The sequence below is a fragment of the Harmonia axyridis genome, chromosome 1 (genome assembly GCF_914767665.1).
Source record: "Harmonia axyridis chromosome 1, icHarAxyr1.1, whole genome shotgun sequence".
In the NCBI taxonomy this organism is placed as follows: Eukaryota; Metazoa; Arthropoda; class Insecta; order Coleoptera; family Coccinellidae; genus Harmonia; species Harmonia axyridis.
Window position 1 is genome coordinate 69,893,142 of NC_059501.1, and position 557,953 is coordinate 70,451,094.

The following is a 557,953-nucleotide window of genomic DNA, read 5'->3' on the forward strand; positions in this document are numbered from 1 at the left end:
TGACTAAAGAAGAATTGTCGAATCCACCCGTCCGTGAATTATCTTATAAAGGAAGACCAAATCATTAATTTCGCGGACCTTTCTGAGCGAAATGAAATTGATCTCATCCAAAAGAGAGTCTTAACTGTTTAGTTTAGTGTGGATTCTTTTTTTTTATTTGTGTTAATAAAAACCACATTAGATTTTTGAGATTTATATACTTTATTGTATCATCGAATGTAATGATTTATGGAGAAGTTCTTTAGTTTCTAATGAAATATTAGTTACCAATTCATAATACCATAGTTACCAACGCATTTATGCGAAATATTTTTGATTAAAAAAATTAATTTCTATCTTCGACAATTTCCAAAATTGAAGATGATCTCGTTGTTATTCGTTGCTAGGGGACTTTTTGCTTTATTCCTACTGATTTTGGATGATTCAGTATCCATGACTTCCAAGCTGACACTTGCACTTTTCCCGTGATTCTGCATATTATGTGATGACTTTTCCTGATATGTTATCAACCCACTAGTATTTCGTAAATTCCTTTTTGAAACGTCTCCCATCTGGACCTTCTCAATATTTATCGACATACTTTCTTCTGAATATCCGGTATTCTTGTTTATTGTTTCATAAAACTCATTTCTCTATCTCTATTCTCTTTGAATAAATAAAAATAAATGAATATATGGTGGATGCGCAGCAATTAATAATTTTTAGAACACTAGTCACAGATCTGACCTTTTCTTGTAATGATATGGCACTCATTCTAGAACACTAACAATTAGTTTTCGAGTTAGCTATGGTGTGGTGAATCATACTCACCCTGTTATTTTGAATATACATTATTATTATTATATGTTCTAGTTATAAATGACCGACAGCGTTGCGCTACTCAATTGTTCGATCAGTTCATTATGTACGATATTGTTTATTAGGATTACTTTGGAGAATATGGTCTATCCTCTTCACATGAAATATGGTCAAGGCTGCGCGCCTGTCAGATCTAGGGTCTGGGGCCCGATGATCCGATTAAAACTTACAGGTTTTGAGATATTACGATTTTGCAAAAATTGAAGGGGTTTGGAAAATCTAAGGACTCCGAAATGAAAGAAATGATGTAAATGAGAATTTGAAGGTGAATCCTAGAAGAATTCAATCAATATTTAGTTAAGAGAAATGCAACATTAAGTTACCATGCACGACCCAGTAGTAGTAAAACTTAGGGAAAATATTGACTAGACAACGCCAACTCCTGAAAGGCTTGGCATTTTCCAAATCTGTTTAATTGTAGATTATTCAATTTTTCCGTTTTTGTATATTAAGGAGTAGGAGAGTGGAAAGTTGGGTCTCCACTTCAACACTTCAACGCCGTGAAGAAGAACAGGTTATGACCTAGATGAAAAATGAGGAAGAAGGAGGCTGAGTCTTTCAACACAATGATCGAAAGTACTTCTGGATTAGACTGAGTAGCTCTGATAGCAATAGAAATAGAAGTAAGCTAGTTGAGTACGTTCGAACTGAGGTACCAACAAGTCTGAAGTATATATTTACATGAACTATGATCTATTGTAATCTATGATCTTATTCAATTAAAGGTTAGGTAGTTATCGACGAAAAATATACCCATGTTTATACTGTTATATTTTGCCAGATTTCGATGTATTCATGACATCCGATATCTCAAGTTAGATGTTGAGCGAATTAAATATATTCTTTTATCACAAAATGCGATTATATAAGCTAACTATTGCCACGTGAATGATGGTTATATGAAAATGGATAAAAAGAATGGAAACGTGAAAAAACTTTCTCATTTCCCGAATACCTTTCAAGATCGGAAATCGGCTGATTGATGAACCTATTGAATTCTATGGTCGATTCGAAAATGAACTGAAACTAAAGAAATGGTTCCTGTTTGACGATAAAATATTTTGAACCCGCCATTAACAATTGGATAGTAAGAACACCCTGTAATGAAGCAAATTATTTATGATATGGTTTCTAAAAAAAAAAGATCGGGAGCTCTTGAAGATTTCTTCTCTCAGTCTTATAGTTTTCGAAACTATAGTCTTATAGTTGCTCTCAGTGCGCATCGAATATAGGACACCCTGTACAAGTAACAGGTTTAAGATATGAGAAGGGCGAGAAGACGATCATAACGAAAGACATGATGCAGGATACTTCACTAAGAATTGGCAACCATCATATTAGTATTAATACAATCTGAAAAAGTAGCATACTACAAATACTGACCGGAAACCATCCTTGAGAATGAACTCTTTAAAATGTACTAGCTTCGTACTGTTTTCACTGATAGAATAGAATATATTATTGGTTGATTAACATTAGAATTATCGGATTAGCAATCCCAAATAGCAACAGGTATCAAAAAGAGCTGAAGTCAAAACAAAACAACTGAAAAAAAACAGCAAAAACGAGTAGTGCTGGCAGAAATTCATTCAAAGAATGAAATACATGATTCTTTAGAAAATTTATTGAAGAAGATCTAAATTTTCTTGGATTTTGAATGTGCCGTCAGATGATTATACACCCTCCATCCCAAAGTGCTAAAACGTCTTTGTATTTAGGACGAAAAATAAATTATAGTGTAATTTCGAACGAGATTGGTTGAAGTTCAGGGTTCGCGTCATATATCTTGATTCTTTTTATCATCATATAATCATATCTTCATTGTTTATTGAACTTTAGCGAGGTGTTTTCAGTCAATTTTGAAGGTGCGCCGTCCCCAGAGTGTGGCGGTGTTTCATATATAATCTCCAAACCAGAGCATAGTGACTCAGCCGTAGATCGGTTGCCATTTCACTCATTCTGGTGATGCGCTCCGAAGCGAAGTCATTTCATACTCCCCTGCCAATACAGACGACGCTGCGAGGGTGGAAGCAGGAGGCATAGCGTGTCATTAACGCTATAACATTTGGTGCAGATGTGTTGAGCTTTCGAAGATCACATATAGGGAATACCAGGAATGGGGGACAAGTTCAAAAGCTTACATTTTATTTTCTTAGGAGTAAATTACTATGAAAAGTGATATATTTAGAGGTCATAATATTGAGCTATTTCAAATGAGAAAATCTGGTTGTTAGCCAAACATAATGGTAGTATCAGTTGGTGACAACCAATGATCACCTTGAATTGTACCTTAGTAGTTAACAACTTATCATGAAAGATTTTATTTCGATAGCATTTATATTCGAAAACTTCATATTAACTTTTAGCACATATGTAGGTGAAATGAAATCAAGTGGAAGAGGAAATCACAGTCAAGTAAATTATAGCATATGATCACGTGTCATCATCAAATTACTCAATCTCTGTAATAAAAAACGACGAACTTGCTTGTTTACCTGATGAAAAACCTAAATCATCTAAGGTATAATTAATATATTTGTTCCTCTTGATTATTAACAGTATAAATACAACGACAAGGTATGTCGAAACACCGTTTTCCTCAAGATCACGCAACTATTTCTTTGATTGAACCTTTTATTACGCACAGCATTTGTACCGAAAAATAATTATCTGAAATATTCACACGTATTTTAAACAGTCAAGGTTCCGGAGATTGTGCTTAAATATTCTGGTGTCTCCATATTTCCAGCAATTTGTTTATATTTTTTCGATATCAACATTTTGCACAGTCCTCTGTCAACCGATAAACCTCACATTATTGGTAATCATTTAGAGAATAACGACAGTGGTGAATTTATGAGTGATTTCTGTTTCGTATAATCAATTTTTGTTTGCAAGAGGTGAGAATTACATTGTTTTATTTACCACATAACAAACTGAAGGATAGAAGATAGCAATTTTCTGAGAAAACACTGCAAATATTTCATAATTATTTATTTATCTAGCTATCCTATAGGATATCTCAAAACGCATATAGAAAATTGATGCTTCATGCTGCGAGTTTTGAACTTGGGGTTATCTCTTCGATGTACAATAAAAATTTTTGATTGATGGAAATTAGTTTGATATAAAACTAATGATAAACTGCAATTCTGATCACTCAGTTCAAAATGTAATCATGAAGAAGCCACAGCGTGGCGAAACACTTGTTGTTTCCTATATTGAAAATTGTGGAAATTTAGTTGATCATTACTTTTTTGCTGACTAGAATTTTCAAAAATTCGTAACTCTGACACTATCAGGGTTATTGAATTGCGGTAAGCAATATTCTATACAGTATCATAGCGAACTTATACGTTTTGAATAAAATAATTGCAAAACGTATAGTTTTTGAGTAACTAATCTTTGAATTTGATTATTTGATCAATCAATGCGGTATAATAACAAATTTTTGTATCTAATGGGATGAAAATAGAAACGGTGGTTTCCCAGAAATACTCCGAAAGGATTTCACACATTATTTGAATGAGATTTCAGAGGAATTATTGGAAATCCCATAACCAAGTCTCATAATAAATTCAGCGCAGTTTTCAGTTTTTGATTCCGAAAAAAATTAGCAAAACTTCCGAAACCATTAGTCTTATGAGTACCTCAGAACGAGTCATTATCAACGATTTTGTTATCATACATTAAACTTATATTATGACAAATTTGAATGCAGAATTATTCGCTTTTTAAATTGCATGGATTACATTGATGTGATGCAGTAATCGATTTCATGTCATTAACCCATTTTTTATGAAAATTCTGTGAAGATCCTATTTCTCCATGTGATAATTAGATGCTACACATTCTAATATGAATTGCAGATGAGGGGTACTATTTTTTCTCTTCTCAAACATTCGGAGTTTTCAATATTGAAAGTGATTGATTCTTCTGATTCTGATGAGGAATCAGGAAATTAAAACCATATAATGATTAAAGAAATATTATTCAAACGGAAATACTTACTCGAACTAGTTTTGAATGAATGTATTTATTTACAATATGAGCTATTTTCTGAGATGAAATGAATAATAATGATTAATTATGTTCAGAGCTGTCAAAGACACCTAATTTTGAAAAGCATCTTGTTACAAAAAAAATTAATTTCTGAGAAAGGATCCGAAATTATTTTGCTTTTATACTTTTAAAGAAAGGTATCTAAAAACACATCTCAAGTTACTCTTCTGCTCATTAAGTTAAATTTACAGTTTTTTCTAAAATTAAGTGAGACTTTGCTAATACATTAGGTTTGTGAGGAATCTAATTTTCGAAGAGGCCCCTCAGGGAGATAAAACACTAACAAAAACAATTCATATCGAAATAACTTTCGAATTAATTTTCTGTAGTTCTTTGTTAATTTTCGTTCTCCAATACTTTTCGGATTCAAGAACTTCATTAAGTTACATAATGCATTTTTTTTAATAGTAGGGTAAATGTAGGTAATGGGGATCACTTAAGCGAAAATGAAAATAAAATCAAATATATGAATCAACTATTTATTGCTCTGTTCTTATTATAAACTTTACTTACTATACTATCAACTGAGATCAACTTTAATCACTTTGGCTTATTAGTTTTGGTACAATATAAAATTTAAAAAAATATCAGTTTGATCACAATTGTCAACACCGGTTGGCAATGGTGATCAGCATGTGGACAATGGTGATCAACACATATCACACACATAATTGTACGCAGAGTCCCATCCAGTACAATCGGCATGAGCCCAGTGCCCACAAGAAGTGCATCGGTACCATGTTTCATTGTTTCGTCCAAATTCACCACATACAAGACACAAGTTGCTTGCATCTTCTGTATCATCGTTTTCGTCATCCTGGCATAACTCATCCGTATTCACGTCTGACATCGAAGTATCATTGGAGTCCTGCAGTATTTTCTTCTTTACCTTCTCACGACGGATCTCCTGTGGCTTGCTTTTCTTCCCTATTCCTTTTCCTTTTCCTTGAGTTTTCAAAGCTTTGGCCTTCTTTTTATTTTCTTTTTCAACTAGGGCGTCTTTGATAGGTGTAGATGTTAAAATCGTTGCGTGCTGTTTTTGTCTTCCTTGTCTTTTCTTGGCAACTGTTACTTTCTTAGGCATTTGAATGAAATTTTGAACACTTGTCAGATCCTTAGATGTTGATGGTATATCAAATTGAGACAACCGTGTAGTCACTCGTTCAGATGTAGTGGGACAATATGTGGATGTACTTGGAATAGGACTATTTTGTTCTAGCTCGATAGTAGCTGTTATGGATGATACGGAGGCAACAGCACCAACAGAAGGCGATCCTAAAATAGAGTCAGCAAGATCTTGAACAACGATTGGCTCTGACTGTAGGACTTCAGCTGCTATAAAGTCTTCATCTGAAAAAACATTGGAATTTATCGGAAATATGCCCGTTGCTTTGAATCCTGCTTCGGCCTTACTCATGGAGGCAACATTAGAGAACGCTTTTTTGACCAACGAAGCAACATCATAGGGTGTTATTCTTTGTAAAAGTTGGCTCTTCATGAATAAATCGCATTCTCTTCTATATGCAGCTTTGAATGGACCAAAAAAGGACACATCTAATGGCTGCATGCGATGAGAGGTATGGGGTGGAAGAGATAGCATATGGACATAGTTTTCCTTACAATACTCAAAGATGGCCAGTGAACTGTGGCTAGCATGATTGTCCAGTATTAATAGTATCGGCTCTTCTGCAGAAGGTTTGGCGTACTGGGTAAAATGTTTGAGCCATTGAAGGAAAAGTTCTTCATTTATCCATCCATTGTCCGAACATTTGTATATTGCTCCTGTTGGTCCATCCTTTTCAAGAGTCGGGGTCATCCTCTTTCGGGGAAAAATGAACATCGGCGGGACATATCCACCTCCAGCACTCATAGCGCAGAGCATAGTGATATTCTTACCCCTCTCCCAACTTGTTATGGACCCTACTCTCTTTTGTCCCGTTGCAGTTAATACTCTTTCAGGCTCTTGGACGGTAGAGATGCCGGTTTCATCACAATTGTAAATATTTTTAGCCAAAAATTTGTACTTCTCCATTAGTTCCTCTAGCAGATTGTAGAATCGTCCAACTTCAGTCTTGTTAAAGGCTGTAACTCTATTGATGCTAGTAGCTTCGGGCTTCCTTACAGAAATATTATTTCTGGCAATGAATCCCTCAAACCAAACTCGACCAGCCAATCTTGTACTCTTATTAAAATCGTGTTTCAGATTTAGGGCTTCAGCGTATTCAAACGCTGCTCTTTTTATTTGATTTGGGGTGCAGCCGTAGAATATGTTGGCCATATTCTTGATTATGTCCACGAATTCTTTCTCCATTTCAGGAGTGAAGACAGTTTGACGGCCGAGACGAGGTGCCTTATCAAATTTTTTTTTGTACCTCTTGTAAAGACTGGCAAATGGAATATTCATGGTCTTCGCGGCATTTCTTATAGAATAATTTTGTTCGACGATGAGCTTTATAGCCCTTTGCAGGTCCTCCATAGTCCAGTTAGCTTTATTAGTCGTTCTAGGACGTACTTTCGGCATCTAAAAACAAAAAATCATACTGTTTTACCGAGATTAAGTAGTGTGGGCAATGGGGATCACTATGTAGGTAATTGGGATCACCCGATTCCGATTACCTACATAGGCAAAAAGCGGGGGAAAGAACCCTGGCAAATATAATATAGGTTATAACAACAATATAGCTGTTGAATTGGACACTAAAATGCTACGACTGTTACACTTTGCATGTACAGAAATAAATATTTATTATTTTGTGACTTACCTTCGGATTTATCAACTCGAAAAATTAGATGAAAATAACACGAAACCTTCTCACACCCGTCTCACTCCTACGCATCGCTCGAACTGAGTGAATTACCGGCTGCGAACAGGAATGGCGTATAGCTATCGTTTAGTTATGTTGGCATCGGTGGTTCGCGCTCGATTTTTGTTATTTTGGGGTGATTACCATTGCCTACTGATTCCCATTGCCTACATTTACCCTACCTAGAATAGCTAATAATATCTGTCGAAGAAATAAAAAAACTAAGATGTATTAATTGAAATATTTTGAAGTGATTAAATATTATACCTATTTCAATCATAGTTTCCTTTGAATCAGAGGGAATAGAATTCTTTGAAGTCTGGAATTACTCTACACATCCGTTGAGCAATATCAAGAGATTTTGAATAAATAATAAAAACAATAATAGAGGAAGTTTATTAAATTTTATTTAAAAAATTCAAGAGCATGCTTCATCAGGAGTTTTAGAACATTTGTTCATTCATGCTCCTAGAGCCACAGAACTCAACTATTCCATTTTTTTTTTAAATAATTCATATGACTGAAATATGATAATTATTATTACTATTGTTATATTGATGTGAGATTCAAGGTGATTATAAATTACAGGAAATAATAAACACAGAGAAGAAGAGAAATCTTACCTTTTATAGAGTTAGCTTATTGCTTGAGCATTACCTAATAATAATATTTACGTCACGTCACACAGGGTGTTTAGCTTTTCCTGGACGGGTTTCAACTTTGTGTTTTCAATAGGTGTAACTTTTTTCTCGATTTCTACATGAAAAAAAAATACCTAATACTAACCCTGACTTTGAAGGTATTGATGCTTTTTGATATTGGTTACTCGAAATATTTGATCATACCAAGTTTTAGTTAGTTCTATTGTAGTTTACTCCTATTCAGATATTATACATGATTATCTCTCTGCAATGATATATCTGGATGAAAATTATTCGAACAGGTTCAGCGGAGTCAAAGTGATGCTGGCAGATTCAACAAATTTTAGCAGAAATTGAAACAGATTCTATACCAGAACACGCCATTGAAGATTCCGCTCAGAACACTAGACTTCTGTCGATTTCTCCTTAACTGCGTCATTGAAAATTCTGAGTATTCAAAACGCAAAATCCACCAAAGTCAGAAAAACTGAGACAGAGGCGTTTCTTTTTCATTGAGAGAATGGGCGACATTCCTAATTGCATTGTTGGGCAATTCTCAAGCCCTTTAGGTCTCCAGACTTAATCCCATGTGAACTCTACATTTGGGGTCACATGAAAAATTTAATTTACAATATTCAAGAAAGATGAAGAATTGAAGTACTTCATAGGTTACGTGCCTGTATTAAATATATCCTAGCAATTTCAACAGGTCTTTTGAATTTTGTATTTTTTGAATTTATTTTTGAGATGAATATTAAAATAAATTTTCTCTTTTTATTTAATTTTTTGTTCGATTCCCTGGAAGAATTGATACTTTTTAAGAAAGATGATGAGAAATCAAATGAATGTTGGTACGTTATTTCTACGCCAAGTTCACTGTATTTATTTCGAGTAATAAACACCCGAGTCGAAGAAATTTTCAAAATAAAGAAAATTGAGTTCACTCAATACCTTTTATTTTTGAGATTTTATGGGTTTTAGGCGGCCATTATGTTTTTTAAAGTGAACCTACATTTTTCAGCTTCACACAAAGCATGATTGAATTTCCACAGTATAAAATAGTTTCAACATAATTAATTCTTATCCGAAACATTTTTTAGTATGACACCTTCATAGGATCACGTTGAATTTCCAAACAACCTGTATACTGTAGAAAGAGTCCTGTTTAAAAGTTTGAGGAACAATATGAATTCATATTTTGAAATATAATACAGAGTGTTCCTAAATTGGAGGTTAAAATGAAAATGACAGATTCCTCAGATCATTTTCAGAAAAAAGCCACCAAATGCTTTGTTTTAGAGGTTCAGGGTGTTAAGTTAAGATATTTTTTTCCATTTTTTTCTTATAGCACCTTACGCTCAATTGGGCACAGATATTTCAATTTTAGAGTTTTCATCATATGATATGCTAATTTTGAATGCAAATCTACAGGGTGATATAATTTCTGGAATAGTACTTACTTTTTTCCTCCAGAACTTTTGTGTTAGATCACTGGTAGTTTAGTAAAATGTCGGAAGAAATTTTGGTCCAGTACTACACTTTTTGGTTTCTTGTAGTTTTGTCGTATCTGCTACCGACTTCGATAAAAGAATTTCAAACAATTCTCTAGTAATCGTCAGGAAAATCCAAATTATTATAAAGTTCCAGTTAGTAAGCTCTGATGAATAAATTAATTATATGATTTTGTGCTTATTTTCCCAATTTGTTGCGAAGATTAATAAATATTCTATAAACTGATATGATCATCACAAAAAAGTAGGACTAGAAACACACCCTATATATCGACAACATAGTATTTTCTGGTCCATGTTTATAGAACTTCTATTTCGTAAAATTATCCAAGGAATTTCTGATTTTCCAAATTAGAAACATCCTGTAACCAACCTGTTATTTATACCTGGTCGTGTAATCATGGAAACAATCATTACAGTGTGCCGAACCTAATTATTTGAGGCCATTACTGGCCCAAAATTCGAAAAATACAGACATCCTACTGAAAAATATACCATCATATTGGTAAACAAGCGCTCATAATGTACGAAAAACATACCTAGTTTAGATCTTTGTGTGTTTTTTCTCAAATACATAATACACATTTGCTAAAAATGAATTGACTAAGCGCTTATATTTCAGGTATGAAAAAATAAAAACCATGCTTTCCTTATTAACACTGGGTTTCCTGATCTTGACGTGCTTATACCTTATCAATAAATGGTTGAGAGGAAAATTTTCATTTTGGAGCGAAAGGGGCGTAATAACACCACCAGTAAACCTAGGTTGGGGCAACTATCAAGAGGTCATACTCCAGAAGAAAAGCTTCAGTCAAGCCTTGCATGAATTCTACAAGTTATTCAAAGCCAAGGGGGTCCTTCATGGAGGACTTTACTCCTTTACATCTCCTATTTATATGCCAGTGGACATAAATATCGTCAAAAACATAATGCAGAACGACTTCGATCATTTTGTAGATAGAGGTTTCTACGTCAATCAAGAAGACGATCCTCTTAGTGCCAATCTTTTCACTCTAGAGGAAAACAAGTGGAGATATTTGAGATCCAAATTGACACCTGCTTTCAGTTCTGCAAAGTTGAAGATGATGTACGAAACCTTGCTGAAGTGTACCAAAGATCTGGAAGATGCGCTTGAAGAATATGATGGAAAATACCTGGATGTGAAAGAATTTATTGCAAGATTTACCATTAATGTTATCGGAAGCTGCGCTTTTGGCATTGAATGTAACTGTTTGAAGGAACCCAACAACGAATTCAGATTGAATGGTGAGTTATAATGAAAATAATTTGATATACACGGTGTTACTTATTCTATTTGAATTCTGATAGGTTTCTAAGAGGATAAATTCATCTGGGATATCTTAATCTCAAGTGATTTTCAAAAAATTTAGCAGTAGAATTTCATTCATTTTCAGATATTTTGTGGGATGTCAATGTCAATGTCCTGAATTGAATTGACATATTTATTTTATGTATGTATTTCTTATCGAAATGGATATATCTCTATGCCTGAAATTACAGAATAGTCCAACTCGATCGTTCACGGTGAAAACTCTACTACCTACTCGTAGCATCTACAGTTGGTCTTTTCAAGAGGAAACAGTCGAGATGACAAAATTAATTTATTTCGAAAAAATACTCGGACACGTTGTTTTTTGATTCGAGGGGAACAACAAATTCACAACTATATCGCTTCAACCCTCAGTGTTAGAACACCAAACCCCAAATTTTGAACAGTAAAGATGGGGTTAGTGATACGTCATTTGAAAGGTCTTTATTTTCTTTGTTCAGCATATTAAGTTTTATTTCATTCAATCTATTTGTCTTCGAGTAAATAAAATTCAAATTTTGTACAGTACTCTGCGTTATGCATGCTATGTGAATTAATCAAATTTTCACAAATTTTTCTGTGGTTTTGAAAATAATAGTTAACCGTCATACATTATAGAAAAAAAATCAACAATTAATGTGGAAATGCTTCATTTAATTCATTTGAATGAATAACAGATTCAATTGTTTATTCATCATGCTTGACGGGAAAACCAGAGTTGTTCAAAGACAAATATGAATATTTCAGGAACCAATGGATGGAATGAAAAAAAATTTGATATGGTGAACTCAGGATAGAAGGACCTTTGAAAAGAGGTATCACTTACCACATCCTCCCTATTCAAAATTTAGGGGTTGTAGTTCTAACATTAAGGGCTGAAACGATATGGATGTATATTTGATATGAAATGTTGTATCCCCTTCGAATCGAAAATCTACTTGTCCGAACATTTTTTCGAAATGAGTTCATTTCGCCTGTGATCTCCTATGTTTTGTTTTCAAGAGCTCACCCTGTATAGTACATAATATTATATACTACACATATAAATCAAAATATTTTGGAGGAAATTGTTCAGAATCTCTCAACAGATGTGTGTCTTACACATATTTGTGGAAAGGTGTAGTAATAACTTCGAAGAATTTAACAGTATATACATCATTTTCTGATCCACCCTATATATTTTATGCACCTAACTGCCGAGTGATCTTTCACCATGATCAAAAAAGTTATTTTTAGCATCCTATGTATTTTAAACGGTTGAATTAAGATCGGTGATGTATAGTGAAGACATATGACATTTGATTAGCATCAAGAGTGCTACAATATATATATAAAATATTCGAGCAAATTCACCGAAAGCCAATTTCTTGTTCAAAAGCGAAACATGGATCGTAATATCATATTGTTCTAAGAAAGAAATTTCACTATCAAAATATTTTATTTTCCAAAAAAACAACAAAATTAGTATATGATTTGAAAAAGTTTTTTTATTTGTTATGCTACTTCTCAAAACCAAAATATAAATTGCAATTCTCAAAATTTCCGCTGAAGCAATTGTAAAGAGATACAAACGATAAATAATCTTGTTATTCATCAATTCGTTCATTCTGCAGGCGCCAAAGTGCTTAACTTAAGCGATTTTTGAAAATACAGATGCAAAAATCTGTATAAAAAAAAGGATTGAAAATGTAATTTTTACCTTGAACATACAACCAAAAACGTCATTAGCACCTTGTCGCAAGATATTTTTTTGACCTGTTCTCGAGGCAACACTTTTTTTTGCATACTTCGAGATTTTAACCAGTTTCTCATCTTTAATTTAATTTTTCTACATTCATGCAAAAAGAAAAACTTTATTGAACTATATTTAGTGGAAATAGAAGTTCTTTTTTGCACTAGTGCAATAAAGATTTTATTGCACTCATTTGTCATTCTACTTCAACGTGCTGTCACCAATTGTTCATTCACTTTCAACATTGAGGGTAAAAATAAAGTTTGAGTTAAATTGTTCGTAACGTATTAGTTCCTGTTTCAATGCAAATCGATATTAATAATGAAGTATTCAAGTTGCGCTTTTCATTTTCCTACACCTAGTGCCTCACCTCAATAAATCATTTTTTGCTTTTTGCATGAACGTAGAAAAAATGTTGTATGCAACTCGTGCAAAAATTGTTTATTGCACTCGGCGTGTTGTCCAACTCGGCCTAACGGCCTCGTCGAGTGCAATAAACATTCACTTTTTGCACTTCTTGCATAAATAACTATCAATTAATTAATTCAAATTCACTACATAACATATTCTAGAACCATTCCTTGAAGTGACCAGCTTTTATTTTGCAGGATCTACATTTTTTAACAGGACCTTCTTCGAGAATGTGAAACTTTATTTCAGCGATGTGTTTCCTGGAATTATGAAAAAATTACACGTACGCGTCTGTAGACCCAGTACTATCAAATTCTTCGAGCGTTTAACTCGAGAAACCATAGAATACAGGGAGGAGAACAATATTATTCGGAAAGACTTCATGCATCTACTAATACAGCTGAAGAATAGCGGCAAACTAATAGAGAGCGAAGAAGTTGGAAATATTGGAAAGTCTGAGAATGGCGAGACGATTTCTTTCGCTGATCTCGTTGGTCAAGCATACGTTTTTTTCCTGGCTGGTTATGAAACTCCTTCAAATACTATAAGCTTCACCCTCTACTTCTTATCGGTGTTCAAGGAGGTACAGGAGAAATGTCGGAAAGAAATTAAGACTGTACTAGACAAATATGGAGGAAAATTAACGTATCAAGCTGTTATAGAGTTGCATTATTTGGAAAGCGTTATTAATGGTGAGTATTTAATTAAACTCTTTGTAAATCTTTTACCTAGATTTATAATTTCTGAAAGGATTTAACTCCTATTACATATTTTCCATATTCCAAATTCACAGAAAGAGGGAATTCTCGATTTAGATTTTAGAGTTTGATCACATTCGATCTGAATTGTTGAATATTCAGGGTGTTCCAATGAACACCCTGATATTTCTCATATTATGATAAATAGAGGAGAAAATACAAAAAGAAAAAGAAGAAGTACAATTTCAAGTGTGTAATATCATACGATATTAGTTATCTATCTGGTTAATGTATCAACAAAACTGCCATCAACATAACCATTGTCAAACAGAAGACTTCCACGTTATTACGTAGGCATCAAAATCGAAAGTAACCCAAGGAGACTGCATGTCATCGAGGGAGAGTAGCGATAAAACGGTTTCACCTTTGTTAGGGATCATCAGTACCGCATAACTCATAATTATTTATTATAAATAGAGGAATTTACATGAATATTTTTAATAATGTTCGTTGGAAGGAGATATGAGGGGGCACTACAACCCCAAGAATTTCAATATGAAACAGGGGTCGAATGAAGCCTCATGTTGAAGGGCTTCAAATTTCTTTTGTAGAAATGGACTAGTTGTTATTTTTATAGCAAAAATTTTTTTGCCAAAAAAACAATTCTGTTTCCTATACGTATTGTATTTAGTGTACCGGGTTTTTCACCATAATTTGACCCCCCCTTCAACTTTGTTACTGAAAGAGGTACAAAAAAATGTTTTCTACAAAAGTTTCACGAAATCGACTAGTGTTTTTTAAAATGATTTCAAAAGATGAAATATATACACAGTGGGCAACATATTGATTGCAACTTAATTTTTTCAAATGGAACACCCTGTATATTTTTCTATATTTGACTAGCTTTTTTTCCCCTGATTTCGAATATATAACATATGTTTGGCCTTTCTCTCTTATTCTGAGTACCACAAAGTTTCAAATTTCAACAACCACCTGGCAAGCTAAGTAATCAGTTTTCAAGTGGAAGGCTGTGGTAATTCAAAATTCCCTTTTTTGAGTTATTTCGTTGTCAACGATATGACATACGTTTGTCATTGAATGAAGATATTCATCGAATATGCACTACACAGAAGCGGCAAAATTTGAAATATTTTCCCTTTATGTGAAGAACAATAAAAATAAGAATGCTACAATGAGAGAAAATATGGAGTTGCATCCAAATCATCGAATTCCAATTTATAGTGAAAAACGTAAATATAACAAGATAACTCAAAAAAGGACATTTTGAGTTATCGCACCCTACCACATGGAAACTGATTACTGAGCTAGGTGGTTCTTAAAATTTGAAACTCTGTGGTACTCAGAATAAGAGAGATAGACCAAACATATGTTATATATTCGAAATCAGGGGAAAAAGAGCTAGTCAAATATAGAAAAATAAACAAGGTGTTCCATTTGAAAAGATCAAGTTGCAATCAATATGCTACCCACTCTATATATATTTCGTTTTGTGAAATCATTTTAAAAAACACTAGTCGATTTCGTGAAACTTTTGTAGAAAACATATTTTTGTACCTCTTTCAGTAACAAAGTTGAAGAGGGGGTCAAATTATGGTGAAAAACCCGGTACCTACGTAAGGAATCATTTATTATAATTAAATGTTCAAATTGAGCGCGTTTCGTTTCCATACAATAGTGGAATAATGCAAACACGATTAGAACATTCCACGAATATTTGTTGATAAAGAGGAGGATTTCCAATGTATCCCTTGAAATCCGAATCTCAGATGTTTCACAAATGTGGTTAATACCTTAATTCTTTCAGAGTGTACGTCACATGTTCGCATTGCGTCAGTATTATTGTATGGAAGTGATTATTCCCCTCGTCCTAATTTAATTTCCACTGATCACAAACGCGCAAATTTGAATTACAAAAAATGGTTTCTAGATGAAAAAACTGCTGACTGGTGCTGTCAGTCAGCAGTTTTTTCGTGTTTACCCGCGGCACAACTTGACAGCCAAAACAATACCTTCGATTAATGCCTACATAATTATTAGGTATGTATACAGGGTGTTTCAAGTTCGACGGCCTATTAGACGTTTCTGGAGAACGAGGCCGATTTGAAATCTGAAAATTCGGAATATAACATTGTTCATGATGCTCTATTCAGCTGAAATATTTTCGAAGTTCAGGCACTTCCGGTTATGCAAGAATTAAAAAAAATTCTTTCAAAAAAAGTTTCTTTTTTCATTTTATGTCTCAGATATTATCAAGATTCCCATTTTCAATTACTCTATTCTGAAATTATTGCGTTAGTTCTCATAGTTTTCAAAATATTAAGGAAAAACCGAAAAAAAGAGAGAATTTCCATAGTCACTATTACGTGAATTATTTTTACTGTGAATATCCTGTAAGTATACTCAATTCACTTTCTTAAACAAGAATGATGTAGGAATATCGTGCATATCTCGAACTTGAGAAATATCATCACAGGGTGTTTCAAACATTGTGCCAAAAATTGTGAACAAAATTTGATCATAACTTTCGATTTTCAAATTAGAACCCTATTTTTTCGAGATTTCTTTAGATTCTTCGGTGAAAAATAAGGGTAGTGTCCAAACATGATTATGCTCTCAAATTCAATAATTCAAGAGTTATTAGAGATTTTATGAATTTGTAGGGTCAATTTCATTCGATCTGTTTCCAGACAGACTAGCAATAATACTCTATGACCATAGAAATTTAAATATCTAATTACTTTACATGTGACAGGTGTTTTCATCATCAAAGCTACACTTATTTGATTTCACGAATTGAATTTAAGATATTCAAATAACAAAATTCTGGATATACTTTTTTCTAACTATGTGGCAAATCAGTTCATTCCGGCAGATGACAATTTCAGCAATATGCCATACCTTCGGTATAAACGCAATAGTTCACGAGTCTTTGGAATTCTTATAAAAAAAATGGTGGCGGCGAAAAATAAGATTTTTTTTTTATATTTTTGCAGAAGAAGTTTTTTCGAAAAAACCTTTTTCATTTTCGATTTTGCAAAGAATGTTATTTCAGTCAGTTCAACGTATAAAAAGAGGGGGGTTACTTGAACAAACCCTTTACCTAAAATGAATACTTTAAGAGTTATTGAGTTTAAATGACGAAAAACCGCAATTTTAACTGTGTGGAGTAGTCTGTGACTTCCGGAAAACACAGAATGAAACTGAAACTTGATATATCGATTACTATAAATTTGACATTTACTTCCATCTCTGTATCTACGCCACTGGATAATTTTGGCAGGATACACCTACCTAATTCGGAACATTACATTAACTGGAATACAATAACTGAATATTAAAACAATGAATGTTATAAACTAAAATTATAAACACAAATCTGATTTTTTTCAAACTTTAACACCCTGTATCTCGAACTGAAGCTTGTTAGGATATATTTTTTTTTATATACACTCTTTTTCATGAAAAAAGTTGTTCTATCTGAAGCCAAAATTATTGAACTCAAATCTAAACCAACCTGTACACTCATAATATTTTATATTATGTACTTTTTCAGAAAGTATGAGATATTATCCACCGGTACACGTGCTGAATAGGGTATGCACGAAAGACTACCAAGTGCCAGGTTCTGATTTGTTGCTAAGAAAAGGACAGAAAGTATTGATTCCGGTACTGGGAATTCAAAGAGACGAAGAATATTATCCAGATCCTGATACCTTCAACCCAGAGAGATTTTCTGATGAGAATTCAACAGGAAGAAACCCTGCTACTTTTTTGCCATTTGGTATAGGCCCAAGAAATTGCATAGGTAAATAATATTCTGGTTTGTGAATTTCAAGTAGGAAAAATCCTAAAAAATTTTTTCAATTCACGTAATTCAAACCCTTTAAGGTATTATTGCTCAGTATTGTTGCAACGAGCAACTTTTTTTAGAATTAGTTAAAATGTAGAAACCTGAGGTAGACACAACTTAACGACCAATTTTTTCATTTTTAATTGCTGGCATTTAGGTTTATCATTATTCAATTCGAAAATAATTTCCAATAAATGAAGACCGAATCAATCAAATATTTGATAATTCCTATCATTTTATGAACTTAGAGGTTACTTCTCTGCTAACTTTCTATCAGGTTACCGATATAGTTCAAAATGGCAAAACAAGAAAAAAATATTATGAATCAGCATTCGATAAGCTATAATAAAATATTCAGCAAAATAATTATTATTGACCTCAATGACTTACAACTCTGCATCAATATTTGTACAGCGTAATTCTGAAAATCCATCATCTATCTAAATATATCTAGAATCAACAAATGCTCGAAAAAACCCGATTTGAATATTAACTACAACTTTTGTAGTCTTTTTGTCGCATATTTTGACTCCATTAATGCCATTGTGGTTAAAATGACGTGTGTGAAATGGAAGAAATTGAACAATACTAATAACAATACAATACAATAATAATAACAAATACATCATTAGGTATCAATTTAAAAATTTCAATCAATTCATCACACAATTCAAAACGAAGAATTCGACCTCAGGATGTTTTTGTACCTGGTTTGTTTTGTCCCTTTTGAATCTGTGACCTTTAGATATTATATTGATTTGCTAATATCTAATCTATGTTGGATATGGATATTCAATCTTTACTGTATTACGAAATCATCACAAGAACCATTGAAAATTTGAGAAAAACAAATAGGTATTGGGAAGAAATAGGTAATAAGTGCTGAAAATTTCCGTGAATACACATTCGATCGGTTTGAAATTCTGCATGTAAAGAGTGTTTTTTTTTAGAGCTATAGAACTTCAAATTGCAATAAAACAACGATGGATTATTCGATTGACATGAATTTTATATATCCACAAGATAATCTTGTGGCATTACATTTTAAATATTATTTCTGGCATATGACCGCCATGGCTGGCTCATATGTAGTCCAATCTGGACGTCCAATTTTCGATTACTTTTTCCAACATTTGTGGTCGTATATCGGCAATAACACGGCGTCATCCAAATGGTCAAGGGTTTGTGGCTTATCCGCATAGACCAATGACTTTACATAGCCCCACAGAAAGTAGTCTAGCGGTGTTAAATCACAAGATCTTGGAGGCCAATTCACAGGTCCCAAACGTGAAATTAGGCGGTCACCAAACGTGTCTTTCAATAAATCGATTGTGGCACGAGCTGTGTGACATGTTGCGCTGTCTTGTTGGAACCATAGCTCCTGGACATCATGGTTGTTCAATTCAGGAATGAAAAAGTTAGTAATCATGGCTCTATACCGATCACCATTGACTGTAACGTTGTGGCCATCATCGTTTTTGAAGAAGTACGGACCAATGATTCCACCAGCCCATAAAGCGCACCAAACAGTCAGTTTTTCTGGATGTTAAGGTGTTTCGACATACACTTGAGGATTAGCTTCACTCCGAATGCGGCAGTTTTGTTTGTTGACGTAGCCATTCAACCAGAAGTGTGCTTCATCGCCAAACAAAATAAAATGGACGTAGTGCGCGCTACGTATTCCGCACAGAACCATCATTTTCGAAATGAAATAGCATTATTTGCAAGCGTTGTTCAGGCGTGTGTCTATTCATGATGAATTGCCAAACCAAACTGAGCATGAATCATTTGACAGCTGTTAAATCAGTCGCCATCTTGAACAGTAATGCCAACTTAAAGTTATATACTTCGAAAAAAAACACCCTATATTCATATATGTATAAAATAACCATTTCAAACTTTTTTCGACATTTCATATTCCCGATTTTTTTGTATCCCAACTCGAACAGAAGGAAATTCAAGAAGAATAACGAAAAACAAAAACCTGTTATTCAAGCGAAAAGAGATCAGTCTAAAGTGGAGTTTTACGTGAATACATATACTATAGAATATTAATTCCAAACTGCGAAATTTTCATATCTTCAAAAATAGACCAAAGAAAATTCAACAATTATTCCGGGTGTTGAAAGACAACGTTTCAATATTTTGGAGCTATTTCTAGAACTCAAAATTTATCGAAAGTTCTACATAATTATGGATCCGCAAATGAGCCAATTTGTAGATATGAGCGATTTTCGGTTTTCAAAATATCAACTACTCGTTCTAGTGTATATACAATAAATTACAGAAGATATTAGGTTTTTCTTTTGACTTATAGTGTTTTACCATATAACCATCGCCTATTTCATTGATTAATGCAGAAAGTAGATACATCGCCGCATGAAGAAATTACGTTCTTACTCTTTCGAAAAGACCTGGTTGTGTTCAGATCGTTTGACAGGATAGTTCAATCCGATGTTGCAACTCTTCGATGTTATTCACTGACGTTGTATACACTAAACTCTCAAAAAACCCCAAATACAAAAGTCCAAAGCATTCAAATCGGGAGATCTAGCAGGCCATGGGCTTCCTCATCCTATCCATCTTCTGGGAAATGATTGATCTAAATGTTCCCTAACAGAAAGTGTATAATCTTGCATCAACCAAATATTCATCCACTGACTTGAAGGTACCACGCCTAGAAAATTGGGAAAAGTATTTTAAAGAAAGTTAAGATATACGGCTCCTGTTGAATTCCGTAGTGGAACTACTGGTCCTAACAAACGATTTTCTAAAATACCTAGCCAAATGTTTGATGATAGCTGTGATTTTTTTCAATGAACCGAATGAAAAAAATTTTAATTGAAAGTTCAGTAAGCAAGTTATCTGAAAGATGAAAATAAGTCGAATATTTGGTTGCGCTAGTAGTTAATTCGAAAACCGAAAAAAGGTTTGACTGAAATTGTTAAATCTTCAGTCTTGCCAAACAAATTCATTTTTTTTTTAATAGTGGTGAAACAATATTATCTTTACAACTCATCTCATTCTTATCTGCATAATTCTCTGTCTTTTGACAAAGAAGGTTGCGGAATATGAAGACCAAAGCATGCTTTGTTGCAAAGATAAAAAAAAATATTTTATTATAATCTGTTTTTTTTTCCGAAACGATACATCGTATCCAATCACTCATCATTTGAATTTGTTTTTTTTTCAATTTTTATTTTTATATATTTTCAGGTCTCCGATTTGGAATGGTTCAAGTGAAAACTACAATTGTCAGTATAATTGATAACTATGAAATATCGTTGAACAAAAAGACCAAATATCCCCTAGAATTCGATACAGGACATCCACTAACACTCAGCCCTAAAGGAGGTATTTGGTTGAATTTGAAGAAAATTGAAAAATGAAATATCACTTCATTAGGATGGTTTATGCATAAGGTTGTTTTATCATAATTCTAATTATTGTGTGAAAAGATTATTTATTTAGTTCGAATTGTAGGTATCTCATGAGAATCATATTGTGATCAATTCCTTAGAATTATAAAGAGTAATTCCATGAAATAACGGAAAGATTCAATAGAAGAAACAATTATTTCATGAGACCTTTCAATCTTTGTTTTTATTTTTGAGAATTAATATACAAGATATTTTGAATAAAAACATTGAGATTCCAAAAGTATTAGGTAGATAACGTCAAATAAATGAAAGATCGATTTTACTTTTTAATTTCGATGCGTGTATTTTTCAATCGAGCTGTTTTCACAACGTGAACGAAAGATAATAACATTGGAGATCTTCGTGAAAGTTTTTCAGTGTTCGTTTATTTCTACAAAAAAATGCTTTAAATTGCCTGAGGGCGCTAATAATATCAATATAATTCTTACTCAACTTAGCTAATATTGAAAGGGGCCATTCTTGGACCCATTTTAAAGAAATAACTTCGTATATAAATGATTATTATGAATGTCCTGATTTGGAAGATACCAGGTGATGAAGATTCAAAAATTTTTTTTATAACCGCTTTGCTATAATTGTAGATATCTTTATGGGATTTGCTGCACGTGCTTCAAAATGTATTTTTTGATGTACCTATGAGAAATTATATTGTTTCCTAGTGGTTTCCGTACGGGTTTTGCATTGACTATCCAAAAAAAATGGCTTTCTCATAAATTAAAAATCATTTTTGGAAATGTCATTCATTTCTGAGTCTATATATTTCTATGAGTCGACCGAGACTCATGGTTTTTTGTTTTACTCATAATTTCAAAATTACAGATATGGTGGTGATTAAATAATACATTTAGATGTATCAAAACAACGTCAAATTTCATGCACCAGAACCAAGAAAAAAGAATCGGACTAGCTTCGAATTAGTTTTTGTGCTTAGAATGTTCATAGAATATGGTAATATCAGAATTCCTCATTTAAATAAACTGACCGACATGAACGACATCATAATAGAACACATCTCATGAAAAATTACTGCTGTGTGATATCCAATGCTGCAATAGTCATATAAATGATGAGCGCTCAAAAGCTCCTGACTCCAAGCCGATCATCCTCTCGAATTTTTTAATACTCAGTATTAGTTAGTTGTAATTCAATGCTGATATTTCACCAGAAAATTTTTCTAGGTTGAAAGTATCAGGATCGGTATAATATTCTTCGTCTCTTTGAATTCTCAGTACCGGAATCAATACTTTCTGTCCTTTTCTTAGCAACAAATCAGAACCCAGCACTCTAAGTCTTTTCTGTCTTTTTGAGTAAACAATGGAGGTATAGTGGCGTTGGGCACAGTAATAATAAAGCCTCTACAGAATAATTCAATCGAATATTATTGAAATTTTACGATTGTTATCATAATATAAATGAAGGCCGTTCTATTAACTACTCAAGATATCCTGTATATTCAACTCTCACTGAAGAATAATTCCAATCAATCACAATCAATTGTTATCAAGTTATTTTCAATACGAAATAACAGAAAATTATTATAATTTTTTAATACTTGAAACCAATTCAAGTACGGTCTGCTCGATAAAAAAGAAAGAGTTAGAAGTATTGAATTGAGAAAAATCAATAGAATACTTGTTTGTTTGCAATAAGCCATAGTTAGAAAATAATTAATGGTGCGGTGCGTTCATACAAAATTTCTTTGAGCAATCATGAATAGGTTTTCAATTTTATGTGTACACTTAGCTTCAATCATATTGGTTATATTTTGTTGTCTCGATTGTGTGGAATTTGCAACGTTTATTTAGAGAAACCACCACCAGGTGACTGCTCAGTTCAAAATGAAATTAGCGATATTTCTTCTCACAAAACACAGATTTTTATGGGGTTTTCAACTTCTTTAAAAAATTATCGGCATTGTAGTATTTGATATTTTTAATTTGTGGATAGAAAAAAATTAGTAATTCTTCGTTTTTCGCAAATGAATTGATAATATGCTATTCCTACAAATCACTGATGTCTCTTGAGAATATTCGTTGAAAAATTCCTAGAAAAAGTCATGAAGTACTTCCTTTCGATAAAAGTTGGAATTGTTGTAATATTACTAACTTCTACTGATCATTCAATACTGCACATGATTTTTGTAACTCCTCCACTAGAAAAATATTGACAAATCCCGAGAATGTCACGTTGTGGTGATCCCTCTTGAGCACTTAATTTCAATGCGTCTATCTCATCTGGACGACAAAAGGATAAATCCTTCTTTATTCTTCAAACCTAGGAAAAAATAGAAATTAGTTTTGATTTGTGAATTTATTTGAATATTGGCTACTGTATTATATTTTGTTTATTTACAAATGACGTACAGGCTCATGCCTCTTTGATTTATGCTTATACCCTGTAGCTTACAGAATAAACCATATTCTTAGTATTATCATTATTATTAATTCCGTCCTGACTACTTGAAACTTGATATTCATGAATTTTAGAAAGATTAGATCTCTTGTCCCTAGTTTACTGGCTCATTATTGATGAAAAAAAAAACAAGTACTTTCAGTTGAAACTTCTGCATGGAGTTAATTTCTTGTATTTTTGAATTTGCTACTTTGTAAATGCATTGTATACTGCATTGCGTGAAAGTTTTTTTTTTTTGAGTTCACTGAAAAGGCTGGCGAGTATTGTTTGAATTTTGTTTATAATTCTTTCATTCTGAAATTATGTACCTTGACTGTGGCATGAAATTGCTAATTGCACAAAGTATAGAAAAAAAGATACGAACCTTGTTTAATCAGATCTAAATCTATATAAAATGTAAACCTCTTTTCCTTCTTATCATAGAACCTAGGTACCATTTCTTTCTGAGGGGGAGAGACTTGATTTTAATGAACATATATTGTGTATTCTCGATTCCAGTTGATTCAGTGCGATAGTGTCTGAGTTTTTAAATGTTCTGATGATCCATTGTTGTAAGAACTATATCTTATAGTTTGTTAGGACACTCATTACTCTTTTTGCGATATATCGCAAAGTTCATAGTCTGAAATTATAACTGTAGGTAATAAAAATAATGCTAAATTATTGTGTTCTTATTATAGCCTTCGACTTCTTGCCCATTTAAATCAATTAATGTAGGGACTATTTGTTATGAAAAATAACAAAAATTTAATTATTTTTTTTTTATCATTCAGATTCCTGAATAAAATCATATTATATCATATTCATTATCATCAATACATCTGAAATCTGGATATATCTACTATCTACTAGGTAGGTATATGTCAAAAGAGACGAATGGAGAAATATGACTCATCCCATAGCTATAACCTTCGGATATAGGTACATATGGTGTTGAAAGTTATGATTTTCGTTTGAAATATAATGAAGATTTGAAAATCTGTAGCTGAATTGCCCCTATCCTCTGGGCTTGGAAAATCAGCAAGCAAAGGCTATTCTTTCGAGGTCTTCAGAGAGTAACCAGTAACCACTATGGGCTAGATCTGGAAGATAAGTTGGGTGGTCAAGCAAGGTCTCCGGATTTTACACCTTCAGATATTTCCAACATTTTCAAATTGATAAATGAGACCAAAAGAAAAATTCTGATTGTTAAATGGTATTGAATCCTTGATGACATTGATGGCCACCTAATTTTTAAATTTGTTGAAGTTCAAAAGTGCATCCCAAAAACTTGGTTTTCTGTTTCGTGCTAGGAGCTATTTCCCTTACAGTCAGCTACTTATGATTTATAAGGCACAGATCCGACTAGTCCTGGAGTACTGTTCCCATGTTTGGAGTGCGGCACCTAAGCATATTCTGGCAGTCTTCTGTTAACCCGTCAAGTTCAATCTTCACAACCCTTTATGGTCGCGTTGGAGACTTGCAGAACATCTCTTTTCAAAGACTCGTTCATCCAACGAACAGCAAGGCTCTGGAACACATTGCCTAGGGAGGTGTTCCCCGAGGCATATAACCTTCATAAATTCAAAAAGAACACCAATTCCTACCTTCTTTTCCTTGGTTCTCACGATGTTCTCTGAACATTACAGGATATTTCCTTTCATGGGAACCAGAACAAAAAGAAAAAATAGATAGGCGTTAATGCGTTTGAGCCGAGCATTGAAAGACAAACGACCGCAATACATCGAGAGACACGATAAAGAAATATTGGACTGTTTCAGCCGTTACTATCCGGTAGTTGATTATGATAGAAAGAAGTTTTTATTACTACTAAGGCCCAGTTTCACCAAATGCTTTAATCTTGACTTAGCTCTTAAGTGAGGCCTTAGATCACGATTAATGTAATGTAGCGTTTCACCACACTCCAAAGCGCCATTTAATCGACCAATCGCGATTTAGCACTAATCGGCCATTTTTGGAGGATTATAACCTTTCAAGTTGAGATTAATAATTATTTATCAGTATGGAACTCTTGTTTATGTATTTATTTTTCCGGAAATTTCTAATGTTTGGGTCAATTTTATCAAAATCTATGACTATATGTATAGGCTCAATATTTCCCATTTAAAATACACGTAAACTTTGTTTTTGTGTTTTATGAAATTTATTGCAAAGAATAATTTATTGATATGTTTGATTGAAATATTATTTAAGAAGCAGTTGAACTTGTTAATAAAAATAAATAAGTTAATAAAATTACTTATATAGTTTTTTTCCAGAATGTGTGGTTGTGTGAAATGGGATAATTTCTTTTTAACTTCTGCAAGTTTCCGACATTTCGAAGCACATCACTCGACATTTTCGGCAAAAATTAACTTTGTTTTTTGTTTACAAGATGACAAATGTTTTGAAATGTTATGAGTTATGAATGAATGACACCTGACACCTAGCGTCAATGGTGGTCATCACTGGTAATACGATACAGAACACTATATAACTCTTTGTTCACAACGTTGCCAAATGGTCTGACTATTTAATCGCGATTTGGTTAATCGCGATCATCTTTGGACGGGTTGATGTATGGTGAAACAGAAAACACTGTTAAGCCTGCTTTAGTAACAAGCGGAGTTTAATCAATCTGGGATCAAGTGCTGTTTGGTGAAACTGGGCCTAAGTTTTACTACCAATCAAATTGGAATAACAATTTTAGGATTACATTGTGTAACAGATTCGAACTTATTCTAGTTCATCTTCAGACACTGTGAAGATTCTAGAAATTGTACAGAGCATTCATGTAAAAACAGGTACAAAAAAGTGGTACTTGGGAAAACCCAAGCCCCCATAGCCTTTTCCTTGGGTTTTCCCAAATAGGTACCACTTTTTTGTACCTGTTTTTACATAAATGCTCTGTACAATTTGAAGAATCTTCACAGTGTCTGAAGATGAACTAAAACAATTTCGGAACTGCGGTTACACAATATAATCCTTAAATTGTTATTCCAATTTAATTGGTAATAAAACTAAGTGGTAATAAAAACTTGTTTTAACAATGCTCAACCCTATGTTGCGAAAGTGGTCAAGACATACTTGGAAATGTTGGAATTGGAAGTCCTACCCCACCCATAGTAATCTCCGAACGTTGCTCTCCGGGACTATCACTCGTTTCGATCAATTGTACATGACCTGACTGACCAGCACTTCCGGTCTTGTGAAGAATTAAAAAATTGGATCGATTCGTGGATCGCTTCAAAAGATGAGTAGTTTTTTGAACGCGGGATTCGTACGCTGCTCGAAAGATGGGAGAAAGTAGTGGCCAGCCATGGAAAATACTTTGAATCATAAATGTATAACTAGTTTTTACAATAGATCCTCGAATTTCGGAAAAAACGGAAGCAAATTTGTACGCCTATGTAGTATAAATTCAAAACAAATTGCAATAAAAAAGAAAGAGTGCCTATAGAATGTGTTTGTTGTATATTTGAAAAATCAGTATAAAGGAGTTATGACAACTTTTCATTTCAAGCAATTTTCCAATTTTCTCTTATAGCTTGAAAACAGTTGATACATATAAGGTTGTGGTTCTCACCAAGTTAATTCTCTCAAAATTCAAGCCTTAAATTGTGCCATTCAATTTTTTTTCTAGCTCAATGGAATTATGAAATCCCCCCATAGACAACGAATTCTGGGACACCCAAAATTCCACTTTTCAACAGAAAAGTTATTGAATATTGAAACCTTTAATAACCCATCCCGAAAGCCTACACCAAATGTCATAAGAATCAGTAAGATTTATATTCGAATGAGCTTAAAATTTTATGCAATACTTTACTTATTCAATCGAATTCCCATTACATCGCTTCGTTATAAACCAAGAAATGGAAATACTAAGAATTTCACTTTAGCACCTGCTGGACGAGTACCTTTCATCTGAGAAAGTTGTATTTCTCAAAAGATGAACTACATACAGCACCAACTGAATGAAACATCAATCCTCATGAAAATCGGATGATACTTGTAGAATTGGCGTCTACAGACAGAACACAAGATACCAAAATTATTCAGTATGATCCGAAATACTATTGCTTGCCCAAATTTTTTTTTCCCAAAAGTGATCACAATGCTTCCTCCACCTTTGTTACAATCGGAATCAAAATAAATTTGAAAATATCAAGAAGCCTTTCAATTTGTAAAAGCTACTAAGGGCAACGTTTAGCATTTTGGGGACTTCTTAACCGTGTCTATATCTTTTCTGTCTATTTTACACATTACACATTTTCTGTCGTTTTTGACCTGTTCAATGGGCAAGCTCATAAGGCATTGCCATCTTAAATGAATCTATTCGTGTTGTGAAATTTTTTTGTTCTACGGTATTCATACAGTAGAATTTACGAAGGAGCTCTTAATCTAAGAGTTTTGATATATCACCTTACGTCTAATCTAGATCTGGAATAATAATGACATTAAGACTAACCCTACTCAACATGTTATGTTAATGAATCTCAATTGAGTAACGCTGATTGAGAAATATAATGTTGATTGATTCATTTTCTTGTACAGTCAATATCGAGCTGTGCTACTGGATATGCAGGTGAGCAACAATATAAACTTCTTATTCAGAAAGTGATAATTCCTTTTTTTCAATAATAATTCAAAAATGTAATTACGACAATTTGAAAAGTATTATACGTTAATATGTCTGTCTAATTCAATCCAATTTAGTTATTGCTTTCATCAAAAGAAACAAATCGTTTGGATACTGATTGAAAAACTTAGGTACATCTCCAAATTTTCAACCTTTTTTCAACTTCTATTTTTTTTCTACTTCAGTAATGAAATATAAGGCCATAAATATACATAATACTTCTTTCATTTCGCATAGGTATATGATGAAAAAGCCGACGTTCTCGCAAACCTTGCAGCATTTTATATTTCAATAAATCAAAAGTTATCGTTTCTTTCACTTAAAAAAAATCATATCTTATTACTGCTTTGATTTAAAAAAGCAAACTTTCAGATAATATATTTTTACAGTCACAACACAAGTTCATTTCCTGATAGGTCTCAAAGAGACATATTAGAGTCGGGTTAGAGGACATTGAATAAAATTCAGTTCATTTTTCAAAGAATATTTTATTGAGTTGTTGGGTTGTAAAATTACTTCACTAATTGTTCTACATTTTATTCATGTAGGTTATTATTTTACTATTTTTAAATAGATCCCTATAATTTCATGTGAATATCTGTTATTTGTGCGTTCAGTGCGAAACATGTTTTCAAAAGATTAAACCGAATGCACAGAGAAATAATTTGTGGTTAAATTCAATTTTGTCTGGTCCATCGATAAGATGATAACTCTCGAAAGAATAAAACGGACGTATCGAAAATTTCAAGGAAGAAATAAGGTTGTAATGCAGAATATGAACGAATAGAAGATCCCATTGCGATAGGATTGATGAAATTATCAGGAAAATAAAAGATCGAATGGTCATATCAATATGAACACTAGTAGAATTTTTCCCATCAATGTAATTCGAAAACCTAATCTACCTAAAATTTTAAAGTTTCTCGGTTTTTCCTCTCGAGAGTTATCGCTTTTACGGACGGATGGTTTGATTTCGATAATTCACGTAATTCCTCAATCGTAAGATACAGAGAAAAAGTTGAATTCATGATATGCACGCATTTTTCGAAAAATATTTTAAAAATTCGATGGTTTCCATATTCATTCTTGGGTGCGGACTTATCAGTTTGATTCAATCGGCAACACCTTTCGTTTCTCTTAGATGGGGATTTGAACTTTTACACAATTACAAGATATCTTATAAACGCCAGCCTTGGACAATGTGTCAATTTTATCCTTGGCATTTCTTAAGACTTAGGACCAGTTTTGTATTTGTTTTTAAACTGGTTCAATGCCATACCTGTGTTTTCTTATTCTTACAATCACCAAATTATGAAGACAATTGGGATCTCTCCTTGAAATTTATTTCTGGATCTCTGTTGTGTTGAACAGGTAGGCTTGACTCATGTAATTCCTCCTGAAAATATTCTAATTCGCATAAATAAGTCGAGCTCTCTCTAAAAGAGGGGTCATTACTCCCAGCTTTTGTTGATATTGATTGATTCTTTGTACAGATATACAGGGTGTAAGGTAAACATGCGGCAAAAATTCAAGATATTATTCCTTGTAGTATTTCAAGGATATTTTATCCTTGGATTATTTTTGAAAAAGTGCTGTGTTGCGAAGATATAGGACGAAATAAATTTTCAACAAATAACAATTCACTACTGAAAATTACATACAACCTTTCTTAAACTACAACAAATGTTGAAAATGGCTACAATCAGCTCGGACTCAACCATCCAATCTTATCCTCATAGACTGCCGAACACTTTCAAAAACACCAGGGTCGTTTCTTTTGAGTTACACCCAGCAATTATCCGATCTCTTAAATCATCCACATCTTCTACGAACCAATGACTCTAGATGGCCCTATAGGAAATAATCCAAGGGGTTTGAGTCCGGGGATCGAGTGGGCCATACGTGAGGTCCATCCCAACCAATACTGCTGTTAAAAACTCTCGAGGAACTACACTAAAATGAGCTGGTGCACCATTATGCATAAACATATATACCCCAGAAACTGAGAAAGCGTTTGTTTCAAAATGTTACGGTATATCTGATAAGTCTTGCTGTTTATGTTTTCTTGGCTTCATGACGGAAACGTCGGCGATTTGAAAAAGTGTGTATAATTCACACCACAGTCCTGAAGCCAAGAGAATATTCCCCCAAGTTAGTTCGCCAGTATGATTTTCTGGTAGAAATACCGGTCCAATTAGTCAGTCACCCAGAATTTCAACCCAAACGTTCAACAAGAATTGATGTTTAAACCTATCTTCACAAATTATCTCTCTGAATTTTCCAAACAGTCCAATTACTTACATTCAAAGTAGTTGCAAGTTTTCGGATAGAAGAATCTGGATCTTCTTCTATCATGTTCAGCTCATTGTCTCCCACTTTTACCGTTCTTACAGTCCTCGGCTTGTCTGGTCCTCCACTTCGATTCAATGTTACCGTTTCTGGAACACGTTCATGAATATTTTGAAATATTTTTCTATCGGGTGCAATGCGGTTAGGAAATCGCTCATTGTAGCTTTTAATGCATTTCCATTAGTAAGTCCATACATAAAATGCATATTATAGCCTTCTCGGCAATGATCTAAAATTAAGATATTAATGATTTGATTATAACAATTATATTTTGACCAAACTCGCTAAAATTATGATTGAATAGGAGTAGGTAACATCATTGATACATGCTCTGAAGTAATTTAATTATTATTAATGTTCCTTCTTGATGCCATAATTCCAGAGTAATAGCTAAATTTACATTAGCGTTTACATTATCTTCGGCGAAGTAAAAATAATATATTTAAGAAGATGAAGAAAAAGAGTTAGATGGCCATAATTGAATCTACTGATTCAATTCGAATAAACTTTAAATATTTGTTTCAATGAATTAGTATAACAAAGTTTCACAAATGGTATGGCTTTTTGTATTGGAGTAAATGGTCAACATTTTGAATATCTGCTGTAATCGTCTTTTCTTACTCAATTATGGACACACCTCTAATATGAAACAAATATTCAAAAATTATTCAAATTGGAAGAGTTGATGATTGAATCATAGTCATAAAAATGTATTATTTCAACTTTGGCAGAAGTAATGTAAATATAGCATTTGTAGCACCTTTCTACAATTGACATCATCCGGTGCTACCAATGGAATTATTCGATATATCCAATAAAATAATTTTTTTTTGGATTCACTATAGGATGATTTATGTGACCAATATGCTTTGTCAGATTTTTTCATTTAGAAAATGTTTCATTCTCGAATGTTGTTAACGATGTGAATATAATCTTCAAATACAATGCCATTTATTGCAATAAGTTGCTGAATCCAATCGAACTGAAGACGCAGAAAATTATAAATTGTAATAATTTTGTTTTCGATGTGAATTTCAGATTGAATAATTGAGAAAAACCATGACTTTTGCTACAACGATTTCGATAATCATCATTCTGCTGGGACTACTTGTGACATTGATGAAACGCAAATATACATTCTGGAAAAACAGAAACGTACAAACACCTCCCTTCAAATTTGGATGGGGTAATTTCCAAGATCCAATTCTTCAGAGAAGATGTTTCTCTGACACACTGAAGGATTTCTATCGTTTCTTCAAGTCCAGGCAACTTCAACATGGTGGCCTTTACAGCTTTATATTCCCAGTTTACGTACCAATCGATTTGGACATAATAAAATCCATCCTTCTGGTCGATTTCGATCATTTTGCACACAGAGGATTCTACATGAACGAAGTCGATGATCCGTTGAGCGCTACGATTTTTGCTTTGAACGAAGACAAGTGGCGATGGGTTAGAGCAAAGTTCAGCCCTGCATTTAGTCCTGCAAAGCTGAAGGTGATGTTTGACAGCATTATGAGATGTGGAGAAGAATTTGCAGATACAATTGGAGAGGTATGTAACGAAGCTGTGGATATCACCGAGGTCAACGGAGGTTACACTATGAATATTATTGGACAATGCGCCTTTGGCATCGAATGCAACTCTTTGAAGGAACCTAAAAATGAGTACATCGTCAATGGTGAGCTGAATTTCAACGAAAATTATTAGAATTTCGTTGGATCAAAGTGTCATATATAGTTTAGTTATTTATATTCATTACCTTCTGCTCAATTTTTATTTATGAAGCTATTATTTACGAGGATGAAGTTTATGAAAGGAGCAAGAGACGAGTTTCAGATACTTGGCAATCAACACTATCCGACTGAGATATTCCGAATAAACCAATTCTGAACAAGTTGATATTTGAGTGAAACAACCATGTAGCAACTCATATAAAGCTATTTGTAGCTTTATGAGGACTAGAAGCAATCTCATCCTTACTATTCGAACCTAGTCCACGCATCGAGTATTAAATAAACTTTGTCATACATTTCACATCCTTAATATGAGTCGTTACCATGGAAGTTTGATAGCGGATAATATTATTCACTAGCGAATAATGAATATGAATAACGAATGCCATTTTACTCGATTAAATATATGCATAATGAAAACTTGATACAAATGTGTCGATAAATTATTCACTTATGATAATTTTATAGGAACTGCTTTCTTCGAGAGATCTTTACTGGAAAACATTAAAATTCAACTGACAGAAATAGTCCCTGAACTGATGAAGAAGCTGCACATATCTATTACTCGTCCAAGCGTTACTGATTTTTATAAGCGTCTTACCTTTCAAGCCATGGAATATAGAGAGAAGAACAAAATAGTTAACAACGATTTATTAGATTTATTGATAAAGATGAAGAACATGAATGAATCCAATGATGATGTTGACAGCATAGATAAAACTTGTGCAAAAAAATTACCTTTTGGTGAAATTGTTGGTTTAGCATATTCGATGTTTTTAGCAAGTTTTGAAACAACGTCTATAGCTATTTCTTTCACCCTGTACCTTCTAGCTTCACACAGAGATATCCAAGAGAAAGCTAGGGATGAAGTGATTCGAGTAATGAAAAAATATAATGGAAAACTGACGTATGAATCGATGTCTGAATTTGTGTATCTAGACATGGTTATAGATGGTAAGAATGAAGTTTAGAAATTCTGATGCTGTTTCAAAAGTTTCCATTATTTTCCACCAATTTTTCAAATATTTTGAATATTGAGAAAAACTTATTTATCTCTTTCTTCTGCCCATTTTTCATAAGTATCACAGTTCCAGGTGGGAATTTAGGATTTGTAGTACAAAATCAGTTGTCTCAAAAATTCAGTAAAGAGTACGGCCTCCTCGAAAATCAACTATACAGCCTGACAACGCCTTTGCATACTTTCGATCAGATTGTTGAAGTAGCTTTGATCAATTACTATCCAGAGTTGCAGTAAAATCTGTCTGAGTTCTTGAACAGTATGTAGAGGTGATTGGGAAACTAAAGCTCTTTGTAGCTGATCCCTGACGTGTTCAATGGGATTCAAGTCCAGTGACTGAGGGGGCAGGGCCAAAGGTGGAATACCATGAATTCATCGACAATTCATTGACGATCGTATGGCGTAATATTGTACAGAAATTAAAAATTTATATCAATAGGAGCATGAAACACAGAAATAATATTATCGATGATTTGCTATATGTAAATCTGCGCATTCATGGTAGCATCAAACACTAATAACTCTGTACGTCCGTTGAAGCGAATGCCTCCACGAACATTAACTGTACCACCTAAGAAGGGTTAAACCTTTCTGCAGTTTCCAGATGGGTCCATACTCGAACACGCCGATTTTCCGAAAACCGCTCATATCTCAACTCATCTGTGAATAACACAGATCTCCATTCATTATTCCAATTCACGTGCTCATTGGCCCTTTCCAATTGAAGTCTAATATGATATTGAGTTGATGGAATCGTTTTAAAAAGTCGCCGAGAATGTCGTCTCGACGTATCGAATTGTTTCATTCGAAACCAAAGCAAGAGATCGATCAAAACCAGCTGTTGAATTATTTGACAAGTACTCAAAAGCTCTCTAAGGAAAGACATATTCAGAAACCGATTTTGTGCAGGAAAGGTAGATCTTCTCGGTCTTTCGGTTACGTTTCTAGCTTTTCAATATTGGTGGAAGAGTCGGGAACTACGCTCGGAAAAAATTCGCAACATCTCACTGATAATGTCTAGCCTCAATCATACCAATAGACTGATCGGTTTCATTAGCACTAAGTTTCTAGGCATTATTCCAAAACAAATTTGAATTTGAATCAAAGAAAAAATTGAAACAATAACTAATTCACAATGCTCAGAAACGCAAACGACAAAAACTTGCATTAAATTGAAAAATTTAACAAACGAAGAGCAAAAAGCCATTCAGAAATAGGAGAGTAAGAATTTGATTTCTCATGTGGACAAGAATCTGAAACGGTATCACAAAATTTCTAAACTTCCCTAACCGTTTTGGAGGAATATATTCAGTATTCACTTGGGATAATATCTTTTAAAATGAAATTGACTTCTATTGACCTTTATTTCGAATACCTAAACATTTCACTATTTTTCAGAAAGTATGAGGTTATACCCTCCAGTACACCATTTATATAGAATGTGTACAAAAGATTACAAAGTACCCGGCACCGATCTTATCCTGAGAAAAGGACAGAAAGTATTCGTACCTGTTATAGGTATACACCATGATGAAGAGTATTATCCTGATCCTGAAAAATTCGATCCTGAAAGATTTTCTACTGAAAATTCAAATGATAGAAATCCAATAACGTTTATGCCTTTTGGGATAGGGCCAAAATACTGCCTAGGTGAGTGATTATGAGAGAAATTAATTTTATATTCACAGTTTATTTTTCGGATATTTTAAAATTGAAAGAAAAGAAGGAAAGTAAAACTTACCAATGGGCGTGTCATTATGTATTATGGTCTTTCGCTCCAAAATATTCTGCATTTTCACTGAACAGGATGTCCCAAATTCTGTGCGACTTACACCCAGGTGCAGGAACTTTCATTAAAATTTTAATCCTCCAGTATGAGGTGCCTATTAAATACCTGCACCGTTGAATGTAGGATTAAAATTTAATGCGGCATTAAATTTTAATGAACGTTCCTGCAACTGGGTATATGAACAAAATATTCAAGGATATCTTTTTAAAATAATAAGATATCAGAAATATCTTGCTCCGTTCTCGAGGTTTCTGGAAAATTCTGAACGTATTCCTCAGAAATTTTTATGATTAGTATGATAGGTACTCATTACAGATCATATGAATTAATTACCAGTTTCAACGAGACATCCTATATCTCTCCTTAAATATTTTTTTCAAGACTAATAGTTTTCGAGATGCTCTCAGTGAGCATCGAATTTGGATGATTCTGTACGCTATTTTCAGTCTTGTAATCTCCCAATAAGTTTTGAATTCAAGCATGAAATTCATAATGGAACTTTTCATATCTCAACCTGTATACCTACAACATATTAAAAAAAAAATCGAACCAATAGAGCGCGAAATATTGAAATCCTAGTTATTTCACGTTAGCGCAGGTATACGCAGGGGTTGACATTTTTGTGGAACCAATTACTGCATAATCCAAAAATCTCTAACAATTTTCATCGAAATCGGTCTAGTAAAACGAGAAATATGGAAATCCCGGAATTTTCACACTTGCGCATGCTCAAGGCATACCCCTGATCTGGAAATGTTGAATTTTGAATGTGATCCTCTACTGCTCAAGCTGAACGACAATACCAAACATCATTGAAATCATAAAATGTGCGGGAACTCAGACCGATAGACAGACGTTCAAATGCATTTTGATAGCGGAAATTTTGAGATCAGAGAGAAAAATCTATATCCTCAAAAGTGATCAAACGTTCTAAAGTTTTCGTATGAAAGCTAGAGTATAAAATTTGCTACAAAATTCAATACCTTCGATTTTTGAAAATCTTATCAATAACTCTAAAGGCTCAATATGATATATGTAATGAATATTATAATGAGAATGAGGAAGACATATAATGTCGCATTTATTATTCATTAGTTTTTGAGGTTGAGGAGTTTGGAATATTTCATGTGGAATTCAAACTACTAACGTTATAAAAATTCTTTGGGATAACTTTGATATCTAGAATTTCAATCAGTGAATAGAAATATTCCATAAAATGTGGGAAATACTGAACTCAATACAAAACTAAAAAAATTATTAAGCATATTAAGCATTTGAATATAACAATAGGAATTATAATGATGATTCTTCAATTTTAAGCCCAACGTTTCGGATTACTTCAAGTCAAGATTGCACTAATAATGGTACTGCAGAGATTCGAAATGTCCACTAACGAAAAAACAAAAAATCCACTGGAATTCAGCACTGGAAACCATATCACATTGTTTCCCAAAGATGGAATTTGGTTGAACATGAAGAAAATCATTGAATGAAAGTGTTGTGGAAGATTCACATGTCCAATTTATCTCATAAACTAAATTTTATAACAAAATTTTATATCTATAAAGTTATTAAAGTTGTTCAATAATGTACTGAATTTCGAGACAGTCAGAAATGTAGCCTTATAAAGCCACAGTGTGGCGAAACAATTATTGTTAACAATTAAATAATCCAGTGGAAATTGATTTGTTTTATTTTATTTATAATGAATTTTTGCCAAGTAAGTACCGAATCCATTTTATACGTATTCTAACCATTTTACTTCGAGGCAAACGATTAAATGGAGGCTGGTTAGCTGGATTCAAATGTGTTCATATATGGTTGAGGAAGATCAAGTTTATTATATTATGCAAAATGTGATCTACCGCATATTAAACTTCATTATTTATGGTTCTGGCAACGCCCATCTAAATGAAATATATAATTAATAGAATTTTAATGTTCACCATGATTGAGTTCTGTGTTAACTAGATGAATCCATTAAATTCTTGTAACTTTTATCTGAGCTGAATCTGTGTTTTTTTATGGAAGGAATCTATAAATTCAATGTATAACTTTGAGACCTGTATATTCAGATTGAGTCAAGTGTGCATTCGTAAGAATTTAAGCCTTCTATGGGACGATCTACAACAACCAAACAGAGAGAATTTGAATTGTAACTAGGGTTTGTGGACACACAGACTAAAAGACCGACAGACAAAAACGAAGCCAAAGTTGTTCAGAATAGTATGAAATGCATTTTGTGTTCGGAAATGCTGGAATCGGAGATCATTAATTTTTTTTATTTCAAATGGGATCACAAAATTTCTCTCTACCTTGAGTAACACGTAAGTGAATTCAATTCATATTTAGAATAAATAATCTTTTAAAAACAAAGGAAAGAATGACAAACATCCCTCAAGGAAAAGTGCTAGCCGTAGACACGTGTTTCGGGTTTTCGGCCCTCATCAGTATGGTGAAAAAATGTAAGGATGAACAACACATGGAGGAAAACCATAAACAAATGTAGTTGTGGCGACAAAAAGCAATTAGACATAATGTTTGTGTCTAGCTGAAATTTTCGTCACAACACTTAATATAAATGTACCTGCATTAGAGTAACAATGGTCTTTCGTGGTACTTGTGCATACAACTTTCTTATTCATAGGGTTCTCAGAAATATACAACCCTAATTAGTGTGCAGGCACCATGATACCATTGCGCAGTCATTCAACTTAGAGAATAAGAAAAGGAAGAAGAAATTCACGGTGTACAATATGATTTTATGTTTGTAACTCAGGTATAAAACTCGGAAAAGGGAGTTCAGTAGAGTAAGTTACGAAGTGATGACCAGTTGAGTTAGAAGAGTGTTCAAGGCTGTTTCCAAGTGCTGCATCACAATAAAGTTTTCATCTGTCGTCCATCAGTGTTTTAATAATCCCCACGAAAATGCGATACCCCAACAGGAGCCAGCTGCCCATTTGTATTTTTCGTACGCAGACCAAATGGGTTTTCGGGCAATAACCAACTTCAACACGTAGACAGCTAAAGCTACCTGTCCAGGAACAACAAACATGTGTAGAGGATAACGAGGGGATTATTCAAAAAACGAAGCAAAGAATAAGGGATATCTCTAAAGGTGAAGTGCTGGCTCTGTTGTTGACTCCGTTTGTTTGTTGTTTACCTTCAAGTGTTATTATTACCCTAACTCTTTTCTTCACCTTTATTACCCTTATTCTTTTCTTTGTTTTTTGAACAATCTCGCGTTATCCTTTACAAAAATATTTCTATTTTCATATATATCTGGATTTTATTGAATATCCGAAGATCTAAGTAATCATAACATTTAGGATATATTTTTCTTATGGCACCGAAATGAAAACTCAAATAACGAGAGTTAACATGTTCGTTCTCCTCAGACGTGTTTGTCGAGTCAATATCCTCGTTCGTTAGAAGTGCAATGTAATAATGTATACTGCCCATCATCAAAGGTGATTAAGTAGCTATTCCCCTTGAACTTGAGACTCACGATGAAGATACGATGTCGATTTTCCGAGTTTAATGTCAATGACTCGGAAAAATCGAAGATGGATTGACGAGTTCATTGGAATTAAGGAATGATCTGCCAATTTCAGTAATTATTACGTGAGGGGTGAAATAGAGACGAGGAGGGTTGAGAAAATATTGAACTCAACAAGTTTTCATCGAATAATAGTTTATTACATAAAAAGAGTTGTAGGAAGAATATTCTTGAAGTGCGTAATTGTCTTACAAGTCGAGTTGTGCACTATATTTTTTGTACGGCCGCAATCATTTCCATAAAATCTTAGGCAAATCCAAAAACTGGTAATAAATCGCGACACAATTACGAAACGTCAAAAGGTTATCGACTAAGTGGGCTGTTATTGATTCGTTTCCGTGGCAACTACTAAAGGTTTTATCTTATTGGTTATTCGCCGTGCGATTTACTTCACAGATGCTACGATAAAGTAAATGCATAGTATGTATGTATGTATGTATAGTGCTTAGGCAGTGACATTTTCGTTACTTTCTGTAGAGTGAGTAGAAAAATTAGTATATTACACGTGGTGAGTGCGTAATTGTCTTACAACTCGAGTTGTGTTCTACACTTTTTCTACGAGCCTATGTTGAAGCGAATTTTTCACCAGCAAAATTGTTAGTCATGGACAGGAACCGATGGTAATCGATTGGTGTCAGGTCTAGACTATGAGGAGAATGCATAAGAATTTCCCAACCAAGCTGTCGGAGCATCTGGCGAGTCACTATCGATGTGTGTGGCCTGGCGTTGTCCTGATGGAACACAATTCATCTCCTCTTTGCCAAAGCTGACCCCTTCTGGGCGATTGCTTCTTTCAGACGGTCCAATGAACTAGTTAAGTGATGTTGATAATACTATATTTGACACGATAGAATTGAAATATAGAGCAAAACTGATAAATCACTGAAAAAATTTTGAAAATCCATCAATAAATGACTGAGAAATAGATTATTTAAATTTACGTATTTTAGCGCGGAACGTCTTTGGTCTCTGACTGGTCTGTGACGTCATGCCACTTGCCAGTGATGGCTACACCATAAATTACGTTCAAATACTTAGCCGCGCCAAGGCTCTCGCGCCGTTTGTAGTTGTACAGTGTAGTTTTAACTCGAGTTTTGTTTTTATGTCACCATAATGGAAGAAGGCTTCGTGGAAGGACAAAGTGACAATTTGCCTAAAATAGATATATTCGCAGAGATGGAGTTTTTTCTTCAAATCCATCTTATGTCAGTGCTGAAATAAAAGGAGTTAAACTTTTCAAGTAAGTATCTACTTTTGAGTTTGCTTCATGATGGTTCAACTTATAACGATGATTTATTTCAATCAATCAATCAATCAATCAATCATTTATTTAACAAAGCATTACAGAACAGAAGGCAATACTTAATAGTCAAGTTTACATGTTAAAATCACAGTGATAAAAAATAATATCAATAATAAATAGTCAATTTTACATATTAAAATTTCCATGATATAAATACAATTCAAAAATACACATACAACAACAAATCAGAAAACAAACGCACAACAATTCAGCTGGACCAGCCGGTTCCATTCAACGGAGGAATTCATCCACGGTGTAAAAAGTACCATCGACTAAAAATTTTCGGAGACTGCTTTTGAAGCTTCTCGCTTTCTTCACAGTTTCTGGTAAGTGGTTGTAAAACACAACACCCCAATAATTAAAACCTTTTCTGGCAATATTAAGTCTTGTGTATGGTATTTCCATGGCAGCTCGGTTACGAGTGAAGTACTGATGTCGGTCTCCACATAACTGATAATTTGCACTATTTTTATGCACGTAAATACAACATTCAAATATATATTGCGAGCAGAATGTGAGTATAGCGTACTTTCGGAAATATTCTCGACATGAGGTTCTTCTGTCGATTGCAGCCAAAATTCGTATCGCTCTTTTTTGTTTTAAAAATACATCCTGGTAGTGCGGACTATCTCCCCAGATCAGAATGCCGTAAGACATTCGACTATGGAAAAGTGCATGGTAAACATTCAGCATTGTGCATTCATTAGTGATTTCTGCAAGCTGTGTCATAAGAAACAATATCGACGATAGTTTTTTCACAACTACTTCTATATGAATGTCGAACTTAAAATTTTCCTGAATATACACACCCAGGAATTTAGCACCTTCAACGTTATCCTTTTTAATCCTTGTGTCAATGGGCAGTGTTACCGTTTTTAATCTATTAAGAAACAGCCCATTTCCCACTAACCAGTTCTCGACATCGTTTAAAGCCGCTTTTGTCTTAGTCGCTATACCCTCGACTCCAATGTTCAAGAACGAGGTGTCATCTGCGTAGTTGCACAGGAGATCACAGATAACATTAACTGGCAAGTCATTGAGGTAAACCAAAAACAGGAGAGGTCCCAATATTGAACCTTGTGGTACTCCCCTGAGAACTATATGCTGACTCGATCTTCCACCCCCAGCATCCACATACTGATATCTACCGCTCAGATAAGAGGCAAAAAGTTTCAGCGGCAATCCTCGTACGCCATAATATTCGAGTTTTCGGAGCAGAATAGGGTGTATAACATTATCGAATGCTTTAGATAAATCACAGAGAGTAAGTTCGACCCTTTTCCCATCATCTAACGCCTCTGCCACTCGTTCAATGATCGCTACCAATGCTGATATGGTAGATTTCCTGTTTCTGTATCCGTGTTGATTTTCCGATAACAAGTTCTTCCGTTCCAAGAAATCTATCAATTGCTTCTTTAAGATGGTCTCCATTATTTTTGATATCGATGGTAATATGGATATCGGTCTATAATTGTTAGGTGACCGTTTGTCTCCTTCCTTTTTGTAGATAGGAATTATCTTACCAATTTTTTGCGATGATGGGAATTCTCCTTCGGTGAAGCACATGTTGATGACACATGACAAAGGTTCCGCTATCACTCTGATAATTCTCTTAATTATTTCAGTTGATAAACCATGTGAATCAGCTGTTTTGGAGTTTTTCAGCGATGTGGCAATTTCAATAATTTCATGCGGTGTTGTCGGTTTGAGAAAGAACGAGCCCGAGTCAGAAATCTTGATATTCCTCAGTTTCTCCTGGAATTTATTATTTGTATCGTCAGTTCTATTTGTGATTTCTTTCAGGAAATTTCCATACAATTCTGGATCAATCTGATTTTCATTTTCTTTCTTGCCTTTTCGGAACTTATTAACTATCTCCCAACTTTTTTTTGGAATGTTATCAGCTGACTCAATTTGTTTTGAATAATAAGCTCTCTTTGCCCTCTTTAATTCATCCCTGTATAATCTCCTATGCTCCTTATATCTTCTAATGTCGTCTTCATCTTTTCCTACTTCCATTTTTACACACAGTGCATCAAGTTCATTTTTGATTTTCTTTAAATTCTCACCATACCAAGGCTTTGAATTCTTCCGGTTTGTTTTAATTTTTTTTCTTAAGACTGGGTAGTAGATATTGACTGCCTCCAAAATACCAGAATGGAAGGCCTCAAAAGCATCTGATCCCTTCTTACCCGACAACGTCATCTCCCAGTCGACTCCGGACAGATGTTCAATGATAAGTTGAGTATCATGCTCCGCCATTTTTCTTACATATTTGCATTTATTAACCTCATTTCCTTCAGGAATATTCAACATATAATATACCTTCTGTGCCATATGGTCGGAAATATGCGGGTTGAAGGTGCACGAGTTGAAGACTCTGTTAACTTCGCTAACGAATATGTTGTCTATGCATGTAGCTCCGGTGCTTGTTATCCTTGAGGGTGAGTTGAACAGTGGACTGAAACCATACTCCTTCATCTGATTCATCCATCTACGAGTCGTTCTTGATGGCTCTCTTACATCAAAGTTGAAGTCACCAGACACGAATAAGGTGTAAGATCGTGAGAATCTAAGCAACTTCTGAAGACAAAGTTCCATATGATCAAAAAATGTCTCTAACTTTGAATTAGGCGCTCTATAAATCCCAACAATTACAGCTTTGATGCTGGGAATCTTAACTGCAGTGATTTCAAAATCCTCACAATTTAAGCTCGATATATCACCAAGTTCCACTGCACTACATCTTTCCTTCATCAAAATGGCCACTCCTCCATATTTCCCATTAGGTCTAGAGCAACTCGAAACAACCTCATAACACGAAAATGGCAACAAAGGATACATATCACCAGGCATCCATGTCTCCGTTATTATAGCAACATCAACTTGTTGTTCGAGAAACATAATTTCCAATTCATCAACTTTATTCTTCATTGAACAGCAATTTAAATTTAAAATGACTTTATTGGTTTCTAGGGGTGCCATGGTTTCGAAAAAAGCGAAATCTTCTCACAGTTACTCCTGAGGGCCAAGTCTCTGCTTTACTGAGTTGTTGTAAAAGCTCAAAACTAGCCCCTACCTTAAAAGAGACAGTGCTCATTTCTTCCCTCGTTGAAAGTTCGGTTACATCGAAAGATTTATCAGGAAACTTGGACTCAAGATATTGTTCAACATCCACAGAGGAAATACCCTTTCGTACCCTTCCAACATGCAGCCAGGCCTTTTTTTCAACTCCCATAAAAGCTAGTTTACCCTCTGTCACCTCACTTACATCTTTTGTACCAATAATTCCATCAGCAGGTCTACTAGTTTTGGAAACCTTAGGAGTCTTTTTGTCCTCCAAATTTGTTTCGATTGATGAACTACTTCCATTTTTCACCGTACCAATCTGTTGCTTTGACATAGACTCACTCTTTTTGGCAATTGTGGAATAAGACATTCTTTGAGAATTTGTTGACATCTTGGCAACGTTGCTTCCAACCGATGCAATTTGGTTATTGTTCTTGTTATTCTTCAATAGTTCTATTATTACCTGTTGTGCCTGTATGTGCCTTTCTTTTTCCGTCAAAATGTTTGCAGATGCTTCCAACTTTGTTGACAACACCTCAATTCTGGCTTTCATTATTACAGATTCATCTCCAGGTTTCAGGTTAGAATCTGTTAAATTCTCGTAAGACGAAAACAAAGTCCCATTTTCAACATATTGTCGTAAAGTTTCACTCACATTTAGAGCGCTTGGTACTTTTCTAGTCAGAATAATTTCAATCAAACTATCTTTTTTCAGTTTATTTAACTCGATACAGAGATCGCTTCTGTCCGCCATGACTTCTACTTACTTTCTCTATTTAAAAACGTTTCATAAACAGTTTGTAGTTGAGTACTGGTTTTTGAAGTCTATCCATTATCAATGGCAAAACATATTTATGTGAGGAGTAAAAAGTACATCAAAATGATCTTCACTCACATATGAAGTAGTTTAGGTCCAATTAAGTCACGCCTCATTAATTTGCACCACTTCTTCCTTTGATTCATGTCATTTGGTACATGAAAAAACAATTTATTGGGGTTTTTAATTGTCGTGCTTGCACACATAGGCACAATACAATAATTGTAGGATTTTTTTTAATTTCAGCCATCGTGTAACGAACAAAACACGACACGAACGGCACAAGTGATTGTACACCAATGAATTCGTAAGCACTCTGCGAATACCAGTCGCCTCGTGTAAGTGACGTGACGTCACACACTAGACGCTGCGTACTATGAAATTATTCTTCCAAGCGCAACTTCAAAGTCCCATAACTTTTTCATTTCTAGAGATATTTCAATGATTCTTCCACATTTTTGTTTCATTTTACTTAAATTTTTATAATTAATCCTTGACAAAAAAAAATGAAAACTAGTCCATTGTTGACAGTACAGTTCCGAGTTAACAGTTGTGCCAATCCCACTAAACACACAGCAAAACCTTTCTGGTCGTCAATCCTAGCTTGCCCACCGTTTTCGAAAAAATATGGAAATAAAATGAAGGACATTTGCATAACAACAAAGTTGACAGGGTTGAACTTTGAAAACACTGCCTCATCTGAATTCCTCATCTAGGTAATTTAATCGACAAGAATAACGTCGTCATAAATTACATTTTATGAAATATAATAAAAGCAAAAGTTCTGTGGCTCTTGAAGCCAAGTCAGTGCTTCTTTTGAATATCTGTGTCATTATGAGCATTCTATATCAAATATCGAAAGAAAACTGTATTCAATTCAACCATCGAATGGAAACATATACTGACTCTCCCTCATTTGGAAATAAATTTCAATTCTGTACCGTAGAAATTTTACCTAGGGCGTATTCAATCGAGCGATGAAAACGTGGATTATTAAGCTTTTCTTCAGGGAATTGGGCCAATTTTAAATCATGGGGTTATCCATCTTCGTGTGCTCCTCTTGCATCGGAGGAAGATAATCGAATTCTATATTCCTTCCTTCTGCATGTAGGGGATTTTAGTTTACATAGGAGGAAATATTACGAGTATGAAATTTAGACTATATTAATCAGAGGAAAAATGATAGTCGAATACAGAGGGTGGTCCAGATAGTTCATTAACTTTGGCGTCGGATAGAACAATTTTTGTATGCAAAAAAAGTTCATCTAAACATATATCGTAACATTCGTAACCTTCCTTATCAAAATACAGGGTGATAAAATTTGAAAAAAGTTTTTACCCACAACTCTAGTATTATTAAATTCAAATTCATTGTTCCCATTTGAGGGAATTGAAGTCTACATAATGTAATATTTCGAATAAGGTAATAATGTTACACTTATCCAGTGGCGTAGGCACAGGGATGGGATGATCCTTTTCCTATTAAAAATCCAGGCCACTGTTTTTATTTCGTGATAATTATTCCATTTCTGAAATCAAAAGAGTTTTACTAAATAAAAGATCTCTTGAATTGTTTTCATAGAAGGTGCTGTTTTCGAGATAATCGAGTAAAGAGCATACACTATGTGCATCACTTTTATGAAAATAAGCACTATTGAACTGAACAGAACAACAGTATTCAGCAGCAGAAAAAACCAAAGCCAAAGCTGCCGTACGAAGAGTGATAGCATCAGCACCCCATGAAGAACTGATAAATTTTGAAGAATAATTTCCTCTACAGTTTCAAACGTAAATTTTTCAAGCGGACCTTGAAATTCGAAGAAGAATCAAGTTTAAGTCCAAGATATTTGGGACTATAATTATGATTCAAGACCGAATTATTGAAAGTTACTTTCAATTTTCAACATTTTTGTTGGTTATTTAAATGATAACAAGAAACTTCGATTTTATTTGCATTAGGGCAGAAACGCCACTCAAGAAAATAATTTTCCACAATTTTTATATTTTTCGATAATTCCGAAATGCGAATGACAAAACACAAGATTAATATCATCGGCATAGATGAATTTATCAGATTTCAATCAGATATATGACTACTCGATTTCGTTTATACAGGGTGGCCACTTTTTTGATGGGATTGTATTGGTAACTTTTAAACCATAAGAGTTAGAAGGTCGGTCAAATAGAGAAAAATTATCAAGCAGTTCAAACAAATCGAGATTATCAGGGCCGATTATTGAGATATCATAAGAAAAGTAAATTATGTCATTTTTATTCTTCTTTTTTTCCCACTAGTAAAAATTATTTCGAAAAATGTCATAAAATATGCAGGTCCGTATTGAAAAAAATGAGGTTGAGGGTCGCCCAGAGAGTACGAAACGTTGGATACGAAATCTGATTACGTCAAATTGAGGATAATTTACTGTCGAATAAAAAATTCCTGTAACATTTTTTGATGATATTTGAAATGAAGAGGTAAAAAAAGAAAAATCAAAATGACATAATTTACTTTTCTTAAGAAAACTCAATAACCGGCCCTGATAATCTTGATTTGTTTGAACTGCTTGATAATGCATCTATGCATGCCACTTTTTCTCCATTTGACCGACCTTCTAACACTTATGGTTTAAAAGTTACCAATACAATCCCATTAAAAAAGTGGCCACCCTGTATATTTGAAAAGTTTCTTCAGAATAACCATTTAAAATTTTGGAAAAGTTATTTTCAGCATCCTATATTATCTGAACTGTTGAATTTATAGTGGTGATGCAACTTGATTGATCAGAATCACGAGTTCTACAAATTTCAGGCAAATTCACCGAAAGCTAATTTTCCTTCGATGCGGTGCGTGGTCCACTTTAATGTGCAAGTTCGGATCATGAATGCCGTGGTTAGGTTCGTTAATGGGCAACATCCGACTAGTGGTCCTGTAAATATGGTGGTTCATAATTTTGTTTTCGTGTTCCTTTGGAAATTTCTGATTCGATTCGGATGAAAATTTGCACTTTGATGTAGAATCCAATTTCATGCCTCGTGAAAGAAGCGAATTCGAAAATATTGAAAATAAATTACCGAATATTTTCATAACCACGCAACTGATACAGTTGGGATTTTGGGTGTTCATATGAAATAATAATTTCAAGCGCCATTCAGAATATCAAGATCGTCACTTAATCAGAAATATGAAAAATTCACGAAGAAAATATTCAATATTTTTGCGATTACAGGTCTGACAAAGATGAAATTTTTTGAGTGAATTTAAAATAACAATTTTGAGCTTTATGCAGAATTTTTCGTGGAATCAGAAAATACTAGAAGAATATTGGCGCTTCTCACGTCAATATTCTACTTTTCCGTTCGACTGAAGTGATTTCCCCCGAGGTTTGAATTTTTTAAACCCACAATCTGACACATTAATAATCAGGTTTCGATAGCAATGATTGTTTGTTTTGATTTCGATAATGATCCAATAATATGTGGAATGGTTATCGAGGGTCAAATTACGAAGCAAGGAAAAAGAATATTGGACATGCCCTCAGGAGAAGCGCTAACAGTAGACACGTCTTTCGGGCTTTCGGCCCTCATCAGTACTGTGAAAAAGTGTTAGATGAGCAAGACTTGAAGAAAAACAACGAACAAAAACGGAGTCCACAACAGAAGCCAGCCGTCCATTTGTGAAAGCCCATTGCGTCTTCCTGCGGAAATCACAAGTGGACGTCTGGCTTCTGTTGTGGACTCCGTTTGTTTGTTGTTTTTCTTCAAGTGTTGCTCATCTAACACTTTTTCACCGTACTGATGAGGGCCGAAAGTCCGAAACACGTGTCTACGGTTAGCGCTTCCCCTGAGGGCATGTCCAATATTCTTTTTCCTCAATTTTCAAGCAACTTGTCCCTTCGTTGCTAGGAATCTTAAAAATTAGTTGATTTATCCATAAAGTGGATTTAGTTTATTTGAATCTATCGAATGCAATAATACTTGCTAGTTTGAGTTGTTGACGAATTAAGATATATGATATGCTATATAAACATAACACTCTTTATGAATTCAAATTGATGATGATATGTTATAATATGCAGATTATAGTTCGCCATATAACTTTTGTTCGCGAATGCTTCGAATTCCGTTATAGTTTTCCTAAAAATTGACAATGGACTAGTTTAGTGATGTTGATAATACTATATTTGACACGATAGAATTAAAATATAGAGCAAAACTGATAAATCAGTGAAAAAATTTTGAAAATCCATCAATAGATGACTGAGAAATAGATTATTTAAATTCACGTATTTTAGCGCGGAACGGCTTTGGTTTGTGACGTCACGGCACTTGCCTGTGATCGCTACACCATAAATTAAGTTTAAATACTTAGCTGCGCCAAGGCTCTCGCGTCGTTTGTAGTTGTACAGTGTAGTTTTAACTCGAGTTTTGTTTTCATGTCACCATAATGGAAGAAGGCTTCGTGAAAGGACAAAGTGACAATTTGCCTAAAATAGATATATTCGCAGTGATGGAGTTTTTTCTTCAAATCCATCTTATGTCAGTGCTGAAATAAAAGGAGTTAAAGTTTTCAAGTAAGTATCTACTTTTGAGTTTGCTTCATTATGGTTCAACTTATAACGATGATTTATTTCAAAAACGTTTCATAAACAGTTTTTAGTTGAGTACCTACTGGTTGTTGAAGTCTATCAATGGCAAAACATATTTATGAGAGGAGTAAAAAGTAAAAAGAGAAAAAAGTAATTTATATGTATGTATATAGTAAGTTATTTCAGCCATCGTGTAACGAACAAAACACGACACGAATGGCACAAGTGATTATACACCAATGAATTCGTAAGCACTTTGCGAATACCAGTCGTCTAGTGTGTGACGTCACGCCACTTACACGTACTATGAAATTATTCTTCCAAGCGCAAATTCAAAGTCCCATAACTTTTTCATTTCTAGAGATATTTCAATGATTCTTCCACATTTTTGTTTAATTTTATTTAAATTTTCAGAATTAATCTTTACCAAGAAAATGAAAACTAGTTCATTCATTTATTGCTATAAAACTGGTCGAGATATTCAAATGAAATTCGATGAGTTTCAAGGCATAGTTATTGGGCATTTATTGATTATCAATTAAATTATAAATCTCAATGCGTATTTTTCATTTTTTCAATACATTATCTAGAAGTGAGTAGGGACCCACCATTTCTTTTCAAAATGAGAGCAAAAAATAAAAAATATCTTGGAATACGAAGCATCTACGAACAAAAGTTATATAGCAAGCAATAATTATTTTTTCACCAAGAATAACATCCTGAACTTTGTCGCACTCATTAACTAATACTAACAACATTGAAATTATTTTTTATTAAATCATTATAAGAATTGAATTCCCAACTAGATGAGTACAACTTCCATCAATAAGGGGGATATTGCCAAGTGTACTCTTTCGGGCAATGAAAGTGACCAAATTGACATTCATATGACGATAAACTAGCATACTGGGATCCATTCAAAGGGACTGGCAAGACAATTAATTTTCTCCAGAGCCTGCTGCCTAATAAATTTCTTGTAACTTGGAAAACTCTTGAGTTTCAATATACTTCATCCAAATAGAAAAAAAATCAGTAACACATCTAACAAAAACCGAGTGAGAATCCTCTTTTTATTAATACACCTACGGAGTGGCCTATGCGGATCATTAGAAAGATAATAAATAAGTGACAGCTGGATGCGAATGGAAGTAACCAAATCAGAATGCGGTCGAACGTGGACTATATTAGTCAATAGAAACAACCAAATCTATACATTCTGGTTCCAGAGACATTATAATACCAGGGTTCATTTAAAAGTACTGTAAACAATAATTATCCTGGCTTCTAATGAATTGCAAGAAACATGAACAGCCCTTGTATAATCAAAACATTTTCGCTTCCTCCAAGTGACTCTGTATATAACCTATTTAATTTATTTCAAGATTATGTTGATCGTCTAGTTCAGAATAATTTGATTCATCATAATGTTGTATTTTATTGATTGTAGTGCTCTGAAAAAATGCATTATAGCTATGCGAATATTCTGCAGATGGACATAAGTATATGTTGATTTCACGGATTATAGTTTCTCAGAAAAAAAAAAAAGAAATGGTGGATGAAATTCCATTGAAAAATAATTTTAGTTATTTTTGTAACTGTTGGTAATATTTGGGTTCTATTCTATGCACATTCGAAAATATTAACGAATATACATATTTTGTCTGTAATCAAATATTTGTCTACTGAAAGATGAAATTGCATGAACTCCTTCGGTGTTTTCCATAACAATCTTTCTTCCTTATCCTTAGCAGTAGAGATACAGAGCTCGAACTACCAGGAAGTCTTCCCTATTAATATTAAAATATCCTTCTCGCATACTTGAGTTATCAAGGAAGTTGATCAAAAGCGGGAAAATTTGTTATGCTCCCTGGATTATGAAACAAGAAATACATAAAGTAAACCAGTTGCCTATTCCCGTTTTAGGGGCTCAAACTCATAAATCAGCCGACCGGGTGTATCCTACTGAAACTCAGCTCCATCAGGATTTTTTGTTGCGTGAAAATTTACATTTTTATTGAAAAATAAAATTTCGCTACCGGTTTTTTTTTCTGGATTGAAGATCGCAAAAAGTGTTGCTAACAAAATTCCTATAAATGTTTCGAAGTTCTTCACGATTCTTGATTACCTTTTTTCATTGAGAACCCTTTAAAACAGATAACAATGCTGGAATTGAATGAACACTCTTTCATTTGACTCGTAAATTGGAAATTGAAGGTGCTTTTTATCAAATCGTGATTCACGAATTGATAAAGGTATTCCCTTGTAGTGAATTTTTGAGCGCTCGGTTCAATGAACAAATCATTTAGCTACAATTAATGTCATTTCCAATTTCCAGCCAGAATTAATAAAATTCGATTGAGGCCGTCCATCTGTAAACCTGATAACCGTCGAACGAAAGGACAAAGAAGCTTAAAATTTATAAGGAATATTCGGATTTCGAATGAAGTTCGATAATGGGTAAAAACAACTCAGGGGTTCTCTGAATTTTAGAGTTCAAAATTTTTTTCTTTCAAAAGTCGAATTCAATTGAGGATAAAAATTAGCATTTGGATCTAAAATAATCATTCAAAGCATCGTGCAAAATTCAATGTTGATCGCGAAACCAGAACCTTGTACTTTTCAAAAAAAATATTGAAGAAAAAGGCAAACCAAAAAGAATAGCAACAACAACAAGCTATATGCAATTCTGCCTGAAATCAGGCCCAATAGAAAAGGCTGACACACTGCTATTTAAAGTTAACAGAAGAACATACTACCTGTATGTGATTACTGTCGAGAAACTCGTTTAACTGTAGAACACTTTCTATCTGGCTTTCCATATTATGATGAACTCCGTCTTCGAATGGGACTCAAAGACAATATAAAGAAAAATATAAACTCAGCAACACAAATTGAAGCAAAATTGGCATTTCTGAAAAAAGCCAATTAAGTTGTACAATCATATATGATCAATGTAACCATAGTAATACGTTTTTCTTTGTGTAAACACTCATAATTGTGGACATTATCACCTGTTATACTCAGGGCCGGTATTATAAAGGATAACCGACGGTTGAACGGTACATCAACTACCAAATTCCATATTTCTAGTGAAGAATTTGGTGGTTGACGCAACGGTTGAACCGTCAGTTATCCTTTATGAAAGATAACCGTTGAACCGTACACCAACCATAGAGTAAGTATATAAAGAGGAGAAACTGAGGTACTAAACTCTGAAACAGTAATTTAGTTCCAGCAACAACTTCTAGTGGCCGCTCCATCGCTGATTTTCTTTTTACCTCGAGAAATATTTACTTAACCTCAAAAATTTTTAGTTGATCCGTCGAACGTAGCGTACCTTATTTTTGGTAAGAAATTTATTATGTCGCAGTCAACTTGAAATCCAACAAATATTGTGTTCCTAACTGTGGAGATATCTGTAGTAAACGTCATCGTTTTCGAATGAAGAGAAGCAGCCAACAATTTTTAAACTTTTGCTCGAAAAAGTTAGTTATCCATTGCTTATTACCTTATTTTCGTACGTTGTTTATTTTCACATTCAAAATTTCGAATTGAATTAAAGTATTTTCAATTCTAAGCATTTCAAATTTTCGCGCGCTCATTTTATAATTTCATAAATAACCGCATGAGGTCGCTGAAAGCAGTGTCAATTTTATCATGAGAGTTTCCATTCTATACATACCTGTTCTATGACACCAACTACCAAATTTCATATTTCTAGTGAAGAATTTGGTAATTGACGCAGCGGTTGAACCGTCGGTTATCCTTTACGAAACCGGCCCTCAGAGTATTAGAAAATCGTACCATGTGTCAATGACCCATTTGTCAAGTAACGGTAATTTGTATAAAAATAATGCCGGAAATGAGATTTTTTTTTTTTTTTTTTTCTTTTTTTTTCTTTCTTTTTATTTGTGCTCAGCAGTTATGCTATGTACACATAATCAACGTAGTTTTATAGTAATGCATTGTCCACCACCAGACATGTACAACATCCATGACCTAGCCGGGATTCGAACCCGGTACCATCGGCACCACAGCCGTCTCTCAAACCACTGTGCTACCGAAGGTAGACTGGAAATGAGATTCTGAGATATAAACAACAATTTTAGGTTACGCGTGATATTTCAAGGTCATCAAGAATAATAAAAAATTTAAAAAAAAATGGCAAAGAAACTTACATTACAAATCCGATCAGAATGAGATTTTGCATGTATACTTATAGGTATAAAATAATAATTTCAAGCTTCATGAATATTTCCCAGAAAACGTGATTTTCAGTTTCGGCGATGTGAATTGGCCATCAATATCTTGTGATTTATCGCCTTTGGTTTATATTGTGGAGTTATGCTGAGGATCGTTCTTGTGTCGATAACCCTCCGTCATCGATGATCTGAAAATCAATATCCGCCAAGGTATTGGTGAAATACTGCTTGAAATGTGCCAGTGAGTTATCGAAAATTAACTCACAAGGATCAAGTCCTGTAAGACGCGGAATATTCAAATGATTTTGTATTCGACGGCAAGCTTTATATTGAAATGAAAATTTGTTTGATATTCTAAATGGAAGTGTATTTTATTTACGTTCAACACAAAAGGTATAATCTCTTATGAAAAATCCGAGAAAAGCTGTATTATTTTGTTTGTTATCTTTTCATCATACAACTTCCCGCGCAAAGTTGATTATTCGAAAATATTTTTCCATACGAGAATTGAAATATCTGCCCCAAAAAGCTATCAGTACTTCTGCATCTCAAAGGACCGCAAAGTGATGAACTTATAAAAGCTTATAGGCTCATGAAATAATGATATCTGTTATTTACCCCATTACTAACTATATTTTTGTTTTGTTCAAATTTTATTACGAGGGAAACAATGATTGGAAATTCTGAAAGTTAAATTAGTTGAACTTTTTCGATTGCTAGGAGTACGGGGGTGGTTGACAAACAATGAATCAATATCTAAATTTCATTGTGATCTGTTAATGAAATTTTTCATGAAATTCAGGATTCAGATGAAATCATTCTTTCAGTTTCTTGATTAGAGGTCACATCTAGGGTGGTAGCTCGGGGGTAGACAGGGTAGGCGGTAACCTGGAGAGCCAAATTCCAGGGGCGGAATTTAAAGCTTGATCAACGAAAAATCCCATTTGTAGTGTATCGAATGAGTTTGTGATTCAGTCAGAAACAACGGGCAGTAATATAGACATATTTAATATAAAAAGCATCAAGGGTTCCGTATTATGGATGTTATTATTTTATAGGTTCTGCATTATGTTTTAAATATTTTTGTAGTAGGCTTATCATGATTTGTTTATTTTTGTTTTGATAGTATAGTTATTGTATAATTTTATAAGATAGTTTAATTATGTACACTTGTAAAATAAAATAAAAATAAAAAATTATACTCAGTTATAAAATCATAAGAGTATAGACAATATTCGATTATACACCTAGTAACGAGATGTAGTTGGCGAAACATCACGAGAGCGCAGCTCGAGTGGTATTTCGCGAAATATGTCGAGTTTGAGGTTCGGAAAAGGGAATTATTATAATCAGGGAGTATTTTTTTATGATTTATTTCTTCAAGAAAAACGGCTGGAGGTGATTTCGAAAAAGTTATAGGTCACAAACTGGAAAAATGTCTCTATCCCTCAAAAATATGGGAGTTGTATAGGAAGTTCGATAATTCGAGTAATAATAAGAAAAAATACAAAGATTAATTCTTTCTTACCAGCCCTGAAATAAATTTAATTTTTGTACAAGTTTGAAAGTTTGCGTTTTTTGAATGAGTATGTAATTATCAGAATCCTTCAAAGAGATCCCTTGACTCTTTTCACCTTTCGGTAGAAGATCCGGATTACCCAATATTAATTTTTTGCATTCTGCAAAACTGACTTCTGTCAGGGCGGCAAATTAGGTCTCTGCCTAGGGCTGCTGTTTGGCTAGTGATGGATCTGCATTATTTATCTAGAAAATTATTCTCGAATCCCATTGAGCAATTCAATAAAAAATAAATAAAATGAAAAAGAATCAGAAAAGAGTAATGAATGTCATATTTTCGACTATATTGCCTTGAAATTAGCGATCCATTCTAAAAATGAATCTGGAACTGAAAGGAATTGTTTTCCGAATGATACATTAGGAAATTCATTTCTTGAATATCGATTTCCATCCAACTTCGATTTCATATCAAAACCAAAATTAATTTTTTTCTATTTCAGTATCGTAATAAGTTCATTACAGTACTAAAAACAGTGCTGTAATGAACTCATTACAGCATTGTTTTCAGTTATATTTTTCGTTTTGTGGTTGTCAGCATAGATTTCCAATCCTATCAAATTTCAATACGAGTCAATTGTCAATATAATATAATTTGGATAAAGTAAAATTATTTGCAATTTCTCTCAATTCTGGTTGTGTTAAATCGATTTTGTCAGAAATGATTCACGAATTGAAAGCGTATTTATAATTTATTTCAGAATTCGAAATTTACGATTCAAATTATGCAATCTTTCAATTTTCGAAACAGTCAAATCAAGTGCCAAGATACAAAACTTAAGTCAGTAGGATGTAGAATCTAATTTTTTCATTGATTTTCGACAATATCTCACAAAACTTGACTGAAATAGAGAAATTATCGTCTAATGCTAGTTGCAAAAGGCAATTCCAAAACTCATGCGTTCGAATTTCGCATTCGTGTTGGAATAGGATCCCATTCTGCAACTAGATTTAGAATACACCATATTTTCATCATGTTATCCACTCAGACATAAGTCAAACAACGCGAGAAGTCTTCTAATATATCACCAAGACGGCAGAGATGAGGGTAAAAAGAAGTAATACATATTTTGAATTTCAATTATGTATTCACAGCACTATTTTTCAAAGAATAATCAGTATATTAGTCCGTTATCGATCCTCCTAGCTCAACAATCAAATCCAAGTAGTTCAAGGCCTAGTATTGAAAAAAAATCACGTCCAACTCTTCAAATCCTATTCCGCATCGTCAGATCCGATCGGAACGAACACACAAAGGAAGGATTTACCTTCCTTTCACCTTCGATGGATAATTATTCAGCAAGCGCGTTTTCCAGCGTGTGGCATGTGTAATTGAGTATAAAATGAAGAACGCCACCCGCCAACAGGACGGGGTCGACCAGAAAGGCCGAGAATCTTCAAAGGGACGTCGCGGCGCCGACGCGCGGCGTCGCCCCTGGCAACGAGGGGTCGTAGGAGCGTCGCGTGGTGGGGGGTCGTATGTGAACAGCGTCCGCTTGTCAGTTTCCGTCAGTTTGCGCGCTTCCTCCAGGTTGTAAGCAACGCCAGCACTCTGCGTACACTGAGCCCGCGCATCATGTGCGTCTATATGGTGTCCACACAGTTTTTCCGATAATAGGGGTTTATTTTGGAATCGTAAGTTTGACGTTTCAACCTGTCTTTGTGTGCACCCGAGATTTCCATTGTTGGTGTTGCAGTGACCTCTTCTTGGATTTTTTCCACCAACGGTAATTTATTGTATTTTATAGTTTTTTATTTTTATTTTCTTCTTTTATTTTGTCCTTGTAGTAGACTGATTTTTTTCTGGAATAGAATGATATGATACGTGAAATATTGCGAATTTATTCGCAGTGTTTCTTTCAGAAAATTTTCCCTGAGGGGGCCAATTCAAATTTCCGGGGGGTCAAAGTATTCATACGTTTTGTGAATATATTAATTTGAAGAAATGGCTTTTCCATTCGGCACTTTGAATTTTGAAAATAGGAATTTTTTCCTGAAGTAGAATGCCCTAAATTAATATATAGACGCCCTCAAATTTTTCTAATTTTTTTTTGGGTGGGGGCACCTCCAGAGCTCCATCCGAAAACGTACCCTGAAGAAACACTGTTAATTTAATCACAACAAAATTTATTTTGGAATCGTAAGTTTGACGTTTCAACCTGTCTTTGTGTGCACCCGAGATTTCCATTGTTGGTGTTGCAGTGACCTCTTCTTGGATTTTTTTCCAACAACGGTAATTTATTGTATTTTATAGTTTTTATCTTTATTTTTTATTTTATTTTGTCCTTGTAGTAGACAGATTTTTTTCTGGAATAGAATGATATGATACGTGAAATATTGCGAATTTATTCGCAGTGTTTTTTTCAGAAAATTTTCCCCGAGGGGGTAAATTTAAATTTCCGAGGGGGCAAAGTATTCATACGTTTTATAAATATATTAATTTGAAGAAATTGATTTTTCATTCGGCACATTGAATTTTGAATATGAGAATTTTTTTCCTGAAGTAGAATGCCATAACTTAATATATAGACGCCCTCAAATTTTTCAAATGTTTTTTTGGAGGTGGGAGGTACCTCCAGAGCTCCATCCGGAAACGTACCTTAAAGAAACACTGTTAATTTAATCACAACAAAATTAGTATTTCTTGAATTATACAAAGTTTTAAAACTTCTTGCTTTGTCCAGAAAATAATCACCATATGCATGTCGTTTGATGTTTTTAGCTAAATGGAAGATTTGGCAGTTTGAGAAATGATAACGATAAATTATTTAACTCAAAATTTATCAAAAAAAAAAGCTTCAAAAACAAATATACACTTGACGCTCAAAAACTCATCTACAATCATGACGGAACCTCTAGGAAGTACAACAATGTATATTCTTATATAATACCTCGACATCCTTATATTGAAGGCGGGTCCTTTGAATGAAACCCTTTGACTTTACTCATTGAATCAAAGGGATCTTTCTCCATTCAGAAAATCCATACCATCATCTTGGAATGAGGTTATTAGGGAGCGCGCTATCACTTATTTCTTTATTGCGTGTAAGGTTGGAGGCGAAATGATCCACTGACTAAGAGATCTCTGGTACAGCAAGTTCATATCAGTTATCTCTTATCGTTTGCCTTGTTTGAACGAGTATTTTTGAAGGAATATATAGAATATATAGTTAAACAGTACTATAAAAAATATTTTCAAAGAAATTTTACGGTCTTTATGATACTTTTCAGAGTGTTTTTTCAAACAAAGTAGGCGATGTTCAAGCCATCAGCCTCCTAGAGATTTTATCGACATGTTTCACCAGGCTATAGACAATTAGCAAAATACTCATAAGTTGAGTATATCATAGCTATTGACCTTTGGAAGGTATTAAAAGGCGTCAGACTATTATTGAACGAACATACAGTTGAATGACCAACAAAGTCAATTTCAACTTTGTTGAGGATTCTAGTGAGAATACAACTTCCTGAAGAGTTGATTCCAATAAGATATGTTGTGTGGTATATTTCTTACAGGGTGTTTCCAAATCAGATGTGAACCTTGGAAAACGTGTTAGTATGATTCATTTGCGGAAGTTTGAGCCATATTTAGTGATAACCAAAAACCAACAGTTCACGAGCTATTTGAGTTCTTGTGATTTTCAAAAAATTTTTCAGCTAAATTAATTTAAATTATCAACTTTTTATACGTTGACCAAATTTGATTATAATTTAGGATTATTTTCGTGGCCAGCGAGAAGTCCGGATCTGACACCGTTAGAATGGACGAAGCAACGAAAAGATTGACAGTAAATTTCAGGCGGAAAGTAACAACTGAAGAATTGAGAAAGAGTTTAAGTGCTTGTATAAAGAATGGTGGAGGTCATTTCAAACATAATTTATAAATACGTTTTTTACTGAAATTTTCAGTTTGAATGCAATAACAGATATTTAATTACTTTCCTTTCTTTGCTCCTTTCTGCTTTCAAATCAAAATCTGTTGAAATAAAACTAGTGGCTGCATTCTAACAAAAAATTTTTCAGGAAATGAAGAAAGAATTTGGCAAAGTTTTGAAAAAAATTGTCAAACATAAAATATTGTGGAATTCGAAAGCGTTTTCTGATGAAAATAATCCAGAATTTAAATCAAACTTGGCCAACGTAAAAAAAATGATGGAACATGGAGTGTAGTGGAAATTAAAAAAAAAAAAATTCAAATATCTCGGAAACTGTTGATTTTCGGTTATCAATAAATATGGCTCAATCGACAGCAAATGAGTAATACGTACACCTTCTTCAAGATTCACGTTTAATTCGGAAACACACTGTATATCATTCTACTATTCGTAGATCATGAGACAAAATCAGAGCAGATTATCAAAAAGTTTATATCGTTTTTGATGGCAATGTGTGAAAATTCAGATTTAAATGATCAATTGAAGAATAAGATGGGCGTGGTACATTTTCCCAGTCACTATCATAGATTTCTTCTGAGTCATCCTTGCAGTATATGTAGAGGAAAACGTTAATATGCAATAATGAATAGTGCTCTTGAAGGATTTTGTTCTCTTGAACTATGAGAACAGCTTTTTCTGGTATTTACACGAGATCAGAGCTGATCAAATGTAACTGATTTATATAATTTTCACCGAATAAAAAAAAATCAGCAGTTTATTTTCTGTTGAATTTGGATATTCCATGATTTATCGAAATATCAAGCCCTTTTTGTTTGAAAGGGTATTCCTCATTTCAACTGCTACATGTTACACTCATCTTTCATTGAGTGGATGCAAAAAAAATCTCACAAAATCACCCTACCGCATTTTGATGATACCTTCAAATCCGACTTATGATACGGCAGATCGTGTAGTCTGGAGCCGTTACCATCCAAAACGAAACCGAGCCATCAAGCAGATGTTCGGCTCACCTTGAGCTCTCCAAATATGTCAACTTGATCTCTAGCACGGGGCATTCATTCTGCTGAAACTCATCAGTCCGTTGCATCGGCGCATATGGGTCAAGTTCGGCCAAAAGGATCGAAACGTGAAAAGTGCACTGGAGAGATTTATGCATCTAGCTAGCGCAATAATCGAAAATCCGTGCGCTAATTGGGCCATGAGATGTGGTAGGATTTGGAAGAGCTGATATTAAATTCTTTGGGGCGGATGGGATTTTGGAAAGGGAAGATTACGATGAAAACATACGAGTTATTATTACGTAGTTAATGAAAAAACCGCTGCATTTATATTCTAAAGAGCTCGACCATTTTGCAGAATTAAATTTTGGATAGATTATCGCATATTTCCTGATTACAAGTTTTAACTCTTATTGATTTCGAGTAATTTTCACCCACCCAAATACTAAACTCGCTCATCTTTGCTCAATTAGTAGATCAACATTGTTTTCATGCACGTTAAATACCTTGATCTTTATGATTTTGGATAACTTATTTCGAACTTTCTATAATTTTGGATCCTTCGACAAAAAAATTCTAGCGAAATTCTGCGAGAAACTTCGTGTTGCTGACGAAAAGACTTAGAGAATGAAATTATTTCAAACCTGAATCGAATAATCGAGATACCATTGTATTGAGCAGGGGCAATTCTAATGGGAAGAGGGTTAAATAGCGAGAAATGTGATTGCCTATCACTTTTTTTGGACTATTATAAAAAAATTATATTGGCTGGAACGGGCTTTTTGGGAGGAACTTGAGTAGTACAGTGCGCCATTCACTGAAAATCATGGAAAGATTCGATTTGAAGTACAAGTTTTGGACGCTTGCATGTGGTGGAAGATTCATAGTAGTCGAGGTATTCTCTTACTAGTCGGTTAGGGTATGTTTCCGCTTTCCCTTGAGCCATTTCATGAAGAAATTTCTTCAATGGTTGTAAGTAAACCTAACGGTGGAGATGGGCATTGCGAACAAATGAAGGCATAGACAATGGTTCTTTATGTATAATATGATCAACTTTTTATGGGCGGACATGTTTCTGCCACGCTAATTTGACTAGCACCATTTTACCTTTTTCGACAGCGTAGTCCAGAGTCAAGGTGCTAGTTGAATGGTATCATAATACAAGACGACTCCAAAGTATCTTACTTAGAATTTCCAGAGGACATCACGATTATACATTTGGACATGACCGAATGGTTTGGCTTACCTTCCTGACAAGAAAAGAGCTGTTCTTTTTTGACTCATTCGGTTGCCAATAGATGAGATTTCAACCTGGCCATGACATAAGTGTCATCTGCGTATATGACTAGTGAAGATCGATCAGACTTGAGAATGACTGCAGTGTATGCTGAATATTTAAGAGGGGCAGACAGCACTTTACTTTGACTCCGGCTTCAAGATGTATAGCATCCGAGATTGTTTTGAAATTTTTAGCTCTAAAGGACTGATTCTGGAGAAAAGAGCGGATGAGTTGACACATTGAAAGTTTGAAGATAGGACCTTTGTGCCATACGGTGCCAAAATCCTAAGACATGTCAAATAATATCGTGGCAATTATCTGCTTCCATTCGGAACCGATTACTACACACCACGACTTTGAGCAGCTGATCTGTGGGGGAGTTTTTGGGGACTCGCATACTATTTGACTGGATGAATGTTCTTTAGCCTGATAGTGTCGGCTTAGTGGGAGTGGATGATCCTTTCTGCAACTTTCCCAATTGATGACAGAAGGGTGTTCAAGAGGTGTTTTGGAGGAATTTATGGTCTTTTCCTGGCTTTGGGACGAATATTTCTTTTCTATCTATCTGAAAAATATCTAATTTTCAGAATATGATTACATATATGTATATGTGAGAGCTTCAACAGCGTTTTCTGGTAACGGTTGCAGGAACTTTGATCAAAATTCAATGCCGTATTAAAATTTAAATCCTCCATTAAACGGTGTAGGTAGCCAATGGGCTCCTCCTAATGGAGGATTAAGATTTTTAATGACGGCTTCAAATTTCAATGAACGTTTCTGCAACTGGGTGTTAATGTCTTCTTTGGGATATCATCTGGTCTTGGGGGCTTTTCTTCTTTTGAGCTCTGAAAGAATTTTCCGAACTTCCTCCTTGGTGGTTAGCTTTATAATGCCTTCCTGGTCGGATGTTTTCCGTGAGATTATATTCACGCATATTCCGAATTTAGCCATGCCGCAATGTTTGGTCTTCATTCGAGTTGTAGGTGAGTAAATGCTTCTGATTTTTCATGTGTAGACTTTTCTGTTGGTTGATCTGTGAATTGGTGGAAGGATTTTATATTCTGGTTTCAGAACTTCTGCTATATTCCAGATAGAATTGTTATTGGTAGCAAGAGATTGAAGCTTCCGCTTCCATTTTTCATTCCTGAACTCTCTCGACGCCTTTTTGATTTTCCATTATATTTTAACAGCCGATTTGTTTTCTTGATCAGCTTCTCGATACGGTAGTGTTTTGTACATCTATATTGGGACAGCTGATCGTCGGTGGTCCTTAGCACTTCTTTATACTGGAATATCTTAATCCTGATTATATTGAAAAAGATCATAAAATCCAATTTTACTACACCCATTCTGTTCTTTAAACCATTTTTAAGCGTTTATCGATTGAGGAATGATAAATGGATGAAATATAAGTTTTGGTACTTATTTACCCAATCTGTAGCGAAGATTTTCAGAGATTCGATAAAGAGGTTAAGTCATAACAAAAAAGTAGAAAAAAAAAGAATCTCTCATTTTCCATTTCACCTCCGATTTAGGTACACCCTGTATAAAATCTAAGAATACGCTTGTTTGAAATTCATTCTTATGTTTCATTAAAACCATGCGAACATTTAAATTACCTAATACCTCTTGAACAAATACTGAACAACAATACCATTATCAACACTATAGATATTCCTAAAACTCCCTTATGAAACGGAATTGACGACAAAATAAACAGTTGGGAATCCCGAAATAATTGGATGATATTAATTCAAATGGGAGCTAGCTAATGAAATGGGGTAGATTTCTTGTTGAAAACAACGAAGGCAAAATCTGAATCATGAGACGATTAAATTGAATTAATGCAAATGAAGAATAATGAAATTATTTGAAGTTGAGGCAAACTATACAGCGCAGAAAATGAACAACATTCCGATGATCATAATTTACTCACTGAGGGAATTTTGTTCGGACATATTGCTAACCTATTATTCTCATGATTGGTGAAAGTGATCTTTGAAATCTTTTAATCGAAGCAGTTGCAGGAGCTAAATATTTCTTTTCAGTTTTCACTAGCTTACAATTTTGTTGTTGATTTACAGATGATTTTATGTGAAAACTGTAGAAATGTGTTATTAGGATGTGAATAGTGAGCTTATAAAAAAAAGGGAGAAATTTGAGTTCATGGAGGATAACATACGTGAAAAACGCCGTTTTTCTGAATTTGGGGGGCCATATCTCTGAAAATAGCCAACCAAAAATTTCATTTGAATTTTTTGTTCATGTGACCAAAGTATGGAACTTCGTATATTGATGTGAAGTTACAAAAAACTTGTTGACATCAGTTTGAAAGCGGAATGCTGTCGAACATCGAACATTCGATCTGAAATTCTGTGAATTTGACATTCAAAAAGAACTATGTGAATTCCGTCAAAATTAAAAATAATAGCATGAGAATCCCTTGAACTCAAATTTGTGTTAATCATCTTTTTTCCGAAATTAATTGCGCTCTAGAAATGAAAACTGAATTTCTGATGGGAAGCTCGCTTTTGTATGTTGCGATGTGTGATGAATTGGTGAAATCTCGAAGAGGAACTCTTAATATCGACATATCAACATATCAAGATGCCGATTTCAACTCCAAGATAGCAACAGTCAAAAATTTATTCGAAAACACTGGTCATCATTGAGGAAACTCTGAGGTAAGTCCGTAATCTTCAAAATGTCAAGATATCAGATTTCAAAACACTCAGTTATCGAGTATTTCTCATAGAAAACTTTCCAGAAACTTGAACGAAAAATAAAACCCCATTTGCAATATTAAGGGCCAGTTGCACCATTTGCCTAAACATTGATTAAAAATTTAAACGTTTATTACTCTATGATTTCTCAAGAGAAATCAGAAATTAATCAATGTTTAAATTTTAATCAATGTTTAGGCAAATGGTGCAACTGGCACTAAAACCCACACAGAGTGGAAAAAACCCCCGCTATTTCTTCTCGGAACGGATATGCGTGCGTGGATGAAATAGCGGGAAAGTAAGTACCACTTTCCGCACTTGTTGGAGTCTCGCTTATTTTATGTTATATTCGCTGATGCGTTTGACGTGTCTAAATACTATAGCATATTAACACCAATAAATAAAATTTATATTATTATGATTATGATTAGGGTGATATTTTTTCTGGAATAGTGCTCGTTTTTTTCCTCTAGAACTTTTTTTTGGTGGACCATTGATAGTTGATGTAAAAAAAAATTTAGTTTCTTGTAGTTTTGTCATAGCCTCAGCTCATTTCGAAAAAATTTGAAACAATTCTCTAGGAGGCCTCAGGAAAATCCAAATTGTCATAGAGATCCAGTTGGTGAGCTGTGATGAATAATTTAATTATAAGTGTTGGTACTTATTTGTTCAATCTGTAGCGAACATTAATGAAGATTCGATAAATTGGTGTGATCAATTCGAAAAATGTAGTACTAGGAATCTATCGTTTTCCTTCGTACTTCCAATTTAGGAACACCTTAGGTACCAATATGAGTTCTCCAAGAGCGTAATTGGCAATTAAATGACAAGCTCTCAGAAGCTCCTGACTTTCGTCATTTTCCATCGACACATGATGCTATAACAGTATTACAAGGCATACCGCGCCTTTCTTGTTTCCTCGCCACTCATTGACGTTGACTGAAAAATATCCCCTCTATATGGGAATGAAGTTATTCAATGCTCTTCCTGAAGATTTCCATAAGATGCTGCACTTACCAAAATTCAAAAAGACTCCACGCTCTGATAATTGAATGCGAGCCGTATTCCTTGAATGAATTTTATGTTCTTTGCAATACTTTGAAGTGAATAGTTTTGTTTTTTCAATATTTTTTTATATATCTCATTGACGATTCCAATTTTTATTTCGTAATAATTTTTGAATTGAATGAATATTATTATTATTATTATCAGTTTCCAAAACATTCAGCTATCAACCTTTCCTCATGCCATCAACAAAAAGCGGAAGCCCATCTTTTTACGACGATCATATCATCCCCAGTCGGCAATTACACCCTAGCGGAACGTACAGGAACTGGAATTACCGGAAAACACAGGATATATCCGAAATGAGCCGTATATACGTTCCGCTGAAACGAAAGCCCTAAGACACCAGTAAGACGATAATCTCGGTAGCGATGAAACGTCCCCGGCACGTCAGGACGAAGATATCGCGGAACCATGCGCGGACTAATGGAAAACGCAGGAAAAATGGATGATACAGTCAGTTTTCCCGGCCGCCAAAAGGAACCGGAACGGGAATATAGTGGCCCTAATCCCCGACGTGGAAGTCGAGAACTTGACCTATATTCCGCAGATGGCCAGATGGGGATTGCTCGGGAGGAGGGAAAAGCTCATACGATTGAGATTTTATGGATCAAGGGGGTAGCAGGGGATGGAACTTAACTGTGTCGGTCGGTTTTATTTAAGAGAGATGCGCCGGCATCGAGTCGTCGAAACGTACGCTACAAGGTTTTTAGGTCGGATTGGTTCGATAGCAACAAATTCTGTACGATGAGTATTACAAATCGCTGGAAGAGTGTTTTCTCTATTTCAGTATCGTAATGAGTTCATTACAGTACTAAAAACAGTGCTGTAATGAACTCTTTAAAGCATTGTTTTCAGTTATAGTTTTCGTTTTGTGGTTGTCACTGACTGAATATTTTCAATAACTATAGCCAAAGCACTGCATTTTGATAATTCAATGACATTTCACTGGGCTTGACTTTAATTTTCTGGCGAACGTCCAAGAATATTACTATGATCACAATATGGCAGGAGGCGGAACGCCATAACGATTATACCACGTGGTCAAGTAGTATTTTCACTCATCAAATTTACGGATTTTATTGGTTCATCAGAACATGAGTTGTATAAGCAATATAATATAATTCAGATAGGATGCAATGATTTGCAACATTATTCGGAATTTTTCTTAATTCTGGTGGTGTTAAATCGATATGAATATGTCATGAATTTAATGTTTAATTATAAATTATTTCAAAATTCGGAACGTATGATTCAACTCCAAATTCCGTAATCTGTCAATTTTCGTAACAGTTACACCAACTGCCAAGATATAATACAAAAGTCACTATGATGTATAACCTGAATTTTTCATTGAATGTCGACAATATTCAATGAAACTTGACTGAAATAGAGAAAATATCGTCTAATACTCTTTGCACAAGCCAATTCCAACACTCATGCGAAATCCGAACGCGAGTTTTCAAACGCCTGAGTGCCCATTCTGCACATTGTTCTAGAATGTAATATTATGGAATAAAGAATATTTCTTCAATTCTGTGGTCAATCTGTTAATACTGCCATACCTTGAAGAACAAAATCGTGCGTGAATATCTCAGTTCCACTCATATTTCTTGGTTATATTTCATTATTATATGTTAGTTCTCGGAACTCTTCTGTCACGTTTATGTTTTTTATCTGTCAAATTTCTGATCTAGGAAACTTTTTTGCCAGCCAACATTTTTCAATTCAAATGTCACTTGATAATATTTGAGAAAAAATACCATTAATTTCAATAAAAATTAAGTGGCTCAGAGAAAATAATATATGATATTCGTACAGAATGTTCACTCTAATACTCGTTCAATCGTTTTGAATTTGTGTTATGAATAACTACATAGGCGTACAGCTTTGCTTCCACCGTTTTTTCTCGAAATTCGATGCTTTATTGTGAAAAACTGATTATACATTTATGATTCAGAGTATTGTCCATCGCTGGCCACTATTTTTTCCCATCTTACGGCAGAGTACGAATCCGCCGTTGAAAAAACTGGTCCTCTTTTGAAGCTATCCACGAATCGTTTCAATTTTTCACTTCTTCATAAGACCAGAAGTGCTGGTCAGCCAGGCCCTGTGTCATTGATCGAAACAAGTGGTAGTCCGAGGAAGCATGTGGAGAAAACGGCGGGTGAGGTAGGACTTTCCATTTCAACGTTTCCAAGTATATCTTGATCACTTTCGCAACATAGGGTCGAGCATTGTAATGCTGAGATAGTAAATTCTAAAACAAGCTGCAGAATGGGCTTCTATTCCAACACGAATGCGAAATTCGAAAACGAGCGACGAAGGAGCGGGTTTTCGAACGCATGAGTCTTGGAATTGCCTTCTGCAACGAGTATTAGACGATATATCGTCTCTATTTCAAATAAATTTTGTGAAAAATTATTGAAATTCAATGAAACATCCTAGTAACTTTTATATTATATCTTGGCAGTTGGTGTGACTGTTACGAAAATTGACAGATTACGGAATTTGATATTGATTCGTAGGTTTCGAATTTTCAAATAATTTATAATTACGAATTGAATTCGTAAATGTCTGAATAAATCGATTCAACACCCCAGAATTGATTGAAATCGCGAACAATGCTTCAAATCATTTCAATATATCCAAATTATATCATATTGACAATTGACCTGTATTGAAATTTGATAGTTTAGTCTGTGTTGAAAACCTAGACACAAAAAATATGACTGAAACAATGCTGTAATGAGTTCATTACAGCACTGTTTTCAGAACTGAAATGAGCTCATAACGATACTGAAATAAAGAAAATCACTTTATCACTTTATATTGCGGCCATATAAGATACTGTTCTGAATTACACATTACATTATCTGAAATAAATTTTTCCTTTTCTGAAATATAATTTGCTGTTTCTGATTTTCAATTCACTATTCTGAATTACTATTCTTCATGACTTATCTCTGGTACTGGTGACACTATCAACATGAAATTTCGTAGCCAGTTCCAAATCGATATTTTACATTCCAATTGAGTTGGTACTTTTGAAATTACCAGAAAAGAATGTGTTACGCAACCCCTTGTTGAAATTTGCAATAATTAATTCAACCCAGATCCGAACTTACATTTCTATTTTCGGTGAACGAGCGCTCAGAAATTAGAACGGAAGTGAAGTAACTATTAGAGATTTTCAAAGGGAACAAACAAAAATCTCAGAGGTATTATTATTCTTGCCTTCGCGCGAATATTGCAGGATAGTTACATGAAAACGTATCGAACTGAGCTTAAGGGATCGAAAATTCCCCAGACTAAATGGATCGAGATCTCCTCAAAAGCCCAATAGAAGTCCTAATGAACCTCGCCGAATTGCTCCAACGCTAAATCCCAATCTGCTATAGTGGTTATGGATAGAAGGAAGAGTGGAAAGACCATCAACTCTTTCCTCGAAATTAGGTTGGCTCATTTCCAAACAGTCCGAATGAGATGATGAGATGCTGGATCCTGGATCTGGGAACGTTGATCCCGCTCAAAAATTCGTTAATTTGCCGAAAGAAAACAATCGAATCATCATTGTTTGGTTACAGACCGGTCGTAATGTGATTGATGGTAATCAGTCAAATCGAGCATATTTTTGGATCATATTCGATTTCCGGTTGATTTTTCCATGCTGCTGAATCGAAAATTTGCATGATTTATCGAATGAATAACAGATTTTTCTAGTTCAATTGCTGGCGGAGGAATTTTTCGCAATGTTACGAGGTTTTCTTGAATTATGATTACATTTCAGTACTCATGCATTCCAAGAATATATTGTCCCGTATTTATATCACTTCCTGATTTTTTGAGGTTTATTATTTGACAAAATTTCATTTAGCAGAAAGTTACAACATTATAAAATCGCAATCAACAAGAGTCGCAGAAGTGAAGTGAACTTCAAGATTAAGAACACCTGATCAACTACAAGAAAATCAATAGTTTTCTGTAGTTGATTAGGTGTCCTTGAATATAAAAATCACAGAAATGTTGTTAATATAATGTCATTTTTAACGCTCTGCATCGTTCTCTGGAGCAATTCTTTATTGAAACATATTTGGTTCTATAGCTATATTTGGGTTCAAATAACCTGTCCTTAACCTATAACCCACTATCTATGATTCAGATTATCAATGAATGTAAATTAGTACCTAGAGCTTTCTCATAATTCTGTGGCAAATCCGTTCATTCTGCCATACCTTTAGAACAAATTCATGCGGGCATATCCCAGTTTCACACAGATTTATCGCTTATCACTTGGTGACACATAATTTCACCATTGAAAAGAGAGCCAAAATGTCATAATGATAATGAATAAATAGAAAAAGAACAATAACAAAAAAGTTCTCGTTTCTTTTCTTTTATGTTTTTTTTTATTCATTCAATATTATTATTATATGTTGGTACTCGAAACTCTTCCTTCACGGATTCATCTAATGATCTCTGTACCTATATCATTTCGGTTTTCTCATTTCCTTTTTATTTTCCCCTCTATTTCCTATATTTTTCCTTTTGATTTTCTCAAGGAATCTGAAAAATTATTCGTACTAATGAAGAAATATGAGATGTCATTATTGAAAGTCCATAATATCTAGTGAGGCCTTGATTGCTCCATGTTTGAAGACTTTCTAGGAAATTCATACAATACCCATAGAATGTATTACCACAATTTAATAAAAATCAATGAAGATCAATTTCTGTATCAAATCATCTATTTACGAATAGGAACATATCACATCGATTTGAACACTGGATAAAATAGTTGTATCGACTCCTTTTCTAGAACAGTATCATGATCTGATACGAGTATATTTTTGAGGTGAATGCTTTGTTCGAAATCATTTCGAGGTTGAATTATTACTCATCGAAGTTGTGCTCTAACCTACGGATAAGGAACAAAGTAAGTCGTTTCAGTATATATCGCCGTTGCATTAGGAAATTACCATTTGAAATACGTTCAATCTGAATTCAAACTGGTTTGTTTAGGTACCTTTAAGTAATAACATTAACAACATAAAAAACAATTTCGAAAGATTTAGAGAACAATAAATTTTTGTTTGATTTTGATCAATTTTATGAATTCTTTTCAAATTTGGAGTTCAAAATAGAAGGGGTGGTCTATATATCGAAATATTTTTTAACGAAACACTGAAGAACGCCCCAGAAGAAAAATTCCTCTTTCGAATGGTGGCAAATGATTTTTGCACCCTTCTTCAATATAGGCATGTGCATTGTATTGCTAAAAGATGAAGTCGTCTAAACGAAACAGTGTGTTATAGCGAAAATTCTTCTGGTATAACTACTGAAACCAACGTTGGTGGGCATGCTTTTACCAAATAAATTTTAGGTTCAAAATGAAGCTTCAACTATATTTCATTCTTCTTCTTTCATTGCCTCTTCTACTGAGGATTGGCGACAACCATGGCAAATTCGTCCCTTCTTTGGGCGGTGTGAACTAATGTTTGGATATTCTTCTCTGTCCAATAGTCTCTTTTGTTCTTCATCCAAGAGTGTTTTCTCCTTACCACACCTCGTTTTCCTTCTATTTTGCCTTTTACGCTCAACTGGAGCAATTGATAATGACCCCTTCGTCTTTGCCTTGCAAGCAACTGTTCACAAGCAAACAAACGCCATTCAACATTTCTCGATTCATCTCGTACGGCACCCAATTTCCTTGTTTCTGAATCATTCCCATGACTTTCAGGCGTTATGAAATGGCTTCTCTCTTCCACCGCCATGCTGGTCTTCGACGTCAAAATCACTGTGCTTGAAGCATTGAAACCACTTCGGCACGTTCTTTCACTGATAGAGGTCTCATCTTAGATATTTGAGAGTATTCGATGAGCCTCAGCTGCAGATATCTTCCCATTTGACACTTTATTTGTCGAACCTCACTTCAAATACTTCGATTCGCCTCAGAGTTATCAACTTAAGTGTAGGCTTCTGTTCCATATAAAACAAGAAGGTTTAGAAAGCGTTATACCTTTCGATGTCGTAGTTTCATGTCCGAGGATGCCTTACGCTCAAATGCCTCTCTAGCGTATTCTGCTCTTGATCTTCTTCCGATGTCTGGTTCCATTCTGTCAAATATCCTGCATCCAAAGTATTTAATTTTTTTCACTCCACACCCATTTCTTGAGAATATTGATAATGGTAGGATACTTTATTCTTGAATTTTTTTCTAATTTTAAATATTATCATAATGCAGTAAAACGCTAATTTATACGATTTATCATAACTGGAAAGAACGTGGGTAATAGCTTGGTATATCTTTATTACACCAATAAAGATATGAAACTATCTTCTGATGTTATTGCCATTCCATTTTCCACTATGTTACTAAGTATTTCCACTGGGTAATTGGTTTATGTTTGATGGTATGACCAAATAAAGCTATTTCGAAATCAACACACATTCCTTGTCTTTGAGACATCAAATCACCTGATTCCATTTGCTGAAATTCTAACGATAAACTTAGACGAATCGGCATACATCAATGAAAAACAGTAAACATTCTGCAACGTTAACTTACCGAGCTTCATCGAAATCCTTAGAACGTCGTTCGGCCGCGTCATGCATTTGAAAACAATCAATCAATCACCTACAATTAAACACGTTGTTCCTAACTCTGACTCTCGACCTTATCGAGGTCACTGTGCGCTTTATACGGATCTCGAGTTATAAATTTAAATGTTGTGTTTCCATCTCTTCCATCTACACTGCCGGAATCCTAATAAATCCCCGTGAAACGTTATGCAGCACCCGTTTTATTTATATTCCGGTGTATATTCACCTTTGCTCATCCTCTCCGTGTTTCCATGAAAGATCAAAATGATAAATTCCACCCCGGCAAATTTTCACTCGGCACTCTGACGCGGTCTCGGGCTGTGTTGTGAGGATACGAATGGAAATCAGGCTTTTCCCCTCAATTTCTTTTAATTTCGATGCCGGTCCGCTTCTCACCAATGGAATCCCATCAGGATATTATTCTGGTTTATTATTCTAAAGCCAACATTGGAAACTCGGCGGGAATTGCGACTTTTCCCGACACGTAGGCTGGGAGTTAGTTTCGAATGAAACGAATTCGAGTTTTTATTTTGTTTAGGTACAGTTGCGAACCACTCTGGGACTTGTTTTTCTTGAATTTTTGGATGAATAATAATTTTAGGAGTTGCCTGAGGGGAAATAGCCTCAGGAAAGTTGTCTTCAACCTTTCAGGTACCTACCACCAACCAACAATATCAAATATTAGGTCGAGAAAAAAAGTACATGAGGTCGAGCATTGTCATGCTGTAAAATCATGTCCGTCGTTGTATTGCGTCCATTTGTCTTTCAATAGTTGGCTCAAAGGAATTGTTCCAGTCGGTTTTAACAACTCATAATACACAACGCCGAGCTGGTTCCACCAAATACTGAGCATGACCTTAGAATAGTGAATATTCGTTTTGGCATCGACGTGGAAGCATGACTGGGATATCCTCATGATTTTCTGCGCTTGGGAATATCGTAAAGAACCCATTTTTCGTCTCCAATCACAATGAGTTGCAGAAATCCTTCTCCTTTTTGCCTTGCAAGCAGCTGTTCACAAGCAAACAAATGCTGTTCAACATCTCTCGGCTCCAACTCGTAGGGTACCCAATTTCCTTGTTTCTAAATAATTTCCATGACTTTCAGGCATTTTGAAATAGTTTGTTGCGTCACTTCCAATGATCCTGCTAATTCTTGTTGCGTTTGACACGATTCTTGATCAAGTAATGCCTCCAATACTGCATCTTCGGAAACCTTCTGTCTCACACTGCCATGCTGGTCTCCGACTTGAAGCGTTGAAACCACTCTCGGCACGTTCATTGACTAATAGCGACCTCACCATAGGTATTTGAGAGCTTTCGATGAGCCTGTAAGGTTATTGAGTAACTCATCAAACCTTAATAAGTATAATTGATTGCCTATATTTCGAGTTGCTCAGTAGCTGATATCCCCTCTCCCATATTGGGGTTAGGAACCGGCATTGGGTGGCGCGGTACCGGCAGTCGAGAGACAACATTGTAATGGTTAACTAAGGAGATTATAAATAAAATATAATATAAAATAAAACGTGGTCTAATTTAAAAAATAAAGTTTGATACCTACTAAGAAGGTACCGAACGTTACAAGCCAAGCCACAGATTTCTTCATAATAAAATAGAAAATTGAAAAAGGTCGCAAATGACGAGAATTTGGCTCTTAAGCTGGCTTGTTCAATCGCAAATAATTTCATGATGCAGACACAAATCGGCGATGGCGATGTATTAAAAAAATGTTCGAATGTTCTCTTTGGAGATGATTTCAATCCTGATCGGGTACCGTCTGTTAATATCGTTAAAAAAATAGTTCAAATATATACAGATTCAATACAATAAAAATTAGGAAGGAAAATCACCGAGAGAGTGAGGAATTTTTATGCCTCTCAAATTTCCGAAATCAATTGTGCTACGAAATGAATGCCAAATTTCTACTAAGAATCTAACTCTCTTTAAAATCGACTATCATCTTGACACAGTAAATAAATTCTCCCAATATCTGTGAAAATCTTTAGATGAAATATTCGAAAATATTTTTGAGGCTCCTCTAATTATTTTACTTGGAATTCTATAGATAGGCACGTTCTGAATATTCGATACCACAACCCCTTTGATGATGTTAATCTGCAAAGACAATAATCCAAAACAAAAAAAAAACTTGAAGATGGTAATTAACTTTCGGTTCCAGCCAAACTTTGAGGACTTCAAAAAGCTTCTTTGCGTTGGGAAACTAATCATCTGTCTCCCCAAGTTAATTGCTTCCGTTGCAATAATACGACCACCAGCAAAGTCCTCGAATTGAAGATTTCTGCTGGTTATTCTGCAAGGAAGGAGAACAACACCAATTTTATCCGAATCCAGATCGTAGATTAGTTATTTCAAGTTTCCGCACTGATGTGACAAGAACAACGAAAACCGGGAGCATCATTAATGAACACGGAGTGGCTTGAATTTATGAAACCTTCAGGAATTTTCATTATTATATGGAACTCCCCCCAGTTGAACATCTGTTACGTAATTTTGCGGGTGGAAAATTAAAGTTGAAAATGTAAAAAACGAATTCAGTCGGTCTAGAATACGGACTGTCGTTTTGCTATCGTCAGAAAGATTATTATTTCAGCTGCGAATGCTCAATCTAAAGTTTTTGAGGCTTTCGTTAGTGTCATAATTATAATTGGCTTCCATTCCATTTGATTTAGAATTGAATAAGTCGTTCTTTATTCGGAATTCTATTCAATGAAGTTGTCCTATAATTGCATTCCAACATTTCAGGAAATTAAAGAACAATCATTGTGCTCTTGGTTTTATATTAGTTTATTTCTATCGTGGCACTAAATGGTAATACTTTACATATTTGAAGTCGTTTTCTATGCCGACTGTACATGACTGTGATAATTCTCCGAAGTTATATTCTGATTGGATTTGTTACTGTGACTTTTTTACCCAACAGCAAGTGTTTGGAGAATTCCCCTCTAACTCATTATCGTTCTGCTTGTGTCGATATCAGGGGTAACTGAAGACTTAGAACTAGGATAGCTGGGATATTTATACCTCGTGTTCTACAAATTTGTGTTAGATGTTGTAAGAAGAAATCTCTCATTTTTGCAATTTATGGCTTAAGGTAGCGATATCTCACATTGAATAAGTCCGATTGGGTTGCAGTAGATGGAGTTATAAACATGAGATATCCTACTACAAAAATTTTTGTGACAGTTTTGTGATTCGTTGACTCAGTTTAGTTTGAGCTAGCATCAAAGTTGGACACTAGCAAAGCTAGGAACGTAAATAGTATTTATGGTCCTGATACTGTTACAGTTTTGGTTTTACGATTCCGTTTTGGTTATTTTGATATAACTCGCAAAGAAAGGCCAATTGTCGAAAATCTCGATAAAATCATGGACATTGCCGATTTCGATCATAATGTAAGCACTGGTTCGATGGTCCAAAAGCAAAAGATTGTACAAAAAGGAACCATTTGCATAAAGCTGCTTTCAAGAAGAAGCTCGATATATGGATTTCACACGAGTTGACGCAAAAAACCAGATGGACAGGTTTTCCATCTGCGAAACGCTGCAGAATCGTAATAAAATCAACCCATTTTTAAAGCGGTTGATGACTAGTGATGAACAGTGGATCACTTACGACAACGTCAAGCGAAAACGGCCGTGGTCGAAACGCGGTGAGCCGGCGGAAACGTTGGCCAAGCTAGGATTGACGGCCAGAAAGGTTTTGCTGTGTGTTTGGAGGGATTGACGAAGAATTATCTAATAAGAGACAAACCCCTACGGCACAACTGTTAACTTGGAACTGCACTGTCAACCATTGGACCCGTCTGGAGTGAGCAATTGTTCAGAAGCGGCCAGCTTTAGCCTATAGGAGAGGAATTGTGTTTCCACCAGGACAACGCCAGGCCACACACATCGATAATGACTCGCCAAAAGCTCCGAAAGCTTAGTTGGGAGGGCATCCACCATCTGTTCCTGTCCAGGGCGAGCCATTTGCTGGTGAAAAATACGTTTCAACAGAGGCTTCTGAAAATCGGCTGTCTCAATTTTTCGACTATAGGGACGAGGAATTCTATGAAGCACGTTTCCTGTTGATATAGGTTATGCCAGTCCGATATTTTGTTCATATATTTTATATTTGTAGATATTTTGTTCATATATTTTATATTTGTTGATGTTTCATTCACAGTCTTCGAATGTAGAAAATATCGTAGGTATCGTCATCACTTTCTATTTACGTATACTCTATTACCGAAGAGGACTGCTGATACTCAGATAATCACGCCAGAGCTTATCGGAATCTCAACACCTGCGTTTCTCGAATTGAAGTAAACAGGATTCACAATAATACCGCCAACTCTCTGCAATTTGCCGTGCCACCTCATCAACATGACGTCAGGACCGTACCTCTTAAAAAAAGTTGCAACCTCCTAAATTAGAAGCAAGAAAAACCTCCGGCGTGTTTACCCGAACGAGGTTCGTATACCGAGCCTCCATAAATATTCGGGCCATCTGCTCCTTCTTGTCCCAAACACTCGAAAATCGAACTCCGAATTAAATGGGATCCGGCCCACACGATATGCAAATATTTGAAACGGTTAAGTTCCTATCGCCATTTTATTCCGGGTTTCCTTCGATGGCGTCGAAATTTTTCTGGCTCCTCGACAGAATTCCAAATTATATAGGGGTGAGAACGACGCCTCCAGAAGTTTTTGGCACGAACGGCAAGTAGAGACGCAGAATTTCACGCTCGAAGGGACGAGATGTGTAGCCTATATTTTGTTTTTCTTTGTTAGGCAACGATCGAACTAACTTCTTTTGTTCCCTAATTCCGAACACAGCGAATGCGAGGTCTTGTCGTCGGTGTTTCTCTTTACATACGAAAAAGAAAGAAGACTGGCGAGCAGAAAAAACGGGCCATTTTATCATTACTTTTCAAATACATTTCTTACTTGTGAAATTCAAGGGAATCATGGAATTTCTCAAATTTTAGGAAAAAGATTATTGCCCAAAGGAAGACGAAACTTTTCATTCGATTTGTATAACATTGATAACTTTTTTTTTGGAGGAATCAAAAACTTAGCCAGCTCTGATTACGGCTTCTAAACGTCTTCGCATGCTTTTGATGAGCCTTCGAATATTGTCTTGAAGAATATTCTTTCATTTTTGACTAAGGGTTTTTCGGAGCTCTTGTAAATTATTTGGAGATGGAACCATAGTTTCTGCCTCACCTTCTCAGTTGGTCCCATAGATGTTCGATGGCATATGGTCCCTAAGAATTTCCTCTACGTACCTCACTGCAGTTGAAGATCTATATATAAAAAGCAACCCAGTGCGGCCCCTGAAGACAGTAAAAAGTACCACTGCACACTGAGCTCCTTACTAGTTTAATGTCTTCACTATTTTGCGTAGAAATTTATTTGTCCAAGAAGCATTGCTCGAAATGTGTCTTGCTTTCTCATCGCTGATCAGAAGTAAGGCTGTTTAGAGCTGTTTCAGTGGAAGAAACAGGATTTTTGTCCTTCTACATGTGAGAGTAGAGTGGATGAAATATGAAATTTTAACACTAGACTCCGGAGTCAAAATAAAAATGCCAGCTGAGTGCAAAACAGTCGGCGAAAGCCGTCGAAAGCGACCAAAATCTTAAACATCAGCTGGCAAGGTTATAGCTTGACCACCCAGCTTTTTCTCTAGATCTGATTATCAGTGATTACATCGCAGACCTCAAAAGAGTGCTCCAGGAAAAGAAATTCATCTCTAATAAAGAAGTGATTGCCGAGGATGGAGCCTATCTCGAAAACAAAGACTAACATTTTCACAGAAAATGTCTTGAAAAGTTAAGGAGTGTTGGAATGAATTATTCATTCTTGAAGATGACAATGATGACGAAAATTTTGAGTAGAAAAAAAAAAGTGTTTTTTTCTTTTTAGGCCGGGGACTTATTGGATGAAGTCTTATGAGTCGACTGATCGATAGAGCTGATATATTCGCCCAGTCAGTACAGATGAAATGTGTAACCTACCTTTTCGAACTGTCTTTTCTTCCCCTTCAAACTCCGAATATGAAAGATCGTCTTAGGATTTTCAGATGCGGATTTTAACGTGGATGTTCCCCTTCACATAAAAAGGCATAAGATTAAGATATAGTACTTTATATGGCTTCATCGATTAAGGGCAATGTTCCTTGCATGTTCGATTCCTCTGTCGTCTATATAGTTTCGAGATTTATATCAGATTCCTAGTTTATGTTACATCATCTGATGGTTTTTAAACACAACACTAATATCTAAAAACTTTGGTGATTTCCTGACAGAGTTGAAGAAAAAGGATTCTACTGGGTAGCCATTTCGATGGGTGCTTCAGATTGTCATAATATTTTTAGATGCTCGTTCTCTGAACCGATCGCACCTTCATGTTTGAGGCAAAAACGAGTATTTGGATTATCTCTCCATCATCTATTCATCATTTTTGATAACGCTAAATAGGTACATCAAACATATAGATAAAACATGTTTATCCTCGACAGATATGATAAAACATTGTCGTTCTATGAATCTGACGTGAAGATAAATATCACCGCAGAAATATTGATGCGTGCGGTATATTCACCTTCATTCCACACGTTACTGCAGGACAGTGTAAATATTTGAGTAGATAAATCTACATCGGTAACAGGTTGATTGGCTTAACGACCAACAGGGTTATTTTATGTAATGACCTCATTCTAAACGATGGTTTAGATATTTAGAGGTGGAAGAAGCTGCATGACTAATGGTACCTACATTATATGAAATTATATGATTATATGCTGAAGGATTTATGGCCGGATTGTTCAAGAGTCAGAAAATTCCGGGCATTTCACTCATGGTCTTCACCTTTTCAATTTTTTTTTTCAGAAAATCAAAGTTCAAGTTCAGAAAAGGGAACATGTATTTCAGATTAGCAAAGTGTAACTCAGAAAAGGAAAATTGGGTTTCTGATTAGTTAATTTGATTTTAGAAAAACGAAAGCGATTCAGATCAGAAAGTTTGCATTCAGAAAATCAAGGTTGTAATTAAAAAAAAATGAATTGAATTCAAGAAACAGGAAATTGTATTTCAGAAAACGAAAATTGTATTTCAGAAATTATCAAATCAAATTCAGGCAATGTAATTATGTAATTCAGAACAGTACCGAATGTACCAGTATAATATGCAACACAGTCATTACACCGTTGAACTTGCGAAAATAGCATCAAGGTTAACCCCTGTTGGTATTGAGCCTTTCTGTGGGTCTTGAAAAGACCAATGCAAGGCAACGGTCCAACAATGGGAGATGAACAATAGAATAACTCTCTGGAGGAATACTCCTGGTCTTGCTGAGGCATAGAAATTTGTGGTGCTTTCACCGACCTATACCAGGAAGCTCTTGAAGCTACCACGAGCTGAGCTTAGTGCTGATAGGACACTGTCGGTGCAAATACCTTTTGTACCTCATGGGTAAGTCAGCAGATGAGATTTGCAGGCTCTGTGGATAGAAAGTAGAATTATCAAATCTGAATTCCAATTAATATTTTCTGAAATCGATTTTTCGTTTTCTGAATAACATATTGATATTCTGAAATACAAATTACCGTTTCTGAATTACATATTGCTATTCTGAAACACATATTACCGTTTCTGAATAACAACTTCCTATTATAAATCACAATTTTCATCTTCTGGAATTCAATATGCTTTTCAGAAATATATTTCACACTATCTTGATTAAAATTCGAAAAGGAGATGCGGTATTTATACTTTCTTCACCTTCACTTCGGACAGGTTTAGTTTGAGTGTTATCATTTGCCGGTAAACATACGCTGTAAACTAATGGTGTTTCTTTTCTGCTGTTTTGGTCATTCTAATGTTTGAAAATTTCTATTGGTTCTATATTCATTCTCAGATATTCTCTTAATATGACCGTACTATGCCGGTGTTGGTCAATTGACAATGCCAGCGACGGTACGACGTCTATATATTTATGAAAATTTCTTCAGTTCCAGTAGAGTAAAGTAAAGTCGCAAAATATTCACTTGCCAGTTGTTCTCTTTGACTTCCTTTGAAGGAGACCAAAACTCGACCTATTTTCATTGGAACGATCGAGCCTATATTATATCAGTTTTGCTAACTGCTTTTTCCACTTGAAAACTTGGAATAGTAAAGACAAGCCTTCGGAAGTATTTATGTTTTTGAGATTAAGATATTGTGTCCTTCAGTGAGGGCATGTTTGATGAGTGCAGATTCATCCGTTTGGTTTAAACAACACCTCTCGTATTCGAATGCTTTTTTTCGATGTTCTAATGTAAATTTTTCCACAATTCACAAGGTATCCTATATCTGCCAGTTCCAGAAATCGGATTAATTAATCGACAACACCGCTCGTATTCGAATCCATTGGAACAACAAAAAATTGTTGTTTCTATGTAAACTTTTCTGCAGTCACAACATATCCTATATCCGTCAGTTCCAGAAATCGGATCAATTTCATTCTTAACGCATATCAAGACTTTTTTAGTTTTGTGTTTGTAAATTGTCTCTATGTTCCATGTATTTTTAAAAGATCATCAATTTTGTCGGTTGCTGATGGTACACCATACCATTTTGCTTTTTGGCCCCATTCTTTCGTTTGATTACAGAATTTCAAGATAACTGGACTCATAAAAAAGAAAGCTGAGCCAGAAATATGAAAATGAAGGTTTTAAGCGTGTTAGGTAAATCAGCTGAGACCAAATCGCCGATCGTGTTTGAGTAAAGTTCAAGATACATTTCGCCTTCGATGCATGCATATTATAAACGAAAATACCGAATTAGATTTCTCCGAATCGCCGAATCGAATGGAACGGCTTCAACGTAAATATTCATTTATCGTCTACGATCGGATAACGATTATGCTGTTGCGTTTTCATAGACGGTTTGTCGGTCTCTGAATTCCCCTTGGAATATAAGTCCATTGAGACAAACGATAGTATTCGCGATTTTCAATAATTCGTAGAATTATTTCGGGTTTCATCTCGATATAACACTATTATTTTCTCCCCTAAAATAATAAGATATATTTATCCTTTAAAACCATATATTCACATGTATGAGCAAAAAAAAATTTATGAGAGGTAAACGATATGTCCAAAATATTCTGAATGATTCCTTGATATTCTCTATCACTATTAACTATTTCTTTAACGCACCTTCAATAAACAGTCATAGGATGTTATTTAAATCGTCAAGATATATTAAAATGACCTAAGCTAAGTGATATACGATACCCAAAACACACCAATACTCGATTCAACAGAGATTATTGGGAGGTAAAGTACCAAGTGCAAAAATACGTCATTGGAGAATATGTAAATACTATGTACCTTCTTCGATACTATAACACAATGCCACATTTTTATACAGGTTGATTCACGAGTAAACAGACAAATGAAAAGTGTGAGTAAGAGACAAAATGATTTCCAAATACCCCCACATGGGTATTTTAAGTGACCTTGATTTCGATATATGTGGTCACTTCTTTTTTGCTAAACTTTTCGAATTATAGATGGATATGAATATTCCTCATTCAGGTTGAAAATATCACTTTGGTCGAGTAAGAGGACTTGACCTCCGAAAGTGTCAATAACATCGCAATTACAATGAATTTTGTCGATGAGTTTGGTTCTTATGATGATACTCACCCTGTAGCTTTCTGAGGAATAGCAAAAATTATTTTGTCCGTACTATCCTACTCTACCTCTGTGAGAGTATGTACAGTTACCCTCGGGACACCCTGTAGGTATATATATCCGAAGATTTAATTTGTAGCTATATCATAAAAAGGAAACAGAACAACAACAAATAGAAGACAGAAATATTACGAAGTAGACCATTAGGTAAACCAAAGGACAGATAGAAGATGAGACGTTTAAGGAGAGTGATAAACATATCCAGACATAAGATGATGCAAAGAACCGATACCTTAAAACGTATGAGATAGGATTTCGTCGTATTATATCGATAAAATGATCGCTTCCAGGCTCAGTCAGGGGTAGTTACCCCTCGAAGACATCTATAAAACCCAGAATCTAGAAATAAACTGTCTTATCTATTTGTCGACCTCCAGCCATTGTAGGGAATCGATTCTTCATCGGCACCGACGTTAAAACGTGCTTTATAGAAATAAAGGACGTTCCGGCGACAAATCCGATGAAGGGACTCAGGAACGGATCCTCGAGTGGAATTAAATAGTCCTGGTTGAGGCGCAGTTCTTCGTTTGGATTGATTAACGGCTTTCCCTTGTTTCACTAGACTCCATACGGGTGGTTGGTTATTTATAGAGGATTTTACTTCGAGAAGACCCTAATGGGAAAGTGAAACTATTGGAAAACTTTAATACGTTCCGCTTGTTTTATTCGAGTTTATAGGTAAGCCCTTTGGGATGTACGTCTCTCTCACAATTTTGCAACTAAAGTGAATTTGTGTTATAACTCTTTTACAGCTCTTCTTTTTCCTGAACTTTTCAATTTATTATTTTTTAACTATATATGAGATCGAAGACAAGAATATTTTGAATAAGTCAACCAGTTAGGTTGGAGAGCCATGCAATCAAAAGAAAAATATTGGTATTGAGGAATATGCAGGTTCAGGAGATAACAAGTTAACTTTTCATACTTTCAATATGAATATTTGTTCATTCAAAATTCAGACTTTATTGTATACTATTATGAATAGCAGAGATACCGATACAGGAGAAATTTTGAGCACTTGTTTCTCGAACGGAGCGCAATATAATTTCTTCATGATATCCGTCTTTTTAGAATTTTAAGCCAGTGCTCTATTCGAAATTTTTTTTATACAGCGGCTCAAAAAGGTCAATAAATTAAGTTTATAAATTTGATCAAAAAGAGTAGGATGCTCCAACACCAACATAGGAATTGAATGAGTGTAATTTTTTTTATGTTTCCCAACAACATCGATAAGACACATAATCAGCACCCAACTTCAAATCGAATAGAGATGGTATGGATCGAACAGAAATGCACCTATCGAATCGAAATCATTTTGAATATGATTCTTTCTCAAGAAAAATTACTATGGATATCCATTGTGAATTACATTTGGCAATTGAAGAAGAATTTGATACAGATTAATAAATTTGAACGCGATAGTAGTGAAATATTTCGATTTCTCAGATTACGATTCGATTCGTTCGTTTCTATTGAAGATGATTTCGAAAACAAAAAAGGCAACAGAGATGAAAATTCTCAGACGAATTTCGCAATAATCATTTCATGACAACGACCAGAATAAAAAAAAAGGAAAGTTAAATAGAAAATATTAGCGGAAAAAAAATACACAGGAAACAATAACGGAATCAGCATATCAACAGAATGACAACGAATAAAATTTACTCGTGAATTTAATTTGTTGTTGTTATCCACTAACGTAGCTCTCAAGAGTTTTGGTACAAATTTCTTCATTCAATGTTAAGAAGAAAACATGGTTATACGATAATTTTTCAGAACGGCCATAATTGACAGTTTTATAAATAACAAAATTTCATTTTTAATGAAATGTAAATGTCCCTGGTCTTCAACTATATCCAGCCTCTTGGGTACATCTCACATCAAGCCTAGGACTGTTTGCACATTAAATCTCTCGAATTTCAATGAAACTCCTGCAACTCAATTGTTACTAATTTTCCGCTCTTCAGCCTTCATTAAGTATATACTATTCTAGACAAAATAGCCCAGAAATCTTCAATTGACTGAGTCTAAGTAGATTTGGGTGTATGTTGGGAGCATTCAACCAAGTCCAGCCAAATCGTAATATCATCTTCAACATAATAATCGATAGAGTCAACCAATAAAAAATGTTGATAATTGTGAATTGTCTAGTTGAATGTCTAGGTGTATTTTCGGAATTATTCATGGCATGGTTTACTACGAAACATTTTGATTTTCAAGCAATCGAATTACTATTATTAGGAATCTGCTCAACTAGATCATGATTTCGACTCAACTATTTCTAAGCCATTACGACGCCATCGAATTTGTGCAGTGGACTGTTATTCCAATTCTTTCCAAAGCCGACTAGATTTTTTGAATTTTTAAATTTTTCATACAGTTGAAATTTGTGCACAAACTTTCGAGACAAAGGCCAGACCGATTAGACACTTAAGAAAACATAGTGAAACAATATATGAATGGAAACGGAACCCATTGAGGAACAAGCTTCAGTCTTTTTCAGAAGTAGAAAAAAGTTCTCATCACTGATACGGGTACTTTTTTGTGTCCAACAAATATAGAATGAGTCCATTACGTGGACGACCTTTCGCAGTTTGACTTTCTTTTAACTGGAAAGTCACAAAACCAAGATCCAAAGCCAATTCGACGTTCGACGATACGGAGCGAGAGACGGTTTCAACGGCCAGACAAATATCAAAAGACAGGGAATTCAAGAGCACCGCCTCGGTAAAACTCTGTTGTATAAATATACTGAAACGATCCATGGAATGGAGATGAAGTTGTTATCTCCGGGATATCTCTAGGACGTGACATACAACGCTTACGTCTTATTCGGTATCTTCATTGTTTGATATAACAATATCCGAGAATTTGGATGGAATAATATTTCTCCATGCGCATATTTGGCTGTTCCTAGGAATAAGAGATAGTGAAATGATATAGGATATCCGCAGGATGTAATAAAATGATGCGAACAGCAGATATTTGATTTTATAGGCGATTCACGCGCTCACTGAAACTGAGGAACTGCATTTTCATGCAATGGTTTGATAACTCCCCGTAAATCATATAAATCAACATTAAGTTTATCGCACAGAGTTTTCTGAACATATTGAACGTTTTTCCGGTGATAATAGTATAATATTCAACTAGTGGTAATGTTGATCATAACTCACGCAGATGAAATTTGTAGAACGAGCCGCAGGCGAGTGCTGTAATTCATCAAGTGAGTTATGACCATTACCGCAAGTGAATTACTAGCCATCTTTTCCGTTTTGTTATAGTGAATTATAGTAGTGAGTTATTATAACTCACGTTGTTTGTTATTTGATACTATTTATTGCTCAAAAGCAGTTGAATAATGAATATATAATTCAAAAGGCGTAGATAAAATCCATTATTCAAGGAGCAAATTTCAAATACACATATCGCTAAAATTCTTAGACTCCCCTCGTAAACTCTAAAGCGAATATTCATCAGGATGGTTTTATGTAATTTATCTACTCCCATTCAATTAAATATTCATTATTCAACTGCTTTTGAATAATTAATAGTACCTATCTATTAACGAATAATGTGAGTTATAATAACTCACTGCTATAACTCACTATAATAGATCGGAAAAGATAGCTCTGTGCTTCTATACTTCTGTGCTGCTATTCGGTTGGCCGAAAGGGAATATTCCGTTAATGTTATTGAGGGGAGGAATGCCAATTTGATAATTTTGACATTTAAAGGTAACTTTTGGGGTTTGTCAATGAAGTCTTCCCTTATTCTTCTATTTTAGGAATTATTGTTATAGTCGTAGATAAAGTATAGTATTCAACTTGCAGTAATGGTCATAACTCACTTGAATTTCATCTGCGTGAGTCATGATCTACATCACCGCTCGTTGAATAATATACTATTAATCTTTACTTCAATGTCTCTTCATGTCTTACACATGTGCTAGACCTACAAAAATGTATACAAAAACAATTCCTTCTAATTTTCCATACACAAGTTAAAAGTGTAGCATGCTTAGGTGATTATTGTGTTTTTCTTTGCAATGATGTCAAGTAATAGATTATCAGAGTTCAATAGACCAAGAATAGAGGCTTTGCCTTTGCCGAATAAGTGCATTTGTATCAGGAAACTAACAGCGTTCACCGGAGACGTGGAACTTGGCGTCATAGTTTAACTAATGCAAGAGAAGATCGGTATCTAGCAGAATATGTTCGTTGAAATAGAACCATAATAGTCTCAGCTGTCCGAACTCATTTGTGAAGAACGCTTGTTCGCTTAATTTCGCACTATAACAATATAACGGAGACTTGCTAGAGCCGATTTGCGACCCAGGAGACCATTAAGAATATCCAGGTTACTTCCCAGACTCTTGTCCGCTTGTCTATAAAGGGTACAGGAACACAGAAACTGACTGATGTGTGAGACGAAATCAGAATTGGTTTAGCTAGTTATAGTCGGCGACACAGAGTTTGGAGAGTGTCACCTGTGTCAGGATCAGTAATGATTTTGGGAGGCATCATGCATGATCGTAGTACTCAGCTTATTCCTATTCTTCTACTTGATGAATGCAATTCAATTTAATTTCATCGAGTAGACTCATTGAAGCTTTATAATATATAATATCATGATGAAATTCATGAAGAATTCTATTGTGATGAAAGAACTCAAATAAATTTTCATTGAGAGTCCCCAAGAAGAGGAAGGAAAAGAAAGTTTTTTCAAGAGCTATCCCACTGGAAATTCAAATCCTAAGTGGATAATACCGAGTTCAATGAAACTTGCCCTATTACAAACAAGAAAAATTTGAATTAACATGTTTCGAGTGAAGTAAAACAAATAAAAGTTTCAGACGCTTTCCAGTCAAACAGACCAACTTCGTACTGTAGCACGCGAAGACGTCTCGTCACACGAAATGGTAAGGGACGCTATTGAGTTTGCATGAATTCAACCCTTATTAAATTGCAAATTTGGGGACATATTTCTGGCTACAACACAATTGAATTTGGGGAAAAACGGAAAATATGATGATTGCCAACCGATACCCCAAATATCCTATTCTAATATAAACTTTTTCAATGGCCATTCAGACAAATGGAATTGACAATAGTGGACGCAAAAGGAAAATACGATTTTTCAATGAAGATGAAGTTTAGGCTGAGTTTATGATATTTTTATTTACATTTACGTTCGTTTCACCAAACGAAAATTTAAAATAACTAAAACTGTACAAATTGGGTAAACGGTTAACAAATTGAATAACAGAATCAACATAAAGACAGACGTACGCTTCGGAATTTTTCTATTTAGTAATACAATTTTTCCTCATAAGTGCGTTATAGTTCCAGAAAATCACTGAATTTACTCACCACTTGTATATGTACTTCACAAAAAATGCAATTGAGGAACTTCTAACTAACTAAACGTAACTATTTCTCTAGTTAGGATTCACAGTGAAAATAATTAGTTTAGGTAGTCAAAGATTTTTTTTCTTGTTGTTCTTATGAACTTCATAAACAAATCGAAATTTACAATTGAAATAACAATTTAAAATATTTTAAATTTATCCTTACTACTCAAATTCAAATGGTTCTACTCAAATTCAAATTCAAGTTAATCGAGTCTACTTGATGAAGAATATTCAATATAAATATAAAAAAAATGAAAAATGAAAAATTCCTTCACAATAATATATCTTTATGATATTTTTGCTTTATTTTTGTCTTGGAATACAATTCTATTTCTGAAAATGACAAAATTAATAATCACCCAACGAAAATTCAAAATAACTAAAACTGTGAAAATTTAGTAATTACAGTGTGAATTCACAATCTTACAACTTGTATATTCATTAAACATTTGAGGACACAAGGCTAACTGGAGGAAATATTTCTCCTGCCCAGATTTACAGAAAAAACCATCTGAACACCAAGTCATAGATCACCTTTCCTACTCTTCTGTGAAATGGATATACAATTCGGAATTTACAATTTTAGAGAATTCAATTTTATCTTTTGGTTGATCTTTACTTTAATCAATGAATGATTACTTAATATCATAAAAGTTATTTGACCTTTCTATTTTATGTGCATTCGTTCGAAAAAATGTTACACCCCTTGAAATAATTGCTCAATGTATTCTTTTTTCACTAACGTAGAATTTCCTTTTGTGCGTCGATAATATGTGTGACAGATCTTGGAAATTAGTATTACCAATATCGTACTTCCTCCAAAATTACAGTCACAATTACTCTATAATCTATATACTTATTCGACCTTTTCCTAGCATGTCTATGTCGTTTCAACCTTATTTGCTTCTACGGACACGCCTATGTAGGAAAAGGACTGTGGTTGTATACCTGCCATATATTTAATGATTCAGTAGACGTCATGATATCGATCCTGGGAAGTTGGCTCTCCCCATTTGTTCCAGTCCGCTTCCAGGAAGTCCTACGGGAATATGGAACGTCACGATTTAAGTGTGGTCGTGAAAATAGTTACGCTATTATACGATTCAGCCTGAAATTTGTTGTGTGCAGCAGGATGATAATACTATCATTCTCGGAAGGCGGGAGATATCGTGTACCTCGGGTATAGTAATACATATCTTCATAGTTACGTTCATGAACAACGTGAACCTTCTTCCTCGATATCGTTCAAATTGTTTTTCAGCTTAATACGATAACAATCGATTTGAATGTAGAAATATGCAGGTGGAACAGATAGAGGGCTTATTTCGAAATCTCATGACATTATGTTCAACAGAGCAATATGAATTTTTCATCAATATGGAAATGAAAAAATTATAGTTCCAACTATATTTCCCCCGTCTTGATTTTCATCAACTGAGAAATGTGAACAGATTCAAAAAAGAAATAAAAACATGGCTTTCAACAGAGAATCGTTACATGTTCCATAGAGTGATCAATTCTAGAACAAAACATTGTAGTGAAAGTTATGAAAGCCCAACAGGGTGTAAAAGCTGCTCCCTCTTAGTTGAGATTTAACTTGGCAAATCTAGACTGAAATCAGCCGAATGCAGAAATCACCGGCTGAATTAGGAATCTTTATAAATTCACAAACATGTACCTACCATCGATAAAGACGATACACACCCGATAATGAAAAAAAAAAAATACCGATGATGAGAAAGAAAATGATGATTTGAATAAGAATTGAAAACGTATAGATGGTGAAATTGTTCATTTTGGTTTTGTTTTTGAGTGAATTTAATTTTGATTTAAAATAGCTGTACACAGTTTTCATTGAATAACTGCACAGTATTTGTGAGTTTATTTGTAGTTTTCGAACCAATAAACTTATTATTATTATTATCAATCACCAATGCTCAGTTTTCAATTACAAATGGTTTCTAGATGGAAAAACTGTATGTCAGCAGTTGTCCGCGGTTGTCACCCCAATACCTTTGATAACAAGTGACAACAGTCTCATGGAAATCGTCTTGCCAAATACCATTCAATTTTCGTAAAAAAAAATTAAAAAACACAATGCAAAGTAATTATTTTCAATGAGAAGCATTTTTGCAGGTGCCAAAAACCTCGTCTTCTAGCTGTAGATTTTTGGATTTTTGTTGCCATCAGCACTTATGCTTCTTGTTAAAATACGTGTAATACTTAGCAACTTGTTTTTTCGATTTCTTCGGAGAAACTAGATGCCCTTATGATATTACTGTTGAGGAGAGCACTGGAAGGATGGACGGAATGATTTTGGTTTCCTTCTGTGGGTTGTGGTTCTTATGCAGTGACTATCAAGTAGTTCACGGTCAAGGACAATTTAGGGAAATGAACGAACGGGGTAAAAATACGTATTCAATTGATTACAACCCACTAAAATAGTTTGAAGAAGATGATAATTTATCTGATCGATTCTTAGGGTCGCTGGACACTTGGGTCGTTGCGGTTCGGTCGCAGGTAGTTTTTCGCCGGTCTCGTGCACAGATGTGAAAATCTTCAATCTTCTTGTTGTCGGTGCAAGTGTTGCACATATGTTGTAGTTGTAGTTTCTCGTAGTCCAGTCTGAACTCAATTGAATTATTCGCCCTGAAATACCGAGTTTTATGGTCATTCAGGCTGTTTTCCATTCGACCGTTAGCAAAGCCTTTCTACGGATCCCTTAGGGGTGTGGTTTTGATAATCCTAAGTTTGTATACCGAATTATTCAGTTCTCGGACTTGGAATATTTTCGAAGGAATCGATAGATTCCCTACACTTCCAATCATAAATTTTTGTATTTGACCGTTTTGATCCATATATTATCAATATAGGAGCTGAAAAATTGAGGGTCAAATGATGAAATTGAGCACATATATTGCTGCGGTGATATGAAATATAAGGTCATAAACACTATGATTATGAATTTTTGAATATTGAATTGAAATTTTTGACCGAATTATAAATCTACCGCTCTAGCTTGATGAAAAAAATATTCCCACCTTCATTCCAAAGTGATTGTTTCTCTAGTAATGACATTTTTCGCCTCTAAACAAATAAATATATAGATAATTATCATTATGTATCCTTGATATTTCAAAACAAACCTGAAAAAATTCCTGTTTTGTTCAAACTTTCTCTACCATCAACGCCTTCAAAACTTAAAATAGCATCTAATTATATCGCTTCATGATGCTTTTCCATTAGATAGAAACCAAATAAATCAATAATATTTTCATTCAATTCAACCAAGTCAATAGCAGACATTTTCACACCAAACTTTACAACCTCCGCCCAAGTTTTCGCAGGATATAGGAAATAAAATTTTCAGAGTCAATTATTCGAGAATGAGAACTCTCGACTTCCCTGACTTTCCTGACTTCCCTTCAAGTAATCCATCCCGAGCCCTAAAAGCGAACACCCCAAACTCTTGAAGGAGTCACTTTGAACTCTGCGCGATGCAAATCTTGTATAAATTATGAACCTTGCCGTCTGCACAATCAAACAAAATAATTTTCTCCTGATCACTGAGCTCCGACAGAGCCTGAATATTCTAATTAATTTTAATTCATCGAACCAGGGATTGGGCCGAAACTTGAGAGCTGATTTATCATTACTCCTCGAGAAACATCTGGTAGGGGAAGTACCTACTCAGATCGATTAATCTCCTCAGTAGGTCCCATTTTGAAGGATTAGGCAACTGTGAGCAAAGTTACCGAGAAGTTGGCCGATTTTGTTTCCTGAAATGAATTATACACGTTGTGCGAGATATCAAGACTGGGGATTAATTTTGTTACGAAATGTCGAATTTTCTACGTTGGAAGACACCTGCGGCAGATTAATCTTGCCTTCAGAATGAACGAATTCGAGGCGTTCAAAGCGGGAATAAGGTTCTGTATTATCTATGTAGGATCCAGTTTATTGTTCCCTGTAAATAATTGAGATGGTCAACCGGATGCTTGGAGACCTATTAGTCTTTTCAAGTGCCAAGGGCATGACAAATTCAATGAGTTTACAGGGAACGAATTGTTATTGTACATAATGAGAAAAGGATGTGTCATTCTTCGGGGTGTCGAAGAATGTCATATGTCGATTGTAAAACTTAAGAGTTATGGGGTTGGGAAAAGTTTCAGAACAAGACGATTATGCCAGATGGGTTACATCTGTTTTCTCAGGCTCTAGTCCTTCTAGAATATTCGATTCCCAGGAATCCGCGAAGATCTTTAGGGGCGGTACGGCAAAAGATTTCATTGGACTAGAAGGATGGTACTTTCCTCTAAGGGTGAGGCCAAAACGAAAAGAAGGGATATTCGAGACAGGGTAGTTCCAATCGACAGAGAAGACAGTTCAGATTAAACCGAAGACGTGTACAGACGGTACAGTTTAACTCAAATCAACGACGAGAAATGATCAAGTTCGATCGGTCAACTTAAGACGTACGACGTAAAGACGGTTCGCGGACTAGATTAAGACGAGTCGCGAACAAATCAAAGACGAGACGACCGAAAACTTGAAGTACGACGAAGACGTGATAAACGAAGACGTTTCGAGTAATCAACAAACGAGTTAAAGACGAAATTCAGTACCGTAGTGAGAAACTTGTAATTAAGATCTTCTCAATTCTGAGTTTGTACTGTATAATTGTGGCTTTGTAAATAGATGTAAATAATTCAAAAGAGTTAAATTATTACAAATCCAACAAGGTCACGGAGAAAAAGACGAAAGGCCAGGTAATCGAATCATACCTCTAGACGATCGATTAACCAAGCCTACATCTACTCACTATATTTCCTTGATCCTGAATCTAGATTTTTAGAGTGTTATTCAACGAGAATGAAACAATTGAAATATGTACCTGCGATCTTGTGGATGTGGGCACATAAATATTTCTTGAAGGGGGAAAAGTACATACACATATCGCCAAAATTCTTGTACCCCCTCGTTAATTGTGGATGGTTGTTTGTACATTTCTTTTATTTTTTTTCACATGTGCAGACATACAGAAATAAAATATGTATCTAATTTTATATACATTAATGTTTTAAAAGTGGTTCATATCGATTGAGCCTGTTAGTGAGGTTTTATTTTCAATTATGCTTTGCAAGAGATTGTCAGTGTTCAATACAGCAAGAATAGTGATTATGAATTTTGAGGGTCTGTGGAACCCTTAAATCGTGTTATCCGAATAGCGTATTTTTAACAGGAAACTTACAGCGTTCATTGGAGACGTAGAACTTAGCGTCATAGTTCAACTAATTCAACAGAATATTGGTATCTAGCAGGATATGTACGTTGGAAGCGAACCATAACATTCTCAGCTGTCCGAACTCATTTAAGAAGAACGTTTGGTCGCCTAATTTCCCAGTACCACAATACTGCTAAGACTTTTAAGAGCCAATTTGCGACCCAGGAGACTATTAAGAATATCCAGGTTACTTCCGTGTCACATAGCCGCTCGTCTACAATTGGCACTTTACCACTCAACAAGGAGGATACACCGAATATTAATGCATTTTAGCTTTCGTTCTAAAGTGGTTTCCTTCTTCATTTCAGTTTCTGGTAATCTTTGTATTATGCACTATTTTTCGTTTGTAATTTTTTCTTGATCACTTAAGATTTGATTCAACCATTGCATCGGTTCATAAACTAATTAAATATACTTTATAATACACTTCTTGACTTATATTAATAATGTCTCATTGCGACAAAGATGAGGGGTCCAAGAATTTTGGCGATGTGTCTACATCATATTGTTCATTATCCAAATTTCTGATATTGACTGATTTTGAAACATTCATTTTGAATGAACGAACACTCGTATTTGCCTTCAATCCAATATTTTTTATAAATGGGTGTGGATTGAACAAAATCATATACTTGGGAAGCAGAATAACTGACAGTCTAGGCCCAGACATCGAAATAAGATCATAGTAAAATGCTATTTGAGCGAATCAATAGACTACAAAGTAACGCATTCTCGAACATAAAACTACATCATTAAATGAATTAATGCTCTAAATAATCTGATCTTCCATATGAAATGGAAGCCTGGACACTCAAATTGGCAACTCTGATGAGGCGCATCGAAGCATTCGAAATGTTTGCCGAACGAGAGGGTGATAGACAGTGTTAATGCAGATAGAGAGCTATTAACATCTATTACAAGGTGGAAAACGCCCTACTTCGGACACGTGTTGAAGGGTAATTAGTATCAATTACTCCAGTTGATCATAAAGGGAAAACTAGGTGGAACACTAAGACCAGCAAGGAGACACTATTCCTAGATAAAGACTATAAGACACATCTTTTGATAAGTAGGTCATTCCTTTTAAAAAACCACAATTTTTTTCGTGTTACTAAGTCCCGTTGAAACCTGTGATTTTGATGTCCAAAACTTCAGCTTTCTTGGATTTGAAGTTCCGAAGTGATGATTTTCAATTGGAACTATGTTTCAAAAAAAAAGGAGTACAACAATGTGCAGGGTTCTATTTGAAATATCGAAGTTGTTAGTACTTTTTAATATAAGCGGCAACCTCGCAGCGCGGAAAATATTTTAGATCGATAGAGCAGAGTTTCCCACCCCAGAAATCAAATTTCCAATAAATCGTACTTTCTGTTCTCCGTAAAAGTCCAGGGTACCATCGATCGTGGCCATCCTGTATACCTCTATAGTCTATATACTTCAGTGGTCTCATAGGGCGTGAACGAACTAGCGCATGAAAGCTTCAGTGCTTTTCCTGTAATTATGTTACATATCAAATTGACGCCACAAAATCAGCCGATTGCAAAAATGATTTCGTAGGTATGGATCATTTTTGAAAATATTTTTTTTATCTTCTAGTTTCACAATCTCTGCGAAAATGTCTATTTGTGTTTTTATCGTTGTTTAACAACTGAATAGTCAGTTTCAATTCCATGTAAACAAGTAAATTTTGGGATATTGTGAAAACAACATTTCATATAGCTTCAACTTCTAAACTATTGGGTAGATTCGACTCACTAATGAACCGGCATATTCAGACGTTTAAATTTATCTAATTATTTCAAGTATTTCATGTTTACGGATAGAGGAAACCATAACAAATTTACCCTCTATAGAAATGGCGGAACCCAGCAACAAGGGCGCAAAAATATGAACTAATAACAACCCGAAATTCTCAATGAGGCATATTCGTGAATATTTATTCCAACAACATCCACCATGAAGTCGGAGATGAATTCATTAACTTTGTTCCTTCTTGGTGCACGATAAAATTATTACGAGTTTACTCACAGGTAAAACAAGTATTGGGATAATGGAAGTATCGACTTGTATCAACAACGTTATTAGTGATACATGAGCGGAAAAGTTAATTTAATGAGTAAATATTGGACGTTGAAAGCTTGGCAACAGCACATTTCCTTCCATGTTACCAGTTGAAGTCTACTAAATATGAGGGGAATTAACCACCTCAGGTAATTCGTGCAATGAGTTTCAAATACGAAATCAACTCTTAGAGTCTCCAGAGTAAATTTGCTTTTGAAGATTGATATCTCAGAAATCTATTCGAAGAATTGGAGTTAGCGAAGGATTGGGTAAACAATGGAATATTACATCAGCAGATTCCAGTTAAAACCTGCTCGAATAAGAAATACCTCTCACTAGTTAATTAAATATATTGAAGTAATTTTTGCCGGTTATTATTCGAAAAGTTTCGTCTTTACACTTCTTGAACTTTTAGGTGTCAAGAAGAGAAAATGATTTGAGTTGTTGGCGTATACATAATGATATGAGATCAGTAAATTTGAAGTCAATCTTCATAAATTGTAATTTGGTACTTGTTTGAATTTTTAAGATTTTAGGCTGGGTTCTAATCACAAAATAAAATTTTGAGAATCAAAATTAAGAATTAATTTTTTTTTGAAGAACAGTCGACTCAACTAATCCTACAACACTTATCTTGAATTTCTTGGTTTTACTATCGTCGTATATTATCTAATGAGCTCTAGTATATTCTGCACCAATTCCGTTTCAATTTAATCAACCAGAATAACCTTTTTCTCAAACAAGATTATCCAAATACTGATTGAATGTCTTGAATACTATTTATCGTTTTTGCTTTGAGTTCATTCAAATTGAATATCAGTCTATATAACTCTCAATTTCTTGTCGAAAACTTGCGCTCGTATAGCTAATAATCAAACTATAATAAAACTGAATTCCTCTCTTTATGAATTTCTATTTGACGTCTCTCTTCTAAGGTTTTTTCTGCTCTCGTGAATTTTAATATTGCCTTTTGCTTTGGATGATCCCATTCTTTATCTTATCAATCAAATCTTTTCCTTTTGTGCTTCACTCAATTGAATTTTCACTATCAAAACTTAATTCTAAATAACATTATTTAAAATCATATCAACTTTTAACGAAATATGATTCTAATTTTGAATTTATGTTAATTTAGAAGTAAGAATCAAGTTCGAAGAGAAACGTATTTGAGAATTTCTGTTTTAATTTTGAATTGGAAAGTAATCAATAGGTTTTTTCCTATTCAAATATTTATTCTAGAAAAACTATAACAATACGTACTACTAAGTACCGGCAATTAGTAATCAAATACAAACCTGAACTATTCATCAAAATTTATTGTGTCGTTTTCGATGAGGCTCTTTTCCGAAATTATAAACTCAAGTGTAATACAGTGAATAGGAAAACTTAAAGAGAATATCGAAAACAACTCAAGATTTCTGTCATCACAAAACCGATAAAGTTGATAATTTCGATGAAGATATAAAATAGCAATTTCCAACTTCGTAGAAAATTTCCAGCTGATCACATCATCAGAACAACAGAAAATTCTGGTATAATATTTGAAGAAAAAACTTATATTCCGTGATCTAATCTGGTTAAGATTTTGCGTGTTTATATAGGATATGAATTTCTTACTGATAGCGTCGTCAAAATCATAGACAATTTAGATTTTATTGTAACGTGAACTTATTGTCTATTGGGCCTTTGTCAGAGCTATTCTCGCCATTAGTCGTCCTAGTCTACAGCTCGCTCTCCAGTTCTAGATTTCTAATGAACTCCAGTATCTGGAATGGTTTCAAGGAGGTAACTAATTTACTTCTACAAGTCTCTCATCCAAAGCATTTTTTGCGTTGGCTAGCAATGGAGAGGAATTTCATCACCAGATGATCTGGAGTTACTTCCTTCTCCCCGCAGAATTGGTCGCATTCGTTGTTTTCTTCTGGACTAATTCTCATCATGAGGTACTTCCTGTTAGGCATACAGTGGGGAGGTGTTGCATATTCTTGATAAGATCCAGATATTTATTCGATTCTATATTATCGGAGTTTCTGGAATGATCCAATCCAGGAAGATTTCGTCAAAGTGTTTCTCTTTCGGTTTTTTTTTCCAAAAACTTTTTCTTGTAGGTAACTTTACTTATACCACAGAAAGGAGTTGGATCTCATTCTCTGGCAAGTGTGTCAGCCTCTTCATTTTCTTCACTTCCCAACTGATTGGGATAGAAAATTCGAGCAGAATATTGCGTCCTTGGAGATAACATAAGTTTATGTTCTGACTTAATGTCTGCCCGTTCATTATTTTTTTCCATATGAAGATAAGAAGAAACAACAAATTCCAAGTTTTTTCATCCGGAGAATTGTTGAGACATTTCCTGACGTCAGAGTGTAAAGCGAGAATGAAAAACTTTGTATCTCCTTGTGATATCTCGCAGCCTCCAGGTAATCCCAAATCGCCTAGGTGTTAAAACGGTGAGAAGTACCTTCTGCGTCTGGAGTAGTAAACGTATAAGAACGTTATAGCCACTATCCATCATTCTTGACGCGATAAGAGCTTTTAATCCTCTCTCCCAGACTTTTCCGGTGAAAAACAGGGAAACAGGGTGCCATCAACGCGACTTTTATTGTATCTTGCCATCCGCCTCTTCTTAGATATGGGGGAAATGAGAGATATTAAGTAAAGTCCTCCGCATTCCATATTTTCTCATTTTGGGGCATCTTTTTTTTTTTGGGAGAAGGAAGTTGTTGGGGCTTTTGATGTGCACTCACTGTGTCATTCGGAAAATAAGCGGGAGTTGAACGCTGGCACATTGAAATCAGGCCAATTGAAAAGTCCCCGGTCTGATGCACAGATGGCGGTGCTAGTATTAAATCCATATGATTTTTATTTAGTACCAACCTTCAAACGATACGTGTCAAAATTTGACAGCAGTCTGACCATTAGTTTGTGAGATATTGCGTTGTGAGTGTAGCTACTTTTGTTATTTGAAAAAAAAATTTCGTATGCTGATAAAATATTGATTTCTGAAAGGAAAAAATACAGTTGAGGCCAAATCTTGGCTTGATGAAGAGTTTCCGGGGTCTGCACCAGAAAAATTAATCATCATTGATTCGTATGCTAAGTTTAAACGTGGTGAAATGAGCAGCAAACACGGCGAACGCAGTGGACGTCCAAAGGAGGCTGTCACCGAGGAAAAAATCAAAAAAGTTCACAAAATAATTTCGAATGACCTTAAAGTGAAGTTGATCGAGAGAGCAGACATTGTGAAGATCTCATATCATCTGAACATATCATTCAAGAATATTTGTACATGAGAAAGCTGTGTACAAAATGGGTGCCGCGCCAGCTCACAATCGATCAAAAGCAACAACGTTTTAATGATTTTGAGCAGTGTTTGAAGCTGTTTAAGTGCAATAAACCTGAATTTTTGCATCGATATATGACAATGGATGAAACATGGCTTCATCATTTTAATCCGTAGTCCAATCGACAGTAAGCTGAGTGGACTGCACACGATGAAACGAATCCAGAGCGAGGAAAAACAGTCAGCTAGCAAGGTTATGGCATCAGTATTTTGGGATGCGCAAGGTATAATATTCATTGATTACCTCCAAAGGGGCTAGACCATCAACAGCGATTATTATATAGTGTAAGTTGATAGTTTAAAAATGAAATCGTTAAAAAACGATCCTATTTGAAGGAAGAAAAAGTGCAGTTTCATCCACCGTAATCGCCAAATCTGCCCCCAGCGACTTTTTCCTGTTTTCAGACCTCAAAAGAATGCTCGCTGTAAAGAACTTCAGGGTCAATGAAGAAGTAATCGCCGAAACTGAGGCCCATTTTGATGCGAAAGACAAATCGTACTTCAAAAATGGTATCGAAAAGTTGGAAGATCGCTATAATCGCTGTATCGACCTCGAAGGCATCTATGTTGAATTAATTAAATTAAATATATTTTTATTCAACATAAATAAACATGGTGAGTTACAGAGGTTTTTAATTGTAAAATTAACTACCTGTGCTTAACTATAACTTAACATTTTCTCTTATTTATTAAATTAACTACCTGTGTGTAAATATAATTTAACATTTTCTCTTATTTTAATGTTGAATAATAAAATCAAATTTTGTCAGACGAATGTGTTTAACTATGGTAGACCGGGGACTTTTCAAATGGCCTGTTAATTTCAAAAGGAGTTAGAGGTATTGAATGGTATCGCAAGTCACTGCCGGAATTGATGTGAATCTGATAAGGGTTGCGCAATACGAACCCTTCAAGATTTACCGGGTTGCGTACAGATCATTAACCTCCGTTGGTTTGGGTTCATTATGTTCATTAATAAAGTCCTGGAATCGATCCAGGCAGAATATTTTTTAACCCCATTTCATTTGGTATTGTGTGGAATCAGAAAAGGAAGTAATTATGGGAAAACCATAGCGTGGAGTCAGTTATATTAAACTGATGATGCGGTCAACACAAAATTTCGCGTACAGCTTAAAATTTTTATTGTATATTCATCATGTATTTATCATATTTAGCCAGTCAGAAATACTTCAAGAACACCTTGTTGCGTATACGAATTTTACAAAAATATTATTCAGCGACCAGTGCGCGAAGAAATGTCTCCAGAATTCGAGGTTTTCCTCATTAACATGATGCGCCAAGCATTCCTCCCTTTCGGAAATGGGTAAAAACCCATTTGAAATGTTTTCAATAATAGATAAATAAAAATCCGGGCGTCCAAGGTTATTGATAACGAAAGAGAACGTGGAACGGTTTAATCGATTTGTTCGTGATGATCTCGACCTACTGTGGATTCAGAGCACTATGTGAGCATGTTAGATAAGTTTATGTTGCATGAAGTTCAGAACTTTTCTGACTATAAGCAAAAAACATGGTTCCGGAGGGATGGAGCAACTTTTCACACTTCCCATGAGTCTCTGCCATGAGTTCGTGAAATTTGTCCAGGAAAATTATACCCCAGGAAATTTGTCATAATCTCTGGAAAATTCATCCCGAGTTTCGGGAATTTCAGAACCCTACATCCAGATAAATTAACCGGAATCTATGACACTCAGTTGAATAAAATTTCATGTTGATTGTTATTCACTTCTGTGGTCTCCAAAGCATGAGACCAATGAAAGAAGGCTCGAAAACTCCTGATGTCAAGTCAAGTGTTATTCTTGAATTTTTCGATGATATCAACAGCTGTTGCTTGATTGCAGATGCGGCTTCTCTGAACTTCAACTGTGATTTATACACTGGTGATCAGAATAAATAGGGCACTTGATTATTACTGTCCAGATACCTTTTCTTCCTTTTTACGACAATCATAAAATTTCTGAAATTACCCAAAGAAAAATGACTTTTTATTCGGTTTGTATGAATTGATAAGCTTTTTTTGAAAAAATCAAAAACTTCGAAATTAAGAAAATTATCGTAACCGTGAAAATTACAGAGTTAGTATAACGTGTGAACTCCAAACGTATTCGCGAGCAAGTGACGAGCCTTCGAATATACTTCTGTAGAATATTCTCCCATTCATGACGAAGAGCTTCATGGACTTCGTGCTTACCAATTCTAACTTCATTCAAGTATGCTATTCGAGCAGTATGTGGGCGTGCATTGTCGTGCTAAAAATTCCCTGTCCTCCCAGAAATGGTATTTGAGGTACAATATGGCCCATAAGAATTTCCTCTATGTACCTTTTTGCTTTTGATACATTAATAAAAACCAAATCTGAGCGCATCTCCCCAGACCACAACAGCCCCCCCACTGAATGGAACTCGCTCCTTTATACAGGTGTCGGCACATCTTTCTCCTAAACGTCTATAAGCACGTCAACGACCATCAGCTCCTCGAATGCTGAATATGGATTAATCAGAAGAAAATACCTGGGCCCACAGAGATTCTAACCAGTTTATGTGATCTCGAGCAAATCGAAAGCACGCAATTCGATGCTCTCTGAAAAGTTTTGGACCTGTGGCAGATCCGTATGGTCCTTAGGTCGATTCTGAGAGAAGTCGCCTCACGGTCTATATTCACTTATGTTGAACTAACGTTCCTCCATCAATCGATTTCGAACTTCAACAGCAGTAAGATGGCGATTTCGAAGGCTTGTGGAACCATGAATCTGTCATTCCTCAACGATGTGCATAGTCTTCTTCCAGATCCAGGTCTTCTGGTCAGTCTGCCTGCCTCCTGATGCCTTGTCAATATTCTTCGGATTGTAGATACTACATAGACTCACATTTATTCTTCTAGCAACAGATATCTGGCTCAGCTCATTTTGATTAAGTGCCACTATTCACGCTATCATGAAATTGTATCTTTCAGAGAGTGGAAACATACCTCTCAATGACCAATGTTGTACGCAACTGATGAACGATGAATTTATCGCAAAGAATTATTCGAAGATTGTTTCTTTCATCAAGTTTTTCACCCATATGTCTACATTTTGCGCAAATTCAGTTGATGAAGAGGGAAGATAGATAAAGAACAAAATATTATTGAATCAATTCGAACACGTGAATCTGTTGGGAGTAACAGATTTTCTCGCCAGTGTATTCTCGATGTTGTAATGAGAAACCGCCAGAGGACGTTGCAAACAATGCCCACCGTCTGAAAAAAACTTCCTAGATCCGGCAGCGGTCATGAAACATTCATGCGAATGCTTCATATAAATTGCCAACAGTTTAGGAAGTCGATAAATCGAAGCAAGTACACGGCCTGTCCCCATTCGGACCCACAACAGCAAATTTCGCAATAAATTCCGACTTCGTTCGGTTCGCCGCAGGCGACGTGTATTTCTGGATTGTTTCGAAAACCGATAAATCGAACTCGGGGCTAACTAACTGAACAACAATTAGGGAGACAGAAGGAAGCCGAGATCACCAATTGCATTAAAACCGTGACGCCAACGCGGCGTACCGAAATACGCGCGGGCGACGTTGTTATTACGCGGAATAAGCCAATATCCTGTGGGATTCCGACATCCCAGATCCACAGCGCGGGATTGTTTTTGTTTACGGTCGCGACAATAGGGCAACAATGACGATTTCGACGACGATTCTACGACTGATCAGGTATAGGCGAGGTATTAGAGGGACTTTGAACGCGGTTGATTTAAGGTTAGTTCAGGGGTGAGTGAGCGAGATAACAGCGCCTCTGGTTGTGGTTAGTGGAATTATGTAATCGAGTATTTTACTGAGTACTATTTGATGTTTTTGAGTGGTAGTTATATGATAAATAACATCTCACGTTAATTTTTCATTCACTTCTGTTGCTTCCAAAGTATACCTATGCCTTTGGAGACCACATAATATAAACGAGCGCTCAAAAGCTCCTGTTGCCAATTCAAGTGTTATTATCGGATTTTTCTATAATATCACCAGTTGTTACTAGATTGCTGAAGTGGCTGCTCGGATACTTCATATTTGATTTATACGCTGGCAAGCAAAAAAAAACAAGTCACTTACTGTTCGAATACCTTTCTTACTCATTATGAGAGTCATGAAATTTCTGAAATAAAAGGGAAAAGGGAGTAACCAAATAAAAAAAACAATTTATTCGATTGGTACAAAAATAATGAGATACCAGATCCAGCTCGCAGGCTTGTTTTTGTTTACGGTCGCGACAATAGGACAACAATGACGATTTCGACGACGATTCTACGACTGATCAGGTATAGGCGAGGTATTAGAGGGAGTTTAAACATGGTTGATTTAAGGCTAGTTCAGGGGTGAGTAAGCGAAATAACAGCGCCTCTAGTGGTGGTTAGTGGAATTAAGTAATCGAGTATTTTATTACTGTATGATCATTTTGAGCGGTAGTTCTAAGAACTAATCACTATATCATTTCGTCATATCGTCCGTTATTTTGGAATTACATGATCAAACCAGGAGGTTCGACTTATTTTTCATATCCTTATATTTTGTTCATCAATTGGGGTTAACTGATTTGCAGCAAACACTCAAGTTTCAAGTGGATTTACCTAGATCAGTTTCATTATTTGCTTATCTTTCGCAATGATTCTGCCAAAATCAATTAAAAATCTCAATCTCTGTTTGATTGATAAATTATTTGTATAGCGTCACCTTGAGGAAGAAAAGGGAAAAAGGACCCATTCCGAGCGGAGTCGCCCAAATTATCAAAAAGAATCTAATCAGTGAACACACCAACATTTCAGACATCTTAGTTGAAACAACCAAAATGTCATATATACTTTGAACAAATGCATTGCCAAAATGTGAAGTTTTGAAATTTATTTGAAATGAAGTTGTCAAACTCAATTTTCACTCGAAGATTGAATCTTTTCCTCTTCCCGATTCACCCTTTGATCCCACGCTTCCCAACTCTATGGATTTCCAACATCCGGGGGCTCTTTCCCCAGGTCAAAAACGAGTTATAGGCCACGATACAATCGACTGATTCTTTCCTCAATCTTTTCTTGCCTACGGCTATTAATCAGGATTTCCACCTCATTTTTCACATACCCGATCTGCGAGATTCCGCAGAGACTTGCCCGTTCTTCTTTTTTTTTTGGACCCGCTAACATTACATTACCACTGGCGTACCTATCGCAGAAGTGAATTCGGATCCGACGGTGGCTCCTCTTCAGACAAAGGAAAATTTCAAAGGGAACTCGGCGCCTAATACACAATTCCGTATTCTGACAAGATGAGGATCTGAGGCGGATTCAAATTTGACGGGCTGCTTGGGCTGAAATGGAATTTCCGAGAGACAGGTCCGTAATAATGCATGTAGGTATTCGCAAAGGGAAACGGAGGTGAACCCTTTTCAAAACAGTGGCATCCTTGATGGCTGGTGGTTGGATATTGTTTTCTTTTTACGCCGGTGAACGTGGAAAAAATATGGTTAAATGGGAAAAAATGAGAAGGGTGTTTTATAAATGCCAAGTAGGAATTACCTAATTTACAGACGATGAAATGTTCACATATTTTTATCCGAAAAGTGTCGACAATAAGTTAATGAAACGCAAAATATGTAGAAACATAACACTTCACTTAAGTCCCGGACCTGAGCAGTGAAAAACCTCCAAGAAGAATTCGCGTATCGGGTGTACCAAATTCGTTGTCTGGTAAGAGGATCTCAGAATCTCTTCGAGGTAGAAAAAAATTTTCGGGGCTCGATTTTTGAGAGAATTGATTTGGTGGAAACCTCAATCTCATGAATTTAACTTTTTTCAAGCTATAAGAGAAAATTTGAAAATGACGTGAAATGAAAATTTGTCATGACTCGTTTATTACTAGTGCTATAAATATGAAACAAAAATAGGCACTTTTTTCTGTAGATTTAATAGGTGTCATCAATTTTTTCATTATTGCAATTTGTTTTGAAGTAGTTGTTTTTTTTTTGTGAATATAAACTCAGAAAATCTTTATAACGAATGAAATCGTAATTTTTTCCTTTTCCAAAGATATATAACATGATATATTGAATTATCATCAAAAGTTTCACTTTCATACGGCAAATCAACCACGCATCTAAGATAATCTGTGGACTTCAGATAATTGTCCAAGGTTATGACCAATGTCTCTGGGAATCGTAAAACTGTCAACCTCACCTTCAGTTCTATAGACTTTGATGTGATTTTCTCATCCTCGACTTATTTGTAATCCGAATCGTGTTTTCATATAAAAATTGTTAACCCATGTACAATCACTATTTCTAATTGATATATGAATGTGCGATCAGAATGTCTGCAGTAAACTTTGTTATCAAAGTCTAGTCCAAAGCAAAGCTTTCTTTGGCGAAAGATGCAAGCATTAATATATTTCCTATAGGTACTTCAACATCAAGTTTTGTTGAAGACGTTGATGGCCGGCAAGAGCAAGAGCTTTTCCATAGGTTCTTGAATGCACTGCATCACTCGTACGCAGGTTTTTCAATTTGAGTCTGTCAACGTAGGAATCCCATTCGCAGTTGATTTTATCAAGCCCCGCTATGGGGAACTTTTACTCATTTTAAATAATTGAAATATCGGAATTATTGAGTAAGGTTGTATCTGATCCTTGTCGCGTCCAGGTCTTCGTCATGTGGTCTTACCGCCACTGGGGCCTGTCTACCGCTTCCCAAAAGTTTTCTTACCGTCCTGACTGTACAACCTTCTCCATTATTCAGTGTGTCTGGTGACCAGTGGAACATCGCTCAGATGAAGATGGAATACATTTGTATGTGTGTTAGGCAAGGATATTCGAAGTCACCTCAGGACTCTCGTTTCATAAATAAAACTTTCGAAGGAGTCGATCAATTTTGGTAATTTTTGGTATGATTGGTAATGTTAGAGAGCCGAATCTTTGACAAAAAGTTCTTCCTGAAATTCCAGCTCTGTAATCAGGGTTTTTACTCTTTCTGAACATAATCTTAAAATTAGAATTTGGTTATCTATAGAGCAGAACAAATTATTTTGAACTCATTCATTAAATGTTTGGCATTGTTATTTCCTCACCACTTAAGCATCAGTATATCAATTTTTGCCCGCATGTCCGAGTGACTATCTTGATCTAATTATGTGTCGATGTTTTTACTTTTGAATTCCACGAATATGAAAAATCACCAAGATCGGTTGACTGCTTCGAATGTTAAGGCCGTTAAAATTCCTCAAAATTTCTAAAAACATCCTGTAGCACGAAGACGCAGGTCCGAAAGTGACTTCAGACGTCATTTTCCAACCCGCACAGATGTCATTTTATCTTCACCTGAGCGTCACTGGTCACTAGACACCTCTGCTTTATATTTGTTTATAAATTAGAGTTCCTTGATATTGCTTCTGAGAATTTCAAGTTACTCCTGTGATTGACACGATAATAAGGAAAGTACTTTTCAATCACTGGCGTTTCCTATTAAACTAGAGGTTCTATATCTTGGAATTTTTTCAAACCTCCTTTTAACACATGTTGTTATTAGGAATCGTCGAAGAGTATTACTGCCTTCTATTCACTAGTAACATGTCAAGTATATTATGAGTCAGTGAGTACCGTACTATCTAAATACAGTTCGAAGTAATTGATACTCTTAACTTGGTACTTTTTCTAGTGATATTAGGTACTTCTGATATGCTTGCACACGTTAGGTTAGTATCATGATGTATTGCATCAAGTCTTTCTGGAAAGATTTGCCATCCACCCGTAACATAATTGATTGCTAAGTTAGTTAGATATATCGTCATCGATCTTCAGAGATACTTGAATCCTTTGGTATATATTGGCAGAAGTTCCTCGTTGTGATCACTTGGTCATGAATGGCTTGGAGAGAAAGCCTTCAGTCCCCGAATACATTTTTTCTTTCATGATCCAATAGTTTTTGAGTCGACACCATCCATACGCAGGTTTTCATTATTGTGTTATCATTAGCGACAACAGAACATTGTCACTGAGGAACTCTCGAATACAGTATTCAATTGAGAAGCACCAGAACTGTATGGTCCGATCATAGTCTGGGGCTGCATTCATAAGAAATAAGGCATTATGCATAGCCCATTGGTCAGGTTACTCTAAGAACCTGAGAACTTGGAGAGCATTCATCTCAACCAACTCCGGTGGATACTGAGATGCCTTATATATTTTTATTTAAAATCTATATATGGGAATATTATTAATTCATATTCAGCTAACTGAAGTCCATTGATGAAGCCATAAGTACAAAAATTCAAAATACAATTGTTTTACAATCGACTAATGAGAGAGCAGATATTAACAGTTGTGTCCAGACCCGAAAACTCCTTTCATAGCCAATATATCTCGCTATGTTCCAGAATACGAATCCGGTTTTGTAGTGACTTTATCCATTCGAGAAGCAGCCCATTCACAAGTCTGAAATAAGACTAGCCGACTAATTATATAGCGTCTCCTCTTTCGTCCATGCGTGAAGACATCGTCAGATCAAACGCTCGCCAAGTTTACGCCTCCCAAGTGACCTATTTTTTTTAAGACTGCGCCAGATCTGACGATTCCTTAAAAGACGTGAAGAATCAAGGAGGGTATGTTGTTCTCCCGTATGCTTTTCCCTTGTCATCCGAGCTTTATAGTGCAGGATCTCATGAATATTGCCAAATGGGGCGAGAGATTCGAACTGGGTCGAATGTATAATCTGGCTTTCGGGGATGTGGATTTGATAAAGCAAAAAAAATGGGATGGGTTTATAATGATGGAGGCGTGAGGAGTCGGCCGGTGTAGATGGAATGCAATAGAGGGGATTTGCGATTCATTACTGGAGAAATCGGGGGGATTCGATTAGTATTTTATGCTTTAGCACGATATGGGGTTTTCTGTGTGCACTGCATCAATGAAGTGATTATCTTTAGGGGATCGAAGCTATAGGAATGTGTTTGCATTATGTTCCATTTGCAAATGTAGAACGTCATTTTGATGAATGGGGTGTACCTTTGAAATCGTTGAAGGGAAACAAATCACAGCTTCAATTTTTCATTGTATGTTTCGTGTTTGGCATCTTGAAGCATCAGCCAGATATATTCAAATTTCAATGTGAAAAACTTTTGAATCTTATGAGAGTTCAACAGAGTGGTCAACTACTGAAACGCTGACCCCGATGATATATGCCAAACCATCACAATTCATCATTATCATGCCATTGAAATTGTTTGTATATGTATTCACTCGAAAATTCCATCTTTTTTCATTTTGGTTTTTGTAGTTATCACTGTGAATATGAATAAATAGTTGTAATGAAGATTACATAATTTGTGTAAGAATATATTCCATGAATATTCGTAATATGACTTGTTTGTACTTATTTACTGCCTAAAATATGAACAGATTAAAAAAAACATTGGCGCAATATAGAATTTACAATATGTTTGAAGAAACGACAGTTATCTAGTCGACTAAAGGTACATTTTCCTCTAACAGTTTCCGTCGACTGCTGCGTTTCGACGACTTCGTCTAACCAATCGAAATTCTAGCAATCGCGTAGCTCCGCCCAACTACGGGATTGCAAGAGTTGCGATTGGTAACATGAAATCGTTGAAACGTGGCGGTCGAAGAAAACTGTCCGAGGAAAACGTACCTTAACATAGAATATAACATCCTGGGTAATCCATAATGTGATTTCCATAGTGAACATTAACACTTTCGTTCAGAATATCTATCGAACTTATTTCAATATAATGCTTGGAACTCACAATTATGTGTGGAATACATCATTTAAGTGTCCTTGACGGATATTGGTTTCCAAATTGTCAACAGTCTGAGGACCATCAGAAAAAATACAATATCTCACCTTAAACCTCTAAAAAAACCAAAGGCGAAAAATCACAAACCGAACCGAGAAATTACGCTTCCTTGTAATTTTTCCTTAAATAAATTTGAAACGACTCGTGCTGTGTGGCTTGTTGCACCATCGTTTTTGAACCTGATCTGTTCCAATTCCAAGTCATTAATTTCAGGCGAAAAACTGTTGAAATTTGACTATAGCGATGAGAATTGATCTATACAAAGAAATTTGGGCCAATCACTCATGCAGACCAATTTGCACAAAATACATTAATTTTCCGTAGATGTAATGATCTCTCAGCGATGACATGAAAAATTGTCATCCAAATGTTTTGGCAACCAATCGCCATAATATGTTCTACGCATTCCATGGTTAGTTGGCTTTAGTTTATGTGTCAATTGAACCCTATAAAGATCGAGATGCAAATCCAGATACAAAATATATCATAGCGTGCCGTAAGACAGGACCAAATGTGGTGTGCGCCTAGGAATGAATGAATTGGGATTTTTTTCAACGGCTTCACTCACAGGAGCAATATTTTCGGTCGAGCGTGCATTTCTATGTTGTAAGACATCAGTAACAGTCCCAATGTCTCTGAAGTGTTTTTCTATTTTACCAATTGTTCGCTCAGGTGGTCGATTATGTCGTCCATAATCTGCCCCTAATGCTCGAAATTTCTGTATTAAATATTCACCATTTCCACAAGTTCAGCTGTGAATAAACCATCCACATTGTTATATGGCTAACATTCAATTAAATATATGATGTTTCGGATGACAGTTCTTTTTGACATATGTTATTGAAACAGGGCTGTGACATCCGGACCACGAAGTGGATGTTCCAGTACCCATAGAGGTTTAGTTTAAAAATTGAACAGATTCAGATAATTATTGGCGGAATATGGAATTTTCAATAAGCTCAAGAGATAACGCTATGTCAATCGACCAACATAAAATATAACATATTAAACGCGATGGGGGATCAAGACTTCAATTAGACCACTCCTCCCGACGTAGCATCGAGCAAACTCGAAGGTTTCGAGAGTCTGAGCCACTACGTTCAACCAAGTGAATATTTGATTGGTGGACTGACTGACCGGCAGACACTTCCAACGCATAATAAATTCCAAATTCCATAAATGATTATCCAAATCAATATTTGATGGCTAAGGCCAGAATAGTTATTTATAATACAAGTGCAGAAGGCATTGATATTCTTCCACGAGTTCAAAATTCAAAAACGAGCCACGAAGTGGCGAGTTTTGGAATGAACGAGTGGTAGAATGAGCCTTCTGTACGAGTATTATACATTATTTTCTCTAATTCATTGCATTTTCATTGAAATTAATGAAATATTTCCATAAATATATTTTAGTGATTTTTGCATTGAAAATTGTTGGTTGGCAGAACTGATTTCTTTAAGGCAAATTGATGAATTGACAGCTAAAGCCGTGGCGGAAAGTTCGGAGTACCAACATAGAATAATAAAATATAACCATGAAAACTGTGCGTTTCTGATATATTCTCGCACGATTTTGTTCTACAAGATGTGGAAGAATGAACGGAATAACCACAGAATTAGAGAAATAGTTATTTTCCTAACAAATGTGGAAACTGATATTTTTCTGCAAGAGACTGCTGTCGAGTGATGCAAAAACACTTTCCACATGAGTAAGGAACAATATTTTTCCTAATAGCGTAAATGAAACACTTTCACGGAGAGTTTTCGTCTGGATACCGACTGACGTTATAAGAAATTATATTTTTGTGCGCTCAGCCGCAAAGAGTAACGTTTGAATTTTATGATAGAGATAGAAAAATATCAAAATTTTAAGATTGATGCGTTTATTTAATATTTGCGTGCGGAAAAAACCCTTCCGCAAGCAAATGCATGCAGTGAATAGCAGGGCTTTTGGCCGCACGAATTTGGAAAAGTACTACTTTTCAAACGTCAATGCGTGTGGAAAGTAATAATTTCGAAATGCTAGTGGGAAAACAATTTTTTCGATCGAGCATCTTATTCAGGGTTCCAGAGCGATTTCAGAAGAAAAAAACATTTCATCTTTTCGCACCCTGTTTCCATAACAGACCCAGACACGTCCTAAAATATAAAATCAACTGTTCCTCGAAATCCTTTCACACCCTACCGCTTCTACAGAATTGACAATACATCTTGATAGGTCCTTTGGCATGCACTTATCCAATTTTCCTCCATCCACCGGCGATACAAAAATCCCCTTTTTTTCCTGACACCCGACCGAATTTTATTGCCTTCGATTTCTCACTTTCCTTTTTTCACACCTCCCCCTCCTCTGCCGGAAGACTCCTCCGAATTGACTCCTCCGAATTCAGGACATTTCAACCCACCCCCTCCCCGATGGCGGGAGATAAAATAAACATGGCGCAGAGCCCATCAGGAAACTGCCGATCTTCCCGCTGTTCCAGAATTAAGGACATGTTTGGAATGTTGATTTCGTTGTTGATAGAGTGAATTTGCATGAGTTTGTTTGCCTCCCTTGTCCAGTGCGAAAAATTTTAATTAAGTATCTCTGTCCTTTCTAGGTCGATCGAAACTTTGGCCGTCGAGAGAGGTGAGTTTTGTTCAAAGTTGAATAGATCTTCGCCGGCACATTTTCCGGAAGAATGGCCTCGCGCGATTCTGCTGAGGAATGGGGCTGATAAGAGAAAGGAATAGAAAGTGGGAAAGGATAAAGGGGGCGGCTTGGCTTACTTTTGGCGGAATTGAATGGTTTCAATTTAGTTGAGTTAGCAAGTTGGCGAGCGAACGAAAAACGTTGCATATTTCACTCAAAGGTTTGTTTTTTCACATCAATCGAAGCTTTATGGTTCCGTTATTCTGAAGACAGAACGTTTTGAATTTAAGATATTTCATGATATTCAGGGTGGTCTAAAATTCCCGTAAGTAAAAGGGTTTTCAACACGAACTATGTATCTCGAAATACCGTCATGACAACAATGTGTATTATTTTTGACATTTCTTATGTCATTTTCATTCAGTAGGTTTTGCGATTTAATGTGCATTTGTGAATACTAAGACAAATTCAAGAATATTATGGAAGGCATTATTCAATTATTCAACTCACTTGTAGTTATATTGTAGTTCATCGAAAAACTCAGAGTCGTCCAAGAATTCTTGAATTTCTCTTAGTATTCACAAATGACCACTGATTTTGATGAGACAATTTATCAATTTTTAAACGTTGTTGAAGTATGCATGTTTTCATGATGAAATGGCATAATCTCCTGAATGAAAATGACATAGGAAATGTCCGAAAATAATACACAGTGTTGCCATTATAGATATTCTAAATTGAAAAACCTTATACAGATTTGATGAAAACATTCGGAAAGATAGGATATTTAACGTTATTCCTGATAATACTCATTGTTCAGAGAGATAGTGCAATAATAAAAACATATGCTCGATAAGATTTAGAATAAACGAGTGTTTTTTCCAATGGCGAAGTGGGGATGGCCTGCCTAGTGCTGCGATTTGAATATTATTCGCTCTCCAACCGTGGGATGGATTACGATTATTTTATTTCATTGTATGCGAAGAATTCATTAACGACAATAAATGACAAAAATAATTTCCTCTGTGAAGATGGGAACTTAGGTTTTTTTTCGCCACAACTGATTTGGAAAACAATTGAATTCTACGAAAGTTAGAAATATAATGAAAAACAAGAGAAAATATAAATAATGTGAAACGAGTATTAATCTAAATATACTCTATCGTTTTCAAAGAAGGTTTCAATCAGAAATAAGGTACTGCGAATAATTTGATCGCCAAAACATTTTTTGAAAGCATTTATGGTAATCGGCTTCTGTACTTGTAACTTCTTTAGGTTTTCTATCGATTTAAAACGATTGCCTCGATATGATAATTTGAGTTTTGAATTCAGTTTATTTCTTCATCAAACTAAAATGGTTTAAGTCGATACTTCTGCTTAAAAGTTGTTGAATTTTCTTCACAATTCGACCACTTTTGAATAGAGTCTACCAGCATGAACACGTAAACGATTGAAACCATATAATTGACAACCTATAATGAAGATTCTTATGAATGAAATGGCCATTTATTTCATCGTATGGGTTCGAAATTACATTTGAATGAGAAAGATAAACAGGGTCATACATTTAGTAGTGAAAAATGGCGTTGTGTGAACGTGGATTCATTTATTAGAGTTTCATGTTTTTCAAAATTTGAAATGAATAACTGCTCTCAACAATGCTGAAACGGAGAATTCCAGAAGCCTGATTATGACTGGACGTGGGTGGTCCTCATTCGATATATCCAATGTAAATTTCACAATATGTTTTATTATTTTCTCATATTTCAACAAATATTTTCAATCCAAATATTGTTCGATGAAGAGAGATAAAAGAAACGTATTTTCTAACCATGCATCCTCTAGATGCAGATGTTAATAATGATATTTTGAATGATTGAAAACTTTTTTCATTGAAAATGATTAACCAAAAGCAGTATCACAAGTGAGTAAAACAAATATTTTTGCTGTTAATATAAACCTTCTCCTTTTAACTTGTTCGCATCATCTTCATCGCTTTGATAGAAAATTCAGCAGAAACAAACAAGAAAAGACCATCCGATAGAAACTCTCCCTGAAGAATATATGTAAATATTTATACCGGTCGGATATCCCGGAAAAGAGCAGAACACCTTTCCCCTTTCTTACGTAGCATTTTCAGAGTAAAAAGGTATATAACTTACTAAAATATAAATGAAGAGGCGAACTTGAGGGATCATGAAACTCGGGAACAAACATCCATTTACCCATCTGATGTAATAACGTTTTCCTTCCACTCACGGACATAAAACTAAGAGAGTGGTCGAATAAAATTTCGCAGATGGTTCAGCTTGGTTCCTCCAGGCCGTTTTGTGAATCAGCCAGATTAGGATCCGGGATTTCTCTTGTTGCGAATACGTGATGGTGCTCAGAGTAAAGAACGTAGTCAATTTAGAGTGTGGTGTACAATTCTACCGTTTCTCTATTTTCTTGATATGAAGATAAATTTCATGAAAATTCCTCAGATACGTGATTTTCGATGCAACCAAGAGAAACTGTAGAATTTTTTAGAAGTATTCTCCAAACGTTGTTTCAGATTTCGAAGTGCTTCCTCTGAATTTTAACTTTGTCGCCTCGTATATTTGCAGCTTGAGCCGCCATCTTCTTCCCAACTCATTTTATGATGAAAACATTTATATACAATATAAATTCCTTGCAATCTATCTATCCACATTTTCTTTGTGTAATCAATAGTTTTGGCGTAGCAGCGCTGCCAAGTATACTTGAATAGGCCTGCAAACATGACCTTGAGGTAGAGTAAAAGGCGTCTTTTTTTATATCGATGTGTTCTGAATGCCTTACCAACATATAATGCCAACTTTTGAAATTTATTCCTGGTGGACCAGCCATTGTGAGTTGAGTATCGATCAAGACGTCATGGATCGAAATTTCATTAGCATCATCTTCGATAGTATTAACCTCGGTATTATCAGACTTACCACAATCCTTTTCGATTTCATTACATATTGCGATAATCCCAAGCTCAGAAAATCATGGCTATATCTCGGCCATGCTTCCATGTCGATGGCCTAACAAAATATTCACTGTTCTAAAGTCATGCTCATTATTTGTTGGGACCAGCTCGGCGTAGTGTAGTATCTAGTAAGAGTTGTTAAAACCCACTGAAACAATCACAGCCGTTCGTTATCGAACGCAGTGGATGCGTTTCAGTCGATCATTGAAAAACAAACGAGCGCAATACAACGTGAGTTTTGATAAAGTGACTTTACAGCATGACAATTCTCGACCCCATGTTGCGAAAGTTGTCAAGACATACTTGAAAAAGTTGAAATCCTACCCCACCCGCCGTATTCTCCAAACGTTGTTCTCTCGGACTATCACTTTTTTCAATCAATGGCACACGGCCTGGCTGACCAGTACTTCCGGTCTTATGGAGAAGTAAACAATTGGATCGATTCGTGGATCGCTTCTAAAGATGACCAGTTTTTTCAACGCTGGATTCGTACGCTGCCCGGAAAGTGGGAGAAAGTAGTGGTCAATTAAGCCTCGAATTTCGGAAAAAACGGCGGAAGCAAAGTTGTGCGCTTCTGTATTTGCTCGAAAATTGTCTCTTTTTCTTCCTCTTCATCGATATCATTTGATGGATTTTGCGAATTATTACAAACATTACTATAATTCACGCATGTAACCGAGCATTTCAACAAATTTCCTCATACGCAGGATTTCAGGCATCCCTTTTAACATTACAAGAAATGAGTTTTAACAAGGTTTCTGGAACTGGGGGTTTCAGTGTTTTAACAGGAATTAGCCCATTTCTGTTTGTGTTTCATCCCCATTGCTCTGTGTTCTGTGAATTCCTTCACCACTACTAAAGCTGCTGATATGTTCAACATTTGTATTGAAATTAATGTTGCCGTGATGATGCTTCTGTTGGTTCTATATTAGTTTGAGGACAAGCTTTTCACACTTTTCACATCACTTATGCCGTAAAGTTCATAAGTAAAATGTTCTCGAGCTTTAACATTGATATGTGTACCAACCAGCATTTGGCTTTCTAAATGTTTGAATAATTCGTGTTAATTTAGATTTTAATAAATTCCATCTTTCCTTGATTGAAAAGTGCACTTGAATGACAGCCACTGACCTATAGAAGCAGAAGCATGATAACATCAATTCCCATATCACTGCTGAAACTATCTCCTGGTTCAACTTTATAAAATTTCCAAAATCTTCGAAAATTTTTTCAACTGACTCCCTTTTTTCGCACCACATAAGAGCACTATGACATTGAAACGCATTTGATCATTTTATGCATAGAACCAAATTCTAAGTACTACATCGGATGATTGATGGAAATCCATTTCGTGATACTCAAATTACAATGTCAGTTAATGCAGAATTTTCAGTTTACGTGAAATCGAATATATTGTTCAATGAAGACCCCTCTTCTTCACTGTCTGTCACCTCATTCCTGGCACTATGTTCGACGTCCCAACAGAAAATTCAGGACTCATTCTATTCCAATATGAATGACATTATCAGATCGCGGTGCACTCTATAGTTGCTACCCAACTGTTTGGAGAGTTTCAATTTCCAGAGACAATTGGACAGATACTCATGGAAAATCGATGGTTGCGTATCTTCCAACGGTATATCGTGCCGATAAAAAGGTTTGCTGGTCTATATGTCCTTCTATCAATGAATTATTGATGATTAACAAGAAAATGTTAACAAAAATGCGTTGAGCACTATTTGAACACTGTTTGTTGTAACTATGTTTGTGTGAACTGAAATCTATTTGGGGTTAGGAGCTTATATTTGTCATCAACAGCTGGTCGATTCTCACGGTCGCCAATATAATAAATCACACTAACTTCTTGGATATGCTCAGAACAGGCCATTTCTCTCATTACCCTTCAACGATAATTGCGATTGCTTTGCTATTGATTATAGTTTGACATCAGATGCCCGCATTAATACTTCATAGATGAAGACTTTTTTTTTATATCACTTGAGTAGGTAGTACCATTTGCGACTCTTCAGCGCAATCTAGTTAATATTTAAATGGAAGATGATTCGATATTTTCTTGGAATAAAACATAACGAATAACTTCTCAATTAATATTCGCTTTTAAATACAAATTCACTTCCAAAATTTGAAAAAGAAAGAGCGGTGTAACGTGAAGTCATGAGATTTTAGAAATTTTCTCCCATGGGTCTATCGCGCTTTGAGACCACAGAAATTTATATAGGTTAATGTGGCCTTCCAGGGTTCAATAGATGCATGAATGAACAAGCTATCAACTGCTCCTGACATGACGTCTGTGCACTCTTCAGTTTTTCAACATCCTGCTCAAATTTTCTATGGTTCTCATGGAGCTTGAAATTTATTTTCTATATTGGTCTGATCTTACATCACAGAAATGTCAAGTAGTTGTTTTTTGATTTTTTTTTCGATTTCCCATTATTCTGGTGACACTATCCCTAAGAAATTTCGAAAGGAGCTCTAACTTATTATTCGATATCACACAAAACATCATTCAGATCAAATTTTCAATCACGGAAATTTCGGGTATTTATTCTCTAATATTTTTCACCAATTTTATGCTTCAAAATTCGCACGAAACTTGAAATTGTTATTCCATATAAACAACTAAAACCGCACCGTCAGTTTTGTGGTCACGAAAGAAATGGGTAATATTTTTTGTTGAATTTTCTATAGTTTTGGTCACGAGATCAACATGTTACTTTGCACAAGGTCAGACTGAATTCAAATGCTCCTTTTTATAGCAATCGAATCGGCCATATTTACTGGACACTTCATAGGATTCATAACGAATTAAACAGCGTCATTCAAAAGTCAATTCTGAAACGAACCGGATAAGTTTAAGTATAAACTTTTTGTATTCGGGAGTTATCGTGTTTGCGGACAGCCAGGCAGAATTGTATTTGAAGACGAATTCGCTATCACTAAGTCTAAACTCATTTATCTATTTCAGTATCATAATGAGTTTATTACAGTAGTGTTATGAACACATCACAGCATTATTTTCAGTTATATTTTTCATTTTGTGGTTTTCAACACTAACTTCCGATCATCAAATCTCAAAACGAGTCAATTGTCAATATATTATAACTTGGATATAGTGAAATGATTTTCAACATTATCCGCAATTTCTCTTGATTCTGTGGTGTTAAATCGATTTCGTCAGACATAATTCACGAATTTAATGCGTAATTATAAATTATTTCAGAATTCCAAACGTACGAGTCAAATTCAAATACTGAAATCTGTCAATTTTCGTAGCATTCACACCAACTACCAAGATATAATACAAAAGTCACTAGGATGGATAATCTGGATTTTTCATTGAATTTCAATAATATTTCCAAAAACTTGACTGAAATAGAGAAAATATCGTATAATACTCGTTGCAGAAGGCAATTCCAACACTCATGCGTTCGAAATCTTGTATTCATGCTGGAAAAGAAGTCCATTCTTCAACTCATTTTAGAATATACTATTACAATCACTTGAGCAGGTAGTACCATTTGGGACTCTTCAGCGCAGTCTAGTTAATATTGAAATGAGAGATGATTCGATAGTTTTCTTGAAATAAAGCACATATATCGCCGCCATATATTTCATTAAGAATAACTCTTCAATTATTATTTGCTTTCAAAAACAAATTCACTCCCAAAATTTGAAAACAAAAAGGGGTGCTTACGTGAAGTCGAGAGATTTTAGAGATATTTCCCTCATGGGTCTATTTTAAAGAAAATGTATCTTAAACTTTTGCCTTATTTTTTAGTGGTACGTTAATTTATTCGGGAAGTGTACTTCCGCACGAATCAGGAAAATAACAACCTCAAGCAAACCGCTCGAGTCATAGAATAAAAGACGATCCGACCGATCCAATCCCATTTGCGCTACATCGATCGTTACGCCGCAAATATACCGCTGATTCGGGCGAATCCAAGAAGAATAATTAGCCCATCCCATAGGTCGTTACCTCGATTTTTCCGTACTTCCGATCAATTACACCGCGGAGATCGGAAGAAGAGCCGGTTTGGCCCAAACGCTCGGCACGCTCTGATCCGATTTCGGCGTACCGAATTCCATCTGCGTCCCTCGGATCGGAGTTGTTCCGAAGCAATAAAAGTGGGACCAGGTCTTTAGGTGTGTTGGGGGATAATGGAATCCGTGTCGGACGGGGACCTGGGACCGTATATCATGGAAAGCGCGTAATTTCCGAACTGCGCGCTACCGACGAGTATCTGGAGAGCGCGGCGCGACGAAGGCCCGAGTTCGGAAGTTCGAGATTCTTTGATTTATCGGTCGGAGGGCTTTTAGCTTCGGCGCGTTCCGGAACGTGCAAAAAAAAAACGTGCTCTTCGGGGATCGCGGTAATTTGTTACGATGCCGGCAGCCGTAGGAGTTGAACAGCTGCGTGTAAACATGCTTGTGAAAATTAATTCGCGGAAATATATGTAGCGGTATATTTCGGATTAAACTGTTTTTATATGTTTTTCCTGAAGAAAAAGGAAAAACCTATAAATGAACGATTTTTTGATAAAACGAAGTGTGCTTCGACTTCAAAGAAAAAGGCGCACTTACAACGGTAGTTCAGTTCATACACTAACTGACAAGGAAACTGCAACACCCAGAAGGAGCTGTTTGAATTTTAATTTTTTTTTGGTAAATCATAGATTGTTTGGCAAGGAGTATGTTATTGAATTTGGGAAAAAAATCGTTTAGTTTTTTTCATGTAAACAATTTTGTCACTTAAATATTGTAGTGGTTTTTAAAATTCTACAACAAACCAGCTTTTCGAGGAGATCCAAAGTCGATGTTAAGTTGTTGTTAAACTGCCTAGAGCACGTGTACGCGGAATTTATCACCAGCTATCGACATATGCATCATATTGCATCAACAAAAATACTTTTCCTATATGTGGGGCAAATGGAATTACATCTGGTTCTAAGATCTTCACACCTTTCAGTTGTAAAGCTTCCATTATTGATCACAAGTTCCGTGTGACCAGTCGAAGAAATGAAACGGATGTGTGACTAACATGAAATCTTTCACCCAATCTTCGGTAACTCTAACAGCACTCCACAGCACTAAGCATTTTTATTCGACAATTATTGATACTCTTAATTTTTCCACAAACTGTTACTAACTCTAGGTGTCTAAATACATCCTACTATTTCCTTTTTTATAATGCTGATTAAATTCAATAAAATCATGAATGCGTTTTCTTGAGTAACGAGCAAGATGATAAAGTTTTTATGTGCATAAGGTTTACACACTAACTATCATTCCAAGAACAAACATCTACATCGGACTAGAATAGTTTATTAGTTTTGATGAAAATATATATTAAACTTTAGCCTACCTTTGGTGGTGCGTTAATTTATTGGTGAAGTGTGTATCATTATCCAGTTCGTTAAAGAGTAGATTTCCGCCAACGTCAAAAAATATTGGCTTTCTAATAATTAATCCCCTTCCCAAACAACTGAACCCTACTAAAAGAGGTTTTTCAACATCAGAGGTGATAGTAAAACTTCTGCTGTACACGGTGGACCGAATTTGACACTTTTGGAGGGGAAGTCCTACTTTTATATTAAAAAGACGAAAACTGATGACGGTGCATGGGGGACAATTTTTATAAGAAACTCATCAGCTATATCACTGTTTCATAGTTACCTGGTATTTTTAGAAAATGTTCGCTTCCGAAATATTGATGAAACTTATTTTTTTGTTGAAAATTCCTCACATCTGTGAAAACATTCTCTCAGCAACAATTTTTCGTAGAATCCAATGACGTCAATTGAATTTTCCGCAAACCGATATTTCATAATAATATGTCGCTGTGATTTTTTGTTCAAGTAGGTCTCCCCGATATTTCTACATCTTTTCATTGAGCTGTAAATTACCATTTCAAAAATATAGCATACTATATGTATATATATAGCATATATATGCAATATAGCATATTTCATCTCTTGAATAAGTATAGATTTCGGACTGGACGGTGGTGGAAATGAAATAATGTGAATAAGCAAAAGAAAAAAGGTTTTCGAAGTATCGACCATTTTCGTACAAGTCGACACTGGCTTCTAATACAACTATTGGTTTCCTTTATAATATCAACTGGTTGAATCAAACCTTGATTTTCGTCTAAAATGATCACAAAAATTCGACCTATATGGAAAATATCAGTAGGATGACAGTATAAGATACTTTATGATTTTTTCACATCTGACGCTTCGAAATGAAATATAGAAAATGACATCATAGATCAAGTGAAGGATAATATCATTAAATATTATTCTTTAGAAAACTAGACCAGTCCGTTGATTTTTGTGTAACAATTCTTTACTCAGGCTTTTGGGATAAGTATTCGATGTTCATTACAAAAAACTGGATGCTAATATTCGAGAAAACCCACGACTACAAGAAAAGCGCTTACCTGACTTCCCAACAATGGGCTTTCAAGGTTGAATGAAATATTTTCTTCATTTACCATTTCGGTTCAACATTTCCAATAACGAACCTTGGAAACGTTTCGAGAAATAAAATTCAATAGAGTATACAGAGAGGCCTGTAATTTCCACATAAAACGAAGTCAATATTTTATTCATCGAGCAGCGTGTTTTATTATTTTATATGCGGACGTATTGGTAATACGTTCAATTTGTCCAGGAGAACTATTTTAGGGGACAAATTCTTCATGGTCATGGCCGTTCAAATATTATATATACTGCTCACAAAAAATAATGAAGTTCAGACACTCTGAGACTGTTTCAAAAGTTTCCATATTTTTTGAATATGACAGATCTAAATGTTTACTCACTTATCAAAATCATTTTGTTGCCCATTGTCTTATAAGTTTCACGAAGAAATTCCTCTTTAGTAGGTATTTGTAGTACAAAATCAGTTCATCCAAAAAATTGAAAAAATAAACTTCAGTAAAGAATATTACCTCCTCAAACATCAACCACAGCTTGACTTCGACGCATTTGCATATTTTTGATCAGATTGCACAATTTCTCCCTACAGTTGCGTTTAAAATCGTGGAGGTGGTTGATGAGAATTCAAAGCACTTTGTAGCTGCTCCTGAGCGTGTTCAATGGGATTGAATTCTGGCGACCGAGGTGGCAGGGTCAAATGCGAAATACAATGAATTTCCTGAGCTTCATCGACAATTCTCGGACGATGGCGTGGCTCATTATCATTTAAAAATAAGAAATTTGGCCCAATACCAACTTAAAAAAGGGGTAATATTGTTTATATAAATTGGCACATTCATGGTAGCACCAAGCACCAACAATTCTGTATGTCCATTGAAACAAACGACTATCCCAAACTGTAAGTACACCACCTCAGAACGAATGAACTTCCTGAACAGCGATTTCTGAGCACCTGAGGATGGAGCCATACCCAAACAAGCCGATTATCCGAAAACAAAACACCAGAAGCGTTTAAAAATCACCATTTTATGATTTGGTGAATTCTCGAAGGCTCCCTACCTGTAGATCACTCAGAAACCGATCTTGTGCATGAGTGATAGATCTTTCGGCCACGTTTTCAGTTTCTCGACATCGATGAACGAGTCAGATGTAGGAAATCAAACATTTCATTCCTTAAAAATGAATATAAAAACATGAACATATAAATGGACAAGAATTGGCATCTTTTGAAATGGTCATAAAATTCCTTTACTTTTGTGGAGCAGTATCCGTGATAAAAAGAGCATTTTCATTATCGTGCTTTATTCTTAGAGAAATTCAGTTGATATTTTGAAAATCATATAATCAATTAATAGCATTAATTCATAACAATTCACAAGTTGTATTTATTATAGTAATTATAACAGGACAGGATCGATGTTGGCCTTGAATTTGTGAAAAATGATATCCTGATGTTAGCCGAGTACAAAGGAATAGAAATATGGATACCTACAGTTACAAATACAAATGTTCGATTATCTGAATTTCTATCATCAAATAATCTTTTTTCGGCAACCACCCGGGAAGTGCTCACTCCCCGGACGCTTTTTCTCTGAGAAAGCATTTCCCGGCCTAGTCCGGAAAGTACGTACTTCCCGGACTAGGCCGGAAAAGAATCCATAGCAACCGAGATAACGGCTGACAGTTCATATGAAATTAGTTGTCAAAAATTTGCATGTTTTTTTTATCGCAATCGCAATAAAATATGGAAAGCAGCAGCGATAGTGTTATTTTACATGGTTGCCGAAAAAATATTGTACGCAACACGCCCGAAAATGGTTTTTTTGGACTCACAGACTTCCAGGACTTGCTTACGCTCGTCCTGGAATTTTGCCTATTCGTCCAAAAATACCCTATTTTCCGGACTTGTTACGTAAATTACTATTTTGTTAATCATACAGAAAGAAATATTCATTCGAAAAGGACTAATCCGAATGCATGACAAAATTACCAGCAAATGTTTTCGAACGCATGGAATATATTCAGATTGGATTAGATCATTCGGATGCATCACGTATAGCAAAAACTGTCACATTTCAGCTTCACGTCAGTGGGGCGAGAGTAATACATAACTAGGTAATTTTAGCTGGAATACAATGGTTGGATATCCCATATTTTCGGGAATCCATCCGTTATACCACGTTACTGGTAGGCTGTTTGCGATTGGGACAGAAATAGATCGATCATTAAATCGGATACGATTCGAACATGTTTCGAAATATTCATTCCGGTATTAAATAAGTTCGTTTCGTCCCGAACGTGACGGAACGAATACGAAAAATACGAAAGTGGAAGTTTTCCAATGATGAAACATACACTGTGTCCGTAAAGTATGGAACAAATTCATTTTTAGCTAAACATACCATTTTAAGAAATGATCCTGAAACACGTCGAGTGAAGACGTCACCGTAATTTTTTTTTGTCTCAATTTTCCGATTACTCTAGCTGAGCTGATTCCAAGAATGTATCACATGTTGATTCCAATTGGTACAGGGTTGACAAAAATACAATAGCTTTGTGTGTGCTCATAAAGTAACGCTCAACATTCTTCATTTGTTAAATTAACAATATTATTGAAAATACTTATTGTCTAGCGGTCTGGTTCGAATGTAACATTCTGTAGTTCGTTAAATTTTTAGATTAATAAAAATGAGCTGTTTCCAAACATGTTTGGTACTTGTGACCTAGCAGACAGAATATGAGCACACACAAAACTATTGTATTTTTGTCCACCCTGTAACAATTAGAATCAACATGTGATACATATTTGGAATCAGCTCGGCTGGAGTAATCGGAAAATTGAGAACAAATGGGGGTTTTCTATTTAAAAAAATGACGGTGACGTCATTACTCGAAAGTAATTCACCCTTTATATTAGATTAATATTTTAAAATATGGTAAATAAAAATCCAAAATCTACGTGTTTCAGGATTATTTCTTAAAATGGTCGGTTTAGCTAAAAATGAATTTGTTTCATTCTTTACGGACACAGTGTAGAGCTGAGCTATATTTTACTGCCTATGACTTAATCACCTTCAGTTTCAAAACACCGGTTATTGGACCGATCAAATTTTTGAAATCACATTTTTGTGTTGGACTCTTTCTTCACAACGGAAAACGCTTTCACTATCGTGACTGCATAATCATTTCAATCGGAATTATTCATAAATATTGTTATGGTTATTTTATTCGAGTCGTGTTATTGTAATACGTTTCAATTGATTTCAATGTGAATGAATTGAACAATTAATAAATAATCATCATAAAAAACTATTGGGTTTTATGCTAGCATAAGGAAATATTTAATATTGATTTCAATAAACTGGAACAGTACTTCCATTAATGTATTATAGTGTGATATAACTACCATCCGAATATTTTGCCTGCAACAGGCTTATTGAATGTTCCAATTCAAAAAACAAGGAAGAACTACTGTATCTATTTCAGAATGAATAACGATAAATGAATCACTCTTATATTCACTCAATCTCTTGTTTATTCAACCGAAATAAACTTCAATATTATTGTTATTATTATTATCAAGCCCATCATCGTTGAATAACTAGCGCATCCGCCATTTAGCAATTATAATATAACTGAAGAATGTTTTAGATGAGTACTCTCCAGATATTAACCATGACTTTGAATTAATTTGTTCATCTTCTCAGATAATGAATCAATTAGACAACGGCTACATAGCCTGAAATCATCTAATTCTATCAAAGGACACTGCATTATAATTTGCAAAGTTCAAGTTTTTAAAAATGAATGATTCGTCTCTTTGGCATGAACTCGACAACCAACGAAAATTTCGTTTTTCGTGTATATTTTCACATTTTCTCATTATTTCGTAGTATGTTCTCAAAGATATTCTTAAGTTCACACAGAAACCCTCGATTATTCTTTCCCGTGTAAGGAAAGTATCTGATTCTCAGAATAACTCATTTTAACTGCGAACATCACAATAAAAAATGAGGCACATGAATGAACGAGCGATCAGAAGTTCCTGGATTCGCGTCAGTGCTTTTTTCTCTCGATATTCTGCTTGAAATTCCTATGGTTTTGACGATGTTATTTTAAGAGAATTTTCAACGAAACCTGAAAGTTCTACTCAACATACAAGGTGTTCTACAAGTTATATGACAAACTTTGAACTCTAGTCACTCTCAACATTGTATTTCCTATGTAAATATTTTCTGTTGAATTCAGCATTGTTTGAGCTTTGAATTAACCTTCTTCGACAATTAACATCATTGAGAATGATGATGATTGAGACTAGAAAATCTTGAAATTATAAAAATTGCTCGAGATGTCCTCCTTGGAAGTTGATCAGCTTTACATCGATGAACTAAATATTCCATTGATGCAATGCATCATCATGAATTCTATTAAGTAATTATTGATGATAAGTGATTTTGACATTCTTTTCAAGCTGTTAACTTGCTGTTAAAATGTTACTTCATCTGAAGTAATACTTTATCTACTCAAAAGTGTTGCTATAACAACATTTTAACATTAGCTATAAAAAAAAATAGAATCAACTTTTACAGACAATCCTCTACTCGAAATAAGGAAATTATAGATATTCGAGAAAAATGATAGCTAGAGCTGTTCATCTTCGATAAGCGCGCAAAAATAATATCTGAATATTTCGTAATGAAATTTTTCAACCAGTACTTCTTGTACGCAAAAACAGTCCAAATGAAAAGTGACCTGCTTATCGTATTCCCGCCAACTGCTATCGCGGTTTTCTGGATGTAATTTTAAATTGGTTAGCTTTGCCGATGAGAAATAACCGGGGCTTTGAAAACAATGAGATTCTTTAAGGCCTCCGAACAATTTCGAAAGAAGCTGAATATTTCGGGAACAATGGGGTCGCCTACGGGTTAGCCTGAAATTATATTCGTGAGTTACATCCATTAAATTCCTACGTCGGAAGTTTGAGGCTGTACGAGAGGAATTCGCTTGCTTTTTGAATAATGAAAGGTACTCAAAAATTGATTACGTGAAGAATTCACCCTTATAGCAATTTACATAGAAATTGGGTTTTGAATTATATCAGATTGTTTATTTTTATGCGATATTGTAATGTGTTCATCGGAAAGGAAAATAGAAGGCTTGATTAGGTGCAGATTGATCCGGGAGTATGTTCATTCGGCTCTTATAATGAAGATTGTATCGAAAAAATTGATAAAAGTAGGAGAATCTGATCGGTCGGGAATTTATGATTTCTTATTTTTTATGCGTCATTTCACAGACCAAAGAATTGTAGTTTGTTATATGAGATGTACTTCATTATGTTGTCATTAGTGTCGGTTATTTTATCAAGATGAGGAGTACATAACTTAAAATTTTTACCTCACATCCAAATGCAATATGTACCTATTCAATTTCTCTTAAACACGTAGTTCTGAAATCAAGGTCACAAAATATCGACTGGTCATATTTACGAAACTCAAAGTTGGATTTCTTCCATTAACGTATCTAACTTCTGCACCTAACCGGGAAAATATCAATTTTTTTGGTTTTCCATTCATTCATTCATATTCATGTTTTCCTGAAAAATTTTTGATAGTTCTAACAACCAATCGAATTTTGTCATCTCGTGTAATACGAAACAATTTCTCATTATACGGGTAATTGCATTCAATGCAATTATCAATCATTTTGGCAACACGATTGAGTTTGACAACTTCATTCCAAATAAATTTCAAAACGTCACATTTTGGCAATGCGTATGTGCGAAGTATAACAGAGTATAAATCCGCTGATCAAAGAGAAATTCCCAAAAATACAACATACAGTCACAAATATATTTGGGAAATATTTATGGATTTTTGCTGCGAAAGAGAATATGAATTGAATGAACATAGGAGCTTAAAAAAATTGACGTTGATACTAAAAGATTGAGCGGTAAATATGAGAAAGAAAGATGAGACCGAATATAAAGAAGACAATGGTGAAGACACTGTGGAACATTTTGTGCAATCTCTTGAAAAAAGTATAATTATGACTATATCATTAAGATTTCCCCGATATAGTATGTAGATAAATCAGCCCGAGATGACCACGATGCAATGGTAATAGATCATTCATACTAGAGATCTCAACTAGAAGAAATTGAAATTCAAGCAGAATATTGAATAATTTTTCCATATGCTCATCACAATAGATCATCAGTTTGAAATTTATTTTATATCGAGGTTTCATTCTTATATCGAAAAAAAAAATTTTTTTTCTCACGGGAAATCAATAAATTTTCATTTCATTGTGAAGAGGAAGGTATACCCTCAATGATAGATAACTATATCAGCCAAATGACCGCCACGACTTCGATTGCATCCTGTTCATGCGATTATCTATGATTTAGACTGTATGTCCTCGAAAACTTCAAGAATTCTATCTTTAAAGTCTTGAATCGATTTTGGAGAATTGGCATAGACCTTATGTGGAACTTAGCCCTAAAGCAAAAAGTCCAGTTTTTACTTGTCAACTGTTGAAAGATGACAGCCTCAAAATTAAGAGCTACTCAGATAGTGTGCTATTCAAAATTAAAACCCTATACATATAAATGATTATTCGAATGGTCATGCACTATTCCAATAAGGGCAGTGCCTCTTCAAACCTATGCATAAAATTAGTAAGCCCATATTGCTTTATTTCGAAGTAACCTATCGAAAAATTCCCTCGAATCGTCACTTGCGCCAGATCGAATCAATTACGTGAATTGAATGCCAAAAGGTCGCGCCAACACACGTTAATGTCAAAGAAAGAATCGCGGTGAAACGCCAGTCAAGTCATATTTACCAAAACATAAACTCCCACATATTGCCAAAGCCATTATGTTTGATCGTTCGGTCCCAACAAACAAACGCAGAGTGAAAAACATTTTCAACCGACAACACGTCGAAAACCAACAATTTGCTAATAAATATACTCTATGGGATTATAGAGTCAACAAGAATTAAACGTTCAGTAGATATATTCGGCTCATTGTTAATTCACGTATGGAAAAGTTTTTACTCTACTCCGTAGAGAGTGTTTTCGTCATTCTGTGTAAATAATCGAATGGTCTCAATTGGAGAAATAATTTTGAGAATTAGAACCAATGCATAAGAATGTGAATTCGATGAAGACATCTACAACTGTCAGTTCCATCAATTACTTTTTGAGCACTCGTTCCCTGAATAGATCTCACTCTATCATTTTCGTATCTTGAATGCCGCTGTCCAGAATGTCCAGCGATGATAAATAGCCATTCTATGGCGACGTGAAAGATCAGGTGTCAGCTATCGAGGTAACTAAAGAAGTTATTCAGATGTTCCTCACTGTAAGACCATATTACGAAGTTGTCATCTACATACTGCACTGTTGAATATTTGGTAAACGATCCATGAAGTTAGTCAAAACATGAATATACACTTAGGCCAATTGAAATGTTCCCGGTCTACCATAGTAAAACACATTTTTTTGGCAAAATTCGATTTTATTATCCAACATAGTTGCTTTCGAGGGCGATACAGCGGTTATAGCGATCTTCCAACTTTTCGATACCATTTTAGTAGTACGATTTGTCTTTCGCATCGAAATAGGCTTCAGTTCCGGCGATTACTTCTTCATTGGTGCTAAAATCCTTTCCAGTGAACATTCTTTTGAGGTCTGAGAACAGGAAGAAGTCGCTGGGTGCCAGATCTGGCGAATACGGTGGATGCAGAAGGAATTCTGAGCCAAATTCATGCAATTTTGCCAATGTTTTCATTGATTTGTGATATGGCGCCTTATCTTGATGAAACAGCACCTTTTTTCTTCAAATGGGGCGGTTTTTCAACGCTTTCATCCTTTGAACGATCCAATAACCTATATAATAATCGCTGCTGATGGTCTGGCCCTTTTGGTGGTAATCAATGAATATTATACCTTGCACATCCAAGAATACTTATACCACAACCTTTCCAGCTTACTGTTGTGTTTTTCCATCCTTTGGACTCGGTTCATTGTGTGCAGTCCACTCAGCTGACTGTCGATTGGATTCCGGAGTGAAATGCTGGAGCCATGTTTCATCCATTGTCGCATATCGACGCAAAAATTTATGTTTATTGCACTTAAACAGCTTCAAACACTGCTCACAATCATTAACACGTTGTTGCTTTCGATCGATTGTGAGCTCGCGCGGTACCCATTCTCCACACATTCTTTCTTATGCACAAATATTCGTGAATGATATGATGTACACGTTCAGATGATATCTTCACAATGTCTGCTATCTCGATCAACTTCACTTTAGGGTCATTCAAAATTATTTTGTGAACTTTTTTGATATTTTCGTCGGTGACAGTCTCTTTTGGGCGTCCACTGCGTTCGCCGTCTTCGGTGCTCATTTCACCACGTTTAAACTCAGCATACCAATCAATGATTGCTGATTTTCCTGTTGTAGACCCCGGAAACTCTTCATCAAGCTAAGATTTTGCGTCAACTGTATTTTTTCCCGTCTAAAAGCAATATTTTATCAGCCTACGAAATTCCTTTTTTTTTCATCTTTTTCAAATAACAAAAGTACCTACACTCACAACGCAATATCTCACAAAGTAATGGTCAGACTGCTGTCAAATTTTGATACGTATCGTTTGAAGATTGGTATACTAACTAAAAATCATATGGTCATATTTACGAAACTCAAAGTTGGATTTCTTCCATTAACGTATCTAACTTCTGCACCTAACCGGGAAAATATCAATTTTTTTGGTTTTCCATTCATTCATTCATATTCATGTTTTCCTGAAAAATTTTTGATAGTTCTAACAACCAATCGAATTTTGTCATCTCGTGTAATACGAAACAATTTCTCATTATACGGGTAATTGCATTCAATGCAATTATCAATCATTTTGGCAACACGATTGAGTTTGACAACTTCATTCCAAATAAATTTCAAAACGTCACATTTTGGCAATGCGTATGTGCGAAGTATAACAGAGTATAAATCCGCTGATCAAAGAGAAATTCCCAAAAATACAACATACAGTCACAAATATATTTGGGAAATATTTATGGATTTTTGCTGCGAAAGAGAATATGAATTGAATGAACATAGGAGCTTAAAAAAATTGACGTTGATACTAAAAGATTGAGCGGTAAATATGAGAAAGAAAGATGAGACCGAATATAAAGAAGACAATGGTGAAGACACTGTGGAACATTTTGTGCAATCTCTTGAAAAAAGTATAATTATGACTATATCATTAAGATTTCCCCGATATAGTATGTAGATAAATCAGCCCGAGATGACCACGATGCAATGGTAATAGATCATTCATACTAGAGATCTCAACTAGAAGAAATTGAAATTCAAGCAGAATATTGAATAATTTTTCCATATGCTCATCACAATAGATCATCAGTTTGAAATTTATTTTATATCGAGGTTTCATTCTTATATCGAAAAAAAAAATTTTTTTTCTCACGGGAAATCAATAAATTTTCATTTCATTGTGAAGAGGAAGGTATACCCTCAATGATAGATAACTATATCAGCCAAATGACCGCCACGACTTCGATTGCATCCTGTTCATGCGATTATCTATGATTTAGACTGTATGTCCTCGAAAACTTCAAGAATTCTATCTTTAAAGTCTTGAATCGATTTTGGAGAATTGGCATAGACCTTATGTGGAACTTAGCCCTAAAGCAAAAAGTCCAGTTTTTACTTGTCAACTGTTGAAAGATGACAGCCTCAAAATTAAGAGCTACTCAGATAGTGTGCTATTCAAAATTAAAACCCTATACATATAAATGATTATTCGAATGGTCATGCACTATTCCAATAAGGGCAGTGCCTCTTCAAACCTATGCATAAAATTAGTAAGCCCATATTGCTTTATTTCGAAGTAACCTATCGAAAAATTCCCTCGAATCGTCACTTGCGCCAGATCGAATCAATTACGTGAATTGAATGCCAAAAGGTCGCGCCAACACACGTTAATGTCAAAGAAAGAATCGCGGTGAAACGCCAGTCAAGTCATATTTACCAAAACATAAACTCCCACATATTGCCAAAGCCATTATGTTTGATCGTTCGGTCCCAACAAACAAACGCAGAGTGAAAAACATTTTCAACCGACAACACGTCGAAAACCAACAATTTGCTAATAAATATACTCTATGGGATTATAGAGTCAACAAGAATTAAACGTTCAGTAGATATATTCGGCTCATTGTTAATTCACGTATGGAAAAGTTTTTACTCTACTCCGTAGAGAGTGTTTTCGTCATTCTGTGTAAATAATCGAATGGTCTCAATTGGAGAAATAATTTTGAGAATTAGAACCAATGCATAAGAATGTGAATTCGATGAAGACATCTACAACTGTCAGTTCCATCAATTACTTTTTGAGCACTCGTTCCCTGAATAGATCTCACTCTATCATTTTCGTATCTTGAATGCCGCTGTCCAGAATGTCCAGCGATGATAAATAGCCATTCTATGGCGACGTGAAAGATCAGGTGTCAGCTATCGAGGTAACTAAAGAAGTTATTCAGATGTTCCTCACTGTAAGACCATATTACGAAGTTGTCATCTACATACTGCACTGTTGAATATTTGGTAAACGATCCATGAAGTTAGTCAAAACATGAATATACACTTAGGCCAATTGAAATGTTCCCGGTCTACCATAGTAAAACACATTTTTTTGGCAAAATTCGATTTTATTATCCAACATAGTTGCTTTCGAGGGCGATACAGCGGTTATAGCGATCTTCCAACTTTTCGATACCATTTTAGTAGTACGATTTGTCTTTCGCATCGAAATAGGCTTCAGTTCCGGCGATTACTTCTTCATTGGTGCTAAAATCCTTTCCAGTGAACATTCTTTTGAGGTCTGAGAACAGGAAGAAGTCGCTGGGTGCCAGATCTGGCGAATACGGTGGATGCAGAAGGAATTCTGAGCCAAATTCATGCAATTTTGCCAATGTTTTCATTGATTTGTGATATGGCGCCTTATCTTGATGAAACAGCACCTTTTTTCTTCAAATGGGGCGGTTTTTCAACGCTTTCATCCTTTGAACGATCCAATAACCTATATAATAATCGCTGCTGATGGTCTGGCCCTTTTGGTGGTAATCAATGAATATTATACCTTGCACATCCAAGAATACTTATACCACAACCTTTCCAGCTTACTGTTGTGTTTTTCCATCCTTTGGACTCGGTTCATTGTGTGCAGTCCACTCAGCTGACTGTCGATTGGATTCCGGAGTGAAATGCTGGAGCCATGTTTCATCCATTGTCGCATATCGACGCAAAAATTTATGTTTATTGCACTTAAACAGCTTCAAACACTGCTCACAATCATTAACACGTTGTTGCTTTCGATCGATTGTGAGCTCGCGCGGTACCCATTCTCCACACATTCTTTCTTATGCACAAATATTCGTGAATGATATGATGTACACGTTCAGATGATATCTTCACAATGTCTGCTATCTCGATCAACTTCACTTTAGGGTCATTCAAAATTATTTTGTGAACTTTTTTGATATTTTCGTCGGTGACAGTCTCTTTTGGGCGTCCACTGCGTTCGCCGTCTTCGGTGCTCATTTCACCACGTTTAAACTCAGCATACCAATCAATGATTGCTGATTTTCCTGTTGTAGACCCCGGAAACTCTTCATCAAGCTAAGATTTTGCGTCAACTGTATTTTTTCCCGTCTAAAAGCAATATTTTATCAGCCTACGAAATTCCTTTTTTTTTCATCTTTTTCAAATAACAAAAGTACCTACACTCACAACGCAATATCTCACAAAGTAATGGTCAGACTGCTGTCAAATTTTGATACGTATCGTTTGAAGATTGGTATACTAACTAAAAATCATATGGATTCAATACTAGCACCGCCATCTGTGCATCAGACCGGGGACTTTTCAATTGGCCTAATAGCAATAATTATATGAAATTTATAAACATGAGAGACTGTGTCAGTTGCATCTGAATGGGAAGTAAAACATCAAAGTGTCTTCAATAGTTAAAATATCACAGTGTCATTTGATTCATTTCATACATTGATAATCTGAATAGAAAGCAAATGTAGATGGAATGGGAAAATTGCAACAATTCTGCAAAGGGGAAAAATGAAATGAGTCACCCCGTGATATACTGACAGAACATAGAAAAATCTGCATGGATGCCCTATCATAAAGTTGGAATTTCGAACATGGTTTGTTGAGTTTTCAAGTTGGTTGGTCGAATATCGAATTCGCGTTCTCGTGATAGAAAAATCGAATCACACACCCATCGATCCATGTTCTTGTATCCCGCTCGGCTGAAAAACGCCAGTTTATGCAGATAAATTGCACATGGCGTTGGAACACGCGATATCTGACTGTTGCCAGCGTTCTGCATGTCACATAATAGATATAGGAGAGTGTTCAGTTCGGGCCGGAACCCCTTTTATGTAAATTAGAAGGCATATTAGTGTCGAGGTGTAGACAGTTGCGTGGAGGTGTGATAGGATCTTTGTAATTTCCTGGCGCACTGCTCATCGATATTTTAGGAATGGATATGAAATATGAAGGTTTTTTTATGGGTTGGTTGAAGGTTTGAAGGTTGCAATAGATTACGGGGTGAATCTATCACCCCAATTGCTTCACTTTCATCCTTCCATGGAGCATCGTTTTTGGAAAGCACTCAAGGAAAAAGGGGGTGTAGTAAAAAGTATTCCTTTGTATGGAAACAAAGCTTCAATTACCATAGTTAGAATTATGCTATTTACGTCAAATATGCGTCGTTTTGTTCAATAACTTGTTGCCATTAGCAAGGTAATATCATTATGCCTCTTTCATAGAAGCAATCGTTCTTATTGGTAAAAAATTGAGACAGTCGATTCTCACAGGCCTCTGTTGAAGGGAATTTTTAACCAGCAAAACTAGTCGCCTTGGACAGGAACAGAAGGTGACCACTTGGTGTCACGTCTGGACTATAAAATGCAGCAAAACCTCCCACCCAAGCTCCCGGATCTTCTGGCGAAGGACTATTGATGTGTGTAGCCTGGCATCGCCCTAATGATAAAAACTGTCCGCGTCTGGGAGATTGATTCATTCAGACTAGGAACTGTAGTGTCAACAATTGTTGACACTGCAGTTCCTAGTTAACAGTTGTACCGTACGGAAGCAGCTCAGTGCAGATAATTCCCTGCCAATCCCACCAAAAACACAGCAAAACCTTCCTGATCGTGAATCCTAGCTTGGCCACCGTTTCCGTCGTCTCACCGCGTTTCGACCACGACCGATTTCACTTGACGTTGTCGTAAGTGATCTCTTTTGCAACCGTTTCAAAAATGTTGCGATTCTGTTGCGATTCAGCAGCGATTCGCAGCTTGAAATTCGATCCATGAGGTTTTTTCTTCGTTAACTCATTTGGGTATACATACATCGAGCTTCTTGGGACCAGCCTCATGCAAATAGTTACAAACGTGTTTTTTGTTTCAGCTCTTAGGCAATCAAAACAGTGCCTACATGATGGTAGGAGTAGACAATGTCCATGATTATATTGGTAATTGGCAATTGGCCTTCGAGTGCGTGGTGCATATTTAACATTGAAATTACCGGAACGGAATCGACGAAACCAAAATTGCGCCAGATTGGCTGTTACAGTATCAGAACCATAATTCACTTTTATATCCGCCTGGCTTGCATTTTCGCCTCCATCAAAGAAGAAGTTTAAAATATAGGGTATTTTCTTTTTGCTTATGTCCATGCTTGATGCATGCTCCAACTAAACTAAGTCGACTAATCACAAAACTCTCAGAAATATTTTTATGGTACGAAATTTTATCTTTTTAATGCCGTCTAGTTAAACCCGATCGACTTATACAACGCGGGATACAGATAACGAAAGCACAATAATGGATTTCTTTTTACTACACGTGTGTTACTACTCATAATCTCGATTAATTTCTATTTAAAGTTTGCTTCCTCAAGAACTTCGTGCGGAACCTAATATTGTCTCCAAAAATTCCGCTATCCACAATTTTTATATGTAATAACTTTTGTCAGGTTGTCACGAGCTCATTGAGTAAGATGGTTATTATTTGCTGTTTTTTTTTTCCAAAAACTTCATACAGTGATTTCTTTGAATTATAAAATTCAGAAATTCTACTCCTGATATAATGAAGATGATAATATTATTGGATGAAATCATGTTGAGAACATATAAAAGTTTTGTGGTTTAGAGCGTCTCTACTCCATTTTCTAAAATATATCATGACAGGAAAGGAGATACATTAAAAATATTAGGATCTTTCAAAAATTAGAGTAACTTGTATGAGAGATCTTTGTTAGATCACACCATAATTCAGGACCAACTCAAGTTTTATTGACGTTTCTTGTATTGATCAGAACTAACACATATCGGGTTTCATAAGTATGTTAGTTATAGCCGAAAGGATATAGGTTAAGCGAATCATGCCATCAGTATTCAATTACGCAATAGCTGCACTGCCATAACATGTTTACATGGAAGCGACATATACATAAAGGGACAAATCAATCATGTTCAAATTGAGATCGAATGAAATTCAGTGCTACTTCAATTATCCCTGCGGGGTAGCAGCAAAGCGGCAATCATGACGGAAATAAATATTAGAAGTTTTTAACGTATCAACTATGCAATACTTTTATTGATATTTTCCTAATATTTTCGAAAAAAAACAGGATTGAAATTCCTGGTTTCAGTAACGGAAAATTCATTTCATTCTCCTGAGTTTGCTCGAATCAATCAAAACAAATCACAAAAAATGAGGAAGCACTGAGTTGAGAACGTCAGCTGTAGGCGCTCATTCATGCATCTATTGCGTCATTGGAGACCACATAACCCAATATGAGATGTGTTTTATTGTAATGCCATTATTGTCGATTATTTAATTTAGAACAGTAGATTCAATTATATGATCCTTCTGAAATTCTGCCTGAACATTCGAGTGATCATTTAACATATATATCGTTTTTTAATAGGAATAATGCAATTTAAGATGGTTATAATAGTAACATGGTGCATTATTTTTTGACATCTCCTATGTCAGTTGTATTCAATATGTTAGGCATTTCAATGTTGGCTTCAACAACATTCGGTATATGACTTATAATAATAATAAGTAATATTGACTTATATGACAATATATAGTCATATGACATAACCTTTAGATTTGTCTTACTATTCAAAAATGACCACTGATTTTGATATCAATTTGAAATGTTATTGAAGCTTGTAACTTGTAAGGAATGATTAAATGGAACCTACTGAACCTTAGTAAGATGAGAAAAGTCGAAAAATAATACACAATGTTGTTATTATAACCGTTACAAAGTGAATTATTCCTATCGGAAAACCCTCACTCCACAAATAAAACTTTAAAGCTAACTCCTGTTGGTAAGAAAATTTCTTTTTTGATTTCTTCAAGAATTTCTTTACTTCTGTTGATGCGATCTGAATGAAGATGATGTTCAGAATCGATTGTGTTCGATTAAATTCATCAGAAAAGTCTGATTTTTACTTCCCGCCACAAAGCTGAATTTTTGAATAACTCACGTATGAATTGCAATGATTAATTCATTTACTCAAACCTTGCGAACGGTTTGGTATATCATCCCTAAATTTTTTTTTTGAATCAATCAAAAATAATGAAACTTTAAAATTTGAATCTCGTGAACTGAGTTAAAATCTCGAGACTAAAAGATTGCATTTGCAGCAGACTTCACATTCATAATTGGACATTAATTTTCTCACAATGCAAAAGTGTTACTTTTCAGCCATTTCCATTGAAAGTATGGGCCTGCCTGAAACAAAGGAACGCTGAAAACTACAAATTGTGTCTGGCCTCAACTTAAATGGAGGTTTAAATCACCAGCGGGAAGCGTGAAACGAATATGGGTTCCGTAATTATACCCCACAGTCTGGCTCCTTTTCCAACTTGCATAATTGTCGGTATGGCTGAAATGTGTATCACCATTTTATCAGCCATTAATAAATATTACTCAACCTGGTTTTTTGGAATTAAAAATTGTGTGTTAGATGAGGAAGGATTTACATAGTAATTGACCGAGTAATTGACACTTATAGATACAGGGTTTTTCTATTAACCTGTCGTATTATACTTATTGGCAATGAAAAGCCATAGAAAGGACTATGCTGGGTTTGAGCTTGGGAGACAGACATCATTGATAGAGTGGCTAGGCTTAGGTGGTACACGTAGCAAGGCAAAATGTGGAGAAATGGTCATACAAGGTGACATTTTGGAGACCTCGAGAAACCAAAAGGAGCGTAGGAAGATCCAGAAAGAGATGGATAGACGACACAATCGCTAAAGCAGGAAAACAATGGAGGAGAACGGCAAATGACAGAGAATCATGGAAGAAACTGGAAGAGGTCTATGTCCGACATTGGATGAGTAAAGGCTGAAGAAGAAGATTACAATTATTTGGAAAACTAGTGAATATTTCGTTCTAGAATGTCAAGTTATGTTTTGGGTAAAATGTACATAATTCTTTCTTAGAAATATTTTCAGTTTGATAGTATGGCCACATCTATCTGAAATGCATAGTTATTTCCCTATTTTAAGTGGTCCATCTCTTATGTTTATTTATGTATTATGTATTGTTTACCGGCAATGTGAATAATCCATGCATTTCATACATTGCCTAGGCAATGTATGGAAAAAATGAATGCGTTTCATACTCTAGGCATTGTTACAATTCCAAAGAATGCCAGCTGGTCAGTTGGTAATGTGTAAAAGGAAATGATTTAAGTATGAATTAATTAATTTAATTGAATGAGTATATACCCTTATCTTTTGAAATATGTAATTAAAATCATTTTGTGATTGAAACATTGTTTATTTTTCATTCCTCTTGATGGAGAAGCGAACAAATATAGAGATATCTGAAAATTCATTCTAAACAAAAATTATTAATTTCTTTGAAATTTGGGCCATGGAAGCGATTTCCATAAAAGGTTGAGTATTTTTGAAAGCACTGCTCTTGAAGATTTTCATTGAATATTCAGTGTCCAGATCCTAAATGAAATGTTTAATATTTACTTTCAAATGAAAATGAACTATTTTTCAACTTATATATGATTGAATCAAATATCATTGTGGGTTAATTAACAAAATTTCATTTGATCTAATGTTATAAATGAAATTTACAAAAACTGAACAAAATAATTTCCTCATCAATGGGATCTTACCTTACACACTAACGCACTAATGGGCATTCTCTACAATGCCGCATCCGGCATTGTAACATCTTACACATTGCTGGTAACATATGTATTCTATAAGGAATGCACAGTACAAATTACTTGAAAAAATCCTTTGGCACCCTCATGCTCTGAGTATTGGAATTCTTGCATCTGCATTAGCGATTTGGAAGATCGATATCTTGGTTATTACTAATGGGAACGAAATGAGTATATCCAAAGTGACTTGGAAGAAGCCAGAATATTACAATCATACAAGCGTTGTCCAAGTTTCCAGAAATTTCTTTTGGGACCAGTGAATTTATTGCCTAATAATACTTTGAAATACACCGCGGTATTTAGCGGATCGCGTTATTCACTTCGAAGGGACATCTGGCCAAACGTTTTTATGGACTAGTTCAAGTGACTTTGGATATACTTTACTTCCGATTATCAAACTATCAATCGATGATAAATTAGTAGGATCCAGACTCAGAAGCGCTTCAAATATTTGCATTTGCCGGGTTGATTCTTGGGAGCCTTTGAACAGGATGACCGCTACCTGAATATCAAAATAATAAAAACTTTTACATCTCAAAAAAATGTCCACCGAAACATCTTTACTAGTTGAAGGAAGGCCTTGTTCACCGCCTTCAATAATCATCTCCACTTCCTTGATACCCTGTATTTCTCTCGACCTCATTCTAGTTCAGGCCATCAAAGAAAATTCGGGTGAATTAATGTCAGAAGGGTTAACCTTGCGGTCCGAAACAACGTTCTCGCAGTAATCATTTGCGCCACCACAAGCCTCGAACACAGCTGCCACCATGATACAAACACGGTAAATTCAACCGGGGAACCTTTGCCAGCATCGTCTACCGGACTTGATGATATTAAAACGTACCGAGGGCCGCAGTATTTCCTCATTTTTGAATCCTCTCGGACCTGGTTATGAAACATGACTCACTGAACCACCCCTTCAAATTTAGGGATGATATTTGGGACTGTCAATGCGGCATGTTGTAGAGGAGATCTGTAGATTTGGGGGGAAGGGCGATTTCAATTACTGAATGATGAAATTGCAATCGAGATTTTTTTGGTTTATTATGGAGACTTTTGGGGTGAAATTATATTTTAGGAATGCTTTAGAATGCTAGTTGACAAAAAATCCTCAAAAGAGCGTTTTTGTAGGGTGCCTTGAGGGGAATTCCCGAAAATAAACTGACCTAACGTAAAAACATCATAAAATTCGATTAATACGAGTACAACAGTCAATCAACTCAAACTCTGAGCTGCACTTTACTTTCTCCTTCTACCATCACCTACGAGTATATACCTCAAACTCATGCTAATCATATTCAGAGTGATCTCTCTATCAACTCATCGACAAACTTTTGCCATAATTATGAAAGCTCATAATTTCAACAGAAGAACCGTCTATCATTCGCTGTTAACAGTGTTCAGCCTGAAGTGGACTAAGATGCAGTAACAAATCCCACTCAAAACAAAACTGGTCTTCTATTTCTTCTTATTCTAAAGAAACTTCAAATTTCCGAAAGGTCTCACAAAGTGAGTCGTTGCCTTTCAACGATTTCTCCATAGTAGACATACTTTTTCAAGTGTCGAAACAAGAAGTAATCCAAGCATGAGAGATCGTGGGATGTTGCAGGCCAGCTTCTTATATCAGGTTTTCCAATAAGGACTTGACTACTTTTTTTCAGAATAAAATGCAAACCATTTGAGATATTTCAAAAACTTTATTATCGGGTTGAAGTACAATCAAAACATTTATGAATGGACCTCGACTTCGTTCAGATGACCACCGCTTGCACGTTTGCAGCGGTCGATTCGTTGGACCCAATTTTCGATGACTCGGTCACAGATTTCCTCCGAAACGGCTGCAATTTAACGTTCAATGTTGGCTCTGAGCTCTTCCAACGTTGTAGGCTTGTTGGCACAGACCAATGACTTGACGTGGCCCCAAAGGAAGCAGTCTAAAGGCGTTAAATCGCATGAACGAGGCGGCCAATCGATTTTGCGCTGAAATTGATCATCTTGACGCTTCTTCTCCAGAGCCCAATCGTAGAACGTACGTCGCTTCGAATGGTCCATCGGCTTCAATTCTTGAGTCAGCTTGAACTTGTATGGGTGTAAACCAAGATCCTTACGCAAAATTCGCCATGAAGTGGTCTGGACGATGCCCAACTCTTGAGAACGCCGAGGAATTGACTGATTTGGATCATTTTCTACGGACGTTTCAACGCCAGCGATATTTTCGACAATTCGACCAATCCGTTGTCTCACTGACACGGCGACATCACACATCGAATTTGTAGACTCAAATTTTTGCACTAAACTTGTTACTGCCTGTCTACTAGGGCGAGAATTACGTCCGAAAATCGGAGTTAACGCTCTTAAAGTAGCGGCACCGACTCCGAATCTCTGTAGTAAATTTTTGAGATTTGCAGACGTTGTTCGTTCGCGTACTTTACCATGATGATGATGTTAAGTTTACTGAATGAATTGACAGTAACAGTTCGATGATTAGCGGAACGAGGGTGCGTTTACAAATTGTATTCAAAGTTGTCTAGTCCCTATAGGAAAACCCGATATTTGTAGTTGACATGTGAATATTACTCGTATAAAGTTCTTCTATATAATGCTGCTGAAATTCGATAGAGAAACAGATATTCTGGAAAATCTACACATAAAACAAATTGAAACCGATACAAAGTAACCAGATCATGTTGACACTCTGCTTAAATTTACCCTTTGAGGATTTTCAAAGAAAGAAGACATTTCACTCTGCATTTATTATAGAGCAGACAAGCTTTTAGACTTTATGTGAAACCGTCCACGACTAATGCCTTCTTTGAATAATGGCAACTGCTACGAATATTTGAACTGGTACGAGGAATTGTAACATTAGAATGCAGAATGTCATCTTCAACAATGAAACGTGATTCTGTCAGACAAAGGCTAGAGAACAGAAAGGATAACTTTTTTCTTTTTCCCATCATAGAATTCTGGATTATTTTTTCATGGTTCTAATTACCAAAAAACTTCCACTGTGAAACTAATAATTCGTTTTCTATTTCAGCTCCAGATTCGAAGTTTGCGAAAAATAGTGTACTGATTCAGCTAGCCAAGTACAGGAGAAGTTGTGTAACGCTGATTTAAGAGCTGTAAGTTTTTCCATTTTATAATTTTTTCGTGTGGTCAGCCGATATTACAATTGATTAAAATTTCCATTAAAATTCATTCTTTCGGAGAAAGCTATTCAACACGATAGCTCAGAATCTAATAAATTCAATCGAAGTAAGGGGTGATCACGCAATTTGAAAATTAATGCACAATACTAGTTTAAAGTGCCACTGACTTAGTTGGAGAGAAAATATAACACTTTACAGTCTGACCTCTGGTGTTTAAATTAATTGCATACCATTAGGGCTGTTGGAATATTGCAAAATAACGGAATTCCATATAAAAAAAGTCGAATAGCGAATAAAGATCTCATTATACTCTAAATAATTACAGATATTGATGGATACATTCAGATATATTGTGTACTGCAATCAGCTCATCGTGTTTTCGGGAAATATATCGACTCAATGGTGCACAAAAACATTTTTTGGTTCATTGTTTGCATTTAAAAATCTAGTAGAAATGGGTACTCTATTTTCTAGGAATGCATTGAGATAATATGAAAGTTACTCTGATGATTGTGGGAATTTTGGGAGTTTGATGTATATTTTCATGATAAAGTTCTGATACATTGGTTCTTTGTCATTTTAACTCGAAAAATAAATCGATCAAAATTAGTGAGTAGCGCAGAAAATATCACGGACATATTTCTTCATCATTCCAATTATTCTTAAAGGTGGTAAAAGTGAACAGGCATGATTATAAACCACCCATATTTGGTTTATTGATCTGAATAGTTGTAAAATCAGTCTATTCGGCGTTTCTAACTTCTATCTTGTATCAAAGTTCCTTGCGGGGTCCCAACTTTGTTAAACTCGTGAAACTTCCGAGAAAGTTCTATCACTTTTTCGTCAATTGAATATTGAATAATTCGATTTCAATATTCAATGAAGTCGGAATTCCATGTCGAGGGGTTGAGAATTACATGTGTTGAGGTATTGTCAAAATTTGCGAAAGAAACATGCTACGACACATGTTTGAAAAATTGCTAGGGAGGAACATCGTCGGTGTGAAAGAAATAGGTCTTACAGGTAGTTACTCAAAATGCATCATTACATTACATCTGAACTAAGTAGCAAACAGAACTTCAATCAAGACTTATATAGAGCCTAATCAAATTGAATGATAGATTCAAACTGATTAATATAAAGATAAACAATAAAAAAAAATAATAGAACTTCAAGCAATAATTTACGGAATTTCTAATTCAATTTAGCTGTGGAATTTGAATTTTTTCGTTTGAGAATGATATTATTCACGGATAGCCAAACGAACTTAAGTGAATTTGAGAACTTATATTACAAAGGTCGTTCGGGAGCATCTTCTTCCTTAATCTAGGGATTTCTACCTATTTGCTATACCTTGGCTTCTATTCAATAGATGAGGTAAACCAGCTTTGTCCCCAGCTCTTCGGTGGTCGTCCAGGTTTTCTTCTTCCATCGGTTTGTTCATGTTTGCAAATGTATGCAATTCCATCTGAGGCCATCCTATCAACACAGTCTTTCTTTCCCTCCTTTTTTAACCCTTGACAATGTCCTGTATACCGAACCTCTCTTATTGACTTGCTGGTCTGTCTATGTCTCAATGTTACCACTGGAATTCTTCTCAAGATCATTATTTCTACCGTTCCAAGCTTCTGTTTGGTTCTCTCTGTTACCGCATGGGTTTCTATGGCGTAGGTTATAATTTGGCGCACCATTGCTTTATTAAGTCTTGCCTTTCTTCCTTTGATCATCATTCCTTTGATTTGTTTAGTCAAACTTTTGTGTTGCCCAGTTATTTTTGCTGCCGTTGAGAACGACCAGTCGAAAATTCATAGTTTATACTGCAGAATTTAAAATCTGATTCGGTTGTGCGTCATTTCGAAGTTTGTGAAGGATAGTCATCATTCTAATTCACAAAGAATGAACTTTGAGTGAAAATAAATAATCTCCTCCTCCTCTTGAAAGTATGGGTTCACTGAAGTACCGAAGAATTATAATTCTTAGGAAGAATACAGATAAGTACTATAATATGTTATCACAGTTAATCTTTCCATATTAATGACTTGTTACAGACCTAATTGAATTTCGAAAAATTATGATTTTTGAATAAATAATAATACACTGCTGATTTCCACAAAAAAAAAAAAAAAAAAAATTTTGTGGAAATCAGCAGTGTATTATTATTTATTTAAAATGAATTTCCATCAAGTGAAGACCGAATCAATCAAATATTTATGATTTTTGATTCTCTCCACTATTCGAATTTGTGCAAATAGTTTTCATGCTGTAAACCTCAACCACAAAAGAGTTAATTCAATCCGTCTGAACTAGAGGGCGGTCGCGCAGTCTGAAATATAAACTAATGGATAACAGATTAAAGCGGCCCAGAGACGCGATGGGAGAGAAAACATAACCCACTAAAACGCCGACCTCTGGCGCGTAAATCACACAACAGAAACCAGCAAAAGTTGATTCAATTTTACCTTCCGACCCGCACAGCTGCCGCAGTCCGACAGAACGCCATTAGAGCCGTTGGCAGATTAAAGAATCACCCCGAGATGATTTAGACGGCAAAAGTTTGACGCGACCGACGGCGGGCGCCGCGTTTCGAGGGATGAAACGTATTGATTTATGAAGTTATATGAACGGGAACTCGGGAAAATTTTCGAACATCCGGAAACAGACGGTTTGTACCTTATGTGCGGATGTAACATCCCGATGGTATTTTTATTGGGTTATCCGCTTGAGGGCCCTCGATGAGGGGAAAGAAGGGGATAGGCACCGCGAAAATGACAGGTTGACAAACAAGAAGTACAAATCAATCTGGCTGGCGGGATCGAAAGTCGTTTTAGGAGTATTTCCACTTCGTTCTTCGATTTCTGACAAGTTGAATAATGGTTTGTGTGGTAACTTCGATTGGAATTCTTGTAGTTATGGATTTTACTTTGATGGAGTGCTGTTCTTCACGGATGGATGAGTGCGTTCGATCCTTCAATACAATTTTATTTATGTTGACTTTTTTAGATAGCTTATGTTCACGCCAAGTGAACGCTCACAATGTCAGAAAATGGATGATTTCGTGTTATTCACTTATTTTATATGCCATATCATATAACAATGCGTCGAGTCCTGGAGTTTCAAACATATTTTATTGTAACTTTACTAAATTCACATAACTTCACATCAAATAGCATTTAAAAGCAACTCGAATCATACTTTCGGCCAGCAAGACCTCAGTCGTCATTTCAACACTTCAATTGGACTGATGAAACTTTGCATGTTTTTGATACTATAGGTATATTAATGAGCCCTGATACTCATTTCTCAATTTTTCGTCATGACGTTCTCTCATCAGCCAGCAGTGATTATAATTAGTTGACAGAGAAACTTATATTGCAATTTCCACTTGACAACGCTGTAGAGTCATATATGGTAATACTCCTTCACACTTTGGTTTTCGTCCAGTTTTTCTTCTTCCATTGGGACGTTCTTTTTTGTTCTAATTAGTTGACAGAGAAACTTATATTGGAAAATTCCACTTGACAACGCTGTAGAGTCATATATGGTAATAAACCTTCAATTGTGAATTTGGGTTGAGCAATTTATTGTTCTGAACAGACCTAACCTTCTTAGAGGTCGGTACTTGAGTGCTTTATCCATTTGAGTGCTTCGGTAAGAAAAGGTTTTACCAATTGTTTCTTCATTTGAACTTCCGGTTTTCTATAATACAGAAAATTTACCATTGAAAAATATACATATAGTATTATATTTATTTCTATATATAGTTTTTCATTCATTTCTGTCAATTTCAGTCAAAATTAACCTGACAAAATTCAGATTCAATATCCGGAAAATATATCCATATTCTTTGTGGTTCGATAAATATTTGCTCAACAGTTTTCATTCTCGATCTTAATAGAACCGAAAATATAAAGCATGTATTTTCATTCAAAGCTCTCAATATGTTCACTCTTGAAGAAAGTAGTGTCATTTTGGACATAGTTCTTCAAGAGTATACATATTAAGATGTTTGAATTCATACCTCAGCTTTTTTTATAATCGAGAATGAAAATTTGACACTGGAGTATTTATTGAATCACAGACAACATGGATATATTATCCGAAAATTAAATCTGAATTTTCTCAGATTTATTTTGGCTGAGATTGCTAAAAATGAATATAAAACTACCACTATATTTACATATTCGAATTCAGAATCGATTGAGTATTGACAAAATATATGAAAATATCATTAAGTATATTTTCCAATGGAAAATTTTCTGTTTTATAGAAAACCGGCAGTTCAAATGAAGAAAAAATTGGTCAGACCAATTCGAAGCACTTAAGTAACGATCTCTAAGAAGGTCAGGTCTGTTCAGAGCAATAAATTGCTCAACCCAAATTTACAATTTTGATATATGACTCTACAGCGTTGTCAAGTGAAAATTGGAATATAAATTTCTCTGTCAACTTATCATAATCACTGCTGGCATATAATATAATAATATAAAATATATTTTTCAAGGAAAATTTTTCTGTTCTTTAGAAAACCGGAAGTCGAAACGAAGAAACAATCTGTACGAAACATCCTGTACGAATCAATCAGTTGATTCGGTCGATAGTCATTTCAGAGTTAAGAATACGTTTTGTTTGCATCAAGATATTGAAGATGATTTATAATTATTGGAATTTCGTAAACCCGTTTTTATGATCAACTCAATATTTTCATAACCAAGCTCTAATAGAGTCTCTTTCATACTGTTTTCCTTTCATAGTGAATCAAATAGGCATAATTTCTATACATGAAAAAATTTATTGCACAAATTTAGTGGATAGTACAGGAAATATTACGCGTGTTTCAAAAATTTCCTCGGAACATTTTTCAGTTATTTTTGAAGATGGTTAATCTGAATCGACATGATTATAAACCATTCATATTCGGTTCATTGATCTGAATAGTTGTGAAATGAGTCCATTCGACGTTTCTAACTTCTATCTCGTATCAAATTTCCTGCAAGGTCCTAACTTTGTTGAACTCGTGGAACTCGGCAGAAAGTTCTATTACTTTTTCTCCAAATATTGTATGATTCGACCTCAATATTCGGTGAAATCTGAATTTCATGATGAGAATTGGCAATGACGTTCCCTGAAGAATAGTCGTAATAGCTGCGCTATATTGTATAATATTTTCTCTACATAAATATCGTCAGTGTGATGTTTCTAATTTTATCTGATGATGAATCAAGTAGAGACCGAATTCATTGAATTTTTACCTAAACTATTCAAATATTTAATAAGGAAGTGTTAACAGACTATTGCAAACTGAAACTTATAACACTCCCCAATAGGAGGCTGCAGAACAGTAACGAAATGATATAATGAAACAGGATTCGATGACTTAGTGTTTCTTGTCAACTTCTTCTATTATTTTTTTCATACACTCTTTCTAATTTTCACTAGGCATTATGAACTTGTTCTGAACGATTTTTCTGTTTCTAATGTCTAACAACGAGGTCCATTGTAATTATTGAAATTATCGCATGAATTCATTGCAGAGCTCCTTTTTATATTCTTCATTGGTAATTATTATAAGGTTTGCTATGGCTTTTCTATGTATATATACCTTTTGGAATATTTGATTTTTTGGAAACTGGACAGTTATTTAATGATTGTTATTTTTTCTCAATTGACGAATATTTCTCCACAATTGTTTTGTCTTATCTATCATGAAATAATTATCATTGAAGAGAAAATTATTTCACTGGTGTTGGAGTTATCAGAGGCTCATCATGATAACTTTCGAAGAGACTTTGAACTCGAAATTTTCAGGATCGATTTAGATTTCAACTGCTGCAGTTGATCTCGTTGATGGGCAAAAACCGACAACGTATCAGTGAATATGGCTGTTAGAAATTTTAATTTGCTGAAGATTTCGAAACATTGAATTCCATGCGGATAAAATTACAAATGTAGAATAGCCAATTCAAGTTTCTAGCAATATTTTATGTTGATCGCGTTACCAAAATAAGACACAATTCCGAAAAAAAAAACTCAATATTCCAGTGAAAATACATCTGACGGAGTATGATTTTGCTTGTACCTCTATAAATAATAATTTCATGCTTCATTCAGCATTTCTTCCACAGACCTATAGTAATTTCAAGACGAAAACAGATCCCGCTCAGTTGGAATTTTGCAAGTAGATGTAAAATAACTATTGAAAATAATAATAACACTCTTCCAGTCAGTATACTATAAGATTTATTCAATATTCAAAATTAAAGCAGAATATCGAAAAATAATGCTCAATATTATATGCAGCGAGTGCGACTGACAAAAACTGAAAATATATATTTTCTGGTGAGACTGGATAGAGCAAAGTATTCGTTTGGATAAAGGATCAAACAACTTTCAGCTTCAACCAAAAATTATAGATTAATTTTTTCCGATAAAACCTGAAATGAATCACCCTGTATTGAACGACACTATATGTATTCCGATACTGGAAGCCTGTACAAAAGTGGATTCCATCGATATACGGCCAGTCTAATTTCACTACATCGTTGCTTCATTGACAGGCACTAAATCAGAACAAGACAATATACCTGGCCCATATCCAACTCAAAATCAACATGCCACTTGGTCAGAAATAACTTTTACTGCTCTAGTCGGAAACGTGGCCGTGAAACGGCATGTCGGCTTGTATTTTTGTTGTTTTGTTGAACTCGTATTTCTGATTCGATTAACTCTACTTCGGAAGGAAAGAGGAATTTCGTATGATTCACCATCGAAAACGAATTTATTCGCATTGTTTATGTTGTGAACACGTGAAGAAAAACAGAGATGACCAATTAACATCGAAATAAAAGGTTTAAGGAATTTGATTCGAAAATATTGCGGAAAGTTTTTCGCAGAATTATTAACTTTGAATTTGAACGACTATTCTGAATATATTTGATTGATAAATTTTAAGAAGGAAGCGTTCTCCAGTTTTAGCGATGTTATATGGATCAGCGTTTAATCTTCAAATACATGAACGACCTCGTGTAAAATGTTATGTTTTCAGGGTACTTTAATAAATTTCAAATAAAGCATCTGCAGATTATATTTTAGTTCAGCATGCATTCAGTGGCTGTGATACAACATTTTTTGATCAAGGAAAGAGGAAGAGTACTGAAAATCGAGGTTGTCCAAGCATTCACAAATCCAAATGCTGATCCAGAGGTTATTGCTAAAGCTGGAGAACTATTTCTACTCGAACTATATGGTAATATTATAATAGTAAAGTGAAAAGTAAGGGAAGCATATGAATATACATGCTTCAAAAAATCAGCATATGAAAATACATTCGTTGTTACATCGCTACCACCAAGAGAAACATCAGCACAATATTCATTCCTATAATACTTCTGAACCTGGTTCAGCAGTAATATGGGAATGAACAAAGTGCAATAATAAATAAATGGAAACAAAAATGGCCTAATGCCTCTGACGAAACTCGAGCCCCCATAAACCTTGTTGAAACTCATTTCTTGTGAATGTAAAAGAAGGAAGAAATCCTACGGATTAATGAGAGATGTGTTGAAAAGAAGTTTTTGCTGAATTTCAAAATTTGGCCTTACATGTAGATTAGGCCTATACCTACAGGGGACATCTAGATATAAAAAAGCATGTGCCGCGTACTCTACCTCAAGTGTGTGAATGAGTTTTAGCCAAAACACTTATTGAAGTATGCTCTACGGCGATCCCAAGCCCAAACTATTGATTCCACAAGAAAAGTGTGAAACATGAATTGTAGGAAATATTCTCTAGTTCAATATTGTAAATTCCTAGTTCTTATCAAAACTGAAAAATCAGTTGGAAAGAAGATATACCATAAAACTTATTAGGGCTGTCATTTTTCTAAGAAGATACTGAAAGGACGTGAGGTGCCAGAGTTGAAATTCGAAAAGAGCACATCGAAATCTATAAAATCACCAATTTTCAAAACTTCCTGAAAACTTTTTAGGTAACTCCCTTTCCTCGAATCAAATGACTGAATTGAAAAAAAAAACAGTCAGGCATATTGTGGAATATTGTTGACTGTGGTGCCCACTTAGGGTGGCACAGCATCTAATAATTTCTATCTAGTTGAGGCTAAATAACCGTGGATAACTGTACCAAATCGGTTGAAGAATATTTATGATATTTTAAAACTCATAGAAACATTTTTTTAGACGACCTGACGAATCATCATATAAATTTTTATATCACAGTTAGTAAATACCCTGATTAATATAGAACAATTCTTTTCCTTATTAATTGATATCGGTAAAATTATAGAAATTTAATTCAACCTATAGCCTCCCTTGCCAACTCAAAGAACGTTCAAGTCAAATAAAAACATGTTTTATGCTGTTTACGGGTCCAAAAATTGAAGTACTTACTTTTAAAACTTTTGGTCTAGGAAAAACCAATTATTTTTCGAAACAGTCGACTGTATGGATTGTATTATTCGATACTTTTATTCGAGATTGCTGTGGCTCTGATTGACGAAAATTTCTCTAAGAAGTTACTTGTCAAAGGAATAAAAATAATAGTTTCAACTACCAAACGTCGAACACCACCGTCATTTTCCTCAAATCCCAAAAAAAAATTTTGATCTACGACGCAAAATCACCGTTTCAACATTTGTATAATTCAGTTCAAAATTCCAGAAAAGTTCATCATTTTCCCGACCAATTTTCAAATTTTATTACCGAAAACGAACACCGTAAACGTCAAAATTTCATCCCGAATAATTTAGTTATCGTATACGTCGGAATAAGTCTCTTCCAGTGTAACAACGGAAGTATTTCCCTCTACCAATTTTCCCCATTACTTCCCACGTCTCTCCGCCTCCGAAAAAATGGAATTCCCCTACCCCCTCTATTCCCTAGCATTCCGGAATTCCCTAATACGCCGTAAAGAATAATCCAAGTTATCCATTATGCGTTCCAGTCGATGCTCTCATTTGGCGGAATAATGAAATGAGAGAGAGAGATAGAGAGAGAGAGTTGGGTTTTTACGAGGCAAATTGCCTTGTCGTTTTCGCGTTCGTGTGGTCTTCATCCCGGCCCATTTGGGGAAAAGTGGGCTGTTTCACCCTTCGGTAGGTTCATCGTCCCCCCTTCCTAGGGTTCATATTTCCTGGACTATTGCCATTTACGTGATGAGGAGTGGAGTGATACGCTATGACCACCTCTGTAAGGTGTAGGCATGAAACTAATGGGTTTTATTTGAGAGCTTGAGAACTTTAATTAATAATATACTAACTGACAAAGAAACTGCAACACCCAGAAGGAGATGTTTAAATTTTATTATTTTTTTTGGTGAAACATAGATAGTATAGCAAGGAGTAAATGATTGAAATTTGGAGAAAAAAAAGGTTTACAATTTTTCTTAATGAATTTGTTAATAATATGTTTCTCTACCGCGATTATCTATACACTCCCCAACATGTCTTGACGTTGATGCAATAAGATGGTCTATTTCTTCTTGAGGAATACTATACCAAGCAACTTTTACTTTATGTCTCAGAGCCGCCAAAGTCCGTGGGGGCTGGGGTGAATTTCCAAGCGTTCTACCCATGATGTCCCAATCTGGGAGATCTGGGCGGCCATGGCAAAAGATTCACATGTGTTGCTTCGAAAAATTTCAATCTAATTTTGGCAACTACCTTCTTTCCCTTGGTTCTCACGATGTTCTCTGAACATTACAGGATATCTCCTTTCGTGGGAACCAGAACATAAAAAAAAACATGAGGTCGGGCATTATCTTGCTGAAATATTGGATTCTCTAGCCGGTTAAGGTGAGAAAGAACAAATGGCTCCACTATTTCTTGAAGGTAACGCATCGCTGTCATGTTACCTCGAATGAAGACTGAAGGTGACTTACTTGCATGTGCAATAGCACCCCATACCAAAAACGCCTACTCTCCGGTGCGAAAGATCTGGGCGGCCATGACAAAAGATTCACATGGATCGCTTCAAAAGAGTTTAAAATAACTTTAGCAACATGAGGTCGGGCATTATCTTGCTGAAATATTGGATTCTCGAGCCGGTTAAAGTAAGGGGAATATGGCTCCACTGTTTCTTGAAGGTAACGCAGTCATGTTACCTGGAATAAAGACTAAAGGTGACCTACTCGCATGTGCAATAGCATCCCATACCATAACGCCTAAGCAAGGAATCAATTTCGAATAACGCCTACTCTCCGGTGTACATAAAGCTCAACATCAAACTGAAGTTCACGTCATTCTCCCCGATGTCGTCTAACCCTTCTCAAGCCATCATGTGCACTCAAGGAGAATCGAAATTCATCAGAAAAGACGACCTGATGCCTTTCCACATTCCAATGTTGACGTTCTGCGCACCACTGTAATCGTTGCCGGCGATGCTCAACTGTCAGAGATTACACAAGGTGGGGTCGATAATGCTGCATTCCAAAAAACCTTATCCGGCGGTAAACCTTCAGACAGTTACGGATGGCCTTGTTCTCCTAACCACTCATCAACCAAAGATCGAGTTGTCGCAAATCGATCACTAATAGCCATAATTTTTAGACGTCGATCTTGAACTTTTTTTGTGCCCCTTAGACGTCCGGTGCATATTCTTCTTCGGTTTTGGTATTATCAAACCACGCTTGACAACATCTCATAACAGTAGTTGGATTTCTCTTCGTGCGGTTTGCGATTTCTGGAAATGATAACCAATAACTCGACCTCTTTCAAATTCAGTGAGCTGGCGATAAGTTCCGCGTACACGTGCTCTAGGCATTTCAACAACAACTAAATATCGACTTTGGATCTCTCTGAACAGCTGGTTTGTTTCAAGATCTGTAAAACGACTACAAGTAACAATAATTCTTCACATAAAAAAACCTTCACGACTTTTTTCTTCAAACTCAATCATTTACATTTTGCTATACTATTGATTTACCAAAATAAAATTCAAAATTAAACAGCTCCTTCTGTGTGTTACAGTTTCTTTGTCAGTTAGTATAGAAACAGTTACCATGATTTCAAGAAACCTCACAATGTAGAAGTTTATCGTATACTTCAACATAATTAGTGTAGTAGTGTAGAGATCCTTCAAGATACGTCATAGAAGACCGAGGATCATGACTGATTTATGGCACAAACCCATCGGTGACCACAGAGCAGTTGGTAGGCTAACGATGGCCCCTTCAATATTAATAACGCCTATGCATGTTTGAGGGTGATGCACGAAAGCACATAAATTGAGTTTTAGGTTATGACGGCGTCAAAGCGGATGAGGCCGTGGTATGCTGAAGAAAATTTATCGTCTATCTCTGAATGCAAATATAGGGCTTCCGTTTCAATTAAGAGGAATGATGGACTCCCTGAGCTCCCTATTATTGGCAATCAGGAACAAAAGCACTTCCCCAAATTGAGAACGGATTCCATAAAAATATTTCAGGCTTGATGATTGAAATGGATCATGTTCTGTGGCTGGGAAATCCTTCAGATGTATTTTATAGGTCTAGGGTTCTTTTCTCTTAAAATTTCAATTGTTTTCATTGTTGAACAAAATCGGCGGATAATAAGTTGATTTCAAGAACTTAGAGTTAAATCTCAACAGTTTTCTTACATAATATGAACCAATTAATGAAGAATTATAATGATTAAATGATTATTAGGACAATTGGGTCAATAAATTATATGGTCTGTATATCTATCAAAAAAGAATGAGTAAAACATTTTCAGTACCTACATCTAGAAGTAGCTATTTAATCTACTGGTTGTTTCCAAACTGGACGTGAACCTAGTATGGCTCAATTGGTGTCGTTTGAGCAATTTTTGGGGAATCAACAGTTTACGGGATATTTGAGTTCTTTTGATTTATAAAAGATTTCTCTCCTCACTTCATTTATCGTTATTTTTTTCTACGTTGACCAAATATGATTTTAATTATGGATTATTGTCGTGTCCAGCGAGGAGTCCGGATCTAACACCGTTAGAATAGACGAAGCAGCGCCAGCGAGAAGATTGAGAGTAAGTTTCAGGCGAAAAGTAACAACTGAAGGAATGAGAAAGACGGCACGTGCTTGTATAAGGAATGGTGGCGTTCATTTCAAGCATAATCTATTAATACATTTTCCACTGAAATTTTGGGTTAAATTGCAATAAGAAAATATCTAGTTCATTATTTTCCTTTCTTTGCTTCTTTCCCCTTTCAAATCAAAATCTGCTGAAACAAAACTAGTGCTTGCATTCTTACGAAAACTTTTTTAGGAAATGAAAAGGAATTTGGCAAGTTCTTAACATAATTTTGTCATACATAAATTGGAGAATTCGAAAGTTGCACACAAATTTATATTAGAAGGTTGATCTTCTCTTCTTGATATACCTACTTTCGAATCATACTAATTCTTATTCAACATATAATATAGAATAATTTTGCTTTTTTATATGATCCAAAAATCAAATCAAACTTGGTCAGCGTAGAAAAAAATCACGAAAAATGAAGTAAGGTGAGATATTTGAAAGAAAAACAAGAATTCAAATATCTCGGAAACTGTGGATTTTCGGTTAACAATAAATATCGCTGAATCGACAGCAAATGAGTGATAGTAACACTACGTTTGAGGCCATTTCTTGCTCTAAATTCGAAAAATACATTGCGACCAAATGATATAGCAATCGAGCGCTAAACAATTGGAAACCAAATAACTGTTATCTAACACTGAGTTGAATTTAACTCGATTTCGAAAAACATAAACTTCCGAAGAAAAACTTTATTCCTTTCCACTTCTGCAGCCTAAGTTCTTAAGTGAGGATGACTCGTTTAAGCTCACCTTATCGCATTATAGATTGATGGTAATACCTGTCATCGTCGATATTTGGAGACATATAGCGCCAAGTTTCAACGTAATTCCACATCAATAGAGACATTTAAGCTGATATAATCCATGCATATGGGTCCAGGACAGGTTGTAGATCAGAGTAAAGGCCAAAAGCTCATGAGCAGGTATCGAGGAAAGTTAATCGATCCGAAAATGAAGCTCATAGAGAAACTGAATGCATAATGTGCAACCATTAGATAACCGATAGGTTCACACATAGATAGCTATGTGTATAGGGTGTCCTAAATACGTTGTCTACTGAGGGGAACTCAGAATTCCGTGGAGCTAGAAAAAATGAAAGGCACATTTTCGGGCTCAATTTTCGAAATAATTAATTTGGTGAAAACTGCAATCTCATAAATTCAACTGTTTTCAAACCATGAGGGAAACTTCTATAATGGTGTGAAATGAAAAGTTCTCATTACTTGTTTATTATTGATGCTATTGACATGAAACGAAAACATCTTACAGGCCTTTTTTTTGGAAAATCCAGTGGTGTTCTTATTTATTTTCTATTGCCATTAGTTTTGAAGTTTCAATACAAACTTTCGTCTTTTTAAATGTAAACCATAACAATTTGTATAAAAAATTGAATCTTTTGCAAATTTTCATTTCTTTGCTAATTTTCGAATCAGTCATCGTGTAAATAACCTAATGAATTTCTACTGAGGAAAACATTTGTATCATTCATTGTCGAAGATGAATTACTCGCATAAAATGAAATAAAATTATCTCAACCCTTTCCACGGTTGGAGAGCGACTAATAATCAAGTCGCAACAGTAGTGCAGAACTCAACTGTGACTTTCCCCACTCAGCCATTGAAAGAAAATACTCGTTCAGTCGATATCTCAACACGCAGATGTTTCGATTGTTACACTGTTCTAGTGGACCATTAGTATTCTCTGTTATAAAGCCTATATTTCCGAATAAATTCAACAAACCTGTATAAACATTGTGATTTGAAATATTTAATGTCTTCAACTTCAATATGTGATCTCATTGCCTTTTTTTCCACAGAATCTTTCATTTTTGAAATGTCACAATAATTATGTTATCTGATTGATCCGATTGACCTCCAACAAGCGAAAGGAAAAATGAAGAAAGCTATGTCTTCATATCAGTTTTTTTGTGTTCGTTCCACGGAATTTTATATAGCTTTCCTCATTTATTTTTTATATACTGCTCAAATTTCCTGATTTCAATACACTATTAGCACTAAATTCCACTTACAAATATTATTCTCTAAATACACACAAAATTACGATTCGGTCGGATCTGTAATTATGGAAGTATTAGGTATGTCTCTTTCAATATTCTTGAAATTTGAAATGGAGCTTAATAATACATCTTTTTTTATATCAATATTTAAATTTACATATTAGTCGGTCTCATGATCACAGAAATATCGGGTAATTTATTTTCGCTATACTTCTTTGAGTTTCTAGGGATCAGTTTTCAGAACTTCTTTTCAATTCGAATTATTCCTTGAATTTTCGAACCATGTGAAAAGAAATGGTTTAAAATGGAAAAAGGTTGTCCATGTCACCCCTTTGTAGCTAAGGAGAATGAGTGCAAACTTCTAGATGCTGCTCTATTTTAAAAATACCTAGGCAAAATTTCAAACTTCAATTTTTTTTCCAGCTCGAAAAATTATTTCAAATCATCATTATATTTGAAATCTCTTCTGAATGAATCGTTCCCGGGCAACTTTTTGTAATAATTTTAGATTCTGAACTAGGTACATTGAAATCTTGGGACACCGTGTATAATTGTTTTATAACCAAAACTTGCTTCATCGATCTTCTTTATCTTCGTGGCGGTCACATGAAAAATATAATTGTCTACACTTGGTACTTTCCAAAATGTGCCAAATAGCGAATCATGATCTGACAATGATTTTTTATCCTTGAAAAAATTAACAATTCTATGATTTTTAAAGTTGTCAATCAATGCAAGTGGTTTGAGAAATGTAAAATGACACCTCAATTTCACCTCAACTAGTATATTATTGAAACTTGTAAGAATAGGTCCCATACCATAGTATTCTTTCGTGAGTATAAATGAAACTTATTATGCTATATCTCCTTGATAACAGATTACTGTTAAGGGATTACCTTGAACCTCGCCCTAAGTCTATAATGCCACCAATCAGAACTATTCCATAATTACTTGTTGTTTACCATCGACATCAAGTGATTATTGTTCTCTAATTGTGTCCAGAAGCCTAATATCTAATTGCGTGTTTCGGTTACAGCAAATAGTATTGTCCTTTACAAGTTCCTGGAAATGGATCTAACCATTACTGCTGAAGTCTTCTGTAATCAGTTTCAGCAAGTACAAGCATGATTAACCCAGAAATAACCTTCTTTGATGAATCCATGGAAAGTGGAAGTGCTGTTGCTAATAGATTTCTCTGAGCCTCCTTCCACCAAAGTGATCTTGGATGAAATAATGAATTTATTTGCCAAAATTCACTCACCTCAAATTTCGCTAGTCCGGAAATATACTTGTCCCTAATCCAAACAATTATGTGTCCTTAAAGTCCAAATAACTGTCTATAGTTTTATTTGGTCTCTAAGGGCTCAATTAGCGCATGAAAATTTCTGACTCCATGATACTGCTTTCTACATTTTTCATGATTAAAATTCGAATTCGTAGGTTACTATCAGTGAGGATGCCCAAGACGAAAACTAAATCCATTAAAAACCCTAGATACGACCGCATATAAATCTCGTGATTAGGAGACGAATGGAAGAAGCTCCTTGGTTTTTCTATTTGGATTCAATGAGCTCAGTTTCTTATCTCCTGAGATCAGTCGAAATCAGTTTTTTCTTCTCTTGAGAAAATTGGGTTCTCCGTCGAGAAGTCCATATATATTTATCTGGGCAAATCTGGGAATGATTGACAAAAACGCAATTCGTTTTCGCAATCTATCAGTAGAAACGCTAGTACAACATACCACCCCATTTCATCGAAATTCAATATGATCCAACGATAGTCAGGAGTTAGTTTTTTCGGATTAATATATTGTAATATAAAAAAGAACGTTTGTGTGTTTGTCCTCTACTCGTTATAAGAGCCATGCATATAACCGCCAAGAATCTTTGGGAAGTTTTTGAGGACACTCCTTCGAATGTTTTTACTATAATATAATGCCAGAATCAGAGCATTCTGAGTATTTTCTTGAATAATTTTAAACTAGCGCATTCGCCATTTTGTTACGCGAAACGTTTAAGAGAGGTCTATACGGTATCGGCCGGCGGTTAGTTGAAAAAAAGGAAGCTTTGTTTTGAGCAGCTCATAGACGTACAATTATATTGTATAATATTAGAAATTATGCAATTATATTTAACGTGTGGTTCTGGTATTCAACGATGGCACAATATATTGTACGAAATCAAATGACATTGTACAATGTACCACACAGACGCACAACTCACAATAAGGTACACATATTGTAAAATCGTAAAATATTGTACGTCTATGAATCACCACAATTTTTTGAGTGAGAAAACGACTTCTCAACATGTTGCATACTATCCTTTTCCTACAACTTTAATAGTATTATTTCCTACAACTGCATAACTTTGATTAATACAAGTAATGAACCTGATTCAATTCAAAATAACCTTCGTTGACAGTATTTATTGCATTTCTATAGAAACGACTTTTCAAAAGCCCAATTTCATTGCTCTATCAAGCGAAGTGTGGGCAAAGTGCCGTGAGGAATAATATCTCTCACATTATTATAGTTTTGAAACTCAGTAGGCTATGAAGAATACGCTACTTTTCATAGCAGTTGTAGGAAAATGACATTACATATTTGTGTTCCAATTGAAATCGTCGAAAACAATTTCGATCCTTGTTGAAACGTAATATTGAATTTTTCACAGGAAACTTGTGATTTTGCTTTACACTCGGGATATTCACATATCTGGCAATTTTTGTGCCCTCCAGAAGATTGTCCTATATTATTGCAACGTATTTCTGGAACAATGATCTATGAAAAAGGATACTTCGTTTTTTTCAAATCTAATTGTGGCTGCAGTGAGAAACTTGGTCGGTCGTGCTTCAAAGGTGTCTTTGCATTCGGAATATTTACATATCTGGCAATCTACGTGCCTTTCAGAAGATTGCCCTATATTATCGCAACGTATTCTTGGGGCATGTTTCTGTGAAAAAAGAAACTCCTTTATTCTCAAATAAAGTAAGAAACTTGGTCGGTCGCGCTTCAAAAGTGTCATGTAAGATTTCATAAAAATTTCTGCTATACCAAGTTTGAATTCAGCCACTGTAAATAGCCACTTGATTTTTGGATAATAATGTTCTCTTCCAAAATATCCAACTATTGCAACACATCATATACAGGAAATAGAAAAATATTATCAGTAAAATTTGCAAATTTAACGGATAGCTTAGCCTGTATTACGGACTGTTCCAAATGTGGCACAAGTAAACGAATAACTTTCAAGGAAAACAGGAGAGTTATTACTGTACAGAAATTGAAATAAGGAACAACTACCGTATAATCAATATTTTTTGTATCACTGAAATCCTATTTTTCAAGATTTTTGGACCACCGAAATTTGTGAATAAAACGTCATAACAGATGAAAGCCGGCGGGATTACTAGAATTAATCTAACTAATAAAATAAGCGTCAGATGGCGGCAAAAATTTATAACCTCCGAGAAGCAAGTGTACCGAATTGAAAACACACAGCGTTTACGCTTTTGTTAAAAGGACATGTTCCAAATTTGGCACAGTACGTGGTAAGGGGTTCATACTGTTTTTTTTGGAGTTTGATGAATTTTCATGTCGATGTTATCCAACCATCTAACTTTTTACCGGGGTGATAAGGTGGCGAAGCCCTGAACCGAAGAAACTCACCGTGAGGTAAAAACCAATAATTGCACGAGTGAGAAGCCGAATTTTCGTGAAAAAAGCCAATCAAAAAAAAAAAAAAAACAAATTTCTTTCAAGAAGAAAAAGAGAAACGTGGAAGGTATTTCTTCACAGAAATCGAAATAAGAAACACTAATCTATCTGTTAGAAAAAATTTGTAGAAGGACATATTTCAAATTTGGCAGAGTACGTTCTTAAGTTAATACCGTTTTTCCTGGAGTTTGATGAATTATCTTGTCGAACTAATCCAAACATCTAACTTTTTACCAGGGTGATAAAGCCAAGAAGCCCTAAACCGATGAAATTCACTGACAGGTGACACCAATAATTGCTGGAGCAATAAGCCGAATTTTCGTCAAAAAAGCCGAACAAAAAAAGAAATAAAATAAAAAAGGAGAAAAGTGGAAGGTATTTCTTAATAGAAATCGAAATAAGAAACACCTGTCGTGTAATTAGTATTTTTTGTTTCACTAAAATACCATATTTCAAGGTTTGTTGACCACCAAAACTTTGAAAATAATATGTCTAAACATGTGTGAGGCGGCGGGTACAACAGAATCGACCTTACTCACATAATAGGCCTCAGATGGCGACAAAAGTTTCTGAACGCCGAGAAGCAAGTGTACCGAAAAGGGAACAGAATTCGTTTACGCTTTTGAACCGATTCATCTATCAGAAAAAATGTTTAAAACACATGTTCCAAATTTGACACAGTACGTGGTAAGGAGTTAATACTGTTTTTCTCGTAGTTTGATGAATTCTCATTTCGAACTAACCCAAACATCTAACTTTTTTCCGAGTTGATCAGGCGAAGAAGCCCTAAACCGATGAAACTCACCGTGAGAGGTGAAACCAATAATTGCACGAGCGAGAAGCTGAATGAAACAGGCCAAATCTCGTGAAAAAAGCCAATCAAAAAGAGAAACACACGGCAGAAATTAGAATCGGGGCCAGTAATTGGAAAACTTCGGTCTGTGTAGGGAGGAGTGGGGGGGAGATAGGAGAAAAAATGGGTTACGTGCATGTTCCCGTTTTGTTTTCCGAACGAGTATTCGACGAAATGGAATTTTCCTCGCCTTTCCTGAATACGAATAACGTTGGAGTTCGACGCTATAAAATATTCACGGGGATCTAAGTTGTATCATGAAAAATAACTCGAATATGGGGTCTGGAGCGGAAAAGTTTGAGGCAAATTGATTGACTTATGGCCTGTTCCGCCAACTTAAATCGATTAAACCGGTTCCAAAACATTGAATTTACTGAATAAGAGTAAATAAATTCATTCATTATTTACTTCCCCCACAAAAGCGATAATGATGACGAATGATGCACTGAAGATATTGGATTTCATTCTTGAAAAGGATTGAGTATTCTCTGAGGCATGAAACATGCAACACCTAGAAGGCGTTGGAATTTTTTTACCATACCTACTTTGCAGAAATATTCAACTATACCTTTTCCAATTGTAATTCAGAAAGCCTAAAATGTAATTTAGAAAAGCAAATTGAAATTGTAATTCAGAATTGGAAGTTGTTATTCAGAATAGGAAATTTGAAATTTAGAGAAAGAACTTTATATTCAGAAACTGTTATTTCAGAATTTCAATATGTAATTCAGAAAAGGAAAAATGGATTTTAGGAAATATAAATTGAAATTAGGATTTGCTAATTCGAAATTCAGAAATATGAAATTGTAATTCAGAATTGGTTCTAGTGAATGGGATCTCAGAATACCTTTGAGCTAGAAAAAAATGAATGGCACCTTTAAGAGCTTGATGTTTGAGAGAATTGATTTTTTGAAGACCATAACCTCATAAATTCAACTATTTTCAAGCTATGTGAGAAAATTTGAAATGATGTGAAATGAAAAGTTCTCATAAATTCTTCATTACTGGTGCTATCAACATGAAACAAAAACTTTTTACGCATACTTTTTTCAGTAGAATCCATATGTGTAATCAATTATTTTTTATCGGTATTAGTTTTGATGTTATAATTCAAACTTGTGTTATATGATGAATAACATGATACAGATCACAGTTGGAATTCATCCCGAACAATGTGAATGACTACCGATATCTTAACCTCTGGATGTGGCCACCCAGATCTCTCGATCTTCCGCTAATCAAACATTTTCAACCATCATGGGTGAAAGACTGAAGCAATAAGGCAATCCCTCACAAACACAATAAACTCCCTGGCATGAATTATAGATTTCCTGGGATGCAATACTCTAGGAAGAAATCGATAATCTAGTGGAATCCATGCCAAGAATTTTACGGAAGAGACAAAATAATAGAAAACCAATCATTAATAAAAAAGGTCCTAATCTTTCGTTCAGTTCCTCTGAAATTTTGATCAATTACTTCTGCGATATTTTGCCAAGTTTAGTCGAAAAACATCTAAGCTATCTATTTGCTTTCCATATTTTGCTATGTTTTTCCTAGAGAACAAGGCCAGATTTCCGTCCAAATTTTTTGTAGTTGTTTGTAGTTCGATAACTTAGGAGGAATTTGTGCTTTAGGTCGAAAATATAATGATTCTCGGAAAAAATGGCCAATGCCTTAAAAAACAGTAGCCCAGATCTAGATATCATTTTGAGCACTCATCGCAAGAACAAAGAGCTATTTCATTTTGTCATAATATCTAATTTTTAGATAAGAATTATCTCAAAGTTAAAGTTCGACTCACTAGACTTGTTAAATTCGATTCTGCCTATATGTACGGTCCGTAAAGACGATAACTCTCAAAAGGAAATCCTAGAGTCTTGAAATTTTCAAGGTGGGTTCGGATCCCGAATGCCCCCGTATAATTTTGTTAATAGTCAAAATCTAATTGATGTTTCCTGATAATTTCAAATATACGAATATCAGTTTCAATCTCTTCACAAAATTTTATTTTGATCTCGACACCTACGTAAAAAAAAAATACAGATGTTGAAGCCGATTTTCACAAAAACTCCTGACGCGAAGTCAGCACTTGAGTTGTTCAATTGAAATTGTGCAATATGAAATGAAAATTACATTTTTTTCATTCCTCGTCTAAATGAAGACCTACGTAACTAATGATGTTTCTACAGTTTTATTAAGAAGAAATTGAAATGTTCTTGAATTTATTTCAGTTAGCTTCTAATAGTTGTTTCTTTAATAGAAATGAAAAATTATTTCTTTCTTCTGGGTATGCATATAATAGAAGATCAATTCATCCTAGCAGAAATCTTTCAATTTTTTTCTATTCCACGTCTAAATGCATACCTACATAACTAAACATGTCTCAACAGTTTTATTGAGCAGGAACTGAAATATTCATGAAGTTATTTGACTCAGGTTCAAAAGTTATTCCACTATATTCATAAACAATAACTATTTCAGACTAGTTAGAAGATATTCAGGTTAGATAAATTGCTCAAATGCAACAAACTCATCTCAGTATGCAGACTCATTAAACTTTCCTTCCTCAATAATAGGCTCTACAGTCTACATTCAATTGTCTATCCCCAAACGAATATAGCTCTCATAATGAATATAATAAATGAACACAAAACGACGAAGGCCCATAATCCTCGTACTTCAACCAATAAGACGTTTTCAGTTCCTACCTATTAGCAGTTACCTACGAGCTGAAGTCAACCCACCACAGTCGGGAGCACGATGATCTTCGCTCTTCCAGAGTGTCTAACGCCAGGATATAACCCTCATAAGTTCGCCGTATCAATTTCAGACTAGAATATGTACGAATCCCGTCCACGCCTTGTAAGCACGGAGTGCTTTCCAGGTCAAAGCACTGTTTATATCCTTCAACCCCGTGTTCGTGTTCATTCAACCTCCAACTTTGAACTTGGAGGACAAAGGATTCGTGTGGTTATACATTGGATTCGAGCAATCGACTTTCATAGCCGATACTCTGGCGACTTGGCCGTTGCAAAAACGCTATTTTCGGTCCCGCGTTGGCCGACTCGTTGGCGGAACCCTTCTGAAAGCTTTCGCGTGTCCACTTATATTAGTCTTGGGCTCTCATGACCGCCCACTATTTTTAGACGCGGCATAATACCATCCTTTCAAAATTAATCTGATCCGGCTGAAATGAAATGACAGTGGGATGGGTTCAAGAATCAGATAACACTGCAGCGATTTTAAGTTCATTTGATGGAAAACTCTCCTGGACAAGAGATACAGACATTCCTATTATGCTTATTCCATTGAGTTAAGTAGGTGTTGAGCCTTTTGAATGAGGAGGAAGTATGAACATAACAGTCGAGGAAAGAGATCACTGGTGATACCTCACTCCAGGATAAAGAAGACTCAACAAGGTCCAAACTACACTGCGGTTAAACTTTATAATAGACTCCCCTAAAAAATTTAAAACGCTTCCATTCACTCAATTCAAAGAGAAGGGGAAAAATTTGTTACTCAAGGAAACAATTAACGACTTGAGGAAATTTCATCTTGAAATGTTATGAAATAGTTCAAAGTTTGTATAAAATACGTAGTATGTTATATACCTATTTGTAAACTTTTGCTGTTGTGACTTACCATGTAATATTGATGGTGCATTTTTATGCTTGTATCTCTACATGTCATAAATTAATAGTAAACATGAATAATGAAAAAGCGATTATAAAAATAAAAAAGTAATAACATCTTCAAGATACTTCTCCAATACTCATTCAATCGCTTCAACAGTACCATGAGTATTCACGACCAACGGGATATTCACGTTCTCTAAAATCGTGAACTTTAAAACTCTCGAAATGCCTACTCATTTATTCCGGAGTAAAACTCTACACTTCTGTACCATAAGTATCACGTTCTATAGATTTCTGGATTTGAAGACTCAAGATACTTCTCCTCCAATACTCGATACCCATATATTCTGAAGATTATGTTATCACTTACCTTCAATGTTGCGATAAAACTTCGAAATTATTTTCAGAAGATTAAATATTAATATTATTAAATAACACATTTTTCTTTGAGTATTATGCATTTTTTGAGAGAGCTAGATCGAAAACTAAAATCACCTTCAAGAAACCAGTATTCAATGAACAAGAGAATAGTCAAGTGAAATACTGAAAAAGCTTTCAAGAAATAATATAATAGATAATTTTTCAATATATTATTTCGTAAATCTTCTATTTTGATATTAAATAGATTCGGTCCTTACTTGGCGTGAATTCATTATAAATAAAATACAACAAAATAATTTCCACTGGATCATTTGTTAGCAACAATTGTTTTGCCACAATGTGGCTTCATCAGCATCCTATTAAATTTTCTGCCAATGTCGAATTTTTGTTCCTATATAAGTTTCCGGAAAGCTCTGTACTCTTATCAGTCAGAAATGTAGCCTAACTTTATTCACAAAAAGGAGTACCCACTTGTTAAAAATCGTCAACATTTTATTTTTTTTTTGTTTGTTACAATGATAACCAAATTATATTACTATCTGTAAATCAAAGAACTTTGTTCCAAATAATGGAGATCCCATAGCTTCACAAAGTATCGGAACATCCACTCATCTACTAATGAAGCCACAGTGTAGCGAATCAACTATTGCTAACAATCAAATAATCCAGTGGAAATCATTTTGTTTTATTTTATTTGTCTATTTTGAAATTGATAAAAAAAATTTGAAAGAAATTCATAATTCAAAGGTTTATTACGAGCTGCTCTCAATTTTTTTAAGTCAGAAGTAATTATCAACTAAAAGGCCAAATTTGTGACAATATAATTACAATGCAATGTCTATCTTCTGTAGAAGAGAAACTCAATACGCTCAGGAGTATAATGATAAAAAATTTCTTTCAGAAAAAACCGCTATTTTTCATCTACTATAGAACCTTATTTATTTACTGTGTACTTCGTGATACATGTCTCGACAAACAAAAGCATTGTGATCTGGTTTCATAATTCATCGAACCAAAAATGAAACACATTCCCGTGAAACATCCAGGAACCTTTTGATCCATTACCAAATGTCAATACAAAAGGAGAGCATCTATTATTAACGGCTTAGAAACACAGGTCTGAAATTTCATATGGGGGATATTCTTTCATTGACACAGGCCGGTATTGGACGTATCCAGACTGGACTGATACAATCCTGAGCTCATCCGAAGAGTTTCTGTCGGATATCGATTCCAGCGAGAACAAAGCGTAATAACGTCACCTGAATGAAGAGGAAATTTTATAATCAAACTCTTTGTTTAAATTTTGTTTTACCGATTATTCTCGTCATTTTATCGTTTCAATTAATCTATTCGCAGTTGATTTGAATATTATTCATTAGGATTCAACAATGACAGCATAGTCGATACTGGATAGACAACCGAAAGTTGATCGTATTGATTGCCTGCTAAAAGGGATTGTTGAAAATTGAAAGGTTGTTTGTTGCTGAGTTTTCACAGGTCCTCCATACTCACACGGAGTTTGGGCGTTATCCATTATTTTTTCTGTTTCTAGTGTTGCATTTTGTCATATCGTATAAAGTGTTGTGCTATTTCTGCAAGTTTTGAAATTTCTCTGATTTCAATTCATAAGTTGTCGCAGCCATAGAGGTATAACTACTCACTAGAATATACTATTATAAGTTTTTTTTTTTAGAAGTGATACACTATGTTTCATTTCTATCATATTTTTTTTTCATTTATTTATTTCATAATTACAACATTTTACAGCAGAGGCCAATTACAGAATGGGACAACAAATATACAAGAAATGAAATTTAAAAGTTATATACTGAAAACAAAAAACATAATAAAACCCAAAACAAATCAAATGGAGCCAGACTTGAGCGAAAAAAAATACTCATTGAGAAAGAAGCTCACGCCTAACTACCCACAGTGAAGCAGTGATCCCCAAACAGCCCTCCTTATATCAGATTGATTACAATGAAAAATGTCAACAATATGCTGGATGGTCATGTAGTCTTGATATATACGATACAGAGGCGAAAAAGGAAGGACGTTAGAGCGTGAAAAAGGTAGATAAAATGTGGTTGAGCTGCTTACAGGCAGTCTAGGAACATGATGATCAACTAGTGATAGCAAATAAGGACAGTCGATTAATGAGTGAAATAAATTTCTAAGAAAGAGTATACCTAAGTAGGTACGACGCCGCTCTAAAGAATCAACTTGGAATCTACTCAACAACTGATCATGTGGTACACCACGGTTTGGATAAACACCATCGAGCCTAAAACTAACGTACTTCAAGAATCGCTCTGCATATTTTCCAAACCTCTGATGTGTACATTATACCCAGGGCTCCAAACCACGCTTCCATACTCAAACTTTGACCTCACAAGCGCATTGAATAAAACAAAAACTGTCCCTGCATCCTGGAACCATCCTGAATTTCTCATGATGAAACCTAGAGTTTTGAAGCTACTCATCTCTGTTGAAAACATAACCATTTACGTTATAGGAGAACTCTACTATTGATTTCTTACGGCTAAAGGAAATCACATTACACTTTTGAATGTAAAGGGGAAGCAAGTTTTTGCAACACCAGTCATTGAGCACATCTATGTCACCCTGGAGATCCCAGCAATCCTCAACACACTAACTTCGAAGGAACAACTTGCAATCATCAACATTAAGCAAAGTTTGGGAAGACAAATGGGAACAAATATCATTTATGAAAACTATAAATAGTAGTCGACCCAATATAAATCCCTGAGGAACACCAGAAGACGCAACGAATTCGGCCGATCTGTCACCCAAACATCGAACCCAAAGTCGCCTATTCGTAAGGTAAGATTCGAAAAAACGAGTGAAACTCTCATTCAGTCCAAAGGAGGACAGTTTTCTAAGAAGGATACCATGGTTCAGTCGGTCAAACGCTTTAGAGAAGTCTGTATAAATTACATCAACTTGAGAAGAATCATCTAAAGCAGAAGTGATGTACTGTGTTATACACGTCAAGTTCGTGATGGTTGACCGACCCAAATAATAGTTAATTGTGGCAAGATATACGCTAGAACAACATTCAGATATTGTCAAGGTTTGTCTTCAAAATCAGTGCTCACTTGTGAATATTGATAGAAATTCAAGAAAAATTTATGGACGACACTATCCATTTAATCGACTCACAATTCGTTGAGTTGTAGGCAATTTTCAACGAGAAAGATCCAAGATTCAAAAGGTTATTGTCAAAATTTCGGAACTCAGTCTGGATCCAAATATTAACGGTCGAGTAACGCTACATCGAGATGCTACAGGGAAAAATTCAGGGAAAGAGAAGCATTGGACAACGAAGAATATCGTGGTTGAAGAATTTGAGAGTTTGGTTCAACTCAACAACCTCAGGGCTATTTCGGGCAGCAATTGATAAGGTCCGTGTTGCCTTCATGTTATCCAACATCCAGAATGGATAGGCACCAAAAGAAGAGAACGCTACATTCATTTTTGTTTAGAAAAGATATAAAACGAGTGTCGTGTATTAATGAAACTGTGCTTGTTATGCGAAAAAATTATTCTTTTCAGATTCTGCTTCATCCACAACAATAGTTAAAAGGTGTTTTGCTGACTTGAAACGTGGTCGCAGAACCACCGACGATGCTGAAGGTTGTGGTCCCTCGAATAAGGCATATATTCAGAAAACATCAAAGGGGCCCACGAAATGGTTTTGAGCAATCCTAAATGGAAATTGCGTGAGATAGCGGTAGAGTTGAACGAATCAGAAGGCAGTGTATACACCGATTTGGATGAACATTTGCTTTGACAAAGCTTTGCTTAAAATGGGAGCAGCGTTCACTTACCGCTGATCAAGAGCAGAAGAAAATTATCTTTCAACTAGACAACACTCCTTGTCACAAATCTAATCAAATTAAACGAATTGCGCCTCCAACTGCTTGACCTCCTTATTAACTCTTTAGATCTGGCATTCAGTGATTACTGGCTTTCTGTGAATCCTGGAATAATGCTACAGAAAAATAAATTTATATATAATGAAGAAGTGATTACCAAGGCTGAAGGCTATTTCGAAAGTAATTACGAATCTTTCAAGAGAAAAGTAATAGAAAAGTTAGAGGAGCGTTGCAGAATATGTATCACTCTTGAATGTTGACGAATGAAGTCGTATTTTCGAGAGAAAATGTTTTTTTACTGGTAAGACCCCTGAAGTGTTATGATAATCAGCCCAAAAAAGAGTTGTAGAAAGACATAATGAAGAACTGAAAAAAAATCGTGAGGTACTCAGAAAGACATAGTATACTATCTCGGCAAACATCTTTTCGGGGTCTGCAAGCTCTATAAATGACCAAAATCAAGAAGATACGACGAGGAATTCATGAAATTTGGAAAAAACGTAGACCAACTTCTCTACTTCTCAAGATCCAAACGCGCCACTGCAAGAAACACGATATTTCATCAGTGGAGCCTTACATCGAAGAAGGTACTCTAATAACACATTCCAGGGATAAATTGGCAACCTTCGTTCCCTTTTCTTTCCTGCAAACAAGAAAACCGAGACACACGTTCGAATACCTTCTAGGTACAGAAACCGAATTATCTCCGGGTTATTTTGACGTTTTTTCACGTCCGAGAAACAAGGAGAACTCTCAACGCAATTCGTTCCTCAGACCCGACACAATTCATTAAAACAAACAAATCCTTCAGGTCGTGCCAGAGCTCACAAACAGTCTCTCGTAATGAGTAGAAAATTTCTAATGAAGCTATGTTATTCATCTTCTCGCCTGACCTCATGTCGGAAGGATGGGATTTTCTTGGTTACGCTCCTTGCAAATTATGATGAATTATGCATGTAGTTTATGGGAGAAGTTACCTGAAACAGTTCAGATGCGAGTGCTCTACGAAGGAGTTGAATCGAATTATATTCGTCATGCCAAAAAATTACGATGTGAAGAGCACCATGAGGTTCACCATTTCAAAGGAAGGGTCATTTGGATTTCATATGGGTTGGTCGAACTTTGAACTGAGAATGAATTATCTTATTGATCTTAAGAAAGCTCACAAGTTATTGGTACCCTAATAATTCTCATTTTTGATCATACAGGGTTATCCATTTTGTAGTGAGCGTGAATGAAAATACTTCATTCCAGGATATCGATCAAATTTCATTTCGATATAATGCTTTATTCTTGCCATCATATGTGGAATACGACATCATTCCAATGTCCTCCGGATGATCTCTTACAGAACTCGATCCTTGTGCGATAATTGTCACACAACCACATTTCGGTAATATGTTATAGGTGACAGGTGTTGGTTTTCAAATCGCCAAGAGACTGAGGATTATCAGCATAATCATAAGATTCGACCAATTCACATCACCGAATCGAGAAATTATGTGTCTTAGAGTTTTTTCTTGCAATAGCACCAAAACGAGTTGTTTTGTGTGGCTACTTGTACCATCTTGCTGGAACCACAACTCTTCCAATTCCATATCATCAATTAGAAAATATCAGTAATCATGTGGATTTAGCGATGAGAATTTGTGTAATGCCTATGCATGCCCGAGGGGTGGCGTTGCTGGCTTCCCGCCACTCTCTAGTAAGGCATCGGTGGATTAATAAGGAATGCTCGAATTTGTGTAGTGCTATCTCTTCACGATGGTGTGAGAGGGTGTGTTTTGGGCAGAGATCGCTAGATATCCCAACTGCTGAGTACACCAGTGATCTCGGGACGAAATACCGTAACTACTTGAGAGAGGTCGCAACTACGACATTTGACTCGAGAAAGACTCACCGAAGAAGTTTTGAGTGGGACCTTCATCATTTTGAGAGAAGTATGGGCTAATCACTCCACCAGACCAAATTGCACAACATACAATGAATTTTTGTGTATGTAATGATCTCTCAGCAGTGACATGGATTTTCAGTGCCCCATATAAGTAATTTTGCTTGTTTTATAACCACCGAGTGAAAAATGTAGTTCATCGCTGTAGAAAATTCGATACGAGAAATCGTCATCCAAAAGTTGTGGTTCAAGCACCCAATCGGCATATGTTCTATGTCTTCCATAGTCAGCTGGCTTTAGTTCTCATGTCAACTGAACCTTATAAGGATGAATATGCATAGCTTGCCGTAAGAATGGACCAAATATTGTGCGCACCGAGGAATGAATAAATTCGTATCTTCTTCAACATTTTCTAGTAGAATATCGAAAAAACATGAGAAAAACGTAATCATAAAGTCAGAAGCTTTCGAGAATTCATGCATGTGATTAAAGAATCATATTTCGTATTCACAGTTTTTGGGCTTTCAAGGGTGCCACTGACGTACGAATGATGAACGCTCGAAAGTTCCTAATTTTCCTCAGTTATAATATTGAAGTTTGGTATGTTATAGAGAACTATTTCCATCTGGGATAGGGTTTCACGACTTTGCTTAATTTTCAAGTTAATTGGCTTGATCTTGACTTGATTTCAAGTCAAGCTTAAGTCAAGTAGTAATTTTTCAATCTGAAGTCAAGTCAAGTATTTATTTATCAAGAACTTGAATTATATCAACTACTTGATTTTCAGCAGTTTTATTGTGTCGTGTCAAATCAATAAAAACATTATGAAATGAGAAGGAACCTTGCAGAGAACACTTTCATTTATTAAACTTGTTTTATAAAATAACAGAAAATATCAATTTTTTTGGAATAAAAACATAAATTGAATCACTATAAATCCTAACAAAATGAAGAAAAATAAAAAAAAATAAGTTTCTTCTTTGATTTCATAATTCTCCATTCAGGATCTAAAACACATGAGGCATATTATAGATTTGTCGCATAACCTTATGCGGGTTTTTGTAACGGTAACAGCAGTTCTGGAAAATTTTCTTTCAACAGGAGCTGAAGATGCTGGTATTGATAAAAAAACCTTGGCTATTTTGGCCAAGTTCGAGAAGATATTTATGAAACTACCAAAATATACTGGTAGATTTTATAGAAATATGAGAAAACTAATGAAGTCATACTGGCGGATGCTTCAGTCTCTCGGCGCTCGAGGAATCTCCTTATTCAGTCTAAGCGCGAACGAGATTGCAGAAATATATGCCGTGCGACAAGTGCATAACAAGCTCAAGTAATATCAAGTAGCTTGATATCAAGTCAAGCAAAACATATCTAAAATCAAGTGGAGTCAAGAACAAGTATGTAATTTCAAGTCTAGTAGTTGGTTGAAATGTCAAGCTACTTGGCTTGATGAATCCCTAATCTAGGATCAACATTGGCAATCATTAATTCAAAAATGAAACGTGCATTCGTAGAATTTTGAAGGCACCACCCGAGACTCGGCTCCTATTTCCCTCCAAATAATTAATGTAATTCATGTCACTCCCGTGACAGTTGAACTTGCCGGCTAGATCAAACATGTCGTTGGCCTCCCCGACTCTACAAATATCCTCGAAGCATGCAGCTCTCCTCGCGTTAGGGAACATCTTGCGAAATGAACCTACTGAAGCATAGGCCATTAAGCCCGGTTTGCATACGTCATAGACGGGGTTAGACCGGCTCTCCGGCCTGGTCCGAACATCAGATCAGAACAGATGTAATTTCCGAGGCAGGCACCGCAACACGGAGCCATCCGGCTTGATTGGCTCTGCTAATGAGCCTTCCTCATTAGGAGGCGAGTGATGTACGAGTAATGCGGCTATATGGAAAGTATGGCCGAGCATCATATCGGGTGCTTGTCTCGGCCCTAGGACCGTCGGGAATATTTCGATGGTTCTATAGCTGCTTGTTTCATTATGATAATTGGTTTTTTGTTATCAATCAAAATTTACGTTTTATACCTACCGAGAGGATTCAAAGTGTTTGCCACATCGTGAAGTCACTTACGCATTCAGTCCTGGTGAAATGAATGAACAGCATTAGTCGTGGTTTTTCTCATGGATTTATTGTAGATCATCTATGAAATCCTTGTTATGATAGAAATCAAACGTTGGTATTGATATAGGGAGACAGATATTTTCATTATAGACCCATCCTAATTTTTTGTTGGGCTAAGCGACTAATTTTTCAAAATGTAGTTGAAAGAAAAACAATATTTTTGCAAGAAAAACAAGGCTTTATTTAACATAGTTAGAATGGTCTTGTTGCCATTTTTAAAGTAATATCATTATATCTCTATCAAAGAAGCTCTCGTCCCTATTGGCAATAAATTGAGACAGTCGATGCTCACATGCCCTGTTGATTTTTCACCTGGAAAATTTATGCCATGGACATTAACAAATGGAAATCACTTGGTGCCAGATCCGGTGGATGCATCAGAACCTCCTAACCAAGGTTCTGTAGCTTCTGGCAAGTCACTTTCGATGTGTATGGCCTGGCGTTGTCCTGCTCTGTCCGCTTCTGGCCCCAATTGTTGACAGTTCAGCTCCAAGTTAACAGTTGTGCCGCAAGGGTGTAGCCCACCAAACACAAAGCAAAACCTTCTTGACCGTCAATCCTAGCTTGGCCACCGTTTCAGCCGGCTCACCGCGAATCGACCATGACCGTTTTCGCTTGATGTTGTCGTAAGTGACCCACCAATCGCTCCAAATGGGTCGATTTTGTTGCGATTTTGAAATGGAAATTCGGTCTATGAGCTTCTTTGCGTTTACTGGTGTGGTACACATGCATCGAGCTTCTCTTTGAAACCAGTTTCTCTTTGAAACCAGTTTCATAAAAATGGTTTTGAACAATTTTTTGTGCAATTGTTATCTCTTGGGTTATCGAAACAGTGCTAACGTGACGGTCGGAATCGACAATGTCCACGATTTTATCGACATATTCGACAATTTGGCCTTCCACTAGTGGTGCATCTTTGACATCGAAGTTACCTGAATGAAAGCTCCGACCAGAAAATCGCGCGTGATTGGCTGTTACAGTATCAGGCAATTGACACTACTTGCCGCCTGGCATCCATTTTTGCCTTCAGCGAAGAAAAACTATAGAAATATAGTATATTTTCTCATTGCTAGTGTCCACTCGAACTGAACTGAGTCATGATTTTGTGTCGTACAAAACGTTTTCTTTCCAACGTTAACTAGTGGAACCTGATCGATCTTATACAACGCGAGATACAGATAACTGAAGCCATCTGTTCGAAAAATAATTGATTTTTTTTATATTTTAATTTTTTCCATCCGGTTCTCCTAAGCGTCTATGAGACCTCTAAGGAGTCAATTGGAATATAAACTGAATTATTGTTCTTTGCGATGATTCATTGAAATTAGAATACAAACTTTCATCCCCCAATTCTCTAAAAAATAATTCAACTATTCGATGCCTTCTAATGAGCGATATTTCCAATTTGAAAATTTTTTTGAAAGAATTGAAACCAGGAGAGAAGTTTCATTTCACTATAATTCTACGCTTTTTCATAATGATTCACATACAAATTCAATTTACCTAACGATGACATTAATGTTCCATGTATGAATGTAAATTGAAGTGATATTCATCACATCAATTCAGGGTATTTATGGAAAATCGAAAGTAAATATAATTATTTGAATCAGGGAGTAGCTTTACCTACCTACATATGCCGTCAAATTCATTTATTCGAGAGCGATCATTCGATCCAACATGTTCATATATGTAAAAAATATTCGTGGAAATATGCCGATTAATTGCCTTCTATTCGACGATTTCGATGAAATTTTCATTTTTCTCCTTTATTGAAGTTTATGATAGAAGGTAATTGAAAAACGTCGACAGCTTCAGCTTTGAATATGTGAGCAATATTTGCTATGAATGTAGTTTTTACTATACTAGCAGTCATGGTTTAGTTAGATCGCATATTCGTACAATATTGAATGTTTTCGAGTTAAAAGAGAAATATTCATAAAGCTCTAACTATTCTAATATATATATATATATATCGATGAGTTTGGAAAAGTCAAAGGCTGAACAGTATACCATGCACCTCCCAAAATAGGAACTCCATGATCGTGCCCCAAAAAAATGGTGGCGACGGGGATTTACATTTTTTTTAATATTTCTGCAGAAAAATTCTTTTTAGCAAATTCATTTCATTCATTTTCGATTCTAAAAATACGTAGTATTATAAGACTGTTTGCAATTTGTATCATAAATGTATAGGATGTTTATAAGAAGATCATGAACTTGGAGAACTCAAATTCATTCATTCTCAATTTTTTCGGATTAGAACCTATATTTAGGTACATTTTTTATTATTTCAGTGGATTCTACGTACAAAAATAGTGGGGGTTACTCAAGCAAACCCTATACCTAAAATCAATACTTTGAGAGTTATCAAGGAAGGACTTTAAGTGAGGAAAAACCGTCATTCCTAACTGTGTGGAGTAGTTTATGACTTCCGGAATACACAGGGATAACCAAATTTTATATTTCATGCATTATTACTAATTTTTCTTTTAGATTGTTGAGAAATCCATAAATACCAATACAATTTTCAATTGCGAATAATTGTGTTTCCGGAATTCACATACTACTCCACACAGTTAGAAATTGCAGTTTTTCAACATTTGAAGTTCTTCCTTGATAACTCTTAAAGTAACAACCTAAGGAGGTTGTCAATTGACGACCTCTTTGGGTTTTCATGAATAAGTAGGGTAGAGAACAAAAGATCTACATGGTCGCAATTCCCGGAAGGCTTACCGAGCCACCACGACTCCAGTTCAAATACATTAAAAATATTTTAAAATAATCATTTTAGGTATAGGGTTTGCTCAAATAACCACTCTTTTTATACATAGAATCGATTGAAATAATAAAAAATTTAGGTTCTAATTTGAAAAGCTTGACTTTTGATGAATTTGAGTTGTGCAGGTTTATGATCTTCTGATAAATACCCTGTAAATTTTTGGTCCAAGCCACGAACAGGTTTATGATACTACGTATATGCAGAATCCAAAATGATAAATATATTTTCGAGAAAACTTTTTCTGCAGAAATATTCAGAAAAATGTGAGTCATCGTCGACATAATGTTTTTTCATAAGAATCCCATTAACTCATGAACCGTTTAGTTTTTACTCAAGGTTTGGCATATTGCTGAAATTTTCATCGAAAAAGCTATCTAATGTTGCAATAATATACTGGGTGTGCCATTTGAGATAAAAAAGTAAGTAGTAGTATGTTACCGGTATAACCGGGAGTTATAGTAGAGTATAGAAGAGACCTAAAAATATATTAGGAAGAAAGATCATTGTCTTAAACCACAACATGCAAACTTTCCGCACAAAATTGTGATCAGTTCTCCATAAACTCCTAGGCCAACTCGTGCAAGAAATGGGAAAGCACTCGAAAGTATTTTCAATTGTCTGACGTCTTCGTTGGAAAATTCCATATTGCATGCGATTAGAAGTCGCATAAATCGCTTTCAATGGATTTTTATACAGGGTGGCCATTTGAAAACGAAACAGACGAGATTACAGACGAAATAAAGTTTTTCGATAGAAATGCTCGGACAGGTCGATTTCTGTTTCGAGGGGGACAACTTAAGATGTAGGTTACGGACGCATAGCGCTTCAACCCTTGCTACTACAACCCTCACCCCCAAATTTTGAATAGGAAAGATGGGGTGAGTGATACCTCATTTGAAAGGTATTTTTATACTGATTTCAGCACAGTAATTGTTTTTTCATTTTATGCATTAGTTCTCGAAATATTCTTAACTAAGTATTTGAAAATGAAGTAGTGTTTTCATGGCACTTGTAGTGTTTTGTGAAAAATCGACATTTTGAACTTCAAAACAACCATGACTGTGGCTTCCTTCCTAACTAACTAACGCATGAATATTTCGAGAACTAATGCATAAAATGAAAAAACAATTACTGTGCTGAAATCAGTATAAAAATACCTTTAAATTGAGGTATCACTCACCCCATCTTCCCTATTCAAAAATTGGGAGTGGGGGTTGTAGCAGCAAGGGTTGAAGCGTTATGCGTCCGTAACCTACATCTTAAGTTGTCCCCCTCGAAACAGAAATCGACCTGTCCGAGCATTTCTATCGAAAAACTTGATTTCGTCTGTAATCTCGTCTGTTTCGTTTTCAAATGGCCACCCTGTTTATTATCCTAATGAAAACTACAAGTCTTGACAGTTAGATCAAGGAATTAGGTATTTTGGTGCATAAAATATAAAAACGAAAATGTAATTATTACAAAGTATTTCTCAACAACAATTGAATGGAGTTAGTATCGTAGATCGTTTAACGATGATTTTTTGGTAGGAATTATATGACCGTGAAGCTTATACCTCAAATAAAATTCTACAAAATCACTTCGAAATTTTACGATGTCAACTCGTTCGACTGATTTGTTTCCTCAACGAACAAGTATAAATCGCAGAAATTTTCGCTCAGTCGTCTATAAACAATCCACCTATCCATATCACACGAGCGCATAAGTCCATTCCACGAAGATTGACGACCGGACATTCTAGGAATTCCAATTCGATTCCGGGAAACTTCCAACACCGCGTTGACTCCGGTCCAAAGTTCATCGGGTGTAATGCCAGGGAGTTCCCGCAGGACCTGTAAACGGATTTATCCGTTTCCGTATACCACGAGTGTTAACTTATTTCGATAGGCACACTCTTCCAACCCCCCTACCCTCCCTACGACCTCTGAGTGTAATCATTTCCATTTACATGCTCGTATTTCCTGAAAGGATTAGGATGGTAACTTCGTAGTGTGAAGGCACTGGAGGCCTGTTTGTAAACCGAGGGATTTCAACGTTGAGTAGTCGAGTGACGTGAATAGGAAGAGGTTCGCCCACTCATTCGCCACAACTTTGATACTTATTGACCAAATTCAGAGAAGTCGGGATGTAATGAGTTTCCAATTTTTTTGGACTCTTCGTTGGAAATTTTGAAGTAGCGGCTATGTTGTTCATAGGATTTCATTCGGGCTTAACTTCTCCGGAAATTAAAGATTAATAACTCAATTGAAAAATAGCATGACAATGAGAAAAAAAATATTTTCCGAGTGTATTCAGTGGAGTACACTCGGAAAAATTGAATTGAAAATTGAATACGAACAGTTTGAGTTGTTACTTGAATAGTTATGAAATTTACAGGGTATTTATCAGAAGATCATAAACCTGCACAACTCAAATTCATCAAGTCAAGATTTTCAAATTAGAACCTGAATTTTTTATTATTTCAATCGATTATATGTATGAAAAGAGTGGTTATTTGAGCAAACCCTATACCTAAACAAATTTTTCCACCACTTTCCCTTCATGTGCTTCAAGTTGGCGAACTGTAACTGCAAAATTTTATTATTCATTTTTGTAGTGAATTTCAACCATTTCTATGTATTGTTGAAGCTCCATTTTTAGTAATGGCGTACTATCTACTTGTCAAATGTTGAGAAATTGCTGCTTTAAAAGTGGTAGCCGCCCAGATAGCGTGCTATTCAAAATCTCTTATTGAAAAACTGTATAAACCAATTTGTAGATGACTAATGGTTTATGTCTGTATATAATATATCAAATTATTATTATTAATTTTTTTTCGAGCCCCGCTCGGGGAGGTACTTTTTCCAAAATTGAAAAATTGTCTGAATGCCGTAAAATTAATTTGATATGTAATTTGTAGAGCCATACTAATTACCAATTTTTGCTGATATTGATGATGAATGTACAAAAATAAATTTCATCAAATTTTTCCAGTATAGTGAAAATGAAATCACCTCGGAAATTACAAAAATTAATGTAGTGTATCATAAAGCTTTCAGATGGCATTTAATTGAACATTTCAGAAAGAAAATTAATCAGACAATCAATAAAAAATATTCACAAAAATTCTTCATTGTTCAAATGTCTTTCAGAAATGTTTGTTGAATATCACTAATGGAAAAATTTGAAAAATTAATTTTTATAAATTTTTGTAGATAGTGTTTGCTTTATAGGTTCAATTAATTAATTATATATTAATAATTAAGGTGCTCAAATATTGTATAAAATACATAGGCTACAATTTCAATAATATTCTCATTAAGACGAAACAACAACATCTACACAAGATTGGTATCACTTATTCCCCCTTATGTCCAGAAGACAAAGAAATTGCAGATCTAAACCATGTAATCTTCAGTTGTAGCAAAACCGGTGGGAAGGACGAACTGATTAAAAAATTATTAAAGATGAATATATTTTCAGACTCTTCTTGCCTCGTGGAACAAAAACGTATATGATATTCTGGTAGAAAACGTTATTAAAAATGGCAGAAATGCATCAATTAGAAAAAAAAGAAAACCTTAGATGAGATAAAAAGAGAGGCGCGGATATAGAGAATAACAAAAGTTTGAACAATTTTTTCGAAAAAAAGACAATGGTGTAGATTTTCGATAGCAAAAGTATCATCGCACCCTTATATCTACGCCACTGGATAATTTTGTTAGGAGACACTTTCCTAATTCGAAATATTAAGACTTCAATACATGAAAATTAAAACAATGTGATAATAAGAGTTATGATATATGTTTATTATAGGAGATTTTTTCCCTGAAAAAGGTTGTTCTATCCAACACCAAAGTTATTACAATGAAATCTGAACCAACTACATATGTTTACATTTTCTGGTGGGAAATTTCACTATGCAAATATCTATCATTAATGTTTGCCTTTACATTCAGCTTTCATTATTTCGTAATTTAAAACTGCTGCTCGCCAAAGCCAGAATAATCTGAAGTTTTTATTAGAAATTTTTACTTAACCCTATCGGAGATCTCTTTCAGCTTTTATTATTCTATGACATGACGGCTCTCAAACTAAAACTAGCCATTAGCCACAGTTATTATAAGTTCTGTTTCTAAATACAATGAACTATAGTGAAAAATATGAAAATGCATATAATTTGGTCAACTACGACTCAACACTGATTATTCATCCATGTTTCGTCATTAGGGTAAATCAATATTTTTCCTCAAGCTGAAATATGAATCAGCACTCCATGAGAAACACATTTATTTCTTCTACAGGTGATTAGTGTTGAATGCATATTTCACCCAGAAGCCATTTATCTCCCACGCATATTGTACCCCTTTTATAATGAGAACCGACTTCAACCCTGAACACACATATTTTTCATGGTGGGCTTTTTTTTAAATACACAAGAACAAATGTTCATACCACATACAATTTCGTAGAATATCACCTACAAACAAAAAGTGTTCATAACCAGATGAAATGTATAGAAAAACAGATTGGCTAACTGTTTTTTTATATTATCGCTCGTGCTGAATAAATACTCTTTCTCTAAATAATTATAATACACTTTTCGTTCATTTAATGCAAACCGAATTCCTACACAATTGATATCCAGCTCAGAAAAAGCCATTCATTTCTTAGAATAAATTAATATTCAGCCTCTTAAAGAAAACAAATGCTGACTCATAAATTAATTTCCTGAATTCTTTCCACAAGCCTGATAAATGAATTTCTATTGCACGCAAAAACATCCCTACTTGAAGTTAAATATAAGAATTCTTTAGAAAGAAAATCTTTGTTCATTTATTTCTCAATATTAATTTCATTTTCCCAATGATATCCCGTATCGAATGATTTTAAAATAGTTTAATATCATAAATAAATGAACACATAAAAAGAAGGAATGTTTTGAACAGCAAGAGACAGAAGTCAAATTCTTTGACTCTTCTACAACCTGCTTAAAGGTTGTGGCATTCGAATATTTTGCTCATAAAACTAAGAGGTAATTTTCAAACAAGCTTTGAGAGAATTGAGGCCTGATTAAAAAATGTTCATATTCAATAAGTTTTCTATCAAGACTATCTTAGATCTCAAGTGAGACTTTTCAGAAACTCAGAGTGTACAAGTAAGGAGTGCAGGCTTTGTTACTGTGTCCTATCGTAACTTCAGGCACAGCACTGTAGATTTTCTATCCAAATGATTAGACTCTTTTCAATCCAAAAGGGAAACTTATATTGCTGTCAACCTCTATTTCAGTTTTGATTTACTTATAATATGAAATATTCTTTAAATCACAAGTAGTTCAATGTGTTTTCTGAATTTTTCCAAATGAAGACCTTTTTTATTACTATTATTATTATTAAATATTGTTGTCTCATCATTAAACTTTTGTTTCAGCATAGAATAGTGTAGTATTCGACGCATACCCCTTGCACTACCTTCGTGCGCTAACTACTTCAATCTCGGCCCCCGTGTGATGTTGACCTGCGCGTTACGTGTTGCACCGTGCGGACCAGTGGCGTCCGTCGGTGGGCGATGCGAGAGTTAGGAGGTCAGGATCGCCTCCACAAACTCAGCGGAAATACAAAGCCTTTTCTACATGTACACCGGTTGCTCCAAAAACACGGTAAGTTCTTTCTATTTCTGCTAATAACAACTCAAATTTTACAATAAGTTTCATTATATCTACTTTCAACGCGAAATATATCGACATACGAAGTGCTAGGACACTTCGGTAAAAAACTATTGAATTCTATATCATATTATCAATATATATTCAAAATTCACTGATTATGATATGTCTCAAAGTTTACGAGAAGAGATTTTATTTTCTGTATTGTCACATTGCTTTTTTTCCTTACTTGCAAGCATTCTTTGAACCTAATCTTTCTGAAGATTTAGATACTGTGCGCTATATCAGCAAAAGACGTACTTTTCCAATCACTATGACTTTTCAATGTATATACTGGCACCAGTTTCTGCACGAAGATTTGCTGGTGTTCGAACAGTATTATTCAGGAGTGAATTAACCGAACTGTTTTGCAATCATATAAGGGATTTTTTTCAAATGTGATTTTCCATCTGGTTTTACAGAATGACGTCCACGCCTACATCTCCAAAATAAGCAATATTCCACGCTTTTTTTCGCTTTTGTCTTCAGTACATTCACCAAAAAAACTGACTTTTTATCTTCTACCTAAATAACTAGTTTATTCACAAGTTCTTGCCGTCAGCATCCACCAACTACACTGAATATTAATGGAACTTTGTACATTAACAACATCTCATTCCGTACTTCATGAATAAATTTCAGAATATCTTCTCTAGCCAAAAGTTTGTAGTTATTTGCCTCAAACCCTTTTGATCCTTGCCGATGTTGATAATCTTATTTACCATCAAAGTCTTGTTCATTTCCCGTCAATATTCTGACCATAAAAAACTTGGAGAAAATGTTTCAGAGGTATCGGTAAAGTATCAGAGCAAAGCAGTTTCATTAATATATTCTACACAGTTTTCCGATATTCCATTAACAAAATGTTGTTAGCCTTGTCATAGGAGTCATGACCTTCAAGTTACTACTGCTTCTATTCTTTCCGGAAATTTAACCCTTTTATTTTATTTCTCGATGATTACATTTGAAAGTGAACTATAGTGCGTCTCATATAAAATTAACATACGTTCTTTAAGATCAAATTGAATCGAATTGGGCTATCCAAAATTGGCTTGAGACCCTTAGGTTTCAAATTCGATAAACATCCACTCCACTCAATGCCTTTGATAAATAAATTACTATTTTCTAGATTAATTCTGAAGTTTCATTTATGAAAATAAAAAACCAGAATAATGAAGTAATGATAAAATAAATCACATAAAATATAAAAACTCTACACTTCTTCAATAGCCTCAAGAGCTCCTGACTCAATATCAGTGTTTTTATGAGCTGTAGCTGTTGCGTTCCAGGAATTGATTAAATAACAAACTCATTTTTGGGTGTTTTTTTACGATCTACAATTTCAAGAAAATTATTAATTTATATGTCTGTACAATTGTTTCATGTCGAATAAACAATAATTCAGCCTCAAACATTATCAGGCAAGCTTCTGCCACCCTAAAAATACACATTCAACAGAGCTTCAATCGGTTATGAAAAATTCAGCATTCTGAAAATAGTCCATTAATTATGGATGAGAATTTGAAAGTGAACTATAGTGCGTCTCATATAAAATTAACATACGTTCTTTAAGATCAAATTGAATTGAAATGGGCTATTCAAAATTGGCTTGAGTGAGACCCTTAGGTTTCAAATTCGATAAACATCCACTTCACTTAATGCCCTTGGTAAATAAATAACTATTTTTTAAATGAATCCTGAAGTTTCATTTATGAAAATAAAAAACCAAAATAATGAAGTAATTATAAAATAAATCACATAAAGTAAAAGAACTCTACACTTCTTCAATAGCCTCAAGAGCTCACAATCTCCTGACTCAATATCAGTGTTTTTATGAGCTGTAGCTGTTGCGTTCCAGGAATTGATTAAATAACAAACTCATTTTTGGGTGTTTTTTTACGATCTACAATTTCAAGAAAATTATTAATTTATATGTCTGTACAATTGTTTCATGTCGAATAAACAATAATTCAGCCTCAAACATTATCAGGCCAGCTTTTGCCACCCTAAAAATACACATTCAACAGAGCTTCAATCGGTTATGAAAAATTCAGCATTCCGAAAATAGTCCATTAATTATGGATGAGAATTTCCTCCTTCATTTTTTCTTCTTTCGGCTATCGTGCTTTTCTAACCGATCGATGCCGGCAAGTTGGCTTGGAGGACCGGAGGCGTTCTCTCCCGAACCTAATTCGGGATATATATGGGCGTGGAGGACCAAAGTTTTCCTTTTTCTTCAACGGACATATCCCCCAGAATTATGGGATCATAAGGTGGCGAATTTAGAAGTTGCCCAACTAATTCCGGCCGCCAAAGTTATGCGTCTAATTAAGTTCCTAGCGAGGCATGGAGGGTGTCGGCCAAGAATTTTCGGAGAATTCGTTCCGCCCCGTCGAGAAAATTCAGTTCTAAGATGCATGTCAAAACTCCACGGAAAATGGGCTTATCACTCTTTGGATTTTTTGTTCCAAGAAGCAATCCCAAACTGGGCGAATTTCCATATAGTGATATCAATTCCTAATTACTCAGTTTCACTTCATTCAAATATTCCAAACAAAACTAAAAAATTTATAAATATCGTGACACAGAATTTTATTGCAATATTTATGGTGAGTTTGTGCACCATTCCTAAGAACTAAGACCTGAGAATTGAACGCTAACAAATCAATGAGGGCGTTTATGCACTTCACCTACGAACTAACACTAGCACTAGTAAGTTGACCAACTTTTAACTAAGAACTAAGGGCTTAAGGGAAATATAGAAGTGCGCGTGCGCCGCATAGAATTTCAATATTAACGAGTACCAGTTTATATCATTTTATGTTCCGTTAATCGTGTTTATCATTGAAAAGTATTAGGTGTATATGAAAAAATTGTATTTAATTTTTTCACAATCAATATCAATGTCAAACATTAAAGTATAGAACAAATAGAAAGTAGTTCGAGCACGTGCGCGTGCGTTAACTGAGAACTAACAAGGGAGTGCGTAAACGCCACTGTAGGTTTAGAGCTTAGTTCGTAGTTCTTAGTCCTTAGTTCTTGAGAATGGTGCATAAACCTACCATTAAAGATATATCTCTCAAGGAGAAGCGCTAGCCATTTACACGTTTTTTGGGGTTTTCGGCCCTCATCAGTACGTTGATATAGTTATTCAATTTACTAAGCAGCAAAGTAGAAGATTGACTGCTGCAGTTGATAGTTCATAGCCGAGTGTAGCGAGCCTAGGAATTCAGTAGTCACGTGGTGGTATTCCCTCTTAAGATGAATTTACGAACGACATTATTCACAATTCATGACTTACTATTCGTCATTCTCTGTTCCAATTTTAAAGTGGTTGCAAGTATATCTTAGTAGGTACTTGATACTAGTATTCATTACTCTTGTATCATTCACCTACAAATTTGTCTCCAATACGATGGATAGTAGGTCGATTACTGAATGACGCCCATGAATTCTTCTTGAAATTCTTCTTGAATTTCTCCGAGTATTCACAAATGATCACTTATTCTGACAAAATAATTGATTTCTAAATGTTGTTGAAGTATGTATAATTTCATGGTTCAATTGAATAAACACAAAAGACGAAAATTATCAACAAAAAAACAAAAAAAAAGTGTTTCTATTATTACCGCATTTTAATTTGTATAATTCCCATTGGAAAGACCCGTTATACAGGGTGATTCAACGCGATGGCCTATCAGACGTTTATGGAAAACTAATCATAATTTTGAGCTGAAAATTTGCTTGTTTGGGTTCGAGACAATGATCTTTCTCCCTAAAATATTCTCAGATCTCTACAACTTCCAGTTATTTCGGAAACAGACTGCTACTTCCTTATTTCAAATGACACATCCAGCATATTATTGCATATCTAGCTTTTTTGTTGACAATTTCAGCAATATGCCATCATACCTTGGATGTAAAATGAACGGTTCATGAGTTAATTGGGATTTTTATTTTTGTTTTTTAATTTTTTGAATAAATTTGACGTTCATCAATTGTAATTAATTATTCGATGGGATTGTTGAGAAATCTATAAACCAATAAAATTTCCAATCACAAATTATTGAGTAAAATTCATGAAATGTCAAGTTTAGAGTTATCGAAACATCGAATTTAAGTTTCTTTCTGCGTTTTCAGGAAGTTACAGACTAGTCCACACAGTTGGAAATCGCGGTTTTACCTCATTTCAAGTTCTTCCTCGATAACTTTCAAAATATTCATTTTAGGTATAGGGTTTGTTTGAGTAACCCCCGCTCCTGTTATAAGTAGAATTGACTAAATCATAAAATATATGATTCTAATTTGGATCATTACCTTCTAGTAAACACCCTGTACTTTCTTGGTTCAAACCGCAAACAGTCTCATAATACTTCGTATGTATGCAATCGAAAATGAAAGAAGTTTTTCTGTAAAAAACTTTTTCTGCAGAAATATTTAAAAAAAATGTGTCCACGTCTCCACCATTTGATATCACTATTCACTATAATGAGGAGAAAAAAACACATTAAACCGGAAATGATAAAATGTCATGAATAACCACCAACAAAGGCTTTGTCAATATATCAACAGAATAGGACCTAATTAATTAAAATGACTTATGAATGATTGATGTTAATTAAGATATAATTTGTCATTCCGTAATAAAAAAATCTTTTTTTTCATTCATTTTGCGCAAATCCATTCAAAGGTAAGCTTTGCTTTAAGAATCTCAATTTCATATGCCACGTTAGACACTTCTCAATTTCTGCATTCACAGTACGATTCATATTTTTACAAGCAGCTCTCGCACTTTCCGAAATATAAAAATAAAAATTTCAGGCGAAGTCCAAATTCAATTTATCTCTTCGTTAGTGTACAATAATTCCAAAGATCCTTTATTATGATACATCTCATTCACTACCAGAAATTATGGACAATCATCCGAAATAGTTGGATAGACGGATAGTCGGATGAAATAAAAGTTTAACATTGCGCACTTGAGCTTCGATCAATGTCATGGAATATATTAATTAAATATTTTCAATTCCATCGATTTTTGAGGGAGTGCCCTAATTGAATCTAATTATTTCACGAACGTGTTGCATAAATGAAAAATACCTGCCTGCTGCGGCACGATAGCTTTCAGTTGTGCCTCCAAATGAATGTCGTATATATTTCCACCCTTTTTCTATTGATTTTGATATCATAGGTTCAGTGAATATGGTAATGAGATCACGAACTTTAATATAATTCGATCATAAAAGTTTAGAGGGGTCTAATAAAAATGAATAATACAAGCATTCTCTATCTTTTTCCCTTTCAGCTTTTCCAATTTCAGGCTGGAATGATTCAGGTAAATGAAATTTCGTTGAATAAAAACACTCCGACGGAAAGATGACGGACGACGAATTATTTTATTGAAGTAGAAGTTCTATATTACTTTTTCTGTTCAGTTAAGTAGGCTCAGCAGACGTTGTCCTGTCAGAATTCACGTTTTTGTTTCGGTAGAACCACAATAAATTTCGAAAAAATGAAGGCATGTAATAATAACATTTTTAATCCCAACTTCAGTCATTACGAGTAAGTCTCGAGCTCAAATAGTAAAAATTTTTGCTCAAAAATTGGATTTTATTTGTCACATATAAGTCACCTTCAAGAGAACTTCGACGCTCTTCTAACTTTTCAATAGTTTTTATTCGTCTTTGCTTTCGAAATAGACTTCAACTCATCAATCACTTATTCATTACAGAGCCAATTCATTTTTCCCTGGAGCATCTTTCAGCTATTGTTGTCGATGGAGGAGTCTGAATAACACTTAGGAAGGATTGCTCTGCTTGCACAATATTTTTTCCCATCAATACACAAAACTTGATTTAATACATTTTTCAAACCACAACTAATGTGGTGTACTTTACCTTCAATTTCTCGATCCAATTTAACAAAACGTTTCGAAATTTTGATACGCATCTTTTGAAGCGTATTACATTCAGATATTGCATATTTATTATGTAGTTGAAATCTCGAACATAGATAAAAATCGGATGTGTACGTCATTTGAATGCGGAACAACCTTGTGGAAACTCAACACGTTCTATAATCGTCAACTTAAGTAATATTTGTCATCTTGTTATCGACTGTCAAAATCTCAACTACAAATGCTGCTTTTCAGTCTCTTATAAAATTATGTGACCCGGATCTGATATGTGCAGGGGATGAATTCTCTGGCTTATGGAATTTCCATAGTTTCTAGAGAACGTCGTATATGTTGTTGCAGTAGTTATTCAGCTATTCGGGACGTTTATTCTGCAATTTTGTGGAGATAGTTTTACTGGAAGAATGAAAAGTTTGAAATCTCCGAAATTGTTTTGCAAAGTCGACTGAGATTTAGTGCCAATAAACAGGTAGATTCAGAAGAAGATGCTGATCCTCAAGATCTGAATCCCGAAGTGCTTTTAATGAGGGTATAGTTTCTATTAACCTATGGCTTAAGTTTCTTACAATTCGGACTTTATGATGTTTTGAAAAAAAAATGTTTTTTTATCATAACTTTTACAATTTTCTTGGTGTTTTATGAAATTTGACCATAAAGGCCATTTCTTGATCTGGAAAATTTTTGATCCTCTTAATCTTATGACATGTAGTTATATGTGGACTCACCATAGCAGCTATGGAAGGCTTTAGAGCTGCAGCCCCCCTTCAAAAATACCAACGATTTAGAAAAAGTTTGTCGATGGAAAGAACATTGTCTTTAATGGATTTCGTCTATTATTCATTACCCAGCATCATTTATTACTTGAATTGGCTACTTCTTGAGACTTGTTTCTCAAAGAACCATATAATTCGAATTTTATTGCCACCAGATAGTTGAGCACCATAATACAAAGAAATTCAAATCCTTCATATCAAGTATCATGGTTGAATACATCCTACAAATATACTTCCGACGAAGTTGCCGACGTATGCTGGGATTGCTCATTCATGAAAAATATACAGTTATGCTACTCAGAAAAGGTTCCAAAGCAAAAGAAACGTCTGGCTTTAAAATTTCCGTTTGACTAAAAGATTTCTCAAAGATAGATTGTTGATTGATCGGAGTAATGAGTCTTGGACTGATTAAAAGAAATTCAGCAAAATTGTATCCAATGGATTCTAAAACAGCCAATGAAACTTTGAATGTGAATTCAAGATGTTGAAGAAGCAATTATCGAGAATTCCCGATTCAAAACTCAGTGCAAAATTGGTACTTTTTAAGTATGATGTGTTATTGGGTAACATATCTATATAACGCAAAATATTTTATACGTTACTAGTAGGATCGAGGTCCACGTCCTAGAAAATTCATTCTAACCTCAAGAGACTGAAAAGAGAGGTTCACTGGGCTCACTCTTATGAATATTTATTATGATTGGAATTCGAAATTGAGAATGTATTAGATATCCTAGGAACATCTGAAATAACACTAACATAGCAATACCATAATTTTTATAATTATATAATTGAACAAAAACAATAATTATAAAATTCAACGAAAACGAAAATAATTCAGATTTAGTTCTATTCTGTAAATTCAAATCGGATAGAGATGATATGGATAGAATAGAAATGCACTGGAATGTTTTCGAATTTGTATTCTTCAACTCGAGTAAAATTATTATTTTTATAAATTACGAATTGAATTTTGCGATAGATGAAGAATTTGATACAGAATATCAAATTTGGACGCGATAGAAGTGAAACATTCCGATTTTTCAGATTACGATTCGATTCATTAATTTCTATTGGGGCTCATAAGCTGTTGAAAATGACTACTACCTATTGCTTCAACTCACGTTCTCATCGATATGAGTATGTACTCTGTAAATGCAGAGTTCTAATGGAACTATCCTCCTGAATTTCGGCCTCAACATGATCGAAACTGTTACCTATGAAGCGATATGTTCAAAGAAAGACCGATCAAAAACAAATGCTAATTCACTGCTTCCTGTAGTACATATTTGTAGTAGGTATGGATATTGATTTTCCTCTTCCCCTGAAGAATTATCGGCCCTCCAACTACGGTTTGTAATTTGCAGTTGTAATTGAAGATAATATTGCCGAGATAATTCCGTTCAAGTTCCGCACAAATATTGGAAAACTTGTTTCTATTCAGAATTTAATAAGCTTCCAATTTCGATTAATTAACCTCCAGAATGCCTCTGGGGTGGGTCTTCAGGAATTTATTCACGAATTCGGGTCCGTGAGAAATAGATGATAATGGAATTATAGGGGGTGTTCCTCAGTTTCGATAATTCCTTTGGGTGTTGAGGAACTGTTTAAAATGAAGGAAAAATAAAGGAACGATTAATTGAAGTGAAAAATTGCCTCATCAATCCTAGACATTCCTAAATGATAAAAATGCTATCAATTTTTCTTATCTCACGGAAAAAATGGTGAAAAACGCTGCAAATTTTATAATATTTGACTTCTTCTTTGTTGGTGTCTATCCTCTGTGGCTGCTGGCAATCACATTGGTCCACATTACTTTTCTGTCCACTGCCTGGTGTTCTTCAGTCATGACGTATCTATTAATGAAGAAATTTCGTCACTAATAGATACGTCATGGCTGAACTATAAAAGCTGTTAGCAATGTCCTCAATAATGTTTTTGCGAGTCTTTCTCAAGCCAAGTAACGAGGTGCGCCCACCAGCAATCTCTGCCTAAGGCACACCCACCCACACCATCGCGGAGAGGTGATTCTGTTGCAACGCGCAATTACGTCATAATTATAACAGCTGAAAATATAAGGTGAGACTTGGTGTGTCGTATCAAATTCAACCACAGAGTCTCATCAAATAAAAATTTTTTCTCTATTTCAGTATCGTAATGAGTTCACTACAGTACAAAAAACATTTCAGTTGTATTTTTCGTTTTGTGGTTGTCTACACTGACTTTCGATGCTATCAAATCTCAACACACGTCAATTGTCAATATAATATAATTCGGACATAGTGAAATGATTTGCAATATTTTTCGCAATTTCCCTTAATTCTGTGGATGATAAATCGATTTCTCCATACATAATTCACGAATTTAATGCGTAATTATAAATTATTTCAAAATTTGTACGATTAAAATTTAAATTCCGTAATCTGTCAGTTTTCGTAACAGTCACACCAACTGCCAAGATACAATACGAAAGTCACTAGGATATATAATCTGAATTTTTAATTGAATTTCGACAATATTCCACAAAACTTAACTGAAATAGGAAAAATATCGTCTGATAATCTTTTCAGAAGGCAATTCCAACAAGAATGCGAAATTCGAAAACGAGCGACGGAGGAGGGAGTATTATCGAGTATTCTGTTGGTAACTTGAATTATCATCAAAAAGATTATCGCGATTGATAGTCACTATATTGTGGAAAGCTTCGCCAGATAGTTAATGGAAGACTGTAAGGCAACCGAACATTTATTCGTAATACAACCTCATTGAATTTACTTTTTGAGTCGTATTGTAGATACTATTTACCATTTCTTTTCAGCTATAATTTCGATCAGAGGTTATAAAGTTTCCGACAATATATCGTTGTCCTACCTACAACCGCTGGTTCTATTTTAAAATCTATGATGAAACCGAAAATGAACTAATTTTTCTTTATTGTTAAATCATGCTTCCGGTTAGAGGGATAGAAAATAATTTGAAGGCGGATTCGTTATCAGTGAGTCAAAAACTATTCGGCTGAAAAATACACTGAATCGCCCTTACGAACTACAAGAGAATTAATGAATAATTGCAGATGCATAGAACGTTTTCTCCTCATTCAATACGTATTCTCTCACCAAATATGAACGCTAGATTATTCAAAACTCAACACTTGACGAACATTTCGAAGAATACAGAATAAATGCTTCTGAATAATTTCAATCGCATCTTACACTCAACTTCACTGAAAACCTCGAAGTGTCAAGGCGCATATAATTCAATCGCCACGTTTTTTTTTGCGACCAAGGGGATGCGACTGTGGAAGCCGGTATTAGGGGTGGTTTCCGAGGGGATAGATTTGAATAACACCAAGCGGACGTTTAATTCGACGTATTATGCATTCAGAGAATACCCTGTTTCATGGAAAACACACACTTTCCGCCCTTTGTCGGTCGAAATTAGAGGGTAGCATTTGGGTGTCAATATCTCTACACTGCCCTGACATATTGCACCTTTGGAGATTGAAAAACTGTACATCTGCATTCACTGGAGGTGACCTGCAAAAAAGTAGATTCAGCTTCAATACAATGTATCTAATAGTAATTTACGTAACAAGTCGGGAAAATATGTTTTTTTGGACGAATAGACAAATCGTCCTGGAAGTCTGTGAGTCCAAAAAAATCATTTTCGGGCGTGTTGCGTAAAATATTTTTTCGGCAACCGTGTAGAATAACTTTATCGCTGCTTCTTTCCATGTTTTATTGCGATTGCGATAAAAAAAACATGCAAATTTGACAACTAATTTCATATGAACTGTCAGCCGTTATCTCGGTTGCTATGGTAATGATCAACTGCATTTATTGAAAATATACCTACCAAGATTTTTATATTCACAATGACACGAACGACGTGATTCTTTTCCGGCCTAGTCCGGGAAGTACGTACTTGCCGGGAAATGCTACTTTCTCAGAAAAAAAGCGTACGGGAGGTTAGCATTTCCCGAACGGTTGCCGAAAAAATAAATTTAATGGGCGACGTAAAAGTAAATAACACTGCCCCGTGCGTGAAAATAGCTCAGTTGACAATTTATTTACAATGAAATATGAAATGTGCAATCTTCAATAGGTATTCGAAAATATGTCGAATGATAAGAATGGGGACGTAATATTATTTCATTATAAAATGAACAGACTGAATTTCGAACTAGTAGGAACTGTTTTTGCGAAAATATTATGTAATTTTTTTCGGTATTCTGCTTATATTATCTGATCAATGAAAGATTGAAATTATTTTATATTTCCAGACGCAAAATGAGAGAACTGAAAATATAACATTCAATTAGGAAAATCTCCTGCTATTTCTTTTCCGCACGCATATGCGTGCGGGAATCAAATAGCCGAGATTTTTCCGCATTGTGTGGGAAAGTAACTCTTTACGACTTGAAAATCGAGTGGAATAAAGCTGAAAGCGCAGGCTTGTAGGAAAATGCTTTTTCAGCCAGAGCGCCGAAAAATTTTTCTGCTTTAGACGTCAAAATACTTGCGTCCTGATTAATAGTTATCTTCAATTCAGGGCCGGCGCGTGCAATTTTGGAGCCTGAAGCAAAAATTTTTTTGGCGCCCCTGCTGAAAAAGTATTAATAAACACCTCCCCCCATCAAAAAACATCACCTGCCTAAATAATAATTCGCCATTTTTGATTTCTCTAGCGATTTTGCAAACCGTTTCTTCCTAAAGTCCTTTCCACTGGGTTTCTTTTTTTTTGTCGGACATATTTACCTACAATAAATTCCTGGATTTCTTCGACGCCGATGAACAATGCGTAAGTAATATATCTGATTCTCACATTTACAATCGATCACATACGATCGATGAAAGATTACCTATCACACCACAAGATACAAAGGGCGGTAAGGCATGCAAAGCTTCTAAATGGGATTAAAAACATATGTTCCGCAGAAAACATTTAGCATTTATTAGTAACTAGTTTCGAATGCAGAATAGTAGGAATTTTCTTTATCTTGAATATGTAAACAACTCCCACGTAATTCAAAGTGTTGTTTTTCGTCTTTGTGAAATGAGTTCCATCCCTCATTCAATTAGGGTAATAGGCAATGCTGCTTATAACCATGTGTTATTTATTGAACAGACGGTTAGTAAAGATGGTTTGGAGATTTTTATTGCAGGCAATGTTGATAAACGCCGTAAAGCGGACCAACCTCAAGTTGTTTTTAAGAATCAAGACTATATTTTTTCAGAAATATGAAAGGGCGGCCACAAACTGGGCTAAATTGCCGCCCATCGAAAAGGGGCGCCTGTAAAAGTCGCTTCACTGTTTCACCCCTAACGCCGGCCCTGCTTCAATTATCCAAAGAAGTTCGAAAAATCTAATTTTTGGTGTAAGGACCAACTAAAAAACCTACTCTTCTGTTTGATTTGATCAATATGTACCCAGAAAGTTTCCCGACTTGCGTTCATCAGCTCCCAAAAAATCTCATCTGAAAATTTTTCTTCAACAGTTACCGATTGCCGGAGAGGCGTTTGAGTGATATCGCATCATTCGGTCCGGACCCATTTTCACCAATTCCTCATCGCGATACGAAATGGAAACCTATTTCCCATCCAACGTCGATGGCGGCAGTAGAATAATCGCGGTGATACATCATGATTTCGCAACATCCCGGGACGTTCGGGTAGAGCGTAGATCGATGTAATTTATGTCGCTGCCACTGCACGATCAATGAACGGTCCACATCGGAATGGAGTGCGACATTCATGGTCCCAGGGTGGTGGAATTTACGCCTCGCGAATGAATGGAACGGTTTCAATTCGTAACGGGTTTATCGTGTGCATTCATCAGATAAACGCGAATTTTCTTACACAACAGCTGAAAAAGGGGTGTCACAGGGTTCTAGTTCAGGACCAGATTTTTTATGCTTGATACGAACGATATACAGGAAATATTGTTCAAGAACTTTTTTTATATGATACGGCAATTGCATTCATCAAATAAACGCAAATTTTCTTACACAACAGCTGAAAAAGGGGTGTCACAGGGTTCTACTTCAGGACCAATACTTTTTATGCTTGATACGAACGATATCACAGGAAATATTGGTTTAGAACTTTTTCTATATGATACGGCAATTACATTCATCAGATAAACGCGAATTTCCTAGACAGCAGAAAAAAGGGTGTCACAGGGTTCTAGTTTAGGGTCATACTTTTTATGCGATATCACGAACGATATCACAGGAAATATTGATTTAAAACTTTTCCTATATGATACGGTAATTGTATCGGGAAAGACTATATCTTTTTACGAATGAATCCGCCAAATGAACTGAATGTTCTATTTAACTGGTTTAATTTTAATGCAATGCATTTCACTTTGATTACAACCTAAAGATTCACGGATTGAGTTGATATTCAAGTCAAGTTCAAGTCAAGTAGTAGTTTCTCAATGTCTAGTCAAGTATTTAATTATCGAGTACTTGAGAAATCAAGTATCTATCGATCTACTTGATTTTCGCCAGAACCTTGCAAAACACTTTTATTCATTAAACTTATTGTACGCAATAACCAAAAATATCAACTTTTTTAAAAAGCACAAATTAAATATAAAATAATTACTATGAAATAACACAAAATTGAAAACATAGAAAAAACATAGTTTCTTACTATTGGGAAATCTCCAAGCACTATTGGATCTATCTAGGATCTAGACGCATGAACCATCTTGTCGATATTTCGCCTAATCAACTGCGAGTTTTTTTGAAAGTCAGAGCAGCTCTTTCAACAGGAGCTTAATATGCTGACGTTAATAAAAATCTTTGGCTATTGTAGCACAGTTTGGAAAAACTTTTTGGTGCCTCTCCCACCACTCTGAAATATAGCTGGTTCAGTCAAGAATTTGTATTTCATAAGGCCAAGACATTTCATTTGTTCGATTCACATGAGATTTCTTGTATAAACGTAGGAGATCGATGTCAAATTCACGTATTTGTCCTTTGAAGATGATTACTTTGTCAAAAAGGGATGCACAGCTTGGCTTGATATTCAAGTTACTTGGCTTGAACTTGTCTTGACATCAACTCAAGTTCAAGTCGAGTAGTAATATTTCAATGTTAAGTTAAGTAATTAATAAATAAATACTTGACTTGACATTGAAAAACTACTGCTTGACTCGAACTCGAGTTGATCTCAAGTCAAGCTCAAGCCAAGTAGCCTGAATATCAGACACGAAAATTTCTTAAACCAATCATTACACTGATTACACATCGTTTCAACCAAATAAATAATACAAAAACCTCCCTTCAACAATAACAAAAATATAAGAATTTATATCACAAAAACCACAACTATCACATATTGACATTGAAAAACTACTACTTACTTAACTTGGACTTAACTAGATTTTTTCTGTACGGATCCTTTCGAATATAACTTTCGCTTTCCTTTGGAAGGAACACTGCGTATATTTTTCCGAATGTGATGTAGAATAAGGTATAGAATAGGATTCATGAACTTTTTTTGATTGTAGATCCCTAAGGCTATTCGTAACTATTTTCGATTAATTGAACTTCAAGAATTGTGAGTAGTACATAGATATACATGAGTAGAAAGAATATACATGAGTAGAAAGAATATACATGAGTAGAAAGAATCGAAAAACTCAACCTGGTGTTGAATTGTCATCGAAGAGTCATCGCTTCTGGTGCGCCTGACACGATTTCACGTTGCAATATTTCCAAAACAAAATGCTGTCCAGACCAAAACCATTTTCTCCTGACAACCTTCAGAAGCAGCTAAACTTGTTTTCTCCGAAAGATGTTTCAATATTTACCTCCCCGGATATGTCAAGAACAGACAAGCACTCCCTACCAGTCCCCAGAGGTCATCTCCAGCGGTCCATAATTCAGGATGACCTGACACTTCCATGGAAAAGAGAGATTTTGATTGAATAATTTAGCGCTATATTTCTGAAATTCATATCAATTCCGATAGCGCTGCTCTGCCTCTGTATAGGCGCTCATCGGATTCTGTATTGGGTAAATTGAATTTGCATATCGTGAATTGGCCTCTTGAAGAGGGACTTTTCGATTATTGAGTTAATAATCAATTTTTCGAGAATGGCGCCGAGGAGTTGAAAATTTGCCTATTGAATTAAGATAATCACTTTTTATTGATCAGGAAGAGTTCAATTTATTCAGATAATCCGAAATCCACTGAATATATTATTTTATATTTTTACATCTGAGCCTAAAATTTGATAATCCAAATTATTGGGAATTTTGGAACATTGATAGTCAACTTATTTAATGGAATAGGAAAATTTAGCAGCAAAATATTCTGCATGTTTCATTAAAAGGTCCAATCTCTGAATCGGTAAAGCCGACTGACGAGTTTCCAAGGGCTATTTGCAAAATATGGCTAAAGTTAGAGAAAAATGGTTTTATTCATTCGGAGCTGAAGGAAATATAGTTTTTTTGCTCAAGTTTTGATAACGATATCACTAAGATGGCGGCCATCAGCAGCGACACATTGATGTAGTCGATTTTAGAAGTTTTCGAACGCTTTTCGAGATATCTCGAGCGCTGCTTGAGTTCCAGCAGGATGTTTGGCCGATGCTCGATGACCTTATCTTCAAGGTGGCCCTAAAGAAAGATGTAGCAGACGCTCAAATCTGGTGAGCGCGCAGGCCAATCCATGTCCAATCTCAGAGAGACCAGTCTACCTAGGAACATCTGTCTCGAAACAGCTAATGAGGTTTAAGCTGTGTGGGATGCACTCCCATCATACTTGAACCAGATGTCACCCAGATCGTGTTCTTCAGCAACTTCTTTCAAGTCAGGCTGTAGGAAGATTCCAACATTGGCCCATAACGCTGGGAAGTTACTATGGCGGTGACATTTTCCCCCTCGAAAAAAAAGGGCTCATCACTCAGAATTGAGACGCAGCACACAAAACTGTAACTTTAGGTGAATAGAGTTGAAGAGGATAACATGCAGCCCAGTACAGGAAATTCTGCTTATTCACTGTTCCAGAAAAGTGAAAATGTGCCTCATCACTATTGAAAAAAGTTGCTCTTGGGGAGATGCGCTGAATCATTTCCTCATAACGATTTTTGCGGTTCACGCAATCAGCAGTACTTAACTCTTGAACAAGCATGATTTAATACAGTTATACAGGATGAATGATAAATCCTCATGCGGAATCCTCCTCAAAGATCGGTCTGACATTCCCAAAGCATGCCTCCGTGCAGATCGTCTTGGTGAATGCTCGACTGCTACTTGAACAGCCTGCATATTTTCCGGTGTTCTTACCGTTCTCAGTCATCCATGTCCGCCCTCATCGTGTATTTTCTATTTCCTCAAGTTGACGAGTCCAAGTGTTGATTGTATTTGCTGAAGGGACTGAAACGTTGATAGGATTGCCGAAATGTTCGCTGGGTCTCGATCACAGAACGGTTAGTTTGGTAAAACGTCCGAACGGCAAAACTTCGATGCATTCCGGTTCAAATCATGGTGTTGACTGAAAACTACTGACTCTAAGGAACACAAAGACCCCTTTCGCACCTACCTGACCCTACCACATCCCGAGCAATGACCTGTCAAAACTCGTCAATCGGCTCTGCCGCACCCTGTAGTAAATCACATCTTTTTTTCGGCTTAACTATGGGTAGGAAACAGGTTGATCATTAAAAATGGGCATATTTATGTACATATGTGCTATTAAATAACAAATAGCAGGTAACGAATATCACCCGACACCTTTATTGCAACTCAGTTGAGACAGTTCAAATATCTCAGTAAATAGAAAATTATCAGTAGCTATTTTGGTTTCACAGAATGATAAGTGATTTTGATATTCGAAAAAATGGTTCTCATGGAATTCGCCATCAAAATAAAAATTTTGAGACACCTTCCGTACCGGGTGTTTTTCCTATTACTTCCAAAATGTTCGTTCCACTCCCACTCGACTATGGTAATCTGAACAAGCGATAACGTTGTTCCAAACGTGTCAAACGCCCTGTCGAAGGGGTTGTTTATCCGAGTGCTTTCCTACCCTCCGACAAAGCTGCTACACCACTTCAACAGCGGAAAAAACGGTCGGCTGGATCCGTCCGAGGAGAGCTGGCTGGTTCTCGACGAAATTTCATTTCGTCGAGAAACCCGGCATTAAAATTCCTCTGGATATATCCGCATACAACTGAATACGTTATTCTTTATGATGTCGGGTTTTTTCGAGGGTTCCGTAAATAACGCGTTCGGCTCGATGGGAGAGGAGAACAACAGAGCCAATATTTGTAGACGATAGGGGAAAAGTTGGACAGGATCGTGACGAACATACGTAGTGACAATAATAACATCGAAAAACTGCTTCCGGACAAGTTTCGGAGTGGAACTGGAATACTTCCGGACGGAAAGAGAAATCGAGATGGTTATTTCCTTTCATCTTCCATTTGATGGAGTTGTTATAACTCGTGTAGTTGGCACTTATCTCCGAGATATGAGTTTGTAGGTGAGGATGATTGTTAGTAGCTCTTCGGAAGTTCGGCTTCGTCATTTCCGGTCCAATTTGGGACCGAACGGGATTAAGAAGAGTTTCAGATAGAGTTACGGACTACTCATCGTATCAGCAATGATTATTTTGATTTTATCGGAAATAGGTTTAGGACGTTCTGCCCAAGTTCCACTCTCATCCTCATTGCTGGATCGAAGGCGGTTTATTTCTGAATCACTAACTGTACAATAACGATAGGTACGTTAATGATACCTTGTGACTGAATACTGACTCAATTAATTATCTATAAATAACTTTTGTATGTAATAACAGAGTTTATCAGATATATCGTTCAATTATCATTTAAGATATCTAACGATTATAGGTAATCCTCCATGAATGGAATGAATGATACATTGAGGGTTGAGGCATTTTTAGATTATAAAGGACTATTTTGGATTGATTCTGTCTTCACTCGATAAAAATTTAATTCGAATGAAAATGGAATGATAGTTATTTTATTTCCAATTCTTAATTCTATGAACTACAATTGTTTTTTTTGACATGTTTGATGAATGTCTCCTACTCATTTGTATAAAATAATATGGGTAAGATCTCTTGGTCAATTTGTACAGGTGAACTTATGAAGGTACTCTTGATTCATCCCCTTTTGATGAGGTGTCTTTGATGTCTTGTTGATCAAGAACAGCAAAGATACAATTACAATCATATATGTAATTGAAGTATCGGATATCTTTGTTGTTTTTCATAATCAAGAAGAATAAAGATCTTGAAATATCTTAACTAAAGATGAAAAAGCTACAACTAATTTATTTGAGTATAAACATATATCTATAGATGAGTATAACATATATCAACATAATATATTTCAGTTTATCGAACATATTTATTTTCATAACTATTCACAAAAATATCAATTTGAAATATTAATGATAATTCTGTTGGAACTGAAATTTCAAACTAGATTTTAAAAAATATAAATTTAACAAATATTCAAACTTATTAGAACTAGGTTGCAAGTGTACCCATAAATTCAAAATTCTTCGTTACGCACATAAAAGTTAAGGCATCATTCCCATTTCTTGTAAAATAAAAATGTCTTTTCTTCGAAAACTCCACATACTCGACATCCTATGGGCATACATCAATAACTCCAGTACGAATATAGATTTGAGTGCAAGTATTTTCAATTTCTTGTCTCTGAAGTCTGAACACTATCTCAAAACTACGATCCCACATAGTATCCCATAACGTGAACATAACGAGAGTGTCAGTGATAAACAAGCATTCACCAAGGCTGATCTCATGACGCTTTTCCTGGAATCTGAATTTTGACATTCAACTGCTCTTTAGTCATATTTGCAAAACATACAATTTTATGAACCTAGTTCAGAAGAGTCAGAATCAGCTTCATTCATTCATTTACCGCTTGCGTTAAATCTAGGACCACAACATTGGAGTTTACTAGTCGAAAAGGGATTCCGGGATCTCAGCGTGCATTTCAAAACCACCTAAATTTAGCTCCGCCACCACCATTCTAGGACAGGAAATCAATTGCTGCATGGGTCAATACTTTCAGGCCAGCCTTTAGTTCAGTAAAACAAAGAAATAGAGCCAGGCGTTGTCCAGTCTGATCTCCCGAAAACCTTAACATAGGGAAAGATTCATTTTAGCACTTAGTACAATAGGCTGCGCAAAGACATACGTTTGCTGTTATACTTTCCAATGGAACAATTCTGCAAAACCACCACATACATGGAAATATGAAAAAAGGATAATTCAATTGACCACGGATGATGGTCAAAAACATTTCTCAGCTGGGGTGGATTTTTGAACGAACGGTAACACAGTAACTATCAAGGTGAAATTCTGAATTCAACTCGATTCATGGAACTTTTACATCTAGTTCTTTTCGCAGAAATTGCCCATCTACGTTAATGGCTCCAAATTCGAAAATTACAGATATTATGACCAAATGATAAAGCGATCTATTAAGAGAACGAGCATCCAATATGAATTATTTTTAATGAGAAAATGAGTTTCAATGAATGGGAAAAATGGAAATCCTTTTACCGAATCTTGCACCAACGGAAATCGTCCCTGAAACTTCAATTATTCTGCTCATAATTATTTCGTAACAATCAAACGCTCATAGCGGTGTATTCAGAATTACAAATGTCATTATCTAATGGATGTCGCTATCTCCCTCCAGCCTATCTCGCATGGTTCCAACGTAACACATCCACCGTGTGAATGAAGTTTTAATTGCCCCAGGCATGTTCGACGCCAAAGATCTTCGGAAAAGTTAAATTAGAGAGCTTTTCACGGCGCGATTAGTATTCATGACCTGATCGTTCGAACCGTTTAACACTTTCCATAATCCTTGAAATGATAAGTTGGGAAATGCATGTCGCCTAGATGAAGTGACCCAATTCTGAAGGGAATATTCTGGCAGGCTCCGCCATCTTGATTAACAACTTTCTGTTCCGTACGACCATGACGAGGTGTTGAACCAATTAGCTGCAGGTTATTAAGTTGATGGTTCGATTAGCGTAATATTTCGGGGATATCAAAGTCTGCAGGAGGTAGCGTATCAAAACCACTCCGAGCTGTATATTACGAAAACGATTCCGAAGGTAGAGTTGGTCATTTTGAATTGTCGGTGTTCATTGTTCGGACTAGATAAGGATGGATATAGGAGAAAATCCATTTTCAGTAACATATTCATATCTAGGTATATTTCAAAGAAATAATTATGTTCTCTCATTGGAGACGTATTTTGTTTTTCTTCATAACCTTTTGTTTTGTTCTGCTTAATTTCTTCAATATTCGTCAAAAAAATTTCCAAACAAACTTTTCATGAATAATGTAGATAAAAAAAGGGCTGCTCAATATAATTCTGCGAGGGTCCCCAAAACTACGCCACTGACCAGAACCAACTATCTGGAGGTTTATTTATGTACACTAGATATTTTTTTCTTGGATTGGAGCTAAACTGGGGATCTCCGAAACCCTGGGGAGTGAGCCCTTTTACCAACCGAGATACTGGCTGTCTACGTATGCGCTCAGGAATGTCTTAAAATGAACCTCAAGGGGGTGCATGTTTACATCACCACGGACAGCCAGACCACGCTGAGATCGCTGGAATCGTACTGCCAGGGGTTTCTGTTGACCTGGGAGTGCCGTAACACCATAAAGCAACTGGCCAGAGGCAATAAAGTGACTCTTCTATGGGTACCAGGGCACTTTGGTATTGAAACAATGGGAGATGAAAGACAATATAACCCGTTGGACAAACACTTCTGGACATACTCAGGCCAAGAAATTCTTGATGATTTCACTTACCTATGCTAAAAAGCTCCTCAAGCTGTCACAATCTGAGCTTCGGGTGATGGTGGGACTGCTGACGGGGCATTCCAGTACAAACATCATTTGTACCGTATGTAAAAGTCAGCAGATGAGATGAGCAGGATCCATGGATCAGAAACAGAAACAGCTGAACACACGGTATACAAGTGCCCAGAGCTGACTGGCCTAAGGGGAAGCCGGTCCTGGATATCCACGAGGTAACGGCCAAGGCCCCAATGGAAGTTGTCAGTTTGATCAACGCCCTACATGAGTAGGGTAGAGAACACAATATCTACATGGTCGCAGTTCCCGGAAGGCTTACCGAGCCACAACGACTCCAGTTCAAATAATATTATTAATAAGACTAAAATATCGAGCTTGAAGTTTGCAAAAACTCTACTTGAGAAAATTATTTTGCATGGTATACTAACCATGTTTTTGTAGTGAATATATTTTAGTAATGTTGAGACCACAAGCGTTGAAAATGGCCCAAGTCTCGATCATCAAAAAACTACTCGATTATCAAGAAAAAAACGCTCGAAAACATCAAGGAGGTTTAGTAGGCCCTTTTTTCATCGAGGGTCGGATAAAAAATCAACAAAACCTTGACCATTTGCGATATAACATGATCCCAGCATTATGTAATCCTGACATGTACTGGTTCATGCAGGATGGTCTGATACTTCAGATTCCGTCAAGGTGTACCTGAGGGAGGTATTCGATGAAAGTGTCATATATTTTGGGTGAGATCCTGAGTGGGCAATGAGATCCCCAGACTCAAATCCTTATGACTTCAATTTCTGGGGTAGAGTCAAAGACATGTTATCTGAAGAACGAAGCCTTGACTTGACTAAATTAAAATAAAAGGATTGAAGCTCTTATATCAAAGAAAGACTTCGATGGAGAAAGCGTCCAATATGAAAGAGGTCGTTAATGTTAATAAGCAAAAATAATTGTAAGTAAATTTAGAAAAAAATTAAAAACTTGCTCGAGTGTTAAAAACGGTAAATGAATAAGAATTATGCGAATAGCAGCTAGCAATCACGTTAAAACATCAACGTTTTACCATGTAACGTCTATGGAAACTCTGAACTCGATTATATCCTTGAAAGCTTTCTGATCATGTATATAAGACCATCAAGCACTACTTATTTTTATTCTCTAGAATCCGAAGTTGTTATCGTATGGACATGAAGAAGAAGCACTTTCTCGGGAAAAATTTCAATATTCTTAAGGATTCCTTATCTTCCAAGATGAAGCAAATCTCTTATTCTCGCTCAAACTCGAGAACCTAAGAATTTCGAAGAATCAAAAAATATTATTCAAGTTTTGTATTAGGGGGAGAATTCCTATGTTTCTGACTCGGTTTCTGAGTTTTGAGGGGAGGGTCAAATTTTCATAGGGACAGATTGTATATTACCCTCCCAAATAATTTGGGACAAAATCTTATGTACCATGGTTTGGAATTTCTTCCTATTTGACATGCAAGGCTAATATTGATCCCCTCTTAATGAGACTGATAAAATTTGCATGATACATATTTAGAGTTTATTTCCCCTTCGGGCATTCCGAGGCATAATAATTCCGGGCCAATCATCTGAATGGAAGTCTGATGAATTGACAGAGAGGTCAAAGTGATTATATCGATTGACCTAGAGCGGAAAAGTTCTGTTTTATACGTCCGAACGTGTAATTCAATATTTCCCTTTATGCTTTCTAGTTCTCATTCTTTCTTACGGTAACGGTAATGGTAATTTATGCAACGAGTGTGTAAAGTGAGTATTTTTTTTTAAATGTTACATTCAATTCCGAGGTTCGTTCTCCGTACCGATTGCTTGGGATAATATATGATCTTTTAAAATAAAAAAAGTTTCAAAAAACAAGTTGATGACGATGCCTTATACAAATTCGTTTCTGTTTGTTATTCTGGCATTATTCATGATAACTTTCTAATGGAAAAATAAATATATAATATTTTCAGGGTCGGTTCGGACCTAAATTGTCGCGAAGTTCGTTTATGAATCAAAGGAAAAGCTTCGAATATTTTCGTGAGCACGTCATCGATGGATTTTTGACTGTTTATATGTAATAACAACTTCAAGATTCTTGCAAAATTTTGAGTTAATAACATCATTAGAACCATAGAAAAGTCAAAACTATTTGAAAACCTTAAGTCAATACTTCCACAAACTAATAGATTCAATCGCGTCGTTGACGTTTATAGGGGATGTATCTGCATTGAAGATACAAAGGAAAATTAGTGATTTTTTTGGATAATTTAAAGACAAAGTCTTTCAAACATGGGTCAACAAACGCTATGTTTTCGAAATACAGTGTGTTTCTTGTAGACCTCCTTTTTTGTCGTTATTATACCAGTTTTTCAAATCATTATTTATTTTCGCTACATATAGATAAATAAGTACCAAAACTTCATCACAGCTTACGAACTGCATTTTTATAATAATTAGGATTTTCCTGAGGATTACTAGAGATAGTTCAAGAATTTTATTTCTGGAATTCGGTAGAAGTTACGACCACACCACGACCACACAAAAAATCAAAAAGTGGAGTACTGGACCAAAGCTTCTCTTTATATTTTTCTGAACTTCCAATGGTCCACCCAAAAACTTGTTTTGGGGGAAAGAAGCGGGAACTGTTCAAGAAAAAATGTCACCCTGTAGATTTGCATTCAAAATTAGCATATCACATGAAGAAAACTCTGAATTGAATTATCTTGTGAAGAAAAGATGCTATGGAAAAAAAACCAACAGAAAAATCAAACTTCAAGACCATGTATCTCGATAACAAAGCCTTTGCAGTCACATGTGTATTTTTTCTGTAATCTGTCATTCTATTTGTATTTTCAATTTAGGAATAACTATTGTCAGCATCATGCAAAATTTTGTGTTGATAATATTCTTGTTATAGGTATTATCAACACAAATTTTTGCATTTCAAATCAAGAATATAAAAATAAAGGGTAAAAGCACTGACGTTAAATCAGGAGCTTCTAAGCACTCGTCAAAATTCATGAGCCAAAGACAGCAACAGAAGCTTCTGCACCTCTATTTAGTAGAGGTAATTAAAATTATCAATTTGAAGAAGGAGAACATTAGATATCAAGAAAGTAGAAGTTAAATGAATCGATAACAATGAGAAGAAGTAGTTTGTATTCCAATGTTTTTCACTCTATGTCACCTGATTCGAATACTCTACTCTAAATATTTCATTTCATCAATTATGATCTTACAGAACATTTTGACGTCTCATTCTTTCAATTGAAACAGAAGATATATCTATTCCATACTTGATTACAAAATTTTATTGAAACTTTCATCAAAAGCTTTTAGTATGCCGTCGGATAAGGAAACTATGAAAATGAATTTTCATGTGGGAAACTCATTTTTTTAAATTTTTCACGGGCCCTGTGTGAACTAGATTCATTCAGTTTTTGTATTAAGGAATCTAAGGTTGAGTAGTGTCTTCTTATTTCATCTTGAATCTACACCTTTCTGGCCAATGAGGCAGCTTTACGGGTATTTTTTTTTCTCTATATAATGTTGTCATAAAATTCCAGCAGAATGTTTCGAATAATATTTGGGATGTCGCGATCTTTTCGGATATTTTTTGATCGTTTTTTACAATCTTTATACTTTAACGAATTAAAAGTTTGACGAGTCTTTCTCGAGCCAAATTACGAGGTGCCATCTCTCCCAGGGGTTTGGTGTTTCGTTACTTCAGTTAGGCAATCCAGCGATCTCTGCCTACGACACCCTCTCACACCTTCGTGGAGAAGTGACTCCGTTACAACGCTATGACCCTTATTAATCCGCTAGGGCCAAAGTATGTGTGGCGCGAAAACCCATAGCGCCATCTGTGAGCAGACAGAATCACTACTATTTATACAACTTTACCACTTCTAACCTAACCTCTTACCAAAGTGACCACAACCCAAATTCTATCATCACTGGTCGTCTTTACCTATGTAGGAGACAAGCACACCAAAACTTCCAGCTTTTATAGAATGACGAAGGTCCGCCGGTTGTGGGCATTTGCTCTAAAATGGACTACATAGTTCGTTGAGATTTTGTCCGAGTGTAGTCGTATGATTCATGAAAAACTCATTGTAATTGTTTTTCAATTGTTAAAGTTAGAATGTGTTTGGTTGAGACAGCTCAGATTGAACTAATATTCGATTAATTCCCGATGGGATAAACACCTCAGCCATTCCATTTCAATCAGACAAAATTGTCCATCTTAATCCCGCTCCGATTTAACGAAACAAATCACCGCAATCAGAGTCAAAACACGCTTCTCCTTCCGGTCCAATCAAAATCCCCATCAATCTCAGATAATCCAATCGAATTTAATGGCATTGTCTCTACTAACGCTTGATTTAACAACCGGCTCTTCGATGAAGGCCTGTTGTTCATATTAATAATAAACGTTAATTACTTGAATTCATGATCAATTATCCCATCAATTTGGTGTCTGTAGCATCGTTGTTCTCCCTCTCCCTCTCTCTGTCTAGGCATCCTTTGAGTTCGATCAATGTTCCCTATTTACTTGCTCGATCCTCCCGGTGCCAATATAGAGGTGGTGCCTATTCTGGATTAATGACAGATCCCAGATACGTATGATCTTGCTCGGTTCTTTCCCTCGTTGAAACAGATGATCACCTGGGGATGCAGGCTTCGATCTCGGTGATGAATTACTCTGCCATTCGCGTCTCGAAATGTTGGAACAAGAAGCGTGTTAAGTTTAATGGATTTCCTCAATATATTGCTCGATTGAGGCTGACGATGAAGGTGTAGAACATCAATATGGAAATTGACGAGTTGAGAAGAAAGTGTCATGGGTGATGAAGGGAATTTTCTTGCTTGATGGAAGTATTCACTAAGAGCAAATCAAGAAGAGTCACTGGAACTTCACCATAAGTCATGAATTTCAAATTTTTTAAATCAAATAGTCGAGTCAATAGTACTTCAAACAACCACAGTAAATTATAATACAAAAAGAAAAAAAAAGTACAATTTCCAAGTGTGTAATATCATACGATATCAATTATCTATCTGGTAATCTGGTATCTGTATCGGCAAACTGCCATCAACATAACCATTGTCAAACAGAAGATTTCCACGTTATTACGTAGGAATCATAATCGAAAGACACCCAAGTGAGAATGCACTCCATCGAAGGAGAGTAGCGATATACCGGTTTCACCCTTGTTAGGGATAATCAGTACCGCATAGCTCAACCCAAGATGACGAACGAATGGAATAGCAGGCAATTGTACTTCTTTTTCTTTTTGTATTTTTTTCCTTCACTACCAAGTGTCAGCAATTTTTATTTATTATATTTATGATTCCTACGTAATAACGTGGAAATCTTCTGTTCGACAATGGTTATGTTGATGGCAGTTTTCCGATTCATCAACCAGATAGAAAATTAATATCGTATGATATTACACACTTGAAAATTGTACTTATTTTTTTTTCTCTGAATTGTTGGTATTTTTGGGGGGGATCTGCAGCCTCAAACCCCAAATAGGTCAATTGAAACATTGAATAGGAATTAAATTTATGTCTAAAAGCCAAGCATAACTTCAACATCTCGATGGAAAGATTTCGTTCAGAGACTAAATGCTCTCTACCCATCACCTTCAACTAGTTTTTCACATCGAAACGAATGTGACTATATGAATTTTTTTATAGAAGACTAAAAATGCACAATCATTGAATTATGTGTGACCCAACTTCTAATGCTATTCAAGTTTCGCTTTCGGATATGATCGTACACTGACGAATTTGCAATCATTATATGTTCTTCATTTAAAAATATTGAATTTCGGAAAATCTCATACACATGGACAAGACGTGGACGACAGCCTACGGCCTCGAGGTCCGAAAAGCCACGCGTACAATGGAACTCTCTCGCATGGAAGTTCATGCTATGAAAACAGTGACCCTGACTGAGTTGTTCAAAGGCGATTTCAATAGATAAATGAAGCCAAATACTCACAATTCTATTCAGTATCCCGATTGTGATTACATCTTGATTGTATTTTCTAACAAAGTTGACGGTGACTTTTGTGGGGACCCCCACACTCAATCAATTCGAAATTTTTGGTTTTCTCTATGATCTAAGCAAGTTGAAAAATGTATAAAAAAAACTATCAAGATTCACCTATACTGCCCTTTACGTGGGTGAGAGCCGTGGTTCTAACCCTGGGAATTATATGAAGAATCACGAATTGTGATCCTAAATCAATTTCATTGAAGCCCCACGTTGGGCGCCAAAATTTGTTATCTTACTTGTAAGAGGTATATCGACAAAGGTAATGAGATAATGTTATCTTTATAAAACTGAAAGTCTTCACAGTTTGAACCTGCGTCGTAATAAAGTTTTTTTCAAATAGTATATCAATAGACAATAATTAGGAATAGGCAGCTTTCATAAAAACAGATATTTCAAAAATCCAAAACTTGCTTTAAAATCCTCAATGGTCTAAAACTTGATCGTTCTCCTCTCAGGAACTATTCCTTCTATACTTCCCCAATCTCCCCAATTCCAAGTTGGCTGTCCCTCGAAATCGATCTCAAGAGATGTCGATAACTCATTAATAATTTCACAGTTCTATGTAGAAAATATGGTGCTGCAGCAAGACGTTATGACACATCGACATTCTACTAACACCCTGTAGATAAGGATTGCAAATGAATCTCGACAAGGTAGAAGGGTTTAATCTTTATCACGTAGAATAAAAATTGATCAGTATCAAACACAAGAAAGAACGAGGAACTTTTCAATACATACCCAGTTGGTCGGGGCAGTCAATGAGACTTAGTGAATTTCAACCGAATTTCATCAAATGCAACCAAGTATACGGCAATAACTGTTAACAAGAAAATATCAGATGATGGTTGGTAAGCATTGAAGAAAGTATAAACTGCGAAACATACCTGATTGACAGAAATTCGAAAGATCATGACATGTAATTAGAGCAGTAGAATATTCAAATGAGCTTCCTTTGAGGAAAATACGGAAAATACCAGTTTCTCCAAAACGAAAAAGGACTTGGATTGTCAATAAAGCACAAAATACGTTTAACGAAATAAATCCCACGATGGATGACTCCAAGTCAAAAATTCGAGAAATCGCAAATGATCACCATGAGCTCATAACCCAAATTGCCATAATCACAGAGTCCCTGGCCCGTCAATTTTTCTCACTCGAATATCTATGATCGACAGTTGACACCGATAGCGCTAATGCACGCAGCTCAAAACATCAACAACAACATTAACCTCAAATGATGAAAAATTCCACAACAAACTTCGAGCACATAACAATGTGCTATACAAGAAATTCATCCAAATATGTATATTCATCAGAATACTGTTGTAGATACCAGTAAGTAAAACCTCTGCTAAAAGAAGCTCCTCACAATCAAAACTAATTTAAAATTACTCAAGAGATAGAATGAACCAGAAAAGAGTTTCAGCATTAGCAGTCTTATACATTGAAGAAGATATAGCAACTGGATTACGATGCTACTATTAATGATTTCATTTAAACTAGAAGTAAAAAAATTTATTTTTTTTTTCTACCTTTTCAAGTGGTTTCATTCCAATTGGTAATAATTACAATTTTGAGTCTTTCTTTATTACTATTTACGGGCTTTACCAGGCGTTCTCGCAAAATGTATATTGCCCACATCAAATCGAAACCTTATTCTGCCACATTTGAATATTTGTCCGAACTAGAATTTTCACCCCGTATAAATAATCAAAGCCCATCAAATCAAAAGGAAACTATTAGGTGCTATGATTGAAAGGGTAAGCCTAATTTCGAAGGGAAAATCAGAATACAATCAGTTCATACTGATTTCTCAAAGATAGGCATATCCTTAGCTAATTGACATTGTATCCAGTGAGTTGGGCGGGAAGGAATATCTTATTAGTTCCAATGAATCTTGCTCTGAATTCCCAATTGTTCACCAAGCTTGCTGTGTCAACCGTAATAACGACAACACCCCCTCTGTTCGGCTGTCAAGCTTGGGGGTAGGGGGCAAAGATACGCCATGGAATAATTGCTTAGGCTGTTGGAGGATGGAAGGATTTAATGGTCTCTTTGAATAAGTAAAGCCACGAAAACAGGACCAGACGAACGTTGAGGTTGATTTTGTATCATCACCAACTGCGCTGTTGTTGAATGGAAACGAGTAGGTATTTCTTAACACATACTTAGTGACACAAAAAATTAAACCCAGAAATAATTAATTCATCACAAACGTTTCTTGTGCACAATGTGAGCCTTCAAATTATACATTCAATAGATTCCTCTCATCAACTTTATTACTTTTTAATTCAACATTTTTCCAGATTCGGCTCAGTAAAAAGAAACAGGCTGTTGAAATTTAAAAAAAATTAATTTTTTCTTTGGAGCTATCATTCAGAATGAAATGAATTTTGCTACACAGTATTCCAGAACCTAGATACATATTCTTCAATTATAATTATTACCGAAGGTTTTCAAGTTATAACCTCGTCGATCCATAAAAATACGGTAAATTAGCATAAAAAGAGCAATTTTAGGCAATAAAAGAATGGAATTATGGATAATTTCTTTCTTACGAGGAACATGAAGAATAACTTTTTTGTACGACTGCTACAGAATTGGCGATTGTGAATGAGCTCATAAATGTAAGCTTTCTTTCACTTGATAGAGAACAATAAAAACTGTTGTCGTATTCATTTTGTTGGTGTTCTTTTGCATCAATTAAAATTATTATTCTGAAACACCCATAGTAACACAGACAATCCAATCACTAGTGCTATATCCTCTCCAAAATATATCGATAAACCAAATACCCTGTTCATATAAGTTGGTTTGTTACCCACAATAAGGTTGATTTCTATCAAATCTTGATTTAGTGTGTAGTACCTTTCAGCTGGTAAATCTTAATTATTAGTCAGAATAACAATGCTAGGAATTCAAACAGTTATAAAAACTATAGGATGACAAATTCACTTCTTACAATTTGCGTTGATGGTGCTTAGTTCTCGAACATTCATGGAAGAAGTTCATTTGGTGTGAAATTAATCATCTACAAAAAACATTATTAAGATACATGTCTGCTTTATGCTTCATTCTCACTATCTCGGTGGAAAGGAAACAACTTTTCCTTTTATTATAATGAAATTGGAACTTGTCCAAGCTTCTTCCCTTCCATAATAATTTTGTCCAATTGTGAATTCCTTGCCGACAATTGTCTCAAACGATTGTGCCAAACTCACTGAAGAGGATTGCTCAAATTCTAGTCTGTCTATCATCCGTAAACACGATAACTAAATACGATGTTAATATGCATATGTAATCGACTTATAGGTTTCTGATTCATTTATGATTCATTTTCCACCATATATCGAATTGAGAGTCTCTATTAGTTTGTGACAAAAATATTTTGAAACATTAAAATGTTGAGTACTTATCTGAAAATGTTTCTTAAAAAATCGTGAGCATATGAATATAAAGATTATCCAAAAATTCACCCGTGTGTACTATACTTTTGAATGAATGTAAAAATATAGTTTTCTCAATTCGATTTCTTCGAAAAGCATGAATTTTTCATAAATTGTTTTCCAATAGGAATGATACCATTTAGGATGGTTTTAATGGCAACATGTTTAAAATTTTTTTTTAGAATTTTATCATTTCATTTATATTCAGTAGGCTATGCCATTCGATCATAGAAAGATACATGCCATTCAATCATAGAAAGATACATGCTTCAACAACGTTTAAAGAATGTTAAATTGTATTATCAAAATCAGTGGAATTTAAGAAGGATTTATGTGTTTTTCATCTCCTACGAAGCCAACGTTGGGCAGCCTCAGTAATAAGGAGAACGCTCATTTCAATAAATGTTTGTAGCTTTCTTCAGGACCTTATACTTATGGAAATAAATAGGTAAAATTTCCAATAGGGTAATTATATCATACGATATAAACTATTTATCTGGTCAATGTATCAGCAATCGTATTTATTTTCATCAAGTATTTCCAAATATTAGCCGTTTTATTTATTATACTTATACTAATGGGTTCAAAAGTTCTCAACAATATATATCATTTTTCAGTTTCAATTCAATTCAACTTTCTTACGACTTTTAAAGATATCCGGGAGAAGTAAACAAGAAGTGGCACAATATAATTCATTATGAGGAGAATAATAGAACCAGAATTCCATGTAGAAATAATTGAAATACCTTTATACTGAATGCCTGTTGGCAATTCAAAGTTCTGTGCTTTCAGTAGAGAAATGTGAAGAATCCGAAATACTGAAACATTCATTTGAATTTCTTACTCCGCAAACAATTTTTGGAGGACGGAAGTTGTGAACATCTCTTGGCTTTAGTCTTTTTTGTGAGAGATTCTTTTATTTCAGTAGCAAATCTATTGAAATGAAAAATTATGAGAATTCATCTCCTGAGGAAAAAAATTTCTAGGAAATGTACATCTAGTGATTCTTGTTTTTAGTTTCAAGTCAACCTAGGGATGATTTCAACGTTTATAATCAAAAACTGAGAATAAATTCTTTTATTAGCCTGAAACAAGAACGAATCCCAATTTTTTTTCATTTCAATAAAATTCAAACTTCACCGAATATTTTTGTTTTCCTCTACTTCTCGTTCAATATAACAAACTTGAAACCATTAACTGAAATATTATGTTACATCATCTTCTTTATGGAGTTCGTCAATATTCCTGGAAGAAGTTCAAAAGAAATGAACATGTGCATCTTTATAAATGAAATTATTATTATTTGAAAAGAAACTTTTCTCTCTGAGGAAAAATGTATAGCATGAGAATTCCATGAGTTAATAACTGGAATTTAACGAGTAAACGCTTCCCTGAAATTAACTGTACGCTCTCCGTGGAGGAATGTGAAAAATCAGCCAGACATTTTAATGAAATTTCATTCTTTGAGAGTAATCTAGCAAAGAACAATTTCTCCCTTCAACACAAAAGAAGCTGAAATTGTTTCTTTCTTGTGTTCATTCTTTTCCATGAAGGGTATGTTCAATTCCGCTATTATTTAAGAAATTCTACGATAACCTCATTAAAACTGAAATCGTATTCAGAAGACTAAGCTGATTAAATCAATCAGAAAAAAAAAATGGAGGAATCTCTGAAGTGAAGTCATTAGGTTATTCTTCGAATTTCTGCTTAAATTTTATATAATTCTGATTCTCAGCGAACGGTGATAAAAAAATTTTTTTATTTATAGATGTGAATTCGCCACTCGATCGGATTTTCAATCAGCGAAATATTCATTTTTTCTTTTCCAATATTTTCTTGAATTTGTGATGTTATAGTTCTTATGATGTGATCTCTTCGAAATTTTGTACGGAACTTGTTATCCTTATTTCATATCAGGTCAGAGGAATGTTTGGTAATATTTTTCGGTATTCTTTTCAAATTTTTTCTTGTTACTCAATCAACATGACATTTTATGGCCGAATGGAGGGATATTCTTGAACACAACCACGGCTTCGTCAAAAGTGAGTCACACCACATTGTTTGGGACCAAAACTCGAAAATTAAAGATGTTGTTATGAAAAAACGTTCCTTCATCGATGAACACAGCTTTGGAACTACTGACTCAAATTCTTTCAATGTTGAAAGACTGTGCTTTCTTCCACAATATAATACTCTAACATTACATGTCTCCGAAGAACATTTCGCAGATACCATAGAATAGAAGTAACTTATAGGATACTCTTCAGAATTGTCAAGTTCTACTTTCGCGATCACCTAAGAAAATAGTACCATATGAGACTCTTCAGCACTGTCAAGTTAGAATTACAGGAAAATTGTCAATCATTTCCGCTGTATTCGACCTTTTGTTTTTAACACAAATTTATATTTCAAGTGAAAACTTACCAAGCAGACTGAAACGTAAGCAAGATTTTCTGCTGAAATAATATAATTTACTATGTGTACCGACTGAAATCTGGAGAAATGAACCCCTCGAGTTCTGATTCATTGAAAAAAAACAATTGATTCCTTTTTTTATCTACGTAACAGCAACAACCTCCCACTCATTTTGAAAATCTTATAGCTCTCTAGATGAACCTAAATTATGACGTGAAAATTTTTCAACTTTTATGGAGAGTCAATTCATTTTTCATTACATTTCATAGAGTCTAGATACTTTTTGTCTACGATAATTGAATAAATGAAACAAAACTTTTATCACACAGCTGAAAAAAAATTGAAAAAAACTTATCAAACTCGAAGAAAAAAGTATACTAGGAATTCAGAGAAAAACTTAATGAAACCACATTATATAGGAAAATATAGGCTGATTTTGAAATTTGTGAATGAAAAAAGGAAGAATGTATAAGATAAAAGGTTGTTCAAGTTTGAGGATAGAGAAATTGCTGTAAAAACTGCAAATGCCTTCGTAATTGTCGTTATATGCAATGATAGTTTTGCATTGAATGGAATTACTTGAACTATTGAAACTCAAAGAAAAAATTGAGGTAGCGATACGATATCATATACGCACGTACGATTGTTTGAAAGGGCTCCTAATGCACATATTCAATCTCATCATCCCCACTAGCTTATTTCCAACAGGTATAGAGACGCCAATTTACAAATCTGGTGACTAGACGTTTATTGGAAACTATAAGTCGATATCCATTACCTCACCAGCTAAGCTTTTCAAACAGATGATTTTCAGCAACCTTATCACTTACTGTAATTATGTTTGTAAAGAATCTCATTAAAAAGACATCAAACTCTCACTTGATATGTTCTAGTAAGATAAAAAAAATTGAAAATCTCTAAATTCGACATTATCCTTTAATTTGTCATCAGCATGATCCCCAATCGAATGGAATGTTTGGGTTTAAACCTATATATTACAAGCAATAATGAATATTGAATGAATTTCATATTCAATATAATATGAGGCAATTCCAGACAGTAAGTTTTCCTATCCTGACATCTCAATCATTAATCCTGCACTAATCTGAACTTAGAAGAGGCTGAATCAAAGCATACTAGATAACGCCATTTCGTCCAGCTGTAGTACACTAGATCGAATTCATATTGTATATCAATAGTCCCCACTCAGGCAGCTCCCCCATCATACCGACGTAAAACAAGTTTTTCCAACTTTCCACTCAACCATCGAATCTTCCTAAACAAGTCCCGCTACCCCAGTTTCACCCCTCCAAACCAACTTCCGTCCAACTTGTCGCAACCACTTGAACCCGATCCCCCTTACCTGCCTGCTCTCGTGCATCCCCTACCTACCCAAAATCGCACGGTCCTGAAAACCCATTTACCCTGGCCGAAATCGAAGTAGGCGTCTAGCTTACTCAATTAAAAGCTACGCGGGGTGAGAAATAATTAGATTATCTTTGTAACTCCGACTTCGACGAACAATGTAAATTGAAGCAAGAGGGCGGGGCCATTACGATGGCTACGTACGATTTTAGCTGATATCGGAGGTAATGCGATTATGAAAGTAGATAATTCGATTGCCGATGTTGCTAGATCGAAATGACTGCGTCGCAAAGAGGGCGGTAATTGAGAAAGTGTGGAATTTAGTCGGTTTTTGGGGTGGAACGACCCGAAGGGGTTCTGTTGTTTACCTTTGGTAGGAATATTGTTCGGTCGTGGTTGGCGTTGAGGGAGTCGATTCTTGGGGAATCTGTTTTGTTCAGGCGTTACATTTTGATAACTTCAACATTCGATATTGCAAATTCAAAACGTCGAATCTAGATTTGTTTCTTGATTGGAGTTCCTGTATTCAGATATTCAAATTTCGGATTTTGCAGTGAATTGAATGACAAACATTGAAAAAGAACCCGATTCAAACTCCCGAATACGGATTCGTTTTTTCAGATATTCAAATTCGAATAGAACTACAGGATTCTGCAGAGAATTGAATGACATTATTGAGGGTAGCCGAAATGTTCATGAAATAATTCTAATGAACAACTGAGAGGTACATACTACAGTCGACGCGTTGATTGGGCTTTTGTTCTTAGTTGTAAAACTTCATTCGACATGTCAATTCATTTTTGTCAGCACTCCAGTTCACCTCGCCGTACAGCTTAAAAAAATAATAATATAGATTCTTCTTCTTCTTAAAGTGCCTATCCTCTGGAGATATTGGCTTTCACATTGGACCACATTACATGCTCGCAGGTTACGTAGCCACGATATTCCACTGCGTCCTACTGATCTTTTACCTTCTATTTTCCCTGAAGAATAAGTTGAAGTAGGTGATATTTTGCTTTTTACAGTAGCGTCGATCTGTATATTTCGGAAATTGTTCCTTTCAAATATGGTCCACGACTTCGTGAACAATAGCGAATTTGATCAGTGCATATTTGGAGTGTATTTGCTCGAATTACATCTGCTATATTATCTTTGTTAGGAGTATGGAATATGCTACCTCATTGCACAGTCCTGTGGAACTGAAATATCTTCAATAGTCTTTTCATGACATTAGTTTGGAATTCTCTTGACCAATTCAACAACATTGTCCTTTCTCAGAACAGAAATGCACTACAATATAGAAATCACACTGCATTCCAATCCTTTTCAAATGCAACTTCATTTTTTAGAATGAAAAAACTTTAATCCTTCGATTTTTGTTATTTACATAGTATCATCATTGAAAATCATGTCATTGCATGTAAATGTGTTGTCTCTATTTCACTTTGATATCCTAAAGTAATAATTGAATTACTATCTACAATTAATTGAGCTAATTTCCACATTTCACTCCAACTGATCGATGATAAAGCAACTACAATTGCTCGTATCTAATCCAATTCTGATCCATTAGCTTTATTAGCTTTTGGTTTTACTCACAATTAAAACTATCGCTCCATAATCATATTCCAGATATGTATACGACTAATTACGATAAATAGTTCTGGATATATTCAATTCTCAGTCCTGGCATCCGTTTTCGAATTCAACTTTATTCTCCAGAATTCAATATGGAAAGAAGAAGAAGTTCCATGAATAGAAAATAAAGGTCTAATCAAAGGAAAAACATACTCATTCTTACTTCAACTTGAATTTTCTGTACTAATCAAAATCTTCAGAGATGAAACACACATTAGCGAAAAAAATGTATGCGGTACGAATCTCGTTTCCCAACAAAATAGGACATCGTCATCGTCTAGGGCTCAATTGAAAGCTAGTTTTCATTAAGTATCAGAAAGCAACGTCTCACAGACCAAATAAAACATCTTTATCTCGTACTGTTGGGTTGCTGTAAACATTCGACGTTAACGTTCAATTATTTATTTACTCACATTTACTCACCCGGAATTCTGAGCGAAAAACAAACTCTAGGCAATTACCACTCCTCTTCAGATGTCTAAGTACACCCTTCTAAGAAGAGAGAGCCTACAAGTTGCTTCCATTTCTTCCATGCTGTGGAAGAGAGAATGATTACATCCACAAAATGAAATCAAAATTTCCCCGAAATATAACGATTGAAAAAGTCCGATCGGATGAGAATAAGTACTACAATAACGTTTCTGACAGTTTTGTGATTAATTGACACAGTTCAGTTCGGGCACGCGACTTAGATGGACACCTACAAATAGAAAATAAACTATATTTCACATTTTATCTTCGATGAAGGCGAAATTATAAGCCAGTCGTCTGGAAATGTGAATAGTCCTGATACTGTAACAGCCAATTGCACTCAATTTTGGTTTCGTCAATTCCGTTCCAGTTATTTCGATGTCAAAGATGCATCACGCACTGAAAGGATAATTGTCGAAAATATCGATAAAATCATAGACATTGTCGAGTCCAACCGTCATGTGAACACTGTTTCAATTGCCCGAGAGCTAAATATTGTACAAAAACCATTTGGAATCTTTTGCGAAAGGCTGGTCTCAAGAAGAAGCTCAATGTATTGCTACCACAAAAGGTTACGCAAAAATCCCATGGACCGAATTTTCATCTGCGAATCGCTGATGGATCGCAACAAAATTGACCCTTTTTTTAAGAAGTTGATGTGAATGGTGATGAGAAGTGGTTCACGACAACGTCAAGTGAAAACGGTCGTGGTCGAAACACGGTGAGCCGGCGGAAACGGTGGCCAAGCTAGGATTGACGGCCAGAAAGGTTTTACTGTGTGTGTTATTGGTAGAGGATTGTCTACTATGGGGTGCTCATCTACGACACAACTGTTAAGTCAGAACTGTACTGTCCATAATTTGTCCATCTGAAGGAACTATCGCCCAGATGCAGCCAGCCTTGGCCAATAAGACAGGAATTGTGTTCCATCAGGACCACGCCAAGCTACAAACATCGATAGTGACTTGTCAGAAGCTCCGGGAGCTTGGTTGGGAGGTTCTTATGCATCCACCTCATAGTCCGGACGTGGCACCAAGTGATCACCATCTATTTCTGTCCATAGCGAACAATTTAAATGATAAAAAATTCGCTTCTATCGAGGCTTGTGAAAATCGACTTTTAATTTTCTGCCAATAGGAATGAGGGCTTCTATGGGAGAGGCATAATGATATTACCCTCAAAATGGCAGCAAGTTATCGAACAAAACGGTGCATATTTGACTTAAATCGGATTATTATAACTATAACAACTTATAGCCTTGTTTTCCATGTAAAAATAATGGACTTCTTTCTACTACACTTTTTATTATTTTTTGATTCTCTATCATCATATAGTCGTTGTATCGTGAACTGAAATGTCTCTTTATATTCCACACATTATAAAGTATAAATAATTATTATAGGGTATATGTTATGACTAGTATGAATAATCCAAGTCGAGATACAACATTGATAGATTGAATCGATATATTTTTATTTTAATTTAATTTAATTTTAATTTATTTCTTCCAGAGCTGGAGAAGAGGATTCCTCTCGCAGCGCAAAGTATTCACCGGGCAGAGCTGGAGGAGTTGCAGGACCTGCTCCATTTCCCCGAAGAGGTTGCCCTTCGCCTGGCCGATACTGAATATCAGCTCTACTACCAGGTAAGTTCTCAACTCAATTAATTTTGCAACTCAATTTTCAAACTGAAAGCGAGGAAAACATTGTCGTGAAGTAGAGAGCTTTTGCAGTCTTGTAGGTCAAATAACTGTTGACGTATAAGTGAACAAGTGTTCAAAAATTTGAGACTTCACATCAATGTTTTTCCATTTTTATTGTTGATATCTTGCTCGAATTTTTTATGGTTCATATATAATAATGCTATTCTACACGAACTATGACACGAAGCTTGAAATTATAACATGCCAATTGAAAAGTCGCCGATCTACCATAGTAAAACATATTTTTTTGTCAAAGTTCGATTTTATTATTCAACATAGTTGGCTTCGAGGGCGATATAGCGACTATAGCGATCTTCCAACTTTTCGGTACCATTTTTGTTGTACGATTTGTCTTTCGCTTCAGCAAAGGCCTCAGTTTCGGCGTTTACTTCTTCATTTGCGCTAAATTTCTTTCCAGCGAGCATTCTTTTGGTGTCTGAGAACAGGAAGAAGTCGCTTGGGGCCAGATCTGGCGAATACGGTGAATGCAGAAGCAATTTGAAGCCCAATTCATGCAATCTTGTCGTGTTTTTCATTGATTTGTGACACGGTGCATTGTTTTGATGAAGCAGCTCCTTTTTTTCTTCAAATGGGGCCGTTTTTTGACTATTTCATCCTTTAAACGATACAATAACGCTATATAATGATCGCTGTTGATGGTCTGGCCCTTTTGGAGTTAATCAATGAGTGTTATACCTTGCGCATCCCAGAATACTGATACCATAACCTTACCAGCTGACTGCAGTGTTTTTCCTCGCTTTGGATTCGGTTCATCGTGTGCAGTCCACTCAGCTGATTGTCGATTGGACTCCGGAATGAAATGATGGAGTGGATGAGAAGAGCTTTCTCATGGAGACTAGCTTCTTATATTTTAAACACCATTGCTATCTCACACAACTTTTTTGATTGTTTCTGAAACAACTGCCGAATTTTTTGTTTTAAGTCAGCATACCACCTTCAAGCCGTTGTAGTCGATGGAGTAGAGTCTGAATAAGACTCGTTTCACACTTATACGGTTCGATTAGGTTAGGTGCGTATTCGATTCGTTTTCGGTAGCGCCTAAAACGAATGAAAACTCTTCACACACACTCGGTTAGTATAAGGTTTGATTTCACGACCAAATCATCGAATACGCAGTCATCACTTCTCCCACAATGCTCACTATGGAGAATACATAATTGCTGCCATGCTATTTCTCTATAGAAGAATCAAAAAACGAAAGAGGAATAATCGACTTCACTGGGTACAACACCCTATCCTCACCAAACGGGTGGAATTTGGTGCATTTTATACCTTTTTTCTGAAATTAAGGGAGCACGAAGACAAATTTTCAAATTACTTCAGGATGTCTACGACATCATTTGACAAAATTTAAAATGAGAAAATGAAAATAAAATAATATTTTTCCTTGCCGAAAACGTGACCGAAACGAAACTAAACCGCCTTATGTATGTAAACCACCAATTGCTTTTGTGAACTCTGGACCCGAATGGAAACCGATACACACACCGTATCACCGTTTCACACTTTTCCAGCGGCTACCGAAAACGAATCGAATACGCACCGAACCTAATCGAACCGTATAAGTGTGAAACGACTTGTTTCACTGATCAAGTCCTCACTTTGCTTGGCCAGTATTCCTTCCATAAAAAAATAGTGTTTTATCTATACACGATAATCATTTTTATCCATTTTTCAATGAACGATAGATATAGCGTGACTTAACTACCAATACCTTGTGCCAGACTGATTTCCAAAATTTTAGGACGCATCTTTATGAGATTAGTACTAACAAGAAGAATGAAAAAAATACCTATGTCACTGGCAGTGCCATTTTTGCGCCAGGCCTAGGACTTACAGGGTGACTTGATATATAGCTACTATACCCCACCTCCATATTCTAGCATTTTCATCAATTCTATTAAAAAATAACAAATGATTACCTTCAACTATTTTCAGGTCCCCCCCATCGACTATCTCCGACACGTGACACTGGAACTTGGGGGAGATACAGGAACTTCCACAGACAACCTTCCTGGTAACTCCTCTACGAGGTCCTCAGTTGTTAATCTGATAAATAGATTCAATGAGGTGAGTTTATTCTGTTATTATCTCAAAATAGCTGAGAGTGAGAGAAATTTGAGACTCTTTGGTACTCAGAATAAGAGAGATAGACCAAACATACGTTATATATTCGAAGTCAGGGGAAAAAGAGCTAGTCAAATATAAAAAAATATACATAGGTTGTTCCATTTGAAAAAATGAAGTTGCAATCAATATGTTGCCCACTGTGTATAAATTTCGTTTTGTGAAATCATTTCAAATAACACTAGTCGATTTCGTGAAACTTTTGAAGAAAACATTTTATTGTACCTCTTCTATAGGGTGTTTTTTTTCGAGGTATATATCTTTAAAATGGCATTACTGTTCGAGATGGTGACCGATTTAACAGCTGTCAAGTGATTCATTCTCAGTTTGGTTTGGCAATTCATCATGAGTAGACTCAAGCCTGAACAACGCATGCAAATTGTGCAATTTCATTTCGAAAATAATGGTTCTGTGCGAAATACGTATCGCGCACTACGTCCCTTTTATTTCGTTTAGCGATGAAGCTCACTTCTGGTTGAATGGCTACGTCAACAAACAAAACTGCTGAATTTGGAGTGAAGCTAATCCTCAAGTGTATGTCGAAACACCGTTACATCCAGAAAAACTGACTGTTTGGTGCGCTTCATGGGCTGGTGGAATCATTGGTCGGTACTTCTTCAAAAACGACGATGGACAGAACATTACAGTCAATGGTGATCGGTATAGAGCCATGATTACTAACTTTTTCATTCCTGAATTGAACAACCATGATGTCCAGGAGCTGTGGTTCCAACAAGACGACGCAACATGTCACACAGCTCGTGCCACAATCGATTTATTGAAAGATACGTTTGGTGACCGCCTAATTTCACGTTGTGGACCTATGCATTGGCCTCCAAGATCTTGTGATTTAACACCGCTAGACTTCTATGGGGCTATCTAAAATCATTGGTCTATGCAGATAAACCACAAACCCTTGACCATTTGGAAGACAACATTCGCCGTGTTATTGCCCATATACGGCCACAAATGTTGGAAAAAGTCATCGAAAATTGGACGTCCAGATTGAACTACATCCGAGCCAGCCGTGGCGGTCATATGACAGAAGTCATAATTAAAATGTAATGCCACAAGATTATCTCGCGGATAAATAAAATTCATGTCAATCGTTGCTTTATTGCAATTTAAAGTTCTATAGCTCTAAGAAAACACGCTTTAGCAACAAAGTTAAAGGGGGAGTCAAATTATTGTGAAAAACCCGGTACAAATCATTTCGAGTTGAATCAAGAAATCCGCCTAACGTTCGTAGATTTCATTCTTCCAGGCATACTCGACATGATATCTCAAGCTCCAACATACAAATAACAAAGACAGTGGCATCTTCTTCAGCCGCAGTAACCAATCATTGTTCCCCATTGTAGAAGAACATACATAGATATTTGTTCTTTTCATCCATTACACAACATTCTCGGGATTGGAGCCAACAATTCGAACCGAAGAAAATAGGCATGGTCGCTCTTTTGATTTACGATACTGCGTATATGTTCCAGTGTGTTTTTATTGCGCCCTTTTTGTTGTAAAACTCCGGCATGGCATGAAATGTTGCCTAGGGAGTTTCTCTGGAAATATCGGTGTCACATGTGTGTTAGGGGATGGCAGTTTCGAACCTTTGATGGAAGTCCATACAAAAAAAGGGATTATTTACTTTCCAGTAGGAGTAGGAAGATGTTATTTTTATGTTTTCGAACATGAATTTATATTGTTCTTCTTCCACTTTTTATAGGTAAATATTGAAATTGTACACTTTGAGATTTTGAAATTCGTATTATAAAACAGAAAATTATGTTCGGAATTTTATACCAAGAGGAAAAAAAATTATGTGGTAAATCCGTTCATTCTGCCAGACCTTGTAAAACAGAACCGTGCGGTAATATCTCAGTCAAACTTGAGTTATGATGAATTTGAGTTGCCCAAGTTCATGATCTTCTGGTTAACACCCTGTACATTTTCGGTGCAAACCGCAAACAGTCTTGTAATACTACGTATTTGCAAAATCAAAAAGAAAAAACTTTTTCCGCAAAAAAAAGTGAGTCCTTATCGCCACCATGTTCTTCATGAGAATGCCATTAACTCATGAACCGTTGAGTTTTTACCCAAGTTATGGCATATAGCCGAAATTTTCATCAAAAAACTAATCTAAAGATACAATAATATACTGGGTGTACCATTTGAAATAAGGAAGTAGTAGTCTGTTTCCGATATAACTGATAGTTGTAGAGAGCTGAAAATATTTTAGGGAGAAAGATCATTGTCTCAAACCACAGTGTGCCAATTGTCCTCTTAAAATTATGGTGCGTCTTCTCTCTAGGAATTTCGGTGTTTTATACCTTGATCACTGACATAATCAACACTGAGGCAATTCAGTGGACTTCCACATATTCGGAATGTGATCACTTTGCTGGAGAACTCAGGGCGTATATCTCTAGCAGTTCCTTTTCGCCGAGTATTTCAGATCTAACAATCAACCTATGGGCTTGTAATGGTCACCACAATAAAATGAATCATTCAGAAGCAATGAAAAAAACAAACTCATTTTGATGAACAACCTGACCGAAAGGATTGCTATTACTCAATCTTTTCAGATGAAACCTGGAAAATTCCAGAAACTTTCTTTTATCTATTTACATCGTCAAAAGTCGTGCCGGGCAAGAATAGTAGCCCCACATCAAGAAGCTTTTTCGAACCACCAGATTGCACAACGTTTTAATAATCCATGAACTTCAATAAGGTGCATAGTGGCCCTTTCCTGGAAACCGGCAACGTTTCCTGGAGACCGATGCCTGGTCGACCCAGAGTAACATCTGCAAGAGAAGACTTCAAAGTCTTTTTTGAGACCTATAGGCGGGTGGTCTCAACCAGTACCATAATTAGACGTTTGCTTTCCCCAAATTCAAGGGCAAGAAGACCTTTAGGAGTAGCTCAGCTATCACCTGGACATAGAGCTACCCCTCGGCATTAGGCAGAACACCACCAAGACTGACTTTTACCACAATGGCGCAACGTACTTTTCTCGGACGATTCACGATTTGGTTTACTAAGTAATAGTCGACGAGAAAGGATTTTGGAGAGGTCCAAGCAGACTAGAGCGACCCAATTTCGCCAGAGAAGTTGTGCCCATACTCCTCTTGTTACCGTTGAACGAACAATGACTGGTGCCATCTAAAAGAAAACATTATTGAACCCATCATTGTTCCTCTGCGCATCGAGTTTAGGGATAATTTCATTTATAACGCTCCACCACACTGCACACGAAGGGTTCAAAACATTCTTCAAGACAACAAAATCCTGGGAATGATTAGCTCAACAAACTCACCAGACATTAATCCAATTGAACATGTATGGAATTACTTAGATAGAGCAATATCCAATCGCCAAAACTCACCTTCAACTTTTCAGGACTTGAGTTTAGCCCTTCAGGAAGAATGGAACGATAAGCCTGAAAATTTCATGAATAACTTGATTCGTGGGATGCCTAGGCGTATAGCGCAGTTGATTGAAAGAAGAGGTGGTAATACAGACAATTGAATTAGGATTCAGTTGTGGAATAACTATAAATAATCAAATATAAATAATCGATAAATTTAGATTTTTTTCTCATTTTTCCTTCATTGTCTCATCCTGCATAAAGCAAAAAGTAACAAACAAAGATTTTCTATGAAATATAATGCAGTTGAAAAGTATTCATCTCATTTCCAAAACATAGTTTGTTTATTTTTCTTTATTTTTTCTATCCTTTTTTGTGCTTGGCTAGTTTGTTTATGTCTTGGGAAACTTATGCCAAGACTTTTGACGATGTAATTCTTTATTCAGCTAAGGAAATCAATGTGGATTGAAATGTTAGTAAATGGCTATATAATTTTTGAAGTAGGTAGTAGTGCAAACATTTAATTCATTTTATTGTTATTTTTTTATTCAATATTATTGTGTTATACGTTAGTGTCATATTGAACTCAGAATCCAACATAGTGTGACAGTGTTCTTGCAGTGCTTTTAAACCCAAATCCACCAAGAGGAAAATGCAGAATACCCAACGTCAAGTGACGCACCCTTGTATTTTTTTTTCTAATCCAGTTGACCCCTACCACTTCAAGAGCTCCATTCCGGAAACTTTCCTCCTCTTCACGGAAACTCCATGTTGAAAAGTCGAGATAATACACTCCAACTCTCAGAATTGAAAAACTTACGCCGTGGAGCCCCCCTGAGGTGTGGCCTCTTGTCATTTGTATCAAGGGCTGAAACTTTTCCCCATTAGTCAACATGTTGAGGGGCCTTGTTCTGGTTACGGAGATGTAAAGCTCTGCATTGTTGTAGATTACATTATGACCTTACTCAACAGCGACGTACATAATTTAACTCGTTCCAACATGCGGATAAACATCGGGTAAAACGGGCGGATGAGAATTCGAGAAGAAAGCGTGGGCTTGGAAAAGCATACGCGTGAAACTCGCACATTTGTATTCGCAGAGGGCGTCCAATTACTGTTTTTCATTTTTGTGTTCGCTATAATTTTTGGCTCGGATGGAAATGGACAAGATAACACGAGGTCACTCAATAAGTCTAGGGCCTGGCGCACAGATGGCACCACCAGTAACACATCCCTAATTTTTTTTATGAATTATACAATTTCAGAATTTCAGAATATAGAGTTACGACTGGATCTCGATCCAAACCATTGCTTTTTCTGCGCAGTATTTTTTCTCATCGAAAATCCCATCGAATTGTTTTAACGATACACAAAACTGGTTTGTGTCCATTTTTTGAGCAACAACAAATATAGCGTCACTTATTAGGTCAATTTAAAAGTCCCCAATCTGATGAACAGATGACAGAAGTCCGACCATTAGGTTGTGAGATATTGTCTTCTGAGTATAGCTACTTTAGTCATTCGAAAAAAGATGAAACAAAAAACTTCGTGTGCTTATAAAATATTGCTTTTTGAAGGGAAAAAATACAGTTGAAGTAAAATCTTGGCTTGATGAAGAGTTTCCAGCGACTGCACCAGGAAAATCAGCCATCATTGATCGCTATGCTAAGTTTAAAAGTGGTGAAATGAGCACCGGAGAAGGCGAACGCAGTGAACGCCCAAAAGAGGCTGTCACCGACGAAAAAATCAAAAAAGTTCACAAAATAGTTTTGAATGACCGTAAAGTTGAGTTGACCAAGATAGCAGACATTGTGAAGATATCATCTGAACGCGTACATCATATTATTCACGAATATTCGTACATGAAAAAGCTGTGTGCAAAATGGTACCGCGAGATCACAATCGATCAGAAGCAACAACGTGTTGATGATTCTGAGGGGTGTTTGGAGCTGTTTAAGTACAATGAACCTGGATTTCTGCGTTCAAATGTGACAATGTATGAAACATGGGTCTATAATTCCACTGCGAAGTCCAATCGACAGTCAGCTGAGTGGACTGCACACGATGAACCGAATCCAAAGCGAGGAAAAACAAAACAGATGCCCAAATTGCTACTGCATCTACCTTATTCGCCAGATCTGTCCCCCAGCGACTTATTCCTGTTCTCAGACTTCAAGAGAATGCTCGCAGGAAAGAAATTCAGCGCCAGTGAAGAAGTAATCTCGAAACTGAGGCCTATGCCGAAACGAAAGACAAATCGTACTACAAAAATGGTATCGAAAAGTTGGAATTTCGCTATGATCGTTGTATCGCCCTCGAAGGAAACTATGTTGAATGATAAAACCGAATTTTGCCAAAAAAATGTTTTACACTATGGTAGAGCGGGGACTTTTTAATTGGTTTGTTAACCTTCAATATCTCGATATTGATATGATGTGACTATATTTGTTATTTTTCTAAAAATTGTGTCGTATATTTATGAAACACTGATTTTTGATGCAAAATATACAATGTAACCAAAGCAATGGCTTGATAAGTTTTATTCAGACTCTATCGACAACATCATTAAAAGGTGATATGCTGACCTCAAAGGTGGTCGATAAATCATCTTCGCTGTCTGACAGCACCTGTCAGCCGTTTTTTCGAATTCACCCACAAAACTTGACAGCTGTTGTCACCAAAAATTTCAATACCTTTGATAATGAGTGAATATGTTCAGGAGAAATAGTCTTGTTTCTTGTTAGATATTTTTTGACAAAAACCATTCTTGCAGGTGCAAAAAACCTCGTCTTCGAATTTCAATACCTTTTTTATGGAGTAAATATGAGAATATCGTGAATATTATGAAATAGTCTTGTTAGATACCATTGGAGCATATAATTTTTCCTGTGAAAAAAATCGAAAAAATACAATGCAATACAGTAATATAATCAAAGGTATTGAAATTTTTGATGATAACAGCTGTCAAGTTTTGCCGCGGGTAAACTCGAAAAAACGGCTGACAGGTGCTGTCAAACAGCGTCGATGATTTATCGACCACGTTCGCAATCAGCATATCAAGCCATTGCTCTTATTACATAGTATATTTTGCATCAAAAATCAGTTTGATCTTTTTCTTAAAATATAACTTAGCAACGTGTTTTTTCGATTTTTATCGGGAAAATTAGATGCCTTATGATGTTTTTTTACGAATCAGTATCATCCGTCAACGCTGACTGTTTTTCTTGACAAAACCCTATAAATTGAAATGCAATATTCCTTACTTTATTGGATCAATAACTCTTTTAGACTAATTGGAAAAATATTTTGTGAGTCAGTATCGAATCAGAAATGCAACTGTTTACTGGTTCCTAGAAATTTGCATTTAACACGTACGTGTTTCGTTTTGTGTGTTTTGGATTTGTCGATCTACATTTTACACCAACGAACTTTATCGAGGTACGCTTTGATATTGAACATCAAACGATGTATCTACCTACCTTTTGATGAAATCAAACCTGATTTATAACGAAACAACGATTCATTGAATTCTGCTCACGGTGTCAAGCTGGACATTCGAATAATGTCTTTTTCCAAACATAATTTTTAACGTTTATTATGAACAGATGTTCCTACGGAATCTAAAATAATGAAAAATTTATTGAAAAAAATGAAGGTCTCGAGGAAATGAAATCGAGCGCAGATAGTATGATCTTTCAAGAGTTTTTGATAATATTTCTTATGAGATTCTTCTGAGTGAACTCGAATACTATAGTGTTCACTCAAATTGCTCGCTTCATTTCTAAAAGGATAACAACAACAGATTCGAATCGAAGATGAATTGACAACTTGAATGGCGATAATCAAGGGGTACCTCAGGGATTCATCTTAGGACCATTACTTTTCATCATATACACGAACGACCTTCCAAACAGTATAACATGAGACCATGCTTGTAACTGTGGAGATGACACTTTATTTTCTCAATATCTTGAAAAAATCACTGGGAACAAGAATTGAAACAATATTCAAGGAAGCTGAAAGTTTGATCGTAATTAACAGTCTTTAGGTATTTGAACAATGAAAAAATAAATATCTTGATGATAGATGCGAAAACTGCATCAAATAATATCGGCAGTCCGAAATTCCTTGATATTCAAATACAGGAGAACCTCAAGTTCAATGCTCATATAGAAGATCTCACTAAAGAGTTGTCATCTGTCATATGTTCCACAGGCATCCTCAATTGGGGTGATATATCGGAAGCAAACTCAATTATTTTCAAGCAGAGGTGAGCAATAACAATATTGGCCGGGATTCACAACACTGTCTCATGCAGAGAATACTTACTATAAAGTACAATGTCATCACCGTTTATGGCCAATTCATCTATGCTTGTTTGCTTTATGTTAATGAAAACAGGCACAAATATGTGTGTGGCGAATTCCATCAGTATGCCACACGTGAAAGATAAGATATTTGCGTGCAATATTATAGAATCAAGCTTGCACAGAAAGACTCGATCATTTAGCCCTCAAAATATATAACCATCTTCCAGAGGAAATTCAACTATGTCATTCATATAACATACGTCTCTAACTCTGTCTTATTTCTAAATGTTGCTACTCTGTTGACGCATTTTGGTCAGATAGGTTGAAGTAAATGTCATTTAAATTTTATTAATATTTTGGTTTCTTGTATTTTCATTACTGTTAATCGTTATCGCATTTTTTGTAATAATTTGTAATATAAATTTGATTCGATCAATTTTCACGAATTTTTAGTGAATTTATCGTACTTAAAATAAGTCTTTCGGCTATTTAAACATCTAGACCGATCTTCATCTTCATAATCTCTGTTTTGTTTCCTTCTCGAATTTTTCTTCCTCATAAATTTATGCTGATTACACGCTTTTCCAATTTTTTGAATCAATAATGGTGCTACGAAAAAGAGCAAATTTCTGGAGAGACAACGTCTGTGGGTATTGAATAGATTTAAAAAAGCCCTATAACACACCCTTAGTAATGGTACATACGAACAACGAAAATGCAGAACGAACTGGCGTCAGTAGGCCAACAATCTTCGAGCTGTAAATTAACCAACATATTAAAATGTCAATATAAATTGGTGTTAGGTTTAATGGAAATGAGCGCGTAGGTTGTGGCGTCGCCCTCGTTTATGAATAGACGTGATGTGACGCAGACAAGTCTGTGACTCATGCTAAATGAGGGTGTCTAAGAAATATTGATTGTTCATAAGAGTTTAATATTTTTTCAAAAAAATTTCAGTTTATTGGAATAATTCGACTATCATATAGATTTTGTCAAGTTTGAAGTGGTTATAATAGAGTAAACAGACTCTGAATCATAGAATATTCACCTTCATAATTGTTTCATCATAACCTGACTACTTCGAATTGAATATAAATAAAATCAGATGAATAACACGCGTTCATTTATTCACTAATCGCGCTGTTGAAGATCATAAAACTCTTTATTGGTACCTGTATACATATAACATGTAATAATTCATCACATCACCATATATTCCATAATTCTGAAACCACTCAGTAGTTAACGAATTTTCAGTTCAAATTATCTCAAAATTCAGAATGTTAGTCGAAAAATTGAATTGAAATAGTGTACACCAAGAGATTAAGCGGTGTTTATTAAGCATTAAACATTAGAAGTTTTAATTTTTCACGAATAACTGGTCGAAACGTATAATGAACATTTTATGTTTCAGAATTGTTATGATATCAGCATAAATGAATCTCATAAGCATTATATTCGGATTTCGGACGCTTTGAATTATTGTTTCCTCGTTCGATTATTTCAGAGAGATGTCTGTATTTTTCGAATTTGAAGCCGAGAATGGTGTTAAACAATTAGGTTCGACTAATTTATGACGAATCTAAATTAATTCAAATCCAATTCTATCGAACCATGAACACGATAACGATAGGGTTCAAAATAATCCAACTCTGCGCCAGAATAGCGGAGAATCTGCTCAGAGATATGAGGTTATCTCTTTATAATAGATTTGGCTACTGCTTGGCTCAAATTAGTGGAATATATATCAAAAATAACCGTCTAAACACATTTTTCAGAATTCATTTTTATTTTCCATCATATTTCTCACTTTCATACAATTTATTTCATTTTCAAATCATTAAAAAAAAAATCCAAGTACCCATTTTCACAGAGGAAATTATTTGTCATTCTTTGTCGCAAATAAATTCTTCGAATATAATGGAATAAAATTTTCGTATTTATTTTCAACCCATATGGTCTTACAACTCATCGCACGGTTGTAAAAGCTATCCCCACTTCGCTATTGAAAAAGAATATTCGTTTATTCGATATAGTACCGCGCAAATGTTTTCTACTGGACCATGAGTATTGTCTCGGATAACTTTGAATATTCTCTTCTTTTTTATCTTTCAAACTTTCATTTGTAGAATAATCACTCGAATGTCATTCCGAATTTCGGGAGAATTGTATTATCAGAACTCTCCATTTAGAAGAAAATAGCAGATAACAATAATAATATTAATAAATCACATATCATGACATATATTATGAAACAGTTCTATGGTCTCCAATGAGAGCATGAATAACCATACCTTCAAAGTTTTTTTTCCAAATCCTGTCATCATTACTCTAATAACACGAAATGGAGATGATCAAATATGTCATTATATCTGTTACGTCATTCGTAAGAATATTTTTTCAGTCATGGAAATTTGTCTCAGTTAGCGATAGTCGGAGATGGATAATCCCATTGTAGTTCATCAAATATTCCCTAGAATGCAGCTGCCATAGAGACTTATCATTATTGAGTCAGAAATATCCTGGTTGAAGAATAATACCCTCGAGCCTCGAGCATTTGCTCGTTATTAGGTTCAAATCCCGCCAGATCCATGATAGTGAATCAAGGTTTTCCAACTTTAGATTTCTACCGGGACATAATTTTTCTGGGCACTTGTTCAATGAAAGAAAACTTTGTCATTCGAAGATTTTCGACTGTTTTGAGATTTAGATGTGCCACTTAATTTATGAATGATAAAGATGTAATGTGTAAAGTGGTTTCGGTAGTACTCAAATATCGAAATTTATCTTCGAGAAATTCATAAAAAAAAAATTTGGAAACTTAAACGAGCCAACGCTTAAAAGTTCCTATATTCTGTATGAATTTTCTATGGTTGGTTATTGTGATGTGGTCAGCTTGAAATTTTGAAAGGATAGATATTTTATATCAACAATCAAAATCTCATTTCCTCACGTTGTCACGTAACGGCTGTGTAATTTTTTGCCGATAATGTTCTTGAACTTTCTCTTGTTCTGGTTACGCGATCAACTTCTGTTTTTTCATATCGAAACACATAATTTATTTTCGATTGAATCTGTTGCTTTGAAATTAACAGGAAAAAGAAATTTCGAATGTCGGAGTTTGCCCATCAATGAATTGAAACACGGCGTCCAAAATCAGAACCTACTATGAAAATTTCAGGTTTTTAGATCTTTTTGTTCAAGAGTTATCGTGTCTTTAAATGATCAGGCGGACAGATTGAGCTTCGAGGACGGATTCGTCATCAACAAGTCGAAACTTTTCGTTTAAAAACATTTCCGTCTTAAAATTAGAAAATTACGCACTTTGTGACGAAATGACAGAACGAACTTTTCGGAGAACGAGCTCTTACATATGTTACACAATCATATCTCAGTGATCAATATAAGATGAATTCTTGAAAATTTGATCCTTCCAGTTGTGGCTTTGGAAAACAATAACTATATTGGGTTTTTGAGCTTGTAGAATCAATACATTATTGACTCATGTATACAGGAAAATTCTTGATACTGAATTTCGAAACATCTTGTATATCGCTCTATCTTATTATTTCGTCCTAATATCTGATTTTTCGAATTTTTAGCAGGGAGTAGGAATCGATGGAAACACCAAAAACATAAATTTCAGAATAGATTTGGATCAAAAATTCCGCGGTTAGGATCCTAGATGGTTTAAATCCGATAAATTTGTGTTCCTCCTTCAAAATTCCAATTCGATCGGACAGTTGTATGTAAAATGACATATTGAAGTATTAATGCCTCGTACAAAATTTCATTTCTGTCGCCCAATCATTGAAAATTCATAAAGAATATCGAGGAGAAGTATCCAACATTATCGCAATCACAGATTTGACATTCTTTAAAATAACAATTTAAAACAACATGCAAAATTTCAAGATAATCACATCATCAGAATCATTGAAAATCTAAAAGTTTATGGTAGATCATGATTAAAACAAGTTTTATAATTTCTTTGTGTTCACTACCCGAATATTTTTGGTAGGAGTTAAAAGAATTATAAAATTGTAAAAATAACTATATCCAGCTTTGCGCAAAACTTAATGTGTTCACAAGAAACATGAAATTCCAAAAAAATATGAAAAAATTGGGAAGTCAGAATTTTTTGAGCGCCCCTTCATTCATGCACCTCAAAACGTTTTACCTCATTTATATACCTTTATAAAGTTTTGTGCTCCCCAATGGTTCAATTGGTGTATCAATGGAAAAGCGCTCAAAATTTCCTGACTTCACATCAGTCCCTTTTCCTTTTCAAGCTAAGCTTTCATCCATAATAAACTAAATTCCATTGAAACTTCGAAATATTCTATGCCAACATTTCACCATATTTTTCTGATGCTGCAAAGGACCTGAATTATTTGAGGATAATTCCATCACATAGTTCTCATAAAGACTCCGAAGAAAGTCTTACTCGGGGATGACCTTCATTCCGTCTCTGACAAGGAAAAACTAGAAGGAAAGTTAATGGAGTTGCTTTAGGTTAAAAATTCAATTTCCTCTCACTTATCGGAACAGGATTTATCGACGAACAGGGCGGATCATCAAGGAGGTATTTGCTGGTTCGTGGTTTGGGCGAGAAGTGAATTTAGGTGTTGGGATAGACAAAAAAAAAGGTCGAGGAATGAAAAATCGCTAGCATTAGTCGAAGCAATGCTTGCACAGTCGGTATCTGATGGTCGTCAATCATCGAGAAATGTGAAATTCCGTTAAAGAAAATAAGTACAATGAAATCCGGAGATGTGATTTATGCTTTTAGATTTCAGTTACGGCATGTTATGGCGTATTATCTGATTGCGACAAAAAGTCAGAATGTAAAAGTGGTGTCGTGTCTTGGTTTTTCCTGTGATATATTCTCTTCATCATGAATGGAGGCTTTTTGATTTGATTACCGCTCCAGAATACCGAATGTTGCCATAGGCAATTAATTCTATTGTTCACTTGTGTTTTACCATTTCGCTGTTAGAACTGAATCCAATCATTTCAATTTAAATAATGCTGAAGGCTTTGAAGGCTTGATTGTTCAACAGAATTGGCAAACTACGGGTATTTCAGCAATGTTCTAGTCAACTGGTTTTTTACCTCATAATTCATTTACAAAGCATTTTCAATGGTTTTTAGGTCATAAATTATACTACAACTAGGAATGATATAATACATATTTGATTTGCTTAAAAATTATCTTCGGATCTTTCAAAAGAGTTATGTAGAAGTTTGTTAAATGCACTGTAAGAACTTTATAGGTCAAATAAAAGTTGTCTCACTTGGGCATCTGACAATTAATCTGACGCTTGCATGGAATTCAATGTGGCCAACCATTCTCTTACTTTCTGTTTTCCTTCAAAATCGGCAGGCAAAATTGGCAGTAGACTCTGATTTTCTTCGAACTATTGGTGTCTCTTCTCTTCTATTGATGTCGTTCGAATTTTTATATATTTCGTTAGCTTTTATATTCATTCTAGTAATTTGAGCGATAAGTGAATTTAGGTGTTTGGGATAGACAAAAAAAAGTCGAGGAATGAAAAATTGCTAGAATTATTCGAAGCAATGCTTACATAGTACGTATCTGATGGTCGTCAATCATCGGGAAATGTGGAATTCCGTTAAAGAAAATAAGTACAATGAAATCCGGAGATGTGATTTATGCTTTTAGATTTTAGTTACGGCATGTTATGGCGTGTTATCTGATTGCGACAAAAAGTCAGAATGTAAAAGTTGTGTGGTATCTTGGTTTTTCCTGTGATATATTCTCTTTATCATGAATGGAGGCTTTTTGATTTAATTACCGCTCCAGAATACCGAATGTTGCCATAGGCAATTAATCTTATTGTTCACGTGTGTTTTACCATTTCGCTGTTAGAATTGAATCCAATCAGTTCAATTTGTATAATGCTGAAGGCTTTGAAGGCTTGATTGTTCAACAGAATTGGCAAACTACGGGTGTTTCAGCATTGTTCTATTCAACTGGTTTTTCACCTCATAATTCATTTACAAAGCATTTTCAATGGTTTTTAGGTCATAGATTGGCAGTAGACTCTGATTTTCTTCGAACTATTGGTGTCTCTTCTCTTCTATTGATGTCGTTCGAATTCTTATACAGGTTTGGAAAATTCACTCGGAACTATGGGATTTAGCGTACAAATCTCCGAGTCGCTCTGGCTCCAATGGAACAGTGGAAGAATCGAAACATGAATTAATTGACCACCAAAATATCATTTTATTTTTTGAATTCTTTCTTGTAAACAGAACATAATTAATTTTCAAACCGATATCATAAAACGCAAAATCACTTATATTGCGACTGATTCCATCGTGCACGCAGGTCGAGAGACTTCAGACCCGACTAACAGTTCCCCCCACTACGCTTGCCAGCAGTCGTTCGCGTTGACCAGATTTTTGTTTGATATGGCATCGCACTCATGTTTCGATACTTCCACTGTTTCATTGGAGCTAGAGCGACTTGGAGATTTGTACGCTGAATCCCATGGTTCCGAGTGAATTTTCCAAACCTGTATATTTCGATAGATTTTATATTCATTCTAGTAGTTTGAGTGAGAAGTGAATTTAGGTGTTTGGGATAGACAAAAAAAGAGTCGAGAAATGAAAAATTGCTAGAATTAGTCGAAACAATGCTTACATAGTAGGTATCTAATGGTCGTCAGTCATCGGAAAATGTGAAATTCCGTTAAAGAAAATAAGTTCAATGAAATCCGGAGATGCGATTTATGCTTTTAGATTTTAGTTACGGCACGTTATTTGATTGCGAAAAAAAATCAGAATGTAAAAGTGGCGTGGTATCTTGGTTTTTCCTGTGATATATTCCCTTTATCATTAATGAAGGCTTTTTGAGGGGTGATTTAATTACCGCTTCAGAATACCGAATGTTGCCATAGGCAATTAATTCTATTGTTCACGTGTGTTTCACCATTTCGCTGTTAAAATCGAATCCAATCAGTTCAATTTATATAATGCTGAAGGCTTTGAAGGCTTGATTGTTCAATAGAATTGGAGAACTACGGGTGTTTCAGCATTGTTCTAGTCAACTGGTTTTTCACCTCATAATTCGTTTACTACAACTGCAGTCTGCACTCCTAAGGTTTTCAGGTCATAGATTGACTTACTTCGGAATGAAAGTGATTCATCCTCTCCACTCATGAGAGTATTAGCTTTTCTGCGATCAATTGCTGGTAACCAGGCGCTATGAACTGTTGATGTCTCTTCCCTTCCATTGATGTCTGCCGAATTCTTGTATATTTCAATGGCTTTCATATCTATTATAGAGTAGCAGCGCTGAATATTCGACAGAATGTCTGCCTTTGAGAATAATATCCGTTCAGCTCAATCTGCAACACCGTGCAACACAGTTTTTCAGGACTCGGTTTTGATTCGTTCTTTTTATTGTCTAAATGTGAATTTTGACACCATCGCGAGATATCCGTTTGTATAGATCTACTTCAGGGCTCTAGAAATAAGAACCAACAAGAAAACAAACTGACTTTTCATAACATCTGCGACCGACAAAATAGAAAAACTTCTTGAAAGACATAATATATATAGAACCATTTTACGAACTAACAGAAAGTGGAAGGAGTTTGAAGAAGTGCTAAAGATTAAATTGATTTGCTTGCTGAAACTGAAGTGTATATACAGAATACCTTGTGATTGTGTTTTTTCAGTTTGGGAGCCATCACAAGCTGGAGGAACATACTTGATTCGTAATTAATGAGTCGAACCTAATCGTTTGAGACCATACCCAACTTAAAATTCGAAAACTACAGACATTGAAACGAAATTATCTGTTCGGGTTACGACCCCTAAAAACTATACATGTTGACCTCGATGTTGACACATTTTGAAGGATCCACTGAATAAACTCTTTGAGAAGAGTCTGAATCAAAAAATGTTTCTTTTGAAACATAGGTTTGCGTTTCTTATTTTAAGGTAATGTTAAGGGAAAGTTTGCAGTTTAGATCACAAACCAAATACGTAGAGTTTTTTGTTTTATTGTGATGAAATATTCCTACATTTTGGTGAAAATTTGAATTGAATGTTATGGATTGCAGAAACTGCTTTTTTTAGGACAGGGCAAATCAAACAAATCATAGTTGACGTCGACGTTTCGATCTCAAGTTTGGCCCTTTTTTTGAGACTGAAATCTTCTGTATAAATATTGGCTTTGACATGAACATTACACACAATACAATAAAGTATAAGAGCTCATTTTACCAACACAAAAAAGAATATTATAAGAACGAAACTATAAAATAAAATATATAGTACAAACATTGAAATATTATATAGGCAAGATAAAATAGGACGAGAAATCATTAAATTTGTATGGTTCTCAAATTGGATTTACCTTTTCAAATGGATATCTGAAGAAATACAATGTGGATATAAAATCTATAGGTCTCTTCAAATAAAACTTATCACTGTATAGTACAACACGAAAACATTCGTCATTCTTGTCAATTTGAATGATGAGATGGGATCAATTGAAAGAACTATGAAAAATAAACTAAAAAAATTTTGAATCTTCAACTCTCACTAGTTCGGTAACGAAGCGTTTGCGGACCCATGTTTATGGAAAAAAAAGTCTTAATTCTACCTGAAAAATACGTCCCTGAAATCATGAAATACTGAATTCTTAAAAACTCTGCATAGGATATGAAGGGTGTTTTTTAGAGCTATAGAACTTTAAATTGCAATGAAACAACGATGGATTATTCGATTGACATGAATTTCATTTAACCGCAAGATAATCTTGTGTCATTACATTTTGAATATGATTTCTGGCATATGACCGCCACGGCTGGCCCGGATGTAGTCCAATCTGGACGTCCAATTTTCGATGAATTTTTCCAACATTTGTGGCCGTATATCGGCAATAACACGGCGAATGTTGTCTTCCAAATGGTCAAGAGTTTGTGGCTTATCCGCATAGACCAATGACTTTTCATAGCCCCACAGAAAGTAGTCCAGCGGTGTTAAATCACAAGATCTTGGAGGCCAATTCACAGGTCCAAAACGTGAAATTAGGCGGCCACCAAACGTGTCTTTCAAAAAATCGATTGTGGCACGAGCTGTGTGACATGTTGCGCCGTCTTGTTGGAACCACAGCTCCTAGACATCATGGTTGTTCAATTCAGGAATGAAAAAGTTAGTAATCATGGCTCTTTACCGATCACCATTGACTGTAACGTTCTGGCCATCATCGTTTTTGAAGAAGTACGGACCAATGATTCCACCAGCCCATAAAGCGCACCAAACAGTCAGTTTTTCTGGATATAACGCTGTTTCGACATACACTTGAGGATGAGCTTCACTCCAAATGCGGCAGTTTTGTTTGTTGACGTAGCCATTCAACCAGAAGTGCGCTTCATCGCTAAACAAAATAAAATGGACATAGTGCGCGATACGTATTCCGCACAGAACCATTATTTTCGAAATGAAATTGCACTATTTGCAAGCGTTGTTCATGTCTATTCATGATGAATTGCCAAACCAAACTGAGAATAAATCACTCGACAGCTGTTAAATCGGTCGCCATCTTGAACAGTAATGCCAACTTAAAGTTATATACCTCGAAAAAAAACACCCGTTGAAAGAATAATTGTTGCATCGAATGAATTTTCCGGAGATAAGGTCGTCTAATGGAAATATTGAAAGCCTGAAACCAACACCTACAGAAGTGATTACCAACTCCAATCCAGAGACGAACATTCGATATCCGCGCTCGGCAAATCGTACCTTTCCCGCAGACCCAACCGAATTCCCAATAATAATAAACATCCGATTCGAGCGGGACCTAATCCATTTCCTGTTTCAGGTGAGCTCTTGGGTGACCCAACTCATCATCTCGCAACCCACGCACGATGCCCGACGTGCCGTTCTATCCTGCGTCCTGCGCGTGGCCCTGTCCTGCTGGAACATCGCCAACTTCAACGGGGCCATGGAGATCATCGCGGGACTCAGGTGAGTGCTGTCGCAAATGGCCATTATTGAAATTTATATTGGATACAAGGCACGGATCTGGAATGCATTATAACAGCTACCGTTTTATAATGTGTTTCTTGGAATCCTCGGGAGTTTTTTGGATGGGATTTTATATTTGCGAATGGTGAATTATGATAATTGGTTTAGGAGATGTAATTAATTCATTTAATATGAACATGAGGGTTTGCTTCCTATATTTAATGGTACAACAAGTTGAGAGTAAAAATTACACATAAATTCTAAGAATAGAACAAGAACATAAACCAATCAAAATAATTAAATAATAGTTTTGAGTACAGGTTGTTCCAAATTCGATGCTCAATGAAGTCATCTCGGGAACTATAACACATAGAGGAAAAATCTTCTGAGACCCCATTTTTGTTTTCGAAATAATGATATATCAAAAATCTGATCGTGTATTTCTTACTTCGTTCTCGAATAACAAAGCGTTTCTGAAAAATTACTGTTTCAAATATTTCGCAATGTCTTGATTTTTAGTCGATATATTCGAAAAATTCTTAATTTGATCAGTTTTATCAATAATTATCGAATTTGACTGCATTAAATTCGAATGAAGTTACATCAGAAATCGAAAGCAGTGCCTTCGACTCAGGTGAGTGCTGTCGCAAATATGGCCATTATTGAAATTTATATTGGATACACGGCACGGATCTAGAATGCAGATTATAACAGCTACCGTTTTATAACGTATTTCTTGGAATACTCGGGAGTTTTTTTCGGAGGCTGGTTGGGGATGGGATTTTATGTTTGGGGATGGTGAATTATGATAATAGGTTTACGATGTAATTTATTCATTCAATATGAACATGAGCTAAATTTAATGGTACAACGAAGTTGAAAGTAAAAATTGAACATAAATTGTAAGAATAGAAAAATGAAATTTATAACAGTGGCAAAATATGATCTGAATAATAATTTGGAGTACAGGTTGTCCGAAATTCGATGCTCAATGAGAACATCTCGAGCACTATAACACTTAGAGAAAAACTCTTCAGAGACTCCATTTCTCCTTTCGAAAGGATGTGATATCAGATATATTATCGTATACATCTTGTTTTGTTCTCGAATAACACAGCATGTCTGAAAAATAACTGTTTCAAATATTTCACAATAATATCTTAGTTTCTATTCGATATATTCGAAAAATTATTGATTTGATTAGTTTCATCAATAGTTATCGTATGTGACTTTTTTCCAGGCGATTGGGAATAGGATTTCATGTTTAAGAATGATGAATGATAATGATAATAGGTTTAGGATGTAATTTATTAATTCAATATAAACATGAACGTTTGCTTCCTATATTTAATGGTACAACGAAGTTGAGAATGAAAATTAAACATTAATTGAAAAAATCAAACAAAAACATCCAACAAACCATAAAAATGAAATTCATACATAGGCGTAAAATTTTTCTTCTGCCGTTTTTTTTCGAAATTCGAGGCTTTATTGTGAAAAACTGGTTATACATTTATGATTCAAAGTATTGTCCATTGCTGGCCACTTCCCGCGTTGTAAACACTAGTCATCTTTTGATCCACGAATCGATCCAATTTTTTACATCTATCGGAAGTGCTGGTCAGTCAGGCCGTGTGCCATTGATCTGAACAAGTGATAGTTCGAGGGAGCAACGTCTGGGAAATACGGCGGGTGGGGTAGGTTCTTGACCACTTCCGCATGTCAGCTTTGTCATGCTATAAAATCATTTTATCATGTCTCTTGTTGTATTTCAGCCTTTTGTCTTTCAATGCTCGGTTCAAACGCATTATTTGCATTCGATGACGATCGCCTGTGATTGTTTCTGTCGGTTTCAACAACTCATAATACACTAGGCCGAGCCAGTTCCACCCAATACTGAGCATGGCCTTGGAACCGTGAATATTAGGTTTGGCCGTCGACGTGGAAGCATGGCCGGAATATCCCCATAATTTTCTGCTGTTGTAATTATCGTAATTGATCAATTTTTCATCTCCAGTCACAATACGATGCAGAAATACCATTTGTCTTTGCCTTGCAAGCAGCTAGCAAACAAATGCCGTTAAACGTCTCTCGGCTTCAACTCGTACGGCACCCAATTTCCTTGTTTCGGAATCATTGCCATGACTTTCAAACAATTTTAAATGGCTTGCTGCATCACACTTAATGATCCTGCTTATTCTTGTTCCGTTTGACACGAGTCTTGATCAATTATTATTGCCTCCAATTCTGCATCTTTCAAAACATTTTCTCTTTCATCGCCATCCTGCTCTTCGACGTCGAAATCGCAGTTCCCGTAGCGTTGAAACCAATCTAGGCACGTTTTTTCACTAATAGCGGTCTCTCCATATGTATTTGAGATCATTCGATGAGCAAAATTCTTCATATTAAAGCAAAAAATTAAAACCTTCCACAGATTACAATCCATCTTTCGTAAAACGGCGGAAGCAGAATTGTACACCGAATAACAGTATCAAAAATATCTAAATAATAATTTGGAGCCAAAGTGTCCCAAGTTCGATGCTCAAATGAAGAGCATCTCGAGAACTATAGGACTTCAATTTCAAAGACCCCATCCCTTTTTTCAAAATGATGAGATATAAAAAATCTGATCGTAAATATCTTGCTTTGTTCCCGAATTACAGAGCATTTCTGAAAAATTACTGTTAAATGTCAAATATATCACGACTCAACGATGATCAAATTGAGAATTTTTCCAATATCTCGAATAGAAACCAAGGGTTTCTTATCGAATGTGACTATTTCATCAAATTCAAATAAGACCTGAATCAAAGCTCATCTAGATCTTGGCAACTAAGAAACATCAGAAGTTGAAAGCAGCGCCTTCGCCAATTTGCAATCATAACGACGCGTGGCTACAAAGATGAAAAATGCGAATACGAGCTTTATTTTCTGAATTGCTGATGCTCGAAATTGAAAATTCCAGCTTGCACGAACTTAATAACTGAACCTTAGATCATTCAAATCTTTTTCAATTCGAGCTGACTTCCACACAAACTTCTTGCGTTCAACTCGTCCTATTGGAGCAATTTCTGAATGCGCTATTTCGTTGATTTCAGAATTGATATGACGTTTGCAGTTATTTTAAAGATAACTATTTCGGACTGTAGTATATATAAGTTTCCACAAAGAGAAAAATTCAAACAGGTGCCTTTGCGAATTTCCTAACGAAATGATGCATTTTCTCGAAACTCAGGAGCAATTTCTTGAAGAGAAAATTGTAGCATCCACGAATCATTTCAATTATTGAAAATTTCTTCGGATCTTTCTGAATTATTATATTTTTTTTTTTGTGGTTGACTCCCGATCCTATCAAATTTCAACACACTTCAATTGTCAGTATAATATCATATAATTTGGATATAGTGAAATGATTTGCAACATAATTCGCAATTTTGGTGATGTTAATTCGATTTCGTCATAATTCACGAATTTATGCGTTATGCCGAAATACAATGCAAAAGTCACTAGGAGGTTTAATCTGAATTAATCGGAAATCATTAAATTTCGACAATATTTCACAAAACTTGATTGAAATACAGAAAATATCGTCTAATTTCACGTTGCAGAAGGCAATTCCAACACTAATGTGTTCGAAATCTCTTTTGTCGCTAGTTTTCTAATTCCTTATTCGTGTTGGAATAGGAGCCCATTCCGCAACTTGTTAGTTCCATTTTTACCAGAGGCTTAGTTTTTGCATGTCAAATATTGATAGATTGCAGCCCCAAAAGTTGCCCAGATAGAGGACTATTTGAGAAGGGATCTCTTATTGGAAAACCCTTCTTGAAAGAAATTGAATATTGACACTGAAGAAATGTCAGAAACTGAACCTTGGAACCAAAATGACAAGTCTTCGAAGAAACGATTTTGCACAAAAAAGATTCTTTTTGTCAATACGTTCGAGTAGCTTTCTCGTAATAAAGAAATTCTAACAAATTAAAACTGAAGTTCAGGCTTAGCATCCTGAAGAATCAGTTTTTGGACGTATAACGTTACCATACCTGAATACCAGCAAACTTTCAGTGTAGGAGAATATTTGAGAGTTTCTAACGGATGAACCTTCAGAAATCAAAACTGGCACCTTCGCCAATTTGCAGCTACAGGAGCAATTAACTCCAAAAAAGGAAAATAGAAATATAAAGATCGTTTCTTCGATATTCAGAAAAGCTTTTTCTGAAAATGAGTATGCACGAATTGCATTGATAAACCTGAAGACTACTGCGAATCTCCCTGAATTCAAACAGACTCCAAGACTTCTGCCAATTCGGCCCAAGTTGGGGGTGAAAGGAATGATTTCTGAACGTGCTGTTTCGTCTGGTGCACAGCTGGTGTAACGTCGCCAGCCGTGAAGACTGGCTCGACATCTCCGAAATCAAGACGCCTCCGCTTTCGTTTTATCTCATCTTTCACGTCGCCGTCCGGCTGTTGGCGCTATATAAGTTTCAAGAGAAAACGACGAGTTGGTATAGTGTCAGCCGTTTCCCCCTCCACATCAGGGCTGCATAGCTTCTTGAGATCTCTTTGAGATACAGTTGATTCAGACGTATAGATTTTAATAATATTACTGTACTATGCTATAGGGTTTTCCAAGGAGAGGGTTCATTTCATGATATTGAAAAAAACGAGAAGAATTTGAGAGGAATCGATAGATGTTTATTTCGTTGTTGAAAAAAAGGTATGCTATTCACGATGGAAAATGTAAGCCAAATGGCTGCCAATGCACACGTTTGTAGCATCGTATGTTTTTCATGACTGATTCGCACATTTGCGGCTTTCGTCGATAACTTCACGGATTCCATCTTCATGGAGATGAATCTCTTGAGGAGCCTTGGCGTAGACCTTATCTTTCACGTGATCCCGAAAAAAGTTGGAAAGTGTTAAATCACAATATCCTATTACGGCTAAGAAACTTTTCTTGTGAAATTGAGATTGATTTGTTGCTGGTGTGCACGTAGCGCCTTCTTGTTGAAAATAAACGTTGTCCACATCAATGTTTTTCATTAACAGCACAATCCATTCATCGTAACAGTGTCACCAGCCTCATTTCCGAATAAGTAATGTTCAATGACACCAGCAGTCAAAAATAGTTGGCATGTTGGAGATAAAAAAGCTTTTCAATAATCATTCCTGGATTTTTCGATCTTCAAATACGATAATTTTGCTCATTGAGGTAGCCTCCGAGGTTAAAAGGGACACTTAAGATATTTCTATGAAAATTCCGAGCATTTTGATGCATTTCAAAGGACAAATCAGAGAAGATGAATTCTTATGTTAACTAAACTCTGAAAGCCATAAGACCCAAGTATTGATGTGAAATACGGTGTGATGTTGTTTGTGGAATGCCTAATTTTCAAGATCGACAAGAATTCGATAACACTACAGGCTACAGAAACAATATTCCTAGTTGTTCTTGAGCACATGATTTCGATTTTAATCATAACTGGCTTGTCTCGAGAACTTAAATTTTTCCACCAGTGTCATTTTTGCCGGCCAAAAAGTAGTTACTTTAGTTATGCGAATTGTGACTGCAAAATTTTCCCCATTTTCATTGTGAATTTTAACAATTTGTTTGTTTATTGTTTAACTGCGTTGTTTGAGCATGTATCGTTCTATTTTGGATAATGGCAGAGTTTTTACTTGTTGAGTGTCAAAAGATGATAGCTCCAAAAGTGACACCTGCTCATATGGCGGTCTATTCAAAATGTAGCCTCTCATTGGAAAATCCTTCAGAAATGCTGATATTCCATTATTACCACTACACACGTAAAAGGTCAAAATGTGATGAGGATGAAAACAGAGTCTTCATTGAATTCAAATGAGCCATGTCATCATTCAATATTAATAGTATGACTCATTTAATCAATTAAAATTCGATTTTATATTATATAAATTTTCACGAAATCTGTTTCGGAGGAGATAGATTCAAAGTCCAAAAAAAACTGGCTTGTGTATATCCATGTTATTTCCAGACGTCTTCTAGATTTAGTGGTAATAAATTTTGATGTAGCACTATCAGGTTACATCAGAAGTATTTCGAAACAATATTTCTATAATCTTGAGATAATTTCCAAAAGCTATTTGCCATGCTAACGTAGTAAGTAGTAGGTTATTATTACACATTATTATTACACGTTAATAAAATAACTACATCGGTAAATTTCGTTTTTAAAGCAATAACCACCGTTTTTCCCATTATCAAAATCAGTGCTTAAATTAAATACAAATTACAGATTACTTGAGGGGTATGAATCTACTGCTGTGTGTAGCACCAATACCTGGTCTTCCGTGTTTAACTGGTTTGTAAGTCTGTAGTAAAGCGGATATTTGAAAATTACCGAAATTATTAGAATTATTATGCCGAGGAAATACGTTAAATTCAAAGAGTGATCGCGCCTTAAGTAAACTGATCTTATCTTAGCATAAGGATGTTTTGTTTTCCAATCAATGCTTTTCTTAGTTACCGTCTCCAGACGTCTCGACACCACGTTGGTGAAATCGATATATCTTTCACGGATAAGAAGAATACATTTAGATACGGGGAAATCTTGGCTTATCTGAGTTCAGTAAATGCTTTTTGGTCACATATGACACTGCAGAAAATCCGTCAGGCTGTAGGCAAAATCGAAGTATGGTTCTTGCTGAGACTGCATAAAAATCTAGTTTGAACTGAGGTTGAAGGTCTGTTGGCGAAAAATGAAGAAGGAAAAAAAATCTTTTAACCAATGATCTAATTGGCATGGTATCTTGTGGAATTGTTGGGGCGGTCTTAAGAGAAGTACGAGGTTACGATTTTTGTGGAGGAAAAGAAGAAGTTAGTATCGCTTAGGGTCTCTTATTGGGAAAGGTTGAGAATTAGAACGTCGGTCGCGAAACCGGACTTAGATTAAAACAATTTCTTTTGAAGATCAGAGTAATTTTTTTGAAAGGTTGAATCAAGAATAAAGGAAATTTAGTAGATGATAGAGAGTTAAAGGAATTTTAAGTTTTTTTTGGAAGAAGGAATTGTTTTAACTCTAAGAACGGTTGAAATAGGTCAGAAACAGTAAAATAGGAATTTTTTGGGATAAAGTTAGAATTTGTTTTTTTGAATCTCTTTGGCATAAATTAGGTTAGATCGGAGTTCGCGGATCGGGAGTGAAGTTTTATATAAGAAATTACACGTTTTCGAGTGAACAGTTTGGAAAAATTAAAACTAGGTTTAGGCAGGGCCTAAAATACTCACCTAGCATCGTGGGATAAGGGCAAGTTTTTGGCTATTACTTTTTGGTTTGTTTGTTGATGTTTGAATGTTTTTTTTTTAATGAAAATAAGTTTATTTGAGTAGTCCTGATTCTCCCAGATTCAAAGTTGATATATTGTTTCGTTTGTTTGAATAACAGATTATTTGAGACATTTTTTGTTTTATAAAATTTTGGCCGTTGAGTCAACATTTCAAGGGATATTGTAACTTTGGTTATTTTTATTTTTCTTTATTATATTTAATTTGGGGTTTAAATCGAGTTTCATTGACCCAATATACTAATCCAGCCCCTAGAGAAGAAAATTCAACTAATAAGACCTGTCCATTGAAGCGACAGGCCGGACTTACGTATAAAATCTTTGGTAAACTTATATAATTATTAATTCTCCGAGACCTCTGGAAAGCCGCTCTTCCAGGGGTTAAAAGAACATCCCAACCGGAGATAAGTGAACGGTGGTCAACATTCGCTGACCAACCCGTTCATGACAAATTGGTGACAGCTTAAGGGATATTAGTTGATTTTTATTTCTCTGGGATGATATGACAAATTGGTGATAGTTTAAGAGATAATTTTTTTTTGACTGGGATCGGATATTTTTCAAAAAGTTAAATTTTGGTAGTTGAAATTTTGAGGATTGATAATATTGAAGTATTAGAGTAAAGTTTGAGAAAGAAACTGTTGAATTGGGAGACTTTTGGATGAATAGACCTTGTGTTCTTTGTGTATGATAATATATTGGAATTTGAATTATTTTGAGCGTATTGTTGTTTTTATCAGGGGTGAAAACATTTAATTTTGTTGAGGTGGAGGAGTGTGTCGGATTCTGATTTTTTATATTTAGGTATGTTATTTAGGAAGTTGGAGAAAATCAGCTGTTGGGCCTGAATTATACTTAGTTAATTTATTTCGCTGAACGTTAATTTTCTAAATCTATAAGTAGAAGTGAATAAATAATTTTCATAATTAATTAGAGGTATTTGTTTTGAGACATTTGTTTTAATTGAAGTGATTTTCTTTTAAGTAAGTTTTGGTTTATACTCTAATTTTCAAAATTTGAAAAAGAGTTTCAAGTAGACATTGAAGTCAGGTTTGTGCTAGTTTTGGAATTTACAGTTTTCGGTGTTAGAAAGAAATTTAGGGATTTTCAGGAAAAGGTCAGACAGTTGATCAACGTGGGATACCAAATATATAAGGGTGAAGGTAAAATATTGTATTGGTTGTATCATTTGTATTATTTTTTTGATATTCAAATTTAATTAAAAAAAAAATGTCGATTACACCTCCTCTACCTGGTACTGTTAATAGCGCTACTTCAGTTAATGCGCCAGGCGGAAATCCACCTGTGAATCCGGCAATAGTAAATTTGCAACGTTATTCGCTAGGAATGATGTCGACTACCTTAGAAAATTTTTCAGGAAAAGAAGTTTTAAGATATTTTGATAAATTGGAACTAAGGGCAAAATTAGAAGGATGGAGTGAGGACGAAACCCTCACTCTATTGAAACTAAAGTTAGTAGGCGAAGCATACAGCTATTTTGAATCAGATATTACTTTAAATTCATTAACTTATGTAGAACTAAAATTGAGACTAATTGAAAAATTTACGTCGCAAAAATTACCGGGAGAATGTCAGTGGAATTTGAGTAGATGTATACAAAGACAAGATGAGGATGTATCTTCATTTTGTACCAGATTAAAAACTATTGGCGCAGAATTATTAACTGAAGATTTGATCGGAGCGACGAAAGAGGAAGAATTGGGTATGAGAAAGATAAATAGGAATTTGATTTTAAATCAGTTTAAAATGGGACTTCGAAAAGATATTATGAAAGAGGTTGGTATGTTTTTGTTACTAGAAAAAAATTTGGATTTAGAGAAAGCGGAAGAATTGGTAAAATTACATGAAATGAAAAATAGAATTATTCAGGGATACAGGTCATTTAGTTCAAAAATATCGGTAATTGAATGTGAAATAACTTGCCAATTATGCGAGAAGAAAGGACATATTGCGAAAAATTGTAGGAATACTGGATTAAGTGGTGGAAAAAGAGGACAAAAAGATGAGAATATTTGTTTTTCGTGTGGTCAATCTGGTCATTTCGCAAGGGAATGTAGGAATAATGCGAGAGCGATACATAAAACTCAAGGAGTGCGAAATATCGATAATCAGCCGGGGCGCTGGGTAACGGAATGTGCTAGGAATGATCGTGAGATAGAACCAGGAGGACGAAAAGATTTTGACATTGGGATGATACATATCAATAGAGATTTTTCACGAAAAATAAATTTGCCATTCGAAAAGACGAAAAAGACTATAGAGATGAGAAAGAAAGTTGAATCGTGTAATCAGGGAACAAGTAATATGGGATCATGGGGAAAATTTGAAGAGAATCGTGTAAATCGAGTTAGGTCGGAGAAACTAAGCGAGAAAGAGAAATTGCCGGTAAACACGTGTAATAAGGATGATATTTTGGAAAAACTTAATGTTGATAGAAAGTTGGCGAATATTAAGGATATAGGTACTCAGACGGAAAATTACGAGGAGAAGAGAAATTTGGCGATGAGAGATATGGGTATTCAAGTGGAAAATATAGCGGAATTTCAAACAAAGGGTTTTTCAAAACGAGAAGAGATTAATCAGTCAGATAGTGATATTGAAGAAATAAAGGTGTTTCCAAAGCGAAAACGAAAAAATCAATCAGATAGCGATGTTGAAGAATTATTGGCCGATGAAGCAACGGGGATATTGAAAATAGATGAGAGAAAATTCCGCGGAAACGGAAAAATTTCGAAGCAAAATATTACAAGTATGAAATCTCGGGAATTAACTGAGCCAATAAAAAAGGTAAAATCTTACAGTGTTGAGAAATTTGACGAAAATACAGTGGTTCCTCAATTTGACGTAGGGGAATTAATTTAATTGAAAAAAATGTCGGCGAAACAGGGTATATCAAAAAAGTTAACGGAACCTTGGGTAGGACCTTGTAGGATCGTGGAATTGCTTGGTCCGATGACCTATAGAATTAGGAAATGTGGGGGTAGAGAGGAACAAGTCGTTCATGTAGATAGGTTAAAATCGTATACCGCGAGAAATCGAGAGTTTGAGATAGATATAGAAGAATCCGACGGTTCGGAGAAATTAGATACGGACGGTAGCGAGACTGAATCTGATGATGAACAGACTGAGATACGAAAATTTTCGCCGATGAAGATGATTATGATGTGGAACCGAGCGCAATTTGAAAATGAGGAACAAGAAGAAAGTGAGGAAATAGAGGACGAGGAAATCCCTCTACGTAGATCGACTAGAGTACGTCGCCCACCGGATCGATGGGGTTGGGATTAATAGATAACGGTACATACAGATAAATCCATTGTAATATAGATTATTCATATTTTGGTAAATTTTTCGACATTTTGGATAGGTAATGGAAATTTTGGTGATTTTTTTTTTTGGGTTTGACAAATTATGGAAACTTTGTTTTTTTTTTGGAGACTTTTGATAATTGCGTAAAATGAATGATAATTGATAATATTGGTGAAATTTGATTAATTTTATTTCAGATTAGGGAACTTGGGGAAGTATAGCGAAGTGAAAATTGTAGGTTAGGTGTGGTGTAGGCTGTTCGGGAGATAAGATAATTATTTTTTTTGCAATTTTTGGATGATATAAAACAGGGTTTGCTTTCAATTTCGAAATTTTAACGGGTAACGTGGGACACAGGTCCCTCAGGGAATTGAGTCGACCCTGCCCAACGTGAGATTCTAGTGGCTCCTTCTTTCAAGGAAGTCACTACCGGATATAGAGTACCCATTTTGAGATATGGATGTTTTAATTTTTTTTAGAAAAAATAAAGATTTTTTTTTTTTGGTTATATTCAACAGTTTATTTTGGAAATGAGTATTACATATTTGGAACGACGGCGACGACAGAATAAAGTGAAGCGGATTTATAGTGTAACCTTTTCTTTGAGATAAGAAGTAAATGAGTATTAAATATTTTGAACGACAGAATAAAGTAAGGCGGATTTATAGCGTAATATTTCTATGGAATAATAAGTAAATGGATATTAAAAATTTGGAATGACGATAGAATAAAGTAAGAAGAATGAATTGATTATATTAGATTTACGGGTAACGTGGGACACAGGTCCCTCAGGGAATTGAGTCGACCCTGCCCAACGTGAGATTCTAGTGGCTCCTTCTTCCAAGGAAGTCACAACCGGATATAGGGTCCCCATTATGGGATATGGATGTCTCATTTTTTTTGTTGATGTTTTTTTATTATTATGTTATGTTTCAGAAAAAAAAAGGAATTTTATAGAGTTTTATTTGGAAATCAGAATAGATAATTTGAGATAATATAAAGGAGACATTCAACCCAAGGGTTTGACAGTAAAATATATGGAATATTTTTTTTCTTTTTTTTGGTGAATTCAATGAACGTTTATGGTGGTTATGTTCATACAATTAGTTGGTTTGAGATTTTTTCAAATTTTTTTTTGATTGATTATGAAATTTTAAAGGATATAATGATATTTAGTTAGAGCGAAATAATGCACAGATTTTTTTGTTTTGTAATATTTTATGGAAAATTGCAAATTCAAGAGTCTACAACGAAAGATGGAGTAACTTCAGGAAGATGTATGGATCGAATCCGAGTTAACGGAATAACCTTACTTCCAATTATGTGTGTTGATGTCCAAAACTGAAATGCTATCATGACGTCAGACAATACAGATCAATGTGGATTATAACTGAATATTACCTGAGAAGTGACGATCACCTTTTCGATAAACTGGTTAGAGAGTTGATCAATCAATGGGCCTTAGATAAAGAGGAGCTTCAGAGAAAAGCTGAGAAGAAGACGAGGAAGAAGACATGTTGACTGTAGAAGATTATATTATGGAGGAAGAAGAAGATGGGATTACAATGGAACTGAGGTTAAAGAAGATGCTCAGAGAATCCTGAATCTTCAAACCAAGATGTAAATGGTAGATATATGCTGGATGAGTAGCAGCATAGTAGATGTCGTTGGACGACGAGTATGTTCGATTTGGGAGAAATGGCTCCCTCACCGATAGTCGAGTATTCATGAATGGACTTAAGTATTCAACGTTGTATTTCGCATGATTAAATATGGCCTTGGAATCATACTACCGCTAGTCCTTATATGAAAGTTGTTATGTGGAAAATAAAGCTAGCCAGTCTATGAAGTATAAGTTCTATGAGAGAAACGAATCGTCAGCAAGGAGAAGAAGAGAAGATCACTGGAACCATGATGGACGTCGAAGTAAAAGGTTATTTCCGTGACGAAGATGAGATCCATGGAAGAAATGCAGTACCATTCCACCAGACAACCTAAGGAAGCAGTATTATGGAACCAGGAAGTGCCGCGATAGTGAAATTTTGAAATCCCGAAAAGTGAATAAACTCCATGCTGGAGTTAGTGAAGTGCATAAGAGAAAAATATTTTGAATTGATTTGATTGTTTTGATTTTTTTGTTTTATTACATATTAGGATTTGGATTTTATCTTTTTCATTTTATTTGAGTAAATAATATTTGATATGAATTATTGAATAATGTCGGAAAACATACCACCATAGACTTTAAGACCTTAGGGTAGGTAGAGATGATATAGTTTCTCTTTATGATTAGCTTCTGAAAAGTTTGGTTAATAGGTTTTTGTTTTATTTTGTATCTGTTAGTAAGCAGTTTGATATTGGATAATGATGAGTTTTTAGTTTAAGAATGAAAAATTTAAATTACTTTGAGCCAGTATCATTTTGATATAGGAGTTACAGTTATTGTGATTATTGGAGAGGAAGGACTATTAAATTAATAAGGATGAAAGTGAGGGAAAAGTTATGGCATCCGATGCCACAACTTTTTCGGATAAGGGTGTGATGTAGTAAAGCGGATATTTGAAAATTACCGAAATTATTAGAATTATTATGCCGAGGAAATACGTTAAATTCAAAGAGTGATCGCGCCTTAAGTAAACTGATCTTATCTTAGCATAAGGATGTTTTGTTTTCCAATCAATGCTTTTCTTAGTTACCGTCTCCAGACGTCTCGACACCACGTTGGTGAAATCGATATATCTTTCACGGATAAGAAGAATACATTTAGATACGGGGAAATCTTGGCTTATCTGAGTTCAGTAAATGCTTTTTGGTCACATATGACACTGCAGAAAATCCGTCAGGCTGTAGGCAAAATCGAAGTATGGTTCTTGCTGAGACTGCATAAAAATCTAGTTTGAACTGAGGTTGAAGGTCTGTTGGCGAAAAATGAAGAAGGAAAAAAAATCTTTTAACCAATGATCTAATTGGCATGGTATCTTGTGGAATTGTTGGGGCGGTCTTAAGAGAAGTACGAGGTTACGATTTTTGTGGAGGAAAAGAAGAAGTTAGTATCGCTTAGGGTCTCTTATTGGGAAAGGTTGAGAATTAGAACGTCGGTCGCGAAACCGGACTTAGATTAAAACAATTTCTTTTGAAGATCAGAGTAATTTTTTTGAAAGGTTGAATCAAGAATAAAGGAAATTTAGTAGATGATAGAGAGTTAAAGGAATTTTAAGTTTTTTTTGGAAGAAGGAATTGTTTTAACTCTAAGAACGGTTGAAATAGGTCAGAAACAGTAAAATAGGAATTTTTTGGGATAAAGTTAGAATTTGTTTTTTTGAATCTCTTTGGCATAAATTAGGTTAGATCGGAGTTCGCGGATCGGGAGTGAAGTTTTATATAAGAAATTACACGTTTTCGAGTGAACAGTTTGGAAAAATTAAAACTAGGTTTAGGCAGGGCCTAAAATACTCACCTAGCATCGTGGGATAAGGGCAAGTTTTTGGCTATTACTTTTTGGTTTGTTTGTTGATGTTTGAATGTTTTTTTTTTAATGAAAATAAGTTTATTTGAGTAGTCCTGATTCTCCCAGATTCAAAGTTGATATATTGTTTCGTTTGTTTGAATAACAGATTATTTGAGACATTTTTTGTTTTATAAAATTTTGGCCGTTGAGTCAACATTTCAAGGGATATTGTAACTTTGGTTATTTTTATTTTTCTTTATTATATTTAATTTGGGGTTTAAATCGAGTTTCATTGACCCAATATACTAATCCAGCCCCTAGAGAAGAAAATTCAACTAATAAGACCTGTCCATTGAAGCGACAGGCCGGACTTACGTATAAAATCTTTGGTAAACTTATATAATTATTAATTCTCCGAGACCTCTGGAAAGCCGCTCTTCCAGGGGTTAAAAGAACATCCCAACCGGAGATAAGTGAACGGTGGTCAACATTCGCTGACCAACCCGTTCATGACAAGTCAAGGAAAACTCTCCCAAACTTTGAAGCTTTTGTACTATCCACGTCCAAATCCCTGTGATAAATTGCTCGATTTTGAAGCTTTTAGACACCAAACGCAACTGAAAGAATGCTCTGAATAATACTGAAAAATTTCCGAAGCATCAATCGTCGGTATTCATATTGATGTCATTAATTATTTGATATGTTATTTCATTGAATTATCTGGTTCTCTAAACGATCATTCAACCAATTTGACTGAAATAATTATGAACTAGTGTAAAATGGAACTGTCGATGTGATTTTGTAGAAACTAATTGTCACACTCGGAACGCATCATGCGTGGTTTCGCCCGACTGTCCTGTATGATCCAAAATTTGAACGTTCAATTAGCAGATCTTTCCCAAATTATTACTACATTTCCAACTAGAGTCACATTCTTCGGTACTAATTTCTCTCTTCAGAGAACCTTCTGTGTGTAATCGAAATACTACCAAGTTGTAACATCTAGCTATTAAATTGAGAACGACCCTTTTAAGTGCACCAAACGTAAAATGCACCCTTGCTCGCTGTTCCTCGCAAGCGAGTACCTGTCACATACAGGTGGCCCGAAATTAACTGTAGCCCATGTAGAGGCATGCGAAAGGCAGCAAAGCGGCGGGAATGCCCCAATTCGTTGTTGGGATTAAGGTTTCGCCTGTTCTCAGACCTGTATCGTTTTTATGCGCTAGTTCGACCCGCGCCAACCTGCTATGGAAATTAGGGATGAATTATAAATGCATATTTCCGTATCATTCCGACTGTTCGCTGTGTGCAGAAAAAAATTGAAGAGGGTTTGACGGGCACAATTCGAATGTTCAGTTTTCAATTCGATGGGTCAGTTGGTTTGGGATAATTGGAGAGTGTTGGAGAGTCCGAGGGATTACTAGAATGTTTGCACTTATAATGAAGGAAGTTTTAATTGAAGGCTGTGCCTCAACTAGATTTTATAAGGACATCCGGATGAATTCAGATGTTTGAGCGTTTTTCAATGAAACGTTTGTTCTAGGCTTCACTTCCATGGATGAAGTGATCAAACGAAACTGATACTATTAGATGTAAAAATTATTATCACTGGTGGTGAATTCTAATGTTTCATACACACTCAGGCAACCTAAATACACGATAAATCAATTTTCAAAATTGGACTTTATTATTTGATGATGAGCATTGCGAACAACTTGAGGATATTTTTCTCTGAGTTATTTGTGTGTGTAAAGGTGCTTGAAGCCTTTATTCGTTTATTATTATTTGTTTCCTACATGTTCAATGTATTCCAAATAAAAAACAAATTCATCGATATTTTCAGAATGTCTTGAGATATTTCAACGAGATTTGGGGAAATGAGGACGTCATTGGGATGTTCAATTGACGCTGGATACTTCATATTTCGTATTGTTCTCTAATAATTATAAAAAATGCAAGTGCCTTTTTTCACAATTGAATCAATTATTACAATTTTTTTTTCAATTGAGAACAAAAAAGTCTTGATTTTTCTCTAGAATGCACCACTTTTCAATAAAAATTGAAAACCGTTTGATATTCATGTAGAGCAATCGAACAATTAATTTCATCACGTCAAAAAGCTCTGCAAATCACAAGAATTGTTGAAAATTACCGCCTTCAGCTAGGATTTAAGAGTTCAGAATCTATATTTCAGCAAAAATCATACCTAACTTAAAAGTTATAATTAATACCTTCTGAAAAGCAAAATATCAATATGAAAATTATTTTCAAATTTCCGATATAAAATGATAATGAATTATCTACAAAAAAAGATGATAAAATATTCATATAAGGTAACGACAAAAAAAAGGGTGAGGGCTTGGACAGAAAAAAATGACATTATACTAATTGAGTGAAAAAAAATTAAAATAAGGGAATGAAGAACTATACAATATATATATTTAATGATCATCCATCAGAAAAATTATACTTATACAGATAATCTAAAACGAATCATTTCGAAAACTCCTACTTATACCCTCCTTCACTCAAAGCGATGTTGAAATGGGATATATTCATATAATTTTTATAGAACTAATGGGATTTTATTTATGTTCCCTGCATTAGGAGGACCACATTCAAACAGACCATCAGGTATCTCTAGAAAGAAGAAAAAGGAGTCTATCGAGACGTATACCTATTTACCATTACTCCGACAATAATTTCATCCCTATTTGATTACCTAACAATTTTGTGATTAGTTGACTCAGTATAGTATGAGCGCGCGTCAAAGATATACACTAGCAAAAAGAAAATATATAACAGATTTTCTTCCATCCCATAATTCATTCAGATATATTTATTCTTTAGGGTGATTGTAACATCTGAGTGGTCTTTGTAATTTGTTCAGTTTATCGCGGAAATACGCAAAATTTCAATGTACATACTTCACATATGAAATAGTGGGAAGTTTTAGTCAAGAGTTAAAATGTTGAAATCGTTCATTATAGCCACATTGAGGTACACTCCTCATGGATCATCCAATCTGATTTAGAATGTTTTACGATTAGTAAAAATCTCCAAATTTCACACGAACGATTTCTTCGACTCTCACAATTCAAACCATTCCACCTACCTCCTTCAAAAAAAAAAATCTATCTGAAGAGCTCCCTCTCCTGCCGTGAATCAATCGCCATCGTATTGACACTAATTGAATTTTCGAGAGTGAGCTCAATAAAGTTGGGCCGAAACGGACGTTCTGTGTCGGGAATTTGCACGATGCAGCGCCTCAGAGATGCCTGCGCCTAGGTGGCGTAACAGAGGAAATCCATTATGTAACATGTTGTACCCAGGGGTCATCGCGTTACGTCGGTGGACAGATACGAGCCGTGTTCCCACGGGCGCTCGGAAAATTGCGTCGGCATCCTGGACAAGGATCCCGGGCTCCTCAACTATGATAGCGGGAATCTGTCCGATGGGTTTGGGACTTGGAGCCGGCATAGTTGAAATGTCGTTTCGATAGGCCGGAAATGATATTATCGCGACGATTCCGGGGGAGTAAGTCGGTTCAAACTATGCGGATTCGAGATTAGTAGGGTCGCATGGTGAATAGGTGATTAGGTTTGGGTGGCCCAGGACTGAGATTTGGCGACGGAGGACTGCTAGGGATTGGTGTTGTCGGGATAGGGCAAGATTAGGAAGTTTCTCAGATGTCCATCGACCCACAGATGTTTGAATCGACCTGGAGGGAGCTTCGTTCTCGTGTGCCTATCATTTCGATACAATTCTAGCATTTTGTAACGCCCTCAGGCAATAAAGTATATAAATTTCCAAAGAAATGGCCTGGAGAAAAAATTAGACAACGCTCTAACGTAAGGCAAAGGTAGACAAATGAGACTGGCCGTCCCTTTTTATACATTAAGGTCGAATGCGTGTACTCTTGATAAAAACAATATAATATACAAACTGACAAAGAAACTGCAACACCCGGAAGGAGCTGTTTGAATTCGGAATATTTTTTGGTAAAACATAGATAGTATAGCAAGGAGTAAATTATTGAAATTTAGAGAAAAAACGAAAAGTTCACAATTCTTTTCTAATGAATTTGTTTAATATGTGTTTGTCCACCGTGATAATCTATACACTCCCCAACACGTCTCGGCATTGATGAAATAAGATGGTCTTCTTCTTCTTGAGGCATACTATCCAAGCTACCTGTACTTCATGTCTCAGAGCTGCCAAAGTCCGTGGTGGCTGGGGTAAATTTCCAAGCCTTTTACACACGATGTTCCAAACATGCTCTATAGGCGAAATATCAGGAGATCTGGACGGTCATGGCAAAAGATTCACAGGGGTCGCTTCGAAAAAGTTTAAACTAACTCTGGCAACATGAGGTCGAGCATTATTTTGCTGAACTATTAGATTCTCGAGCCGGTTAAGGTGAGGGAGAACATATGGCTACACTATTTCTTGAAGGTAACGGAGCGCTATCATGTTACCCCGAATGAAGACTAGAGGTGACCTACTTGCATGTGCAATAGCACCCCATACCATAACGCCTACTGTACGGTCTACATGACGCTCAACATCAGACTAAGTTCACGTCTTTCTCCCCGACGTCGTCTAACCCTTCTTCAGCCATCATGTGCACCCAAAGAGAATCGGGATTCGTCAAAAAGATGACCTGATGCCATTTCATATTCCAATGTTGACGTTCTTTGCACCACTGTAATCGTTGTTAAGATGGAGTCGATAATGCTGCAGTCTAAAAAACCGTTCGGACAGTTACAGGATGGCCTTGTTCTCCTAACCACTCATCAGCCAAAGATCGAGTTGTCGCAAATCGGTCTTAGACGTCGATCTTGAACTTCATTTGTGCCCCTTCGACGTCCGGTGCCTACTCTTCTTCTATTTTGGGCATCATCAAACCATGCTTGATAACATCTCATAATAGTAGTTGGATCTATGTTCGTACGGTTAGCAATTTCTCGAAATGACAACCCCCCTTCAGTAGACCAATAATTCGACCTCTTTCAAATTCACTTAGCCGGCAATAAATTCCACATACATGTGCCCTAGGCATTTTAACAACAACTAATAATCGACTTTGGATCTCCTCGAACAGCTGGTTTGTTGTAAAATTTAAAAAATTTGCAAAGAACGACAATCATCTACTCCTTTGTTTACTATCCATGTTCTACCAAAAAAATATTTAAAATTTAAACAATTCTTTCTGGGTGTTGCAGTTTCTTTATCAGATAGTACATTTCCTGAGGTTGGATGTTAACATCAAATAGAAGTGGACATCTAGTTTCAAGTCTAGTGGTCTAGTCTAGACACCAACGCATTCACGATCTGTGAGGTTGCACAAAAAACCGATAATCCAACACAAAAACGTTTGCCGAAATAATTTTTATTTCGATACTGTGCACCACATACCTCCTACTGCTAATTTATCCAATATACCACTCCGACTCAATTATTGCAATAACTTCTACTTCATCAGTGACTTGATCCCATGAGTTACACGAGAATAAATTCAAACTTCTTGAAAAGATATCGGATAAGTCGGAATCCCTAGGGCCCCTTCGAGTCAGCAGAATATTCTCAACGATTATTCTTCCAAATTTCGCAATGAATCAACAACTGCGAGGAAACAATCAACTATCTTCATTGCTATCGAAAAAAACCCAAAATCTACGAACTATGAAAGGCGTAATGAAGCTGCCTGATGTCCGCAGTTAGTCAAACGTAATCGCTGCTGGAACTTAATGGTTTATTAACCATGATAAATCGACGGGACTTTTCTTTCGTTCCGTTGGCCGTTCAAATTACAACGGATGATCTCTTGTAATGTGTGTTGGTTGTGGAACTGTGGAAAATGGGTAGATAAAGGTGTGTCACACGATATTACTCCGGTTTTCAGCAATTTCCGAACAGGAAATACGTATAACGTATGCAAATTACATATCACATGGTGGAATGATGGCATGTCGGACTAGAAACACAGTTTATGAGAGATGAAAGGGTAGAGCATTAAATACATTAGGCCTTGCAACATCTAAATTATTGTTGCTGACGTGGTGGTGTCACATTTATGTTGATTATCTTTTATTATAGAGTCGATAGAGAATGGAGTGTTGACCTTAATGTTAAATCAATTGTGGGATATCAACCGCCACGAATCAATTTCAGCTCCACATTGAATGTTTATCTATCTATACCACCTGCATTTTCTATGAAAATAATAAAATAAAGAGCTTCAACCCTCTCAAAGTTCCTCGTCTGATCTGTTGATAGATAAAGCCAATATACAGAGCTACAGATATCGCCAATACTATCTCCCTTTCCTTCCACAGCTCATTATATCTTTCACTTTGCAATTGTATCTCATATCGCTGTTTCTCACTCTGTCTCTTAATGTTTTTCCTGCGATGGGTCTGAGACTTTTCATTTCTGCTATTCCAAGGATGCTTTTTTTGTGTCAGCTCAGGTCTCGATGACATGTGTTAGGACTGGTTTACCAAAGGATTTATACATACGCCCTCCACCATCAACATGCATGTGCTTGCACCTTCTTGTAGGCCCAAACAATATAATTCAGACAGCCAGGCTTTGTTGACCTGTGGTTTGATGTCTCTTATCGGATTGTAATTGCTGGATATGTCCACTCCTAAGTAACGGAAATTCATTACTTTTTCCAACTGTCCTATCTTCTATAACGATTTTTACATCTTAATGGCTTCTTCGAAAATGTCATACATTTAATTTTTTCAACCGATGTTCTACTGACCTGATTTTATGTAGGTACTTGTCTTTGTAAGTCCTTTTCAGTTTCTGCTAGAATGACTGCGTCATCCGCAAAGCATATCATGCTAATTTGGTTTGATTTCTTAGATTATTTCATCCATGACAAGATTGAAAACGAATGGGCTGAGGCTATCCCCTGCTTTATGCCTGCTTGTGTTGGTATCTCTTCAGTTGTTTGGTCAACTCTAATTCTTGTTGCATCATCTACATTGAGATTCCGTTTGACATTTGGTGTTCGTTTATTTCTCAATACTTCTATAATATGTTGTAGTTTCATTTGGTCAAATGCCTTAGTTAAATCCATGAAATAAACATATAATGGATATCTGAACTCAATTGCTCTCTTTCATTTGTCTTAGAATGAACAGTACGTCAGTGGTTAATGTATTTTTCCTGAATCACTGTTGCTCATGTCATGTCCATAGCCTACTTAAAAATGTCTTTGATAATACTGGTAACAGTTTCATGCATGAGGGTAATTCCTCAGAAATTATCCGTGTTTGTTTTTTGTCCCTTTGCAAAAATTGGTATGTTTATACTCTTCTACCATTTTTTTGGTATGGTGGATGTAGTTATTGCCTTGTTGAATTGTTCAGTCAGCTTTTTGGCTAGTTCCAGGCAGCAATATTTCAAAACTTCATCAGGTATCTCGTAAACTCCTAGCACTTTCTCTTTTTGAAATATGTGTCCTTCTTCGCATACATATGAATAACAGTTACAAAAAATAGAATTCAGCATATTAAATATTCGAAACGTGTCGTTTAAGGGACTAATCTGAAAAGAGAACAGCTAGAGTGCTCTGTTCTGTTATTCTAAACTTCATAACCACGGTTGCCACTCTGAAATATCTAGTTTCAGTTCATGTTTAACCTTATTACTTTATACCTCTGAGGTTGTGAGTTTGAACATGAAATAAGAAAAATTTATGTGTATAGGTTATCGGGCCATTAAGTCAAGGGGTAGGAATAGACAAACCCTTGAAAGAACACTTTGCTGCATTTGAGAAACCTTTCAATCAAAATGTTGATGTTAGATACTCATCGTAGAATGTCTTAATTGCTGAGGGGACACAATAACACTCCCGGTTCCCTCACAGATACTCGTATATGCTGTGAACTCCTAGAATTTCACATGGCTAATTGAATCAGGATCAAAAATATCGAGATGATATGTTTAATAGGGGTAAACGAAAATTTCCTACCCCTATTGAGCCGTAAACTTATGCCAAAAATGGTCGTTCTCATTTTCCCTATACGAGATATAAATTTACCGGTCGGATTATAGTTCCCTCTAAAATAATTCATTGGGCTATAAAAATTGGACCTAAGTAAAAGGACAGTTTTATGTCCTGGTCATATTGAATTATGGGTCGGTTCGCCTATATAAAGTGGCCCCGGAGCAGGTTCGCATATGGAATTATCGAATTGAACTATTAAAGTTATAAAATCATAACCGTATAATAGAATCTGACTGAGCGTATCGCTATTATTCGCTTAATCAGATGCATTAAGGGAGGATTAGGATGATAACTCATTTGAATAGTTTTGCTATGAATATAATTGAATATGTAGGTCCATTTGTGATCTCGGTAATGTAATCAACGAATCAAATAACAGTATTATCACCGTCATTGCTTACATTCAATTGGATTACGGATGCCGAATGAGAGTTAATTCATTCATATTAGCTAGTGCGTATCTCATAGAACATATCGAAAATTTTGTCAATTATTTAGCATGACGTTAATTGATATGAATAGTTCTGAATGTATTCCAATGAATTTTGAAATTCTGGAAGTCGTACTAAAATTGTATCATTAATCAATTAATTCCTGTTGTTTAACTACAGTCGACTTTCGTTAACTCGAAATCCTCAATAGCTCGAATTATTTTCAATACCCTTGAAAAAACCTATCTAAGTCAAAAAATAACCAAGCATAACTAGAAATCATTTAATCATTTTTATCACTATAGTTTGAAGACCCTCAAAAATACAGTAGTTAATTCGAAACATCGCCGCACAAGTCACAACGTGTCGGTGAATCGATCATAATTAATGTTGCAATAATTGCATCGTTTAGTTTTGTAGACACTGTAGGAAGCATCTTTTGTTTAATGTTTTTTATCCGGACTTTCCTAGCACTCTGCGGAGTTCTAGGAATAAAATTCTTCCACAAACATGCTTGCACCAGTTTGTCAGGAGTAAATCAGGTGAAAAAAATGATGCCTAAAAATAAACGAGCAATAACACTTCGAATCGAATAATAATAACTGATCTTTATAGATAACTAGTTATCAAAAGGCAATCGACCGAGGTCCTTCAGCCCATAATAATAATAATAATTATAATATTTTTTCCGATTGACAGTAAATATTGATTTTGCAGTCGCATATCAATCAGAAAAGTATTACTTTCGATTACATTTTGATTTGAATCAAGTCCATTACTTGATTTATTGAAATTTGTGCAGTTGTAGGAAAAGTATAGTGTGCAACATGTGGAGCAAGTCTTTTTCTCGCTCGTGTGTTTGCGGCACTCGCCTTTCAGGCTCGTGCCATAAACTTCCACACTCGCGAAAAAAGTTGGACTTTCCCCACTTGTTGCACAATATACTATTGCCACCTTCCTTATTTCTGGACGAGTATGTACTTCCAAGTCGCTATCACTGTCCATGATATAATATTATCCGATATTCTTCCAAAAAAGCTGTCAGATATTTCATAAATAGTATAGTATAGTCAAACTATAATTATCATCACTATCACTTCAATTGACCTACCACGTTCATTTATGGGCGAGGTAGTTCAGCAAGCTTAGGTTTAGCTTTAGGTTTTACCTAAGATGTGTAAAAATACTGATGTATCCACTGTTTACATTTAATTTAACATAATACTGTCGACTAAGGATTTCCGATAGTGCCTTTTTTTTCTCTAGATGCTGCTTCAATAAAATTACCATATTTTCCTGGAAACGACATCCAAATTTGATGCGAGCTCAAAACAAACGATAGGAAAATCAAATGAAGTACCGACAAGTTACTTGAAATCCAAGAAAACTAACTGATGGTTTCAAAAGTTGCTAGTTTTATCTTGAAGTTTTCAAGGTTGAGCGTCGTCAGTATTTCAGTCATACCGTTACTCTTATAATGCTCCCATGCCATTGATGATAGGAAAAGATATTCAGCAACGTTTCAACTTTGTTTGCACTTGATTCTGTTTTTTCCTCTTCTCTGATGTTCAGCAGCTCCATATCTATTTTCATCAGTTGTGGATCTATCCGATTATTTTGTTCTTTGTTTTGTTATATTCATAAGGATCATATATTTTTCTTGGGAAACAATTTCTTATTGAAATTCTCCAAGTAGGTGTTCAAAATATTTCGGAATAATTCAATGGCTTTCTGCATTGGAGAGGCTCATATTGCTACCTACTTCTACTCTCTTTCCTTAATGTGTCCAAATTTTGCTATTCAGTAATATTGAAAAAAAATTTTCTACCATTGTATGCTGCATTATGGTGAAACCACATATAATACCGTTGGTCCTGAAAACCTTCAACATAATGCAACAATTGCATAATGCATGCCTCACAGATTAATCCCTCTTTCAGAGATATCTGAATAATTGTATTCAGCTTCCAAAAAAATCTGCCTGAAGTTGAGAATTAGACGAAACGAAGTGCAAAGCAGAGATAGGACGAAATGTATCTTTGTTATCAGCGAGTTTGTGCGAGGCATTCAAAGTGGAGTTGCATAGAAGGTGCCAATGTAAAGGCTATTATAACTAAATGGTGAACGACTTCAAACAATAGGCCATCTACATAAACAGTTTGTCGGAGCCATTAGCTTAATCAAGTAGGACGTCGTTTGAGTGAACCTCGCTCTAAAACTCTCACTATTGTTAGGGGAGTTTTGTTGGGGATGTAATGGACTTCCGAAAGACTCATTTTGTTGTTTATGTTGTTTCCGAATCTCACCAGTAGCTTTCCAAAGTATAACTCTCAGCCTATGTAGGAACTAGCAGAAATATCTGCTTGAGGAACGAATTTACGTAATTCCTTGCTAGCTCATTGGATGAATGAACTCTGAAAATTCATATAAATTTTCATCATTTCTAACCCAGTTGGTTCAATCGATTCTTCCAGAATGTAAAATAAATCAGATTCTGATATTTAAAGGATTGATGATGTGAAAAACATTCATTTCATCAGCTTTTATGCATGTCTAATGATTTCGCTCTTAACTTCGTATAACGGACAAATTATGCTCTATGGTTCTCAAAATGAACGTGTAGTATGTTTCATGCAAATTTTATTTATACAAACTCAAAAATGAGGTAAAGCTTCATGCATTTCGAAATTCAAGGATAGAATAAGAACTTTTCTGGGGCATATTAACACTTAGTATGAGAGTAATTTGAATTAAATTCGAAGCCATCTTGAAAAGTTTTTCCTGGATCAAGAATTCTATCCATCAATTTCATAGTCTATCAGGGAATAAGTATTATCTTGAAAAATCTCAGGAGTATAATCATGGAGTATGATGCCAATTAGTGAAGTTTTTATCGGCAAATAACAAATTTGAATGTTGCAGAGTTATATATTTCTGGAATTCCTTTGGATTACAAGAGAAAATCTAGGTTTTAGGATAATTTTATTGAATTTCTCTCCATTCTGGTGAAAAAAATAAGTGATAGACTAATATATGAAATTTTAACTATTTTTGTTATATTGTTCGATACCGGTTGCATTTTTTTAAGTTGAAAGGAAACATTTTATTGTTGGTTTTGAGGAAGAAGTCTTCTTTTTATACCTTTTCCATTCATAATTTCCATTTACTAATTGACTCCCTATTTTTTATTGCAAATTCGATTTCTACGGCAGAAAATACAAAATTTTGAAGGAACATTTTTTCACGATTCATCACAGATGGCTCTGAAATCGGATTTAAACTTTCCATCTGAACGTATTCGTTCCATTAATAATTCACATAAAATTCTAACCCGTTTTTCTGAAATGTGTATTTTCAGTACATATACTGTCATTGAGTATTTATAAATGGCGAAATTATTTATTTCTGATTCATTATACCTATGAAAAAAACTCGCTCCTTCGTGACTCGTTTTCGAATTTCGCATTCGTGTTGAAATTGCCTTTTGCAACGAGTATAAGACGATATTATCTCTATTTCAGTCAAGTCTTGTGAAATATTGTCGAAATTCAAGGAAAAAAAAGTGATTTTTGTATTTTATCTTGGCAGTTGATGTGACTGTTACTGTGAACATTGACAGATTACGGAATTTGAATTTGAATGGTACATTTCGAATCTTGAAATAATTCATAAAAACGCATCGAATTAGTGAATTATGTCTGACGAAATCGATTTAACACAACCAAAATTAAGAGAAATTGCGAATAATGTTGCAAATGATTTCAATAAATCCAAATTATATTATATTGACAATTGAAGTATGTTGAAATCTGAAAGGATAGTCTGTGTTGACAACCACAAAATGAAAAATATAACTGAAAACAATGCTGTAATGATTTCATTACAGGACTGTTTTCAGAACTGTAATGAACTTATAACGATGCTGAAATAGAGAATAGTATATTTTAAAACAAGTTGCAGAATTGACTTCTATTACAACACGAATACGAATTTCTAAAACGAGCGACGAAGGAGCGAGTTTTCTAACGCATGAATGTTGGAATTGCCTTCTGCAACGAGTATTAGACGATATTCTCTCTATTTCAGTCAAGTTTGGTGAAATAATGTCGAAATTCAACGAAAAATTAAGATTCTATATTCAAGTGACTTTCGTATAGTATCTTGACAGTTAGTGTGACTGTTACGAAAATTGACAGATTACGGAATTTGAATATGAATCGTACACACTGAAATCGTGACTTATTCCTGGTAAAATCGATTCAACATCACCAGAATAAAGAAAAATTGAGAATGATGTTGAAAATTATTTCACTATAACCAAATTATATTATATTGACAATTGACGTGTGTTGAATATCGACAGGATTGGAAGTCTGGGTAGACAACCACAAAACGAAAAATATAACTGAAAGCAATGCTGTAATGAGTTCATTATACACTGCTTTTAGTACTGTAATGAACTCGATACTGAAATTGAGAATAGTTATTTATATCATAATACAAGTGCAGAAGGTATTGATATTTTTCCACGAGTTCAAAATTCAAAAACGAGCCACGAAGTGGCGAGTTTTTGAATGAACGAGTGGTAGAATGAGCCTTCTGTACGAGTATTATACATTATTTTCTCTAATTCATTGCATTTTCATTGAAATTAATGAAATATTTACATAAATATCATTTAGTGATTTTTGCAAAATTGTTGGTTGGCAGAACTGATTTCTTTAAGGCAAATTGATGAATTGACAGATAAAGCCGTGGAGGAAAGTTCGGAGTACCAACATATAATAATAAAATATAACCATGAAAACTGTGCGTTTCTGATATATTTTGTTCTACAAGATGTGGAAGAATGAACGGAATAACCACAGAGTTAGAGAATAGTTATTTATAATACAAGTGCAGAAGGCATTGATATTCTTCCACGAGTTCAAAATTCAAAAACGAGCCACGAAGTGGCGAGTTTTGGAATGAACGAGTGGTAGAATGAGCCTTCTGTACGAGTATTATACATTATTTTCTCTAATTCATTGCATTTTCATTGAAATTAATGAAATATTTCCATAAATATATTTTAGTGATTTTTGCATTGAAAAATGTTGGTTGGCAGAACTGATTTCTTTAAGGCAAATTGATGAATTGACAGATAAAGCCGTGACGGAGAGTTCGGAGTACCAACATAGAATAATAAAATATAACCATGAAAACTGTGCGTTTCTGATATATTCTCGCACGATTTTGTTCTACAAGATGTGGAAGAATGAACGGAATAACCACAGAGTTAGAGAAACAATTTTTATAACACTAGGAATTGAGATTTTATACATCGGGCCAATCAGTTTTTCTTGGAAAATCATTGGTAACTTTTACACACTTCTGCAATTATAACCGGAAACGTTCCAAAAAAACATCATCCCCGAGGTAAAATAATTCCCATTCGCAGTAGACTCATCATCACCCTCGCGACCGAATCCGATATAAATCCAGATAATAAAAACGGAAAAGCCGAAACCGGAATCGCCGACGGCCGTCTCCCGAACGACCCAATTAAACTCCGCGAGAGAGAATCGCGACAGACCGAGAGTTGGAATAGCGAAAGACGCTCGCTCGATAGCGAACGACCGAGTTACCGTGTCGCGAACGAAGCGTCGTCTTTTTATCGCGGGGCGTCTGATAACAAGCCTAACGGGCAATAAGAACGGCAATTTTCGGGCCGAAAGGGTTCCGCTCGCACGGAAAGTTGCCGCCTCGGAATGGGCCCCATTCCTGCCTCCGGGGGGCGCCCGAGCTGCGAGCTAATTCCGAAGGGCCGATAGGAAAAGGCGGCCGAGGATTTCGTCCTTGGCGACGCGGGAAGGTCGCAGGAAGGCCGAGATTAATCCCCGAGGTGTTAAGGTGTTGTTTCGCTCATTGTCGGCTTCCGATTTGTTCGTTTGCCGCCTCGGGAGTCCTTGGCTTCGGATGGTGATTGTTACAGTTCTGTAGTTGTGCGCTGATTAGTACATTGAGCGGGATTGTTGCGGTTCAATTTTCTATTTCAGACTATTTTTATTGTTTTTGTAATGTCTAGCGGTGAATGTTACGAAGACCTTTGGGAAATCGAGGTGGCTCGATTATTCTCTTGATTTGCTATAATCTTTCTCACTGGAGCAGTTCAAGTAAAAACACTGCAAAACTTATAATTTCTTCGTAGAATATCTCGAGTCATAAAAGAAACAGATTGAAAAATTCAAAAAATGGGATATCACTGATGTGAAGTCGTATGAGACCAAGTAAAAGTGTTTTTCGGCAACCGTCCGGGAAGTGCTCACTTCCCGGACGCTTTTTCTCTGAGAAAGTAGCATTTCCCGGCCTAGTCCGGAAAGTACGTACTTCTCGGACTAGGCCGGAAAAGAATCATAGAATCCATAACAACCCAGATAACGGCTGACAGTTCATATGAAATTAATTGTCAAAAATTTGCATGTTCTTTGATCGCAATCGTAATAAAATATGGAAAGCAGCAGCGATAGTGTTATTTTACATGGTTGCCGAAAAAATATTGTACGCAACACGCCCGAAAATGGTTTTTTTGGACTCACAGACTTCCAGGACTCGCTTACGCTCGTCCTGGAATTTTGTCTATTCGTCCAAAAAAACCCTATTTTCCGGACTTGTTACGTAAATTACTATTTTCGGCAACAGTCCGGGAAGTGCTCACTTCCCGGACGCTTTTTCTCTGAGATAGTAGCATTTCCCAGCCTAGTACGGAAAGTACGTACTTCCCGGACTAGGCCGGAAAAGAATCATAGAATCCATAGTAACCGAGATAACGGCTGACAGTTCATATATAGTTAATTGTCAAAAATTTGCATGTTTTTTTATCGCAATCGCAATAAAATATGGAAAGCAGCAGCGATAGTGTTATTTTACATGGTTGCCGAAAAAATATTGTACGCAACACGCCCGAAAATGGTTTTTTTGGACTCACAGACTTCCAGGACTCGCTTACGCTCGTCCTGGAATTTTGTCTATTCGCCCAAAAAAACCCTATTTTCCGGACTTGTTACGTAAATTACTATTCTCTATTTCAGTATCGTAATGAGTTCATTACAGTTCTAAAAACAGCGCTGTAATGAACTCATTACAGCATCGTTTTCAGATATATTTTTCGTTTTGTGGTTTGCTATGCTGACAATTCTATCAAATTTGAACGTCAATAATTGTCAATATAATATAATTTGGATATATTAAAATGATTTGCAACATTGTTCGCAATTTCACTCAAGTCTGGTGGTGTTGAATCGATTTCGTCATACATAATTCACGAATTTAATGCGTTATTATAAATCATTTCAAAATTCGAAAAGTACCATTCAAATTCCGTAATCTGTCAATTTTCGTAACAGTCACACCATCTACTAAGATCCAATACAAAGTCACTAGGATATATAATCTGAATTTTTCATGATGAATTTCGACAATAATTCACAAAGCTTGACTGAAATAGAGAAAATATCGTCTAATACTCGTTGCAGAAGGCAAACTTCGCTCCTTCGTTGCTCGTTTACGAATTTCGCATTCGTGTTGGAATAGGAGCCTATTCTGTAACTTGTTTTATAGCGTATTCGACTAGCTGTGACAGTTCGAATTAATTTGAATTTTTGTAGAACTAGACGACATAATCAGCTCGAATTAATTCGAACAGGAGCAGCCAGTCGAATACGCTACTAGAATATACTACTCATAAAGATATATAATTATGTACTTTTTGAAGCTGCGAGTTTCATTAAAAGTTTGGTGATATTTTGGTACCTTGTATTTTAATTGACTATTTATTATTACCGCATGTTTTGTAATGATTAGTGAAATACACTTGATTTGATCTCATGAATTATTACACTTTCGTACGCAAAATGTGTTGAGTTTTTCACAACATATTCAAACGTAATAATTCTTTTCAACTTCAACTTTTTCTCAAGAAGTGATAATATCAATCTTAGAAAAATCCATAAATCGTTTATTGAAATCGAATTCTGATTTTTCTTGTAAGCAGTGTAGTGACTCTTCGCTTGGTCGAGAGATGCCGGCGTGGGCTGCGCATATCTCGCAAAACCGGAACCGCTTGGGATCTAAACTACTGCGAATGCCTCGCCAAAGCAGAAATTATGTTTCGGAATGTTCAATACTTTGGAAAGTTTCAAAAACCAGTTATGTTCACAATACAATTAATAAATATCGTTATAATCATGAACTAGAATTGGATGAAATGGATCTTGTCAACTGAAAATCAAGGTTCACAAAATGTATATACATTTTCCATACAAATTGTTCATTAATGTATATAAATGTTATTCACTTTTTCCAAAAAAAAGACTTTGATAATTAATAGACAATCAAATATAGACAAAATGTGTATATATTATATCTCGACACGTGACGAAAAAAAATATAAAATTATCAATCTATAAAAATTCTCATGAATATCCCTCGACGGAATTCAATGCAGTTATCATTAGTTCAAAGATCCGAATGAATATTTGTAAAATTTATATCTCCATAATATCGTAGAAATATATTTTTTTCGAATTATTCAAATGATTATCTGTTTCTAGTTTTAGAAAAAAATTTTTTTCAATAAGATTCGGTGATGTTTTGTTTTTGAGCGAGGAGGATTTATGCGACCGACTTTATACCAAATCGTATAGCTTTCGTAGTTTCCCATGAAAGCTCTAGAGTCTAGACAACGTACGTATGACTTCGAATAGAATTGTGCAAGACACGCTTTTCATATCAAAAATTAAAAATTACACTTGAAGACGTTGTCTGAATCAGCTGATTCTTCATCGGAATTCGACGCGGAACTTAGTTGTATTTCTTCTTCATTCAATGCATTTCCACACATTTCTTCTTCATGGTGAACTCCATTCAAATAAGAATAAGGTGTGATGGATTTCATGTTCGAATAACCGATAATTATTGAAAGCTGGTTTTCGCTGACTTCATTTTTTGTTGGACTCAAGACAGTTCTTCAGTTCAGTTATTTGTAAATCTGGCTATTTAAGATATCGAAAATCATATAAATGTCAACACGCAGAAACTACTATTCTCACTTGACAATGCTGAAGAATCTCATATGGTAGTACTTCAGTACTTAACAGCGCTGAAGAGTATTATAAGGTGCAACTCTCTTTATATTTGAATATTAAAATTTCATTATTTGGAAAATAGTAACGAAATACGTGAAGTCCCGATAGGTAATTCTTCAGGGAAATTCACTCCGGAAACAAGGTACAAAAAAAGACAGTCCGAAATGCATGTGGAAGTAACCCTCAAAAAACAAATTTCCTGTAATGCTATTCCCATATCACCCGGAACGGATATTTCTTTATCATCTCATCATAATTTCATGAAAACCAAGAAACATCGACAGCAGGCTCTCTCAGGTGTACCGATATCCCCGAAACCCCAGTGCGTGTGCGTCATCATGCATTTATATTACGTTATGAATAGAGAATCGGCATCTCAAAAACTGCCGTTATCGCTGCCAGCTTCGAAATTATCAATTACCCCCCATAACCGCATTCGTGATTCGACTCGCTCGAATGCTCGACAAACCCGCCCACATCCTACTTATTGCAAATCCAATCCTACGGGATAGCTTATTGTTCCCGGTTATCATACGTATGGAACTTCCTGTCAAATCTGATATGGTCTGGCTCCTTCGTGATAAATTCAGGATCCATCCCAACGTTGCTTCGATTACAGACGTGGCTGTTGATATTCGCATTGTCGAAGATTGGACATGGCAAACATAGATCGGGTTGTAGTGATTCCATCGTTGAGCAATCAAGTTGTTTGAGATTGGGGAGGGCTCAAGGAGGAGAACAGGAACATACCGAGACGGGAAAGTTAGTTCTGAATGCATTTCAGGAGACAGAGAATTATGGTAATGACTTTCTGGGGGCTCCTTGTTTATGTTTCAGTTCAGATGTTCGCTTCTCTAGGCAGTTGGTATATTTCAGAAGTGAGTACATACTCGTATTTAATGACTTTATTGAAAAAATAGAGAAGCATTTCATCATAAGACAGCTGAATAACACACGCCTCAGACTGATATAAAATTCTATCAAACTTCGATTTTTCCAAAGACTTTCGACGAAAAGTCTAGTCAACCAACTCAATTTTCATCTATTTCATTGAAAAAAATCGGCAAATAAATTATTAACAATATTGAGACCCTCAACAATCGAATAGAAAGAATCATTTTTCTTTCATCCATATAATTTATTGCATTATAACAGCTATTCAAAAGTAGTTTGTTACGAATATAAAATTAAAAATATTACTATGGAATATTACTATATCACTATAAAATAATGGAATCAGGGATATTTATTGCACATAATATGAATTGATTATATACCACAGGAAATTTCCATAGGCACCAAATCACAAATGCAATGGACCAATTACTATCGTATCTTCTAAAGTTTAATTGGAATCTAGAATCTGCGATTGACAATTCTGCCGAAAAAAAATATATGAGGTTTTTAATTATTAATTTTTCATTTTGATTTCATAAATTGGTTGAATCCTGCGGCATTTTTTACGACATATTATTTTTCTCTCGGTGTAATCTTCTAACCAGAATGCGGTTTTCTCATTTTACACTTCTTTTATTTCTTCATGTTGATATATCTCAGTTATTCATGATCGTATAAAATTTCGTTGAAATTACAACCATTAAGAACTGTTGATGGTTGGCCCATTAACAGATGTTTATTGTCGATCCATTAGGAGAATTTATCGTCCAATCATTAAGACGTGCTTGTTATTGACTCTTTCGTTTCATTATTGACGGTAAGTGTGATATGGGTCAATTTTAAAATGATTTACTGTTTTGTTGCTTGAATTTGTTCGAAACCTCGAAAAAAATTAATCGACTGAAATGTTTATCGAAATGAACAAGTTATACCTAAGTGAACATCAGAACAATCAATTTCAATAACAAACGAAAGGATTGTTCTACTTATTTGTACCTACATCTTCGGTGGTGAATCATGATATTGTCAATTCAAATGTTCACATATATTGGCAATATTTCCAAATTAAGGTTCAATCCGAACAAAAACTATTAATATGATCACTTCAGATTTCCTCTCTGTTTTATTCAGCTTAGACTTTTCAACCAAAGTTTTCGTAATAAATATGTTTGTTTTTTGAGGACTCGAATAAGTTTTATTTGTAAATTGATGTTGTACAGTTAATATTTCAGAGATGTTTCGCTCAATTTTGCCTTTAAAATTTCTCTAATAATTTAGTGATGTTATTACATCCATAACTATATTCCACCATTCGTGCAGTTACATCTAGGTATTCTTTTGAAGAAATGTTACAGGTGGGATCTGGTTGAATAGTGTTTGGTATGGAAATCCCAGTGGTGTAGATGTAGGGGTTTCTTTCGGCCTCCAGCGGCTTTAGACGGCTGTAGGCCGGCGGAAACTACTTGCTTCTTCACTGCTCCACATGCAAGAGAGATGATTCGATCCAGCAGCATTTTGTTGGAAGGTGCATTAGGAAATGTTCACAGGAAGAATTCGAATGTGCAGCTAATTTTATGAATTTTTCACAATTAACAATTAACAATGGTTCGTGGTTAGTTATCATGAGGTTATAATTTTTGTTATAATTATAAAGTTATCATTAATATCATTATTTTTCTTTAATTATATCATAGTTTTGTTACTTCTGACATTCAATATCTAAGTGGTGGTGCAACTATATCTGATATTATTTATATGATTCAATAAAATATATTTGATTTCGAGCTATCGTTCGAATTATGTCCTTTTTCCAGTTATTAATCCATTAATACAAGCTATATAAAAAAAATGTGATCATTATAAAATTTGAATGGAATTATATGGAATAATAATTGTTGTATATGCTAGACTAGATGACGATTCATGTATGATGACCTTTATTATAATCCGTTCATATGTGAAATATGTAATCTAGGTAGAACCAATAAACAGTTCATCTTGGGTCTTCAAGAAATGCCTTTCATTCCTTTAATGTTTAATGTCTTACGACCTAACCTATTCAGAATCTATGAAAATGAATTGAATAATATAACAATAATATTCATACAACTGGTACAAACACAAATTCTATGGTATTAATTATGGAACCAGTTTTAAATATTTAAAACAATAAAGATTATTATAAATCCGATATATATATATATATATATATATATATATATATAATTCAATATAATACTACGTCAATAAGATGAAAGATTATTTGCAAGATTTTTCTGAAACTGAAAAAAATAAGTTTTCTAAAACTATATAAAATGAGTAAACGGTTAATGAATTAACATAAGGTAGATACCATTTTTCCTCATCGGTGTCTTATATTACTGAATTCACAAAATCATTTATATTCATTTCACTAACTTGCATTAGACAGTACCGTAACCTAATAGGCTAACTGAAGAAAACGTGTAAGATAGCAATCTGAATACGTCAGATTTCCACTTTTACTTCTCTGTGAAATGGATATGCAATTCAACATTCACAATTGAATTGACAATTTTAGAGGATTTAATTCAATCTTTTGGTTGATGTTGACTCTTATCAATATAAGAGATTTTGGATGCCTCATTTTTCAGCACAACACCCTCAATATTACTTTCTCAATTCAAAGGGCAAGGAAAAAAGGAAAGTAATAGATTCACAACTATTTTCCGGTTTTCAATGGAATTACATACTATACATATAATCCATAATCGGCAGAGGTATTTTTTGAATAAAAAACTTTTTTAGGCGCGTTGAGCACTTCTTGGGTGAAGAAAAATCATGGAACCGAAAGCACTCCATGCGTGTCAATTTGTTTATAAATTCATCTTATACACTGCGTCCGTAACCGTTAAGTATGGAACAAAATTCATTTTCAGCTAAACAGACCATTCTAAGAAATAATCCTGAAACATGTCGATTTTTTATTTTAATTTACCGTATTTTAAAATAATAATCTAATATACAGGGTGAATTACTTTCGAGTAATGACGTCAGCGTCATTTTTCCGATTACTCTAGCTGAGCAGATTCCAAAAATGTATCACATGTTGATTCCAATTGGTACAGGGTGGACAAAAATACAATAGTTTTGTGTGTGCTCATAAAGTGACGCGTAACATTCTTTATTAGTTAAATTAACAATATTATCAAAAATACGGCAATTGGTTTGAATATAACACCCTGTAGTTTGTTACATTTTCAGATTGATAAAAATGTATGAAAATAAGAAATAATTTCTTTCATATTCGGTCTGCTAGACCAAAAGTACCAAACATGTTTGGAAACAGCTCATTTTTATTGATCTAAAAATGTAACAAACTACAGGGTGTTACATTCAAACCAATTAGCGCTAGACAATAAGTATTTTTGATAATATTGTTAATTTAACTAATAAAGAATATTATGCGTTATTTTATGAGCACACACGAAACTATTGTATTTTTGTCCACCCTGTACCACTTTTAGTGATCTTTTGAAATTCAGAGAAGACGCTGGTGATAAATATAAATACAGAAATAGAAAGAAACGGAATACTGATGTCGCCTACGACAATCATGGATGCCTTATTGTGTTTCAATTATTTTCATTTTGCCCCCCCTGAGAAAAATTTCTGCGGGCGCCCATGTTGGCCAGATATCAAAACACCATTTACTTTGATATTCGCGAAAAGTTATTCTTTAAAAGCAATATTTGCGATATGAATGAATCATTCATTCCTCTTGAACATAAAAAAGCCGGTTTTGTTAACACATAACGACACGCTCCAATGCTTCAAAATTTGGACCAATACCCCTGAAAACGCGTGCTGAAATGAATAAACAAGCCAATTAATTTCTCTCTAATCGTTCGAAATAAATTAATAATTCGATATGATAGACCAGTATTGGATATCGCATCACACCTAAAACTGCATAAGTGTAAAAGTTTGAATCGAATAAATAGATAGTGATTTGATTAGTGAGCATTTTCGAAAACATTCGCTTCTCTGAAACACGAAACCGAAATCCCTGATTCCGCACCGAACTAACAATCATTCGAAACAATTAGTCCATACTCGTCGTGTTGGCAATCGATTGTCCATTAGTGGCTGCAGACTCAACCGCATTTGGTACCGATGATGAATATTCTGATACGACCATACAAAAACAATGAAAACTCTATTCCAGTGGTGCAGTATACGAAACGTATTGCAGGACTGAAGGAATGCATTAATTTCGAATTTCTAATTGCTATTTAGTATAGCAATTAGAAATTTTGCCACTTCCCTCTCTGCTCCTGGGTTAAATTTTCCTTCAATATTAGTTATTGGAGGAAAAAATAACCCAGGAGCAGAGAGGGAAGTGGCAAAATTTAGATCGGAATCGGTCAGGAAAAAACAATTTTAAACCCTTCTGAAATTTTCAGGGTTTACGTTTCTGAATGTGTGAAAACCTGGAATCGAATAATGAAAATCCATGTGTTCGTCGTCAATATTTTTTCTCGGAAATTAAAAGGAATATTATATTTTACCGCAAAATCGTACTCTAGATGAATTATAATTTTTTAATATTATTCTTCCGATAAGAAATGGCCGAACTTTGGTCTTGGCAAGTGAAATCAAGTCATTTTTGACTTTGCTTTAGGCTGCTTTATCAAGTGGAAGGCAGAGGTTAGGATCTGATTGGGGATTAAGATTATTATCATCTCCTCTGTTACTTTCGATTCTCAGAAATAAATCTCTAGAATATCTCTTGAGTTTGCAATGAACAACATTTCTTCAAGGAGGCGTCTTAATGTAGGTACTGTTATGGATCGTATATATTATTTTTTCAATTCTTGAATAAAATATTAAATTTGATATTTGGATCCAATAACAAAACAATAATAATATAGACGATCCGTAACAATTGTCGCCTAACGCGTGGCTAATAATATTTTTAGTACAGCATTGTTTTGAAAAATTCTAATCAAATTAAATATTAATACATAATTATTGAAATCTTATCATCAATCGATTGAAATATGGAAACAATAAATAAAACGAAAATTGGAAAGAATGGAGATAAAGAAGAATGTATGAGAAATCCATTAATCAATAAAGAAAGTATTATGAAATTACTGATGAAGAAATAAATGGAACAGAATAGCAATGATATTTAAAATAAAATTGAACTAAATACGAAAGCAATCAAGCAAAATATAGAAAGTTTGGAGAATGAAATAGAAGAGAATTTACAAAAAAAGGAAAGGAGAATGGATAAAAAAATATTGCTATAATGAACAAGATGAAAAGTTAGAAATAATACTGAACTGAAAAAGGAACAAACACAAAAGAAGTTAGAAAATATTGATGAAACGATGAAAAAATTGGTGGATGAAATAAATATTTGTAAAAACAATATAATGAATATTAAACGACAGGAGATAAATTTCACAAAGAATATTAGAGAAGCAGGAGAAGGAATGAAAAATACAGAAGATGGACAAGCGAAAAAAGGCAATGCAGTACTAGAAGAAATAAAAAGAAATATCAAAAATAAATACAAAATCATTTATTGAATGCAGAGTGTAAACGAAAGGTTGGCAGGAATATAGAACATTCTAGGAATATTTCTGGAGAAAGATTCAACAAAATCATGTTAGAAAATAAAGGAGGAGAATGAAGAAAGAAAGAAAGAAATGCGTACAAGAGCAAAAAAAATGGGCAATAGGTTAAAAATTTGTTTTCATTTGCGAAAATATAAAAAATTATTATCTAGATATGTTTTTATTTCGTTTCAAAACATTTTTATTTTTGTATGTGTGTCTGAATGGTTGAATATTTCGCCATACCTATGATTTTGACATCTTTTATCAGCTTTCTGGTTATTTCGAAAACAGAGATCGGGGTCTTTGAAGAATTTTTCTCTGAATGATATAGTTCTTGAGATGCTATCAGTTAGCATCGAATTTGGGACAACCTGTATAATTTATTCCATTGTACTATGACAAAATAACAATAAATGATCGTTGCTCTGTAAGAAATTATTGTATACACAACTTTTTGACCACTAACGACCGCCCCTTTTAATATATTACCCTTTGTATCTCAAAAACTGGTCATAGCAAAGCCAATACTGTTATAATAGTGTACTCGGACTAAGAGTAATGACAAAAATTGTAAAATACCACGGATGACGTTTTCAATTACAGGGTAGATTATGAACAAAACAAATTTCATTCTGATCAATGTTTGACTCACCCAGTATCTAACAATAATTTTTATTGAAAATCAGTCTGAAATTATTACCTTACGGGTTAGCAAGAGTTGTTTTCCCTACGAGGAATGGTACTTCAAAGAAATGCCATTATCCAACTTTGACTCTCTGTATCTCTAAAACTACTCATATTATTGGTCTTATTCTACGACATACAAAAAATTTCGAAAAATTAACCAGTGAAAATTTTTCCATTAGTCTGCTGCCTGGTTCTTTCCAATTATAGAGAGTCAATCAAATCAAGTTCAGCCCCTTTTAATCAAGCAACAAACTTCGATACTTAATCTTCATCACAAACCGAAACGAACAGACGTGACCTTTTCGAAAGAAGTCGAGCGCGCCGCCACTGGAGTCGAACGATCGATCAATCTCACCCAGTTTGTGGTCCAGATATGACAAGATCATTCACCCAGTTTACCCAGCGTGTTTTTTTATCGCAGCATACTCTCGACGAGATATTGGCCGTTCCACTTTCGAACGTTTGAAATATGGAATCCATTATGGCCTAAATCTCGGTGGAGCTGTTGATGAAAATGTTTCTAGCATCTGCTGCGGACTGGAGCGATAAAAAAATTGTATCCCATTATCGCTCGCGCGAAAATAACCGGGAGGAAAAATAGCGGAGGACAATATTCCATTACCGGTATATTCGAATTTGGGGTTTGTTCCACGTTGATCCACTAACGGTTGAACTGGCGCTTTCAGGTTTTCAGCCGTATCTGCTCTCGCCCGCTTTTTCCTCTCGATTTTCTGCTTCTATTTTTCATCGAGTACTCGAGTCTGTGATCCCCTGTAAATATATCGTCGGTTTGGTCTGGTTGATAGGGCTGCAGTTCTGTGCTACAGATCTACAGGGTGTAACATAAGTGGATGGCCATAGCCTAGTATTGAATGTAGGTCATCTAGGTCTTACAAGACTGTTAGTTTCAGGAATACAGAGGGATTCTTGAAAATTGGCTCCTCTTTCTTATATCCATATATTGGAAATCGGCAGTCAGATTTTGTTTAAATTTTGTGGTTTCATGTTATTTTAATATTACCAGGGCAGTAATCAAATTATTGGGCTTTTTTCCTTTGTCTTCGAAATCTATGTTTTTTATAACTTTTAGCGAAATCTCATTATTGCCTTAAAATACATAATTCAAAAAAATGAAATCATTTTTCACCTCGATTAACACACTTTTTTCAAAAGCGTAGTAAATGAAAGAATTCATTTTTATTTAACTTTTTTGAAATACTGTCCTGTTTTTATTCTTTTCGTGATAATACTAATCAGCTGAGATTTGAATTCTGTTCAACACGTCTTCATTCTGAAATCTTCAACATCTACTAAGTATTGTTAGACACTGCGTAAATTATTGATTAGAAATATGCATGATTAAACTAGGAAATCTTTCTAAAGTAGTAATAAAATTCAGAATAAAATGTTGTAACCACCTTGGAAAATATAGACTATAAGTGTATTTGCTTCACAGCTAGAATAAATATTAACAATCGAGTTTTTGAGAAAATTTGAACCTATTTATTTCAATTCATAACATATAGGATCGTTATTGCCATGAAAAAATACATATAATTCAGTGTAATGAATTCAATTTCTACTTTGTATGGCATACTCTTTCGAAAATAGTAGAAGACGAAAGAATTTATTTTTATGTAACTTTTCTACGGTCCTGTTTTTATTTGTTTCATGATAATATTAATCAGTTGAGATTCTGAATTTGCAGCGTTCTGTTCAACTGATCTCTTAAACCCTCTGCATGTACTGATTGTTGGTATACGCTGCTTTGAATATTGATAAGAAATATGCATAATAAAACTAACAATAATAAAATAAAGCTTAGCATATCTACTTTAACTCAACCTCTTTTGAATGAAAACATAAATTTGTGGTACGAATTCTTTTGAAATTTGAAATTAAATTCAAAACAAAATGACCGAACCTAGACTGTGAGTGTATATTCACTGCAAAAATAAGTATTAACAATTCAGTTTTTCGGAAATTGTGAACCTATTCATTTCAATTCATAACATAGAATTGGAAGAGGAGTATGAAAGTCCTCAAATTTCCTAGTTATCAACAAGACATAGTGCTCTACATCTACGCAAGCTTCTTCTTTATTATGCCGCAACTGATCCCGTGAGGTGTTTTCAATGCCCATATACCTATCTTATCTTTCAAATAACTCCACAGAAAATGATCGATATGAGTTAGATCCGGTGACCTTGGTGGCCATATCACAGGATCTCTATTTCAGGAATTGAAATGAATATGTTTGAATTTTTAAGGATTTGATTCGCAATCCTTATTTTTGCTGTGAAGCAGATAGACTCACAGTTCACATTTTCTGTTATAATTAAGTCATTTTGTTTTAAATTCAATATCTAGTTTCAAAAGAATGCACAGTATGATCATACATAGTTCTAATCAATATTTCACGCAATGTGTTACAACATTCAGTTGGTGCTGTTGAACAGAAACTACAAATTCAAAATCTGAGCTGATAACATCAAGTATAAGCACGTTACAAATAAAAACAGGACTACAAATAAAAACAGGACCGTATTTAAAAAAGTCAGGACATCAAAATGATTGCTTCCGTTCGCTACTCTTTCGGAAAAATTGTGCCATTCAGAGTAAAAAAATACTGAATTATGTATTTTTTCATGGAAATAACGATATTCCTCAAAACCTATATTCCTCAAAAATTTTAAATTTCGAAGTCCAAAGGAAAGACCTCAATAATTTGGAAATATTAAAATTACGTGAAATGTTTTGAAGGGTTGTATGAAGTGAATTAACCCAAAAAATCGGACTGCTGATTTCCAAGTTATGGATATTAAAAATTAAGGCATCATCACACCCTGTATTTTTGTAACTAACAATCTTATGATATACAACAAGCTACTTTTCTGTATCACTGTTCTTATACCACACCTAAAATCTCGGAATTTTCCAATTATATCGAACAATCCGACCGTGAAAACCTTCCATATATCAATAAAAGTTTAATTTTCACCAAGGAAAACAATTTCCTGATGGTGCACGAACTACTTATCGTATGGACTCTATTAATTATACATTACGTAAATAGGAGATTTCAGTTGTATATTTGTATTTGTTTTGGGAAGTTTGAAATTTCTATAATCTCGAGAAATTAATGAACATTGAAATTAATTTGACTGAGTAGACTGGAAGAGTCAACAACGATATTCAGAACCTTATACAAGATGATGACGCAGGCACAATCTCTACTGCAGTTTGAAGAAAATGTCAATATTGAATATCATTCACAAATCTCGATTGCTGGTTCTGCTGGAAACTTTTCATTATTTTCATGTTTCATTGCAACTATTGCTATCGTAACTATTCTAGTCTTTTTATTTCTCGGGAGTTCTAACAGAAAATGTCAAGTGTATGGCATTTTTGAAATTGCAATCGAATTACCTTTGGAACACGGTGCTACTCTACCCCATTTCCCTTTGAAGATTTTAAAATTTGCTGCCATCACAGTCACTGAGTTATTACAAATTGTTGAAACCAACCACATAGGAGGTTCCTCTACGAAACAAAGTGTACCATTTTTTGCATTTTTTAAAATTTTGCCGAAGATGTTGAAGGTGCTACCTTTTCAAATTGACCCACTCTATAATATATTTCATCAAATACACCACAGTATTAAATTTCCACACCAATGAGTGAATTGAATGAAAAATCTAAAAACTTTCAAAAAGTTGGTTAAACAGTTCCAACAGAAGTCTTTTCTATAAGAAAGAATTCCCAGCCTACATTGTTACATCAATTGAGATCATTAGGGATCAAGATACACAATGAAAGAAAACTAATTCTGCCAATTAATCCTGTTCGAAAAAAACAAGGATAAAGCAAACCAACGTTAAACCTTTCTTCTCCTTCTGCACCCAATTACACACCGAATCAACAAACCTCATCACGATATTCCCAAAACACTTTTCTCGACCTTTCTACAGATAACCAATCGAAGTAACCACGCCCACTTATCAGTTTTTCGTCGAACTCCTGAGCTGCCTCCTGCGTTTCCGCACTACCCGTTCCTCCACTCTTCCCGTAATTCAACTACACTCCCCAAATATCATCCCGAGAAAATTCAATAAAATTCGTCCCGAAGCTCGTGTCGTCCCCACAAAGCTCTGCCCCGAAAATCCTACAATTAAGCGTAGGTATAATTTCGAGAAGCCCGTTTAGTTCGCATCCTGGCAGAATCCACCTCCATCCACTGCGAAAATGTTTCGGGAAAGTGTTCTTTTAACGCAATTTACTGCCACGAGACCTGCCTTGAGCTCCCTCCTGGATGGGGTGGTAGATTGTAGGCATCTAATGAAATTGTTAAGGGAATCATATTTTCACAACCAATAATGGAAGATGTGGGGACGTACATTCGTATAAAGTGGAGTTGCGAGATAATAAGAATGTGTGATGGTTATTCAGAGGATGAATTATTCAGTGGGCCGCAGTTCCGTTCTTAATGAAAAAGAATTAGATCAAATGGTTTCAACCCCACTAAGCTCTTTTGTGGTTACTTTCAGCTGAATGGTAATGTAATTAGTGGGCTTTAAGGTTACAAAATGACATTCAGGCAACAATGATTGATTACGAAGCTTGATGCAGTGTGGAAAAACAATTTCATTTGAGGGAGAGAGTTTATGTCTTTGAAAGAGGAAAATGTTAGATTGAAGTGATAATATGAAAGTGGCGACACGAAGTATACAAACTTATTTTTTAGAGTGTCAGATCAACCTTGAGAATTTTGGAGATGGATCTAGGTTTTCCACACCCATATAAAATTCTACAGGTTTGAAACCTGGAGCCCAATAATCATCATTGTTGCCATGAAAGAGCCGAGAATGAATTTAAAGTATGATGTTTGACTCGCTCATGACGAATTGATCCTCAAATTCAATTATAGCAGGTGGGAGCTAATTCTAGACCTCAAAATATGTAATGTAATAAATATGGGTCCGCAAATGAGACGTTTTGGAGATATTTGCGATTTCCAGTTTTCAAAATATTAACTACCAGCGCAACAAAATACGATGAATTACAGAAGATATTCGATTTGACTTCTATGGTTTCACAGGATATGTTTCATATGACCACCGTCCATGAAGTTCTGCCCCCAAAATCCTTCAATTAAGCGTAGGTATAATTGTTAAGGGAATCATATTTTCACAACCAATAATGGAAGATGTGGGGACGTACATTCGTGTAAAGTGGAGATGCGAGATAATAAGAATGTGTGATGGTTATTCAGAGGATGACTTATTCAGTGGGCCGCAGTTCTGTTCTTAATGAAAAAGAATTAGATCAAATGGTTTGAACCCCACTAAGCTCTTTTGTGGTTACTTTCAGCTGAACGGTAATATAATTAGTGGGCTTTAAGGTTACAAAATGACATTCAGGCAACAATGATTAATTACGAAGCTTGGTGCAGGTGGAACCACAACTTCGTTTTAGACGAAGTGAGTTTTTGCCTTTGAAAGAGGAAAATGTTCGAATGAAATGATAATATGAAAATGGCGAAACGAAGTATGGATGATACAAACTTATTTCTTGGAGTGTTAATTCAACCTTGAGAATTTTAGAGATAGATTTAGGTTTTCCACACCCATATAAAATTCTACAGGTTCGACAACTGGAGCCCAATAATCATCATTGTTGCCATGAGTGAGACGAGAATGAATTCAAAGTATGATGTTTGACCTGCTTATGACGAATTGATCCTCAAATTAAATTATACCATGTGGGAGCTACTTCTAAACCTCAAAATTAGTAAAGTTATAAATATGGGTCTGCAAATGAGCCGTTTTGAAGATATTAGCGATTTACGGTTTTCAAAATAATAACTACCAGCGCAATCAATAACGATGAATTACAGAAGATATTCGATTTATTTTCGACTTCTAGGGTTTTACAGAAGGTGTTTCATATGACCATCGTCCATAAAGCTCCGCCCCGAAAATCCTACAATCAAGCGTAGGTATAATTTCGAGAAGCCCGTTCAGTTAGCATCCTGGCAGAATCCACCTCCATCGACTGCGAAAATGTTTCGGGAAAGTGTTCTTTCAACGCAATTTACTGCCACGAGACCTGCCTTGAGCTCCCTCCTGGATGGGGTGGTAGATTGTAGGCATCTAATGAAATTGTTAAGGGAATCATATTTTCACAACCAATAATGGATGATGTGGGGACGTACATTCGTGTGAAGTGGAGATGCGAGATAATAAGAATGTGTGATGGTTATTCAGAGGATTAATTATTCAGTGGGCCGCAGTTCCGTTCTTGATGAAAAAGAATTAGGTCAAATGGTTTGAACCCCACTAAGCTCTCTTGTGGTTACTTTCAGCTGAATGGTAATATAATTAGTGGGCTTTAAGGTTACAAAATGATACTCAGGCAACAATGATTAATTACGAAGCTTGGTGCAGTGTGGAAACACAATTTCATTTAAGGGAGAGAGTTTATGTCTTTGAAAGAGGAAAATGTTCAAATGAAATGATAATATGAAAGTGGCAACACGAAGTATGGAAGATACAAACTTATTTTTTAAAGTGTTAGATCAACCTTGAGAATTTTAGAGATAGATCTAGGTTTTCCGCACCCATATAAAATTCTACAGGTTCGACAACTGGAGTCCAATAATTATCGTTGTTGCCATGAGTGAGCCGAGAATGGATTTAAAAAACTATGATGTTTGACTCGCTGATGACGAATTCGTCATCAAATTCAATTATACCGGGTGAGAGCTAATTCTAGACTTCAAAATAAGTGATGTTATAAATATGGGTCCGCAAATGAGCCGTTTTGGAGATATCAGCCATTTTTGGTTTTCAAAATATTAACTACCAGCGCAACAAACTACGCTGAATTACAGAATTTATTCGATTTATTTTTAACTTCTAGGGTTTTACAGGAGATTTTTCATATGACAACCATCCATAAATCTCTGCCCCGAAAATCCTACAATTAAGCGTAGGTATAATTTCGAGAAGCCCGTTTACTTCACATCCTGGCAGAATCCACCTCCATCCACTGCGAAAATGTTTCGGGAAAGTGTTCTTTTAACCCAATTTACTGCCACGAGACCTGCCTTGAGCTCCCTCCTGGATGGGGTGGTAGATTGTAGGCATCTAATGAAATTGTTAAGGGAATCATATTTTCACAACCAATAATGGAAATGGAGGGAAGTACATTCGTGTAAAGTGAAGATGCGAGATAATAAGAATATGTGATGGTTATTCAGAGGATGAATTATTCAGTGGGCCGCAGTTCCGTTCTTGATGAAAAAGAATTAGATCAAATGGTCTGAACCCCACTAAGCCCTTTTGTGGTTACTTTCATCTGAACGGTAATATAATTAGTGGGCTTTAAGGTTACAAAATGACATTCAGGCAACAATGATTAATTACGAAGCTTGGTGCAGGTGGAACCACAACTTCGTTCAAGACGAAGTGAGTTTATGTCTTTGAAAGAGGAAAATTTTGGAATGAAATGATAATATGAAAGTGGCGAAACGAAGTTTGATGATAAAAACTCATTTTTTACACATTGGTATCTGCAATTGAATCTGAGAAAATACCATATACATCAACCTTGAGAATTATAGAGATAGGTTTTCCACATCCATATAAAATTTAACAGGTTTGATAACTGGAGCCCAACAATCATCATTATTGCTATGAGTGAGCTGGGAATAGATTTAAACGATGATTTTTGACTCACTGATTACAAATGGATTCGTCGTCAAATTCAATTATACCGGGTGGGAGTTATTTAAGACCTAACAATAAGTGAAAAGATCATATAAATACAGATCAACAAATGAGCCGTTCTGGAAATATGAGCAATTTTCGCTTTTCAGAATATTAACGACTGTGCAACGAAATACTTACAGAAGATTTTCGATTTATTTTTGACTTTTAGTTTTTTACAGAAGATATGACCACCGTCCGTTTCAATGCAGGAAGTAAATCGTCGCATGAAAGATTTAGGTAATCTTTCGAAAATACCTGGTTGGGTTCGGATCGTTCGACAGGATAGTTCAATCTGATATTGCAACTCTTCTATGTTATTCACTGACAAAGTTTAGTGTACTTAACTTTTCAAGGAGCCCTAAATGCATTGAAAGGGACGGTGGTCATATGGAACATCTTGTAAAACACTATATGTCAAAAATAAATCAAATATATTCTGTAATTTATCGTATTTATATATTATGCGCTAGTTAAAATACATATATAGGATTTTCAATGATACAAATAGGGAGAAATGATCAAATGTGTCCATGAAGACATTTGATCAGGACTTCATAAACTGCATTATACTAAATTTTCAGAGAATTCGACTGGGACCCATTTTCCATAAGAACCGTGCGGGGTCCTTTGCTCTGTATGATCACTAGTATCTAACTGTAAACTCTTTGCAGGTCGAATAAACTCAAGCCATTCTGGTTATCCATCACAGAGAAGGAGTCACTACCAGTCTTGGACTTCCTATCGGCCGCCTTGATGTCCGTTGAATACGATCGTGCCTTAGGCAGAGCTCTGGAAATGGCAGAATGCCCAGTGGTGCCTTTCTTCGGAGCTTTTCTGAGGGAACTGCGGGATATTCTCCAAGCGCCGCCCATGCAGAGCCATACGGGAGGTGAGCACTCCTCCACGTCCTCCAACAAACCCCCCAAATCCGAATCAAGACGGGACCAAATGCAACATCAAAGGCAAGTGGTAGGTGAGAAAAGATTTTTTTTTAGAGTCTGGAAATGAATATTTGCCATATGTGAAACGTATCTATCATTCAGCAGTTTCTTCAAAACTGATTAACTAATATTTTTCATCCTACTTTATAGGTGGTGAGACAGATTGTTAAATTCTTCAAATATACACAAAAAGTCTTGGCCCCCCTATCAACTCTCAACTTGTTGAATGTAACATGACAATTTTTTGTGTGTGGGATCTTCACCATGTTATCACTTAAATGAAAACGATAAACCACCCAAAAAGTTTTTTGTTCGGAAAATACAGGCGTATGCAAAGTAAATCAGTTTTCAGCGAATAACGAGAGTTGTAATATTGAGAATACTCTGTGGAGAAGGCTGGGTCATCCAATTTCTCAGTTTGACCTGGCATGAATAGTAGGCCTACATCAAGGAGTTTCGTCGAACCACCACATTGCGCAACGTTTGAATATTCCACGGACTTCAGTAAGGTTCTTTTCCTGGGAACCGGCAACCCAAGGACCGGTGTCTGGTCCACCCACAGTAACATCTGCAAGGGGAGACCATTATATCGCAAATTTACTAGAAGGAATCGAATGGTATCTGTAGAGTCCTCGGAAGTCATTTTTTGAGAACCTATAGACGGGTAGTCTCAACCAGTATCATAAGGAGACGGTTGCATTCCTCAAATTCAAGAGCAAGAAGACCTTTGAGAGTACCTCGGCTATCACCTGGACATATAACTACCCATCGGAACTAGGTAGAACACCACCAAGACTGGCTTTTACCACAATGGCGCAACGTTCTTTTCGGACAAGTCACTATTCGGTTTATGAAGTGATAGTCGACGAGAAAGGGTTTGGAGAGGTCCAAGCAAACTAGAGCGACTCAATTTCGCCCGGGAAGTTGTGCCCTTTCAAGGCGGATCAATAATGAGCTTGAGAGGTATAATATTCGGTCGCCGTATCCCTCTTATTATCGTTGAACGGACAATGATTGGTGCCATCTAGTAGACAACATCATTGAACCAATAATTTTTCTTCTGCGCAAAGAATTTGGGAATAATTTAATTCATCAGGATGATAACGCTCCACCACACCACACACGAAGGGTTCGAAACATTCTTCAAGAGAACAATATCCAGAGAATGAACTGGCCAGCAAACACAGCAGACATGAATCCAATTGAGCACGTATGGGATTACTTAAGGAGATTAATATCCAATCTCCAAAACCTACCTTCAACTTTTCAGGAATTGAGACCTTCAGGAAGAATGGAACGATATGCCTCAAAATTTCATTGATGGCTTGATTCGTGCAATGCCTAGGCATATTGGGCAGTTGATTGAAAGAAGAGGTGGTAAAACGGACTATTGAATTTGGATTCAGTTGTGTAATACTTTATAATCAATCGAAAATAAATAATCGATAAATTTCTCATTTTTCCTATTTTGTCTCATCTTGCCTAAAGCGAAGATTTTCTATGAAATATATTGCAGTTGAAATAGAGGAAAATATTAATCTCATTTCCAGAACATTAATTGTTTATTTCTTGAGAAACCTAGGGTGCCAAGACTTTTGACGATGTGTACATAATAGATGCTTAAATCTTTCTAGGGTACACATAATACTGGTTTCCTTTATGTTTCTTATAAAATTATATAGCTTCAGTGGCAATCTAGTTCACACTATCTATTAGATCTTGCGAAATTCCTGCAAAATGTCCTTAATCGCTTCCTTCAGAACTTCGAGGGTTTAAAGAACGTCAACTTTGACATTCCTGGCAGAAAAAATCAGTCGTAGATAAATCGAGAGAGTGAAAAGACCTTGAAAGATTTCCCTGCTAATAGCTATCATCGGTAAATATTTTTTTTCAATTTCGAGTGAACGACTGGCAGCGTCATCTCTCTGAAACAGAAGGCTTCTGTATCTGTTTTGAAGTAGTAGTTATTTCCAGTCTGGAGACACACTATTTAAAATTAACCAGATGAGTAGATTTGAGCTTAAAAAAATTGAGAAATATATTATTACAACTTATACCACTCATTTTCAAAGGAGTGAATGTTCTATCTCAATATTTTCCATCTTCCTCTGTACGGTATGGGACAAATGTTGAATTCTTCACAATACATAAAATATGTTTTAGTTTTTCTAGGTTACGTATGATATGATACTGGTTTCCTTTATAATTCTTCCAAAATTATATAGTCTTAGTGGCAATTTTAATGAAGTTTTCGTTAAAACTTTCTAGCAGATCTTGGGTAATTCATGCGATTATGTCCTCAACTTTGTCCATCCTCGCAGAGAAAATCAGACGTGGACAAATCGAGAGAGTGGGAAGACCTTGAACATTGCCCTGTGAATAGATAAGACGTAAAATTTTATTTGTTGAATTTCGAGTGAATAGCGGTCAACAGCATCTCACTGAGAACAGAAGGCTTTTATATCTTGTTTCTGGCCATCTAGAATTTGCTCTTTGAAGTAGTGATTATTTCGAGTCTGGCAAACTTTCGTTATTGGTATCATGACCGATAGTTAGTTCAAAATTTCAGCTTGGAAATAGATGAGAAATACATATAATATTTGAAACTTAATTCCAAAGTAGTGAATCTTCTATCCAAACTCTAATCGAAGTGTAGTGTTTATAGTGTGAATCTCTATCGATAAATAGAATATTGTTCAACAGGTGGAAAAAATTTCTACTTTTCTCACTCATGTGAGAAAATCCTTGCTTTTTAGACTCGTGCCACAAACTTCCACACTCGTGAGAAAAGTTGAAAAATCTTTACTTGTTGCACAATATAGATAATATTTATCGATAGAAATTCAACTGTTGAGATTTGTTGCCAGCTTATCTAAGTTCATCTTGTAAGCTCAGTTAATTGATGTTAAAACATCATTATATGAAGATGTGGATAAGGGTTCGAGTACAAGATTCGACTTACAATTACGAAGGATATTCCAAGATTGGGTATATGTTGTCCAGTTATCAGTTATCACTATCATTAAAGGTCTTATTGGATTCAGCGTTTACAGCATCTGGTACCCTCAGTGACTAAGAGTACATTCTGTCCTACCATGTTACTTATCCCATATGGTTCACAGATGGAACAAAAACAGAGAAGGGCACCGGAATTGGGATATATGGACCTAAACTGAGGATCTTTAAGCCCTGGGAAGTGAGCCCTCGATTCTACAGACCGAAATAATGGCTATTTATGTATACGCCCAGGAGTGTCTCAAAATGAACTTCAAGAGGGCGCATATCTTCATCACCACGGACAGCCAAACCATGCTGAGATCCCTGGAGTCAGGGGTCTTTGCTGACTTGGGAGTGCATTAACACCATAAAGCAACTGGCCAGAGATAAAAAGATGACTCTACTATGGGTACCAGGGCACTGTGGGGTTGAAGAAAATGAAAGAGCTGATGAACTTGCAAAAAGTGCATCAAGAATAACACCTGCTGGACCTGAGCCTTTCTGTGGGATAGGAAAAGAAAGCTGCGGTCCAGCTATGGGAGTTGAACAGCAGGACAATCCACTGGACTAACACTCCTAGACTTGTTCAGGCAAAGAAATTCGTAAAGAGTTCACCTATCTACGCCAAAAAGCTCCTGAAGCTGTAGCGAGCCGAGCTTTGGGTGATGGTGGGACTGCTGACGGGGCACTGTCGGTACAAACATCATTTGTAACATATGGGAAAGTCAGAAAACGAAATTTTCAGGCTCTGTGGATCAGAAGCAGAAACAGCCAAACACTTGATATGCAAGTGTCCGGAGCTGGCTGGCCTAAGAACCATTCACATAGGTAAGCCGGTTCTGGATACTAGAGAGGTAACGGCCAAGGCCCCTAAGGAGGTTGTCAATTTTATAAACGTCGTTGACGACCTCCCTGGGTTTCTATGAATGAGTAGGGTAGTGAACAAAAGATCTGCATGGTCGCAGTTCCCGAAAGGCTTACCGAACCAAAACGACCCCAGTTCAAATAATAATAATAATACTTATCTCAAGTTTCACTAGAAGGAATCTCAAGTCTGTTCTTTTTTACACCAGAAAAAAATAAAATATGTAGATTCAAAATTACAGAGGACAAAATTTATTTGCAGTTCATTTCGGACTACAACGGAGAAGACCACCATTTCACCAAAGTTGGTCCAAGTGGCGTCATAAATCTCGAGAAGATATACCGTACTCAAGCTGTCATGGACCATATTTCACTGGTCCATCAACATTACCACACGCGGAACCGATTGGCGCCTAATAACAGCCTCATCGAATATCTCAGGTGAGTAGTCTCTTACATATTTCGAAAAAAAAAAACAGAAAACTTTACATTTTAAAATTGAGGAATTACTCCCTGAGAAAACTCTGATCAAAACACGGAATTAAGGTTTTTTCTTCTTCAACTTCATTCATGTCTGTTTAATATTCTAAAAGAGAACGGCAAAGAAAAGCAAACAATCAGTCTTGGAGCGCAATTGGACGGGAAAAGTTTGAGGAAAACCCATTAACCCAATTTATCGACTTCTCGATATCACGCAATTATCGATGGGGGAGGTTGAATGACCGATTCTAATTTTCTCGTTTGTAGTCGTGATTGAACTTTATTGTAACTCTAGAAGGACGTGCTTCTCATCATCTATAGCTTTTTCAGGGCCGGAATTTTCTTCTTCGCGAACTTTTAAGGAAAAGTGGGGGTGGATATAATGGAATGAAGCGGTCCTACGCACAACGAATTCATACAATTTTTGCGTCCTGTTCTCTCAATGAAAAAAGTTATTATTCTTTCAGCTTCATTACCTAGTTTGGGTGTTGAGAAACTTCCAAGGCAAGCTTGTTAAAAAAAATATTATATTTGTATAGCTTAGTGCATATATTGAGGTTCTATATTACAGAAACGATTCTGGTTATTTATTCCATTTGAGTCAAAACTAATATCAATTATGATTTGTTTCAAATATCTTGCTCATTAATCTTCGAGAAAACCAGAAACGGACTGATCCGACCACTTTATTTTGGTTGAAGTTAATTATATTCGCGAAATGTACCGTTTTTGAGTCACAAGTATTATTCTTATTTGATGCTAATAGATCAATATTGAAATCTCCGACAAGATAAATTATTTCTTTTTCAGGTTGCAAAGTGTTCAAAATTTTATCAATTTTCTCGAAAAAAATATCATATTCAGCGTCATCTATCGACCATACATTGAAAAAAAGAAATACTGTTTCAGCTCGTAGTATGGCACTTTCAATCTATGTATACCTTACTATTCATCTATGGCATACTCTTTGAACGTAACGATTTCAAGTGGCGTGGAAAATGTATCAATCGGTAGCATGAATATTGGGAATTTATTCGAGATGACGCATTTCTCGGGAGCGGCTCACGCGTTGTGCTACTCGAATTTTCCAAAATTGATAATTTCGTCACTCGAATATATGCCAAGCATTACCCCCATTGGAAATGGGAAAAAAACTTTGAGGAAACCAGTTCAATACAAGGCAAACACGGGTTCCGAAGGTTATTGCGAACGGAAGAGAACGTGGAATGGGTACGTCGGTCTGTACGTGCTGATCCCGACCTCTCCATTCGGAAACGTTATATGAGGATGATAAATGAATCTTTGTTGTCTGAACTACAGAACTTTCTTGGTTTTAAGCAAGGAACATGGTTTCTGCAGGATGGAGCAACTAAACCTATGTCCAATGGGCCTCTGCCATAAATTCGTGAAATATTTCCAGGCAAATTAATCTGTAATTCGTTGGTACCCCAACATTCCTGACTTGGGACTTTCACCTGTGGAGTTTCTTTGAATCTAAAATTTTCTTTACAAAATTAACTTCCCTGGACTTTGGCCCAGTTGAAACAAAAAAATCTTTTTGAAATGGGAGCCATTACGGAGCAACTTGGCAAGCCGTCATCGGGAAATTAAGTGTTAGATTGCATGATTATCGTGAACGTGAGTGTAGACATTTGGACGAAATATTTTCAAGAAATAAATTTCCAAATAGTATTCTCATAATTAATAAACATTTTTACGCCAAACGTCTTTTTTTTTCGTTTTTCCATACAATACTTTTTTTTTGAGACATCCTATATATGTTTATCCACAATCTAAGATCTCGTGAGTATTCGTGGTTTTACTTCTATTGAGTTGTGAAAGAAGATTCGAAATTATTAACTCGTCAACTCAAAATTACTATTGCTCTCGAGTCTACCGTAAGTGAAAGAATTTTCGCAAATCCTTGTAACAGCCTTTTAAAATTTGTATCCTTTTCCAATGGAATTTGGTATACAGGTCAAGCCAAGTTTTCACAAGTTATACGGCTTTCAGTTTTCCCAGAGATATATATTATGAGCGTTGGGCATACCAAATTTCAAATGGGGCATGCAGAATTTCAAATGGAGCATGCCGAATTTCAAATGGGGCATGTATGAATTGAAACTTATGAGGGCATAATATTGTTTGAAGTCCAAAAATAACTTACTGTAGAGGGTGAATTATTTAGGAGCGATAGAATATTTTTGTGTTTCGCTAAACCCACTATCGTGAGATGCTTTCAGAGAACTTGCCCATTTGAAATATAGGCAATAAGTGTAGATGGTTCTCTTATTCTGATATACACTAGAGGAATTGTTAATTGTAACATTAGTGAAGGACCCTCATTATTTCAGTATTAATGGCGTCAGTAAAATATATAACGTCATATAATTTCTCATTGAAGTAACTTACCAGTTACTTCAATGAGAAATTAGGGACAACAATCTATGTCATCAGAATAATTTCTAAATACTTGGATGCAAAAGTGTTGAAAACACTATACCATGCAACAATAGAGGCCAAAATGCTGCTTTCAATCCAATTCTTCATCTATATGTAGTCCCAGAAATTTTGTGAATGTATCGACCTTACAACCACTCAATTTGATTGAGAATCTGGAGTCTCAATTTCGAGTTGGTACGATTAGATAGATAGATAGATAGATAGATACATTCTTTATTTCAAATTAAATTTTACACTAGGAAAAACATGAAATGAAACAGTGTCCTTAAGTAATCTACAACTACATGAAATAATCCCCTAAATTATACGGTTCAAGATTTATTAAAAATGTCTTGGTTTTTGATTTGAAAAGTCTGTAATTTTGTATTATTTTAAGATCATTTGGCAAACTGTTGAAGATTTTAATGCACATATAGGATGGATTTTTTTCTGTTAGAGATAACTTATGCTGTGGATAATTAATATTGGCCGTTCTCGTATTGTATGTGAAATTAGTGTTATTTCTAAGAAATTCTACTTTGTTTTTGTGTAGGTAGAGAAGGCACTCATGCAGATATAGACCATAAACTGTCAGTAACCCCAATGACCTGAACTTGCCCCTGCAGGAATCCCGGTACCCCATATTCAAAAATATTCTAAGTATTCTTTTCTGACTTATAAATACTGATTGTACAGATGTACTCACACCCCAAAATATTATTCCATATCTTAATAAAGATTCATAATTAGCATAATATAAAATTTTTTTAACATTTTCATTTATATATTTGTGTACCACTCTGAAGGCAAAGATCATCCTATTCAATTTTCTTAACAGATCATTAATATGTGTATTCCACTTCAGAAATTCGTGAATTATTATTCCTAAGAATTTAGTATTCTCAACAGTGGTATTGGCTTGGTTGTTAAGACTTACTTCTGCAGGTTTTTCTTTTGAATTGCTCGCTCTGAATACAATGACATTAGTTTTACTCGTGTTTATAACCAGACCATTTTTTGAAAACCAATTCTCTACACAACTATATAATGAACTACACCTTTCCTTCAAGCTTTCAGTGTTCTGTCCCGCCACCAGAATATTAGTGTCATCTGCAAAATTTATAATTTCTGAATCTTCTACTTCATTTGTTACATCACTCAGGTCATTTATGTATATTAAGAAAAGTATCACCCCTAGGATGCTACCCTGGAAAACACCAAATTCATTACTTAGCCATTCAGAAAAGCGAGTTTCATTACATTTTGTTATTTTAACGCACTGCCACCTGTTGGACAGATAGGAGGCAAAATTACAAAACATTAAGGTTGGTGTATCCTTATTCAAAAGCATATTGTTAGATGTAAACCATATTTCTGTATGCTCCATCAACATAACTGACATTTGTCACCTTCTCACTGTGAAAACTGCAGCTGAAATCATTCACATATATCAGAAATAATAGTGGTCCGACAATATTTCCCTGTACAATTCCAAGTTTCAACTTTTCTACATTCGATGTAATTTTGCGTCCGTTTGAAAATAACTCCACTATTTGCGATCTATCTTCAAAATAGGATTTCGCCCATTCAAGAGCTGGTCCTCTGATTTCATAATTCTGCAATTTTAATATCAGTTTTTCCAGAAGAATACAGTCATATGCCTTTGATAAATCCAGAAACATTCCGAATGAGAGGTTGTTGTTCTCAAATGACTCGGTAATTTTTCTTATAAACTTAAAAATTGCTGTATGTAGTGATACATACTCTAACGATAGCTCAGTGTAATATGAAATTTTGAAAAACAACATGAAAATACGAAAGAAACGCCGGAAGCACTCGAACCTACCTTTGTTTGGATGAACGCCAGAATGGGTAGTTGGTAATATCCTAGTATCTATTTGTAGTCTTTAAAACCTTTTCACACACTTTAAGAAAATTAAAAGAACTTGGAAAATAACGAAATTTATAGGATAACTCTGAATTGTGTTACGCACCATTCATTCCGTGAAATCGAATCTATCTTAATTACCTTCGGCGCATGTGTGTCCATATGCAGGCCGAGATTTTCCAGCGTATTTATTTATTGAAAAGAAAAATGAAAATAAACCCGACGCCTTGCTTCAACTGTCGTAGCGGAATAAACAGAAAAATTATACTGAAATTTAGAACAAAATAAAATTAAGAAAATATTGAGTATTGCATTAACACATACTGATGTATGAATACTTCATCAGCGCATCCCCATATCAACCGGACGTTGAAAACCTTCAAAAACCAATCGTGAGTTCTGCGAAGGCAATAAAGAGGCAAACGCACGAAACGTACAGATCGCCATCTGTGTGGCAATTTACAAATGGTGTTCCTGGCCCGGCCGCGGCGCTGGCTACGGTTTAATTGAATGAAAATTACCCCAACTTGTCCGGGCGATCAATCAGGCCCTGATGGGAATTGTGCCGAATTACGCGAAGTTCGCTGCCCCACAAAAGGTGTCGACGATTAATCGTGTTGCATTTTAAATCGTAACACGGCACGTTTAGGCCATCAGACCAACCCCTCGCTCTCGTCGATGAGCTGAGAGAACCGTTGTGAGTTTATGGGATGACGAATGGTAGGGGTTGGAGGGAAATGATACTTCGGTTTATTTCCCAATTTTGGCAATTGATGATGTTGGAAGTAGTTTTGTATTTTCATCTTTATATGGGGAGTTTAATTTTTTTTTGTGTGACGTGGGTGGTATGCTTTAGTATCAATGTTAAATTTATTCAAGTTTGCTTGATTTGTCGATAACTGATATTCCTGATATTTTCATCTAAATATAATTTTTATTTTAGTTTATCCTATTATTTTCAAGAATTGTACTTTTTTTTGTTATAACAGTTTCTTGTTTTCATTTTGAAGAGGTTAGGTTATAGTAGCTATGCTAAACTTCGTCTCTCGATATGTTTTCTTCAATTTTTAATGAAGGCAACTTTGAGCTAAGAGAGAGATGGTTCAAGTTTTGGCGAAATCGACTTTACTCAGCGCATTTGTTGACATTATATTTGACTCTACAGATTCGTTTCGATTTCATTTCAATAATTTGGCAACTCTTTTCATGAAAAAAAGCTTCTTTTTCTAGACAAAGGGTGTTGAAGTTTAAAAAAATATTTTTTTCCTATAACTCTAGTTTAAAATGCATTCATTTGATTTTTGTGTATTGAAGTCTGGATAACGTGATGTTTCGAATTAGGTTAGTGTCTTGTGCCAAAATTATCCAGTGGCGGAGATATAAAAATTTGATGATCCTTTGTCTATTGAAAATCTACACCACTGTCTTGTGAGAAAACAATCTCATTTTTGAAGGAAAGACCCAAATCAACAAATAATACTGATAAATAATGACAAATGAAGTATTTTGAAATCAGAATTTCATGAATATGATATAAAAATTGGGCATATCTATTTGAGGAACAGTGTGGTCGGACGAGCCTATATATATTCAAAAACAGATTAAGCTTATTTTCTCAATAGATAGAAACGAAGTCGTCAACATTTGAATTATCCTCCTGGATCAAAATCATAAAAGTGATCGGTCGATCGAGACCTGGTAACTCACCCAAATTAGGGAAGGTTTAACGCCAATGTTATACAATGCTGAAGAGTCCTATATGGTACTACTTTTTCAATATGTCGTAGATGGTGAATTAGGCGTATGTAAGCACAGGAAATCCTCCAGTATGAATAGATATTAGCCATTGGCGTATTCTTCATGGTAGGTTTAGAAGCACAGCTTCAATAACAAATTCGGAGAAGACTAATTCATTCATAATGAAGGAATAATCTCGATGTTCACTTGTTCTGTTTCGACGTATAAGGCGATACTTGCCTGTGCTCTGTTCGTTTTTATCGCCAAGGACAAGGAAACGTAATTGAGCGTAATTACTCCTATTGCTAGAATACCACGAATCAAGATTCGACGCAGTACACATTTTCCCAAGGGGGAGTTACAGTTCAATAATAGAACAGTCTTACAGTGTTATGGTATACCCGCTCCCCAAAATGCCAGAGTATTAATTAACTGATCGAAACTGTTCTGATATTGAGCCGATTCCACCCTTCATTTTACACCATTGCGGAGCTATTCTGATCTGCAATTGAAACGATAAGTTGTACGAGAAAAAGGCAATTGACTTTATTTTGTGAGGTTTGAGTATAATTGATTTGAACGGCAATGAGAGTCTATACCTTCAGTTGAAAATATCCTTTCACAGTTCGCTTTTGTTCTTCTGGAAAATAAAGTCATTTCAATACACTCAAAAACACTCAAAAGAGGTTTATACCATATGACTTTCTCGTGTTCTGCCAAAGTTCAACTGCTCCTGTCTCCTCAGAGTTTTTGAGATCTCACCACTTTTCAGATTGAGTAAAGCAATCTATGTCTTCCAGAAAACATAGGAAGAAAGTAAAAAGTAGAAATTTCATTAATTTTAATAAATTATTCGATGGTTGAGAATCCATAAGCCAATGAAATTTTCAATTACGAATATGTTATTTCATGAAATGTCAAATTTAGTTATCCGAATTTTTATTTTAGTTTTCCGGAAGTCATAGACTACTCCACTCAGTTATAACTCGTGGTATTTCCTTAGTTGAAGTTTTTCCTCGATAACTCTTAAATTTTCGTATTCAGAATCAGAATAAATATTCAAAGAAATAGGTAACCTATCATCAAAACTGATGACAGGAAATGGTGAAATATTTCTGTTTTCCATAAAATACTTGATTGATTTTTCGATCTGGCTACGTAGCTGCTATTTTGACGTAGAGAATTAGAGAGCCTCAAGGTCATATGCCTATTTTACATGATTGTTCAAACTAGTAATAACATTGATAAAATCAGAAATTGTAATGAAAAATTGGTTGGTTGATCTCACTTAGTTTTTCGTATTTCACCAAAAATGTTTTCTTCAGTGGTATGAAGATCTTTTTGATGCGAAATCATTTTTCTTCAGAACTCGTCATATCAATTCTGACTTTGAAAGTAAATGGAGGAATAGATTCTATTGCGAAATATTCATCTTTTTTTACATAATCCATAGAATTTTACCAAAACTCATAGTCGAAATCATTAAAAACATCAGTCACACAACGAACTAAAACTACGTAAAAATGCATTTCAATAATACCCCTATGGACCACACTGGTCTATGCGAATCATCAGAAAGTAATCAAGAAGTGATAGATGCAGCCAATGAGTGTAACCAAAAACGCCCTCGAAGTGGAACGGGGAATCTTCAGCCAATCAAACCGTGACATTTTTGTTTCCAAGACGGTTTGCTGAATACCGGGGTTTATTTGAGAGTATTGTTAGCAATATTTTCATAAAATCCAAAGGAATTTCTGAAAACTTGAACAACTCTTGTATGATTGAAATATTATGGCTTCCTCCAAGTGACTTTGGTATACTATACGAGTAATTGGAATCCTGGAATGATCTATTCGACGAACAATGAAACAATTGACAAAGGTTTCCCTATCTCACAGTAACCGAAAATCTAGATCGCTTCCTGACTTCTGTTCAAACCATCGAATAATTCAATTCGGCCAATCTCAGATCGATATAGAGCACCAGATACTATTGAGAATCTAAATCTCGCGAAGCTTATCAGAATTTCGACTCCGACAAAGCGCTGATTCTGCAACGTCTCGGATGAATCTCGAGATCGTATAATTCGATTATACCAACATCTCTTTCCCGGATATCCCGCTTCACTCCATCCGTCGAAATAACTGAAATAACTGCTCTGGACGTTGTTCTTTGTGTTCGGCCTCCTCTTTCTCGGTGCCGAATCCTCCTCTTTGAAGATCGGAGTTCAAATAATGCTCTACTGCCGTATTTCGAGCGAGGCTGACAATAATTGGTGCGTTCTGTGATCGGAACACGTAATGCGGATTGTTGAGGAGGAGATTTTTTTCTCCGACCCCTTCCTCTCTTAATTCTCCCTCTTCCCTCGGAGAAGGGATAGTCGGATCAAGTGGGCTTTGGAGTGCTGGCCCAGTTTGAAGGGAATGCACATGGGACAACTGGAATGTTCGACGAAATTTCCCGTTGGACGTGAGGGGTGTTTTAATGGATTTTGGTAAAATTACTAGTCAGTTTTAGTTTCAGTTCGGAAGGTACACACGAAGTCGAAAATGTTTGTGGTCAACATCTCCCAGTCGAATATTTGTACAGTTTCAATGCACGACGATTTCTAAGGGAACGCATTGGTGTTCCTAGTTTTGATTTTAGGAGAGCAAATTATAATGTTGTGAATGAGAGGCTTTCTTTAGTTGATTGGAAATTTTTTGTTGAACGAAGATGTTCAACATGGGAGTATCTGATTTAAAGGCATCATAAAAAATCTGATTCTTCAAAATGTCCCTAGAAATAAGAACAACAGAAGGTTTTCTGTTTACTTTTCGAGAAATACTATCAAATTTGTTGAAGAAAAAATGAACATCGTAAAAATATCAAAATGTTCGGAAGTGAGAATTAAGGTTAATCGAAGAGACTTATATTTGTCGGTGGAGAATATTCATATATTTCCTACTGCACAGTGTGGGCATATTTCTATATTTTAGCACTACGACATTCACATCAGTGGAGGTACAGAGATTCTAATACCCCATAATCTCTTTTTTTTTGTTAAGAAACTAACAAGAGTAGTACCTATTCATTTTTAGCCACCTTTTGTTTTAGAATTATAATTGAGAATTGTAAAATTACAAGAACAATTACATTACATATCTCCCAAGATACCATAAAATAGAAGTAACACACAAACAGACACTCTTCAGAATTTTCAAGTGCTCAAGTGCTATTCGCGATCACCTGAGAAAATAGTACCATATGAGACTCTTCAGCGCTGTCAAGTTAGAATTACAGGAAATTGGTCAACATTTCTCGCCGTATTCGACATTTTGTTGTTAACACATATTTTTATTTTGAATGAGAACTTACTGAGGAGACTAAAGCGTTAGTAAGATTTTCTACTGAAATAATATAATTTGCTATGTGGACCAACCAAAACTATACAACTTTAGCATTAACACTTAAATCTGGAGAAACAAACCCCTCGAGTTCCGATTGATCGGAATTTGAAATTATGTGAATACTAAAAGAAAGAATGTTTGGTTTTTCAAATTTAAAAGTAGAGAAATTGCGTGATATCGAAAAAAAAATCATATCTCCGCTAATAGAGATCTGAAAGCAAATCATCATAAAGGCACTGTTTCACGTAGAATCCAGTGGCATGCTCGTCTTTTCAGTAGATATTTCTTGAATGGCACATTCATGATTTTTTATTACGAAGCAATGACCCGAAATTATGTTTTTTAAAAGATTTTTTTTGCCAAATTTTGAAAGCTTAATTTCAACTGATTTCAAAATATACAAGTTAATCGCATAATCAGAACAGAACGAAAAAATTCAAGAAGGATATTGAAAGGACAACGAGAGAGAGACCTTATCAGAATATTGATTCCTACAAAACACTGAGACAGGTGTCTGCTACTATATTCATTTAATTTCATAAATATTTTTATAACTTATATAAACTTTTTTCTCACTCCGAATTCTAAAATTCGTAGCATTAATATTCTTGAAAACTATTATGAAAAAAATCTAATTTGATTTCGTTCTACTAGTAGTTAGAATCCCTAAGGATCAACGATTAGACTTTTGTGGAAGACAATAATTCCATTCCGAACGTCAAACTTCCTCGCCATTTTCATTAGATTGAAGAAAGTTATCAATCCACAAAGCCCTGCGAGGATTTAAAGTGGCAGTTCTAGTATCTGGAAAGTAAGATACAATTAGAAATAAGTTCGGGTAGAAATGAAATTTTTCCCATGATTTCTTGACTGAGACCTTCAAACGAATATGAGGCGGAAGTATATGTGATAGCACTGGTAACCAATCATGAGTAACCTACATATTTGTATTTTATTTCGCTCTTGACATATCAGTAACGTTTAGGGGAAATGAACTTTTGGATTTTTTCAAATTTGGCGCCGTATAGCTCGGGGTTTTACTGTGATGCAGGTCTTGCTTGTGATGATGACAATCCTGCGAAGAAATTGACATCCTACTGTCTGTTTCACTGGTGCAATAGCCACAAATGTGTTTTGGCAGGTTGCATTTTTTTTGTTTACTTGGTTTCTAAATAGCTTCTGAAGAGTGTGTTGACCATATTCGTTGTATATTGAATGATTCTTCTTATTACGCTTATGACGTAATAGTATGTATAAGTTCTAAGATGAATAGTGGTTTTGTTTTGAAATTGTGCTTATATAGTAAAAAAAGTGTGTATCGGACAAAATGACATACTATCCTGATGGACAAAACGACATAGTATGTCATTTTGTCCGATACATGTGAAGAGAATATATTTTTGGTGATAATATAGAATTTTATAGATTGATTTCCATGTGAAACTGATGAGCTCATTTTCATGTTATTTTGTACATAGTTTGCATGCACTATACGTGATAAAACGTAGAATTTCTGGTATGTATCTTGTAACAAATAGGTAAATTACCTATTGATTCCTGATGATTACAATAGACCAGGAACTTCTTAAGGATAAATCTTGGTAATGAAATTCTCTCACCATTTCCTCAGGGACAAGGCCTAATTTTGACAAAATCAAGGCTAAATCCTAAAAGAAGAAGTATCAGGAAGTTATTAAAATATTATTCAATGATGAAAAACCCAGTGATAAAGAAAACAAGACCGTTGAAAAATAAATAAGTCGGTGACCACGAAGAGTCCGACACTAAACCGTTTAAATTTAAAAAAATGAGGACGACGATGACTGTCCCTGCATTGATGCAGTGACGTTTTTTTCGTTTCAAACCTGGTAAACAGTGGCTACGTTGCATTCAGTGTTTCCACTGGACTCATATATCGCTTGCTACTGTCTCGAAAAGAAGCAAACATTTATTAGCGAACTTTGCATTTAAATATTATGAGTATGTCATTTTGTCCTTAGTATACGGACAAAACGGATTTTGTTAGAAGTCAAAATAACTTCTTATATCTTCTATTTTCGTAGTTCAATTCAATTTTCAGCTCATAATACTGGAAAACAATTAACCAAATAATAATAATAGTTTATTAAACATAAACATTGATCGCAGAGGCAAGAGCCTGTACGCGATTAATAATTTACAATTTTCAAAGATTTACAGTATATATATACATATATATAAAATAAAAAATTAACTCCCGCGAAGATAAAATGAACCAAAATTCCCTTATATTTCAACTCAAGAATGAAAGACAAAGCAAAAGTATGTAAGAACCAACAAATCAAGGAACCAATATTTTTCTCCAGGAACACATGCAACCCATTGTCCAGTACCATCCATTATGGATTGATAAGCAAGTGGAAAAATTGTCTGTCCTTCTCATTCACCCATGCCCTGATTCTGCCTTTTCGTTCCTTAGCATTCTGTATTTCTTTTATTTCCTTTGGAATCTCGTTATAAAAAAAAAACCAAAGTTGGTTTACAGTACCAAAATGGGAGTATTATTGCAATAACTAAAATTATATCATTGGAAAACTGAACAGTATGTCATTTTGTCCGCATTTCCCCTACTCATTGAGTTTTTTTGTTTGCAAAGATGGTAAGTAATCTGCCAAAGTTCAATAACTGTTAAGCATCACTATAGCAATATTCAGAGGGTACAATATCTGTAAAATCTCAAAATAACGTCGAAAAACCTCTAATTTCTCAAGCATCCCACAATAAAAACAGAGATCTCGACACTCCCAAGATATATCGAGAAGGGTAAAACAGGCCACCACTCAATTATCCCCAATTTCTCCGCCTCTCGCGGGAACACAGAGCCGGCGACCCAAATATTCAAGAGCGAATCCAATCGAGGGATTTTTCAATAATGAATGACGTCCTGTTGGGTCAACCGACTCAAAGCGATCTTGTTAATCCGGCATCCAGCGGATGAATTCTCAAAGATCCCAGCCTCCTTTCATCATATTATCCCTAAATTAGTGTGTGTCGTCGAATTCACCTCCATATAATCCCCTTTGCATCCTCCGACGGATGCGTGTTTCGTACAGCTTGTTCGTTGCCTAAATTAAATCTCCCTGATATTGGATTTTTCAGCCCGTCTGAAGCCCGGTTCATTTCCGTGGACCCCTCGGTTGATGAGTCCGTGAAAAGCGAATACCGGTCCTAATTGGAACGGCTCTGGAGATTGAAAAACATTCCTTTCAGAAGGCCCAATCACAAAGATCCTTCTCGGCATCTTCTGCGTGAAGGCGACGTGTTATTACTTATAACTTATAGGGTTTTTGATTTTAAGCTACAGATCAATCGTTCTGTCGTTTTGTCACAATGTGTGTGATTTATTTTCGAATTTGGGGACGGGAATGGTCTCAAACAAATGGGTGTTTTTTTAGCTGTATGAGTTCAGAAGGGTTCAGCAATCCAATCGTTTATCGGCAGAACAGAATATAGCTTCTAAATTGTGAAAATTCACTTTGAAAATATAAATCTGTTGGCGGAGTTCATAAAGCACTCTGTTTTACGGTCAACATAATAGGCTAAGGTAGCAAGCAATTCGTGCAGTATTTAATGGTTGTGGCACTAATTTTACTCTTCTCGATTCAAAACTACCAACAAGGCGACAAAGTGTGCGTACCGAAGAGAATATTGCTGCTATAGTGCAAAATGTTGAAGAAGACGGCCGAAATGTCGATACGTAGCCGTTCTCAACTTGTTGGCCTTTGTCCTTCGACTACGTGAGAAATTTTATAGTATATTGGCTTCCGTGCCTATAAAATACAGCTCGTGCAAGAATTGAAGCCAAATATCCGGATTTTTGCTGATTGGGCTAATTTGATGAGCTGGCCAAAGATGAGCTCTCACCGAAGAATTGTGTTTGATGAAGTGAATTTCTGGTCGAAAAGCTTTGTCATCGAAGCGTATATTTATTATTTTTTCATTTATTCATTCAACATAAGCAGGAATCCTAACAGGAATAGATGAATGCAAGAGATGAATAAATTATTATTATTATTAATTATTATTAATTAATTATAATAACCCAATTACAAGAAAGGAGAAATTTACAATTGAGAATGAACATAAACTATAAGATGAAACTCTTAAATATCAATAATACCACAAAAAATCAACAATTCATTAATTTCTACATAGATACAAATATCATGTTTCGCTAAAAGCAACTTGAGAAATATTGAAAATGTCAATAAAAAAATGTGCCAGTTATAAAACCGTATGATTCTCAAAAAAGTAGAGTTATAAAACAACGACGTGCGCGCTCTTGGGACATAAAACAGTACTCTACGACGTCCGGTGAAAGCACGAGTGTTCAAATACACCTCACTAATGAGAGGAAAATCGAGTGACTATTTATTATCCGATATAAAAAAGTTTGATCGAATACAACCCTTCTTTGCTCCAGAGTAGTCAATCTATAAAGCCTCAACCTTGCACCATAAGGACACTCAACTTGTCTATTCCCGAATCTGTAGTATAAGACTCTAACTTTCTCTGTACTCTTTCGATCCGATTAATATATTTGTGATGATAAAAGGAGCAAAAACAAACCTTTAGTCATCAACGAATCACCAATATATTGAAATTGACTGTTTGGTGCCGTTTATACACTGGCATCAGTCCTTATTTCTTTCGAAATGAGGAAGAAGCTGCAGTTACGGTGAATGGCGGGCGCTATTGAGCCATGCTGACTGATTTTTGTTTCCAGAAATTAACCATCTAAACATCAACGACATTCAGTTACAACAAGACAGCGCAACTAGCCATACGAGCATAGCGCGCTTAATCAACCTAATATATTGCAAATTCAATGGGGCGACAACTTTATTTCCAGCAGTGGTTAACTTACCCCCTCGTTCGGTGACTTTACGCCTCTCGATTGATATTCATGAGGCTATACCGACAAACCAGCAACTCTTAAAGCATTGGGAATCAATATTAAAGCCTCCATTGACGTCATACAGCCAGAATTATCAGAAAAAGTAAAAAAAAAATTGGACTTATCGAATGAACTATGTAACTCGTAGCTGCTGCCATGAAATTATCTACAGATGATAATAATGAAAAACTCTCTTCAACAATATTTCTGTCTTGCCATTTTAATCTTCGAATTCGACTCATTGATGAGCAATCCACTCATAAGGTTACTTACTCACTTCTAAAAGTATCTACTAGAAAGCATTATTTGCGTTACCTAACGATGGCGAGGAGTTCCGACCCAAAAGCTCTAGGGTTTCTTCTCCCTGCCCGTAGGTTGTGCACTCTTCGTTTTCCCCAAAGATATACCGTAGTTACAACCTTTTACAGCTTGGACGTTTTGAAAAGTTTATTGAAGCCCTATCATAAAACTATCCCAAAACAATTGGTACGCCCAGACCCGCATTCATTAATTTTTACGTAGGCTGCACACTCCGATCATTATTTGTTTGTGAATTCTTGTTGTTTTCACGTTTCCAATGCGTACAAGTATATCTAATTACTAATTATTTCAGAAGCACTGGCAAATGTATCCATTGCTTTGAACCTTCTTTGGGGTTGTGGGCAGTTTCAACATGAACATCATCTATTACAATTTCTACCTCTGTTATCAATTGTTATCCACATTGTTATCAATATTTTTTTCAGCCGCTGTTCAAGGTCTCCCCATTGCCATTGTCGAAAAAGCTAAAAAAAAATAATATAAATGAAAATACTTTTATTCAGTAAAAATTATCTTGGGACTCACATATTCAGACAATACTACACATACACTCCAACAACTTCAATACAACACTCCTTATAGGTAGACAGTATAGGTATTGAGATATGATGGTCTTTACAAAATTGTATTGATTTGAAATTATTGCTTGAAAGGTTTAAGCTTGCTCAAGTTGAATAAACTCTTTTGATAGGTTACTCCTAAATACAAGGGCATTTAAAGAAAATAATTGTTATTTAAAAGTTCTGAGAACAAAATTTCAAAAATACGATCCTGAACAGAGCAAAACTGGCCTCCGAATACCCCGAATTTAAATCCGATCGATTAATTTTTGTGGGGGGACCTTAAGTCCCTAATTTTACGATGCCAATAAAACCGTAAAACAACCTGGTCAAGGAATCATTTCCGGGTATAATGCTATCTGAAGGACGTCCAGTTATGGAACGTGTACGTAGGTTCATCATACAACCAGCTGACGCATACTTATTGGTTCATGGTCACCATTTTTAACAATTACTTTGATGACTTTTTTAGGTTTGAATTAGTCTTAATTATGGTTTTCATCATTTCTAGTAGTGGAGTATAATAACACTTGATTTATATTCAAAAAATCGAATTGACGAGGAATAATCATCTCAACTGATTAATTATTTAACAGTTGCTCGAAACTACCTTCACCACGAAGATCAAATCTGAATGCAAAATGTTCTTCTCCTTTTATTTGTTGCCGAATAATATGACAAGAGTTGAAAGAGCAAATATCGACATTTTCTATCACGCCTTTGCTTTTTTATTTATATTCTTCGTTTCTCCAAAAGAATGAGATATATATAAATGCCATTCTACGTTTTCATATCATGTTACAACACAGAAAGTTTAGACTTGAGTTTTTGTCTAGAAAACTGAAACATGTATAATGAAGTGTAAATCTACATGCCAAAAATTCTTGAAAAATTACTTCAACACAACTTCGAATTAGCGCTTGAAAGGTTCTGATTTACGTCAGTACTTTCCTTATTTTTAATAATACATTTCATAGGATGGTTCATCATTTTCTCTTATATCAGAAAATATCTCAGTTTAAAAGTTTCACGATAAACATACTGCAATGTTTGAATCGGTTGTTATTAAATAGGAATGCTGAATAAATCACTGAAAAGTTCATATCTCCAAAACTTTTTTTAGCTGGCACATAACGATGAGAAAATACATCCAATCTAGACCGTAACGAGAATTTATTTCACTTGAATGGATTGCCGAAATTCTTTTCCTCGCTGAATTGCTGCAACTGTTTCATATACTCACTCGATGTTTAAGCGTCATCTGTCTTTCAGTTTTCGTATTTTCAAAGGGTAGGAGAAATTGAGTCAATAACTTGTTTCGTTTCGATTAGCGCAAATTTATCCATCGGACTAGGTTAATCAAATTTGCTCATATTAAATGATGAATGCTGCAACAAATTTCGAAATACTCATGCTAGTTATTTTAAATGGTTCATAAATCTGTACACATAATTAGGTTTTATGATCCCTAAAACATATTCAAATTATGATATATAAAATGGATTATATATTTAATAGATACCCCATTATGTGTGTATTTAGTTCTCTGTTTTAGTCAACTTGATGGGCCATCCATTTGAATAAACTCCATGTTGATTAAAATCGTTGAATTTCAAACATGATGTTCATGAATTGGACGTTTGTGATAATGCCTTCCACTTTCTTTTCAAGATTTTCGGATATTTGTTGCAAATAATTACACAGCTGCCAATTCTTCGTGTGTGTATTTCATCATTCTTCAACAATAATTTATTATTCGAAGGAATACACCAGTTGGCAGGTGTATTTACCAATTCATTTCGAAATTTATTGGATAATAGGTCAAAAATAACGTTCTAAAGGAGAGCTTATAGAAGGTTGATAAACAAAATATGCTTTTGGAGGTAGGTAGCGATAGAATGGTTTCTGTCTTCTTAGAGCTCATCAGGATCGCACAACCCAACCAACGATGACAATCAAGTGAAAACAGAGGAAATTTAAGTAGAAACTAGCAGTAGCATTAATACTATATGCTAAGTGGTCCAACGAAAACTTAACAACTAGATTTTCCGACTTAAAATGAAAATGTGGAAAATCGCTCGGACCCGTCATTTTCTCATTCGAGGGGGAAAAACTTCTCCGCTTTTTCCATCCCCGTAACTTCAACCCCCTAATGGGAGTGAGCACCCCTAAATTTCGAATAGGGATAAGGGGTGTTACGACAACTAATTCTGAAGATCGTAACGAGTACTATCTGGACCTAAAATTTAGCTTCAAAATATCCATCGATAATGAAATAACACCAAAAATAGTGAAAGAGGCAATGTGGAACTTATCTCGAGAATATTTTTCGTAGTATTCCATTATTTTACCTGTCATTTCGTTATCGATGGAAATTTTGAAGCAAAAGTTCAGGATCAGATAGTACTCGATTAGATCTTCAAAATAGGGTATCGCAACACTCATCATCCCTATCCAAAATCAAGGGGTTGTACTCACCCCGTTAGGGGGTTGCAGTTACGGGGATGCGAAAAGTGGAAAAGTTGTTCCCCTCAAATCAGCGAATTGACGTCCGAATGATTTTCCACATTTTCATTTTAAAGCCGAGAAATCGAGGTGTTAAGTTTTCGTTGAACCATACTGTATGTCGATGAGACACCTGGTGTTCAAAAACTCAAGCTGCTTCCATCCTGCACTTACTGGAGCAGCAGAAATATGCGTATTTTCTATTTTCTCCTCTCGGTGTGGCACATCAACTCATATCGAGCTCTAAATGCATCCCCACCGGTTGGAAGTGAAAACGCCTAGATTATACGTTTACAATAACACAAGTAATAATATAATAATATCCAACAGAGAGCTGGCCGAAGATAAATAAACTTGATCTTGCCTTTTGCCAGTCGGATTATTTGTTTATTAACTCCGTTCAGCTCCACAAATCGCATTGTATGTTGGAAATGGAGAGTCAACAAAACATATGATGGCTTGTTCCGAATCAGTATAGAGGTATATTAATCTCTAACAACGTTTGAATCTCTGTTAAAACTATAGTTCACTATTCACCTTGTACGTCTACATGTAAAATATAATCAATAAACTTAAATAGGATCAATAAACAAGGCCAATTGGAAAGTCCCCGATCTACCACAGTAAAACACATTTTATGGCAAAAATTTATGACAAAATCTAATTATTCAACATAGTTGCCTTCGAGAACGATACACGGTTATAGGAATCTTTCAACTTTTAGATAGGTACCATTTTTATAGTACGATTTGTCTTTCGCTTCAAAATAGGCCCCAGTTTCAGCGATTACTTCTTCATTGGCGATAAATTTCTTTCTAACGAGCATTTTTTCGAGGTCTGAGAACAGGAAAAAGTCGCTGGGGGACAGATTTGGCGAATACAGAAGCAATTCGAAGCCCAATTCATGCAACTTTGCCGTTGTTTTCATTGATTTGTGACACGGTTCATTGTCTAGATGAAACAGCACCTTTTTTCTTCAAATGGGCTGTTTTTTAACGATACATCCTTTAAACGATCCAATAACGCTATATAAATAATCGCTGTTGATGGTCTGGCCCTTTTGGAGGTAATCAATGAATATTATAACTTGCGCATCTCAGATTACTAATGCCATAACCGTGCCAACTGACTGTTGTGTTTTTCCTCGCTTTGGATTCGGTTTATCGTGTGCAGTCCACTCAGCTGATTATCGATTGGACTCCGGAGTGGAATGATGGAGCCTCCTTTTTTTCAAATAACAAAAGTAGCTACACTCACAACGCAATATCTCACAAACTAATGGTTGGACTGTTGTCAAATTTTGACACGTATCGTTTGAAGGTTGGTTCTATAAAAGACTTATGGATTCAATACTAGCGCCTCCATCTGTGCATCAGACCGGGGACTTTCCAATTGGCCTAATACTCTAACCTTCATTTCTGAGACACCACAATTTTTTATCGCTTCCAAGAGCAATCTACGCAAGGACATAGGCATACTCCACAAAGCAATAAATCCCCCACAGTCTACTCCTCAAATTCTTCTGAGCGTATGGGAAAAAACCTGGGAGTCGATAGAATAAATCTTGTGCGACCGTATTTCTCCCCATATTATGGTAGAAAATGGAGTTTACTTTAGTCCTGAAGCATCTTATAAAAGTTCTCCAGGGTGTACCCTTGTAAGGGTAAGTGCAAACTGAAAAAGTAATGACTGAAGGTGAATGCAGAGAAGGGAAACCCTCATGTTTACGAATATCATTATTGAATTTCTCGATAGGACGATGTTTCTCGCAGATGAACGTGCTAGGGACATTCGAAACAACATTTCATGAATAATGCATCCTTGATAGGAAGTTGTTAGAGTGAGATGTTAAGGTATGCAAAGCATATTATAGTGTTCTGGTATTTGTTGTCCAGTTTTGCAGCTAATAAATATTGCAAGATATGATATTCATAAATTTATCATTTCTTTTTATACGCAGGAATCTGAAATCTTTGAGTAATAGATCAGCAAGATAGTTGAATCGGTCACTCGAGGATTCAATATTTAAGAATTTATAATGAAAGCCAGAAGAACTTGAGCCTTCGATCGAATATTCAAGAATCGATAACGTATAACAATTTCATACCAACATTATATTTCATATATAGGAAGAGGCAAAAAAAGACTTAATGGGCAAGTCATAAATACAACTGATGTGCCTCAACATCAATTTCTCTAAAACAGAATACATGGTATTTAGTCGATCTCGTCACCAGGTAACGCAGCTCCTAGTAGATGGACAATTAATTCGGAGTGTCCAATTTCAAGTATCTTGGCTGTTATATTACTGATCAACTAGACCCAGATGAAGAAATAAAATGTAGGATTTAAATGGCCTATACAGCGTTTTTGCGATTGAGATCTTTCCTTTACAATGATTACAAGACTCCAAGAAAGCGCATGATTAGGTGTTAAGGGTGGTCAGTTCTTCTGTATGGTGTTGAGGATTGGACCCTGAATGTTTCTGAGCTTATAGACTAACGCTCAGAATACCATGGACTGCTAGGCAAACAAATGAAGCAGTTCTCAAAACAGAAAATGCGGATCGTCAGTTCATGAATCTCAGGTGATTTGGATAGGTAAGATGGAAGGAAAAAGAGATATTGGTCGAAAACAAGCCTCTTGGTTAAGGAATATTAGAGCATGGACGGGAATGAGGAAAGCAGAGGAACTCTTTAGGATGTTCAGAACAGAGATCGTTTTACCATGTTAATCGCCAATGTCGAGGGGACTTAAAATGGCACACTTCAAAACTTCATAACCAATACTATACAGGGTGTTTCCTAAACATGCGGCAAAAATTCAGGGGGTTTGTTCCTTGGACTATTTTAAGCATGTTTTGTCCTTGGATGATTTTTGAAAAACCTCTTTGTTTCGAAGATACAGGGCGAACAACATTTTTCATATTTTTAAAATTAATAATAGTTTAAATAAAAATGCGTACCGCACTGTGTTTACTAAGTAGGTACAATTTATTTTTAAATTTGTTTAACAACATTCCAATTACTAAAAACGGCCAGTTTTTTGACTAAAAATTGATAAGTGCAGATGGTAAAGGAATACAGATTAAACACGCTTTTCATTTAAATTCGTTTTGTGATGTATTAGCAATTAACATTTTATCTTTGACGGGTTCGGCAGTCAATGAGGAGAAGATTGGATGCTTGTATGCTGGCTAGAGGTGGTCATTTTCAACAGTTTTTGTAGGTTGAGTTGAATTTTCATGTAATTTTTCATAATAAAATGTTATTATCTGAAATTTTGTTTCCCCTATATCTTCGAAACAAATAGGTTTTTCAAAAATCATCAAAGGACAAAATATTCTTAGAATAGTCCAAGGAACAACCCCCTGAATTTTTGCCGCATGTTTAGGAAACACCCTGTATAAATTCTCAATCGATCTAAAACAATGAAAGCTACCAAAAACATGTCTCGAATAAAGTTTTTGTGTAACGATGTCACTGTTTTTTTATTGGAAAAAATACTGCACAAGCAAAGCAATAGCTTCATAAAGGTCATTCAAATTCTTCTCCATCGACAACAATATTCAAAAGATGGTCGAAGAACAACTGACAATGCTGAACGCTAGAATGAAAATTCTCACCTACTGTACACAACGCTCTGAAGAAAGGCTCCATGGAAAAGACGCTAAGCACACGATGATATTGCTGACACCAGAAACAAAAATTTGTAGAGGCTGGGGATGAATCTACTCTTCTTTCTTATATGACTTCTTCTATTTGTGGAAGGAAAGAAAGAAATACGTTGTCGTTCTCCATTCGACTTTCTTCATTCTTTTTGCATTTCTTTCTGATATATTGATATTAAATCATAAGATACCGGCTTACCAGCACTGTATACCTATGCAGTTCTGCCGTTTCGAGTGCTCAAACGCTCCTGACGCCAAGTCAATGCTCTCTCGATTTTTTTTTTTTTGATTGCGTATCTTATATCGAATGTCAGTGGACGTGGAATAAATGATCCTCGCTGTATTTATAAGACGCACCCCACTAACGAGGTTAATGTTACGAGCAATTAGTGAGTAATCCAAGCATGTTTCCCGATCTGCGAAGAAAATAGCTTCGTTAAAAATAATTATTGGGCTCAGTTTACGTCCACCCTGATTTTAACGTGTGGTATTATTTCTGCCCTACAGATATATCAAGTGAAACACAGAAAATTCATACAAAAGGAGATTAATGAATACGAAGATACATTACTATACAGGGTGTTTCCTAAACATGCGGCAAAAATTCAGGGGGTTGTTCCTTGGACTATTCTAAGAATATTTTGTCCTTTGATGATTTTTGAGAAACCTCTTTGTTTCGAAGATACAGGGCGAACAACATTTTTCATATTTTTAAAATTAATAATAGTTTAAATAAAAATGCGTACCGCACTGTGTTTACTAAGTAGGTACAATTTATTTTTAAATTTGTTTAACAACATTCCAATTACTAAAAGCGGCCAGTTTTTTGAATAAAATTGCTAATACATCACAAAACGAATTCAAATGAAAACCGTGTTTAATCTGTATTCCTTTACCATCTGCACTTATCAATTTTTAGTCAAAAAACTGGCCGTTTTTAGTAATTGGAATGTTGTTAAACAAATTTTAAAATAAATTGTACCTACTTAGTAAACACAGTGCGGTACGCATTTTTATTTAAACTATTATTAATTTTAAAAATATGAAAAATGTTGTTCGCCCTGTATCTTCGAAACAAAGAGGTTTTTCAAAAATCATCCAAGGACAAAACATGCTTAAAATAGTCCAAGGAACAACCCCCTGAATTTTTGCCGCATGTTTAGGAAACACCCTGTATATTCCTTTTGTTTGAAATGGAACAAGTTATTTCGCACTTTTTCTTCAAACTAAACTAAACGCAGATTTATCGTGATGGATTGAGTTTGAAGTCAATTTTTGACGTATTTCTTGAAAATTTCTAAATTCTCAAATTTCTGTAACATTCCCTGAAATGTTCTGGTGAGGGAGAAAGTATTCAGATGAATATTTTTTTTTTTTTGGAAGATTTCCCTTTAAAGTTGATCGATTATAAATAAACAAGACGAACAATTCTTGGGTGTGTCAGATTTGATTCAGCGTTTAGAAGTTATTTCTCAAAAATAACGTAAAATTAATTTTTTCCAGATTATCGACTTCATCAGAACAGAGGGTCCTTTTTGCAATGCCACCTCAAAAAGAAGAATTAGATGCTGAATATGAATGTGATATGAACGAATATCGTCCAGTGCAGCCCCTCATTCATGACCATGGCATTAGTTTTGTTTGTTTAAACTCCCCTTTGACCAGAATTGATCAACATATGATACAGGTTTGTTAGTTTATTAGTTTTCATTCACTTTTTTTCAATCATTTCAAATCAGAAATGATTGAATTTTTATTTTATCATTCGATATAATAACAATTGTTCTGGAATAGTATTACAAGATTAATTTGCATGTACTCCTAATTTTTTTTCCGCAAATTTAAAATTCGTTAGTTAGCTGAAAATTATCTTGTATAAAACTTTTTTCAATCATCATATAAAAAAACGTTCACAAATTGCTAGACCAAAAGCGTCGGTATAGTATAGGGTGTCCCGAATACGATGCTCACTGAAAGCATCTCGAGAAATATACGACTTAAAGAAAAAATCTTCTATAAGATATAGCGAAATATTTTTCTGTTCATTTGTAAAATTCAAAAACCTTTTTTTCAGTAATTTTTATGGCCTATATGATACTCGTAACAAATCATAGAAATCAATCACCATTTTAGAGATGTATGGTTTCTCTTAAATGAGACCCCCTATATTTTTCATCACAGTTTTTCAAGATTTTTCAAAAATGAAAAATATAGAAAGAGAGAAGGAAACTGAATTTATTACCTTTATTCTAGTGATTTCAAGTGTTCGAAAAGTGGCAAAGCTAGCAACTTTATCTTTGGTGTAGATGCTCTATTGTAGTGGTGCATCAATAGCTCCATTATGTTGATATTATTTTGGATTGTGATGAATTTTTACTGAGTTTTTGTTGTCTTATATAAAAGTTGATTAGATGGGTTGTAGAGTGGGTTGTTGGGATCTCTTAGTTTTGTAATTTTTCGTAAGGAAGTTCTTTCCGCTACTTCAATTGTTTTCAGAGCTGTTTTAGTTGAATTTGAGAATATTGTATGTCCATATTCCAATAAAGGTCTGTGCATATCATTTTGTATATTGTACTTGCTGTTTTACTGCTGATTCCCATGTTTCATGTTGTGGGATGTGGTACTTATACAGTGACTAGAGTAGTTCACGGCCAAAGACAATTTAGGGAAATAAAATAACGGGATAAAAAGATTTATTCAATTTATTTCCAACCCACTGAAAGAGTTTGAAGAAGATGACAATTTCTCTGATCGATTCTTAGGGTCGCTGGTCACTTGGGTCGTTGCAGGTACTTCTTCGACGGTCTCGGGAACAGATGTGAAAATCTTTAATCTTTCGTTGTCGGTGCAAGTGTTGAACATATGTTGTAGTTGTAGACTGGTCTGAACTCAATTAAATTATTCACCGTGAAATGCCGAATATAGTACTATACGGGTAGAATATAGAAGTCTAAGTGTTGGAAGCTAATTATGAACGGAACTTCCGATATTAACCCACGAATTCTTGAAATTATTTTTTTTTCTATGAACTTTTTTTGTTTATTATCATTATTGTTATTATTTTTATTATCAATGGTACTCTCATTATTATATTGTTTTTGATTGATCTACTCATTCATTTTGCCAACGATCATTCGTATGTTTGAAGTTCAAAAAGTTCATAGAAAAAAAAAATTATTTTCAAGAATTCGTGCTTTAACATCGGAAGTTCCATTCATAGTTAGCTTCCAACACTTGGACTTCTATATTCTACCCGTATAATACTATATTGCATCAAAACTGCAGACCTTTTCACGGATTCGTTTGTCTGTGAGATGCTATCATCAATTTCGAGACATTCTGAGGAAAATGTCTTGGCACCCCATTGTCAGATTATCGAGATTTGTGAGAAACAAATCACATATCATATGTAAATGACATCAATAGTGATCACAATTGTTATCCCTGAGGATATATGATTATGATTTTCCCATTTTCCCCCATTACAGCTCGCGATGCCTGGATATGAACATTTTGGCTAACATATTTGATATTATTGGACATCAGATATATGAGGATTCAGTTATTATGGTCTCTCTCAAAAAAATCTCACAATATGTCGTTTCTCGGTCATGTGAATTATTCTGGCGTCATCTTGTGGCATGAAAAGATGTATGGAAGCTCTTGGATTTCGTATCTCATTTCATAGCCAATGTGGAGCAGTGTATAAAAAATTATCGATGGCGGTACCTAATATAACCAAGGAAGATCATTTCTCAGTCGGGTTCTGGCCGCCGAACATCCAAATTCCATCAAAACCAGAAATGAGAGCTCCCCGATTGATGAGCAAAAACCCCGAAAATTGCAAAAAATCCATTTTCAAAGCTCTATATCTCGAAAACTGTCCATTTTCGAGCTTTGTGGCTACGGACTTTTCTGATCAGTTCATCAAGAACTACAACATATCAAAAATTCAGCCAAATTCACGGAAAGCCATTTCCCATACTAAACGTGCGTCCTTTGAACTAGTTTCCAGTCGTATTTACTACAGGAGGTTGTTGAGAATCTACCTAGCCAAACGATTCCCAAAATTTTAACCTTAATTTCCTCCCGCTGAAACGTGTGTTGATTCCATTCACGAAGCACTGATTGGGGCTTCCCCCAAACTAAACCGTTGCGTGTAAAGATCTATTCTCGGCACTCTACACACAATATAATTCAGCTGAAAGGAAAATACGGCACCAGCAAACTCAAACATTCGTTGCTAGCAATACCTGAAAGAGATATAACGAAACCACACTCAAACCGGATTGTTTTGAAGACAAAGCGAGATTGCGGTCCTTTGTGGCATTGAGGTAGTTATTCAAAGGTGGAATAGTTCGAAGAGGATCGGCCGAGAGGGTAAATTGTTTAATTTCTGGAGTTGCTGTTGAACTCGCCATACTGGAATAAATTTCCTGGGGAGGTTGAAATAATTCATCCTTACTTCTCCTTCAGAATAATTGGGAGCTGAAAAGTCGATGCCAGCGCTTTAATAAAAACACTGCAAAGTCCTCACTTTGCTTTGTTATTTCTCGAATAAATAAAAATGAGGAAATGTGATTTCAAGTTAATTACGTTATCGAAATTATATCTTAATCTAAATACGAAATAACCTCAGAATATAGATAGAAAGAACGGAAAGTCCTCGATCCCGAATAAAATAGGGATGGAAGTTTAGTGTCACCAATCACAATCGAGCTAGCTGATTGTGTGTGCAAGCCATAGGCGTGGAGAATCCTGATTTAATTGTTCAATGCTTTATCAGGAATCCTTTTTTCATAACTTCACAATAGCTATTATTATTATTATTATTATTATTTGAACTGGGGTCGTTTTGCTTCGGTAAGCCTTCCGGGAACTGCGACCATGCAGATCTTTTGTTCACTACCCTACTCATTCATAGAAACCCAGGGAGGTCGTCAACGACGTTAATAAAATTGACAACCTCCCTAGGGGCCTTGGCCATTACCTCTCTGGTATCCAGGACCAGCTTGCCCATGTGAATGGTTCTTAGGCCAGCCAGCTCTGGACACTTGCATATCAAGTGTTCAGCCGTTTCTACTTCCGATCCACAGAGCCTGCAAATCTTGTCTGCTGACTTACCCATACGGTACAAATGATGTTTGTACCGACAGTGCCCCGTCAGCAGTCCCACCATCACCCGAAGCTCTGCTCGCGACAGCTTTAGGAGCTTTCTGGTGTAAGTAGGTGAAATCTTCACGAATTTCTTTGCCTGAGCAAGTCTAGGAGTGTTAGTCCAGTGGATTGTCCAACTGTTCAATTCCCATAGCTGGACCGCAGCTTTGTATTGGTCATTTCCTATCCCACAGAAAGGCTCAGGTCCAGCAGGTCTTAACCTTGATGCACTTTTTGCAAGCTCTTCCGCTCTCTCATTTCCTTCAACCCCACAGTGCCCTGGTACCCATAGTAGAGTCACAATAGCTAAATCATTAAACTGAGAAAAACATTAACCCTTTTGAAACACGAAAGAATATGTATGAATAAATCACATTGTAAACTATTTTTGAGCATGAATTGATCATTTTGAAATTAATCAATGTTTTACGCTACTGCTATAGTGTCCCGTCAGACAAGGAGTGACGAATGTTGGCATCAAAACAAATGCATCAGTTACAAGGCGATTTCCGTTCCTCTTATTATTGTTCTAAGGATTCAGTATCTATGTTGAGCAACTTTTTAATCACAAAAAAAGAACAAATAAGTTCTGATGAAAACCTGCCCAGGAGCGATTATTTAGTTGAGGCAACTAAAAACTCCAACACGCTATTCACTAGGAAACTCGGTTGTTACCGGCAAAAATGGGACGCACATATTCATTCCTGTCTCCGCACACTGGCGATTTAAAGTAGCTTAGTTGCAGTCTTGTTCTCCTCGAATCATGTCACTAAAACATCGAATTGTTTAGCGAAGCAATTTACTCACACCAAGCTTCATACAAAAAAAATATTATGATAAAAATCTTACTGCCAACCTTTTTTCTGGTCCTACGGCCAAACACAAGCGAGTATCTTGGTAAGTTGTTCGAGATCCTACTAATGCTAAAAGTTCTCCAAAACTCTCCTCCCTCATACGGAAATAATTGTTAAAATTATTGATATTAAATTTTCAAACTTGTGAAATTGTCCATCCATAAGCCTTGCGATGATTAGTGGATGGACCCAATATTTTTTGTACTTTTTTCTCTTTCTAAGGATAAGAGCACAAACGCACGATTGTGAAAATGGTGTTGTGAAGCAACTATTCAGTTGCCAATGGGCGCTTGGTTCCAGCAGCGCTTAGCCTAATGCCCGCCACTCACGAAGCGTTTTTTCGAGTGTTTGGGTACGGCCATGGTGAGCCGCTTCTCGCGTCTCGCTTTATCGCGGCTGTTTAGACTTGCGCTCGGCGACTGGTGAACCTGCTAGATTGTAGCAGGTGGTGGTCATAGTGCACCGCTCTTCAAAACGTCTCGTTGTGTTTGCCGCTGCAGCATAATTCATTTTTCATCATGAATTTATGCCGTGAGGATCTTTTGGCTATCTTAATAGCTAGTGATAATGTTTCTTTGAAACTAAAACATAGAAGGTCTACTGACGTTCATGAAATAAATAGATCACGCCAAAAAGTTGGTGGATATCAATCTAATAATCTAATCTAATAGAAAATCGTTTAAAAAAACAGTGGTGCAGTTGGTTATTTTGCCCTTAATATCTATTTAGAAACTAATGAGTAAAAAAAATATAAAATACCGACCACCAGTGGTCGAGAATTAAGTACAATCAAATTGGTTCTCGATCGCGAATAAATAAAGGGTAGAAATAAGTGTTTCAACGTTAATTCGGTGGTCGCAAACTAATATTCAGAAAGTAGATATATAAATGAATCAGGGTATCGAAAAAAAATGAAAATGATCCAACAGAAATATATCGGTTGAAATAAACAATTATTGAAGTAACCTATTGGTTTTCGACCACTTTGGTCGAGAAATAAAAGGTACAAATTTTCCAATACCAGTTCGCGACCGCCGAATATTGAACAAAAAAATATACATTTATTTGCTTTTTGATTGAAATACACTCGGAAATATATCTTATAGTTGATATGGAACGAAATATACACACATAATTCATTTAAAATAAGAAATAATTACTATTTTTATTTTGCACTACATGATATATTTTTATTATTATTTTATCTGAAATCACGGAATGGTCGAGAACCAGTGCATTTACCCTAATTCTCTTCATATTTTTATTCATTGGTTCAGTACCCTGAGTATATTTGTTTATTTCATTTGCCATATATCGACTCATATAATTTCCACCGACTGAAAGATGTAGATGAATTTCTTGTAATTGAAACATCAAATTTTCTCTTAAAAAAATTATATTGAATAAGTAAAAAAAATAATATAAAATAACAATATCCCATATCACGCTATTTAAAAACACTTTAGAAATCAAAATTTCTTTATTAATGTCCATCCTATCGATATTTATTCACTACTACGTTCAAATTCCTTTATGAAATAAATCGAGGGAATTAGTAATTCATTCCGGTAAAAGCGAGAAGCAGCTGGCCTAGCACTCGGAAGCGGCCGAGCAGGCGCACTATGTCCATACCAGATCATTTCTTCGTATGTTTATTACCCGCTAGCAAGACGCGATAAAGCGAGACGCGAGAAGCGGCTCACCATGGCCGTACCCTTTGGTAGCAAGCGTCGAAGAGATTCCAGTCGGGCAGTCAAGTTCATACTTTGATTTACAGTCGTACGGCCGTGTCCCGAGCTGTCTGACTGGAATCTCTTCGACGCTTGCTACCAAACGCTCGAAAAAACGCTTCGTGAGTGGCAGGCATAACCGTTTGTAATTTCAGTTTACAAAATGGGTGGCGAGCTACCAAAATTACATCGGCAAGCTACCAGTCACTCGCGAGCAATGAATTGGTGACCACTGGTCTGAGCACTGAATGAAATTTGTCGATAATAAAGTTTTCATGGGGGAAGAGTAAAATTATTCAGAGATTGTTGAGCTACAGTTAAACCCAACATAAATAAGTAGATTTTTCCACTTTGATCGCATAATAAACTGTATGAGAGGGATCACCTTGCTGAATTCCACTATGAAGCTGTTCACTAAGATTCTGGCTGATGTGATACAGAAGTACAACAAATTTTGAGAAGAGAAGTAAGGATTCAGAAGAAACCGGTCAACTTTTGATGCAATATATATAGTTCGTCAGCTAATAGGAAAGTCTATAGAGCACAAAAAGCCTATGTACATGTGTTTCATAGACCTAAAGAATGCTTTTAATTGAGTCAGACACAAAGATGTTTTTCGCATCCTAAACAACAAATATGTTCAAAGTGATATTGGGAAGATTAAAAAGAAACTACATCACGAAACATCGACGAAAATAGTGACGAAGAACGGTCTCTCAAAGGAAATACTGACAGGAATAAGGCAGGAAGATTCCTTGGGTCCCCAATTGTTCAACCTCATAATGGACGACATTATAGACGAACTGAAGACGGCAAGGGGTTACAAACTAACAACTGATGAGATGAAGATAATCCGCTATGCTGACGATGCAGTAATTGTGTCACTCGTCATTTCGAAAGAATCAATTAGATGCAAACTTGTTGTGGAGGATCAACCAGTTGAACAGGTGGTGACGGTTGAATATTTGGATGTGCAAATACCATCCAATCAGGAGAGAACCTGGCAAATTGAGGAACAAACAAACAAGGCAGCAAGGATATCCGTGGCTCTCAGAGACATTACATGGAACTACAAGCATATGGGCTCTAACACAAATACTAGAATATATAAAGCTGTTGTGAGACCAATAATGACATACGGTATAGAAACAAGAGCCGACAGCAACTACGAACTGCCGAAATGAAAATACTGAGAAACGTTCTAGGCTTCATATTACGAGATAGAAGGAGAAACGAGTTAAATTGCAATGAATGAAGAGTTCAGGTTATAGTCCGGTGGGGACGCAGCCGAAGAAGATTATGGAATGCTGATGTAGAACGAATAAACAAAGGAATAATAGCAAAGATTGTAAGAGATGGAACACCAGAAACACGCCGATCGTTGGGGAGACCACCAAAGCGATAAAAAGATTCGTGGACATCGAATTCACGGGAGGCATAGTTGGGAAATTCAAACCAAAGTATCAAAATATAAAGAAGAAGAGGAAGAAGTGAGTTGTGCTTTGAATGAACTGAGTATTTGCTTTATTATGCGCAGTAATGACACACCTGTAGAAGAGCAACCGTTACCTAATGGATATTTCTCCAACTTCCTGAAGCAAAATCCACATTCCGATTTTCCACAATTCACATCCCGAATTCCATCTCCATAATCCTTCCTAGGTAACCATTGTTGTTTCCGATCTCTTCGTCTGGCCAATACATACATACGTTTAATTGGGTCCGTTGGTAATTGAACTCGATGGAAACTGGATGTGTACTCCCGGATAATGCGGTTTGGCAGTCAGCTCCCCTACAGGACTGTTATTAACACTAACATGTTTTATGCAAAATAAACGGACCACATCTGGTCAGCACTACAAATTGATATTGGATAATGAATAATGGGACGACGCTGTATGATATGAGGCCTCCTGTTTCCTGAAACAGTTGTGGCAAGGGATCTGGGAGATCTATCCAAATACAGTGTAGGTTCGGTTAGTTCCGTAAGTGGATTCTGCCAAGAAATTAGATGGAATTCATTATTTAGAAAGCCTACTTCAAAGTCTGTCTGCATCTTTTGTCGCTAATTTGGCAGAGCTGCTCTTTACCCGCTATCATATATTATAGTTGTCTGTGATTTTAAACCGGGTATGTTATAAAGATTCCTTCCACATATTCGATTTTGTCTCTCCGAAGACACGATAACTTCTGATATGAAGGTCCTAAAAACTAAAAAGTAGGGTAGCTTCGGTTCTTGAAAGCGTTAGTGGACAAAAACTATATAGGGGTTTCTTTTATTATTGAAAACATCAGAATCCGAGCTGCCGTCATTCTGTATCGTAACAATTTGTACACTTTTTCTATAATTTTCTATATCGCCTTCGTTTTGTTTTCAAGATGGAAATGGTCCTCTTTTTTGATCAAAAAAAATACAGTTATGGAATTGTTACATGAAATTGAACCGCATATCGAGATGAATCAATTTAAATATTGCCTGGTATATCACTTTCATCGAGTGTCAATCTAGGTATTTTTAAGCACTCCTAATGAGTAGCAGATCCTAGTTCTATGATATGTTCACTCTAGTTCAGATTTTCTAGTTTCGATTCTCTAAAAACTTTGTTGTTTTCATAAGTGGCAGGTTGTATTTCGCTATATTCAGCTGTTGTGGTGTATTGAGCCTAGAGTTGGGTGTTTTGAATAATATAGCATTTGTTTTCTCAGTAGTCATGTATAACCACTCTCTCAATATGCAGAGGGTAGTGTTCAAAAAGGCTGCTGCCTCAGGAAATGTTTTGGCCTTCAAAGAGACACTAGTATCATCTGCATAGTGAAAAATTGATATGTTTGTATCGCTGGCTTCATCATTGATGTCGTTTATGAAGATAATGAAGATGATGGGGGTATGCCGCCTTGCTGAACTCCCAGTTCTATTATTTTCGAGTTGGATTGAGACTGTGTTTCGTCTTTACTAATTAGCACCTTTTGAGAGCTTGATTATAGATAACATTCAAACCATATCAATGCTGTCCCTCTGATACCGTATTGCTTGAGGATGAAGTAATGTTCTAGACTGTCAAATGCTATTGATAGAAAAAGAGTGACTACTATTTCAGAATTCTCTTAGGCTGTTAAAATGTTCTTAATGAAGTCATAGATGGCAATTTGAGAGGATTTCCCCTCGATATAGCCATGTTGGCTCGGTGATAGGATAAATGTTATCAGTTAATGACTTACTACCAGCTCAAAAATTTTTAATTTGAATAATTATTTGTTCAAAGAATTTTTAACGCTTTTTTTTTCAATGACACAATTAATCACAATTCAGAAACACCCGCAATCAAGAAAATCTTTTTCAATATACAATATCCGCACAGAAATATAACACCAAACTAGAATATTCTCTTCGACTCTCCGTTAAATTTAGCCGAATGCGAGGTTTTCACAATGTTTCCTCCGACCAACTGATCAGTGCATTTGATTGATGGAATATAGTTTGTGAAACCCGAATTTGTTAATCGACCCGTCAAATTCGATAAAGAATATGATTTCGTGAATCTCACCATTAGTATTCTATTTCATATTAAAGGTATTTCATCCCTTTTTCACCGTGTTACCATGGTTTAACAACAATTACCACTAATAATAACCACACTTGAAAAACGACTTAGTAGGAAGTGAATGTTTCAACGACCATTACTTTTTACAATCATAGAGGACACTGAATCAAAGACCACATATTCATTCTCAGAACTGAGTAGTTAATTTAGAACTCATCTATGTATATTGGGTAGAATCACGTATATTAACAATTTTATTGACTCAATATTTCTCCAAAAACTTCCTCATTTTATTCTGTTGCAGATCCTCCACCATGGAAGCACGGTCGTCATGTGGGAAGGAGTAGAAGGTCCAACAAATGCTCAAAGCATCAACAAAGGTAGCATGTACTTCCTGCGACTAGATCGAGCCTCTTCCACCCTCACCTGGGTACGACCTAGTTGGAGTGCTCTGAAGGCCGGAAACCATTCTGAAAACGACCCCTTCACAACGGATTTCAATCTTTCCTTCAACCCCGAAGAGACCTTAGCATCTGGATTGCTGACCAAACTTGCGTCGCAGGCGGCACAAGAACAAACGACGAACGTCGGGAGCACTCTGGATGAAGGGTAAAGTTCTCAAAAATAACATTATCTCTGAATGTCTTTGAAAATTTAAAATAAAATGAAAAATAATTTGAATCTCTCAGACTAGGAAGCTTCTGCCAAGAAACTGGCCGGAAATTTTAGGTTAATGAATCAATTGAATTCAGGCCTTTCGGCTTAACCCACGGGCTAAATGCCAACTAAATGTGATTTCGAAGCACCCTCAAGGGTAGTTGGGTTCGAAATCTTCATTTGGGCTTGGAAAAGAACATTACAGGTTTTTATCTGTTCTCTTGTATCATACGTTGAAATGTATGATGCCCCGTTACATTTCCTCTGCTAATACTGAGATTCATCGACACATATGCTTGATTGTTTGAAATTAATATTTTGTATTTGCTCTTTCTCAAAAGAATATATATATATATCCGGAAGTGTTGACTGAGCAAGCAAAATACACCAAAACTTTTGGCGTCCTACATCAAGAAGCTTCTACAGCTACACCGAGCTGAGCTTCGGATTATTGTGAGATTGTTGACAGAGTACAGTCTGAACAGATAATACTTGTACTGAATAGGCCCATATTCAGAAAGAAACACCCGAGCATGTACTGTGCAGTTCTTATTCCTCGCGATTGGATAGCTAAGGCTTCTGAGGATGTTGTCAGATTTTCCAATACTAGAAAAGATCTCCTCAGAACTTATTGAGCAGGACTTTGATCGAAAGATCAAAAAGCAGTACTGAAAATTTGAGCCTCAGCCAATAGAGCATAAAAATAATTTCAATCTAATCTTATTCAAAAAAAAAAAATAGAAATGAATTAAACAACAATTACAAATTCAATGTTTCAACAACATTTTCCATTTGTAAAACAGATTCCTCGACTTGGTTTCCGTGAAAGAACTCCAACTGGGAGGAAGAGATAGTGAGAAAGATCAGGAATTGGCTGCAGTAGCTAGAAGGTATGGATTGGTCCATGAGCCTGGAAACGAATGTGCTCTAACAATTCTTTACGGATGCAGCATCAGTGATAACCGCCTGCTGTACATCGTATGCCCTCCAGCTGTTTGTAGGTGAGTATTTTTTTTCATCATATCTAACACAATGAGGGACAATGGGGTATTAAATAGGTAATTGGTGTTAATATTTCATCAAAGGTTATTGATAAATACATTGGCATACAACTTTGCTTCCAACGTTTTTTCCGAAATTCGAGGCTTTAAACTAGTTATACATTTATGATTCAAAATATTGTCCATCGCTGGCCACTACTTTCTCCCATCTTTCCGACAGCGTACGTATCACGCTTTGAAAAAACTGGTCATATTTTAAAGCGATCCACGATACGATCTAATTTTTCACTTCTTCATAAGACCGGAAGTGCTGGTCAGCCAGGCCGTATGTCATTGATCGAAATAAGTGATAATCCGATGGAGCAACGTCTGTAGAATACGGCGGGTAGGGTAGGACTCCTCATTTCAACATTTCCGAGTGTGTCTTGAGCACTTTCGGAACATGGTGTAGAGTATTGTCATGCTGTAAAAGCACTTAATCATATCTCTCATTGTATTTCGGCCGTTTGTCTTTCAATGCTTGGCTCAAACGCAGTAATTGCGTTCGATAACGATTGCCTGTGATTTTTTCGGTCGGCTCCAACGACTGATAATGCATCACGCCGAGTTGGTATCACCAAATAGTCGGTTTGGCCGTCGACGTGGAAGCATGGCCGGGATATCCCCATGATTTGCTATGCTTGGGATTATCGTAATGAACCCATTTTTTGTGTCCTATCACAATGCGATGCAGAAATCCCTTTCGTCTTTACCTTGTAAGTTGCTGTTCACAAGCAAACAAACACCTATCAACATCCCTCGGCTTCAACTCGTACAGCACCCAATTTCCTTGTTTCTGAATCATTTCCATGACTTTCAGTCGTTTTGGTATGGCGTCACTTCCAATGATCCTGCCAATTCTCGTTGCGTTTGACACGAGTCTTGATCAAGTAATGCCTCCAATTCTTCATCTTCGAAAACCTTCTCTCTTCCGCTGCCATGCTCGTCTACAACGTGTCAAAACCACCGTTTTTGAAGCGTTGAAACCACTCTCGGCACGTTCTTTCACTAATAGCTGCCTCATCATAGGTATTTGAGGGCATTCGGTGAGCCTCAGCCGCAAATTTCTTCATATTGAGGAATAAAATTGAAACCTCCTGCAAATGACGAGAATTTGGCTCGTAGGCTGACATGTTTAATCGAAAATAACTTTATGATGCAGCCACACATCGACTAATATTTCGATGGCGTTATGTTTACAAATAGAGGAAAGTCGCCTAATATTGGATAGTTGCCTAATACTGCATTATCTCAATATCCGTTTACTGTTTTCTTGGATTGAATCCACAGAACGAAGCACCCTTAACATAAAATAATCCCGTGTGAAGCACATAGTTCGACTGTTAAATACTAGGTGGCATAATAATATTATGTGTTTATTTGTAACAACGATTTTTTTGTTTCACCTCGTGTAAACAGTTATAAAAAGGTGCGTACTTAGCGTAGGATAATGTAAGTTTACGAGGATGTATTAGAATAGTAGTAGAAGGCGCCTATGTATTTGAAATAAGAATTACTCTTATGGACATTTTGATTTTAATCACCTAACCTAGAGTCTAGTGGTTGCCCAATTTTGGATAGGAGAGGCTTCCCAAAATTGGATATCCAAAATTAGGATTTTCTCCTAGAAAGGCAGAGAGAGAGAGAACTCCGCCTTGACAACTGACCCCCGATAACACTTATTCATCCGAATTAAACAACAACAATAGCACCTCAATTCAACTATCTATTGAAAGTACTTCCCCGAAACAACAAACCGATGGCAGTGTTGAAACCAATTGGTTGTCGAACTTTGTAAAAGTTCAAGATTTGTCGCGTTAACATCCTGCAGTTCGGTACCTACTTCAAACAGGGGACGTAAATCTGGTTCCGCAGCGGTAATAACATAACAAGTACGCCCTATAAAAACGAATTAGAAGCTAGTGTTAAAGAACGACAACGAAAAGAAGGAAAAGTCGCCAGAACTAGAATCTTTTGAAAAAAACTAAAAACAAGACGATTGTTGAAACTAAGAAGATAAAGAAGAGTCGAAAGGTTGAATAAGAACCTCTCTGACTCTGACTCCTCACAAAATCTTTTTTTATGACGATGACTCAGATATGGACGCAGATGAAAACGATGACGCAACGTGTATTTTCTGCACTGGAAACTTTTCAGCAGACCAACATGGAGAAGCCTGGGTACAGTGTTCAATTTGTTTCCGATGGGCACACGAAGACTGTGCTGGTAGTGAGAAAACGAACGCTTATGTGTGTGATTTTGCTCGAAAAAAAAGGGTTCCCAAAATTGGATACCCTATCCAAAATTGGGAACCCTTTTTTTCTATTTGAAAAAGTGCTATGTTTTGCTTTGGTCTATTTATTATGCTCTTTTGAGTTGATATAAATATTTTCGTGAGCATATACTGTTTTTATTGAGTTGATAACATATTTCAGGCACAAAAAAAATAATAAAATATCTTTTTTTCACACAAAAAAAAAAAAAAAATAAGTTGAATAAGAAAAGCTATCCAAAATTAGGTGACCTTCCTCTACGTAAACTTATTGTATGACATCTACGATATATTCATTTCGACTACCACTTAACACTACAGTCATCTATTGCAAAATGGCGGAAGCAAAGTTGTACACCATAGATGAAGAGAAATAGGAATAAAATTCGACTATAAAGACAAAGAAACAATAATAGTGTTCATTAATGAAATAATCAATTTATGATTAATTCATTGTTCCTGGTTCTCAAATTAGGAAAAGTATTGGATATTGATCGGAAAGGTTATAACGGTTTCATAATCAACACTGCCATATTATATATTTCAATACGGGTTTTAAATGAATTGTTAGGTACAGTCTTGGTACCTAACAATTCATTTTCCGAAAGCCTCGCAATTTTTATGGTTTCCCAATGAAAACAGCATCGTTGGTCCTTTTAATATACACTCTCTTTGCGAAGCAATAAAGATTTCCAACCGATATACCTTCATTACGTTTTATACGTCCTATAAAATCCTTTCATCCACTCTAAAATGAGGAGTATTCTTTTTATGGTGAAATATAAAACCGCATATCGTTCAGATTGGAGAATAGTCGAATTGACAGTTCAACCTGATATCTGCACAAATTTATGGTGCGCTATTCCAGATGTGAGATCCTTAAATGGAATTTAACTGTAGACTATTGTTTTGAACGATTTAGTCGGTTCTGAAACTGAATTAACATCAGTAACTCAGCATTATAATCACTTTGGACCTTCAAAATCCAGCTTCATGATACCAAGCTAATAAACACTACAATGAAAAAATATTAACAAGACAATTAGATATGCCTCATTTTCTATCAAATGGAAACAAAACGACGATCAAAACTGTGAAAGACTCATATTAGTACAATCATTGGATCTACCTAACTGGTATCTATACATAATCAACTCATCTACTCAGATGAAAGATCTACCTATCTAACGATCAATTATTTGTTTTTTCATTCATTAATTTGTATCGATTCATGTTCTCAAAAACTAAAAATGAGTGCTCATGAAAACTATATTCAAGGGTAGGTTCCAGAAAACTTATCAAATGATGGACAAATAATTTCTACGATTTGTTTTCAGTTTTTTTTTTTTTCTCGGATACCCCATAGGTTGGTTGATCAGAATTTCTGTAGACACTGAAATAAATCTTCTAATAACAAGATGATAAATGAATGTATCGTCTTATACTCTTACGATCTCATTGAATATTCACCTTAGGTATTCAAATCACCTCATAAGGGTTATAATCGTTATTATTTTCGGCGAATAATTTTTTCTTATTTTCAACCTTCAATTTTCATGAATTTTCCATTGGACTACCTAGTTATATTTGTTTTAAAATCCATTAAAATTTTGAATTATTTCATTTTCATTTTATTTCATACCTATTTGATAACATTTAACACTTCTTTACGGTAATGTCGTTGTTGAATAATTATCTAGTTTTTTGCTACATATGGCTGTAGATGTAATGAACAGATATTTAGTGCGGCCCACTTAAAATTGTCCAGTCGGATATTTCCATAAGAATGCGTTTTTCCGCAAAGGTCATTTTTTATTTCGAGGGGACATCTTGTGATTGCAAATTCGTCGGTCTACGATCAGCCCTCCAAGCGGAGTAGTAACCTCCTCAAGAATTTCTGAATGACAGAAGAAGTCCAGTGACATAATTTTGAAGGTGATGGAATATTTTGAATATACTGAACAATTTCTGTTTGGGGTAAAAAACTCGTTTAATCCACTGATGGAATCATCAGTATGGCAATTCATTCATCCCTGTCATATACACCTTCCATCTCCATTGCGAAGCGTGTTGCTTTACATTAGAACAGTTGGGTTGATCTGCCTAGTATTGCGCAGCGTGTGGCGCCATATAGTGGTCTAGCAAAGGATCACCACAATCTTATGAATTGAAATTTTTTCAAAAACTCGAACACTTTATGTTCTTCATCGGATACTTACAATGAGTTTCTTATGCCGAAATGAACGCCAACAGAAATTTTTCAAACATATTCATGAACATAATAGACAATATTATTTATATATTTATAATTATATGATGTTCGACCCCCTTTTCTCATAAGATTTTTGAAAGAATTTTTACCCTGCTTGGGAAAAGATCGTACACCTACGAATTCGCAATCACAAGATGTTCCCTTCCGAATAAAATTGTTTAATAACGGTGTTTCCCAAAAAACCGGAATGTTTTTTATGCTCGGATTTATGAGAACAATAAAAAGCGAGATGAACTCATTTCTTTTTCTCAGCTGCCAAACTTGATTTATGGAATATACCCCGAACACACCCAAAAATTCCACGGAAAAATTTCGAAAATATCAAGTGAATAAATAGTATAAGAAGAGTAAATGCGTGAAATTTTCGTTTACCAATGGAAACTGATGGATATAGAAAAGATACTGGCAGTTTCCAATCATACTCAATCGCATCAAACAATATTCGTACAATCGTGCTTCGAATCTTCTTTTTCATCAGTACCATCAATTTGGCTCAACCAATAGAACATTTTGAATAAGACGTGCCGGAATTTATGCAGAACATCGTAACTCCAATAAACGACTAGTGCGGAATGGGAATAGCACCATATGGCCGCACTATAAATCGAAAAAACCAATAACATATTTTAGCCCGTTTTCATTTACAGTTCGACCGTAATAAGTTTTCTGCCCTTTTGTATTCATGGCGTTAGCTCGCACGGTAAACTGCTCTCAAAGTGTTGAATATAGGAAAATGAAGAATTCTTGTCGTAGTCGGTCTAGAATCTAGATATTCACGGAAGTTTTCTGCAGGATCGATTCCTCTTAGTGACCGTGAAAGAAGATGTTCGGGATCTGCTGACCTTGGCTGCAGTCTATTGAAGCTAATTCAACACTTGTTTTATTGAAGAAACATGTTAATGAAAACTACACCTTAGAGTAGATCCTGATTGAAAAACAATGGGGACAGGATTCCCATCAGGAACTTTCGAAAACTCGTTCATTCTTGTGAAAATATTACCTTGGAAACCACATAAATGTAAAATATGTATGTTATACAGGTTTGGTAAATTCATTCGGAAAGATAGGATATTTAACGTTATTCCAGAGAATTCTCATGGTCCAGTGAAACAATTCAACAATCAAACATCTGCGTAATATGATATCGAATGAACGAGTGTTCTCGTTCCAATGGCGGAGTGGGGATGGCCACAGTTGTGACCTGCTCTAACGCTGCAACTTGAATATTAGTAACTCCCCACCGTGGGATGGGTTACGACAATGTTATTCCATTATATGAGATGAATTTCTTACTTTCATAGAATTTATTTCATTTTCAATTCAGCTTTGGCGAAAAACAGGGACGGCGTTAGGGGTGAAACAGTGAAGCGACTGTTTCAGGCGCCTCTTTTCGAAGGCGGCAATTTAGCCTAGTTTGTGACCGCCCTTTCATATTCCTGAAAAAATATAGTCTTGACTCTTAAAAACAACATAATCATGGTCCGCTTTGCTGCATGTATCAACATTCCCTGCAATGAAAATCTCCAAACCCTCTTCACTAAGCGGCCTGTTCAATAAATAATACATGGCAATCCAACCATTATAAGCAGAATTGCCTATTACCCTAATTGAAGGGATGTAATGTATTTCACAAAGACGAAAAACAACACTTCGAATTACGTGGAAGTTGTTTACACATTCAACATGTGTAAAATTCCTACAATTCTGCATTCGAAACTAATAACTGGTAAATTCTAAATGTTTTCAGCGGAACGTACGTTTTTAATTCATTTTTGAAGCTTTGCATGCCTTACCGCCCTTTGAATCTTGTGGTGTGATAGGTAATCTTTCATCGATCGTATGCAGTGTCTTGTGAATGTGAGAATCAGATATATTACTTACGCATTGTCGTCGAAAAAATCCAGGAGTTTATTGTAGGTAAAAATGTCCGAAAAAAAAGAAACCCAGTGGAAACGACTTTAAAAAGAAACGATTAGCAAAAACGCTAGAGAAATCAAAAATGGCGAATTATCATCGCGGGACAGGTGATGTTTTTTGTTGGAGGGGGGGGTGAGTGTTTACTGATACTTTTTTTTCAGCAGGGGCGCCAAAAAATTCTTTGCTTCGGGCGCCAAAATTGCTCGCGCTGGCCCTGACGAAAAAGACCCTAAGTTTTCACAAAGGAAATTATTTGTGTCATTCATTGTCGCAAATTGTAGATTCCTCGCAGACAAAGGAATAAAATTGTCGTAACTCATCTCATGGTCAGAGAACGACAAATATTAAAATTTAGCAACGCTAGAGCAGGCCGCAACGGTGGACATCCCTACTCCGTCACTGAAAGAGAGTATCTAAGGAGTAGTTTTCATTAACATGGTTCTACAATAAAACAAGTGAAAACAAGTTGAATTAGCTTCAACAGACTGCAGCCAAGGTCAGCAGATCCCAAACATCTTCTCTGCAGAACTCTTCCGTGAATATCTAGAATGACTACGACAGGAATTCCCCATTTTCCTATATTCAACACTTTGAGAGCAGTTTACCGTGCAAGCTGACGCCATGAATACAAAAGGGCAGAAAACTTATTACGGTCGAACTGTAAATGAAGACGGCTAGAGCAGACTGCAACGGTGGCCATCCCTACTCCGTCATTTAACACTTGTTCATTCGAATTCGTATCACGCAGATATTTTGATTGTTTCACTGGACCATGAGTTCTCTGGAATAACATTGCATATCTGATCGTTCCGAATGTATTCACCCAACCTGAATATTTTATATACACCATACCTGCAAAATTCAATTCCGTCGAATATATCCTTCCTGAATTCATTATGGCGTTGGTTATGCTTTCCACTAAGCTTGAAATGATGATGCTATATACACGCAAAATATCAACCTGATCAAAGCGTTAATCACAGACATATTCTTCTTGAATATGCTAAGGTTCGGGTGATCTTATTATAGACATTGTGAAGTGATCATAATCCAATTTGTTCATAGAAAGAGCGCTTCATTTTGGATTAATGTAATGATTCAAATCTTTCCATCTTGAATTGAATTATTTTTTTAGTAACTAAACCTTCTAGAGATATTTCGTACAGAAACTTCTAGCTTTTATACTATGTCGTTAGTCTGTAGTCCAGGGGCTCTAATTTTATGGCCTTTCTGTCGATTTTTTGGACTTAATCTTCTTGAGAGCCCATGAGGGAACAAGCCGGGGTGCACCTTTCAAATCCTTTTTTTCCCATTTTTTTTTTCAATTTGTTATTCGCACCTAGTTCTTACAAGAACAGCAGATCAACAATTATAAGAAAACGAATCATTATCCTCCTTGTATTTCTTTTGCAGAATATGGTTCAGTGGTCTTTCATGGCTGATTAAAGGTCTGTCTCGGCAATTATCTTTGAGTGATCGGAAACTCATTTGGCTCAAAGATCAATATTTGCAGCTCTACCACGAAGCTGGTTGTATTTGTGGACCTTTAGCTGCTGATGCCATCAGGGTAAGAAAAACTTTTGATTAAATGCACTTCATTTTGTTTTTGATGCATCATTGTAAAACTTTGACGAATAAAGTCGAATAATTGAAGAAAAACATTTTTACAGGTTAGGACCGGTACCTATTGTGTGAAATGTTATACTAAATAAGAGACATCACCAAAAATATTCGGCTCCATTTGATTCCCTAATTAAATTTTTTATGTCGGGCAAAACAAAAACTTTTGGAAGAGGCTTATTTCCTTTTTTCAATCGTTACCATTTGTCTCTGTAACTTGTATTTCTACCTATTGTTAATAAACATCCATGTTTAATGACAAATCAGCAGATTCCATTATTCTATTAGGTTCCTGATTAACAATGGGTGTTACAATAGGCATGCAGCTGTTAATGACAGGAATCAATTAGTTAACTCCTCTACACTGGGAATAATGCCAATATTTCAATCAAAATTATATGTATCTGCAAATTCCAAAGGAAATATTATCTTTCGGGTCTTTAGAACGAATAAATTCGCGGTTCTATGTGAATATAAAACTAATCCTGCATTTTTTTAGTCTTTTGGAGGAAGAGACTGGTCACTCGCGGGAGCTGTCCAATCTGCTGGTCAGACTGGAGAAACAGGTGCCCTGAGGAGAGAAGTCTCGATGAAAATAAAGAAGAAGCAGTTGTTGAGTAACCAAACATTCAAGGTAAGTCTCTTGCTCTTTTGGTTATCAATTCTTCCATAGTATTCTTGAAATCATCAGCTAATGACATATACATAAATGAAAAACAGACTATATATTTTTAATTATCCCTTATTTTTTTGGTAATCGATTGCGGTTAGGTCAACTGAGAATATATAAATGAATTTTTCATCTGAAATTGAAAAGTCTTTCAGTTTGATGAAGAGAGGTTAGATAGAAAGGATAAGTGTGAAACCTACCGTTTCTATAGGCAGAAAGAAAATATTTCAACTAATGGTTGAATTATTCTGGAAGTTTTTCATCATGGTATGATTGGAAGAAGTATAAGAATTCGGAAACGGCAGGTGCAGTCAATGGTCGTGCTCTCTGACAGGAAAAGTTCAATATCATAGTTGTGAAACTATAAGTTCAAATATACAGGGTTCTCCAGATTTTAGTACAATAATTTTGGCGTCGGATAGAACAGCTCTTTTCATGAAAAAAAATTGTCTAAACATATATCCTCTCGAACATTTTTCTGAATATTTCGTATATGACCTCCTGAAAAAGAAAATCTATGGGTCCAACTCAACTCTATAACTAATTTACGAGATACAGGGTGTTGGAGTTGGAAAATGAGTTCTTTAAAGTAACATTTCTCGTAGGAATACATCTTGAATGAAAGGTAATAATTTTGGACTTGTTTTTAATAAAAATTATTTTTAGATACGAGGTGAGTCAAGCATTATTCAAAATGGAATTCGTTCAGTTTATAATTCAAAAAGTCGTCCGTGGAATTTTTTTCATTACTCTTAATTTGAGCACACTTTTATGATGTCAAACAGTATTGTCTTTGCTAGGACCTGTTCTTGAGATATACAGGGTAATATATCAAGAGATATTGTACAGGGGATAACTATAAGACTCAGAGACCCCCAATCCCTTTTTTCGAAATATTTAGATATCCAAGAGCAGATACGACTGATACGAGTAGGTTATAGATTTCTTGATTCGTTCTCGAGTTTCTGAAAAAATACTGTTTCAAATTTTTTGCTATATCTTGGTTTCTATTCGAATTATTCGAAAAAGTCCAAAAGATTTTTTTCAGAAATTTCTATGGTTAAACGATACCCATAATAGATCTGTAGCGAAATAATTGAAACTCATTCTTCGATAGAATACCTGTATCTCGAGAATGAATCAACAATATATCTCATTGTCTGCTTTCTAATATCTGATTATTTCGACATCCTGTATCTTGAAAACTAGTTATAAAAAATATTAGTTATATGGTTCCAAAGATTTTCTCGTTCAAAAGGCCAAATTCTGCGAAATAAGAAAAATTCAGAATAATTAACAAATTTTCCATTAGGCTGCTGCCTGGTCCTTTTCGAAGAATTCCATTCAGAGAAATGAACCGATGAATTCGACATTTCTATATTGTCCAAACCAAATCTGAAAGGTCGCGATGTTCATTATATTCCAGAACCATTCAACGGAATGTCGACGTTCTAGGTGATATTTTAATGGAACTTTTCCATTGTTGTGAAATTCGCCCTCAGTTCTCCAAAGTATCGCTTACGCCACCAATAAACTTGTGCCTCAAATCGATTATCAAGTTCCCAAATGCATTTAGCGGCGTAATATTCATGATACGAATCCCAATTAGCCACATCATGCACAAAGGAAACTCCTGATGGTTAAATGGAGGCAGCAGAAGTCTTGTTTCATATGGTGCATCGGTGCGTTTCATTAGGCAGATTTGCTTCAGGGGGTGAACCTATGGGATCGATATTGAATAGGATAGCGTTTACGATCATTGATGTGATGGTTTTGACGTTTGTATTGTTCTACTGAAGAACAGAGCCGTCGCCAGCCAAACTAATCGGGATCTAGGGTCAGCTCTAGCGTTTCTGCCGCCCCGGCAAAAATACAAGCCAGCACCCTTACAGGTTTGGGGTTTTGTACTAGCAAAGTTTATTGGTTAGACACCCATGTAGATTTGAGGTTTTGTACTAAGCAAAGGTTATTAGTGAATTTGTATTCATAGATTAAGTGTGAAAACTCCTTTTATAAAGAGTGTTTCAGGGAAGAAAAAAATGTATTTTAAGTGAAATTATTTTTTATGGTTTCAAATTTCAATTGAATAGATAATTCAGGAAACGTGGAATGTAATAAATTATAAACAAGCTCATCTAAATTTGATAAAATATTATTTATGAAATTCGTTGAAATTGAAAAAGAATTATTTAATTCTTTCTTCCAGGAATCCAAGTTCCTCGGAAAAAGTTGATAATGCCGCCCTCCAATATTTGTCGTCTCTCTAGAGCGGGCCCTGCAGTTTCAGGTTCTTCTGCTGTGTTGAGACTCTATAAAAAGCTTGAACAATCGTAGGAACCATTATTTTGATATTCTAATGAGCCCACGCCCAACACTACTTGATTTGATGTAAAAAATTAAAAATAATTCAATATAATGGAATATAGTATGAAATAATAGAACTTCTTATATTTATCTAGAAGAATACGTTGGAAATGGTTAAATGAAATCGTTTGCTCGTATATTTTGCGCATTTCATTCTGAGGAATCAACATTCTTTTCAGAGAATCGAAAAAAAAGCCAGAAGCCTCCCCAAGTGGCAATAAAATTCGTTAACGTTTAGCAAAGCGAAGTCCGACAAGCCTGATAAGTGCATTTATTTTTTACGTCAATAAATCGTAAATAGCACTTTCCGGTGATTACGCAACATCTGTATATTTATCAGTATAATGCATTATGCGAATCCTTTGATTTTTTTGATGTTTTGTGATTAAATTTGTCGTTATTTCTTCCTGTTGTTGTTGACCGAATTCAATGCTACTGTGAATTTGAAGTTAATGAGAACGTGGAACAGATAAATCGATCTGTTCGAAAGCGTATAAGTGCTTTAAATATGCATGGATTTCAGCTACACCACATTTTGACAGAGATCTGAAGCTGGAGCCCTATAAAATTCAATTGGTGCATGAAGTGAAACCCCAACATGTCATTCAGAGGTTAGAATTCGTAAATCAGACTATTGAGCACTCACAAGTGTTAACCAACATCTTGTTTTCGGTTGAAACTCATTTTCACCTTGATGGCCAAGTAAATAATCAGAACTGCCGCCACTGAAGTGCAACCAATCCGAAACTAAAGCATCAGAAACCCCTTCATTACCGAAAGGTACCGAATGGGGTGCAATGTCATCACAAGGAATTATCAACCCTTACTTTTTTTATACACTCACTGGCAAAAAAAACTTGGCCACTTAAAATTTTGCTGAAGTTTATTGACCAAAAACTTACGTAATTTTTCATCGATTTCAAGTGTTTCCATACCAAATTGAAGATAAATTCTTTGGTATCAAAACAAACTCCAGAAAAGTTCCACAAAAATGTTGATAGTTTATTTATACAGGGTGAAAAAATTGTAGTTCAATTTCGAGAACTTTGTAGAGCAAACGCTCAGTTTGTTACAAAGGCTTTTTCGCCAACATTCAGTTTTTGTTTCACTATTATGGGATTGTGAGAGTATTCAATGTTATAACAACTCAAATAGAAATTATTATATAAAGCATAACATCAGATCAGGAATTCTACATAGTCAAAACTAAATTTGGCTTTTCCTCATGGTAATTATGTGAGACTCCTTCTCGTAGCAATACTCTGTTAAATAACTTTGTCTTCTTTAATGTTCAATACTATATAATAGTTGATACTTCGATATAATAATCATAATACCGTTACTAACGACTCTCAGATATTTTTTTGAAGTCTAACCATATGTCTCCTTTTGTTGTCATAATGAAGGATGTCCCCTTAAACTGAAGGGGTTCGATCGTTTTCTTATTCACTGAAAATTCGTATTTAGACAAAAGTGCTATCAAACCAACTTTAGTTTGCATCAGTCCAAAACGTAATCCTGAAACAATGAAAAATAAATTACAAAAAAATTGACAATAGGCGTTTGAAAAAATGTATGCAGTCAAGCATTGAAAAGATTATAGTCAAAATAGTATCAAACCACTAAGTACTCACTTGGAAAATGGAAAATTCAAAATACTATATTTTTTACTAAGATGTCTACATGTGTACACTAGTGTGCTCACTAAATTTTGAAAAATCTTAAGACTAAAGTGGCGACTTTTGAAGGGACCAACCTACTTGGATTTTAAAGGTATTGGTCCCTTCTGAAGCGAAGGGTATTTGATCAGTGCATTTTGCCGGTTATGACCTACGGCGCCGAAACCTTAACTCTAACCGTCACATCTGCTAAGAAGCTCAGAGTTGCGCAACGTAAGATGGAAAGATCGATGCTCGGTGTGTCACTTCGTGACCACGTTAAAAATGAGGACTTACGGGTGAGAACGGGAGTCACAGATGTTATTTACCAGATAGCTAGGCTCAAGTGGAACTGGGCTGGGCATGTAGCACGGATGGTGGATGGACGATGGACAAAGAGGCTGCTCGAGTGGAGACCAAGAGCCGACAAAAGAAGCAGGGGAAGACCTCCCACGCGATGGACTGACGACATCAAGAGGATGACCACAGACTGGATGCGGAGTGCTCAGAATAGAGGACAGTGGGCAGAAATGAGGGAGGCTTATATCCAGCAGTGGATGCAAAGGGCTGATTGATGATGATTGATGATGATGATGATGGTCCCTTTTAACTTGATTTCCTCATCGTTTCTAATGACGCTCAAGACGTCTTTCTGTGAATGTCGTTTTGTGTTTAAATCAAAAGTCGATCAACTTTTGACTGAACAAATGAAATTTTTAGAATGATGCTGTTGAATGAACAATTCTTTGTATGCGCCCCCTTGAGGAAAAAGAGAAAAGCGACTCATGCCAAGCAAATTCGACAGAACTATCTTAAACAAAATCTAATCAGTGAATACACATCTAAACACCTTAGTTGTTACAAAATATAATTTCAACAAAATGTATTCACCTATACAAATACGTGGTCCCTCTCCAAAAGGTAGAAAGCTAAACTGATGCCTATTTCTCTTGTTTTCTTCCGTGAATCTTTCTGGATCGAATTTGTCTGGATCTGGATAGTATTCTGGATCGCGATGGATGCCGAACACGGGAATAATGACTTGCATTCCTTTCTCCAAGACCAAATCTGTACCTGGCACTTTGTATTCCTTCGTACATACTCGGTTCAAATTTGGTAGAGGTGGATATTTTCTAAGAGTTTCTGGAAAAATGAGAGCTCTCAACATTAATTTGACCAGAGAGAATTACTTTTCAAAAATAACAGAACAATAATCAATCTCCCATGGTAGCTCGACAAAAAAACTCAGAGTGACATTAATCTAGGTGAAGAGTTAGTTAACTACAGGAAAAGTTGCTGTCATCGGAAGTGAGCATTGATTTTCGTATGGATCACCATTCTTAAGTTTTGAATATTGTGTGTTTCGAGGGCTCTCCAAAGAAATATTTCACTAGTTACCAAATAGTAAAATGACTGTATTTTGTATTGAATGTAGACTAATCATGAAATAAACATTATTACTATTACTATAAGTTAAAGGAATTAAAGAATTACTGTGTGAAGATCTTAGATAGGTTGTCTTCATATGTATATTATTCAATGAATTTCCTTATTTTTGAAAGGTAATTATTATTTATTAATATTCATTAGTCATATCTCAAGTGCTTGCCAAAAACTCAAATATTTAAAGATAAGTGGAAATTTCTTCGTTTTATTTTATCTAATTATTCATCATGTTAACTCTCCTGAAGATCAATCACTTGTGGAAAAAAAAACATCGACAAACAAGTACAGCCTCCTTTTACATGTAGGCCTACCGAACTTTTTTATTCAAGATTTCGGGAATATGAGAGATATATTCAATTCAAGCATTCCTGAATTACTAACTCACCATTAATCACTTGATCCAAATATACCATCTCATGAACATTCTCGTATGTTATTTTACCACCATGTCTGTCCAATGTCTGGATTATTTCCTTCCTCAATTTTTCTTGGATGTCTTTGTTTCTTGCTAATTCGTACAAGCAGAAAGTCATGGTAGTTGAGGAGGTTTCGAAACCAGCCTGGAAGAAAACGAATGCTTGTGCTGCAATCTCGTCCATGGTTATCCTGTTTTCATCCTCATTTATTTTTTCCGCTTCCATCTTCTCATCATCGACTAGTTTTCCTTCGTTTTTGAGCTGAATCAACAGTTGCATGAAGTCTTTACGAATAACGTTATTTTTCTCTCTGTATTCCACTGTGTCCTTCACCAAGTTTATAAAGAAACTGCTTATGTCGCGCGGTATCAATGTTATTTTGAATGCTCTCATTATTTGAGGAACAAAAAGAGATGAAAAATTTTTCATATTTTGTTTTAAATCCGCGTCAAAAAATTCTCTTCCTTTTTGTCTGAAAATACTCTTTGGGTCTTCCAAACTATTACATTCTATACCGAATGCGCAGCTTCCTATGATGTCTGTAGTAAACCTTCCTGGGGACAAAATGAAACATAATTTGATCAATTCGGTTACTATAAAAAAAATTACCTAAAACATCTTTGATATCCACTTCTTTTCCATTCGTTTTGTCCATCAGCTTATGTAATCCTTTGGTACAATCCACAAGAGTTCCGAACATCATCTTCATTTTACCGGATGTGAATGTGGGTGACAACTTATTCCTCAAAATTTTCCACTTTGATCCTGTCAAACTGAACAAATGGGCACTGATTGGGTCATTTTTCTCGTCCATAAAGACGCCTCTGTCTACGAAATGTTGAAAATCTACCTGCATGATGGATTTTATAATGTTCAAATCCATAGCCACATATAGCGGTACAAGTGTAATATAAGCACCGCCATGTTGAACTCCTTTGGATTTTAAGTCACGGTACAATATAAGTACTCGGTCAGCGAAAGAATTCTTCGCAAAAAGGATTTGAAATAAAGTCTTCGTAGAACTTGTATCTGGAACGAGAAGGCCGCGTCTTTTCCAGTAATTCATCTTGTAGTTCACCCACTTGTAGAGGAGGAATACTCCAGTCAATAGAAGTAGATTGAAGGTAGTCAATATTTCCATTTTCAACTGAAATTATAATTTATTGGAAAAATGAGGGCCATAACACAACTGGCGTATTTGAGAAAGGGAGCATGAATGCTATGATATCCCCCTCTTAAAGTTTCAAATAGTGGCTATGTGTTCAACAAACAGTCTGGATATATCTAACCATCTAAACTATAAAAGAAAATCGCATTCTTGAATTTTCTATGGTTCTAGAAAAATTGAAATTTCTATAGTTTTTGGCTTTCTTTTGAAAGGAATACTCCACATATTTTTTCGAATGTGATGTAGAATGAAACATACGTTCCTTTGGAAAGGAACACTCCATATTCAACATCACATTCGAAAAAATATTAATATTGAGAGTATTATTGATCCAGCTCAAAAATTCGATCTTATCATGTGAAAGCTTGAAAATCTAAGAATAAAAATGCTAAACCCATTTCGTAAATTGTGATATGATGTCATAGAGTCAGACTCAGTTTCAGGTTATATTTTAAATACTTCATTCGGATTCCAATACCTTAAACCCGTAGTATATTGTCTATCGTCATTTTTTCAACTTTCGCATCATGAAATCGATATAGCTAGTGATAAATATATCCATTCAAGAAGTTGATCTCAACACGAAGGTGTGAAAATTGAAAAAGATCAAGATGAAATAAATCGAAAACGTACCTCGATTCACTGTTGCTAAAATCACAATAAAACTATTCAAACCTTATCGTGTAAATTTTCAGAAGATATTAGAAATGTTTAATTGTCTATCATATCAAGTTTGGTGTTGCCCCCACTCAATTAATAATAATCAGATAATTTTAAAACTGTATTTAATAGGACGATACAAAGTCAGAAATTGATGATATTTGAGGAGAAAAAGTTCTAATTCACATCATAACTTTCCTGCAATAAAAGTCGTCTTGTTATCAGAGATATATTTCTAAACATAGATACGCACCGAATGCATATCAAAGTTTTCCATGAAAAAAATCTATATATTCTCCAAAGAGAAAGTAAGCAAACAGAAGTTTATTTATTTTTCACTTTAAGTTTGTAATAATTATAACCTGATAAATGTCTTAGTAAAAGTGATTATCCAACATCAATTAATGTGAAATTGATTAATTTCAATTGGAAGGCATCTCAATTGTAGAAGAAGGTTCATTTATCTACGCGTGTAATTGGATAATTTTCACGAATAGCGGTCCAGATTTTACTCAAATGTCTGTAATTTTTCAATTTTTATTTTTATTTTAAAGTCGACTTTATAAAATGGATTTAGTTTATGCACACATTGATTCTGGAACGAAATGTGCCAGTGACTCCAAATTTTCAGATCAGGGTCCAAATGTCTCAGTTGAGTTCTAGTTAATGGCATAATAAAATTTTCATATCCAAAATTTTAGCTTTGTAGATTCTATACAGAATTAAATAATCTTGTTTTCTGATAAGATAACCCATCTTAACCACAGGATGTACCTAGTTAGGTCCGTATCTTGGCATTTCTTCCATCTTTACTGTAAATATTATAACCGAAAAAATCAGTCCGTTCTCCACAAGATATTCTGTGGTTAAGAAGGTTAGATTTAACTCTTCCTAACCTTCTTAATAGAAGGTTAGGTTAATCTTGATATCTTGTAGATTACGGAAGAAATGCGAAGATATAATAAGGGCCGAAAATTTCCTGGGACACATTTAAAAAAAAATCAAAAGCATGCCTTCATTATTTTCGAATGCTCTTCCACAGAACAGATGCATATGTCTCGAAATACTTCCATTTTCTCTTATTATTTTTGATTGCTATTGACAGGGTGATTCACAGCCATAGCCTTTACCTAAGACGTTTATGGAAAACTAATCGTAATTTTGTTCTGAAAATTTTCAAATTGATCTTTCTTCCGAAAATATTTTCAGACCTCCACAACTTCCGGTTACACTGGAGACAGACAAGTACTTTCTCATTTGCATTATTGCAAGAATTTCAGCAATATGTCATAACTTGGTTAAAAATTAAACGGTTCATAGGTTGACAGAATTCTAAGAAAACATGGTTGCGACAAAGACACATTTTTTGAATATTTCTGCGGAAATTTTTTTTTTTTAACTTTTTTCATTTTCGATTCTGCCAATACATAGTGTCATAAGTTTGCGGTGAAGACCAAAAATATATGTTTATGAGAAGATCATCATGAACTTGGATAACTCAAATTCATCAAAACTCATGATTTTCAAACTAGAACACATATTTTTTATTCTTCCAGTCAAGTCTACGTATGAAAAAAGGGGTAACTAATGCAAACTCTATACCTTAAATATACCTAAAAGAGTTTTCGAGGAAGGACTTGAAGGAAAAACCGCAATTTCTAACTGAGTAGAATACTCTGACTTCCGAAAACACAGAAAGAAACTGAAAGTCGATATTTCGATTACTCAACTTGACATTTCATTAATTGTATTTAATTATTCGTGATTGATACTCTTTATTGTTTTATGGATTCTCAACAATCCCAACAATGTCAAATTTAGTTATTGAAACTCCGAATTTTAAATTCTTTCTATGTTTTCCGTTGCTGTAATTGATTGTTTGTTAAAATATTTGAGGAAAATATTTTAGGAGGAAAGATCAATATCCAATTTTTCAGAACAAAATTATGATGAGTTTTCCATAAACGTCTAATAGGTCATCGCGGTGGATCACCCTGCATAACTCACTCATTAAAATGAAATAGGAAATTACTAAAGAAATTATCATTTTTAATTTTTGTATTTACCTGATATAGAGCTCCTAGAAAAATGTAATTCTCAATGCGTGCACAAACTGCCTTTTTCGCACGCAAAAACTTATCTACGAACTGACATCGTTCTTCTGAATTTACGTGCAGAAAATTAACATTTCGCAGCCTTAATATCAAAGTTATATTATACCTTGAACTCGAAGTGAAGAATAAGAGATCACCTTGAACAAGTTCATTCCGCGATGATTCTAAATGTGAGTCCGATTTCGAGCGTATTCAATATTGCGCCATAGGTAGGAAGTTTTTGTCAATTCTTCTTTTCATGTTTTTTTTTCATTCTTCAATCATAATTAATCGGCCAAGACTACCTGAAGGTGTTTGCGTCCTTCATCTAGAGATATTTTAGTTATCGTTATCCGGATTTCTGGATATTTCGATTAGCTCATTAAAAAAGGTTTTTTAGTTACCTTAGTTTGACCTCTATAATATCAAGTTGGTTTTTATTGTATCTATATATTTTTACCCAATTGTTTGTAACCTGATTGGCAAACTGTTGGTTTGTGAAATTCAACAAGGGATTTTTGGTTAAATAGTAAAAGTCGACTAGAGATTTTCTACTATACAGGGTTAGATCTATCAAGAGAGACACTACAGGGTTTTCGAAAACCGTTAGAAATACACGGTGGCTTGAATTAAGGAAAAGTTGCGTTATTTAAGGATTAGTGTGTTGGTGTTAACAGATCCAAAATATTTCCAATGATTCCCGAGATATCTCGAAAAAACTAAAAATCGAGATTTTTTTTTTGTATAACTCATCTGTTTCTGGAGAAAACTTCACGAAATTCGTTTTGTAGCCATTATCCAAAAAAGAGATTCTTATGGTGTCGTCAGATTTTTCTCATTTCCCTTGTTTCAGAGACGCGATAGTCATTTTTTTCTTATGGACGCCATATTGGATCTCCTTGTGAGGTGATGAAGAAAACAATTAGGAATTCAATGTATCACACTCTACAAAAATATCGAGTCTTGCTAGGCAAATTTGAATTTCCATTTATTTTTTGTTTAAGTGGTAGGCTGGTGCCAGAATTGTCAAATAACTTGTTACCTACTCCGTTCAGTTGTTAAGTGGAAACTGGAAGTATCACTTAATTTTTTTGAAAATTTCACATCAATCCTGTTTGGTAAATAACGTCCTATTAATTACATAATCATGCCTATACCAATACTCTACATAGCATACTTAAGAAAAGAGAAGTTGACTATCGCGTCTCTGGAACAAAAGAAAACAGAACAAATCTGACGACACCATTAGAATCTCTATTTTGGATGATGGCTACAAACCGAATTTCGTGAAGTTATCTCCAGAAGCAAATAAGTTATACAGAAAAAAATTAAATCTCGATTATAGTGATAAATATAAAAATGCTATGATCTTAATTAATTAATATTTCATCTCAAGGATTCACTTTCTATATTTTCCTCTTTTCAATAGTTATTCCTATGAAACAATAATTATAATAAAAATATGTTTATTGCAATATAACAGAAAATCTTCATAGAAAAAAAATCAACAAATTCACTACTTATCTAAAAAAAATAATTAAACATTGCAATTGGTCCCACAACAGTATAACTGTTATTACCATAGTACCAAAAACTATTAGAAAATTGTTAAGAAAATTAACAAAATTTCATTCACGTTTCATGGACTAAGCACTCCTCGAGGAGTATGAATTCAAGATGGAATATCAAATGCCTGACAGTATAGCTACTCAAGATCATCATCCATTTTCAACCAAAAGCAGACTTCGATAATGCACTTGAATATGTAGTCTATACATAAATGAATAGTCTATATTTGAATGACTATAATTCATCATCATCAATTTCCTTCTGGGATTTTTTTGAAATCCAGCCATATTTCTCCCTCAGCTGCTGTAACAATACTTGATGCCTTGAACTGAATAGGTTCGACTGTTTTCTTGTTAACTGAGAATTCATATTTAGATAAAAGTGCTATTAGACCAACTTTGGATTGCAGGACTCCGAAACGTAATGCTGAAATGAGAAAAGTTTATTTAGAAAATACGTGCATCAATGATTGGAAAAAATTAGAAAACGGTATCAGAAAGGTGAACGAATCAAGAAACCTATTTCTGCTTTCTGATCTGATCTGATTATTTTGAAAAAAGAGATTGGGGATCTTAGAAGATTTTTCTCTGAGTCTTATGGTTGAATAAAAAAAATTTAAAACATAGTATTCAAACATATTTAATCAACATTAAGAACAAACATACAAATATTGCGTAGAAGTGATAGATAAGTAAGGATGAAAAATTATTAAAATTTCATGGTTCTCATTGAATTGACTTTTTCAAATGAAATTTTAGTTAGTGCACTGTGAATATGAACCATAGGTCATTTCATATACAACCAATTAATGTCATTCATACAAGAAAAGTCCTCACTCTTGAAAAGATGAATTTAAACAATAGAAGGGACGTATGGAACATAGTGTGTGATATAATCTAATAATTTTTTTATTAATTTCAATGAATACGAGTACATGACTGCAGACAGAAATGCACTTGTTGAACGGTTTATTTCATGTTTTTGTTGAAATTAATAAAAAAAGGTTGATAACAAGGTCATTATACCACACAATATATTCCATCCGTCTCATCTGTTTAAATTCAGAATCTCAAGGGTGATGACTGTTTTCTTGTTTGAATGACATTAATTGGATTTATATGGAATGACCTATGTAATACATATCCACAGTACTACCTCAGAATTCCGTTTAAAAATGTCAATTCAATTTGGGAACCATGCAATTTTAATCATTTTTCGTCCTGACGTATCTGGCTGCTTCTTCGGAATATGTTAATGTTTGTTCTTAATGTTAATGATGATTAAGTATGTTTGAATACTATGTTTTATGGTGCTAGAATAATTTCTTATACACTATTGTATTGTTTGCAATGTTTATGCCATAGCTGATATTTATACATGCATAAATGTCTTGAGAAAACATGGGATCGAAACGTCGATATTTCAAAAAAATTTGCACTGTCCTCAAGCCACAATATTACTCCAATTCAATCTAAGGACACGAAGAAGACAATTATGATTGCTGGTCTTGTATCACACATCAAAACAGAAAGAAAAAATAGAACTTACTGATCAAGCTACCTTACGAAACAAAATTCATAATACTATGAATTATTTTGTAGCGGCTAAGATATATGAGTAATTTCAATAGAAGGTACTCACCTATGCAGATACGTGGTCCTTCTCCGAAGGGTATAAAGCTAAAATGATGCCTACTTTTCTTGTTTTCTTCCGTGAATCTATCTGGATCGAATTTGTCTGGATCTGGATAGTATTCTGGATCACGATGTATGCCTACCACTGGTATCATGACCTGCATTCCTTTCTCCAATATCACATCTGTACCTGGTATTTTGTATTCCTTTGTACATATTCTGTTCAAATTAGGTAGTGGTGGATATTTTCTGAGAGTTTCTAGGAAAAAAGAAGAAAGCACTGACGTGAAGTTAAGAACTTTTGAGCGTTTGTTCATGTGTCAATTGCACTCTTGGAGTCCACATATCTGTATATAGGTATATCGGGTGTCCCAAGGTGAGTGGCCTATTAGATTATTATGGAAACTATTGATGGTAAAAATTTCAAATTTTGTGGATAGATATTTGGCCATGTAAGGTACATTTTTAAAATAATTTCACATTTCCAATGTTGCCGGATGTACGACAATTTGGCAACAACTTCGTTATTTTAAATGGGACATCCGGTATTTCTATTTTTTTTTATGATACTCCATAAAATATTAAATCTATTCACTCTTACTTTTCCATCCCTATCTTTAACGGTTTTTGAGTTATTAATTATATTTCGAAATTTTAGATCGAATTGGCGTATTACGAAAATGACTCTAGTTCGCTCAATATTTGAGATTTAAGTCAGAAATTTTGCAAATCGTTAGATATTGATCTAATCTGTGTCACTGCTTTTGAATTATGGTTGTCAATAATACAGGACGGACCAAAAACAATCATCATTCACCAAGTTACAAAATTGTAAAAAAGTCTATTTTTTCAAATTAGACACCTAGTATATTTTTCAATTTTTGGAATCAGTACAACACACTCTACAATTTTTCTATTCCCGTCCCTATACCTATCTCAACTGGATTCCGAGTTATATGCGTTATATGTGTATTTCTTTCTTGAGCCATTATTTATAGAAAAACCTCGAAACAAAACACCTGTTAGGCAATAATTGTTTATTTTGACATTTATGGATTGAACTGATTCATTGATATATCGATCTATGAACGACATAGAGAAAATAACAATACAAAAGAAATTAACGCTTATTGAATCAATGTGAAATCTAATAAACGCATATAACTCGGAATCCAGTTGAGATAGGTATAGGGACGTGAATAGAAAAATTGTAGAGTGTGTTGTACTGATTCCAAAAATTTAAAAAGATACTAGGTGTCTAATTTGAAAAAATAGACTTTTTTACAATTTTGTAACTTGGTAAATGATGATTGTTTTTGGTCCGTCCTGTATTATTGACAACCATAATTCAAAAGCAGTGACACAGATCAGATCAATATCTAACGACTTGCAAAATTTCTGACTCAAATCTCAAATATTGAGCGAACTAGAGTCATTTTCGTAATACGCCAATTCGATCTAAAATTTCGAAAAATAATTAATAACTCAAAAACCGTTAAAGATAGGGATGGAAAAGTAAGAGTGAATAGATTTAATATTTTATGGAGTATCATAAAAAAAATAGAAATACCGGATGTCCCATTTAAAATAACAAAGTTGTTGCCAAATTGTCGTACATCCGGCAACACTGGAAATGTGAAATTATTTTAAAAATGTACCTTACATGGCCAAATATCTATCCACAAAATTTGAAATCTTTACCATCAATAGTTTCCATAATAATCTAATAGGCCACTCACCTTGGGACACCCGATATATGCAGCCTCCAAGTGTGCAGTTGGCTCTTCATTGAACGAATGCCTGAATTCACGTCAGAGCTTTCCTAATTGTTTTTGGCTTAGTACTTCCTTTATTGCAGTAGAATATTCTATTCCGTATAAGAAAAATAATATAACAAACAACAATATGAAAAAATTAGGAAAGGTCTGACGTAAGGTCAGGCATTTTTGTATACTTGATATAAATTTTTTCGATATCGCCATTTTTCTAATTTTCGTTTATAATTCGAAAACAAGAAAAATTGTACAAAAATGACTATTACTCTTGTTTGTTTCTGAGAAAAAACCAGAGTGGGTTATCATATTTTGTCCATCTCCTCTGATTTAAAATTTAAAGTGCTGAAACATCGGAATCTGCCCACCTTGTACAAAAATTTTATTGGAATAAGGTAACTCACTCACCATTGATTACTTGATCCAGATATGTCATCTCATGAACATTTTCGTATGTTATTTTACCACCATGTCTGTCCAATGTCTGGATTATTTCCGTCCTCAATTTTTTTTGGATCTCTTTGTTTCTTGCTAATTCGTACAAGCAGAAAGTCATGGTAGTTGAAGATGTTTCGAAACCAGCTTGGAAGAAAACAAAAGCTTGTGCTGTGATCTCGTTCATAGTTATCCTGTTTTCATCTTCATTAATTTTTTCCGCTTCCATCTTCTCATCATCGACTAGTTTTCCTTCATTTTTGAGCTGGATCAACAGTTGCATGAAGTCTTTTCGTTTAACGTTATTTTTCTCTCTGTATTCCACTGTGTCCTTCACCAAGTTCATGAAAAAACTGCTTATGTCACGAGGTATAAACGCTATATTGAAAGTTTTCATAAATTGGGGAAAAGAAAAGGCCATGAAAAATTTAGCATTCCGTATCAGATCCGCTTCAAAGAATTCTTTTCCTTTTTGTCTGAAAATACTCTTCGGATCTTCCAAACTATTACATTCTATGCCGAATGCACAGCTTCCTATGATGTCTGTAGTGAACCTTCCTGAGAACAAAATGAAACATAATTTGATCAATTCGGTTACGATGAAAAAACTTGCCTAAAACATCTTTGATATCCACTTCTTTTCCATTCGTTTTGTCCATCAGCTTATGTAATCCTTTTGTACAATCCACTACCGTTTCGAACATCATCTTCATTTTACCAGATGTAAACGTTGGTGTCAACTTATACCTCAAATTCTTCCACTTTTTTCCTGTCAAACTGAACAAATGGGCACTGAGAGGATCGTTTTTCTCGTCCATGTAAACACCCCTATCTACGAAATGCTGAAAATCGACCTGAAGAATGGATTTCACCAAGTCCAAGTTGATAGGCATATAAAACGGCTTGAGTAAGATGTAAAAGCCGCCATGTTCAATTCCTTTGGACTTGAAGTCGGTATACAATTCGAGCCCTCGGTCAGCGAAAGAATTTCTAGCGAAAATTATGTTTAATAGATTTTCCAGGGGACTTATATCTGAGACTTGAAGGCCTCGACTTTTCCAGTAATTCAGCTTATTGTTCACCCACTTGTAGATAAGGAATACTCCAGTCAATACAAGTAGGTTAAAGGTATTCAATATTTCCATTTTTCAACTGAAATGAAGAATAAGGTAAGCAGAGATTTCCTTGAACACCGAAAAAGTCAGAAGCAAAATCATAAAAATCGTTCGATTAATTGCCAATAATGCAAATAATATTTTGAAGAAGAGTTCAAAACATTGAATAAATAACTCCTGAATCAAATTCAAGAACATGATATTTATTATTTTCAAGAATACTCACCTTCAAAAAGCAATAATAAAGGAAGAAATAACATTTTGAATATGATAGAGTGTGTTTCCAAATTAATGGGGTGAATCTTTTTCAAAAATTTAAGGGGCTATTTCATGTAATCAAAAGCTCTTAGGCCTTTCCTCAAAAAATCACACGCTTCCGAGAATGGGAGAAAAAAGAAGCTTGGTTTACAACGTTTACATAAAAGACTCCCTTTAATTTCCGGCAAAGGATTCAACTTCTGAAAACTTTCGCCGTTATTCAGAAACGGGCTATATATAAATGCTGAAAATTTTTGTTTGCTTCTTCAATTTATAAGAAAAAACATTTCATTACATATTCAGTTTTATGCCATCATAATAGATAATCACTATCATCATCACCATAGATAATAATCCGTTCATCTTAGCAGCTCTTTAACGTCATAAACCGTTTCACAGCATCATTTCCTCCTAGTGAAAATTATGTAATTTACATCACTAATTGGTTGTTGAAATACTTTAAAATGTATTATTTTCGATACGAAGATATGCTAATTATAAAAAAAAATATCGAGAGAATATTAAATGGAATTAAATGCAAACATCAAAGTTCAATGATACATCGGCAACCTGTTCAACATACCCAGATTCATGAACGCTTCAAGCAATAAGAAGTTTTTGGTTGGTACAAAATCTTATTAAAATAGTGAATAGAATAAATATACTCTATTTTCTGAGTGGAATGATGCTTTGGTCTATTGAAATTCACAATCTTAATCTTGTGATACAAAATTGTTAAATCCAATCGACCAAAGCATGATTTCACTCGGAAAAAACTCTTAGATCAACAAAAACTGAGCAGGTTGTGATCTACGTCAGAATTATCTATACCGTACAATTGTAATTTGTCGAATCAATTCCAGAATCATTATTTATACTCATTGTTCCAGAAAATATTGAACAAACGATACACTTGAGATTTTAGTTTGAATTATATAAAGTGAACTCAAATCTAACACAGAAATAATTTTTTTATTACATCCCACTCCATAATCAACATTTTGTGAAATACTAATAAAAAGAAACGTTTGCCTCTTAATAACTACGAGTATTCGACACTCTCACTACCTATATGCTTCATATATGAATATCAATAATATGCTGCATATCCCTAGATAGTATTTCGGTAAATTTTTAAAGTTGAAAAAAAATTTTTTTCAGATATATCACCGTGTATATCGGGTGTCCCAAGGTGAGTGGCCTATTAGATTATTATGGAAACTATTGATGGTAAAGATTTCAAATTTTGTGGATAGATATTTGGCCATGTAAGGTACATTTTTAAAATAATTTCACATTTCCAGTGTTGCCGGATGTACGACAATTTGGCAACAACTTTGTTATTTTGAATAGGACATCCGGTATTTCTATTTTTTTTATGATACTCCATAAAATATTGAATCTATTCACTCTTACTTGTCCATCCCTATCTTCAACGGTTTTTGAGTTATTAATTATTTTTCGGAATTTTTGATCAAATTGGCGTATTACGAAAATGACTCTAGTTCGTTCAATATTTGAGATTTAAGTCAGAAATTTTGCAAGTCGTTAGATATTGATCTGATCTGTGTCACTGCTCATGAATTATGGTTATCAATAATACAGGACGGACCAAAAGAAATCATCATTTGCCAAGTTACAAAATTGTAAAAAAGTCTATTTTTTCAAATTAGACACCTAGTATATTTTTCAATTTTTGGAATCAGTACAACACACTCTACAATTTTTCTATTCACGTCCCTATACCTATCTCAACTGGATTCCGAGTTATATGCGTTATATGTGTATATCTTTCTTGAGCCATTATTTATAGAAAAACCTCGGAACAAAACACCTGTTAGGCAATTATTGTTTATTTTGACATTCATGGATTGAACTGATTCATTGATATATCGATCTATGAATCACATAGAGAACATAACAATACAAAAGATATTAACACTTATTGAATCAATGTGAAATTTAATAAACGCATATAACTCGGAATCCAGTTGAGATAGGTATAGGGACGTGAATAGAAAAATTGTAGAGTGTGTTGTACTGATTCCAAAAATTGAAAAATATACTAGGTGTCTAATTTGAAAAAATAGACTTTTTCACAATTTTGTAACTTGGCAAATGAGGATTTTTTTTGGTCCGTCCTGTATTATTGACAACCATAATTCAAGAGCAGTGACACAGATCAGATCAATATCTAACGACTTGCAAAATTTCTGACTTAAATCTCAAATATTGAACGAACTAGAGTCATTTTCGTAATACGCCAATTTGATCAAAAATTCCGAAAAATAATTAATAACTCAAAAACCGTTGAAGATAGGGATGGAAAAGTGAGAGTGAATAGATTTAATATTTTATGAAGTATCATAAAAAAAATAGAAATACCGGATGTCCTATTCAAAATAACAAAGTTGTTGCCAAATTGTGGTACATCCGGCAACACTGGAAATGTGAAATTATTTTAAAAATGTACCTTACATGGCCAAATATCTATCCACAGAATTTGAAATTTTTACCATCAATAGTTTCCATAATAATCTAATAGGCCACTCACCTTGGGACACCCGATATATTAAGTATGTAATCGTACTCTGTTCATCCTGAACAATAATTCAATAAATATAAAAGGGATTCCCATGGAAAATTATTTCATATGTTTTTATCTTCCAAAATGCGTAATGATAAAAAAATATTTTGATGGTTATCTAAGTAGAGTTTTTATGTAATAGATAATCCCAAATTCTGGCTATTTTTATTGTTATGTTTGAATATTTCTGTAAAAATATTATCACATATAAAATCAATCAATGTCATTTAAATGATCACTAAATCAATATTTTCTTCATGAAATATTAGCAAAAATTGTGGAATAAGTAATATAAAAATGTATGTGCTTTCTCAATTGTCTATAGCATAATAAGGAAAATAATCAATAAGAACCAATCCGCAAAATATATAATACAGAAAGAGAAGATATTATATTCTACCTAATAATTAAGTACCGAGTTTTAAAATTTTGAATATTCAATTCGGATGTTAGTTTGAATAATCCCGGGTTCAAACCCATTATCAGATTTTTTAGAGGGCTAAGATATTATACTGTGAGAATGTGAGATTGATAGGAAATAAATTCATATCATATTTAAATTTTTTATTCCTGATGAAATGACCACTTTAAGTGTTATAGATTCAACCAAGAAGGTAATGAATAATTTTTTTTAATTATTCTCCAAAAGTTGTGAGAAACTTTGTGGAAATAATCATTCCAAAGCATCAACGTACCTCTAATCACAGTTGATAATAAAATATAACATCACTATTATTCAAGCATTAAGATATTATCACTTTATATTATCAGTTAGTTATATTGCAATGCGAATACACCGTTCCTCAGGAGTTTTATAGTGCCCCCACCTGATAAATAATTGCCTAACCAAAAAGGAACACTCTCGCGATCTGATATTCCTTCTCATACATAATTTGTATCATATAGTATGCACGCTTAAAATTTGGGATATTTAAAAGTCAAATAATATTAGATATAAGTGTATATTATTAAAATGTCATCGTTTTCAAGAAACGCAAGTCATCTTGTTTACAACAGATATACATGGTGAGCCACGGTCGATGGTACTTTGGACTTTTACGGAGAACAGAAGAACACTGCTCTATCGATCTAAAATATTTTTTGCGCTGTGGTGTAATAAAATACGTACCCTTATCAAACAGGGTTATACAAAATCGCAGTATTCAACGAGACAATATAAAATTAAAAAAGTATGTTATTTCAAATGGAATTACCTGCACATCATAAGATGTATTGAAAAAAAATAGAAATTTTTTTTCTAACGATATATGGAGTTCCTATACCTGAATTGTATGGTTTTTTTAAAAGCAGATTTTTCATCCCAATGTCAATATTTACATACATTTGTTTCAGATATCCATGAAATGGATATCTGAACTTTTAAATTATAATAATTTGACCATCATCACTGATTATACAGAAGTTATCAATGAATATTTCATAGAAGACGATTCAAATGGAAATCGATAATTTTCACAAATGAAGTTTTGATGAGTTTTTCATTCGAATTTCCTCTTGTTCTTTGCTTCTATGTCAGAATACACACCTTAATAAACATTTTGGATTAACTTAATACAATTTGAAACGAATGTATCTTAATATTGACATTGGAGTGAAAACTTGCTTTTATTGCCTGAAAGGAAATTTCAATTTCTTTCAATACATCTTATGATATGTAGGTCATTTCATTCAAAAAAACGACATTTTTATCATTTTACTATGTATCGTTGAAGCCTGTGATTTTGAACAACCCTATACGATAAGGGACGTATTTTATTACATGTAAATGAGATTGATAATAATTCATATCCGAAATTTCAATTTTCTAGAATTGTAAGTACCGAAGTGATGAATGTTTAATTGAAGTTATGTTTTGCACAAAAAAAGAAGTCAATCAATCAATTATTCGAAAACCGCTAGAAATAGGAACAAGGAAGTTAATACTTAAATAATCAAGATGCTGCGGCGAACGAAAAAAAGTAATTATACTGTTCTACTTGACATATCGAAGTTGTTAGTACTTCTCGATAAGCGACAAACACCGCAGCTTTGAAAATATTTTAGATCGATAGATCAGGGATTCCGACCCAAGAAAACAAATTTTCAATAAAATGGTACTTTCCGTTTTCCGTAAAAGTCCAGGGAACCATCGACCGTGGCCCACCCTTTATAGATATAGACGTACCTGATATTTGAATAATAATACTTAGTTTCTCATAACAAAAACCGTTATCTGTGTTCAAATACAACAAGTTGCAATCTGTAGCAGATTGCAACTAGTTGTATTTGCTCTCATTGCTTTTGACAAACTCATTCTGAGTGAATTTGATCTCAGCTGTAAAATACGAAAAATTTGATAGAGTTCAATGTGGCCTCACTTTTTGAGCGCTCATCCTGCGAATATAGAGAAATATCAGAAATGAAACTGCATTTTAAGAAAAATAACCTAAAAAGACACTAAAGCTTAACTAATACAGCATTAATTATACCTAGGATTGTACTGTGCCATAGTATATTATCAGTTTTTAAAGGATATAATAAAAATAAATTGCAACAGTTTTTTATGATTCTCTGACAATATTGGATTTAGAGAACTTCTAATTTCACATTAAAACTCATTGAATGAAAAAAATCTCTTAAATTATTTCGAGATAATCGAGAATCATTAGTGATAAATGAAAGTACAAAAAATGACGTAGTTCATTATAACCCTTTCAGATGGCATTCAATTGAACATTTCTGAAAGATACTCAAAGAATAGAATTTTTGTGAGAAATTTTTTATTGTTTGAGTGTCTGATAAATTTTTTTTCTGAAATGTTAAATTAAATGCCATCTGAAAGCAGTTGTGCTGTACTGTCAGTTATTGAAGAAAATTATTCTGTTCTAGGATAAGAGCCTTCGTAGTCAATTCGTCGAACCAGCAACGATGTGCATGGAAAGTAGCTATTGGCGAAATAACCATCATCATCGTCAGTCAACTCCTACAACATTTCCGGATCATCAGCACGATGTTGCCAGACACCACAGTTTGGGTCAATTGGCCTACAATCCTTCTCAACCAAAATTTGAAAGGTGAATATAAATGAAAAAGTAAATTCGTTTGAGGATGTTGACAGTGGGAACACTAGTAGCTACCACTTGCGCAGAATATAGATATATGGCTTAAAAAACTCAAGATAATACAATACAATACAATAATAATACAATAATTTATTTTCTGTTTCTGTTTTCTGGAACTTGACCTAAACAATGTTTGTGTGCTGAGATTCCCGAAACAAAATTTAGGTATTCAACATTCTGAAAAATTAGATCATGAACAGTTAGAGAAGTGGACAATACAAGGAACCCTTGAGTACAGGATACGCGGAGCAACTGGAGAAAAAAAAAGGAAAAGAGAAAAAAAAAAATAAAATCCCGAAACTTAAAATAATTGATGTCAAAATAATTTCTTAAAAAATGATGGGTTGTCAAGAATGAATGTTTTGTAAACTTTTCTATCTTTCATAAAGTCTCTCAGTTCGGTGGGCAGCAGATTGTACATTTTCGGCAGCAAGAAAAGGAGAAATCGTTGATTTATGTTCTTATGATAAAGGGGCATGATCAAATTCTTACTAATGTTAGATCTAGTAGAGTAGCCGTGAGCTAGGAAATTGGAAATATATCCTCTACTTTAAAGAGGAATAACAAAGAGCATAAGCAATATAAGTTGCGCAGGTTCATTAATCGGTGACACTCATATAATGCATTGGTTGCGAAAAGTCGCGGTTTATTGAAAAGAATTTTTAACACGGTATTCTGTGTGACCTCCAAAGAATGAACAGAATTTTTATAAGCTCCACCCCATACGACAATACAGTACCTAAGGATCGATTCAACAAAAGCAGTGTATAGAAGCAATAAAAGTTTTCTGTTGCGTATTTCCCTGAGCAAATAAAATTTATGAAATAACATTCTTATTTTCCCACACAAAGAACTGACATGATTGTTCCATTTTAGATGTTGATCAACAACTACTCCCAAATATCTCACGCCCTCTCTCTTCTCTATGTGAGTACAATCCTGGCAATACCCCAATACGTGGCATTCTTCTGAGTGAACATTAAGTTTGTCGAATGTATGTTGGTCCGAAATTGATGCAGAAAATGCGACAAAATATGTTTTGGAAGTATTCAGATCCAATAGGCCTCCATTCAGCCATGCAATCATGAGCTCTATTTCCCTACTAGCATTCCTACGAATATCCAGCCAGTTCCCACCCTGAAAAATTAAAACCGTGTCATCAGCGAAAGAGAGAACTCTACAATCCTTTACTGCGGTATGAATTTCATTGATGTAAATGAGAAAAAGGACTGGACCAAGAACTGTGCCCTGTGGTACACCGGTATCAACTGTCAAATAGGTACTATAGGAGTTATTGACTTTTGTTCTTTGTTTTCTATTAGTTAGATAATTTTTTATTAGATGTAATGCGTTGCCCCTGATTCCGATGCGTTCCATTCTCTCTAGGAATATATCATGAGATACAGTGTCAAATGATTTTCTAAGATCTAAGAAAACAGCTAAAGTTTTGTTTCCGTTGTGCCAGTTGTTATGGATTTCCCTTATAAGTTCGAATACTGCATCCTCTGTTCCTTTATCTTTTCTGAACCCAAACTGATTCGGACTGAACAGTTTGTTCTTTTCAAGATAAAATAAAGCATCTTCGAATAATTCTCTACCATAAATTCATCAGTTGCTTTCAGCATTGGTTATTGAAAAGTTTGTTTTCCACTCTCTGAAAGAAACAATTTCATAAAATGAGTTTACCAATTGAAGATTGTGTGCGAATAGTGGCACTCATTGAAAATGGGCTGAGCCAGAGATCTGTTGCTAGAGGAATGTTAGCCTATCTACAGTCCAAAAAATATTGACAAGGCAATACAAGCTTGAAATTGTCCTTTCTTATCCTAAGAAAATATTTCATTTCGATGGAACTGTAGTTTTGAAATCATCAGAAAAACAAAATTTCGAACGGCCTTGTTCACTAAAACTTTTCTCATGTTTTGGCCCAGTAACTACCCTAACCTCGGCTTTTGAGATCCGAAAGTAACCTGAAATTTTAAAGTTTCTTGTTCTTTCGGTTCGAGAATTATAGTGTTTACGATTCCAAAAGTGAACACAATACCTTCACTTCCTTCGGTAGACTCCGATCAAAATACTTTTTTGCTGATAGGTTTTTTTCTTTTTATACAATAAAAAAATAGCTCATAATGTTCAACATATTAGCCCCTTCACACTGAATCAAGCAACCAATTTCAAAGACTATTTTCTTGTATGCTCAGGAAACTTAAGAAACTTTCATTTTTCAGAGATCGTCATGGCTCAACAGAGCTGCTGTGGCATGGTCGACATCCTCGAGTTGGTTCGATTCTCTACGATACCCAATTAGACTTTGTAGATTTCGTCCTACTTTTTCGTTCGTTCAGGTATTTCAAAAAAGAAAATTCAAGTGAATATTGTTTGTTGATTTCATTTTTTTGTTTTCAGTTTACTTATACGAAAGGATCTACGGGATCTATTCGAAAAATTAGCAATATCTTATCGAAGCATGGCTGTGAATATATCCGCTCAAAAGGTGAACGGTGTTAAGAAAGCTGACCAAATAAAAAAACTCCAAAAATTAGGTGAGCATCTTAATAATGATGAGAATGAAAAGAGCATTGACATAAATGCTATAGGAATAGGATTTGCTCGATTGTTCAAATTCGTATTCTTATAATTTCATCCGAAAATGTTGACCTGAATTATATAATTCGCTTCCTAAATACTTCAAAGACATGCAGAATAATAAACAATTCAAGATGAAGTTAAGAAAGTTTTTGGCAGATAATAAAATTCAACTTTTCTATCAATTCTAGTCCTTGATCAAGAGATTCTTTTGAATTTCTATTATTTTTTTGTAATAATAAGAAAAGAAATTTGTAAAATTTTGCTCATATGGATGAATAAATTGAAATGAAAAAAAACTTCAATCTATTTTACAACCTACTTGATTGTGTCTTTAATTTTGAAGATATTCGAAAACTTAAATATCTCATTTAATCAATTAAGTGATAAATTCATACTGCGTAATTCAGCTTGAAACCTCTATAAATATTGAGTACCTATTGTGAATAGATACTGCCGCACGCAGTATCGAGTATTTCTAGTTTCACTGATTTCGAGTATTACAGATAAGATCAAGTTTAGATGTACTACAACTCCTCAGTGATATGCCACGGAGACGTCAGATTTTGGGTGCAAAAGGATCTTATACGAGATATCAGAATATGAATTTTTGCATCCTGATCTGAATGAACGTCCCCGGATTTTTGAACAAAAAACGCTGCAAACGGCCCACAAAAGGACGAAAAAATTTTGGGTTCAACCAATTCGGATCTAAAATTTCCCGCTAAATTCACCGTTTCCAGACTTTTGAACCATCCGGTATATGTTTGAAATAATCATTTCAAGTTTCGTGCAAAATTTTGGGTATCGACAAACAAATGTACTTGAGATATGTATTAGGTTATTAAAAACTTGAATTGAAAAATAAATAAACTTCTGATTATTTGCTTTCTCTTTTAAGATTACATAGATTACCACCGTTTTTTATGGAAAACTTCGTCATACATTCTGTGCATCTATGTTTAGAAATATATATCTGATAAAAAGACGACTTTTATTATAGGAAAGTGGTGATATAATAATGATATCAATGTGAACGCTTCTTCGTTTCATATTTATATGCCATCAATTTTTAACATTATATAGTTCTTTCGACTCTAGTCTCATCATTATCTGATTACTTATTAAATATTAATTGAGTGGGGATAGACATTTAAATACGGGGTGATTCAGAAGTACTTTGACAAACTTCAGGAGATGATTCCGCACGATATTCTCATATGAATTGTCAAAAAAATATATGACGGAATTGCTTCGTTTCAAACAGGGAAATAGTCCAGGAAACTAAACAATTTTGACGTTTTAAGTTTATATCGATTAATAAGGGACATCCTGTACAATTCGATATAAGCAGGGTGTTTCAATTGCAGGGTGGCAATTCTAACAATTTTTGTAATTTGGTTTGGTGGCTCTACTTGAGTATTTTTTTTTAATATCAAACGGTTTTCAATTTTTTATTGAAATATGGTCAATCCTAGTATAAAAGTGGAGGAATTTTATTGTTTCGAATTTATTAAGAGTTATAGAGATAAATTTCATTTTGAAAAAGACACTGACGTGCCTACTATTTTCTTCGAAAATATGGAAGTTGATGCCATCACACACGCCACTGTTATGGCTGTAGACGTGGTATGCAACTTGAAATAATCACCTCAAAGTGGTTTCCATTTTTACAAAATCTCCTTCAAATATCTCAAGCCGTTTCAAAAATTTTGAGGAATTTGTTATTCATTTGGAATATATTGAACGCCCTGTATCTTGGAAACGAAGCATTTCAAGATAAAGGCCTGAAGGAACTTTCCGAACCCGAATAACTCAGAGAATAATGTCCTGAATTTGTTCGCAAGATTTTCATGAAACACCCTGTGTATAACTTCGCTAACCTACTTCATATCAGAAAGAAACAAATTCATAATCAAAGCAAGTGCCAGAAATAGGGTAATTGAATGAGTTTGTGGAATTCTTTTGTTCATAAAAGTTAAATTGAAAATTCAAAAAATCATACTTAATTCATTGATAAGCGACTTACAAATTTCAGGTTTTATATTATTACGAAATAAATTTTTCAGCTATTTTTCCCTTTTTTTTAGGTACTTAACTAGATTGAAATTAAAGAAGGCGTTTAAAATAGGCCTGATTTTTTCAATTAATCATATGAGTATTTCCAGGTTTATTGACCAGAAACACAAAGGCTGAATTAGATGGCGTTGTTGTAAACTCCCAAAAAAAGGTATTCGACGCAATAGCAGCAGCTAGTATCTTCACGAATTGCGCTGGAATCGACACCAATAATTCTCAAGTGATAACTCTCTCGACATTTGCAAAATTTCTAGAGACCAGACAAATGGAAACATACACAGAAACGGAGGTCAAGGCATTGATCCGAGTAAGTAGCATTATCATTATTGACCCCCAGTAAAATTGGCTTAATCATTCAATATGCATAAGTCAGCATTTCTTTATCAAGCCATATAATTTTTTTCATAATATTTATTATATCCAAGAGACATGAGCCTGATGCAACGCTGAGATCACTAGACTGTTTGTCTTTCGAAGGATTCGCTAGATATCTGATGGACAAGAGCAATTATGCCTTCGTCAATGAGCAAGAAACTCCTAAAGAGGCGGATATGACGAGATCTCTGTCGACCTACTACATAGCCTCTTCTCATAATACCTACCTCACAGGTAATAAAAATTGATATATAAACTGACCTACCACTTCTACTCACTTATTTTAATTGTTCCATCAAGTATAGAGACACCTTGTATTTGCGGTACCTCAATAATTCTGTTTGAAACGTGCCAAAACACGCAATGATGCCAACAGCAAAAACCTTCAGCATAGATATTACATGAACACATCATCAATATAGTCAATAGATCAATAAAGAAAAATAAAAGTTGATTTTGATTTCTCGCAAATCAGTTGGTTAAAATATATTAAATTATTAACAAACACACTTGGCTTTTAGTTTCACTATTTTCAATTGATGCGCTTTATATAGAGATCTATTGTTCAAAGTTTAAGAGAATTCACTTCCCAATACAATTTATACTTGAAAACCAGATGCTATGTCAGGAGTTACTTATCCTATTGAAGGCTCTGATGTTCCTCATCGCAGGATCCTTAATATAATTGCTAGAGTAGCAAATAAAGAAGTCGAATAAAGGCAAAAAAGAATTAACTCATTCAAGTCAAAAAAATTACAGTTTGGCTATGGTCTGTTGTTCTCAACCAATTTTAATGCCATGTTCTGTCACGTGGAGGGGGAGTTGCGGTGTTTCATCCAGGGGCCACTGAAGGAATCATCAGTATGACAACTTCCTAACTTAGTGATGCTCGACATATTCCTGACACGTCCATAACGTAGTAGTGTGCCCTAGGACGGTTGGGTTTGAATTTTAAGCGGTGCCGTTCTGCCGAGTATTTCGCACTGTGCAGAGCCATCTAACGGGCTACCAAAAAGTTAGCACATGACTATGTCATGTGCAGATACTCCAATTGAAGAAAAAGATATGTGACAGGAGAAGTTTAGAAAGAAGAAGTATAAACTAGCTTCAGACCATGAAGAAGTTCTCGAGTTAACTCTTCAGAACAGCCGCACATGGTCTTGTTAATTCCTAACCTTCATTAGGAGATAAACTTGAAGATGAAAAATCTTCAGCAGCAGAGAATAATAGAGATTAATGAAATAATCTTCAATTATGAAACAAAAGCAGAGTATGTTTTCCTTTACCATTTTTCCTGAAATAATACTATGATTATAACGAAATAATGTTCAGTCAAAAATTGTTTTCGAAAATTGATCTAGTATACTGCAAAATCAAAAGTAACATTTACTGAAGATGATTGCCGTTATAAAAAATACAAGTTATTGTAACATAAAACTTGCGAGTATCCTCAAACTCTTAAACATAGTAATCTATATATTGAGATATGAAACGATGTGCAACTGAACCAATACGTAAAGCTGAATCCTCATTTCAATGATAGCATCCCTATAGTTCATCGTTCTGTTCGTTGAACTATTTTTTGTCATCTGCTTTTTGACATGAAAAAAAGATTATTCCGCTGAACCTTTCATATCTTACGTTGCGAACTGTTCATTCTGATCAGTTGATTTTTGACATAAAAAACTACTGAAATAATAACCAAACATTCAAAGATCAAAAAGCAATGTCTAATTTTTCTTCGCTCTATCTGTTCTTGTTTATTCTCAAAACATATTGTACCCTAGGCCACCAACTGAAAGGAGAATCTTCCGTCGAGCTTTACAGTCAGGTTTTACTGACAGGCTGCAGATGTGTTGAGCTAGATTGTTGGGATGGTGAAGATGGTTTTCCGATGATATACCACGGCCACACCTTTACCACCAAGATACCATTCAGCTCTGTGGTGGAAAGCATAGACCGGAATGCTTTCGTCATGTCTAAATACCCTGTGATACTGTCTATAGAGAACCATTGCTCGATACAGCAACAGACCAGAATGGCGCACATATTTCAGGTGAGTTCAAGGATTGATATCACTCAGTATATTGTGTAAAAATAGTTAGTTTAAATCTAAAAGAATAACGTGTTCAATCCTTGTTCTATGAAGTAAAGGCAGGCAATATCTGAAGCTTAGAATTTTGAAGGCTATTGGGTAACAAAAATAAGTCCAGCTTTTTATTTCTATTTTCATAATATTAAATTTTTTTTTATTTTTTTTTTACTATCAATTTCGATTCAGCTCAGCTAACTTCAAACTATCGAATAAGAGTTCTCCTTTATTCACACACCAATGATAATTTTCAAGTTATAAATCGTATTTATTCAAGTAATTTCATCAGGATTAGAAGGAACTAAGAGAAACTCAGCCAATATTTGGCTGCACCTCCATTTCAGGGATTATGGTGTTTCATTCCTGAAGTAAGTAAGGGTACTCAATGATCCCTACCTTATACACCTCGTTACCTTCGAAGTTAAGATATAGGTTCAAGAGTTACTCGAATATTAACCTAGTTTTTCTCATATTTAGTGTCATTATATTGTTAAAGACCGTGGTGTAACCAGTTTTTCATCTAAACTTTTGCCTACAGCTGCGGCAAATATGTTTAGAGGTTTCTCAATTGCATATTGTAATAAGTGTCATTATTCTGAATATTATGGGTTTCTTTCAGAGGATCTTTGGAGAGAAATTAGTCACAAATTTCCTGTTCGATTCCGATTACAGTGACGAACCATCATTGCCTTCGCCAGAGCAACTGAAAAATAGGATTCTGATAAAGAATAAAAAACTAACGATGGAAGTTTCAGCACCCATGAGTTTTTCAGCGGCTTCATCAACACCAATGAGGTCAGTAACAACACCAATTAGCGGTAACTGTAAGATTATTACCTCTAGATGACCAGTGCACTACATTGTCACTACCAAATTCAGCACCAATAACAATTTTCGGACAGATTAACACCACAGTGAACGTTGCTTCGTTATTATCCTATCCAAGAGAGAAATGTACCATCACTCAAAGTGTCTGATATCGACTTTGATTTGAATATATCGATTACTTTATTCTCTTTATGAATAATTCCGTTGGTGAGTTCAAACAAACTTGGTCAAAGAGACTGCTGGCTTTCCAGACTAATTCTAATGATGTCCAAAAATACTGGGCAATCTACTGGTTAAATTTCGTTAGAAATAATTCTTACTTTTTTATGTATCGGGTGTCCCAAATTCGTTGTCTACTGAGGGGATCTAAGAATTCCTTTGAGCTAAAAAAATTGAGAGAATTAATTTGGCGAAAAGCGCAACCTTCTAAATTCAACTGTTTTCGAGCTATAACCGAAAATTGGAAGATGGCGTAAAATGAAAAGTTCTCACAACTTCTTTATTACTGGTACTATCCACATGAAATAAAAACATTCTAGAGTCACTTTTTACAGTAGAATTCATTGGTGTAATTATTTGTTATTTATTGCTGTTAATTTTATTTTTCAATAAGACTGTGTCCTGTTGTTTGTTGTTTTCCTCCAAGTGTTCATCTTTTAACACTTTTTCTCCGTACTGATGAGGGCTGAAAGCCCGAAACAATTGTCTACGGTTAGCACGGATGTCTTTCATTCTTTTCTTTGTTTTTTTAATAATTCCCTCGTTATCAATTACATTTTTTTGTTGTTCATTGACAGTCAAAAATCGATGAAAACCATGGTCAATTTAGCTAACTGCGCTTCCAACTGCTTGAGTACCCTGCTTATTCTCCTGACTTGGACCCTGTAAATAGCATAGACGAATATTTCTACAGAGAAGGTATTGAAAAGGTAGAGGAGCACATGTATCACTCTTGAAGGTGGACGAATGTGGACAACTAAATTTTTCGAATTTTCAAGAAAAATGTGTTTTTACTGGCAATGCCGAAAACTTATTGAGTAAAGTGTTATGACAATAGTAAAAAACCATTATTAATTTTCAGTAAAAATATTCGATTTACGCTATTTCCTATTTCACAATTTTTTCGTCATACCATGGTTTTTTTTTGTGAGTCTTGCCGAATCAGTATTCAGTAATATTAATTATCTTCCATCGGAGCAATTCATGTTTTCAATTTTATAATTGGCAAATTTGGCAACCATATCCGCGCAATCAATTTTGTGGAAATAAAGTTATTTAACGTTAAATCAATATCCATCGCATTAATTTTCGTGGTGTTTTAACGCAAATTCAAAACAGATATCCGCAATCAAATCGAATAGGATAGGCTAAATCAATTCTGGAAAACTGGTCAATAATTAATGAAAATGAATAACTTAATCGAACTGACATAAATGTAATTAACGGGATTATCTACTTATCTCCATCACTCCATCAAATCCAATCGATAACATCGAAAATAGTCAAGTAGCTTAGAACTCAAAAGTAATGGAATTTTTACTGATTCCATTCTCATATACATAACCTGTCGTTGATTTCAAAATTGTCTGTAAGACGGCAAACCGGACATTTTGCCGGGGCGCCAAATTGTAGGGGCACAAAGTCAGTTGAAAACAAGACATACTTCTTAAAGAAAGTGTTTTCTTAGTAGTAAAATAATAAAATTCTCAAGAGCCGATTTGAAAAAGGCGATTCCATACGAAATTGAAAAGATGCCTGAAAAGAATAATGCAGATCCAATCGATAACATCGAAAATAGTCAAGTAGCTTAGAACTCAAAAGTAATGGAATTTTCACTGATTCCATTCTCAAATACATAGTCTGTCGTTGATTTCAAAATTGTCTGTAAGACTTCAAGACCGGCAAACCGGACATTTTGCCGCGGCGCCAAATTGTAGGGGCACAAAGTCAGTTGAAAACAAGACATACTTTTTAACAAAAGTGTTTTCTTAGTAGTAAAATAATAAAATTCTCAAGAGCCAATTTGAAAAAGACGATTTCATACGAAATTGAAAAGATGGCTAAAAAAATAATGAAGGCTTTTTCAAAGAAAATTCAAATAAATAAGGCAAAGCAGGGTGGCGAAATTTTATTTTGCCATGGCGACCCTGTAAGGCTTCCTTACAGTGGCGTGTTCACCATGAAAACTAGGGAATCCCATAGCTTCTTTGGACAATTCGAAGATTGAATGCATTTAAAATGAAAGTAAGGATAATATCATCCATATCCACTTGTTCCATACTTCTTCTGTTCCTTTCTACGATTCGACGTGACGCGAGCAAACGCAAACCCGAGAATGGGTTTAGAAACTTTTTCCGACAGTGAAAAACACTCTGTAGGATTTTTCTTGGTTGCGCCAACTGTGCAAGATGCACAGGGACAAAGACAAGGCAATTAAAAAATTCCATATTAGGAATATCGTCGAAGCTGCCGCTGTCAGGGATAACACCGAAGCATCAGTATATAACCAATATACATTGCCCAAACTTTATGCAAAGTTGCACTACTATGTGTCTTGCGCCATCCTCAGCAAAGTAGTAAGAAATAGGTCTAAGAAAGATAGGAGGATCAGAACACCCCCACAGAGGAACTTCCCTGATAGAGACCAGAGGACCCAACCTCAGAGGAAATGAGCATTTTTCTGTATTGAATTGATACAGAATTCATCTGAACGACTTGGTGTAATATTTCGAGATAAAAATATTATACATAGGCGTACAACTTTGCTTCCGTCGTTTTTTTCCGAAATTCAAGGCTTTATTGTAAAAAACCTGTTCAAATTTTTTTTTTGAACAGTTTTTCTAAACAGAAAAACAGCCTCAAAGGTACGACACATTTTCCCGAACTAACGTTGCAAAAATCATTGAATTTGATAACAACCACACAATGGAAATGAGAGTTGAACCCATTTTAATGATTTTTTTATCGATATTTCAAAAATGATGTATTTGAATAATTGCAAATACTTCAATTATATAAAAAAATAATGAAAAACGAGTGAATTTTTTGTATATTCCAGACTTTCTTGATGTGGGCTAGTCGGTTTTCACCAGACGTTTCGCTTATAACTACAATAGGCATCTTGGTCGTAGAACGCTAGAATCCTCCGCATTTCGGAGAAACCTGAGGGAAAAAAGCGACTAGATCACGGTTAGAAAGCCTATAATTTTCTTACGCTTATCAGAAAATTTCACACGATTTCAATCAATTGCACATTTCGGATCTTTTACAGGTAACCAAGCGTTCGAATTGAATTTTGATTATTCATCTCTAATAATGAATCTTTGAAAGCGTTCGAGGAAAAAACTTCAATTTCCCCCTTCATGACTCAAGATTTTTTGTGTTGAAAGAGGAAATAAAGTGAATTATATAATGTAAAATTCGCAGTGTTTTTCTTCTAGTCATACTAAGCGCAATTTGACCATGTTTGTATCTGAACGAACCTAATGCATATTGGTAATTAAATTTTTTCAATATATCTCAATTTTTTCGACACAATGATGGTACATTTAGTTCTCGTTCCCTTTTCAGAATATGAATAGTTCATAGAAAGAATATCCATTCGAATTCATTAATCCAAAAGTATTTAGTTATTTCATATATTTCAAAATTCATCCCGGGTAATTTTATCACAAGAAATATCAGAATATCATTGAAAATATTAAAAATTTCTTCAGAAGTTAAGGATTCGTGAGAAATTTAAAATAATTATATTATTCCATTTCGATCAAACGGTTGTGATCAATTCTTTTTTTTCAATATCATCCGAATCCCGAAGTTGTAAATAATTCATTTGCCATGATTGAAAATAGAGCTGAGAACCATTATTTCATCCCTTTTCCAATCCATTCCTCCCATATCCTCTGTTGTAAGCCGATAAATTTACGAGAACTGTTAAAGTTTTGAAATCAATTTCAATAGTATTAACCTCTTCTTGAATGGAAGTGTCAACTGATTGAGCAACTATCCAGCAGATTCGCAAAATATAGTTCCAGAATAAAGAATACGGAAGTGAAAATATTTTTGAGTTAAATATTTAATTTGGAATCTAAAATCAAAAAATTCATTCCCAAACTGTCTGTTGAACAGTCCGGCCATGAAAGGCTCCAGCATTAGATGCATGTCTATTGATTTGTTATGATTTTATGTTTGAAAATTTGAAACAACACTTATTTGAAGTACTGTATGGTCTACAGAGTGATAAATCAACATTTCTCAAAATTGTCCAACTATATCATCTCAACTATTATATCAGGTATATTCCACTTAGGTCTAATAACATTTCAAATGCTTAACCGAATATGCAGCAATAATATCAAAGTGCCGTTTGGCTCCTGCCCACATGAAAATTTTTGATCAAAGAACTTTTCATTTTGACAAAAATGGTTGAAAGAAAGTGTATCAAAATTTCTATCACCAAAGAAAACATCAAACCTCAAATATCGAGATAATAACTAATCAAATATGAGATTGTGACCCTAAGTAGATTTTTCGTCATGGTAATTTCAAATTGCCAATGGAGGAGAGAGACTTGACTATCAGATTAATCCGCAATAGCCCGTATACTCGAAAACCGCGAGGTAAATCGAAGGTTTGGAAGTTTTCCTGGGGCTTCGAGACGATTTCGAGGGGGGTCTTATTCTTGTAATTTTTGCTCTAGAGTCTAGATGGTCCCGTTAAGGCTGTGATTTTATATACCTACATACCTGGATTCTTATCGGAAAGGCTATATCTATCATATATAAGAGTTATTAGACAGATTCCTCGCAACCACCAAATCATTGAGTGATTTTCATAAAGCTCATAAATAGATATTCCGAATTCGCATAAATATTTCCCAAAAAAAAGCATCTAATAAGTAAAAGGCTGTCAAAACACGTCATGCGTATAAACAAGCAAGTGACATATGAAATTACGAAGGCGTAGGTTTTCATTATTCCATCGAAATCACTCACTAGGTATTAGAATACTCTTACACTTATCAGAATTTTTAAGCATACTTGACAGAATTTTTTTTTCAAATTAATATGATTCTTAAAATATAATCTATGAAGGATGTCAATGATTAAGATAATATTTTCATCTAACCAAATAGCTTATCTAAGATGCGTTATAATATAATCATTGAAAATAAAATACTTCAAATATATAAAAAAAAATCTTTGAACAAAAACAAAGAAATTTTCTGAATATTTTTTATAGCTTACATTACATTCGCTTATTGCCAGTATCAAAATCTCTCTGAATTTTCTTTCATATCAGAAATGTTCACTCTGATTTTTTTTTTATTTATTTTCGTATCTAATAATCTCAAGGCAGAAAATTCAGTTTCCCAAAAACAGACATTCAAAAAGCCAAGAGAAGCACATACGTTTTTGCTCTTATATTGATGTAGTCGTAGTTCAGTCTTGAAGTATGTTAAAAAAATTGTTTATACTTGTAAGGTTCTTATTATAGATTTGTCAGCCGGCGCGACGTCACAGAATAACTGCTAAGGGGATATTGGATTGATTGATTCGCATGACTGGAATAGGCTTCTCATTGTTCACTACTCCAAATTGGTGTAACCTATCCATTGGGCTGTTCGTATGCTTTATCTGCTTCATATCCCCCTTAGCAGCTTGTTGGACCGAATATAAATATAAAAAGAGTATGTTATCGAATAAGTTTAAAATCCAGTTGCATCCTGTTGACACTTCCAATATTACTGAGTACATATGACAGAGAAGTTTTGATTCGGAATTGAGAAATATCTCGTAAATTTTTCGGTACACAATTTGGCGTTGTGAAGTCTGAACGCTTATCCCTTTAGTGGAACGTTTGCCGTGTTAGCAAAGACTAGAAGTATGGAAAAATTTTGACTGATTATTCCAGACCTGGTTCTGGAATGCGACATTCAGTGCCTGGCCGTACGAGTTCAATAATTAGTAACACGAGTAGCAGCTCATTTAATGATGATTTCAGTGACGATGAGTACGACGACGATGACGATGAAGATAATGTTGATGGTAAGTAATACATTTAATGCCTCCTAAAGGCTAACCATCATTATAAGAGCAACTTTTTTCTTTTAATGAATAGGAAACACCCTTAAAATGTTGAGGGGACTCCTTTTCATTAGTGCTCCAAAAATACTGTTACAATAATCCGATTCTCACATTTTGATTAAGATTGGCTATGAGCCACATTTAGGCTTCAATCATTCCATTATTTTCCAACTAATTTTCAAATTTCAGTTAAATTCGAAAGGTATTTTTTCAATTTTTGAGAAAACAAAATTTTTATGGGCACAACTCTGGAACCATTGAGAAAATGTTTGCCAATTAATGATTATACATGTTGATTCATTGCCTTATATTTGAAGGGTCTATCTCTCTTTTTAATCAAAAAACAAAGTGTTTTATTGATTTTGTCAATTTCTTCAATTACCCATAACTTTCGAACCACCCGATATATTTTCATGATATTTGGTCCGTTTATTCTCTGCGACATACACTTCATACAGAATGAATTTGTTCTTCAGTTCCTGCCGAGGAGAAAGTGATACATAAGATTCAACCCCTAAAAAATACCCTGTATATCAAATTTGTTTAATGTGATAAGATATTCAAATAAAGGAGAAAAAACTAAAGGGAGCAAGATTTTCCTCGAACTTCCTCATGCTATTTCAATAGCCAATAAATCTAGTCAAACCTGAATATTCAGACAACACAGTAACCAAAATTTAATGATTTCAATTAGTGATATCACCACTGAAAACGATAATATCGAGGATTAAAATTATTTATCGAATGTCTAAATTGAAAATAAACAATAAAATGAGTTCAAAAAATATAACAACTTAATGAAAAACCTTAATGCTATAAAAAAGCCTTTGATACAGAGAAAAAAAAGTTTCACAACAACTGCCCAAAATAGATACCATTCTACTCAACGCATATCTGTGCTCATTTAATTAGACAAGTTATTGATTTTCTTATCATTTATTGATTATTTTTCAATTGCCGCAAGCGTCATAGATTCTCTGAAGAAGTTCTATCGTTTATTCGTGTCAAGTAAACTCCTGATTTTAAAGAACCAGAAACAAATTAATTGATAAGATTCAAGTAGGGGCTCCTTGCAGGCCAGTTATGAGGTCCCCCCTACCTATCCAAAGATTTAGAAAATTTTCGTTAAAAAAATTCGTCACAATGGCCTTGAAATGAAGGGAAGCCCCATCGTGTTGAAAATGCATGCCTCCGACATCAACAGCTGCATCAAGCAAAACAGGTGAAATATTTAAAAAAAAATCGAAATAATCTTCACCAGTTAAAAAAGGTGGTAACACATAAGGACCAACCAATTATATTATTACAAACACCACACAACTGTATTGGAAATAGGCGTGTTTTGTAGCAAAGGATTTGGTTCGGCGCAGACGTAATTTTTTTAAATTATTAATACCATCTCTGATGATTTGTTCTTCATCACTAAATAAACATCTGTATGAAATTATTTGCATCCGCAATATCGCCTTACTCTAACTTCTGAACTTTTTCTAATATTACTAGGTTCATTGAGTATTATAATCGCATGCGAAAGCTCAACCTTTCTCCCTTTGGTTTTTTCTCTTTCATTCGAATATCTTATCAATTTCAAGAAATTTTGATTTACAGACTGTTTTTGTTGAATTGAATCTTATTTATCAATATTTCCTAGGCCGTACCTGAAAAAAAAATCAGTTGCTATGTCTGTATGAAGTATTTGTTGCAGAGTATAAACGTACCAAATATCATGAAAATATATAGGGTGGTTCGAAAGTTAAGGGTAATTGAAGAATTTAACAAAATCAATAAAACACTATATATTGTTTATAAAGAGAGATAGACCCTTCACATATTGGTTATTCTAACTCGCCTCAGTGTCCTCTATCTACCCTCAGCTTCCGCCCATTTACCAGTGAATCACCCTGTAGTGTTCTGAACATAACTTGAAAATTTCAAGTCTCTATCACACTCCGGTTGAGAGTAGTGTGCACTGCGGTCAATATTGATTTTGGCGTGAAATTTTTCATCTATAAGTAGAAGCCAATAATTATAATTTAAGACCAGTTTTGGCTCAAAATTTGAAAATTACATATATTAGGACAACTAGCCTTTAAAATCTAAGTACTTAAATCCCGAACGAACACAATAATATTGAGTATTCTGATCTTGATTGGTCAGATTACATTGAAGTAATTCTAATATGTGTTTCGATCGTACCGTATAAAAACGAAATTTTTTGCTCATCATGAACTGTCAATATGAATTTCCAAAGTTACAGATAAACCAATTGCGAGCATCATAACCAACGAAACAACAAGGCCCTATGGTCTACCACATGCTATGGCAAAGACCAGTTCCACTAAAAGGATACCACCTGATGACAAAATGAAAAAGAGGGGTAGTCAAATATCTAAAGAATTGTCAGACATAGTCGTGTATATTCAGGTAATTACTCTTTCAATCTAGTTTTTTTAGGGGCAGCAATTATAAATAATTATCATCATATTTCTCCAGGCGATCAAGTTCAGAGGTCTCAACACAATAAGCCCGAGCAGTTCAGTGAAACAACGCCATCAAAAAACGTGCCTCTCAAGTTCGGCCAGTTCAATGACCACCGGCAGCAGCAACGCCTCGACCGTGAGTTCGACCATGACCAACCTCAACGAATCAGACTCCACCATCTTCGAAGTCGAACCCAAGCCTCCAAGATCAAACGTCAACGTGCCCTGTTACCAGTGCTCCTCCATAAACGAAAACACCACAAAGAAGCTCTGCAGGAAACAGCCCCTTCAGCTAGTCGCCCACACTCAAACGCAGCTCATGAGGACCTACCCAGCCGGCATGAGGATCGACTCGTCGAATTTCAACCCGGTGATATTCTGGTCCTTCGGAATACAGATGGCCGCTCTGAATTACCAGACGGACGACACACCGATGCAGCTCAACAACGCAATGTTCGAGATGAATGGCAAATGCGGCTTCGCCAGCAAGCCCAGCGTGATGTGGGACCGTTCCCACGTGATGTACAGAAGGTTCAACCCGTGGGACAAACAGTTCGACGGTTTGCACTCGTCTCAGATCGTTCTGCACATAGTATCCGGCCAGTACGTCAGCCAGACAAACGTAAACCTCAGCACTTACGTTGAAGTTGAAATTATAGGTATCCCTGTGGACTGCAACAAACACAAGACCAAAGTTGTGCACAAGAACGCCTTAAATCCTATATGGAATGACACTTTCCAGTTCAGAGTGATGTTCCAGGACTTGGCCTTCCTTCGGTTCACCGTCATGGACGCTACAAACAATCATCTCTTAGCTCACCGAATTTTGCCCTTGAAGTGTCTTAGGCCGGGATACAGGCATTTACGTCTGAGATCTCCCCAAAACAAGTATCTCTACATGTCGACTTTATTCATCTACTCCAGCTCAGAGGAGGAAAGTCTGGAAAACAACAGTGATGTACTGGATCGAAGTCAAACTGAAACGGAGAAACCAGCAGAGAAATCTGATAATACCTACTTAGGATTAGCTGGAACGCCTTTGTGCGTCAAGAGAAGAATGTTCTTCCTCATGGTGTATGGGGTTGTACTTGAGGAGCCCTATACCATCCTCAAAATCACCCAAGAAAGCACTGTGCACGATGTCCTTATTCTTGCCCTGCAGAAAGCTAACATTACTCCAGACAAAGTCAACGATTACATTTTAGTCGAGGAAGTGGCTAGAGGATGGGAGAAAAAGGACCATAACCTGCCTTCGACTCAACGAATACTAAATCTGGACGAACGACCTCTTCAAGCACAATCCCAGTGGAAAGGGGAAGGTAGATTCATCTTGAAGAAGATGGGAAATGACCCGAGTAGTAGAGCCTGGTTGTCATCGATTAGAAGCGTTGCCAACCGTGAAAGAGACGCAAGAAAATCAGACGGGGCGCCTAGCAATGCATGGGAGGAAAACGATACTTTCCTTGTATGTATATACAATGTGTCGCCGGAAATACCATACGCCATACTGAAAGTACCATTGAACGCATGCGCTCAAGACGTTTTAGCACAGGCGCTAGTTAAAGCGAGACGCATGGAGGATCCTATGAAATTCGTGATCGTCGAAGAGTTAGAATGGGGTGGTGCCAATCCTAACATTCAGCAACGTCCTCTATCGGACTTGGAGAATGTTTACAGTGCTCAAAGCCATTGGCAAACTCTCGGCAGGTTCATAATGCAAGAGCGCGCCAATGCAACACCTACAACTCTTCGAAAAAATCGCTTCGCCTCAACAATAAAGTTGGTGGCCTTGGATCGAATCAGAGGAGGAATCAACGTCGCTCGTAACGTAGCCAGCAGTAGTATCAAAGCCCCAGTACAAGTAGCACTAAGCGATCCCACTACCTCCAAGTGGAGGAATCATAAAAACGAAGACTCTAGGAAAAATATAAGATCCAAAGTCCATTCCGAAAAAGAAACGAATGCCACTGGTAGCACCCAAACGAAGACCCAGTGTCATCGCGAAGTGCATTCGGAGGGTGAAACTTTAAGTGATGAAGAAAGCAAAGAGTCTGACTTGATGTCAAGATTCAAAAAAGTGTCGCTCAGAAAATTCAAAGAGTGGAAATCATGATTTTTGGATTAAAATGACCTCTTAAAGAGTCGGTGATAAGAGTGAATATTTTAATTAAACTGTGCACTGCTGATGAGTGTTTATTTAGTTTTCGAATCCAGTGACAATGAGATGGTTATACCTTAACGCGCTCAGTTACGGTTGATGTTGAATATAATTGAACATCCAAATACCACTGATATTCTAAAAAAATTAACAGTTTTGTAAAGAGAAATCTATTATCTCTAACTAAGCTTTGATTCTGAAAAATATTAGTCAGCTACTGTGGAAATTTTTGACAATGACTATTTGTGTTGATGGACAACATACCATCTAATGTAAAGAAACAAATCGTAGTGTTTGGATTTAAGTGGAAAAGGCTTTAGTTTCAGTGATCTATTTGTAAAAATTTTCGACCAATAAATGGAATTTGGAAATGTACTTATACGAAATTGAAATGACATGGAATTGTTAAAACATTTCCCTATAATTTGATAGTTTTTAAATTTCAGGTTGATTAAAAAAATAAATCGCTGACTTTAAAACATTTTCACACGAATGAGATTTTTCACTGAAAATTTTGTAATTCATATACCTACCCACATTTAATCTGGACAGATGGACATTAGATTGTTGTGGATTTTGCAGATAATGGCTCTAATATCCTGATTCAATATAAGCTGTTATATTCTTTTTCCCAAAGTCGACTTTTCTACTGTTCTCTCCTAGTTACTCAATCTTTCTGTAGATGAATTGTAAACCCCATTTATTGTTCTCAATTATTTATTATTGCAGTTACCAATTGAAGAGTTTATAGAAGTATCATCAAATACATATGTTCAATAAATAAATATTCTGAAGAAATTGTTTTAATACTTGAAGATAATAAAGAAAAGGAGGATAAAAAGGGAAAAATGGTCTAGATCAGGGATGTACAGTACAGTAGTTTGAATGATAATAACATGTTTTTCTTAAGAGAATACTGAGAAAAAAGCTTCAAAGGATTTTCCAAATTCGTTTTATAGCTAAGTTTACACAAGTATTCTCTATAGGCACGTTTCAATATTTTATATCTCGCTTTAATCAAGAATATCTATTGCGAATACATACAAAATGAACGTATTCCGAATTGAGATAAAGAGAAAACATTCTTCATTATCCATATCGAGTAAAAACTATCGAGCTCCGGATCTTTAGTTGAGAGAAAAATATGGAAAATGAATGGAATCTGGCGTGTCAACGTACGTTTGGCAGAGAAAATTCCACAAAATCTTGGCCTACTAGGAAGGTGCACTTTCTCAGAGAATTACGGTTATTCATCCTAGGAAGACCAATCCATTCATCAGCATGACACTCAGAGTTACCTGCCATATTCACCTTCATTTCCATAGCGGAGTATGGTGGCTTTGCCGTAGCACGGTTGGGTTCATAACCCAAACGGTGCCAGGTGCCGGGGTGATGCACAGCCCACCACACCATCTCTCAGGCAAGCAAGGAGTCACTACATCACCAAACAACCACCGTATTTCGCTTACATGTTCCTCTTGTAAAATCAAAATTGCCTCTCAAGACACCCATTTCCAGTGGATAGAAAACATAGGGACAGAGCCTGTCATCCGCTTGCTCAGAGCGCCTGGCTATTGGGGCGCCAAAATAGAGGCACAACAAAACAAAAATGAGTAGGTACCCAATAAATTCAAGAAGCGCAAAGTTAATACCTAGGATACATTGTGAAATTCATTGTGGGCATAGTTAAGTAAAAACAAAAATTCGAATCCATTTTTGGTTCGCCTGTATGACAAGTCAAAACAAACAACGATCCAAGAGAAGGTAAACGGTCTGCGGCATGCCTAAAGCGCTTTCTTATGTAGGCAGATTCTAAAAATAGATTTGAGGTATGCCGTTGCAGACTGCTATGGATGTACGTCATGATTGTGAGGCCGATAATAAGCTATGGGGCAATAGTCTGACTAGAGCAGGTCAGAACTAGGGATGGGAATACCGGTTACTCACCAGTCGCGTTACATTCGCGACCGCTCCAGAAAAATACCGCTCCAAAATACCGCGATTTTGTAACTGTGGTTACAGGTAACAAAACCGTAGGCGATTGCAACTAAGTTGAGTACCAGCGACGGAGGAACGAAGGAAACGAGACCGTTGGTATACCTAGACTATTTGTGGACTGTCCTGTTGAATAATAATTCATTGTTCATTGAGTTTCTACGTAATTTAAGAAGAACGTATGCAAGCATAACAAAATCATAAAACCATAAAAATGTTTTGGTGGCTCAGAATAACAACATGGTTAGAATCTTCGAAGGGCACCTCATTAAAAACAGATGGTGTAAACTTCAGTGGAAATATACCATCATCGGATAATCTAGGTATTACGTGAAAGAAATTATAGCTGGAATTTCATTGGCAAATTGATTGAATATTACAAATTGATAGAAACTCATTTCACATATAGTAATATCTAGAATCGATTTTTTGTTTACCGTTATTTTACAGAGAATTTTTAAGTATATTTGCATTTCCGATTGAGAATAAGGTTCAATTGTTGAAAGTGATCTCGGACTAACTAATTAACATTTGCTACAACCAATTTTTATCGAAGAAATAATCAAAAAGTATTAAAAAAAACATCGAAAATATTGAAATCATTAATCGAATTGTTTACTTCTAATTCTGGAAAATACTATGGAAATCAAATATATTCCATTAGGCACTGAAAACACAATGGCAAAAACGATTTTTACGAAGTTACAGGAAGGTAAAGTAATTTCTCCTCGTTGAACATGGCGCAAATGAATGAAAAAAAATTGAAAGCACTGACAGCAGGAGTTTTTGGGTGATCATAAATGAATTTAGTTTTGTAAAAGGCACTGGCGTACTATTTTTTTTTTGATGTTATTATTCGAAGTCCGGTGCCGGTACGCCGTAACTATCGTTACTTTGGAACCGGTTACTTTACGTTTGTGGAACGCGCTACTACGTTACTCAAAAATACCGTTCCAAAATCGCGGTATTGAAATACCGTCTCATCCCTAGTCAGAACAGCACGAGGAAAGCCCTTAATAAAATACAAACGAAGCTTGTGTTTGTATCACTGGAGCTATGAGAACGTGCCCAATCAGGGTGTTCTGATCCACCGCCTTTTGTGATCATTGGAAGAGCGGCTTTCCTCTGATCAAGTGATGGTAGTTTTTATAAAGATGTTAATTAAATCTTTCTCAGTTATTCAAGGAGAAAGTGTGGGTAAAAGCCCAGCTGGTCTTTTTATTATTTTTAAAACTTCATATAAACTAAACTGGAGAGTATTCTGTATATAAAGTGAAAGTAAATGACACAACAGACATATCTAACAAGGTTATGTATCGTAGTCATTGAGCATGCGCGAACAATAATGATCCTTGTAACGATACGATCGTTACAACTTTCTTTCTTTTTGAAATTTAAATTTATTCATTACATATTTGTTGTACCGCCACTGCATTTATACGTGTCTCGAAGAATTCAGATTTGCAGAGTGGCACATGATTTTATTCTATCTTTTCTGCTTTTTCTGGTGAATGGGATAAGTCATCAGAGTTGAGTTCTTGATATAGATATTTTTGGTATTAATTTTGAGATTTAGTTAATATTTCATAGTTTCTATTGGTTTGGTGAAACTCAATCAAAAATTGAGGTAAGATGCCTATATATTTTGAAATATATTTTTTTGCAGTCTCCTCTGCCCAACAAAGATTTTTTTTCAACCGAAATTCGATTCATCCTTGCCGTTCAGGTTCATTTTCATTCGCTTCAAAATTAATTTTTCTTATATATTTGATTATTTAGATCATTTTCATATTCAAAATCTCACGCCATATAAAATAAATCTTCACTTAAGTGTTCCCTTCAATTCAATCCACTCATTAAAAATTTTTCAATTTCATATTCAAAATTCAATGTAACAGTTAAAATCAGTTCCAATTTTATTTGCTAGATTATTATTTTTTTTTTTTTTTAAATGGCTGTCGATTCACATATGTAATTTTTTATACTTGAGTGCACAACTTTTTATGCGAAACATGGACGGCAAGGACAATATATTCTACTGAACGGTCGCTGAAAGAAATTAATTTTCTAGTTTTTGGGTGAAGCCCAGAATTTCGATTTGAACATATATTTCCAAGATTGAACTTCGTTGACCAACATCCAACTTCGAAGAATCCATCACATCTGAAAACTTTGGTCATAAGAACCTGGAAATCCTTATATGGTGCTGTGACAGTATCGTACCAAATCAGATGGTTCTTTCTGCATAGGAGCACTTCACCTGGATTTTAATTGCTAATGGAAGTATTCTGCTATGTATTTTGTAATTTCATTCGATATCCAATTTATATAATTTCGTATGCTCCATTTCATTTTGCATTTGAGACATTTCGCTTCGAAGCTATTCATAATAATTTTCATTGTTGAAATTCAATTGTAAGCAGCTGTTATTCAATATTTCACTCTTAACTTTTTATTACAATTTGAGCAATTTAGTGGATTATTTCATCTTATTAATAAATCTCTGAAAGTGGATAGATTTGTTTTTGTGTGAGAACCAAAGCCTTTGAAATTGCTTTCTATTTCTAAAAATAGGTTCCGGGCTAGCTACAACCTATTAACCCCGACCACCTCTCCGACTGAAGCTAGTAAGTAACAGATCTCTGAAGAGAGGAGAAACACTTAATTGGCTACATCATAGCCTTCTTCAACAGTTGAAGACGGCTATGGCTACATCCTTTGTGTTCGTTTTGGCGTAAACACAGTACATCACTTCTGCTTCAGATGATTCTTCTCAAGTTGATGTAATATTTCTTTGAAGCGTTTGACCGACTGGACCACGGTATACTTTTTAGAAAACTACCTTCCTTTGGACTGACTGAGAGTTCCACTTGTTTTTTCGAATCTTACCTTCAGTATAGAGATCTAGGCCTTCTGTTCGATCAGAGACTTTACTTCACGTCCCATGTGCGTACTATTGTTTCGAGTGGCTTCAAAACTCTAGGTTTCATCATGAAAAATTCAGGATGGTTTCGGGACACATCAGGGACAAATTTTGTTTTGTTCAATGCGCTTGTGAGGTCAAAGATTGAGTATGGATGCGTAGTCTGGAGCCCTGGGTATAATGTACACATCAGAAGTTGAGAAAATATACAAGCGATTCTTGAAGTGCGTTGGTTTTAGACTGGATGGTGTTTATCCAAACGTGGTGTACCACATGATCAGTTGTTGAGTAGGTTCCAAGTTGATTCTCTTCAGCGACGTCGTACCTACTTAGGTATAGGTACTATAGCTTAGAAATATATTTAATTCGTTAATCGACTGTCCCTATTTGCTATCACTAATTGATCTTCCATGTTCTTAGTGAGCCTGTACGCATCCCAACAACAGTTTATCTACCTTTTCCACGCTCTAACGTCCTTCTTTTTCGCCTCTGTATCGAATATATCATGACTACATGTCCATTCAGCATATTGTTGATATTTTTCATTGCAATCAATCTGATAGGGTTTATGAAACGAGTTCATTTGAAAAGGAGACTCCTCACGGAAAACGAGAGTTCACTTTCGATTATGAAGCTGGACCTTACTCAAGCTTGACACGAGGAATTATAATATTGTGTCATGATTTGTCGGGTTCGTTTGAAGGCTAAGGTATAAGAGTTCAGTTGATTCCGATTCAACCCAATCAATAATAATTAATTCTAGCCATTTGAAACACATGCATACGATATGCTTCTGACGAATCCCAAAACATCCCGACACAATAGTTTCATTCTGCCTTGATAGCTTGAGAGCAAACAGAGATATGTTTCTGTCTTTGGAGTCACTTGAAATTTATAGGTGATCAATGTTTGGTATGTCAAAATATTAAGATCAATTAATAAATCTTTATTTCAACATATTAAAAAAATCATAAATTATATACAAAAAATATGTATATGTTGATATATCCAATTCAACTCAACTATTGTTGATGAAATTCATAATATTTGCTACATAAGTATAAATATAAAATACCAGAACCTTCAAACTGGTCATAAAAGTATACATTACCGGTTAAAACTATAACAATTCAAAAATTTAAGGAAGGTGCTTTATTTTCAATCCAAGGGTCTCCAATCCAAATAATTCTTAGCTTCTGTGACTGTCTTTCCAAATTCATCCATAAAAATTTTCAAACAAATCTCTGGTAGCAATACCTTGAACAAATAATCTGTTCTTTCATCAAGATTGAAATAATGTTCTAATAATTCCACTAAAAGATTGATCTGGGTATGTTCAAAAACAATAATACTATAGCTATAAGTCAAATCTTCCTCATTTAAGTCTCTTCTTGTATCAAAATTTTTAAACCTCTCATGTCTTTCTGATGGTAAACTACCATTTGAAATGTCTGCAATATAATCCAAATTCTGTTGAAAATATTCTTTTATCCTATCACTAGACAGATGTTTGCAATCCAAAAGATTTTGCACTTTAGTTGAATTAACCTTATTGGATTTTTTTGACAATAACGTTTCCGAATTATTGAGATCTTGAAATTCTTGTTCAAATGCTTCCAAAGCATCAGCTCCACTTTTTATTTTGATTTTACGATCAAGTACTTCCTCGAAAGTGGGAGTTTGAACTCCATATCTTTCAAAAGAATTTCTTTGGCGAAATTTATCCTTCAAACTTTTTGTTTTTGGTCTTTTAGTTTTGATTTCTGAACACTCCATCAAACCATCATCATTGAAATTCTCATTTTCTTGGCTGTCTTTTCCTTCCTGCATTGAGATAAGACTTCCTTTGCTTTTGATTTGTCGATTAACTTTAGTTGTCTTCTGTCTTAAGTTTTTGGCATCACTCAAAGTCTTTTTAATTTTTTCATTTTGTTTTATATCAAATTTGGTCGGTTTGTTTGATATTATGGAATGTGATTGTTTTTTATGAATTTTAGGTCTTGTTAAATATCTTACTCTAGTCTTTGTTTCACTTCTGATATCATTACAACATATATTGCATTTTTGTCTCGATTTTAAATTCATTACTTTTTGGGAAGCAATGAATTGGGATTGTTTTCCACGTGTTTTGGATCTTGTTAAATATCCTCCAGTAGTTTCATTTCTTATATTGCCATTAATATCTAATTTTGTTTTTTTGCTTGACCTCGAAGTACCATCTTCTTTGGATAGGATTAAACGAGCATTTGTTTTTGATCTTGTCAAAACCCCTTCGACAATTATTAAATTTTCATCAATTACTGACTTTGTGTTTCCTTTTATCGGTTTTTGAGAGATGATGGAATTAGAATATTTTTCATGTTTTTTTGACCTTTTTGGAAACCCCTTTTTTTTTTCATTTATGTCATGAACATATACTATTTCTTTATTTCTTGGTCTAAGTGAATAAGGACTCATATTTTCAATTCCAAAAATAAAGAATCGTTTATATTTATTAATTTACTGATAGATTTGTTTCCGTTATTTCATCTCTCATTCCTATTGTCCCTTCCTTTTTTATCTGAAAAGTAATATCACCATTAGTCATGACAAATTTGTATTACATGTAACACCTGATTTCCTTATCTTACTACTTCAATCCTGAAAAACATATATCTTAAAAGTTAATGAAATGATTTAAATTTGAACAATAATATAACCTAACAATCTATGGTTTCAGCATAGACCTAATATCATTATCATTAATATGGATATTAAGTCTATGGGTTTCAGACATAGACCTATCCATGGATACCACATAGACCTAATATCAAATGTGATATTAGGTCTATGCATAGACCTAATATCACATTGATATTAGGTCTAAATATCACATTGATATTAGGTCTATGGATATTAGGTCTATGATTAGACCCTAGATGTCAAAACAAAAACAAATATTGAGGTTATTATTAGTGACGAAAGTTGCTTCAAGTTATCATTATCATTATCATTATCATTATCATTAATATGGATATTAAGTCTATGGGTTTCAGACATAGACCTATCCATGGATACCACATAGACCTAATATCAAATGTGATATTAGGTCTATGCATAGACCTAATATCACATTGATATTAGGTCTAAATATCACATTGATATTAGGTCTATGGATATTAGGTCTATGATTAGACCCTAGATGTCAAAACAAAAACAAATATTGAGGTTATTATTAGTGACGAAAGTTGCTTCAAGTTAGTATATGACAATATCCTTTGTGTTTTATTAATGTTGTTAATGGAATTATAGTGATTGAAATGGAGATTGATGAAATAGAAAATTTGGCCCTATTATTAAAAGGAAATGAAAAACCAATTTCAGAAGGTTTTAAGAAGGTCTCTCTTACCGTTCATGTATTGGACAAAGTAAATAATCTGGTGAACTTTCACATAAAACAATTAATGATAAATCATCCCACATGTATTGATATAAGCGATCAAATTTCAACAGAAACAACCAAAAAAAATATACAAATAATTTTCAAAATGATGCAGAGTATAGCACATCTCAAATTAATTGCAGATATACTGCCAGTTGATAATGCAGTTGATATCTCCGAATTTAGAAATTTGCAAGTACTTGAGATACAAAAAGTTGATATCTCCAGAATAATAGGATTGAGTTCTCAAAGATTGCATTTGCAACAACTTATTTGCTCTCGAGATTTGGATTCCCTAAAAGGACTACTGGAAGATTGTGGAGGTGATTACTCCTCTAAATATATATGGACTGAACTGAAGAATTTAGTGTTGCCTTACAACAAATTGACCTCTTTAGATGACAGCTTAGAATGTGTACCCTGGTTAAGTTCTCTAGATCTAAGTCATAATGAACTTACAAATGCAGATGAAATTAATTGTTTAAATAATTTGAAGAATCTTAATTTGTCCTATAACAAATTGCAAAAGTTACCCAAATTTTCTGGACAAATTTGCAACAGACTTCAGGTAAATTCTAAGTATATTTTCATCACATGTTACAGTTTAATGATTAGGGAAATAACATCTCCTTAAGAGTTTAAAGTTTCAGATGAACATGGTATTGTGAGCTATAAATATGCCCTTTGCATTTTAGATAGATATCATCATCTATCATTGTTTAAAAAAAATTATATAATTAATAATTTTTCACCCACTATGTGAACATGAAATTAATTCTCATTTTACGAATGGTTAAAATCATATATTATTAGAAAGACATCATATAATAATTTATCTTTCTCTTATTTCAGATTCTCAATGTTAATAACAACTTTTTAGAGGATATTTCTCCACTGAAAAACTTAGTAAATGTATGTGAATTGGATTTGTCTGACAATTGCTTAATTGATCATATGGTACTGATTTCTTTGTCTCATTTAGCAGCATTGCATTGGCTCTCACTAGTTGGCAATCCACTATCATATCATTCTAGACATATACAAAATACATGTGTCTATCTTCATTCAAACATAGAGCCTCAAAGATTTGTCCTTGATTTCAAGCATTTGAACAGAGGTGATATTAAATTAATTGGAACGTTTCATCCTCTTTTGCAAAGGTCTAACAGTGAAATATTCAGTGCTTCTGAGGGAAGTAACAAACTCTTAACATCAGTGGACCGATCCAAGAAAGTGAGAGAAGTAGACATTGAAGACACTAAAAGTGTTGATAAAGAACCTATTGTTCTTCCTCATTCATATTCATCAGTCGATCATTTAGAAGTAAAAAATCATATTCATAATTTGAGGGAGACCTATGGTGAATCCTGGTTAAATTACTACAAAGGGCCTATAGATAAAGATAATTCTATAAATGATTCACAAGATATGAGCGGATTTACTGTGCTGGATGAAACAAACAGTAACAATGATGAAAAAGAGCCTAATACTGATAACGCAGTTGATGGAGAAGAAATAGAAAACAACATTTATAACACAAATGTAGATGAAACATCTGAGGATGAAGATATAGAGGTTAATAGTGAAGAATCAATCTACTTGGCCAAAATTCCTGGTGAAGATGAAGACTTATTTGTTGTATTCACTAAAGACAATCTTACAGAAATCGATTGTACTACAAGCAAAGAACGTGCAAGTTGGGTGCTTAGCACTATAACCAGTTGTGAATTTCAAGATGAAGATCACTGCACTTTACAGATTAATTTTGATACATTACGAAAAGATCGTAAACAGCGAACTTATGTACTTCAAATTGATGATGCTGAAAGACTATATAGTTATATCGGTAATTTGATAAACAGCAGAGAAAAACCTACTTTGAATAAGGTCCTTCAATGTATGAAATGTTTGAAACAGATTCCCAAAGTTGATGATCTACTAGCTAGTTATAAGGAGGAGGTTATGCAGTGCCCAGACTGTGGTAGCACCATTCTGGTTGAAGAGAATATCGGGTCAGGAGATTAGCACATATCTTGTGCATAATAGATCGCTTTGTATTGATAATCGATAATTATTGTATAAATGTGTATAACTCCCAAAAAAACTCTATATTTGCTATATTTGTGTGTATTTCTGCTGAAAATATACCCTTCCTCACAAGAATTGAAATAATTAAATTGAAATAGAAGATCTCTTGGAAAAAAAATATATTTTATTAGTTTTCTGTAGAATTTTCGCACGTTCAACATCAGAGGGCGCTTACATCACTGTTCAAATATGACGTCACTTAAATGTCAAATGTGAATGTTAGGGTTGGATTTTATTACAAAAATTATAAATATTCAAATCATGAACGAAATGAAATGACTGTAGTAATTAAAGCTGATATTTTACATATTGAGAAACATATCAATCCTAATGGCAAAACTGGAATTGTCAATTTTGAAAGGGCTTCTGAATATTTTTTCAGGAATTAATTGAGCATTTGATGGACTAATATTTCAATCATTCCGTACGTAACTGTACTCTATTATGGTGGACTATTTAACTGGTCGCTATGTTCCCATTGTTGCGTTTCAATTAATTCTTCTCATCTCCGACTTGTTGATCAATATAGTATCTATTATTTTGAGATCTTATAATGCACTGATCTTGGTCTTTTCAGTGTGAGTACAATGCTATAATGAATATTTATGCAATACCAGTTTTTACTGAATATCAGTACTTGAGATACCTACATAATCTATTTATCTGATATATATTTTTCCAGAATTCAAATTTTATGCATCATTTTGGCCTTTTCTACAATTTTCATCCAATTTTTCTCAACATATGTATATCAGGTAAGTTCACACTTCTTTCATCATTACAGTAATTCCATATTACAATACTTATTTTCTTAGGTTGGACTCATCGAATTATTACATGAAAGATTCAGACATACAATAATCATTTGTCTCATTTATTTCATAGCAACATTGGGAATAAACGTCTGGTCACTTCTGCTCAGATATAATGAAACATATAAAGGAAACTGGCCCATAGAATTCATTGTGTTTTATATAGTCCATCGACTTTGTAAGTTTCCTCATTCATAGTTTTCTTTTGAGAATTGAAATGTACTTGATATTAAAAATTTCATTTACTTGCAGTTGCTCCAGTTTACTATTACGAGTTCAAGAGGTGTTTTCTCCGAATAAGTGACCCACGTTTTTATGAAGATAGTCGTTAATGATAAATTCCATTCTTAGATCTCAGGATAAACTATCTCAGAGAATTTAAAGAAATTTCAACATTAATAAAATGTATATTTATTTGTATATTACCTAACATTTTAATTTGAATTGTTAGAACATTTTCTAGTCCAATGTGATATTTTTTTCATTCCAAAGTAAACATCAGGTATAAGTTTACCTTGTAATAAATGTGATCAAAGATTATATCTATATTTGAGTATATCTACCTTTTGAATATAATTAAATGTGAACTGAACATATAAAATTGATTGTTTTATTTTTAGAATTAAGAATGAAGAACAATATGATGTTTTTGAAAGGCTGAATTGGGTAAGGTAGTATACGAAGATAATAATTATCGTGTGAGAGTTTCAAATTATATTTCCCGATTATTATTTCTCTGTGATTTTTAATCTAGGATCTTAGATGATCTTCATATTTGAGGTTTCCGTACACGATCAGTTTGGGATCGAATTTCGTTTGTATGTAATTTTTATAAAGATAATATTTAGGTATTCCGTTGAATTATAGGACTGAAAACCAAAATTTGTATTCTGGTGCAGTTGAAAATATAATCTGGTTTATATCGGAACAAACCTTATAGTCAATCCAATTATTTTTTGTTTTAACCTAAATAAGCGTAATTAAAATCTAATCATCTGTGAATGAATAGTTCATATTATGCTATATATGAAGCTCAATCAAATGAGAGTATTCAAGAAATGTCATATCATGTCGAAATCGAGTGCACACCCGGTAGATAATAATTACTTATAGCTTATCATTCAAAGGTCATGTGGTGAAAGCAACATAATTTGATTCGTTTAGATTGCCGAGCCCACTGTAGTAGGTAAACAACTCAAACTTTTGAGTCGAGCTCGTTCATCAAACGTGGAATCCATACGCTTCTGCAATCGTTCAAAAAATGGATTCTAATTGTATAACTTTAACAAGATTCGTCTTAGCAGAACAGAAAAAAGCACCTGGCGCTACTGGAGAATTGACGCAGCTTTTGAATTCTGTGCAAACTGCTGTTAAAGTTATAAGTTCAGCTGTTCGAAAGGCTGGAATTACACAACTGTAAGTTAAGTAATGTTAATCACGCTGATAATTAACCGATTCATCCAATTTTTGGTATTGTTTTCTTTTCAAAATGTCAATTTCAAGTCAATGTGCATGTTGCCAGTGGCGGGACGTTGACTTGGGCTTTGCAATTATTTCGATAAATATTGGTGGCGCTTCTGAACTATTTTTTTCAATAATAAATATCTGAAATCATCGCACAAAATTACTCCATTGAAAAATACATATTAAAATACAACCACCTAATTAAAAAATAATTTTCTCTTTAGTTCTTTACATCTCATTACTCAAAACGCGATATACAAAATCAACAATTTTGTATTGATAAGTTGAAAATAATTTTTTTATTTAGCTTTGGAACGGTTGGATCCACCAATGTCCAGGGTGAGGAAGTTAAGAAGCTGGACGTCCTAGCAAATGAATTGTTCATAAATATGCTAAAATCTTCTTATACAGTAGCACTGCTAATTTCTGAAGAAAACGAAACTGTTATTGAAGTAAGAATAAAATATTCCACCATATGACACCATGAGTTATTTCACTTCAAATTATAAATTCTTCACATTCTCTGAGGGAATGAAGTAAATAAAACCTGGAGTGAAAAGAATCTATAAGTAATGATTTGAATCTTAATATTTTTTCTCAAACTATTAGGAGTACAACTTTGCTTCCGCAGTTTTGCAATAGATGGCTGTAGCGGTAAGTGGTAGTCGAAATAAATAGATCGTAGATGTCATACAATAAGCTTAGGTATTTGTAAACATAACGTCATCGAAATATTAGTCGATTTGTGTCTGCATCATAAAGTTATTCTCGATTAACATGTCAGCTTACGAGCCAAATTCTCGTCATTTGCGGGAGGTTTTAATTTTCTGCTTCAATATGAAGAAATCTGCGGCTGAGGCTCATCGAATGCTCTCAAATACCTATGGTGAGGACGCTATTAGTGAAAGAACGTGTCGAGAGTAGTTTCAACGCTTCAAGAACGGCGATTTTGACGTCGAATACCAGCATGGCGGTGGAAGCAAATTTGTACGCCTATGTATTTAAAATTTGAGCAGTAACATAAGAGACATTTTTTTTAGATTGAAACAGAAAAAAGAGGAAAGTATATTGTAGCATTCGACCCTCTTGATGGATCTTCAAATATCGACTGTTTGGTTTCAATAGGATCCATATTCGCCATCTGGAAGAAATCTGATAATTCAGTACCCACCCTTGCTGATGGTTTAAAACCAGGAAATGAGGTTGTAGCTGCAGGTAATTTATCAAATTCCTATTAATTATAAGGAAAACCCAAATTCTGCTTTCTTAATAAAGTAATATATCATAGAAGACCTTTGAATATATAATAATAATAATGAACTATTTAAGATTACCATATATTATTATTATTTTGTTCTGATCAGGTTACGCACTTTACGGAAGTGCCACCATGATGGTCATTTCTATTGGATCAGGAGTTAACGGATTCATGCTAGACCCAACAATTGGAGAATTTATACTCACCGATAAAGATATGAAAATTCCCCAGAAAGGTAACATATACTCAATTAATGAAGGTAATACTCATTCTTGGGGTGAAGCTATCAAAGAATACATTAACAATAAGAAAGATCCTGCAAAAGGAAAGCCTTATAGTGCTAGATATGTTGGTTCAATGGTTGCTGATGTTCATAGAACCATCAAGTATGGAGGCATTTTTATGTATCCTCCCACCGAATCTGCCCCAAATGGAAAAGTAAGTTGTTAATGATGAACATATGTTTTGATTTATATGCTCGCAAATAAAATATATCAGGATTCACTTCTAGAGAAACAACTTTGTAAACAACAGTGTAAACTATCAATTATTGTTATTTTTAGCTACGTCTTCTTTATGAATGCATACCAATGGCTTTTATTATGACACAAGCAGGCGGTGTAGCTTCAAATGGTCAAATACCAATCCTTGATATTCAGCCACAAAAAATTCATGAAAGGTCCCCAATATACTTAGGATCTCCAGACGATGTCAATGAAGTTCTGAAAACTCTTCAAAAATATGAAAAGAGGCAATGATTCTATAATGAGAATAAAATATAAATTTTTATTAGAAAATATACAGTTTTTGAGAAAATATACATTGTAAATGATTGATAATAAGAATACTTCAACAAGAATGATTAATATTACAACCGATTATATACATCATTCACAAATAAAGTTTTGTCTTCTATTAATTTATTGGGTTTCTTTAACATTCAAATTCCATTACTAAAACAAATTACGGCAAATAGGACACGAACTCTTGTTACTTGTACTAAACCATTTGTACTGAAAATAAGAAAAATACATATTAATATTATAAAATAGTAGAAGATATAAAATTTTTTATTAGATTTAGGCTACAAGATTCAATATAAATAGAATTTTTCAATATAGAATGTTATACATTTTTAAAGCCGAAATTACTTTTTACTTGACAGTTGAAAATAAAGTAAACAATAAAACAAATAGAATGAGAGACTTACCAAGCAAGCAGAATGGAATTTCTTCTTACAAGTTTGACATGATAGTTTGGGTAACTGGTAAGTACCAGGATGCAAAACAGCAAAGCAAATGTAACATTCTTCGACACCATCAAATTTCTTATCCAAGTTATTATTCCACAATGATAGACCATCCCATATTCTACCGTTCTGAAATTCGTTTATTGTACATCAGTAATAATTGATAACACCTTAAAAAAAATGAGGAAAGCACTGAGGTGATGTCAGGGGCTTTTGGAGGCTAGCTCATTCATTCGCAAATTGTATCCTTGAAGACCATATAACTGTGTATAGGTATAAATGTATATAAATAAATGTGATCTCCAAGCGAATGAATGATAAAGCGCCCTAAAACTTTTGAATTTGTTATTGTTACGATAACGCTATCTCAGCATACAAAATTTTTCACTATGCTTGAAACGGTGATGTTATACATATACAAACAAAATCGAATTAGTAATCACGGAAATATTAGGTATTTCTTTTCCTATATTCTTCTTGAATTTTCTATAGTTCTTTTTTATGTAGTTTGAAATTGCTTTTCAAATAAATATCCGAAATATCGATTCCGTCGGTGTTATTGGGTGATATTTTTTCGATATTTTTCATTTTCTATGAAATATGTTATACGATCAACATGAAATTTTGCACGAGGTTTCAAATTGTAATTCTACATCCAAATGCAAATTTTCATTTTGATCGAATATGTAGTTTTGAATGAACAAAAAAAACAACATTTCGAACGGCCATATTTACGGAACCCCTAATCGTATTTTGCCCATGAATGAACCGACCCAGCTGCAAATTTCTAGTTCCTTTCATTCGAAAGTTATAGTGCAAGGGACGGATAGATGGCATCAGTTAAGTTGAACCTTATCGTTTAAGGCCATTACCTGCTCAAAGTTATAAAATTATAGACATTGGGCCCCATTCTGTAAATCGAATAGAAATGAACGAAACGGATCGTAATCTGAGATATCGAAATATTTCATTTCTATCTCGTCCAAATTTGGAATTCTGAATCGAATTCTTCATCTATCGCTAAATGTAATTCGTAGTTGTTATCCATAGGAATTCTACAGTTAGGAATTACAAAAAACCAATTCGAAACCAGAATTCGATTCCGATGCATTTCTATTCGATCCATACCATCTCTATTCGAGTTGAAGTTTCAGAATAGGGCTGAATGTAACGAAATTATAGAGCGATCGGTTTATAAAACGAGCACTCAAAAAACACTGAAAATTACACACTATTGTTTATTTACCCTTTCAATGCTAAATATCTCGACAGTTGAAAAAGTAAAAAAGAATCTATTAATATCCAGCATCAAGAATCGTTAAATGTTGAATCGTTCCGCAATGGAAATATGAATTTTAAAAATTTATAACCACTAAATTATAAGTGCTTCTCTTTGCTGTAGTATATTGCAGACAATATCTTATATTAATTCACAGACATTAAAAGCGCTGTCAAGCGCATTTCTTTCAGCGCATTCAATAGCGCTGACTTTCCGAACTCGTCCTATCGCTGAAACAGATGGGCTCATAGAATACTGAACAAAAAATTTTTCACCGCAAAGATGTAGCTCAATTAGTTCCGAAGTAATGAATCTTTCAATATTCTTCTTCGAATATAATGCTAATTTCATCACAAATGTTATAAAATTAGGCGCTGAGTCATTGAATAGTAGGTCACCCAAACGAATCTGATAATCGAAATTTTGAGTGTAAACCGGATTGTAAATTATAAATATTTGGACCTTGCACTGTATCAGAAAAGGTATTCAATATAATTTATGCCACATTATCAAGAATCAATACCCATTTAGATAATCACCGAAGTTTTCCAACAGGACAGTCAACATTTAAATAAGATTTTTGTATAATGAGAACTAGTTAAATTCCAAACCACATAATATTCCAAATTAATAATTACACGAGCATTCCTTAAAATAAAATAGTAACATAGTAACTTGATCTCAGTTTTGTTCTTGGTTTCAGTTTCATACTAGAGAGTACACTCAATATGGTAGTTGTGCCGAAAAACTCTTTATTTCTTTGAGCAATTTAATTAGCGCTGCGAAAAGAATAGTGAAACGTTCCTCTTTCAAGAGTTTATTCACTGAATGAAGAAAATTTCCCGAGGAATCTCCAGTGGGCTTACATCAATTTTTGCTGTCGGAGCAGATCTTCAAGCACCAGAGATTAATTCAGGAAATCTGCACCTGTAGGTGATGGAACTAGTAGTTTTACTGTAAGCGCCTCCAATTTTTTTCCTATAATATACATACATGTTGATTGAAAGACATAGATCCCAACATAATCCACATCAAATCAATCAAGAAATGGAAATAACTCAATTAGAAATCAGTATGGCTAGAGACATAGTGCCGGAATATTCTGGTGGTTCCAAAAATCTTCCTTATTTTTTAAATCAAGTCGAAACCTTTTTGGATCTATTGAAAAAGGAAGAGAACAGTATTTTCAAGAAACTACTCTTAGATACTCTAAAATCTAAATTAACTGGTGAAGCTAGAGACATATTGATAAATTCACGTTGTACTCAATGGACCGAAATAAGAGAAATGTTGGCTCACAAGTTTGGTGATCCAAGATCTGAAGAACTTTTGTTACATGATTTAACTACTTGTTTTCAAAATTTTAACGAAAGTTATGAACAATATCATGAAAAAATAAAAAGTAAATTACAAACACTGTTAGAGCATGTAAATGTTAGAGAAATAAATAGAGATATTCGAATTTACAAAGAAAATAATTACAATAATCAAGCTCTATCTACATTTAAAGCTGGTGTCCTAGAACCTTATTGCAGGCATTTAATGAGTCTAAACGTGAGTTCTTTAGAACAAGCATTGTTTGAATGTAGGAGGTTGGATCACTGCAAGGCTCAAGTTAGTTTGATGAAATTTATGCGTTCTCAAACTGAATCTGCCTATGGAAAATCATCTCGTTCTCAAAACTCAAAACCTCAACGTTACTTTTTCTAACAACACTTTGTTCTGCATCATCAAATAACACCTCAGCACCAATCACCGAATCAAATTATAGAGGTAATGATCATTCACAAAAAAGAATTCATACCGAACCTATCCACCTCGAAACAAGACCAGTAAAAACTCATTTCCCTACGAAGAGGGAAGACTTCGAAAAACAACATGGACAACTGTGCAGAACCAACAGGGATCACAGCAATGTGCCCTATACTAGCGACGGCTTCACAAGACAAGAACGTTTTGACTTGAAGGGGGAAAGATTTACATCAACCACATTATCAAGATTCAATACCCAATCAAATAACCACCGAAGACAGTCAAGCAGACTCAATTTAATTGTCAACATTCAAAAAAGATTGTTCTTCAATTCCTTGTGTGATGGGAACTAGTTAAATTCCAAACTATATGATGTTTCAAATTAATAATTAATAGTCAGTCTTCTTCTTGGTTTCATACTAGATAGTACTCAATATTGTAGTTTTGTTGAAATAAATCTTTTTAAAAACTTATTTCTCTGAGCTTCACTTACAGTGGCAGAACTAGTCCCTAATTTGATGTGGGCAAGATACATTTTGGCCATCTGGTGATGCAAGAAAACATTGTAATAAAAACGACTCTAAATTGTAATTTTAATTAATCAAAATGTAACCAGTTGAAAACTTTTAAGTTAATGAAAGAGTTCCTGCTTTAAGCCTTACTAAGCTCATTAATAACAGCATCCTATTTCAGTAGGGGTGCTATATTTGCTTTAATAGATACAATTTTCAATGCAGAAAGTCTTTCCTGATACATTGAATTATTCAGTGGTGTAAGAAACATTTTTTTGGATTTAAAAGGAGTATGAACTTAAAAAAAGGGTCATCCAATAGATTCTTACAACAATTCTGATTAACATTGCAATTGAGCCTATCCTGCATATTTCAAAAGCAATAAGGGTTATTAACAAACGACAAATAAAATTTGAAAACCTAGTGCTTATGTTAATTGAACATTTTTGATTCTATTCAAAGTTACGGCGAACCATCTCTGTACAATAAAAAAGTAAATTTGTACACTTATGGTTATCATAATTTCTTTCCTTGTATTGTGTATTTTTGGTTGTAATATTGACACAATTAATGAATAAGTTTCACATTATCGGCTTAGGATTGACTCACCTGATACAGAACACATTTTCTGAATTGCATAACCCACTGTTTGAATGAAGTACCACTGATTTGTCTATTGCAATGAACATCAGGACCAGCTAGAGGGTAATTGGTTGGCAGTGTTATGATTAATTCCATCTGAGATTCATCCACTGTATAAACAGCAATGACTTCTCTGACAGTTGGTAGAACTTTAATCTGTGGAAGAAAAATACGCTAAATACGCAAAAGAATTATAGAAATAAACAAATTACCGTCATATTCTTGAATTTTTTCTCGTGTTGAGTTATGTCTTCCATTTCGCGGTTGATTAGTATTGGTGAAACATAGGCAGATGTTATCCTTTCTACAATCTGAGCTATTCTGATTTCTACCCTAGACCACCATTGTCTAACCAAAGCTGGTAGTTGTAATAGAGTTGAATAATAAATCCAGCAAACCATATGCTCCAACTCGGCACTCGTGCACACTTCTAAAAACATTATAACTCATGAATAAATACTGTATGTAACTATTTGAATTAAAATAAATTGGGTTCAGTCTCCAAATTAATAGAAAATTTGCTCCTTCATTAAAGTCCCTATATCAAAAGAAACAATTCCCTCCTTCCATATTTTTTCATTCAATAAGCAATCTCATTAATCTTACTTTCTGCAACAAATTCAACCCTGGAAGAGAACCATTCAGGATGGTATAATTTCTTGGACTCAGCATGATGTAAAACTTCAATTGGCATCAATCTGAATAAATTATCCAACAGACTTTTCAATATATCTTCTTGCCTACAATACAGAAGTTCAGAATTATAAAATAAATAAATAGCTATACATTGCATACCTTAACCAGTCAGCATATTGGAATTTCAATTCTATTGAAGCTTCTTCGCAAAGACACAGCATTATATCCCATATTAGCAAATAGGCAAGAGTATAGTTGTAAGAATCCGTGAAAGGCTGCACATGACAACTGTCTTCCCCTAATCTGCAAAATAATGAATAAGTCTTTCTCTTTTCTCCAGGAAGGATTTCAATTAGAAATACTATTGTCAAATTCATTAATCCGAACTTAAAGTTGCCTTATGGAAAATACACTGAAGCCAACTAATAATGTATTACATATATGAAAACATTTTTTGAACAGGAATTTTTTTCAAATCTCAATATCAAGAAAAAACTGATACTTTGGGTTTTTGGAAATGTCGAAATTAGAAGCAAATTATCATAATCCAGTTCATTTCCCATTAGATAGTAGGTGAATAACTCGGGTTTTTAGAGTTTTTTATTGCATATTTACTACTTAAGATATTTTTTTTTTGAAAAATTTATTCATAGTGTTCTCAACAGTTTAACCTATAAGAATGTAAATAAAATTTTTGATACCATCAAATTGCTTATTTGAAGATTATTTGACCAATATTTGTATTCATTTTGAAAATATCAGAATTAATACATATCCAAAAATATCATTTCGGTTCTTCAACTTAGCGACAATTCTTAATTTTCTAAATGCAGTTCTAATTAATGCAACATTATTCCAAAGATGAATTAAGGTGAATTTCTTCCTAATTCAAAAGAAAAAAATTTTCCAAAATCTACTTACTTTAAATCAGATAGCATTGTACTGACGATATCTTGCATCAACAAACAAACACGTTTAAACATTTCGAATAACAGTCCATCCTTATTCGGAGTATTTGAATCAACCGCTTCAGAATCTATATTTACCAAAACTGGTACCAAACTCAACAAAGTTTTGTAGCCAGCCAGTTGTAATGTAGTAGATGCACTTGAAAACAATGTGCATGACTCTTTGAGAAGTTTAAACCACATGGGTTTATCCTCTGTTTGCTTGAAAATAAGTTGATGATCAAAACACTCGGTCATTGATGCAAATCTATACATAACAGGTAGCTCTTTGATAGGAAGAGAATGCTTAAGCACCCTGAAATATTCTGAAAGAAAAATACCATTTTTTGAGGTGGTGCATTCAGTGACAATATAAGTTTTACACCCAGAAGGAATAATTTCTTCAAATTGATATTTTGGCATGAAAAGTGACTGTATGAGACGACTACATTTTCTTGTGTCCCATTTTGGAGCTCAAAATTTTATATTAAAGTTGAAAATAATATTGTAGTTTGGAAAATAAGTTGTGAATTGATATTTGAACATTGCAAGTCGTTATAAAAGTTGAAACACTCCCCTTTTGAGCGTTACCTGATAGGTTTTATATGATAGGGTTTAGCGACAAGAGGCAGAGCGTTGTATTGCTATGCTGTAGAAGATTTTTATCGTGCTTCTGCTCATATTGTGACCTCTTTTTGCGCAGTGCTCGGCTCAATCGCATCAATGGAAGTCTTCCCCACTAATGTTTTCATTCGGTTTCAACAGCTGATAATAAATAACACCGACCTAGTCCCACCACTGTTATACTACTTCATGTAAGTGTTCTAAAACGACTGCCACAATAACAAAATAACAAGTTGAAGAAATTATTTCCGTTCATTGTGAGACTTCAAATTTCACTGGCTATATTGCCAAGAGAGAATTCCTACCTGCTAGATTGAGCCATATTTTGGCCAAATTGTTTTGAGCACCTTCTACAAATAGATCGTCCCACTCCTTGACCAAAGCCACTTTTCTATCTGGTTGTCTCATTTCATTTATTTTATCATTGATGGACTGATATAATTTCGTAACTGCGATAAACATTGCTTTTCCCTAAAATCAAGAAATTTTGACATCACCTTTATGAGTATGCAAGATTTTAGACTCACCTTTTCCGTTTTGTGTGTCTGTGTCAATCCTTGAAGCCATTCTGTTGCACTGATTATAATTAAGTCTAATCGCCCTCTTGACAAAGAGTTGAACTGAGTTCTGATCAATTCATTGAAAAGTCTGACTATTTCCAAAATTATTTGATATGATTGCCAATCCAAATTCGAACTTGAAAATTAAATAAACGTATTTTAATGAGAATTTTTTTTCTACATAGTTAATAGTATAATCTAAAACACGTTGCAGAATGGGCTCCTAGTCCAACACGAATGCGAAATTCGAACGCATGAGTGTTAGAAATGCCTTCTGCAACGAGTAGTGGAGGATATTTTCTCTATTTCAGTCAAATTTTGTGAAATATTGTCAAAATTCAATGGAAAATTCAGATATAGTACCTTGGCACTTGGTGTGACTGTTACGAAAATTGACAGATTACGGAAATTGAGTTTGACTCATATGTTTCAAATTTTGAAATAATTTATAATTATGAATTAAATTCGTGAATCATGTCTGAAGAAATCGAATCAACACCACCAGAATCTAAAGAAATTGTGGATGAATTTGGAAATTATTTCATTATATCCAAATTGTATTATATTGACAATTGAAGTATGTTGAAATTTGATAGGATTGGAATTCGGAAATCAATCAAGACAACCACAAAACGAAAAATATAACTGAAAACGATGCTGTAATGAGTTCATTACAGCACAGTTTTTAGTACTGTAATGAACTCATTACGATACTGAAAGAGAGAAAAATACACTATGTGACTACTTGAATTTCAAATTTTCCTTACCTTTGCAAATTTATTTTTAAAATATCATTTTTAAACGTTTCTATTGTAGACATAACTTCCGCTATCTGCACATCAATTTCTTGACATTCAGCTAAACACCTGAGTACAATTATTCTTCCAACATTGTCAAATATGTGAGTTACATAATCATAATCTAAATGTTTTGAAAACACTTGAGTGGCTTGAATCACTGCAAGGTTATTCTCAATACTAGCATTTTTAACTAAATTGGCATACGCATCTATTGGATCTTCATTTAATAGGTCTGTTTGAAGAGTATAGAATGTTCTAATCCACATCCAAGATTCAGAAAATACCATAGATTGTATTAAGAAATTCAAAGCGTTTTTATCATCATCTACAAAACGTTTCATCAAAACTGAACAACTCGAATAGGCCTTTTCTGTGTATTGCTGTATTATTTCAGAAGATTGTACCTGAAATGGTGATTCATTTTATTTTCAGTAAATGTAACTCAATTTCTTATTTCACAGTAATAGCATTGTATAAGGACTACATATAATAGATATTTGCATAATTTAAACCTCCTATTAAAATTTAATGCTTATTTTCATGCCTATTTCTTGGCTTATTTCTTACAGATGTATGGTACCATTACCATAGTATAAGGAATCCTTTCCTTTTACTATATTATTACACTATGCTGTTTTGACTCTTGTTTTAGGCCTAAATACTAAACCTTTTACTTTTTTCACTTTAAAAATCCTATTTGAAGTTTTTGAGAAATAAATCTTTCTTATTATACAAGCAACAAATTTGACCTCAAATTACAAAAAGCATTACTTTTAACAGTTATGTATAAACATTGAACTTCCTAATTTCGAAATGTCATGTTAGAAAAATTATTGTTTTGGTGGACATTTTGACATTTCAAGGGGGAATAATCGAAAAAGTTGAGTTGAATTTCAGGCCTTACTCAATCATCAAAATGAGCCCAAAGTCATGCATATTTCAAAGAAAATCGACCTGGAAAAGGCATGATATACATATAAGGAGTTAAGAAAAATACGATTTCAATATTTATCGGCGCCATCTAGGAAAAATCATGATTTAGAAAAAGATACAGAAGCAACTTCTTTCAGAACTGTTGTGAACTAAAATTTGAAAAATTACATACATCTACAATACATATACTTCTTCAATATAAAAAAATTCAACCTTCTGTCATATTAAAATTTGCGAAATTTGACCTTTGTTTCGATAATCATTTGAATATAGGGCCATCTAATTTTAAAATTGTATTCTAGAAACTTCTGTCATCCTACTGTACTCTTTATACAATAATAATAATAATAATAAAAAAAATTAACTCACTGTTTTGTAATTCTCAAGAAAGCATCTTGCCAACTCTAAGTCATAAAGTGTTTGAGAAATCCAGCACATTCTTGAATCTAAAATGGACCAGATTTCTGCAACTTGATTATCATCTTCTTCTTCCTCCTCATCATCAGCCGTTGTATCTTCTACATTTGCAGTGAGAACACTAACTCTTACATACATCCATGTAAAAAAGTGTAATAGTTCTCGAGACTCAACATTAATATCACTTTCAATTTTTATTTCATTGTAGCAACTTGCTAATTTTCCATTTAAATATTCAGCTGACTTACAAAGTTCTGTTACCAAATTTCTATTATCAAGTATGAAGTCATGGTCGAATAATTTACTTAAAATATTACTCATTTCAAGAGGAGTAGCTTTATAAATGGCTCGACAAAAATTGATCAAAACGTCAATGAGTTTTTCAAGTTTTTCATCTTCTAAGTTATCACTAACAAATGATTCTTGAATGAAAGAAACAACTTTATCAACTGTCATTTCTAAATCAGTTCTGGGAAGACTACTTGACAATACAGTTAAAGCATCCTGCCATGCTGTTTGTACTTCCCAAATTGTATCGCTGGACAAATACTCGATATCGATACCCGTATGGCAAAAAAGTTTCATCAGTGACAATAGAAGTTCATCAGTGAATGTGAGAAGATAATTTTTGGTATATACTATAGCAGACAGATATGAAGCAAGACTTGCACATGTATCTATAGTAGTAAGATGATCATTTGGATGTAGAAGAGCATGTATCAATTTATCTAAAACCTTGGATATTGCTTCTTTGCTCACATAAAGTTCTGAAACAGTAATACAATACTACAAAAGTGGAACAAAAATATTTAGGTAAGTTGAAATGATAACATCGATGAAATAAATTACCTTCATCATCATTTTCAGTTATTGCTAACTTGAAGAGCACACTGAAATCGGGAGGACAACAATCATTTATTTCCTTTTCCACAATATCAACCAAGAAATTTGAGACTTTATCGCCGATTAGCCATTTTCGTATTAAAGTATCTTTATTGTATTGATGTGATAAGGCTTCTTCCAAACACCATCCAAGGCACCCCTCATTTGTAATCTGAAATTTCAGAAAGAAAACATCATTCGAAGGTTTATACTCACGAACAAACATTTACCATATTCAAACTATCCAAAACAATTCCTTTTTTACCATCATCTAAATGTTTGAATGTTAAGAAAATAATGTGAATGAGGGATTTGCACCATAAATTCTCACATTCCAACCAATTTCTCAACAAATTCTCATAAATTATGAGAATATCACTCTCTTGATCTTTAGCCATCTTTTTACTCATGTGATCAAAGAAACTTATGGAATCAAATTCTTGAATTAATACAGCCAGATGATCAAGCAATTCCTTCAATTTTTTATCATCTATAATTTTAACATAAGTTTCGCATGTTCTCAAAACAACGCCTGTTAAAGTATTTATATAAAACTCATTAAGTTGCTCGAGTGAACAACTAATGTGGTTTCCTTCAACTGTTTCCTTGTTACTATCGAATTTAACTTTTAACCCTTTCTTAATTTTAGGAGTGTGCTTCATTATTTTGAAAAATTCCACTTGTTTCTCAGATACACATAATATTCTTTCAGAATTTGAGTAGTCTAAATCCAAAAGAATTCCATCGAAGAGAGAGTTGATATTATCAAAAAAGTATGTGAGATATCTGAAAATAAATAATAAACATAAATATAGAAAGAAGTGATAGTTTGATTTTTTACCAAACTATATTTCGATAAAGAACAGAATTATATTTGTTTTATTTCACCTGATATAATTTGAATTCCCATTTAGATTATTCCTGCTCCAATATTGAGCCAAAGAAGCTGTTTGATTGAAAATTGTCTTATAACAGCATTGGGTTTCTGTCAAACACCAGTGGATTGTAGGTATTAAAAAAGATTTGATAACTTTTTCACATAAAGTGGTGTTCTCTTCATTTTTCATGATGACATATCGTATACATTCTAATAAAGAGATTGATATTGCTGTTGATTCTGACTTACTTGCTATCACTGTTTTTTGCTTCAAACTAAAAAAAAATTTTAATTATTTTTTATTTTTAAATTGGAATAATTTTTTTTGAGATATATACAATTTATTACTTACCCTAAACAAAGATTAGTGAAGAAATTTGTGTAGAATGTGTCCACATCAATAATACTCATCATGTTTGACAATAGAGGTAAAAGATTTGGGAATATAACTGCAGCATTACCTTGTCCTCCATTTTTGAGTACCTTCCATAATTTTGGTAACATCAATTTGTCAATATTAACTTTAGTCCACCATTCCTTTATAAAAAATTTAATGATAATCATTAACAATCTAAATAAATGATGAAAATTACCTTTATTGAAGAAATAGTAAGTAGAACATTCTGCCATACTAACGGTAATACAACTGGATCATTTTCATCTATACTACCAAGGATATAAGAAACTACATGTCCTTCGTCTTTTTCTAATAAAAAGGGTGCCTTTTCAAATAAAGCGATTAAAACTTTAAACCAAGCTGCCCGGACAATAATGAGATTGTGCTTAGAGTATTTCCAGAACTTATTATTATTTATGATTTTTCTGTTTATGTCTGCCATTTCTTCTATTTTATCTTTTGGAATTTTCTTCAAATAAAGAGAATATCCAAGTAAACTAGATATTAGAACCCTTTCATATTTATCTTGTAATTCTTCTGGAGTATTGTGCTTCGGGTTGCTAACAGTTTGGGTAGTGTGGATAAATAAGTTATCATGAATATAATCCAATATTTCTTTGTTACAAAAAACTATGACCTCTTCTATTTTTTTCTCAGGAAATGCATTCTGTAACATTTTTTATTGGAAACAAAATATGAATAGATAACATATCACTATTAATTACCTTGAAAGACATTGTTGCAGCAGTCGCTGCTGGAGGATATGTATCATATTGTGAAGTAAACCAAGAAGCAATTATAGATTTTAGATGAGGAGCCAGATTTCTCTTCACCTTCTGTACAACTTCATTATGTGCAACATGGGTTGCTTCTCTGACTTTGTTCTCAGAATCTGTAGCCAAGCTATTATATAACCTAGGCCAATAAGGTAGTATAGTTTTAATAACCTCAGCATCAGAATTTTTCACGAGATCAGCAAATTCTTGTAATGCCTGAAAATTAAGGGGATTATCTTCATCTTTTACACTTTTGGCAATCTGAATATCACCTTGATTTTTGTGGTATTATCTTTTTTGTTCATTTTCTTCAACACCACCTGGAAATTTGCATCAATACTTAGTTCTATATCTTCTGTTGCCATTAGAGGAAATATGAAACCAGTTTCTTTTCTTCCAGTAAACCCCGAAAAATGGGGCATATTATTGCTTAAATACTCTGCACTGCGACCACTATTAGATGGCTGGAACAAAACAAATTTTTCATTAAATACTAATACTTCAATTTTATGTTTTTTACTTACTTTAGCATTGTTTTTAGTCCTTTGAGCTTGCCTACTCTTGCCACCCATTTCTATAAATTTTTATTGGATAATATGAAGTAGTTAAAATTATGATAGCTATTATTTATTTATCAAATATTTCTTTAATTTTGAGGTTGTGAAAATATGACAGAGAGAGACTCAATTCACATGACAGAAACTTCAAATGTGGAACCAAAGAACTGAACCTTAGAACATCCATCTATATTCCAAGAACTGAACTGTGGAATAAACGTGATAGGATAAAATAACTACGCTGTCAAAAATCAGTTTCCGTAGTCCTTAGTTAACTTAACCGATTATTTACATATTACTATCTAACCTCTATTTTACATTTAAATATTTCAATCATTGTTTTAGGCAGTAGAGTTCATATTTTAGGGACACATTGAAAGCATGGATTATCTAGAAGAACAAAAAAATGAAATAGAAGCCCTAGAGTCAATATACTATGGGGATATACAAAGTAAGAATTGTGTTTTGTGATTATCACAATCAATTATAAATGTGATTTTATTAGTTCTAGAAACTGAACCAAAATATAAATTTACTATTCCTATAAAATCTGAAGACTTTCAAGAAGACACAGAAAATGGAATGGCTTGTGATTTAACATTTACATATACAGTAAAGTATCCTGATGAAGGACCAATTATTGAAATAGAAAATCCACTCAACTTCCTAGAAAACAACGAAAAAGATTTGGAAGAATATCTCCAGAGTCAAGTAATACAGAAAAGTTTTTTCTTGGATTCATTTTCAATAAATCGTTTCTTAGGTTCAAGACAATTTAGGAATGGTGATGATTTTCACATTGGTATCTACAGCTCAGGAGTGGCTTAGTTTGAAATGGGAAAATGTCAAGAAAGAGAGAGAAGAAATAATTGCTAAAAAAGTGAGAGAAGAGGAAGAAGCAGAAAGAGTAAGTATAAAAATATTCCAGATCTGGTTTATTAATTGGTATGTAAATGATCATCACCTAACCCTGTGTACCCACTTTTTTCTTCTGTAAATGTTAGTCAATTTGGAGCAACAATATTCCAATATTTTCAGAAACGTTTCGAAGGAACCAAAGTAACTGTTGAGACTTTTATGAAATGGAAAATATCTTTTGAAGATCAAACGGGAATAACAAAGAAAAGAGAAATAATTGAAAAAGAAGCCAAAAAGCTAACTGGAAGAGAGCTCTTTATGCGTGATAATACTATGAATGAATCTGATCTGAAATTCTTAGCAGATGGTGAGTGATAACAATAATTTATTTTCTATTGAATTTTCAAAAACTGTTATTTTTGAGGGATAGAATTTCAAATTTGGATTAATTCAGTCTTTATCTGCTTGTTTTTTCATTTAATATTAAATTAAACATTCATATTTTGTAGGAGAATCTGTGAAAGTGGATGAATCATTATTCCAAGATTTAGAAGACCTTGATTTGGATGATGATGATGATGAAGACTTTGATCCAGATAATTATAATAGTGATGATAGTTGATAATGATGACCTTTACTAGTTCTAATTATGTATGTAAAATTGAATTTTTCATTATAATTTTTAGAATTAAAGTTATACTATTACTTGAAAATTCAGTAACTAAGTGACAGTCTCATAGAATATTTATGTTTCAATCCTTCATAATTTAGATTTATAACTTATTCTATATAGATGATTTCCAATAAAAATTTCCAATCTTTCAATATGAAATCATTGCTATGCTAGGATCATTTTTAAGGTGTATATCAGTATACCACATCTTGTGAGTGTATTAAAATGAGCTCATCTTTGAAAAAGCATTGTTGGATATTGTTTTTGTAGTATTCGTTGAAATGAGAGAAAAACAAATGTTTTAAAAAAAGGCATATTTACTTTGCACAGTAAGTCTGATACAAATTAATCACGAACAATAAATATTTAATATTACACAAATTAACAGATACATATAGTAGAATTTAAAAACATAAATCTTCAATGAAAAGAATTACATACAACAAGTAACAATGAAGCATTAAAATATATATCAAAATATATTTTCAATGTGGAGGGATACAAATAATAAAATTCACTAATTGAGAATATTTCATTTTCTGATGTTTTGTTACAATAAATTCATCAAAAGAATAAAATCCGGTTTTATTTCTATAGCTCTGTCACTATTATGAGAAACACAATTATTCACTGGAAAAATGTGAAAGCTTTAAATCAACATCAAATTATGTGCTGTTATGAAAATATAAGATCGTATAATGGAAGCGACCCTTAAAAATAAATATTTTAGCCATTTCAATTACAAATTGATGATATTCTAGAGGAGTATATTTTGTCTTATTTTCAAATAATTAATGAAACAAATTATAAAAATTTCTTCTATGCAAACTTTCAATTGCATTAGATTGAATTATTGATTACTGTGGAAATAATACATACATTTCGAGGCATTGAAGAAACGGGAAAATCCAACAATATTTTTATATGTTATTGTTGATTGATCTATGCTTCAGTTCAAATTTCCGTTTGAGTAGATTATTTTGAATCGAAAAAATCAGTAAATTGATATTACTGTCAAAGCTTGGCCTTTATTTGAGCTATTCAATTTCTGAATCAAATTGTCATATAATCATTCAAATTCAAGCTATAAAATTCGTCAATCTGCTAATGTTCAACAAAATGTAAAAATACCAATCGAAAATTAAGACAGAATATCAGATTGTTTTGCGATATATAATATTCTTCAAAAGATATTACCTATAAAAATATTTTATCAAAAACATTGATTTCACGTTTGATATCTCTTCACCTAATAATTTTACACTCATCAGTAGATTTCTTCCAGTACCTACTATTTCAATCTTTGCGTAACATTAGCTAATGCTACAGAAAATGCTTGTAAAGCTGAGAAGGGATATTGAAAATCAAGAGTGTATGCATTTCCGTCGATTCTTCCAAACTGCATTACCTAAAAAAAAGTCCAGTGCAAGTCTATTACTAGTATATGCTGAGGTTCACTCAAAATTATTACCTGTTTTCCTCTGAATTCGATTTGGAAATTTTTTGCCGATTCTTGGGTTACCCGCCCTCCAAAATCTAGTTGATATACTTGGCTATTCTCATTCCACATTGGTGCTTTGTTGTGCATCACAAATTCCCTCCTTTGAGGTATGGGAGGATTATTGAAGCTACTACCATTAGGTTCTATCTTTCCCCTTTTCAACTGTGAAAATGTTAAATTTAAATACGAGAAAACTAGAGGAAATGGATTCCGTGCTTTCACTTCCTTTCACTAGATGAAATAGGATATTTCACAAACTTTTCAAATCCCCAAATTATTCAGTGATGTTTATTGAGCGTATGAAAAGTGGTTATTTTTGATTCGTGTTAAAATTGATCAAAAATTGGATTTTGAAAATTTAAAGAGGCCGCTAAAAAGTATTTCAACCCAATATGTCATCAGTGACGTCACTGGGATTTGTAAACAATTGAGTGTCATATACGAAATGGTTCGTTTCAAATATTGATTCCACAGTTTTTATTATGCAAAAAATTAAGAATAATATCGAAAAAATATAAGGATAGTACTGATGTGTACTCAGTGCTTGTGGCCTTTGGAGGCCACATATGTATATACCTATATACAGTTATTTGGTCTCCAAAGGCCGAATTGGTGCCGACTGAACGAACATCAAAAGCTTCTGATTTCACGTCAGTGATTCTCTCATTTTTATGCTATCAAATAACATATTCTATATCATTTTTTTTTAACCTTTTGTCTTAATTGCGCCTTCTGGAAGGTCTCCAGGTCTCTATAGTTCGTTCCATTGAAAATTTCATCTCCAGAAGCTGTTACATCGTCATCAGAGCTTTCCTGCAATTTGTTTTTCCTATTTTTTCTTCCTAAAAGTGGGGAAGATAGTAAATTTTTCCTAATGGGGGATGCACTTTGGGGTCGTTTGCCTGAAAATACATTGAAAATTATGCGCTAGTTTTTTATTTATCTTTAGTATATTTGCCTTTTTTTGAGGGGGCAGGAGAAGCGGGAGAGCTCCTAGGTAACCTAGGAGACGAAGGTGCGGAATTTCTACCATCATCTTCTCTTAATCTAGTTATTAATTTTTCTAAATTCGTTAAGGCTTGTGTGTGTAATGGCAAATTTTGTTTAGAGTTGACATCATTCTGTTCCTTGATTACCGAATTTCCTCTTTTACATTTCCCTCTTGATTTTTTGTCATCTTTATTTCCATCTTTGTCTTTTTTCCGCCTCATGAGGGGCGACCTTGAACCGAAGAATCCCAACCTTGAACATTCCTTCTTATTGTTCTCATTGTCTGTAGATGAGGAACTCGTAGATTTACATTCTGCAGTCTTCTTGACATTAACAACCTCTGGTATCACTTCTTCTATTTGGTTTTGGACAGATTTTATAGGGTTGGCTTTTTCAGAAAGGAAGATATCACTGGAATCTAGACTTTTGGATTTTCCACAATTCCTTAAGTTTGGCGTTTTGTTGCTTATCGTTTTGGAGCTTTCCTGGAAGTGCCTACTGGTTTGTCGACTCTGTCGCTTTTGTTTTGGCTTCTTATTGACTAGTATCAACCTCCGAGGCGCATCTTTGCGCAACATGAGCAGGGCTACTTCGCTTGGCACAAGTTGGACATCTACCATATCCAGATAGCCCATGCTACAGCTCCGCACCATGGCTTCTGGCAAGGGTAGATTGGGTGTTCTAGCATGGGATGGACCGGCAATGGCCTCTGTTGGATTTTCTTCGTCTATGAATTTGAGGTGAACATTTGGCACAGCTCTAGCTCTACGACCATCGTTTTTCGCTGGTTGAACGTTCTTCTCGGGTTTCACCTGTGTCTGATCTGTGTTCCTCGTGATTTTCATTCTATGATCTGTAGCGGATTGAAAAGATAAACCGTTCCTTGGGACTTCGTTCAACATGTTTGACTTTATCTGTTGGACATTGGTGGTGTTGGAATAATCGCAAGAGTAGGATAGAAGAGTTTGAGCTGGAGGTCGATCGAAGATTATGTCACTTGGAGCCACAGCGTTTTTGGGAGATTGTAAAGGTGGTACATATCCTTCGCAATAAAGGGGAGAAATTGCGTGTCTCTGATTGGTTGCATTTCCACTACTATTTTTGTTGAACTGAAAAAACAAGTATGTATTAGGAATAAAGGTAGAAATATGGAATGGTTTGTGTGTTGTTCCTCACTTCGTGAGTTCAGCGTAACCCAGAGTTAAACCGTTAAACGTTTAAAATCAGTTTTTCATGTAAAAATAAAATATTTTTTCAAGCATTTGTCGTTTTCAAGACGCAAAGTGTCATTTTTTTCACTAATTACCCAAAAATCCATTGGTGGTATTTAGTTAAATGTGTTCAGAATAAAATAATCAGCTCCAGTGGCATGTCAACAAATAAATAAAGAAGAATAATAAAAATTCCAATAAGAAAGACAGACAAGAAGACCTATCTGTCCCAAAAAGCAAATATATGAAAATCATAGTAGACAAACGAATTTTAAATGAAAATGAAATTGTCCTAGCTTGGCGTTTTCTGGAAAAAATTTCACTTACCGAAATAGATATGTGTATGGCTGACCTCTTTGACGTTGAGGACAGTGTATAATGAATGTAACGTAAAGTATAGATGAAATAGAAAATATTGAAATCTTACCTGACCCACAAAACTAGTGCTCTGGGCGTTCGAAGGACGTAAATTGAGATAAATATTATTATTTGTGCTGTTTGATGTTTGTGGACGGATTATATCACAATAACTAACAACTTCTGGAACGTCTGGATAAGCGGCCTCATCCTCGTAGGATTCTTGTTTAGCTAAAACTGGACCGTTTTTCTTCTGCGATTCTGGGGTTAAGAAGGAACTGAAACAAGATAAATTAATTCATTTTTCTGGTTAGATGATGTAGTGTCGATTAGATGCCAATTTTAGACTATGGTTTGTCATTTCTTCCTCTCTCATTGAGTATCAAAATCATTGAAGAAAATTCGAGAAAGGCTTTGATTTGGCGTCAGGAGCTTTCGGCCGCTTGTTCATTCAGGCGTGTAATGAATCAAAAACATAAGTTTAACTTTTGGAAACCAATGAATTATCCAACTGAAATATTGTGTTGATTATTCTCTCATGATAGATGATGTTATTTTGGTTTCTTATTATCAATAATGAATCTTTGGAATCGTTGGAAAGAATTGCGAAACCTTTTATATTTACATAACATCATTAAATGTTACATATATTATAGTTTCAGACCACTTTTACTTTTTTATTAAGTTTATGATCATTTACTCTGTTGACTTGTTCAATAAATATTGTATGTTTTGAAAGATTTATTATTATTATTTATTATAAATTAACGGAACCAGTGAACAATAGGCATGATATACTAACTGACAAAGAAACTGCAACACCCAGTAGGAGCTGTTTGAATTTTAATTTTTTTTTTGTTGGTAAAACATAGATGGTATAGCAAGGAGTAAATGATTAATATTTGGAGAAAAACACGAAGGGTTTACAATTTTTTTTTAATAAATTTGTTATAAATATGTTTGTCTCCCGCGATTGATGCAGTAAGATGGTGAATATCTTCTTGAGGGATACTATCCCAAGCTACCTGTACTCAGAGCCCGTGGGGGCTGGGGTAAATCATGTGCACCCAAAGAGAATCGAGATTCATCAGAAAAGACGATCTGATGCCATTACACATTCCAATGTTGACGTTCTCTGCACTATACTGTAATCGTTGCCGGCGATGTTCAACCGTCAGAGGTAACACCAGATGGGGTCGATAATGCTGCAGTCCAAAAGACCTTATCCGGCGTTAAACCGTTCGGAAAGTGACAGGATGGCCTTGTTCTCCTTACCACTCATCAGCCAAAGATCGAGTTATCGCTCATCGGTCTCTAATGGCCATAAGTCTTAGACGTCGATTTTGAACTTCATTTGTGACCCTTCGACGTTCATGGGCTACTCTTTTTAGATTTTGGGCATTATCAAACCACGCTTGACAACATCTCATAATAGTAGTTGGATTTCTGTTCGTACGGTTAGAGATTTCTCGAAATGACAACTCCGCTTTCCGTAGACTAATAATTCGACCTCTTTCAATTTCACTTAGCTGGCGATAAATACCGCGTACACGTGCTTTAGGCATTTTAACAACAACTAAATATCGACTTTGGATCTCCTCGAACAGCTGGTTTGTTGTAAAATTCAAAAAACTTGCAAAAAACGACTACAATATTCAAATAACAAAAATTGTTCACGATTTTTTTCTTCAAATTGAATCACTCCTTGCTATGGTATCTGTTTTATCAAAAAAAATTTTAAATTTGAACAGCTCCCTCTGGGTGTTGCAGTTTCTTTGTCAGTTGGTACCTATAGTTCTTTTAATTCCCTAGTTTATCTTTGGGAACCACTTTCCTTTCTATTTCGTTTGCAAAATACAAAAGCCTTACAAAAAATCTTGTAATGGTCTTCCGAACCATATATCAAGCAATTTTCATCATACCTATTGAAAGTAGAAGGTTTTTTTCCAACACAATTCCCTCTAGGAAGTATGGGCGCTATGGGTGGACAATGTTCTATAGGAACCCTGGACAGTCTGCTCTTCTTGTCAGTCTGTACTACTTCATCCTCGTCTTCAGAGAAAAGATTGGGATTGAAAGTAGGATCTGGACCTACTGGAAAATCGTCAGTCAGCTCCGTTATAATCAAGGTCATTTGCCTTGGCTGTAGATGCAGCAGGGAAGTCTTGTAGGTCACTTGACCCAAGTTGGCTGGTGTAGAGGTTGGCAGACCGTGTATCTTGAATTTGGTGCCCCATATGTTCGATGTTACTTCAACTAGAGGAACGTACTGAGGAAAAAATACATTAAATTTTAGTACAGGTGAATAACTGCAATTGCATTGATGAGATAAACAGAGAGCCAAAAATCGGAAGCAATTTGTTTGTGAATGAAGATCGCTGTAGCATAGCAACAATAACTCTGGTGAAAAAGGTTGCGAAACGTAGATTTAATCATAAATTGAATACATGTTGGAGGTTGTTAAAAAAAAATTTACTGTACCAAAAGTCACTCAAGTCGACCTCTTTCAAACTCACGTTGCTCCCTCGGACTATCACTTGTTTCGATCAATGGTACACGGCCTGGCTTACAAGCACTTCCGGTCTTATGAAGAAGTAAAGAATTGGATCGATTGGATCGCTTCAAAAGATGACTAGTTTTTTCAACGCGAGATTCGTACGCTGCCCGACAGATGGGAGAAAGTAGTGTCAGAGATGGACAATACTTTGAATCATAAATGTATAACCACATTTATTTCACAATAAATTCCCGAGTTTCGGAAAAAACGCCAGAAGCGAAGTTTTACGCCTATGTAGATCTGATTTTTTATAATGTTACAAACGATAAGTTCTCCATAAATTTGTGATAACTCTTAGGTGGATTCTTTTTATACTAACCTCGGGTAAAGTATCAATGTAGCACAATTCCTCACTTTCTCCCTCCAATGGGTTAGAATTGGAAGCACGTTCCGATTGCGTTGTCCTACCCTGAGACTTGTTCCTCTTTTTCCTCTTTCTCTGCATTCTTGGCGAGCTTGTACAGCCTTCCTCCTTCTCACTTTCCGAGGAATCCGTAAGCATACCCCCACCACTCGTGGATTGGCTCGACGATCCCGAGCTTTTCGTCTCTGAGGACCACTGGGGACCGTGTTCCGAAACTGCAAGAAACGGAGGTGGTTATTCTTCAATGTGTTAGATGGAATTTTGAAGATGGACTAAGATGAAAGCTAGGACTTACTTTCCACTTGGGGATCGAATATAACGAACTCCGGTCTTATTTTGCTGGTCCTTTTTCCCTTCAACAGCGGTACCAAACCACCTAAGTACTCAAGGTAGAGAGTGTAGTACATACCAGAAGATGAAGTGCTATCATCACCGTGCCTAATCATGGTGCAATGAAGGCGAACTGAACCAATAGGAGGTCTCGACACAAATTCCCTCAGAGAACTTGGTTCCGGGACACAACACTGCAATAATTTACAATTTTTATGAAACTTTTGTGGTTTTATATTTCTATGAGGGGACACTCTCGAAATCAGAGAGAAATCGAACTATGAATAAAGCACTGACGTGATCTTTCGAGCGCCCGTCATTGAAACCTTGGAGACCACATTACTGTATACACTGTGTCCGTAAAGTATGGAACATATTTATTTTTAGGTAAACAGACCATTTTAAGAAATAATCCTGAAACACGTCGATTTTTTATTTTAATTTACCGTATTTTAGAATAATAATCTAATATACAGGGTGAATTACTTTCGAGTAATGACGTCACCGTAATTATTTTTAAATGCAACACCCCCATCTGATTCCAAAAATGTACCACATGTTGATCTAGACGACTTTGTTTTTTTTAAATTGATAAGAAATAATTTCTTTCATATTCTGTCTGCTAGACCACAAGTACCAAACATGTTTGGAAACAACTCATTTATAGTAATCTAAAAATGTAACAAACTGTGTTACATTCAAGCCAATTGCCGCTAGACAATAAGTATTTTTGATAATATTGTTAATTTAACTAATAAAGAATGTTACGCGTTACTTTATGAGCACACACAAAACTATTGTATTTTTGTCCACCCTATACCAATTGGAATCAACATGTGATACATTTTTGGGATCAGCTCAGCTAGAGTAATCGGAAAATTGAGACAAAATCGGGGTTCCATTTTAAAAAAATTACGGTAGCGTCATTATTCGAAAGTAATTCACCCTGTATATTAGATTATTATTTTAAAATACGGTGAATTAAAATAAAAAATCGACGTGTTTCAGGATTATTTCTTGAAATGGTCTGTTTAGCTAGAAATGAATTTGTTCCATACTTTACGGACACAGTGCATAACTAAATACAGTGTGTGGATGAAGTAAGGAACAAAATTTAAATTCAGGCAAAATGTTCGGACAAGTCAATTTTAGTTTTCAACTGACCACCTTATGGCATACAAATTAAAGAGATAAAGTAACACATTTACTGTGAGAGTTAACTTTGATGAAAGAGAGTCTTCAATCTACCCAAAAAAAATTAGGACTGACCGATACAAGTGTAAACATTATGTGCACTTCGCTCAAGAACTTCAGGGGTGATCTGCTTCAGTTCAGCGCGAATTTTTTGCCGTAACTCTTCTAAATTATATGTACAATCAAAATAAACCTTTGATTTTAAATGACTCCAAAAAAAAGTCTAAGGGGATTAAGTCTGGAAAAAGCAGTGGCCACTCAATAAGTCCTCGAAGGCTTATTCACTTTTGAGGGGTCACCCCATCGTGTTGTTGGGGTACACCTGCTTCGTCATAATTTAGAAACATTGCTGCTAAAGCAAAGGTTTATTTTAATATGCCAAATAATTTAGAAATGTTACGGCAAATAATTCGCCTTTCAACTTCATTTGAAACATTTTTTGATCCAGAGTCTTCCCAAGGAGTCATTCCAGTGTATCGCTCAAAATGGGCCAACCCTCTTTTTCAAGCTCTCATCCTACAAGTTTGGTTGATTCTTCCAACCTGATAATTGCATAAACTATCAACAGTAAGTTAATCGCCATTTATATAAAAGTAGAATGATTCTGACCTTACCCTTATTGTTTGAGCGAATAAATTTCCTATCAAATTCCTTATCCTGGCAGGTAGTGGTAAAAGAGGTAATTGGGATTCATGCATTATGCTGTCATGGATTTTGAGACGGCAGAGCAGCTGCAGCGTTGCTATCCTTCTAGACACCCAGGCAATATGGATTTGGGAACCTGTCGCTATGAAAAGTCTTTTGTCATTGTGTCCCCACGTGAGAGAAGATATTGCTGCCTAAAATGAACACTTTATCAATAAACTGGTATTAATAATTAATAATAAGAATAATAATAATTGACTCATATGTAGAGAGTAACATCAGAGAAAAAAACAACTCTAAAGCTCCCTTGTAAAGGGTTTTCCAACAAGATCATTTTGATATAAAAAAACAAGTATATTTCAAGAGAAATCAATTGTAGTGCCTTTTTCTGCCCGAGGGGTGGCATTATGGGCGTCGGCCACACTTTGATGCAGCCTCGGCGGTTTTAAGGGAGCCGCCGCGTTGCAGCAGAGTCATCTCTTCACGATGGTGTGAGAGGGTGTCTTAGGCAGATATCGCTGGATTGCTTGAATGAAGAGTTCACCAGTGATCTCGGGACGAAACACTGTAATCCCTTAAGAGAGGGCGCTCCTACACAATCTTGGCTCGAGAAATCCTCGACAAAAAATGAATGTTTATTTCATTGTAAAAAGGAAGGTAAGCCATTAACGATGGAAAACGATATCAGCTAAATGGTCGCCACTGCTGCAGTTCCTGTACCATATCCTTTTTATGAAATGTTCCATGACTAATTCGCAAATTTAATTCCATCTTCAAGGTCTTCAATCGCTTATGCTCTTACTCTTATGGTGTTAAATTATAAAATTTCGGTAGACAATTGTGACCTCTTCGAAAAAATAATACGGCCAAGGAACGTTTCTTTGCAAAATTGCGATTGTTTAATTGATTGTATAGCACGAAGCGTCGTTTTGTTGAAAATAAACGTCGTTCATATCAATATATTCCAATTCCGGAAATGAAAATCTTAAATTAACTAACGTAACAGTTACATCAGCCGCATTTTAAAAAAGTTAGGTCCGAAGGCACCTTCTTCTTGATAGTGCCAATCCGTTATCGGATATTGGAGACCATTCTGGCTATTGTGACCTTATTCACTGCTGCACGAAACAGTTGTTGTTTCCGAGAACCAGACTCTCAAATTTCTGAGCCACGAAATTCTCCTTCTGCCGGGACCTCTCCTTCCCTCAACTTTGCCTTGCAGTATTAGCTGGAGAAGGCCGTATCGTTGTTCATTCCGCATGATGTCGCCCAAGTACTCCAGTTTCCTCCTCTTCACGATGTCAACAATTTCAGTTTTCTTGTTGACTAATATTAGCACCCTCTCATTGGTCATGTGCTCTGTCCAACTGATTCGGAGTATTCTTCTGTAGAGCCACATTTCGAATGCTTCAAGCCTCTTACAGGAAGCTTCAGTAAGCGTCCATGACTCCACCCCATACAGAAGCACAGGAAAGACATAGCACTTCAGAAGTCGTATTTTGGTCTTCTTGTTCAAAGACTCCACCAGCCCAAAATCCACAATAAACAGTGACAGGTTGAGGATGGAGAGGCTTTTCAACAATCATTCTTGGATTTTCCTAGTGGCTCGATATCTCAAGAGACGCAACAATAACAGGAAGAAGGCAGAAAGAAACAGGACACAGTCCTATCGAAAGAGAAAGAAGAAGAAGATTCTTGGATTTTCCTAGTTCAAATGTGACAATTTTACTCATTAAGGTAGCCTCCGAGATGAAAATGGGACTCATCACTGAAAATAAATTTTCGATGAAAATCCGGATCATTTTCATGCATTTCAAGGACTCAATCAGCGAAGATACGAAGTTACTGAGCGGCTATGTTCTTGTGTTAATTCAAGAGCCTTAAGACCTAAGTCTTTATGCAATATACGGTGTAATGTTGTTTGTGGAATGCCAAATTCCCAAGATCGACGAGGAATCAACAAACCTAGATTTTCGTCAACACTACGGGATACAGCAGCAATATTCTCTTTTGTTCTTTAGCGACGCACACGGTTTCGATACTTCCCATCATTAATTGGTGCCAAAACTCAAATTTTTCCGCCAATTTCACCAATGACGACCGAGAAGACGCTTTACGAAGACCCACAAAGTATTAGTTTTGAAAAAGCTTTCACTTTTTTTGTAGAGAATTTCAACAATTCCAATGCGTTGTTGAGGCATCGTTCCATGTTTAGTAATGGCTTAATTGAAATATGACAGGTGCCCAGATAACAGGCTATTCAAAATGAAACCTATTATTGGAAAACCCTGCTTAATGATTTGCTGACTGGCTTATCTTACAGTAGACACCCTGGATGGGAAGTACAAGACTTTTTGTCTTAAAAAGAAGTAAAAAATTAATAAGAAACCACTCTATCAAAAAATCATTACCTGCGTGAAAGGAATTTGCGTTCTATAAAGAAGTATCCCTCGTTCGTTATAAAACTTCAATACGTTGGAGTATTCAATTTGATTTCCAATTCCTTTGCTTGTTGATTCTACTCCAGCGATCGCCAACAATTCTCTCGAGTTGCTCCATTCCATGCACAACGGGCCCTGGAGTCCTGTTTGTATATGAAGGGGAGAAACATCGTCGAAACTCTTCAAGAGATAAACTAATCCATTTTGAAGGCAGACTGCCAGAACAAACTTTCGTTCGCCTGAAAACAAACTGTTGTTTATCAATTGAAATTCATCTCTTGCTAATTTGGTGAAAAAATGTACAGGATGAGTTTCTAGTTTAAAAATTGATAAAAACGAGTCTCGTGTATTGCTGGGAAAAGTAGTGGGCAAGCAAAGCAGGGGCATGATAAGCGTAATTCATCCTCTACTCTATCGACAACAACTATTTCAAGGTTCAGACAACTAGCTCTACATGACATGTTCACTAGCATGCTTCAAATATCTGAGGAATAGTTTTGGTAAGAAGGTAGAACTTTTACTATGCTTACTAATGATCTGGTTTTACACATAATGAATGTTGTTAATTGTTCACGATATCCACAATTGGCCAACAAAAATCTCCATACTCTAATTTAATGGGAAATCAGGACATCAGACGTATTTTTCAATCATTAAAGTCATTGAAGAAATGAAGTATCGCTTCTGCTAAGCCAACATTTACTTTCATTTTTTGTTTCAGCTTCTTATTTTTGTTTGTTTAAAGTTACGATTAATCAGGGGCCAGGGCTGTCGCTAGATAGGTGGCATTTAAAGCTTGATGAACAGAAATCCTATGTGTAGAAATTCAGGATTTCGGGATTTATTTTTTTAATTTCAATTTTCCAATCTGAATGTTGATCTCTCAGAGGAATGCGAAATATTGGAAAAACGATTCCATTTCACCATTTCCATATAATCTTTCTAAAGAAATATAAGAAGTGTTTTCATTTCTTAACACAATCAATTATGATTATTTTAAACGTTTTATGTATATGCAAAATGGGTGTAATGATATTCTAGCTAAGCTAAGCTCTATAGTGTTTTATTTTTCAAGCATTTTTTCGGCGATGGGTAATTCCTACAATGTAAGTGACGTAAAATAGATGGCATTCAAAAACAGATTCGTAGATATACCAAAATGGTCCAAAAATCATTTTGTGAATAATGAGGCTAAAGAAATTATGAGAATCAGGGAGTATTTTTTAGGATTCTTCTCATTTAAAGCAAACTACAAAAAATGTCTCTAACCTTCAAAAATATGAAAGTACAGCGATAATATGAGGGGAATAGACAAGGGTTCATATTTCCTTACGAATCCTTAATTGAGTTTAATTTTTTGTACAGGTTTGAAATTGTTGGTTTTTGTTGATGAATATTTTCCCTATGTTGTCCCTATTTACATAGAGATGCTGCCATTTTTCCATCTATTGGTAAAGGATCTCTGTGGCACAATATTAATCTTTTGCATTCTGCATACATTCAGGGTGAGTCAATAGTGCTCGATCGATCGATGACTCTACAGGCTGGTCCGAAAGTAGTGAAACACGATACCACCTTTTTGTTTGAAAATGGGAATTCCTAATTTTAATATCATACTCATGATCTCCATGAGATTCTGATTTCGAAATACCTCACCTATGGAGGTAGGCCACTAATTTCGACAAAAATCATTTATTTATTTATTAAAATAAAACGAAGTAATTTCCACTATGTTATTTAATTGTTAGCAACAATTGTTTCGCCACACTGTGGCTTCATCAGGCTACATTTCTGAACTGATAAGAGTACAAAGGTTTTCGGAATCTTATAAAGGAACAAAATTGACACAAAAATATTCGAAAGGGTATAAATTACAAAGTTATATTGGACAATTTACCGCCTGGGATTTCCAAACTATCGGAAGAAATTCAATAAAGGGGATGAGTTTACATCCGTTTGTTCGTTCAACAGAATATTTTGGGTATTATACCTGTTTATTTCTAGGGATTCTAAGAGGGTTAGTCTTAAGCTCTTGTTTTCTAAATGAAGAATTTCAAAGTTATTATTGAAGGTATGGTCCAATTCTTTTAAGTGATTCGCGTAGGTTGAAAACGAACTATCAGATGTATAACTCTTTTGGTGTTCCTTTATCCTTTTATTGAACGATCTTCCTGTTTGTCCAATATAAACCATAGGGCAATCATTACAGGTTAACTTGTAGACACCGGATTTAGTTTCTTTATCTGTTTTGTCTTTATTGTTTTTAATGAACATCTCTAAGTTGTTACTTGTTTTGAAGGATATTGTGTAATTGAATTTTGTTTTCAGGTATTTAGCAATCTTTTCAGAAATATTATTAACATAAGTTAACGAAAAAAATTTAGTATCAATACCATAATTTACCTTAGGGTATGTTAGACTCAAAGCTTGCTTTCTTTGTTTATTCCTCAAAATTTGATCAATAACATGTGGACTGTAATAGTTATTCACAGCTATTTGTTTAATTAAATTTAATTCTTTACAAAAATTAGCATGATTCATAGGTATATTGATTAATCTATGGATCATACAATTGTATGCAGCCATTTTTTGGTTTAACGGGTGGTTAGAAGTAGCATGGATGGTAGTATCAGTATGTGTAGGTTTTCTAAAAATACTGAAACTATGAAAGTTATTATTTCTGGTAATTGTTAAATCAAGAAAGTTGAGTGAATTGTTATGTTCAATTTCAGAAGTGAATTTGATACTTGGGTGAATGTTATTGATAAATTCTGTGAACAAAGAAAGTTGTCTATTTGTACCTTTGAAGCAACATATAATATCGTCTACATATCTAAACCAATAAAGGAAATATTTTGTTTTATTGTTAGAGTGAATTTTGTTTTCTAAGTTGTTCATGAATATTTCTGCTAGGATTGGACTTAAAGGGTTACCCATAATCAAACCTTCATCAGACTTATAAATAGTTTCATTAAATTGAAAGTAATTTTGACTGAGACATATTTCTAGAAATATGCCTCAGTCAAAATTACTTTCAATTTAATGAAACTATTTATAAGTCTGATGAAGGTTTGATTATGGGTAACCCTTTAAGTCCAATCCTAGCAGAAATATTCATGAACAACTTAGAAAACAAAATTCACTCTAACAATAAAACAAAATATTTCCTTTATTGGTTTAGATATGTAGACGATATTATATGTTGCTTCAAAGGTACAAATAGACAACTTTCTTTGTTCACAGAATTTATCAATAACATTCACCCAAGTATCAAATTCACTTCTGAAATTGAACATAACAATTCACTCAACTTTCTTGATTTAACAATTACCAGAAATAATAACTTTCATAGTTTCAGTATTTTTAGAAAACCTACACATACTGATACTACCATCCATGCTACTTCTAACCACCCGTTAAACCAAAAAATGGCTGCATACAATTGTATGATCCATAGATTAATCAATATACCTATGAATCATGCTAATTTTTGTAAAGAATTAAATTTAATTAAACAAATAGCTGTGAATAACTGTTACAGTCCACATGTTATTGATCAAATTTTGAGGAATAAACAAAGAAAGCAAGCTTTGAGTCTAACATACCCTAAGGTAAATTATGGTATTGATACTAAATTTTTTTCGTTAACTTATGTTAATAATATTTCTGAAAAGATTGCTAAATACCTGAAAACAAAATTCAATTACACAATATCCTTCAAAACAAGTAACAACTTAGAGATGTTCATTAAAAACAATAACGACAAAACAGATAAAGAAACTAAATCCGGTGTCTACAAGTTAACCTGTAATGATTGCCCTATGGTTTATATTGGACAAACAGGAAGATCGTTCAATAAAAGGATAAAGGAACACCAAAAGAGTTATACATCTGATAGTTCGTTTTCAACCTACGCGAATCACTTAAAAGAATTGGACCATACCTTCAATAATAACTTTGAAATTCTTCATTTAGAAAACAAGAGCTTAAGACTAACCCTCTTAGAATCCCTAGAAATAAACAGGTATAATACCCAAAATATTCTGTTGAACGAACAAACGGATGTAAACTCATCCCCTTTATTGAATTTCTTCCGATAGTTTGGAAATCCCAGGCGGTAAATTGTCCAATATAACTTTGTAATTTATACCCTTTCGAATATTTTTGTGTCAATTTTGTTCCTATATAAGATTCCGAAAACCTTTGTACTCTTATCAGTTCAGAAATGTAGCCTGATGAAGCCACAGTGTGGCGAAACAATTGTTGCTAACAATTAAATAACATAGTGGAAATTACTTCGTTTTATTTTATTTATAATGAATTTCCGCCAAGTAAGGACCGAATCCATTAAATATTTATTTAATCATGGCAATAATGGTTTAAACTAGAGATCATATCTTGAAAACGGTTCAAGATTATTGTAGAGTTTATTTTTCATTGACTTCTACAAATTTACGGATCACTCTACAGGTGGTCCGAAAGACACTTTCGGACCAGCCTGTAGAATGTAGAGTCAAACATAATCTTATGCGCTGAGTGCTGTCGACTCCGTCAAAATTTGAATCATTTTCCTAGCCCAAAATATACAAGAGTTATCGACCGATCGAGCACTAATGTCTCATCCTGTATATACAAGACACTACATCCCACTCCGTTGTTCAGGTTCAAATTTTTCTGAATATCTAAATATTTTCACCGCCTACTCATATAAATCGAAATGAATTAGAGAAATAAGGATAACAAATTTCGAGGATATCAAAGTATAAAGCCAATAATTTCGTATCATGAAATGAACAAACAAAGCAACTCAAAATACGAACAAATGCCCCAACAGGTAAAAAAAATGTGTCTTCAGTTATTGAACTGAAGACGGTTGACTAAATATCACCGACAGTGTGAATTAGCTGTCCCACTACCACAGCTAAGCTCACATTGTCAGAGAAATCTAGTAAACCAAAAGTGAAAATAATGAGCCTAGGTGTAGCACTAAAAGGACCATTATTCATACCTGCATTAGAAACACCAGGGTCGTTGTCATCCCCTTCCTCCATCTTGAACTTTTCGCAAGACCATGCCATCGAAGTGATACCAGATTCATTGGTCAACTGCACCTGAGAAACCATGGCTCCGTGAACGTCCATGACGATGATCTGGCCAGAAGTCGTACCAAAATATACTTGCTGATCATCTGGAGTCCATATGCCGCACGTTATGGTGGGTTCCAAATTCAACATGGATGACCAATACCTCTGTCCGGCAACTGAACCAACCAATACAAAGCCATCCTGAAAAGGCTCTTTCATTAAGTTTTTTCGTTCAGATATACGTTAAATAAAATTAAACTCTCAGTGGATGAGTGTATTTATTTAAGGTTGAACTATACACTATATACTTTTGTCGAAGCACCCTGTGTGTTCAATTGGTGAATTTATAATTAACGGAGGAGAAGTATTAGTATGTCTTCTGAAAGCTAGAAAATTGGAAATTTCAACATTGGAATGAAGCTCTATTCAAAAATACTTGTCCAAAATAAACAGATTTTGGACAAATCTTCTGGGAAAAATATGCAAAAGATACATTAAAACAATGTAAAATTCAATGAGTGATCTGATCATGAATAGAAAACTGGGTGTTACATTCAAAAAACGAAAGTGGGTTTCATTTTCGGTGGTATCGGAAGTTTTTTCCAAGAATTTATCCCTCCCAGCAAAGCTTAACTAAAAAGTATTGAAATATTATAACCAATAATCTTCGTGAATCACTATGTATACAAAAATTACATATATCACATAATTACAGAAAATAATAATAGCTGTTGACTGAAAGATTCCAGGCAATGTCTTTTTGACTCTATCAATTAATAATTAATATTCTACTCTGGACCAAGGCGCAATTAAGACTTGCTTGCTTTTATTACCACTTTGACCTAAAACCCTCAGCAAAGTTACTTGCCTCTATCCAGATTTTTTAAGGTATTGCGTCATTTCCAGTTTCAACTATGTGTTCTTCATCACGACCTGATTATCTGTTATAATGTATAAGTGCGCCTCTTGAGGCTTTTCTTATGACTCTCGCGGGCATACAAACTAACAATTAGGATTTTTGCCTTCAAAACTATTGACCCAGCAGTATGGAAATCCCTAATTTGAGAAATTGTTATTCGGCTTACAAGATATCTTTGCTGTTATGTTCCACTGACCAATTATTTGAAAGAAAAAAACATATAACTATGCATAAACTACAGCCGCATTCAAAAACTTTGAAGGTTTCTCACTGCACACGATTCTTCAATTGTATTGAGAGTCAGAATGGTACCTCTCTTCAGCTACGAATATGATTCTGTCTTGGCATGCATGCTAGATCTAGAAGAGTTAGACACTGGCATGGGGCTTTAAGTGATATTGAATTTGATAGTAAGAGATTTGTAGGAAGAGCTATTATAGCTTTGCCGATTAGTACATATGGCATGTGTACTTTCTTCAAGAAGCAAGAGGTGATGTTTTGTTGTTCATCATTTAAAATTATCAATGTTTTCGGATATGTCAGCTTTCTTACTAATGTTTACTTGTTCATGTAAAGGCGGCCATGAACTGGCTTACATGCTTGTCATACATGCATCATGCATTTCATTCTTGCTCGTTCGGAGATGGTCTACATGTATGACATGTATGACACACAAGAATTACTGACTGGCCTGAATTTTTGAAAGACAAATATGCAGCAACAAGCTTGAATTCATAGTTATCTATGCATGTGGCAAATAAAATCGAAAGATTATATGAATAGAATAAAGAAAGATAGTTTATATAAGGTTCTCCCCTTCATTCATCGTTCACATTGAGACTGACACCCATGGATGTTTGTCATACTTTCATTTCTCGCATGTATGTCAGCTTGGCAGTTTATAGCCACCTCTACATCAAGATTACAACATATGCAAGAAAGCTGACATATAAAATTCAAAAAAATTAATCTCATCATACCTACGATGGGTTTTGTATTCTACAAATTTTGTGTCCACGATATAACATCACCTCTTGCTTTTTGAAGAAAGAACATATTATGTCGTATGCACCCATTGGCAAGGCCACCTTAAGGCTTCACACCAGCGTTCAACTTTTCTGCAGGCAGCGTGCATGCCTAGGCTGAATTGTGAAACGTTAATAAACTTATCGTGAATAGAGAAATAATTCATTTCACTCATATATACCAGTTTGTGGCCACCTCAAGAGACTATATTATTAATGAATCGAATTGAGTGTAACAGTTTCAACTGCATTTAAAGTAATTTCTGAATGTCTACTTCACGTTCTTCTGTAAAACTCTATTGCAATTAGTTCTGTTTCATTGTCAAAACAAAAACTACTGAAACATTCGTCTAATTACTGGTAATTCTTATTTCAAAGTCAGTATTTATTCCATTTATTCGACTTCTACAAGCAATAGAGTCCAAACAAACTAGCTCTCCAACAAATATCTTGTCGTGTCGGCTTGGCGTTTTTCCAATTCACGCTAGAAGGTTATAAATTAGCAGATAGGAAATTACTTCCTTCCTCGTGTCTCTTATCGAACCGAACGAGTTGACGACCATGTTGCAGATGTTGCTAAAAGATCGATTTGAAGGCGGAAGTGTGCATTGGGGAGACAGGACTTAAGGGTCTACAAACCGTCAAGGATCAAATGGGATTTGTTGCTTGTTCAGTCAGCCAAGGTCTTTGCACTCCCTTAATTGATCCTTATAGATGCCCGAGCAACTTGATTGATTCGTTTTCGGTAATTGAAAACTGTTTCTGGCTCGTTACAGCTAGTTATTTGCTCACCTGATAACAGATTAGGGCCATCCTACCGTCATGTGACCAGGAGAAATGGGTGACGGGGGTGTTGCGATCATTGATTAGCTCGATGGACCACCTCCCCTCGTATTTTATCCACACGAAAATTATTCCAGAGCTGTCACAGGATGCCAGTTTTTGATAGGGCTCGTTCCATTTTACTAGGATAACCTGAAATTGAAGTGGTTTGTTATTCACCTGAATGAAGCAAATTTTTATTTGTTTGGGTATATACGGTGGGGTTATGAGAACGGAACAGACTAGAAGAGGGCGTAGAAATGGGGAAGTACTGGGGGATATCCCCCCCCCCAAGATTTTTTAAAATATAAAATTTCTGAAATCTTGCAAAGACGAAGAACGAAAATTTCTCCATAAAATGAACCAATAATCATTTTAATTTCCTTTGAAATCGACACGTCAGTAAAAAATCGGACCCCTTTACGGTTTATGAGTTCATTATCGCTTTCAAGATGAGTACTTTTATTGCTCGTCTTTGCTCGATGTTTATTATTTTCCTTTATCTATCTGCTTTCTCGGCATCGCCCCCTATTTTCCATCTGTATCGGTATACCCTTACCCATTGTTCTCGGTTTTTTGTATCATTCTCGTCACAATTCATATCATTGGCAATTTGACGTGTGTTGAATTTTGATAGGATTGGAAGTCTGTGTAGGCAATCACAAAACGAAAAATATAACTGAAAACAATGCTGTGATGAGTTCATTCCAGCACTGTTTTTAGTAGCGTAATGAAATCATTACGATACTGAAATAGAGAAATATTATTTTGATTTTGTTGTGATGTTCTAAAGGGTTGAAACATGCAATATCTTATCCCTTTTTCACAAGAACTTTTTAACGAAACAAAATTACTAAACTTAAAATTATGTGTTGGAAATAACGATTCGTTGTGAGAAATTTTAACTCTTGTGCCTGTAAAAACAATAGTTTCCTAATAAAAAATTAAATCCAACATTGTGCATTAACGGATAATTCGTGAATGGAATCGAAATAATCTAGTAGGTATTGTATCAAAATCCCATTTATTCAATATTTCAGTAATTTCAAGAAAAAAAGAAAATGTTTTTTCTCATTTGGATAGAGAGTGCCATGAGCTTTTGCTTATTTACATGAAAATCCCCCATCAATTTTCAATAAAGACTTACCCCCTAAAAACTTTGGACTTATTCGGTAACATCTCTCTAAAATAGAATCTTTTTCAACGCGATTAAACTGCAACTTCTCTGGACACTATGTCTTTGATCAGAACTTGTTGATGTTTGAAAAACGTTTTTATTTGTTGGGTCTGTGATGAATAATTCGGGAGATATAACTATTTTTGGAGGGAAATTCAATTTTTTCCCAAAATTCGAGTTCAAATTTCCTCCAAACCGAGAGCTCTACGAAGAATCGGTGAGCGATGCCAGAATTGACGATTTCTGATTAGCCGAATTTCGGTCTCTCCTGAAAAATTTTTCGTCCAAATATTTTCGTAAAATTTTCCATACCTTACCCTTGGAAAATTGAAAACAAAATAATAGTTCTTTCATCGGACTATTGTATCATTTTATTGATTGATTCGACTATGTAGATCACGAAAATGCTTGCAGTTGGGCGATTAGTATATTATTTCAGAAATTATAGGTAAAAATCTGAAATTTTCGAGAAAAAAATTGATTAAATTCCCGAGGCTGCAACTTCTCCTGGATTCAGCTACGCCTTTGAAACCAAACTTTGTTTCAGATCAGAACTTGATGTTTGAAAAACGTTTCATTTGTGGGATCTGTGACGAATAATTCGGGAGATATAGATAACGATTTTTGGAAGGAAATTCAATTTTTCCCTAAATTCGAGTTCAAATTCCCTCGAAACCGTGAGCTCTTCGAAGAATCGGTGAGCGATGCCAGAATTGACGATCTCTCCTGAAAAATTTTTCGTCCAAATATTTTCGTAAAATTGAAATAATGTTAATTTGAATATCTCATTCAAAAATTAAAAATGTAAAATCTCCGCTTCTAGACACTTTTTTCTGATTCTTTTCAATGGAAAAAAAATTAATGAATGAAAAAAATAATTTGCCTCAAATATGTACACAAATTGTATTTGATTGTTAAATTCGCCCACAACTAAATTGCGAACATTTTGTAGATGCATGGAAATTGTTGCCTTCGAATGATTCTAGAAGTTAACTACTGGAAATAATAGATCAGCAAGGGCAACATTTTCCCATTCACGTCAATCATACGTCATGCAACATGTACCCGTAATTGCTTGAAGGAAAACCCTACAGAGTAATCATTTTTCTCATGTTATTCTGCGCGCTTTCCCTCAACAGAAATTTCGCGATAAAATTCTTGACAGCCTTATCGATTCCACAGACAAATTATTGCTCAACGTAATGCAACAAAATACATTAATGACGTCATCCAAACACGCATAACCTAGATTTAGCGAAAATATTGGAAAAGCGTAGTTGTTCAACATAGAGATTGAAATCGATAAAGATGAGAAAAATAATGTTTGAAGGATATCTACTCGAATCGGACATGGAAATACAATTACAGAAAACAATTATTGTTTCGTCAAAATTCCGTCAGGTGCAATATTTTGATCTGATTCATAAAAAAATAAACTTTCAGGTAAAATTGGTCATTTGAAAAGCCTGCTTGAAGGAATTCTAAACATTTTACGGCAAGTTGGCAAAACTATATCCTCTAGATAATCTAATCTCACGCGGATATGATAATCAGCTATGTATATGTTGTTTCAAATCCGATGCTGACTGAAAGCATCTCGAGAACAATAAGACTTCAAGAACTATATTTAAAATATTTCGCTATATCTTGGTTTCTGTTCGAGATATCTCAAAATTTCGTTTTTTTCAGTTATTTTTATGGTTATGGTTATGATACTCATGACAGATCATGGAAATTGATTACCGTTTTCGAGATATAGAAGAGAGACAAAATGAATTAAATCTCGAAATAAATGGAAAATATTGATACATAAGGTGTCACATTAAAAGAAAAAAAACTCAATATCTTTGAAACGGATGACATAAAAAAAAAACGGTAACGGGATGCTTTTCGACAAATCCTAAGCTAAAAAACTGCGTTGTTCCGTTTAAAAAACATCAACTCTATATATCTGAAACGATAATTGTTTTCTATGATTCGTTATTAGTACAATTTCTGGAAAAAACTATCGAACAGAAACCAAGAAATAGCAAAATATTTGAAACAGTCGTTTTTCAGAAACACCCTGTAACTCTATGAAAAATCATAAGGATGTTAAATTTTTATTGATAACAATAATCAATTTTGTTTCTCTGTAAAACGAAAGATATTTATTAGCTATTATTTACACTATTTACATTTATTACAAAGTTACCACTAAAACGAAAGAAACAACAATTAAAGTTTATTATTATCTCTCTTTGCTTTACTGAAATAACAAGTATTGTTGCAAAAGCAGTGTGAGTAAGAGAAATGCATAATCAATGGAGTATAGATTAAATTATAAATTAGGTGTATGGATGAGATAAAAGGTGCAGGTAAAGATAAAACCATAAGCTGAGTGTATATGGATAAAATAGTATTTATGGGTTGAAATGTATAAACAATAAAATGAAAGTGTTTATAAATGTTGTCACTCTATATAAATAGTACACATTTAGATAATACTAATAAATAAATATTAGTAGAACACAAAGTGGACAAATAAAATAGATATTCAAAAAGACAGTTAAAAACTATGTTTACCAAAATGAAACGAACTCCTCTACTGAATAAAATATATTTTTGACTATATATGTCCTTCATTTATTTTTGAAAATTGGTTTTAGGCAAGTTCCTAAGGGGTAGTCTATCATACAGGGTTAGAACTATTTAGGGGGCTACTACATCGAAAACTGTAAGAAAGACAGGGTGGCTTGAATTACAAAAAAGTCTCGTTGATTAGGGATGAGAGTGTTGGTGTAAATAGATCCAAAATATATCCAATGGTTCCCGAGATATCTCGAAAAAACTGAAAATCGAGATCATCAATATCTCACCAATCAATGATTGCACAGTAAATTTAAGGGATGTTTTAAAATCTCGAATCAACACTCTATAAGAAGTAGCTATTGGTTTTTCGGAAAAAAAAATTTTTCGTTCTCTATATCAATTTGAAAAGTTCGATAGATGAAAAGTTGAGTAAATCGAGTTCGGAATTCCCTTGGGTATATCAATTTCATATCGAACATTTTTTTCATCAAGATCATGGAATGGAATTACAGAATCGCATTAAAAATGATAATAACATATGTTGTCTTGAATTATTTGATGTCAATAAAAAAAAATCGAAAGTGAAAATTTTTTTTTTAATTTAAAAAAAAGTTTATTTCATGAATGATTGTTCTTTCCAGAAAGTAAGACATTCTTTTACAAATCGATATCTGAACGATCCTAACTGCCTCGTAACTAACCTAAGAAACCCGCAAAAAAAGCTATCGAACAGGAAATGGAAGCCATTACGCTTTTAAAAGTTACACCGAGCTAAATTGAAATATCATCGCCAAAACGGAGAAAGCCAATAGAGAGCAATCCGTTTCCCCAATCTGGTAATCTCTGGAAAAGCCACATGTCCAGTGAGGAAATGAAAAATCAATCTTCTCTTTCGATCCGCCCATTTCAATTCGCCGACAATTGAGTTTGCACTTTCGTTAAAGGAAGGAAATGGATTATCGCTTCGAATGGCTCCAACGATTCGGTTCCAGGGAGTATATCGAACGGATTTTAGTGTATTATTCCCAATAATAAATTGACATTGACAGAATCCGGTCGTATCCCAATCCCAGGTTTTGGTTTACTTTTTCCAAGATTGAGGGTGGGCGTTTTTGCCGGGGCGCCAATTTGTAGGGGCGTAAAGTCGGTTAATAAAACAATACCTACTTTTTGACATGAAATATTTTCTTAGAGGAAATATCACTCTTTGTAGTAAAATAACAAAATTGCCAAGAGTCATTTTTTAAAATCGAATAGGCGCACTCAATTATAGTTATGAAAATACTTTATAGGTCCTAAAATGTACCTTTGAGAGATCGAATAGGTGCTCTTAACTAGCAATGAAAATACAAGTAGGTACTAAAATCCACCCTTAAAATCTTTTATTTTTTACTATAGGAAACCCTATATTTTTAAACAATTCAGGACGTTTTTTAATGAAATCGACAAACATCCTTTGATTGATTTGACAAGGTGATTTCAAGTTAAAAAACATGGTAACATGGTAACTAAAATATGTTTGCATATGAAATTGAAAGATGCCTGGAAGGAATAAGAGGCCCCTTCAAAGAAAATCCAGATCAAAAAGGCAAAGCAGGACGGCAAAATTTTATTTTGCCGGGGCTACAAAATGTATAGCAGTGGCCCTAATCTTTTCATGCATAATAATCATAATGGAGTAGATATATAGAAAATTTGAAAATATGTATTACTTAACCAAAGATGAATTCATCAACATGAAAAATAAAATTATATGAAATATGAGGATAATAAATATTAAAATGAAAATATATGTAAATGATAATATAAAAAAATAAATGAAACAAAAAAATAAAATTAACAATATCAAAAACACTTTTTTCGGACACTTAAGAAAAAAACTATCTGCATAATTCATAAAGGAACTTTTCTAGTTTTAGAAATTTGACTATCATAAAAAATTATTCATATTATTTTTATACCTGTTCATTTCTAGGGGTTCTAAGAGTATTAATCTTATACTCTTATTTTCTTCCAAATGATTTGCATAGGTTGAAAACAAACTATCAGAATCAGATGTATAACTCTTTTGGTGTTTTTCCTTTTCCTTTTCTTCAAACAGGAAGATCTTTCATCTTCCTTGAAGACACCGGATTTGTTTTCTTTCTCAGTTTTATCTTTATTGTTTTTTATGAACATCTCTTAATTGTTTCTTGTTTTGAAAGATATTATATAATCGAATTTTGTCTTTAGGTATTCAGCAATCTTTTCGGAAATATTTTTAACATAAGTTAACGAAATAAATTTAGTATCAATACTATATTTTATTATATATTAATATTTTTTCATAAACATAAAGATCTGTTTTCTCCATATCTGAATCTCAAGAAAAATTATGATACAAGAACACTATCATACAATTTACCAAAACATAGCCTTTCAATAACTCAAAAGCAAGCAGAGTACCGCTGTTTAAAGTTTTTTAATAAATTACCAAAGGATATACAAAAGATTGATCAACTTAAACCTTTCAAAAAAAAAAGTTTTTAATTTATTATTGAACATGGAACCATATAGTATGGAAGAATTCTTTGGATGATTAAGAACCACATTTCTTTTTTGACACTGTTTCATTTCTCTTCTTGTTTGTAACTTGAATTGTTTTGAAATAAAGATTATTTATCATTATTATTATTATTATTATAATTTACTATTGGGCATGTTTGACTTAGAGCTTGCTTTCTTTGTTTATTACCCAAAATTTGATCAATAACATATGAGTTGTAACCGTTATTTGAAGCTATATGTTTGATTTAATTAAATTATTTACAAAAATTAGCATGATTCATAGGTATATTGATGAATCTATGGATCATACAATTGAATGCAGCCATTTTTTGATTTAACGGGTGTTTAGAAGTAGCATAGATGGTAGTATCGGTACGTGTAGATTTTCTGAAAAAAACAGAAACTATGAAAGTTTTTATTTCTGGTTATTGTTAGATCAAGAAAGTTAACTGTATTAAGTATTATGTTCGATTTCAGAAATGAATTTGATACTTGGGTGAATATTATTGATAAATTCTGTAAACAAAGAAACTTGTCTATTTGTACCTTTGAAGCAACATATAATATCGTCTACGTATCTATACCAATTCAGGAAATATTTTCTCATATTGTTGGAGTGAATTTTGGTTTCTTAGTTATTCATGAAAATTTCTGCTAGGATTGGAGTTAGTGGGTTACTCAAGATCAAACTTTCATCATACTTACAAATGGTTTCATTCAATTGAAAGTAATTTTGACTGAGGCATATTTCTAAATCTTAATCGGATTTGTATTATTTGTAACCAGTAATTCTTTCATTATTTCAATGATTTCTACTGGAGGAATGCTAGGAAATAAGTTCTGCACATCGAAAGAAACAAATTTAGAGTTGTTAGGTTGATAAACATTTTATTTTCTCAATCAGTTCTAAACTCTATTTCTTATCGAGTATATTGAATGAAATTTTGTTTCTTTGTTTATAATTGATATTAGAGCTCTGGGTAATTTAATGCTTGGTGGTTATACTATAAGTGTAATGGGGTTATTATCTTCATGAAGTTTTATCAAAAAATATAATTTGGGAATCTGAGGATCTTGGAAAAGACCAACGGTTAAATCCAGTGGCGGACAAAGACAACTGGGGGCCCGAAGCGCAAAGTAAATCTGGGGCCTCCTTGATCAAGATCAAAGATTTTTCAGATACCCCCGAAAAGATTCCAATGCAAGGATAAAAGATATCGTTTTAGGCAGCATAATAATCAAAATGAAGTGCATATATATAAAATTTAAAAATATAACTTCAACAAGGATATATATTAAAATAAAATGATATAAGAAGAATAAAATATTAAAATAAAAAATATATGTAATGCAAATATTAAGAAATAAATAAAACACATTGGTAAAATGAAATTAATGTGAAAAAAATTAAAATATAAATCTAAAACAAAAATGACAATATCAAAAACACTTTCTTCGGATACTAAAGAAAAAAAAACTATCTGGATAATTCATGAAGAAACTTTTCTAGTTTTAGATTTGGCAAATTTGACTATCATAGAAAATAAACTTTTTTTGGGCTGATTCAGGTTCGATAAACAAATTTGCCAATGCATTCGAATTTGCTTGAAAAAAGCTATTCCTCGAATAATTTTTCACTCTTCTCAATGCCGAAAAACATCTTTCAATCCTGGCATTACCTACAGATGGGCATACCTAGTTAAAAATTTTCAGAACAGATTCTACATTTTGAAACGTGGACTGTAAGCCATCAATAAGGAGTTTATTACTCTTTACCGGATAAGATAAGATAAAATCTGTCATAGAACGAAGAACTTAATCCTTGAATTGGATTTTGTCGATATCCCTACTATATCGATTAATTTTTACTACGTAAATTAATACCATTCTCGGAAAAATATTAGGAAATCATCACCAGACAATGTCCTAAACTAAACTAAACAACACTGCGATGACTGAATTCCATTATGAGTGCATCAAAAATGCATTATGTAGATGAACAATAAACGCTGGTTTACTGGTTAATGGGTTTCATATTTTGACGTTTCGTAAAAATGCAGTTTCCTCCTTCGGGCCCTTTTCTTTTCATCTATAACTTCGGTTCGTTAATTTTTGTTCCTCTGCCTCAATCTTTGATGAATTCCAAAAGAAAGGTCTGAAGGTATGTACCCATTAATAAATTGAAATCTGCTTCTTGGAATTTATACCTGCCTTATTCCAAAGTATCGTCGAAATGAATTGAATAAGAAGGTAATTCAATTCAATTGTTTGATTTCAATGGAGGTTAGAAGCGCTTTTGTTTGTATTTATGCAGGTAGCCCCATGTAGGAAGGCATATTTTCTTATCGCAACCAGATGCATTCTGAAATCCATAAAGTAAATTCCCAATTAGCGGCAAAATCAAAGGGGGTTGAAAGAAGTGTTACATTATTCCGATTTTATGACCTGAACCAAAGGGATGGCATTGTATGTTTGAACGATCACATATAATTATTATTTGTTATTGGCCTTTTAGCTCTTGTGGCGTCCGCATTATTAGCACAATCATAAATCATACTTGGTTTTCACTTTTATATTTTCGCTCAGCTTTCTTTCAATGTGTTTTGGTGGACTAATCCACACTATCCGTTCCTGACCCGTTAGCAAAATAATTGAAAAATAGTCTGATACAACAACAGCAACAAAAATATTTATTTCCAGAATTATCTTCGTGACAACAAAATGAAAATAAGTCATAAATTTTAATACTCATTTAATAAAAATTTATATTTAATTTTTCCCACTAAATCCCTGAATACAAATTCACCAACCACCCAGCTAACAATGAGAAAATGTTCATAACTAAGAGAAATGCAATATATTGAATAAACGACTATGTATATGTATTTAGCAGAACCATCTTATTATTCTTAAGAAATATAAGAAGTGTTTTCATTTCATATCAAAATCAATTATAATTTTTTTTAATCCTTTAATGTATATTAATTACGCACAGGTAAATATTTCGCGAAATAAATACCACTGTAATTTTTATGTTTATTCTGAATGAACAATATTATTATTAATATATAATTACATAATATGAACCTCTTTCAAATAAATAGATCATTTCCTTCATCCCATAAGGTGTGTATATTGAAATGTATTCCATTGCAGATTCAGCCTTTCATCTTTATGAATTGCCTTTCTTTAATTTGTTATTCACCTAAGAATGTAGATAAGAAAATCTATAAAGGGGGCTGAATTTGTTTATTCAGTAAGAAAGAATTGTGAATCAATTAGGAGGGAATTAAAGTATCAATTAAGGAATATTGATTGGAGAGAATTAGAGCTTAGACGCATTAGTCAACCATTGTATTTGAAATAATTTTTTTTTTTTTTAATAACGATGTTTTCTATACGAAAAACATTTTTATATGCAAAGTAAGTTCAATTTCAATCTTTGGATTTGAGGACTTAAGGTAAAATTAAGTTAATGAAAATAAGCTCTATAATTTTTTATTTTTTAAGAATTTTTCGACGCTGGGTACGTTTGTTTCAGGTGATTTTGAAAAAGGTATATTCAGCGAACTAGAGAAAATCTATCTATTATTCAAAAATATGAGAGTACTGAGATACGATAATACGAGTAAATATGAAGGGAAAAGACAAATGTTTATTTTTTCTCAGCAATCCTAAAATAAATTCAATTTTTTGTACAGGATTGAAATTGATGGTTTTTGTTATTGAATATTTAATTTATGTTATTTTAAAAAAAAATTAAAAGTATGCCTTCAATTTTTTCATTTCCTGCTAAAAGACCCCGATTACCCAATAGGCCAATAATAATTTATTGCATTCTACAGAGTTTGATTTTTTTTTCTTGGGGTGTAATCGAACAAATTTTTGTTGACGACTAAGTTTACTCATATCTGTAATATGAAAAAGAAAGATTTGATAACCAAGTTTGAACCAAAAATTACTCGAAATAATAGTATTTTTTTATTACCGATTCTATTGTTGATACCTTATATAGAGTGTTCCTAAATTGGAGGTAAAAATGAAAGTGAGTAATTTTAAGAAAAAAAAAGGCATATTAACAAAAGCATAAACGCTATGTTTTCGAGATATAGGGTGTTTCTTGTAGTACTTTTTTTTGTGATGCTTATACCACCATAAAATTTTTATCAATCTCCGATATAGATTTGGTTAATAAGTACCAGAACTTATAATCAATTTAATTATCACAGCTTACTAATTGCTTCATATTAACTTGGATTGTCCTGAGGATTAATAAAGGGCTATTTGAATTTTTTTCTCGAAATCGATACGACAAAACAACAAAATCAAAATGTATAGTACTGGACCAGAGTTCCTTTTTACATTTTTCTAAACTACCAGTGGTTCACAAAAATAAATTCTAAAGGAAAGAAGCGGACTCTCTTCCAGAAAAAATATCATCCTGTAGATTTGCAATGGAAATTAGCATATCACACGATGAAAACTTTAAATTAGAATATCTATGCCAAATTTAGGTTACATATCTTACGAAGGGACGATGCTATGAGAAAATCAAAGTTTAGAACCCGGTATCTCGAAAACAAAGCTTTTCGTCCCATGTTATAGTACTTTTTCTCTTAAAATTGTTTGTACCTCCAATTTAGGAACTCCCAGTATAGTCAATTCAAAACTGATGTCTTCACAAATAAATTGCAATGTGAATGAAACCCATTAAATTTCTCGATGCGAATAACTCAGTTCAGATCTTTGATAACTGTAGCATTGAAACTTTTTGACAAGAATTATGCAAAAAACCGAAAACAACGGGCAAGTGTATACCTACCGATGACGAATGGCAAAACAAAGGGGCGATGCCGACAAGCGGATAGGTAAAAGAAAATAATAAACCTTGGGCATAGACGTACTCGTAGTTCGATAAAAAGTATTCATCTTGAAAGTGATTATAAACTCATAAACCATAAAAGGATCCGATTTTTTACTGCCGTGTCGATTTCAAAGAGAATTAAAATGATTATTCGTTCAGTTCATGGAAATATTTCCATTCTTCGTTTTGCGAGAATTCTGAAATTTTAAATTTTGGAAATCTTGGGGGGGGGTTAATTACCCCACATTTCCACGCCCCTGTTTCTGTTAGGGCGGTAAATGGGTTATCTGAGGTAGTTTGGAAAGCAACAGTTTTGTTTTCTAGTATTACGTTCCTCATTAGTAGGTGGTTATCTATATGATTCAGTAAATGATGAATAATGTTCTCAAAATGACCCCTAACGATATTATTTTGATTTTCAAAACACAATTTTCGAATGATATTTGTATAAATAGCAAGTACCTACTCAGTTCCAACATAATAATTTCGTCGATTGCCGTTATAACATCTAGTCTAGTGTCCTGAAGACTGAGTGAGTTTAAAAAAGAATTTAAATATTTTTTTCATTAAATATCGGAAAACCCTGAAAAGAAACACAGTATATCTCTGTGAAAATATTCAAGGATAAGTTTAGAATTAATTATATTGATTTATTCATCATTTTGTGATTTTGTGGAGAAGAAACATCAGTATGGACAATTACTGGATCTATGATACGCTCCAGTCAGATTTGAATACACTTGACATAGTGCGAAGACACGAGTTATTGACAAATGCGGTAAGTACATCAAATGCCATATTAAGTTGTCGAAATAGTGTATACGTCAATAAAAAATTGAATTCTTCATACTAAGGGGTATTCGAAAATACTCCATGTATGTTCCGAGATTTTTTGTAGTTATCGAGTTATCTACACCACCACCTTTTTGTAGTAGGTATATTTTTTCAGTTTTTTTTTTGTGACAAGATTGTCTCGAATATAAATTTCTTATATGTAAAAGTGAAGCTAACATTTCCTTAGATGGAATTTAAGTGAACACTTTTCATAACTTTTCGTTGACAATTTGTATATTCAAATTTTCTCTTTTATCATAAGTAGTATTTAGTAATAGCTTTAATTTCCGATTCCTGTTTATAGGCAAGATATTTCTTGAAATACTTTGATGAGTGTTATGTTAATTTTTAAAAAAGTAAAAGTGTAAGAATAGCTTTAGCTGAACTTTCGCCTAATAAAGACGGTTATTATTATTATTAATAAAGCCTGTTAATAGAAATAGACATCGAATTATTGTTTTTAACGTCGATACACAAAAGAAGAGAATAACAATCTTATAAATTGGAAACTAAAGCTATTACTAAATACTACTTATGATAAAAGAGAAAATTTGAATATACAAATTGTCAAGGAAAAGTTATGAAAGTGAAAAATGTTCACTTAGATTCCTCCTAAGGAAATGTGAGCTTAACTTTCACATATAACAAAGTTATATTCGAGACATTCATGTCACAAAAAAAAAATGTGAATATAAAAACTGTCAAAGAAAAGTCATAAAAGTGAAACATGTTCACTTAGATTCCCCGTCTGAGGAACTGTGGATTACACTTTTACATAATGTGATAAGTACATCAAAATCCATATTAAGTTGTCTAAATAGTGTTTACGTAAAAAAATGAATTCCTCATACTCAGGGTTATTCGAAAATACTCCATGTATGTTCAGAGATTTTTTGTAGTTTTCGGGTTATCTACCCTTCCCGAGACCCTTCCACCTTCAAAAATTCATATCTTTTTATAGTAGGAATTTTTAGTTTTGTGACATGATCATCTCGAATATAACTTTCATATATGTGAAAGTGAAACTCCTATTTCCTTAGACGAGGAATCTAAGTGAACATGTTTCACTTTTATGATTTTTCGTTGACAGTTGGTATATTCAGATTTTCATAAGTAGTATTTATTAATAGTTTCAATTTCCGATTTCTGTTTTTAGATAAGGTATTTCTTGTAATACCTACTTTGATGAATGTTAAGTTAATAAAGCCTGTATATAGATACAGACATCGAATTATAGTTATTAACTTCGATATACAAGAGAAGAATATAACTTACATAAACGTAAAATAATGAACTTTCTAACATTGTGGCAAGTTACTCAAAATAGTATCCAAATGAAGAATCTAAGTTTTTAATGAGATACGCTCGAATTTTCAACTTCAATTCGAAATGCAAAAGGGTTTACTTTGAAATTTAGGAGGTTCCTAGACTATCCAAAACTTAGAAAAATTAGTACTCGACGTATATTATTTGAAGGTGGATATAACTTAAAATATATCATTTTTATCATTCTAAAAATTGCAAATTGAAATTGATAATTTGTTAAAATTCAAAATAGAAACAAATTAGAGTAAAATAATTCGTCATAACAACAAATTTTAGAAATGTCATTCTCCGACTTGAATATATAGTCGATAATGTCTTGAAGGGTTATGTTTTACCTATCTACAGGCGCTTGAAGATTCTTCTTCAATTATGCTTTCAGCTTTTCTAATTTTTTTACAAAAAACTTAAATTCTGAGTGACTTGGAGCAATGTTAGAAAGTTCATTATTTCACGTATGAAAATAACGACTATAATTTCACAAATTAAGACTGGGAATACCTTCATACTACAAAAAAATATATGAATTTTTAAAGATGGTAGGATAGGAAACTAATGAGAAAATTATAATTCGAAAATAGAAAAAATTGGAGAACATACATGGGGTAATTTTGAATGCCGCTGGGTATGAGGAATTCAGATTTTTCTATTATCTATTTTTTTTATTTATTTTTTATTATCCGTTATATTCTATTCAAACATGCAAATTGTTGCTTATCATTATTTTCATTATTTTTTTCGCAACTATTTATAAACACCCTGTATATATTTACTTATTTTTATTCAAAAAATATTTGATTAATATTTTTTTCTTCCGATATTTTTGGGCGCCCCTGAGGACCTTGCGCTTGTGGCAAGTGCCACCTTTGCTACGTCCTAGATACGGAACTATCCAGCGATAAAAGGTTCTATTCTGATATAAAAAATTAATATTTCGTATATATCAAGATTATTAATTAATGGATTTTTTACAACGTTTTCGTCATCTCCAATACTCGCTTTCTCTTCATACAATAATTCTGCGATAAGAGGTTTCATTTTGATATAAAAAATTTATATTTCGTATATTTCAAGACTGTCTCCCCTACATATTGTTATTCAAACTCAGTACTCAATACACTTCTTCTTTACAAGTGGTATAGAGAAACTGCCTATCACTTAAGAAATAGTTTTCTTGATATGATAGTGTTGAATGAATACATTTGAAGCAATTTCGCAAATCTCCATGTACCAGTCATTCTTCAATCCTACTAATGTTCTCTGCACAGAATAAGGCAGACGGAGACTTATTGTATTCAAATATTTTAAGGTGACAATTATCATCTGTAACTTGTCATTAAGATATATTAGGAACATTTCGTCTGAAACCATTTGTTCCATAATTCAAACCCATTGAATTCAGTTCTTCTAGTTTTGGTAATTTTGGTGGGGAATACAAATAAATGGGATCTTAATGACTTCCTATATTTCCGATAATTTTCTAGATTTTAAGTAAAACCATGGACAGAAACCTTTTTTCATTCAATGCAACAACAGAATTTTGTCAGCAACTATTTGAGTGTGATCAGTGTTTAAACGTGCGTTCTTAAAAAATATCGAAATATCTCGGAAAGAATTTTAGCATGGGTAATAATCTGTCAAGTCGGCTTGAAAACGTGAGTAAATATTGATAGACTTTCATACATATTAATAATTTTATTTGTTAATTCATCTTAGCTTCAAGTTCTAATTGGTTTGATTTTTCATTTTATACTTAATACTCAGTGAATGAAGATGAAAACTGCATATTTCAATTCTTCGATAGTTCCTGTTGAGTTCATTTCAAGTCAAGAATGATAAACTATATTTCTTATAATTTTTGAGATAAGTATAATATGATTATTCGTATTACATTGAAAAATTTTTCAAACGTAAAAAATTCAACATCTAATGAAACAAAGCAAACACTTATAGGTACCTATATCATTATTGAAATGAAATATAACAGCTTACATAAATAGTTTGATTAATAACGCATATATTTTGACTAATCGACTAATTTTATGTTATAGTTGATTGTTTCATCTTGATTTAAGAATATCACAAACCTCATGAGAAAATCATATAGAAAAATCAATAAAATTTTTTTGTAATAAGTGAATACCTAGAGCGAACAGAATTTGTACGAATTAATAACTTCAAAATGTGCACCCAATTTCATGCTCAATGTAGTTTAAGAAAATAGTAATTTTTGTTTTTCTATTTTTGGATTCTACATTTCTCAAATTTCAAACTATGAATCTTTTGGGGCGTTTAGCATTTTTTTTCTTTTATGGGAATAGTTGAGCAAATAATTACAAAACGTTCTTATTCATTATTACCTACTTTTCAGTATTCAGCTACTCATTATGTCTATTCATATCTATCCATTTATTTAGTGACTAGTATTGATAATATTTCAAACAAATTAAAATTTATGGATGGTTCTGCAATTTTGCTCAACCCAAAATGAAAAATGAATTACCTATATATTACCATTCAATTTTTTCAGGAATACTTCCTCTCTATCATTACTGAATTATTTTTTAAGCACTTGTTACTCAAACATCGCAATTCGTTATGGTGTCTGCAATATTCGAATATCGAATGAAAAAATATTTCCATAACAATGATGGTTCAGGCTAAGTTTGTTCATATAAAAACATATCCCGAAAGTTTATAAAGAATTTCAGGAGAATTGTATAATCACTTCATCCAGATTAACTAACTGACAACAATGACATCCAGTTATATGGTCTCCAGAAGCGCAATAGGCGCGCGAATGAATTAGCGCTCAAAATAAAATTTCCCAATTAAAATCTATTAGATTTTGATATAAATGAATATCCGCTCATCCCGAAAAGATAAACAGGAATTGTTCCTAGAAATTTTATGTAGAATAGAAAAAAATTTTCATAAAATATTAAGGCTCACTTTCACTATGATAGTAACTATCACACCTACATTATCTGAAATTTAATTGATTACCTTTGAAATATAATTTTCCTTTTCTGAAATATGATTTCCTGTTTCTGAAATTCAATTCACTATTCTGAAATACAGCTTAGTTTTTCTGAATTCCAACTTCCTAATCTGAATTTCTATTTCGTGTTTCTGAAATTAAATTAACTATTCAAAATCCAATTTTTTTTCGGTTTACATTTTCCTATTCTGAAATACATGTTTCCTTATAACATTTTATACTCTTGTTAACACTGTCATAAAAAGAGACATATATTTATATAATAAAGCCTACACATCTTCCAACTGGAACATGCTTTGGGTTTCTGAAAAGAACAACAATTTTCAAAATCAATATCTACATCCATTTCTTAATATTCTAAAAATAATTTTTTTTACAGTTCCTTGATTTCTTCCCCTGCTTCCGAAAGCAAAATCAAAATCCGGATGAACCTCCAGTAACAACTCCTCTACATGAAGCTGTGAAAATCGGAGATGAAAGAAAAGTAATAAAATTGCTCAAAAGGAAAAATGTCAATGTGAACATCATGAACAAAGACGGTTTCACACCAGTACATTTTGCAGTAAAATACGGATATCCCAACTTGATAAGACTCCTTATGGAAAAAGATGGTGATATTAATGTTGTAGGATTCCATGGTTTGAGGCCTTTCCATATGCTCATGGTTTCAAGAAACAAAACTACTTGCCTGGATGAGATACTCAAATACAAACCCGAGATCGATGCCAGAGAGATTTTGGGAAACACAATATTGCAGATAATGGTAATGATCGCACCAACGAACACTCATGTTATAATGAAACTGCTGGAGCATGGAAGCAACCCCAACAACTTGAATTCTGTGGGAAATAACTGTCTACACAATATTGCCATGTTGGAGCAAAACGTAGGACTACACGTGACTACGACTTTAGCTAGGGCGCTGTTGGAAAAAGGATTGGATCCTAATTGTAGAAACACAGCAGGTAACACCCCATTGCATTTTGCAGCGAAAGGTAACCCAACTCTAGTAGGTATTTTAATAGAATATGGGGCAGATATGAACCTAGTGAACAACTATAATGCAACAGCCTTCGATGTGGCTGCACAAGTGTACGACAGGTCCGTCATAGACATATTCATCAAGCACATAGTCTTGAGAATACATAGAGGCTTGCCAGTGAATGAATCAATTCTAAAACAAACACGTTCTTTAGAGTTTTTTAGAAAGTGCACTTCAAGATATGAAAATGAAATGACAAACATGCAAAAGATGAAACTACAGGAAAATTCAACAATATCTTATTATGACGTATTATGCAACAAAAAAAAGAGAAGGAAGGCTATCAATGATATCACTCTCTATCGATTTGTGCACAGTGACAGGTTAAAATGCGTCAGCTATTATCGTGACGTGTGGAAAATTGTACATAGTGAAATAAAACAAATGGATCATGAGGCACTTTCTTATCGAATTGTTGAAACAATCCTAGGAGATAAATTGCCCCATTTGTGTATAGAACATATTGCAAGTTTTTTAGGACCGAAAGATATACAAAAACCGGGTATGATATTGTATGAATAATTCTTTCAAACTTTCTTCATAATATTAAGTACTCAAGTTCCTGATATACAAAACCAAGTGAAATTCATTAGCCAGTTCCTTAGAAATTAGCTTCACTGTTATGTTTTCATTTCTCATCTAGATAGGTAAAAAGTTTCTCAGAATTTAGAAATTCAACACTCTTGGAATGTAACATATAATGATATCTAATCATTGATATATAATATACTTTCAACAATGTTGAATTTAAATTTTAATTAGGAATTATTTGACTCGAGGACAAAACAAAAAGTTTGTCAATAATACTCGTTTTAATAATTATCCATCTTGAAATGTGTCATACTCTAGTTGTATTTGGGCTTGTACCCAAAATAATGTGATAATACGTATGCCTAATGATTGATTCTATGAAGAATCAATTATACCTTATTCATTTTCATATGTACCTAATAATCATTGATTTTTTTGTATATATTGTATATATTTTTCTGTATTTATAATTGTCATTGCCATCCAACTAATAAACAGGACATTTTAAACAATATGTTACTTTTTTTTCACTTTAGATTTACATATTATTTATTGCACAAGACGAAAAATCCGTATCTTCGACAGTGTTTTTGAAGTCGAGACGGCAGTCGAGAATATAATGCCATTTTTTCGAATTTTAGTTTCTTTGTGTATTTTCCGGAAGTACCAGATTAATCCACACAGTTAGAGGAATTGCGGTTTTTACTCATTTAAAGTTCTTCCTCGATCTCTGTTGAAATATTAATTTCAGGTATAGAGTTTGCTTAAATAACCCCCACTAGTTTTATACGTAGAATCGACTGAAATAATAAAAATTATAGGTTTTAATTTGAAAATCTTGAGTTTTGATTAATTTGAGTTGTACAAGTTCATGATCTTTTTATAAACAACCTGTACATTTTTGATCCGAACTGCAAACACTCTTATAATACTATGTATTTGCCGAATATAAAATGAAATACGTTTTTTCGAGAAAAAAATTCCTGCAGGAATATTCAAAAAATGTGAGTCCCTCTCGCCACCATTTTTTTTCAAGAATCCCATCAACTCATAATACGTCGAGTTTATACCCAAGTTATAATGGCATATAGCTAAAATTGTCATCAAAAAAGCTATTTAATTATGGAATAATATACTGGGTGTGCTATTTGAACGTCTAATAGGGCATCGCTGTGAATAACCCTGTATAGGTATCATCTTTTTCATATATCATGAAAATTGTTTCATAAAAGTGATAAATGACATTTATTGGAAAGTATCATTTTTGTTTTTATAGCATGTCGAATTTCAGGTTCTTTATTTCGAAAGAATGTGGAATTTAGTTAGGGGTAACATATTTGAAACCTTGAATAATTCCCAAGGTTGGACTTCAAAAGAATTATCTGGATTACGTAAGAATTTGTACTTTCCCGATATCTCCAAGATGATAAATTGATTGAGAGGGGTAGCCAAAATTTATCTAATTTAAATATTGGCTACGTCACTGAATCATATCTGTCCTCGTGATAGCATACCTACTTATTTTAATTATGTAAGCATAGATAACAATGATATTTCCAAATTTGGTGAAAGTTCCGAATTTGCATAATCTTCAAAAATTCATTGAACAAAGTCAAAATCATTAGAATTGAGATGACGCCTCATTATTTCTCAATGGAACGTTAGAATGATCAATAATTGATGGAATCTAATCAAAATGTGATCCATAAAAATGAGTAAAATAATACTATTATGTTTTACTCTTTTTTTATAGATCACAAATTGATTAGATTATGATACTAGTTTATAACTGAGTCATTAAAGCACACGCAACAAGGTTGAGGCATAGACATAGAGGCTACGAGTCGGAGCTATTGCTTCATGACCATTTTTGGGATGAAAAAATTTCAATAATTTTAAAATTGCTTTTTAGATCCTTCTGAAGAACTTTTATTTCGCGCCTACATGTCGGCATGTGTATCCGCGTATCCTTTAGGGATCCACAGCTTGATATTCAAGCTACTTGGCTTGAGTTTGACTTGATTTCAAGTCAAGTACTAGTTTTTGAATCTCAAGTCAAGTCAAGTATTCATTTATCAAGTACTTGAATAATATCAAGCTACTTGATTTTTAGCAGTTTTATTGTGTATAGTCACATCAATTAAAGAAGGAACCTTGCAAAAAACACTTATCAAATCAGTACAAAATAAAAAATAATTAAAAAATAAAGTTTCTTAATATTGAAAAACTTCCAGGCTTTGTTTGATTTAATAATTTCCCATCCAGGATCTGAGACACTTGAGTCATGTTATATATTTGTCGCCTAATCTATTGCGGATTTTTGTAACTGTAAGAGCAGCTCTGCCAAATTGTTTTTCAACGGAAGCTGAAGATGCTGGCGTTGATAAAAATTCCCTGATCATTTTGGCCAAGTTTGGAAAGATATTTCTCTAATTCTGTGGTTATTCCGTTCATTCTTCCAATTCTTGTAGAACAACATCGTGCGAGAATATATCAGAAACGCACAGTTTTCATGGTTATATTTTATTATTCTATGTTGGAACTCCGAACTTTCCGCCATGGCTTTATCTGTCAATTCATCAATTTGCCTTAAAGAAATCAGTTCTGCCAACCAACATTTTTTCAATGCAAAAATCACTAAATTATATTTATGGAAATATTTCAATAATTTCAATGAAAATGCAATGAATTAGAGAAAATAATGTATAATACTCGTACAGAAGGCTCATTCTACCACTCGTTCATTCCAAAACTCGCCACTTCGTGGCTCGTTTTTGAATTTTGAACTCGTGGAAGAATATCAATGCCTTCTGCACTTGTATTATAAATAACTATTCTGAAACTACCAAAATCTACCGATATATTTCATAGAAATGTGAGAAAACTACTAAGTCACACTGGTGAATGTGTCAGTCTCTCAGCGCTCGAGGAATCCCCTTATTCAGTCTAGCGCGCACGAGATTGCAGGAATATATGTCATGCGACGCGTGCATATCAAACTCAAGTAATATCAAGTAGATTGATATCAAGTCAAGCAATAAATATCTAAAATCAAGTCAACTCAAGCTCAAGTTTATAATTTTTCACGATCTTGATTTTCAAATTAAGTAGTTGGTTGAAATGTCAAGCTATTTGGCTTGATGAATCCCTAGTACCTTTGTAACAGCCATTACATCTGAAATGAAATTCTCACTCAATTTCGTTTGAATATATTACTGGTGTTCGGTTGATGATCTCATATAAAATTCAGCTTTTTAGGATTAAGCATTCGTTTTGAGCAAGCAAACGTCTCGCGTTTTTCTTGTTCCATGCTAAAGAATTGGTATGGATATTCAAATTGGTTCTTATTTGGTTTCCACAGAAATTTCAGTCTTCTTCGAAATACAGTGTGTACATAAATTAAAGAATAAATTCATTATCTAGAAAAGGGAAAGCTTTTCGATAAAATCCGAGGACACGTCAACCTTTATTTCAAGATGTGCATCTTTTGAAGTTTTTGTGGTAGTGTTTTCATTTTACATAAGGTAATTTTCGAGAAAATGAATATTATAATGATTTAAATATCGATTAACTGAGAACTAGGATTACAAATGGATGTAACAAAACTACTCGACGATCTTTCACTAAGGTTCAACGAGAATTTATTGACCGTCTTGGATACTACCAGGCTCAGAAAGAATAGTTTGAACATCTCATCAATTAGTTTCTTCAATCAACTTTAAAATCGTTATAATATTGATCAAATGTTCGAACTGAAGTCCTTTTTTAAGCCACGCAGTATCCAAGACAGTCAATAAATTCTCGTTGGACCTTAGTGAAATTTTATTGAATAATATTGTTACATTCATTTGTAATCCTAGTTTTCAAATCCTCTATATTAAAATCATTGTAACATTGATTTTCTCGAAAATTTCATTATGCAACATAAATACTTTCGTAAAAATTGTGTTGATTACGCATCTTTTCTTGTTTGTTTCTTTTTAACTTACCTCAGATCTGTGCCCCCTAAGGTTGTGGTTGGTTCTCAGTGGATAATCAACATTTTTCTTACAGTGACTGGTTGTGAATGTCACACCAACAATTCCCCGAACATTGCCAGTAGCAAGCCAACCCTCTTGGTAGTAGTTGGTCCTGTTTAGTTTCCAGCCTTCATCCTATAATGAAAATAATTCTTAATTTAATTTTGTTCCGCATATACTGCTATGCTATGCCAAGAACTTATCGGAGAATTGCTCCATTAAAACAAAATATACAAAGGAATATACAGGGGTTTAATTAATATTTGACTCGTTCTTCATGCGCAAATTGCACCCTCTGAGACCATTTTAAAATATGAGGAAAGCGCAGACTTGAAGTCAGGAGCTTTTGGACACTCGTTCATTCATGTGTCAATTAAAACTGCATTAGAAAGCCATATAAAATTATTTACGTATATAAAGGGTTTTCCAATGATAGGTTTCATTTTTATATTAAAAAAAGAGTAAAGTCCGAGAGGAATCCACAGATTTTCATTTCTTTGTAAGAGAAAAGGATGCATTTAACGATAGAAATCATATCCTTTCAATGAAATTGTCCATGACCAATTTACACATTAGCGGTATTTCATCGATAACTAAACGAATTTCATCCTTAAGGTCTATAATCGATTGTGGAGCATTGGCATAGACCTTAACTTGCACGTGGTCCAAAGGTGTTAAATTGCAAGATCTTGGTGCCCAATTCTAATAATCTCTTCGGGAAATAAAACGGTCAGAAAACTTATATTGCGATTATTTCATTGTTTGTGTGACACGTAGCACTATCTTGTTGAAATAAACGTCGTCCACATCAATATCTTCCAATTCTGGCCATAAATATCATTAATCATAAGGTCGGTAGCATTTTAGAGTGTTCGTCAACACTACAGGCTACAGCAGCAATATTCCGAGTTGTTCTTGAGCGACGCACACGGTTTCAATTTGTCTTATCACTAATTTGCCCCAACAGCTCAAATGTTTCCACCAGTTTCACTATTACTGCCCGAGAAGTTGCTTCACGTCGATCCAAAAGTAGTTTAGTTTTGCGAACTCTGCGAAATTTTCACCATTTTTGTGACGAATTTGAGTAATTTTAATGCTTTGTTGAAGCGTATTATTTACTCAAGTAATGTCCTAGTTTTTACTTGCCAAATATCAAAAGAAGACAGCTTCAAAAGTGACAGCTGTCAAGATAGAGAGCTATTCAAAATGAAACCTTGACCCACCCTGCAGCTCTTGATGATGGTTTTAAGAATTTAATTTGAGATGTTTTATTTTTTTGTGTAAAATGGAGGCACATACGACAAAAAAACATGAAAGATTTTTTATCACAAAATGAATGAGCAATTCACCAAAAAAGAGTCAGTTTTGGAAAAACTAATCCTCTGGATTAATCCAGTGGAAATAATTTTGTTTTATTTTATTAAAAATTATATAGCAAACTATAATTATTTTTTCATGCAGAATCACCCACTGAAGTTCATCTTCCTAATTCACGAACACCCTGTATATTGTAATCACAGTGAATCCTCTATTACCATCAATCCATTAATTCTTTCAGAAATTTGTAGGAAAGATGATTCAACCAAACTCATAATTTAGTAATTTATATATCGAGGGTCTCTATTGTTGTGGTCACCCCTTATTGTGTCTTACTCTTATCTCCCTTTTGTATGTCGATACAAACAAATCGAAGTAAGGGAGTGTTTTCTTAGGGAATAGATGGCGGGAATATACAGGCTGTTAATTTATTTCAGGGCGTGTTTGTAGAGGTTGAAATATGCTCAAAATTTCATTTAAACCAACACCTTAGAATGTACCCCTGAGACGTTAAATCACACCAGCCAAAACCTTTAAAAAATAGTATTTTGCGATTATTTTGTCAGAATTCAACTGATACAAATGAAATTCAGTTAATAGCAATTTACGAATAGGCTGAATTGTTTTTAATAACAAAAAAACAAACTGTGCCAATAATTGTAGCAATGCTTGCTCGTCCTTTTCTCCTAAAAATGAGCACTCCGCAGTACGTTATTTTCAATCTTGTAATGCTGTTGTCTACTGAAATACTTTAATTTAGGTAAACGCAACTCACTCCGTACATTTAAAAAAGTTGATATTTCATCAAATTCGGACAGGTTTTAAAGTGATTTTCTAGAAAAATTTCTTAATAAATATTAAATTTTATAACATTTAATCAATTAATAATACAATAAAGTATGGACCGAATCAATTAAACATTCCACTAATCTACATAATAGAGATAACGATTACACAAAATGGTTATTTTATAATTTCAAAATTATGATTGTTAATTGTTAATTTCGAAAGGAGCAATTTCCTAATTAATATTGAAAATAACTGAGGAGGTATGCAAATAAATTATTCTTAAGTAGTGCAGTACTTATTTTCAATTAGGTTGGTGTGTAATTACTGTTGCAGCTTTCCATTGTTCTCATTGAAGATTTTTTCCTTTCATACAATATTCAACAGATCACGATTAATAATCAACATCTTTCTAGTTGTTCAAAGTTTTGAATTATTTAAACTGATATTACTTTGCTACATTTGATTTGGTTTGAAGTGATTTGGTTTATTTTGAAAATAGTTTCTACTACATCCAACTAAAGTTCGGGTTGTTTCTTCCAGAAGCTCGGTAAATTCAATGATTTAGATTCTAGACAGTTCTCAATATCTTTCTATTTATGTCTATTTTATATCATTGTCTTCGATTTTGTTGATCAGTTTGTCACATAATTTTTCCAACTTGGTTTATTTTTCCAATAACTCCTTATCATGATGTAGTTGACTATCTTTTTCTTCTCAGCCTCTTCTAACAGACCAGAGCATTCGAAGTCATTTGCGTTGTTGAATGAAAGACTTTTTTTGTAAAATTGCAACTTCCTATTCCAGCCTCTGATCCACTGTGGTTCCTTGATAAGAAATGTCGAAATTCTCCAAAATTTATATGTTCTTATCGTTGTAAGGAATTATAGAGTTTCAATGGTATGTTTGTTATAACTCTATTACAAAATTATCAAACTGACATTAGTCCATTCTTGACATATTTAATTTACAAATCCCCGCATATATACTAACAGATAGTTCGGTAATGTAACAATTTTTCCGTATTTTTCGTTGTTATTCAATATTTTTCTTATAGCGTTTTCTATATTATATTCATTGCAGATCCCTAATGAATACTTTTGCATTAAAATCCAAACTGGTTGGCTTTGTTGCTTCGTTCAAACAATAAAAAATGAATGATAGTATGAAAAGATCTTCAAAACTAAACAAACAGTTATTATTTCAATTAATCAACTCTATAGATTCATTAAATATGTACTTTTAGCGAACCAGAAGAATTTTCTTTCGGGTGGAATAATCAAATATAGTTTACCTCTGGTATTTCATCTGGCACTTACACATCCATGTCAAAGATAAAATGGAGAAGTCACTTTTGGAATTTTTGTCCTCCTTCACAATTTAAACAGATTCCAAATATAGATTCATGAAAAGCAGTCATTGTCGACACTTCCATTATTGTCATTGATGATTTTTGCTTTTCAATCGATATTCAACAGATTACTATTAATTACCAACATCTTTCTATTCGTTTGAAGTTTTGAATTATTTTGTATTTGTTTTTATAATAATTTTCATTTACACTCACAGATAGTTCGATAGGGTTTCAATTTTTTGTATTTTTCTTTGTTATTCAATCTTATTCTTATAGTGTTTTCTATATGTAATTCGATTAGGATCCCTGATAAATAATTTCGCATTAAAATCGAAACTGATTGGCTTTGTTGCTTCGTTTAAACAATAAAAAAATGAATGATAATATGAAAAAAATCTTGAAAACTAAGCAAACAGTTATTATTTCAATTTATCAACTCTATAGAATCATTGAATATGTATTTTTAGCGAACCAGAAAAATTTTCTTTCGGACGGAATAATCAAATATAGTTTTCCTCTAGTATTTCATCTGGCACTTTACCCAGCCATGTTAAAGATAAATTGGAGCAAGCACTTTTGGAATGGATGGTTTTTTTCGAAATGTAAATGCATTTTGTCCTCGTTCACAATTCACACAGATCCCAAACGCTATAGATTCATGCAAAGCAATCAGTGTGGACACTTCCATTACTCTCATTGATGATTTTTTCTATTCAATCAATATTCAACAGATTGCTGTTAATTATCAACATCTTTCTAGTTGTTTAAAGTTTTTAATTATTTTTTATTTCTAGTTCTATAGTTTGCCTATAGCTTCTTTTCAGTTCTAGTTCGATACTGTTTTAATTTTTCCGTATTGTTCTTTCTGATTCAATCTTCTTCTTATAGTTTTTCTTTATTTTATTAATTTTAGACCCCTGATAAATACTTTTGCATTAAAATCAAAAATGGTTGGATTTGATGCTTCGTTTAAACAATAAATAAATGAATGAAAGAAAAGATCTTAAAAACTAAACAAACAGTTATTATTTCGAATAATCAACTCTCTAGAATCATTAAATATGTAGTTTCAGGGAACCGGAAGAATTTTCTTTCGGATTAAATAATAAAATATATTTTACCTCTGGTATTCCATCTGGCACATTACCCATCCATGTCAAAGATAAAATGGAGCAGTCACTTTTGGAATTGATGGTTTTTTCGAAATGTAAATGCATTTTGTCCTCGTTCACAATTCACAGAGATCCCAAACACTATAGATTCATGAAAAGCAATCAGTGTGGACACCATAATTCTCATTGATGATTTTTTCTTTTCAATCAATATTCAACAGATTACTGTTAATTATCAACATCTCTCTAGTGGTTTAAAGTTTTTAATTATTTTTATTTCTAGTTCTATAGTTTACCTATAGCTTCTTTTTAGTTCTAGTTCGATAATGTTTCAATTTTTCCGTATTGTTCTTCGTTATTCAATCATCTCCTCATAGTCTTTCTTTATTTTATTCATTTTAGATCCCTGATAAACACTTTTGCATTAAAATCAAAAATGGTTGGATTTGATGCTTCGTTTAAACAATAAATAAATGAAAGAAAGAAAAGATCTTGAAAACTAAACAAACAGTTATTATTTCGAATAATCAACTCTCTAAAATCATTAAATAATATGTAGTTTCAGGGAACCGGAAGAATTTTCTTTCGGATTAAATAATCAAATATAGTTTACCTCTGGTATTTCATCTGGCACTTTACCCATCCATGTCAAAGATAAAATGGAGCAGTCACTTTTGGAATTGATGGTTTTTTCGAAATGTAAATGCATTTTGTCCTCGTTCACAATTCACACAGATCCCAAACACAAGATTCATGAAAAACAGTCAGTGTCGACACCGTAAACGAGTTTTCCGTCGGAAAAACCTGTCTTTTCCCCATTCCACAGCCTTTGAACTATGATCGAAAACTAAACACGGCCAGAGTGTTTGCCCGAAATTCCACTACACATATTGATTTTCGTTTTTGGAGTAAAACGTCAAGATCTTGGCAAAACCCTGCGATAGGATGGCAGAGCTGGCGCATTTTCCGGTCGTGGGTGTGCGCAACCCCGGCGCGCATCGGGAGTTTTCCCTCTTTTCCCCAATTATCCCGTCTTCGAATGTTAATTAACATGGGGATCTTCCGAATTCATAAATACGTTAGCGTTGGGGTATGATTTATGTGTAAGGCTTCCCGGAGTTCAAGGAGAAGTTCATATATTTCGTGATATTATTTCTGCATGGACATAATATTGGATTAACATTGGTTATTCGGCATTTGCGATGTATATTCTGCGAGGATTTGGTGCCGAATGTTGGCTTCTGTCGGTTTCGGTATTATCGATAGATTTGAACATTTCAACTCGCAAACTACGCTTCAGAGACAGTCCTAAACAACTTTGGTATCAGGTCCTTGCTAAAGCCTTAATTTTCACAATTCTTATATGATTTTAATGAAATTTAGTATGGGTATACTATTTGATCCGTAGATAGTCTGATAAAAAATTCAGGTTTTCCAGATAAAAAATACGCCTTGCGTATTGTGAATTCTCGCGGTATTTCAATATCAGGCGTTCTACCACTGTTATGTTGATGGAAATTCATGTAAGTTTTCAGTTTGGACCATAGTTGGTCCCATACAGAATTCAGCATATTCAAGTAAAGGTTGGTTCCCTGAAAAATTCAGGTTTTCCAGATGAAAAAATGCAGCTTGAGCATTGTGAATTCCAGGGGCATTTTCATATCAGGAGTTCTACAAATCTGATATTAATGAAAATTTTTGGCGTAGATTAACCTATAGGTTAATCTACGCCAAAAATTTTCATTAATATTAGAAGAATTCAGTTTTATCAGGTGAAGTTGGTTCCCTACAAAATTTGGCTCTTTCAGATGAAAAATGCTACTTGAGCATCGTGAATTTCCTCTATTCCCATAACTCGCGTTCTAGAAATCTGATATTGATATGGGTTTTCAGTTTGGAGCGTAGATGGTTCCATAAAGAATTCAGATTTTTCAGGTAAAGGTTGGTTCCCTGAAAAATTCAGATTTACCAGATAAAAAATGTGCTTTGAGCATTGTGAATTCTCGCGGTATTTCAATATCAGGCGTTCTACCAATGTTATGTTGATGAAAATCCATGTTAGTTTTCAGTTTGGACCATAGTTGATCCCATATAGAATTCAGCATTTTCAGGTAAATGTTGGTTTCCTGAAAAATGCAGGTTTTCCAGATAAAAAAATGCAGCTTGAGCATTGTGAATTCCAGGGGTATTTTCATATCAGGAGTTCTACAAATCTAATATTAATGAAAATTTTTGGTGTAGATTAACCCATACCCAGAATTCAGTTTTATCAGGTGAAGGTGGTTCCCTACAAAATTTGGCTCTTTCAGATGAACAATGCTACTTGAGCATCGTGAATTTCCTCTATTCCCATATCTCGGGTTCTAGAAATCTGATATTGATATGGGTTTTCCGTTTGGAGCGTAGATGGTCCCATACAAATTCAGAATTTTTCAGGTAAAGGTTGGTTCCCTGAAAAATTCAGGTTTACCAGATAAAAAATGTGCTTTGAGCATTGTGAATTCTCGCGGTATTTAAATACCAGGCGTTCTACCAATGTTATGTTGATGAAAATCCATGTTAGTTTTCAGTTTGGACCATAGTTGGCCCCATACTGAATTCAGCATTTTCAAGTAAAGGTTGGTTCCCTGAAAAATTCAGGTTTTCCAGATAAAAAATGCAGCTTGAGCGTTGTGAATTCCAGTGGTATTTTCATATCAGGAGTTCTACAAATCTAATATTAATGAAAATTGATATAGGTTTGGCGTTTTTGGTGTAGATTAACCCATACCCAGAATTCACTTTTATCAGGTGAAGTTGGTTGCCTACAAAATTTAGCTCTTTCAGATGAAAAATGCTACTTGAGCATCGTGAATTTCCTCTATTTCCATATCTCGCGTTCTAGAAATCTGATATTGATGCAAATTGATATGGGTTTTCCGTTTGAAGCGTAGATGGTCCCATACAGAATTCAGCTTTATCAGGTAAAGGTTGGTTTCTTCAGGAATTCAGCTCTTCCAGATGAAAAATGCGCCTTGAGCATCGTGAATTCCCTATATTCCCATATCACGCGTTCTACAATTCTGATATTGATGTAAATTGATATGGGTTTTCCGTTTGGAGTGTAGATGGTCCCATACAGAATTCAGCTTTATCAGGTAAAGGTAAGAAGATAAAGAATTCTTTTCCAGATGATAAATTTGCCGTGAGTATTCTGAATTCCCTTCATTTTCAAACTTGCGTTTTCAGTTTGGGCCTAGATGGTCCCATACAGAATTCAGCTTTATCAGGTAAAGTTGGTTTCCAAAAAAATGCGGCTTGAGCATTTGTAATTCCCTATATTTCCATATCTCGCGTTCTACAAATTTGATATTAAGAGGGGTTTACACCACGTGACTTTCTCATGATCTCAAAGTTGAACTACTCCTCCCTCCTCAGCGTTTTTGAGATTCCAACACTTTTCAATATGAGTGAAGCAAATTCAAACTTCTTCTTTCCTCTAATTTACTGCTCTTCTTGGCCATATGCAAGAATTCAAATTAATTTTTTACGTCTTCATTTTAATTTTAGAAAAACCGTTTTTTCAGCTTCTGACAAGACTTTTTGTATAATATTTATATGTGGAAATCCATAAGAAAATAAATGTTTTTTCGGAAAGTTATATCATGGATATATTTATTCTTCAACTCGTAAACTACATTTCAGACCATCTTGAACAACTTCGGTTTCAGGTCCTTGTGACAACCTTAATTTCCACAATTCTTATATGATTTTAATGAAATTTAGTATGGGTATTCTATTCGAGCCGTATATAGTCTGATAAAAGTTCAGGTTTTCCAGATATAAAGTGCGCCTTGAGAATTGTGAATTTTCGCGGTATAATCATATCAGGCGTTCTACCTTTGTTATGGTAATGACAATTGATGTTAGTTTTCAGTTTGAGCCATAAGTGATCCCATACAGAATTCAGATTTTTCAGGTGAAGGTTGGTTCCCTGCAGAATTCAGGTTTTCCAGATAAAAAATGCGCCTTGAGCATTGTGAATTCCCGCAATATTTCTACAGGGTGTCCCAAAAAGACCATGTCAAACGAAAACGGAATGTAGATCAGAATGTCATCTACCTGATGTAAAAAAATCGTTAATATGACAGTCTCGAAGTTTTCGAGATATTCGATGTTATATGAAAATGTTGAATTTTTTTTATTTTAACTACTTTCTCTTATAAAAAAATATAAAATAGCACAAAATAGGTATTATACAGGATTTCTGGGAAAAAAAATTGAAATTCACGTTTTGGAGAAAGTGTTTTTTTGTGCCGAATTCAATCTGAGATGGTGTAAAAAAAAGCACTGGAACTTTTCTGCACTTTAAGTTTTCAACTCAAAGTGCTACAAATCTAATATTAATGAAAATTAATATATGTTTGGGGGTAGATTTCAGATTTATCAGGTGAATGATGGTTTCCCCGAAGAATTCAGCTGAATTTCAGATGAAAAATTCGCATTTACCATTCCCTATATTTCCATAACTCGCTTTCTACAATTGTGATATTAATGAAAATTGTTTGTTGGGGCCATATATTGTCCCATACAAAATTCAGCTTTTTTACTTAAAGGGTAAATACGTTCTTCTTTTTGAATGTTGTTGAAAATTGATATGGATATTCTGATCAGATAGTAAATGGTATAATCATTGGATAAGAAGAATTGTCACAAGGGATTAAATTGATCCTAAAACTGTAATGGGTCGTATATATGTCGGACACTCTCTGCAACTAACCTAATCAATCTTAGTTTTTGTTGCGGATGGTGATTACTGTGATTAGAATCGTTGTGCAGACCAATCTGTGTGGGTTGATCTTCTGTAGACATGTAGACCCTTTGTCCCAGTTTGCAATCAAGGTTTCTTATGACAAAGACGTCTAGAAACGTCAGAGCAGACCCCTTTAAATTTTAATGGTTAATTAAATCTTCGAGTGTTCAATTCACTACGGAAATTGAAGAACATGGCATGAAAAATCCAATACAGTTGAACAGTCAGTCCATGGATGACAGAATGGCGAATGCGTCGGTTTCAGATTTCTTTTTCAGGGCTCGTTTACCGAATAATATCCTCGTAATTTTCATAACTCGGAATGGTGCTGTAAATTTTATACGATTGTTCATTATTTTGCTTTGTCTTATGGATAGAATAAGTATCCCAAATGGTATGAAGGAATCATATGTAGGTATGATGAATATCCTAGTATATGTTTGACACCCATTTGAATAAAATAAATAATAATTGTAAGGTGAAAATTGATTTCAGGGTTAATACTGAATATATTTATTGTTTATTATAGAATTGTCATATGAGGCAATGTTTTGGGCAGTGCCCTTTTTCAAACCTTCTTATTTAGATATTTATATACACAATCTATCTAAAAAATATATAAATATCTAAATAAGAAGGCTTGGAAAAGGGCACTGCCCGAAACATTGCCTCATATGACAATTCTATAATAAACAATAAATATATTCAGTATTAACCCTGAAATCAAATTTCACCTTACAATTAAAAGTGAACAGGGTAAATAATAAATCAATAAATAAATAATAATAAATTCTATAAAATCTATAATTATCGGGGATATAACTGTGCGATGAAAAATTATGTTTTCAATATCATTGTGTTCATGACGGACAGGCATAATCATATTTGAGAACGGATTCATCAATAGTCAGTTGAATCTTATCATTTTTAACCCTTGCTTAAAATTCGAAAAAAAACATCGTTATAAAATGATTCTGCAATGTTCAGTGCTTTTCACCTGTACTGATATCTCATTTGATAGCCATGAAAATTCTTGAAATTCACCGAGATAATTATTCAAACGCGCATTCTCCATTCTGTTGTCTCTAGCTTGTATTTAATTTTATCACTAGAAAACGTTATTCATTTAGAATGAATGAGCTCCTCTGAAAGTGGACAAACGTAAATTAGATGTTTTCTTCAGAACATTAATAAGAGGAACGGAAATCACATGCTAACTGTTTTGATGCCAACTTTCTTCACTCCTTGTCTGACGGGACACTATAGCAGTAGCGTCACATAATTTGATTAATTTTCAAATTATCAATTCCTGTTCAAGCTCAAAAATAGTTAACAATGTGATTTATTCATAAAAATCTTTCGTATGACAAAAGGGTCAATGTTTTTCTCAGTTCAATGCTTTAGCTTTTATGAAGTTATAAAAAAAGGATTTCTGATAAAGCATGCAACAATTTAATCAGGATTCTCCACGTCTATGGCTCGCACACACCATCGGCTAGCTTGATTGTGATTGGCGACACTAAACTCCCATCTCCCTTGTATTCGGGATCGAGCACAAATGTCTAAGATCTTTTCATTTTTTGAATTTTTTTCCTCCTAAGATCATACTATGAAGCTAGTAGGATTTAAAAATAAATCTCAGAAAACGACTTTATGATTTTTATTCTAAAATTGAATTCTATAGACTGGAGAATGCATGAAATTTTTCATTTTTTTTGGTGTATTATTTCGAATAATAAAATATCAAGTAGGACTCTACTGTTTGAAATTCATCGGGTTTACGTAAGGCCAGACGGACCAACATCCCGACATGAATTTTTGGACGGATTAGCCATCAGTAAGTTGCTCCTTATCGTAAAATTTAAACAATTTCCGGCTTAAAATTCGAAAATTGAAGACATTGTGGAGAGATTAGAAAGCAGTCGGTTTGAAGAACGAGCTCTCGGGAATTGTTTGTTTTACAACCTTAATGTTAGTAACAACCGCAAAGCTAAAAGTCAGTTTTCAAAAACGGTACTAATTTTGATTTTTTTTTTACATCGACTTCTGCGGTAAGTTAATAAGCATTTCACCATGGAATATATGCTCCGTGAGGTAGAACCTAGAACTTTCGACATCTTTCGATTTTCGATTCAAATATGCCAACAATTGATACATTTTCATGACTTAATTGGTTATCACACCAGTTCTTAAAATCATTGTAGCATTTTTCGTACTGCAGATTTTCAGGTACTAAACTAAACAGTAAACACCTAATATAGCAGCATCGACTACATCTTTCAACTCCCGAGAAATACCTGATAGCTTCGATTACGAATTGATAAAATATTTCTGGTAAATGTCAGTACGAAATATATTAGAAATTTGATTTCCACAGAAATGCTAACAAACTAGATCGAAAGATTTTGAATATTTCTCGCAGAACTTTCTACCTATTTATAATTTTCATGGTTGAACAAAAAAAAATTCATGTATATCATGACAGCAATATCTAATCTCCCAGATCATTTTTCTCTCTATTGCTCAAAAGTTATTTCGCGACCTTGGTACTCGTACCTATAAAAGTAATGAAATCAAATGTAGATATAGCTTCGATGGATTATTGCTGAGGCACTTAGCATTTTGATTGTTAGCAATTATCAAAAAAATATAAGAGCAAGAGCATTTGTTTCAAAAATAAATGAGAAAAGCACTGACCTTATAAGTCAGGAGCTTTTATCATTTTTTATCGATATTCTTCTTGATTTTTTTATGATTCTGATGAAGGGAAATCTTGCAAGAGGCTTGAAATAACTGTTACTCAGACCACCTGATCTGTTTCATACAGGCATTGATTTATTGTGTTCCTACTGAGTTTCATATTTTGAGAGGTTTATGTTGAAAAACATAAGCCTCACCGGATGTTACTACTCACGTATTTCAGCTTCCAGTAATTGGAATGTCACATCAGCGCAAACATAATGTGTAATAAGCGGAAAATCAATTCGAGATTATATTATGATTTCGAATTTTTTAAAAAAAACCTTCTCTTCATTAACTTACGGAAAAATCGAGGAGAGGAGAAACTGATGGATGCTTTTATACCTACTATATCGAAAAAATCATTGTTAATGCGAGATATACAATTTAAATTTCAACCTCGTCGGATCTATTGTAATGGAAACTTCACGTACCTAATTTTTTTTCTCGAATTTTTGTTAGTTCTGGTTGCGCAATCAACATGAATTTATGCGTTTCATGCGAAATTCAAGTTTCTAATTTTTTCGTTCGAAATTTCGAAATGCAATACAAAATTTCTTTTGAAATTCGCAGAGAAACTTTTCAAGAAAAATTCACAATGTACCCAATTTCGAAGCTCACTGAAAACATCTCCGAGAAGACTTAGGGAAAAAAATTTCAAAAACAAAAACCTAGATATAGCGAAATATTCGATTATTAGAAACGTACACTTTTCAGAAATGCCCTGTAACTTGAGAACGAATCAAGATATCCATGATCTGCTTTCTGATATCTCATTATTTCGAAAAAAGAGATTTTCTGGGAGTCCTATAATTATCGAGATGCTATCAGTGAGCATCGAATTTCGGACATCTGTACTGATGTTAAAAAATTTTGTCAATTTGTTATCATTATCAAGGGAAAACTAAGACAAATTTATAATTCATAGGCACAATCTTTTATTTTCAATATTACTTTTTTTTCAATTATTGCATTTGTGATATACATATATATTAATTTCACTCACTATCAAATGGACTGCTGGAAAGGTAAAGCTGAAGTATGATTTCATGATTAGAAAATAAACTCTGAATAATTTCCTAGTCTTTAAAAGCAATGTTTCAAGGAAATATATAACTATAAAGTCATTTCATTACCTTCATTTGGAAATTTCGCAATTCTTTCCTCATTTATTGTATTAACTTAAGTCAAATTTCAATAAAACTATAAATTCATAAAAAGTCTAACACATCAAGAGTAAAACTGCATTCAAAATACATATTGTATATCTAAATTATATTGTAAATATCAATCAAAAAATAATAGTTCCAAAACCAACATATAATTAGAGAAAATTCTCTATTTGAGCACTTCATATTGTTATTTTACTCCTTATAATTTCAAATAAATAAAACGAATTTACATAATATTTTTGAATCAATAAACATAACAAATAAATAATATAACTAGACTAGTCACTGTTGATTGTCTCATAATAAAAAAATCACACATTCATTGAACAAATGTAATGATATATGTTTATGAAAGAAGTAATTCAAAGAAGTGGCATCATTATTTTCCACCAGTAGAATAACTTCATATGAGCCTTCAGAGCTGTGCTGTCACAATAAAAATCATTAAGAAAAGTACAACCAAGAGTAGGTGAATCATACACCCATATTTCTTCAAATCATTTCTTAATAATTGACAAGTTATGAAAAAAATTGAAAAGTAGACAAATTGTGTTATAGCTTACTATTAAAGCTAAGTGTGATTTGAATTGCTTCGAAAAGTATTTGTTTGCTGGATCATTCAGTAAATTTTTTCAAACTGTATCAATCCAAATGTTGATTTTGAAAACTGAGTTTGGATCCATAAGGCTAGTCCTAATATTATTCTCAAATCTAACTTTAATTGAAGAAAATTCCATTATATCTGCTGGTTTACACTCCAGCCAATACCTATCAAACTCATAAAACAAATAACTATAGAACTGATGAAAGAGTCTAATACTGGGCAAGCACTTTGAGGTATTATAAAAATAAGTCTTTGCATCACCATTTCTTACAAGCTGTAATGCCATACTAGTCAAGTTGATTCCAACTATAGCAAAACAATAACCATAAACTGGATGATGACTATGAGACAAAACATGTTGAGCAGCTGACTTATACTCTGTTGCAAAGAAAAGAAGATTCTCAAGACCTAAGAGCCCCATTCCTCTGAAATCTGTCTTGGGATCTTCTCCTTGGAAACCAATGTCCTGCCATTGCTTAGAAATGCGATTATCTAATTTCTCATCAGGCATCAATGTATCCCACAATTCCAGCAACTTTTGTTCATGATCAGGATTCTCAGAATCAAACTTAACTGTTCTCAAAGATTCAATTTCAGCAATAAGCTGTCTATAACCCCAAATTTGCTCTATGCACTTACCGAAGTTCTTCACAAATTGAAAATGAATATGTGGATTTATTTTTTTGACTAGAAGTACAGTACTCACAGCACCTTTTAATATATCTCGCTCGTTGGACCCTTTAAGTCTAAGATTATCGCTTATATCGTTGAGATGAGAGACCAACTTCTTCAGTTGTGGACTTTTTGATAAATTTAAGGAACTTTCAACCGCTAGAATTCTTGGTGCTCCTGATACTTCTCCGTAGCATATTCTTTGTAATTCGCAGAGACCTGTGGTTTTCCTCAAAAACCACTTGACAATTGATCTCACATAAGACGTAAGAACCCACCATAAATTAAACATTTTATTTGCAAACTATGTATATGAGTTTCACTTCTTCAAAAGAACTAATATATTTACTTTTGGTCCTTACTTCGCCGTAAGAATTACTTAATCTACATCACATCCTCAGTAAACATTTAATAACGAGAAAATTCACAACGGAATTTGAATTTATGGATTTGTAGTAAAAGAGCGTTGTTGACATCTATCTTGACAGAAAATTTGACAATTGACAGAATATGTAAATATTGTTTTTATGTATACCATAGAAGAAATAGAACATTTACTTTGTAGTCTACACCAGGGGGGTGAAACCGCTAGTGCTAGCATTGGCAACAGATGTGACGTCACATACACTCAAATTACACGGTATACATATCACGATGTAAAAATTTTATTCTCATAATAAGCCAATCAGCGTTCGAGTTTTTCAATATGATTTTATAACCAACAATAAATTGTGTTTGTATTTGTAATTCTTAAATGAACAGATAAAGTGGTTTTTATTGTCACTTATTTATTACAAGTTCTGTTTAAGGTTTCAGTTAAGGTAAGGTCAGGTAATCCATGAGAAAATAAATTTAGAACAAAATAAGACGGGGTTTTTCCTCATATTGTATTTCAATGCTCTAATATATCTGAGATCCTTACTTGTGATTATATTAATCCTTCAGAATCAACTATATTAAAGTTAAATTCTGTTCCTCGGCATTTACTGAAGTATCAAATTTATAATCATCAGCCCTATGATTGTAGAACTTCCCCAAATATTTCTTGTATGGAGAATATTAATGATTCTAACAATAACCATCTACGTGATCCAGAATTATCATATCAAATTAAAATGAATTGCCTACTAATTGATCGCTATTTATAATCTTTTTTTTCATATCCACCTACAACCTCCAAATGAGCTGAAAATGAAGTAACAAAGAGGACCTGTGATAATTAAAGTGAAATACGAAATGAGCACTGTAACGCAGGAAGATAGATTAAACCAACTGAAGATTTTTATCTTTCATGTATGTGTAGAAATTTGAATATTGCTTCAGAAATGTATCAATTCAGTTGTTCATCAGATATAATTTCATAAAGTAGGTATAAATAGGTATTTTTTTCAGTCAGGTATAGTGTAAATCTCCCAATATAATGTATATTATGTATTGATTTGTATAAATAATTATTATTTTAAGCAAATATGTAAATTTCCTTTGATAAATAAAACTTTTCGATGATATTTTTCTGTTTTAATTCGAAATTATAACAACATAACCTAAAATAAATACTAATAATATTCCAACAATTTCAATGAATTGTCATACCTTCATATTCAAATTTTCCCGCCATATTACACTACATGATGGCGGACAAAATATCGGCCATATTGTTGCCTTGATTTAACACGGCGTTAGCACTTCTTATATATTTAGTATTCTGTGGTCTACACTACAACAAATAAATGGTCTCTACCATGGAGGCCTAGGTTCAAGTCCCGGGTAGGTCATCGTGTTTCATCCTAATTAATTTTGGGCGAATGTCCGCATAGATAAGTAGATGAATGTCCGATAAAGTGAGTCCATACAAAACAGATGTGTGGGTAAATAAATGTCCTAAACTTCGCAAGATTTTTTTACTTTACCATCACGTAACACTAATTTTTCTGAGGCATAAGATCGGAATTCGGACATTTTACATTTCAATAAAAAAATAGAACCACAAAAATGAAATAAGTATAAAAAACATGAGAAGGACCCGAACAATTCACTCATTTAAATGCTTACTTATGGTGGATGCGCATGCATTGATAACAAAACAAAGACTCCTAGTAGAATATTCTTGACAAAAGGCTGTATAAAAATTTCTTATTATTATTGACATCCCCATAGATTTTATTTTGAAAATGATATAGGCCCATTGATGTGACAACATATATGAAGAATATGCAAAAAAGTTCGAGCGACTTTACAATAAAGTCAATTTGCGAAAAGAACGTGTATTTTCGTTCTTTTTTGTTTAAGTGTTTCGATGCGAATTTTCAACAATAAAATATGCTAGTCATTTTGAGAGTTTGAATAAATTAATTGTCCTTATAGAAAGATCATCAAAATCATATGGAAATTCTTCAATTATCTATTTTGGATTAAATTAACCTTTTTATTCAAATTTACAATTCTTTTGAAAATCAATTGTTATTCTTGCCCGTTACTCCACAAGTCCTTCTTGCAATTTGGCATTACTCCGTCCTTCCTGCGAATAACTCAGAACAGCCAAAACAAAGCCGGCTACTGTTCAAAAGTTAAGAGGGTTATCAGATCAGACAAACTTATAAAAATTATATACATGAATTTCCAAATAACTGATTTTATCGAAGAACATTGTATGCACAAAATTTCAGTTAATTCTGATGAATTTCACTTTTTTTTCATTTTGTGTGTTTTTATTCAAGGAGGAAGGTGAAACCAATAATTTCTTCAACCTCTACAGGTGATTCCCCTTGATAAATCAGTAATTTTTTTCTGAAGAAAAAAGACGCTGCCATGATGAACATGATACAAAAAATGTTTCAGTAAAAGATTTTGAAAACATTATCTGGATACTATATTATATATTTATTTAACAATCTATTCAGTTCAAAGGTTATCATCTATTACTCATTATAATTCTTCTCAAAATATCTAAAATGATAATGCACAATATTCCAACACCTACTGGCCATAACCACGGATAATCCTTCATGTAAACTGCTATGAGAGCCACTAAATCATCACTGAAAATGAGAAAAAAAAGCATGAACTACTACAACAATAATATCCTGTAAAAAAACTTAATTGTACGAGATCTCCATTGGATTTGATTCAAAATTTTAAAAATTAGTTGATAAATGTAGAAAGAAAAATTTTTGGGAAATATATATATACTTACAAAGGTGTTTTTGGTAAAGGAATTTTCTCAGCTTTCATGTTTCTGAATGAGTCTTTTGCAAACAATGCTAATGAGTCAAAATCATATTTTTGGAATCGATATCTGTACATATTACCCCGACGAAACAATATGAAAGTAGGTACATCATAAATATTGAACCTTCTAGCTGTAGCTGCACCAGTAGTTGCTCTATTTACCCTGGCAATATTTACACGAGACTCTTTCACTTTGGCACCTACTGCTTCCCATATTGCTTGTAATCTCTGGCAGTCAATACAATCTGAAGTGTAGCTAAAATTAATAAGAAACATTATTCAAAATTTCTAAATGATTAATATAAAAGGATTTCATAGAATTATATTGAGTTGGATTGCATCAGATATACCTACAACATGACAAACCAATCTCCTGTGGTGGCACCAGTGGCAGCCTGTGTTAGATGTTCAAAAGTTTCATCTGTTAATTCTTTGGAAATTGGTTCTTTATTGTATGTAAATGTGTGAAGAATTTCCTCTTCATTAGGGCTTCCTGAAATTTCATTCATTTAATTTAAATTTAAAAGCCCCCAACTTCATATCAGTACCCTTCTCTCAATTTTTTTAAAAGTGAATTACTCAATACATAATAGAATACAAAAGGAAATGTAACTTTATTACCATAATAGAGTAGAGGAATTCCATGACGGAAAAATACCAAAATTGGTTCTTTCCCTGGAGGGGAATACAGACGTGTCATTTGACTGTTTTCAACTTTAACAACCCAGGCATCTAATTCTTCGACCAAAACTTCCCTGAGACCAATCAACTCATTTTCCAAGTTAATACACTCTTCACAGTTCTTTTGAGCTGTAATATTCCATGATCAAAACAAAAACATGTTTAATTATTAAGTAGTACTCACTGAACAGAACAATCAGATATTTTTCATTTCTAATGAGTTCTATTAATTCATCATCTTTGACTCCTTCCAAATCTCCGAAGGTATCTTTCAAAGTCCCAAATATTATTAATATCGAAAAAATCAAGTGATACATATTGTTGTAGGACGAATTCTAACCTAATCAATAAATGTCAACACTCAACAGGTTATGAACCGGAAGACACATCTAACACTTTCCAAAAAAATACCTTCATTTGTCAAAGCTACCGATACCATGATATAAGAATATGTATAATATAATATATTTCTTGCTATCTATTAAATGCATGCTGAGTTTTCTATACAAGCGTGAATCTACTCATGTTTTCAAAGAAAGTACAAGTGTTTTAGGTTCTAGTAAATATAAAAGTTATTTTAAATCACTTATACAGGATGGCCACTTTTTCAATGGGATTGTATTGGTAACTTTTGAACCATGAGAGTTAGAAAATGGAGAAAAGGTGGCACGCTTAGAAGCATTATCAAGCACTTCAAACAAATCGAGATTATGAGGGCCGGTTATTGAGATATCATAAAAAAAGTAAATTCTGTCATTTTGATTTTTCTTTTTTTCCCACTTTATTTCTAATATTATCAAAAAATGTTACAGGAATTTTTTATTCGACAGTAAATTGTTCTCAATTTGACGTAATCAGATTTCGTATCCAACGTTTCGTGCTCTCTGGGCCACCCTCAACCTCATTTTTTTCAATACGGACCTGTATATTTTATGACACTTTTCGAATTAACTTTTAACGCCGAATTCAACGATATATTATACAATGTCATTCAAAGTTGATTTTCAGGTGCTTTTGACCCTTATCCAAATTTCTTTGAGTCCCATTGAAAAAGTGGCCATCCTGTATATGAACTGTTGTGAAGAGTAAACGAGCTTTATACGGGGTGTTTTAATTCAGCTTACAATAATTGTCGACCAGTGGCGGGTTTACAGATTTGTCGCCTGCAGGCTATTCAGCTTCTTAATTTGGTACCTTAGTTCACAATCATGTCAATTACATTTTCTAAGAATAAAATTGTAACTTTATGATTAGTGCTCCACCATTTATTTTTGCTAAATATTTTAATTTTTTTCCAATTTACGAAATTCGTACTCTGTGTATGTATAATAATTTTTCTTAATTCTGTAAATCAAAACGAAAAATCGATGCCGCCCTTGGCATCAGTCTACACAGTCTGCTGGTAAATCCGCCACTGCTATCAACTCCAATTCAACTCAATTTTAGTATAGAGTTATTCAATTATATTCAAACCTGCTTGTTCATTCCCGCCCTGTTTACCATTCAGGCAATAATGTCTCAATTCTCAATGAACTTTATCACCTTTCTGGAGGTTAAATCCATCACTTGTCCCGGTTTTAAAAACCAAGAGCCAAGGTATTGTAGCCCTTTCCGGTGAACAGCTTCACAATCGCATAGCAATTGTTTGGCTGTGGCTTCTTATCTTCAGGCGCTTCTCCCGTGTTTTTCAGATGACACCTCACAAGGACAGTGTCTCGTGAGTGCGCCCTTCAGTTTCCTCAGTTCGTGTTTACTTAACGAGAGAACTTTTTTAATCCAGCTTGACGAGTACCTACTTGTATTTGTATTTTTTCATATATTTAATTTTGCGAGTTTATAGGCTTGGCCTCAACTCTTTACCTTATAATAATAATAATAAAGTAGGGAAGAGGTGACTTGGCCCTATCTTTGACCATTGGAATTGAGAGTAAAGAAAAAGTGTGATGTAATAAAAAGAGATTTATAAGGGAATAGCTCAACAATAATAAATAATAATGAGGCAGTCCAAATGCCAGAGCTCATTTGGCTTGGATTAAGAAACCTACTCTAAACAGAGATATTCTTCTCAGATATTACTGCACATTTAAACATAGCTTATTTCAAACAAGCAACAAGGTACAATAATCATAATATAAAAAGCCGTTCCAGCAACTAAGTTTTTCCATAAAATTTACATATAATAATACAACACACATACAAAATATGTTTGTTCACTTATGTTGAGGTGTATCTAAAAGCATAAGACATTGTTCTTGTAGTTTCGTTGAAATATTTTTGGAGTCTCCTCTAGGTATTTTATCGAACTTTGGGGTTTCCAAAATTCCATATACATCCCTTAAACCATTATACATCTTTTCTGCCTTTTCTCGTTTGGGAGTGTGACCCAATACTCTGCCAATATTCATTTTCAATACATTTTTCCTCAAATCTTCAACATTGTTTGAAATGTTATTACTCTTAACTGGAGTTTTTTTAGGAGTCTTTGGTTTCATCTCACTTTCTTTGGTAAACACTGAATTTGCAGGAGACTCAATTATTTCCTTCAGTATATTGTTTATATCTAACATTCTTCTATCATGAGCATCTCTAAATGCTTTAAATTCATCTTGATCTAATTTCATAATGTGTAATATTTTATTTATGCTATTCCGAGTTTCTTTGGTATCTTGTTGTTTACACATTTGTTCCATCATTTCAAATTCTGTATTAGATGATGTTGATGAACGAAGACTGCTATTCTTATTAGTATTTCCTGCTTTACTAGGTGTTATACTATTCCTCTCTTCTTGAACTACTGAAAGCCTAGACGGAGTGTTTATAACTGATGGATACTTCTGATCACTGGTTTTGGTTGAATTACTTTTCTTCAATGATGTTTGACATTTATTTATATTCAAAAGTGGAGAACTTCTATGATGTGATGTAGTACTGTTTCTAGACCCCTAGAAAATTCATCATAATTATAATCTTTCTTTGGTGATCCATATTCTTAAATGTTAATAAATTAGCTCATAGAATGTATGTTCTGATTGCTGATGAAAATTCAATGAAAAAAAAAAGTTGATAAAAACAGGTTTTAGGGAAAAGTTTTGTTATATTTTTGATTTACACATACTTTATATTTTCTGGGTCGTTGAATATGAATATGAAGTTTGTGAGTAAAAACTTTTCCAGAAACTGTTTTCTTGGCAGCTTTTTGGTGATATTTTGAGAAGAAAGCATTTTCTGAACAAGATTATTGCAAATAAAATTGAAGCAAATTTATCTTCATTCATTATAAATAAGGATTTTTCTGCAACCAAAGGTGATAACTAATATAGGTCAATTTTCAGACTTCTTCATTCCCCATACAGTATTGGCAAAGGTAAGTCTAGATAATAATGATAAATATGTTTATTTTAATGAAAATGGTGAAAAAATTAAAGAGTAGATGTCTATTGGGGTCATTTGAACAATTCCATTTCCAATAACTGCTTACATTAATGCAACCGGATTTTTGAAAATGAATTGGCCCAAAAAAACTAATTTTCAAGTATGTATGAATATGTATACATATTCGCAACCCAAAAAACCTAAAGGGCATGAAAATTAAAACTATAGCAAAATTTCCTCTGGGAATTCTTATATGCCTAGCCTAAATATTTAAAATCGGAGTTACCTTGAAAAGTTTTGTTGATATGTTGTTCTTAAATGAATTTGTGATAAATAATTTTTTTCTTGCATTTCCTTGACGAGAATCTTCTTCCAAAGTTCCTTTGGTGAAACAAGAAAATGATGTATCAATGTATTAAAAGAAAATGAAAAATTAAACTTAATCCTATTGACACTGATAATACTTCAATAAAACTTGAGTATTACATTTGTAGTTAATTTTTATACTCACCAAGCATATCTGGGGTAAATTTCACCCTTTCATTTTTCTGGGAGCAATTATTCGATACATTCCCCATATTATTCAAAGCTTTTTTTACGATATCCTGAAAGAAATCCAAAAAACATTTTTGGGGAAAATTCACCTTAAAATTATTAAATGCGAAAAAACACTATTTATAACTTAAATACATACCTGATGTCCTAATCAATAAACCTTTTGTGTACAATAAAAGAAAGGAAATCCAAAATTGATCAATGGAATTATAGGAAACATTTAACTAAATTATTTACTGATAAATTTATTATCTCATAATATTTTTCTATAATAAATCAACTTTATTTATCGATAAAACTACTCAATCCAGAAAAATAAAAGTTCAAATTGAACTATTTCTTAATAAGTAAATAGAAAATTTCTTCTTACCTTAGATATATTGGAAGATCTACGACTGATAGCACTGCTTCGCTTCATTTTATAAAGGGTATTACTTCCTTCATTTTTTTTTGATGAATTAGTCTTCTTCAATCCTAATATAATAATAAAAATCAAACAATATCCAAAACTGAATATATGAATCTTTCATTACTCTTACCGATAGAAAAGTTAGAGTCACATTGGGCAGCTTCTAAACGCAATTCTTTAAAAATATTGAAATTAGTTAAAATTTTGATAATCAATTTTCAATTTACCTTCCAAATATTTTTCATCTATTTTTATTAGAGAAAACGTTGGTTCTTTCACAGGACATCCTAAAAACATAGTTAAAACAACTTCAACATACTACAACTAAATTAAGTTCGATAATGTTTGTATTAATTATGTATATCAGCACTTATTTATTGACGATATTAAAAATTAATACAACTATTACAAACCCAACATTTGATAAAATTATATATTTACCTGCTTTGGATTCCCTACTCTTTGGTTTTCGCGGTAGCATACCTGCTTCTAAAATAAAAAAAATTACTTCAAATGGTTCGATTCAATATAATGATAACTTATTACCTATTAAATCTTCTTCGGTTATTTTGATGAATTCTGGGCTTTTTTTAGTACTTGTCATCGTGTTACGTTAATCGAACTTGAAATAAAACAGATTTTTATAATTGTTTATGGTTGTTTTATTGTTGCTTTACTGCTTTCAGTCTAGAGGAATTCTTTGAGAAAAATACCAGCGATAATTGTCTCTGAAAACAGCAGAGCCAAAATCAGAAGAAATAACCGTTTAGTTGTAAACATAACCAACTTTGAATTTAAAAAGTTCAAATTCAATAACATTGAATATAATTAATATAATAAGGTATTTTTTGGGTGTACTTACTTCTTATATTCAGATTTTCGGTATATAATTATATATTAATAGTAAATCCGCGAATGAAAACGCCTGCAAAAACCAGATACAAAAAAAATACAGAAAACAGAGTAGAAAAAAAATAACTTTCAAAATTTGACCATTTAAATTGACAGTAGTGCCAACAAAAATAAAATACATCACCATAGAATTAAGCAAAAAATTTGATTACCCGACTGGGAAAAATCTCATATTCAACAACAAAAAATTGTAACTAATTTTACAGTTTCTAATATTATTAATCATCGATATAAAAAAATCATATTGTTTCCATATAGCAGTACTATTATTTTTGCCGAAGGAACGAAAAATTTTTCGTGAAGTCAAAACATTGGCCGTCATGTCTTTAAGAAAGCATTATTGGTGGACGAGCGCTCAAAAGCTCAAGGTCAGTGCTTTTCTCCAATTTTTTTAGACAACTTGAAGCTTGGTGTCATATATTTTCTTAGATAGTTATTAATGTTCTAAGTATAGTTCTATGATCTTTATCTTCTCGAGGTTAGGTCTTTTAGCACCACGTTTAACTTACTGTAGTGTTAGTAAACAGTAATTTTTCTATTTTACTCAAACCAATATAAGATGGGTGCCACCAAGAAACAGAAAAAGGCTATTGAAAGTATCAACAGTAGACTGGCCCTTGTAATGAAATCCGGCAAATACTGCTTGGGTTATAAGCAGACTTTGAAGACACTGAGACAGGGAAAAGCAAAACTTATCATCATTAGCAATAATACACCACCCCTAAGGAAAGGTGAAATTGAATATTATGCAATGTTAGCGAAGACTGGAGTACATCATTACACTGGAAATAATGTTGAATTAGGAACTGCCTGTGGTAAATATTTCAGAGTGTGCACATTGTCAATAACCGATGCAGGAGATTCTGATATTATAAAATCTTTGCCAACAGGAGATGGAACCCAATAAATTTGTAATATACTCCAATAAATTTTATATTTATTATTTGAGGTTTTTATTTCTCCTTTTTATAATAAGTGAGATTTATCGCACTTTTGCTTTGAAAAAGTGACATAAATTTAGTATTCTTAATAAAACAACATAAGCATAAACATATATGGTTTCTCATGAGTATTATAAAAATCACCAAATTAAAAGTTCAGATGTATTCTATTACCTCATACACATTTACAAAACTAGATGTTTAAATCTAAATTATCAATGGAATTATCATCTTGAAATATACTTCTTTCCATTTCAGAATTGTGAAGAGTTTCTTTGTCTTCTTCATGTTTATTGTCATCTCTTTCAATAATATTGCTATCTCTATTAGAAGTTGGTTCTTTGTTTTTCATACTCTGAAAATATCTCGATTTGGTTGTTATTTCATTCCCACAGTTCAATGAATCAATTTCAGAATGCAAAGAATTAATTTCTTGCTCAAGGATATCGTGAAGATTCAATTTCTCTAGAACATTATTCAATAACTCCACATAACTATTGATTGAATCATCTGGGAAACTGCTGTGAATATTCATATCCAAATTTAATATAGAATCCTCCTGATATCCCATACCTATTTCAACTAGAATCACAGCCATTACTGCATCGATGATTTGAACCGATTCATGAAATAACAACCTAGCATGTCCTTGTGAGAGTCTGACAAGACTATCTAAAAGTCGTACAGTTGTTCTTGATTTGTTTCGAGAGCTTTGTCTTCTTTGGAGTTGATAGTAACTAGCCAATATTCTATTAGCTTCTTCAGTTAGTGGTGGGTGAATTTTTTTGATTATTGTAAAGTAAGCCTGAAAGTTAGTAATCAGAAAAATATGAAATACCTAATTTTGTTTTAGAAAACATACTTGCAACATTTCTAAACTCCATTCTTGACTTTTTGTGAATTTTGAATCGTTGTCCTTTGTTTCAGTCAGTATATAATCAGCCACTAATGAATCCCATTCCTCTTGGACTGTATCCCTTATAAGTAAAATCAAATCGAAGCGACTAAGAAGTGGGGTTGCTAAAGCCAAATTCATACATAAGGGTTGCATGGGATCAATATTTCCTTTTGGATTTGTTGCTGCCAAAATAGAACATCTTGTACTAAGTTTACATACTATACTGGCCTAAAAATATCAAATGTCAGAAATTTGATTTTTAACTGGTTTAATTAGTAGCGTTTTCATTAGATCACATAAAAAATTTATATTTTGGTATTACAAAAATTTTAATTTGAAACGAGTTTCTACATTTCTGACATTATTGTTTCGGTGGTAAAAGGTACCTATATGATCTGAAAATTTAATAGTGTTGAAATCAGCTATGATAGGCAGTGCCATGCCTAGAAAGCTGATCATTCCATTACATTATGTTTCCTTAAAATATAGGGAGCTTTTGAGGTGAATATTTTTTCGATAGAGTAGAACTTATCAGAATAAATCATTTCACCAAAATGTATATGTACGATCAGTATCAAACTTCAAAGTTTGGATTAGGCACTGAGTTTTCTCAGCTTTCCTTAGAACGATCAACTATTGCATGACAGATTTAAATCCCTGAGATTCCTTTCTCTGGGATCATGTGAACAGGTTGGTTTATCGCAAAGAAAATGTTAAAACTGTTGAAGAATTCAGACAATTATTAATGGATGAACTGATTTTATTCTTATTGCTTGTAGTTATGAGAAAGAATGTGAGCACATCAAAGTAAAAGAGATCACTTTGAATAATTTTGATCAATTTTAATAGTGAGTATTTTGAATGCCCATTTTCAAAGATAAGTATTTTTATCTTAGGATGAAACTTGTTACAATAGAAGATTTCAGGAAAAATTGTCCAATAAAAATTACAACAAGATTGTCAATAATTCCCATTCCAAAATCGAAGCTAACACCTCATTTGAAGATCAACATTCTAATTGATCATCTTATTTATTATCATGTTTTTTTTGGTCAATAAACATTATATTATTATTAAGCGCGAGATGAATACATGTTGGTACTCAATTTACATAAAACTAAGGTGATGTTCTGATGAAAATTGAGGTTTTTTTATCAATCATTTTCGTCTCAATTTTTGGTGAATTGTTCATTTTGATGAGTTCTGACATCTTTTTAGGTAAACTAGTCTTTGAAAAGATCTTGTATACATATATTATAGCCTGAAATGAATGAATTTAGTGGAATTAATATCAGCATGTTACCTTCGCTACACTTATTGTTTGTTGTTCCATAGCTTCATGAATGCTTGTTCTATCATGTTCTTTCATAGAATTAAACTCGTCTATGCAGCAAATTCCACCATCAGCTAAGACTAAAGCTCCACCTTCTAATTGCCATTCGCCATCCTCCTATAGTAAAGAAAATTTTGAGGCACACAAGTTGCTTCCATTTAGTTCTCAAGCTCTAGTTACCATCATTGCTGTAACTGTTAAACCAGCAGCAGTTGAGCCCACCCCAGTTGTTAGTACTGATCTGGGAACAACTTTAGATGCAAATCTCAGAAGTTGGGACTTCCCTGTACCTGGATCACCAACAAGTAATAAATGAGGCTCAGATCTGGTTTTTACTCCTGTTGAAGAGTCTTGATTGGCTGCACTACCTCCTGCCAACACTACTGCGATTGCTAATTTTACAATATGAAGACCAAATATCTACAATAATTGATTCATTTATAATCTGCGAATAATTCTGAATATTGTTTTAAGTTGTTAAAACTTTTTTCCATTAATTTCAAACCATACCAAAAAATTAGTTACATAAGAGTTCTAACCTGGGGACAAAATGATTTCAGGATAATGTCTCTACCTAAAATGGGAATATTTTTGTAAGTATCCCAAAACTGACTAAATAATTCTTTAATTTCTGGTGTAACTAAATTTGGTAGACCACACGTATTGTTTATTTGGATATGGTTTGCTTTTATTGCAAGTTCAATATCAAATATTCTTCCTGGTGAAAAAGGGGACCACCTTCTTTTTACAATGCCACTAAAAAAAAAGTTATTCCAATTCAGTTATGTCTCTTGAAGATATAATACAAGAGGTCATTCTCAACAGTGTATTTACCAAATTGTAACATTATCTCCTGGTTTACAAGAATCAACCAAGTCATCCTCTAGACTAACCCACATAGAACTTGGCATAGTACCAAAGCCAAGCTGCGATACTTGTTCTTGTATCTTGATTTCTTGATAATCTTTGCAAAATTGTGATTTGAGTTCATCTGAACTTATTAAATTTGTACTATTACAATTACCATCAGGGTTTAAACATTTTTTGGGAGGGGATATAATGTTTTTCTTCTCATATTCTGCATATGAAATAATTTTATATTTGCATTTAGAACATATATATTCCCTTTTGAATTCTAATAATTTTGTTGCTGATATACGAACAACTGTTCCTGAAACTTGTAAAAATTTATTTGCATCATAATTTTTTGGGAAAAGGTTTCTATGAAGTTCTGGACAAATGGGCAAGCCATATATTCGGCAATGTACATTATTTTTGAATGATGCTTCTGTTCCATTATCAAGTAAATCTGATATTAATATTTTTTGAGCTTTTTGAGCTCCTTCATCCAATTCTCCTAGAAGATTATCAGCTTCTTTCAAAACTTTATTGCCTAGACTAGGATCATTATCGAATAAAACAATAAAGCTAGAAAAACATGAAAATTATCAGTTGAAAAGAAGAAAATAGTTAGAAATATTACTTAATATTAATTGAGAAATGGTGACTGTCGTTTTTACTGTTCAAAATATCGTATAGTTCATTCTTGTGGTATGCTAACAAATATTGATCACACATTTTTATTATGCCTAGATTTTAATTTGTTTCTTCTTCAATCATATTGGTTTAAAAAATTTACCGCCAAATATTTTTCATAGAGATCACACATCATCTAGTGTTAACAAGAAAGTATAATATATATTTTTTTTAATAGAAGGCTTATTAATGAATAACAAATAAAAATAAATTACGATATTATATATGGATTCATTGAATGAATGTTCTATTTTGCATATAAAGTTCAATAATTCAGGAATCATTTTCGAAATTTTCTGTTGTGCATCATTGAATCTCAATCTATGATTTTGGCCCTTCTCAGCTGTCAGTCCTGAAACTGTTGACTTTTGTTGTCAAATCCTCTAAATATTTCAAAACTTATTAATATTAAATATATTACAGTAATATGTGTATGACCTAAAATAATAGTTCCCTTAAGGATTCCATTGACTAAGGTAAGCATCAGTGTATAATAAAATGTCACACACTCACTTAATTTTTTCAGCACCACTCTTGTTATTTTACGGAATTATTATTTAATTTCTTCTACTTTATATATGAATAAGAATTATATGTGGTATATATTATGAAAAGGATTATAAAAAACATCAAACTGGGCACTTGAATAGTCTTATTCACTCATATTTCAATACTATCAAAAGTAGTACTATTAATTGTCAAACTTTCCTTAATAATTTTTCAATTTGTTACCATTGCACATCATTAATTTATTTAGAAATGCTCGTTTAATGCTTTCATGAATCATTTAATGTGTCCGTCATTTTGCTAAACTACATTAGCGAATTCAAATTTGCCGCGTTCTCTATGACTGCGTTTCCTGAGTAACCAAAACATTATTGTTTCCTTTTTAGCGCGAAGGTTTTTTGAAAAACATTATCCACAGAAATCATTTGAAAATAGCCTTCTTTTTTTTAAATTATAAAATTAAATTTTTTCCAAGAATATTAAACATGCAGTGCCTGAACTGGTCGATGTAGTAAATAGGCCTTGGCTGCTCTGTGTTAACGTTTGCTCTGTTTGGCGCCGCGGTCGTCGTTCGTTCCTTTTACTGGTTCGTTACTAGACAAATGGAAGTGCGTTGTTTGGCTGTTTGCCTCATCGGGCGCCATTGTTGTTGAAAAAATTACGTGAAAAATTGGTTCGCCTGCAAAATCTATATACACAAGTGTTAAAAGTGTAAACTTTCGATAAAGCGTGACTTGCTGATCAATAAATTACCGGTTAGTACATAACTATACGGAAGAAATGAGTGGTGTAATGTTGTGAGGTGCGTTTCCGCTAAGTTTGCTAAGATGAACTGGGTATCTACTACGTCTGTAAGATTTTGAAACTGCCTTAATCACGTGTGAAATTAGTGTATCATAGTAATTTGAAAAAGACTTGTTTATTTTGGTTTGAATGGAAAGGGATAAACACATTCCAAATTTCATCGACCTGTGAGCATTGTCAAGGATTTAATTGTGAACTGAACAGTTTTAAAGGGAAAAAACCGGGAATTATTGCGAGAAATTTGTGAATAGTGGCCAACTTACCACAGCTGTTAATGAACGCGTTTCATGAACGAACATATTAATAGGATTGTGATCAAGTTACTCTGCTTTTTTTAATAACATACATTTGTTTGTGACATGAAAGAGTTTTTCATAAACACTGGATGAATGGGATTGCGTACAGCCTCGGTGAGGCGTTCCCAGGTGGTCATGGCCCCAGCCTTAACCGAGACAACACAATCACAAAATTTTAAACTGGCCCCAAAAAATCATTTTCAACTGGCAACCCCAATAAACAAATTCGAGGTAAAAAATACTTTCTGCTTGGAAAAGCATAATAAGTATTACGATAAGGAGGAGCAAAATGGTATCAAGTTTAATGGTCTAGAGAATGGATGTAAAATATACAATAATTTTGAACCAAAGAAAGCTATAAATCGAAGGAATTCGGAAATTTTAGAAGAAGCCTCGGAAAATTGTACCAAACATACTTTGAATATAATGAATAACAGCTCACCATCTATGGGCGACCAAGAAGAAAAGATGGGTATTCAAAATATGGATTTAGAGACTGTTACAATGTTGCACAAAAATAAAAATGTTTCGTCAGATGTTGAACAGTTCCTACATAACTTGAGTTCGGAGTTACCTCCTAATGATTGTTCTGGCGGTGAAATTCCAACTAATGTGGACGACATTATGCAAGTTATAACTTCAATGGAAGGTGGAAATGATAGATTAGGCTCAGTTGCAACGAGCTTGAACGATGAAGATTTTCCTATTTCTGCAGGAGACTTGGCTCGTGATTTGGCTTCTAGTTTACTATCTTTGGAAAAACAATTGTTGAATGATGTCGACATGATGAACATATCTATTGAAGACCAACAGGAATGTGAAACTACAGAAAGTATTAAAGAAGCACAGTCTAAAGAATTAATAGCTGAGGTCCAAAAGAAACAAATTGAAGTTCAACGACGTCTAGACTTCTTGAAAAGACGTGTTTTGAAGGTACAATCTCGTATTATGGGACAGCATGTGAGTGGAGAAATGGCTGGAGTCTTTGAACATGTGCAACGTTCTCTCAAAAGGTTAAAAGACACTGCCACACAAGAAAATATCAATTCTTTAGATATTGCATCAACACCAAACTCCACTCTCCCTTTGCCTTTATCTGAAGCACCTTTAGACAAGGTAATGAAGCCAATGTCTCAAAGCTCGGCGAAAATTTTAGTGAGAAAATTGGAATCATCAGCAGTACTACAAGCAAACTCAGCAGCAAGGCAGAAACATGTACCCAAGTATTTTGGTTCAGGATCAATTGAACCTGCTACATTTAGGACTAGTGTTTCTGGTATAGTGGCTATTCCCCCATGGACAGCGGAACATAAACAAGAATTGCAAAAAGTTTCGGGCACTCTCAAATCACATTTACGACTTGTGCAGTCTGAAGTTGACTCAGAAGCAACAGACAGTAGTTCTGGTTGTGAAAGTAGTGATGAGTTCCAAAATTATAATAATCAGCATCAGCAGTATCTTAGCATGTGAGTACTTATTATTCAATCAATTAATTGTTTCAGTCATAAGTCCCAAGACTGGGCAGTAATTATCTTTTAACTAAAACGAATTGAATGAAGTCCCTAAATTTAAGAAAACTCAGAAGCACATATTGCTTCTAATTCAAATTTGCTAAAAATTTCATGAATAATTTTGGGAAGTTGAATAGTGATGTTATTTTGTTTTATTTGATTTTTTTAATAGATGAAGATATAAGAATGAATAAGATTGGATATTCAAATACTGTTGGTTCTGAACTTGATATGCAATAGGTTAATAATCAGTTTGCAATTAGTTGACCCACTAGCTAAGTATTACTAGGTTGTAAATATGATTGTAGAAATCATTCTGTTGAAGGTATACTGTGTGCTTTCCATGAAAATTAATTGGTATTAATTCATTTCCAAATCTGGCATATCTAATGGGAATTTGATTATTGGAAAACCTCCGTATGCATTATTATGACGTAATGACCTGATCTGGTCCGAATTTCATTTCGCATAATCGCGTATTTCTGTTCAGATAGTTTATCATTAAGTTATGCTCTTTTTCCTGTTTCACTGGTTACTTTTACGATTGAAAATACAATTTTTTTTTATCGTGTGCTTGCCGATTTTATTTTGTTGGGTTTGTCTTAGTTCTTTGCATTATTTTTTAAAATTTCGTTTATGATATCAGGACTCAAAAGCCTTTGCAAATAAATATGAACTCATATAATACCCAAATACCTAAGTACTTTCTGTAATTTAATTATATCAAGAACACCAGTAGGTATAGCAATTGGCTGTGTAGAACTAAAATATTAATGAGAAGGAACGCTAATTTTAATATTTGAAGGATAAGTAGATAGTAGTGCTTCAGCTTTTAGTACATTCTTTCTTCAGCTATATATTTCAAATCATTCGTGGAGTCGAATTTTTAACCCCTATGTAATTTTCATTGTTAACGTTCCGTTTATATACAATATCGAATAAATAAAATCTTCCACTCGCCATCTGCTGTCCGGTACTTTTCTCGGAAACTCTATAAGCTATTCGCATGTAATTTGATACAAAAACCGGTTGCTATACCACATTGATACTCCCTATTTCGCAAATCGAATCCATTTTGAAATTCAAGAATCCAGTAATCAAATAGAAAAAAATTCGAATCTTGATAAATATACATCTTGTCAAAAAATTACCGGCAGTAATGTATTATGATAAGTTCTTTTAAATGTTTTGTGGAAATTCTTTTTGTATTGCAAATGTACTTTCTCATTCGTGAAAATTTTTTTGCCAAACTCTACGCAATTTATTCAAAAAAACTCCTACCGGCATTTTTCTATTTCAAAAAATGAAAATAATAATAATTCAATGCAACCGTTTTCAGCGTAATACGTTTGAAAAATGTTTGGATGATGAATTTTCATTATTGTATTAGGTATTTCGGAACTAATTTCTGGTACTTTACTACACTATAAATGAATTGATATACATTTGGTCACAGCTTAAAGTTCGAAATTTTCGAAGAATTGATTTGCAATTGTATTATCAATCTTTAGTTGAAATTTACGTTTTTTTTTTAGTTATTTCTTCCATGGGATGGGTTAAGAATAATAAACCCTTGTGTTAAATTTCAAGTATCAGCGAGTTTTTTTTGTAGTTTGGAAGTTATCAAATTTTTAATCAGTTTGATGCGTAAATAATAATCTTTTGTTGAATCATGAAATTTTCGAGCGCTATTCAGGGCCAGCATGACTCATCATAATAAATATTTCTACTAAAATAAAACCTGCAGAATTCGGCGGTGCTACGCTTTGATCTTATCCGAAGAGGGAAAAGAGGATTTTCTGACGTATCCTTGCTCCATCCCTTTACATGGCAACCAATCAATTCTTTTGTAGCATACGCCCCATCCACAAGCGTTGCCTTCGAACCTCCCGAATTAGGCCTTGATGAGGAAATGATGATTTCTTTAATTTTACCTCGAAGATTCTTCCGTCGTCGGTCGTGTGTCCCATTGTCTTCGACCGGTTTCCATTCTCCAACGGACAGCAGGCACAAAAACTGCGAGAGTACGCATGAATTATTCAACTATTTTCGTACGAACCGCATCGATAGCAACGTCCTCCTCGTCGTCGACGTGGTTTTTTTTCAGGATCCGAAGATAGGACAGGATATTGGCCGGTTGCGTTCTGCGTTTCGCAACCTTAAAAGTTGCTACTGTCGTTATTTTTGCAGGAAATTGATTGCGTTGTGCGCGAATCCGCACTAGTTGTAGATTATTTGCTAAGGATTCTGTCAGGCTAGGTGGATTTTGGTCTTACACGAAGAATTAATATGACGTAACGAACTTGGGTCGGCACATCAAAAAGAAATCTTATCGGCGTCGATGGGATTCCTTTTGATGTTCCGACGGATGATTTTGTGTCGATTTATAACAGTTGTTTCAACATGTACTGATTTGGGTTATCGGGCTTACGCTTTTCAGTTATTGTTACCCTTTAGAAATGCGCATACACGCTGAAATGAGAACGGCAATTAGTTGTTGATATTTTTTGTAATCCTTTTTAGTTTTAAGATGTATAATATTTTATTTTTAAATTGGGTTTTTTTATATAACATTTTAGTTGAATATAAATTCTTTGGAAATAATCATTCATCCAAACGAAAAATTTAATCAACCGGTTTCACATCTCATTGTTATCAATTTCTTTTAAAATTTTCGGTTTCTTAGTTCATATTTATTTTTCTCTTTATGCCAGCAAAAAGTGATTTTTAAAATATGATGAGAAGTTTTTATACATATTAAGTAAAACTATGAGATATCGAATAAGAATGACTAGTATTTCTTTTAAAATTTGTGTTTTCATATTCTGTTTTTTGTAATATTAAAATATTATTGTAAAAAAGATTGCTATTCCAAATTGATCCTCTAAGCTGAAAATTGGATTGAAATATAGTATTATAGATATGAAATTGAAATATCTTGTCTAGGTTTTCAGTGATTTTTGAGATGCTAATTTGTCAAATAATATTGGGATTTGGACAATAAAACCGAAATATTAGTTATTTTTCCAGATTAATTCCATCACCTTCAAACTAGAGTCCATTCAAAATAATACACTAACGTCAATAATCAAATATCAAGAATCGATTTTTATTATGTTCATTTTGTTACCTGACATTTTTATGTGAATTTTTTACCAACATTTTCAGCAGATTGTCAAATGAAATTCCATTTGTTATGTGAAGTTTGAGACATATTCCTTATTGAATTTTTGGTATTCATTTGTATAAAACGCAAAATACTAATTTACTTGAAAAATAGACCTCTGAATAAAATGACAGATGAGTCTCGCATGAGATAAAGGACAATTTTGGTATTTCGACCCTTTTTGTCGCTTAGTTGGCTCAACTTTCCCAAACTGACTATCATTATTCAACTAACACGTTGATCATCATTAAAACAAGTTTTATACTTTCTATGGTTTTACTACCTATAAAATTGGATATTTACAATATAAGGATAACATTGTGTAGCCGCCAAGTTTCGGACTTTCAAGTTCATCTTCAGACTGATACTGATTTTTCTATAAATGGTACAGATAATTTATATGAATTCATGTACAAAAATGGTATTGTCAAAAACCAAAATGAAAGGGCATAAAATTTGTCAAAGGATGAGAAAATATTTTTGACCATTATGCAAAAGTCTATATAGGGTTTCCGATATTATTTGAAACGCGTCGAATATTTTGGAACAACACAGTTCTGTGTGTTCATTCATAATTTCGAAACAATTTTTGTTCACTAGCTTATAAATTTCAATGGATTAGTGGAATGTCCTGCCTTCTGATTATACATGTAAATTTTCATGTTGTCAATAATTATGGGGAAAGGGTGAGCATTATCTATGTTATGTGTTGCAAAGGTGGAGAATAGCTCATTTTTATCCGTTCGATATTTGTTGAATCTATATTTTGAATACACTTCCTGTCTGTCCTTTATATTTCATATTGCAAGTTGAACATGTTAACTCATAAAAAACTCCTGAATTACTTGTGTTACAATGATATTTTATTTATTGATTCGAAGGCAATAGTCAGATTCAATTTGGAAGGATAACTGGCTATTTTTCCACTTATATCAACGAAGTACAAGAGATGAATTAATGTTTAGGTTTCCTTGGCTTTTGTGGTGGGGTATATTCGATTTATGACTATGTGTGATTTTCTGTTTCACTAAATTCTCTAAAATTGAATGTTTGAACCCATTGCTTGCAGCTATTTTTTCTATTTCAGTTTCGCGGTTTACTTTGGATAAAGGCAAGGTAAAAACAGGGCCGGCGCGAGTCATTTTGGCGCTTGAAACAAAGAATTTTTTGGCTTCGTTGCTGAAAAACCATCAATACAAAATGACCTCCCTCATAATTGTTTCTTTTTCCAATTTAAATGTTATGTTTGGGTGGATATTATTAATGTAATTTGGCCTTTTATTCAATTGTCTGGATATTATAGGAAGATGTCATCTAAAACTCTATACCAAAAATATATTTTTAGCGGCAATTTTGAGTTGAGAGGTCTCTTTTTCCTCTTTTGTTTTTACTTTTCACTTTGTTTTTTTTTACTGAATTCATATAAATAATACTTTGAACTATTTGTAACCTCAAGTGTCTGAAGATGACCTTGAGATAAGTTCTAAAATGTTCGGTTACACAATGGGTATATTTATTGTTTTTTGGCGATGAGTTATCAAGCCAATTTGAGGTGTTACACCCCGAGGTCACTGATGGAATTGTCAATTTGGCAATCAGTGATCTCTGCCTAATATACCTTCCATCTCCATAGCTGAGCAGCAGCCGAGCGAGCCCGATTTAGGGAGAGATGCTCAACCCACAACGCCATCTCTCGGGCAAGCACAGAGTCACCGAAGTTAATATCCAATTTTAGTGATATCAAAAATATATAAAGTATAAAATTCGTTTTAATATTGATAAGTTGTCAGGAAAGCATACTTTATTTTTGTTAGGTTCTTCCGGCTTTTTGTTCCCAAAAAAAAATCTCTTGGAAGACGAGTGCTAGCTCATCACTGATGCACTATTTCGATGTTTCAGACAAAAGCGGGCCTTGTGGAAGTACTCGACAGAACGGGCGTCGATCGCCTCGCGATGGACGTGGCTTCAGGTGCAGATCTCGGACCTGGAGTACCGCATCCGACAGCACACAGAGCTCCACCGGCAGATACGCAAGACGAAGGGACAGGTCGAGCTCGAGGGCCAGGACCCCACGTGTCCTCCCAGTCCGCCCGCGTCTCCAACCGCCCTCAACGGCTACCGGGGACAGCTGCCGGGCGCCTCATCCTCGAAGACGACGCCCACCCATCAGGGAGCGGAAGAGGAGACGGCGACCACCACCAACACCTCCACGGAGTATCAGTGTTCGAGGACTAGGGGACTGTTGAATTTCCGCAAGCGGAAGTTGCTCCAGACGGGCGGTCTGCACGTCTTCTCGAAGAAGGCGGCGCGACCTAGTACTGTGCGGTGCGGCTGTCCAGTGCCGGTCGTCCATTGCGCCCTCTGCACGGGACGCACGGATCCGACGCATCCGCGCGACCAGCCGGAGGTGCTCAGCACGGCGGAGAAGGTCGCGTTGTTGGACCCGTCCTACCATCCGGTGTTGTCGATGAACGAAGGTGAGTGGTTTTTTGGTGATGGAGGGTGGTAATGAACGATTGTGTGGGATTTGAAACACTTCACTCAATGAGTCCAGTGTAAATACAAGTTCTTGAAAATTCTACTTTGAGGTTGATTTACGTCATCAGTTACGTCACGTTTCAGTTCCGTCAAGTATGAGTCACACAGAATATGCCTCATTGAAAATTGAGTGGCGCTTTCTACACTGGGCCGGTGCAATAAAGAATAGTGATGAGCGATATTTCACTAACTGTGAATCAATCACTGTACTGTACACGGTACGGTCACAGTCAAGTCAAGTGTCAACTATTCTCACACACTCTAAGCAGATCACCGTCAGTCTACTTCATGCAACTCGTTGTATGAGATCTAGATGGCTCAAAGAAAAACATTCTACAAAATAGCGTTAATTTTGGAAGAAGAAGAGACCTCGTCGAGAAATGACAAATATTAATAAGGTTGAGTCGAAAAACTCAATATCTTCGATAAGGATGACATTTTTGAAAAACCGATAACGGAATACTTTTTGATATATCCGCGGCTAAAAAACTGCTTTCAGTTATTTTGTTAATTTGAAAAAGAGATCCGGGAGTGTTAGAAGATTTTTTTTCTCTAATTATAGTCCTCGTGATGCATTCAATGAGCATCGAATTTGAGCCACCCTGTACAGTAGTCTCTCCTCACGAACGCACTCAATTAATTTTTTGTTATCCTTCACAAATCAGAATAATTGGGACGATAAAAAAAATGAAAGTGACGGAAAGGCAGCTGGTGCAATCACTGAAAACACTAGACTGACTGATTGTGTCATGTTCACATCCGCGCGGCTGTCAGATACAGTCACGATCAAAGCACTGCCCACGGAGCGATCGGACCAGCTAGCAGAAACTGTGACCGTACCGTGACTGTGAATAACGTCATTGGAAAATCACGGAAGTAATCTTGACTGTACTGTCTCTGACCGTGATCTGATCGTACCGTGACTGTTGGTATGAATATACCTTTTAGGTGGATTCATACCACATCACTTTCATTTTTTATTGCCCCTTTTGCATCGTTCAAATACGTTTTTACGTCTTCATTTTTAATTTTATGAAAATCGGATTTTCAGTCTTTGTCAAGACTTTTTGTATTATATTTTTATGTGAAAATTCATAAAAAGAAATGTTCGTTCGTGAAGTTATATCATGCAATAACAAAGTTATCTAATGTTTTTCCTTAAAAAAAAATAACTTTCTTTAATGACGAACTCTTTGAAATAAATAATAGTTAAAATCTCATATGAATCGATGGTGCCCGTTGCATGAAGTAGACTGCACAAAGTGATCTTCCTAGACTGTGTGAATGTGAATGGTTGTCCCTTTACTTGACGGTGATTTGACAGTGATCTTACAGTGACTGTTGGTATGAATCCACCTTTACATGTGGTATTCGTGTCTTCGCGCCTTATTGTCATAGTTGGTAACGATCTTGCTCTAAGACGCGTTTGGTATTAGATATTTCGCTCTCTCAATACTGTGAATGTGATTATGAATAGTGAATCGTGATATTGTAAATGATACTATAACAGACTGGGGACCAGATACTCAGTTCTTCATTAAGATTGTGTGCTTTTGGAACTATGAATAGGCTCGAACTTTAGACTTTTTTCAGACAAAGGTCGATGGAAATTACGCGACCTGTAATTTATGCAAGATTGAATTATCCTTCAGGACAATAACATCGAATTTGAAGAAATTTATTGTTTATCATTTTTATTATTTTCTATATTTTGTTATATTCTCAGATATATTTTCCATTATTCATCATTAGAGTATTAGTTCAACAACTTTTAAACTCATTTATTCATATGTACATAATTGATACAAATATAGGTTAACAAACCAAAAATTTTTTCGATTTCCATCAATTCCTGAAACCAAAACCGTAGGTAGGTGTATCAGAAATTATTCTGAAACCGTGATCACATCACGTTTCGAAATCACTGATATTAAAAAATCACAGTTACGATTCACAACGTGATTTTAAAATCACGATATCGCTCATCACTAGTCACGAATCAGAGCCATCAGCCTCTCTGCAGGCACCTAAACGTCAGCAGAGACATGATTTTTTAACTCTCGCTTTCATGCATTTCTAATATAAAAATACTGAAAAAAATCTTTTTTCAGTTTCATCGTCCATCAATTCTTTTAATAGCTTCTGTTTCTCTTTTTTTCCATGCCTCGTGGACACATTTCCTTTTTATTTTTTGTTGTTTTACTTCTTCTTCTCTAAAAGCCAAGACGTTTACCGAAAACGCCATACCATACCGCCAGTACACTAAAAGGCACTCTGAAACAATGAAAAATGACGGAATATAGTCAAAATAACCTGGCGGATAGATGTGAATATAGCATGATTAAATAACATTATCTACTGAACACAAATGACATAAAACAATGTTAAAAAAATGATACATAGAGTTGCCTTTTTAACAATTTCAAATTGTATAATTAATATAATATAGAACGCTGAATATTGGAATTCCCGGTATTTCACGTTTGCGCATGAGCAAGGCGCATCCGAAAAGGCTTATATTATTATGAAACCACCAACTATCCGTTACATTCGCACAATACCAATTATTATCAATAGCGGACCAGTAAAACATGAAAGGTGGGAATTGTAGAAGGATTTTACAAGGATATGTGAACACACATACAAGCAGAACAAAACAAATGAATGATTTGAGATTGCAAATTTCGATATTTGAGACTAAACACTTATTTTTATCCGATTAGTGATCATAATGCTATGCTTCTTTTTCAAAAAACGCAGTGATATTATAGCTTTCATACGGGGAAAACTATCAAAATCAATCTGCGCTGATGGCTCCCTGAACCACGCAAAATATTCGTTGAATGGGACTGATCGGTTTAGAATTTTTTCGGTTATTTGCAGGAAGGATCTGAGAATTCCAAGAAGAAAAAAGATAAAAGAGGACAGAATTTTCGTGACGGTTCGAGTTGAAAGCAAGAAAACGCAGCAATTATATTTCAAAAAATTAAAAATTTCAATAAAAATATGGATCTAATGATGAAATAGGAAATTTCATTTTCCCAATATCCAAAATTATAGATATCAAGCAATTTATTACCTAATTTGTGTTCAGAAGACTGAATTTAGAAAATATACAACTTTCATTGTTAAGCGTATCTTACTTTAAATTAGTAATCATGTTGCCGAAAATATTGATCATGTTAATAAGAAGATATATTTAATTCCAAAGAGGGAGATACCACCGATAAAATAAAAGATTTTATTCTGTTAGTTTTCGATAATAATGACCTTTGGAATCAGCCAAGGAAAAAAAATCAACCCTTCGTTTAAGTTTCACAGTTAACGTTCAACAGTGTGTAGAATACAAAAATCAAATATCAGTTTGTGCGTACGATGTCCAGTGCTTTTCTCCACAATTATTTGCATGGAATTTCCCACAAAAATTAATTGCTTTATCGCATTGATTAAAAGTCCATTTATCATAAAGCGAACACGAATGGAACAAAATAAAAAAATGCATTTACCGAAAACTCAACAACAATAATGATAAATTGAAAACTTATTGTCACGCCACTATGATGCTGAACACAATATTCCTTACCTCATATTCTTTGAATTTATAGTTTTGGATATCTTCAGAGATCCATGAAATTATATTTTACGAGGAAATAATAAACCATATTTAAAAAATGACAATCTTTTTCGTTATATCAAACACTTCAATTCTCGTCATAAAATCGGGTAAAAGTAAAGAAAAACTTTCAAGATCATCAATTGTCCACGGACGATTTGACCAGTGACGTCGTCCTGCTAAAACTACTAATTTTTGAATAATATTTTCCAACTGAGGCACACAAACTCGTTTATCATACCATAAGGCAAACGTTTACCGTTAATGCACCACCTGGCAAGTCTTCGAAGATAAATAGCTCAATTATTATCCCTTCTCTGGAACTCAACTGAATTATAAGGCCGGTCTTGCGATAAGTTCGTTGAGTTTACTTTGGCACTTCTTTGTTATCGCCTCCGAAAAGTTATTCCTTTCCATTTTTGAGCTTGCAAATTTTACATTTATTGAAAATTAACTCATAATAGTAAACACATCTTTCTTTGTTGAGCATAATCATCACATAGAAATTCATTGAACACTCCCTAATTTCCTTCGTCGAGGTTGAAAACTCCAACAGGCTATCTGAATTTGGCGCGAATAATATCTCGAGAATCCCACCAGTCAGTCATCTGTCGTTGCTCGCTCTTTATCCTTTTGGCAAAGCTTGCGTCTAGCTCCGTCACGTTTTATTTTATTCGCTCCGTTGGCGATTGTCGACCTCGGTTCACGACCGTGGTCTTGAACAATCAAGTGAAATCACAACACCAAGTGGTACCGGGATGGTACCACGCTGTTGGCGTCGTCAGCTGAATATGGTATGATTCCTCTGGCGAAGGTTCCCCGGTCATAGTTGCCCACAACTGATTCATTGACGTGCAGGAAAAAATTACTGGCTTATAATTCTTGCAACTTGGGTAATTTCCGATTTTACTTCGTTTCCGGAAATAAACCGTTTTAGGACTTTGTACGGATAATATGTATTTCAAACACTTTAGGGATGTTTACACAAATTTTGGTTTGTGATATAGAATTTACAATAATATTTTGAAATAGATTCTGGATCATTATTTTCCAATTACAAACCTTGAAATCGGTCAAGAAAAAAAAACTTTGCTACCGCCGTTTTATACCAAAATTCGATGCTTTATTGTAAAAAATCAGTTATACATTTATGATTCAAAGTATTGTCCATCGCTGGCCCCTACTGTCTCTCATCTTTCGGGCAGTGTTGAAAAAACTGGTCATCTTTTGAAGCGAACCACGAATCGATCCAATTTTTTTTCCTTCTTAAGAACGAAAGTGCTGGTCAGCCAGGCCGTGTGCTTTTGATCGAAACAAGTTATAGTCCCAGGGAGCAACGTCTGGGGTAGGTCTCCCCATTTCAACGTTCTTGACCACTATCGCAACAGGGGGTCGGTAAAATCACTTCATCATGTCTCTCGTTGTATTGCGGCCGTTTGTCTTCCAATGCTTGGCTCAAACGCATTAATTGCGTTCGATAACGATAGCCTGTGATTGCTTCAGTCGGTTTTAACAACTCATAATACACTACGCCGAGCTGATCCCACCAAATACTGAGCATGACCTTGTAACCGTGAATATTCGGTTTGGCCGTCGAAGCATGGCCGGGATATCCCCATGATTTTCTGCGCTTGGGATAATCGTAATGAACTCATTTTTTGTTTCCAGTCACAATGCAATGCAGTAATCTCTTCAATCTTTGCCTTGTAAGCAGCTGTTCACAAGCAAACATTTGCCGTTCAACATTTTTCGGCTTCAACCCGTACTGCATCTAATTTCCTTGTTTCTGAATCATTCCCATGACTTTCCGGTGTTTTGAAAAAGGGCTTGTTGCGTCACTCCCAATGATCCTGCCAATTCTTGTAGCGTTTGACACAAGACTTGATCAAGTTATGCCTCCAATTCTGTATCTTCGAAAACCTTCTCTCTTCCACCGCCCTGCTGGTATTTGACGTCAACATCAACGTTCTTGAAGGGTTGAAACCTCCCACAGCATGTTTTTTCCCTAATAGCTGCCTCACCATTGTTATGTGAGAGCATTCGATGAGCATCAGTCGCAGCTTTCTCCATATTGAAGCAGAAAATTAAAACCTCTCTTAAATGACGAGAATTAGGCTCGTAATATGACATGTTTGACCGAGAATAACTTTATGATACAGACACAAATCGACTAATATTTCAATGGCGTTATGTTTACAAGTACCTACGATCTATTTATTTTGACTACAACTTACCGCTACAGCCATCTATTGCAAAACGGCGGATGCAAAGATGTACACCTAATATATTCTTTTCAATATCATTCATTATTATAATTACACATTTTCTTCTGAAAATCTATGCCTCAGTGGTTAACGTTCGAACTTTCACAGACCTGGTTTGGATCCACCGTGTTGTGGTTTTTCTCATTTTATTAACCGTTTTTCAATTATGTAAGATTGTCCATGACAAAATAGTTAACCATATCGTAATCAATGAATTTTCGTTGTAAAATGTTATTTTAAATGATACTATAATTTTGACGAAAATAAGTGTGCTTCAGTTTTAAAAATTCAAATAGATTTTAATTAAAAAACTTTCCAAAAATTGGTTGAATGTTTTATTAATAATTGCTGAGATAAGAAATGGACTGATTAATAAAAATAAGTATAAGTCACGTTTCTACTTTATGGGCTGATATATTTTGGTTTATAATTTTGAATAATGGTTTTTTGGAATCTTTCAAGGAAAAGATTTTCTTACCTTTATGAAATTTTATTATTTTGCCTTTCAAAATGTTCAGAAATCACATCTCCAATATCTTACGTTGTCCACAGTTTTCTCTGGAAATAAAAGGCATTTCTCTACATGAAACTTGATACAAAAGTCAGTTGCTAATCAGCATTGGTCCGAAAACTTGATCCATCAAGCTTGAAGGCTAAATATGACATAATTAAATTCTATACTGGGTGGGACATTGATTTTATCTTTATTATGTTGATATCTAATAATGATTCAACATATAATATAACACATTGGCAGGTTTTCCATGCTTTGGATATATTTCCGAATGATGGTATTTGTTATTTTTGTTCAAAAAAAAATTTTCACGATATAATACATATAACTAGTACATAAAGGAAGGTTAAGGACCTAACCTTTGTATGATTGACTAGTTTGAACTGAACCAGCGACTTCGCCCACGTGAAAAACTATCTTAAAATTATGGTGTTCCTTCAAGTTTTATTTTAACATAACTGAAACTAGAAATGAAAGCGTTTACAGGTTCAATATCTTTGCGCGTGCCTTGCACATGTGTAAAATTGATATTCCCGGGACCTCAATATTTTGCGTTCTACCATGTAGTAGAGAGTGATTTTGATGAATTTTCTTGCTGATATCCTGGTTGGGACACGAAATGGTTGCATATAAATTTCAGCTCTGTCGAATATAACTTATTCTTTTTCAGTTTGATGTATATGTTAAATACAAACCTTTTTCCTAGTTATCAAGTTTAGAATGATATCGCTGTTTCTCCCAAGTAAGCCTTTTGATTTTTTTGAGCGAGGGGATCTGAAATATTCATCAAAATATGCCCCCAAGCAAGACGGGATTTTCGTGTGATTCACAGTTATTTCCTAGCGTTTCAATATCGATTTTAGCTTGTCCGTTCCTTTCCCCTTTACAGCCACAGCGTTTATGAAGACGGCGCTAGGACTTTGTTCGTTGAGCTCGCTGGCGGAGCCTTCAAACCAGTATTTTTCCGGTCGATTTTTATAGATATTTATCGGGACACGACATTACGACCCACTCAGAGACGTAGAAGTAAACGTAGCCATTTAAAGATTAGATCATTTCAGTTTGCGTGCCACTCGAGATTTTCTCCACGTTTTGATTGATCCTTCGCGATTTTTTCGATTTATACACGGAATGCCATACGGTGTAAAAGAATAATTAGAGTTCACTTCATTTCTTAAAACCGTGATTAACCGGAAAAAGCTAGATCAATCGTTGATGAGATGTGGAGGAGTGTTTTAGAAACGCGAAAATTATAATTAACTTATATGTCAATCTCGTCCTTCTAAGTAGTCAACAAGTTAGAAATATATCGGCCAACGTTTCGAACTTATATTAGTTCTACATCAGGCCTGCAAAATGAATAACAATGAGAATTTTCGTTCCTTTTTTGCAATGTACCATCATCTCCTAGAGTCTCGAGATATTACTAATTTGTTGATTATAATCAATATTATAGTTTCCTAGAAATGTATACCAGGGCGGTTGTATCACGCTTTATAGTTCCGCTAATACTAGGAAACACTTGTTATTTACGGTGCTATATTACGAGTCATTTGAGAGTGTGCCACTGTAGATAAGTTTATATAAGTGCTGAGTTGAGGTCATTGTTTTATTGGCGATTTTGATATGCGAGAATGGATGAAGTAGAAGTGTGGGAATATCACAGGGAAAAAAAACATACGCTATTTACTTACTGCATTAAGTATTATTGCTTTCTCCCAACTTGAGATTTTCTTACAAAATGAGAGAAATCAAGGACAGGTTTTTTTCCTCGTCCTTTTATTACTATTACTGAAATTTCGAAAAAGTAAAAAAAAACACCGATTGAATTTCACGTTTTGAAGGCCATACAGGTGAAAATCACATTCAAAACATGTATACAGGGTGTTTCACTATTGATGCGACACTCTATTACGGTTAAACGATGAAATTTTCTTTCGACACAGTAACATTAGGCTCCATTAGAGCTACATTTTGAAATTGTTTGTAAATACACAGGTGTACCAAAAAAGTGAAAATGAACAAACGTGTTTTTTGTAGAAATCCTATTTTTCATTGAATTTTCAGATTGCGGGGCAAAAATGAACCTAAGTTTGTCCAAACTTACCGTTTTTGATATACATATTTCTATTTTTCATAAATAGAACAGTCTTTAGAAAAATCTAATGAGTCTGAAATGAATGAATTTATTTAAATGAAATCTTGAAAGTGAATGCTAGAAGAATGCAGGCAAGTACTGACTTTTTGGTAATCATTGAGAATTCTATTGGGTGTTTAAAATGAGACAATTCATTGACAACACATTCAAACATTAATATCAGACTCATTCCAGATGGCATTTTATTTTTTTATTAGGTAGTAAATTTTATTATCTTCGAAAAATTCTCTAACAATTGAATAAATAAAATATAGGGTGTGCTATTTGAAATGAGCCCAATATTAACGTTCAAATAAGTCATCAATGGATCGACCCATTTTGAACACCCAGTAGAGTTCCCAATGATCATCAAAATGTCAGTACTCATCTCAGTTCTTTTATCAACTACCAGATTCTAGTAGATTCACATTCAAAGAAACTTATTGATTTCGAAGTTATCAGGTTTTTCCAAAGACCCTTCAATTTATGAAAAATCGAAATATCTAAAAAAAAAACGGAAAGTTTTAAGCATATGAAACTTTGAACAAACTTGGATTGATTTATTCCATTAAATCTGAAAATTAAATAAAAAAAACAGGGTGTTCGTCCATTAAGGAAAGACATATTTGGTCATTTACACTTTTTTGGTACACCCTGTACATTTCCGAACAATTTAGCTTGTGCCTAATGATACTGTGTCAAAAATAAATTCGAAAATTTCAGCGCTCAACTGAAATAGTGTCGCATCAATGGAGGAAAACCCTGTATAATAGTATAAAACAACAAAAATATATTTATTTTTCCATAGTGTCTTACTTCTTAAAGTATTCTTTTCCATTTTGAATATTCGAAAGAGATAGACATCTTCAAAAATAATATGCCATTGAAATATGAAAGCAGTAATTTGTGTTATAGAATATGGTGGCTGTTAATTAGGGTATGTGTTTCTGGAAAGGATTTCATTATCGAGGTGCGAAACCTATGCGTTTGTTTATTTATATAGTTTTTTCGATGAAGTATACAACTTTTTTACCGCTTCTTCATCAAAATTCCATTCGTAATGCAAAATTTAGAGATATATTTTTATCCATTGTGTTCTGCGGCAAAAAAACCCATTGTGGAAAATTTCTCGAAATTTATATTTAAATAGGTATATTCAAGAGTTCAAATCGTTTGTTACCACTAATGGCGAATAAAAACAGCTGTATTTGAACAGACAATGAGACTTCATTTTATCTCTCCATTCTTCAATCCACGAATTCATTCCATGACTCATAACTTGAAAACAAATATAAAATAACACGAACTTTAGAACTGTTAAGTAACCTTGACAAAATTTACCATCAAACTGGAAAGCTGATTTTTACTACATTAATTCTTTGGTGTAATTTTTAATTTTACCTATTTATTATTATTTTTTTTTTGTAAACTTTAGTTGACATTGAAAAATATTTTGAAATAAATTAAATTGAATTGCAAGCGAATCGTTAATTCTTTTCGAAGCGTTGAAAATATCAGAGCACATATTTTGTTTATTACAATATTTATCAGGAAGTTGAGATTTGCAGGCGGCGATTTCATAGAGACTTCAATTAGGAAATAGCAATCAAATAAAATTATTAATTTCTCTCATCAGTACGAAATATTCAGCCAAACTTTTTTGTCGAATATTCTCATTTCAGTTCAATACATTAATTGAACTTCGACGTGACTAAAATTTTTTCATATCAAAAAAAAGTTTTAATTACCCACTTTATTTAATCTTTATTTCATGTAATCTCTCCTTATTGTTTGCATTAGTTTGTTTGTATTTGACGTTCTAATGCGAATTAGGGGTCAAAGACCTCTATTGAGAGTATCCAGAAATTTTGATGGGGGTATTCATAAATGGGAATATTCTACTTTGCGGTATTTATTGAACCGAGGTGCCAAAAAAATTGAATATTTTCCGAAAAAATTATTATAAAATGAGGTTAATGATGAATTAATTGCCGAAATAATTAATTCAAATGAAAAATATGGAAATTAGGCTCATATTGTATGAATTCTACGTTTGTTTAATAACTGTTGAAGTGAATTAGAAAAACTGTTAAGAATTAAATTCATTCTAAGTTATATGTACTTAATTAGTTTCTGAGTATATTTCATACTATGGTGTTTTAAGTAAAACTTGTTTTGAATTTACTTAATAATTAAATTATTATTATTACTCGTATCATAATGATAAAGTTTCACATTAATTAGTTCTATATGGACTAATCTTAACTTATTTCATCGACTTAATTCTATCAAATTTTTAGATGTCTAAGGAAATTATAATGACAATTTTGGCAGTTATCTACTATCAAAATCCTTGTACATATTTGTATTTATTTTTCCTTTTCTTTGAAATTAATTCTTCGTAGTACTTGGAAGTCTGTTAAATACTAAAATTCATTTTTAGATATTTCTGAGGGGCTTCATATGGAAGCTATCATGAAAATGCCTGAATGGCAGCAGAGAAGTGTCCGAATGAAGACTGTGAAAGGTTATGCTAAAGGAGAAAGACTAGACAAAACATTATTGGATCATCGTTCTAAAAAGTTGGAACATCGAAAGAAGCATGGAAGGTTGTTGAAACCCAGTACAATATCTGCATTAACAGCAGCTAGTAAGTACTTTTTGGAAATTCAAAGGGTTTAGGGTGTATCAGTAGGAGTGCAAGTTTGAATTATATGTGTAACAACACATCTCGGGAAGGGTCTCCACGCTTTTGTTGGCACATTTATACTTTGTTGAAGAGAGTTTCAATAACGGTATTCCATAAATGTGGCGGTATTTTGATGATGTACCGTCTATTTTAGCCCTTCAAATCTGAACCATCCCAAAGCCAAAAGTCCAAATAAGACAAATAGCAAGAATATGGCAGTTGAATTCTGCATAGCCTGGCTTGTCTTCAAAGAAAAATATCACAATGATTCCTGCCACGAAGTGAGAAGTTTTCCAAACATTGCTTTCTTGTGAATCATTTCTAGTTTTCCAAGCCCCAAATATGGCAGTTTTGCTGGTTAACAACGAGTTATCAAGGTGTCCTCAATACTGAAAATGATTTTGAGAATGGAATTGGAAAAAAAAACTTCTTCAAGGATCTACTCTGTGGTTCACTCATCATAGTAAAATTAACTTGTTACTGCGCTAAAAAAGAACTTTTTGAGCTGTTTATTATGCCCAGAGCGAGAAGACAGACAAATTACAATAAATTCCGATTTGTGTATGATTCAATAACTGATTAGTTAACATTTGCTTCGATCAAAATTTACCAAAATATTACTGGATGTTCTTGCTTATATTTGTGTATTCAAGCTTGATATGGATCCCTAATGTTGCCAATATCTATTTCAGAAATAAAAAGCAAAATTCGAGGACGAAAGTCTAGTCGTCACCTCAACCGTCTTGGCAGAAAAAGGCTCCATTCGAGTATGAGGTCTTCCAATGTGCAATCATCGAATGATGGATTAGACGAAGAAGTGGAATCCTTAAGCAACAGCAGTGCCCTACCAAGATCTGTATGCGGATCACCGAGTTCGTCACCTCTACTTCATATGCAATCGATCAGCGGGTTGAACAAGAAGAACAGGGTCAGCTCATATGACATAGACAATATTGTGATACCATATAGTGTGGCCGCTTCGACAAGGGTCGAAAAGTTGGAGTACAAGGAGATCCTAACCCCAAAGTAAATAATTACGATTTAACATTCTTATCTTTTCCAGCAAGCAAGAATGTTGATTGCTTGTCTCTACACTTTTTTTTTTTTTTGATAATAATTTGAGATTTAATTTCGAACTGATTGATTTTTTTTTAGGTGGCGAATCGCAGATGATGTTTGCCTCAAATACGAATATAAAAATAACGGCACCATCAAGGAAATTGAAGAAGAGAATGATGTGAGTAAAATTCTTTATCTTTGCGCTTAATATACTGATTCAGGGACATTAGAAGTCTTACACCCAGAAAAGATAATTTGATAAAATTGAAGCCTAACGAAATTATTTGTCCTTTTCATACTGACAATAGGTTATTGAGCAGTATAAAAATGTTCTATTTATTGAAATCCTCATTGTTAGATTTTTAAGAACGATATACATTAACTTGAAAAAAAATGTTTTGAATAATATGCAGAAAAAGCTTTGAAAACTTCAATAATCCAAACCTATTATCACATGATAAGTAACAAACTTTGGATTAGACGAACTTGTGATGATGTCATATTGCGGTGAACACATGTGTTTTATGAATTTCGTTGCGTTTACTGTATTGCTGCAAATTTCTACAATAAACTATGTTATTTCAAGAGTTTGAACATGATATTCTCCATGAAAAGGTCATTAAAAGCAGGGTATTCAAAACAACATTGAATTCCAATCTTGAACATATTGCTTCAGTATAGTGAAGAATGTAATGGATCAAGTAGTCATCCAAGTGACGTCATGTGGGGTTTTGATGGCCTCGTTGAATTAAATTTTTTTAAAAGATATTTATGTGAATTCAAAATATTCACTCTTTATGTACTCAATGAACATCACAATAAACATGATTTGTGAGGATTTGAAAAAAATTGTTAAATAGGTTATTAGTGATTCCTTTGATTGACGTCAATGTTTAGAAATGGAAGCACTTTTAAATCATGTCCTTGATCATTCTAGATTGTCGATAACAATTCACTTTCCCCGTTTATTTTGTTAGACATTTTTTCAAAAAAAAGGCATTAAAATTTCTGCAACTACCTTATTCACTTGATTTAAAACCCATCAAACATTTGTGAGATATGATAGGGAAGCCACTCCTCTTTCAAGCATCCTTCACGTTTACCATTGTTGTACTAATTGTTCCTTCTTGTCGTAACATTGAGTATATTAAATTGATATTAAGGTGACTTTTCATTGAAGATTATAATATATATTATATCCCCCCAAGAGCAAAGATTACTTCTAGGAGACTTTATGTATCTGTAGCTTTATCGTAAAGCAAGGTGAGGGTTATTGATTCATATCTCGTGATAAAATAATAATAATAAAATTTCACTTTGATATCAAAACACGGCAAGGAAATAATTCTTGCGAAATTGCTTTTGTTTAGTTGCTCGTCCACATCAATATCTTCCAATTCCGGCCTTAAAAATCATTAATCATAACTCGGTAGCACAATCCATTCACTGTAACAGCGTAACACCACATCAGCAGGAGGATGGTGAGGCTTTTCAACAATAATTCCTTTTATTCAAAAGTGACAGCTGCCTAGATAGCGTGCTATTCAAAACCTTTTTGGGAAAATGCTGTATTTACCTGTAACGAAAAGTCACCCTTATACTTGGTTTCTTTGTCTTAAATGACCTCTTTGTTTTCCTTGGTCTATAACTTTCTGTTTTCCAGATCGAAGACCTCAGCGAGGATGCCGTCCTCATTCGTCACGACAAGTGCGAGCAAGACGAGCGAAAAAAATTCCTCAGCTACCTGAAAATGCCTGTCGGTTACGGTCGTACCAGATCACACAAACGAACCGACAGTCGGGCGGAGTCGAGCGACACGAATACCCCCGATCCGATGTCGCCGCACCCCGCGGAAAACCACGAAGTCCATAAGGAGAGCGCCCCGACTGGCGGCTCGCCACTGGGCTCCCCGCCGGCCACGCCCCAGGGCGGGGTCTCGTCGACGCATGACGAGGCCACGCCTCACATACCCTCGATAAGCGTGCTTCGAAGGAGGACGTTCTCTCGGGCGGGTATCGCAAAGGATAAGGATACTGGCAAGGAAGATATCCGTTGCAGTACACCTGATCATCCAGAGGTGCAACCTTATGACAGGAGATGTTTCCCTCTGGAGGAGCAGATGTACGAGGAGATGGTCAAGAGTATGCCGGAGGATCACCAGCTAGTGAGTATTGTTGTATTCTTTGTAGGTGTGTTCAGAGTAGTAAACATAGAGGGAGAATGTGTCATTTACAGTAAGCGAATATTGTCCCCAACAGGTTCTAACAAGTTTAACAGATGGAGGGGAATCAAAGCACATTGCAGAATTCAACCTGTGATAAGATATTTGACTCAATTCATAGGTTTCTCCACAAACATCCCATCATTAATGGAAGTTTTGTAATAACTCAAAAATATCGAAGTAAATAACTTGAAATATCTGCAAACATTACAAACTCACGAAACAACCAATGACAGATGACTCCGGTTTAAGCTGGTAGATGCAGGAAATAGCAAATATTCTTCTTACCACAAATTCGAGAGTTGAGGTAAATATCAAAGACAAATTGTTGAATTTAACTGAGAATCATTCAAATAGATTAAATTCAATATAATATACATTTTTAATAATATAATATGATGGTGCATTTTAAAATCTGATAAAGTCCAGATAACCATGTTGGGGATACTTTACAATCGAGAAAACTCCCTCTATATAAAAAGTTTATTGCTCTGAAGAGGTATGCATTTTTCAATAGACTGGTGGGTGGCATTATTTATTTAATTACTAATTATTAGTGGTTAAGATTGGAACAATTCAGAAAAAAGAAAAGAAACAAAAATCTCAATTATTACTTTACAACACTAGTGTTTACGTCTTGATGTATAGGAGTAGAATTTGAAACCCATAATATTCGACAGATTGAATAGAATGAAGAATATCGTCAAAATGTAGTTAAAATGTACTTACAATGTAGACAGAACAAATTGAACTAAAAGCAGTACATACTAGAAGTAGTTATCATTCAATGAATATTAAAAATTCAGAATTTTAATTATTTACCGTCTGATTCAGAATCGACTTTTAGACTTTTTGAAATTTTTTCAGAGGTAGTTCCGTTTTTTTTTGCGAAGAAACAAATTGACCAGTGTCCCGTGCAATTAAGAAGTCCACTTGTCAATTTGGACGATCAGGTCTTTTTGGGTATTGTATTTTTATTTAAGTAATTTCATTTTGATGATACATCTCTTATTGTCTCATATTGAGACATTAGTTACCTTTGTATAAAATTGTAAGTTTGTTCATTGAATGATCTCAAGTGAAGAAAGCATATTTTGGTCGGTTGGTCCATTGTTGGAACACAATACTCCCAGATCGAATCGGGAGTTTTTGCTCAAGACTAGGAAAGAAATTTTCTTGTTCTGGGAGACCATCCTACCGTTCGCTGTTGGGTAAACAATTAACAGTGCCATGTTTTGAACTGGTTTGCATTACTTGTATAAGCTCTAATCGCCTGAGAGGCTTAGAGACTCAACATAAGTAAAATCAATTAAAAAATAACCATAATTTGGATCAGAAGAGGAAGCATGCAAGGGAATTATATTCTATGTTCCGTACAGTTTGACGTAAACATTGATGCTAAGTAAGTAATCCATTAAAACTTCTGCAAATCAAGTATTTGTGAATTTCAAAATTATTGAATTGAAGATTAGTCATTGATAAAAAAAATATATACAATATGTACAAAATTTGTTTTATGAATCGATTTCTATAATATGTAGGCACTTTCACACTACAGACCAAATTCTCAAGTCCTTCGTTGTGGTCATGGAAATATTGGGTAATTTTTTTTTGGTATTCTTGAATTTTCTATGGTTCTGGTTACGCGATCAACATGAAATTTCACACCAGGCTCTAAATTTAGATTCTCTATCGGATGTCCAGTTATGAAATAAACAAAAAAAAAAAAAAAACAAATTCGAACACACATTTTTACGGAACACTTAGTAGGATTTTGCCTATTAACTTAACTGCGGCATTCATAATCTGAACCTATGTTTCAAATTTCAAGTTTGTAGGTATTTCCGTTCGAAAGTTGGCAATACAGGTGGTTGGACAGAATAGAATTTGAAGATGGATTCGTCATCAACGAGTAGAAACTTATCATTTGAGACCAATCCTGGCTCAAAATTTGAAAATTACAGACTGATCAAAAGTCTGCATTGTGCGCTTGCTCTCACACTTTTGATCACTATGGGTATGGTCCGTATATCACCTTGGTTACTATGGTTAGTAAGTTGGTGGTCCGTATATGTCAAATTCCTCAAAAACCGGTGACTATTTCCTCAAACTTAGGGTGAGTTATCTGTCACCAGAGCAACCGTACTTTTATTCTGGTTAGGTTAGGTAACCACGCCCACTCGGCTTGGCAGTTATCATTTTAATTTTAAGATTAATGTTTATGAACATTTTCTATGACATCTAACACTAAAAACCTTTATTATTTTAATTATGAAACAAATATCCTTCAGAGCCATTAGGAACTTTTAGCTGTTTACAAATTAAAAGAGATCAACCATTTATAACCTCCACCAACATTCTGTCAACGAAAAATTTGGTTGACCAATGACAAGTGTCAAGCGGTCCGTGAATACGAAGCAGGTTATCTGAAACATTGAAAACCACTAGTAACCGCTCTGAAATTCTCGGCGATATAAGGACCATACCCTATTTTAATAACCATGAACAGTGCAATTCTCTTCAACCACATCAATCTGCCAACTATTGATGTAATTCGTCCAAACTATAGTTTGGTCTGTAGTGTGTGCATGTTGTCAGAATGAGATATAGGACGAATTATTAATTTATCTGCATGTTTTCTAGTTAAGGACCAACATCCAATCCCAGGACACCCACGAAGAATACGACAGTGTTTCGAATGGGGGTTATCTAGAATCTAAAGTGGGTTCACCAGGTAGCGAGTCAACGGAGTCTGCGCTGGCCGAAGAAGATCCTAATGACCCTGAGTGGATAGATGTGGAAAGGACACCGAGAGACCGTCACAGAAGATAGGCCTTCGGTAGTATGAGTTGATTTTTTTCTATTCATAATTCATTTCAAATTTACCCACCCTTTCTCGTTTTTTTTTTTAATTTTTCGGGGGTGAAAATCTACCGATGAACCAGAGAACTGTTTTAAATTTGTTAAAATTCTAATATGTTGTTAAATGTTGATGATCTTTCTGGGAAGGGATCGTCTTTTGGGGTATGTGAATCGAAATATGCTTTTTCGTAAAATCATCAGAAATACTTAAAGCCTACAATATTTCAAGGAGACCTTTGGTACAACTATCCACTTAAGGGTACCATGTAAATCACTCGAATTGTGCCATATTTTTCAGTCAATTTGGATGCACATATTTCAAGAGACGATTTGTTGTTTTTGTTGAGTTCTGAAAATTCTAGCCTTCTTACTTTTTGAGGTGATTTGATGATGTTTATGGAGTAAAATACAAAAAATAACCAAAAATAGCTTCGAATTTTGTATTTCCTTGAATCTGTGATTGTGATTACATGTATGTAAATAATAATAAAATTCATATATCAATACTGTTGTTGCTTTATAGTATTGTTATAAACATTTATCAAACTATAAGCAAAATACAGAATTCCGAGCTTTTGTAGATTCATTTCCTCTCATGTTATTTAATCAAATAGTTCACTTGTCGACCTTTATCATTTGTACAGTTGCATAAGGGTTCGAAGAAATCTCCCAATTCGCTCTTGTTTTTTCAAACTTAGCATAACATGTGGGTCTTTTTATACAGGATCATTCTCTAAAATAGACGGACCAAAATTAAGTGCAGATTCCTCAACCACAAAAAGTTTGTTCCATAAACTTTTCTGATATCTTGTAAATAATATAATTTTGTCGTAATTGACTGAAGACTCTGATGCTGACATTTGGTGGTCAGTTTGGGAATCATTCTGTATAATAATTTGAAATGGATATTCTTAAAACGACACTCATAAGTGTATCTTTGCTAAACTGTGATTAAAATTTAATGAGACTCTCTCATTGAGTGATGATAGAATACCAAATGTGGATATGTAGAATTGAAAATTTGCTTCATTTTAAGCGAATAACTGAAGATTGCTTCATTCCCTTGTGTTTTGTATAATTATAGTATTGCAGTAGTAAAAGGGCTCCATGTGAAAACCTATAGGATATCAGTTCATTTTCTCAGTGATTTTTTTAAAATAATGTAAATACCTTTGTTCAAAATTAGAGTGTACAAAATTTATTATAAATAGACTGTATTTGTTCAAACTTCGTAATATGAATATTATTTTTGAATAAATAGGTTTATTGAATTTTTATTATTTTGTTTATAGTACATATAGGAATATCCATGGAGGTAAGACAATTTCATAATTATCTGGTACATACCCACATTCTAAGAATTTCAAATTTCATCTACCGAAGTTTTCTATTTGTAGAGTCAGTATTTTCAAGAAGTCAGTTTTACTAATTGCGAACTTCATGAAAAGTTTACGACATTGAAATGTTTCATCATCGTAATTCATTTGTCGTCTTAATCGCATGGAGCCAATTCCTGTGTTTATATATATTTTTTCAATACTTTCTAATCCATTTTGGTATAGAGTTGTTACTGCTGAAAAATGTAGCCCAGTTATTTACATTTGTATAAAGTCGTTTCATTATTTGACTTCAATAAAAATTTTTGAAATTAGGAAGTACTCTTTATAAGAGTCAACTTTGTATATCATCTAATGAAAGAAAGGAGAGTATATTACAAAGTTTTTAGTTTTTACGTGTCATTTGTGTTGAAGATCATTGTAAAAATAAAGAGAATATATTTATTTTCCAGTGACTTGGATTAGTTACATTGTAATGGTACATAAATTTTTATAAGCAATGTGTTGAAAATACAGAACACCTTGAATAGCTTTTTTTTTATTTTTTTTTCCTTTTTTTCTGATATTAGTGAACATTGTTGAATTCATGGCCACAAATCATACTGATTTGTTGCATCTAGAACTGTCTCGAAGACAGTAATTCAGTACAATTTTTATTTTTGATTTTTATTAACATATAAGTTATGGATTGATCTGCTGTATCTTGATGTTGATATAAATTAGGGTGTTCCTATTTTTTCTCTGCTTATTCAATGTTTTATTGCTACCGAAGGTAGAGGAACCTTTATTAATTATATTCAGAAAGGAAAAAAATGTTGCATTTTGTACCATTCTGAACAACTTATGAGTTTGACAGTATGTCTGAACATAAGTGTATCCTTTACAATTCTTATCTAATATTAGAATTTTGCTACCTGGGTTTGAAACGTTCAAAGACCTCTCTCAATATCAAAACAAGATCTAACAAAATCCCTAGTTTTAAGATTGGACAATGCTGGCGTTCTGAGAGTTTGTTGCAGGCTGAGAGATGCGTATGCACAAAGTTGGCCTAGCTGATGATTTTGGGAGTAAACAGAATCAATTTTAAGATACTCTAAAGCAAAACATTAATAAACTCAAACATACTGAGCAAGAAAATCATTCAAAGGCTCGACCTTGAGGAATTGCAAAAATATAATTTGCATTGAGCCACGTAGATTTTCTGAATGGGGAATATACATTTTTCTTTGCAGAATCTAATTGTTCATAAAGAAACAAGCAATACTTTGTTTTTGTTGAATGCAGATATGAAAAGTTTTATGTTTAGAATGCTTGTGATGAAAATCTTGAAGACACAAACTACTGAGCTAATTTGAAGAATTGAGAACTCTGGAGAGATGAATAACAAACCAAAAATAATATTTTTAATTGTATTATGCAAACAGAAATGGAATTATTAGACATTCCACCTAATTAAAACAGATATTTAATTAGGTGAAATGTGCTATTTATTAATTTGATTTTCATTAAGTTCCCCCAGCATAAACAATGCTAGTTCTATCCTCTGTTCAAAGCTTCAGACGGTTGATAAAAACATCGATTAATGAGAAAAACCAATAAGTGGATAAGAAAAAAATAATACTAAAGAAAATTGTCTGAAATTATTCACATTCTAAAATCATATTCCAATGCACCTGTTTGCAATTTCAAAATTCAATATTAATAAAAAATATTATGTTTCACCAAGTGATAAGCAAAGAATCAATTTCAATATTCGTCATTCGGTGAGATTTTATTATCACTGTCAACTAATGCATGCGGTTTGAAAAAATGGATGGAATTTCAGGTACATACTCAAAAGATAATGTAAAGCCGACGTTTTCAGGAGTTAAGGACGAGGAAGGACAGTGCCACACCCATTGGTTGAGCTTTTTTAATATGAACTCAAATTGTATCTTGATGGCTAAAAGATCTATTATCAGTATTTCAGCAGAAACTTTCATGGCTATTTTCATAATTTTTGATATATGTTGTCAACATGAATCTTTTAGGTTTAACACATTTTCAAAATTAACGAAACAATTTATACTTAACCAAATGATAATTTTACTTTTGAATTGGGATTTCTTATCCTATTGAAGGCTCCAATGTTGGTGTAACTTGCATTTTGTTCTCACATATGTACCAATTGAAATGGAATATTTGAATACCTAAGTCAAACCTAAATCAATACTGATCCATCCATTTGTATCATGTTAGACAATCTTGAGAACATTGAACATGTTTTTTTGAAGGGTTGTTACATACATTAACTCAATTCAGTTCAGATGTTTTTAATTTGCTTGAAACCATAAAGGAATTATGAATCAAGATTAATTGATTGTGTGAACTTTACTGTTCATTTTTCAAATTTTTAGTTTTATTAATTATGCCATTTCTTATTCATCTTATTATTAATCCCCGTTTCTTTTGAGGCTTTCATAGACCAAAATATGGTTGGAAAGTAATACAATCAAACAAGAAATACAAATTCATTTTCAATGTAAAAAAAAGACTGAACAATAACATGAAATTTGTAACAACACAATGATTCACAGTAATCATCTTAGCCTAAAACGTAATACAACAAAATATATTCATTCTGCTTTTAATAATACTTTAACTATTTTATCAGCAACAGGTTCTATTTGACTGATATAGGATTCTATTTCTTGATGTAATTCATCCTCATTTACTTCTTCTTTGTTAGTAAGTGATCCTCTAGCCATTTTACCTACTCTCTTTTCATTCTGAAAATAACATTTCATGAACTCACTTCAACGTTCAAAAAAGTACTTTGGTATGTTTTGTTCTAATATTACCATTTTTTGATGTTTGAACCTCTCGTATAGAAGATCTTGTATGTGTCTCCTTTGTTTAGGTCCACTTTGTATGGCAGTAACGTACTGTAATATATCTGATAATCTCAAACTTTGCTTCCTATTTATCTTATGTTTGGCAAAGTAAGAGTACAGAATTTTGTTATTCATCGATGCTATGTTACGACCATTCTTCTTTAAATCTGTATGGATAAGTATTGCATCACAGTAATCGCGCATCTTTTGGAATAGTTCATTTGGTTCTTCAACTGAAATCAATTAAATTTATCTTTTAACTGAATAATTATTTATTAATGAACCTGCTTTTATGAAAAAATATACACATGCCCAGAGCAGTTCTAAACAATATATAAAAAATTCTGAAATGTTCTCACCTGTCAAATCTGTTACATCCGGCATCTTCATAATTTGGCTATAGACTGTTTGATAAAAAATAGTGCCTAATCCCTTATTTTGATGAGTTGGTAAAATGAAAAATTGACTAATTCTTGCCCTATTACTATCAGGATAAGAGAAGAATTTGTAAATTGCTGTGAAACCTATTGGACTAATAATTTTTTCATTCTTTCCTGGCAATTCTACTTCTTCATACCTGTAGAAAAATAAATTCATACATAATTCATGTTCCCTTTTCATAAATACTATGATTGCTGAGCTATTTAATGATGTAAGAAGGCATAATGCTGAAATTCCAAAAAATGAACCTAAATTGAAATTCAAAATTCAGTATATTGAAAAAAAATGAATTGACCACATGCAAAATCAAGTAAGGAGGACGATGTTTTCTATATTTCAAACATGCAATTCTCCCTCTTTACTCTATAGCTTTGTCACTAAATTTTTGTTAGAATTATTTGTTTCACATACCCTATGTGTTCCCTTACTTTAATTTTGGTTTCATGATGATCTAGATTTAATGGGATATGAACTACTTCACTTTTTTGCTCGACATATCAAGTCGACTTCATTATGTTTTTGTTCATAAATCTGATACTCACATATAGAAGATAATCCACCTATCATCTTTTAGATTGATGAAATTAGCTGCATCAATGAACCATATAATGAATGTTTCAAATCTTTCGTGGTATTCTTGGAATAACTCATCCTGTGTATTTACACGCGTAATTTTATAAGTACAAGTTGCAACTTCTCCTTCATCCAGAAAGAAAACTGGAAAAAAATTATGCAATACTCGAATAATCTTTGGAATATTCTAATCAGAAAGCATGATTAGAAAGTAAATAACATCTTTATTAGGTTATACGCTTTACAGTACTAATGAGTGACACTTTTACCAATACACAAAACATCAATGACTCACCTTCATTACTTTGTTTAAATTGATGAATTACGGTTCCAAACATTTGATCCTTAACATCATTTTTGATCATTCTTTTGTATTCCTCCTTGGAAGTGAAATAATTTCTCGGAAGCCATTCATTCATCAGTTTGGGTATATCGTCAACTTCAAATCCAGATATTTTACTTTTATATTTAATATCTAACAAACATTTTAAAGAATTGTGATGGTAGAATAAATTGATATGTGGATCTTCATAGCCGAAAATTAATTCTCTGAAAAAATAAATATTGTAAATTGTGTGAATTAGTTTTCAATATGATTCATTACCTTTCACCAAATACTTGATGAGCAAGTAAAGGTTGAAACATACATCTTTCTTCACAAACACCAGGATTATCTACTTCTCTTTCTGAAATCACTGTAACAAATAGACAAATTGAATATATTTAAAACACAGATTAGTTAAATGTAATACCTAATGTAAAAGAAACTGCTTCCAGTGCATTGCTCTTATATTTGCTCAATTTTTCTTCCATTTTCAGAAACTATCAAAAATGTTTTATCTATTTAGATTCACCGAAGGGACGTGAAATAAATCGAAGAATATTGCTGTTAATTTGATGTTTGGTGAAATTCTTTTCAATCCGTTTATTGAGGTTAAAAAACCGCCACTTTTTTGACATTATTTGAATGATTAAGCTACTTGATTGTACTTGATTTTCTGTGGTAGTTAACTATATATTTTTTGAGCAATAGTTCAATTGATTCAATTGATATCTAATTAGCAATAATTCATTTATTACGATAATGAATAATAATAAACTTAAGGTTTATTATTATTGCGAATGTTCCGCTAAGTAATTTTTTACTTTCTTTTTAGAAATTGAAATTCCACAATTTACGTTTGCAATTATACGTACTTCCTAAGAAACATTTTCATATGAATATCAGGCTGCCAGCTTTGCACAACTCCTAAAATATAAGAATCTTGCGATAAAAATATATTTTCTATCACTATCTTCCTCTTCACAATGAAATATCAAATAAAATAAATATCCATTCATTCCTTTTAAAATACCTTTTTTTCAACTTTTTAATATCAAAATGCAACCTTTTATAAGAAAACCCTTTAATATAGCATTCTACGTGAGTACGTGATACCAGGGGAGGGTCCAGGATTTCTTCAAGGGGAGGCCCACAGTACCGAATTGACATTGAAAGTAATGTACAGAAGGTAGTCTTTTTTCCATTTTTCAACAAGCATCTTTTCAATTAGATCGCATCGTTGATAAGAAAATGGAAGGCCCAATTTAAAAGTGAAATATTCGATAGTTAATTGATATGTACCTACTATCGCTTTGCTGCAGGAAGTTAATAATTAATACTAAAAATCAGAAAAAAATTGACTCTAACTTTATTTGCAATTGCAATCTTTTAAAAACATAATATTATTATACATAATATACTTAATTATACATCGATTTGAATGTTTATGCTTGTCATGATCAGAAAAAGCTGTGGTAGAATGACAGATGAGTGTAATGATAAAAATTATGTAGAACTTATGTAATTGGGTTTTCGCGGAATATATAGTTCAATAAAGATTTGTTCTTCACATGAATGTAGAAAAAAGAATTCATATTTTATGAACCTTTAAGGTAGGTATATATCGTCTATATCGATTAAACATTGCTACCTTAGTGACCTTAGCTACGAAATCATGACACTCAATGCTCAATAATGCGTCAAATATTATTCAATTCAATCAACTGCTGAAACGAAACACATTCTCATTAAAAAATGGTGAGATTACTTTTGCTTTGTCTATTATTGATTCATCATAGGACCATTTTATTTGCAGCCGCCAAAGAAAAAAGGAGGCGGCAAATGTGAGTATTGAAGCTTTCGGTGCTTATAATAAGGAAAAATCAATTTATTCTCCTTTTTTATTAAAATGCATTCGAGAAATGTTCAATTTTGATTTCAGTATTTTTATACGAATATTATTGCAGTAGTGTATTTTAAAGTTGAAAAGGAGAAACTTAATTTATGTTTTATTCATTTAAGAACTCTTGAGTATATGTTGGTTGTATTTAGCTGCTGTTATCGATGGGGTGGATACGTCCTCCATGACTCGAGAACAACTGGAGGTATTTTGTCTACGTATCAAAGAAGAGAATGAACGCGAGAGAGAAGAGAGAAATTATTTTCAACTGGAAAGAGATAAACTGAGAACTTTCTGGGAGATAACAAGGAACGAATTAGAAGAAGCACGTGCTAAAATCAGGTAAGTGGGCTTTAATTATCTTAACATTATGCCCAAGTGTATAATGTAACAGGCCAATTGAAAAGTCCTTGGTCTACCGTAGTAAAACACTTTTTTGGCAAAATTATTATTATTATTCAACATATAGTTGCCTTCGAGGGCGATACAGCGGTTATAGCGATCTTCCAACTTTTCGATACCATTTTTGTAGAACCTACGATTTGTCTTTCGCTTCAAAATAGGCCTCAGTTTCGGCGATTACTTCTTCATAGGCGCTAAAGTTCTCTCCAGCGAGCATTCTTTTGAGGTCTGAGAACAGGAAAAAGTCGCTGGGGGCCAGGTTCCAAGGATGCGAACCTTTCTCTTACCCGTTCAGCCTCAGTGCGGGTGGCTCACCATGGGTTTGGTACTCTACGGCGGAATGCCTGTCTTGGTGTAACGCAGTCCTGCTTAAGGAGTGTGGGATAGAGTAGAAGCAATTCATTTCTGGTAGTAGAGTCATTCAATAGGTAGTCTAAAAAGCGTGAGGCAACTACCCATCAATGAGTTCCCTCGTTCCGTGGTTTCCCTCATAGCTCTAATTACGGAACTTAAGCCTGAGGTAGTTGCCCTCAGGGACTTGGTCGACAAGCCTCCTCCCTTCAAACTTAATCTTTCACGAGGAAATGCCTCTTGACCTTGGTTTCGACCCAAGAGTCTGTCTTCCTTTGCGAACGAGCATAACTAACGTAAATGCCAAGTCCTCATAGCATAGGATTCACCTTAGTTCGTGTCGGGAAGTTATGATAGGGGAGTTTTTTTGATTTTATGTTGGCATCTTCTTGCTTCCTTCTTGGCCTCTTGTGTCTCGTTCTGCTAGACCTGTCAATGATTGCCACCTACCTTTATGGCCTCTGTCTGGTCGGTTCTGTGTCTATTTGGAGCACCCTGCCAGACGGCTAGCTGGCTGTTCTGCTTCTATTCTCGTGTTGCTCGTTCTACTAGAACCTGTCGCTTGGAAGGGTAGAGATAATAATAACCGTCTTTAATAGGCGAAAGTTTAGCTAAAGCTATTCTTACACTTTTACTGTCATGCTCACCATCTAGAGACTGTACAAAGAAGGTTTTTGAAGTGGCTTTCATATCGTGAGGATGGACTATACCCACCTAGGGGATACGATCATAGTATCTTATTATCAAGATTTAATTCAAAAAGCCTCGAATGCAGAAGAGGTTTGCATGCCATCAAATTCCTTCATGGTCTTCTGGGTGGTAGAATTGACTGCGTTGAATTGCTGAGTAAGCTAGATTTTTTCGTACCTCGCCCGAATGCTAGAACTAGATATTTTTTTTACATAAGTACACCAAGAACTAATTTGCTGTTGCAGTCACCACTGAGATTTGCTTGTTCCGTTGTTAACTCTCTAGCGGATAGATGTGATCTGCATTCTCAATCTCTGGTTCATATATGTGATTTGTATTTGAATGAAAACATCTGAAGTTGAGGGGAACACGCATGACATTATATTGTATTCGATTTCCATTTATTTATTGTATTTTGTTTTTATTTTCCGGGGCCTGAAAACTGTATTTTGGGGTGTGTATGGGTTGTTTATCTCTTAATTTTCATGATTTTATTGGATTATGTTCATGATATAGCATTAATAATTTTTTTTTTTTTTCTTGTTAAATTAGTATTGATTGTTGTTTTTGATTTCCTGTAATTGGGTATACCTGTTGGAAATAAAGGCTTATTATTATTATTATAAAGGCTTATTATTTACCTATAGATAAGGGGATGTTCTTAGGGATGGGCGAGGTATTGGCAGAAATGTTGTGTTTGGGGGAACATGGGATTGTTGAGGTATGAGGAATGCAGCAGGTTTTGATTAGCCACGCCACATTTTTTGGTCAGTCTCAGTTTCACTGTCTACTTTACAGCAGGCAGTTACCACAAATCCTCGCACCACGACAAGGTGCTGACCTCGGGAGGGAAACTATTATAACCTAATCTAATGTTAGATTGCCTACAGAAAACATGGATTCATGCTTAATTGCTTAGTTAGAACTTTCTGAAAAAAAAGATATGCCTGCAAGCATTCTTAAAACCTCACTTTTGTAGATTTACTGTTCTCTAAATATTCTTCGGCAACAGACGTACTGTTCCAACCTCCATGCCGTTGCAGCCTGATATTACTATTTCCCTAATCTCTAAAACGTTCATTTCGTTTTTCGATAATTGTGGAAATGCGCTTTTTATGAAATGTCTTTAAACTATGATTCTGCAAACATGCTATATATATAAAAACCTTTGTTTGTACTGATTAATTTTAAGTACATACATAAGTTTACTGTATTCCTGCTTATAAGTATTTCTTGTATATTCCCCATATTTTCTCAGGAACAAGGAACGCCAAATAGAAGAGAACACGGAAAAAAACGAGGAGATCTTGAGATTCTACAAGCAGAAAGTGAAACATCTGCAATACGAGCATGAGAACGATCTCACCGAGTGCAAGGCTCAATCCTTGGTGTCTCTTAAAAGAGCGGCCGATAGCCATATAAATCAAGAGAAGGAACTTTTGGCCGACAAAATAGCCTTGAAGAACAAGAGCCAGGAGACGGAGCTCAACCATCAGGATCAAGTGCGAAATTTGAAACTGGTGAGTATAAGAACTTGCCCCTTTGTTGTTGTTGGGGATTGTGTGGTTTTAAATTCGATTGTAACTTAAAACTGAGTTTATTTTGATTAAAAGCATATCTCGTAAAAATGTATTCAAATTAGAGTAATTTTGTGATGTTAAAATTGTTAAACCTTCTATTGTTAGCTGCATACGGCCTCTTCTTTCCGTCTTCAGCAGCTAGATGGTACCGGGAAGTTTTGGTTTGGGGGTTAAGTATACAAGGTCGGAGTTAGACTAGGCGTGAGCAGTTCTCTCGTATTCCTAGGTCAGCTAAGAGCTTTGTCCCCTTAAAGATTATTCAAATGTTAAATGCCACCCCCTACTATCAAATGCATCCTTGTCATGATCATCATCATTCCAGGATTTCCAGTCTAGCTCTAGTCTCATTCTAGTTCTTCTGAGCCTGTCACAAAAGTGATAAGAAACAATCCCAGTTTGAAATTCCAATAATTTCGAAACATACACAAATTGGGTTAATTCTGAATGCTGGATTCCAGTATCGTAAATCGTCAGTGTTGCTTTCATTTCACTTTCACTGAACTGATGCTTGTATATCTTAAGATTCATAAACGAATACGTTTGAAATAACCCCAATTTGTTTTCTTTTGTTTTTTATTCTTCTTCTTCGACTTTAAGAAGACACATTGTCTGTTTAGTTCCGGTTTTCCTCATGTATTTGTTTTTTGAAATGCAGATTGCCAGCAGTCACGCCATCGTTTTGGTGGGTGTCCCAATGGTCTTCTTCCGTGAGGTATGTTGTCTCTTGCAATATTGGCCATCCTGTCTGGACTTACTCTGTCTATTTGTTGGTTCCATTGCCTTCTTCTCCCTCTTATCCACCTCACAACATCGTCGTTTTGGCACTTTTTTTCTAATGGTTGTATTCCCCTGCCTACCGTTTAGTGTATCTTGTGTGTTCTCAGGGTCTTCATCTCGGTTGTTCTTACGATTCTCTTTGTTACCGATGTTTCAGCTCTTTTTTGGCGCCATATGTCATAACTGGTCCTACACATGTTATATATATATATATATATATATATATATATATATATATATATATATATATATATATATATATATATATATATATATATATATATATATATATATATATATATATATATATATATATATATATATATATATATATATATATATATATATATATATATATATATATATATATATATATGCTTGACATTCTGTACTCAGATGTTTGTTCTTCCAGATTGGATATTTCAGATGTCCTGAGATGGCAGCGGCTTTGTTGGTCTGTTTCTTCAATTTATCCCCCAGGAAACCAGAGCTTGTGATTTTGCATCCGAGGTATTCAAATGACATAACAGTTTATTCAATTAAGCTTTTTTCCAGTACAAGCTTGCATCGTACTGGCTCTCTTGCTATGGTCATGCATTGGGGCTTTTGCTTGGAGATTTTCATGTTCAGTTGTTCCGTCCTCCTATAGAAAACCTGCAATAGTCTTTGGAGGTTATATTACTCATAATGAAATTTATTGACCAAATATTTGTTCCATACTTAATTTTTGTAAACCAATGAATATTAAATCACCGTTTAACCTTCAAATCTTGTGATCTTAATAATACACCCTTCATCTTTAAGTTTAAATTGAAAGGTTGCCATTTTAATTGTATCAATTTTTCTCAGCAACACAGCGAAGAAACGAGCAAATCTAGATCTCAATTCGACGAGAAGGCCAAAGAGCTGGAGTTCAAATACGAGAGAAAATTCACGGAACTCACAAACGAACTAAATCTGAAACATGGGTAAGCTGATTAATATTAGTCAATACTGTGATAACTCAGATGTCTTCTCACCATTTCATCTTCTGACAACCCTGGAGGAATTGTGAAAACACTGCACATTAAACATTTTTTTTAAATCATTTCCTTTTTTGAAAATAGCAGTGGAATCAATATGGGCCTGTTGTTATTATGTTTAGGGAACAATGGCAAGTTAATTTATCCTAGTGGTAACACTGATCATATTCTATGATTGTATCAATGACATGTATTGCGCAGCCGCATATAGTCTTGTCTTGTCTATGAGTAGTACGTCATAAGTTGTATAAAAAAAAAACTTGGAAGCCGTTGTTCTCCTGTTCTGTTTAAGAATAAAACTTATATTATAAAAGTGTTAAAACAGTTATTCGATCCACTAAACCCACGTTTAAAAACAGGTTATGGGCCCAGTCGTGCAACTGGAATAAAAACAATTTAACGATACGTTTTTCGAGTGTGTGAAAAGTAAAATCGAAAAAACCACGTGTGGTGTAAAATGGCAGATAACACGACCACGACGACATTAAAATTAAATGGTGATAATTGGCCCATATGGAAGTTTCAAACCAGTATTATATTAAAAGGACGAGGTCTTTTCGAGATCGCGGATGGTTCAAGAATAAAACCCAGTTCAGGAGATGAACTTAACAAATGGCTCAAGGACGACGCAAAAACTCAAGAATTGTTGGTTACACGTATGGAAGAAGGTCCTCTAACTCACTTACTGTCATGTGAATCTGCGAAAGAAATGTGGACCAAATTAAAAACGGTATATGATAAAGAATCAGTTGTAAGTGTGCATTTGCTACAACAAAGGTTTTTCATGCTCGACTTTGATTCCTCTGTGAATACATTTATATCCAAAATTGAGGAAATAAAAACCAAATTAAAGACTGCAGGTGAAGTTCTGTCAGATAAAATGATAATTACTAAAATCTTGATGACCTTGCCAGAACATTTTAAACACTTCAGATCAGCATGGGAGTCAGTTCCAGATAAAAATCAAACATTGGAAGAGTTAACCTCTAGATTATTGCTTGAAGAAGAAAGATGCAAAACAGTAGAGTCGACAACAGCACTAGTAAGCAAAACGAGTTCTCAGAATAATCCAACCAAAAAATGCTACATCTGTGCAAAAGCTGGTCACATAGCAAAGAACTGTTACTTTCGAACTAAGAACTCTAAGAATGATAAGGCTGATAAAACAAATAAATTTTGCAGTTACTGCCGAAAACAAGGACATCTAGTTCAGACTTGTTGGATCAAGAAGAAAAAGGAAGAACCGTCGAATAAGAATCCTGTCAAAGAAGAAGTGGAACACAACGCTTTTATGGTATATTCAGATGGTGTAAAATCAGGTGATTGGTACCTTGACTCGGGAGCCACTGAACATATGACATGGGATAGAAGCTTGTTCGAGAAAATGTTCGAGGATCGAACCCCTAGGATGGTGCAAGTTGGAAATGGGCAAACATTGGAGGTAAGAGGATATGGAAATATTAAAATGTGGTCCTATAATGGAAGAAAATTCATTGAAACGTCATTATCGAATGTTTTGTATATACCTGACCTAAAATTTAATTTATTCTCGGCTGGATGTGCTCTTGATAAGGGATATTTCATGTCATCTGATAATTCATCATGTAAGTTTTTTGATAAATATGGAAATATTAGAGCCCAGGCACTAAGACAGAATAAATTATATAAAATGCAGTTCAAGAAGGAAATGTATGAAAACAAAATAGAAAATGAATTAACTAATAATATTTCTGAATGTATGACAGTTAAAAATATAGAAAATTTAGAGACTTGGCATCACAGATTAGCACATCAAAATATTAAGTACATCAAAGATTTCCTTAAAAAAATGAATGTTGAGTATATAAACAATGAATTTATTTGTGAATACTGTTTATCGGGCAAACAACATAAATTAAAATTTCAACATAGTGAATCACGAGCTACTGTACCTTTAGAGCTAGTTCATGCAGATGTGTGTGGTCCTATGGAAACACCTTCGTTAGGAGGAGCTCGATATTTTTTATTATTTAAAGATGACTACACCTCATATAGACATGTTTATTTCCTAAAGCAGAAATCTGAAGTAGCAAAAGCAATTGAAAATTATATATCTATGGCAGAAAGGCAAACTGGTGCAAAGATGAAAGTTTTGAGGACAGACAATGGTTTAGAATTTGTGAACAAACAGGTAACGGAATGTCTGCAAAGCAGAGGTATATGCCACCAACGCACAGTGGTATATACTCCCCAACAAAATGGAAGGGCGGAACGAGAAAACCGAACATTGGTTGAAGCAGCCAGGACAATGTTACATAGCAATAAAAATTTGACAAAAATGTTTTGGGCAGAAGCAATAAATACCGCTACATATGTTCTGAATCGCTCTGGTCCAAGCATTGTTCAGTTTAAAACTCCTTTTGAATTATGGAATCAAAAGGAATATAAGATGGAAAATTTTAATATTTTTGGAAGTAGAGTTTCAGTACTAGTACCTAAGGAAAATAGATTGAAGTGGGACACAAAAAATGAACAAGGATACTTCCTTGGTTATGGAGAAGACACAAAGGGATTTAGAGTGTATTTACCTGATAAAAACAAGGTTGTCATACAGAGGGATGTAATATTCCTACCAGAAAAAGTTCAAGAAACAAAAGGTAAAATAACTGAATTCTGTAATATTGAAGAAAATCAAGACTTGGAGTTAGAAGATACCCAAATTGATAATATTGTACACGATGAAGAGACAATTACCGATGAAGAAGAGTTGGATCCAGAAATCAGTGAAGAAATAGTGAATGGAAGATATAACCTGAGAAGAAACTTAAGAGGAAACCCAAGGTTTGAAGATTTTGAAATGGATTTGGATAGTTTGTTGTTGACAGTTACAGAAGATGACGAACCAACATGCTATGAAGATGCTATGAAAAGCGTTGAGGCTGAGCAATGGAGGAAGGCAATGGAGGAGGAAGTAAAATCGTTGCAAGAAAATGAATCGTTTGAAGTAGTGTGTGATAGTGATGTTAAAAGGCCTGTCATAGAGTGCAAATGGGTGTATAAGAGGAAGAAAGACGAGTTCGGTAGTGTCACGAAATTCAAAGCAAGACTTGTTGCAAAAGGTTTTCAACAGACAATTCCATTAAACGGCGATATTTATAGTCCAGTAGCGAAATTAACTTCTGTAAGAATTTTCTTAGCTATATGCAATAATTTAAATTTCAGGATACATCAACTTGATGTATGTAGTGCCTTTTTAAATGGAGAAATAGATGATGATGTATATATTTTATTACCTAAAGGTTTTAATACTGACACAGGAAAATTTGCAAAGCTAAGGAAGTCCTTATATGGATTACGATCCTCACCAAAAAATTGGTATAAAAAATTTAATGATTTAATGATGACATTGAACTTTGTAAGATCTCAAAATGAATACTGTATTTACTACAAAATTTCAGGCTGTTCAAAGATTTTTGTATTGATCTATGTTGATGATCTATTAATTGCCGGATCAGATGAAAAAGAGGTTGATGATCTAAAAGTTACTTTGAATCAACACTTTAAAATGAAAGACTTAGGAGGTATCAGTTATTTTTTGGGTATGCACATCACACAAAATGTATTGAAAAATGAAATCATAATCAACCAAACTTTATATCTAAAGAAAATGTTGAAAATTTTTAAAATGGAAAACTGTAAACCTTGTAATACCCCTATGGAACCAAATTTTAGACATGATGATCTTAAACGCAAAAATTCTGAAAGTATAGAAATTGAAGAAAGATGTAGAGCAGCAATAGGTTCTATAATGTATGCCATGTTATGCTCTCGCCCAGATCTATGTATAAGCATAAGTATCCTAAGTAGATATCAATCAACTGCAAGTTCACAACTTTGGCAATCGATTAAACGAGTTTTAAGATATGTTCAAAAAACACAAAATTTAAGTTTAGTTTTTAGAAAAACTGATTTTCAGAATGAAATTGAAGGATATGCTGATGCAGATTGGGCTGGGGATAGAACAGACAGGAAATCTACGTCTGGTTATGTATTTAAAGTTTTTGGGTGCACAGTCAGTTGGTGCTCTAGAAAACAATCATCCGTAGCTCTGTCTTCAACAGAAGCGGAATATATAGCTTTAAGCTTAGCCATAAGTGAAGCTTGTTGGCTTAAGAGTTTAATTAGTGATTTAAAAATTTGTGATAGTTTAAATGTCATGATTTATGAAGATAATCAATCGGCTATCAAAGTGTGTAGGAACCCAGAGTTCCACAAGAGACTCAAACATATTGATATTCGTTATCATTTCATTCGAGACAAAATAAATGATAAAACAGTTTCACTAAAGTATATTCCAACCAAACTGCAACTCGCAGATTTGTTCACGAAACCGCTGTCTCTAAGTTCATTCAATAATTTTACAATCAACTGCAATGTATTTTAAGAAATTTTTTTGGGTAACTTACCATTGAGGGGGAGTGTTGTTATTATGTTTAGGGAACAATGGCAAGTTAATTTATCCTAGTGGTAACACTGATCATATTCTATGATTGTATCAATGACATGTATTGCGCAGCCGCATATAGTCTTGTCTTGTCTATGAGTAGTACGTCATAAGTTGTATAAAAAAAAAACTTGGAAGCCGTTGTTCTCCTGTTCTGTTTAAGAATAAAACTTATATTATAAAAGTGTTAAAACAGTTATTCGATCCACTAAACCCACGTTTAAAAACAGGGCCAAATATATCGACACGTGGATAAACATAATAAATATCAAAATAAAAGATTTCAGTGAATATCTAACGGCGAGTAGAATATATCGCAGCAATACATGTTTGCAATTGTATGAGTTGCCAAGTTGCTCGAGGATTTTTTTAATTTTATTATATTTTTTGCCTTCAATATTGATGAATTTTGTTTTTGAGGAGTAGCAATTTGTTACTACCAATTTTCGTACCAAATGCTATTATGATTTCTGAGAAAAGATTTGGAAAGCAGATGGTATTTTAATTCAATTCTTGGATTATACACACTCTAAAATGTGAACTGTGAAAATTAATCTTGTACAAAGGTCCATATGATTTGAATTTGAAATTTTTCCCAGCAACTAGTCCTGATGTTTTTGTTTCTATCTATCTGTTTGGCTGGAAATTTGCTTGACCCGTGTTTTGGCTCTGATAACTTGTCCACTTGGATGGACTAGGAGAGATCCTCTTTAATAATTATGCCTATATGCTATTATGCTCCATGCATGACTCCAGAACACTGCCATCGACAAGATATTCGAGCCTCGGACTGCGTCCACCAAGATGAAAAACTTTCCATTTGTCCACGTTTAGAGGGAGGAGTCATTGGCTACATCATCGATTCACCCGCACCAGGTCACCTTGAAGGATATCAGGGAAGCCAGCATCGTAAAATAATTTGACCACGTTTGCTTTGTGAACGAAAGGCTGAAAGTGAGTATTGGTAGATCGGAATCGTAAGTCAGAAAAAGAAGCGGACACAAATCAGAGCCCTGGGGAACACCACTAACAACCGCCCTGAAATCCGAAAAACCAGAACGAAACCTGCCTCTAATGTCAAAATGTCCCAGTTTGTAAAGCAGATTGAATGGGACACGGTCGAAGGCTTGAGAAAAGTCTAAAAAGATAACATCCGCAGATATCGCACAGTCAAGAGACTTCGTTCAGTGCTAAAGGCATTGCAGGAGACAAGTGAAGACTGAACGTCCATGTAGGAAACCGTGCTCAGGAAATATGTTTTCAAACAAGAAATGGAGCAACTTGTTACGTACAACTCTCTCAGTGATCTTGGAGATAATATGAAGGATGCTAAAGCGACGCTAATCGCTTAGAAATAGTTTGTCCCCCTTTTTGAAAACACGAGTGATCCTAGTTATTTCCAAGCAGATGGTAATTGACATGAACTAAAAGACGATCTTATTATGATAGTTATCGGCAGTGAGAGATGTGGAGCACCTTTTCAGAATTGGAATTCCTCATTTTCAGCTGGAGCTGAGATATTAACCCAGGAGCGGCAGATGGATCCCATTCAGATAAAAGTTTTAATACTTCTTCCTCGTCGACATCAATAGATTCGAGTGAGTTGACAACACGAGGAGAAGTAATGCGTGGCAAAATGCCACTGGGGGAGCTTCTTGGTTCTGCAAAAGAGGAATTGCGAGAGAAATCGGTAAAAACATTGGCGAAAACTGTAGCGCACTTGATTCAACTCTTATACGAGAAATTGACAAGTTAGAATTGAGGGAGTTTCGAATATATTTCGAATTTTTTTCTGGTTATTTGGTTGGGCAAGAGATTCATTACACAAGTTTTTTTATTTATGAAATAGTTTTGTTGGTACTAAGTTTTCTACATCCGTAATTGATCCTTAAGAATTCTGAGACGAATATTTCGAGGTTCTTAGTTAATCAGTTATTGTTTTCAGATTTCATAAATCTCCGTCATCGTTTACCTCAACTCTGAAGAATTGAATGTGAACCTCTTTGCAGTATTTTCGACAAATTATTCAGCTTACATTCGAACTGGAATAAACGTTTTCCCAATTAATCCATGATGTATCATTAATACCATTTTTGAATATTCTCTGCTTCTTTGAGTGAATTATCTAGGGGTTAGGGGGCTTTTATTTTGACTAAATATCTGCAATTTGAACCGACATCGGTCTCAAACAATTAAGTGAGCCTTGCTGATGGGAAATGCAATAAGCTGTACTTTTTGTGAAGACAAGATCTTCTTACTTGAATTATAATGGATTTGGAACCCACTTTCCCAGAAGTGTGCGAATTAGAATAGTTAGTTCTGGACATTTGTATAGAATGTGTGCAGCTGTTTTCATGTCTGATTCGTGAAGACTGCATACTACAATCCGATAACAGAAGGTACTGTTATGGATCGACTATAATATTTTAATTGTAAGGTAGAATATTTAATTTCAAATTTGATATTTCGATCCAATAACCATTGGGGCCCCACGATGGGTGCCTATTGTTATGGGTCGTCTATATTGTTTTTAATTTTAGAATAGAATATTGAAAAGTCAAAATTTATATATTTTATTGGATCGAAATTGTTTTTTCAAGGAACACTGGTAATTTGGATCACAAATCAAATACGTAGGATTTTTTTTTAATGAGATAATCAAAATTTATATATTTTATTGGATCGAAATATTGAATTTTAAATTGAATATTCTATTGTAAAATTAAAAACAATATAGACGATCCATAACAGTACTTATAGTGACTCTCTAGCAGTATCAAAATATTTCGAAACTTAGCTCTTCTTTTGATCATCGTTGCCAGATTGAATTTTTTTCTAGTTTTACCATGAAATCAACACAAAAATTGTTTTTAAAAATTTTGTGTTTATCAAAAAACTCATTGAAAAAAGTTATTATTTACAAAAATTAAAAATAAAATTTTCGAACCAAACTAGTTTGAAAGAAGAAATGAAAACTTCAAGTTTTAATTAAAATAGGAATGAAACATAGGCAACATCGTGAATTAATAGCAATAGCAGGGCGAGCAAATATTCCCAGATATGTAAACGCTTCAAGCAGAAACAAGAGGTATTGGATTGGTACCAAAATCTCATTAGGTGTCATGCCATTGCTGAAATAAATATACTTTAGCTCTATTCCTTCAGTGGGATATCTTATGTCTGAGTTCCAATGGCTGTCCTGTAGTTTTCTTCTCCAGAAAAGTACAGGTCGAGTAGGTATTCCCTTTGGTGACCTTTTTGCGAGGTCATTGACATTGCCTTCCAAACCACTATGCCTCTGGCATCCATAGCAGACACCTTATGATGCCTACATCCAGACGTTTCATGGTATTACATAAAGGAAAACAGCTTTGGTTACATATGTAATACCAATCACCTTAGCGTGATTATACTGCTAACTCTAATGTTTGCCTAGATCTCTGATGATTCGATAATCCCTAATTTCAGCATGGAGATAGCTGAAATAGAAGAGAGAAAAAATACCCAATTGAACGCCTTGACCAAACAACACGACGAGGCCTACAGTGAAATGAAGATGTATTACAATGACATTACATTGAATAACTTGGCTCTCATCAGTAGCCTCAAGGTAAAATGATAAAACCCATTTCTGTTTGGTTATATTGTGTGACGAAGTTGGCCCCAATATTTATATTCCTTCAAGGAACAAATGGAAGTTTTGCGCAAACAAAATGAACGCATGTCCAAGCAAGTAGCCGATCTGATGTCCGAGAATAAGAAGATGGTTGAGCCTCTCAGTCAAGCCAGAGCTGAGGTGATCGAGTACAGAAGGCAACTGACGAACTACGAAAAAGATAAGATATCTTTAGAGGTAAGTTTCCCTAACAGTTTGTAGCATATATAAATAGGATAACGCATCTGAAAATATTATCCTAACTATTCGTCAACGTAGTCCTTCAAGAGTGCTAGTTATACTATAACGCTCCTATAACTTTTCAATAACTACCTATTCTCTAGAAAGATTCGTTTTTGATTTGGGAATAAGCTTCAAACTCCTTCTTTGGAGTCTGAATAACACTTACAGTTATTTTTTGCTTGCACAGTATTTTTTTTTCATCGAAAAGCAGTGTTTTATCAATACTCAAACTAATTTTCATCAATTCTTCAAACAACAACAAATGTAAGGTCTCTTAACCTTGAATATCTCGATCTAGATTGTATGCAGCTTTTCTTGTGATCTACGAATACATGGTATAAACATTTCAGACTAATTAAAAATTGCATTTCCATGCACTAATGTGAAAGTTAATTAACAAAAATTTATTTTCAGAATACCAAAATAAAACTCAACCAAACGAATAAAGAGTTCGAAGATTTGAAATGGGCAAACGAGGCGTTGGAAATTAGATTTGAAAAAGTGAGTTTGATTGTTTTGAGGTTTTTTACAATGTTACTCGTTCTTTATGTTCAGCTCCAAGCGGAACACCAAGAGCTGAAGAGGCGATTCAACCAGGCCATTCTTGAGGTCCAACAAAAAACCAGCCTGAAGAACGTATTGCTGGAGAAAAGGGTGAGGGTTCTGGGAGAGAATTTGGAGCAAAAGGACGCCCTGATTGAAGATCTTGTGATACAGTTGAACGATCCTCAACATGCTGTCAAGACCAATAAGAAGTTAGAGGTGAGTTTTTCGAAGTTGCACATTAAAAATATCATTACCAGGGTCGATACTGCCGAACTTGGAAAATTTCACAATCCTGAATATAATTTAAGGAAGCCGTTCCAGATATACAGGGTGATTCAGGGTATCTGGATTTTAGGAGCGTATTTTTCAGGTGGAAATCAAACTTTTTTTCATAAACATAGACACCTGTTTATGGAGCAAACGCTCCCTTACCTATTTTATTATTTCCCATAAGAGGGTCCTTAAGCCAGTCAGCTCCAGGTATTTGCACGCTATGTGTTCTGCTGTTTCTACCTTCTGTCTACAGAGCCTGCAGAACTCTTCTGCTGACTTACCCATGCGGTACAAAAGGTGTTTGCACCGACAGTATTCTGTCAACAGTCCCACCATTACCCGAAGCTCAGATCGTGGTAGCTTCAGGAGATATCTGGTATAGGTCTGTGAAAGCACCTCAAATTTCTTTGCCTGAGCAAGACCCGAGGTATTCCTGATGTACCTCTCTCATTGTTGGACCGCTATCTTGTATTGAATTTTCCAAGACCAGAGAAGGATTCCGGACCAACATGTGTCAACCTTGATGGCCTTTTGGCAAGTTCATCGGCATTTTAATTTCCTTCAATACCACAATGCCCTGGTACCCATAATAGAGTTACTTTATTGCCTCTGGCCAGTTGCTTTATGGTATTACGGCACTCCCATGTTAGTAGAGACCCCTGGCTATATGATTCCAGGGACCTCAGTGTAGCCTGGCTGTCTTTAGTGATGTAAATATGCACTCCTTTGAGGTTTCTTTTGAGACACTCTTGGGCGCAAGTGTAGAAAGCTAGTGTCTCGGTTTGCAGGATAGAGGGCTCACTTAACAGGGATCTAGAGATCTTCGTTTTAGGCCCATATACCCCAATACCTGTGCGTTTTTCTGATTTTGATCCATCGGTATACCATAAGGAGGACTTTTTTCCAAGCGATTTACTGAGTTTGTGGCACTGAGATGATCTTCAATGACCGTTTCAAAGGGTGCTTCGAAATTGAAGATAGTTGGCATCACATCTGAGGCTCCGTTACCATTCTGCAGATCGTTAAATTTTCAAGTTGTTTTTCTTCTTAGCTTTTTCAGTTTTTGACATATTGAGATCACATTTGAAATATAGGTTCGTTGAGTTTCTTATTGTTTCAAGGAAAACAGGAAATTTAGATCACAAACCAAATACGTAGAGTTTTTTGTTTTTATTGAGATAATAGGTTCCTACCTCTTGTTGAAAAATTGAGTGAAATATCGTAATACTGATATGTGTTCATGTTGGGGACAAAATTCGCCTACTGAAAATGATGTATGCTCCCTCTGTCTATGTTTATTACTCTGAGACGCAACCAAATAAGATGAATTATTCACGATACGCCACTGATCCTGAACTTCTGATGAGATTCAAACGATTTTTAATGGAAGTTGGCGGAAAAGAGAAATTCAAAAAATGCATTTTTCATTGCAGGACATTCTGAATAAAAAGAACGCCATTATCCATGACCTTCAATACGAGCTTGCGAGAGTTTGTAAAGCTCACGATGATTTACTGGACACTTATGAGGAGAAGTTGAATGAATATGGAATTCCGAAAATAGAGCTGGGTTTCATTCCTTTGAGGACTGTACCGGAAGGTCAAGGCGGTCTACCCAAAGGTCCTGCGGGTCTGGTAACGAAAAACAGATGAAATTCTTCGTTATCGCTGAATATTTTGTATTTCCTATTTGTATTATATAATTTTCATGAAATTGGTGTATTATTTTCTTATTATGAATTATGACTATCAGCTATCATTCTACTCAAATGTCTGATATTTTCTAATTTTGAAATGAAAGTGGTCTCAATCTTGAGTCAAATTCATTATACTGATGGAGAATACGAGGTCAAAATCGATTATGTCTGTCCATCCACAGTATTTACAACAACTCTAGGATGAAATATGCTAGAGGCCTCAAATTTTCAGGGCTCAAATATCTCTATGTAGTTTGTTTATAGATAAAAACCGTTTTATGCTTTTAAAGTTAAAACCATATTATGGATTTTTTTATAATTAAAAAAATACGCTTTCGAAAAAATGATATTTTTAACATTAGTTGCAAAACTATTGTTCCTGAAGATTACATATTTTGAAGATTGAATTTTTCGTGAAATTTTACTTTGCAGGGTCTATCCTTCAATTTCACTGAAATTTTGTGAGTTTATATGAAGGTCTAAAATGAAGAATTCAGCTGTGCAGCTTCTACAGTTATTAAATGTTTCTGGTCTGATGACTCTATGAACCGAAGAATATCTTTCGAAAAACGAACTAATTTTTTTTAATTTTTTCGGCTATTTGAAGGAGGGTTGCCAAAATTCCAGAAGATACAACTAGGAAGGAGTTTTCATTAGACGTTGTGTACACTTCACACATTCAACCGAGAATATGATGACAGACTGTCTATTCTATGATCCACAGTAAGTAGATTGGTAGCTAAAATTATTCAAACGTGATCCTTTCATTGTTTGCCTCGGCATGGTCGAATTCGGTTAAACGCAGAAACCAGATTAAATTCTTGAAGCCGAAGAAAATTCTCATCTTTCTACAATTCAGCTAGCCCTAAATCATAGCTTGGACCACTCTTTTCTCGTGAAGTCGTCCAAGAAAGAAAAATATCATCCTTACAAAATTCATCAGATTTAAACTGAACTAAACGAGGATAATCTAGATCGCCATTTGCAGTTTCGCGAATAATTAATATTATGCTGCGATGAAGGCACCAATTTTTTTGATAATAAAGTATTTTTGACCGAGCCATTTTTTGCCTAATTGGGGGAGTAAATCGTCACAATTGAAGGTATTGGAGAAAATCCTCACTGGACTTGAGAATGTCACAGTCAATGCCGCGAGAATTTGAATGTTTATGTTGCAATAACCGGACGGCTTTTAATAGGGCCTTACAGCAGAACGTTATTCGCACTTTTTGCGGTATGATTTAGTACCTACTTTGGCAACAATCTTTCCAAATGATGAAGAAGCAGATATACCCTATCTCTCTCTCTTAATCTAACCCTCGTAAGGGTGTAGTGACATCATGTCGCGACTCTTTGAACGAGCTGCTTCCAGGACTCCCTATCTTGGGCATGATGAACGGCTTCGTGCATATTCTCCCCAGCTAGAGTTTTAAGTTGGTCTATCCATCGTGATGGTGAGCGTCCCCTAGGTCTTTTTCCCTCGATTTTTCCTTCGATGATCAACTTTTCCATTCCATCCGATCTCCTGGCAATGTGTCCAAAATATCTAAGGTACTGCTGACTAACCTTAGTCGACAATCTTGTTTTTATGCCCAGTTGTCTCAGAATCGACTCATTGGTGCGACGAGCAGTCCATGGTATTCTAAGGAGGCGTCTATAACACCACATTTCTAATGCATCAATTCTTCGTCGATCTGCCATCTTTAATGTCCAAGTCTCTGCTGCATATGTTGCGATAGGAAAAATGAGTGATTGGACCAGCCTAACCTTGGTTCTTGCAGTTATTGCGGTATCCCTCCAGATACGGGCCAATTTCGCTGTAGAGTTTCTCGCCATCGCTATGCGCTTTCGAATTTCGGGCTCACATTCGCCGGTGTTCGTCACAATAGATCCCAGATACTCGAAGCGGTTGACAACCTCGAGGTCAGCAATCCTTGTGATGTCTGGACTGTTATTATTAAGGCGATCTACTATCATCACCTTGGTCTTAGATTTGTTGATTTCGAGACCATATACTGAGCTTTTGTTCTCTAATCTTTGCATTAAAATCCGCAGTTCACCCTCGTCTTGGACTATTATCAATGTGTCGTCAGCGTATCGTAGATTGCTAATCTTCTTACCACCAATTGCAATGCCTCCATTCCAGTTCTCGAGGATCTCCCTCATGATGTACTCGCTGTAAATGTTAAAGAGAAGAGGAGACAGAATGCAACCCTGTCTCACTCCAGAAGCTGTTGAAAACTCGTCTGAGTGGATATCATTGACTCTTACCGTCGCTGTGCCTGAAGAGTATAATTGCCGAATGAGGCGCACCAGATGTCTTGGTGTTCCCATTTCCAACAGAATCCTCCACAGTTTCGGCCACCTCACCCTATCGAAAGCTTTTTTGAAATCCACAAAACATAATATCATTTTTACGTTGAATTCTCTTGCTTTCTCAATCAGTTGTCGTACATTCAAAATCTGCTCTCGAGTCCCTTTCCCTGGAACAAATCCCGTCTGTTCATTGGGTATTTGCGGTAAAAGGAAAGCTTTCAGTCTTTCGTTCAATATTGTGAGCATGACTTTGCTTGCGTGTGAGATGAGTGCGATGGTTCGGTAGTTTTCACATTCTAGTGGTGAACCCTTTTTGTACAATGGTATGAATGTGGATTGACACCATTTCTTCGGCCAGTATCCCGATTCCCAAATTTTCCGACACAGAACGTGAAGAATGTCAATGCCCAGTTCTCCCATGCTTTTTAAAACCTCAGCAGTTATTCTATCGGATCCTGGTGACTTTTGATTTCGTAGCCTTCTCACTGCGCGTTCTACCTCTTCCCTTAGAATCTCAGGTTCAAGGTCTTTCAAATGGTCTTCCGGTACGGTATCCGGAGTATCCTGGAACAATTGGACGCAGTAATCCCTCCATACTTTGGCTATACCTTCCACATCTGTGATAATATTTCCTTGCTTGTCCTTGATGATCTGAGTCTTAGCTTTGAATTCTCGAGATAAATATTTCACTTTGTTGTATAGTTCTTTAGAGTGATTCGCAGTCGCATGCATTTCTAGATCTCCGCATATTTTGTTTATGTGCTCGTTTTTATCTCTTCGGCAAGCTTGTTTTATTTCATTGTTTATTTCTCTAAGCATAAGTTTCTGCTGCTCTGCATCTGTAACTGTTTGTCGTATGGTCAGTCTTTTATCGATTAATTCCAATGTTTTGTCTGACATCCAATGTTGGCGTTTCGTTGTTTTATCAGTTTTTTGAACTTTACTTGCTGCTTCAACAATCCATTTTTCGGTTCTATCCCAAACTGTATCACAGCTTCCTGTTATTTCGGGCGGACCACTCTCTCGAAGAGCATCTTGAAAGCGTATTGGGTCAGGAATGGTTATTTTTCTGGATTTCGGTTTAACCTTTGGTTTGTTGAATTTGACCTTAAGAGAAGCCCACTTTAAACGATGATCGGATCCACATTCTGCACCGGGTTTGGTCTTAGTGTTACGGAAAGACGTTCTCCACCTTTTGTCAATAAGAAAGTAGTCAATTTGATTTTTGTGTTGTCCATTAGGAGATGTCCAGGTATAGAGGCGGCGTATGTGATGTTTAAATATGGTGTTCATTATAGTTAAATTATTGTCAATGGCAAACTGGATTAGTCTGCTACCTCGTTCGTTACGTTTGCCAATCCCATAACGCCCCACTGTATCTCTCAGATGGTCATCAGCTCCTGTGCACCCTACTTTGGCGTTAAAGTCGCCCATTAAGACCGTAATCCCCTTGGGTTTTAAGGACGTCATAGTATCTTCTAAAAGTGCATAGAAGTTTTCTATATCTTGGTCGCAGGCGTCAGTGGTGGGCAGATAAACTTGGATGATGTGTAATTTAAATGGTCGAGTATATACCCTATCAGTATATTTGATATCAACAAGATGGGGCACCTACTCATTGTGGAATATACGTTTGCCAATATCATGACGCCACATTTCCTGGAAGGTGGGTATGATTAGGATGTCGAGATCATAGTGAGTGACCTCCCCGTTCCCAAGACTTGACCCCAATAGACTTTTTTTTGAGGGGTCATTTAAAATCAAATTCCATTTTTAACTCCCACAGTAGACGTGTTATTTGCTCAAAAAAAAATGTTTTGCTTGAAAACATTCGAATACGGAGCTATAAACTTTGTTCCTTACTTTATCCACGTACCGTACATGAAACGAGGCATAAGTCAAGTATTTCCATTCCCTCAGATAATAAATAAACTGATAGCCCTCTCTCCCCGAGAAGTGAAAAATACGCGCGTCTCTTTTGAAAGTGCTAAATCAATTATCGTTTCCTCCTCATCGATTCCCATGGCACTAACCTCGGTAACTTTGACCTACTGCTAGGAGCGCCCCGACGCGCGCAACTTCAATCTTTTCTAGCTGTCCGAAACCGATGATTCCGCATGTGAAGCGTCTCGACGTCCCTCGTAAGGCCCGCAAACGTCGACAGACGGGACAGGCGTCTAGGACTGTTAATTCGACTGCGCTATTTTTAAAACGCGCAATTATAAACGGTTCAGGAATGAAATTAGGAGGTTTCTGTGATCGGTAGTATTGTGAAGATGATACCTGATGGGAAAAAGTGATAATTGATTTTGTCTAGTGTTGTGATTCAATCAGTTTGGTGCTTTTATCGATTCTTTACAAATTCGTTAATGACAAGGTTAGTTAGGTACTCTGTGTTAATGTGATGGACTTTGCGCGCATGACGGTGATATTTGACACGTTTGTTTTTCTAACCTCTTAACGTTAACGCGAATTTTTTATTGACTGTTTGTTTTGCAATGACTTACTGCCAACAATAGCATGCAATGCTTTCTCGTGCGTCTGGTTTTTCCTTGTATGAGGACTTTGTCATGTTAAAATTTTTCTAAGGTGTTTTCAACATGAGTCCTTTGGTTTATTGTTTCCAATAAGCACATTTCCAAATCTGTCTGAAGTTTACGTTTTGGGCTGTGTATGAAAATCTGTCCACTATTTAGATGGAATTTGATATCTAAATAGTCTTTCAAGAAGAGGTTTCATTTTGATTTGATATTAAAAAAAACGAGTATATTTCAAGAGAAATCATGTACAATAATATATATCATGTATAATAATATAATAATAATTGGGATCAAAACACCGTTCAACGTTGTCTGATGCCTTTTCGCCACCTCTTTATGACATCTCATTGGCCTTATATTAAATCCCTGGAAGTCATGGCATTCATAACGCCCTCATTCCAAGTTTTCTTTGGTTTCTATTTTTTTGCGTTTTGTTGGGATTCACTTCAACACCTTCTTTGGAAGCCTCTGGTCACCAATTCTTCATAAGTGCCCATACCAGTTCAGTTGGTTCGCTTCTATATCTTCATAAAGCGTTCCTTCCACTCCCATTTGTTTACGTTACTCCTAATTTCTGATCTTTTGTAGGCGTGATACTCCCAATAATCTTCTGGGAACGTCCATTTCAACTGTTTCCACTCTTCTCTTATTTTCCTTTGTTATCCTTCAAGTTTCAATGCCATACCGTAGTACTTTTTATCATTGTGTTGTATATATTCAGTTTTCGTTTTTTAACAATGAAAGTTTTCCAAAGTATGCTATTCAAGCACCCTATGACTTTTTTTGCTTGATTTATTCTGTGCCTGATTTATCTGTTATCGCTTCCACTCGAGTCAAACATTACACCTTGAGTCCACTTGAGTCGAACATTACACCTAAGAGTACTCAGATACCACTCCTAGTTCTCATTATTTTCCAGCATGATAATCGTTGCGTGTCCATTGGTAGATATTTAGTCTTTTGCGTACTCATTACTAGTCCCCAAATTTCATATTCCTCCTAGAGTTTTCTGGCCATATAATCCAAGTCGTCCTCCTGTATGATCATTTCATTGTCAAGAGGAAGGTCATTGACGATGGAATATCAGCCAAATGGCCGCCACAGCTTCGGTTGCTGCTCCACATCCTTTTCATGAAATTTTTTATTATCAATTCGCACATTTGTGGCTGTATATCCTCGATAACATCACGAATTCCATCTTTAAGGCCTTTAATCAATTGAGGAGCATTGGCATTGACCTTATCTTTCACGTGTCCCAAATGAAAAAAGTCTAAAGGTGTTAAATCACAAGATCGCGGTGGGCAATTGTTATCACCTCTTCGAGAAATAACACGTGCGACAAAATTTTCTTGTAAATTCTAGATTGTTTCGTTGCTTGGCCACTCAGCACCGTCTTGTTGAAACTAAACGTTAAGTCGGTGTGATGTCGTGTGTGGAATTCCTTATTCCCAAGATCGACGAGGAATCGACAAACTTAGGTTTTCGTCAACACTACGGGCTACAGCAGCTATATCTTCATAGGTTCTCAAGCGACGCACACGGTTTCTAGTCTTTATATCTCTAACTTGTCCCAACAGCTCATGATTTTCCACCAGATTCACTATTCCTGGCCGAGAAGATGCTTTATGACTACCCAACTATGTGCTTTAGTTTTGCCAATTGTGACTATTGTCACTATTTTTTTAACGAATTTAAACAATTTCAATACGTTGTTGAAGTGTGCATCCTTCTGTTTTCAATAATAGCGTAGTTTACTCGACAAATGTCGAAAGATGACAGCTTCAAAAGTGATTGCTGCCCATTTAACGGACTATTCAAAATAAAACCTCTGAATGGAAAAGCCTATAGAAAAAAATCACTTAGAATATTGCAATAATCTCGAAAATTACTAGGGAATCAAATTAAAAAGTCATTACTCGAAAACATTACTGCATATAATCACAGAATTGAGAAGATCAAGTATTGCTTACAATTAAAAGATATATCTATTATTTCTTAACCCAAAAATAGTTCTCAAATGAAAGAAACAAAGAATCATAGTGTGAAATTTATTTTTCTAAGCTATAGAGTTTTCTTGTAAGGGGTTTTATTTTAAATAAGCCGCTATCTGTGCAGCTGTTATTTTCTGATATCTGAGCAGAAAAAACTACGCCATTTCTAAAAATGCAACGATGCATGCACGCTTCAACAACGCATCGAAGAAGTTATCACAATTGACCACCCATATCTTGGGATTTAACACCTTCAGATTGATTATATATAGCACTGAGTTGCTCTACTGATGATTCCTCTGAGGTTCTTGAAGTAATTTTGATAGATTTCACATAATTTGTGAGTATAGGAGAATTTATTCGATGAAGTGAATTATCCAAAAATTCAGGTATTTAGGTTTTATGTCTAAATAACACAGCCAGATTGCATGCCAATAAATCTCATAAGGCAATGGATGGTAGATTTTTAGATTTCTACAGAAAACGAAAAAAAAATTTAAGAAGCGTAAAAAAATTTACCTCAATTTTATTGGAACTGATGAAACATGGTCCTTCTTGCTTTTGATCAATTCATGATTTACCTTCTCTGATGTTTCTTCTTCAATGAAGGTATTCAGCGATAGTCTTTTTCAGATAGATAAAACAACATCGCCAAAATGAATTTGATGTTCAGAAAAAACTTTAGAGAGCAGAAGAGTGGAGGTATCACTTCCAAAGTCGGTAAGACTGGTGTTGGGCGACACACCAGTAGCAAAAGAGCTAGTAGAGAGCAAGGATATTCACCTATGGATGAACATCATTACAGAACTCATCTTTTCTTCAGTCCTCCAAGATCTACTTATAATGCAGACGAAGATGATGGTGAGTTTAAAATAATTTGATTTTAATTAATTTTTATTTTAATCGTTGAGTACTAATGAAGGAAAAAACTCAAAGGAAAATTATTGAATGAAGTTATTTGAAATAAAAAACGACAATAAAGAAAGAAGAGACCAGAAAAAGTGAACAATAACAAAAAATAACAAGAGTCAAAGACGAACCAATAATCAACAAGATTTAACTCTTCAACCGATTGGACCAAAAACCAAGTTCATTCCATCACACATTACATTAATAAAGGAAATTTTTTTTTCAGAACCGTCTTCTACAGGTAATTATATCAAAGATTGGACAACATACACATATTCAATTGAATTCAACAAACAGGTATTTCACAGGCAAAATAAGCTGTTGCTCGAAAGCGTTAACATCCTGTAGAGCTCCCTTAATCACACTAATTTGCACTGAGAAAAAATTGTTTCGAACATTCTGTTTCTATTGAAACAGATTCTTTAGTTTTTGCAAACTTCGATACATATTTCTAACAGCACGGTTATAAATGGGACCAATAGGAATTGCAGTTGGTATAACATTGAGAGAACGCAAAGCTTAGTTGCTAGATATAAGTTAAAATTGCTAAAAAATAATTTAAATGCCTATTTCTATTGATCGAATAATGCTACTCCGAAAGGAGTTACATTTTTGCTCGAAATCCAAATGCTAACTGACAGAGAAACTGCAACAACCAGAAGGCGCTGTTTAAATTTTAAATTTTTTTGGTAAAACATACATAGTATATCAAGGAGTATATGATTGAATTTGGAGAAAAAAATCCTGAAGGTTTTTTCATGTAAACAATTTTTGTAACTTAAATATTGTAGTCGTTTTTTGTATGTTTTAAAATTTTACAACAAACCATCTGTTCGAGGAGATCCAAAGTCGATGTTTAGTTGTTGTTAAAATGCCTAGAGCACGTGTACTTGGAATTTATCGCCAGCTAAGTGAATTTGAAAAAAGGTCGAATTATTGGTTTACGGGTTGTCATTTCAAGAAATCGCTAACCGTACGAACAGAAATCCAACTACTGTTATGAGATGTTGTGAAGAGTGGTTTGATAATGCTCAAAATCGAAGAAGAGTAGGCACCGGACGTCGAAGAGGTACAAATGAAGTTCAAGATCGACGTCTAAAACTTATGGCCGTTACAGACCGATTTGCGACAACTCAATCTTTGGCTGATGAATGGTTAGGAGTACAAGGCCATCCTGTAACATTCCGAAAGGTTTACCTCCGAATACGGTTTTTTGGACTGCAGCATTATCGATCCCAATTTGTGTTACCTCTGACGGTTGAGCATCGCCGGCAACGATTACAGTGGTGCAGAGAACGTCAACATTGGAATGTGGAATGGCATCAGGTCGTCTTTTCTGATGAATCTCGATTCTCCTTGGTTGCACAGACGACGTCGGGAGTTTGATATACACTGGACAGTAGGCGTTATGGTATGGGGTGCTAATAAACATTGCACATGCAAGTAGATCATCTTTAGTCTTTATACGAGGTAACATGACAGCGCTGCGTTAGTTTCAAGAAATAGTGTTTTCTCTTACCTAAACCGGCTCGAGAATCCAATATTTCATCAAGATAATGACCGACTTCATGTTGACAGAGTTAGTTCAAAGCTACCCATGTGAATCTTTTGCCATGACTGCCTAGATCCCCCGATCTTTCGCCCGTAGAGAATGTTTGAGACATCATGGGTAGAAGGCTTGGAAATTTATCCCAGCCCGCTCGGATTTTGGCAGCTCTGAGACATGAAGAACAGGTAGCTTGGGATAGTATCCTGCAAGAAAAAATAGACTATGTTATTACATCAATGTCGATACGTGTTGGGGAGTGTATAGATAAACGCGGTGGACAAACACATTATTAACAAATTTATTAAAAAAAATTGTGAACCCTTCGTTTTTTTCTCCGAATTTCAATTATTTCCTCCTTGCTGTACTATCTATGTTTCACAAAAAAAAATTGAAATTTAAACAGCTCCTTCTGAGTGTTGCAGTTTTTTTTGTCAGTTAGTATACTTTGCATACGAAAAGTCCAATTTCTCGTTGTGCGTGCGGAAATGTTTTTTTTGCACAGTGTGCTATAAATCAAACTTTCAGATGCCTTTCTGCGTGATTTGAATGCGGCACAAAGATCGACACATGCATAACTTGTAGCCATCATCAGTTGGCAGATTGTACCGGAAATATCGGATCAACCTCTCTATTTTCTATTAGGTAGACGATGCTCTCCTTGTTCATTAGTCACACTATCTTACAGCACCAGTTAACTTGCGGGTTTTCGTAGGAAACCAGCGAAAATTGAATCGGGAAATCATTTTTCAAGGAAAACAGTCACGTGTTCGATGAGATAGTGAGTCAACAATAGATTTGAAGATGCTTTGTGATTTTTAGAGCATATGTTTGAGGTTTGTTGGTGAATTTCCACTGTGCCAAATTTATATTTGATCCCAGAACGTGACGTAGGTACAAATACAAACATTCGTGCTAAATTTAGATGAGTTTAAGTGAGCAAATTTTTTCAACGAGGGTTTTTCGGTGATAAATGAGTCCATTAGGATGACAACAGGGATAACGGTGATGTTTTCATTGTTTTGGCTGTCGACCTAGTTGGCCTTTGGTCCCTGCAACTACAGACAGATTAATTAAATCCTCTGATTTTATAAAAACTGGCTATAGAAACGGGTTTAGCTTTCGTTCCACCAAAACAAACCTCTGTGCACTAGATCTAGATCTCACTGTAGTTGTTTTTTCAATAACTGTCTCTTTTGCAAATGTTAAACTACACCGATGAAATAATCTTTAGAAATTATCAGCGCTGGAGAAATAAAGACAGGATTTTAATCCTGCTCCCAAATTTCAAGAGAATATTCTAGTAATACAGTAGCCTCTGGTATGTTAGGGAATTATTACTTCGAACTATGGCAAACGGTACCTACCCTGCTAGTGCTCAACATATAACTGCCATTATATTACATTATACGGAATCCTTCAATTTCACAGAACCACGCTGCGGACCAATGACAGGAGCAGGAGGAGAACCTCTTATGCAATCAACTATCTCGCCACCCATGACGGAAAGTGATTTTCCACAACCTCTGGTGGTTCGTAGTCCATCAGTATCTATGCTGAAGTGGCCTCAAACTCCTTCACCTACCAAAACTACTCCTACAAGACAAGTAAGTTGTTTCAACAAATGCCAACACCAGAGAAGCAGATGTTGCAACTCTATATACAGGAAAGTACTGGAAATTGATCTCTACAAGTACCACCTTCAAAGAATTGTCTGAATTCTTTTCGTTTCTAAGTTGGTCCATCTGTTCTCTATACCTACTCAGGTCCAATGGGAGTGTGATCTATTATTTTCTGTCATTTTTAAAATGGATGAAATATAGAACATATAATTTTGCATTTCAAATAGGATTTCTCAACACCAAATCATTTTTAAGGATAATTTCTGTCCAGTGCTAATATTTAGGTCTGCTGTTTCAAAGCTATACATAACAAGGACATTTGTATATCCATTTTGTTGTACAAGCAAATTTTTAAATCAACACATAGCACATTGATATACTTCTTATTTGATGTTCTTCAAAACCTATTTTTCCTAAGAGTCCTCATATATTGTTACAGAATACCAGGTTATTTTCCTCAGTGAGAATAGGTAGCAGATTCTTATATCTTTCAAGTTTGAAGATAAAATGTGATATTAGTATCTGGATAAAGAAGATTCGTTTATTTCAATCTGGATGCAATCAGCAGGCTCTTTAAGAGAGGTGCAGGTTTCTTATGGGAACCTTCATATCTTTTGATTTGAAATTCTTACTGATCAACTTCTTCTAATTCATCAGACTCTGTTTCTGTATCATCTTCTTGGAGATTAGGAATCAGGAAGACTGCTAGATGGAACAGGTGTTTTATCTGAATGCATTACTGGCCTTCTTACAGAATCTAAATCAGGGTATGTCCATTTGTGTCTATTGTTCCTATTGATGTTTTTAATTTTCACAAGAGGCAGCCCTCATGATGATTTCATGGTTCTCTCAAAACCATTGGTACATCAAAATTAAAACACTTCCTTCTTCCAATTGTCCACTGTCGTAAATGGTCAACACATGTTTTACATAAGAAATGTGGGGCTCAAGATTCCTTCTGATCTTCCATATCATTGCCAAAATAAGAAAGATAAGCTCCTTTTAAGTGAGAAATAGTTTTCTGGTTTCTTTTTAAGCGAATTCCCGAGTTGCATAACAAGAAATATCGAGATGATTTACACAGCTACGTCTGTGGATGTCCTTATTTCACTGAAGCAAGTACGACCAAAGAACGATGTTCCTGACTTTAAAATTAGTGCAGCAGGTATGGGAGCGGAGGGTCATAGGAAATTCCAAAAAATTTTTTTTTCAATTTTTGACTAGTGTCAGAACTAACATTGAAAACATGTTTTTCAAAATGTAGAGCTGATAGAATCACTTTCTAACTGTTTTTTTTTATTGCGATACAACAGATTTGGACGAATAATAGTTACTTTTGTTTCATTTCAATTTCCGGTACTTTCTGACATAGAAACACATAAAGATTCGACTTTCAGAGGCTCAATTCCCATGTTTTTAGGTGAGCTTTAACAACTATGGAAAAGACAATATCAACGAGAACAACAGAACACTCACGAATTTAGATAGAGATTGCTTTATAATACCCGTTCATAGCCTGGATAGATTTCTTCCAGAGGGAGTACCTATGCCTGTATGTCTGAAGATGTTATCTTTAGAAAATTTCTCACCACATCGATTTCTCTTAATTTCCAGAAACCACTCCCAAATGGTAATAGCCCTGATAAGAAAAATGCCAATCTACACGTGATGGAGGTAAGTAAAAAACATGTTCACACCATGCTTAATCAAGTAAGAGTGTTGGACGTTCATTAAATAAAAATTCAAATTAGCATCGAGTTTAAAGTAGTTGATTACATGCGTGTCGATTTTTACCTGATATTACTCATAACACGTCATTTTGTGAAAAAAAATAGTTCCAGTGTTTCCATATGATATCGTCTCTTTTGAGCATTCGTTCCTGATCAGATCACTTTATTATTTAATCACAATGTCTGTAATTTCGTCGTGTGCAAATAAATATTATATTATGTTATATTATATGATATAATATTAAATTATATTATATAAAAATTTTTAATTTTGAGCCTGAGATGGTCTCAACCGATACGGTTCGAAAAACTGATGACGAATCCGTCCTCAAATTTGATTCTGTATGTCCGTAAACACGATAACTCGAACGGAAAACCGCCGGTATTAAAAAGTATGGTTGACCGTCGTTTGAGTTCAACCGAGAGTTTATAACGAATAAATATGAGGTTATAGACATTAAGACATATATAATTTTCTGTCAGATTGAACGAGCAGTGTAGCCAATCGAAATAAATTCGATCATAACCGATGGTTGTATAACCGACACAAAAAATACTTTATAATACTCACCCTTAGAGACTTGAAATTTTCAGGTTAGTTTCGAATCTCTTATTTAAACATATAGAGATTCTGCATATATCGTACAATAATTCTCGTGAAGAAAAATCATTCTGAAAATAAATATGGAGAACGGTTAGATTTCTTCACTCAATTCTAATATAACAAGGATAAACTCCCAATTCTAGAATTTTCATATATGTATACTGTCACTTGGTATCGAAAATTATTCTTATTGAAAACTATGAAAAATGATTTTTCTTAATATTATTTCCGTGGTTGTATACTAATGTTGCCCTGGAAAATAATCTCCTGGATAAAATTACACCATCACTTCGAAATGCATTAAACTCAATCAATATTTTTCCGTTTCCACTTCTACCCATACAAGGTAGGTTTAATATGGGTGAATGGAATATCATAATGAGGAAGCCGCTGTCGTAAAGTTAGGAGCTTTTTGAGCAGTGTTTTTCCTAATTTATTTCCAATATTCTGCTCGAATTTGCTCTAGTTCTGATGAGGTGATTAGCTTGATATTTTGCTTGAGGATATAGGGGAATTGTTCCCATATTCTGCTATGATAATGCGATCAACATGAAATTTTGTAAGAGGATTGAAATTGTCATTCTAATGGGTGTGTTTTTTGAGGTATATAACTTTAGGTTGGCATTCCTGTTCAAGATGGCGACTGATTTAACAGTTGTCGAGTGATTTATTCTCAGTTTGGTTTGGCAATTAATCTTGAATAGTCTCACGCCTGAACAACGCTTGCAAATAGTGCAATTTCATTTCGAAAATAATGGTTCTGTGCGGAATACGTATCGCGCACTACGTCCATTTTAGCGATGAAGAACAAAACTGCTGCATTTGCAGTGAAGCTAATCCTCAAGTGTATGTCGAAACACCGTTACATCCAGAAAAACTGACTGTTTGGTGCGCTTTATGGGCTGGTGGAATCATTGGTCCGTACTTCTTCAAAAACGATGATGGCTAGAACGTTACAGTCAATGGTGATCGGTATAGAGCCATGATTACTAACTTTTTCATTCCTGAATTGAACAACCATGATGTCCAGGAGCTGTGGTTCCAACGAGACGGCGCAATATGTCACACAGCTCGTGCCACAATCGATTTATTGAAAGACACGTTTGGTGACCGCCTAATTTCACGTTTTGGACCTGTGAATTGGCCTCCAAGATGTTGTGATTTAACACCGCTAGACTACTTTCTGTGGGGCTATGTAAAGTCATTGGCCTATGCGGATAAGCCACAAACCCTTGATTATTTGGAAGACAACATTCGCCGTGTTATTGCCGATATACGGCCACAAATGTTGGAAAAAGTCATCGAAAATTGGACGTCCAGATTGGACTACATCCGAGCCAGCCGTGGCGGTCATATGCCAAAAATCATATTCAAAATATAATGCCACAAGATTATCTTGCGGATAAATAAAATTCATGTCAATCGAATAATCCATCGTTGTTTTATTGCAATTAAAAGTTCTATAGCTGTAAAAAAAACCTTTATATCTGAACGCAAATCTTCTGGATAGTCTGCTGTTTTAAATTAACAGAAAACCAACATATCGAATGCAAACGACAGCGACATTCAAGATCCAAATCTACCTTGTAAATTTCAAGTTTATAGTTAGTTTCATTCGAAAGCTATCTGTGTTATCTGTATTCATCGAACTAACAAAAAATCCAAATTTCGAATGGTCATATTTACAGGACCTCTAGATGGATGTTGTCCAATAACAAACTCAACGGCGGCATTTAAAATCAAAGTGATCGAGCTGTTTTTGCTAAGAATACACTTGTTGATAATTCCTTGTTAGATTATTATTTTTCAATTGAATTTCGTACTGGTGGGCAACACCTAAATCTCAAACTAATTGATAATTTTGCACCGTAGTGTCTTTCACTGAATGTTTACATTTTTATGTTATGGAATTTTAGGTGCCTGATCCTAAATTGTGTGTGCTGTGTCATCTGATGAGTCCTCTAGAGCCAGTGGACCCGGTTTTAGAATCTCCTTTGGTACAGCCGTTATTTAAACAAAGACTAACTGCAGGAGAGTTGTTCAATGAAATCGGACAGTCCAAAACAGCTTTAACAGGCATGCTCCTAGCAAACATGGAAAGAAATTGTAAGAACTTAGATTATAGAGCATATTTCAAGCGTATACATCACTAGATACATCGTGTAATGGGATCATACCATTGTATAGACAATAATATATACAGGTTTGAAAAATTCACTCGGAACCATGGGATTTAGCGTACAAATCTCCAAGTCGCTCTTGCTCCAATGGAACAGTGGAAGAATCGAAACATGAATTAATTGACCACCAAAATACCATGTTATTATTTGAATTTTTTCTTGTAAACAGAACATAATTAATTTTCAAACCGATATGATCTAACGCAAAATCACGTAGATTGCGACTGATTCCATCGTGCACGCAGGTCGAGAGACTTCAGATCAGACTAACAGATCCCCCCATTACGCTTGCCAGCAGCCGTTCGCGATGACCAGATTTTTATTTGATATGGCATCGCACTCATGTTTCGATTCTTCCACTGTTCCATTGGAGCCAGAGCGACTTGAAGATTTGTACGCTAAATCCCATGGTTCCGAGTGAATTTTCCAAACCTGCATATAGTTACATAGCAGAACAACGGTAATTTCGCGAAATTATCAAATCAGATGACGCTACTGTTGAATGATTCTCGCGAAATTAGGCCAAATCTTAGAACATTAATAATCTAATAATTAATATTTACCTATATTCTAAGGATCAAACTAATGCAGGCCCAGGATGCGCAATTTCATATTCCAATGGGTATGGAACTTAGGTGTAAGGCGTATATTATATGTGGGAATGTAGATTCAGAGGTTTATCTCATTATTTTTATACAGATATAGCCCTTCCGCTAAGAATCCAGGTATGTAGCTATACAAAATCAAAGTCTAAACGAGACCATCTAGAGCAAAAATGATAAGAATAAGACCCCTCTCGAAATCGTCTCGAAGAGGAAGGAAAACTTCCAAACCTTCGATTTTCCTCGCGGTTTTCGAGTATACGGGGTGTTGCAGATTATTTTGACATTCAAGTCTCATTCCTCTGTTGGCAATTTGAAAGTACCATAACGAAAAATCCACTGAGGGTCACAATCTTATATTTGATTAGTTATTATCTCGATATTTGAGGTTTGACGATTTCTTTAAAGATAGAAATTTTGATACTCTTCCTTTCAACCATTTTTGTCCAAATGAAAAGTAATTTGCATCAAATAGTTTCATTTGGGCAGTGGCCAAACGGTAGTTCCTAGGAAAAAAAGGAATATCTTCTAGAATCAAACGAGTATACTGAGTGGATCGTCTAAAATCCGCTCACGGCCCTGGGTGTTTGAAAACAATTTTTTTTTTCTTGACGGATACCCAGTGAGGGATCTACTGGCATAGTGACGGGATCCAAGGGGTGGAGCCCCTTCGGCGAGCAAAGCGAGTCTATATCTAATAAAGATGCAGCCGTTCGTCTTTTTTTTTGCGAATATATAGATATAGTCCTTCCGATAAGAATCCAGGTATGTAGGTATACAAAATCACAGCCTAAACGGGACCATCTAGAGCAAAAATGATAAGAATAAGACCTCCCTCGAAATCATCTCGAAGCCCCAGGAAAACTTCCAAACCTTCGCGGTGTTCGAGTATACGGGGTGTTGCGGATTATTTTGACATTCAAATCTCATTCCTTTGTAGCCTTCCTAGAGTATACCGGGTGGATCGTCTAAAATCAGCTCACGATCCTGGGTGTTCGAAAAAAAATGTTTTTTCTTGACGGATACCCAGTGAGGGATCTACCAGCATAATGACGGCGAGCATCTTTGAAATAAAACCACTTCAATTTGTTATAACTAAATTTTAACATTTAAAATTTGGTACAATACATACAACATAGATCTACGAGGAAGTGTGAAAAAAGGAGAATAACACAGGCTTGGGACCCCACGAATTATTATCGAATGGGAGGAAACGATTGCTAACCTTATCAATCGAAAATAATTTGTGGGATCTTAACTTAATTCGATAGTGACTTGTAGAGGTCACCACGGGATGACCAGTTGAACTACTAAAATAGAGATGTGTGTGTGTCTGTGTCGCCATCTTATGAGTATTTATTGCAACTATTTCCATAGTCAAAACATCTTCTATTTCAGCAGAATTCCCTTTCGTGACTTATTATGTGATAAATAGTAACCAGACAAATCCTGTGATGTTCTACAACAATATTCGTACTGCCAGTTTGACGAAATTCGACCCAAGGACCATCAAATATACAGCAGCTCACACTTTGGACTTGTACACCGAAGTAGCATCTATATGCAGACCGCCTATTCATGAGATTGGCATGTCCCTCTCAAAGACGCACACACCATCAACAGGGTACATGGTATCCGTATACAAAGTGTTCGAGGGTGATGACCGGGAAAAGTTTGAAAGGAATTGGTTGTTCTGGACTGGAGCTAGGATGATCTATAGGTAGGTTCTCCATATTGAGTGCACCAACATACGTACGTACGAACTAGTATATACGTGTACTGACTGACAAAAAGAAGGGTATACCTACTTTACCAATTTAAATAAATTTTGATATATAGGATTCACAATTTATGTGCATTTAATATCGAATATAACATGACACTCAATAAATTCCGGGCCAGACGCACAGAGGCCCAGCTAATGCTATAGGTACCACTTTGGTACTCATTGGTACCAAGCTTCAAAAGATGCGTCAGATGCGTGTCAAACTTTCGGAACTCTAGATCAAAATTTTGAAAGTTAACTGACGCTATATTTGTTGTTGTTCAAAAAATAGATGAAAACGAATTGTTGAAGTCTTTATCGAAAAATTTACAGAAAATACTGAAAATGTATTGTATTGTAGTAGAGGTAACTCTTGTTGATTTTTTTAGAAAAAAACTTGTTTTACTCTTTAGGTCTGGTACTTATTGAGTGAAGTATTACCTTCTCCAAATCATTGTAACAGGTCTTAAAGAATGTACTGGATATCTGATTTCACCCAAATATAGAAATTTTGATAAAAACCACACTCTTATCTACCCTCTTATCTACGGAATATTTTTTTGTGTTCAACTCCCTTTTGACAACTATGTTGTCATCTTCAGAGACTAAATGTTATGGTAGCCATTAGTTTCTGTTGACCGCATTTTGGCTTTAGGGAAATACCCAGAATCTGCCGGGTAATGAAAAATTTAGCTTAGTCTTCATGTGTAGACTGGTTTTATGGAGCTCATTAATAACATTAATAACAAAAGTGAAATTAAATATCTTGTTATTAACAGATACCTTCCACCAGCGGCAGGACTCAAGAGGATATCGCTGCATAAGTCAGTCAGTCCAAAAGGAGACAAGATGTACCTTCTTCTTTGCGAATGTTCAAACTTGCTGAACGACATCACAGTATGGGCCTTATTACTGCCTGCTTTGAGAGCTAGATTGACAGGTTACACGGGGATTTTCAAGCCGATACAAACTTTCTGAGTGATTCGGCTTGTTGTCATTGTTATATCTTTATGTTATATATGTACAAATTTCGAATTTCTTTTGAATGGTTCTGGAGTAGTGCCTTTTATTTTTGAAAGCAAATCGTTTCAATTTATTGGAGCACCTAAGTGAGAAAATGTTAAGCTGAGCAAACGGTTTTATATTCGTTAGATAAAATCTTGAGAAAGCGATGTTGTTTGCGTGAAAACTTGTTAATCGTTCACTTGAAAATATTGGACCACCATGTTATCTTGGCAGAGATTTCAACACATATTTTTCTGCAAGTTGAATAATTGTTTTTGTTATGAGAGTTTGTTAGGACAAATAATTAGGTAGACAGATCTATAAAAAGATGCTTGTATGTTAGATATTGTTTGCCTTAGGAAGTACCTATTATGATGTATTTTAATTATATCTCAGGGTTTTCATATTTTGGTACTTTAGTCGATGTGCCTGAAAAGAGAAATAGGTGCTTTTTATGAAATTTAAATGCAATAATCTGGACTGTATATACGAATGATTCATCAAATAATGGGAGCTCTAAAATTCTTTCATCTAGCAATAATTTATTTCCATTTAGGTAATTTTGATAGTGTAGGTATAATTTTAAGTTTCTAAAAACATATGAGTAGATATTGAATGAATGGAAAACTATGACGCTTCAAAAGCATTATGCGAAGTGCTGACCAACTTTTATGGAGAAATCAACCTATTCATTCGAAATTATCAATTTTCAGATGAGACCTAGATGTTTCCAACTCATCATTTTTCCATTGTTAATGAATCACTCTGTATGTATCAGTTGAACGGAGGAATAATTGAAGCTTCGAATTTTAAAGCGTAACATACACAAATTTTCATTATTATCGTCAGCAAAACGAATCGTCGTTATATTTTTATGGAAGGAGAAAATTTTACAGCGAGAAAAATGTTTGTACAAACAGTATCCGAAGAATCAGAGGTTGAAGGAAACATTTTTAAATGAAAAAATATGTAGAAATAACGGAATATGAATAAGAACAACGAAAAAATTAAAGGTTTCCTTTGGTAGGTGTATTCTCATCAAAGGTTAATTTAAGGCAATCAATCTATGTATTATTTCAATTTCATAAGTGCATATGAAGTTCTTTTTGATAGACAGCATGCTACAATATAAATATTCTTTCAAATTTCTGATTCAACTTGAACATTCTTCGGATTCTGATGTATTTCCAACTTGACCATTTATGAAATTATATCCGAGTTTTTTAATACTCCTTCCGATTTAAAAGACCAAAAAGAATGTGCCTCTTTTTAATAGAATAGACTTTGTAGTTGCCAAAATTTCTCAACTCTCATCTTTCTACGAGGAATAAAATACTCGAAAAAGAAGTAAAATTGATCTATAAAATACATATAATAACATATCAGCACACACAATGGAACCAATTTTTCATATCCACAATTCACGAATTCCGAATTTATTTCATTTTGATTTTTGATATACGAAATTGACTATTATTTTGTATAAATCCATATATTTTAATTCGTATACTTGTCTATTTTGACTTACAATGAGAGTTTGAAAGCAATATTTTTAACTGATATGCCTTTTGATTGCCTGTGGATCAAAAATTCTATGTCGAATATCCATCACGAAACGTTGTGTTTAATATTAACTACTGAGTGTATTGTAACTTATTTAATTGAAAATTATGAATAAATTTTGAGAGAAGAGACTTTATATTCCCTTATAACTTTCAGTTGAAGTAAGAATAACCTCACAGCAAGGTTCAAAGGTAAGTGTTCACAGCGATTGGCCCAGTATGTTTTGGAAGATATTTTTCAATAATTTTTTCAGAATAGTTAGAGCTGCAGCTTCCTTCAACGGCACCAACAATTTCAATGTTTTCCAATGATTTCCAGACATTGAAGATCGAATTCAATCTCTGTTTTATCAATAATGATAAAACAGATAAAAATTGATTCTAGTGTGGAACTGAACAATTCATGAAAATTGTTCAGTTCCACAATAGAATCAATTGATTTATTTGATGAATTGGTTAGATTAGGAAAATTTGCAATCAATGAATTTTTATGGCGAAGATGATTTTTTATGGAATGTTAACCACATGTTTTACCTGGCAAGATACAATGTGTGTGAGCATAAAAAAAGCTATATCGCTATTCATGGATTTCGAAATGGGTTCATTTTGAATTGGATGAATATGTTTCAATACCAGTTACTTTTTTGTCATATTTTAGTAGGTGAGCAATGAGATAGTCATAGTAAAAGGTTTTTCAATAGAAATGATACAATTCAAAATGGTTATAATGCCAACACCGTATATTATTTTTTGATATTTCTTATGTAAATTGTGTTCAGTCCGTTTATTCATGGAACTATACACGGCTCAACAACGTTTAGGAATTGTCAAATTGTTCGATCAGTGCTCGATTGTGAATACCTAGAAAAATTTAATCAGATGAAAACAATTCATAAAAAAATATTAATTGATTTGGTGATTATTTAATTAAAAACACTAAAATGAAAAAATTACCATGCCAACCATTTTTAGGTGATATTCTAATTAGCCTACTTCATAACAAATACTCAGTTAATAAAGTTGATTCTTCATAAAGAATTTTGGTTCAATGACAGCCAGTTTAATGAATTTTAGAATATTTTAAAGATCCCATATCTAGCAAATTGAGTTGAGTTCTCCATATCAACTCAATTTACTCCTAAAATCATATCTATATTGTTATTATGATCCCCAGGGGGCAATAGATAATGAAATCAAAAAAATTGGTTGAGAAATCCTTGAGAGAATGATGTCACATAAGAAATCACTAGATTCAATGGAAAAAATCTAATGGCAAGAGATGATGATAATTCACTTTCTGATCTGTCAGAAGATAAATAAATACCTATTATCACAAAAATTCAATGAAGGAATGGTATTAATGAAAGATTAATTAACAGTTATATATTACATTTATTGTATTATAAATTATGTAACAAATAATTCCTCACAAATAAATTCAATGTTATAGGGTGGAATTTCAGTTTCAATGATCTTGATCAGACTTCAAGAATTCTTTATATTGTTCTTCAGTCATAAGTTTCTGCACTTCTGCCTCATCAGATAATTCAACTTTGAACAGCCAACCTTTATCATAACAGGATGTATTGATGAGGGAAGGCGTTTCTTCCACTTCTGAATTTTTAGCTACTATTTTACCAGATACTGGGGTGAATACTTCACTAGCGGCTTTCACACTTTCCAGCGCTCCACATTCGTCTTTTTGTTTAACAACAACATTTACATCAGGCAACTGTGCATAAACAACATCTCCAAGTGCTTCCTGGGCATATTTAGATATTCCAATAGTTCCTATTTTTCCATCAACTTCCACCCACTCATGCTTGTCGGTAAACCTCTTCTCTCCGAATAAAACTGTTGTCGAATGCAATGATCTTATGTTTCTATCAATTAAACTCAATACTGTAGTCTTATTTAAAAAATTCAAAGATTTCGCTAAAACACGAGGCACGAACATGTTGCTATTGAATGAAACTATGTACTATTTTCTTATCGAATTGTAATTCTTAACAGCCCATTCCAAGAAGTCTTATCAGAATCATTACAACATCAAATGAAGATTGTATCGGACTTTCTTCTCGTAACACTACGAATCGAGCGAATTATAAATATTACATTTTTGAGGTTAATCAATTGTCACAGAATGAGATTGAATCTTTCTTTTTCTTGAACCTCCTCTTTCAATATTATATTGGATACTTTAATCAAGAATTTAATTTTTTTTTAATTAAGAAAAATATTACCAGTTCACTAGCTCCCAATTAAAAAAAATATATATTTTATATAATGAATTGGTGGATGCGCTTCCATTATTGTCAATAAATATTGGAATTTGAGTAATTGTTCATTGCCACCAGTTAATTTTATCAGAGAAACCAGTGATTTAGTAATATTAGGTATGTTCGATGCAACCTCATGGGTTTATCCAAATTGCAACATTCGCAACTACACCAGAAACAAGACATAATAAAAATCTATGTAATAATTTCAAAATGTCGAAGGAGATGAATTCAAAAACTTTCAATTGATTCTGAGGAAGTGCATATAGAAAGAAATAATCGATTTTGTATACGCCTTCAAACAAGCGAGTTATTCAGCATTACTTTTTTTTTAATTTCGATCCTAACGCAAAATCTAAAAATGAGAAAAGCACTTATATAGGTACGTGAAGATAGGAGCTTTTGTGCGCTTGTTGATTTATGCGACAAAGAGATCGCAGGACTGTATGTATGTAGGATATGATATCCAAGGGCACAATTGATGCATGAAACGAGAGCTCAAGAACTCTCTCTCTCGTCAGGCAAGTTTTTGATTTCCTGATTGAATTTTCCTTGGTTCTGACACCGCTATGAAAACCCCCCTCCAAGATGTCCGAAATACAAAATTTTTAGAATTTTCGCCGAAACGAAGAACGAAAATTTTTTCGATTTTTTTCAGCCCCCCAAAAAATAACTATTTACGCCCTTGTTTCCCTGGAAATTCTTGATATATTCGACAATAATTTGATTAATTTATTTGATGCTACTATTTTTCGAAATTGACAATATAACCTCAATTCTTATTGCACTACACTAGCTACACTTTCTTCGAAATCAGTGTAGTTTAGTTGATGGCGAAAAATAATGTTGGATATTTTAGCGCTAAAAGTTTTTCAAATGAACAAAATGGAATTTAAAATTCAAACTGTTACATATACAGCACAGAATACTAATATATATTTTGCATGTGTGTAACGGTGTAACTTATTGTAGTTAGTGTAGTCGCATCGAACATAGAGATTCTTTGTAAAAGCAAAGGATTGCATCATACATTCATAAAATGCATCATCATTATCTTTTATCATTCTTTCCTTCGTTCATCTTCCAGAATGTTCTGGAATGTTAATCGTGAGTGTTGTGATCGGATGGAAATAAAGAAATGTTGGAAGTGAAAATTTGGAAGTGGAGTGTGGTCAAGATGGGAAAATATGTCTGCAATATCGTTCGACAAAAATTTAATAAATGTGAGAAACGAAATAATCTACTTTCTATGTTTTGAGAAATGTTTGCCGGATGTTCAAGACCTACGTTCGGATTCAATCAAAGAATCCGACTAGAAGGACCAAGGAATGTTAAGTTATTTTGGCTAGTCTTGAATGCTACCACAGTGACTGATTTAAAAATTATGGATAAATGAAATTATTTTTGTTTCAAGAGAAGTGAATCAAAGCAATTAACTCCTGATAGAATGTCCTTTGAATTCAATAGAATCGAATCAAAATGGCGACAAACTACAAAAATTCTTCAAGGATGAGACCTTATAATTTTTCATGCCATTTTTGGGGCTTTCATCGTATTTGCATAATCTAATACATAATAGATTAGTGGGTTCTGCAAGAACTATTTGCTACTAAGGAAACAAATTCAGATACAGGGAGTTAAATTCATAAGCTTTCCATGCAAAATTAATGAAAAAAATCATAGGTACGACATGTATGATGAAACCGAAAGACATGCTGGCATTGTGTAAAAATTAGTCAAAAAACAAAACTGTGACAAGATTGGCCATGTTGAAGGAAGCAATTTAACGGTAAAGAAGACCACCATTTCAAGGACATCAACCATTCTTACAGTTTTATTATGGTAAGTATAGAATGTAGGGGTATGGATTTTTACCTATTTTCACACATTTATTAAAGTTTCTTATATTTTTTAAACATCATTGTACTGTCTTAACCTGGAATACGTTTTAACCAAAGAATGTGCATAACTCTGGCTGTGAGGCTTTAAGTTAGGTCATAGATGTCTTTGAAGCATTAGTTCACTGTTATAGAATGAGCAAACCTGAAATTATAGCGTTGCATAATAAAATAATTTCATAGAAGAACAGCTGAGTTTGAAATGAGCGCCATAGAAAATGAAGCGGAAATCAAATGTACTAGCGTCAATCTACTTCCAATAGGGTAGGACTGGTCACTACAAAAGCCGCTAGTTTTATTTTAAGCTTTTTCAAGATTTAGTACCTGTAGGTACACTAGTATTTTCAAACATTGGACATGAGATTCAGGGTGAAAAGTTATAACAAGACATCAACAGGTATGAATCATATTTTTTGGTAGACTTAGACACACCCTAACTCCAGTGTTGTGCATGAGAATGCTCATTTTGTTTTGCAATAGTCTCCAGATCACATATTTTGAATGTGAAAATAAGAATCTACACCGAAACAAATTAACGACTTATAATGGTATGGTTGGAGTTTTTTGAAACATTTTCTTTATGGATTTTTTTTTACCGGATGGTTTTTTGTTCTCAACACTACGATAATATCGCACAATTCTGATTTCTAATGTCTTAATTTTCTGTTTCAGTTTCAATGTCTAGTATTTCGTCAAGTGTTTGTTCTGGACTTTGATCTTCTGATTCTATGAGAAGACCTTCGGTATTCAGGTAAGTATTTATTTATAATTTCTTTTCCAGGCGGTATTTCCATGGTGATGGTGCCTTCTTAGATCTTGCATCTTGGAACTTCACTCCTAGCTCAGCGCATACAGTTGGTGCTCCTGCGTATATTTAGTCTGTAATGATTCATTTTAATGTAAATGTGGTATTCACATACGACACCTAATTGATTTTTTCACTTCTTATACTCACCGTAGCACCATTTTCTTCATTTTTCGTTTTTTCGATTATGACTTATTTTTGCGTAGAAGTATATTTTTTCTTCTCGATTCTTATATGAGTGAAACTTTTCATTCTTAGCTGAGCTAAATTTCCTTATGTTTTCTTCATAGTGGGCTTCCGAAATAAAAGTACAGGGTCTTTATATAAATGACTGTAAAATCGTGGTGACCTTTGTAATATTTTTAATTTAATCATAGCGGGTTGGGAAACGGTGTTAACAATATTGGAATAAGAATCGATTACGCACAATTAATTTTTTTTCAAAAAGAATAGCTTTCAGTAATTATATTAGAGAAAAACGGTAAAGAATATTTCAAAGGCCACTACGATGTTACAATCATCAATCTACATCATTATATCATGAGGAGAAGTTAGAATCGCTATCAACATTAGTTCTTTCTAGAGTTGAAATATTTTTTCTGGGACACAAGTATTCGAAATTTTTCCTAATAGCTTGCCCCTCACAATTTTCATTATTTTTTTCCTGTGTTCTCTTTTCATTAACTAGTCGACAAAAGTGTTTTTTCTTTTGATTGTCTTATTTGTCGTCTATACCTTTTTTTTTCGTTTATCATATTTCTTGTGTCCCGATTTCTTGTGGTAATTTGTAGATTCTGTAATGGCAGATGACTTCTTGTTCTTGTTTTCTATTAATATTTTTGATGATGTTTAGTGATTTATAAATCACCTACTTCTCAATAACTAGAATACTTTTTTCGTGAAGTAGATATGTCTTTTCAGTATGTTTTCCGGCATCTTATATTAGCTTTCTATTGTTATAATATGTTCATTGATTTGTCTGTTAGTTAATTTATGTTTTTTCATAACTTTCTGGAGGTCTGGTCTCTCTGTATCACTACTATAAGATTGTTAATATGTCATAGGGTTATTAATATTATTCAATACACTTTATTACATTATGCATTTTTCTTGCCTATTCATCGGCTTGACTGGATATGATTAAATTGAAATGAATATAGAAATCCGAATAGGTTTAGAAAAATCATAGTGTACTAAAGTGTATGACAGACAGTTCCATAATCCATAAGAAAAGGCTCCTTTTGGTATAAGTAGACCGCTTTATAAGAAGGTCGCCTTTAAAGGGAGCTTAAAAGTGGATGCGGTTCCATAAACCGACCGTCTTTCAGAGAAAGCTCCATTTTTTCAACTATCAAAATTTCTAGGGTTAGCTATTTTGAGAACTATAGTGATTTATTGCTTGCATTTGGTAATATTTCATTGAAATTGAAATTTTGCTGATGAAATAAAGATATCATGAAATGAGAGTAAACCAATGAAAACCAATAATCTTATAATATTTAGATGCGCCCTTGAGCGGTGGTGCAGTGCAGAGCATTGACTCCAACATTAGAGAGAAAAAGATCAAACTCTGGATCACGTGACCACGGGGGAGAGGATAACAATGGTTGAATTTCAACCAATGATGAGGGCAACCAAATTACGTTATCGCAATGTAAAGTTTCGATGGTTCAATATGTTCAATATCAAAACATCAGTTAGTTGGGCACTGGGTCATCATGTGTTTCATCTTTCTAATAGAGTCGAATCCTCTATCTCTATGCGCAATCTATTTATTATTAGATTATTGAAGTGAACGAAGGTAATTGACGCAACAGACCGCAATGTTACGTGATGTAGTCATATAGCATGCGTGAATAAAAAGGATCCTTTTTCTTGCCATAGTGTCACTATCCTGACTTTATGGAAAAGGACACTTCGAATTGGTTTATGGAACACGTTCAATTTGTAAAGCAGACTTTTCACGGAAAAGGTGATTTTATTCTCGATTATGGAACTAGTCCTGTTGTTTCTTTTTTTATATATAACAGGATGACGATTTTAGAACGACAAGTATAGAGGAACGGTGTTGGACAGCGGGAGATGAGAGTAGAGTCATTGCCTAAGGGTTGAAATTTGGAATGCCTTTTCAGTTTTCAGTAACAATAAAACAGTGGACCGTGCATTTTTAGATATGATGCGTTCGTTGGACCTAATGGATCGATGGTTTGAAATCTGAGAGTTTGGCAAAGTACATTGTTAGGACAGAAGCCTTGATTAGGAATCCTTGACGTTCAGCATGATGACATACAGGAGAATGGGGAATTCTCTTCATTTTGGGGTATTACTGCAAATTTGAACTGAATCACTACGATCAAGTTTTTAAAAATGGTTAAATCGCTTCGTTACGGCTGCACAAAGTGTCAACAACGCCTAGTAGGTTAGCTTATACAACCAATGCAATGCAAAATATGAGATGACAAAAATGAAGTCTATGCTCTTCTGTTTGCTTTCCTTGGTCGTTGGCTCCTACTGTAACGTTACATTTGATTCTTACGTTGATTAGGTAGGCATACCTCATCAAGGTAACAGGATGATTGATGTCCTTTTCTATCCATGTAATCTGCATCGTTGATGCCATATTGTGCACTGGAAACGAGGTAGTAGATATTTCTTTTGGAATAAAAGTTTGAGATGGTATGTTTGGAATTTGACTTTTTAACGATATTCCATAAGAAATACTCAAATTTCGTTTGAAGGAGAATTCCCCATTAGGATTGAAGGTTCTTTTCTTACAGCTGTAAAAAACAAGTTTCGATAAAATCGCCAAACCGACCAAGTGACCTTGAACATGACATGTGAGGTTAAAGTGGGTTCTGTAGCCAGATTGGGAAATTGATCATCTAGTAAAGTAATAACAATAATATTTAGAAATAACGTTATTAACACAAAATTATTCCACTTCCCGACATCGAACATGTTCAAACTGTATAACGAAGATTCGTTCATTTTGTATTTATGTTGATGTTGACCCCTTTGATATCTATGACTCTGGTGATAACAACTTCTGTTCTCTCTCCATGTTTAGTTTTCGATTTAGTTGTAGTCTAAGCATTAAGATCATTTGTTTTAAGTCAGTTGAGTTAAGATACCAGTGTTATCAATCAGCGAATTTTGATCAGAATTGCGTATTTTCAACAAGGATCTTCTTTTCATTCAGTTACAAACTTAGGTACCTACTAGATGCTATGCTGATTCGGTAGTTCTATTTTTTGTAGATTTTAGAATTCTATTATCAGAGGCATCAGGGGTTCATTGAAATAATGTCTTGAATTATTGATTAGCTGATCAGTTCGTTAATTAAATAGGGTTTCTATAAATAGTAGTAAAAGATATCCATTATTTTTGCATGAAAGATAAGTCTTTAATTACCATAGTTAGAATGATCCGATTTAGGTCGAATATATGCCGTTTTGTTCGATAACTTGTTTCCATTTTGTGGGCGATATCATTCTGCCGCCTTCAAAGAAGCCCACGTCCCTATTGGCAAAAAACTGAAGCAGTCAATTTTCACCAGCCTCTGTTGAAGCTAATTTTTCACCAGCAAAATTGTTCTCCATGGAGAAGAATAGATGGTATAATCACTTGGTGACCGGTCCTGACTATAAATAAATAAACTGAGTCAACTAATCACAAAACTGTCAGAAAAGTTTTTGTAGTACGAAATCTCATCTTTCCAACGCCATCTAGTGGGAACCCGATCGGACTTATACAAGGCAAGATACAAATAACTAAATCCTTTTATTGGAAAAATAATGGATTTACATATAAAATTAGGAAATAATACGTGATAATTAATAAATTTCGATACTACTTGTTGGAATACTTTCGCTTAACTAGTCTAGATGTTATTCAATTCGTCCATTCTCTATTTTTCGAAAATGATTTGATTGAATCAATTAATATTATAAAACAAAAAAAAAAGAAATTAGTGTAATTCCCTTCAAGGTTACGTTACGTTGGATTTGGCCAAGAATTAAAACTGGTTTGGTATAACTGTCACTAACAATTATTGGTGATTTGCTGTAAAAAAGAACCTTAAATCAGAAATCAGTGCATGGCATCTTGCAGAAGTCTTGCCTTCACAAGATATGTAGGTATCGTCCAACAAGCATAACCAAGAGACTATCAACAACGAGAAGATTTTGTTGTCTTTACTAGTGATGAAGTTCATTTTTAGTCAAGCGAAGAAATTAATTGCATAAATTACGCTGTAAGCCTTCCGAAAACCCATGTGTCTCGCGATTTCAACAGAATGACTGTCACCAACTTGTTATTTTTCATACTAAAAGAGAATTATCTGAAATATTATAAATCTATCAATAGTTCTGAGAAAGTTAATTCACTTTTCGAGAAATAATAACTAAGTAACAATTATTCAAAAAACCTCAGGTTGCCGTGGGTCATTCTGTATGATTCGTGGATTCGTGACATCCTGCTTATTCTGTTTTTATGTGCTCTATTAAATATTTTTTATATTTCAAATGTGGTTAGTTATGTTTTATTCTTCAATATGGTTCCTTATGGAGGTTTCATAGGTTTATAGGTTATTTATGTTCCTCAAATATGTTAAATGACATGTATCAATGTTCAATGTTTTCTTTCCCAACATCTCCTGGGCCTCTCTGAGACCTCTCACCTCCTCTTGAATGATTGAATGAATAGGTAATAGATGAGAAATATTAGCAAAAATGAATAATTTAATATATTTCTTGATGTTTAGGTATAGTATATTCAAAGTCACTTGAACTTGTCAATAAAAACGCTTGGCCAGTGTATATCGCGATTCGCTATTTAGCGGTATTTACCTGGGTTTATTTCAAAGTATTATTAGGAAATGATTCCCTGGTTCCAAAAGAGTTTCTGGAAACTTGGACAACCCTTGTATAATCTAAATATTCTGGCTTCCTCCAAGTGACTTTGGATATACTATAACATTGTGTGGAGATTACATATTAGAACGAATCAGCTCATACAAAGCAAAGGTTTTAAGAACTACCTAAAAGTACTTAGATGGATTTGAACTTCAAACTCTTGATTTGAAATAGGTTTTATTCGGTATTGTTATTACTAATGAATTCTAGGTAATAACAACATTGTAAAAAAATAGTTTTTATGCATAAAATGATAATTACTCAGAATAATTGCGAAACCAAAAAAAATACATCAATTATTTGAAATGAAAAGTTCAATTGGCGGAATACTATCAATTGTTTTTCGAAAATCTAAACGTTACGTTCAAGTTCACTATCACGTCATTGTTCACTCAAAAAATTGAATGAATCCGACCTATATTTTGGAAGTTATAATGTTCTTGATTAGCACTGGAATAGCATTAGCATGAACAAGTATCGAACACGCTTAACGATCATGAAAGTCAGTAAAGTGAAAGATATCTAAATTTTTATTTTGTCATCTTGATTTGTGATCTGTTGATATAGTCATTAATCAAATAATTTATTGGTAAAAGTATAGAATCGATAATAAAAGAATAGACAGAGTTAGCAATTTTTGCTGGGGCCAGTGATGAGGATATCGAGGAATTGATTCTTTATAAAACACTTTGTGTAAAAAATATATCAAGACTAGTTGAATCCAGTTTTGATTTTGATAGAGTAATAGATTTTCAAATGATCTGCAAGGATTCGGACGTGTGCTCAGGGTTCCAGAAAAAATAGTGACTGGAAATAGAGTTTTGATTTCATCAGATATTCATTTTCAAAAGTGGTAGGATAATCGAATGAAAAAAATCCGCCCGCCTTCCATAGCTTTCCTCGGATTCTGACAAAACTGGTCTTCAAGAAATTTAGTGCAAATTTGGTAGCACTACCGCATTGATCCTTCTAGATCAAGAGTACACAATTCTAAATGTTGAAGGCTCAAAATCAAAGAATTAAAGTAAATTTCTCAGAAACAAGACATTATTATTTTGTTCACCAATACGGAAACAAATATTTGTTGATTAATTCTTGTTGAATATTGGTGGCAAATATTTGACATAAAAAATCCTTCAAAATAAAGGATCTTCAAATATGCTGTTGTCCTACTATGTATTCTTCAAACAATGGTATGTAGTGTAGTTTTGGATTTTGTATATCAAATCAAAATATATGATACAGTTAATGAAATTAATTTATATTGTTAATTTCGAGGAAAATTTGAACTTTTGTTTGAATACTTCCGTATATGTATTTTTTGGTATGGTATACAAAATTTCAAAAGGAAGTTTCAGATAAATCGGTACTTCAGATGAAATTTCGCAGACAACGTTGGAATCCAGTAAGCTTCAGAATTTCCTAGCAGTATAGCATCCGCCAAAAAAGATAGAAAATAAAAAACTATTAATTATTATTTATTATTGATATTATTATTTTTTTATTATTATTATTGATTTGAAATCATAGGGTTTTCCAATGAGAGGTTTCATTTCAATCTAAAAGAAAGTTTTTTTAAGAGATATCAATGTATGTTTAATTCATCGTGAAGAGGAAGGTACGCTATTAATGATGGAAAACAATATATCAGCCAAATGGCCGCCACTGCTACGGTTGAAGCACCATATTCTTTTCATGAAATTTTCCATGACCAATTCGTACATTTGCAGATGTATCTCCTCGATAACTTCGCGAATTCCATCTTTAAGGTCTTGAAACGATTGTGGAGCATTGGCATAGACCTCATATTCCATGAGCCCTAAATAAAAAAATCGAAAGGTGTAAAATCACAAGATGTTAGTGGCCAGTTATTATCACCTCTCCGAGAAATAACATGAACACTATTCTTTTTTTGGAAAATTGCTATTGTTTTATTGCTCGTGTGGCACGTATAGCCGTCTTGCTGAAAATAAACGTCCTCTATATTGATATATTCCAATTCCGGCCATAAAAATTTATTAATCATAGGTCAGAAGCACAATTCGTTCACCGTAACAGTTGCACCATCCTCATTTTCGATCAAGTAAAAGAACCAATTACACCATCAGCCCAAAAGCCTCAAGACCTAAGTCTTTAAGCAATATACGATGTAATGTCTTTAGTGGAATACCTAATTCCCAAGATCGACGAGGAATCGACAAACACTACGGGCTATAGGAGCAATATTCTCAGTTTTTCGACGCACCCGGTTTCGATTTTTCACATCACTTACTTGCTCCAAAAGCTCAAATTTTTTAACCAGTTCCACTATTGCCGGGCGAAAAGGTGTTTCAAGATGAATCAAAAGTGCTTTAGTTATACGAACTGGAACTGCAAAATTTCCATCAATTTTTTTCAGCTAGTTTCAACCATTTCAATACATTTTTCATACGTGTATCCTTCAATTTTTAGTAATGGCGAAGTTTTAACTTGCCAAATGTCAAAAAATGACAGCTTCAAAAGTGAGATCAGCCCAGATAGCGGGCTATTCAAAATGAAACCTCTTATTGGAAAACCCATACACTTATTATTCCATTATTCGATACGTCTATGGGAAAACCCTTTAATAGTTTGGTAGTTTGTTAGTTTGATATAATGTTTTGTGCTCAGATGTAAATATAGTAGGATTTGAGAAAAAATAAATTGGATTTTCTAGTATACTATTAATTTTTGTATTCATCGAAAAAAATGTTAATTGTCCTGAAAAATTCATCCCATCAATTCTAAAATCGAAAAAAAATTAAAAAAAAGATTTGTAAGTAGTAGCTATTATTATATTAACTTGTAACAAGACTGAATGTTTAACAGTCAAACGTATTGAAGTCTACATTTGAGCTCGAGTCACAAAAAATGGTTCTCTGCGAATAAAACATTCCATTTTTTCGCAAATGACGTTTAATGGGAAAAATTTCTACCAAGGAGTGTGACACAATGCTTCCTCGTCCTTTTCTCCCAAAAAAGTCAACACTCCATAGTTTGTGAAATATTGAGATCTTCTTTTTTAAATTAGCGCAGGGCCGGTGTTAGGGACCGTTTCAGGCGTCTCTATTTGAGAGGTGGCAATTTGGCCCAGTTTGATGGGCGCCTTTTCATATTTCTTCCTTGATTTTTTTTTGTCTCTGTATTCCCTGCAATAAAAATCTCAAAACTGCCCTTACTAAGCCGCCTGTTAATGAATAACACATGGCAGCCCAACCAATATAACGAGAATTCCCTATTTCCTTTATGAAAGAGGGATAAAATCATTATGTATTTCACAAAGATGAAACACAGCACTACCTTCGCATTCGAATTACATATTTGGAAACATTCAACATATAGAAAAATAACTACGATTTTGCATTCGAAACTAGTCCAAGGGCTTGGAAATGGGGGGTACCGGGGGTAATTACCCCCCAAGATTTCCAAAATATAAAATTTCAGAACTCACGCAAAGACGAAGAACAAAAATTTTTCCATAAAATGAATCAATAATAATTTTACTTTTCTTTGAAATCGACACGGCAGTAAAAAACGGACCCTTTTACGGTTTATGAGTTTCTTATCGCTTTTATTGATTACTTTTATTACGTCACCCTTGTTTTGCCATCTGTCATTTTTGCATTCTTCATCGGTATACACTTACCCGTTATTTTCGGTTTTTTGTATCATTCTCGTTACAAAATTTCAATACTTCAGTCATTAAAGAACTGAACTGAGCTATTCGAATCGAAGAATTGTCTTTGCTGTGTTGTACAATTTGAAGTGTTTCATTCAAATTGCAATTTATTTGTGTACACATCAGTTTTGAATTGTCTATGCAGAGTTCTCCTAAATTGGAGGTACAAACGAAAATGACAGGTTCCTCGATTCATTTTAAAATAAGTCCTGACAATGAGCCTACAAACCCTTTGTTTTCGAGATACACGGTGTTAAAGTTTAATTTTTCTCTTGTGTTTTTCTCATAGCACCTCCCTTCACTAGATAGTTAACTTAAATTCGGCATAGATATTCCAGTTTGAAGTTTTCATCATGTGATATGCTTATTTTGAATGCAAATCTACAGGGTGATATTTTTTCTGGAAGAGTGGCCGCTTTTTCTTCCAGAACTTTTTTGTGTTGAACCACTGGTAGTTTACAAAAAGGTAAAAAGAGACTCTGGTTTAGTACTACACTTTTTCGTTACTTGTTTCATTTAGTTTCGTCGTATCTGCTACCGATTTCGAGAAAATAATTTCAAAGAGCTTACAGCTCTCTAGTAATCCTCAGGAAAATTCAAATAATAATAATTCATAAAGATCCAATTATACTACTTAGTAAGATGTGATGAATAAATTAATTTTGAGTTTTTGTACATATGTACTCAATCTGTAGCGGAGATTACTAAAGATTCGATATACTGATACAAGCATCACAAAAAAGTAGGACTACAAGAAACACCCTATATCTCGAAAACAAAGTGTTTGCGGGCTATGTGTGTAGAACTTTGGATTCTTGAAATTATCCAAGGAATCTCTCATTTCCCTCTGTACCTCCATTTTAGGAACACCATATATAAGGTGAGAACAATCGAATCGGTAATCAAAAAACTCTGATTATTTCGAGTAATTTGTTTCAAACTAAGTTATCAAACCTCTTTTTCCCACATTACAGATTGGAGTAAACTTATAGTCGACAAAAAAAATTTTTTCGATTACCCCTCTAAGAAAAAGAAGATCTACGCCATTGAACTAGTCAGTGCTAAATGGCAAATGTTTTCACAGGCTCACATGTTTGTATTTCGAATTAATTTTCGAAGCAATACTGAATTTTTGCATGTCCTACCGCCCTTTGTATCTTGTGATGTGATAGGTAATAATTTTTCGAGTATTTCGATATTTTTCAAAAACCTTAGACATACTTGGTATATACAGGGTTAGAACTATTTAGAGGGGCACTACAGGGAAGTCGAAAACCGTAAGAGATACAGGGTGGCTAAAATCACGAAAAAGTTAAGTTATTTAGGGGTTAGTATGTTGGTGTTAACAGATCCAAAATATCTCCAGTGGTTCCTGAGATATCTCGAAAAAACTGAACACGGAGATTTCCTTTTTTTCCTGTATAACTTATTTTTTTCTGGAGATAACTTCACGAAATTCGTTTTGTAGTCATTATCCAATATAGAGATTCTTATGGTGTCGTTAGATTTCTTCTATTTTCCATTGTTTCAGAGACGCGATAGTCATTTTTTTTTAGGGTGCCATATTGATTTTCCTTATGAGGTGAACCAAATTTCGTGGAGTTATCTCCAAAAACAAATGAGTTATACAAAAAAAAAGAATTTTCAGTTTTTTCTCGGGAACCAATGGAGATATTTCGGAACTGTTCACACCACCATACTCATCGCTAAATAATGCAAATTTTTTCTAATTCAAGCCACCCTATCTTTCTAACGGTTTTCGATATCCCTGTAGTGGCCCTCTAAATAGTTCTTACCCTGTAAATTAAAGCATTTCGATATTTTTCCAACACTAGAATTTATTTTTTTAAGCATGATTGCAAGATTCTTTATCTTTATAGGTTTTTTTTTGGGACTGATTGTTAAGAGAAGAGTTATGTTATTATCGATAGTCGATACATTTTAAGCAGGGCGCCGAAAAATTCTTTGCTTCAGGCACCAAACTTACTCACGCCAGCCCTGCGTTTTCGCATAAGCAAATTACACCTTTAATCCCATATTATTGAAGTTTTGATGAAGTCGTTAAAATTATGTATACCAATTTTCATCAACATAGAAGTGGTAGAACGCGTGGTATAGAAATACATAGAATTCCAAGTTTACATGCCCAATTATTTATTACTCTTTATATGGAAGATAATAAATTTGTTTGAAAATCATCAACGGACAAACTGAATATGCATACCAAATTCCATTGAAATCGGATAAGACTTTAAAAATTAAGACTGTTAAAAGTATTTGCGGACACACATACAGACAGACACGAAACCAATATTGTTTGGAATAGTCTGAAATTCAATGTTCGAGTGGAAATTTTTCAATCGAAGAACAAAATTTTTGTTCATCCCAAAAGTGATCACAATTTCTTGCACTAGCACTATTAACAATAAATTTAGTCAATTATTGGACATTCTTCTACTATTGAATTTGGCTTAATTGTTGCAATTCCTGAGGTCTCTTTTCAGTATGAACTTTTGTTGATATGGAAATCATTTATTTTTATCATTTATTTTAAAAGGAGTTCGACATTCTTCGTGTGCTTTTGCTAATAGGTCGCTCACGTTCTTATTTTGGTATTGCAACTTGCAACTGTATCAATTTGAACATTTCCTACTGCGTCTTTAGAAGTACACTTACATTTTTCATTGCAAGAACTTGCATAAAGAGTCTAAATAATATTGATGATTGAGTAGAAAATATGTGGATATGCATCGTCAATTGAAAATTATTATCTACTTTTATCAAGTAACAAATATGATTTATACAGACCAAATAACCAATGAAGGATCCTTCGGTTAATTACATCATATAATTTTCTAAATAATAAACAACTTCTGTTGGTTGATAATTGCATAAAACTAAAGCTTGTATGAGCTAGATTTAAAAAACTTATGTAGAAAATAAGAGAAGAGCAGATGATTACAAAAAGGCATTTTCAAAATTTCTATATTCCTATCTATACATACATGATAATATATTGATATAGTGAACAAGTAAAGATGTTTCATTAGCAGGGCCGTCGCTAGCGAAATTGCCGCCCTAGGCAAATACCCAATTTGCCGCACTAATGAATCATTAGTGAAATCATTCTATAAGGAATTCTAATACAATGTTGAAACATCTTCATGAACAACTATCTACGCAACACTTTATACATGTTGGAGAATTGCTAGTTGCCTATAGCTCTTCAACGAAGATAATTTATTTCCTATAGATTTTCTTCTCCAGCAGTTATAGTAACATAAGTCGCAGAGAAGAAGACTTAAAAAATTTTAATTTTTGGAGTCTATTCAAATGCACCGGTTGAATTTGTTAAAAAATATGTGGTAGGTCTTGAATTTCGCAGTTAATTAACGAACTTGACCGCGAAATTCAAGACCTACCACATATTTTTTAAGTATTTCTAGCATTTCCGTTCGGAAGTTATCGTGTATACACACAGACGGACGGACAAATAGAATTTGAATAAAAACTAATCTTTTGAGGACACCTCTGATTCAAAATTCGAAAATTACAAACATTAAGACAAAAAATAATAGATCGACTGGTTTGTAGATGAGCGCTCAAATAGCAGTCGATTATTTTGATATATATGTATATATCTCTTTACTCCTCTGCTGACGTAGGATTGAGCGGTTATGCATTTTTGCGT

At 34.6% G+C, this 557,953-nt stretch overlaps 23 protein-coding genes and 2 long non-coding RNA genes across 40 annotated transcripts; 14 read left to right on the top strand and 11 right to left on the bottom strand.

Annotated features, from left to right (window-relative positions):
* The first annotated feature begins 3,607 nt into the window (after positions 1–3,607).
* Positions 3,608–23,405, top strand: LOC123688755 (probable cytochrome P450 6d5). 2 transcript variants are annotated; one of them, XM_045627408.1, is made up of 5 exons: positions 3,608–3,758; positions 10,499–11,142; positions 13,547–14,041; positions 17,622–17,873; positions 21,135–23,405. In XM_045627408.1, the coding sequence occupies exons 2-5, from the start codon at positions 10,518–10,520 to the stop codon at positions 21,305–21,307; spliced, it is 1,545 nt and encodes a 514-aa protein (XP_045483364.1). In that variant the 5' UTR covers positions 3,608–3,758; positions 10,499–10,517; the 3' UTR covers positions 21,308–23,405. The 2 variants fall into 2 exon arrangements, with proteins under 2 accessions (XP_045483364.1, XP_045483365.1); XM_045627409.1 differs by lacking the exon at positions 3,608–3,758 and adding an exon at positions 4,017–4,175.
* Positions 23,406–28,239: 4,834 nt separating this feature from the next.
* On the top strand, positions 28,240–36,960 carry LOC123689087 (probable cytochrome P450 6a13). The gene is made up of 5 exons (XM_045627886.1): positions 28,240–28,337; positions 31,779–32,421; positions 32,945–33,430; positions 34,893–35,144; positions 36,604–36,960. Exons 2-5 carry the CDS (start codon positions 31,800–31,802, stop codon positions 36,774–36,776), a joined length of 1,533 nt encoding a protein of 510 aa, XP_045483842.1. The 5' UTR covers positions 28,240–28,337; positions 31,779–31,799; the 3' UTR covers positions 36,777–36,960.
* Positions 36,961–55,486: 18,526 nt separating this feature from the next.
* LOC123671009 (1-phosphatidylinositol 4,5-bisphosphate phosphodiesterase epsilon-1-like) lies at positions 55,487–372,653 on the top strand. Of its 6 annotated transcripts, none has more exons than XM_045604639.1 (24): positions 55,487–56,029; positions 109,254–109,282; positions 139,109–139,193; positions 178,017–178,245; positions 215,755–215,888; positions 217,905–218,036; positions 235,630–235,775; positions 283,089–283,386; positions 287,482–287,660; positions 310,651–310,834; positions 320,735–321,039; positions 321,891–322,088; positions 330,002–330,155; positions 330,708–330,842; positions 352,943–353,127; positions 355,404–355,520; positions 355,582–355,718; positions 357,930–358,147; positions 358,266–358,449; positions 360,003–360,271; positions 360,927–361,102; positions 367,049–367,182; positions 369,473–369,645; positions 369,715–372,653. In XM_045604639.1, exons 4-24 carry the CDS (start codon positions 178,155–178,157, stop codon positions 371,812–371,814), a joined length of 5,649 nt encoding a protein of 1,882 aa, XP_045460595.1. In that variant the 5' UTR covers positions 55,487–56,029; positions 109,254–109,282; positions 139,109–139,193; positions 178,017–178,154; the 3' UTR covers positions 371,815–372,653. The 6 variants fall into 6 exon arrangements, with proteins under 6 accessions (XP_045460595.1, XP_045460594.1, XP_045460596.1 ...); XM_045604638.1 differs by lacking the exon at positions 55,487–56,029 and adding an exon at positions 56,521–56,627; XM_045604640.1 differs by lacking the exon at positions 55,487–56,029 and adding an exon at positions 56,527–56,627 and having other exon boundaries at positions 369,479–369,645.
* LOC123671010 (probable cytochrome P450 6a14) lies at positions 334,513–350,904 on the bottom strand. Of its 2 annotated transcripts, none has more exons than XM_045604645.1 (5): positions 350,749–350,904; positions 337,372–337,909; positions 336,732–337,316; positions 335,792–336,043; positions 334,513–334,760 (listed from the first exon to the last, which is right to left on the bottom strand). In XM_045604645.1, the coding sequence occupies exons 2-5, from the start codon at positions 337,901–337,903 to the stop codon at positions 334,585–334,587; spliced, it is 1,545 nt and encodes a 514-aa protein (XP_045460601.1). In that variant the 5' UTR covers positions 337,904–337,909; positions 350,749–350,904; the 3' UTR covers positions 334,513–334,584. The 2 variants fall into 2 exon arrangements, with proteins under 2 accessions (XP_045460601.1, XP_045460600.1); XM_045604644.1 differs by lacking the exon at positions 350,749–350,904 and adding an exon at positions 338,564–338,790.
* Positions 342,130–347,247, bottom strand: LOC123671011 (probable cytochrome P450 6a14). Its single transcript, XM_045604646.1, has 4 exons — positions 346,707–347,247; positions 346,067–346,651; positions 343,894–344,145; positions 342,130–342,678 (listed from the first exon to the last, which is right to left on the bottom strand). Exons 1-4 carry the CDS (start codon positions 347,236–347,238, stop codon positions 342,503–342,505), a joined length of 1,545 nt encoding a protein of 514 aa, XP_045460602.1. The 5' UTR covers positions 347,239–347,247; the 3' UTR covers positions 342,130–342,502.
* A 2,527-nt stretch (positions 372,654–375,180) lies between the features above and the next one.
* Positions 375,181–376,368, top strand: LOC123688742. The gene is made up of 2 exons (XR_006750095.1): positions 375,181–375,481; positions 375,926–376,368. It is a non-coding gene; the product is annotated as an uncharacterized LOC123688742 (long non-coding RNA).
* A 1,340-nt stretch (positions 376,369–377,708) lies between these two features.
* LOC123670757 lies at positions 377,709–380,300 on the bottom strand. 2 transcript variants are annotated; one of them, XM_045604302.1, is made up of 2 exons: positions 380,166–380,300; positions 377,709–379,337 (listed from the first exon to the last, which is right to left on the bottom strand). In XM_045604302.1, exon 2 carries the CDS (start codon positions 379,232–379,234, stop codon positions 377,936–377,938), a length of 1,299 nt encoding a protein of 432 aa, XP_045460258.1. In that variant the 5' UTR covers positions 379,235–379,337; positions 380,166–380,300; the 3' UTR covers positions 377,709–377,935. The 2 variants fall into 2 exon arrangements, with proteins under 2 accessions (XP_045460258.1, XP_045460260.1); XM_045604304.1 differs by lacking the exon at positions 380,166–380,300 and adding an exon at positions 379,408–379,462.
* On the top strand, positions 379,956–382,318 carry LOC123670756 (serine/threonine-protein kinase 11-interacting protein). Its single transcript, XM_045604301.1, has 2 exons — positions 379,956–380,766; positions 381,051–382,318. Exons 1-2 carry the CDS (start codon positions 380,077–380,079, stop codon positions 382,221–382,223), a joined length of 1,863 nt encoding a protein of 620 aa, XP_045460257.1. The 5' UTR covers positions 379,956–380,076; the 3' UTR covers positions 382,224–382,318.
* A 157-nt stretch (positions 382,319–382,475) lies between these two features.
* On the top strand, positions 382,476–383,699 carry LOC123670761 (transmembrane protein 138). Its single transcript, XM_045604308.1, has 4 exons — positions 382,476–382,864; positions 382,969–383,041; positions 383,102–383,276; positions 383,351–383,699. Exons 1-4 carry the CDS (start codon positions 382,731–382,733, stop codon positions 383,428–383,430), a joined length of 462 nt encoding a protein of 153 aa, XP_045460264.1. The 5' UTR covers positions 382,476–382,730; the 3' UTR covers positions 383,431–383,699.
* A 439-nt stretch (positions 383,700–384,138) lies between these two features.
* LOC123670758 (fructose-1,6-bisphosphatase 1) lies at positions 384,139–386,739 on the top strand. Its single transcript, XM_045604305.1, has 5 exons — positions 384,139–384,514; positions 384,870–385,014; positions 385,603–385,777; positions 385,927–386,258; positions 386,384–386,739. The coding sequence occupies exons 1-5, from the start codon at positions 384,360–384,362 to the stop codon at positions 386,576–386,578; spliced, it is 1,002 nt and encodes a 333-aa protein (XP_045460261.1). The 5' UTR covers positions 384,139–384,359; the 3' UTR covers positions 386,579–386,739.
* On the bottom strand, positions 386,593–399,811 carry LOC123670753 (E3 ubiquitin-protein ligase listerin). The gene is made up of 19 exons (XM_045604299.1): positions 399,628–399,811; positions 399,376–399,567; positions 399,053–399,319; positions 398,524–398,994; positions 398,283–398,467; positions 397,942–398,205; positions 397,284–397,839; positions 397,021–397,225; positions 396,124–396,938; positions 394,789–395,225; positions 393,989–394,157; positions 393,767–393,932; positions 392,812–393,163; positions 392,050–392,193; positions 391,861–391,994; positions 391,467–391,684; positions 391,222–391,410; positions 387,031–387,198; positions 386,593–386,833 (listed from the first exon to the last, which is right to left on the bottom strand). Exons 1-19 carry the CDS (start codon positions 399,673–399,675, stop codon positions 386,774–386,776), a joined length of 5,040 nt encoding a protein of 1,679 aa, XP_045460255.1. The 5' UTR covers positions 399,676–399,811; the 3' UTR covers positions 386,593–386,773.
* LOC123670760 lies at positions 388,605–390,573 on the top strand. Its single transcript, XM_045604307.1, has 2 exons — positions 388,605–388,830; positions 389,052–390,573. The coding sequence occupies exon 2, from the start codon at positions 389,342–389,344 to the stop codon at positions 390,056–390,058; it is 717 nt and encodes a 238-aa protein (XP_045460263.1). The 5' UTR covers positions 388,605–388,830; positions 389,052–389,341; the 3' UTR covers positions 390,059–390,573.
* A 107-nt stretch (positions 399,812–399,918) lies between the features above and the next one.
* On the top strand, positions 399,919–401,243 carry LOC123670759 (RWD domain-containing protein 1). Its single transcript, XM_045604306.1, has 5 exons — positions 399,919–400,111; positions 400,166–400,371; positions 400,424–400,567; positions 400,699–400,885; positions 401,028–401,243. Exons 1-5 carry the CDS (start codon positions 400,042–400,044, stop codon positions 401,138–401,140), a joined length of 720 nt encoding a protein of 239 aa, XP_045460262.1. The 5' UTR covers positions 399,919–400,041; the 3' UTR covers positions 401,141–401,243.
* A 282-nt stretch (positions 401,244–401,525) lies between these two features.
* On the bottom strand, positions 401,526–448,031 carry LOC123670755 (tubby-related protein 4). The gene is made up of 14 exons (XM_045604300.1): positions 447,723–448,031; positions 442,511–442,675; positions 420,602–420,784; positions 417,790–418,066; positions 412,752–413,020; positions 410,310–410,534; positions 408,467–408,695; positions 408,127–408,386; positions 407,173–407,519; positions 405,321–405,528; positions 403,651–404,791; positions 403,404–403,594; positions 402,663–402,854; positions 401,526–402,599 (listed from the first exon to the last, which is right to left on the bottom strand). Exons 1-14 carry the CDS (start codon positions 447,816–447,818, stop codon positions 402,483–402,485), a joined length of 3,900 nt encoding a protein of 1,299 aa, XP_045460256.1. The 5' UTR covers positions 447,819–448,031; the 3' UTR covers positions 401,526–402,482.
* A 7,863-nt stretch (positions 448,032–455,894) lies between these two features.
* LOC123688828 (ELMO domain-containing protein 2) lies at positions 455,895–457,577 on the bottom strand. Its single transcript, XM_045627553.1, has one exon. The coding sequence runs from the start codon at positions 457,378–457,380 to the stop codon at positions 456,445–456,447; it is 936 nt and encodes a 311-aa protein (XP_045483509.1). The 5' UTR covers positions 457,381–457,577; the 3' UTR covers positions 455,895–456,444.
* A 2,367-nt stretch (positions 457,578–459,944) lies between these two features.
* Positions 459,945–461,383, bottom strand: LOC123679998. Its single transcript, XM_045617624.1, has 5 exons — positions 461,182–461,383; positions 460,938–461,126; positions 460,671–460,809; positions 460,282–460,572; positions 459,945–460,126 (listed from the first exon to the last, which is right to left on the bottom strand). The coding sequence occupies exons 1-5, from the start codon at positions 461,312–461,314 to the stop codon at positions 460,000–460,002; spliced, it is 879 nt and encodes a 292-aa protein (XP_045473580.1). The 5' UTR covers positions 461,315–461,383; the 3' UTR covers positions 459,945–459,999.
* A 1,560-nt stretch (positions 461,384–462,943) lies between these two features.
* LOC123688820 lies at positions 462,944–466,353 on the bottom strand. Of its 2 annotated transcripts, none has more exons than XM_045627544.1 (9): positions 466,196–466,353; positions 465,880–466,061; positions 465,775–465,822; positions 465,561–465,620; positions 465,464–465,508; positions 465,295–465,398; positions 464,881–464,974; positions 464,656–464,750; positions 462,944–463,939 (listed from the first exon to the last, which is right to left on the bottom strand). In XM_045627544.1, exons 2-9 carry the CDS (start codon positions 465,935–465,937, stop codon positions 463,208–463,210), a joined length of 1,236 nt encoding a protein of 411 aa, XP_045483500.1. In that variant the 5' UTR covers positions 465,938–466,061; positions 466,196–466,353; the 3' UTR covers positions 462,944–463,207. The 2 variants fall into 2 exon arrangements, with proteins under 2 accessions (XP_045483500.1, XP_045483501.1); XM_045627545.1 differs by having other exon boundaries at positions 465,880–465,955; positions 466,196–466,346.
* A 301-nt stretch (positions 466,354–466,654) lies between these two features.
* On the top strand, positions 466,655–467,188 carry LOC123688822 (60S ribosomal protein L30-like). Its single transcript, XM_045627548.1, has one exon. The coding sequence runs from the start codon at positions 466,805–466,807 to the stop codon at positions 467,150–467,152; it is 348 nt and encodes a 115-aa protein (XP_045483504.1). The 5' UTR covers positions 466,655–466,804; the 3' UTR covers positions 467,153–467,188.
* A 146-nt stretch (positions 467,189–467,334) lies between these two features.
* Positions 467,335–471,724, bottom strand: LOC123688818 (DNA helicase MCM9-like). The gene is made up of 8 exons (XM_045627542.1): positions 471,467–471,724; positions 470,901–471,311; positions 470,252–470,845; positions 469,957–470,173; positions 469,598–469,837; positions 469,388–469,534; positions 468,049–468,312; positions 467,335–467,991 (listed from the first exon to the last, which is right to left on the bottom strand). Exons 2-8 carry the CDS (start codon positions 470,993–470,995, stop codon positions 467,380–467,382), a joined length of 2,169 nt encoding a protein of 722 aa, XP_045483498.1. The 5' UTR covers positions 470,996–471,311; positions 471,467–471,724; the 3' UTR covers positions 467,335–467,379.
* Positions 471,725–471,859: 135 nt separating this feature from the next.
* Positions 471,860–499,002, top strand: LOC123688817 (KAT8 regulatory NSL complex subunit 1). Of its 2 annotated transcripts, XR_006750116.1 has the most exons (8): positions 471,930–474,026; positions 479,137–479,714; positions 490,747–490,953; positions 491,685–492,018; positions 492,148–492,229; positions 493,715–494,215; positions 494,310–494,579; positions 496,916–497,050. XR_006750116.1 is itself a non-coding variant. In XM_045627541.1 (7 exons), the coding sequence occupies exons 1-7, from the start codon at positions 472,654–472,656 to the stop codon at positions 497,102–497,104; spliced, it is 3,264 nt and encodes a 1,087-aa protein (XP_045483497.1). In that variant the 5' UTR covers positions 471,860–472,653; the 3' UTR covers positions 497,105–499,002. The 2 variants fall into 2 exon arrangements, 1 of the variants encoding a protein (XP_045483497.1); XM_045627541.1 differs by lacking the exon at positions 494,310–494,579 and having other exon boundaries at positions 471,860–474,026; positions 496,916–499,002.
* A 1,965-nt stretch (positions 499,003–500,967) lies between these two features.
* Positions 500,968–503,322, bottom strand: LOC123688821 (histone acetyltransferase type B catalytic subunit). Its single transcript, XM_045627547.1, has 7 exons — positions 503,111–503,322; positions 502,963–503,053; positions 502,654–502,907; positions 502,328–502,502; positions 501,704–501,921; positions 501,312–501,577; positions 500,968–501,239 (listed from the first exon to the last, which is right to left on the bottom strand). The coding sequence occupies exons 1-7, from the start codon at positions 503,169–503,171 to the stop codon at positions 501,087–501,089; spliced, it is 1,218 nt and encodes a 405-aa protein (XP_045483503.1). The 5' UTR covers positions 503,172–503,322; the 3' UTR covers positions 500,968–501,086.
* A 993-nt stretch (positions 503,323–504,315) lies between these two features.
* Positions 504,316–520,315, top strand: LOC123688819 (dynein regulatory complex subunit 4). Its single transcript, XM_045627543.1, has 10 exons — positions 504,316–504,438; positions 504,497–504,524; positions 504,733–504,922; positions 507,282–507,543; positions 509,230–509,348; positions 517,354–517,495; positions 517,571–517,738; positions 518,198–518,284; positions 518,339–518,545; positions 520,036–520,315. Exons 1-10 carry the CDS (start codon positions 504,436–504,438, stop codon positions 520,252–520,254), a joined length of 1,425 nt encoding a protein of 474 aa, XP_045483499.1. The 5' UTR covers positions 504,316–504,435; the 3' UTR covers positions 520,255–520,315.
* A 4,402-nt stretch (positions 520,316–524,717) lies between these two features.
* Positions 524,718–540,807, top strand: LOC123686564. Of its 6 annotated transcripts, none has more exons than XM_045626794.1 (9): positions 524,718–524,991; positions 527,783–528,006; positions 528,281–528,295; positions 531,032–531,207; positions 532,643–532,774; positions 532,837–532,896; positions 535,473–535,662; positions 537,737–538,058; positions 538,883–540,807. In XM_045626794.1, the coding sequence occupies exons 2-9, from the start codon at positions 527,802–527,804 to the stop codon at positions 539,079–539,081; spliced, it is 1,299 nt and encodes a 432-aa protein (XP_045482750.1). In that variant the 5' UTR covers positions 524,718–524,991; positions 527,783–527,801; the 3' UTR covers positions 539,082–540,807. The 6 variants fall into 6 exon arrangements, with proteins under 6 accessions (XP_045482750.1, XP_045482749.1, XP_045482758.1 ...); XM_045626793.1 differs by having other exon boundaries at positions 524,719–524,991; positions 527,779–528,006; XM_045626802.1 differs by lacking the exon at positions 528,281–528,295 and having other exon boundaries at positions 524,719–524,991; positions 527,779–528,006.
* Positions 540,808–542,042: 1,235 nt separating this feature from the next.
* Positions 542,043–542,794, bottom strand: LOC123670573 (glycine cleavage system H protein, mitochondrial). The gene has a single exon (XM_045604072.1). The coding sequence runs from the start codon at positions 542,625–542,627 to the stop codon at positions 542,136–542,138; it is 492 nt and encodes a 163-aa protein (XP_045460028.1). The 5' UTR covers positions 542,628–542,794; the 3' UTR covers positions 542,043–542,135.
* Positions 542,795–543,789: 995 nt separating this feature from the next.
* LOC123682575 lies at positions 543,790–553,262 on the top strand. The gene is made up of 2 exons (XR_006747833.1): positions 543,790–544,791; positions 545,520–553,262. It is a non-coding gene; the product is annotated as an uncharacterized LOC123682575 (long non-coding RNA).
* The last annotated feature ends 4,691 nt before the right edge of the window (positions 553,263–557,953 follow it).

Coding starts and splice junctions, on each gene's coding strand:
- LOC123688755 (XM_045627408.1), top strand. CDS start 10,518: ATGCTTTCCTTATTAACACTGGGTTTCCTGATCTTGACGTGCTTATAC. Junction 11,143..13,546: donor CAACGAATTCAGATTGAATG/GTGAGTTATAAT, acceptor TTTATTTTGCAG/GATCTACATTTTTTAACAGG. Junction 17,874..21,134: donor AGGCCCAAGAAATTGCATAG/GTAAATAATATT, acceptor ATATATTTTCAG/GTCTCCGATTTGGAATGGTT.
- LOC123689087 (XM_045627886.1), top strand. CDS start 31,800: ATGACTTTTGCTACAACGATTTCGATAATCATCATTCTGCTGGGACTA. Junction 32,422..32,944: donor AAATGAGTACATCGTCAATG/GTGAGCTGAATT, acceptor ATAATTTTATAG/GAACTGCTTTCTTCGAGAGA. Junction 35,145..36,603: donor AGGGCCAAAATACTGCCTAG/GTGAGTGATTAT, acceptor TTCAATTTTAAG/CCCAACGTTTCGGATTACTT.
- LOC123671009 (XM_045604639.1), top strand. CDS start 178,155: ATGCGAGAGTTAGGAGGTCAGGATCGCCTCCACAAACTCAGCGGAAAT. Junction 355,719..357,929: donor AAAAAAACTCCAAAAATTAG/GTGAGCATCTTA, acceptor GAGTATTTCCAG/GTTTATTGACCAGAAACACA. Junction 361,103..367,048: donor GCTTCATCAACACCAATGAG/GTCAGTAACAAC, acceptor TGATTATTCCAG/ACCTGGTTCTGGAATGCGAC.
- LOC123671010 (XM_045604645.1), bottom strand. CDS start 337,903: ATGGAAATATTGACTACCTTCAATCTACTTCTATTGACTGGAGTATTC. Junction 337,317..337,371: donor GGATATCAAAGATGTTTTAG/GTAATTTTTTTT, acceptor TTTTGTCCCCAG/GAAGGTTTACTACAGACATC. Junction 336,044..336,731: donor TTTGGATCAAGTGATTAATG/GTGAGTTAGTAA, acceptor TCATTTTTCCAG/AAACTCTTAGAAAATATCCA.
- LOC123671011 (XM_045604646.1), bottom strand. CDS start 347,238: ATGGAAATATTGAATACCTTTAACCTACTTGTATTGACTGGAGTATTC. Junction 346,652..346,706: donor GGATATCAAAGATGTTTTAG/GCAAGTTTTTTC, acceptor TTTTGTTCTCAG/GAAGGTTCACTACAGACATC. Junction 342,679..343,893: donor AGGACCACGTATCTGCATAG/GTGAGTACCTTC, acceptor TTCTCATTTCAG/CATTACGTTTCGGAGTCCTG.
- LOC123670757 (XM_045604302.1), bottom strand. CDS start 379,234: ATGAGTCCTTATTCACTTAGACCAAGAAATAAAGAAATAGTATATGTT.
- LOC123670756 (XM_045604301.1), top strand. CDS start 380,077: ATGGAGATTGATGAAATAGAAAATTTGGCCCTATTATTAAAAGGAAAT. Junction 380,767..381,050: donor AAATTTGCAACAGACTTCAG/GTAAATTCTAAG, acceptor CTCTTATTTCAG/ATTCTCAATGTTAATAACAA.
- LOC123670761 (XM_045604308.1), top strand. CDS start 382,731: ATGGTGGACTATTTAACTGGTCGCTATGTTCCCATTGTTGCGTTTCAA. Junction 382,865..382,968: donor CTGATCTTGGTCTTTTCAGT/GTGAGTACAATG, acceptor ATATTTTTCCAG/AATTCAAATTTTATGCATCA. Junction 383,277..383,350: donor TTATATAGTCCATCGACTTT/GTAAGTTTCCTC, acceptor ATTTACTTGCAG/TTGCTCCAGTTTACTATTAC.
- LOC123670758 (XM_045604305.1), top strand. CDS start 384,360: ATGGATTCTAATTGTATAACTTTAACAAGATTCGTCTTAGCAGAACAG. Junction 385,778..385,926: donor AAATGAGGTTGTAGCTGCAG/GTAATTTATCAA, acceptor TGTTCTGATCAG/GTTACGCACTTTACGGAAGT. Junction 386,259..386,383: donor AATCTGCCCCAAATGGAAAA/GTAAGTTGTTAA, acceptor TGTTATTTTTAG/CTACGTCTTCTTTATGAATG.
- LOC123670760 (XM_045604307.1), top strand. CDS start 389,342: ATGTTGATTGAAAGACATAGATCCCAACATAATCCACATCAAATCAAT.
- LOC123670753 (XM_045604299.1), bottom strand. CDS start 399,675: ATGGGTGGCAAGAGTAGGCAAGCTCAAAGGACTAAAAACAATGCTAAA. Junction 396,939..397,020: donor AACTGAAAATGATGATGAAG/GTAATTTATTTC, acceptor TTACTGTTTCAG/AACTTTATGTGAGCAAAGAA. Junction 392,194..392,811: donor ACAATGCTATCTGATTTAAA/GTAAGTAGATTT, acceptor ATTATTTTGCAG/ATTAGGGGAAGACAGTTGTC.
- LOC123670759 (XM_045604306.1), top strand. CDS start 400,042: ATGGATTATCTAGAAGAACAAAAAAATGAAATAGAAGCCCTAGAGTCA. Junction 400,372..400,423: donor AAGAATATCTCCAGAGTCAA/GTAATACAGAAA, acceptor ATCGTTTCTTAG/GTTCAAGACAATTTAGGAAT. Junction 400,886..401,027: donor TCTGAAATTCTTAGCAGATG/GTGAGTGATAAC, acceptor CATATTTTGTAG/GAGAATCTGTGAAAGTGGAT.
- LOC123670755 (XM_045604300.1), bottom strand. CDS start 447,818: ATGCATTTACATTTCGAAAAAACCATCAATTCCAAAAGTGACTGCTCC. Junction 410,535..412,751: donor CGCAAATTCCTTTCACGCAG/GTAATGATTTTT, acceptor TGTTCATTTTAG/GCAGCAATATCTTCTCTCAC. Junction 405,529..407,172: donor AAACCTTCTACTTTCAATAG/GTATGATGAAAA, acceptor ATCTTGTTTCAG/TTCCTTCTTAACCCCAGAAT.
- LOC123688828 (XM_045627553.1), bottom strand. CDS start 457,380: ATGTTTAATTTATGGTGGGTTCTTACGTCTTATGTGAGATCAATTGTC.
- LOC123679998 (XM_045617624.1), bottom strand. CDS start 461,314: ATGTATCACTTGATTTTTTCGATATTAATAATATTTGGGACTTTGAAA. Junction 460,810..460,937: donor AATTCCTCTACTCTATTATG/GTAATAAAGTTA, acceptor ATGAAATTTCAG/GAAGCCCTAATGAAGAGGAA. Junction 460,127..460,281: donor CCTTTACCAAAAACACCTTT/GTAAGTATATAT, acceptor TCTCATTTTCAG/TGATGATTTAGTGGCTCTCA.
- LOC123688820 (XM_045627544.1), bottom strand. CDS start 465,937: ATGACAAGTACTAAAAAAAGCCCAGAATTCATCAAAATAACCGAAGAA. Junction 464,751..464,880: donor ATTTACCCCAGATATGCTTG/GTGAGTATAAAA, acceptor GTTTCACCAAAG/GAACTTTGGAAGAAGATTCT. Junction 463,940..464,655: donor TATCAACAAAACTTTTCAAG/GTAACTCCGATT, acceptor TGAATTTTCTAG/GGGTCTAGAAACAGTACTAC.
- LOC123688822 (XM_045627548.1), top strand. CDS start 466,805: ATGGGTGCCACCAAGAAACAGAAAAAGGCTATTGAAAGTATCAACAGT.
- LOC123688818 (XM_045627542.1), bottom strand. CDS start 470,995: ATGTGTGATCAATATTTGTTAGCATACCACAAGAATGAACTATACGAT. Junction 470,174..470,251: donor GGAGATAATGTTACAATTTG/GTAAATACACTG, acceptor CTTTTTTTTTAG/TGGCATTGTAAAAAGAAGGT. Junction 468,313..469,387: donor AAACAATAAGTGTAGCGAAG/GTAACATGCTGA, acceptor TGATATTTTTAG/GCCAGTATAGTATGTAAACT.
- LOC123688817 (XM_045627541.1), top strand. CDS start 472,654: ATGGGATTGCGTACAGCCTCGGTGAGGCGTTCCCAGGTGGTCATGGCC. Junction 479,715..490,746: donor GGTGTTGTCGATGAACGAAG/GTGAGTGGTTTT, acceptor ATTCATTTTTAG/ATATTTCTGAGGGGCTTCAT. Junction 492,230..493,714: donor AAATTGAAGAAGAGAATGAT/GTGAGTAAAATT, acceptor TCTGTTTTCCAG/ATCGAAGACCTCAGCGAGGA.
- LOC123688821 (XM_045627547.1), bottom strand. CDS start 503,171: ATGGAAGAAAAATTGAGCAAATATAAGAGCAATGCACTGGAAGCAGTT. Junction 502,908..502,962: donor CATCAAGTATTTGGTGAAAG/GTAATGAATCAT, acceptor TTATTTTTTCAG/AGAATTAATTTTCGGCTATG. Junction 501,578..501,703: donor GGATGTAACAGATTTGACAG/GTGAGAACATTT, acceptor AATTGATTTCAG/TTGAAGAACCAAATGAACTA.
- LOC123688819 (XM_045627543.1), top strand. Junction 509,349..517,353: donor GAACTAAATCTGAAACATGG/GTAAGCTGATTA, acceptor CCCTAATTTCAG/CATGGAGATAGCTGAAATAG. Junction 517,739..518,197: donor AAGATAAGATATCTTTAGAG/GTAAGTTTCCCT, acceptor ATTTATTTTCAG/AATACCAAAATAAAACTCAA.
- LOC123686564 (XM_045626794.1), top strand. CDS start 527,802: ATGAATTTGATGTTCAGAAAAAACTTTAGAGAGCAGAAGAGTGGAGGT. Junction 531,208..532,642: donor AAACTACTCCTACAAGACAA/GTAAGTTGTTTC, acceptor CCATGTTTTTAG/GTGAGCTTTAACAACTATGG. Junction 538,059..538,882: donor GGAGCTAGGATGATCTATAG/GTAGGTTCTCCA, acceptor TGTTATTAACAG/ATACCTTCCACCAGCGGCAG.
- LOC123670573 (XM_045604072.1), bottom strand. CDS start 542,627: ATGTTCGTGCCTCGTGTTTTAGCGAAATCTTTGAATTTTTTAAATAAG.